General features: G+C 40.0%; 10 protein-coding genes and 4 long non-coding RNA genes across 27 annotated transcripts; 8 read left to right on the top strand and 6 right to left on the bottom strand.

The window, feature by feature from the left end:
• The first annotated feature begins 34,254 nt into the window (after positions 1-34,254).
• LOC306809347 lies at positions 34,255-36,201 on the top strand. Its single transcript, XR_013776215.1, has 3 exons — positions 34,255-34,383; positions 35,579-35,713; positions 35,957-36,201. It is a non-coding gene; the product is annotated as an uncharacterized lncRNA (long non-coding RNA).
• A 4,166-nt stretch (positions 36,202-40,367) lies between these two features.
• On the bottom strand, positions 40,368-61,271 carry EMP2 (epithelial membrane protein 2). Its single transcript, XM_079320798.1, has 5 exons — positions 60,750-61,271; positions 46,377-46,488; positions 44,273-44,366; positions 43,762-43,908; positions 40,368-43,190 (listed from the first exon to the last, which is right to left on the bottom strand). Exons 2-5 carry the CDS (start codon positions 46,452-46,454, stop codon positions 43,006-43,008), a joined length of 504 nt encoding a protein of 167 aa, XP_079176924.1. The 5' UTR covers positions 46,455-46,488; positions 60,750-61,271; the 3' UTR covers positions 40,368-43,005.
• A 35,034-nt stretch (positions 61,272-96,305) lies between these two features.
• On the bottom strand, positions 96,306-399,624 carry LOC306809324 (uncharacterized protein). Of its 4 annotated transcripts, XM_079320710.1 has the most exons (73): positions 399,282-399,624; positions 398,784-398,834; positions 397,960-398,120; positions 396,838-396,908; positions 394,792-394,957; positions 393,667-393,804; positions 392,703-392,892; positions 391,499-391,626; positions 386,278-386,381; positions 384,690-384,855; positions 384,318-384,500; positions 383,561-383,713; positions 382,158-382,302; positions 380,577-380,735; positions 379,703-379,821; positions 378,447-378,728; positions 377,292-377,447; positions 376,682-376,866; positions 375,767-375,949; positions 375,541-375,632; positions 375,190-375,359; positions 374,759-374,918; positions 373,743-373,822; positions 373,038-373,218; positions 371,803-371,958; positions 370,443-370,576; positions 370,187-370,345; positions 369,463-369,643; positions 368,796-369,007; positions 368,096-368,284; positions 367,077-367,216; positions 365,532-365,694; positions 365,336-365,422; positions 364,715-364,849; positions 364,192-364,311; positions 363,468-363,685; positions 361,277-361,470; positions 359,839-360,141; positions 358,548-358,777; positions 357,379-357,540; positions 357,087-357,164; positions 356,376-356,726; positions 355,436-355,792; positions 354,102-354,452; positions 353,076-353,207; positions 352,318-352,467; positions 351,723-351,839; positions 350,915-351,088; positions 350,043-350,250; positions 348,843-349,009; positions 347,364-347,476; positions 346,407-346,488; positions 346,050-346,187; positions 345,204-345,366; positions 344,374-344,495; positions 342,850-342,990; positions 341,763-341,876; positions 341,260-341,388; positions 340,638-340,803; positions 338,890-339,050; positions 337,665-337,830; positions 336,203-336,387; positions 335,533-335,625; positions 335,048-335,252; positions 333,944-334,131; positions 333,160-333,257; positions 332,582-332,766; positions 331,314-331,516; positions 330,696-330,885; positions 329,950-330,059; positions 328,013-328,132; positions 327,507-327,646; positions 324,390-325,403 (listed from the first exon to the last, which is right to left on the bottom strand). In XM_079320710.1, exons 1-73 carry the CDS (start codon positions 399,340-399,342, stop codon positions 325,388-325,390), a joined length of 11,580 nt encoding a protein of 3,859 aa, XP_079176836.1. In that variant the 5' UTR covers positions 399,343-399,624; the 3' UTR covers positions 324,390-325,387. The 4 variants fall into 4 exon arrangements, with proteins under 4 accessions (XP_079176837.1, XP_079176836.1, XP_079176839.1 ...); XM_079320711.1 differs by lacking the exons at positions 324,390-325,403; positions 327,507-327,646; positions 328,013-328,132; positions 329,950-330,059 and adding an exon at positions 96,306-96,316 and having other exon boundaries at positions 330,596-330,885; XM_079320712.1 differs by lacking the exons at positions 324,390-325,403; positions 327,507-327,646; positions 328,013-328,132; ... (7 more) ...; positions 335,533-335,625; positions 337,665-337,830 and having other exon boundaries at positions 336,246-336,387.
• On the top strand, positions 104,823-108,346 carry LOC306809349. The gene is made up of 3 exons (XR_013776217.1): positions 104,823-105,146; positions 105,892-106,006; positions 107,003-108,346. It is a non-coding gene; the product is annotated as an uncharacterized lncRNA (long non-coding RNA).
• Positions 115,143-121,073, top strand: NUBP1 (NUBP iron-sulfur cluster assembly factor 1, cytosolic). Of its 2 annotated transcripts, XM_079320297.1 has the most exons (11): positions 115,143-115,258; positions 115,338-115,439; positions 115,867-116,003; positions 116,199-116,267; positions 116,784-116,816; positions 117,721-117,811; positions 117,979-118,133; positions 119,198-119,308; positions 119,429-119,531; positions 120,240-120,323; positions 120,870-121,073. In XM_079320297.1, the coding sequence occupies exons 1-11, from the start codon at positions 115,231-115,233 to the stop codon at positions 120,920-120,922; spliced, it is 966 nt and encodes a 321-aa protein (XP_079176423.1). In that variant the 5' UTR covers positions 115,143-115,230; the 3' UTR covers positions 120,923-121,073. The 2 variants fall into 2 exon arrangements, with proteins under 2 accessions (XP_079176423.1, XP_079176424.1); XM_079320298.1 differs by lacking the exon at positions 116,784-116,816.
• Positions 121,903-131,602, bottom strand: TVP23A (trans-golgi network vesicle protein 23 homolog A). 2 transcript variants are annotated; one of them, XM_079320299.1, is made up of 5 exons: positions 131,050-131,602; positions 126,935-127,079; positions 125,902-125,991; positions 124,138-124,263; positions 121,903-122,596 (listed from the first exon to the last, which is right to left on the bottom strand). In XM_079320299.1, the coding sequence occupies exons 1-5, from the start codon at positions 131,199-131,201 to the stop codon at positions 122,456-122,458; spliced, it is 654 nt and encodes a 217-aa protein (XP_079176425.1). In that variant the 5' UTR covers positions 131,202-131,602; the 3' UTR covers positions 121,903-122,455. The 2 variants fall into 2 exon arrangements, with proteins under 2 accessions (XP_079176425.1, XP_079176426.1); XM_079320300.1 differs by having other exon boundaries at positions 127,043-127,079; positions 131,050-131,597.
• LOC306809580 lies at positions 138,361-142,461 on the top strand. The gene is made up of 3 exons (XR_013776267.1): positions 138,361-138,375; positions 138,819-139,235; positions 142,200-142,461. It is a non-coding gene; the product is annotated as an uncharacterized lncRNA (long non-coding RNA).
• Positions 144,223-170,331, top strand: CIITA (class II major histocompatibility complex transactivator). 3 transcript variants are annotated; one of them, XM_079320984.1, is made up of 21 exons: positions 144,223-144,309; positions 148,541-148,682; positions 150,108-150,221; positions 150,639-150,698; positions 152,014-152,097; positions 152,667-152,729; positions 155,440-155,589; positions 156,757-156,894; positions 157,018-157,074; positions 157,811-157,870; positions 158,992-159,057; positions 159,503-161,210; positions 161,324-161,497; positions 162,430-162,501; positions 163,804-163,884; positions 164,883-164,975; positions 165,310-165,393; positions 166,098-166,181; positions 166,652-166,735; positions 167,403-167,495; positions 168,902-170,331. In XM_079320984.1, the coding sequence occupies exons 2-20, from the start codon at positions 148,556-148,558 to the stop codon at positions 167,473-167,475; spliced, it is 3,372 nt and encodes a 1,123-aa protein (XP_079177110.1). In that variant the 5' UTR covers positions 144,223-144,309; positions 148,541-148,555; the 3' UTR covers positions 167,476-167,495; positions 168,902-170,331. The 3 variants fall into 3 exon arrangements, with proteins under 3 accessions (XP_079177110.1, XP_079177112.1, XP_079177111.1); XM_079320985.1 differs by lacking the exon at positions 144,223-144,309 and adding an exon at positions 144,362-144,511; XM_079320986.1 differs by lacking the exon at positions 157,811-157,870.
• On the bottom strand, positions 173,672-182,412 carry DEXI (Dexi homolog). Its single transcript, XM_079320805.1, has 2 exons — positions 181,075-182,412; positions 173,672-174,312 (listed from the first exon to the last, which is right to left on the bottom strand). Exon 1 carries the CDS (start codon positions 181,602-181,604, stop codon positions 181,323-181,325), a length of 282 nt encoding a protein of 93 aa, XP_079176931.1. The 5' UTR covers positions 181,605-182,412; the 3' UTR covers positions 173,672-174,312; positions 181,075-181,322.
• On the top strand, positions 182,988-243,713 carry CLEC16A (C-type lectin domain containing 16A). Of its 6 annotated transcripts, none has more exons than XM_079320727.1 (24): positions 182,988-183,198; positions 189,264-189,392; positions 190,020-190,153; positions 190,931-191,079; positions 191,750-191,855; positions 193,721-193,844; positions 194,752-194,926; positions 195,869-195,922; positions 198,245-198,358; positions 203,282-203,510; positions 204,869-204,998; positions 208,952-209,052; positions 209,792-209,917; positions 211,271-211,380; positions 211,901-211,945; positions 213,179-213,229; positions 213,933-214,061; positions 217,644-217,764; positions 222,019-222,170; positions 222,877-223,081; positions 223,753-223,920; positions 228,962-229,108; positions 234,718-234,837; positions 238,578-243,713. In XM_079320727.1, the coding sequence occupies exons 1-24, from the start codon at positions 183,119-183,121 to the stop codon at positions 238,904-238,906; spliced, it is 3,228 nt and encodes a 1,075-aa protein (XP_079176853.1). In that variant the 5' UTR covers positions 182,988-183,118; the 3' UTR covers positions 238,907-243,713. The 6 variants fall into 6 exon arrangements, with proteins under 6 accessions (XP_079176853.1, XP_079176851.1, XP_079176852.1 ...); XM_079320725.1 differs by having other exon boundaries at positions 234,714-234,837; XM_079320726.1 differs by lacking the exon at positions 234,718-234,837 and adding an exon at positions 237,507-237,545 and having other exon boundaries at positions 238,578-238,680.
• On the bottom strand, positions 290,587-293,688 carry SOCS1 (suppressor of cytokine signaling 1). Its single transcript, XM_079320634.1, has 2 exons — positions 293,488-293,688; positions 290,587-291,571 (listed from the first exon to the last, which is right to left on the bottom strand). The coding sequence occupies exon 2, from the start codon at positions 291,494-291,496 to the stop codon at positions 290,873-290,875; it is 624 nt and encodes a 207-aa protein (XP_079176760.1). The 5' UTR covers positions 291,497-291,571; positions 293,488-293,688; the 3' UTR covers positions 290,587-290,872.
• LOC306809285 lies at positions 301,283-316,016 on the top strand. The gene is made up of 3 exons (XR_013776201.1): positions 301,283-301,343; positions 301,520-301,626; positions 315,153-316,016. It is a non-coding gene; the product is annotated as an uncharacterized lncRNA (long non-coding RNA).
• On the top strand, positions 319,681-320,947 carry RMI2 (RecQ mediated genome instability 2). The gene is made up of 2 exons (XM_079321199.1): positions 319,681-320,026; positions 320,538-320,947. Exons 1-2 carry the CDS (start codon positions 319,759-319,761, stop codon positions 320,684-320,686), a joined length of 417 nt encoding a protein of 138 aa, XP_079177325.1. The 5' UTR covers positions 319,681-319,758; the 3' UTR covers positions 320,687-320,947.
• A 6,269-nt stretch (positions 399,625-405,893) lies between the features above and the next one.
• LITAF (lipopolysaccharide induced TNF factor) lies at positions 405,894-411,326 on the bottom strand. Of its 2 annotated transcripts, none has more exons than XM_079320863.1 (4): positions 411,069-411,326; positions 407,027-407,209; positions 406,474-406,630; positions 405,894-406,136 (listed from the first exon to the last, which is right to left on the bottom strand). In XM_079320863.1, exons 2-4 carry the CDS (start codon positions 407,202-407,204, stop codon positions 406,028-406,030), a joined length of 444 nt encoding a protein of 147 aa, XP_079176989.1. In that variant the 5' UTR covers positions 407,205-407,209; positions 411,069-411,326; the 3' UTR covers positions 405,894-406,027. The 2 variants fall into 2 exon arrangements, with proteins under 2 accessions (XP_079176989.1, XP_079176990.1); XM_079320864.1 differs by lacking the exon at positions 411,069-411,326 and adding an exon at positions 410,563-410,834.
• Positions 411,327-447,769: the final 36,443 nt, after the last annotated feature.

Below are 447,769 nucleotides of genomic sequence, written 5' to 3'. Positions count from 1 at the left end.
TCTTTCTGAAAATGACCTGTTGCAGAGAGCACTTGCCAGCAGAAACATGCAGCCAAATTATCAGGAACAAGCAATGTTTCCAAACAGGGTCTGATGGGCTGACACAAAGAAATTTCTGTCACTCCTTAGTGAGTGGCACTAACTTGCTCTCTATTTGCTTTACTGTACCAGATGAAAGATGCTTAACCTCAGTTATGTTAGACAGCTCAATTAAAAGTCAAATTAAACCTCCAGACTCCAAAAGCAATTCTATAACTTTCCTCTTGCTTTTAGAAAATGTACTTAAGTAAGCTAAGTATAACCATGCTCTTAAAAAAACCAAAACTCTTCTACAGCAAAAATAGTTTTAAAATACTATATTAGAGGTCCCATTGTTGCCACTCTACTATAAAGGTAATCTTCTTTGTAGTCTTCCTTGCAGAAGACAATTTGAGAGACATCTCAAAAAAATGGCAGACTTCCTCAATAATCCTTGCTATATGAAAATTCCATTGCAACAACTTCCTAAATTTAATGAAACAAAATGGTAATGAGATATTACAGGCTAAATTAAGGGAGAGCTCACTTTTAAATTTTAAATTTCAAATTTTTTAATTTAAAAAAGTTTTAATTCCAGCAATAAGCTACTTTTATATCTAGGTACTATTGCTGTAAGTACTAACAGTTTATTTATATATTTCTTATCTTCCACAAATATCTGAATTTCACCTACCCTGACAAATGTGTCCAACAGGAATCAAAAGTGACATTGATGCAGTCATTTTTCAGAACCACACAGGATCAGGTCTGAAATGAAAGCACTTGACTCAACAAAAACTTAATGCATAGCAAACAACGATACAGTAACATAAATTTACTCTTGTGAGGCTACAAAGTTACTTACATGCTAAATGAAATCAAAGTAAAAATGGGAAAGAACTCAATTGTTTTCAAAGTTGCTAAAACATTTTGTCACAGATGGCCCTCTTATTGAAAACTGGCACAGCTCCTCATTTGGCAGTGCTCTTTCTTGCACAATTTACCAAGTCATGCATGAAATGATGGCCTTAAGCTACTCTCAGTTTTGCAAAGGACATGAGCTAGCTGCTATGGAAAAAAAGAGGAGGCAACATCACCGAGTGGAGCTTGAGGCTGTTACAGCACTTCAGCTTCTCTGCAAACAATCCCCAGCAAGGAGGGAACACACCAGGGACTGCTCAGCCACAATTGCTCCTTTCCACCTCACCTCTGATTATCAGTTATTCAGGATTCACCAGGACTGTGTCTCTGCCTCTTTTGTAATCAATTTCCCATATCAAATTAATTCAGATGTATTTGCAAACTCTTCTATGCAGCTCCCAAGAGGAATTCTTTTTTAGTCAAATCTAAGGGTCAAAACAGAATTTCATAATGAACTCTGTACTTTTTAATTAAGGCAGCTCTATTAACAAAGATGTGTGTCACAGCAATGCAGCCCTGTGAAGACTGTGTCAGTACCAATCCCATTACACACTGAACTGCCTGCACAAGGCTGGGCTTCAGGGAACTGAATCAGGTAAATACTAGCTTAAAACTGCCTCTCTTCCCTCACTGCACTCCCCCATGAGAAATTGGGGAATATTTGCATATGTCTAATAAAATCTTCTAGGAACACCCAAGGAAACACCTGACCACTGCATGGCCAGTACAGCTCATTCATTCGTGCCTACAGCAGTAAAGGAACAGTCAACAATTTCCACTATTTATTTAGGGCCAAAATATGATCTCCTAAGCCCCACTGAATTTAGTACCTGAAGTGGTGAGTCTTTACAAACCAGAATTTTTAAAAATACCATTTGAAGGCTTCTCTTCAGTCACTCTAAGCCACACAAATCTGCCTCATGTGTCTGTTATGGACAGTGTGATGAGCCTCCCAGACAAGCAGCTACTACCTTCTATTAGTCTACCTAAAGGATGCTCACATTTTGGAAATGTATAATGGCAGCAGCAGTTTGGCTCTTGCCTCACTTGGAACACCTTATGTGGCCCCCACATTTGAGATGGTCTACCCTTATATAGATTTTATATACCTAAAAAGACCCCTGTGTAGATAGATGATGTATCTTTTTAAATTTTTACCAAAAATTGATTGAAGTTAGAGATTACTACAATTATGATCTTTTGATGAAACAATTCTCATGTATTAGGTATTCAAGGGGCTGGACAGACTTGTTAAGTTTGAAAAGAATAATGAGAAAAACACCCTATGAATTTTTAAGACCAGTGAGTTACTTGTCTTCACCAATATTAGCATTACTTGTAAAACAAACTATCATGAAATATGTTATTTCATATAAAATTTGTTTTAACATGAAAAAAATTACTACTTATGACTGATAAGAGCCAGCAGTGACCTCTCACACATTGTTCATTGGCAGAAGTTGTTTGCTAAAAGAAAGTTGTACTGAGTGGGAAGCACCAAGATGCCTACACTGCATCTGCTTCTCAGTGCTTCACTAAGCAAATTCTTATGGAGTTGAGACTTTTCTAAATCTAGAAAATCAAATTTAGTAAAGGTCAGTGGAAGCTTCTTACCAGTGCAAAGTTACCTCAGCTCTAGCTGGAAGATATTTTTAAGATGAGTAGTATTTTGCTCCCTGCATCCAACCCATCTCTGGATCGTAGGCACTGGCTCTATTAAAACTAGGTGCTAAAGGCTTATGAGACATCTGAGCCAGTAGGAATAGATCCAAGATAGAAAAATCCCCCTTGAACTTAAATTACAGTTCCACAGGATGAGTCAGAGCCTTCTGTCACCTATTTCTGCCATACAGGCTACATGGCTTTTGTTCATATACAGGAATGTTATTAAGCCACTTGAGAGTGAGGTTTTTTAAAGTGTAATTATCATGGTGCTTCTAGGTCCTGTATTTTATCTGCTCTTGCTCCAAAGGAACCCCATTTTTTGCTTTCTGTAGAAAGAATGCCTCTTGCTTTTTCCTGTCCAAGGAGAATTCCAGGCTGCAGTGATAATAATCACAAAGTCTGATTACTAGCAGATTTAATTTGTTTTATTTGATTGTATTTTCAAACCTTGACTTAATCTCACTGGTGGAAACAATGAGCAAGACAAAGGTGCTTTTTAAATAAAATAACATATTAAAACACATTTGTCTCCTACCTAAAATGCAGGCTAAGCTTACCCAGTTGACCACATTTCTAGGAATTGATATCCAAATCAATTACCATAGTTCTGAAATGTCTTCCCAAGAAAAGCAAATGCTATTTCACCTACCTCTAAACTCGTCTGACTGATGGGTAGCTCTGAAACCTAAAAGAACTGGCTTCTGCTTCTTAGAGCAGGGGAGGTCAGATTGGATGGAAGAAGAAAGGATTCATGGATTTTTTTCAGGTTGCTAGAAACACAGGATTTGTCTGCTCTCTTGCCTACTTGAAATTCCATATCCATGGAATTAATCCTTAGAAGGAGACATTCCTTTTGTTTGTGGTGGTTTCTTTATGGTCAAAAGATACAGGTTTAAAGAGGTATTTTCCCAAAAAAGTTACTGTCAATAATTCTATTCTTCCTGCCTCTCCTTTCCTAATGGAACAAAAGAAAATAATTTCTGCATGAATTCTGCAAAGAGAGGTCAAGGACTGGGAAGCTCCTGGTTCTCCAGGTGACAAAGAATATATTCAAAGTTGCTTTAAGAAAGAATTTGAGTTCAGAGGCTGAGATTAGGTGGATCCTATAGGAGGGAGCCTCAGTTACACCTGGGAGGAGGATCTGACTGCAGACTTGGCTTGCAGTTTTGCTGCTCTTTCATCTTTCCAGGGTCAGCATTCAAGACAGTGGCATCCACACTCAGTGACATAACCAACCTGCACTAAGATTTGTGTTATTTTGGTATTTGAACAGTCACTAGATGCATTTTAAAATTTTATGCACATAGATGCATCCTCTCTGATGAACTTTATAATAGTCATTAATAAATACAAAAAGCAAAAAACCCTATTTTTTCCAAATAAAGGGCCTTCTGTGATTTACTGGAATGACTTCATACATGTGATTTAAGTGACAAATTAAATCTATTCTTACATTAATGAAATTATTTGCAGAGACCAACTACATTTTAAAATACCATCTGATATATCAAGACAAGGATCAAACTCCTGCAATTCATGAGGTAGTCAACTATATGCTCAAGTACATATTTTGAACTATAAATATCCTGTTTTGTTTTACCTCACTATCTACATACAGTACAAACATTCAGCAACATTCAAACACATGCAGGATTGGGTTTTCTTAAACAACATTTATATACAAGAATCATCTAAAACACAAATATCTGAAGATATTTCACCAATTTATTGGAAAAAAAAAAAATCAGTCCCAGAGCCATTTTCTGGAATTAATATACAATTGCTTAATTTTTATAAGCCAATTAACTGTAATCTCACTCGGCAGACGGCTGTGTGCTATCTACCCTCACACAACTATTTCTGTTCCCACCAGTCCTTTCTATCATACAGATTCCAAAATAACTGTGATATATGTAGGAACAAGAATATTGCTCCAGTTTAAAGCCTGCCAGATCTTATCTTTCATCTGCAAAGATCAGACAGATTTCTTGCTTTCTTGATTTTAGCCAGAAAGCTAAAATGATGGAGGATAACCAAAAAGATAAAGCTTTCTTTTTAGACTGCCTTGCTGAGGGGGGAACTGTGGCCTCTTCCAAGGTGCACAACACTGGACAAAGGCTCAGGAGCTACTCCACCTGTGTTTACCTTGTATTGTCTTCACTTTTACACAGACTCTCCTAACAAAATCTGAAAAATGTTAGTATTTGCAGGACAAACAGCATTTTCTTATGCAGCATCCCAAGGAGCAGACACTGAATACAGTCTCTATTCTATTCTTTTAGAAATTGCAAAACACACTGGGTTTATATTCACCCCAAGTGTTAAAGTAATAATCACTTAACATTAGTGATCTCACTGTTGTCCTAGCTCACAGATTTCTTTCATGGTTCCAAGTTTTCTTTGATGCAAGTCTGAAAACTTTAAACATCATATTTTTTACCAACTGACTTTTCATCTTTGCTGGTTATCAACATTCATCCTTGAACACAGGTGAAAGAACTGTTCATCCCAAACATTTCAAGGTTCAGAAACAAAATGAAAAATAGACTCTGTTTACTCTTTACAGAATTTTCAGCTTTCATTCTTACCCCAGTTAAACAAAATGTTTTTTAATAATATTAATTCCTATACTGGCTGTTTACTTCAGGAGTAAGTTATAAGGTTGAAAGGGGTGAACATTTTTCTTAAGAATTCCATTTTGGGGATGGGACAGGAACATTTTAATGCTTTGAACTAGGATTTGGCTCAGTTTTCAGACAGGAAGTATGGACTGGGGTTTAAGCAGGTCATTTTAATCCTTCATTATTTTCCTATAAATTTCAAGGGTTCTGTTGGTGCCTTACCTTCTGCAAACCTTTATCAGTTCCACCAGTCATCAGCACACGCAGCTGCATAAGGACATTTACAGATGTTCATCTTAGCTCATCCAGAACATCTGTTTCACTTACTCCACTTCCATGGCCTGACAAACTCTATGGTATTTAAAGACAACAAAATTCCCTGATGCTGCCAATCCTTTGCTGTTTAGCATAGCCAGTTCTTCCTGATTTAGAGTCATTAAAACATCACCATCATCACTTACCAAGGCACTTCTGAGTTCAGTATTACTGAAGAGACTACAGGAGGATAGAGAGACTCCCAAGAGAAATGCCCTCCAAAAATCTTAGTGGGACACATTCTGAACAAAAAAATGAACACCCCACTATCCTCTGAATGACAAAGATTTCTATTCCTTAAGAGATCACCCAAATTATCTGTATAAAAAAACTGCACTATCTCAAAATATATCTTGACATGCACACAGTGTAATGTATACATCACCTAAATAATATCCCATCACATCAGGCAAGATAGCTGAATAACTTTGATAATTTTTCTTTTATCCAACCAAACAAACTAAGTCCATTAAGGTTTGATACTTTCAACACATGTTAAGTCTATTTTTCTTATAAGCTTTGAGATAATCTGCATCTTACCTTGATCTATACCCATGTTTTGTCTGTGAATTGTTAACTCAATGCAGTGGAGCATTGGCAGGTCCAATGTCTTCACCAGTAGAATGGCAGTTTAGTAAACAAAAGGGTATTTTACTCCCTGAAGTTCAATTAACTGCTGAGTTAAACCTCATATCAAGATGATCAATTAAGACACTTAGACTGTTGAGAGCAGAAAGCATAGGCAGGAATAAAGCTCAGTTTCTAGGGATAAGTGAATAGTATTTTCTCAGACTGTTTTTCAAATAAGTTAATTTTATAAATGTGAGGAATAAGCACACACCAGATCTGACAAATCAGCACAGGTGTGGAGCCTTTGATTTTATACATAGATCCATAAAAGACACTGGCTTATAACAGGGTGGAACATTAAGTCAAAATTCTAACTGAACTTTAAACGTTATAGTATGAAGTATTCAATTTCTAAAAGACTAAAAACATAATAAACTTTTTCTTTAAAAGGCAAATGATTAGTCATCTATAAACTCAGCAGATATTTTACTGATAAACTGAACCAAGGGTTTACTGCAGAAAGGAATTGCTTCCCTTATATTTCTTTACTGAAATTATTTTTTGTGTATTCCTGCAGAAAAGGACACGAGTCATTACAATCTGATTTACCATTTAAAAGAAGGTCTGTTTTGACAGCTGTTCACTTAGACAAAAATGAGACTCAACCTACAAAGCCATGTCTCAAACCATGCCCTGCAGCAGGTAAACAAACAGCCTAACAAGTGTCACACACAGATACATCCCAGTGACTCCAGAGAATGCAGAGAACCCAACACGTCCTGCAGAAGGACGTGCACCCTGAAGGACTGTGCATCCATCACCTCTGGAGCACGTGATTGTTACTCTAACCATAGGAAGTCATGGCTATTCTTAGCATAGAGAACGTCACTGTATAAAATGCTCCTCTTGAAATGTCATATGCTCAGGATAATTTACTTCATTCACAAGAGCTTCTGAATAGTTAAAGCTCTGGCTAAATCCCAGAAGTCCTCTCTGACTACTCTTATCAAGCTGAACAGCATCCCAGCGCTCGACCTCCCTCTGAGAAAAGGAAAGGGAACAGCAGGATATAATCCACTCCCTAAAATGGATGGAAAGATGGTCTAAAAGTCAAAGGATGTTAAAACTACACAAGGGGACAAAAAGCAGCTCCATACATTGCCTTGCATGGCAATTACCTAACAAATGCTGCATGTCACCCAAGAACAGCAGTCTTGCATAAGCACAGAGCAACTGCACGCTGTACCTTGTTCTATAGGAAAGGTAAACTTAGAACTCCAGTCAGCTATTTCAGCAGTTACCATGCCTTCCAACTGCAGCACAGGGATGACTAAGCTCATTAAAATTGTCTTCTATACAGGTTGCTTATAGATTCATTGGAACTAATTCCACACAGTGAGAATTCCTCCGTTCCTATGTGGTGTAAATGCCACTCTTCAAGTCTCTTACACTTCTGTAGGCAGCAGTGAGATGATTCACAGAGACCTTAAATTGTGCTCAAATCAAACACTTAATATTGTCTCAGGCTAAGTTTAAAATCCAGGCCTGCAACTGTACTGCAGTTTCTCAGTTGGATCTAGGTGGATCTGGAACACTCATCCATGATGTTTCCTGGCTGGAGACTTCATTTTAAATCCTGCATGAGCTAGGGAAAAAATCTCAGTGGTTCTGTCCAACTGTCAAAAAAGTTCAGAATGATACCAAACATGACTGGGACATATTTGTCCTCAGAGCAAAATTCTAGCCACTATATAGAAAAATTCCCCCCATCTGTATTACTATTTCGAGATAATCAGTTGGATAGAACATCAAGGAAAACAGATTATTCTAGTCAAATGTATTATTTTAAAAAATAAAGTCTATCCTACAATAAATAGTCCAAAGCTACATTCAGCATAAGCAAGTTATTTTCGTTTGATTCTGCATGGAAACTACATTCAAAACTGGGTTGAAGAATTCCAGTGCACAGCTATATTTATATTGTTTACACAAAACTATTTGAGAAGCTATCCACATAGTGTCCACATCAAATTACTTTGTCAAGGTATGATCTGTAACTACCTTGAGTCATTAGCATGCAGCCTTGATTACTTAGTAGGCATCTAACCACAGGAAAGGAAAACAAATCACATTACCTCGTGCTGATTTAAAAATTGTTACTGGTGTAACGTGATGTAAACTGACAATGCATTGCAGTTCCAGCACTGCACTGCATCAGAGGTGAAACAAGCAGGCAAAGAAACAAAGCTAAGAATAGCACATTTAACCCTTCAGAGACAGTCACAGTAAGTAGCAGACATAAATCAGGCAGAGTAGAGATAGCACTGAAGAAATCCCCTGATTTAGGTCTTTACCAGACTAATCTGCTGGGCCCTGGAACATTTATAGAACAGAGCAGCCCTGCAGTCACAGCATGCGTGCCCATGAACTGCCTTCAAGAACTCAAGTGCACACACAAGCTAAACAAACACATGATGCTTCCCTCCTCCACTCAAGCCTGGGAAAAAAAAAAAAATCTCAAACCCTTTCTGAATGGAGACCAACATTTCAGTTCACTGCCTGGATTTTGAAGTGTTTTGCTTTGCCAAATGCAGCACTGGGATTGCTTTATTTCTCCTGATGCTTTTCTTACCGGTTTGTGAAGGCTGTGGGCATATTCCCTGATCCTTGTCATCTACTTAAAAACATTCCAAGTTTGTGGGTAGAGCTATATCTTCTTTGTCTTCAAAAGTTTACAATTACATCACCATCATAGCTTGCCTGCAAACTCCTGGAAAGAAATAAAAACAAAGGACAGCAAACAGATACACAGAGAGTATCCCCTTCCTCTAACAACAGAGCTTGAATAAGATTGTTCAGGTTTTGGTTACCATTCCCAAAATCATACCCGAGTTTGTATTTTCATTCTCAAATATAAGTTTTAAATTCATGTGATTTTTCCTGTATGGGATTTTGAAGAAAGGCTTGAAAAGGAATCTGAGACATAGCCAAAGCAAGTGAAACTCACTGAAACACAGGCTTTGGCTATTCCACTTTTTTTTTTTTTTTTTTTTTTTAAGAGTTAGTGCCATCATATGTGATGAACCAACTCTTTGTATGACAAGACAAAGAGAAAAATCTTTTTATCAACGATTCTGATTCCATTGCCTCAGCACTGGGACAATGGATTAACTTCAATGGGTTTCAATTTGCACCTCAGCCCTGAAAATTGCCATCACTTTAAGTGAAAAGGCAGTAAGTGGAAGGGAAAGATGCTGCAGCACATGCCCAGAACCTAGCCTGGCTATAATTCCTAACTCTTCCACATCACTTCCTTCTCTTCCAGCAGATGAGCATTTCTGTATGTGTATCAGTGTGAACCAAATTTACCCCGCCTTTACAAAAACATTTAAAATTTATGGCTCAGAGAAGCAAAGCTATCTCCGTACATAAGTCAGGACGGAAAACAAAAAATTAATGTGTGTAATTTTCTCTAACTAGAGAAATATTCCCCACTTGTTGTATTTCAGCATTGCACAATCTCTTAATACAGTCATCCACAAAACTCTAGTGATGGAGAAAAGGAGCAAATGTTTTTCCATCAGCTTTCTTGGTGATGAGTCAGTCTCCTTTTTCCTCAGCTTCTTTATCTTTACAAAATATTACATAATAATATAGAAGTGTTCCATTTCCCATCAAGGAATATCTTGCATGTTATTAAACACATTAAAGCAGATTTACTTTGAAGCTTTGAATTGTTTGTAGCTTCCCCTAAAAGAAGCATTGCAAATACCGCTGTGTAAATGAAGGATATTTTCAGTTCAGTGGTTAATGCAAGGTAGGAAAACAATTTTGTGCACTTTAAACCAAAACTTGACTTTGAAGGAAATGCTGGGATATTAAACTCTAAATGGCTATCTATGCAAGATAACATTGTTTCAAAACCATCAGGTCAGAATTATTTATATCACAACTGGACAATTTAAGTAGGATTAAACAGCACTATAATACCTTTGGCTGACCCAAATCTGTATCTACTGAATAAATAAGTGGCCAGAAAAAAAAGTATGTCCTACTTCTACCCATAAGTAGAACGCATTAAAAACTTTTTTCTTTATGTACCCCTTACTGTCCTGACTTCTCAAGAAAAGTGCTGATCCTGTAGGATCCCAGCACCTCCAGAGAAGGCTCCTCTGCCTTCCTCATTAAGTATTTTCAGGAGATCAGAGAGAGGATTAATCATGTTAACCACTGGAAGTACATCATAGCATTTATCTTGCAAGCCTTACCACCTGGGAGGGCAATCTCTATGCACTGACTATTAAATACCTTTCTCCATCACAACATTGCTGAGAATGTTAACCACTACCTCTGATAACAGAGTATGAATACACAAAATTGCATTTAAAATTGTATTAGTTGTATAAGGAACTTAGTTTAAATCATTAAGCTATTCCCCAAAAATACAGTTTGAATTAATATGACAGATCCTATGTCCCAGGGAGAGAAGGCATAGTTTGTACAGAATTTCAATAGACAATGAGCTCTGTGTTAAAACCTTAGAGCAAAAGGAGCAATTCCACCATAGCAAGTTCAAATTTTGAAGCAAGTTAGCAAAGAGAAAAAAATTCAATGTTTTATTTTAATATATATACTTTTAATACAGACCTAATAATATCAGCAACTCCAAGATACAATAACCTCATCATTACAAAAGGGGCACAAGATCAGCTTATTTATAAGATTACCGTAGACACTTGCAACACATGTTATATGTGTTTAATATTTTTAATTGTTGTGATGCCTAATCAGAAGAAATTCATCTGCCAATGAGCAGATTTTCATTTTATGTAGTGACACTATAATAGGGCAGTGTACACTGGAGGTCAGACAGTTTCTGTTTGTCATGTTTGTTTCTGCTCTTTGAAAGCTGTAACAGTATTTGTAGATGTGACCACTCTGCACAAATTGAAAAGGAACTACCAGTGCTTAAAGCTGCTTGAGAAGATCTGTACAGCTTCATTTGGTAAGGAACAGTAATTTGTTCTCCACCCATGAGGTGCTGGCTATTCTGTTTGTAATGGATTATTCCCTCCTCTCCATACTTGAAAAGCTGCATTTAGGGCTTTTTGTTTGTTTGTTTTGCCCTAGTTTCATTATTATAAATTATTGCATTTGAATCAGCTTTTGACCTAGATCTCAAATAATTGATATTTCTAAGCAAGTATTCAGAGCTCACATTCTCAGTGACAGCCACAGTTCTGGGACACAAGCTCAGATTAATGCAGAGAGGGGAGAAAAGTATTGAGAAGGAGGTAATGACGTTTCTTCCAGCTAATCTGAAACTGAAAGGGACAATGAGCAAACCAAAACCCACTAAACCTGTAATGAAAAAACAGGCAGAAACAGTAAATCAGCTGTACAAAATAGCTACAATCCAGAATGCTGCATTCAGGGCCAGAAGAAATCTCTCAGCAAGAATAAGCAAAGGTCTACAGCAAGAGCCTCCTGATTAAAAAACCTAAACCACATACAACATTTTCAGAACTAAAAGGACAGCAGATAGTCACTCTTCTAATGGTGTGCTCAGAAGCACAAATTTCATCACAAATTTCATCAGCTAAAAAAAAGTCAGTTTCCACACAATCAGTCCCAATACCCAGCAGATAAAACAGATGGGTCACTGGCCATTCAGAGCCCATTTCCATGAAATGCATTCTCGTGGTCTATAAATAACCGAGTAGGGACACCTGCTTCCTGGCAATGCAGTAGAAGTGCCTCTGTTCTTTTCTACTTTCATCATGTTCATTATGGACAAGGATAAAAATGCAAACACAATTAAACAATAAAACTTTTTCCTTTCCAAGACAACACATTCTGCCACTCCAGCCTTAGTACAAGCAGCCAACATCTACCACCCATTCACTTCACTGAAAACTGATAATCTCCCAAATTAAACATACTCTGAGGAAATTTATGCCAGGGGGATGGAGCTATTTTATTTTCATTGTATCTCTACTTCTGGTAGTTGCACTGAAATCACTACTAAACTGCTAGTTATCCTTCAAGTGTGCATATTCATTCTATTAGACGTTACGTGCTTTGTTGTTTAAAATTTTAAGTCAGAAAATGTCATTCTGTAAAAAAAAAAATAAATTGAGAGTAACTGGCCAATGAATTCATTTCTCCATAAAAACCCATAGGAGCCACCGTTTAGGGTAAAATGACAGGCAATTTCTGGTGGACCTGCCAAAGGCAACTGTGGCCTTCTGTTGTGGACACAAACAAGCTGGTAAGGCAACCTGCTCTCCCTGGATTTCATCATTTATTCTGTTCCAAACAACTCACCCATGTCTTTGTGACATTTGTGAACAGTAAGTGTAAGAGCACATGAAATCCACTGAGCACAGGCAATTGGAGGAGAGGAAGAGATTTCTGCCACTGTTCAATAAAGTGTTTCTGCTGGGCATGTCCCGCAGTTGCACTGCCCAAAAGCCAAGAGGCAATATTCTTCCACAAGGCAGAAGAATAGTCAGCACTACCTGCCAAAAGCCATTTCTATATTCTTTATTGCTTTCATTACAACCACTTGTACCTTTTTTGCAGATCTGGATGAAATAACTCCTCCCTTTCAAGATTTACAACCTCAAAACCCATCCTCCCTTCTTCGAGCATCTCACCTCCTACGCAAACATCATCTTTTTGCTTTGTTTATTTTAGATGCATTTCTTTCAAACTTCCTAACATGTTTTCATTAGGAGCTTATCAACATGTTCCTTTTGGTTTTTCTTCTCCCAGGCTCTCTCAGTATCTACCTACCCTTCTCATTTGATAACAAGAAAGAACATATCAGAAATTTCTCAAAAGGCTGCTCTTCTGGAAAATAAATGTTTCCATAGGGAATACCAGCTCTAATTCAAGAAATGAAAAACCAATCATAATCTACATTTTCAAATTCCCAGTCAGAAATAGTAAATAGGCCCAAAAAAGAAAACACTTTAACACTACTGACCTAAAGCACAAAACCTCTGACTCAAAGCTTCAATTAATACAATGACTGGCTCCCAGTTTCAGAGCTCCAGAAGAAAATGGTTTATCTCTATGCAGAACATGAAAAAAAGTATCAAAGTCTGTAACCAAATTATGCAAAATGAGAAAGCTTCCTGTCTTGCTATACTAACAGTTAATTATGATCTGAAAAGAGAAGAAAAAAGGAAGACCTAGGAGGGAATAATAAAAATTCACATTCTTAACAGCCCATACAGCCAGGAAGAATTAGTCTCCACTAATGACTCATGCAAGTCTCCCCATAATCCCATTCTTGCCTTCTCCAATGTCCCATGTACTTTATTTATTTGTTACATCCATTTTATGTATTTTCTTAAGTAGAAACTTCATTTCTAGCACATATTTATAAAGTTAATATAAATATAAATATAAATACATCAAACCAGTTGCAGATGACTATTTCTATATTTACTTCGCATTTTGCCTTAGAAGTTGCCCTCAGACAAATCTGTCACACACTTACAACAAAAGTAATTTTTGTCATCATTTGGGCTATCAGCCCAAATTCCATGCAAAATTAAGTGACAATGCAACTAAACCCTTAAAACTAAGTTTAGAAATAGCCAGCATACATTCATTCACACCACCAATAATGGCATTAGACCAGCTTGGAGTCACAGACTAATGCCCTTCAATCCACAAGGAATTCTGGCCAAGATCAATGGTAATACCCTATATTACAAAATATGAGCTTGATACTTCTTCATACTTCTGCTTAATTGTTTGAGCAAAGAGTAAGTATTTTCCCTTCGACAGAGTCATTTATGAAATGAAAAAAGTTAGTGTCCTATCACCAAAAGAAAAAAAATCTAGTGTCTCCACATTGCCTAATAATTATATTGAAAATTCAAACGCTCAGATTTTCCTAACTGCAGAGCACGAATGTTACAGTTTGCAGTCAGTTCAGGCAACTGTGATTGCTGCACACATTCCTGATCCAGAACTGATTCAGCAGCACTAGAAAACATTTATTTACCACTAAAGCAGTTGGGAGGCAGATATAATGATCCATTTTAATTAACACTTATTCATCACTACAACATAGATAAAATTTTCAAAGGTTTCTTTTCCATCTCTGGATGAGTTCATTTTTAATGATATCTTTAGCTTTTCTAATTAATTTAAAATAATTTCCAACCTACATTTAATATGCAGTCCTTATGATCACAGCTGAAATAATGTTTTAGAATGCAAGAAGGATGATGACCTTCAGTGAATGGTGGTGCTGAGCATTGCCCAGGTGCATGACCACAGACCATTCTGCAGCTGGATTTACATTGCTTCTGTGCAGTGCTAGGCACACACACAGTAAACTGCCCCTGACTAATGGGCAGCTTCTTTATTTTATTTGCAGGATAAGTAATAAAGCAAAAGGGAATTAATTTGCATTGCCCAAGGATTTTATTCCCTAGCTGACTTCTCTCACTTGCATGCACTTACCTGTATGGAGAGGTACCAATAAAGCAAACCCACTAGAAAAGGTTCATCAATATTCCAGGTTCCACAGTCAAACTCTGTAGTAACTGGTAAAGCAAGAGACACCTGAGCACAAATCACTTCATACCCATCCAGACCAAAAAATAGTAGGAACACCACTTAGTAGTGTTTCTACTTTTGCTATGTACAATCTGAGGCAGTAGAAGTCAGTATTTCAAATCAGAGCTTCTTCTCAAATTCAATATATATTTCACCTAAGCAGCAACTGAAATATGACACCTTGAATGCTCTATACACCCTTTCTAGGAAACAACTTTTCCCCAGACAAGATTTTATTTTTCAGGCCATACCTTACTTGGGTTGTTATTAGGTTTGTCCCAGGGTGGGAACTGGATGTTGCTTGGGTTTGGAATTTTTATATTCACCTATTTCAATATAAGGAACAGTGAAGATTTCCACCACTGCTTATTCAATAATTAACAAAGCTTGGACTCACATCAGTTAAGAACACTGATATTCAAGAGACCCTCATTATAAACTCATGCAGAGTCTAAGAAATTAAGTAATAATTTATATTTTTGGTTAGGCCCTCAAATTTGAAGCCTAAATTTAGGAACTTGCTTCTCTCTGCTGTGTATTTATTCCACATGCTTCATTCTGTTGCTAGTTGCAGCTTAGCTATTTTTCACATTTAAGTATATAATTATAAAATGACCTTCTTCCAAATGTTGTACAAAGACCTTTAAGAAGCATGTCAGAAACTGTCTCATCTAAAGCATTTGAGCCTTGCCTGAGATGTAAAAGCAATAGATTTTTGTATTTTCATCAGATGTTTCATACTGGTATGAAAAGACACATGATATCAGACATATTAAAATATACATATAATTAATTTCTCTTTCAGTTGTCTTTAGTAAGGGGTCACAACCAACATCCTTCACAAACCCCTTCCTCTTCTCGTGCCCACAAACACAGAGTTCCAAGGAACTCCAGAGCCTTGTGCAAATACTGTAAATGGAACCCTGCTGCCTGTGGAAGAAGGTACACCACACATTTTGGAGATTTGATTTCTTTCTCTTGGATAAAGGAAAATTTCTTGACACGTTGCAATTTCTTTTAAAAGTGGGAAAATGCCTTAAAAATAAATAAATAAATAAATAAACTAGATGTTCTAGTAGATTCCAAGTGTCAGTGATGGCACATGCTACATCAGCTTCAGGAACCTGGTGTACAGAATCCTCAATAAAAACACCACAAGCTGTGTAACAGTAAAGCCTCAATGCTTATTTAATCTCAAGAGAATTTCTGTCACAATGGTTAACTCCACAATCACTGTCAATAAATTTACTTCTTCATAGCAAAATCAAAATCCAGGCAAAGAATAGAGCAGTAGAAAATAAAAGGCCAAAAACAGAACTCTCAATGTTTTGAATAATTTCCCAGCATTAAAAAGAAAAAAAAAAAAAGACACTTAAAATTAATGTCTGAATGCTTTGAACTCCTCTGCTCAGAAAAGAAAATGGATGGGAGAAAATTGCTGGGGAAATTTCATTGATAAATCAAAGCATCTCTACTGCTCCCATGATTTTTGACATACCTTCAAATAATCCAAGCATCCACTGTTTCCTCCTAGAACTATGGAAACATCAACTTGTTCTTCCTAAAACATTGCAATTCTTTTTCTACCACAGAACTCCAGTCTAGTCTCCCATCAGTCACCTCATCCTTAGCTTCAATCCTTGAGCAGCAAGTTCATCCCTAAACTAACTCCTTTATTTTAATTCTGAGGCATTAAGAGGAGTCAAGGAGCTTGGCAGGCAGTCAGTTTCTCACTGACCTGTAAGCACAACAGGAATTTTAATACCCACTTCACTCATTTAGCAGACCCAATCCTCAACAGCACACTTACTAATTGCAGTTTTAAATCCTGTAAAGTAGTTTATCCTTTATTATAATAGCCTATTACAAACACCAAGCTGTAGTGTTAAACATTTTTTGGAAAACTGCCTCACTACCAGTTTTTCAGACAGCACCCGCAGTTCTTCCATAAACATTAAAGCATTATTCTCTTCTCACAGCACATTAAGAAAGGATATCATTAACTTTGTATCAAAAGCATTGCCAAGGTCTTCAAGAGTGGTTAGCATTTTTTAAATGAGATATGAAAAATAAAATATTCAGATTTTTACCTAAAATTGAGATCCCTTTTTTGCATCTCCAAAAAAGCTCTCAAGAAGGGAAAACACAGAAGAATCACAATTGTATTTCAAAAAGCTCCTAGCATGTCCAGATTAAATTAATAAAGAGATCAGAACAGAGATGTCAAGAAAACAAAAAGCATAAACAAGAAGATGCAAAAACTATTTATGGACTGTCTCTTCTCTGCAGACTTGAAGGGAAAAGGTATTTTTACTGTCTTCTATCTCACACTACAGAATGTACTGGCACATCCCATGTTGAGTCTCAGGGGTCTGTGTTTGAGCTTGAGGTTGGGGCAGGGGGTTCCTTTATTGAGATATACAGGAAAACAGAAATCAAAGTCCTGTTAAATTTTGGTTGTCTCCAACCATCCTCAGGCAGAGAAAAGCAACCCCCAGAGCAGTCAGCAAGCTGGCAGTGTGAGGATGAAGCCCACACCCCCTGCCTGCCATGGGAGCAGCTCTGTGCCAGGCCAGAGGCTGAGCTGAACTCAAAACAATATTCAGCAAGATTCTGTTGGCCTGCAGCAAAACCAACATTATATTGTCATTGCCAGACAGAGATCTTATGAACCCATCCTTTCCAACCTCAGGAGAGGCCTGGACTCGTCTTGGTCTGGAGATCAAACAGGAGGGGCTATTGCTGGTTTTACTCACAGCTCAGCTTTGTGCAATTGTGTGGTCTAAGACCTATTGTTACAGCAACTGCAAGATATTCCTCTGATTAATGTAGCAAAATAACAGGTAGTTAGGCATTCTAGAATAAACTATTTACAACCCTAGAATAACAACGTAGTATAGAGTAGCTCAGGCACAAGATGACAAAGGGTTGAAAGTATAAGCACAGGAAATTTAAAGAGATCTCGACTACATTCAGCTCATGAATAGTTGATTACCGGTCCTTAAATGCATGCAAGTTTCAGAGCTGGATAAAGCCAAATATGACAAGAACCCAAAGAATAAGTATCCAATATACATATGTATGCAGTATTTATTACTTTTGGGAAATTCAGCTGTAATGTGGAATTCCAGACACATGAAGAAAGACTCAGGAGTAACCATGCACTAAAAACAGAATTAGGCCCAAGAGGGTTCTGTAAGAAAAACCAGCATCATCAGTATCTGTTTCCTTCTTGTGAAAAGTCACCAGGCTGTCACTTCCCTCCCATTCCTTGTTGAGGAGAGCTGCACCCATTGACCTTAGGACACAGAAGGGTGGCAAATGGATGAATAAAAAAGCAGGGGGAAAAGGGACAAAGGTGCATGGAATAAGTTTAACTGTATCATGACTGAGACCTTTTCTACAACAGTACTGTCTCTGAAATACTTGTTCCTAGGTTAATAATAATTCTTTGATTAGACTATCAAGACTTTAATTAGGCTAACAAATGCCTGGCTTTGCCTCTGCATATGAAGTGTTTCTTCAAACCACAAGGTGCAGTACAGGAATTCATGCAGCCAAAGGGAGAGTGCACCAGAAGGAATGATTTCAAAAAGGGAAATCCTGAGTGCCAGTTTCTATTTCAAAGCCTCCTCATAAATTTCTAGTTAAACAGTCAAATCAGACATCATTTCATAAGCAGTTGCATCACTGATAATAAATGTTTTAATTTCAAGGTTATTCTGCATATGAATGAGGTATCTAAAAGTAGTTAAAATCACATATAAAGAGTTGTATTTTTATTACTCAAGAACAAGCACACAAACTGCTTATTAGCACCAAAATTAAACTGACTTAACATTTATCTCCAAATGAAAATCTGATAGCAGCTGTACAGTAAAGACACTTATGAATAAACTGAAGTTAATTTACTCCCCTAGTCATGTAAAGTGCCTGATTTGGAGATTCACTTAAGTATCTCTTGATTTTCTTATCCTGGTAAAATGTTCTCAGAAAACCAGTGACTTGCTGATCTCTGAAAAGGAGAAGTTGACTAGAAACACTATCCTTGAAACAATACATGGGGTTTTGCAGAACTACCTGGCAACATTGCTCTGTCTTTACATAAGCTTTCCTACTGTTATAGTGAGAATAGTGATTAGTATTCATAGGAGTATAGGCTGGAATCAGCATTTATACTGTCAAGTACACAAATTAAAGACAAGCATGAATTTTATATTTATAGTGTTTTCTATGGTGCATCTCATGGGGAGACACAGGGTAATGTACTCAGTGTGGTTATGTCTCCATTGCAACTGACCAAAAGACCCAGTTCTGACAACATTTTCAATACTCCTCTCCACATGGATCTTCTTTAAGGTTTGTGTATTCTACAGTGGCTGCTGGCAACAAAATACAGTACATTAGCCTGGCTTCTGGATTTTTGTTTGGATGGTTTTTTTAAGGCCTACCAAACCAGCACAAGACTGAATCATTTATCATGTTAACTACATTTCTGACATTCTCTATCAGAGATCTGAAGTTCTATTTAACTCCTCAAACCACCCTCCCATGTCTCACAAGGAGATGAGTAAAACATCTAGTTTCATGAGTAAGCACATAGCTAAAGCCAAGAAATTTCAGTAATTGCTCATCTCTGCAGTGTGTTGATAACATAACTGAAGTGTGCACTGCACCTCTGAAAATGGAGGCTGGGCAGGATCAGCTGCCAAGGTCCAGCTACAGATAAAGCCCCCATTACCAAAAACCATAGTTATTGAGCTAGAAAGCAAAATTTAGAAGTGAAATACTGAAGTAGTGGTATTTGCAATGTCAGAAGTAGTAGAATTAAGCCAATACCTACATATAAACCAAATGCTTCAAAGCATATATTAGCTGCTATATTTGCAATCCCATTCCCTGGCTTAGTCTCCCAAACAGGAGACTCTGCAAAGCAGAGCCTCACTCCCAGCAAAAGCCTGTCTCTGCTACTGCCTTAGCATTTATCTTCACCTTAATGCAGAGTAGTTAATAAGACAGTTTGATGGATCATTTGGACAGAAGCAGTTCAGCAGATAAACCTGTTCTGGAGAATGGAAACTTTTTTTGCATTGTGTAATTAGAAGCAATAGGAAAGCCAAAGAACATGTCCTCATCAACTGAAGCAACATTCTATTAAGCATTTAGGTTTAAAGCACATAGGCACACTTTCCTACAACATGGATATAGTGTAAATGTAGGGAAGAAAGCTGGATGCAGTATCATGGCTAGCTTTTCTAACAAAAACAAGTTTTGCAAGGTAATGTTATTCAAAAAGGCAAAAGCCTCCCTTTTTGAAAAGTCATATACTACTAATAGAATAGAGAAATGAATCATTGGCAAGAAAAGTTCTGTAAACTGCTCTTGAATTAATTACATTAGATCTAAAGTTATTCCAAAGTAGTTTAACTCATGCTTACAGTGTTAATAACTTCTGTTCCACAGTTTCAGCTGAAATTTCTAAGGATATTAAAAATACAGATTTAAATATCAGGTAAGCTGTGAAAAAGTTCAGTACTTGCAAAGTCTGACCTAAGATCAAGGGCCACAGTACCATTACTGCCTCCTGCTTTCCAAACATCTACTATTAGATTCCTCCAGCCATTACAGCAACCTACCAAGTCACATATATTGTCCTTCAAAAGCTGTCAGTTTCTTCACAGCTGTAGACCTAGAAAGGGTGATTATTTTAAGCAAATGCCAGTATTTGAGAAAATCCCAGGTATTTACATTATTTTCATTCTTATTTTACTATGCAAGGAATTACTGGAAAGATAAAAAGCCATTAAAGCGATTCACTTCTAGAAATTGATAGATTTGCCTCTGCCAACTCAATAATTTGAAAGAATAAATAAAAGAGAAGGTGGTGATTTTCACTGAACCTATCCTATTCCAGTCACCAAAGCAATTGCCAAGGCACAGCACAGGCCAGTTGCTCCCCACAGACCAGGAGCAATTGCAAACCAGGATGGTCAGCAGGGCAGGGCTCACCAAGCAAAGGCAGCACAGCAAGAGAGCAGGGCAGGCTCAGCCAACAGCCCAGACCATCAAGCAAATCCAGGGTGGTAACACAGGGCCAAGGTCAAACCAAGAAATTGCTCTGCATGGGAGGGTCAGGCCAACACCAGGACACCAAGCCCAGGGGCCAGTCCTGCTCTGTAGGACCCACAGCCAGGCAGGGCACAGGCACAGCCACACTGCAGCTCTCTCCAAGCAGAGCAGGGGCTGAAGGCTGAGTTTAAATAGAGCCTGGCCCGTGGATGTGGCTCAAGGCCTCAGGTGAGGCTGCTCAGGGCCTCAAGGCTTCAGAGCATTGACAGCAAGTCAAATTCTAGAACCTGCATTTTCCACTCTTCTGATTTACTTATTTCTCTTTAAAGACTGCCTGCCTTCTAAAATAAGGCAAAGACAAGAATCTCATTTTGCCTTTGATATGGCAGCTATGGCATACCCCAGTGTGTCAGCTCATTCTGACTCATCCCCATTTAAGTTTGTCCTGGATACTGTTTGCTTGCTCCACTTTGCACTGTATTTGCCTATAATTTACTCAGTCTCCATCTACCAAAATCTATTACCCTTTTCTGGTCATCTGATTTCCCCTCCACATTATTTTGTCCATTGTTGTTGTGCCTACAGGTACACTCAACCACTTTCTGCCCTAAATGTTTCCTACCATGATTTATCTTTCTCTGCTTACTCCATTCTCTCTTCTATATGCTAAATAGGAATATGAACTTCTTAACACACAGGTGAAATACACTTTGAGTTTGCCTCTTAAAAACAGCCCTCCTCAGGGGCACTTTTGATAATACCCCATTCTTAGTTCTGAATGTCAATTCAGATGCTAAATGATACAATAGGTGGGTTTTTTCCCCAGTATTTAAAATAACCAATTATTAACACTTCCAATCTCAATTCCTGAGATACATTATAGTATATTTCAAGAAATTAAAGATATGACTAAATAATAACAATGTGAATTCACATTTCACTTTCTCTTAAACTTACTCTTTAAGTGGTTTTGAAAGCCCCAATGTTATCTCAGCCTTCAATAGATGTATTTGCTGACTATCTCATCTATAGCGTGGGTTTGAATGGGCTGAAATGATACCTTGAGGCAGACTCCAGAGCTTTGCTATGAACAGCAACTGTTTTTCTAAGAATGGGAATCTTCTTTTCAAAAATGAGCAATCACAGGTAGTAGCCTTTGTATCTCTTCTGAATGAACAAATTTCAATCACTAAATGCAGAAAGCATTCACATTAAAACAAATTTTAATGTGCAGTGGTAATTTATCTAAGGCAATTGAAAAGGCTTTTCTCCCTGAGCTGTTCTACAGCTCAGAGATTAGAAGTCAAGACCTCTATTTCCATTGTGCTTCCATCTCTTTCTTTTGAAAATGTAAGTGAAAGAACATAACAGTGCAACCTAACACCCACGGCATACAGTGGTCTCAACTCAAAACAATGGCTTGAAAGTGAAGATAAAGACACATGATCCCACCCACATATCCATTTTCTGGATTGACCCACAGTATTTCCCAAGGAAGCTTTTTATGAGACACCACGTGTAAGTGCTTGCCCTATTTAGGCCCGTGTCTGCCTTGGTGGCCACATGGCTGGGACACACTGAGCCCCTTGGAGAAGGACTGCAGAGCCTTCTGCTGACTTCTGCAGCCAAAGCAGGACACAGTCCCTCCAAGCCAGCAGCTCTGGGATGAGGGTTCTCTGTCAACAGGCCAACCATGCAAATTTGATTCAAGGATATCTTTCTCATGGAAATTGCCTGGTATTTTTTCTAGCAGATCAAAGTTTTTTGATGTAGGTGTTAGTGGGAGATGAGAGATTTCATCAAACAGTCATGGTACTTTCTCAGTCTTTAAAAAGAGGCGTAAGTCCTTCTATCAGCATTTTATTTACCAATTTATACAAAACATACTACTTCATTTTACTTTAAAAGATCTCATCTTTTAATTTATTTTTTTTAAAGCATTTAAAATACTTGTACTGTTTAGTGTCCTTAGAAGGGAGTGGGAAATATTTATAAATCAAAAAGCAATCAGAAAACAATTAAAATAATCGTTCTATTGTACAAAAAAAAATGTGCAAATCAGCATAAGACCTGGGGGTCATGCTCATAACAACTTCCCTGCCTTCCCAGAGCCCAAAACCATTTCTCTTCTGCAACACTACAATAGTATCTTTATGAACATTTACCTGAAGGCAGGTCACACATGCACAGAGTGATTCCACTTTGCTAACAAAGCCTACACAAGGTAAAATGACCTGGCATCTCCACATCCTGCAACTTCTGGCATGAAAGTCTAGTCAAGAGGAAAATATGCAGGATCTAAGCTACGAAAACAGGACACCTTGAACATAACAAACACACAGATACCATGCTAAACCTGTTTCAACATACATGATGCAGTGCCAAGGTACCCATTCTAGAATCATTTCTCCATCGTGCAAGCCTTTTCTCCATCATGCAAGGCTCAGCCTTCAGATGCCAGAAATTCATTACCTATCTAACTGCACAACTTCAAAGTAAATAAGTCAAACAAGAAAAAGCAGAAACCTAAATCACATTTCTCCTTCAAAGGCCACAATGACTTTTCTGGAGCATCAAGCATCCCATCTAATAATGTTGTGTGACACGACTGCCTTGAGATTTGGTTTCACAGTAACTCATGGATTTTGCTCACGTTTCTTAAAAGATCTTTTCACTTGCATGACAAATGTCATTGATCTGACCAGCCATAGTCAAGCCTACATACATTTCTTAAATGCACTCTACAACTACTTTACTCTCAATCAGAGTTACAATCCTGTTAACACCTTTTCTTGTCTGTTTTTATGCTGCCTCTGGAATTAGTCCGAATGCATGGTAAACCCTGCTGAGACAGAGCCAGACACTTAGAATCTTAAGGGGATTTTCTACCTTGTTAGCAAATTCATCAGCACAACACATCACCCAACTGACTTCAGAACCGATGACAACATCAGGAAAAGAACATAACCAAGTTTTTATCTAGTTGGGAGGCAACGGAATAAAATTGCACTTCCTTCCTTCCTTCCTTCCTTCCTTCCTTCCTTCCTTCCTTCCTTCCTTCCTTCCTTCCTTCCTTCCTTCCTTCCTTCCTTCCTTCCTTCCTTCCTTCCTTCCTTCCTTCCTTCCTTCCTTCCTTCCTTCCTTCCTTCCTTCCTTCCTTCCTTCCTTCCTTCCTTCCTTCCTTCCTTCCTTCCTTCCTTCCTTCCTTCCTTCCTTCCTTCCTTCCTTCCTTCCTTCCTTCCTTCCTTCCCTCCTTCCCTCCTTCCCTCCTTCCCTCCTTCCTTCCCTCCTTCCCTCCTTCCCTCCTTCCCTCCTTCCCTCCTTCCCTCCTTCCCTTCTTCCTTCCTTCCTTCCTTCCTTCCTTCCTTCCTTCCTTCCTTCCTTCCTTCCTTCCTTCCTTCCTTCCTTCCTTCCTTCCTTCCTTCCTTCCTTCCTTCCTTCCTTTCCTTCCTTCCTTCCCAAAACAACCATGATAATGTATGTCAGCATTACCACAGCCTAAATCATTAGCCTGTACATCACTTGTGTGCTGGCTCTACACTGACCCAAGAAAACTGACTTGGAAAAAACAAAAAGCACAGTTAGTCCTGTTAGTCAGCTCCCTGAATGAGCTCTGCATGGATTATATGAGTGCCCTGGAAAGAGAACATGAGACTGCATCACGTGGAGGGAAGGGAAAAGGTAGAACCACGGCAGTGTTGACTTGAGTTGGTTTAAGCTGTTGTGTAACAACACATAAAACTACTTATTTAGTAGCTTAAAGTGATTAGAAAATAAAGACTTGAATGAATCAGATTCTGTCAGGCTGGCTGCATACACAAAAATTGCACAGACAATCTCAATACAAAGGCAGGCTACCCTCAGGCTTGATGTTTAATGTTACCTAACCTATGGTATTAAGGACAAGCCACAGTGTGCATTCCATATGAGACACAAACCTTTCAGTTCAGGCTTTTATTTCAAAGAAAAGTGTGACATTTGCTGCTGTTTTCCTAGCCAAAAGTCCCAAGTTTTTAATGGCTGTCAGATATTTTTGCAAAAGGAAGCAAGTTAATGACTGAAAGATTAGATGACTCAGAAGAAACAGGTACAGCAATAAATCAAATATATAAAAACATAAGAAAATTATGAGAGGATCAGAAGTTCTTCAGCCTTAAGCACTTCTAACAGTGTTAGTCTTCCCCAAGGAAGGCAGCTATGAAAACCTAGAGGCCATGAGACTCAAACTCCCACTTGCATTGATCATGTAAGCAAAAACAACACAATGACTGGTCTTGTCCCCAGCCTGCCAGCATCTTCATGAACCCAAATGTTTAAGCAAGACACTGTGTCAGTGTCATATTAATAAAGCTGCCACATCCCAGTAGTTGTCACCCCCACTGCATAGACAACTGACCCTCCAATTGAAGATGGCCAAAAGAAACCCCAGACTTCATGATTTAGAAGACTTTTATTCATCATACTCCTATGTAGATGGAAAAGGTGTAGCTATTTTGAAATCCTTGCACATGAGTAATGTGTCTCTATCACAGCTTACTGGTTCTTGCAAAATAAAGGCAAACATACTCTCATTTGCTTCCATCACCACACTAACAGATGTTGAAGGAAGACAAAACAAAGGAACAAAACATATGGAAAAGCTTGGAAGCTGGTCCCTAGAAAGTGACAGATCTGTGGAGACAAGTTTACCTTGGAGCATGCCAGCATCCACTACTGGTGTAACAACATATCTCAGGGCTTCCATTTGGGAAGATGTATGAAGAGAAATTTAAGTGTGCTGACAAAGATGAAGAAAATAACTTTTGATAGTACAGCCTATGAGCACTCAAATATAACGTAAAGAGTAAGAATTATACAGAGAAAAAATAACTTATTTTTTAAGCTGACATAGTAGCACCAAGAGGCACTTGTACCATTTTTCATTAGTATTCTCAACACTCGTGCAGTGCATGGTGCAGTTCATTACTGCAGTCCAGGGAAGGTGGACAAAATCACAATGAACTCTCAGTGATTTTCATCCTGAGATCTCAAGTCTGTAATCCAGACAGTGCTGATTTTCAAGCATAGTTAATTCTGGCTAGGCAATTACAAATGTCCTCCTTCTGTATTATTTTGACTCCTGGTATTAAAGCCAAACACAGACTTTTACTTCAATAGGTCAGAGAAGGTAATTTTTTTTCATCTCTCACAAGCACAAGAGAATCAATGTATGTGCATAGCACACTTAATGCAGGTACCCAGTAAAATGCCTTTTGTTCAGGAAAATGTGGCCAATTAATCTGACTGCAGGCATCACAATGCTACTGACTTCACGAGAAAATTCTTCCTTTAGGAATGACATCAATTTTCAATATGCTATCCTATATGCATTTAAGTGTAAACTAGAATGAATAGCTGCCATTTCCATTAAATATTTGCTGAACTTGTTTCCTTCCTTGTACATAGGAGTACATTTGAGCTGCAACTTTCTCCAATCTGGGAGTCCTTGTGTGAAGGAAATGTGTGGATTGTTTTCCTGCTGAAGCTAAAGGCAATTGTCAAATACTGTGCTTACTCAATGAACTGGTCTGGTTTGGGTTGGGGGGGCAGGGGGGTTGGTGTTTTTTTAAACAGCAGTGAGATCCAAGAGTCACTTTGCACTTAAATCTAGTTTAAATTTAGTGGAATAACTACTGATGTTTATTTAGTTATATCTGACTGCTGTCTGCAGCTAGAATGAGGTAAAAGAAGCATATTAATACAGCAGTAACAGACTGCATCCAAATTTGTAAATGACAGCTGATACTTCTGGAAGTGTATTTCATGTAAGATGTTCATATTTTAGCAGGATAATGGTACACCTAACATCAAGGCAAAAAGGGTAACAAGTATCAAGTCATTAAGGACTTTAATGTGCTGAAGCAAATAACATGCACCACAGAAAATTTAAAGAACAAGCTGGAGAGCTCCACATACTATTTATATTAATTTGTAAATTATTCTTGAAAAAACTGGTGAAGTCACACATTATTTCCAGAAGGGAAGCAGAAGGAAGCTTAGTATTGTGTCTTTATGACAGGCAATAAATGGGACCATCAGGAAATCTTAAGTCATTTGGCCTCAAAGTGCTGTTCAAGCAAACAAATTATGGAAGGTAATCGATAAACACAAAAATAAAACAGTTAAGCAAAATTATGCTACTTAGCACCATTTCAAGAAAGGTTACTTAACAAGACCATTGACTTTGTGATGATATATGCTTTCTGAAGTTTTGAAACAAAATCTACACCCTACAAATTTATGTAAACCATTCAATTATTGATTATTAAAAATAATTATTTTCACTTTTAATCTGGATAATCAATATAATTTTAATTAGTTTTTCATTAGAACTCTTTGTGCTACTCCAGACTCAATAATACAAATTTAGACAAAAAAGTTAAGAATTAAGTTGGTAAATAACAGCTAAATGATTCATCAGTCCTCTGCCATCACCTCTCATTTCTATTTCATTCCTCACCTCTCAACTTCCTTTATGACACTCAGCGTCTACTAAAAACCAAAAGAAATAATTTTAACTGAGGCACTTGACGGGCAAAAGCTACATGTGAAGATCTGGACTGCACTACTGTACAATGCAAATTCAACTCTTCTACTTCATGTTTAAAACTTTTTTTTCTCCATTTTCCTTGCTTCAAAAGATAAGAAGGAATAAAAAAATCAAATAACTGTCTTATCAAAAACTTACACTACACTTTTGCATCTCATGCAAATCTGCAGCTTGGACTTTTGCAGCTTGTGCAATTTTTCATAGTTAACAAGAACAGTTGCATATTTTCTTTTTAGTAATACTTCAAATGTCCCCTGACTTAAAGCAAGACTATATTGTCCAATAAATCTTCATATATCATCTTCTATCTGCCAGCTCTTTATGTGGAAAGTATATTTTTACATTTTGGGTGGATTTAAAATTTATTAGTCATATTTAAGCATGACAGCTAAAAACAGAGGACCTTATAATACCATCTCAGAGATGTGGAGTTGAAGGGAAAAAGGGTTCTCAGATTTTCTGCATGAAAAGCTTTTATTTTCCCCTGGTTGTTTATTGGCTTTAGCTTAGGGAAACAAGTTTTTATCTAGCTGCTTAAAATATTTTACATAGCCTTGTAGAGTTTTTAAATCTTTTTGACAATTACAAACTTTAGTATAATGCACCTGCTAGTTCATTCATGACTTAGGATTCATCTTTTGCTGTAGTTTCAAAACTAGTGGTTCCTATATGAAAGAATATATTAATTTTATTTGCACTCCTTTTGAGCTGTTTTTCAGTAAAATAAGAGATGACTCTTTTCACACCCTGCTTACAGCCTTTGAAGAAAAATCTTGTATCCAGACCATGCAGCAATTGCACCACCTGATGGACCTACCAATGGAATCCCAATTATCCTGCAGATTTTTCCCAACAGCAGGGCAGAGCTTACCTGCAATGCAGCCTGATGAACCATGGCTTCAGCAAATTTTTGAGTTGCACTCAACTTGAGAACAGACATGTCTGTACAGACAGCATGGAGTAGGTGCTGCTTATATCCTTGATGATCTGCTTGTCATTACAGTTGGTAACTGATTGGCACAAAGGTGAAGCACAGCACACACAGTCTGCCATGTATTTTTAATTTGGATTTGGAAGATGTTTAGAACTGTCTGTGACTATTGTTAGAAAATTAATTTTCTTTGTTTCGGGATTTTTTTTAAGTGTAGGAGAACTACAGTAACATTCGGGAACTGCAAGCAGTTTTATTTCAAATGTTCTTTCCATCAAATTCACATACTAAGATTTGACCTTGTTATTGTTTCTATCTTTCTCTATGCATTAGGGCAGACCACTATAAACATGTCAGAATTCTGGACTGAACTGCTGGTGTTGGGGCCTCCGAGGATCATACTAACTTCATAAAAATTATTTAAAACCCCAGCGTCAGGACTTTAGTTTAAAATGTGGTTGGAGGTGAAATTTTCACTACAAAAACAGTGAAAACTTTGGGATATGATCCTTTAAGAAGGGTAGCGCTGACTCACTCATTAATTGATAGCCTACAACTACATTTTTAGCTATGCTTGCTTCGGCTTCCTCTTGCACATTGTGCAACTTTTTGAATTGACCAGAAACTGACAATCATCTGCTTCCTGACTAATGCAAATTTGAAACACTCTGGCACTTTTTAAAACTGCAATTATTAAAACTCTTGGCTAGAGAGGTCATGCCAAAAAAAAAAAAAAGGACAAAAAGCATCCACTGTATTTTTAAAGACGTCACTAAAAAAAGAGCAAACAAAAAACGTCTGGCTAATAAGAATCAAAAGCCAATCTATAGCAGCAAAGGAGGCAAGACAAAGTGGATGAGTGCCAAACAAATTTGTCTAATAAAATGTTCAATAGGATTCATAATTTAATGAGACATTCTAAGCCTGTTAAATGTCACTTTTTACCCAAAAGATGAAAAGTTATGCTAAAATATTACAAACCAAAAGCGTAACTGAACTACCCAACAGCCCTTTGGCAGTTTATTTCTGCAGAAGCTGTGGGGCAAACAGCACCTCAGTGCTCTGGGAGAAAAGCAGATCCTGGGAGTGCTCAGTCTGCTCTGAGTCCTCTGCCACACCTCATCCTTCCAGCCAATTTCTGCCACTGTGGAGTGGGCAGAGTGCTGGGCCAACCTTCCTTCTTTTCTGATTCTTCCTACAGCTGCCCCAGCAAATGCTGCCCTTACAGGGGTATGATCCCTTCAGGAGGTAATGAAGCATCTCCAGTGAGAACTCAAAGTTCTCCTATCACCTCTTCAGAGCTTTTGGGAGCAGATTCAGAACACAAAGGTCTCAGCCAATGTCAAAATTCATTTGGAGCAGAGCCTCTGGTTCTCCTTCCTTTGAAAGGCATCTAATATATACATGCAATCAGTGCTTTAAGAACTAACTGACCCTACATGAACAAAATTGAAATAATCAGGGCATTCCCTTCAAAACTGCACCACTGCTCTGAACTTAATTGCTAACAGAGATGAGAAACCAGTCTGACTCAAGTCAGGACACTGAGGAGACACAGAGGATGGAGAGGAGGAAATGACCACACAAAGATGAGAAGTCAACACAACTTCTGCTGATACGTGCTTGTAAAATTTCTGCTTGATTTCTTAAAAAATCTTTAAAACATCCATTTAAAGAATATTGTTTAATGGCCATTGAGGAAAAACATATGAGATTTTACACTCTAAATACAATTGCCATGTAATATTGTACTCTGAGCGATGATGAAGCAACTAAAGAAACAGGAAACATAATAAATCATTCTGATTAATGGAAATCATTCATGTCATAGACCTTTCATATAAAAATAAAAATAAACCCCAAGCCCCACTGTATTTTAGTGAGTTTTTGACTAAACCCAGCAAGACAAAAAATTATAATTTGAAAAAGGTCATCCATCATTTGTCTGTGCTGCTACTTTTCACCTAAGGATAAAACAACCAGAAGATCTGAATGCAAATTATTACATTTCTAAGTGTTCAAAAAGCCTTTCATCCTAGCTTTATTTACCAATGCTACTCACAGCAGACTGCATTTGAGAATTTCAAATAATTTTCCTTCCAAAAAGCTTCACAAGCTGCTTTTGAGCTAATAAAACACTATGCATAGTTATGAGTGGAAAAAAATATGTCCTTAGACTTACACAGTCTCTAAAGTATCATTCTAATTTTCAGGAATATATTTGGTTATATATGTAAAGATGCATAAAATTAATGTTACTATTAAAAGTGGATGGTATCATTTTATAAAAATGCCAGTATTTCAGAGAGGTTAATGCTAGTGCTCTTACTCTCAGATCCTCACACAGTTATGCAAAGCAACAGCTTCTGAAGACTAAACAAAACCAGGGCAGAATTTTTTCTTGCACATAGATGAAAAAAATAGTCCCCTTTATGAACACCCATTTGGAACATCCTCGTTTATTCTGAAGATCTAGACTGCACAGAGAGGACCATCTGAAAAAATTGTCACAGTAACAAATGCACTCAAAATATTGTTTCCAAATCAATCATTGGACTAATCATTAGCACCTCATGAGCTTTAATGCACAACACCACCACTAATAAAATGTCAGTGTTCACAGTTTTAGACTACTCTGTTAGTTCACTGGGTTTAACAGAACAATAAAAATTTTAGTGTAAGTCCCAGATATCTTTGAGCTATTATATCCTAATTTACTAAATACCTACTATGTAGCAAAATGGAAAAGCTTGAGGCAATGCTGTGAGGAACACCCAACCAGCACACCCTGGCACTGCAGATGAAAGAAACTGTTCTATACATCCTGCCGTCCATGAAAATAAAAAAATCAACATGGAGAAAACAAATGGGCTTATATTTGTAAACACTGGCAAACCATCACTCAGATGTTAAGATTCAGGCTTTCTGAAAAAAAAAAATAATGTTTGTCTTTTCAAATTATTAAGTATTATTCAGAGTATTTTCTGCTGGGTGACTACATCTTCATGTCAGGAAGGTAGCAGGACATTACAGAGGTGTCTTACCCTGGAATTTCACACAGAGGAATTTTGCATGCCTAGAACCAGTTTAGGACAGCTGGAGCTTTGGCACTGCCATTGTTATTCAGTGTTCCTGAGAGAGGCTCTGGGTGTGAGACCCCAAAGTTTGCAAGGAGCTACAGCCTGTGAAAACTCCCAGGACTTTCTCTTTGCTGAAGGCAGCTCTAGTGAACTGCACAGGACAAGCACTAGAGCTGTATGCACTCTGTGAGTTTGTTCATGGAATAAGATTTGTCAATATGCTGTGCTTGAATAAAGAAATACCCAACTTGAACTATAGCAAGTCCGTTAGCTTTTAGCAAGGCTCATTTCCAGCAGGACATTTACTGAAGACAGAAATCATCGCTGTCACTGGGATTTGTCATAAGGAAGCTGTATTTCCTTCAAGTGTGTAAGTATCTCAGAAAACTTACGAATTCTGTGTCCTTTCTCCCAGATCACTCAGCTGGGACAGAGACCATGGAATCGTGCTGAGTTTGGCCGCAATTCCAGTCCATGGTCCCCGCTTCCTCACAGCAGTGTGAGGGCTGCCCTGGCGCGGGGCGAGCCTCCAGCGCCACCAACACCGGCAGGAAAACTCTAAACAAAGAGGCAGGACATGACTTTCTTACGGCGGCGGCTGCACGGGGAATAACTCCGCCTAACGTGGCTGCAGGGCTCAAGGAGGTACATGCGTTTATTAGCCAGAAATGCACCGACCGTGGGATTACACACCCGCTTGCTCAGAGACCCCTGCGCGACCTTCCCGTGGCACTGCCGTCCCGCTCCGGTCCCGAGAGCCGCGGGTGTCCCGAACACACCGGGCTGGGGCTGAGCCCTGGGCTGGGCCCTGGGCTCGGAACGTGCCACGGGAGCCGCGGGTGTCCCGAACACACCGGGCTGGGGCTGAGCCCTGGGCTGGGAACGTCCCACGCCTCCCTTTAACTGCTCCTGACCCCAGCGTTCACCGCACCGCGGGGTCCGCGCATCCCCCGGCAGCTGCTCCCCTCTGCCCCCCTCAGGGCAGAGTTCATCGAACTGAGGTAAAACTTTTTTAGTTTATTGTCACTGGGCACCACTAAAGAGTATTTACAGGTAAGAACTGATGACTAGGGCTAAATTGGTAACCAGCCGCTCATGGGGACTTCCTGGGGAAGTCGCGACATGTCGCGGGCAGCGGCGATGAGGCGCAGCGCGGTGCGGGGATCCCGCGCCTCAGAGCTCCCGGTGCGGCCCGGCGGGTCCCGTCCGCCGGCCAGCGGCAAGGTGGCGGCTCTCCTGCTCCTGCAGGGCGCAGGGGGCCCGGGAGGGCACAGGTGCGAGCCGAGGGAGCGGCTCGGGGCAGCTCCGGTGTGCCGCGACAGAGCGGCGGGGCCTGGCCCGGGCCGGCCTGGCCTGTGAGGGCTCCCTCGGGCCCGCTCCGGGCTCGGCCCGTCCTCCCCCGTCTGCTCCTCCAGCCCGGCACGGCCCGGCCCAGCCTGCTGTGTCCCCGGGCAGGGGGCAAGAGGACAGTCGCCACGAGCGGCCACCCCATTCTACAGAATCATGGAACCATCCAGAATGAATGAGACCTTGGAGATCATCCAGTGCGGCCGTCAACCCAGCACCACCGTAATCTAACATAAACCATTAAACCGCATCACCCAGCACCACATTCAGACGTCTCTTAAACACCTCCAGGGATGTAACTCCCAACTCTTGGAGCCTCTCCCGACTCCTGGGCTTTGCCCGGGCCAAGGGGGGCTCGGTGGGCAGCAGGGTTTGCTGCCTTGAGGCGAGCTGTGACCTGTGCCATCAAAACATCCTGGTGCATTACACCGGTAAACTCCTGCGAATAGCCTGAAGTTTTGGTGTAACTTATGAGAAACTCACAAGGTGGATGTGGTCGCATTGGCATGATGACACGTTTCTGCATGGAAAGTGAATAAAAGACTAGGATGTAGGGGTTATGTCAGATTTTCGCTAAAAAATTAAATGTATAACTGAAAGAGTTGTCATTTAACCTACGTTATTTTTAAACCTGCATTCTCACTTTGAACAAGACTCACACTTTGGCACTCACATTTTTGACAACTTGACGTTTTCCCGCTCTAAAATTATTTGAAATAGGATTAATTTCAAAAAACATAAAAATAAAGACTTCAGAGATGAGTTACTTCATGTATTTGGTTTTAAAATCCAGGTCTTTCTTATAGGACACAGAAGAATATTTGCAGAAGCATTTGAGAGAAAAAGTCAATGTATCTAAGGAATCAAAAGGGCATAAAAGAGATTAATAAAATAAGGAACACCTCAACAGAGAAGGAGATTTTATATGGTTTGCAAACTAGAGATAATAATCTTCAGCCAAGTGGCTTATGTGCAATCTTCAAAAGTAAGGATTGTGCTAAAAGTGTTTTCTGAATTAAATGTGCCTTCAGTGCCAAATGAAAAACATAACCAGTGTTTTGAACAACAGGTCAGAACAGTGGCTGACAAGAATTTCTTTTGGTGTAAATGTTGCTGTAATGATTACTCACAGCATCAAATCCTGTCCCTGAGATAATTTACAACAGAAACTCAGATGCAAACCAACATTTAAATGCTGGAGGACAAGGCAGGGGGAAGGCAGATGATGAAGACCGAAATGCCTAAAAATTCTACTGTGAATAAAATATATTTTTTTCCACTGTGAAAATTAAGTAGTCTTTTATAAAATTGATTTCTGCAGATGTTCTGGCTTACACAAATCTGAATTTCCTAATTAGGGTAGATGTTTAAAAAGTAATGTGCTTAGCTCTATTTCAAAAGCAAACTGTTGCACTAATTTAAGGTGGAATATCAGTGACTGGAGTGATACAACTCCTCCCTCCACTGCCCTGCATTGTAATTATTTATGTTGGAAGGAATTTGAAAGGTTGATGATGGCTTTTTCTTTATTTTTTCCTCAGGGGACATTGAAAGGAAGCAGGTAGTCCCCGTAAGCAGAGGAAATACCCAGTGTAAATGTATCAACATTACAGCTGAAAGTAAGAAAAACAGTATTTGTAAATGGAAAGAAATAAAGAAAGTCTTTTGGCAAAGGTATTGTGCAGTGATTGGAATGTTTGAATTGTCTTGTGTTCAATAGAAACCTTGATTTTATTATTTGCTGGTGATGTGACTTGCACTTCAATAGTTCAACTATGCTGTATTGCTTAGAGCATTTTTATGACTGCTGTAAACCACTGAAACATCTTAATCCCAGCACTTCTTTCCATGAACTGAACTTCAGTCTGGTTCTTCCCAATGTGTGTTACCCTGGGACTCCAGTGGTCAGTCCTTGATGATGCAGAGGGACTTCTGGTTAGAAAGGTGGGAGGAAGGTACTGAAGAGGTGTGGACACAGAGCTTAGGTAGTGTTTGGTGGTGGTGGGAAGGTTGAGGAGCCAGAAAAATCAGCAGGCAGTCAGCAGGAGTGGGGAGAAATATTTCTGCACACACATGAGACTGCAGGTGCTACTGAATTGACTGATAAGATGCCAGAAGTCTTTGGAAGAAGGGAAATTTGTATTTTATCACAGAGGCAGAAAACAAATATTTCATGTGGAGAGTAATGGTCAGGAATTTATATGGTTTTTAATGGAAACTTTTTTCCCTAGGAAATACATTACTTGTCATAAAATTTTATTTTCCTGACATTAGGATGCACTCTAGTCCTGCTTATGCAGACATTTTTTTCCTTGTAGCTGGTATTATGGATATATACCTGATGGGCAAAATCAACAAATAATTTTAACAGGAATAATTTAAAATACTTCTAAGTTATTTAAAATTTTATTATTCTTCTTTATATAACCATTAGATTTTTTTTTTATTTCTCAGGTTAAAAAGCCTTATTTGCTCGTGAGTACTCTGTTCTAAATTTGCCTCTCAGCAATTTTTGATCATCAGTCCTGTAGAAAATAAAACCCTTAATTTTGTATGTAGGGAAACTGTAAACATTTTTGAAATATTTAAAGCTTTATTTTGCACTGCTAGTGGCAATACAAACATTTAAATTTTAGAAGGTAGACATATTGTGACACCTCCTTTATGCAAAATGACTTAAGTCCAATGGAGAATGCCAAGGTACAAAATTCTGTGGTTTGTACCTGCCAGAAATGCCATATAAACAATAGAAAGAAAAGTACTACTTTTCCTGCAACTTTGGAAAATTTTAAATTTAGAACTTGTTTCATATAGGCATTTCAGTGAGTTTACATTTTCAGATTTGAAACACAGCTTTTCTTTATTCTAGATTAAATGTATGACTGGTGAGCAGATGGGTATTTTAAATAGCAACTTCCTTAATGAAGAAATAGAATGTTTAAAGAGAAGAGTTGGACAAGTAGAATGCAACAAAACACATGAAGAGATGGTTAAAACATCACTAGTAAGTTTATTTGCATAACTGTGTGAAATTTTTGTGTGTAAATCACATATGACTATTATGATATCTTAAAGAAAGATCCCCAAAGCATGCAAATTGTTTATTTTTGTGACAAAGGTAAATTAATAATAGCTCTATTTTCTGTTGCAACTCTTTCACTGTCTACTCTTCATACAACAGTAATACACAACTTCCTTATTGCAGGTGAGCTGTGTTAATCCTTGCTGTGTTTGTTCTCTGTTGCAGCAGACAGTCTCTGAACTGGAGAAGGAGGTGAATGCTGTCCTGGCTCTCCAGGAGGAAACCTCCTCAACAGTAGCTGTTCCTTAGGTGGGATGCAGGTGCAGCCTCCCCCATGGCTGATACAGCTCCCTTGCTGTTGCATCAAGAACAGAAAAAATGTATGTAGAGCTGGTATTGGTTGATGTTTGAGAATTTGTTTTGAGACTACAAGGTAGTTCTTTTCAGTTTGATTAAACAAATTCAAAGGAGGGGATGTTGACAACTTCTACTTTGATGCTGTCCTGTTGGAGACACACTGGAGTTTTTCTGCTGAAGGGCTGGACCTCTATATGACAAAAAAGTTCCTGACAGTGTAGCTGCCTCTTTGAGTTACTTTGCATCATCCATTTACCTATTCCCAGCCCATTGCCTATGAGCCATGAACTGGATTCATTGAACTGTAATGAACTGCAAGTTGAAGACTAATTTCTTAGACAGTGCAAATGAAAATCTGAAACAATAAACAAACATGTCAGTAACATAGCTACTAGTACAAAAGCATTTCTCATGGTAGGTACTGATGCATTAGTACTAAAATATGACTGCAAAACATTTTTTTTTAGTGGGGACATTGGTTGTTAGGGAGAACAGGAATTCCTCATGTCCTTACACTGACTGTATTTTGATGGAAATCCTTGTAGCTAATCTTACAGGAGATGTAGTTCTGTAAATTGTTAGCCTTCTATTTCATGCTGACCATACATTTAATGAAAAAAAAAAATTAAAAAATACAGTTGTTCAGAAGAAGTCTTTGGAGTCATATCTTCTTCATATCTTCTTTTCCCAAAAACTTTAATCAAAATATAAAACAAAGATAAGGTTCAGTAAGACACAAACCTCAAGTTTTAAATTTTAATTTGGGATTTTTAAAACAAGTTAATCTTTAAGTGTAAAGGTCTTAAGATTTGTGATATATCCTCAGGCAATTAGATTATGTTTGAAATAGTTTGCTGTGAATCAAGTACCATTTTCAATTGTGTGAACTTTTGGATATATAATTTTGCATTTTTACAATAATTTCTGGTTGTTTTAAGAAATCTAAGCAAGCAGATAGTGTTCCACTCTTCCAGTTGGTATGTAGTCTTGGATACACTTGATTAAAGACAAATCCTTCCACTGAAATTCTGTATTATCAGAATGAAATGAAAGAAAGAAAACTTGAAGTGATCAATACAACAGAAGAAAACCACAATTCTAGTGAATGTAAAAGAAAAATTTTAAAATTTATTTTCCAGCAACTCCCTAAACTTAATGCAATGAGGTGCAATAATGTAATAATTTAGGTACCCTTCAGGAGGAGATAATTCTGTGGAATCATAACACCCTGTCTGTTGCTGTGTTGGGTTTACCTGCCAAGGTTTTTGTGGCAGAGGCTGCAGGGGCGGCTTCTGTCAGAAGAGAGCAGGAGTTGGATCAGTTCCATCGTGTTCAACAGAGCCCTTTCAAGCCCACTCCAAAATGGACCTTCCATGGCCAAAGCTGAGCCACTTTTTAGATTGTGCACACTGCAGAATGCTCAGACTCGATGGAAAGTTGAGCTTTTTAAAGAGCTTGCCAAGGAAAAGAACAGTGACAAATTGGACTTTGATGAAAGCTTCTCTTTGGCCACCAGGAGGCTCTATTGGAGCGGGATTGGAACAGCAAAACGTTTCTATAGAAGCGAGTGAAGAACACTAGGAGACACCATCGTCTGAAATAACCACACAGAAACCCCTAACCCAAAACCTCTTCCAGCCCTCATTCCCTTTTATCTTCTTTTTCCTCTGCTTTGTCTTTTCCTTTTTTTCTCTTCCTCCCCCTCCAAATCTGTCGGGCCTAAAAATGTGTAAAAACAGTCCTTGACAAAAGGATTTAAACTTTTACCCTAAGAGCTTTTAGGCTTTTAATTTCCAAGGCATATTTAAGTCTTCAATACCGGTACTTTAAATCTAATATTTTTATGCTAAAAAAGAAAATGTCTAATATTTGAAAAAATTTCTCAATATGGCACCTTTTTTACTTCTTGCTGATAATATACTAAGAAAATTGAGTCAGTGAATCACTGCACACATCATATTCCTAACCCTTCTTTTGTAACAATACTTGCCTGCTTGGTTTAAGTGAAGTTTTCTGAATTTAACATTTATGACAGCAGCACGAACTTTGTTAGCAAGTTTAACTTTTGCAAGTTTTTGAAGAGAAACGGAACAAAAGCTTTCTTCTTCAAGCAGCAGCAGTAAAACAGACCAAAGCCTGCACCATATGATATAGTTTGGGTATCACTATCATTGTTTTATGCTTGCTGACATTTATTACAGCAGTTTAATTTCATTAAGGCACCTGCAGTTTTACTCCTCTGTGCAATGTAAACCTGTTTTGAAACTAAGTACATGCACAGCTCTTTGACATTTTGGCTAAATTTTCTGGGAAGAATTAAAGAGAACACACAGTGTGCACACACACACACTTTCCTTTAGAAAGTGAGTTAGTGCAGTGGTGGTTCAAAATAAACAAATAACCTCTAAATGCAATGGAAACTTCTTTAGCCCTCCTTTTGATAGCACAAGGTGATGTTAAGTTGTTACTACCAGTGTGTCAGGAGGGTTTTCTACCTTGGGAAAACCTGACTGGGCAGCTAGAAACCACAAGTCAGATGCTGAATATTAATCCATGAACGTCAGGTAGTCTGGGCCAGTGCTGTTATTCTGGAAACTGTACAGACAGCAGCAATTCATCTTACAGATTTAAATGAAGATTTAGACATTTAAATGAAGTAAATATGAATATAAAGTAGTGTGAGTGGCTTATTTTTGTTGGTGCACTAACAACTGGTTTTGTCTCGGTGCCTAGACTTTCAGGCAATAGCCAGTCTGTCTCCGGGTATCCACATCTTGCCAGGGATCCTTCTTTGTGCAGTGCTTCCTGAAGGATTCAAAGACCCTTCTCAGACTCTCAAAGCTAAAAGAGGCTCATGACAAAATCCAGGGGGGATTGGACTGTCATGGGCCCTTACAGAAACTGATCCAAATGTGCTTCCCTATGCAGTTATTACCTGCGTCCGTTCCATTAAAACCTTAGTAGTAATTCTGCTTCAGTCTGGAAGAAAATTGGCATATAAAGGCTTTGCCAATTCCATTGCCTTGCTGTTTATCACAGGTTATCATCCCCAAAGGAGCTGCTTTGTCATTCAATGAGAAAATCTATTTGGATGTTATAGACCATTTGGTGATAATACAATCTATAACTGCTTAGAAGACTCTTCAGGACACTCAGAGTACCTTACTGAGTGGTTTGGCACTGCCGGTAAGTACTAGACTGTTAGTTGAGTGAGATTCATGTTAAAGCATGATTTGCACTGCAGACAGTATTAACTTCATGTGTCCTACTTGCTACAGTCTGTTATGTTACTCCATTAATTCTGTAAGCTTGATTCTACAGCCTTGAAAATAAAGTCTTTTTAAAACTACTTCACTTCCACATTTCATTTTCTTTCATCTTATTACTTCACAGGGGATTATTGCATATATAAAATAAATGAAAAATATAATAAAATTTTCAATTATTTCAATAATTATTTTATTTCAATTATTTTAGGATTCTTAGCTGTCTTTAGTATTTGGAAAGGTAGTGGCTCATCTTATTCCTGTCTTTAGGAATTATAGGAAGAATTATTTTCTTTGGTCTGTTTAGTTAAATGGCACAAAATTCCACAATGCTCAAGAACAGAAAAAGTCAAGCAGTCCCTCCATTATTTTGAACACATTAAAAACCACATAAAATTAATTGTTGATGTAGTTGGAGTAAAAAAACAGTTAATGTCTAAGCAGCACAGATCCTATTACCTACAATACTTTTTTAACATATGATATAGCAAAGTAATGCCCATCTCTTGTCCTGAACAGAATGCATAAATAAAAGCAAACATTTTTTTGTTAAAGTACCTTGACATAAATATTATAAATTTTTTTTCCAAGATTGTTTTCTGTGCTGCAGATGATTACTTGCTGGGTGAAAAGTATAAAAGTAGATTCACAGCTGGTAGTGAATATTTTAATGTTTGGGACTTTGCCCTTTTATTCATTGTCATTAGAAGGGAGGAGTTTTATGGGGTTTGGGAAATTATTTCTGTGGAGTTGGGGGAATGTTTTGAATGGATCTGTACAAACCCAAGTGTGCTGTTAGCACCTGGGTGCAAATCCAAAGCTTGGATCAGAGCAGATAAAGAAGTCACTGGCCTGTTTCTCACATTATTTGCTCATTTGCTCAAGGCACTCAACCTCATCTTAAACTACATGACTGTTTCTGCAAATGATGGAAAATAAAAAAACCCTTATAAACAATAACTCCTCAGAGCATCAGTGTATCTTGCATTACTCAAGACTTTCTTTTGACATCATATATTTAAAAGTTTAATACATTAATATTTTCTCTGCTTACCCTGAAAGGTCTTCAACAAAGGACAAAATAATCAACTTGTGGTTCTACTACAGGAAGGAAGAATTTAATTTTACCTGTTCACACAAATACTCAACTATTTCTCATTCAACATTGTGTAAATATATCCCAAGCTTAAAGACAAGGTCAGATTGCCAAATGTATTGAGTTTGCTATTACAGTACAAGAATTCATTTTAACTTTATTTTCATGTACATTTTCAGAATATATAGAGTATAGAAAATGGTATATTTTAAAGGCATATAAGGTAGAAAAAAACCCTAAAATATGTTTGTCCTGCTCAAACTCTAGTTCAGACTGATTTGGTATTCACCTGCTGTGCAGAACATTCCCATCTATTCTGTGTGGCATCATGCACATGCTGCTTTTGTACAAAAGTGGAGGTGTTGTGCATCAGTGTTTGTTGTGTGTGTGCTTTTCACTTCACTAAAGGGACAGAGCTTTTACTGTGGAATTAAACTGTGTTCATGTATATCTACATCATTACTTTCAATATTTGCTCTACAAATGACCTGAGCATTTACCAAGGCAAGAAACTGAAGCATCTCTGCAAGTCAGTGGCATAAAAGCTTAACTTAGAATTTTTCAGGACTGTCCTCTAGATATTAGAGCTTTAATCCATATTTGCTTTAAAATTTCCCTTATTGTTTCATGGTTGAATAAATGTAGCAAAATGCCTAGCTAACATTCTATCTACTTAAACCTATTTATTTAAGACAAATTCTGCTTGCTTGCAAAATCTCAGATTTTGAACCCGAAATGTATTCAGCAAATTATAGAAACACTTTTTTAAAAAGTAGGGTAATAATTTTTGAAATTCAGAGCAGTCCCACTAAGAGGAAAAAAACCTGACAAAATACTAGCATGATGCTAGACTGGAGAGAATCCCTTTTCTTCAAACTGATGTGGGTTTTTAACTATTATTATTACTTTCACGGTGATGTCCTGCCTGCTCATCCTATTTTTCTCAGTCTTATTGGGATTTCTTTGCTCCCAAAAGACAAGTAGCACATGCCAAAGTATTACAGGATGTTGAAGGAATGAAGATGAAACTACATGACTTGTCACTCATGTTGGAGACAGTTTCTAAAAAGCCATGCACCCGAACTTTTACTTCATAAATCAAGGATAAATCTGAAGAAAGCAAATACAATTTCATTATCTGACTACATTAGACATCAACTGATGCCATCAACACTGCCTTATGATACTGAACTTGTTCTACTTTAATACCTCATTCAAAATCTATTTATTTTTTTACTGTGTATTGGGCCAGCTGTAGTGAATATACTGAAAATAATAAATGGTTAGAGCTTTTCAAAAGTCAAATCTGTACTTAAGCATCAAAGCTGTGACTAACTAGAAAAGGCTGCTTCATTCATTCTCCACACTGATCTCCAAAATCATCATCAGCCAAGGCCAGTATTACACTGCTGAGCAGTTAAGCCTGGTATTAGAGCAAAGATTTAGCTGACAAAATCACTGAAAAATAAAAACCACCAAGTCATTTTTATCCTGAAACCTATCCTGGAATTCACAAGCATAGTAATTGCACTCTGATTTGTTTAGTAGCAGTGTTTAGTTCCAGTAAAATCCACAAAGGAATTTAAAATGAATTTTTAAAAGGCCAATTTCCTAATGGGCAGACTCAGGGAATGCTTTTGTACAGGACACACTAACCATGAAATCACTACATGATAAAAGCCCAGTGTAATAAACACGTTGAGTTTGGCTGTAAAAACCCAAATTTGGCATTGCTCGATCACTAGGCTGCTTAGAAATCTGCAGAAAAGCACAGTAATGCTTTTCTATTTCCCTTTCCTCCCTCCCAGAAAGGCTGCCCAAGGCTAAGCTGAAGGGATTCAGGACTGGGGTGGGGAGTTCACCACTGCCTCAGCTGTGCTGGGCCCAGGCTGAACAGGGAATTGCTGAGAAGTGCTCCCACCAAAGGCTCTGTGTGCTTAAATTACGTGTGAAAGACAATCAAGAGAAACATTTGCTGGAGTACAAAAAGGACTTGTTTACTTTTGCAGAGCAAGTGGTTTTAATAAAAACTTGATGACACTTACTGCACATTATAAAGAGCAGAACACTGGTCCTGTGCCAGGGCAGATGCTCTGAGTGCAGCTTTGGGCTTTAGAATAGTTTGCTTTTTCACTGTGATCTGGGCCTTGTTTTTTTACACACCCTTACATTTAACGTATTTCCAAGGGATGTATCTGGTCCAGGAATATAGTTAGTATATTGCTTACAAATTAATTTGTATGGGCTTTATTTATAATCTACTAGAGGCGAGGAACAACCTGTTAATACCTAATAAAGGAAAACCATTTATGATCATGAAATATGTAAAAAAAAGAACTTGGCTCTGTCTTGCTCTGACCCCTGACCTGGAGGTGCCAGGCATTTCATTTCACCTGCCTTCTTTTATTTTTTTTTAAATTGTTTCATATCAAGAACACAGTACATTTTTAGAGAAACAATACCTTTACTACAAAACCACGTAAATGATTATATACAAAATGGTTACTGGAATTTGGTTTTGTACTGCAGTGACAGAAATAACTAGGTGCTGACATTTATTTACGCTTCCTTAATACTAAGTACATCACTCCACTGATCAGGGTGAAGGCAAATGCAATCCAGGCTAAGACAAAGGAATAGCCATATTGGCCTTTGGAAACTTCCATTCTATATCCATGGCTCTGGTGCAGGTCTTCATGCCTGTCTGTGTAAATGGAAGCTGCAATCATAACACACAGACCTGCAAGAGGAACAAAATAATAAATGTCAGCATCTTAAAATATTATCAGTACACACAACTATCACTGTCTCTTCTGTCAGCTGCTTCCACCAATGTCCTTTCTTTGCAGACACTCATTTTCCATCCTCAAACTAACCCGGAAGCATTTCAAGACATTTTCAGTTTATCTGGCAGGTTTAAAATTTGAAGTGCTGTTGTGTATCTATGTCATTTGCAGTGAACAGAAAATTATTCTGAACATCTGGGTAGTTTTTAAGACTGGAAAACACAAAGTGAGTACTTGCCTTTAACAGTTAGAGAGTTATTTAGTGTGTTCAAGAAGTTCAGAATCTCAAATTCTTTCACTTCATAGTTTAAATTACTTTATCCTGAGCAGTAATGATATCCAAGCTTTAACTGCCCATATATTACAGAATGGAACAGTTCACTGTTTAAGCAATTATGAAGGATAAGCTATGGCCTCAAGAGCACTATGGAGTTCTCATGCAGCTTGTTCTTTTTGAAACCTTTTCCTACTTTCCTACTTTCACAAAAATATCATTAAAGTCAAAAGCGTTGAAAAATCACTCACATGACAGGAGCTGGATAACAGAGGTTAACACAAATCTCTCTCCTTGCTTCAGACGGAAGAGTTGAAGAATGAAAACCAGAAATGCCACACAGCAGAAAATTGTAGACAGGATCATGGTGGCCTGAACAGCCTGAATTGATTGATACTCTGCAAAAACAAAGCAGCTCTGATTACAAATTGTTTCTGTCTTTGTCTTCTCCCTGCAAGGAGTAAAGGGGCAGAGGCGTGTTCTGTAAGTAGCAGTTCAGCAGATGCAGCAAAGCAGTTGTGTGTGCATTGCCCAGGCTGGTTCTCCTCTGCTTCCTTGGTATTAATGCAGCCAGTGGCTTAAAGATTCGAAAAGCTTCTCATCAAACTGAATGAAAACTCTGAAGAGACTACTGCCACATCCCACCTTTTGCTGCCATCAATGCAGGTTTTTGATGAACTATAAAACTGCCCCTGTAAATGTAACAGCAATTTCACCAGATGTGCTGAAGGAACATAGACACAGGCATGGAGAGACACTCACCATTGAACTCATCAGTGATAGCTGTACAGGTGCTTGTATTCGTGTCACACATTCTCCAGACATCTGTAGAAAAGTTATCTCCCACCCACCAGGCCTGCAAAATAAAAGTGAAGGGCTCTTACAGGAAGAAAAAACAAACAAAATCCACAAAACTTCTTAATTGAACAAATGTCTACTGATCAGATACATCAGCTGTAACAACTTTCAGTTATTTTTGATACTTAACCACTCAATGAAATGTCAGATCTCATGGCATTTTGGAATAAAGGGTATATAATTATCCACACATCATTCTCATTTTAGACTTCTGTGAACTAGGTAAGGGAATCTTAAACATCCCAAAGCACAAGGGATTTCCACCATTTGGGCAGAAATTTTGCATATTCAGTGATTGCTTACTTCTTGAGACACTAGACAAGATGTGTTTTGTTCACCCAGACCCTGGTTAGGATGCACACCTCTCAGAAGGAACAGCATTTGCTACTTTGCAGGAAATAGCATCACCTGTGAAACAGAAGTCCTTTATGGATGTTCTGCCACTGAAGTGACTTATCTCAGTGCAGTGCAGCTGTGCTGAGGTACACTGTGGCATCTGTCTGGTAATGGCTGCTGACAAAATAAGATCCTCCTGCGGTATTTCTATTTTGAGGTTTTAACATTCAAGACAAAATGCAGTGTCTGAGCAGATTTTTACAGTAGCCTGGAGAATGACAAGCACTCCACAAGTGGCATTTCCTCAGGAAACCCATTCCCATTCCAATAGCTACCCAGGCCTTTGTTTTGACTAGAGCTGCACAAAATACAACTTTTAAATACGATTCCTGGTAGGATCAGCTGCTTAAATAGACATTCCAGAAGCCTCAGAGCTTACTGTGCAGCTCTGCAAACAATACTGCAGTTAAAACTATATCATAGTAGTAGGCATATGGATAAACAGAACACTGTGTTTTAAGAAAAATAATTACTTTTTCAGGATGTCATTCATTTGGATTTTACAGTCCAAGTTCAATTTGTTATTTTTCAGCTCTGAGCTCTACATAATATATAGATACATAATATAAAACCTAATAAAAGATGGTTGTACCATTTAAGTTTTTAATTGTTCAAAAGTAGCTAATGACACAATGCAGAGTGCATAGACTTTTGTTTCTGTAATAATTTGGGTTGTGTGTAGCAGATTTAAAATAAGATTATGTTGCTTTATCCACTGTCTTTGCTTTCTAAATATTCAAAGGAGAATGGTAAGACAACCTGCTCTAGTGCTCAGATAATGACCTACTTCCATGAAACAGTCAACTGACTAAAAAGTATCACCTGACTTTGTACACTTTTGCAATAAAAAGCTGTGGGTAACACATCGTTTCACTTGGAGTATGGTCTTCACTAAACAGTATTTTCAGCAGCAAATTTTTTAATATCAAAAGCCTGTACATACATCAGACCTCATAGACAGATTCCAGTGCACAGACTATGGTCAGGATAGTGGGCTGCTTTGGAAAATGGAGAATTCCATTAAAAGCTAGATATAAACATCTGAGGGTAAATTGTTTCTGATCACAAAATGGAAATTTGAAAAGAATGCAACATAAAATATTCTAAAGCTTTGTGCTGAAGCTGCTTCAACTTAATGGACACACACATTCATGGTGTCTCTCATGATTTAACTGGGCATCTTGGAAAAACACGAGGCAAAGCACCTTGACCAAAACACCTTGACCAAAATTATCCCCACACCATTAATCACCAGCTGTTTAACTTTATGTACTTGGCACAAAAGGACAGTAGATTTTCCCCCCCTCTCTCCTTCATATCCAGCTGAATCAAATCCCAGGGCTCCACCCTGTGAATATCCTCACTGGCCAAGTCTCTCCCAGGGCAGAGGATCTGCTGCCTTGAGCTTAGAAGATGCCATGGATAGCCTTATCCACCAGCAATATGCACATCCAAGGCACTTTTATTACAGAAAGATTTAGGACACCAGTGTGCCTAACAAACGTAGGTCCTCTCAGTAAGCAAGTTAATGACTAGAGAAGAAAAACTCGATTTTTATGAAGCAAAGAAATCCCAGAGTGTTTGAGAGACACTGAGAAGAAATGGCACTTACATTGTCGATAGTTGAGATGAACAGCAGCGCTGCTGAGGTTATGTGAAACACGATAATGAAGGCCAGGAGAATCAGCATCCTTGCTCTGGGGAGGCTTTAGGCTGAGATAAATCTGTTGAACATAAGGAAGTATATGAACAATCTTTAAGAGCTGTCAGTGGATCAACCTGCAGTTATGGTGCTGTTAGAGACAGTAACATTCAGATGCAGTTTGAGTCTACAGCACTTGTTCTATCTCTGCAGATACTTAACCAGCATCATGGGTGCCAAAATGAATCACAATCTGAAATGAAGCCAAAAGGTATATTTTGCAACCTTCCAGCATGATGGCTGCAGTGAATAAACACACAAAGAAGTTTCATTCAAGAATGGAAAACTTCTTCACATCGGCTTTTAGAGAAGTGCATTTTAAATTACAGCCTCACGTGCAGGGATAATAATATTTCTACTGACTGCAGTAAGGTCTTCTTTCAACCATCCTTCCAGAGAAGGAAGAACCAGATTTCAAAAGAATGCTTGTAGAACAGAATTAAGTGCATCAAGAACTGTCTCCTAGATTCAGTAACACCTATGTTGTACTTTAGACCTCACATCCTTTGTTCATGTAGTTATAAGTTTTATCCATTGAATAATGACTAAGGACTACTATTTTCTTCAATATATTGCTCTTACTGGTAGGGCTGAATAAACCCATTAGTCACATAAAAATCCAGTCAGCTATTTTATGTTCAGTTACTTAATACTCTCTGTAGGCTATACATTACCTTCCTACCTTATTTAACCTACTTATTACAATGTCATATCTCATGTGAAAAAAACATATGTTCATATGTACAAGAGAATCAGAAACTGTATTGAACTGGAATCCCCAGGAAATCTGTGGGCACATAACAAATCGGTTTGGGAAAACTACTGCTACTAATACACAGAAAAATGCAATTGCTTGATATATCTATTTCTTCTTGGCCAGAAATTCTTGCCAATTAATATATGCTATAAGGAATCTGCAGTCTTGCAGATCTTTGCAGTGAAGGTGCACCATTCTGTACATCATCTGCATGTTGTCACTCATCAGTACATTAATGCATATTTCTCCCTTTCCTTTGCTTTGGATGCATTCTATGATGTCAAATGATGCCACTCACATAACACAGTAAATATGCAGAAGAAAGGGCAGTTATTAATTTTAAGACTTCCATGATTTTTTCCATGTCTAACCCACTCTCTCCTACTGCCATTTACTGGAATCATGAACCACATGAATATATAAAAGGAAATAAAAGGACTACTCTGACAGCATTTTTAAAGCAGCTCCAGTGGCACTTTCATCAGGGCAAATAATAACTACTCTGCAAAACTTTAACAAAAAGATAATTGACAGCATAATAACTCAGTGAATAGAGACCAGAAGTTCCAGACTAATCCTCTCCATCTCCACTGCAGTACAGAGTTATAACAAGTTCAAAGGCAAACAGCATTGAAGTGCTTTTGTGAAAAATAAGTGGATAGCCTTATATCCGTATCTGATTAGAATGACTGAATGGGAAAACCAAGTCAAACCCTAAAATAGGAAAAGCAGTGACTCTAGTGTGTATTCCTTCCCATTTCCTCTAGTTAAACTCTGCCTTCTTGGCCCCAATGAAGAACAAAGTGGCAATTTCCTTCAGTGAGCTGATCTTACTGTATGACTCAAGGTCCTCTGAATCCAGTTCCACTTCCAGAAATGCCATTCATGGCTCTCTATCGAGCCTCGCTTGAATGAAAGGAAGAAGAAAGGAAAGAAGATATTTTGTGGGTTTGTACAATGCCACATCAAAATATTTTTATTGTGATATGTACCAGTCATTGCACAGCACCCTCTTGTCTTGTGGCTGTTTTTTTTCTGAGGTTCATTTCTTGCACAGATGGTATCTAAGCATTCAATATTGCAACAATCATCTGCCGTATAAGGAGAACCAAATTGTACTCAGTATTATTTTAAGCATAACAATACAATTTCATCTTATTACATGAACTAACATAAAGTAAAAGAGACCAAAAAATGTAACCTAATTAAAACCAGTCTTGCAAAAGCAAGACTTGCCAGCACAGAAGAACCCACTTCATATTCAATCAAGTGAATGTTTTTGTTTTACTGTTTTCAGCCGTAAAGAGAAGTGTTTCAGACAGGATAGATAAACATGGATAGCTGGATGGCTGGTGAGGAGAAGACATTTTTGTTTTACCCAAATAAAGCCAAAATTAAATGAAAGAGATTTTTATTTTGTCTTTACCAAAAAAAAAAAAAAAATTAAAAAAGGACAGTAAGAAAGGTCTGATGTTTCTGTTAGGAAGACCCTTCCAAACAACCCATCTTTAGATACCTCCTCCTGTCTTGCTGGCAACTGCTCCCTGCACGAGCTGCTTCAACTTCTGTGCACACACTGCTAAACAATGACACATGGAGACAGGAATTAAATACACTGGGGGAAAAGAAGTAGATAGACCTTTTCCAAGTAATTAATACCAGGAAAAGACAACAAGAACTGGTTACCCAATTTGTCATGCCTGAGCAGGATCCCAGAAGTGCACAGACCTCAATCACTCCTACAAATATTCCCTTCCCATGGAAACCCAGGAGTTTCTGTGGTTCATCCCAGCCTGCACAAGTAATAATGAAGGAAGGGAAGGTTTTTCAGAGAAACTCTCAGTGATTTGTGGGCAGGAAGCAAAGAGCAGCTCCCCTCTTCCAAGATGCAGCCAGCAACATGGCAGATGCTGCTACACAATCTGCATCCCTCTCTAGGCAGAAATTCTGGATTTCATCTCAGAACTACTAGTCCTTCTCCACTCCACAAAATGCTGGGATTCAAAACCTTACTGTGCAGACTCAAGATTCTTCTACTCCCTCAGCAAGAAGCTCTTCCTTCCCCAATCCTCTGAGGACAGCCTGCCTGGGAGCCTCTCCTAGCAGCAGGAAGCTCCTTTCCTCTCCCTATGAGCAAGGGAAGAATACCGTTACAGAGCACTGTTTGCATTAATATTCCAAATTCTTATTTTACTAATGTATTAATAACCAAACACTTCGGAATTATCAACTTATTAATACCTTTGGTATTAACACCCTATTCTGCATGCTAACTGTACTCCTTTTCTTATTTACCATGAACTGTTTCCTGGGCAGAGTGATTTTTCACCTTCTCTCATTTGCAGCTCTCAGGTTAAGGTGTTAATGACTTTTAAGTACACTGCCTTTAGGCATGAAGACTGGGATGATGCAACAGATATTGTTCATCATTCCCCAAAGTGGCTTCTATTCTTTTAGTAGTTTTTACACACACACAAATATGTGAGGAAAGGTTTTTGGACACACTACACTTACATGGAGCCACTCTTCTCAGAAGTACGTGATGAAAAGACTACAGGCAACAGTTACAAGTTGCAACAAGGACTATTCCAATTGTGAAAAAAGTATTAATTATATTCAATGAGCATGATTAAGTACTGGAACAGGGCCCATGAGGCTGTGGGATCTCCATTCTTGGACATCTTCCTGACTTGACTGAAGCAAGGCCCAGAACGTCCTGATCTAACCCCCTGCTTGGAGCCAGAGCCTGCACTAGAGACCTCCAGAGGCTCCTTCCAGCTCAGCTCTCCTGTCAATCTGCAGCTATTTCAGGAACCTCCCTCTACTAATCTCCAGCAAAGCTCTGACAAAAGAGAACATAATCATTGACTTAGCTCATCACATGTGCCATTAAAAACAGATTCGGGAGTTAGAGTAAGGATGACACTGGATATCAATATGAATTCCTTCAATTGCAATCCTCAGCATTTAATACCACTTCACAAGGTATGGATGGGGTAAGGCAGAAGTGGATTGATACTGCTGAGCTACAAGTGCAGACAGCCACTGGATCAAGAAAGAGTAGTTATAGGAATCCTACTGAACACATCCAGATTTGCTGTGGTAATAAGGTTTCCCACAAATGCTGTTAAGCTGCAGGATACTTATAGAAAACACATTGAAAACAGGCCAGTTATATACACATATTTTTTCAGTTAGTGCAGAAGTAATGCTCCAGTGCTACTCCATTTTACACAGGAGGATAAATGCAGCAGTCACACTTCTCTTGCATCTCTTCAGTAATGCAGACTTCTGGAAGCAGTATTTGCACTTGCCATGGGAGAGAGCCTGATGAGCTTTAGAAGCGGCTAAGAAGGGTTTCTGCTATAACCTCCTGGACATGCAGAGACAAGTACATTTATTCAGGATAAGACACTACAGCCATCACAGAACTGCACAGTAAAATAAGGTATCAAGGCCAGGGTTTCCAACATTTCTGAAACTGAAGGGTGTCAAAACTGGATTGTCTCCCTATGTCATATCACACAAAAAAACACATCCCATGCAGAAAAGCCTCAGTTTACCTCCAAGATAAAGTTTATCTTCAATGTTCATCAGCACAAAGAAACATAACTACTTAAGTTTTATCTGCTGTTTAGTACAGCAAGCAAGCAAAAATGAAAATAAGTCTTTGACAGTTCTTAACAGAAGTTTGGGGTTTTTTTTCCAACCCAGATGTCACCTCCCCAACAAATGCTTTCCTTTCTTCCCATGCAGTTCAGCTCTGCTGCCAGGCTGCTTCTCATGTTTGTGCATACTCAGTTTTTGCAACCAGTAATACATAGTGCAGTATGTTTATCCTGAGCTCATTTGCATTGGAAAGGCTGAAGCTTAACCTCCAACACTGGCTGCTGCCCTTACTCCCTAAGACCAAGTCAGTGGGTTTGATCATCTTCATCTGAGCCCATGTATGATAAAACCTCCACACAGACAATCCTGGTTCATACCCTTAGAAACACAGTGAAACCTCTGCAGAACAGCTCCTGCTCTGCACAGACCAAGGCTGAGGGTGTGCAGACTCTCAACACTCACATTTACATTTAGTGTGCTGAAAAGACACACCCAAAACAAGGGGCAGAGGATCCTGCTAAACAAGTTACCATACGTGCAGCTCTCTGCACTGAGATGTTTCATTGCAACTAGAACAGCAGGTCTTTGGACCATCAATAAGCATTCAGCTCAGCTGAACTTTCTTGAGGTCACTGGTGTAAAACTGAATCAAAGCAAACCTTAATTATCAATTCTTCTGCCCCTCAGTGCTATAATTAAGTCTGAATATGTGAATCTAGAAGAAAAAGTCTTCTTTTTCTATACTTGTAGCATGAGAAATCTGTCATCTTGTGATGCATCATAAGTTGTTTGGATTTACATGTTTTGCTCAGAAGGCTTGTTCTTGTGCACATCTCATGGTATCTCATGACAGAGAACTCAGAAGCTAGCTTACATTTTGCCTGTACCATTGTCTCCAAACTTGCACAAAATTCCCTGGTTTATGAAGAACAGAGTGATACTATTAGCTTTCTGCTTTTTTTTTTTTTTTTTGCTTTTTTTTTTTTTCTTTTATCAAGTATGAAGGGTTCTATTTTTCTTGTGTGATTCTCAGAACTGGAATCAAAGTTTAGACAGCAGACTTTCTCCCAAGCCAGCAAGAGCTTTGAGGATTTCAACAATCTTCTAATGCCTAAATATCAGATGCTATAAATAAATATTATGGTATTGACTTTTCACAAATACTAGGGTGGATACTATATGTGTGGTGCTGAAATGGTTTTTAAGATATAATTTTCTTTAGGAGTAACATAGGCTGATAAAGTGTCTTTGTAGTAAGTGAATTGCCTGCTTGGTTAAATAACACCCAGTGAAGACACCTGCTACTGATAGACCAGTTACCAGCACTGACCATCTGTAGAAATTGAAGACCAAAGTGCAAATTAAAACTGATAATAAAAATTATAACCACAGCCAAGGAACAAGCATGCTCTAAGCAGGTGGACTCAATGAGAGGCCATGTAAAACGGTTTTTGGAATATGGAAAAACATTTATAGAAAAGTTTGAAAATGTATGATAGGTCTATGAATATGCAATGGGCTGATGAATTGAAGGGGTGCCTCCAAAACAGCAGGTGTGCTCTTGGCTGAATGCCAAACTCCCAGCCATTATAAGCTTTTGCTTTATTGTTTGTATCTTGACACTTTTCATCAAATCTTTTTAAATCTACCAGGAAAGCAAACCTTGTTTTTCACATCAAACAACAAAAAGGATGAGAAAATCAGGAAATGTAATATCAAGAGAATAATCACAGCAGTTGAAACAGCTTACTCCAGTTTCTTTATTTCTTTTGTCTGAGTTAATTTAACAGTCAGGAACACCAACACTCTTCAAGTGTACATTCAAATTGTGATCTGTTTTCATGCTCAGGTGTTACCCAGCTAACAGTCAATACAGAAATTGAATGTCCTCCTTCAACCAGTCTCTGCAGCCAATGTGGAGACCTCCAAGAAGCACTGGCTGGCTCTGACTACACCTCTACAAAACTGAATGGGGACCCAGGAGGGAAATGCTGAGTACAAGTAACAGTCTGCAAAGCACTTGGGCTCCTCCTCAATTTCTTCTGGTGTGAAGATAAGCATGAAAAACAATGTGTGTTCACAGGTTCCTGCTTGTCTCAAGTGGGGCTTTGGAATCAAAAGGGCCAAGTGTCCTGTGAGCCCCTAGATGGCACAGAGACCATCAGCTCTTTTTGTTTGCTTAACTGAGAACACATCAAGCCCACAGCTCTTTACACTACCTATTTTATGTGGAAGAGAGCTTTTCACTTGCACTTCCACCTGCTTTTCAAAGTCTTTCCTCACAAAGCAAGGAAATCAGAAGGAAATGAATCAAAGCTCCCCGCACCCAATCACTGTATGAAGAAAAAAAAAATCAATACAGCAAAAAATTAATCCACATTCTTTTCTAGAGGTCCATTTGAATGACAACAATTTTTTTTTTTAACACAATGGCAGAAAATAAAGTAGAGTCATCCTATCAGGTCTAGATTTATTGGTGCCCTTGCAGCAGGCTGTATTAAGACCCAGCAACCTCCAGCACAATTACAGCAGTCAATTTGTTGTGTTTTGATAATGAAATACAGGCATTTGGAGGGAAACTCAGGAGACACAGTATGACCTAGTTTTTATCTATTTTCTTTCAGAAAATCATGCCTTGCAACCAAAGCCCTGAGGTCTGCTCTTTGTGTGCACCACAACTAATACAAATGTGCACCTATAGCTTAATAAAACCTTTTGTTTATACAGTGTTTGGATGTCTGTCCATTCTGCTGGTACTGATGGGGCTGCCTGAGCAACAGCAGACTTAGAGTGAACAACTCATGTGCCTGGCCTCCCTATCACCTGTGTGTGAGGGGATGTTCAAGCACCCTTTCAGCTCTTTCTCAAGCAACTTCACAAACACTAAATCTGGTCTCCTCTTCAGAAACCCCATCTAGTTACTAAAAGTGAAAGAGATTGGCAGATCGTCCCCAAACTTCCTCCCTTCACACCCTGTCCTCCTCATTAGATCTATGCTACCAAGCCAGAATTCCAAAGTCCAGGAAATTCTAACCCTGCTGTTCCATGCATTTCCAAACAAAACCAAGAAGCAAATTGCAGCAAAAATAGCTTTGAGTATTAAGACCCAAAGAAGTTGATGTTTCTAATTCTTCAGGAATGCTTTTAATAAAATTTTGACCTAGGGATGCCAGCATTGCTGCCACTTCTGCAACTCTGTCAGTCATTTATTTGCAAACAAGTTTGGACTGGGTTTAGACTTGCCCTACCACTCCTTTCACTGTGGCCCTGCTGTGTGCACTGCAGAGAAAAGTCACTCTGCCATGAAGCCTTTGTGGGCAGACTCAGCAGAAGAAAACCAGCAGGACCTATGGGAACACAAGGACACAATACCCTGTTGTGGGGTGGGGTAGTGTCACTTACTGGGAACATGAATCTTGTGCCATCATACCTGAAAATCCTAGTAAATAGCCTGAAGCTTAAAAACTTCAAGATAGGTTTATTCAAATACACCAGCAAAACCTGGAAGAGACATTACTAGCCACTAAATGCTAAGAAGACAATTTAGCAGGTACAGAAGTCAGCTGCCTACACAGACAGACATATTTGAATGAATGTCTTTAAGACTTCATCTTCTTAAAACTGCTTTTCAGAGGGTTTTGTGTGGTCAGCAGAAAGAGAATGTCTTCCTCCTCCAGCAGCACAAATCACACCTTCCTCAAAGTAAATCTTTTACACATTCTGGAGCACTTTTTCTTGTAAGTGTACTTTTGTACTAGATAATAATAATCTCATATTTAGGAGGTTGTATATCTTCATCTAATCCCAACACAACCCACAGTGGTGTAAAGTAGGCTGCCATATTACTAAATAACACCTAAAAAGGTTGCAGTTAATCTCTGATCCCCATCAGAGTCATCCACTCTTCTATCTTCAGATGATGCTGAGCAACACATGCCTTTGGCAAATGCTAACAAAACAGTCTTTAATCACAGACACCCCATGGTTCAAGGGATTTCTCAAAGGGCACATATTGTTTGAGAAAACTCATAAGTAATCTGAAAGAAGTAATTGCTTTTATATTGCAGTTTCTGGTTTCTTACAAAACATAAATGTATTCTGTCAGTTTTTACAAAGGCATGTGCATGTTATAAAATGTTTGTAACTTAAGTATGTATGGGTAGAGCTTAACTGTATTCTTGGAAAATGAAAGAAAGCACACATCTTTTCAGATTTTTTTTGTTCAATGCATACTTTCTGTTCAGTTGGTTTGCTTGTGCACCAGATACCACTTCAGTGTAAACAAAGCTGTGGTGTACATTAAAACCTTCTTAACAATCAAGCTGATCTAAAAGTACTTAAAGCTTGTTTTCCTAAGCTTAAAAAGACAAGAACTTCTCGTCCTGACTTGCTCATTTTCAGAGATCAAGACAGAATGGGGATATACTTGCTTTAGGTCAAGGCAAACACATGGAAGGAAAAAGAACTGTTTAACTTGGAGATGAAAATAAATGGCTATAAATCAGATGTGAGCACATTTAGGATGTAAATTACAACTCTCAGAGCTGTCACATTCTGGAATGGCCTTACAATCACCACAGCATAGGAAAAAGAGAGCTCCTCAAGATCCTCCCCAAGAAGGGATTTCTGTGATGCAGGGAGTGTGCCAGCAGGGCGACAGACCCGCTGTCCTGGGAGGACCCTGCAGCTCTGCTCTCCTGGGAAGCCTCTCAACAACTTCATTGAGGTGTCTGTGTGTTTGACAGCAGCCTTTCTGCTACCCATGCCCTTGGCACTCAGCTGGATCCTCTGCCATGCTCCCAGGGCAGTGCTGGGAGCAGTGCTGGCTGCTGGGCAGTGCAGTAACACCGTGGCCATCGTGACACACAGCCAGCTTGGAGGGACCTGCTGTTTCTCAGCTGGGCAGCAAAGCTTCCAGGAGTGAGCACGGCCTGTGCCCCTTGTCTGAGGGTGACCTAAGGGCCACCACTGCCTGCCAGCCCCCCAGGGAGTGGTCAGGGAGCACAGAGCCCTTTGCAGCCCTTGGCACAGCCCTGCCTCTAGCTGGGGAAGCAATGGCTCCATGGAGCCGGGACAATGACACAGGGCTGTTCTGATAAGCTATTCAAGCTATGAGAACCCTCCTGGGAACCTGCTCCTGAAACAAACAGCTGAACTGAGGTGTGGCCCGGCCTCACCCCTGCTCAATCACTGTGTGGCCACATTTCAGAGTCGAGGTGTCCCTGTTCAATACCTTGGCAGGGCAGGGAGTAACAGACCAAGTTAAATACCAGACCTCTATATCGGGTTGACAGATAAAATGTGTCCTCAGTCAATGAAAATGAAGAAAAAAAGCACACCTGCAGCACTGACTACACATTAACATAGTTCTGAGCAAACCTCAGACACTGGGCTCTACTGACTACAGACTGCTGCTTATCCAGAGATTATTCCAGATACAACAGAACAGCTCAAGTGATTTATGATGTTCCACCTAATTAACCAACAAACAAAGGCAGAAAAGATCTGTCTGTCCAGATTGAAAGCAATGCATTTAATTCTGTAGAAATAAAAGCTGATATTGTTTTAACTTTGGCAGATGCTCTGTGGAAATTGCTAGCAATTAAATGTGTTGCGTTCACTGTTGTAAAATTTTCAAACTGCTTGTTTTGATTTGGCTTTGACTAGCTCTGTGTTGAGAAATTTTGGTTTTCGTTATTTCAGAGTTTACACATCATCTATCAAGAGAGTGAAAACACATTTCTATTGGTGGTACAACAGTTGGTTACAAATAAAAAGCTCAAACTCTCCACAACTACTATTACTACTTTGTTTGTAGCACAGGATTACACTGAATACTCAGCCTACCTCCAGAATGCAATTTTTACACCATAATTTGTAATCAGTGCGATTAAAGTTGTGGATTCTACAAGTCCAGGTAGCAGGATTTCTATGCCTTGTTTGAGCACACTCAGTGCACAACTCTTCTACACTGGCTGCTGTATGGAACAGCCCAGTGCCCTCAGCCCCTGGGTCACTCTGCTCTACCCTGCAGCTGCACCTTGACCAGGCTGGGCAGTACCACAGTGCAGGGTCACTGCACAGCCACACTGCCAGCTAAGGGTACACCAAACACCCTGACAGATGGGCAGGCTCAGCCAGAGCCCCTCAGTTGTTCACAGACTGTTCTGCATCTCTGGGCTTGTTTCTGCCTTTGAACTAAACATTAGGTTTGTTGCTTCAGAGGACTGAGCACTGCAAGCCCTGGAGAACAGGCAAGTGTGCACTCACCTGGCAGCACATGCACCTCAGCACACACATCCAGGGGCTGTGGAAGGTCTCTTTCTGTCTGGAAAGAGGCCAGAATTTTTATCTATTTTGGGACACTGAACACCTGCATTAAACACCCAAAGGAGTGTTCACACTGCCCACCTCGGCTGTTTGCAGCCCATGCAATTCCAAACATAGCACAGTGTTTAAGAATCACTGAAGCAAACCATAAATACATATCCTATAGCCATCTCTAAGGGGTGTTTGAGTCAGTCCACTTTCTGCTCCACCTACAACTCCTCTGAAGATCTCTACACAGCCAGAGGGTTGTATTTTAAGGTCACACCCAAATTATGAGGCTTCACCTGGCATGCACATACCATCATTAAACCTGCCCATGAAACTTCACTGGCAAAATAAAAAGGTGTAATTACATTTTCCCCATTCAGTGGAGAAATAATAATTCCTTTGATGGATGAATTCAGGCCATCAGGTTTGCTTTTGAGTCTCACCCAGCAAGATATATTTTCTAATAATTATGATGCTTATCTTCCTAATGAAGTCATAAGCATCATCTGACATTTTGAGATATATTTTATGAAATTATTTGCTCTCTAAAAAGTAAAGTTTTTAACAAAAAAACCAGCAAAAACTGGAACTCCACTGCAAAGATCATTATTTGCTTTGAGCATCCAAAAAACAAGCAAGCCCTAACAAACACTGAACAGGTCCATGAATGGAATTCCTTAGTACTGTGCTTATGTTCCCCCTGCATTCCCTCTGAGACCAATGTGATGTCAATAAAAGCTGTGCATTCCTTTCTACTTTCAAATTTGGCTGTGCTGAAGTATCTCATGGATTTTGCATACAGTGTTTGCTTCACTTCAGAGTAAATCTCTTTCTTATTAGTTCCTGTATAACACAGTGCCTCATTCTGCTGGGTCTTCTTCCAACAGGAACATGGAGGAGGACCTGGAAAGTACATCTGCCAGCTAGCAGTATAAAAGACCTTGTCTCCAGACACCTATTTATCTCTTTAATTAAACACATTCTTGTCTTGATTTATGTGGGGATATCATGACTTACATGATGCTCAAGACACAAATAGAATGTGAAGTTCCAGTGGAAAATCAAAATATACTGAAGCCACTGAGATGAAAAGGGAAGTCTCCTGTGCTGCCACTGATCTCATTTTTAAATGACAGGGAAACAGCATTATGAAAGGAGACAGCCTACACCTAATATACTTAGCAAAAGTAGAGGAAGGTCTTGCTTCTCTAAATACCCATATGGGACTCATCAGTACAATATTGTTCTAATCACTGAAGGAATGTCAAACCTGAGATGGGAATAGCCTTGAGACAAACAAGGCAACAAAATAAAAGCCATAATAATGTAAGTAAGTAAAAGAAAGACACAAAGCAACTGTGAAGTAGGAGATGCTAATAAATCAAGACGAGTTAAGTGCAGTAACTGAAAGTGGGTGTAAGAGGGAGACGTTCATTTCTTCTAAGCAGTGTTGGCCAGCAACAATTACTCCAGCATCTATGAACAGAGACAGAAACTTTGTCTAAGATAATAATGTTGCAGCAGACTTCAGTCTTGACCTGCTCAGTCTGTTGAACAACTTCCTTTATTAACACGGTTTTAAATCTGTGTAACCAAATAAAACTCACTGTTTTTCCTCACTGGCAGATCCACAGCATAATCAACACTGTTTCTGTGTTTACGATAGAAGTCCTTCCAGACCACAAATAAAGAATACAACACCAGTAGTGTCTTGTCTACTGATTGGAGGTTGTTTTTATTTGAAATTACATTAACGCACCTCTTTCCTTCCCAAATGGGCATACTAACAAGAAACTGATCACCTCCTAAGAGTGCTCATGGTATTGCTGCATTTCAACTCATTTCAATTGCTGATCGACTCCAATGTTGATGGCTATTGGCAGAGTAATTCTTGGATTCCTGGCTGGGCAGACGGCTGTCCCTGTCAGCCACACAGCTGGCGTGATACAATCTGTACACATCTTTATTCAGCATAGAGCATGAATCTTCCCTCAGGTCCCAACAGTCTATTTCCTAACTCAAGTCTACAAGTTCACAAAGATATTCAGAGAACAGCACTAGTTGCTTCTTTCAGTGTCTTTAAAGAAAAGGTTAAGTCCTTAAATCTTATGCTGAATGACCTCGTATCAGCTTCTGGTGCCCATGTTTACTATATGTCTTTGTTTCCACACCCACTTTGATTTCACCAGCTGTGGCAAGTACCTGTACCCCAGCTGCATTCCTAAGAATGGCATTTGTCACTAACTCTTACAAAAAACTGCAGCAAACTCTCTCCAGCAAACTGCAATCCCCGTTTCTCCCCCCAGTGAAACTCATGCCCTATAGTCCCCTACTATTGTGTGGATTCCTGTCTGCCCATATCTGCAGCCACCTGGCACCTCAGCCCCAGCAGCCCAGCCTCACAGTTCTTTCCTGAACTACATGGACAGCAAAGCCTTCAACATTTGAGAGCAGGTCTGGATGAAGGAGTCACTATAGACTATTTTTATTTGACAGAGAAAACATCTGCTCAGGCAAGCAAGAAGGCTTATTTTATATAGTTAACACACCAGCACTGTATATACAGAGTCTGCAAGTAAAGGAAGAGAAAGAACTACTTTTTGTGTTTACTTCTAAAGTTGCTAAAGAAAAAAATCAACAAAATTCAGTGTGGATTTCACAGCTATTTAGTGGGTTTCTTCACAGCCCTCTGTCAAGTCAGAAGATACTTCTAAGATGTCCTACTGCAATAATTATTGATCATTCACCTACTATTCCCAACTGCTGGGAGGAGAAAAAAAAATAAAAAGGACCTTCCTGCACCATGCATTCCTGCCAAGAAATTGACAGGCCAAATTGCAGGTTTCTTGATGGCAGCACTCTGTGGGTAACAGCAAGTCGTGGATGAGCCTGTTGAGGAACGGACAGCAGTGCACTGTTCTTCCTAGAAATGTCCAAACAAGGAGCTGACCTCTCAAAATCAATACTCAATATTGCAGACAACCCACGTTACTGAGAGCTACCTATCCAGCATCAGGCACACAAAATCCCCAATGTAAGTGGGGCATTACATATAGAAAAAAACACGAATGAGTAAAATGGCAGTTTGAGTGAAATGGAAAAACGTTTAATGCTGGCAAAAACTTCATAAACCGAAATCTGCACTGAATTACATCTAAGTGTATTTTCCTTCCACTGGCGGAGGGAGCTGCCAAGAACTGCTACAACGTTACTGCAACACACACGAACTCCACTGAGAGTTCATTACAGAAAAGAACAGAAAGAAACTATCCCGTGAAGAGCGCGAACTTTCTGCCGGCTTGGCCCAGGCTGGCCCCACTGGCGCCGAGCCCCCGGCCCGCCCCGTCCCGCTCCGCGACGCCCGGGGCGAGGCAGCGGGGCCGGGGCTCGACGGGGCCGGGACCGCTCTCCCTGGCCGGCCTAGCGACGGCGCAGCACCGCAGCCACCGAATTAAAATGTGCTTCGTAGTAAACAAACGCTTGCTTTTAGTTTTTCCCCATTTCTGGCGGTTTCTTCCTGCCCTGGCCGGCGAAGCTGCCCGCTCCCCCCGTGGCCGCCCCGCTCCCCCCGCGCCCCCCGCCCGGCCGAGGCTACTCACGGGCGCGGGCCGGCGGGCAGCTCTCCGGGGCTGCGACCGTCTGGCGGCGGTGCCTCCGCCCGCCCTCCTGCGGGAATGATGTCAGCGCGGCTGGGTGTGGAACCAGAAGGGCTTTCAAAAGTGCCCCCCGGCCGCTGGCGGCGGGATAGGGGTGTGAGCGTGTGTGTGTCTGTGAGAGTGTGCGGGTGCGGAGGGAGGGACGGACGGGGCGCGCACAGGAGAAACTTTCCCCGCCCGTTCCCACTCGGCGGCGGGCGGGCATCCAGGCGCACCGCCCGGCCCTCCCCGGGGGCGCTCGGGCCGCCGTCCCCCGCGGCCGGGGCCGGTCCCCGCAGCGCTGCCCCTCGCCCGCCGGCCCCCGGACAGGGCGGGCTGAGCCAGGCGCACGGGATGCCAGCGCCGGGCGCTCGGCCGGCTGCCCGGGCGGCCCCCGCCTTCCGTCTGAGCTGTCCCGCCCGGAGGAGCGGGCGCTGCGTACGGAGCGCGGGAGGCGGCGGGGCCCCGTCCCGCGGAGCCGCGCACAGCGAGGGGCGGCGGTGCCGTGGGCACCGCGGGCAAGGGATGGCGGCAGCTGCCCGATGGTAGCTGGGCGAGGGCTGTTCCCGGGAAGGACAGGACGAGCCCCGGGCGGAGCCCTATCAAGGGAGCCAAAGCGGGGGAAAGCAGACGCGATTCCCAAAGCGGCCGGGGACAGCTGCGGCGGCCGCGCCCGGCGGGGAGCCCGGCCCGGGGAGGGGGCCGGGGAGACGCCATTTCCAGCTGGCCGGGCTTGAGCCGCTCCCGCCAGGGCCTCCCGCCCCTCAGCGCCGGGCCCAGGGCGGGCCGAGCCCCCGGCCCCGGCGGGACGGGCCGAGCGGGACGGGCCCGCGGCGGCGGCGCTGAGGGGCGAGCCCGGGGCAGCAGCGAGTGCCATGTTAGGGCAGAGCCGCCCTGGCCGGGAGCCCGGCGCGCCAGGTTGGGCTCGCTCTGCCTGGGCTTGTTCGTGACGGAGGAAGACGTGTGTGTGGAGCTGAGGAAAGCTGCGCTCACACAGCCGGCCCTGGGCAGCGCAGGTGAGAGCGGGGTCACTGCCCGGCCTCTCGCCCGCCGCTCTCTGAGGGTGCCCAGCCGCCATCTCCAGTGCAAGCGTCAGGCACCAGCTCTGCCCCTTTCCAGCTTGGTTTTCACATGGCCTTCGTCAGGGCGCCATGGTATTTGCCGTGGCTCACGGGCAGGCTGAAGACCGTAATTCCGCTTTTTTGGCTGCCTTGCAGGTTTGGGTGCTGGTACAGCCTCTTTGCTTACTCAGATGGCTGAAAGGTCTCACCTTCCCTTACCACAGTGTGATGTTGGCGAGGACATCTGGCTGTTCCCCTGTGACTGCCAAACTGCCTGCTTTACGTTGTTTTCTTTTGTATCTTGCCCTCTGTTACAGTTCTGCAAAAGTTGCTGTCAACATTTGTTTTGGATGTTACCTAAAAATCCAGCAGACCATGACTCTTTCGGTTCAGACTGTACGTGCAAATTTATGAGCAGTGTTTCCCAATCCCAGAGATTACCTGTTCTGTAAGAACTGTAATGAATTCCAGCAGCACCATCCCTATTCCTAGAGTCTTTACACAAATAGCAACTATTATGCTGAGGAAAAACACTACTCAAAAGTCAGCAGCACGGCCCTACTTTATTGCACCTTCATTTTTTCTGAAGTGCAGCATTAATGCCTTTGTACAGCTGTTAGGAATCTTGCACCTTGCTAAAAAGCAGAATTAAAGGAACACTATGGAAGAGTTGCTTTGTCAGTCTGTGCACCACCAACTCTACCAAACATTGCAAGCTGTTTGACTGGGGTGGCACTTGGTGGCACGGTAATCTCCTATGGTGTCTTTTGCACTCTGATATTAGCTTTAGTTCTGTTGTAACTCCCAAACACAGTGTGTTCACAATCACTTCAGAATCATATACAAGAATATCCAGTGCCATAAACAATTCCCACTGTTTACTAAAATACACGTTTCTCTATGCTCAGGTATTCCAAGTTTCTGGATAGGAGGGACTGGCACTTAAAGCAGTGGCTGCTTCTTCATTTGTACAACCCTTAGTTTCTGCTAATTGCCTTGAGGTTAGACTGGAATGGGAATTCAAAGTGTCTCTCAGGGGAGATATTCACAGCTCTTTGGCTGAAGGAGCAAAAATAAGAAGCTTATGAGTGAGTATCAGTGGAGGAGACAACCCTGCTTGTCAATTCCCAGGGATTTCAGAAAGTGATACCTCAGGCTGAGCCAACCTCTGTAAGCATGACAGGCAGACTTCCACTGAGCAGAGTATTAGAGCTGAGGGCACTTAAACATTCCCCTCACACAGAGGTAAGTTTGCAAGTGAAAATGCAACAACAGAACACTTGATTTTTAAACCAACGATGTTGCTTACAACTCAAGGTACTAGAAAAAGGTTAATTGTGCTTCACAATGCACTGCATTTGAGGTGCTCCTTGCTAATTAGTGCAGAATATTGTCGCTATAAGAAAACGTTTACTGTCAAAAATAGTCTTCTTTCTTTTCTCTCAGCGTCTCATACTTGCATTTTTAATTGTTGAATAGTTGTCCTCCATGTTTTATCTTAGCTAGAAGCTGAATAAATACTTTAAAAGCAATATTAACACACTGCCAGATTAATAAAGACTTCTTCTGGAAACAGGTTCTCCAGGTTCTGCATTTCAGGTTTATGTTGGACCAAGTGCTTTGAGTGATTTTGTTTTACTTTTCACTAATGCCATGCTAAGTATCTGAAAGAGGTGTTGACCTTTTTCCTGCCTTTCTCTTCCCTAATTTGCATGAGGGATGCATGACAGAAAATGTGTTATATCCTGATGGATAAGTGCCCCCTTCTGCTTCACTAAATTGACAGCAAAGCTGTTTGAAAGCAAATCACTGACAACAGAATTCCTGGTGTGCAAAAACAAGATAGGCCATGCCATTCCATGCCAGTTCTTCCTGCTAGTCTTACCATGTCCTAGACAGTACCTTTAAAGCAGCCAGAATTAATAAATGAACAAGATGTATCTCCCACTTCCCACTACCAGCTGCCATGCAGTAACACGATTTACCTGTGTATTTGAGATAAGCCTTTTTTTCCCAGTAGTTAGAATTCCCTTTCACACAGAGCAAAGTCTGAAAGTGTAGGCTGAGTCGCCACCATGACCAGGAGAGGCTGTATAATGGAAATATGGGCTCAAATCTTACTGTGCATAGTGTGCATTGGATGGCAAAAGTTCAGTGTGAAACATTGATTTACAGACAATTTGCAAAAATTTGCAGATATGTAAATGAATCAGCAGTAGAAGTGTTGATATCATTAATTTGTAATATAACAAGTGGACTAATAATTTGGTTTTTTTTTTTTTTTTTACTCACAGTGATTACATAGCTACAGTTTATGCTTTATTATATATTTGTCAAGATGATGAACATGTTCAGTATTTTTGTAGCCAGCAGGGATGAGGGCATGCTCTGAGCAATAACAGGCTGTAAGTAAAACCAAGCTAACAAGATCTTTGGATTTATCTGACCAGGAACACAAGTGACCATTGAAGAAAAGAACCTCATGATTGCCACTGACTCCAAGAAAGAGAAGCCTTCAGACTGAGGGAGCTGCTGATCAGTAGGGTAATTGTGTAATTACTTGTCCAACTGTTAAATGGCTTCTGATAAAATATCTCTACAGGCTGTAATCTGACTTCTCCCAAAATGGAAAAACTGTGACAAAACTTCTAATAAGAGGAATATAAGGCACCATCCTCTGTAGGCATCCCTGTAATACCAATCTGTTAGTTTGTCACAATGAAAACCAATGTACCAATGAAAGGCTTCTAGCACAGTAACAAAACTGGCCCTGCATTTTTCTTCAAGAATCTGTGTAAGAGTCCTCCAGATTATTGATTCAGAGTATACAACACTGCTGGACAGCTTCTGTCCTTACTTTTGTAAAGCACAGAACTTTATTTCTTATGTAAAAAGAAGTTACTTACTGCCATGCCTGCATAGGTAATACTGATGAGCTGCTGCTGATAGGGAAGTGGTTTCATCAATGAAGCAAAGTTCAAATGTAGGATTGTATGGCAGTGCTGCCATGTCTATAATTGAATAAATAGGAAGGGTGCTGTACAATGATTTTACCAATGGACAGTTTAATGAGGGGCAGGATGGAAGAAAGAGTGAGAAAGGAAAGTGACATGGACTTTTCCTGTTCATGGCTCTTTTAAAGTCCATCCAAAGGAGCTGCAAGGCCACAATTTCATTAGTCCCCTAAAAACCACTGAGCCATAACAAAGTTCTCACACCTTTGTCCCCCTTTTCCTTTCCCTCTGCAGGGATCAGAGGCTCCTTTGCTTTCATCCCAAGAGCCCTGGTATGCTTGTAAAAAGTGTCTCAGATCTGTATAAATCTCACTGTACCCTTGGTAAAGAAATTGACTTACATACCCCTTCCTACTCCAGCCTTGGGAATGTTTCCTCCTCCCCCTCAAAGAAACATTGGGAAGTTAAACAAGAGCAGCAGCTTCCCAATAATTCTTAACTCCTTGAGAACTGAAGTCCTTGTTCAGGCTTGCTGAGTCTAGAACAAGGAGCTTGGAAGGAGTTCTGACAAACTTACGAAATCCTGAGGGATGAGAAGACATTTCCTTCTTCTCCTTCCCTGCTTCCATCAGTTATTGCTCTTCACTGCCTCTTGCACAAGACCAAAAGATCCTGAAAATTCATGTCTGTAGTTGGCTGCAGTTAGGCTGTGCCAAAAGAAGTGAAAGACTTGGACATAAACAGCACAGCTTTTCAGGGACCTAGTTCCATGGTTTATACAGCAAATATATGTAGGAGATATTAATTCAAATGTTTTGTTACCATGTTGATCTGCAGGATATGCAAATCTGTGGAGATGGTATTCAATAAAAAGGAAGAGCATACCCTTCCTTCCCTTCTTGGGTGTTCTCCTGGAAAATGCTCTTTTTCTGTATTCATGTTATAATTACTTTAAGAAAATCAATAACAATTTCTGGCAAAAAGTAGCCAAGGCAGACTGTAGTGCTGCCTCTGGATCAAACAAAGCTGCTTGCAAGTGCAGTGATCATACTATGAGAACTTCCTAAAACCAGTCCTTCAGAAAGTGGTTATGGATGAGAGTAGCAAAAGCATTGAGTCCAGGGACCTTTAAATCAGAGGGTGTTTTGATGCTATTGGCTATTGGATCATGTCTCTTTAGCCCATTTGCAGAGTTTTTCTATTTAGTCAAAATTTGGCAAATGTTAAATTAAAAATTAGCTTTGTAACTGGATCTAGCTATTAAAATGCTTTAACATTAGGATTTAACAATCCTAGCTTTGTTTGGAAAAGAGAAAGAAATAAATTGGCAAAGACTAAAGGCAAGCTGCAAAAAAAAAAAAAAAAAAAAAAAAAATTGCAGATCCTCTGAAGTTCCATGCAGTATGTCAAGGGCTTAATACATTACAAATAAACCTGTGTGTTGCTTACCATCCTGCCAAAACAATTTCAATAGCAACCCAACCCTCCAAACAGAGCTTTACAAATCAAATACCCTAGAAAAGAACTTCTAACCCATCACTCTGCTAGAGAAGGAATACAGGAGACTAAATTTTATTATTACAGAGGCATAATAAGGCCTTGGCCACAGAAAATTTACTGTGTTTGAAGTGTGCAGGAGTGTACAGTTGAAGTGGCAGGACCAAGATTTCATTGTACAAACAAAATCCAAAAGAAGGTCAAAGTACCCTACAAGAAGGCACTATTTTGAAAAGCAGACACTTCAACTGCTTAGAGGAAGAATGCATTTTGTCACTTGGGCTATTGACCTTGTAATCTAAAAAAAGCACAAATCTTTAAATCACTTTAAATCATTTAGAATTAATTAGAAAATATGGTGTTTGCTCCTCCAAGAGAACTCACTCTCAATACACTCCAAACAGCATTATTTAGGATGCAAGGAGTTAGTAGATTTTCATCTGATCTGTAAAGTAAAATAAGCTACTTAGCATTTTTATTTCCTAGAAGTGGCCAAACAAGAGGACTTACCCATTTGCAGCCAAATCTGAGTGACAAGCAGCTCCACCAGTGAGGACACTCTGTATGGATCTGTTCTGCAGAGTACACAGGTAAATAAACAGAGACTCTGAGCCATCAGTGGGATAGTTCTGCTTCCCTCCCCATGGAGCAAACCTCAGCATTCCAGCAGAATTCTCACTCAAATGGCAAGGCTGACGTGCAGATGCACTTCTCTCCATATAAATGTGTGCCTATTGTACACTATAGAATATGCACCCATAGAAATTCAAATCCAGGAACCAGATCATCTGAAAATAATTTTTGGGTTAGCATATTTTCTGAGGACTGGCCCACATTGCAAAGATTCTAATTCTATATATAATTTAGAAATCCATCTTTGTTTATTATTACTATGTCTCCATGCATGGTCCTTCTAAGTTTTCATTAGAAGAACACAATATTGTTATTCCTACTGAATTCTTATGTAATTTTAAGTATTTGAATGGCCATTTAACTAAATCCCACAGGAAAGCAGTACAGAAAAGGGAGAAAACAGACTTGATTGTATCAGTGGAATATGCATTTAACTCTTCATGAGAGCACTGAGGTGCTGTATGGGACATGGACATGGCAATGGACCAGATTCTGCCTGCAGATATACATTCTTTAATCTCATTTACTTAAGTGGATGTTGCCACAGGCAAAATTTGGACCTGTGTGCTCTTAAACTAAAAATTGTTTTCATAGTGATTGCAAGTATCAATACTAAATGTGCACAGCATGAGCCCTAATGTTACTAAGATCTAAGCTTTTAGTGCGTTAAAATTTTAATTAACAACCATAAATTTGAAGTAGTAATATAGCAGTAAAGTAGTAATATAAAGTAGTAACTCTTAAAAATTTTGCATTTTGAATCCTGGTAAGTAAACAGTGCATAAGGGTATCAGGAAACAGCAGTTTGTTGTAACTCTTGCAACATTATTATGTCTCAGGCATTTACTGCTTTCTCAAAGGCAGTCACAGAAATACGAGAAAGCCTTTTACCCTCATATTAAAACAAAAACAAAACAAAATAAATGCAACCAAAAAAAAAAAAAAAAAAAAAAAAAAAAAGAAGAAGAAAATGTATTTGTCTTCTAAAGGAAGCTCAAAATTGATTTTTTGAAATCTGTATTTTTTTAATTTTATCATAAAATATACTGTTTTTGAATGTTTTTGAATGTAGGCATTTGCCAATACTAAGATGTTATCATAAGGGTCTTCATAAAAAAGAATTTCACAAAGCAGCTGCATCTGTATTATAATAGCTGGGATTTGTATATGTATTCTGGTTTGGGGACTTTGGGAAAGAAGCAAAGACTAGAGCATTGCAGCAGATGTAAAGATCTGGTTGATATAAAGGGAGTGAACAAGAGATACTGATTAGTTTGAACAAAGGATGCTTCAGTCTCTACTGGAAGATTTGAAGCTGAGGAGAGGACTGTGGGGAGTCAGGTCAATCTGTACTGGGCTTGTGGAGCTGGGTGTGTGCAGCCCTCCTCCCTTTTCCCTCTGGCCCAATTCCTGCTTCCACAGGAAGGAAACACACACAGGTCAGTCAAAAGGAAATCTGAATGTGCTCCTCCAGGCTGGCCCGTTGTCCAGAACTGACATCTGCTCTTCGTTACAGCAATGGATTAGCTGGGCAGTTTGAACAACATCACTGGGAGTGATCTCAACAGTGTTAGAATTTAGCTCAAGGAGCAGGACTTTGTTAAAGGAAGGAGCAGCATTCTCAATTTTAAATAAAAATTATTAAAGTTGTATTTTATTTTTTTTTTTTACTTTTAATTTGTAAGAAAATATCATTAGGATGTTCAGGAAGGGAGATGGGATCTGTCCAAATAAATTTTAGATAACTGAAAGTGCATCAAGTACTCCCCTAGCTGGGGAGAGTAATAGTTATAAGGGCACAATCTCAACAGTTTCTTCATTCCTCAGATTGTAGGTTATAAAAAATTAAATTATCATATTATCAATATATGGGGCATAATCTCCTGCTGATGGGAGTCAAATTCTTCTCTGGAAGCAACCATTTTTCTTCATAATTTTCCTGCAAATAGGACAAATCAGCTCCTTCCTTACTTCCACAATCTTGTAGTTTCACTGCAGTGCTGCTCTGCAGGAGGTGGTGAAAGGTAAAGGTCCTGTCCTTAGCAGACTTTTTATTTATGTGGACACTGTTGTAGTTACCAGATCAAACAGCCTTTAGCTGTTGTGAAAATACAGACCTGACAACACTTTGTAGGTGCAAATGGTTGTGGGTTTGGTGGGATTTAGCATCTTTCTGTCATCAGCACTGAATTGCTTGAGCTGTACAGGACTTCTGAATTGTTCCTGAAAGAATATGTGAGGTCTGTTGGGATGAGTCGTTTATCCAGTGTGTGTTCTCATCTGAGCTTCCCCATTAGTCTTATGCACTGATGTTTGTTATTTTGAGTTTCTTCATTCTAGTTGGGATGGTGTTGTCCTGGGCAGCTTGTTACCACATCATAAGGAAGCATTGCATTGACTCTTCAGTTTGCAAACTTCAGGTCTTAGGTATATTTTTGTATATTAGCAAGCTTTGTCTGTTTGAACACAGTATGAATGGAGTGGAGTTTTTGTTTGTCAGTTCCTGCCAGTGGAACTGCTCAGTGTCTAATGCTGCAGTACCTGTTCTGCCTGAGAGGCTACTGTCACAGTGGGGCACCTTCAGTCATCATCCCAAAGGGAGTTGTTTCCTCTCTCTTTTCACCCACATGTCCTGTTTTCTTAGCCACAAGACCAGCCACCATTTAAGCTCTGTTAGTGGGGGTTAGGATTAAGCTAATGATGCCCATTCAGTTCAAAGAAGCTGTGCTGTTTTGGTTGTTTAAAAAATTATCTATTTAGAATTAAATGGAGCTGGTATTCTGCCATCACTATGAACAGGTTTAACTAATCCTGGTAAGCAAAGCTTTCCATTTAAGCCCCAAAAGTGCACATATACATGCAAGATTCTAGAGTAGCATTAAGTTTTTTCTCCTATCATAGAAGATAAACCATTTCCTTTACATGAGAAGAGCAGAATTTTTTCTAATCATGCATTACAAAGACAGTACCAAAGTTCAGAATGATATGAAGTATTTGAGAACTTTGAGCCTTCTTTGTTGCTGAATTCTTCTGAATGAACCATAGCTAGCTGTTTATTCTCCTTTATTTGAAAGCCTATTCCATAGGCTCTTAAATTCCAGTTGAAAAAAAAAAAAAAAGTTTCTGTGTCATTTCTCATATCCCTTTATTATGCACAAGCTTACTGCCACCATAGTGGCTTACTGCCCCAATTTTTCAATACCTTCCCAAAACAACATGTAACAATTCTCATTTATTTTCAAGAGTATATATAAATTTCCTCTTGTGTTAAATCTGGAGTCTCTGTTGACTCTCCTCATGACTGCAAGCATTGGCTGCTGACTGATTGTCCCAGTCAAAGGCAAGAAGCAAAGTGAGTTAGAACTGCTGAGGCAGAGCACTGGCTCTGGGGGTGCCCAACATCTCCCTGCCTTGCTGCTCAACCAGGTGCTGAGTTGGTCCTCACAGCAGGATAAACAAGGGGTGGAAAGGAACTGTGGCCCTGGAACAGGAGACAGTGAGGCCACTGAAGGCACACAACACTACTCATTTTCTCCAGTAAGGCTGTACTCTAAGCAAGGAGCTTCTACTTACTAGGACAGCCATCACCATTTTAAAAATCAGCTTCATCTTTGGAGTTAGCTACACTTAGTGTGTGCTTCAGGTACAGACTTAATCCAAACATGCACAGTAAGGACTCTCTTTTTTGCAAACCAAAATGTCCTGTACAGAGTCAGTTTAATGTCTTTAGCCCAAAGCATGCTGCTTGTGTGCTAATAAAGTGCATTTGCAAATCATTGCTAACACCTGAGAGCAAAAATTACTTCGGTTCCCCCACTAAGTTAAAGGTACAACTCTGCTATTAAAAAAAAAAACAAACAAACAAACAAAAAAAAAGCTTTAAATTAAACACTTTTTTACCCATAAACAAGAGTCCAGCTTTGAGTGAGGGTGTTGTGAAGATCTGAACCCATATTCATGTACATGTTGAATGCCATAAACTGCTCATTGCATTCTGTGCAGGATGATTCACTTTTTCCAACTACTTCAGTGTTACACATATGGAATCTGTTGTATATTGTCAGCCAGTGCTGCACTCTGCTTCATGCCCTTGTATATATAAGCCATTCTGAGTAGTTCAGTCATTCCTGTAATATCCTTATTTCAGCAGTGTTCCTCTCAGCAGAGAGAAGGCAAGGCTTTTTGATACTTCATTTTGCAATCTACGTATGGAATCTAATAATATATTTAACTTTATCATAACAGCTGCTCCAAGAACACAGGACATTATTTGATGCCATGTTAACTTGCACAGTTTAACTTCAAAGCACTTAGATTGTGATCCTAAAATTGTTCCCTTTTGAGATTGTGTGTTCTGCTTTGGGTTTTCTTAGATATAACAAGATCATCTTTGAGCTCTTTAATCCCTTGCGAGTTTTGACCACCACATTGTGGAAGATAAAAGCATCTTCCTGTGGCATAAGGTCTTCTCATCTGCCTTAACCTTTCAGTGTTTGGCAAATGGGATGAAAGCTTTTATTTGCATCCAAACAAAAGTTTAAAGCAATCGACTGTCAATGAAGCTGCTGGCAGCTATTCCAAAATCCTTGGGACAGTTTATAGATAGCCAAGGCTGATTGGCACTGCTGCTGAATTCCTGAGGAGGGTGGAATTGCAACCAGATCCAGTGGGCGTGTTGTGAGGAACGAGGGGGCCACGTGGGTGTGAATATTCTCATTTCTTCTGACATCTAACCCAGGACTACAGCAAGCTCTCATTTTGTGTTCAAACCTTTGGATGTTACAGGTTTTGAGGTTTTTGGGATTTTTGGTTTTTGGTTGTTTTGTTTGTTTGTTTATTTTGTGGTTTTTTGTTGTTGTTTTTTGTTTGTTTTGGTTTTGCTTTGCTTTTTTTTGGGGGGGGGTGGTTTCAGTCTGTACTGGAAGCAATAGCAGCATCACCTCTCAGATTAAGCCATTTTACAAACTCTGTGTGAATAGCCTTTGAATTCTCCTTCCTTTGGTTATGTTTGTGACAGACAAAGCACTCCCAACTTCTTGTAGCTGTGTTCAAAAAGAGAATTCACAAATATTTGCCATAAATTAAAGCATAGCATAATGAAACAACTCTTAAAATGTTGAATCACTTGTGCTGAAAATATTGACGACCAGGACTAGAGAGTCATTCCCTCACCCTCTTCCTGCACATGACCTAAAACCAGCCTGACAGGTGAGAAACAGGCTTTCTGGTGTGGTTTTTTTGCCTGCTTTGATAGTGCCTGCAGCCCTGCCAGGTGCAGGGTGTGGCTGCATGGGAGCTGAACTGCCTTGTGCTGAGTTGTTTATCTTTGCTGGGAAACCTGCCTTTACCAACCTGTGGTAGGGAACTTTGGGCTTAGACATTGTGCTCAAAGAAGACCACCTGTGGTGAAAGTAGTCCCATCTGCTGCAGTGGAGGTGTATCAGTTAATACGGAATAATTAAACCCATAATGTAAAAATAAGGATCTATCCCTTTGGAATATACCTTTTTTTTTTTTTTTTTTTTTTTTCTCTCCTAATGCTAAGTGTAAATATTACGGGCTCCAGTAGCCTCAGAGTGAAAAATGCTCTCCATTCTCTCAAAAGCAGAATTGTGTCTTTGTGAACTTCCTATACTTCCTACTATTTTCTGCATTTTTCGAATAATAGTGGTAAGGGGTTTGGAGGGTTTTTTTGTGTATATCTAAAGAATCCCACAGTGCTACAGCCTTGAAGGCCACATTTGCCAGGCCCATGACCAGCAGTACAGCCAGCTGTAAAACACTGCCACTCTATTAAACCCTCTACTAAAGTATACTGCAGGACTTTTACTGTTAAACAGGATATTTGCATGTCAGTAGATGTTGGGATGCAAATTTTTTATTTCATAAACAAAATAAGTTTTAATACAAACAGACTTTCAGGTTTTGTTGTGTAAATGGGCTTGAGGACATTGATACCAGCCCTGAGGAAGAAGACGTGGGGACGCTGGTGGAAGAGGAGCTCAACCTGACCCAGCCATGTGACACATGTGATCACACATTGTGTGACTTGGATTGAAATATAAGGAAGAAATTCTTCCCTGTGAAGGTGGTGAGGCACTGACTGGCACAGGTTGCCCAGAGAAGTTATGGTTGTCCCATCCCTGGAACTGTGCTTGTTGCAGCCTGGTCTCATGGAAGGTGTTGTAACTCGATGATCTTTAAGGTGTCTCCCAACCCAAACCATTCTATGACAGGAATTTTTTTTTTCTTCTCTGTGTTATTTGTGTCCCATCTCCCCCTCAGTGTCTTATTTAATCTCTCATGGAAAGTCAGGAATACATTAGGATAAAAGTTTTCATTTCAGAAAAAAAGAAATAATTCATTTTTCTTTTCAGAAAACATTTCATTTTTGTTTTCAGAAACATGGGGAAAGCAGCCTTATAAGTTCATTCCGAAGACATAAAATACTCCTGCAAATTTCTTTATATAGTGTGAGGAAATGCAGGAGGCTGTTTCTTTTGAAATCTTGCAAAATGCAGTATTGCCTTTCAGATCTTGATCTTCCAGTGGAATACTAATGTGTACTCTTCTGGTGAATTTTCCTAATGGCTTTACCTAAAATGACTGCTTTACATAGAATACATAAGGGAAAATACTCACTTGTCAAAATTCAAATCATTTTGTGGGAACAAATAATTTTCTTGAGGTTTTTGACAGGGAAGCAGCTTCTCAGTTGAATTAGGAATCTACTGAATGTGACCCTGTACACTGATTTTGACTGTCTTTAAGTCTCTGCTTGCAGTCCTGCTGGCAGCCTTGCTTGGTAACTAATGTGTGTCATGTTTTTATTCTCACCTACTGAGGTTGTTTCATTTCTTATCTGTGCTAGAAATGCTTCAGGACGGAACTGAGATGGAGTGTTTGTAGTCTGCTTAAGCAACTCCACTAGTTCAGATTGCTGCCCTGCTCTTCCCAGTATCTGCCAGGTACCTGCCCTGGGAATGTTTGCCAATCAGCTGGGAGCTGCATAGAGACAGGCTGAGGATAAGGCTCCTGCTCTGAACTGATCCACCCAATTCTCATTGCATCCCTCCTCTGAGCAGCCTGTCTCTGAGGATGTTTTTCTTCCAGGCTGGATCAGCATATACATGTTTTGTTTTTTTCCTGTCTTCCATTAAAAAAGAGAGAGAGAGAGAGAGTTTAGTGACACCTGTTTCATCTGCATGGAGAACAGGGCACTCAAATCAAGCAGTGTGAGACCGTTGTCCTCTCTGCAAAGAGCATGATGCCACCACCTCTCCAGTCTCAGGCAGTGTAGTAAGATGCTGTAGCAGGATGCTTGCAGGATGCTGTGAGTTTATTTCTGTCTTTTTGGACTCCATCCCAGCATCAGAGGCTTGAATATTCAAACCTTTTCATACAGTGCTAGTTTTCAAGTTCATAGATGTAGTAGCTGGCTAGTACTGTTTTAATTGAAGTCACATGGTAGAATATGTTCAATAATTTGGGATGACCAATACTTTCTTGCCTTTCAAGAAAGATTCAATCTTTTGGAACCATTTGCCTTGCTGTCAGGAGAACCTTGCCAGTAAGCTGGTTTATACATTTCAACATTTCCATTTTGCAGTTTTTCCAGAAGATGCTGATTTTTCCCCCCTTTCTTAAATGAATAGAAATCAGATACTTGAAATGAAACCAAAGCAAAGGAATTTTAAAAGCTGACTGGAGCAGGAATGTTTACTTTCAGTTTGTTGCTTCCTGTTCTGATCATGAAATTTGATTAAAACTTGGTTTAAAGATAACAGCAACCCCACAAATCAATGTATGGTGTAGTAATGTCTGCTAGCACTTCTTTTGAAGAAGAGATTATTATAAACTCTGTCTTTTATGGTTTTTTAATACAGAGGAGGAATTTCAGTTGCCAAGATCATAGTTCTTGTTCTACTTTTTCTCTTTTCCTGTTTTTCCTTTTCCTTTGGATCAAAGAATGAGTCTGTACCATGTAGTTCTCACTAAAATTCACAAACTAAGGGTTCGGTTTTTCCTGGGGAGAAGATGGTGAAGGTATTAGTCTGAAAGAACAAAAAATTATTCTGCTGTACTGAGACTGATTATACTGAAAAAATAGCTTTGAGTAAAAAGACCTGTTTTATTATGATTTGAAATTTAAAACTCCATTGTTGGTTTAGTAAGATTCCCCTACACACAACTTTGTAATCAGAGAAGACTTGTGAGGAGATTTTAAAAGAAATGCTAATGTTTGTCACAGAAGAGTGAGAATTCTAGAAAATGGTTGGTTTGGGTTGGGCTTCTTTCCCCATAAGTCATAGGAATCTTTCTTGTAGGATCTTCCTTTTTTTAAATGTATTTGTATTTTGTGATGCTCAGCACGACATCACTATGACCCCCTAAAGGCATGTGAATAGGATTAAACCCAACATTTACTGTTTTCTAGGTGTATGAGTCAATAAGGATCAATAATTCTTCTTCTTAGTACTTTCATTGGCAGTGGATTTTAAAATTCTGAAACTCAGAATGAACAATGAATTTGGCCATAACAGATTCTGCTTTCAGAAACTCTGTGTTTCTGCAGGGTATGTTCACGCTTCTGTCTAAAATTCAGTTGACCTTGCTTGCTTTGAGAAAAATCCTCACAGCTTTGCCCATCTCTAATCACTGACTAGAAGAAGTTTAGTTCAGAGTCTTGAATTGTTACATTTTAACGCCTACTGGCTGCAAATCAAACGTTTTATAGTGATAACCACCAAAAACTCTTTATCAAGCTTTATGCATGTAGTGAAACACTACTTTGTTGTTGTTGTTGTTGGTTGGTTGGGGGTTTTTAAGTGGAGGAGAACAGGGCTGGGCTCCTGTTTGTGTTGCAAAGGCAAAGTGCTTATGTGTGACTGTTGAAGGACTGGCTTGGACAGCAGGTGTGGAATTCCTGCAGGCAGGAACAGCATTAGCATGAAGACTCCTACTGGTTGGTTTCTAGATAGAATAATTGCATAGTGAAAGTTACCTGTGGTTGCAGGAGAACAAAGAATGCTTCCTTGCTCTTTGCCAAAGCTCCCCCAAAATACCTCCCTTGAACTTAATACAGATATTTGTTCAAAAATTAGGCTTAATTTGAACCCACAGCAAAGAAACTTAAGCCATGTGTAGCAGTGCCACCTAGTGTAGACTATTACTCCTTGGTTTTCCAGAATTTTACTATTCTTTTATCTTGAGTCTATAATGTTCATGAAATTAAACATTACCTCTGCATTGTAGAAAATGCTTTAAAGGTGAGTCGCTTGGAATGTGGGCCAGAATATCTTCTTCCATAAAACAGCTCTTACCTGATGGTTGTTTCACTCCTCTTTGCTTACTTAATGACAAAAATAGTTTTAAGTTATCCATGCACAACAAATTATTTTATTTATGTCATGTTTAGATTTTAAAATGAGATGGACAGCTGGGATAGAGCAGCAACTGGAAACTCTTGCTCAGGAAATATCAGCTTGACATTGCAGATTTTTCATTGAGGATTGATAATACTGTAGAATTAGAATAAAGTAGCATTTATTGTGACAAAAACTGGTAAAATATGTCTGTCAATCTACATGACAGACTTGATTTGGGAAGTGGAGGAGTGGAAATTAGGATTAGATTACAGATTCAAGCAGTAAGTGGTTTATCCTGTGTGAGAATTCGGAAAAGAAATGGGCTTAAACTTGCTGTGGGTCTTAGCAAATTGTTGTCATTTATAAATCTCAGCCAAATGGCTGTTCCTGCTGTTGAGTTCTGCCTCCTGACTGGCCAAGAATAGTCCTCACAAGCCTGAACCTTTGTAATGACAAATAAACAAAGCCATGGAATGGATTTTTATTTTCACTATAATCCCTCTGAAAAAGACACTAATGAAATCTAAAGAAGTTTTTCTGGATTTTCACCGGGATTAGGAAAACAGAGTTTTAGTTCTGTGCACCTCTAACCTAGAGGAAGTTCATCAATGCAGCTGGAGCTGCTGGGAATTGCATGTTGTTTCTAGATTCCCAAAGGAAACACTGTCAGCCAAAGTCAGAAATGGCAGGAGGACAGAAAGCAAAAGGCAGAACGGCTGGATTGATACTGACATAGTATTTGTTCTGCTCTTCCTTCCAAATCAGCTGCTGAAGCTCTTTTCCAGTTAAGAATTGTTTATATACCACTGTCTAGCTTTAGTACACAGAGGCACTTCTGAGGCCATCCAGGGAATATGACAAGCCCTGTCTCGAGTTCAGGTGTGCACATATGCCCTGTTTGACTGCTGATTCCAGCCATGGGAAGTGGAGAGGACCAGCAGGATCCTTGAAGGAATGATTTATATGAAATGCTTTTACTGACAGGATAATCTATAGTGCATTGATACTCAGTGTCTTGGGATGTTGTGCAGTACAAACAGCACACTACACAAAGATCTCTTCAGATAATGCTGCATTGGAGTCCTTTCCTTGAGGGGAAAATGAGATTGTGACTACTCCAGTGCCAAGGTCCAATATCACTGACAGGGTATGGTGCAAATTGAGTGAGCAGTTATAATCAACATGCATGGGCATAGCTCATGTTTTTCAAGAAAAATCAGATTAAGAATTGAAAATTTGGGCACCTAGTAGACTATTTTAATTCCTAGTGGATATGAGGCAGATGTCTTCACAATACTTCTCTACCAACAAGGGTTTTCTATTATTTTTGTTAGTTGGACCAAAGTGCTGTAGAAACAAATCAAGAACATTCTGTCTCCAGAACTCTGAGCTGCCTAATTCTCAAAGGGAATTAATGTTTTGGCTGTTATCATTGAAGGGAATGGACAGTGTTTCTGACTGGGAGAACTTGATATTTCACTCACATCATTGTAAGGGGTTTATATTATTAGCTATAATTCAGCCTCTTACTGTATAATTTTGGAAGCCCTAGAGTGGAAGGTAGCTCTAAGTTTATGGTAGCCTAAGTTATATTTAAAGTGCATAGCATATATTAAGGCATCCATGGCCCTTTAGCTGGTGATTCTGAGCAAATGTTGTCAATGGCAGGAATATTTCAGTGCTTCCTGGCACTGATTGAGAAGTGATGGCTTTGAAAACCAAGGTTGTTGAGTGGAATCTGAAGCATTTTGGAAGAAACAACACCTTTGCTTCTAATAATTGTGAGTTATCTCACTCTGATTTTATTTGCTAATCTAGTGGGGAGTCATGACTTGTACAGAAAAGCAAGTGATCTGATGTAATTCCTCCCATTCTCTGTTAATATGCTTCTGTGATCTGTGGTTTCTATCATCAAGTGGCAGAGGAACATTTCAGGGGACTCCTTGTTAAAATGTTAGCATTGCATCACAGGCACCTTTTCTGTTTTCCTCCCTTGGGTTATGCAATAAAAAGTTTTGGAAGTGCAGCAGAGGTGGAGATATTGATGGCAATGTCTTCCCAGCTCTGTATTAGCCAACCTGGTTTGTTTTGGTGCTGCAGTCTGCATTAGGTCCTTCTGCAGATCCCTCCAGGGCAGTCTTCTGCCACAGTCAACAAGGCAGTGAGCTTTGGAAGGGGATTGCTTGAAACCCCATTTCAGATCATTGCTTTAATTCTCAAGGGGCAACCACCTCAAATGGCAAACATACACAGTTGCTTTAGATCCAGGGCAGATCTGTGGCTGCCACACTGACAAACACAATCAGAGGTGGGTGTTCTGGCCCAAGGAGAATCAAAACAAAACTAAAATACAAGGGTAAGGTAGGCAGCATTCCAAGGGCATCCAGGATAATGACTGGTGTCTCCTGTATCTCACTGGCCTTGCATTGCCAGCAGCAGAACATAAAAGCTACTCTGAGCTGGCCTTGTGCTGAGAACTGCAGCCAGGATGTCACCTGGTGGGGTATAACTACAATGTTTGTTTTATTATTTTGCAATATTAAAAAACCTGTGGGAACCTAGCAGGAACCTTATGATTTGAAAAGTCACCACTGCTGTCAGGCATACTTGAAAGATGGAAAATAGGTTTTTCATTTTCATCCTTTCAAATGAAAGTTCTCTGACCATTTAATTCCTGATGGTGTGTTGGACTTTGTGGCCTTTTCCCTTTTTTTTATGCTGTTTTAAGTGAAAGCAGAATACTGATGTAATCTTAGTAGCAGTAGGACTATTTTTAAGGATTTTAAAGGGAAAGTTCAGATAATGTGCAGACATGAAGATGGTAGAGCTAAATTGGAGTGGAGCTGAATCTTTGAGGCTACTCATGTAGTCAGCACTGCTACTCATGTATTGATTTTATAATTTTATGAACTTACAGCTGTGCATTAATGTTATATGTGGTTCCTTTTCCAAAAGCATATAAATTACTCTGTTCTGCTCTTGTCTGAACAATTTTATGCCTTTTGAAAATCTCACTCATTAACTCAGATATGTCAATCAAGTAATTAAAAGTTTTGATAGACTTCTCTTTGTTCCAGTTCAAATATTAGGGGAAGCAGTGAGAAAGCCAATAAATCACACTGAGCGGGAAAGCAACTGCAAAGTATAGTCTCAGATTAATGCCCTGTTAAAATCCTTGTGGTTTCCTGTATGAAACAGGGAAGGTGGATTTTCTGGAAGAAAATGGCTTGCTATATAAAAATTCATTTTGCAACAGCAGTTTTCTTTGAAAGCTCTACTGCATTTCAATGATGATAGAGGAGGTTGCTGTTGTTCAGTCCCTGCCATATCTTATTCTGTTGTAGTATAAAAACCCAAAGCTTCTCTAGTTGTTAATAAATTAGTATAGACACAAAACTCCTTCTATTTTATAAAGAACTTAGGGTATGATATCAAATAAGGCTGGAAAATATTTTACGCTGAAAACCAGATTTTTACTGTCCCACTTGTGAACAGCAGAAATACAATTGAAAAACTAGATAACATGTTCAACAAAAGACAAATATTCCTTGCCTATCACAGCAGAATTGGGTATAAACAAAAGGAGGCAGTGCCAGTACCTAGAATGCACTCTTTCCTCTGACCACCTTTGGTTTTTCCCTCTGGCTGATGCTTTGATAAAGATGGTTATAATAAGACCTCATGCTGACTTCAGAGTGAGCTGCCACAATCCATGTCCTTGGCTGATCCCCTGTTGCCCCATCTGGGCTGTGACCTGAACGATTTGACAGTTTAATTTTTTCCAAGTGAGCCCAGCTATGGCAGTGATGTTAGAACTTAACTTTATTAGCTTTGTGTATTGGCTCAAGCATCAGTATTGCCTCAACATCAACATAAAAGAGCAGAATAAGGTGCAGTGGGTAATTCTTCCCACTGATCTGGCATTACTTGCTTTCTATGATATCACACTCAACTTTGCACTGCCTAACTTGGGCACAGCTGTGCTTTGATTTTTATTTTTTTTCCTTATGGCATTACCATATCCTTAGTCACAGCATCCTGAGATGCTGCTATGCATTCCAGTTGGGTGGAATTTAACATTTAGATTTTTAGCTAAACTTAACATCCCCAGAGGCTTTAGAGTTTGAAGGCTTTTTTTTTTTTTTTTTTTTTTTTTTTTAGTTAAAGAATTGCAATGCCAGTCAAGCAATATTTTCCCAGGCTGTCTGCTGCTGATGCAAAGTGGAATACTCAGTTTGTTGATAGCACAGAGCATAGCCCTGCTCAAGGAATTGCCCAATTCAATGGCAGAAACTAAGGAGCACCTTGATTATTAGTCGGCTATGTTATGGAAACTATTTGAAATCTTGGCTGCTACTCTAAGGAACTACTTAATAAAAATAAGTATGCATCAAACAACAACACCCCCACCAAACCCCCACCACTCCCACAAAGAGAAAACCCAGTTGTGATACTGAGAGTGTGGGCAGGGTAAATGTATTTTGACTTCTTTGTCCTGAATGGGTCACAGAACTGCACTTCCACTTCTTTTGAGTTAGACAAGCACAGTTGTGTTTATTATTCTGAGTACAGAAGTCAACACACTTCACATTTCTGGAAAACATTCCAAGATTTGTATTCCGTGCAAAAGGGTTTAAAACAGAATGTGCTGCTTGTTAAAAACAGCCTATCCCACCCAGTTCCCTCTCCAGCCAGCACTCCAGAGCAGGGGAAGCCAAGCCAGAATTGCTGAGAAGGAAAAAAAGAGGGGGAGAAATCTAAATAACAGAAATGCATCTGCACGATTGTCACATGATACCACTGAGAAATATCTGTGAATAAAGCAGAGTTCAGCAGAGAGTCTTAATGATTAGAAATCAATCCATTTGTGAAGGAGGTTATTTTCCAGTGTGTCAGGTAACAATACAGAGTCCAGGCACTGAATAGTACAGCAGAGTGGGAAGTAACTCCAACTGATATTTTAGCCATAAGTGCAGCCTTCTGTCAGTTGAAGTTTTTCTGAAAAAGTGCAACTTTGTCCAAACAATTATAAGTAGAGTAAAAGGAGAAAAATGGCAAATAATCACATAATTCCACACAAGAATTTGGTCTGTTTTACATGCCTTAACAGTATTTATGCTACTAGAAATGGGTAAATGCAGCTGAGTCTTATGAGACCTTCCATGGCTGGTGGGAAGCTGTGGCAGTTCTCCTCAGGTTTTAACCCAGTGGCTTGCTTGCCTCTCCTCTTACAGATGGAGAGTATTTCTGTGGAAAGTTAATTTTAATTTTGATAACTTTCTGCCACAGTGCCAGTGAGTCATAAAATCAATGTCATTAGCATTTACAGGAAACATGAGCAAGTACAGAGATAGAAGTATACTGGAGCATTGATGAAGTCAGCGATTTTCATGTGTTTTGGGTTTTTATCTTGCATTGTTAAACACACTGGCAAGACATGCTGGGTGGGGGTGTTCTCTTTATAACATGTCAGAAATCTCACAACCAGTGAAGCTGTCTGAGTTTGCAAAAGCAGGCAAGCCTGTGTAGAAATGTGTGTCACAAATGAGATTTCCATACATCACAAGTAAGACGTGTATGCTTGTTAATGATGAAAATTAATCAAATAAAGGTGACTAATCTAGCAGCATGCTTTCCCAAGGTACTGAATGCTCTCATTTGCCTTTTTGAGTGTCTCATGGAGAGCAGCAGGAAGAATGTTAGGTAAATCCAGAATGGACTAGAGAAGAAAAGCAACTTAAGGGATTTCTGATTATTTTACCATGCAATACATCTGGACAATGTTCCTAGGTAAGTTTGGGAATTTTCACAATTCTTATGTTCTGAATTTTTTAGTGGTAAAGTTCCTATAACACAAGTTTCTTCAAGCTCTGCTGTTTAAAATGCAAGTAGCTCATGGCTTTTAAGAACACATATGAAATGCTGTAATAAAATCTGTCTGTCATCATGTGTACTTAAGGAAATAAGAGCAAAGTAACTGAGGTTTTGAACTTGGATTCCTGTTTCTGTTTATTGCTGTAAGTTGACCAGCCAGTGAATAGTTTAAATTCATTATGCTAATGTATGGGATGTGTTGAGAAACTCCTGATGTTGTATTTCAAACCAGGGCTTGAGTAATTCTAAAATTTCATCATCATTTTTCAAGAGGGGATCAGTGGCAAAGAGCTATAAAAAAACTGTTGGTAACCTGTTGAAGAACCTGAACGCATTCAGGTTCCAACAGCACTGCTAATGCTGAATCTCAATCCATATTTATGTTTTATGGCAATGCTGTAACCTGGGCTGGTTATTCAGAGTGCTCAAACTGGGCCAGTTGAGACTATTAACAGATTTCAGTAAATTAATGTGAAACCAATGATCAGTGTTCAGTATGGTCTGAGAAATGGAAGGAAATAAAAGATAAATTAGCAGTAACTAGTCATTGCAGAGCAGCCTTGAAAAATCAAACTAGAATTTATGGGGACTGGTTTGTTGTTGTATGCTGCAGTCAGTGTGGCTGTGAAAAATCTCTAAGGTTCCCTGACTTCGGGTGAAGGTGGCAAAAATAAAGGAGCAGGAATGTTGGAGTTGCCCAGAAAAGAAACTCTTTAATTGAAAACAAAACAGGGACAGTGCCCAGAAACCAACTGCAGTGTAGGGACGAGCTCCAAAGACCAGGAAATGGGGTGGGAACAACAATGTATAAGGCAGGTCTGGGGAGGGGCTGAGGGTAAAGGCTCAATCACAAATTGGGATTAGGAATATGTAAAACAATGCAACAAATGACAACCAACCAGAGGAGAGAACTGGGGCTACTTAGCATAACAACCTCAAAGACTTCTGGGAGGAAATCTCAGGCTCACCCTGACTGCGATGTTTCCTAGTCCTTGGAGTTAATGACTGGTTTGGTGGGGGTGGAGTCTGCCTGAGTCTGAGTCCCAGCCAATCCCACTCTTGTGGTTGTTTGTTCAGTTTTGGTGTTTCTATTGGGAATGTGGTTACATGGAGGTATGGTGGATGTGATCTGATCCAACAGTTGTCTAACCAGGCATCCCCACTACTGAGGTTTCAGACAAGTCTGTCTTGCTTTCCAACCTGGTGGAAGACATTTATGTTTTTAGCATTGTCTCCTGTTTGGACAGCCTTCACTTTCCCACATGAGCAGAAATATAGAAGCTTATAATACTCCCCATGGGAAATGTCTCCAGAAGTGCCACAGTTAAACAAAAAAACATTAAAAATTCTTGTCTGATTTAAACAGGAAATTTAAATCTAAATAATTTTATATTCTTTGGTAGAAAGAGGCCATGATGGAACAAAATGTAGTTTAAAATAAATGCAGTTCCTCCCAAAAATTACCTAGATATTGTATTGTCTGTGCAAATGCACAGTCCAGGTCCTGTGACAGCATCTTAGAATATAGTACTTCTGTCACAGCCACCATGCTTTCTTCTCTTATTAAAAACAATTTCTAGATTTCCCAAACTGCTTCCATATGTTATTTTTACTTTTAAGCACTCAAATTAAACTTTTGGTTTTAACACAACGCTTAAATCTAGGAGCTGAAAGGAATGGGTGAGTTTGCTTTCATCAACCTAGTAAATTACTTTTAAATTTCTGTATTTCTTATCTTGCAAATTTTATCATTCAGATAGAATTTTACTATTGGATTAGTGGATCGAGTCAACATATTTAATATACACTAACTTCTTCATATATGTGGTTTAATGAACTACTTAGCAGTGACTCACTTCTCTGCTGTATTTCTTTGCCACTGATCCTCTGTTGCTGTTGTTGAGCAAGAAAAAAGAAGGCAGCAGTGGTTTGGATACCAAAGCCATTAGGGAATAGTGAGGAGGATGTGCAAGGGTATCCAAGTAGGAACTGAGAGTGAAGGCCAGGAAAAAAAGTCCAAAAGAAAGTGAACTTGTAATTGAGAACATAATAAACCCTTAAATAAATCACTGTGGCCTTGGTACTTAAATGGGACTCTGAACTGCAGTTTTAAAAATCGTACTGCTTTAGACATAGATGTATCAGTCTTTGTGATTGCATTGACAAACTAACTGAGATGTTCATAAGCTGCAGGTTGTAAAGGAAAAGTCAACCAATTGCCAATGAAAATAAATTGCAGTGCAATGAGATAAAACCCCTAAAGTCAGCACTCCTTCTCATGAAGATTAATTCGTTGCCATCAAAAACATCAGAGAACAATGTGCATAGGCTCACTTAGGTCTTCAGGGCATGTGGGAGGATTAGTGGCATACATTAAGTATAATCATTTTCATTGAGCAAGCAAGAATGTTCTTTCCCTTATCAGAGCAGTCATCCACCCCTTCCTTTACACACTCTCCCCATGTGGACTCTTCAGCTGTTTCTTCCATTAGTCTTGTTCCACCTCCGCTGAGGAAATGATGAGTCTTGCTGCTCTCTGTCTCCTAGCATGGAGCTGAAGCAGACAATTCTCATATTACAGCCAGTAGCTAAATAGCTTCTCAAATATAACTTTTAAAATCCAGCCACTAGTGTGCATCCAGTGCCTTTGGACTATCCAAGGTGGAAACTGCTATGTATCCATAAGAATATGGTTAGATTTTTTTAGTATGCAATTAAAGATTTTTTTAATGGTTAGAAGATCAGTAGATCAAATTGTAGTCTTTCTTTCTCTTGACAGGTTTGTTCAATATAAAACTGCTCTATGGAAAATGCTCATGCAGATACTTAGGTAAGGAAACAGAAAAGATAAATACTTTAAAACTTCAGGTTTATGTTATTCTTCATTAATAAACTAATAAATAGCTTTAGATTTACTCTTCTGCCAAGTGATATGACTTGTATCAAAGATTTGTTGTTTTTCTGCACTCTGCATCTGTAGGGATATAAAAACAAGTTTTCATCATTAAATAGAATCACTTTACTTAGGTAAAGTTTGTCTTCCATGAACTCATGATTCAAATGAGGATTTGGATTCTGGTTCATACTCTCTTTGTTGGCTCCCCTTGAACACAAATCCATCCCAGGCCAAAGGCCTACATGATAATCTGCCACAGGATTGGTCTAAGTGCTTCAGTGTTCAAAAATCCAGTGGTGGCTGCTGCATTCTGCTAGAATTAGGGAACTGCCAGCCATTGTGGGGAATGCTAACACAAGGACTTTTCCAGGTACAGACTTAACCTGTGGATAAGAAAAAAGCAACTGGTTGTGTAGCTTTCAATAACAAATCAAAATTTATTTCTAGCACTTTCAAATAGAAGTTTTATTGTCAACACTAATTTTAAAAAGCAGACCTATCTCCATGTTCTAATAAAAGTTGATTGTGCTACTTCAGGTGACTGCAATATGCTTTCTTAACTTAATTTCATTTAATATAAGATGGACCTTGATGAATAGAATAGAATAGAATAGAATAGAATAGAATAGAATAGAATAGAATAGAATAGAATAGAATAGAATAGAACAACAACACACTTCAAAATTATGTAGTATTAGCAGGGAATAATAAATATTGTGGCTGTGTATATACTGTATTGTTGAATTCTAAATGGCTTCACTTCCTTTTTTAATTCTAACTTGTTCATGTTGTTCTTGATTTAGCTAGTGTTATCTTTGTTCAGTAAAACAGTCTCTTATTATGAAAACATTAGTAATGGCTTTTAGATGAATGGGGGGAAAAAACAGATGTACAAAATATTACCAAAGAGCTGTAAATATTTCATGAAAGGAGGACGAGGTTCAAGTGGAGTAGTTAATGAACCAGACCATGAAGAATTAAAAATACAGAGCTGTGAATGCTGCAGTGTGACAGCAGCAAAACGTTCAGCTTGTGGCAAAGCTAGTAGTGGATGTAGAACTGCAAAGTGGGAGTGAAACCAATGGCATAAGGCACTTGACAGCAGTGATCTTTGATTTGCTGGGTGGGGGAACTTTTTGATCAAGAGAAAAATAAAAATCTTTCACTGAATGAAGCACACTCATATTCATGGGACTAGAGATATGAATGGAAAGTACTACTGGCCCAACCACTAATGTGAAGTAGGACTATTGCTGTCATCAGATCAGATCAGCCACAGCAGAGTCCTGAAAATTTCAAAGATAGAGAACTTTCTCCTTTCCCTCCAGAGGAGAAGAGGTGATCCTGTTGGAGCAGGGGGTTTGGACCAGATAAACCAGATTTCCCTGCCAGCCTCAGCCATTCTGTGTTAGGGGAAGTGGGACACACTTTATTTGAAGGCTCCTTCCCTTAAATGTTAGATAGGGAACACACATTCACATCCAAGTATATCATCTGTATGATTAACATTGTATAGTGACCCTCTGAAGATAAATTATATATTAAAGTGTGTTCAGTTTAAAGAGCAGGTATAGAGATGTGACTTCAAGTGCTGTATGAGCCTGGAAGAATATTATCCTTCTTGAAGATTGGTTAAACTAAAAGTATGTACAAAAACACTCTATACAGCCAGAAAATCACCCAGGCAGAGAAAATGTTAATGCTATTCAAGAAGGGGCCAAAATGGGGAGGAAATGGATATTGTATGAAGTGAAGAGAGTGGTATCTTCAGCTCTCTGCCACCTCAGCCGCCTTAAACCTGAGTTTCTGTTTTCACAATAATGGCAAATTATTTCTAAAAGTCAAAATTTGTAATGTAGTTGTACCAATTCCCATCTTCTCCCATATCTGCTCCAGGGACATGACTCAGAGAAGTCTTAAGACAGCTGGGAGAATTGAACTGTTTCAAATATGTTCTGTGTCTTGCTGTTTTGGTTTTGATAACTTTTAATTTCCTACTTTGTAATCAAGAATGTAACCCTCTGCTTTGCTAGACTAAACTCAATTGCCTTTTTGGATTTGTCTATTATTAATGATAGCCTCATACAATTGTGTCAAGTATAAAGCATCTTGTCTTTTTCCCAAAATAGTGCTATTTATATCATGTCATGGAGAATTTGAAATCCAGAAAGTGTTCAGGAAGGTAATTCAGGGTGACTTTCCCACTGAAGTGCAGAGTTTGATTTGGTAGTTAATAAAGCCCAGGTTTGAATCTGAGGGAGAAATATCAACCAGTAATCATTCTCTGATAAGGCCAAGCAGAATACAATTCCTCTGACTGCCACTTCATGGATCTTACACATCCCAATTTTCCCTACACTGTAAACCCCAGGCAAGGATGTGCAGAAGGGGAGTAGTTGTTTCTATTTCCTGTTTCCAAAGACTTTCCAACACCTTTGCCTGATCTTTTACAACAATGTAGACACATTTAAGACTAAATTAAGCAGAATACTCAGGTAAAGCCTTGTTGGGAGGTCTAGGGGAGCAAGAGGTACTGAATGATCCTATCACTGAGTGAAGCATCCCAGGAAACATTCCTGTATGTATGGGAACAAGTGTTTATACCCCTGTATGGTGTTCCTCCATGTAACATCTACCTCAAGGCAAGATTAAACAGGAACAGTCTGGAGAGTGACAAAGAGGATGGTTCAAGAAAATTGTTTTCATCTTCCTTCCTTTCCTTCCTTCTTATTAAGTTTTTTTCTTAACCTTTAATTTCAAGCCGTGTTTCAGTGGACAGAACCTGTTGTGGGAAATAAGCAAACATGCATAGAGTTTGCCTGCAGTTGTGCATTCAGTGGTGCTTATCAGATCAGTCTAGGCACCCCGGGGTTTTATCACTCATTAGAATGACAGCCTATGCCTAAAAATAAACATAGGCATTGAGCAGGAATGCAAATTTCTGCTGCAGATTGGAGCTGAGGAAGGGATGTCCCTGTAGAGGGAATCTCTAGATAAGACTGCACTGTTTTAAATAATAGGGGAAGCACGTAAGAGTCTGAGATGTGTCTAGATGCAAAGAATCTTAGTTTTTCTGGGACCTAACCCTTCTATAAGAGAGGACTGAGTGAATCACATCAACAGATACAGGAATCTATTCCTGGCTTTCTGGATAAGGCTGTTGTTACTTTCTGTTGTTCCCTTAACCTGATGTTAAAGGTTACAAATTTCTAGGTATCAAAGAAAAGCCCATGGGCTACAGATTGAAATCCTGAAAAATAATCTGTCAAAAAGGTTATGTGAAAAAAACACTTTTTTTCTGTGTTGCACTTCTGTGGGGATATTTACAACTGGAAAAGAACTCATACTTGTGGTATCCTGCAGTATCACTAAATATATTGTAATATTGTTCTCTAAAATCTTGTATGCATTAGTGCTGCTAATGCAAATTAAGGTTCCTGCTCTTTCCTTTTAAGAAGAAATTTAACCCATTGGATTGAAAGAGAACCCCTGCATCAGGTCAGCCTTGGAGATACAGGTAACAGTGCAGAAATAGTCAGATCAGAGGGTATTAAGGAGTTAACAATATAGTTCCCTGGACTGCAATGCTGCTTTTCAAAACCATTAAACAAAGCCTATATAAATAAAGAAAATGGCAAAACTAGAGACAGCACAAGAGGATGACGTTTCCCACAAGTTCTTGGATCATTGCAATAATTGTGAAATTTGCTAAATAAAATTTGGAATCTTACCAATTTCCTGTCCTAGAAAAGACATCTGTATGTTTGTCTCAAATCTCATCCTTAACTTCCAGATTTGTAACTACAGAGCAACTTCTGTGGCTTTTCTTTTAATTATTACACAGGTAATTTCTTGACTTGCAAGTGACCTGCTGTATATCAGGGGTCTTTATATATTTTAACTGCTTTTTCTCTTTTCATCTGAGAAGGAATTCAATCACAGAACCTCAGTTTGTGTCCTGAAAACTGCATGGATTTCCTGCCAAGTCATACAACAATAACATCATGGCAATCAGCGACAATTCTTCTGTTGTTTGAAGCATGAGGTTTTCAGACAGTTAGGAATGCTGGTGGTGCTGCTTCTTTTAGTTATTTAACTTTTTCTAAAGTCAAGAAACAATTGATATCTATAGTATACTAAAAAGGCAGCTGAAACACGGTCTTAGTCTCTGGTTTGAATATTGTCTTAGTTTGTGATTCTCTTTTGAGTTTACAAAGACAGTAGTGTCACTCTGGAAAGAAAAAAATTGTATTTTAAATTTGGTCTTCACTGGATCACTGAGTGATGTGTATGTGTGTCATTTCTTAGTTTTTTCTCAAGTACTGCATCTGTGATTTGTTAAGTGCTTTTGTTTTGGCTGGGTAGAACCTCTTTATGATCAGAAAGATATATGATATAGTAGGTAGCTGGAGACAGGCCCTGCTTCTCTGGGTGCCTCTTTAGATGTCTTTGGAGGTCCTGGCTCAGTGTTTATGTGTTTGCTCTTTTCTATTAAAACCAGTTGTCCCTGCACTTTCTCTACCAAATCCTGTTGTACAGGGAACAGCAATCTGTAATTTAGTGGACCCAGAGGGAGAAGTTAAGATTGTAAAAGCATTAGGTTATAGGATTTGTCAATCCAAGAAGTAGACCAGTCATCACAGCCTGTCAGTACAGACTACCCCAGGGGTTTTATTTGATTATCTAATGTGTATATGTATGATTGTACCACTGACCGTGCTAATTTTGATGTAAGGTTCTTCCAGTGGAAAAATAAAAGATCTAAGAGGTTGTTTTGCTTGACAGACTATGGTTAAGTGATGTGCTATTAGGATTTGCATAGGAATATATAGGTAATATGCCAATGGATTTTGCTGTGCCTGAAACCATCCAGTGGCATGTACTGATTCACTGTCTCACCATGATGTTAGCAAGTCTGCAAGAATTGTAAGGTTATGCCACGTTTCTCACCTCATTATTGCATATCAAGTAGGGCTCAGCCTGTCAGCAGTTTTATCAAAGGGAATATAGGCAGGAGTAAGGTTCTACTTACAGGTAGACAGAAAGGAGAAAACCCTTGCCTAAGAAAGGATAACTTCAGATACATTGAGATCTGTGAGGTGTCGGACCTGGAAGACACAAGTAGATCCCAAATAGTACAAGGGATTGGATTTATTGTGGGGTTTGTGTGTAAAAATCGAATTTTAAGCCCGATCTAGGGACTATCTATAGTGATGCTTTGAAAAACTGGATGCCTCAATTTACTGTTAGCAAAAGCAAAAAGCAATTTAACTTAAAGCATATCCAGTCTCATTGCTGTTCTCCAGAGTGAGGATAGCCAGGAAGCACAGATACCCCTGCCCCTTTGCATACAGCCAGTGCTGCCATCTCGGAGCTGTGGCAGTGCCCCAGCAAGTGCAGACAGAGCTCTGTCAGCAAGGGGCTGCAGGGGAGCACAGCATGCCCAGCTCCTGAGCAGGCTCCTGCTCTCAGCAGGGCTGCAGGGCAGCACAGCAGCCTGGGGAGGAGTGGAACCATGCCAGCTTCTCACTGCTGCTCACTCAGCCCTGACCTCAGGCTGGCCAGGCTGCGAGCTCTGCTTTGGTCTGAGGGCAGCCCCAAGCAGAGAATCACTTTAAGGGCAATGAGTACTGATTTTATTTTCTTTTCCTTTTTCTAAGCTTTTAATGCCCTGTGTATTTCCTTTTTATTTTCAGTTCTTGGTGTAAGTAAAATAATTGTCCTTTCTGCTTTTCTTTTCATGAGTGAAGCATCATATTAAACTAGATACTAATTTAACAAAATTAATATCTCGTTTAATTTAAGATGATACTTGGGTAAGAGTTAACAGGAAGAGCTCTCTTAGAATCATAGAAAAGTACTATCATCAAGGTTGGAAACGACCTTTCAGAAATTAGTGAAGCTTTGGGAGGGTTTGGGGTTTTTTAGGTGTAAAACAAAATCCTAGTTAGTGGAAGGTGTGAAATTCATAATATTTTGGTTAAATAATCTTAGTTGTGAGTCCTTTCTAAATATAAGAAGTTGTAATACTGGACAAAAAGGTAATGGTATACATAGTGTAATAGTCATGAACTTGAGTCTAACCTCAAGATTTTGTCTGTATAAGAATTATGAGATACTCTTCCTGTAACCTTTGCCATTAATACTTTCAGCTTTGTGGGTTAATACCAACAGAGCCAAATCAGGCTTAGGACCTACAAAAACATTCCAAAATAAGCAGAATGTAGATAGTGTGAACTAGGAAGGGGAAGGACAGGCTTCAGCTCTGTATGAAATGTTGATTGTATTAACTGCCACAAGATATAAGGCACTGTGATTTTTGATAAAACAGCACAAGTCGTAATCAGATGTGAAATGGATGGCTGGTATTTTGTCAGAGGAATACAAATTTTAAAAGAACAATAAAAAGTTTAATTTTTACTTTTGCTGAAAGGCTTTAGCAGAAGACTGGAAAGGTTTTGTCTGAAGAGGATACAATCCAGTTTTTGGACTAATAGTACTAGAGCTTGCTTGTTGTTTTCTGAACTAACCATATGAAATACCTTTTGTTTAGAAGCTTCTCATACACTTTATGGATGAACCTTGGCCAGCGATTCTTTTGAACAGTACATTTTGAATTATAATTATAGCATAGAGTTCAGATCACCTTTTCTTTAGTTCAGAACTCTGGAAGAGTTATAGAAAGCTATAGAAATCCAGTGGGATAATATGGTTTTACTGGTGTATATGTAGTGGGCTGACTTCTTTTCCCCTAGTCTTAGACAGAATTAAGTGGCAGAAAAAAAAAAAAAACCTTCAAAATCCTCAATGAAATACACTTTATACAATATTCCATGAGAGTATTGTAATTACTAAAAGGTAGATAAGCCTAATAAACAATGAGTGAGGATTGACAGGCATAATGTAGCATTGTATGTTAGCTCAGTCTAAATTCTATAAATCCCGTTTTTCTTCTACTGAAAGAGATTTTTTTTAAACTGTGTCTGGGGGTTGTCTGTTCCCCTAGCCAGCAGATGACAAACAGCTCTTGGAATTTCTCTGTGCAATGTTAGATATCTTTCTGTTACTAACGTTTTTGTCCAGTTTACTTGACCTGAAAAAGGACTCAAATCATGCGAAAGTAATCTGGTAGCAATGCTGTTGTCCATTTGAAGCGAAGCTCTAATCAGAACTGAATGCAAAGGTGGGGAGATAAAATAGGCAGTGAGTAGAAGGAAATCAAATAACGTGAAAGAACATGGCAGCCTTCTGTGTGTAACCGCGATTGTTGGGAAGGCAGTGAGATATTTCTGCTGTGCGAGAGTCACCTGGAAATTGAGAAGCAATAACCTGGCATTATAATGGTAATAGCCTCACCTGAGTACTACCGCTAGCAAGAGCAGTCCGCCATTCGGGAAGAGGAAAACTGATTTCTATTTGTAATTTCTTTTGTTTACAACTGATGGGAGCTGTTAACATCTGTATCCTCAGGCTCTGATAGTCCATTAGAGAGCAAGGAGGAATGGCTAAAATGGAATTGCAGCTGGGAGGAGCATGTGGCAAGACAGCGAGCACTGCCAGGCATCCTGTAATGTCATCAGCACGGCAGCCTCCACAGACCGGCACTGCATTCCAAAATAGATCCTTCACAACAAACTTTAGCCCTTATTATAGATCAGAAATAAAAATGTGGACAAATCACTCCAGACATTCCGTGGCTTACAGTATTTCGAGGACTGCTTTGTTTTCTTCAGTGGTGTGACCTTTCCTCTCAGTGAGTACACTGCTTGCTGCACAGCTGAGCCACCCGAATTTCAAGACACGAGGAGACAGCATGATAGCCTGTGAAATTCAGTCTGATAGTGCTAAAAACATGAAACTACCTGAAAAAAAAGCCCCCAGTGCTTTCTTCCCCCATCCCTTTTTAGTTCTGGATTGCAAGACAGCCAAGAAAGCATTCCCAAGAGCTCTGCTTAGTCTGAGTCATTTGCAAATCTGTTTTAACTTCTTTAACAGATTTAAAATAATGTTTGAGACTACTAATCTGCCAAAGAATATAGTGCAATTATTCATATAATATATGCTTTTAAGAAAGGTTGATTTGTTTTTTCTTATCTTGCATGTATGTACATCTTGCATGTTTGAGGAAGGAGTAGGAAAGCAATACTGTGGGCACTTTGGAGGAAATGGCATTGGAGCCCTTGTATTTTTCATTGCAGGAAGCTGCATGAATCCAAATACTAGAAAGAGTAAAAACAGAAAATTGGGATTTTGATATATGTGCCATAGTAATTAGGCAATTTATACTGGTTTAGCCTAAGTTTTCATTCTGAGGGGAATTTGATTCCTGAGGATACCTGAAACCACTGAAGGGAATTAGGTGCTCAGATGTTTGCTGCATGCTCAAATTCTTATAAACAGCCAGCCTCCAACTTTCCAACAGTAGCCAGCTATTTGAAAATTAATCTTTTCCTAGCAAAGGACTGTCCTAAATATTTCCCACTTAAACTGTTATATAAATATTTGCATTTCTTCCATGATGCATGTTCAAATTTGCATGCTGCTGGTTTGATTACTCTAGTGTAATCATAGTATTAATATAAATATGCATCAATGGCACCATCATTTCCTCCCCTGTGTCTCACATGCTTCAGATTTATCTACCAGGGGAGAGATATACACTGTGCAATTTTGCTTAAGGAGGGTATGTTGCCTGCTCTGGCATCACTTACAGTATGGAGGCAGCATTTATACGTGATCTTCATCTGTGTTTATTTGGACAACTCATTGTGAACATAGCTGACCCTCTCTCCTGCAAGTTTTACTAACCTGAGTTTCATGCAGCCTTTCCAGAGAAGGTTTTTTCTTTTTATATGTGTATTGTGTGCTGTATTCTCATCTTTTCAAAATGGCAATAGTACAAAGAGGATGTGCAATTAGTTCAGAATGTGTAAGCTCTCCAGTTTCCTTTTAAGTCTGTGTGGACAGATAAAAGACTTTTCTAAACTATCAATGGATTTGTTTGCCAGATGCTTTCCAGATGAGTACAGTGAGGGTGGAGAAAGCATGACTTTTGGCTCAACACAATTCCTTTGGTTCCTTTCATATTTCTTTCAAAACAAGCTTTTGTTTGTTTTTTAAGAAACAGGAAAAAAATATTGGCAAGTACAAGTCATTTTAGATGGAAGATTAGTTTGCATATATTGTATTGAAAATCAGGCATGTTTAGTTCTAGGGAGATGGAGGAAATTGCTCAAGGCTTTTTCAGACTCGGAAGGATTTTGTTTTTTAAATACATGGGTTATAGTTTTGCTAATGTTGCAGAATATAATGTATGTGAGAAGTCTGAAAATAATAGAAGCATAATTTCTATTACTTGTATCACTTTTTTCTCCTGTCCACAGTGTGTAAGAAGGCACTTATTCAGTGCACTCTGGGAAGCAAAAATGGAAACAAGCTACTACTTTGTTTTCTGTTTACACCCTGACATTTCTAAACAAGAGAAGAATGCAGGACATTTGTAGAAGAGATTATTTTCTTCTAATTTTGCAAGAAATAACAAATAAGAGTTTGATGATTTTGATTTGGTAATGATGTGTTATATGAGAAATATGCAGGGCAATTAGAAATGCCAAGAGAGTCAAGCATTTTAAACCTCCCTACCTGGTATAAATGGCTAACTGTGCTTCTTTCTGAAGAAAGAATTGTCACATTTTCTGTGTGTGACAAACTACTTCAGCATTTGGACTACTGGTAACTATAGCACATAAATCACAAAGATTGAAGGCTCAAGTGGGTAAAAGAACAATTAAAGAAGCAATTGACTGATCATCACTGTCCCTAGTGAAGGTGGAGGACAATTAAACAAACCCACCAAACAAAAACCCCACCTCATTCCTGTATAGCTGGTTCACAGGTTTGGTGCTGGGTGGCTGTAACAATACTAGAACAGGACTTTCCACCGCAAAAATGTGTCTCCATCATGGTACTCCAGCCTGTTGCACCCAGAATGAATATTCAGCAGCCAGGAAGAGAGACTTCAATAACCTTGTGTGTGAGTGATTCTCACTGATGAGCCATTACTGTCATCTCCTTCTGCCCACAAAGGAAGGATATATGTTCCTTTTTTCATATTATTGACCCAGTATATTATCCAGATCTTCAGCTTCAGCATGCCTTGGAAGTGCTTTAAGTTCAGATAGACTGAGCACAGAGGTTTGGTACAGCCTGATTGCTTTGCTGTGAACAAGTTGCAAAACCGAATCAAATGTTAGCTCCCCCCTCAACATATTTTTCATAAATCTTTCCAAAGGATAGATTAGTTATTTTGTAGTGGCCTGGGAAAGAACTGTGCAGCACCTCAAGACAAAGAATCACGGGCTAAGGCCATGGTCTGCTGTTTGCTGTACAGAGGCAGGCAAGTGAGGTATCAGGGTGGACATAACATAGCAGATATGGGTTTGCAATGAGCATGCTTAGCATACCTCTACACCACAGAGTGAACTGCAGGTCTGGAAGTCTGGAATATTTCACTGTCAGTACCTAAGACTGAAAAATCAGTATATTTATGCTTGACATAAATAATGCAGGCTAACTAATGCTGTTCACGGTCACTCTTTCACTTCATTACTGAGACAAGTTGAAAAGCAAAGGTCAGTTTGCTTCAGCTGCCATTGCTGAGTTCATCAGGAAGGAAGGAAATGCCTTCTGCAAAAAAGTATTTGGATGGTAACTATTGCATGACAAAGTTGGAACAGAGATCCTTGATGTTCCCTTCCAACCTGGTATTCTATGATTCCCTGCTTCTCTCGTGTATATGATAAAATTATGCAATTCCTGTATCTCCTCTGAGCATCTTTCCCTGTCCCTGCATTGCCACTGTACTTTTTTCCCCATCTTGTGCAACTTGTTCAAATTACTCTTTCCACTTGGTAAGAATCTGTTTCATTCCTACCACTTTGAGTCCACTTTAATGTCAGTAAGAGAATTGCAGCTACTGAAACAATGGGAGGCAGATACAAAATCTGACTTGTCCCTCTCTCAGGCTATTCCAGACTTCATGCTGCTTAATGAAAATCTTCCAGGTTCTGTTCTTCTAAATCAAGGAATCTGTTCCCAGAAAAAATCAAAGCTGTCAGGATAATGTTTAGAGCAGCTTTAGGAAAGTTCCAGCATGTACTGGGGTGGGTACTGGTGCTGTGGGGAAGAGGATGATAGGGGGAATGTTTCCTCTAAAGCCCTGTACATTGCAGAGCTCAGAAAAACAAGTCTCTCACTGTCTCATCAGTTGCTCTCCCTTCCCTTCACTGCATCTTGAATGTTCCCTTGAATGAGTGAGAGTCCTGCATCTGCTTTGCTCAAGATATCAAACATCCTTGACAGCAGGCTCAATGCCTCGTGCCAGAAGACTCTGCATGGCTGCAACAGCTCTAAATACAAAGTGAGGGCCTTAAGTAGGGAAATCTGGAGGCATAAACTCTCTGTAAATGTTGTCATACTGAGAATAGTTCTTCTGCTGCTCTTGAAATATGGAAGATAAATGAACATTAACATGCTGGAGCTATCTACAAGTAATAAATCACAGTGCCTAAATGTTTATGTATGGAACTTGTGCTCACCAACACATAGCTCTGATTTATCTGCCCCTGGGGAGAACCAGGTAGCAGTTCTTTTCCTAAGTGCTTCCAGTTGGGGTACCAAAAAAATGTATCATTTAGGGCTGTCTGCTTAGACAAGACTGTCAACTTTCCTGTACAAACTGCAGATCAGGAATAAACTAATATTTTTCCATCCATATCTGGATGACCTGTTTAGCAGCAAAGCTTTGCACTTCACTTACAGTTAACAAACCAGCTGAACCGACTCAGCAGTCACCCCCAATACAACTTCTCTGCTAGGCCACATTATTCCCAAGTTTTTCTTTTGTATAGAGTTGTGCCTTTAGTAATGTGCCATTGTTTGCTTAGGCACTTCTTGTCTGTGCAGTGTTCAGAACACAGGAAACCTCAGCTATGCCAAAAATCTTTAATGAAGTATTCAGAGTACATTTTTAAAAGGCATTACCCTATCTAGCTGTAAAAGTGTAGTCTCTGCTCAGACTAACAGCCATGAGGACAAATATATATACTGCAAATATTACTTACTGCAAATCAATTCATTTGTACTCAGTCCAAGGCACAAAACTAATTCTGCAATAAATACTTGCCCAGATGAACTCTTCCCTTTTTCCCAAAAGACTCATGGAATAAGCTCAGCTTTAAGGATCTGTACAAGGGAGAAATATTTGATAATTTTAGTACAGAGCATCCATTAATAATTAGTTATAAACTCCTTTATTTTGAACATGGATTTTGTGTCAATTAACTTCTGTAGCATCTCTGAGCCCACATAGCTTGGAGTGACACTTTCTAGTCACAAATTTCAGCTGGAAAGGCAAACACTGCTTGGGACTTTTCATAGGAATAGGTCTATGCAAGCCTTGAGAGACTGTGTTGTGCAGACAGCATTTGTGACATTGGCATGGGACAGCTTTGCCCCCAAATCTGTTGGGTATGTCTTTTCCTACCTGAAACAGAGGCGTGGAACTGCCTTTCCTTTCTCGTCTGGGATGTCAGGAGGGAGGGCCCTGCCAAGGGTTGTGCTCACCCTTAAACGAGAAAGGTGAAGCAGGGACACAGAGCCTGAGCAAGCAGAAAGGAGGAACTGCGGGATGGAAGCGCTCCCAAGGAGAGAGGGCAGGGCAGGGTGCACGGAGAGAGGCACGGAGCAGAGTGGCAGAGGCACGTTAGAACAAGCAATTGCCATTTCAGCAGCCAGTTCGGCAACTGATGGAGGTAATGCAGCAACCACACAGCATGGAGCTCAGTTCTGGCTGTAAAACGTGTACAGAATCCTTGGTTAACACGTAACAGCTCAGTCCACGGGCTGGAGTCGCAGCAGCATCTGCAGTGCAGGAGCATTTCCAAGTGCCTGGCAGAGGGCTGGGCAGAGCCTGGGGCAGGCGAGCTGGGATCCCTGCGCCTCTGCGGTGAGCACAGGGGATGCAAATCACTCTCCCGAGCCCGTTTTATGTTTACCTTGTTTTCCTGCACGGCGTGTTTGCAAATGCTTTCGAGTTAAACACGGCTAGGTCTGCGTAGGAACACGAGGGGATCACGTACACAGCCCTGGCAGCGTGTCAGGCTCTGGCAGAGCCTGGGCTGAGACAGTTCTAGGTGGAGCTGTCTGAGATAGCTGCAAGTACAAGTTTCACAGACTCCTCTCAGAACATTGCCTGCAGGGCACAGATGTGATAGGAGGGGTGAATACACTCCTGTCTTTGTTGCATGTTTGTTTTTGAAGCTGAGCTTTTAAAACAACGTCACTCTTCCTCCTACGGTGCTTTAACTACACCACAGAACACCAGTGCCTGGGTATTGAGCCTGAGCCCTGCCACATCAGCTGCATGTTCAACCAATCTTTCCCTTCCTGCCTGCTAAAGCAAGGGGCCAAAGCAGGATGCCAGGCAGGAGCGCTGGGCAGGGGTTCTTGCCTGTGCTCTCGGCACAGAACTGTGCTCCTTGTGCTGGTCTGTGCCGCTCAGGACCCCCAGCACTGCAGCTCCTGCCCCTCCGGCTGTGGAAACTGTCCTGATCTTTTAGACCCTGCAGAGGGGGGACCCAGTGACACTCATGGTCCCACCACCTTCCTGACCATGCTTTGCCTGTTGCCCTCTGTGGAGATTATTTTTACCACCATCTTTTGTTGGTGTAAAGCCTGGTTTTCTCTAGCTGAGTTCTCTTATGAATATTTGTTTCACAACACTAAGAAATTTCTCACAAGGAGACGACCTCTGTCTTGCATGTTTAGACATATTTCCCTTCAATCTTTTCCACGTTAAAAATTCCATTTGATTTTGGAGAGTTTGGTGATAGTCCTATGTAGCATATGCCTTTAAAAAAATTAAAAGTACCACACAACAAAACCCCTAAAAACAGCTGATGGGAAGTCTCTCTTGTACACCATAGGTCTGCCTTATATTAAATACACCACATCAGCATGGGTATTTTGTTTAAGTTTGAATTTCTTTGCATTGGCAGCTAACGATGGATTGCTTTGGTGTTTATAAATACTGAGAGAAAATCCAAACAAAGGTTCAGATCACTGTGTCATCTCTTTTACTTATTTGTCCAATATGGCTACAGGAATGTTATCTGTGTTTTTAAAAATAAAAACTCCTAAGAGATCAAAGGACATCATAGGAAGAGTAGATAAACATTTATGGATTCCAGCTGAAAAAAAAAAAAAAAAACAACTAGAGCTATAAAGTCTAAAAACTTAGGAGGGTTTTTCCTTTCTTCAAATAATACTTGTTCCAGTCTGACCTGTATCTTATTCTCCTGACTAAGTTTTAATAGAAGGTTTGGTTTGCAGCATGGTTTTCAACAGCCCTGAGGCCAGGGAACAGATCTGAACTGGTAGTGCCAGCAGTTATTCTATGGCTTGAGCAGGCATGTTCTTACCTGGTGTGGGACCATAATGCAGTGATACTGAAATATCTCCCATTCTTCAATACTTCAAAGCAATTTGCATCAGAAAAAAAGATTTTCTGTTTTATATCCTCTCTAAATTAAAATTCTTTATTGTAAAATAAAGCACTGGGTATTTGCTATTGGTTATTTATTTTTTATTGTTGGAATTGGTTGTGCCTTTGCTTTAATCCCTTCATTTGAAAAAGAAGCCTGCAATCTACTTGGGATGGGTCTCCTTCTTAAAAGAATTTGAGGCTGCAGAGCTGAGCTGAAAATATCATAGTAAACTTTGTAAGAGTGCCAGAGTCCAGATCCACAGTGATCTGATTTGCTTGTATTTGTCACTGGTGCATCTACCTTTATTGTACTGCAATTCTCCTGAGCCTCCTCTGCAGAATGGGTTGCCTGTGCACTTTCCCTTGCAATGAGGAACAAAAATGTGCCAAAACCCTTGTGTCCAGTGAGGAGCAGTTATCAGAGCTGCTTGTGGTTAAAAAAATCAATCATCAGACACACAGGTCTTCTATTCAAGGATACAGGGATTTGAAATCTCATCTCTGCTGAGCACAGTTTAGATGCACTTTGTCATTGTTTCCAAGAGCTGCCAGTTTTGTTGTACTAGGAAATGCATGATCATGATACTTTAAATTCATGTCTGTAATGTTATGAGTGGGAGGAAAATCCCAGAAAATCCTTTTTTGTCAGTGTCTGTTGTATTAACCATCGTAGCCCTGGGCTCACCCTGTCTGCAGTCACTAACTGCTCCAGGTGTTAGCTGATACTGCCCGTTTTTAAGAGGGAGAGTATCATTAGACCATGTTCTGATTAATGATAGTGACATTATGTCCATATGAGTGTAGATCTCATCGGGCTTCTTGTCTGCTTCTGCTGCACAAAAATAAGCTTTGCTCATATTCTGAGACAAATGTAGTGTCATGGATTGGGGATGTGTAAGAGTGCAGATTATCTCTAGATTCAATTCAAATTTAAAGAGCCCAGGACATGGGTTTGAAAAAATTGGACTCAATATGGTATCAGAAATGGGTCTTCTGAGAGGTTATTATTTTTTCAAGTAGCTAATACTTTGGTTTTTATGAAATAATGGGCAATATTTCTGGTTAAAATTAATGCATGTTAATGCATGGGAGGAGGAAGGTCCTTGAAAAGTTGTGTCATACAAACACCCTCACATACATTGATTCACTGGGCACACCACCTGTACAAATTCTGCTGCTTTGCTGTTATTTTAAATTTTTTTAGAAGTGCTGCTAGCAGAGTTGGGTAAAATAAATTGCTTTCACTGCAATCAGTAATGTTATTGCACCCAACTGCTGTTATCATTAATGAAGATACTGTGAGCCATTGTTTTCTTACTCGATTTGGAATCTGAGTCCATAAACTTTTATGAGCTATAGTTTAGATAATGATAGGAAATGGCTTGTCTGGAACTAAAATTATCTCATTGTTTCAAACACGCAGGGACAGGTTTTGGTCTTTTCTACATTACTTTATTTGCTATAAAACAGATCTTATCTTTCAAATGTTATGGAATTGCACATTAAATTTCTGGGTTTATCCATGGAAATGCAGCAGATCTGACTTCTTGATGTCTGTGGCTCCATATGAGTGCAACAATTAATGATCTAGTTCCCAAGGATAGATATCTATGAAAAAAAAAAGTGTTATATTCTCTTGGGGGGTTTTATAAGAGATTCTCAGGTTTATCTGTGTGAATATCTTTATGATTGTTAGAAATGTGTTTCCTTTGACGTATCCCCATCACAGCTGGGATTAACTGCATTCTGGAGGCTGGGTGTAAATTTGTTTACTCAGTAAATCAGTGGCAGAACAAGATTTTTCTGCATTATCCATCTATTTTGGCTTCTAAGGAGCAAATAGTGAATTATTTGCAGTCTCTTGGGATTTATATAGCTTTATAGCCAAAGTCCACGAAGGTTGCCTCTTTTTTGATAGCCTAAAGAAAGCCATTTACTTTTTAAAAAAGGATTTATGCTATCAACAAACTGAAATGTGCTGCATATGTGGATATCACTTAAAAAAAGATAAGAGCACTTTTTTCACTGAAGGTTTGTTTTCACTAGGATAATACACTTCATACCTTCTGCTCAGTTATATTTAGGGAAGAGGATGATTTTTGTAGATTGTTGGTTTTGCAATCCTCACTGAAGATTTGTTCTTGCTGCTGGTAGGTGAATCTCAGGGAATTGCTGTATCCAAGTGATGTTCTCCAAGAACAGCACAAGCTGTGGCTCCCTGGCTTTAGGCAGCCACTCTGAGTAGGAATTCACACTGTGAGCAAACACTTTCGTGTTGTTTGCACTGACAATGTACCAAGTGAGGTCTCCACCCAAGAGCAGTCAAGATCTTGGAGAGAACATTGCTGAACAAAGGCACAGTCAGGAAGGAGCTGGAATTTTTAATGTTCAGTATTATTGTTCAGCCCTACAGTCTTTGGGATCAAAGTCCCCAGATTTTCAAATTCAGACTGGCTCTTCACTTGTGTTCATTGCTTTCAGACAAAGATTTTTTTTTTTCCTTTTTTTTTTCTTCTGTTAAGAATGGGGGAAAAAAGTGAGGTCCCTTAGAAGTGCCTCCCTTCTGCTGTATATTTCTTAATTGAGCTCCTGGCATAAGGAAGGGAGAAAATATGTCTAGCTATTAGACTAGCTGTGTGAACTGGGAAAGCCTCCAACTTCCAGAAATATATTTAAAGGCTTCAAGAAGATCCAAATTTCCAAATAATTTTTACTCCTTTGCTTGGTCAGCTGTCAGTATTTGATAAATAGGGTGGGACTATTGTCAATATTTAACAGTTCAACACAAATATTATTCTTCATACACTGTAAAAATAGTATATGAAATGCAAATAAAGTACTTTATTCCACAGTTTGGTAGTAACATAAGCGAGTGATAAAATCTCCCTTGCCTCCATACAAAGGCATAGAGAGGGAAAAAAATGTTACCAGTGGAAACAATCTTGCCGCTGGGAAACAAAACAGTGAGATTCCTCACTCCTCCCTAAAGTCACATCCCAAGGGGAGTTCTGTGATAGAAGTTTGTTGCAAAGTGTTTCTGAGCAAGAAACAGCAAGGTAGGACTGGTAATTCAAACCAGATTCCTGTGAAGTCTGCAGAAACAGAACTCCTCCTGTATCCAGCAACACATCACCAGGACCCCTTGAATTGCTCTGCAGTCAAATATTGCAATACAAAACTCAGTTACTTCTGGAACTTTCCCTACCTTCAGAAAACTGCCTCCCAGAAAGCCACCACTAAGCATTACAATCCTGGATGGAGCAGCCTACCCTCTCCATAGCCACATGCAACCTGTGGCATCATCCTGGGAGAAATCAAAATGCAGCATGGTCTGTGAGAGATGGGCTTAATGAGTACCAGAAGGAAGCCTGGATGTCACTTTCCAATTTTGTGTTCCAAAATGGTTTCCTATTATTTAAAATCTTGACACAAGAGCCCGAGATGCTGATTTTCCAGCAGAAGGAGAACCTGTGTGTCAGGCACGCTGTGAGGAGCCAGGCTGGCTGCAGGGACGTGTCCACACGGTGCAGCCCAGCTGCTCCTGCAGGGGCACTTGTGTTGGTAGCCTGATTAAACCACCAACACAAAACAAAGGATAACAAACAGAGCCAGTTTATTCAGAAATCTGACATTGTTTAGGATTTGGCTTCTGTCCAATGCAAAATGCATTTTGGTCTTCCTACAGCTGCCATGTAGAGTGGACCCTGAGGTAGCAGGAAACTGATGAATTACTAGAACTGTGGTGTGCCACTTATTCTGTAAATGAGTGAGTAAATCCAGGAAGAAATACAGATAACAGTAAAATGTTCTTATTTTATTTTGTCCAAACCAGCCAGGACACTTTACCAACTAGCTCTTCCTCTAATCCTTTACTATGATTACTGCACTGTTAATGTGTTTCAGCTGCCATCCAGAAAAGTCACATCTCAAAGCCAAATCTGTCCTTCTCCTGTCCCTCCCACAAGGTAGAGCTCCACTGGAAACCAGAATGCTGACTTTGACTGACCAACAGAAGGGCAATTTCAGGGCACTTTAAGAACATCTGTTCCTGTATTTTGTCATGGATTTATTCTCTTAAAATAAGAGAATAAGCAGGTTTCCCAATCCCTGCATCCAAGCCTCTCACTTGTGCAGCCTCTGTAGGAGCACTGTGGCTGGTTTGAACACCTGTAGAACACATTTGGTATGGATGGTACCAGTCAGTCTTGGTGTAGTTCATGGTATCTTAAATCTGTGGGGCAGGATGTCCTGAAGAGCCTAGATTTACCACACAAACATGGTAATCATGACTTGTCAGAAAAGCCCCTGAATATGAACCTCTGAAATCAAGAGCAAATGTTGGCCACAGTGCTTCCAGCAGTTTATCAGTGGAGATGTGGCAAATCCTCTTGCGTAGCTGCTGAGCTGGTAAACTCTTCATACTGACAGAACTGTGCTTCTGTTATTTTCTACATGCACTATGGACTGTAAGAAAGATTGATTTTTCCAGAAACCACTTTTAACTGATTTTGGGACAGTCGCAGTTGTTTAACTACAGAAAAGTAGACTTTATTAATTTGTTTTCTGTCTAAGTCCTTCTACTATAAAGCTGGCAGCACACACAGGGAACAAGTGCCAACATCAGCACTTCCTTTAAAATAAACAGCAACTCAGATAACATTTACATGTTACAAAGAAGTGGTTCATTTGTATTTTCTTTCTCTATTGTAGCCAAACTATAAGGCTGAAATCCTCTTCCTTGAAATCATGAGAGAAATAAATTATTTAGAAGTAAAAAATCTAGAAAGTGATGTGCAAATGGTTTTACTTTCTCAGAATTTTGTCTGTAAGAAAAAAACATTTTAAGTGGTCAACTCAATCAAAAATTCTGATAGGAAAAAAGTAACCAAATTTCAAATACCCTGTCAGGATTACAGCATGCAAGGATTTGGATCAGCTAAAGCATCCAACAGAACCTGATCTGGATTAGGGAGCTGTAGTAGAGTAAAATTCATATGCATTTTAGGAAGGACGGGATATGCTAATTGTCTGTCAACATAACTACTTCTAGTAAACACTGTACTTATATAAACATTTGGGTTAAAATATTAGAAATCATATCAGACTGACAGAAAACTTGCAGATATGTTAAGCCTAAAATATTTCTGAGTATCTTCATTTTATGAAGCTGTTACATAACCTAGGAGCTGGCAGGAGTTAGACTGACTCAGAATCCCCGGGTACTTCTGGGTTTTAAGTATGTCATACTAGTGTCCTTTCACTCCAGCTGAAGAAAAATGATTCTTATATTCCAGTGACTTCAAATGAAGTTTCCTTTTTTTTTTTTTTTTTTTCCTAGACAAGACCCTTTAGAACATGACTGGCAAATGTGGGAAGAAGGGATAAGTAACACTCTGCCTTTTTTATCACTATTAAAACATGGTTGGTATTTTGGATATATGAAACCCTGATTACCAGACTCATATCAGTCCTAATGCTGCTGACAGTTTTGTGGAGGAGATCTTCGGGGAGACAAAAACAAAAATCAGAGTGAGTATAAAACTAGAGTTGTATATTAATATTTAAGACCATCTTGTTTTGTTCTGTTTGTTGGAGGTTTTTAATAAAATTGTTTTACTGGCTAACTTGCCTATCTGATTGTGTGGTGGTGCCAGCAGTGATCTACTCCACAGTAAATGTATCTGCTAAGTGAATGCTCCAGAAGAAGGGGAAACATGTTTCTATTTCCTAGCCTATAGATTATTATGTTTCCCTCACTGAAGGATGCATTACAGCCACTGTGGTGAGCCCATTCAAGCTTTCCTGCGGGTAGCTTTAGAGTGGAAGAGGTCAAATTGAACTAACGTAGTTTCTCAGCCAGTCTAGTAAAATCAATGCAACTGAAATTTCAACAACCACTAAAAAGGGCATCATGTGATTTAAATTATATTGCTATTTAGATCTTGTCTACACACTAAGTTGCACCAGATTTGCTAATGATGTGTGCGGTTTGAAAACTGAATTAGTTTCTGCTGCTGAAAGATTATTTATAGACAAAACCCAAAGAGTTAAGAATGCCAGGAGCCTGCATCCCAGTCCAAATCCTTATGGGCTTGTTGACACTGCATAGAGGAGCAGTGGGAAAGATCTCCTGGCTGGCACTGCCCAAGCCCATTCAGCCCTTACAGCAAAGCAGTTTGCAGTAGATGAATCACCTTAGACCCTGGAGTGGCAGTCTGTGAACATGGCTGAACATTTGAGGCCACATTTCCACATTGTACTGAGCCCTTTGTGTCCAGGGTATTCTCACAGAGATGCTTGAGAGAGCCTTCACCCAAAAGGAAACCTTTGCTGATTACAGACTGCAGGGAAAGAAATCTGGTTTGATATGAAAAAAACACAGAATGGAAGAAAGTGAGTATAATGGCAGTAAATTTCTCCTTATAATTTAATTCTGCAGTGGTTCCTTCTTAATCAGATAACCACTGTAAGCTAGCTGTGATTTAGAGGAAATATTTATGTTGGTAATTCAGTGCAGTTTGATAGCTACTTGCTTTGCACAGGAACTGCTTATGATAAAAGAGTATTGTTGGAAACATTTATTTCTCGTTTACAATTTTACTGGTGACGGAAAGAGACTTAATGACATTAACTATTGATTATATACCAAGCCCACATCCTTCCTTTTCCCTGAGAACACCAAGGATTTGGGTCTTCTGCTGCTCGGAAGCAGAGTTTGAGTAACCTGTGCTGTTGTCAGCACTTGATCATTTTATGTGCTCACCTGTCCATTGCAAAGGTGGGCTCCATCTCCCACACAGCACTGGTGAGTATATGTGTGTCAGGGAGAGGTTTACAAGCCTGCCAGTCCCACCCATTGCTCCCACTGTCCCCCTTCCCTGCTGACCAAAGCCAGCAGCCTGTGGGGATGTACCGAGGCTGTGAGGCAAAGAATGGCCAGTGCTTTCAGAGGTTACACACTGCTCAGCAGGCTCCTCCTTTCCTGTGTTTGTGTTACACCCCCTGGCAGCACAGCCCTGCTTCCCATGCCACGCCTTGATGCCTGCAAAGGAGCCAAAGCCTGCTCTGGTGTGGATCTGTTGTGGGGACTTGTGAGGATGTTGGCCTCTTACATTAATGCTACTTAAAACTGGGAGCACGTAGTAAATACATTTCTTTTCAATAAAAAAGTATAATTCAAAGTGAAAACAATGAAACAAAGCAGCACATTTGTCAGCCCAGTAAAAACTGGGCACAGTTATGTCTCAGTTTTAGAAACTATTGAATGGGTTATTTATTTTCTACTTCCAGAGGAACAGAAGACTTTTCGTGGTTCAGATTCTGGGTAGGACATTTGTGGTTGAGTCTTTGGTCTGTATTGGCAGTAACACTTTCTTTCTTGGGCAGCAGCTGGAAATGGTGATTCATCTTCATGAAGCGAGTCTAACAATGAAACAGTGTAATTAAAACAGTCCAGAGCACGTGATTAGCAATGAACCAGGACACTGAAACCAACTTTCAGAGCAGTGCCACACGTGCTGTGTTATGGTGAGTGAGTAATGCAGTCACCAGGCTGATACGGCCTGGCCTGTGATCATGAGTCTGTGAATTTAATTGATTTGGTGGATGGGGATAGGTTACAGGCTCTCTAGCACTGAATTATTTCTAATGAAGTTAGAGAAGAGGATGAAATTAATGTTTCTAAGTTAATGTTTCTGTTTCTGCAAGAAAATGTCCCCAAGTACATTATACAGAACCAAGGAAATTGGTTAGCACTACAGAGCAAACTCCTCATTCATTCATTCATTCACTGAAAAAAATATTGTTTAAACTGGTCTGTGAACTCAAAATTGAAACATGTAAAGATGCACCCATCTTTAAGCCTTGCCTGGCTGCATGTAAGTGGATGTGGACTAGGTTCATTGTGTGTTCTTGAATTATTATATATTTTTTTTTAAAGCACTGACATTTAAGACATACAAAGAAAAATGGCCTCAGGGGAACCACCTCCAATGAATCACAGAAGGTTTGTTCAAACAGTTTTCGATTACTCACTCTGACCACACATTGGCTGAAGGGGTTTAGATAATCTGCTGTGCAGGAACGGATTGGTGGGGAGGATCACCAGACAGCATTGCACCAGCCCACGTCATTTCTGGATGCCCTCCAAAGGCAGGACACAAACACAACTGCTGAGCAGCGTGTTCCTGCCAGTGGGGAGGCACTGGCCCAGCAGTGCCCTGCAGGAAACTTTCTCTTCCAGGATATGGGGAAAGTTTTGTGCTGTAGCACTCTTGGGAGCATGGAGAAACCTGTCCCTGCTGCTCTCTCCTTCCACCAGCTGTGATTTTTGTGGCTGGATACAGTCAGACTGAGAGCAGTCACTCAATTCCACCATGTGCTCGGGGTAGGCTTACATACAACATAAGCACCTCTAAAATGCTGCAGCCTGGCTTTGTTTCTTTTTGGTTCTGAGGTCAGCTCACTGTTTATTATCTGAATGCAACAAGCAGCAGTCAGGTAATGTGGTGGGAGGAGCATACTTGTGCCTTCTCATTTTAAATTCCTTTAATATTTCTCTTCTCAGTCAGATTTACTAAATAATTCTCACCCATGTTTCCATATTTTGCCTAAATTATTTTGTAAAATTTAACATTTGTTGATATTATACCTGACTGAATAAACAATATACTCATGGCTGATTTCACAATTAACTTTAGGATATATGCCACATTATTTCAAAGTACTATGATAACTTGCTTGATATTTAGGCTGCAAGCTTAGTCTAGATCTGGAATCTGAAATTAATTTTACCTGATCGATTTTATTGTCATGTATAGACACATTCTGAGGAGTAAGCTACTAAAACAAAATACCGTAGGCTCTTCTGGTAGAGAGTAAAAATAGAGGCAAAAAAGAAAGTGAGAGTCAAATTCCCTTATATATTGATGTAATAAACTGCCTTTTCACACCCCAGGAATAAAAAATCCCCAACACAACGAAGCTGTTTCTAAAAGTGTTCTCAGCGAGCTGAGTGGAAATACTCAGAATACTGATTACTTGTTTATTGGAGTGGGTGGCTATTTTTTAATTATTTTATTAATAGGTACATGTTTTTCTAGCATCTTTCTGATCCCTGTGCTCCCAGCCTTGGAAGAGCAGGGCCTGCAGGAAGGGTGGTGCTAGGCATGGGAACACCCCTGAGCACTGGACAGGTGTTGGAGCTGGAAGGGATAATCTTCTGTTTAGACATGGTGCCAATACTGGTCTAGGTAAACATGTCACTTGCTGCCTGCTTTGACTGATTCCCAGAGCTCATGTCCATAAACATCCTGGCCTATTGGTACTTCCAGGAGACTGAAGCCAAGGTAACTATTTATGCTAATATTAACTTTGTGGAAAGCAGATGCAAACATATCAATGAGGGCTGACATCATGATTAAAGGTTTTCCTTCTTTTCCTAAAGATTTGTGTACTTTTACATTAAATCTAAAATACACTTACCACAACATCTTTTGACATAAACTTAGTGTTTCTTGGGACATGTTGATGGCCATGTACCACCATCCTCTTCTACACCGACTTGTGCACACACTGTTTTCTGTTCACCAGTCTGAGGATGTGCTCCAAGAGCAGCTCTGAGTCTGAGCAGAGTCCCAGGCTGTGATTATACTCCTCAGAATGTTTGCATCCCCAAATGACCACATGCTCTGAGCCCAGTGATGATGAAATGCAGAGGAGCTGCAATGCCTTCTTGGTTTTGGGACCTAACCCTTGCCAAATACCTCACTAGGGCTTCTAGGCTTCTGTGTCCAGCATCTCAATTTCCAGGGTTTCACTATTCAAACTCTGGATGAACCTCACATTGTTATGACCAAGATTAAGCCCAGAATCAAGTAAGATAAATCAATCCTAGGCTTTTATGTGCAAGGGATATAAACAGAAGAAAACATGCCATTTCAACATGGGATCACTTTTAGAACAGCACCATATTCACACTAGAAAATTCTTGCTTGTGTGTCCATGCACTTGTGCTCCCTCCTGCCAGAAATTTTTCTATAAAGTGGCACTTAAAAACAATAGAAAACACCAATTGAAAATGTGATGCATATGTTCATGCATTTAAATCCATGAGAAACATATATGGATAGCCAATTCAGGCATAAAGTGCTCAGCTGGCCAGACCATATACAAGCTAAAGTGCACAAAAAACTTTTGTGCTTTGTAGACAGGGCAGGGAAAGAAAAAGAAAAAGAAAATGTATTTATGTGCTGTGAGCTTACACATATTTAGCTGGTTAGTCTGTACTTTCCTAAGAGTCCCTAAAAATAAACTGACATCTTAAACTACTTATGACAAACAGAATTGCAGGAAAACTATTGTTTCCAAATGTGCATTAAGAAAAGAAAAGAGTGAACATGAGGCTGTTCTGTAAGAGAAAGAATCTTAATTGAAAAACTTATAGAACTCTGAGTGGAGCTGTATAAAAGTAGTAGATGAGTCTTGCTGCTTAACAAAATTTTATCTGTTGGTAACTTCAGGTTAACTTCAGAATATATGTTTCAAAATTCAATTAATATACTTCCAACTAGTGCTTATTTTAGTAAAAACTTACTGCAGAGGCAATAGACAGAGATTAATACAGGTCTGTCTTCCTCTGTGCCATTTCTGCTTTGTATAATAGGAAGACAAGGGCAGAACAAATGCTTGAAAAGTTCACTGTGACCCACTTTGAAATATCAGACTGTTTCTGGCCAGAACCAAGCCAACATTTAGGCTAAAGATATGGAAATGCATTTATCAAAAGGCAAGGAAAACTTTGAACTTAGGTGTCAGGATAGACTAATGACATTCTGTATATAAATACTTCTACATTTTAGTTGATTTAGGGCTCTTCCCCAGCTGCTGCAAAATAAAAGTGCAAAAGCTTAGTCATCTTCTTCCTCTAAAACAGATAAATGTTCTGTTTGTGGGCCTCTTTATTTGCATACTTTCCAAAGTTTGTTCACTGTTTAAGAAAAAAAAAAACCCCAATGTACTATTTCTACCTCAGGAAATGGTCAGGGAGTATCATCAATTACTGTAAAACAGAATAAAATGCCTTCTAAAATATCTTTCCCCAGTTTAAATGTGTAGTTGCAAATGAACAATCAGTTGTGTGATTCTGGGCAGATGCAGCAAGGCTCCTTGTAAAACCCTTGTAAAACCTCCTCTCAGGCTGGGTGTGAGCCACACACAGTTCCAGGGAAGGGAGTCCAGGTGTACCTTGTGAGGAGATGCTTTGTCAGGAAGCATGTAAGTGCTACAGGACATTTCTATGCCTTTTTAATGTAGTAAGATGATATGCAATGGCCAAATTGTAGTGAATCTTACCTCAATTGTCTTTGGAGTTTGTCCTTGGCATCTGCTACTTCGGTAACAGGATTATTAAAGCTGAAGTTAATACAGATTCAATTATTGCACCTCTCCTAAGCTGTGCACTCCAGTCCAAGTCTGCATGCTTTCAGAGTGTGCATGTTGAGAGCACCTGATATTGTCTCCACTGAATTTAGTCCATGATGCAGGAGCTGAAGCACTCACCAGGGATTTCAAATAACTTTGCAGCCTGAGCCCCTGGCTTCAAAACTGCTGCTGTGGTGTAAGCCATTGTCTTTGAACTTAAATTCACCATTTATTTAACACCCTGCTTTGCCTGCTAGATCACCCCTTTCTTCACCCAAGTGTTTTATGTATTCTATGAAAAGTACATATATTTTACTCACTAAATTGAAAGGCTGAGAAAAAACCTGTCTGCATTTAGTCTTCTTTCTCCACATAAAACTTTATGCTAAGAATTAGTCCTGCACATTAAACTTCGCAGGGATAAGTCACAATTTTTTGAGTTTCACATTTACTCTAGATTTTAATTGAACACTGAGAGTAAATATTAAAGGATACAAAAAGAAAATTATCATTTTGGTTATTTCAATGGTGTTTTCTCAGTAGCCTTTTTTTCTGTAAGTTATCTGTAAGGTATTTCTATCTCCAAACTGAAGTACTGACCTTCCTAAGTGATTTGGAGTTCCTTAGTTCTGCTCACTTATTTAGGCAGCTGCCTTGAAAGCTTCAGGTAACCAGCCTGATACAATAGTAAAGTGTATAAATCAGTGTACTGACATGAGCTGGCACTGTTCACAGCTACTGAGCCAGACAATCCCAGTCTATTTTCTGCAGGATATTTGGGGTTAGGGTTCTTTCCCCTTCTCTATGATCTGATGGATTATATTCATTTTCTCATCAGAAAATTAAATTTCTAAGTAGGTTTTCATCTTGACTATCTGAAATACTTAGCACTTAATCTGTTGTTTAACATTGCTTTTTCAGACTGTAATTTATCTATCTGGGTCTGTTGAAGCAGAAAACACTTGCTTTGCTCCTAAGTGCTGCAGGTATGTCTCAGATTGCCAAATAGTTTCAGGAAAACTTTAATGAAAAATGTCTTCTTTTGGATAATGGATGGTGAGAAAGGGAAAGGTCTGCAAAACTTATCCACATGAATCTGCTTTTTACTAGAGCTGACAAGAATAATTTTATTCATTGCTAATCCTAAAAGTAGGTATTGGTACTAGAGTCAGCAGAATGCTTGCCAAGTTTCCTTTGGATATGCCCTCATTTCAGTAGTGAATGAGGTGATCTTTTAATGAAAAACAGAACATAAATAAACAAATAATACTGATTATTTTTTCCTCCTTCCAACAAGACAGAGTCGTTATCATTTGAGATTGTGCAGTGCATTCACCATTGGAGTCCTGCTGTGTTAGTGGTAAGGGAACTGACAAGGCATTAGCACAGCCATACTGCCCTCTATTGCAAACTGCTCTGCTGCTGCTACTGCTTCTGCATTGGTGAGACCAATGCTAATCAGCAGTTTCAAAACTGCAGACAAATGGGGCATTTTACTTCAGTCATTTTCTATCAGTCTGTAACATTAAAGCTGTGCCAAATGCTCTAAGGTCCCCAAAACCCAAGCTCTTTCACAGACAGTACATGAAGTCTGTAGCAGGCACTGGTGTGTTTCATTGCCCTTATCTGCACCTCAGCTGGCTTTTGATTTTATTTGATGTGGGTTTGTAACCTTAAAGGCACAGAACAGAGTAAATCCAAACCAAGAGGGGACACTGGCAGTGGAGCTGGAGAGTGGGGAGCTGCTCAGCACAGCTGTCTCTGGGAAACCCAGCCCAGTGCACAGCCCTGCTCATGCCACTGCTGCTCTCACCAGCAGCCACTGGGAGCCGGCAGGGAATGGCTGATGGGGGAGGCTCTCACACCGAGGCAAAGCAGGGCCCTGCGATACAGGAGCCACTTCTCCCTACATCATCCTCAGATGTGGGGGGAGGGCCTGGGCTCAGGCAGGCTCCTACTACAGCAGGGTGGATGCAAAGGGAAGCTACAGTAGCCATTCAGTCTCAGCTGCTTTTTCCACTGCATTGATGCTGTCCAACGTGTTCCTCAGGTTAAGTACTTCTCATTAATAAAATGGGCCTGAGTTTTGTCAGAAAGATCCTGCTCTAGGTCACCTAGGTCATTAGCTTCCTAGAATGCTTCATGTTAGAGTTTGCTGGCATTTACAGCAGCTTGAGAATGCTCAGTGCTGTAGTTTTGGCTAGAGGGAGCTGCTCTACCATCCTTCTCCACTGGCCTCTAGTGTGAATTCACTGAAGAAAAGTGTTTAACACACAACTTTTAATAATGTTTGTCATTGTAATGACAGACAACCATAAGGGTGGAAAACACCCAGCATTTGTGTGGCATGAGGGAAAGTCTCAGTGCAAAAAGGAGGAGGTGTTCAGGAGGAACCTTCATGCCAGCACTGCTGTAAGTGAGAAAGAAAACAGCAGACCAGAGTTGTGGTTTCCCATCCCTCCTGTTTTGGGGGACAGATTCACTTAGCATAATCCAAATTTTACATCATTGCAAAATGTGTTTAAGCATTTCTGCTCACCTTGGTCACAAGGTGGGATATATGTTGCTCCACCTCTGCTTTCTTACTCTCAAGGAATTTTTGGTGTAACTTCATCTCCTTTGGCTCTTCCAAAAGCAGGGAAGGCTTGGCAGGCTTTGGGCTAGAATCAGAATAAGGATTAAGAAATTCAAAAGCTTTCCAAAGTTTCAGGAAAACAGCAGACTTACTGACATTTTTGGTAAATATTGCCATATGGACTTGTCAATTTGTGTTACCATCAGTCTGCCTGATGTGGAGATAGAAGTGGATCAAAGGTGACCAGAAATGCCACCCTAAAACACTCAAGTCTGTTGTTCACCCAGAGAGCCCTGCACGGGGAGCCCTCGCTGGCTCAGAGGAAGAGGGGTGCTGAGGAAGGAATCCACTTTTCCTTTTTGGTGCTTTTTGTGGGGAACATTCTATATAACCTTGGGAACAGGGAATGATCTGTTAGACCCAAAAGAAAGACCTCAGTTTAAAATGTGGAAAGTCTTGCTGACATCAGTGAATCTAATCCATATGTTGGACAGGAAGCACAGACCCAGAGTGCTGTATTGGGTGGTGGTCTCACACCAAGCCAGTTTTTTCAAGGCCAAGGTACAGTATAAACTTCTCAGATATGTCTCACTGGCCAGTTCCTCCTACCACAAACATCTGAATTTGCTTAAACATTTGGTTCCACTTCCAAGCAGCATTTTGTTCATTAGTTTCCCATGGAAGGTAATTACAGAGCAGTAAGTGCAGGGGCTGTACAAATATCCAGTGGTCTTGTGTGGCTGCTGCAGGCAGTCACAACAGAATCAGACCAGCTGGGGATCCACAGCATAATATAGAGACAGGAATGATGGAGTTGTCTCAAAACCAAGAGCTTTTAATGTAAAAATAACAAACATAGAAACCACATGCTACAAGGGACAACATCCAAAGACCCCAGACCAGGAAAGCACAGAAGCACAGATGGGATGTAGGGTACAGGATCCATTCAATAATGATGATAAGGAACAGAACCAGAGATGTAGGTGACAATTAACCAGCCATATATCAAAACCAAGAGCAACACCCCATTTGTAACAAACTGTTTAACATGTTAGTTTGTTTTGGGGTTTTTTTGGTAGATGGACAGCTCTGGACTTTGTGTTTGGCTTGTTTTTTGGTGTTTGTTTTTTTTGGTTTTTTTTTAATTCCTAGAGTGCTGTTTTTAAAAAGCTTGCAGTTGTTGAAGTCCTGTGTCCTAAAAAAGACAACTTTGCAGTATAATTCACTCAAAAGGACAGATGAAACACTAAGATGTGCTGGTACCTTTCCAAAGATTACCAGATACTCTTTTCAATTTCCAAGGTGACACCACCTCAAATAGAACTTACACACTTTATGTTAAAACAAGCAAGTTTGGGGACTAATTGATCAGAAATGGGAGTACTTGGGGTGTCACGGGTCCACCGTTGGTGTCACCAGCGCCCTGGCGGTGTCACCGCGTCCCCCGTTGGTGTCACCAGCGCCCTGGCGGTGTCACCGCGTCCCCCGTTGGTGCCCCGGTGACCCGAGCCCTCGGCGGCAGCGCCCCCTGGCGGCAGCGGTTGCGCACCGCGGGCTCGAGGCCCTGCCCCGCGGCGGTGGCGGAAGTGACACGGTGTTATGGCGGAAGTGACGCAGCGCTATGGCGGAGGCGCCGGGCGCACCGGAGGGTGAGCGGCGGGGTCGCACGGGGCGGGACGGGCCCCCCGCCCGCCACACTCGCGGCCCATCTCTCACTGTCCCTTGCAGAGTGCCCCGGGACCGGCAGCGCCCAGGCGGGCAGGGCGGCCGCCTGCCAGGGATGCCCCAACCAGGGGCTGTGCGCGGCCGGCGCGGCCGGGCCGGACCCGGGTGAGTGCCGCGGCCGTGAGGGGGCGGCTCGGGGGGCGCGGTGAGTGCGCGGTTCCGGCACGGGGGGCGCGGTGCCGGCTCGGGGGGCGCGGTGTGTCCGTGGTGCCGGCTCGGGGGCGCGGTGCCGGCTCGGGGGCGCGGTGCCGGCTCGGGGGCGCGGTGTGTGCGCGGTGCCGGCTCGGGGGGCGCGGTGCCGGCTCGGGGGCGCGGTGTGTGCGCGGTGCCGGCTCGGGGGGCGCGGTGCCGGCTCGGGGGCGCGGTGCCGGCTCGGGGGGCGCGGTGTGTGCGCGGTGCCGGCTCACTGACAGCGCGGTGCCGGCTCGGGGGCGCGGTGTGTGCGCGGTGCTGGCTCGGGGGGCGCGGTGTGTGCGCGGTGCCGGCTCGGGGAGCGCGGTGCCGGCTCACTGACAGCGCGGTGTCTCCGCAGCGGAGGCGGCGGAGCTGCGGGCGCGGCTGCGGGCCGTGCGGCACACGGTGCTGGTGCTGTCCGGCAAGGGCGGCGTGGGCAAGAGCACCTTCAGCGCGCTGCTGGCGCACGGGCTGGCGGCCGACGAGACCAAGCAGGTGCGCAGAGGGCGGGGACAGGACGGGCGGCGGGGTCCCGCAGCGGGCAGGTGCCCATCGTGTGCCCCTGCTCGTTAAAGTTCGACTTTCCTGGATGAGCCTTGCTGGAGTGATTTCACTGCATGAGATCACCTTTAGAGACAGCCCTGTGCTACCTTATTTGCAGTGGGGCAGGTTGGCTGGTTTGTTTTCCAGGTTGCTCTCCTGGACATAGATATCTGTGGGCCATCGATTCCTAAAATGATGGGTCTAGAAGGAGAACAGGTGAGCGAATGCTCAAACATCTTGTTTGGGTTTTTTTTTTCCTTCGTTTTTCATTAGCATATTCAGGCTTTTTGGATGTAGAGCTTCTAAAAGGAGTGCATAATGGGAAATGTGGGGAAGTGGGTAGGGAAATGAGGTGAGATGGAGAAGTTCAGCATAATATGTCTTGCAAAAGAGTCATCTGCTTTCAGGATGAGTAGTTCTGCAAACAAACACTCATTACATATCAGCCACATAGTGCTGACAGCTTGAAACTTGAGTATTATTAGCATGATGTGATTTATCAGCCCTTGAATATTTCTTACAAATACGTGATGAGTAAACTTGCATAACATTTGAACAGTTGTAGTTCACTTATTATTGGAGATCTAGTGCTCCTGCATTTTTACCTCTGCTGCTCCACTGAAGCAGGATTGTTCCTGCAGGCAGGAGAGCTCTTTCCTGGGTTTGAATTATGTTCATGTTTTATGTAATGTCTGCATCTATTGTAACTTTCATGTATCACTTCAATTTTAGGTTCACCAGAGTGGTTCTGGGTGGTCTCCAGTGGTGAGTTGGTGCAGCTGTGTCAGAAAGTTCATTGGGATGTGTTGTTCGTTGGGTGTGTTCATTGGGATGGTTGGGCTCCATCTTCTACAATGAAAAATAAGTGAGGGAGGAGCAGGGGATACTCTTGTTAATTTTTCTTCTAATTACTTAAATATGCAGATTCTATAGAATCTACATGTATAGGGTGTAGTCTATATGTCCAGATTCTGTGCATCTATATAATCTACATCTATATAACCATGTTCTATAGAATATCTAGAGACTGCTATAGAATATATATCCAGATTCTATAAAATACAGAATTGATCTATAAAATAGGTATGCATATCATATAGAATTAGGATATAGACTATGTAGATCAGAGTGTGAAATTTCTTGGTAATACTGTATTTCTAAAATTGTTTTATTATATTGTATTTACTGACTTTGCTATATGGGCAATAAATATAAGTTACTCAAGTTTGTTATTTTGGGGTGTCATGCAGCTGTAGTGTGTCATCTTTTCTATGACAGCCAAGAAGTATCTTGCACCCAAGAAAAACCTTACTAATCTTTAGAATATGCAGTGAAGATTTTACAGATTTTACAGCCGTTTGTCTAAAGATCCCCTGTAATGTGCATGCTGTTAGAAAGGCAGCTATTGCTGATATGGAAAGCTGCTTTTATCCTTACACTGTCTCCAGCAGTTCCATTAACTGCTGCAACAATTCCATTTTTTCAGTCTTAGTGTAGTTGGTGAGTGTTGCACAAGTTGCAGTTTTGAATGTCCTATGATAAATGATAAAGTTCTCTGCCTTTATTTAATTAATTACTTCCCCTTCATCTGCTTTTTCTGTAAAATACGGGTTCAGGGTTGGTTTCTCTACTCTTTTTTCACTGTTATGTTTCTCTACTTTTCTTTCAGTATGTTGAAGAAAACTTAGGTGTTATGTCAGTGGGATTCTTGCTTAGTAGTCCTGATGATGCTGTCATCTGGAGAGGACCCAAAAAGAATGGTATGTATTGACTGTTACCAACAGTAATTTACATACTTGGAAGTTTCCAAGTGTGGAAATAACATGAACTTTTTTAGTAATGTAGATAGGGTAGTTAGCTAAGACCCTGAAATTTGAAATACATGAAGATACTTCTTTCTCTTGCACATTCTTCTCCTTTCCTCTAGGGCTGATCAAGCAGTTTCTGCGTGATGTGGACTGGGGTGAAGTGGATTACCTGATCGTGGACACGCCCCCAGGAACATCAGATGAGCACCTGTCCATCGTGCAGTACCTCAGTGCCACCCACATCGACGGTGCTGTCATTGTCACCACCCCCCAGGTGTGAGCCAAAATTCCACCAGAGAAGCATCATGGCACTTAAAGGCAGTCCTTAGGTTACAGGCTGTTGATTTCACAGAAATCTAAGGATACAGAATCTCAGGGAAATTAATTTGTTGTGTTGCCCCTGCAGCTAGTTGGGCTGTGGTTTAGATGGTGTCTCACTGGAGCTGGATGAGGATCCACATGGGTCACTAAAGCACAGCAGTTCCCAATCAAAAGCTGTTGGGACCTGTGTGGTGAAAGGAAATGCAGTGTTTCACTTCCTCCTTCAGAATCAGTTCACATCATTGTGGATCTGTAATTTACTCACCAATGGCTTAATATTGAGAAGAATGTTCATAAGAAGCTTTTTCTTTTAAGTGATAAACTGTGCACTCTTTGACACCTGTGAAATAGCCTGTCACCTCCAGGCAGAAGTAGGCAGCTTTGTTGTGCATTTTTAAAAGAGAAATCAGCTCCTGGAAAGCTGAAACTAAAAACACACCCAGTTCAAACAAAGGTTTTCATGTCTGGCTTGGAACAGAACAGGAGATCAAACTAGCACATGACATGAAGTCCTTCTACAATAGCTGAAAGGATAACACATAAAGGAAGCAAAGTGTCGAGGACAATACCAGAGAGGTGGTGAAGGAGGAAGGGAACAGAATGAATGAAATCAGTCATATAGGTGAAAAGTCTGAGGAGATGATGTTTTAAATTTAATTTGAAAAGAGGTAACTAGTGTAAGCCTGGTGGTTCTTTTCCTCACTCTGTGGAGAATACCAGGGGTTCTTCTGTAAGAAAAAAGTGTGAAAAAGTTGCATTTAAAGAAGATACAAGATGAACATAGGAGATAAAAACCATAAATGTGGGTGAATCTTGACTAGAGTCAGATTTCAAAACAGAACCACATCCAGTAGACTTGAAGTGTTGTACCTGCTCTGTTGGTAGAGCTCATAGCACAGGTTTGTGTTCCTACAGACAGCAGTAATCATTCATTATAAAGTAGCTCCAAGGAGGTAACTGAATGGATTTGGCCTGGAGCATTACAGTTGAAATACCAGTGTTTGCTAACGTGTGCAGGAAGTGTCACTTCAGGATGTTCGGAAGGAAATCAACTTCTGCCGCAAGGTGAAGCTGCCCATCATCGGTGTGGTGGAGAACATGAGCGGCTTTGTGTGTCCCAAGTGTAAGGTAAGGCTGGCTGTGTACTACAGTGTTCTGTCCTTGGCATTGATTGGATATCAAGCATCACTCCAGAAATGCCTTATTCTCAGAACTCCATATTTTAACTCTGATTTTCATGTTGTCCAGAATGAATCGCAGATTTTTCCCCCGACTACTGGTGGTGCAGAGAAGATGTGCCAGAACTTAAGTGTTTCTCTCCTGGGTAAAGTGCCTCTGGATCCACAGATAGGTAAAGTCACTTGTTGCACTGCACTTAAATCAAGTTGTTCTTCCTGTATTGATGTTACTGCTGGAAAACCCTGATGTGGGCACTGATGTCCGTTAGCAATTTCAGATAGAATATTTTTTTTAATCAAAAGTCACTGGAACTATGACATAGTTTGGTGTGGAATGCGAAAATTGCTGGGGTAATTTCCTTAACCTTTCCTTAATCACTTTAGATTATATGTTGCATCTTTTCAGCTCTGTAATAATATTTGAAATACGACATGTCTTTCTCTTTGTTGTGATCACCTGGAAAGCAGACTGAATGAAATCATAACCACTTCAAAGAAGAATATTTTGTAGATGTTAGGCATTAGAACCAGTGTTTTAACCTCACTGTTACTGGCCCTGCCCAAATTCTCTTATGGGTCATGAGGAGGTATGGTTCTTTGCCTGTTATTGTTACCATTAATACCTGAATTAATAATATCAAGGAACAGTTCAGTACTCCCAACAGAAGGTTTCTATTACTAGAACTAGTAATATTACTAGTACTGTTCCTCTGTCAAACTATACACTGTATTTCCAGTCTTGTTACTGACTTTAGGGCTTCCTGAGAGGAATAGATGCAGGTGGCTGTGTGAAAAAGTGTAATTGGAATAGGATAAAAGCTACAAAAAGGAGAATTAATCTCCTGTTGCTTTGTTTCTGTGTTTTTTCTCTGTCCTCCAAGGAAAGAGTTGTGACAGAGGTCAGTCTTTCTTGGCCGAAGCACCCGAGTCTCCAGCTACATTGTCATACAGGAATATCATTCAAAGTGAGTCTGAGAATCACTGTGCAAACAAATCCCCTCAGTTCTGAGCACTGCTGCAATATACAAAGGTGTTAAACAGTTGTTGCTGTTGTGTTACTGTGCCACAGATAATAAAATCAGGAGAGGTGCACAGCAATTCTGAAAGTAGCAGGTGCAAAGACCGTTTGTTTCTGGGCATCACTTCTGACTGGCGGCTAACGTGCTAACAAAATTGTATTTGATAACTGACTTTCAGAGATGGGGTGTCCTTGTGCTCAGAGAAACCTTCTGAGGCTCTTGAGCAGGTGTGTGGAGAGGTGCTCACCATTACTCAGTGGGAGGCAGCTGACTGACCAATGCCTCCACTTGTAACTGTAGTTACACAAAAAAACCCCGGCAAAAACTCCCTAAACAGCGGGTGCTGTGCTGTTCAAAAATAATCCTAAAGCCACTTTCAGTGTAAGAAAGGCCTAACTTCAGATATTTGGACCCTCGGGGGACATATGCAGCAACAACAAACTTCTGTACAGCTAAAATAGTGCTTTTAATTCTTTTTTTCCATCTTTGCAGGAATTCAGGAATACTGTGAACAACACCATTTTCAAGAAGAAAAGATAATGTAATCTGTAAATGGAACAAAAATTTAGTTAATTTTTGTTCATTCATAATTACAGAAAAGCAACGTATGCCTTGATTTATTAAAGGAATGCATTCTTTTTGTATATTGCAAATAAATTCTTAATATAAAGGCCTTTGTTTTTTCCACAAGTTCAAGATCCTTGTAGTTCTTCCTTCACTAGAAAGCTGTGAGTCTGCATCTGGACTATCAAGTGCATTATGCCTCCAGTGTCACAGTACCAATAACCTGACTGTGAAAGTAGCAGTTGAAGAGGTGAGAATACAACACACATTTTATTTAGGAGGTAGAATATGAAATAGCCTGGGTTGACACTGGGGCATGTGTGGCAGCCTTTGTTCTGCCTGCTGCACAAGGATGAGCTGTAATGCCCATTCTCTCTCCCTAATAATTTAAGTGTCTCCTTTCAGTGGAAAAGATCTGTGTCTGGAGTGAGAGCTGGGGTAGTACTATAGTACAAGTGCATTGCTTTGTTTATTTTTTTACAGGTATCAAAATAAGATTAATTTTTAAATTATACATACTGCCAGTTTCACCCAAGTAGTGGGTGAACGTGGTTCATTACTTGTTTTCTTCTATTTGACCCTAAGCCTGAACATTAAAAAATAATATTTTTAAATAAAAAATAAATAAAAATTTTCAGGTTTTTTATTAAATAAAAAATAAAATAATTCAGTATTTTTAATAACAAAGAGGCCCTTTGGGATTGCTGCTTGAAAGCTCTGAAAAATCAGTATTGTGTACAGAGGGAAAGACAGTAGTTTGATTTTGTTTATTGTAGTTCCAGAGTTAAACAAATTAGCATTTCATTACATGTAGTTCCTGGTTAAGATAACAGTTTGAGGTTAGTTGACAACTTTTCTGAAAGCAGCCTGCCCCTTGTAAACCATGAGCAGTGTCTGTGCTCACATAAACAACTTTTTGGTGAAGCTTTTAAGTAACAAAGACATTAAACCTTCCAGGGTGTAAAGACTCAAACACAAATGACTTTATTTCATGCAGGCATAATTCTAGAAGAGCTTTATATAAATACCTTCCCATGAAGAACAACTTTAATGAATTACTTTTTTTACTGTTCATCCTTTAACTCTTCCTTGTGCTGTGTTCTTCAGTGCCCTCTTCTGAAATTCTCCTGCTCTGTCATATTGAGGGAACAGAGCATACTTTGCTGTAAGAATAACCTGGAATCTCTTACAGAAGCAGGGAGCTGCCAGCTGGAAGCCTGAGGGTTGAAGATGGCTCTTCCAACTGTGCTTAAGCAGAGGCATTAGAATTATAGTAACTCCAAGGATTTTAACTGAAGGACATTTTTCTGGAGCTTGGAAGCAGCTCAGTTGTGGAACTCATCAGGCTTCCAGGCATGGAGCAAAGTGACCTGGGGTTACAGCTCTTCCATGTGACACTGCCAGAGAGGCTTGCTGGAGAATCAGGGTCACCCTGGACCCACAGGAACAGACCTGGGAGGAGCCAGCACCAGCCCTGAGAGGCAGCTGGGCTGTGCTACCCCATGGGCTGAAGCTCAGTACTCACTCTTGGGAACATCTGTGGTGCCAAACAACCTTGAGGTTACTCTGCTGATGTTTTTTTGTCCCCCTAACTTGCAGTGGATGTAGCCATATAAATTAGCAGTCTGGAGGGAGATCCCAGCAATCACGAGAGCCTGTGGACAAACCAGCAGGAACAAATCCATGGCTATGTATTGACTGTGTAGGATATCTGTGTCTGTACACACTATGCATGTAAATGTGCTGTAAGAGAGGGACATTCCTTCCAAATGCATGGCCTTCAAAGACATCCAATCTTGTCAAACACAATAGGTCCTTCCTACAAAATACCCCTTCTTAGCAAAACTCCAATACCAGTTTTGTCATTCTGTATCTTTCCTAATAGCACTTACTCAAAAAGGACCTACTCAACAGATGCCAGAAACATTTCACCTTTTTTAAGTCCCATTCCTATCTAAAATTATTACACCCAGATACATGGCACAGCTGCAGGCCTGTTCAGCTGACAAATAATTTATAATAAACAAATAAGATCTGTAATTTACATATTTACAAAGAGCATCCATAGATTCCCTATCTAGCATTGACAAGAACTGAATAATTGTCTCCTTTTGTGGTACTTTAGGTTTAGCAGAAGGTGGAACCAACCTGACTAATGCAGTAACTTATAAAAATTTCTCTTAGCCTTCAGAAACAGTTTCCCAGAAGTGATTTTATTTTCGTGTAACTTGCCTTTTACAAGCACCTGGCAACCTGCCTCCTGTGCCAGTTAAGAGTTCTGTCTCCAAGCAGCTCTTAGCAAACAATCTCTGCTTTTCAAAAATAGAGGTGGAACCATGAACAAAGACTGCTGGTTTAATTTTAACTATTGCTTGTTTAGGGGCACCAGAAAGCAGTTAATGATTTGCAGTTATTATTGCAAATGCCCATAGCTGAATTTCTTGTTTAATTGAATAATAATATGCAATCTTGGCTGTTACTGGTTATGTAGCTGCACATGTTGGAGGTGCTTTTTATCTTTACAAATTGAAATAAGAAATGGTACTGAGCATGGCTGGGAACTTGACATAGTGTGGCAATTAGCCACAATGTTTACAGCACTTAATGTTTACAGGGGAAAATGTGAAGATTTTATAGACAAAAATATCTTAATGTAATGCAATATATCGGGTAAATTTCCTCTTGTGTTTAGAAAAAATTGTTGGGTTTTTTTTTAAAGTAGGTGACTCATAAGTAGAGTAATTATAAAATACTTACTTATAGCTCAATTTATCAAAGTTTTAAGAGCTAATGGTGCTGTTTCTTTCAATAGGGAATGGTACCAGAGATCTAAAATCCTCTCTTTTTAGAGTAAGTACATTTAAATTCCCAGGAGACCTAAAATCTTGGAAACCAACATCACTGGTTCATTTTTTGTTCTCTCCTGTTAGTTTCATTTGACTGAAATAAGTTGGGGCAGAGTAAGTTGCTACAGTTAAACAGAAGCCCATAATTTTGCCCACCACTTGAGGTTCTCTAGGGGAAGGAGTTGACAGCTGATAACCCAAAAGAAGTGCAGCTAAAAGTTACCAATCCACTCCAGAGTGCAAGCCTTGACTGCAGAAAACTCCTTGGGATTCTTTGAATCTGCTGCTTCAAAATTAACAGATCTGGGTTTTCCTTCTACCAATATTGTCTTCAGTACCCCCTGACTCACCAGCCATTTCAGCTTCAAGGAGAACAAGGTGCTAAAGAGAAACATGGTCCAAATCACTGGGCAGATGATGAGACCGAGCCAAAAGATTCGGGCTTCAGCTTCAGTTGAGGCAGCTACTGCAGGCACCTGCAAGAAAAAATTCATTGAGACTATTAGTCACAAAGTCAAAACCCACAATAAATGACAAATGAACAGAGGAGGAAGATTTCACTTATCATATGCACAGAAGATTAACTAAGAAGAGAAGTAGCTCATGCTGTTTCCTTCCTGATGCCCTGGTGTAAATGACAGCATTTTCATCCATAGGATTTATCAGTTGGTTCTAGTTCAGAGTGGAATCTCATAAAAGTGAACATTTCTATACATTTTCCTAAAAACATGCAGTATCTTAGCTTAATTTAAATTTTGCAAGAAGCTTACTTTCCTATTATATAAATTATTATGTATTCCTATTACATAAATACTTGGGTTTTGCTTCTGAATTCTGCTGTCATTCCATGAATTAGGAACCATTGAAAATGCCTCTTGTGTCATGCTGGATTTGGGCACACTGAAACTGCAGGAGGCAGCCTTAAGCCCTGTGCTCTGTCTATTCTTCTGGGAGAGCAGAAACTTCAGAGCAGGCTGCAAAGCCCTGCTTACAGATTTCTGCAGGTCAGCATAACTCACATGTCTCTATCTACACTGAAGGGCTCACTACACTTTGAAAAAAACAAAAAAACCCTAAAGTAAGATAGTTGTTCAGAAGGTTCTGATCTTTCAAAAATTAAAAATCTCACTCAAGCCCTCAGACTACTCAACAACCACTAGTGCCAACCTCTGAAACAAAAGCATCACAGTTGGAAAAGAAAACCTCTGGACTCTTCCACCAGAAAAGCTTTTGATTTAATTTTCAGCATGTTGAATTTTCCATGTATTCTTTCCTGCAGGGTTTCCTCTGTTCTGTGTTCAGGCCTCCCTCAGAGTCACAGGAAGCACATTAATTTGTGTTGGTGCTCGGGACACGCGGAGCCGCAGCCGAGGCTGCCGAGGGCGCTGCCGAGGGCGCTGCGGCCCCGCTCGCCGCGACAGCCCGGGACGGCCCCGCCGGGCTGGAGGCACGGCTGGAGGGCTCCAAAGAATGTCCTGCTGAACGCACCTGGCTGCTGCTCTGCCAGGCTCGGTGGGGCTGTGGGGAGAATGTCAGCAAGTTAAAGCAAAGCGCTGACTCTTGACTCTGGCAGTGATGCCAAACGCCATTCTATAGCGCTTTATTTTCCTCCTCAGTGTGTCTGGGGGGCACTGGCAGTATCAGAATGCTCTGTGATCCAGGTTCTCTTTCCCACCATATTCCATGAACATGAAAAAAAAATTAACTTCAAAATACTAAATCTGAACTATCAGTATGGTTTGCCACGTAAATCTTTCCTGAAGGGGATTCTGTGTTGGGATTATCTATGTGAAGATGTGTTTATTATAAGATATTCTCACTAGAAAATAAAATAGAACTACCAGAAGCATTTCATACCTACAGCATCACGCTATGAATATTTATTCTGTTGATCCATATGCTGACAATGTTGTGAGACCTGTTTTGCCCTGAATACTTCCAGGATGTGACAAACCAGTGTTTGCACCTGAATACTGACATTGTTTTCTACGGAAGCTGGATAAAAAGTAACTGTTACAAAGGTGTTCTATTTGTTACTTTATTTGACTTGGTATCAGCTTTACACATTTCCTATGGATTGTTTGCCCTGTTCCTACTTCTATTAATATATTTACCCTTTTTGCTTCAAACACCCAGTGACTTTTTCCATCTTCATCAATCTGGTTCCACCAACGCAAACCAACCAAGAGTCTTCCTGTCACATTCTAGTGATGAAACCATTATTTACATTAATCAGTAGCACAAGTCATTATAGCAAGAGAAAAAATTTAAAAGACAAGCATATTCAAAAATCATCTCCTTTTATCAAATACTAAAATTACTTCTAAAAGCTTGAGTGCCAGCTTGAATACAACAGCCATTAATGATGGGTGAAGTTACAAATTTAGGCTTGTTCTCTTTCAATATGATAATTTGTACAATAGTACTTATTTAAATAAGGAATTATAAGCTGTGTCTTTTTCAAGTCACTTAGTTGGACAAGCACCCAATAAACAAATAAACAAACTTCCTCAGGAATACTGAGAACAAAAACACACTGAAAAATGGGACATTAATGGCAAGCAAGTAAGCTGTGTAGGATGGGGGAAACAACCAAGAGAATATTTCTGCACCTGCATGAACACCAAAAGCTTTCAGAATACTGGAGGTGCATCAATGCTTCACTTCTACAAAACAAAAGCCTTGCTCCACATGTGGAACCCCTGGATGCTGGGCTGGCCTGACCCACCTACCTGCATGGGATTAGAGCACCAGAGCTATAGCTGGGCTTTCAGGAGTCTTCTGCAGCCCCTGCTGTGGGGTCTGGGCACATGGTTGCAGATCTCAGCATCCTTGGGCATCCATTACTGAAAGCCAGTATTACTTTCATTTTTGAATTTATTTTTTAAGGGGAAAAGCATACAAACCTACCTATGGCAAAGCAATTTTCTCACTGTATTAATAGACCTTAGTAGTCAGGCATAGAAAACATGTTGCTAAATAACTAACATATGTGAACAGCTTCATTAAAATGGCTAGACATTTCATAAATTAACAAAATGCAATGATTTTGTCACTTCTGTCGTTATGCATATTTAATTTCTTTTTGTTTTAATTAATGACAAACAAAATGCTTTCCAAAGTAATTACTATTCAGGGTTATCTTACCTTGACAGACCAAAAGTCAAAGGATAGAAGGAGGAGAATAGTGACAAAACAGGCAACAAAGCTGTTGCTGAACCAGTCACAGAACAAGTAGGTAACAATGGCACTCACTCGGAAAAACAGGTGGAAAAAGGTGGCCAGAGGGTGCCTGGAAAAGAGAAAACACAGAGCATATATGAGGTTATGAGACTGGAGGGAATGTTACAGTGCTTGCTGACAATATAGCTGTAGCTGTTGCAAGTTTATAATGGTATTTTGGTTTTCAGCTGCTACTATTTCAATGTTGGTGTATATCTTCATTATCAAAGCAATTTGATAATGGTATTTTCAATAGCCAAGCTTCAGTCTAAAGCAAAAAGACAAATGTGGTGTTCTTGTCAAAACCTTTTCAAAGATAGAACAAAATATGAAGGCTTTCACCAGAATCTTTGGTACTGTGTGAAGGAATTTAGTGGTTGTGTGCAGCCCAGTACCATAAAATCCTCATTGTTTCATGAAGTGAATCAACATTGCAAAGCACAAAAGAATTGAGAGAGCTCTTATGCCTCTCAGAACAGTTTTGAAAACAAAATATGAGCTCTAAAAGTAAAAAAAAAAAAAAAAAGAAAAAATAGCTGCTTGCTCTAAGACAGAATGAACTTTCATATTTCTTGCCTAAATTCAAACACTTCCTTTTAGACAAGCAAAATGAAGGAATCTAACAATTCTTCTGAATTATTGCTTATTAATTTCACTAGTATTTACATTTTGCTCATTGAAAAAAATTTTGTCTGTAACAAAATAAAGAGAAATTTCACTGAAAGAAATAACTAAGTAGCATGGAATATTGGCCTGCACAGTAGGATGGAGAGGCTGGAGAATGCTGTAATGGGCACAGTACAATATTCAGGGTAATATGCCAGTAAAAATCTTACTCTGTACAGTTGTTTGTGTTAATTAGTTGAAAGTGAGAATTAACTACAGGCTCTTGCAGTTAAGTAACTTCTTCCTTGAAGTTAGAGAATAAAATAAAAGATATTTAAATCAACAATAGTCTCATTAAGCTCCTATGTCTCTGTGAATAATTAAAAGTAGTATGGCCAATTAACAAAAGTAGGGCATAATCAACTATTTAACTATTAAATGTTATTCTGTTACTGTGTTTAATAAAATGAGACATATAAAACATACACAATTGCTTATTATAAATTTAAATTATAGCTACATATGTATAATAAGTATTATAACTTAAATATCCTTGTAGTTATATTATTAATCCATAGTGGTTTAACTGTTCTGGTGCTTATCTTTCACTAACAGCAATACTGTGTTTCTAGTAGTACACACATGACTGGAGAGGGAAGAGTGATGCACTGGTGTACTTTATATTTACTCCTGGTCATGCCCATGTGAACTTCAAACTTTCCAAAAACGTCTTCTGACTTAGAACTGAACATGTGACATTTTAAGCAAAGGGGCTTTTTCTGCCCTAAGCAGCCAGGTGGGTGGAGTGGATATTGTGAACTGGCTGAAACAGACATTGCCTCACTGCTTTGAGCCTTGATCTTGGTCAAGAAGATCTAAGAGTCAATTATGGAAGTGGTACCCCTTGTGTCCAGAGCAGCTTTCATAGATCACAACCCAAAGCCCACCAGGGTTGCCTGAGCTTTTCTAATGGATCAGTGCTTCAAATGTGGCAGTAACTTTGGAGAAGTTTCATTTTGGAAGGCTGATTACAACAGGATTGCTGTTTGGATGCTGAATTTTTTCCAATGTCAAACATTGAAGGGTATTTACTAAAATAAAAAAAAAAAAAAAAAACACACACACACCCCAAAAAAACCCAAAAAAAACAAAAAAAAAAAAACACCGGAAAAAAAAAAAGCAAACCAAAAAAAAAAAAACCAAACCCAAACCAAACACATGAGGAAGAAGCTCTCATTTATTACAGTGCTGAGCACTTACTGAGACTCTGGAAAGGATAAAGGAAACTGCAACTCTGCCCTGGCTCAGCTTGGCATACATTTGCTCCTGAAAGTACAGAAATGCACTTGCTTGGACTTCTAGTTTTCCTGTTGCATCTAAACATCCATGTGACGTAGAAGTGGAGCCTCAAGGCTTAATGATTGCCATTTACCTTGTTACAATAACCTCTGTTCAGTTTGTGAGCACCGTGCCTGTTAGGACAGGAATGAGCTGTCATTAATCAATTTATTTGCATCCCATGTTAAAGAATCAAATTTGGGTCAGGCCTAAGCTATGCCAGTGAACTACAAGAGAATCATTCCAGGTACCTGCTCAGAAGTGCCACAGCAGCACTCTACACTAATTTTTGGGTTTTTGTTTGTTTGTTTGTTTGTTTTTCCAGATACTTCAGAATGTATTGAGGTAAATTTTGAATAAACAGGCTCTCTTTTCTGGCTTGATCATCACATTTCCTGGCTGATTTGTAAAAGCATGCATGTTCCAAAATGCTCCTGATTTCTAGATCCAAAGTTCTGGTACTGCAATGAACTTACCTTTTTCCTATTTCTTAGGAAAGTAGCCACTAACCCTTTGCTTTTAAGAAGCCCTTTTGCACATACCTCAGAAAATCACAAAAGCACAATTTGTCATAGCCAATGCAAATTCTAACCAAGATATTGAAATAAAGTTAAAGATAAATGATTAGAACATCTTGTTATGCCCTCTAATAAGATAAAAAGATTTTGCAGCACCTAGGTGAGTTCCAGGCTCATTTGCACAAGATTCTTCAGAAATATAAAAACCAACACATATGACCAGTGTAAGCAGCTTCATTTCTGCATTCTAAAGCAGACAAATTTTTAATACTACATCATCTTTTAATATTGTCTTAAGGGCCAGAAAGAAGAGCTGCCTCTGATGTAACCAATGTCTATACAAAGTGGATCCCAGAATAGTACAGTTTGCTGACACTTTCCTTGTGCTGTATTCCTGAGCAATATGAATCAGGAGGAATCTGTAAGATCTCTAGAGAAAAGTGCCTGGTGCTGTGACCCTCCTACAAACATTCCAGGGTGGTTTCACTTCATGCTATGTCTAGTCTGGTCCCTCAGACTTAATTTGTGGCTCATGTGATCAAAGTACATCTAAGCTGTATTTCCCAGCTTAGTTGAATCCTTTAGACTATGTTCTCCAAGACTGCACCAAAATAGAAACCTTCATTTAATATGTGTGCTGCTGCTAAGGGGTGAAACTGAGGCAGTTCTGGGAAGGTTAAGCTTATGTCAGGGCTGACTCAAGTAGTGACAAAGTCCAAAGCAATTCAAGGGCAGAAATGCTTCATCAGACAGTAGTAAAACAGAGTAATTGTATTGTAAAGCTACATGATTGCTTATCTCAGATAATGTTGTGCCAGGTTTACTATGTATTTTATAATATCAATATCTATTGTTTACACCTACAAGAAATATCATTGTAATGGACCAAACCAAACAGGGGCAAGGAAGAAGAAAGCAATCTAAATCAAAGCTGATTATATACATTATTGAGCAGTGCATGCCTAATTCTTTTTGACATAAAACTCTTCCTTTCACAATCTTTGATTGGAGATTCTTCAAAAGCCACTGGTTGAACAGCTCTGTCACCTGGGACCTCTGTGGCCAGAGCTGCAGAGTGACACCCCTGGTGAGGGTAGACTGCTTAGCCCGACACATGAGATGGGTTAATGGGCCGGGTTTTTTCAGGTAATGTCTACAAGCATAAGGTACTTTATATTCCACACAGCATCACATCCCTGGTAGGAATCAGGACAGTTTTATTGCAGCTATCTGGCTGTTCAGCCAGGTGTGCACTGAAGTGCCTGAGCACTGCTGCACAGCGGGCTTTGCTGGAGCTGAGAGTTATCTCCAGTCCAACTAAAGCACTGTTTGCTCGCGGTTTGGGATGTTGGGTGTGTCGGGGTTTCATTTCCAGTGACCGGGTGATGCCGAGCAGCGGGGCCCGGCCTCGCCTGCTCCAGCCCGGGCATCTCCCGGGCAGCGGCCCCCCAGCCTCCCCGGACAGCCTGTCCCTGTAAAAAACGGGAATGAAGCGTTTCGATGGAGTTTTCTGTGCACGGGAACAGCCAGGGCCGCCCGCGCTCGGGCGCCGCGATGCTGCGGCCTCCGCGCCGTTACCTGATCCGCGCTTTCCGCAGCGCCAGCTCCTCCTCGCTGCCGAAATCCAGGGACACATCCTCGGTGTCGTCCACCAGCGCCTGCGGCGGGAGCCCGTCAGCGCGCAGGGCCCGGGCCGGCCGCGGCCCGCCCGCCGCCCCCACCTGCTTCATGCCGGCCGCGGCTGCAGGCCAGCGGCTGCAAAAGCGGCCGAGCTCCGGCCCGGCCCCGCGGCTGCAGCGGCTCTGCCCCTCGCACAGCCCGCGGCGGCTGCGCCTCGCCGGGCAGCGCTCGGGAGCGCCCGGGGGCACCCCGGAGCGGGGCTGCCTGCGGCCGCCTCCCGCACGGGCCGGGCCGGAGCGGCCGGGCGGGCTTGAGCAGCCCTCAGCTGTCCGCCCGCGGGCTCGCCACACGCACCCTCCGGTCAGGGCCGCTGGGTCTCATGCTGAACACAGACCCTGAAAGGAAGAATGAGAGGAGGGAAAGATGAACGGAGGTGTACAAGTATGGGAGCACAGCCGCGTGTCGCGTTTGGCGCACACCCACAGGCGGGCCAGCGCTGCCCGCTCCCCGCGGGCCTGGGCCTGCGTGGGGACAGCTCTGAGGGCAGGCGCTGGCACCACAACGCCACGGCACTGTGGATGTGCCGCTGGCACAGTGGGGACAACACGGCCCCTAGAGAGGCTGAGGTCACCCGGCTTGTTCAGCCTGGAGAGCAGACTGAGGGAGCACCGCAGTGTGGTCTTCAACATCCGCACAAGGGGAAGTAGAGCGCACACGGATCTCTTCCCTGTGGTGATCAGTGAGAGGATGGCTGCCTCAGGGGAGGTTTAGGTTGGATATGAGGGAAAGGTTCTTCACCAGAGGGTGGTTGGAAACTGAACAGGCTCCCCGGGGCACTGGCCACAGCTCCAAGCCTGACAGAGCTCAGGAATTGTTTAGATGAAACCCTCGGGCTGTGACTCTTGGGCTGTCCTGTGCAGGCCAAGAGCTGGACTCAACAATTCTTGTAGGTCCCTTCTAACTCAGGATATTCCATAATTCCCTGATAAAAATTTTTCGTGTCTTAATTTAAAGTGCAGGTGGATTATGCAGCAGAGTTAAAGAAGTGAAACAAGACAACCAAACTTCAGGATAGGGGAAAGGGTTCACAATAATGGGGGAAAATAGTCTGGACAGCTTACTATGAAGTGGAGGATCTGATTAATCACAGTTATGTGTATATCTGACTAGTTATTAGCATTAAATAAGCCTGCAAAATAATAAATTCCTAGTCTTTTCTGAAACGTTGAACTAAACCAAGATTGTTGAGTAAGTACAGAAGCTACTGAAGTGAACTTTTCCAAAATGTCAACTGGAAAGCAACTTTGTGCAAGACTTACTGGAACAAAGCAATACTTAATAGGTAAGAAAAACTAATAATAACTAGTTGGTTTATAATTGTAAGGGAGAAAAGGTATGCTTAATGTCTAATGATGTTAATATTTTGTCCATTTTAGTGTTAAAACAACTTGTACAGTGTGCTAGTAAATACAGTAGACTGCCACTAAAAAATGGAATAGGCACCTGTTATTTGATGGGATGGCTCATGACAGCCTACAGTATGAAAATACTGAAAATACTGGCTTCCACTGTCCAGGGAGGTACAGAGCTAGCTGTCTTTGAGAGCTCTCATGAGATACAATTATTAAATAATTATGTGCATGCCTGAAGCTGACCTCGACTTCAATTCCGGTATCAACATGCACTTCTGCCTACAAGCCATAAATGACAGCAAGTCAAACAGGGCTGGCCGTGGCTCGGAAGCAGCTCCCGGAACTCGCTGACAGAAGCCTTCAGCAGAGCAGTGCCGCATCACTCACCTCAGCTCCTGCCCGCATCACTCACCTCAGCTCCCGCCCGTATCACTCACCTCAGCTCCCGCCCGCACCACGCACCTCAGCTCCTGCCCGCACCACTCACCTCAGCTCCTGCCCGCATCACTCACCTCAGCTCCTGCCCGCACCACTCACCTCAGCTCCTGCCCGCACCACTCACCTCAGCTCCCGCCCGCACCACTCACCTCAGCTCCTGCCCGCATCACTCACCTCAGCTCCCGCCCGCATCACTCACCTCAGCTCCTGCCCGCACCACTCACCTCAGCTCCCGCCCGCATCACTCACCTCAGCTCCCGCCCGCACCACTCACCTCAGCTCCTGCCCGCATCACTCACCTCAGCTCCCGCCCGCACCACTCACCTCAGCTCCCGCCCGCACCACTCACCTCAGCTCCCGCCCGCACCACTCACCTCAGCTCCTGCCCGCATCACTCACCTCAGCTCCCGCCCGCATCACTCACCTCAGCTCCTGCCCGCACCACTCACCTCAGCTCCTGCCCGCATCACTCACCTCAGCTCCTGCCCGCATCACTCACCTCAGCTCCTGCCCGCATCACTCACTTCAGCTCCTGCCCGCACCACTCACCTCAGCTCCCGCCCGCATCACTCACCTCAGCTCCTGTCCGTACCACTCACCTCAGCTCCCGCCCGCACCACTCACCTCAGCTCCTGCCCGCATCACTCACCTCAGCTCCTGCCCGCATCACTAACCTCAGCTCCTGCCCGCACCACTCACCTCAGCTCCTGCCCGCATCACTCACCTCAGCTCCTGCCCGCACCACTCACCTCAGCTCCCGCCCGCATCACTCACCTCAGCTCCCGCCCGCATCACTCACCTCAGCTCCTGCCCGCACCACTCACCTCAGCTCCCGCCCGCATCACTCACCTCAGCTCCCGCCCGCATCACTAACCTCAGCTCCTGCCCGCATCACTTACCTCAGCTCCTGCCCGCACCACTCACCTCAGCTCCCGCCCGCATCACTCACCTCAGCTCCTGCCCGCACCACTCACCTCAGCTCCTGCCCGCACCACTCACCTCAGCTCCCGCCCGCATCACTCACCTCAGCTCCTGCCCGCACCACTCACCTCAGCTCCTGCCCGCACCACTCACCTCAGCTCCTGCCCGCATCACTAACCTCAGCTCCTGCCCGCACCACTCACCTCAGCTCCCGCCCGCATCACTCACCTCAGCTCCTGCCCGCACCACTCACCTCAGCTCCTGCCCGCATCACTTACCTCAGCTCCTGCCCGCACCACTCACCTCAGCTCCTGCCCGCACCACTCACCTCAGCTCCTACCCGCACCACTCACCTCAGCTCCTGCCCGCACCACTCACCTCAGCTCCTGCCCGCACCACTCACCTCAGCTCCCGCCCGCACCACTCACCTCAGCTCCTGCCCGCATCACTCACCTCAGCTCCTGCCCGCATCACTCACCTCAGCTCCCGCCCGCATCACTCACCTCAGCTCCTGCCCGCATCACTCACCTCAGCTCCTGCTCAGCTCCTCTTGCACCTCCCAGGGCTCTTCTGCCAGCAAATCTCATCCTTCCAATTCGGTCATTCTCTAATGTTGCTGTTTGTCCAAGCCATTGCATTTTCGTTCTAAGGCACCAGAAAATAACTGTGTCCTGTGTCTCTAATCACATAAACAGCACCTCTGTGGGAGAGGGGACAATTAGGCTGTCACAGCTTTAGGTTTCTAGATTTACTGCTGCTGCTTATTTCATGAGTGATGAAATAACTGGAAAGGAAGCAGGACCCGTGTTTTGTGTTTTGATTTTAAAACAGATAAATGTTTCCTTAGTTTTCCCTTCTCCCAGTGCTTATCTCCACTGGCTCACTGTAGGGATTATCTATTTTCCTAACAAACTATATTATATAACCCCACAGGAGATTGTCACATGCAAGTGGTTTTGGCAAATTCTCTAAGAAGCTATCTGAAATTATGCTGTGTGATTATTCAATTATTGTATGAGCTGTATATATTATATGCTTATTCTTTTAGAACAAATTGAGAACTAGAAAGAATCCTTGGTCTCTAGAGGAATCATTGGTCAAACAAATGTCTTCAACAGAATTCTTCCCTGTTTTAAAATTAATGCATTCAAATGAAACCTCATTAGGAGCTTCCAGTGTTTTTTAGGATTTTACAGAACAAACTCTCCTATTTTCAACACTTTTTCTGTATTGTAATTTAACTACAAGTTATGTGAACATTGGAAAGATTAGCAACATCCTAAAGGTGATGTAAGTCCTCAAATACTGCTTCAACAGCCCCAGATGAAGAGATCATTACACTGAATTTATGAATTGTGATTTGGTTTTCAGATTTTTGCACAGGAAAGCCTAGACCATTTATAGAATTTGTTAAGATTTCACTAATTGCTGACTGAAGTATATAATGTAAAATAGTTCAAAAATACATCACATGCTGCTGTGTCCTTGCCATTACCTTACAGGAAATTCCCTCCCCACAATAAATAGTGGCATTTCTATTGTAGACCACTATCAGAGTGAATATGAGAATCAGAACTATATGAATATCTGAAAAATCTCTCCCATTCTCTGTTTCAACAATAAATAGAGCCTACTCTAAGATTAATATAGTGTTTTATTCACATGATTTCGGAGAAGTCAGCTGGTTTCTCTTTCTCATTGGAACACTTCCAAGAATCTTGCAGAGACTTATCAGAGACTTCCCCTGTAAACTGCCTAAGGATGTTGTGAATAACTTGGCTGGTTTTGCTCTGGTTGAGACATTTCTGTGAGATTTACAGTTGAGTATTCTAGTCCTCTGAATATTGGAAAATATTGTTAATCCAGTAATAACTCTTACCTCACTTTCATTCAACAGAGATACACTTAAAGGTTTGTTGGTGCTTCGATAAAATGTTTATATTTGGGTGTGATAGGGCAAATCAGAGAAGGTACTAAATAAATATATTTCTAATTGCACTGCTTTCTAATTCATTTGTCAAAGATGATTTCCTGCTTTGGCCCAGAACTGATTTCTATAGTTTTTTTTGGGTCTGCATGCATGAATTGTAATTGGCAGCTCAGTATTAACAGGGTAGAAGCCACAGGATTTACTTGAGGGATCAGGACAGTTTCTTTTAGCTGGGTGATATATAACAATACACAGTTAGTAGAGATCGAGTTTTGCCATCAGTAAGAAATGGGTGACAAAGATATGTCAAAGCTGAGGAAGTTTGGGCCCTAAATATAAATATAAATGGGGATTTTTTAAAAAGTATTGATCCTTCATTTAGTTGTGCCCAAAATAATTTTTGAGTATGTGAAGAAATTGCACAGTAACTGGTTTTGATTCTAAGAAGTGCAGTACCAGCTGTATTCCTTTCAGTTAGGGCAAAACCAAGGAAACATTACATGTTTTGTTAAATACCTTATTGTAATCCCTGGGTGGCCCTAAGGCCTTATTTTACTCATGTTGTAGAAATGTCTAATGCAGTCACCTGGGAGATTAAAGGCCTTGAAATTATTGATGAGTTTACTTTAGTATCATTTTCCTGCTTAGACAGTGGTCACTTAGAAACAACCAAAAGAAGGGCACACCAAAGCAAAGTCATTGGCTTTCAGCCTGGGGTGCATTCCCAGCACTTGGATGCAGATTTTTAAGTGTGTTTAGCTTTATGTATCTCTTGATATGTTCAACAATTCTTGGTAGTTGTTAATTTTGCAAATCATCTCTCTCAGATTGAGAACTCCAAAAACAAGGAACTTTGGCTGTCAAAAGTTTAGTTTAAGCAATTTCATAGATCTACTTAAGTAAGCAGAACTTATCCCTGATCCCTGGGATCCATTTCCCAGAGTGGAAGTGATTTCATTAGAAGAGGTGCTTAGAGTCCCATCCCTCCTTTCCTACATGAACTTAAAGTGCCTGTGCACTCTAACACAAGTATCCAATAGCTCTGCTGCCTTAAGCCTCTATGGTCTTACTGAGAAAAACAAAAATAATCTGAGCCTATAAAATAAAAGACCCTATGAGCTATCAAACAGCTGAGAGGTTTAGTACAACAGGAGGTTGATAAGAAAAATTGAGCACTGTTTCTTCTACTGGTTTATCTGCAGAAATAAAACTTAAATTTGATAATGAAAGCTGTAAATTGCTTATTCATTAGACTGTTTTACATGTTTCCTTTTTCTTTTGTTCCCCCTAGCTCCTAGTAGCACCTGCACAGCCTCACTCAGCTCCCTGAGAAGCTTGCTGGACAGTTCTTTGACCATTTTGACTGGCAATTTCCACTTCTAAATTGGTGTCAGGGAGATGGTAAAGACAATTACTTTATCAGGAAATATGCAAAGAGAATATAGACAAAACATAAAGTAAGAGAGGGTTTCTAATCTGGTGATGCAATGAAATGAGAAACCTGTACCTACCACTCTTAATTCTGTAAATGTTTCTGTGAACCTGTGAATATTTTTGAAGCAGCCTGTGGTCCCTACTTCTACAGCATTATTGTTCAATAGTATCTTTCCTAATTTATTAATACTTGTTTTTCTAGTTCACCAAATAGCTTCAGCTTCCTAATATTCCTTGTACTGAGGCATGGAAAGCTTGAGGGGAAATCTGAGGTATTAAAATTTCCAAACTCTGTAGTTTCTTGTAGGTTTGAATGGTATAAAGAGGAAGAGGTGTGCTCTAGATTGGTCTGTAGGTCCCTAGATCCCCTGGATAAGCTGTAGGGACATTAAGTGCTTTGGATGGGGTCTGGCACATTTACTGATTATTCTTTACAAGATGCACCAGGTGTTGCTGGACATAACTCACTCTCTGTTGAGCTCTCCTAGAGGCAGGGGCCCAATCTTTTGGCAACACTGAAAGCAAGGTTCAGGTCTGTGGCCTATGAGCCCATTTTAAAAACAAGGCCATGATTTAAGAGACCACAATTTCCTCTGTGACCTGAAAAATGACAAGCTTCAACCTCCTAGCCTAGAAAAGGAGGAAGTTCCAGCCTGTGCTGGACATCTCCACAGCTATTCCCATGAGAGCTGTTATGCCTGACTTCCCAACTGGAGCGTGTTTCTTCTGTGGCTGGGCCTGAATTCATGGGGCACACACCTTCAAAATCTAGAAATAATCCCCAAACAAAAATACTAGAATAAAGCTTGGATGAAAAGCAAGAACCCAAATCCGTTGGTTTCTTAGAGAATACACTGACTGTCTGTTTTTAATCCTTCGTGCAGAGTAGAGCAGCTTCAGCAGAAGGGTGTGAGAGCTCTCCTTCTCCATGGCAGAGCAGCCCAGAGACCACACTGCAGAACTGTGGCAACATGGACCTGAAGCTGCTGAGAAAGAAGATGCTGTGACCTTTCTATGAGACCACAATCACTATGTGCAGTTAGAGTAACAGCACAGCTACTGGAATGGGGGTTGGTAAATGGTCCTTCATTCAACTGACTGTGGCAGAGCTGCTGTGTCTGCTGTGAGTTCTGAAAGCTTTTGTGGCTGGTGTGTGTTTTAGTTTACAAAAATCAGAAATGCTCCAGGGAACCCCCTAAAATATGTGGTTTCTTCAACTGTCAGTTTATTATTTTTGCCCAGTTTTTTTGTTTCAACATGAAACTTGACACAGGCTGTGGTTTTTTGCATGCATCCTTTTCCTTGTTAGCTGGAGTTTGCATTTGTGTGCTGTTTCCCATTCTTGCTCTATTTTATTTCAGTATAAGGGAAGTTACCAGGGGTTTATGTTACATTCTCCAGGGTGCCCTTGTACTGGACTACTTGTATGAATTCCAGTGGTGGTGAAAGGAAAGATAATTTTTTTTTTTTTTCTTTTAATGCCCTTAGCTACAAATGAATGAGAAGTCTTTCTGTTAAGAAGATGAATACTGTTGTGCACTGCTTGTCCCAATACTAATGCTAAGGGATCTGTGCATTTTTGATGTTCACAGACTACTTGAAAACCAAGGGAATCATAAGAGGTTTTCTCAATCCGCCTACAGGCCAGGCAGCTGGCAGCTGCTGGTGGAAATGCTTGCTCAGAGCTCCAGGACATGTGTGACTGGCTGTGAGGGGATACACTAATGGGGGAGTGGTAGACTTCTTATGGAGAAAGAGCTCCCCTCCATAGGATAGTTGCCTCCAGAAGCAGACAAGCAACTGAGCAAACAGCTTGTGGTACATCATCATGATTGCCACTTAAACATGAGAAAAGCAGATTTTCTGCAAGAGTTTCACCCCTTAGGCAATTTCCACCTGCAAATGTACCCAGGTAGTGTTCATCATGACCAGGAGACTGTAGGCTTTTCAACCAAAACAATGGATTGTTTCATCTGTTATGTCTAGATTGGAGACAGATCAAAAGCAAAGTGTGTTTTGAATGAATGTTAAGATATAAGCATTTCAAGTTTGTTCCTGTTTTACTCTTCCCATGTATTCCTAAAGAGTTTTCCAACAAGATCTGCAAAATCATAACTTGGGAGGAAGCCTAGTTTCTATTGAGCTATCCCAGCCTTTTGCTGGGCTATAGGGAAACATACCAAGCAATAACAAGATAAAAGTACTCTGCCTTTGAACCCAAAGCTGATTATCTTGTATCTGATACAAGATAAGGGAAAGGGGACTACAGAGGCTTAAGCTTTGAAGACTTGGTTCAAGTTCTTCTACTAATACAGTTCTAATTTACAATAATCAAATGTGATTTCTATTTCTGCATTTGTTTTTGCATTTGTAGAAACAAAAAAAATTTCTTACTGTCTTGACACCAGATAAAATCTACAAGGTTCATGACATACTCAAATGCCATGTTCTGAAGAACATAATGTGGCCTACATTGGTACACTTTCATCTACTTCACTGCCCCTTGGGAAAATAGTGGCATTAATTACTGGCATTTTACTAATATTATTTGGGTTCCAAAATTAGCAGTAGACTTTGTGCAGCACCATATTTACTTAGAAGTGATACTTCCTCTCAATGCAGAGAAATCAAAAGCACAAGTTCTCCTTTTCAACTCACTTTCCTCTTTACAATGTGTCACAGCACAAACAATGTGTGTGAAAAAGAGAACTAAGTCGGGCCACGCATTTTTACTGTTTGGTGCTTCTTATGTAGCTATTGCTTAGCACTTTCCATAGCTAAGGCATGCATTTTCTTTTGGATCTTGAGAACACAACCATGATAATCCCTAAGAGAGGTGCAGCTGGGATGAAATACCTGTTTTATCTGCAAAAGCTGCATGTGAGTTAAAGAGAATCCATAGAACAGGGAGGGAAGTCATGCAGTAAAGCAAAGTAGTGAAGTGCTGATGTCCATATATTGCACAGCTTGAATCAGAAAATAGGGAAATTTGTTAAATAGACTTTCCAGTCTATGAGAAATTGTTCAATCAGCAGTAGCTCAAAGCTATTCATCCTGGACAGAAAGAATCCGAACAAAAATTCTGCTATGGAAACCAGTTTTTGGCCAGAGAGGCCAAAGACAGTGGCTGACTGGAAAACCAGAGCTCAGATACAGGGCCAATATGAAAGGAATTTTCAAGGAAGCACAGTTCCTTGTTCATAATACAGTATTGAAATCCATAAGGACTTTGCAGCAATGTGCATGAGCATCAGAGAACATGGCCCTCAGTGAATAAGCACCAGTCCATTCCTGAACTGTGCAAAGCAGAACTGCAAGAACATACTTTGTCTCAGGAAACTTTGGTTGCCAATGTTGTGCCTTCCATCACATATACACACTTACACAGGATTTCCTCAGCAGCTCCACCAATGCTTGCAGCTCTTAATGCAAACCTTTCTATGTCTGTTGAGAAACTGAATTCCTATAGGAAAGTAAGCCTGTGATGTTTTGGAAGATGTTCTCAACATAATAGCTCGGTCTTTTGGATTGCAGGGATGGGGCTTTTTCTCTAGAGCTTGTTTTAAAAGCTGTCTGATCAAATATTTTTCTTACTTGCTCACCTCAGAAACTGACTGTGCTTCAAAGTCCTCCAGCATCCTTCCAAGAGTACATTTCTAGTATCACCTACTGTATTTCTTCCCAAATGCTATGAGGAACCTCAGTAAGGCAGGTGAAACACACCGTTAACACTCTGCAATGCTGCTGATCACACCTGCAGCTTCCTCAGGTCATTTTCTTAAGTGAAGTTAGAATTCAAAAGGTTCAAAATTTCCAATCTAGTAGATGCAAAAACAGATTACAGCCTCAAATATTTGTGGTCACTGAGTGTCTCACCAGACTTTGGACAAATATTCTCAGAGAGCTGATGGAGCAAGACTCAAAAGGAGAGTGAGACTGAGCATACAGACTAATTAGCATGAGAAGTGAGGGAAGCTTTTAACTAATAGAAGATAGAATACAAATTAATAAGAAACCTATTTAACTTGCAGTCAGTGAACATTCATGCCTTTGTTTGCCAAAACGTATTAATAATTAAATAGCTGTGGTGCTACTTTTGTGAATTTGCCAGCCAGTCTTCCTTTCTGTGCAGACCTGTAAATAAATCAAATACCTTGACTCTGTGTGGGGATTGGCCTCTCACACCAGATGAAAAAAAACATTTTGGGACAGTAAAGGCATGGATGAAAATATAGGAGGAAATTCTCAGGATACAAATTAAGATAGTTCATGTGAGGGCAAAATACTGACCTTTATCATCATATCCATTCCAATTAAGGCCAAGAATTAATATTTTAAATGTAGAAAACCATAGAAAATACCCTAGTGTCACTTATGCTGGTGCTTCCAATGCTACTAAGCATATTATGTCTCCTTCTTTGGCAGTAGGATAGTGTCCCAGTCATCAAAGCAAAGAAGCTGATGGTCACCTTAAAAGCTTAGGCAGTTCTCAGCTGTCTCTTCTTTTCCAGTCTGCTTTTCCCTCGAAGACCACCCTTATAGACTGCTCCACTAGATGAACTATGATTTGTTCCTTTCTGCACTTTTCAAACAGCTATGAGTGTTGTACAAAAAGTGGACAACCAGTTTTTGCTGCAGTCATGAAGTGGAATCACAGTAATAAGCTGAACTCTGGTTCCCCAAACCTTTGTTCTTGATGTGTATAGGGATTGCCTCGTGGATTTCAGCCTCAGAAGATGGAGAGATGTGCCTGCAGGGCTGCTGAAGGAGTTTATCACTTGAGGGGTTGTGCTGCACATTAGAATAGAGCTAACAAATAACCATGTGAAATTTTGTACAGATTTCTTGTGGAGTGATTGTTTTATTGTCTCCCATCAAAACTAGCACTAAAACAAAGAGTCTGTATTTGTGTAGCCTTTCATTATTTTGTGCTCTGAGCGCTGTTATTCTGAGATGTTGCCTTTCTTTAAAAGTTCTCAGAGGAGGTCCAACACAGCCTGGGTGTGAGAGAGCCTGAAGAGACTGATGTTCTGCAGCAGAGATCAGGCCCCATGTCTGGAAGTACTGGGAAGAGATCAGCTGCTCCCAGGAAGGAAACAGCTTTGTCTCTTCTCAGTGAGCATACTCCCATGGAACCTGGTAGAAGTGGATCTCCTCCTGCAAATAGAAAATTCTTACACAGGTCAGCATTTGCTTGCTCATAGGAGCTGCTGTCTTGTGCAGAAGCCATTTCTTAGTAGCACTGATTAAAATCTTGCTGTCTGAAGCAGGGAATCTGGATGTCATTGTATTTATCAAATCCTATTGCTTTTCCCCTTCAGACTCTGGTGCAACTTTTGTTAAAAGCTATAGCGAGAGGAATAATACTACAAAGAGTATCTTTTCACTCTGGAGTACAGTCTCTTTTATGATTAATTTCTAATTTATGTAGGTCTATGCACAATTAAAAACAGAAAACTAAGCAAATTGGCTTGCAGTTCACCACAAAAGCAGCTATAGGCATCATGAGAGGAAGCTCATGAATGAACTTGGCTTTCAAAAGATTGTTTGTCTTAACACCAGGTAGGCATGGCAAGGTAAGTGATGATTAGATGAACAAACATTCTATCGGATGCTGCTACAAGCAAACTGTGAACACCATGTGCAGCCAGACACAGAAGCTCCTGTTTCACAGAACATCCTACTTGTCATTTTGGGCCAATGGCAAGAGACTTTGAATGAGATGCAAAACTGATTTTGTGTTGGTAGAGTCTGTGAACATGTGAAAGACACTTTCACTTCTGTTACACCAAGTGGAGCTGCAAGGTAAGTGCCCTACATGCTGTTGGTTTTATTCTTACTGATGAACTTTTTAATTGCATGCTTTTGGAACAGATTTGAACTGGAATGAAAAAGGAGAGCAAGAATTTGGGGAACAATGGAAACTGTTACTGTCAGATCTCATCCAGCTCTTGTTTCCAACCAAATAAATTGATCTTTTCCTAATTAGTGACAAGATCGAGCTCTTCTTAGCAGGGACAAGTGACCAGTAAAGGTAACTCTGCATTTATGCTGGGGCTGCTAAAAGGGAGGTTCCTCTTAGTTTTCCTCTTTGGAATTCCCCCTCTGAGTGTTCTGATCTATCTTATTTCCTCCTTGTTGCTGTCACTTTCTGTTAGCCCTGGGCAGGGCTGGCAGTTCTTACCATTTGTGGTACTGAATCCAGAGTGAAAGAGCAGGAACTGTCCAGTTCTCAAGGTCAGTTTTTCCTCAAACCTTGAATACGTGCTTTTTTTAATGGTAAATTCATCTTATCTTGCTTTTTGTACATCTTTGTAATTGCAGTGTGTCAGTATCTGTGTTGCTTCAAATATTAGTAGGATGATGTCTGAATGTGGGCAAAATGTTAGAGAATTTTTTGTGATTTTGTTTTGTGTTTTGCCCTGCTACTTGCTCAAAGAGTTGCTGTAGTTTGTTTCAGATTTTGTTAAGAATATTCTTTTTTTGTATAAATGTTGTTCCTATGGAAAGTGGAACTGAGAATCACTTAAACTGGCTTATTTCCATTTTTTCACAACTCTGGCAAAACAACCTAGAGCTTTACTTTCCCATGAGGTGGGCTGAAATTCTGTCTTGGAGAAAGCCATTGAGCTAAAATGTAGACAACTGTCTGCTGTGATGCTTTATCTCACAGCTGGGGTGGGAGAGGTGGGCACATAGCTGGGCAGAGCTGTGACACAGGAGGTGATACTGGACATAAAAGCAAATTCTGCTCTAAATCACAACTCAAACACCTGCAGGGCACTTGTTACATCTCTGCCTGGACTTGTCTATCTCCAGGACCAGTCAAGTAACATTGCTGATTCTAAGCTAAGCTCATTGAAAGGCAAAATCTCCTTTTACCTGATATTTATGTTCTTTTAAACACTTTTAAACTCATCTCGAACTGAGACAAATAATAACATGGCAGGATATAGATCAGTTTCTTTTTCAGCTTCATCTCTGTTTTCCTTTCATTTTAGACTATAAAGTCTGTGGAAAGTAACACCATTGCATCAGAAAGATAAAGACTCTCAGCAAAAGCAGTGTCTCTTCTTGAGCTAGGTAATACAATACAAAAAGTATTTTCAGTGTATAAGTTTTTCACAGATCTGTAATAGAAACTAAACATTCAAAGCTAAATATAAATTGAGCTCCATTACTTGCATTTGGCAAACAATCAGGGCATTACTGAAAGGAAATAATCTATGTGGTACCTGTGGAGCAGAGGAATTGTTAGTCATTTATTTGGGAAGAGGAAAAGAAGGTAAGTGATTGGAAGGTGGAGGGAATTTCATCCTTCCTCACTGCTGGGTTGCCCACCTCCCAGAGAAGCTTGTCCCGAAACATTCTGCCTGCAGCAAAAGCCAGGAAACAGCTCTGCCTTTGGGGGAGTGCCTTGTGCACATTGCCATAACCTTTGGGGGAGACTGAAAATGAGACAAAACCTTCTAAAGTTGATGAAAGAAAACAAGCCTATAAAATTGTAGACCATTGTAACAATATTGAACTTTTCAGTCAAAGTGTTTTAAATCAAAGTACTGGTGTTTCACTGGACTTCATATATACAGCTTGATATAACCTCCTTTTTGTCAATTTGTTTCACTTAGACTCATGTGTAGCACTTAATAGGTATGGGGTGTTGCAGGAAAATAACATCTGTTCAGCAATCTTTGTATTTCATTTTTCAACTTCCTGTCTTCACAGCAGTCCCACTCTTCAGTTTTTCTGTATTCTAGGACTTGAATGTTGTGAAAGGCTTGTATGTTATGTCATCCTCTGGTTAAAAAGTGTGTCATTTGCATGGCACTAGTACTCTTTTCTTTGAATTCTCCTCAGCTTCCTAAACTGGTCCAAAAGTTAAATTGGAGGGGAATTTTCTCTGTTCTTAAAATGACTTTACAAATTTTCATTTTCTTAACCTTTATACTCCTGTGGGAGATTTATTGCCTGTTAGTTCATATGTCAACAGAGGTTTGGGAAGGAAATCCCCTAACAGCTCTCAAATCTTCTGTCCTTTACATTATTATTGGAGTAAATGTTACATTTTGGCCTTTACAATCTTTGTTCTTTTAGATAACATTTAATTTCAGTTAGCAGCAGACCACATTGCCTGGAATCTCTAACGTGTTGATCCTTTAAAATATAAGGGTCAATTTATATATAATATAAATTGTTTGGGAAAAATTATAAATCTAAATAATCTCCATTACCTTTAGAAATCTAAAATGGCCCATCTAGGTCTTATGATTAATATGTGATTTAAATTAACATCTACTCCTTCTTTGTCCTTGTACAATGGTGGTCACTGTTTCTTTCTCTATTTTCCCAGCATTTTTATTTCATGTATAGCTTGAACATTAAAGGAGCATGAGAAAAAAAGCACTGTGGGTCTTGGAAGTGAACCATATTGTTATGCCATGTATGCAGGATGCAGAGCTGAACCAAATGCATCCTGAGTAGAGACCTGGCAGTGTCAGATGTGCCCAGAGTCACTGCAGAGGGCAGAGGTGGCACAAGGGCACACAGGGTGCTGGGTGCACAGGCTGTGCCGCTGGAGCGTATTGGCTGCTGGGGAAAGGAGGTGTTATTTAAGGATTTAGAGAACAATATTTGTCTTAAGCAGTGTCCAAACCACAAAGGATTGAACTCTCTGAATGGCATGGAAATACATTTGGAAGTACGTCCTGTCTTGCCCCGCCCAGCACGTGCCCTTTGTGCGTGGAAGCCTCGCAGGTGGCCCTGGGGGCTCCTGTCCTGCAGGTCCTTGCTCCTGCTGAGAGCTGGCACTGACCTTCACAGCACTAACACAGAAATCATTACAGCATTTGTTAGTTCTCTGGCATGAAACTCTGCCAAATACCCGGTTTGGCAGCATGGAGTCCCATGAGACCCCAAAGGCAATGTAATACTAGTAAACCAAGTTAAAATAGTGTGTGAAACAACCAAGAAATGCTGAGAAGTACAGAGCTTATTCACCCTTCACTGCAGACCAGACTGCTGGGATGCTGTGACAGAAAAGGGGGAAGCTCTGGGAGAGGAGTTGCTGCTGTAAACAAGCTTAGTAAAGATCCGTTTTCATTTTGTGTGCTTCAGTTACAATATGCAGCAAAACACTTGCTGTCCCTGAGGTGTAATTTTCTTTGCCTCTGACTCGCCTTGATGTAGAAATTTCCATCTTTCAAAAACTTGCTTCTTTATTCACAATATATTTTCCATGGTGGGCCCATGTTTTTGATGCAGCAAAATACAGCTGCTATTAAAATTTTTTTTGGTTCAGGTTAGAAAGAAATCCCAGGATCTTAAATCCAGTGTAGTCAATAGAGAGACAGCTATATAAGGATTTGTGTCAAAAACAAAACAATGAAGGAAAAATGCCAGAGTAAACTGAAGGCCATTCAGATTGGTGAAGCAAAAAAAGGCAAGCAACCAAATTTTTCATTTTTGACAGAGTGGCAATCTTCATCTTGTTAAGGTAGAAGAGTATGTTTCACTGCTGTGCACCTGAGCTATACCATCTTTTACATTCTAGTTTTAAGCTCTGTAGCCAGACTTGGCACTGCCAAGACTTTCCCTTGGTTGCTTCCTGACTACTTGCCCATTGTAGCTTCAAACTTTTTGCATTACTTACGTTTTTATCCACAGAGAAATTCTATTGAAAGAAAAGTTTAAAGATAGAAAAGCTCTTATGACTATAAATTAATTAAAGCTTAGTATTTCCATGAAGGTTAAGTAGGCCTACTCAGTCTCTCCCTAGGACGTGCCCTTTTCTTTGTGCTGTAATCAAGCAGTTTGCCAATCACTGAACTTGGAGTGATTGATTTGTCTGTCTTGCATTCCCCTTAAACTTTCTGCCCAATTTCTTTGACTCTAATCCCAAAATTATATTGACTCAGAGGTAATTTTTCAAGAGCTTTATTCAGACAGTCTGGCAGCTTGGCCTTCTGAAAGGCCCTGTTTAGATTTTCTGTTAATTCAAAAAACGGAAGGCGCAAAACAAAGTGTTGTAACAAGCTAAAACTTTAATCTGGGGTGTTTATAACATCATTCTTGGTTTTCAGGCAGGTTTCTCAACTTCTGCTTTCCATTTATAACTGCCAGGCAATAATATCAAATTTTTGTAATCTTGGTAATGTAGTGAGGCCATAAAATATGAAAAAGGAGAACTATCTTAATGCAGGCTATTTCTACTCATGGAACCACCCCATGTTCACCTACTTGTCAAACTGCTGGCTCTAGATTTTGGAATTTTCTGCTGAAAATGCAGAAATATCCATTTCCAAGCTGTTCAGAAGCACAACCCTGTTGAGGAGTAAGAGGAATGAAGATGAATTTATAACAAGGCAGCACATGGTAGTGTGTGATGAGGTCTGCTCTGCCTTCTTTCATCACAGCTGCAGTGTTAAGTGTATTTCTCTTTTTCCATGTTGCAGGTAGGTTTCATGGTGCAGCAGTTGCTCCATGTTTGTACACATCAGGAGCAGAGATAGATGCACACAGGGACATCAATGGCCTTTGCTAAGGGCAGAGTACTTGGGAGCTGTTTATTAGATATTCTTCAAATATAGTCCTTGATGCCAAGCTGAAACTTTCCGTGGTTGTGGAGTGTGGACACCTGTTTTAACAGGATAGAGTCTGAAAATTTTGCTGTTTGCTCCTTTCATCCTGGTATCTCAGTATGATGCTGGAGTAAGTCATTTGCATCACCAGCTCAGGTGGCATTTACACGAGTGATCTATAAACACTGAAAAGCCAATATTTGGCTTTGAAATAATTTGATAAAGATGATGAATAAGTAACACATAGTGTTATTCTATACCAGTGGAATATCCAGGAGGAATGTTTGAACTGATTCTAGTGTCTGCTGCAGTAACTGGAAGGAAATAGAAGGGAAATTACAAGGATGTGGAGGAACAGATGGACTTTATGAAGAAATGTTGCTTCTGGATCCTCCCATCATATTCACTGCAGTCTTCTAATTTCCCTGATACCTGCTAGATTTGTGCATCATTTATATCCTGATAAGATACTGGGGTTGCCACTTAATACTTGGCACTTTTGGTCCATGTGGTCAGACTGCAGTATCCCACTCCTCTCACTGGAATAAAAGAAAGGTGAGTCTCACTGCAGGCTGCCTCTGGATCTCTAACTAATTCAGGGTTATAATTCAATGCAGGTCTTGGTAAGAAATGCTAGCTCTCCAGCCTCAAGATCTGTGTCTTGCCAACAGAAAGTCACATTGCTGGACTTGTGGATTTGACTGACAATAGCTGACTGCTGTGTAATTTGATTTCAGACAAAGAGACAAGCCATGGATTCAGTATTTGTGCCTGATAATGGCTACCTTGATTTACTGCACAGTGATATTGATCCATTGCATCTGTGTACTTTCTTTGATCCTAAGTCATCTGGAGATGAAGAAGGTGACTTCTCTACAGGTTAGTAAAACACTAAAAAAATACTTGACTAGTTTATTCCTCATGCTGTAACTTATTGCCATCTCCTCTCAGCTACAAAGCCACCTAATGGTGGCAGTTTATCATGGTGGCTGAGTTAAAGTCTACAAGTACCTGATGTTAGGATGTGGTAAGTTTGTCTGTGTCTGTAGATACAGTGACTGCTTCCAGGAACTGTCATGTTTTTAAATTGTAGGTATTTATAGCGTCCTGCTCAGTGAGTCTAACAAAGCACATTGTACTGTCACTCATCAGGGCATGACAGTGTCTTTCATTTGGATATCATTCCTGTAAGTAGTTTATTTGCAAATGTTCCTGTCATAAGCTGGCCAAGTGTAATTGCCAACTTCTCCGTGGCATGAAGCCAAAAGTTTTGCAAAGCAGAGACTTTTAGATGAGTTTGTGATGAACATGGTCCACAAGCAAATAGCATTACATTGCCTTCTGAGATCCTAAGGCACCAAAACAATGGCTTTGCATTACCAGATGCCATTTTCCAGCTTTTTGGGACACAACGATTTTATAATTCTATTACAAATGAGAAAGTAGAAGGGCAAGAATATAAAGTTGATAATTTCTTGCACATTAGTTCCTACAGGTAATCAGATCAGGAAGTTGCCCTGGATCTCAAACTTCATCCTCCTGACTTTGTGTGCAAGTAGTGGACTGTTCTGCTCTTCCTTCCCTAAGTGTTCTGTTATAAAAGTATGAAAGTGGGCTGGGCTTTTCCCTCTCAGCTTCTGACTTTTAAGAACAGCTGCAGGAGTGTTTTTTACTCCATAGCCTCACTTGCTCAGTGATTGAAAGTGGGATGAATTAGGGGTCAAGCACTGTCTTGTGCTATCACAGAAGTTTCACTGATTGGAACACTTTTGAGTCTTAGCAATGTCTGAGATGTTGTAGGTAAATCAAACATCATCAGGACATGGCATCGGTTACTGGAAGCTGGGTATCTCTGCTGGGAAAATGTTAGCATGATCCCTGGCAAGGTTTTAGCCTTGGCCAAGTAGCAGCTTCACAGGCAATTTGCAGCACAATTCAGGGATTAGCATGGACACAGCATTGTTTTGAACGGGGCATCTGGGTGATACCACCATATCCTGAAGGATAAGAAAGTTTAACAGGCTGTGTGAGTCTGGGCTTCATTGCCATAGAATGGATTCAGAAGTATTTTATTCATTAGGAGAAGTGAGATCTCAGAGTTCAGCAAAAGAAAAGTGCTGATTGCCAGGTGACTGTGAATTACTGAGAGTTCAGTTCTGTTCCTTCTTAGCCAACACACAATGAAAAGCCAAAGCCTTCTGCTGAAGTAACAAATCTGCCTGTTCTGCTTGTCCTGCTGTCTGGCTTTTTTACTGCTTGGTTATGGCATTCATTGAGCCAATGCATATTCCTTATTAATTCTAGATCTTGAAGTTGATGCCAGCAACTATGAACAGGTAAATAATGTGGATTTCCCATATGAAAATGGAGATGGGTTCTACCCCTGTTCCAACACCATGGATGCTTATGCTAAAATAGGTATGAAAGCAATTTTTGTTTTTAAAATCTTTATTTTATAATCATTTGCTATAGCTATTTCTTATAAATTCTATTCTCAATCTGAAGCCATGGCATTTACTCAAGTAGCCTTTCTCTTATGTGTGGTAGATTAATTTAGAGTACCTGAACCTGTGCAATGTGGGGAAACTGATTAACAGTAGCTGGTGGCTGTTATTAATGTCTCCTTCTGCTTAATACTTCCTTTCTCAACTTCTCTTTTCTTGTGATCTTTATTTCCTGAACAACAAGTTACAAGAAAAACTTAATTTAACTCTTCCATTTTACTTACACTGCAGATTCTGTTAATGAGGATAAGCTTACAAGAGTTTTGCTGTGACATTTTACTGTGTCGTTATTGTGTTTACCTTTTTTTGTTTTTTTTTCCTTTGTTGCTAGCTGAATTAGTAGAATATGTGCTCAAGGATCAGCAGGAGAAGCAGGTTGAAGACATGTTTGGTAAGATTGATAACTTTCTCCATGACAGTGTTCTCTCTAACATGTGCTTCATGCCTCCAGTTTGAACACTAGTAAAGTTTCTATACCTCTTGTGTCTTCTTCTTTCCCCCTGAGTACAGTGTCTAAAGATTTTCTTGGAAAACTCGAGGATTTTATGCATTTTTGCAGGCCTTTCTCAAAGATGGCAGTTTTGTCTCTACCCAAGCTGCTGATCATGTCACCATGGCCATAGAATATGCACAGCTTCACTGTCCATTTCATGAATAGCTTCCAGTAGTATCACTCTTACTCTGGGCACAGCAGAGATGATAAGACATAAGTCCCCAGAGCACTTTGCATGTGTATAAATACAGTTCACTGATTTCTGTCCAGGATGCACAGAGCTCTCTGAGGAAGTGTGCCAAGCTTTACTTCTCACATTGATTAGTGCAGCAATGCTAATATACATACATATATATATATTTATATAAAATCATCCTTTCATCCTTGACTGGGACATTGCTTGGCTTGTGGTACCAAATCATTGTTTTGGTAGCAGCACAAATACAGCCATTTACTACTCCAGAACAGATGTATCAATAGGTGGCTGTTGAGAAATCCATAGAACAAGAAGGTTCACAGAGTATCTGTATCCTGTTTTATGTTAGAGCAAAATAATTTGGACTAATTTACCAAAGGTCAGTCGTTCCCTAGAATAATTCTGGCGGCAGGAAGCTCACATGGCTTTTGAAATGATTTATGCTTCTCTCTGGTGTGTTTAGAATTCGAGGGTTTTTGCACCTAATGACAATATTTTTATTGGTTTAAAAAAAAAAACAGGATACAATAGTAGTACTTAAGTATTTTCCAGTGAAAGTATGGTGTGGACAACCTAACAGATAACTTCACAATTCTTATAACACAGAATATAAAATCTTTTAAGAACCCTTTATTCTGTCTCTTAAAGGATCTAATCCCTTTAGTACATAAATGGAGTGGTACTGAGATCACGTTGTGACACTGCAGCAATGTTTTATCCTTTGTTCATCATTAGAGCATTGAGAAGTTCTTATGTTTTATTAGCCAGTGCCAGTAGATTTATAGTTTGCAGTTGAGAAATTAACACAGGGTGATGAAGTCTCCATTCAGAGCTCTGTGGGCTTTCTAAATCATCTGAATCTGGATACATCTTTTATTGCATGATTTGGGTTTTATCTTTTATTTGGAGCATATCTCATCTTTGCTCTCTGTTGGTGTGTTTCTCTTGCTTTTACTCCTCTCAGTAATTTTTTTAGGAGAACAAAATTTGACATTGGGCCATATTTCATGTTTTTAGCAGGGAACCTTATTTTGGATGACATTGCTGCTGAAAACACTGAGAAATTTCCTGACGTAAAGATGCAGACATGTCTTAAACGAAGTAAGTGTAGAACAGTGAAAAGCTTTGTGCCTGAGTTCTAAACTTTCATTACAGCCTCTTGGCTTTAGCACAGCCCCAATACACTTGTCAGGCAGTTCTTCACTGACACCAGATGTGCTTCCTCTGCCTTTGTTCACGCTCATGGGCCGGAACTGAAAGCAGCTCTTCCAAGCATACAATTTACAGTTTGCAGAATTTGTTGTCCTGTAATACAGCATAAACATGTTATATTTCTTTGCATTTTTGTCATCCTCATGGCAATGATGACTTTGTTTTCAGTGTCTCTATAGCTTAGTAAGCATTGGCTGAACAAGTGCCTCTTCAATAGTGAGAACAACAGCAAAATCTTTGGCACTAAAATTTGCAGTCTAATTAAAACTTCACAGTCAGAGTGAAATAACATGAGGTTTTTCACATTCATTTTTATACAATGGAACTGTACAGTTCTGAAATAGCTGAATTGAAACTGTTAACACCCCCTTCTATTTTACAAAGTTAAAATAAGTTTTGTGGGGTAAATTTTAATGTACCAAAATTTTTCTCCTTACTATGACTTTGCTTTCTTTCAGCTTTCCTAGGCTCTGCAGCAGAGAATTACTGTGATGTTTCAGAACCCAAATATAAGAAAATCGGTAAGTCATTGGCTGAATAGGAAAAGGTTATTGAATATATATTGTCTCATATTCCAAAATCTCATCCTCTGTTACATATTGTAACTCTACCTTCCAGAAAAGTTTGCTCTTACAGATTTGGTGTTTTTGATCATCATGCATTTTCATGCTTATGCAAAAATCTCATTTTTAGATTCCTCTGACTAATTTAAGATGGAACAAATCCACATCCTCCTATCTGCAGCTATTAAATTGTGCAACTTAAGATCAGCTACGTGGTAGCCTAAGAACAGTTGGATCCTTATGCTTCAAAAGTACATGTTCCTGCCAGGTGATAGGAAAATCACTTGCTTAACATCAGCAGAGACACAGCTGACCTTTTCTAAACCCACACGAGAGAAGAAAGGAAAATAATGGACACCTGGGGCAGTGCCAAATTCTGTAAATTTTATCACGTACACCTTTCTTTCCACTGGGTTTTTGGAAGATGTCTCACTTGGAACAAAAGAGATCAAGGAAATGCGGAGCTATGACCTGGGTTTGATCCTCTTTCTTCCAATTGTGATATCTTCTGAAAGTCCAGTGAAACATCCTAGTGAAAATAATAACTGTGAAGAGTTGATTTCTTGGCCCAGTCCATGCTATTAAATTCTTTAAACCGAAGACAGAATTGGAGAAAGGGAAATTTCTAGGTTTTGCACATCGTTAGACAAGACAACACCTGGGGCCAGCAGGCAGGCTGGAACTTGTCCCCTAGGTGTAAAGTGGTGCTAATGTTCTTACCCAATTGTAGCCTAAAGGGATATGTCAGGCAGAGCTAAACCAGCAAAATACTTTTCCAAAATCCAGGTGAGAGCCACCAATTTTGACTGTTTTGTATTGTATTTCAAATGGACATCAGACTCATAGTATGTCAGCACACCTCAGAAGCCTCCTAGAGGACTCTGACTGTACCAAGCCCCAGGGGCCATGTACATGTTAGGGAGAGCAGCCAAAGCAGTGTGTAATCTAGAGATCCATCCAGAGTGCTGGGATCTGGGACTGCACCTCAGCACAGTTTAGGTAAGGGACTGGCACAGACTGCATGAAAGTCAGAGAGAACATACATGTGCACCATGACTGTGACCTAAACTGGTTTTACAGTGTTCTTGTGGAGTTCTGAGGGAGTGGGGAGGGAGAACTGTGTAGAATTAGCTGTGAAAAGCATGTTTGCTAGCTGTGGGAAAGTTATCAGAGTGTCTGTTGAACTGGTACCTGCTGATTGCAGTTATTTAGACTCAGGTGAAGTTCCTGGCAGTTAGTACCCATTAAAGGTGGATTACTTTCTATTTGCTTAAGTTCCTTCATAGATTTGGCACTTCTAAAAGCCTGTGTTTATGCCACACTAACAAGAATAGTTTTCCATAAGGAAATGGCACATCAGTTCCAAATTCCTCACCCTACAGAACCTGCATTCCAGAAGAAAGGATCATCACAGAGCTAAGAGGTGCTTTGTGAAGCTGCACCTATCCTTTTCCTGGAAGTCTTCACAATATTATCAGTTTCTCTACTGTTCTTGACACAATAAATGGGCTGAGGAAGGAACACGTACATAAGATATGTGCATAAGTACTGTGTATACATATACATAAATACTGTGTAAAAAGCATATATTGTAGGAAAAAACATACACTGTAGAAAAAAAACATATGCACAAGTACTGTGTAGAAAAATCTGATTGACAAAAGATTAGTTACTTGACAAAATCAGTTTATTTAACCTGTCATGGGTGTCACAGTATGATTCTGCAAAGGCAAATGCATCAGCTGTTCAGAAGTGCAAGACTACCTACAGCAAAGAGAATAATGTGTACTAAATTTCAAAGTAGTAAGCCAAGGATGAGATTCTTCCAAAGGAACTGAATGAAATAGTGGCCCAAACCACTCCTGATAAAAACATTAGCCAACAGAAAGGGATGAAGTATAGACTTACTTGTTGCAACTAGGCAGGAGAGGGAAAGAAAAAGCAAAATCAACTCTGAGAATAGGGGTGTTGTAAAGCCAATGAAACTAACAGACTAATTCAAATGAGCAAATGTGTCTTACTTGATTTGTAGGAATCTTTTGATAAGCAGATGCAATTGTACAATGCACAGGCCTCTTTCCTCATTTATTCTATTTTTTGAGGAAAAAAATCTGTTTCAGAGGAGATGCATCTTTAAAGCTCTGGTGTTTGTGACTGTTCTTTGAGAGACACTTAACACACACTATTTGTCCTTATAAGCACTGTAATGTCTAAGTAGGGAGTCAAGATCCCCAGTTTATTGCTTTTGGGTTTCTTTGTTCTTGTGCAATACTGAGACAACAAACTGTGCTTGGAAAATCAGTACAGCCAATGTTATAAGACATTGTTATGTCTTATCTGTCAGTGATCCATGTCTAGGGTCATTTACATCTAGATACATCTGGAAATAAGGCAGGCCAGGAAAGATGAAGGAAAAAAAATAAAGACAGAGCTACTGAGAAGAAAAAGTGGATTTAATACTACTACAGAATTTAAAAATACATTTTAGATTTTAAGAGCTAAATAGTTTTCAGAAAGCTGTTGTGTGTTGTTCTTGCTTTTGGAAAATCAAAACACAACTGATCAGAATCAAGTGGTTTATCCTATCTACTGAGACTTCTTCTTTGGCTCCTATAACTTCTGCCAATGAGATAACTTTCTCCTTTTGTTTTGCCATTTTATTTTAAAGTGGAAGACCCTGCAGCGTCTGCAGGGAATGGCAGTTTCTTTCCTATGCATCTCAACAGCCACCCAGTGAGCTGCACCTCCCTGACTAACCAGCACATGTCCTTTTCTGTTCCTGCTGCCCATGGGCTGGAAAGAAGCCTCCTAATTCCTGGTATGTAGAGTACAGCTGTGGGTGTGCACTTATACACAGGCTGATTTACACATAGGGAAAGCTCTCTTATGAACCTTGTCATTGACCATGAACAATGGCAGGAAAATGCAGGTATGGCATCTGTCTCAGTCAAACCCTTAAAAGTGTGGCACTCACGAAAAGAATGAAAAATATTAAAGGGAAATAAATTAAAAGGGTATTGCTCCTAATTCAGTGGAATGAACCTTTCATTTATTTGGTGCAGTTATAAGAGAACAGTTATGTACTATATGCTAATCTAGGTAATTACTTATGTGTCTTAAGAATAGGAAATCACAAAATTTTTGTTATTAAACTTTAATTTACTTCCAATTTCTTTTGCACCCAAAGGTTTGTAAAGGACTGAGGGATAATTACATTTGCAACAGTAGAGCAAAATCTAGGCTGTGATTTTGCTCATGAAAACTGAGCAGTAATCCCACTGATGGGCTCTGTAGGCACCTGCCTGGGCCTTGCTGGGTAGCAAAGGGTGCTCATAGTACACTGAGAAGCATTAATGGCAAAGGACCAGTTCAACACCTTTCACTGTTAAGTCTGTGCTGGAAAGGAACCAAAAACAGTGTGTAAGTTGAAAGTCTTGAAGTACCTCATGTGAGCTGAAGCAGCATAAAGGAGCAGAAGAAATTCTGCCCCACCTACAGAAACTCAGAGCTATGGCTGATTAAATTGCAAGCACTGAATCATCAAAAAACTTTCCCAGTGTGGGTTGAGAGGGAGGATGCTCGTTCAACCTGCATGATGTTCAGTTATGTGGGAAGGATATAGTGCAAGGAAGGTAAATTTAAGCAGTTACTATTTACAGGTTTTCTCTTCTCTTGATCTCTGACTATACATTTACAGACCTTTGCCTTAAGCACTTTTCCTTATGATAATGGAGTTTCTTTTTAGACTGTTGAAAACAGTGGCTGCTAAAAGCTGGGTAATCCCTTGTATTTCATGCTCATTGTACCTTGTAAGAGTTCTTTTTTAATGGATCTCATGTGATGCTGTGAATTCTCCACAGAAAAGATTTGTCTAAAAGCTTCCAGAAATGATAAGTAGCTGTGAGAAAGCTCTTTCTCTCTCACAAAGCTTTAGAAAGCAGAACTCTATGAAAATACAAGAGTAATTATTCTGCACTCATTTCAGGATTGTCAGAACCTTTGACCTCAGAGTGCCTACCAGTCAGTGTGAAAGGGTACCAAGAGAATCCGGGCTTGGCAGTTCCTCAGCAGATATTTAACTTTGTTCTTGAAAATGGCACATCTGATGTTATAGTATATCCAGGTAAGAGCAATAGCCTTTTATCCCCATAAAGAGGCATAAAGTGCTAAAAAACAATGCTTCCAACAGCAGCACATTGATTAAATTCACTTACTGATAGCTATGATATGCTTTGTTTCTTGCCAGTGCTGACATCTTCCATGGAAACATTCATATCTCCAAGTTTTCCAGTTAATTTATGTGGTAAGTACAAACTTGGACTTTATATATGTACAGCACTTTGTTCTTGGTGAGAAACCAATTGCTTCTACTCAAAGCCAATTCTCCCTGCCAGGCTTTACTCATATTGACCTTAAAAAACCAAAAATAGATGGTATAGATTCAAAATGTACAGATAAGAGTTGTAGAGCTTCAGGTTCAGCAGCCCATCCCCTGTGTTTGCTGTGACATCCAGTTTCTAGAATAAGTCAGGTTTAGTGAAAACAGTGCAAAGCCCAGGGTGCTGGAGCACCCTCAGAAAGTGGGAGATGATCTGATGCTGGTATGGCCTGAGCATCTTAAACATCTGCTCAGTGCTGGCAGCCAGACTGCAGCCAGCTCCTGTGGAAGCCCCAAAACCAACATGATGATGACTTATTTAACTGAGCAATACAGAAATGTAGTGCACAGAAAGGATTGTAATGAAATCAGAACTTTGGTCAGGATTTAACAGTCCCACCTCAGGTGACAAACTTGCGTGATAGATTTCTTCCAGCCCTCAGAGAGCTGTTGGAGCCCAGAGTTTGAAATTAGTGCTGTTTCTGGTCCCTTTGCCCAGTGCAGGAGTTTGTTGCCCTCTGGTGGCTTCCACTGCCCCAAAAGCAAAAGTATAACGTCGAATTAAGAGGCAAATATCCCTAGGTCTGGGGAAGTCTTTGTAAATTATATTTACTGTTTATGTGAATAAACAATGCTAATATTTCCAACTGATTTACTACAGCACAATATACGAATGCCACAAGCCCTGGAATTCCAGATGCAGCAGCAGACAAATTACCATGTAAGATGCCGAGCCAGTTTATTTTCCTTTTTTAAAAGTTCTTCACTCCTGCCTGCTTTGACCAGTTTCCCATCTAAATGTTTCATTATGGATTGTTTTCTCTGTTTTCTTAGTTAATTAAATAAACAGTAAATCAAAACCTTTCTTTATTTAATATCTTTCTTACTGGAAGCCTGTAATGCTTCCCTTTTAGCAGCAATTCTGAACTCAAACCATTCTGAAGGTTGCTGGCATGCAGGATATGAATTAATTTCAAGATGTCTGAAACTCTAAAATTTGTATGTCTTTTAGACCACATTCTACATGAAGATGATAAAGATGGTATTATGGTATGAAACACATCTGTACATATTTAGGGAAATTAATCAGTTTTGGTTTGGGTAATCTTTTGCACATCTCTGCTGTGTGTGGTTGTGAGACTCTGAGTTTGAGCTTATTACTGCCTCTGTCAATTTTAATTGTCTTACATCTGTAAAGCTCTTCCTGCCAAAAGTTTTGTCAAAACTTATACTTTGCAAGTACCAATCTGTAGAAAATGTGTTCTCTCTGAAAAATTCCCAATTTATTTGTGTGAAGAAGACACTGTTCACCTGACCCAACTGCAAAAGTCTGCCGTAGTTTGAAAGCAAACAGGTGAAAAGAAAGAAAATTGGACAGGAACAGGACTTTGTCAAGGAGAGTGATAGGTAAATACTGTTACCAAGAGTCACTTCTCTGACTTTCATCCTTAGTACTTGGTTACAAGGTGTAGAATAACAAAAGGAAGCTATTGCTTTTGAAGACAAAAAAGATACTATGTATGAACATGAATTTATGCAAAACACTGACATCTGAAAAGAACAGTGGATGTCACCTGGTAGTGGTACATCTGCTTCCCACAACTGTCAGAACAGCCATGGTCTTGTTTGATGCCATTCTGCTTCCAACAGTGCACATCAGCAGTATTCTACTTGTGGGAGAATTTTATTCATTTTCCTTGTAAAATTAACAAAGTATCTCTTACTCTGAATATATGCTACAATGAACTTGGAAATTTGCATTAATCTTTCTGTTAAAATTAGTAAAGCTGAATCAGTGATTGTCTAGGTGTCTTCATCAAATATATTGTTTTATTTCTCCAGATCTAGAGAAATTTCAAGAAGTTCAAGATTCCATAATTCCTTCTGAAGAACCTTTCAAAAAACCAAGTGAGTTTAGAACTCTTGAATGTATACCTTCCAGCATATTTTTTAAAGACCCTGTGTTTCTTTCCATAGAGAAAAGCTCCTTGTAGAAATCATTCAACAATTTGTGAAGCTTTTCTGAGGGTCTGAGCATAATTCCTGGTTTCAAGATGTTAGACTTGGCTTCCTTTACATATCAAGCTGTAGTACTTACTTAGCAGCTCAGTGTACTCAGGTGGTTTTATCATCTGTACAGATAACTCCACAATTATTCAGTTCATAGATCTGAGAGTGTCTGTTGTGCCTGCACTTCTCAGCTGCAGTTGCATGGGGTAAATTCAGCCCTATGGCCTTTATGGGAATGCCTGTGCTTTCACCATATTGCAATCAGCCACTTAAACCACCATGAAATGATGTTGTAGTTTATGGACTGGTCCCTTCATTTTGTGTGTGTTCTTTATTTCTCTAGAGCAAGTGGAAACTTTCTGTTCATCACTTAAGGATTATTTCCGAGACACATGCAAATCTGTGACCATGGAGCAGGAAGTAAATCTGGATCACCTGTTCATTGATGGGACACTTGTTCAAAGTCAAACTGAAACCAAGACTGGAAAGAATAGTGCAAAAGCAATGGAAAAGGAGCTGGTAACTTGCAGCCTGCAAGAGAAGGAAAAGATAGCCATTGATAGAAGCCAAATATTTCAAATCCCACAGCGTAAAGACTTGGAGACTAAAGTGATTGTGCTTCTTGGAAAAGCAGGAATGGGCAAAAGCATTCTCATTCAGAAGATCTGCCAGGACTGGTCCAATGGAGAGTTTTCTCAGTTTGAATTCGTATTTTGGTTTGACTGCAAACAAATAAGCTTGCCTGAGAAGCAATACAGCCTGAAGGAACTGCTGCTTGATTTTTTTGTAAAACCTCAAGAGGGAAGCAAAGAGATCTTTGAGTATATATTGCAAAATCCTGATAAAGTCCTTCTGATTTTTGATGGTTTTAAAGGATTGCATGATCATGAGAATTTTCCTCGTTGCTCAGCCAGCCAGCCTGAAAAGGATTCATGCAGTATAAAGGATCTGCTTTCAGGACTCATCCAAAAAAAGATACTCAATGGCTGTACTTTATTATTCACAGCAAGACCAAAAGACAAACTGTACCAGTGCATGTCCAAAGTGGATAAGGCTATTGAAATTGTAGGATTTTCCCCTCAGCAGAGAGAATTGTACATAACCAAATACTTTGAAGAATCATCCTACTGTGATAGTGCATTGAAATTAATCAGAGAGTGTGAGTACTTGTTTAGTCATTGTTACAGCCCTGTTATGTGCAGATTTGTTTGTTTTCTCTGTGAGACAGTGCTAGAAATGGGAGAGAAAAGTCTTCCTTCAACTCTTACTGAACTCTTCCTGAAATTTTTTCACCAGAAGATAATGTTTATGCAAACAGATGTTACAACCACAAAAAATCGAGAGAGTCTTGCTACCCTGGCCCGTGTAGCATGGTGTCTTGGAGAAAAGCACCAAAGTGCCATGAAAAGTGATCTTATTCCTTCTGAGGAGGTTAAAGAGTTTGCTCTGAAGTATGGGCTTTTCCTGCCATTTGCATTCCCCAGACATTCAGAGAGTGAAGAAGAGGAATTTGGGAGCACGTTCTCTGATTTTGTCATTCAGAATTTCTTGTGTGCGCTTCACCTTTTGTTAGCAGAAGAGCTCAAGGATAGAAATCTAACAAAGTACCTGTCTTTTCTATCCAAGAAGAAAAAACCTTATAACTGGTTAGATTTAATGCCTCGATTTTTAGCTGGTTTGGTGTTTCTCCAGGATGACCCCTACTTCTGGTCTCTTCCAAATGAGGATGAAAAACAATCAACCAAGAAGCAGAAGACACTCTTGAAATATATTAGAAGGCTGCAGATTAATACTCTCTGTCCAGAGAGGTTGCTGGAACTTTTACACTGTGTTTATGAAACACAGAACAATTATCTTCTGCAGCATGTGGCCTTAAGACTCGAGCCAGACTTGTCTTTCCTGGGCATAGTTCTTACACCACCTGATGTCCACGTACTGCATTCTATTTTGAAAAGGTCAAGAAAAGAGTTTTCCTTGGATTTACGAAATAGCAGCATTGACATACAAGGGCTGCAAGCCTTGGTCAGCCTAAAGAATGTGACATCATTCAGGTTGGTCACTCTCTGTACCCCATAGCATCATCCATAGCACTGTGTGTAGATGACATTTTCATGCAACAACAGCAATCACACCTGGTGGTTTTGCATGTTTTGTCACTTCACAGGGCCTCCCTCAGTGACACAGTCGGGCTCTGGAAATCTTTAGAACAGACAAAAGACTACGAACTGCTGAAAGCATCCACAGAGAAATTTGTTCTTGATCCCTTTAAGGCAAAGACAATGAAGGACATCAGTGACCTCTCCAACCTTGTAGAGATGCAGGAGAAGATGAAGAATTGGTAGGATCCTTTATGATCAAAACTCCTCTTACACCAGGAATTTACGAAAACAGGGTTTCACCACCAGTGCTGGACAATGGAATTGTCTGCTTGTCCACTGGTGAAGTACCTAAGGCAGTGCAAGTTTCTGGGTCGTCTCAGGGAGTTCTCCTACCCCAGTATGAGGTGTCTCATGGCAGGGTCATCTCAGGGAGTTCTCCTACCCCAGTATGAGGAGTCTCATGGCAGGGTCATCTCAGGGAGTTCTCCTACCCCAGTATGAGGTGTCTCATGGCAGGGAGCAGCAATGACAGCACCATGCAGAGCAGTCATCAGAACTGCCAAGGAAAGAGTCAGCTGTCATTCTCTTTAACCTCTGAGTATGCCATCTTCCAATTGCTTTCAGTTACATAATTTGGGCTGATTCCTTCTCCCTGTAGAACCTGGGCATAAATAAAAGCCTGTTTTGCACTGGTCCCAAATGGCCTGAGTCAGTCCTTTAGCCCAGGAGGTAAAAACTTGTGTTACATGGTCTAGAAACCCTGTGCTCCATCCCTGCTGCTGATGTAGCTGGGGGATTGGTTGCAATTGAAACCATGCAAAAATAAAGTTTGGGGTTTTTGTTGTTTTTCTTAATGATGACTTCTATTTTAACATGGGTGGAGTACTTTGATTAAAATATAGACAAAATAATTTCATGTTTGATAGAAAATAGTTGATTTAGAAAAATATATTTTTAAGTTTTATTGGGAAAAGAGCAAACAAGTACACTATAAAAGGCAATTATTGGATTGAAATTACTCAGTTGAAGAAAGGTTGGGGCAGAAGTTACTCTGAAGTTTCCTGGTTCTTCAGTGGTTAATTTTCTGTAAAGGTGTGCTAACAAATTTTTAAAGCACTGTTTTGGTTGCTAAAATGTTTATCATACTCTGGCTCTATTATGATTTATTTAGTGTGCAAGAAGCATCTGGTTGCACCAGCTGTGAAATTCCTGCCATCAGGAACCTCAGAAAACTCGAATTTGCGTAAGTGCTGAACTTCTACTGACTGAGATGGTCATGTTAGAGTGGGAGCAGTCATGGCTGTTGGCTGCAGCCTCTGCACTGATGTGCAGTCAGCTTAAAGCATTAAGTAAACCCCATTAATTGCTATCTTGCTTTTCTCTGAACTCGATTTATTAACTTATGGCCAAAACTCAAAAAACATAATTTCTGGCACCTGCAGCAATACAGATCAATGGGGCTTTACCAATTTTGTTTGGTTTTAGTACAAGTTACCTCCTGACCACAAGGTACTCATCTTGTGCCCAGGGCATAAAATAATTTTACTGTGATCCAACTACCTGGAAAATATTTCCTCCCCAAAAATGCTGAACTTTTCTATCTGAATCTTCTGATGTAATTTTCTACCCTATCAGGGCTAAGGCCATGAGAGGATTACATCAGAAAATGCCTCCCAAATAAATTATTTAGCACCCTTTTCCTGGAGAACAGAAGGTTGACTTGGTAACAGTACTTTAAAAGTGAGGTTTTAGTAATGCTTCTTTTTTTCCCCCCAAACTGTAAGCAGTCTCCAAGGCTATTCTATTGCTCTAAACATCTTGCCACAGCATGTAGATTAGTTTGGGCAGAAACTGCAGAAGTGCAATGGAGAATTCTCATCAGATGTTCCCCTGTTTCCTGCTCTGCAGATCTAACTGAGCCTGGGACAGCTATGCTTGGCCTCACTTCTGATTTAATGCTAATTTTATTTTATTTTCTCCTGTCCTCTTCATATTTCTCTTTAATTTAAATTTTGTTTACAATTCAAATCCTTTTAACTAGCTGGACTTGTTCAGATACCAAAGAAAGTCTGAGAGACAAATGATTGGAGAATGAATATCAAAGTGCAATTTATGCCTTAAGCTGCAGTATAATGTTGATCTTAAGTCAGACTGAACTGTTATTAGTTTTTGGGAAAGTAATTTTGCTATATTGAGATATATATTGCATTTTAAGATTATACTTACAGTGAAAAATCTGAAAAAGAGAACAGAAATACAAGAATCTAAAACAAATGAGATTAATCTTGCAAAGAGGAACAAACAAGTGACAAATGCCTGTCCCAATGCTGCTGTGCAAGCCCTGTCCTCCCTGACCTTAGCCTTGTTGGTCCTCATCTAGAGACTTCACAGCAGAATTCCTTGGTGCAGGTGGTAGGGAATGGCTGCTTCTGAGGAGTGTAAACTAACTTACATTGGGGGTTGCAGGAAAAAAAATTAAAAATTTTTAATTTTTGCTGCTTGTGAGCATGTAAAAATCCTGCTGCACGTCTGTGTTTTTTTCCAGGCTGGGTCCAGCATGTGGCCTTCAAGGATTGCGAAAACTCGTGAAAATTCTTGCAGCATTTCCATCACTTCAGCATTTAGAGTGAGTTCTACTAAAGATTAACTTTGCTAACATTTCTCCTCAGCAGCCCTTGATGATGGAGGAGCTCTTGTATCCAAGAAACATTTTATTTGCCAACAAGAGTCCTTGTTTGATGACCAGACTGAGCAGCAGAAACATTCCCAAATTGTAACAGCAGCCTGAAAGCCGACACTCCCTCTCCTCCCTCGAGACACCTGGTGCTGCTTTGTTCAGAACCCTCAGTCCCTTTCTGGGTATTCCTGGGTGGGAAAAGGCTCCTTTCCTTCCTGCCCCACTGCTGATTAACTGCCTGCAGTGACTTCTGTCTTCACTGGAGCTCCAGAACATCAATGACAAACCAACTCTCTCTTAATTTTAAGCTTTACACTAGAAACAAGTATACCGGCAGCAGTCAGTGCTGTGCCATGGCACCTGTGGGAAGGTCAGTGGCTTTTGAGAGAGCCTTTGGCCTTACATAGCCCATTGGCCATTTGTCTGTATTGTAGCTGGTCTTTTCATGATATTTCAGGAAAACATAAAAGCTTTAAAATATATCCAGTATATTCCAGCATTATCTGTCAGATCAGAAGGGGATCCAGTATCTGAAATTGTGACTAGATAGAAGGAAAACTTCATTTTTAATACACCCTCTCTGGGGAAGGAGCAGTTTAGGCAAGGATTTACAGAGTGCTGGATTTTGTCAGTTCTGTATTTTTGTGTGCACAGGAAATCTCATTTCAGCTTAGCTGGAACACAGCTATTTCATAAACATTTTAATAATCTTGCATATCAAAGGAAATGGGTCAAGACATTCAACTAGTAAAAAAAATTGTTAGGCTGTAAATTTGGGCAGCAGAAAGCTGCCTATTAGAGAGGCTGGAATTTGGGTGATGCTTCATGCTCATTGAGGCTGCTGCAGAGAAGAAGCTTTTCAAGATAGATAGAGGGGTCTCTGAGGTGAATAAACCACAAAAATTTAGATTAAAAGGGAATTTAATTCTCTCTTTGTCATCACACAGCCTTGATGCTCTGAGTGAAAATGGCATAGGAGATGAAGGAGCAAAGAGTCTATCTGAAGTCTTTCCAACCCTGACATCACTGGAAACATTAAAGTAAGTGCATGGTTAACAGTTCAGGGAAATTTGGAGAAGAAATAGATTAAACCCAGAGGCTTAAGGAACTGTGTGTTAACAATTATGGGCAAAGGTACCCTATGGGCATGGGAGACCAATGAGTCTGTGGAGATACTTAATGGGTACATTCATTAGACAAATCAATTAATCCTTCCTGTCTTCCCTTCAAGGGCTCTATTTTGTCTTTTTCTCTGCATTTCATCTAAACAGACTGTCCAAGTTGTATTTTTTAAAAATTGAAAATTAATTTCCCCCTTTTGTAATAAATTAGAATAAATGTGCTCAACTAACAAAGTGATCTCACTTACTGTAGTTTATCACAGAATAAAATAACAGATGTGGGTGCAGAGAACCTTGCTACAGCTCTCCCTGCCTTGCCTTCCTTAAAAACACTAAGGTAAGTAGTTGTATCCTGTTAAGTGGTTTTGAAAACATACTTTGCTGTCTGTCAAAAACTACTGAACAGGGAACAAAGAGGTAGCACTGTACAGCAGCCAAGCTTTTGACTTCATTCTTGCATAAAGTTTTCACAAAGAAATATGGCAGCCATACAGAGGGATATCCAGGAATATAGGAAGGGCTAGACTGATGTTTAAATCCAGTCCATAATACCCACTTATTAATCATGCCCTGCACAGATGTGCACCCAGGGCCACCATCTGCTGCAAACCCCAAGGCTGTGTTTGCTGATATAGGAACAAGGGTCCACCCACTGCACTGGGATATCTGGTACAGGCAGGGAATGCAGGAAACTCTGGTGTTCAATTCTGGAGTAGTTTGGTAGTGTGGAAATCTTTTGAATGCTGTTCTCCAAATATTTGAGCTTCATTTTTCAGGCAGATTTTAAATTTGATCTATGTAGACAGATATGTTCTTATTATCCATAGAATAATAGAATCTAGACCTATTTTGCTGTACCTGTGCTAGGTGAAGAAGGATGTGGCCATTTGCCTTACCTGATACAGGAAATATGAATTTTAATGTGTATTTTAAACTTTGCAATAAGGATAAAATGAAAGTTAAGATATACTAACATTGATCTAATATCTGTGTACATTATCCATTATTCAATTTTTACTATTCTGGTTTGGCTTTCTGCAGCTTGTACAATAACAACATCTGTGATTTTGGAGCAGAAAATCTGGCAAAGGTTCTTCCTGCAATGACATCTTTAAGAGTGCTAGAGTGAGTATGAAATCTTTTGAGATGGCCCAGGAAAGCTTATTTCCTTGGAGACTGAAAATACAAATGTTCCATGTTTGGTTTTAGTGGAGACAGAAACTGAGCAAGATGATTTTGGGGAAATTTCACTGGGAAAATGGGCTTCTGCAGAGTCCAGATAGTCAGTGATTAGAAAGGGTGAAGGAACAGTTCATCATAAACTCAAAAATACTGGTGTTAAGGTGGGAGAATAGGCTTATTGGGGACCTCAGAGAATGACCTCAGAAACATGGAAAAAGGAATCCCTCAGATGAATTAGCTGACCTTCTGAGTATATTATTACAGGTTTTTTGAATCTACAATCTATTTTGGTTTTTTTCCTTTTTCTTTCTTATCCCATCTGCAAATTAACCTATATATTATTTTTTTATTTTGAAAGAAATGTTTGATTACACAATTTGATTTGGATTAACAAAGTTGTTTTTATTCCTTAGTGTTCAGTATAACAAAATAACTGGTGTTGGAGCCCAGCAGCTGACTGACAGCCTACGAAAATGTCCCCATATAAAGAACTTGCTGTAAGTCTCTTGACAGGCTCTCTGCTGCATCCTGTAAAACTGGGTTAGCAATCATGATAAAGCTGCCTTCTGTATTTGTCAGATTTATGAGAGGCACAAAAGAAGACATCACCAAAATACAAAAGCAGAGATGTTAAAAAATATTGGCTCTGGCTTCTGCTGCATTAGTTCCCAGAGGTCCCAGGCAATCCAGCTTGTTTTGCCTGAAATAGTTTCCACTGAGCCTCCCTTTGTTAATCTTCTACCCTCTCAGAGAATCAGACCTACTCTGTGCTGCACAACTTGTGTTTGAGGGATAAACAATGAGCAGCCATCATTAGATCTTAAATAGACTGAAGGTACCAGTACACATTCAGAGGAAGGGAATTTGATGGAAAGTTAGAAAACAGTTACAGATACAGGAGTGCAGTTGTGTCCTGTAACCAGAGTCAACAAGATTATGGAGTACTGAACTGTTTTTTTCTAAATCAAAATGCATTTTCCTTTGCTCCATAGCTTAAATACTTTTATATTATGATAGTCAAAGGGAAAGACAACTTAATAACAAAGTAAGAAAACAACAGCAATAACAAGCAAAAAAAGCCACAAACATATCAAACACACCAAAAGAAGGTGAAATAAATAACACTTCTTAAAATCTCTTTCCTTTCTGAATTTGCCCTCACAGGATGTGGAATCCCACCATTCCCTATGGAGTTCTTGAACACCTTCAGCAGCTGGACTCCAGGATCAGTGTGTAGATTCAGAGGATTCCATAAAGGTAACAAGCCTTGGCTCCCTGAAACGAGGTTTGTTTCTGTGGGAGCTGCTGATTCCAGCCTCACTGGCAGCAGCCACAGTAACTGCACCCATGTGTCCATGGGCAAGATTGGAGATGGTGCCCTAGAGTGGCACAGATCAATGTCACATCAGGCCCTCTTTCCTTGCACTCACCTTGCAGCCCTCACCCCCCTGGCACCTGCACTAGCAGACTGCAAGTGCTTTATTAAGAAAAATGGACTTCTAGAACTCCCAGTCCAGCCCAGCTCAGTAATTGGCAACTGCCCTGCTTACCTTCTCTTTTCTGTTGCAGAAAACTAAAGCTCTCTGTACTTCTCATGTTTAATAGATGAGTTCTGAACTCCTCGAGGTTGTTTTGTGTTAATTTTTACTAGGTCCTTTCACTTTTCCTTTGTTGAATACAAATCCTTTCACTTTTCCTTTGTTGAATACAAATCCTCAACTGCTGCTTGTCTGACTATGCAGCTGTTCCCATACTGTACTCAGAACAAAAAAGTTCCTCCTACATTCCTTGTTCTCAGTGTCATTGTGTGGTTTAGCCACTGACAGCCACTTTCACTCCATTGATTCTGCCTGCACAGTTTCAAGGATCCTTTAAGTAATTGCATGGTGAAGAATTTAGTATTTGTCAATGATTACCAGGATCTGACTGCCTTGATGGTCCTGGGCTGAAGAAGCTGCAGCCAGCATGGGATGTTGGGGGCATTTTTGAGGGATTTATGTACCCAGTTTTCTGCCATGTGCTTCCTCTTGTTTAAAAAAAAAATCATGCATATTGCATGAGTTAAATGATCCCAGTGAAGAATGAGATGCCAGAGTCAAGCCAGATATCAGAAGTGCTCCAGCTTTCTTTAGATGGCCAGGAAGCAAATTGCAGTGTGATCACCAGCTGCATGAGGCATGCTTTGAATGGGCCTGGCCATGGAATGGCTGCAGCTGCCAGTGGCTCCCTGGACCATGCAGCAAGCCAAGCTTTTGCATGACTCCTGCTCTCAGTGCAGAAATCACCAGATGTGGACTGGGCTGCTTATATCTGGCTACAGGTTGTGGAAGGTTCAGGTGCCACAGCAGCTTCACAGACCAGCTTTATACAGCAGCACTGAAAAATTGTGGTGCTCCTTACTTACTTACAGTCAACTAAATCTTTGTCCTGTTGAACAATCCTATGAGACACTAGGGGTATGAACACTGTGAGGAAACCTGCATTAGCTCTGAGGATAAATAGCAGCAGGAAGTCTGGATCCTGTCTTCCAGCTTTGAAATATTCACCATCCACCAGTCACTGTTGTCTGTTTACAGAGCTTATCAAATCCATAATTTTGGTAAACTTAATGGTAGTTAATCTGATGGGTGTATATCTAATGTTCTGTTTCCATTATTTCACAGGTGTCATAAAGAAGAGGGGAGGGTGTCCTCTCTGCTTTCCTGTCTTCTTGCTGCTTTATGAATTGGTGTTTTCATGTTTGATGCAAAAAAGAGTCACATTTAAGTTTCTAAGCAATGCTTAAATTGGGTGAATGATAGTTTTAAAATGCTGTTTAAAGACCTAACTGCATTTCTACTTAAGTGGTAAAAGAATTAAGTAACATCAAGTTTCAAAGATGAAAAGAGCATCTGGATACTGTGACCACCATTAAAGGAGACCAGGAACCACCAGATATTGTGAGTATAAAATTCTATCATCGAGTCATTGAAGAGCAAACTGAAAGCTGCTCAACCTGCAACATCTGAAGCACTGACAGATCAAACTTGATTGTTTGTTTCATGGTGCCAGTGGTAACTGCCATCAGATTTGTTCTGATGAATGTGGACTTTCAAAGCTCAAAGTGACAGGTTTCACTTGTCTGTATGGACTGATTGGAAGCACAAGGGTGAGTAGCATCAAAAAGAATCATCAGCCCTAGAAAATGTTCTGATATTATAAGATTATCCACAAGAATCTAGAAGTTGCTCTTTTCTTCATTAATAATCAGTGCTGCCTCAAGGGATAGAAACATATCTTCTATAACTTGTTACAGAATCCTTCAAAAAGATTGGGAAAAAAAAAAAGAAGTAATGACAAGCAAGGAATTGAAAATGAAAAACTATAAAGGGTTTTTCTAACATTATTGCAAAAATCCAAATGGGTAAAAATTGTGAGTTTATTGCACACAAATCCTCAAACAATCTTTGAAGGTTTTTACTTTGTCTCAAATGAGAACTTTAAATTCATATACCTGGATTGGTATTTAATTTCTTAAATGCAGCTGGCAGCATAAATGTTTATGCTTGTTTATGGTACCAATTTTATACTTGACAGTGATATCACTACTGTGTGTGGTGTATGTGGCCTTCTGGTACAGAGTTATGAATAACCAGGCAATCAGACAAAAGCATTATCATGTCTATGCTGCTGGTCTCAGTCATATGTGGGCCAAATATTCATCCTGCTGACAGCAACAGCAAATCAATTGTCTCTTTTATTATTTTATTTCTGCTCTGTGAACATGAAGAGAACTTAAAATTGTGCAGAGGCAATTGTTGGGTCAGGAGCACTGGCTTTCTATGCAAATACAGTCTGAGACAGAACAACAAAAAGGGATGAAAAAAGCTAGGAGTGCTCAAAATGCTACAAACTGGGGAGTCTTTACTTCACAGTTAGCTCAGGGTTAGTTCAACCTCTCAGGAATCTCTTCTGCTAGGAAGCACTGACAATACTGACCCAAGGATCTGTGCAAACTAAAATCTCTCAACTAACCTCTCAAATATTCTGTTTCTTGGTCTTTAAAATTTCTCAGATTTAAACAGTTCAAAACCACAACATTCATTTTCTTTCCAACAAGTTGTACTCCTCTGCTTAAGTTTCAGTTCCTGCACAATCTTAACAGCAGGGATGGACAAATTCAAGAGGAAGAGGGAGAGAGGGAGGGAAGGAAAGGAAGGGAAGGAAGGAAAGGAAGGAAGGAGGAAGGAAGGAAGGAAAGGAAGGAAGGGAAGGAGGAAGGAAGGAAGGAAGGAAAGGAAGGAAGGAAGGAAAGGAAGGAAAAAAGGAAGGAAGGAAGGGGAAAGGAAGGAAAGGAAGGAAGGAAGGAAGGAAGGAAAGGAAGGAAAGGAAGGAAGGAAGGAAGGAAGGAAAGGAAGGAAGGAAGGAAAGGAAGGGAAAGGAAGGAAAGGAAGGAAAGGAAGGAAGGAAGGAAAGGAAGGAAAGGAAGGAAGGAAGGAAAGGAAGGAAGGAGGAAGGAAGGAAGAAGGAAGGAAGGAAGGAAGGAAGGAAGGAAGGAAGGAAGGAAGGAAGGAAGGAAGGAAGGAAGGAAGGAAGGAAGGAAGGAAGGAAGGAAGGAGGAAGGAAGGAAGGAAGGAAAGGAAGGAAGAGGAAGGAAGGAAGGAAGGAAGGAAGGAAGGAAGGAAGGAAGGAAGGAAGAAGAAGGAAGGAAGGAAGGAAGGAAGGAAGGAAGGAAGGAAGGAAGGAAGGAAGGAAAGGAAGGACGGAAGGAAGGACAGGAAGGAAGGAAGGAGGAAGGAAGGAAGGAAGGAAGGAAGGAAGGACGGAAGCCGGAAGGAAGGAAGGAAGGAAGGAAGAAGGAAGGAAGGAAGGAAGGAAGAGAAGGGAAGGAAGGACAGGAAGGAAGGAAGGCAGGAAGGAAGGGGAAGGAAGGAAGGAAGGAAGGAAGGAAGGAAGGAAGGAAGGAAGGAAGGAAGGAAGGAGGAAGCGGACGGAAGGCAGGAAGGAAGGAAGGAAGGAAGGAAGGAAGGAAGGAAGGAAGGAGGAAGGAAGGAAGGAAGAGCGAGCAGGGAATTAGACAAACATGAGAAGGGACAGCAAGGTGGAAAAACTCTGCAGAGGATATGATTGTAATTAGAATGTGGTATTTTTAACTACCTGCATGGTCTTCTCTCTAGCCAAACTCTAGCCAAAGTCATGGATAAAAGATCTTATTTATCTCTTCTCTTTGAGCTGCTTGAATGGAAGATAGTTGGAGCCAAATCTGATGGATATTCCCATCAGCCTGTGGCACTGCAGCCATGCCCATCCATGGTGAGCCCTTGTCTTAGCTTCTCCTAACTACGCTTTGGATGACAAATGCCCCCTTTTAGGGATATATCTGCAGCTGCACTTTACTATGACTGAGGTCTAAGATGTGCTAAATATTCCACAGGCAGCTGAATGTTACAGGATGCTGTCTGGACTGCTAAAATCATGTTGGGTATACTGCTGTTCTCTGAGTTAGTGGAAGATGTATGTTTATAATGTGCAGATTGTAAATTTTGATACAGTGTTTTGGTTGTTTTTACACATCTTTTTTAAAATATTAATAAAAGTATGTATTCTGTTTAACAGTATTTTGTAGTACCCATTGAAAATTATTTTTATTTTTCTCTTGGAAACACTACAAAACCCCACAGCAACTGCTGGCTTCTGCCACAGTGACAGGCTTGGAGCTTCATATTGCAGGTTAATGGAAACCACTGTGTGTGAGGGAGACGAGATGGTCCTGCTGGCACTGAACAGTTCAGTGGGCTGGAAATGGAGAAATCATTCTTTCTTAACAGGAACAAGTTCTTGCAATGCCAACCGACAGACTGTAAGTTCAGGATCAGGAGATACAAATGTGCTGACTGAGGCTGCCTGCTAATCAAAGTAAAAAGGGGTTTTCATCCTTTCTTAATCTTTGCAGTTAAAAGTTCTAAAATTAATCTGGGTTCAAAGTCTGGATATTCTCATGGCACCAAGCTCCTCCAAAATGCTTTTGTTGAATGAGTGCCTTGTGTATAGAAACTGAATTCACTGGCTACCCTCTAGGAAACTGTTGTGATCAAATCTTTACTAAAAAATTCTTTTAGAATGAGAAAAATGCTGCTGTCTTTATGTCCATATCTTTTTGTTGTCAGCCTTCCTGAAATGCCAAGGATTATAATGGTAGTCAGAGCCTGTAACACTCTCTCATCCTTTAAATGCATGAAGCTGAGCTGTTCTGAGAAATCAGAAATCTTGATCTAAAATCCAGAATCTCCAAAGTGACTGACTCAGGGAAATTTGTATTGTTTTATTATGCCCTTTGTGGCACAAACCCAGTGCAGAGAGTTTATTACAAATTCCTAGATACTGCAGTAAGTACCAATAGTGACAAACTGAACCATGTTCTTAAAAAGGTGTATATGGGACCCTGAAAAACTAGTGAAGGCACCTGTGTGAACACTATGAATTAATAATTATAGAAGCAGCAGGAATGCCCCCTGCAGTAGCAAAATTCAGCCTTTACTGTATGAGGACCAAATGGGCACATGAACACAAGTTTGACAGGTTTTTAAACTTGGTTATTCTTTCTATAGGTATTTCCATGAACGGGGACTTGTCTTCCCTAACTGTATCTTTATGTGTTAGAATTTGTGCCCTAAGTGACCTCATTCCTGAATTGCTCTCCAGGGATTGTGTGGAACAAAACATTTCTCAGTGTTTAAAGGTCCTGAACTGCATGAAAACTGATGAAACCTGTCTTGGAGAAACACTACTTGGTTCGGTGTCAGTGCTCCCCCTCTTGCAGGAGTGACTGAAAATTGCATTTGGAGCACAGAATTTTGGGAACTAGGAGCTAATTTCTATTGCCTAGGAGCTAAAATGTGTTATTTGAATGCAACACTGGGAGTATCAGGATACACATGTTTGTCATTGTTTCATGGGGGATCTAAACCATCAGCTTCTTGTTCCCTCATACTGGCTGAAAAGAGACTCCTGACACCATCTGTCTGCAGCAGGGAGCCCACGCTGGGAGCAGATGGCAGACAGACTGCAGAGGACAGACATCATGCAGAGAGTGTCAGCAGAATTGTTTTCACTTCTGCTTTATCCAAAATGTTCTTGATACATCAACTCCGTTTAAAAATTGCACAGTTACAAAAATCAGACTTTTCTAAAAAGCATAATAACAATTAAACAAAACCACTCCAATGCCTGTCCTAATGACATGTGGGTTACCTCCCTCTGCCACACACAGTGCCTGATGTTTCAGTTCAGGTCTGATTTTTTAAGTAGCTGTTCATGAGAAAGATTTCCTACCTTCTGGCCATGTCAGCAATCTGGAACTACTTGCAGGTACCTGCAGGAAAACTGGAATTTCTTTGAAAGCATATTTCAATTATATCCTTTTTTGAAGAAGAACAACTCCAACACAACTGCTTAGTTTTTCATGGAAAAGGTCAGTCTTTATTGTATTGCTTTCTATACATAGGAACGTGAGCTTAAACAATCTGTGAAGGATCCTGTGTTAAATAATGAACCCACCTGACATATAAAATTCATTCTCTGATCTATTTCAAAACTCTCATTTTAAATAAAATATCTTGCTAGCACAGCTCTTGCTGTTATACTCCCTGAACAGAACCTCCTTCAGTCACTCCTGCATATTTTCCCCTGAGAAAGCATTGCCTTTGAACTACTGGCTGGTAGAATTTTCAACGTGTGATTGTAAATCTGGCATAAGCTATATGTACGGTGTGTCCATTGGGGTGACATGGTATTCATCCAAAAGTTTATCAAATCTGGGTAATATCTTGATTTTCTGTTATAATGCTATCTTATTTTTTCATATAGTCCATCCCAGAATTACCCATGGAAGCCCAGCATGGTGCATGAATCACTGCAGTAAGTGCACACACAAGAGGCAAAGACCATGAAGAGAAGTCACAACTGACAAGGTCTGATGACAACTCTTCTTCTTGTTCTCTTGTCCTTGTTTTCATCTCTATATTTCAGAGTATAGTTTCTTCCTGGGACTTGATCCATTAGGCTGGTCATAATCCATTTCAGCAGTTTAATGAATCTGTTTAAAAGAAAACACATAAATACAGAGCAATTCTCCATACCTAAAAACAGAAAAGTCGCTGAGTATGTGTCACATACAGCACCATGTTGTTGACTTATTAGAAAAAAAGAATTAAAAATCAAACACTTTTCTTACTGTGGGTAATAATTCTTTGAGAAGTAAAGACCTGCACAACCTTTCAGAGAAATCAATGTCACAGTTTCTGTTAATGTCAGAGCACACTAGTCCTTAGGAATTTTAACAGAGCCATGAAGTTACAAGTGTAAGGGGTATGAGAGTAAGCTGTAAGCCACAGTGCATAACATCAATTTCTAGGGGATGTTCTTAAGAGTAAAAACAGCTGAGGTATACAGTGGGATAACCTATTTTATCCAGATTTGGTATCATTAGACCTACTAATTGAAACTGATGTTTGAACTGGCTACATTATCTTGACTAGATACCATTCATTAGAGTGTTTTTATTTTTTGGAACGTTATGTTCATTAAGTATTGCCTACATTTGATGTAGTCTCTGACTTTGGACACTTTCTCTTCTACTTTAGAGTTGCATTGTTCCAACTATTTTGGGTTCACTGCTAAGTAGTTATAGAGCTAAGTAATATTTTGGGGTAACTTCTTGGTCTTAACTGCCAAGAATAAATTACTGTCATATTGCTTTATCCCAGCTTATCTAATTTGCCTTGACCGAGTCAAAGTATTCCACTGCTATTAGGAGGTGATTTTTCACAATCATCAGGGGTAAATGCAAGGCTGAGAAGATTCCTTAAGTAGAACCAGGGCTGTGGATTACAAAGGTGCTCAAGGGAGTTGAGGTAAAGAAGACCACAAGCAGGTCCCCTGGCTGCCTGCAGCCTAGGACATTTCTTTGTTGTGTGCAGCTAGTCTGAATGGACAGCTCCTCCCTCCTTCCCCTTTATGGGTCTGAATGAACAATGAAATCTGATGGTCACATGTTCTGCATGAGCTTGGACAGACAGAGCAATGGTGTCATTAACAAAGGTGTTACAGGAATCCAAAAGCTAACAGGTTGACACAGGACTGGGGGAAAGGCTCTTTTATGGATTGAAAGCAGATCAAAAGATTGAAAGCAAAGAATAAAGCTTGGTAGGAAAGAACTCAGTAGCAGAATATACCAGGGACCAATTTTTATTCATCACCACTACTGACTCAAAGAAGAGGCTGAATAGAGAAATCTTCAAGATTGCAAAAAATAAGCTCTTTCAAGTATTCAGATCATGTACTGACAGGAAAGAAATCCAGAGTGATTTCATAACAGAGTGGGCAAAGGGTGGCAGGTTTGGGAAACATTTGCTAAAGGGCTGAGCAGCAATGTGCCTTCTAACATCCTGCATTCTGCCTGGTGGATTTGGGAAAGCACAGAGAGCAGCCTGCAGATTTTGGTCAGGGACATGAGCTCTCCTAGAGGTGGAACACAAGGCTTTGAGATCATGGTCTGACTCATCACAACATTTCCCATGTTCCTGTGTGCCACTTACTGCAGATTCTAGGTCAGAAACAAGAAGAACTTTGTGTCCAGTGAGGCATTTCTGTCAAATGTCTGTCAGCTACAGTACCTGCTAACAGAACACATTGCCCAAAATCCTTTCTCTAAAATGAGAACACGAAAAAGGGAAACAGCAGCTCTACCAGGTTGCTCATTTCATGTTTATCTGATTGCTTTCCAAGTGGAACTAAAACCATCTACAGCACACAATTCAGTGCAGTTGTCAGTATTCTGCACTGTAGATCAATCCTAGGCTGACTTTAAAATAGCATAACAAAATGTATTGGGCCTCCAAAGCAAAGTGTAAAGCTGTCTAGTGGTAGTTCCAAACACTGCTGTCAGGCTGCTAGTCCAAGACTGTAATTTGTTGTGGCAGATAATAAATGGGTGTGAATTATACAATTGGCCAGAATATTCAAACCTGCCTTCCTAATATTCAGATTAGAAATCTGTCCTTCAAATTTAATAAGAACCTATTTTTTAACAGAAAACTTCAAAAATTTCAGAAAACGGGAAAATCAAGAGGTAGAAAATATTTTAAAATGTTTTTTAAATCTCAGCACTAGAACTTTCAATAGCCTAGGACACACCTGCAAACACTGAATAGCATGGCTGTAGTATGACTCCAGCATCAACAGCTCAGGCATAATATCTTTGTCAAATCTGCCTTTGAAGTTACTGTTCCTCACAATGCAGGCTGGAGCAAAGGACACATGGTGTGGCACTGTTTCACACCCTGGTACTGTCTGCTTGCTGTTTCCTCACTTTCTGCAGCACTGTTTCAGCTCTTGCAGCTTATTTGGCTCTACTGCCTGAGCCACCATTGGGTCTTTCTGGCCCTGCAAAGAGTATTTAGCCTTAAGTCTGTGAACTGACCTGGAGTTTCCCCAGCAATCCATCATCTTCCATTATATTATTATTTCCCATATATGGCTCCTATTTGTCTTTGCCCGTTTTATCACATATATTAGAGACATGCTTTTCTCTTCAGAGAGCATAATTTAAACTATTCAGCTATTTTTTCTTTCCAAATCTGTAGCCAAAGTAATAAAATTCAACTGCAAAAAGACAGTCTGACAGATTTAGCAACTTGTGCATATTTAATCCTTTGGGACAGTTGTACTCCTTATAAATTGGGATTATTGTGAGGACAAAGAGTTAGAGACTAAATGTCTCTAAACAAATTATTCTTTTCTTCTATTTTAGGACTGATAGTTATTAGCTGAACTATAATGTCACTTTGTCTCTTCTCCAGAGAAAACAAACATGAAGAATTAAATTGGATTAGTTTCTTAATTCCTTTGACAACTTAAATGTGGTAATTGGCTACTGACGCCTATTGAAGCAAGTTTCTTACAAAAGCTTGATCTTTATAGGAAAGAACCACAGACTTAAAAAAAAAATATATATTTTTTAAAGTTACTTGTGGCGGAGGCTTTTAACACCTGCAATACTCAGACCTAAACTACTTCTATTAAAACTTGAGTGTCTCTCTAATATCCATGCCTCACTCTAATTCACATTATTAACAGCATCCTTTGGAAAACTTTTTGAAAAATCTGCTTACTCTCTTACCATTGTATAAATAAATGCATTTGGTAGAAAATCGCTTAGAACTGTCCATGGCTATGGACATCAGCTGTATGGACAGCTGAACAGTTAACCATGATTTTGTCTTCCTTCCATCTAGAATGGAATTCCTGCTAAGTACACATTTCTTTAAAGCAGAGCTGTCAGGTGAATTTGAACACTGGACTCCTATTAATTTTAATAACATCTAAAAATTCAAATCACAGTTCTAAAATTATCAGCAATTGCTCAATCCTGTTGTTTCTGCAACTCATAAACCAGTCAACTGATCTGTAAAATGGATTTGTATCTGTATCAACAAATCACCTTGGCAATCTATACAAAAAGGGAAAAAATAGTGAAAAATGGCAAGGTAAATTAAGTGAGAAATTACTCTGCTTGTTATTTTTAATATTTAAACTCTGAAAAGAAAGAAGTCAGGAAGTGGATTCCAATACATTTAAATGTATCCTAACAGTGCTAGTGACATCATTCTTCTGATCTGTCCTTTGCAGGACATCTCTGTTTCAGAACAGAAGCACAGGGAGTTCATAGACACTAAGCCTGCAGTTCTAATTGGCACTATATTGATGAGCTGGGGAGTTAAGCTATTTTTTAAATTCAGAATTTAGATGCTGGCATTCATTAGAAGTGCTGAGTCACAGGTTTCTGAGTGCTGGATTCTGCTCACTGAAGATATTAATCATAATTCATCTTATGAAAAAATACAGGTAAAGCATGTAATGCAAGATTGCATAAATTCAGTCTTGTGTATTCAGTTTTCATTATTGATTACTTTTGCCCATTTTCTTCCTGATAGGAGTACTTTCTGATGAGTCACATCTAGTTTTATGAAAGTATGAGGTCATATGACCTTATTCCAGGGGGCTTCAAATATAACAAATAACCTGACACACTCACACAAAAACAGTAGATGACATGAATGAGCTCAATTCTGTTCTGTTTATACAGATGAATTTCTTCATTCAAATAGGCCAGGAAACATTATGCACCTGCTTACTTATCTGTCTGCCTTCAATCTCTGCCACCAATTATGCTCAGAAACTTGGACATCATTTTGCTTCTATTGAGTTTATTCAAGTGAGGGGTTTGCTGCCAGAGAGCACAGAGCTGTTCTGATCCACGTGTTCTTTTATTTTTACATCTAAATTAGCCTTTCCACATGCTGCAGAATGGCTCCTGGGATTTGCCCCCTCTGTTTTCCTGTCACCCATCACTCACCCAGGATGGGAGGCACTGCTCTCCCAGGCACGGAGGACGCTGCAAGGTTTCAGCTCAGGCTAATCATAGCTCTTTGCTTGTTCTCAGAAATCACTGGTGAGTCACATGAAGAACCCTGCTCTTTAATGCAAAGAGTAGGCCTACATATTTTTCATCAGTGCTGGCAAAACAGACCCATTCTTCCTGCAGTGTCTTGTGAATCCTCAGCACTTCTGGATGCAAGGGAACAGGGCAGGTGGGAAACCTTCCCAGGCCAGGAGAGCAGGGGTTAACACTCACAGGGAACTCGGGTCACTGCAGGCAAGGCACCACAAGAATTTAAATCTTCCCTTTCAGAGCCTTACTGCTGCTCCCAAAGCAGAAAACACAGCTCCAAATTAGGGCCACCTTCTGCCTTCTTTTCTACTACAGAACTGGTGAGGAGGAATGGCACAGAACAGTGAAGAAACCTGTAACCAGGACATTAACTCAAATCCCTCATCATGGGGATAAGGCTGTGTCTTTGCCTGGTAGCTAAATAATTATGCAATTTGTGGCCTGGCTGCTATGTCTCTAAGTATAATTTAATAAATAAATAGATGAAACACAGCACATTTTCTGCTACCTAAAGACTGATCTAACTTTAGGGATTTGTGATTTGATTCTCAATGGAAACCACCATCTACCATGACAGCTTCCAAATAAAAGATCAAGGCTGGGGCTGGTACCTGCACAGAACTCCATTAGCTCTTGGTGGATATAGACTGAGCCTTACTTCTGAGCTTTGAACCTCTGCATTTTGATATCTGTATATGGAGGAATTTGTATCAAGAAGTTTCCAGAGCTGCTTATCTTATTAATGCAAACAAAAATGTTAAGAATTCATCTACACTGAATTGTGCTCATATCAAATTATATATTCATATAGCAGGTAAAACCCACTGAGGAGAATTGTGTCTAGTGCTTTCCTTAGGTCTTCCTGAAAACTAGAAACTGCTCATCAAGATACATTCTAGAAAGAAAAAAAGTGATTTTAAAAAAGTATATTTAATCCCTCTACTAAACTGCATTGGAGCCACTAAGATTTGGTGTTTGGGGAAAGGTATTTTGGGGAAGAAAATGGATATGGTTTTTAGCACCACAGATTTTGCTTAAATTACCATTAATTTTTAGGAATTTCTTTCCTGGAATACAGAGCATGTGTACTATTTGTCTAGCTGAAAAAGAAGGAGACAACCTCAAAAGTAGTCAATCGTGTTTTGTGGGGAGGATTGTTCTGCTCCACACTTCCTCATCTAGCAGAATTGTCTCTAATCCAGTTGCTTGGGATGGGCCACCAAATGTTGGCATAGACACTTCCATTTGCAGTGACTATATGCAGTGAGATCTCTTCTATAGCAACAAAATCTGTTCACTCCCTCTTTAGGATCCCACATGCCTTTGGCCAAGCCTTGTTCAGCTGTGTTTGTTCAATCAATGTTATTCCAACACCAAAAATGTCCAATTTTTCCTTCTAAACTATAGGCCAAAAACAGCTAAATACTGGTTAACACAGAATCTGACTAGAAATATTCAGGACATAATTTAAACCTATATGAAGGACAGAACTACAGGAAAGGTTTGTTTGTGTTTGTTAAATTAGAAGATTGCTTAAAAGAGTTTGATATTAACTGGTATTTGTATAGTGTGGTCACCGAGTTTATACTTGTAACCCTATAACTGAATTTCCTATTGTATAATTTCAAATAGGAAAATAAAGATATCCTGAACTAGTTTTCAGATTTACAGACAATATTTTGCTAAAAAATCTGCTGGCAGATTTGCTAACACATTTTAATTTAAACTGTGAATGTTTTCATTAACATACATTTGGCACAGAATGTCCTAGCTAGAAATAGTGATTTTTCTTCCCAAATACATTTCAGTGTTTTAAAATGCTAATTCCTTACATTTCCAGAGTTTTAGAAACACTCAGAACTACCAAAAAAAAAAACCAACCCACCCAAAAAACCCCCAAACCAAACCTGATGAAGCAAATCCTCGTGCTACAATTAAAATGTGAAGAATGGTGAGCTGGGCAGTTTGTCATTATTCAAAAGAGTGGTGTTAAAGGGCAGCAAACTAAGATGTATTTTTGGCTCGAGGAAGGTCTCTGAATTGTAATCAATATTAACCGGGATGCCCGTTTCGATTCAGGGCTGCTTTCAGGGCCGAATCAGCAAAGTTGCTGCTCGTATGTGCAGGCTGCCCCCAGCAGCACAGCGGCTCGGAGGATGAGTCCGGGGGCGAGGGTCGCTGTCCCCGCCGGTCCCCGGGCGATGCCGGGCGGGGGAAGCGGCGGGGGCGGCCCTGGCCCTTCGGCCACAGCGCTCTCCCGTGCCGGGAGCTGCGGCAGAGCGTGTCCCCGGCGCTGTGCCCGCTGCCCCGGCAGCGCTCTGCCCCGCCGGACAGAAAATTACTTACTTCCCCTGCGAGCCCTCTGCGTCTCCGGGGCCTGCCCGGCGGCAACGGGTCCCGGCTGCCCCTCTGGTCCCGGCTCCGGCGAGGCGGGAACCATTTGGAAGTGAAGATGCTGCGCACAAGGAGCCGCGACGCAGCGAGGGCACCCCGGGGCCGCGGCGGTCCCCAAGCTGCGGCCATGCGGGCACGCCGGGCCCCTGCCCCGGGCCGGGCGGCAGCAGAGCTCAGTCGCTTCGGAGCGCCCTAGGGCGTCACTCCAAGTACCCGTCAAACACATCCAGCTCGCTGTCCGTCTCGTAGAGCACGGAGCCAGGGTCGGAGAGCATCCCCAGATCCACCAGAGCCTGGTCCATATCCTCGGGCAGGAAAACGATGCCCACATTGAGGACGATGTACTCCATCAGGAAGGCATAGTACAAGATCAGCACGTTGACAAAGAACAAGCCCACGTAAAACATATAGGGCAGCACCAGCAGCGCATGGAAGGCCCAGGACTCCACCGAATCCAGACGTGCGGAGACCGCGGCGGTCATGCAGCCGTGGGGGCTGCGGGGGCAGCGGGCACCGACCGGCCCGGCCGGCGCGGGGGGCAGACGGCAGCGGCGGAGCCGAGAGCGGCGCAGGACTGCACGCCGCAGCCCCGGTGGCAGCGAAGCCCCGTAGGGGCGCGGAGCGGCCGGCTCGGTCCCTTCAGTTCCCGTGGAGAAGGAAGAGGCGCTCCGGCGGGCGGCCAGCGCGGGTTCAGCGGCGCTGCCGCAGCCCCGCCGCTGGCAGGAGCCTGCTCAGCGGCATCTCCAGCCCGGCCACTGCAGTCCCGTCGCGGCTCCCTCCTCCTCCTCCTCCTCCTCCCGCCCGCAAACTTTGCGGAAGGAGCCCGCAGGCGCGTTGGGCGGTCGGCGCGGGGCACCTGCCAGCGAGCCCGGCCTGCGCAGCGGGACCGTGCTGCCCGCCCGCCCCTCGCTCCCCGCCCCGCGCCCGACCCGCCGCACGCCGCGTTGTTTACCAGCGCCGCGCTGCTGCTGCCGCGGGCCGCTCGTGACGGGCGCCGGCGCCTCCGCCGCGTTGCCGGCATTCGGGTCCCGCTGCGGCGGCACGGGGGCTGCGGGGCACAGGGGCGGATTCCGCAGCGCGACCCTCGCCTGCGCGCTCCCGCCCGCCCGAGCTCTGCCGCAGCCCGCAGCCCGCGGGGCGGGCAGCTCTGAGCTCTGCCTTCCCCCATCAAAGTTGTTTCACGACCTCTGCTGTGACCGAGGCTGCGACCGAGGCCCTCCTGAAGCAGCACTGCGAGCCCGGGCCCCTCACGGCTGCGGTGCACGTGTTTCTTTGCTGACCGAGGCTTTACCTATACCAAAATATAACCGAGGGCGGATTTTAATCTCGGTGCATTTTTTATACTGGCTGACAAACTCTTCAGCTTTTACACAGATTTAGTTTATTTCTCTGGCTAAAGCAAAAAAAAAAAAAAAAAAAAGAATCCCAAACTAGGTCAAGACAGTAAATGGTCCCCTTCTCTTTGTTCTTCCTTAATTTTTAAGCCGATTCAAAGTCTTTACTGAAAAAACCTCAGCAAGGAGAGGTCAGGAGCTGAATTTCTGACGCTGCATCTTGCAGTACAGGAGCTCACCCCACAGAACAGCTTCGTCTGGGTTATGGAAGCCAAACAAGAATGTCAGGGGCCAAATTTTACCTCAAATAACAATGCATTTAGGAGGTACGCTGACACGTTCAATGTTTGGGTTTTTTTCTGGTTTGGGCTCCGTTTACTCTCACGTTGTTCCAAGCGAGCCACCCCCAGAGCGCGCCCGACGCAGGCCCCGTCCCGCCTCCGGGAGGGCTCGGCCCCGCCCCCGCGCTGCTCCCTGGGACTTGTAGTCCCGCCCGGGGGCGGGGCCGGGCCGGCGCTTTCCGGCGTGTCCTGCCTGCGCATGCGTCGTGCGCGCCGGTGCCGCCGCCGAGGCTCCGCGCCGGTCCCCGCCCGCCGCTCGCCCGCCCCGCGGGGCTATGAGGCCGTAGGGCCCGCGGGCCGGAGCAGCCTTCCGCCGCCAGCATGTTCGGCCGCTCCCGCAGCTGGGTGGGCGGCGGGCACGGGAAGGCCGCCCGCAGCATCCACTCCTTGGATCACCTCAAGTGAGCGGGGGGCGGTCGCGGTCTCAGGGTGGCGGAGCTGTGAGGGGGCTCGGAGGGGCGTTTGCGGCCGGGGTCCGTCCGCGGAGCTGTGAGGGGCAGGTTTCCCTCGTAGACGGCTGCGGGGTCGGGAAGGAGGGGGCGGCTCGGCGGGTGACCCTCCCCGGGCGCTCGCTGCCCTCGCCGGGGCGTTTTGCCGCAGCTCTCCCGAGAGGAAAGCGCCCGGAGCCGTCCCCGGTGGCGGAGGCTCTGGGGCCTGGTGTCTGCCTCACGGAAACCGGCCTCCTCGTCCCAGAAGGTCTTCAGGGCAGACGCAGTTCGTCATGTACTGTCACTCTGGGCTGCCATACGTGTTTGTTTTGTTTTTAGCAATGCCACAGAGTCTTCGGTGCAGTAGAGTGCGAGGCGTGATAAATACAAGAAATACCAGATTCCTCGTGAGGGAGAACTTTGTTGCTGGTGGTGGCTGAGGCGCGGGGCTGGTGCCGGTGTTTGAGCAGCGCAGCCCGGGCTGTGTGGGGCTGTCGGTAGCAGCAGTGAGTCACGGCTCTCGGGCCGGCTTGTGCGCTGGGCTGCGGGACGCAGCAGCTGCTGCAGAAGAAAAGCTTTGAGCTTGAGAGCCATAACTCCGGAGCCCCGCAGCCCTGTGCTACTGCTGGCCGCAGAAGGTGGAATAGTTTTTTCCTAGCTCTGCCACTGGAGATTTGGAAGTGTGGCAAGGGATAAAAAATTTAATTTCCCTGTTCCATTTTAAGTGTTCCTCTGTTGCAAGAAAAATAAGAGTCACCTTGATAGCTTCTCTTTGTACTGAACGAGAAAAAGAGGTCATTAAGAGATAAAGCACTTTCTAAATGAATATGTAGCTCATTGACAAAAAGTGCCTGGTAGTTTTTAGTCGTCTTACAAGGATAACATGAATGGGTTCTGATAGTAATGAGCAGGATGCCCTGTACAAGATTTGGATCTTGCAGTTGCTTTATCAAGATGTTTTGTGAAGTCTGGTCCTTGTCTCTAAACTGGAAAAATGTTCAGAATTAGCAAGACTAACTGAAAGGCAATGCTTTTTACCAGAGATACAGAAATCAAGTCCACAAATACAAAACTAATGAGGGAGTAACATTGCAGAAGTAATTTTGAAAGCATTGTAGGTCAGACTAGTAAGTCAATGTAGTCTGGCTTTACAGGAAAAAGGGGAAAAGTTATGCTCAGATGTAAACATAGGAATGTTCTATTGAACATACAAGAAGTAGCTATTATATACTCAGCATTAATGGAGCTTTAGTTCTGTCTGGCTTTGGTATTTGACTTGAAGATAGAGCAAGAATGCTGATGAAATTTGAAGAAACTGAATTTAAGTTTAGGAAAAAAAAAGTTAGTGAGAGGGAGACTTGAGACTTAACTTTCAAGCAAGAAAATTATGTCCATATGTTCTTTGAACACAAAGAATAGAAAAATGGCATCCTACCTCATTTGTAGCAAAAGGGAATTGGGCTGTAAGATTTGTGGCTTGTGCTTGACTTGTTATCTGAGAGTTGAAGTATATAGTTATCTACTAAAATATGAGTTTTGGTCTGTTTGCTTTTTTGCATGTGATTTCTGTAATTATGAATCTGAAATGGTTGAATGTAAAGGACAGATGAAACCTTTGATCTGTTTAGACTATGTATATTTTAAGTGTTTGTTTATCCAGGGTGTGTGAATTTCAGCTTCTAGCTGGATGCCAGCAGGAAAGGTGAAATTTAGGTCTTTTTTTGAATGTTGAAGTGAGTAAAGTAACAGAAGGAAAAAGGGCAGAGAGCCTTTCTTTTGGGGTGGTGAAAGAAAGTCTCAGTAAGCTCACTTGATAAGCTGTTTACCTTCTCATCTTTTCAACTCATCAAAGCCCCATTTTTTATTCCATATGAAGGAGCTGAGTACAAAACACCTGCCTTGCTATTACAGGTTAGTTCAGCCTGTAAGAGGTATATTATGTTATGTTACTGTTGAATTCAGTCTGGACTAGCCTTGTGTGGGAACATTTTTATTTTTAAACTTGAGTAAGGTAGAGTTTAGTCTAAATTGTAAACACGTGCTTAGTGACACCAGCAGCGTTACTGTTTTTTGTCAGTAGATGCTGGATCTTTCCCATCAGCTTTAAAGCAGTTTGTTTGAGGCTTGCTTTTGAAATTTTACTACTGTCTTCCTGCAAACATGCCAGAGAATGGATTGGCTAAAGGAAAATTGTGAGGCTGTTTGTAATAAGTGTTTTTATACAGTCTCTTGATCTAGTGAAAACAGTTAAAATTTAATCCAACTTCTGAAATGTGATCTAGGGAAGGATGAAACAGTGCTACTCACTGCCTAGGTGCTTCCCAGACAACTTGATATTTTTGTGTGTCTGTTTCTAAGTCAGGCTTTTCCCTCTACTTTTCTCTGGTATTTTATATAGCCCTGTTGTTACTGTCAAGCACATTTCCCATTGCTGCTTCTGCACTTGGTATTTTAATTGCATTGTGATTGCACAAAAGGTTCCATGCCATTAAAGTTGGGTGCTGAACATTTCCCATGCCTTGGTCAGATGCAGTGTCCATAAAGGTGTGCTTGAAGTCTTTTTTCTTGGGTGATTCATTTCCTGAGGCCCTGTCTGTGCTATGCATCAGGCTTCCTCTGTGAGAACAATATGCAATTACCTGATTGCAGGCAGAGGGAAGGAGCAAGCCTGTTTTGGTCAAGTCTGGGCTTTTAGAATATGAGTGCTTGACTTCCTAAATTCTTACCTGTTTTAGTGTGTTTTTTAAGTAATAAGTCAGAAAGTCATTAATATGCACTTAAAATATTCATGATTAACTATGTTACCCCTTTGAGCATCGGTTCTAACCAGAAGAATGTTCAGAATTTTGTTTGGTTTGTTAAGTTGCTGGCAACATCTCCTGCTGATTCTGATGGTATTGGGTGCTTTGACACTTCCTGCATGATGTGTTTTTGTTTGAACCCATTCATCAGACACAGAGGACAGAAGTCTCGTCTTTGATGATTTTGTGTTTTGAAGCACAAACCTGACCCCTCTAATCAACATTTAGAGACAGCCTTTAAGAATTTAGCTAAATACAAAAATACTTGATTTGTGTTCTCATGATGCAGTATTTCACGTGTCTGTAAAGAGAAACAAATATGTGTTTGCTTTCCTGTTCATTTTCAAGCAAACAGGATAAATAAAAAATGAAATACAAAGGAATAGCTTGCAGGTGAAGTCCAGGTTTCCTCTAAGTGCATCAGTGCCTCAGCAGGTTAAAGAATTGTGCAGTAATGCTGCTGTTAAGTAAATAAATTTGGAGGTAAAGTATTCCTGACTATTAAATGATTCTTGCTTTTTGTGTTTGTAATGCTCTATATTCCATATATTCCATAGCCTCCCAAAATGAAGTAATAGCTTGTTGTTCTTTCCAGTACTTCCCATACCCAAAATTCTACTGTTGGAGTAAACTTTTATCCCAAGTTTGTATCATGCAACTTATTAATGAGAAATACATGTTCAAAGTTGCAATAATTTCAATGTGACTTCAAATAAATAGGCTAAAATATGTGAAGTAATATAGTATTAATTACTGACTGTCTCAGGAAGTTGCTTACAATATTGTGGAATGAACTGATTTAATTACCATCTCTTCAGGTGTTCTCTGCTCTATTAACTGCTGCATCCTCGGAGCAGGGGCTGAGTTTGTGCAGTCTTTTGATTCACTGATAATGCCCATAGTGCCCTAATGGAAAGTTTTTCCAGGGTTTGTGTGCTATATGCACACAATATGATTGAGAAAACCTGGGAATTCTCACAGCCTTAAGCTCTCATATATTTACTGTGAGTCATCCCACTGTCAGTCTCCACAAAAGGAATCTTGAACCGTGATCCTCAGATTAATGGAAGAGGATTTCCAGGTGCTCTCTGACTTGCTGTTTAATGACTGATATGGTACAGCACGTGACCAGGCAGTTATGACTGTAGGACACAGCTGAGATCAGCTTTTCCTAGAGTGGCTTCAGTGTCATCAGTGACTGTTTTGGATTTGAAAATGAGTGTTGATTTATGAGGGGGATGAGAGAATTTTTTTTTACTGAAGAGAAAGATTAAGAAAAGACAGTTCCTCGTCCTCCTCTCCCCCCCACCACATATTCTCTTTTTTCTCCTCTTTGCTGTCTGATGATATGTATCATATGATAATGGCTTTGCTAATGTGATGCAGGCTTTGTTGCATTGCTGATTTGGGGGGAGTGAGAAAGGGAGCATGTGTATATCAGGTGTTAGGCTGTGAATTTCTGAGGGCTGTTTTCCTCGTAACCTTGTGCAGTACTCAACACAGTAGAATTGTTGTTTGATGGTTAAGTATTATCAAGACCAGCAAGTACAGAGTATTTTACCATGGCAGCACAGAGCATTTTATCAGCTTCTCTGAAATAGCACCTGTTCCCTGCATGGTTTGTGAGAACAGCCTGTGTCCTGCAGCAGGTCCTGCGAAACTCTGCCCAGCTCAGTGGCAGCTCAGTGGTTTAAGAAGACTCCCAAAACCAAATTTGACAGATTTTAAGTAAACTGTAAATATGATCAAAGTTCTTGTTTGTTTGAGGGAGGTTTTTGAGTTCAAAAGGTGCTGAAACTAGGCAATGTCTTGTCTTTGTAAGTCTGATAAATAGTTGGAACAACCTCACATGAGAGCTCAGTTAAATGGCATTTTAGTCTCTGGCTGCTTGCTTGCCAGAGATTCAATGTGCAGTGATTCAGATTTTTTAGTGTGTTTTTTAGTGTTTATAACATTGATGGGAATCCTGTTTCTTGAAATGAGTTTTCAAGTCTGTTTTTTTTATACTAGCATCTTACTTTAAGCCATGAACAAGACATTCCAAATTTTTGTTAGAGAAATGCACTGTATTTTTTGGAACCTTACCAGAAGCTTGGCAAAATTCTACTAATGAGATTCCTAAAATTTCAATCTGAATCACTGAACAAACTTTCATGGAATCCAAAACAAACACAGGGTCAGGGCACAGGCTATTTTTACAGAATTAGATTCTGGGAGTTTTGATTAACGCCACTAATTATGACAAGATTGATAATATGGGAAATCTTCCTTCCAAACCCTTGTTCATATATTGCACAGAAATCCTGAATGCTGAGGTGTTTCTCCTGGTTTTCAGTATGATCACAGCATAACAATATAGGAGTTGTGTTTAAGAATCTAAACTTGTGTGGTTCTAAAATTACAATAAATTTCCCTCATGTCAAATTTTTTTTGGCTTTGTTTGTTGGTTTTTTTTGTGGGACATAAAGTAACAAGACAGAAGTTGGCACTTTATTGTGACAACTTATTTGGGTAAAAAATGCTTTCTTGAAGAGTAAAATTCTGAGACTTAAAATCTGAAAGGCTTGTATTCTCTATAGCTTCCTGTCATGTGTGATATAGATAAACCCCTTCATTAGGCAGTCTAAAACTATTGCCCTTTGAAATAATAAATCTGGACTTTACCCCCTTTCCAGTCAGTATTTCTGTTCTCAAGAGAGCAGAGACCTGATGGTGAAGCTTTGCCAAGGGGAATGAATAATCTTTGAGAGTCCTGTGTTTGATATTAACCATCAGAATTGATGTGAGTCTGTAAGGGATCTCTGCAGGCAAGAGGAGGGATCACACTTCCCTGGTTAGAGCTCATGTGCCACTTTCCCAAATCAGCTACTACACGCTTACCTGCTTCTTCTTTTTCTATTTTCTTGTTCATCACTTCTTTGACTTCAACATATTCCAAACAAATTCCCAGAAGAAGCACTTGGGACCTGTTGCACAGTTTCTAATTATGTTAACATATGCATAAGCACTCATTATTCACCTGACTGGGGGTGGGGGAGGGGATTTGTTTCCATTGTCACTTATTCTGTTTAACAATTATTTTTCTCTCTGCATCAGTATTTTAGGGTTTTAAAATTTTGCTGTTATTAGACTTAGTATGTGCAAATATATGTCTGCATTGGTACAGTGATGAAAGACAAACTGGTGTGTGTGGAAGTGGCAGGATAGCACATTACTTGTATTTCTTTTTTCTTTTAGATACATGTATCATATTTTGACTAAAAATACAACAGTAACAGATCACAACCGCAACCTGCTGGTGGAGACCATTCGTTCCATAACAGAGATCCTGATTTGGGGGGATCAGAATGACAGCTCAGTGTTTGAGTGAGTACTCCTGAGCCACTTCTCTTTGCCTTTGAAAAATGTTTGGAGTTGTACTGAGTTCTGTACATTGCTACTGTTAACTCCTCCAAGACTGTATTTCATGACTGTATGTAAAAAGGTATGTCCTGTGGTAGATGTAGATGTGTGAGCAGGTTCATATTCATGTCATACAGGAATTGGCTGCTTCTAAATAGTGTTTGGACTGCAGAGCCCCTTTCAAGGACTGCTTTTGTTTGGCTCTCCATTCTTTTGATATAAATACAAACTCTAACATATTCTAGAGTCCAGATTTACTCAGTATATCTATTAATATCACATTGCTTCAATTTACCTAAGATACCATAATTAAATATCTTATTCTAGCTGTGGTATCTAGAGCTGCCTGATAAATTGAATATACTAAAAATACAAAAAGAAGGGCCGTGATTTCTTGGTACCTGTTTTATGCAATAATTTGAATTTTTAAGGCCCCTTGTTTAGTATTCAATTACAACTTTGCAAAGTAATTCTTCATAAAAGCAAAACATGCTGTTTGTCAAAGCTGCCTGGAATCATCCCTGCTCCTAGCCAAATTATGTTCCTGTTACTTAAAACATGTGACTTAATGTCATCTTTATTTTATTTCAGCTTTTTCTTGGAGAAGAATATGTTTGTGTTCTTCCTGAACATCCTGCGTCAGAAGTCTGGTCGTTACGTGTGTGTGCAGCTGCTGCAGACTCTGAACATCCTTTTTGAGAACATCAGCCATGAAACATCACTGTGTAAGGACACACTTCCAGGCTGCTTAGGATGAAATTATTGAGATTTGGTTGGATTCTCTTTCATTCAATGAAATTTTAGTCCTAAAATCCCTGCACAGAACTGTATGAATTATTAACAATCTTTTAAATTGAACATCACCAAAAATATAGTGTAGACTGACTCCACAATACCTTTTAATGTAAATTTTCCGTGGTGCAAAAATAGTTTTTTACTACAGCAAGCATTTAGCACATTTCAAGGGGTTCTTTAAGTCAAATTAATTGTCACTTGCTGCCCCTGGTCATGTGGTGGAACTCTGGTGTGTAATTTGTACTGTAACTGTTTTGTAATCATTGGTGCTGGCAGTCAGCCATGGGAGGTTCCCTCAAGGTTTTTGGCAAAATATATAGAGGGTGGAGAATTAATAATTTAAAGTATTCCTCAACTGTTACAAAAGTCATCATCAAGCCTTGGAGAGTTGGGACTTTGGGAAGAAAAGAGTTAAGTGTGATTAGCTGCAGAGCTTACCTGAATTGAGGAAGATGAAGTATATTCTCAATTGACTTGTACTTGGGAGTAAAGACATTTGTAGGATGCAGATCCTTTATATTAATGCTAAAAGGCATCACTTGAGTTGTTGGTTCAAAGTTGTGATCTTCAAGCATCAGGATGTTGCTTTCTAGCTGGCACTTTAAATACAGCCTGTGGTTTTTTTGGTTAACTTGTGTAAATACTTCTTTTTTTCCTTTTTTTTTTTTTTCTTTTTTTTTCTTTTTTTCTTTATTTTTTTTTTCCAGACTACCTGCTCTCTAATAACTATGTGAATTCTATTATTGTCCACAAATTTGACTTTTCTGATGAGGAGATCATGGCATATTACATATCATTTTTGAAAACTCTTTCCCTGAAGCTCAATAATCATACTGTACATTTCTTTTATAATGAGGTAAGTAAAGAAGGTTGCAGTATAATGACAAAAGAACTTGAATGAGAAATTAATAAGAGTGTGGCACATACTCTGTTTAGTCTCTTGTCTCATAAATGTCTTGCTTTTATTTTTATAATGGCCATGCCAGTAGTTGTGCATTTGTTTGTGAGGATCTCTGCACAAGCATGGCTTTATCCTCTTACAACTATAATAAATAGAAAATCTGGAAGTTAGCGTTATATTGGATCATTTCAGTTTTCAGATCAATTTTAAAATCTGTTTCCTTGAGAATTCAACTTATTTGTGCCTTGTTTTCTTGTGCTTTCATAAAGAGGATCTTTTCTGTTGCGTGATTTGGTTCTAAGAGGTTTAGTCAAAGTCCAAAAGGCTGAGTCAAACGGGCAAAGTGGAAATGGGTTTTTCTTCTCTGCACTCTGCTTTCTGCCAGAAGAGGGCACGAAAGTACTGAGTATGTGCACAATTATCCTGGGGAGCTCTGATGCTTAAAGCAGTTTATTTTAATGCAGAGCTACAAATGCAGCTGAATGTGCATTGTAAAATCATTTTAATTATTTAAGTAAAAGGTAAAGATACTGAGTTAATACACAGAAAACATATTTTATACAGAATCCCAGCCCGTATTCTGTACACGTTTAATGAATAAATATTTTCTTTCCTCTTGTTACAGCACACTAATGACTTTGCTTTGTACACTGAAGCTATTAAATTTTTTAACCACCCCGAAAGCATGGTCAGGATTGCTGTTAGGACTATAACTTTAAATGTCTACAAAGGTATGCTTTTTATATATTAAAAAAGGCATGTGTGCAAATCTTGTTTCATTATAGTTAATTTTCAGTTATTTGCTTGTGAGGATTTTCTGTCTATTTTCTAAGGTTGAAAAGCTTAGCATGTTGACAAGTTTCAGATACATATTTTGACTTTTGTGACCACTCTTCCAAGCCTGCAGTATGTACTTGTAAATAGTATTATTTTTTCACCAATGGAACTGGCTTTAAAAAAAAACCCAGAAGTGTCAGGCATACAGAAGGATCTTTAGTTTCTCTTCAAGAGAGGTCAGAATGTGACTGTATTTGTTAAGTAAATAAACAAAACCCCCAAAATCAGTGTTTTAAGAATATGAATTATCTTTTACTGATTAAATTGAGCTTTCTAGTGTGTGAAGCAGTAGCCAACATCACTCCCTTTTGAATTGGATGTGTATTAAAATGGCTGTAGAACTGTTAGGTGCTATAGTCACTCCAGTCTCATGAGGAACTGGACCATTCCCAGAGGTGCTCAGGGGAGGCCAGGATACTGCAGTCTCAAACTCCTGTGCAGGGCATTCCAGTAGGATGTAAGGAAAGAAGCTAAATCTTCACTGTGGGAGTAGTTGAACACTGCTAATGGGGTTTCCAGAGAAACTGTGGCATCTGTATTGTTTGAGGTCTTCAAAACTCAGCAGGGACCTCAGCAACCTGGTTGAACTTTGAAGTTAGCATTACTTTGAGAATATCTACCCTAAACCCAACATCCAAAAGTCACTTCCCCCTAATTTTTTCTTGGGATATATAACATTTTTAATAAACTGAAAATATCGCAATGTTCTATGTAAAAAAGAAAATGTTGTTTATTCTGAACTTCTACCTCTGAAATCAGCATGATATAAGGTAATGTGTATTATGCAATATGTACATGCAAGGCTCCTTGTTCTTTAGTCCATTTTAAGTTAAATTGCATGTTGAATTTACACAATTTTCTGTAAATTAAGAGAAGTGGTTTGACATTCTTCATAGCAGAATATGAGGTCTTTTTTAAAGCGATGCACAGTTAATGACTGGATAGCCTACATAGCAAGTAGGGTCTTTACAGTGTTGGCTGCAACACTTTTTGTGTATTGAGAAATGGGCACTTGGTACTTGCTCTCTAGTTCAAGGAACTGTAAATGCAAATATGAGCTTACAAAAAAAAAAAAGAGCAGATTATAGGCTTCATATCCTATTTGCGACATATTTATACAATTAAGAATTTTTATGAAAAAATTTACTTGTCTAAATTTTCATTGAATGTTGTAGTGATAAAATGGCTAGAGTTGAAAAGGCAGAGCTTTCAGATGTTCAGGTTTGATAATTTTCTGACTACTGTTTGCATATATTCTGCTCTAACACCTACCCTGTATGTTTTAGTTTAGATGCTTTGTGCTTTAGCATTTTAAACCCTTTTAGAGAATGTCACTATCCCAGTTCCTAATCCTGTTAACTGTTGTCTGTTTCTTTTGCCCTTCCTTCACTGATGATTCCTGTGTTCCTTAATGCAGTGTCATGTAAGTCTAACTAGCTTGACTCTCAGCATTGCTGCTTTATTCTTGTGCTTCTCTCTTCTTTTTAATAAATAATGTGCTAAAAGAACCTTTCTGAATTCCACTAGATTTGTTTATTTTCAGACATCTGTAAATATATCAACATTAGGCTCATTCAAGCCAGCCAAGAACTGATGTGACATTTTTATAGATTTCCATTTCATGCGTAAGATTGTGTCAGGTGTATACTTGTATGGAAAACCAGCATGTAATCAAATTCAAAAGATATTTTGTTGTATTTCTTAAAAAGCAATAAAAAATACTGGCAACTGATTTTTCTTTTTAATGATTTCTCTTCAGTGGACAACCAGCCTATGCTGCATTACATTCGAGATAAAACTGCAGTTCCTTATTTCTCCAACCTCGTCTGGTTTATTGGCAGCCACGTGATAGAGCTGGATAACTGTGTGCAGACTGATGAAGAGTAAGCTTTTACCAATGCTGCCTATTGAATGGGAATGCTTTTTCCAGATGTCAGTGATGCTCTTATTTTGTCTGTAGTAGTCCAGTTAAGTTAGTTTCTAGATATGTTCCCTTGTAGACAGTTCAGACTGTTACTCTTTAAAGTTTTTTAGTGATTCTTCAAGGTAACAGTGCTGTGTGCCCAGTCTGTGCTGATATCCCTACAAGTAAATTAGTGTTTGCAATGAACTTTTTCTTTATCTTTGTTTTGTTCTGCTAAAAAATAGCAGATATACAGAAGACACAACAGGTATTTTGTGCTAATCAATCTTATAAACTTTGACTTTCTAACATTCTTTTTCTATGTGTCATCTTATTAGAGGAGCTTTCTGAAAAGATTCCAGGAAAAAGATTTAAACTAGAAAGATGAACTTTAGTATGTGAACTGTCAGACCTAATATGGCAGTGTAATATTCCACTATCAACTACAGAAATACTTCATTGATTCAGGTTGTTCTTGCTTTGTCTTGCCACCCCCACCTTAGAGTGGGTGTGTGTTTCTTGCTTTCCTGAAGTGAAGAGGTAGGTGTTAAATACAACACCGAATTCTTCTTTCATTTTTGGAAAAAAAATCTTCTCATTTTTGTAGTTGGTTTGTGGAAAGACTGGCAATGGAAAGCAAAGCTTTGTAAAAACAGTCTTGTGAAAACTTGGAGGGGAAGACTTGGTATGTGCATCTTAAAGAAAATACAGGCAACTGTTTAACAGTTGCATTAATTGATTTCACTGAAACATCTAGTTTGGGCAGTCTACCTGAGCCAGGTGATCTGTGCCAGGGCTGCACATCGATTTTTTTTTTTTTTCCCCCCCCTAAGTTTTTAAGGCTTTCACAATTGATCACATATAATTTATTTCTCCTCTCTTTTCAGGCACAGAAATAGGGGCAAACTGAGTGACCTGGTAGCAGAACACCTTGACCATTTGCATTACCTTAATGATATCCTTATCATTAACTGCGAATTTTTAAATGATGTGCTGACAGACCACCTACTTAATAGGCTCTTTCTTCCCCTCTACGTGTATTCATTAGTAAATCAAGACAAGGTAAGCTAATACCTACAGTTAATTCTCAAAGGTGCTGCTTGCTGTCAGTGTGCAAAGTGATTTGACCAGTAGGTGTATGATACTTTTGGTATCTATGTATGGTTTGCATGAAACAGCTTAAATAAGGTGGCTGTAGAGGAAATACCCTGAGATAGAATTCAAGAGCACAGTAGATAAAATTTTATTCACCAAAAAAATATTTTGAGTGACACGGTGATTAAAAGCTCACAGGAGTGGAGACAAAGAAGAACCGCAAACTTGGAACAGGGTTTAAATTTCTGTGACAATGGGAGATGTGTGATTTCCTGTTCTGATAAGGTAACTTGTCTTCTGGCAAAAGCAAAAAAAAGAAAATTTGCCATGATCTAAAAACCTGTCCAGGTAGAAAATGAAGACTTTGGGTTTGGTACTTATTTCTTCTATTTGCAGAGAAGCTGTGTTTTAATGTGATGTAGCTGAATTTATTTTAAAGCATAGCCTTTAAATTAAGTGGGAAACTGTTTTTTAGTGAAATAGAAACTTTTTTTTTAAACCTGCACAGATTCCTACATTCAGTTGTCTGTTGTGGGTAATATTTCATGCTATCTGAATAGCTAATTTTCAGAGCAGTCTTTAATGAATGTTCACTGAGATGAAACTTTTGAACCAATAGTGGCATAGTGGAAATCAATGTACTTCTCAGATGCTCACCTGTTTAAGTTACTGAAGTGATCATGAGAGACAGTAATTAATTGCAATTTTTTAACCAAGGAAGATTGAAGGATATGCTTATTCAGAGTCTTCATTTCAAATAGTTTACAAGTAGTGAATGTTAAGGAACATGATGCTTTCTGAATATTTTATAGCAGAATGTGAAACAACACAAGTTTCATTTTTAATAAAACATTAAGCCATATAAATATTTGTGTAAGTAAATAAACATTTTTGTAACTTTTTCTGTAGGGTGGAGAGCGTCCAAAAATAAGTCTCCAGGTTTCTCTGTATCTTCTTTCTCAAGTAAGTATTTTAAGTATTTGTCCTATTTCAGAACAAATTTTGCATTACAGTTGTGGTTATAAAGTAGTATATTTTCATAATTTTGGCAAAACCATTAAAGAAAATTTGTCAGAACAAATTTTTAACCTTTCAGTTTCCATTAAGAAAAAAAATTAAACATTTTTGGCAGAAATTCTGTACGCTCCCTGACAAATGAAGTATAATAGTGATATGCAGCATGTGGGACAGAACTTGGTACAATGGCAGATGAAATTTGCCTGGATGCTGTACTACATTTTGAATCTTTCCATAGCTTAAGCTGTGGAAAATTTCAGGTTTGAATTTTCTTCTTTGAAAACCCAAACCTCAAAAACCACCACTACTAAAATCTCACTTTCTCACAATATGCATTTCATTATGCCTATAGGTTAAACCTGTAATTAAGTACTTATTTCTTACTCGTATCAGTTCCACCTCCTTTTCTTTCTGGAACTTATTTTCAAATTCAGAATTTTACAGTAGGTTTTTTTATGTTATAGAGAAAAGGCATTTATTCTCCCTAAAGTCTTCAGTGCATTCCTGAGACTGATTTTCTTAAATTATATTGTCTGAAAATAGTTTTGACTTGTGTTCATAGAATTTATACTTCTTTTTCTTTGATCTTAGAATTTTTCAATGCTTATTTTATTATAATCTGGCCCATAATTTCATATTTTTGCTAGAAGTATGGAGTTGGTTTTTTTTTTTACCTAGAAAAATATAATTTGGTACTCCTTAATTTAAACCTAAAAATTTTAGTGGTGTGAGGATTATTTATGCAGATAAAACTGTGGGAGCAGGAGCTTCTTGTAACCAAAGGGATCTGCATCATACAGTTGCGTAAGGTGACCTGTTTGAAAGTTTTTGCTTTTGGTGGAAGTATGGACCAGGTATCACTTCAGGATTTGTATCTATGTCTTCATTCTCTTTAAAGAAGAAAATGGAAGTAGTCATAAAGAACTGAGAACAAATTTTGTGTATCAGAATGGGATGTGATATAGAAAAATGAAGCAATTGTTTCTGTGACTGGCAGAAAAACATCTTTTCCCACCTCTTTTAACCTGGAGCTTGTCTGTGGTTGGGTGAGACCTGCCAAACCTTGTTGCCTGTTTCTGTTCCTGACACCAGGCATATGCTCTAGGCACTACTCATATTAGAGACAAGTGCTTGAGAGACTTGTGCTAGCACCTGGAAATGCACTGCTGGGACTTCTCAGCCACTGTCACAAAGGGAACACATGCTGTTCTTGCAGCAGAACAGGCCTGTGGACAGTCACACAACGCTTGCTGCATTGGCAGAAGCTCGAGTGATTTGGAGGTTGTTCAAAGCACTTTTGAAGGGTGTTGTGACTTGAAAGTTTTATATAGATCACTACTACATGCTAATAATTACTTTGCTTTTGGAGGACTGGAATGCTTCTGACTTTAATCAGAAAAGCTGTGGAGAACATTTAGATAAATATTGTCAAAGTGATTAGATTTAATGACTTAGAAATTATTTGGGAATTTTACAGCTAGAATCACTGAAAAGGGATCCAGCCTTGATGTTCCTGTGAAGAAAATGGATATAAGCTGACAGAAGGCTATTGCAGCTGGACCTGAGCTGGTTCTGTCTGGGAGCCAGTTGTTTGCTGGCCCAGACTTGTAAGCCTTGGCTTAAAATAAAGTAGTCAGTGTAAACACAGAGCTCTGGTAAAGCACCAAAACACTTAAGATCAAATGTTTCAATGCTCCAGGCATTATGGTCCTTACTATTGTGTTCTTTACCCACTGTGTAGCTGACACTGATTTGCTGCAATTTCAGAGCCAGAAAAGCTGCTTCTAATCCAGCTCAGCCTAGTGTATAGGCTTTAGTCATGAATCACTGCACAGTGATTGTGTGCACAGAACTTTCTGGAGTCTGGCCAGCTCTTGGCACACAGGAAGGTCTGGGGATGCTGTGCACCATAATCAGTTTGTTATTTCTAAAAAATAATAAATTTCTGGAATGGTATAATGAGTTCCTTGCTAGAATATCACACAACTTTCCTCTCAAAGGTGTTGCAAAGAGAGAATTTACACTTCTCAGAAGGAGGAAGGAATGTAAGAATTAATAAAACTAGGTAGCTTCAAAGATAGAGAAAGGTCAGATACTCATGTCTCCTGTGTTTTGAAGTAGATTTAATGATCTCTCAGTGTTAACAGTTGTACTTATATGTAAACTAAAGATAGCACTTAAGGTCAAAAGTATGTTCAGCTACTGAAATCGTGAAACCGTGTATTCTGTAAATATGTCTGATATTTTTTTCTGCCCTTCTTTCAATAGGTTTTTCTGATTATACATTATGCTCCCTTGGTGAACTCCTTGGCTGAAGTTATACTCAATGGGGACCTCTCAGTGTTTTCTTCTAAGGTTGAGCAAGATATACAGAAAAACTCAGTAAGTTGCCAACTGTCTCTAATTTTATTTTTTTTAAGGCAAAGAAAATATTTGAGAAATAGAATCAGGTATCTGGTCAACTAAGGTGTTTATGTTTAGGAGAGGAGAGCAGCATCAGACTTCAGCTTTTGTTGTTGGATCATCATTTTGATGGGACACTTGTGTAACCCAGTCTTCTGTGTTCATTTATCTGCCCTTTGGTAGTGAAATAAAAATTATTCAGCACAACTTTCCTGTGAAATTTCCTTGTGCAACTTGTAGTAGATATGGGAGAAAAAAATACCTAAAAAATAGTTAGAAAAAATACCTGGCTTAAGATTTTCATCTGAATATTCCCAGTGTTTTAGCAGTAAAGCTGATCATCCAAGGAAGTTGTGTATTGGTGAGCATGTGAGAAGAGTGACCAGCCACAGAGAGAGGGGAGCTTATCACTCTGTCATTGCCCTTTACCTTCATGTTTAACCCTGGACAGATGGTGCTAGATGCTGATGCTGATGTTTTCTAGATGTCATATTTATAATATTTTCCCTTTTGTTTGTGCAATGCTTACTTGTTACCTTTTAAAGGCCTATTTTGGGGATAGTAACAAGTAAGGGGGCATGACCTTACTTTAATAGCCTCTGACTGTAGTTCTGTCTAAAAATTGAACATGTCCCCTAGTGACTGGCCAGCAGTTGCTGATTGAATGTTTAATTTATTACAAGCAATATATATTAGTTCTCATGCACCTTCCTTCCTAGCAGTGTCTGTAGCTCTGGGAGTTTCAAGGGGGGAGATAAATTTCAACTCTTCAAGATACATCAACTTTTCAAGATTTCTAGTCATTGGGCATTGGAAGCTCTGTGGACTGATCTTAGCCAGTAGCTTTTGGGTTCTGGTGTTTTGTTCTGTTGACCTTGATATTTGGAATCTAACCTTTTTTTAGAAAAAACTATGGTAGAATGGTAGAGTTGACTCATTGCTTTAAGATAAAGCAATCTCTTACTTATGTTAGGAAATGTCTGACATTCTGCACACTGAATGTTGTGTGTTACTTGTGCAGAGGCTTTGTTGCTAGGAAATTTGTGGCAAGAGGGTGGAGTACCAGTTGTTACAGAAGTGAGATTTTCTTTTCCTGTCATGGTTACTGTACAGAGTTACAAAATACCTATAGCATGTGTTTGTGTGCATGCACTTCTGTTAGGAATATTAGGTGTTTCCTATGGACTCCTATTTATCTCCTAAATTTGTAATACAATTTAGGTTGCTGCTCCTTACTGGCCTTGAAGTTGTGTCCTTTTAACATATAAACTGGGGGCTCTGTTGTACTTGAACAGGTACTAAATAGGAGAGGTATTGGACTTCTGCAGTAGATCCTTAGGGAAACTGCCAGAGGTGGAGCTGTGTTCCAGAGAGTGCAGAGCAGTGGGTAAAGGGAAAAACTTCCATGGGAGGAACCTTAATTTTTAGTAACTTCAACCATACTCTTCAATGAAAGCATGGAGGGGAAAGCCTGGACTGCAGAAGCACACTGGTGAGGTTGGTCCTGTGCAGAAGGAGGGGAGCAGAAGAGCTCTGTGCCAGGGTGCTTCCAGGGAGGGGAGCCATGGAGGGAGCTGCACTGCAGGGCTGTGTGGGAGCAACTGCTGCAGGCTTTGCTTAGGCTTCCCTGCTGATACACAGATCAGTGTAGGGAGGCTCAAGTCATTGCACAAATGAAGGCACAGCCAAGTAAAGTGAGGCAGTTTCTTGTTGCTCTGTGATGGGAGTTCATGGGGTGGGAAGTTGATTTTTGAGCATTGTTAGCCATTCAGCATTGTTAGCTAGCCAGGCTGTTCCCTGGACTATGAGGTGAATCAGGATCATTGCAGGATTATTGCTGTGGTGTTTTCTGTTGCAAAGAAATAGCAAACTTCTATTGAATACTAAAAGCTACTTCAGAAGTTAGTTTAGAATTGTTGAAGAGAAGTAATGAGGAAATTTTTAAATTTACTTTCAGTCTGAATGTAGAATTTTTTTTTTTTTCTTAAATCAGACCCAAGTATATTATTTACTGCTTCCTTTCTGTTCTAATTTGTCATGATAGCTATTCTGATACTGTCCTAAGCTTGTTGTTTTGGGGATATCTGTGTATTGTGGTGAACTGCAGCTATTTCTAAACCCCTGTTCTGTGCCTAACACTGGCTCGTGTGTTGCAACTGAGATGTCTTGGTATGTTTAAGTTGAAATGTAACTGTCAGTTTCTAACTAGCACATAGCTTTTAAACCCAGAATTAAGTAGAACTTCATATCTATATTCATCTTCCTAATAAGATAAATTAAAGTAAAATGAGTTATAGAGTAAGGCACAAAGGTACTAGGCACAGAGTCTTGTGTCCTCTTGCTGGGACACTGAGTAAAGAGCACTTAACAAAAACAAAAGCTGGGAATGATTGCAGTTGCTGTGTATAAATGCAAAATACCCTGAGTTATTTAACACAAAGAGCAGTGGTAGTTGTCACAGCAGGGGCATGTGATACTGTTCACTGGAAACCAATTTATGGAAAAAATGACCAGCAGTTGTAACTGCTGAATTGCTGAATTGGCAATAACCTACCCATGAAGATCTGCTGAACATCGCTGGGCAGTAGTGATTTCCTAAGCTCCCATGAGCAAGTTCTTCACATCATTCCATCTTTTTCCCTATATTTCTGGTTTTAGGCATCATCAGAAGTAGTACAAACCCTTATGTCACAATGAGAGTTGAATATGTGTAGGCAGTAGAATGTATTCAAACTTGTCACATATCACACTAAGGTTTACCTTACTTCCTGTAAAATCTGTTTTCCTGCATCATTCAGATGTGGGCCAGTTCTCCCTAGTGCATATTTCTTTAACCTACTTTCTTCTTCCTGTAAAGCATGTTACTGGTATTGCCTTATTTTACCATCACACGTTGCACAAGATAAACCATTAAAATGTGGTGAAAGACATTTTAAAGTTATGAACTAGCAGTACCTCAAGCTGAATAATCAACTTATATGATAAAGCAAATGCTATCCAAATTAATTTTAAGTCTGACTTTCAAATATTTTAATTATCAAGCTTTGTTGCCTTTAGCAGAACAAAATATTTCTATAGGGTTTTTTCTACAGCACTCTTTCATGGAGCAGACCATGGCTCAGTGTTTATGAACACATCAGTGTCTGCTGGTCTCTTGTGCTATTTTGCTCATGTGGCTGACAGCATATGAGAAATGCAGGGATGTTAATTATCTGCTTTCTCCATAAAGAAGTAGCTACAAGATTCTGGGAAGCAATGCAGAAGTAAGAAGTGAATGCAGAAAGGGGAAAATGTGTTATGCAACTTGCATGTTACTTTTCTGTTTTTCCCCTAAATAACAGGACCTAAGGTGCTCTTCCCTTTTCTTATGACTTTTCTGGTCAAAAGCCATCAATAAAGGTAACTTGGTGATTTTATAACCGTCCTCTGTTGCAGTTGGATCACACAAAAAATGCATCAGAGACATTATCAGGGGACATAAGAGTAGTAAGTTTTATATTACAGGGTTTTTTTGGTATTGTTTCAGTGCCAAGTGTAAAGTTACTTATGCAACATTTCTATAAAACATTCGAAGTATGTCAGAAGGTTCAGAGAATCATTTTGGCCTTTTAACTTGTAGACAACTTCTTCCCTCATCTTTTCCTGATGAATTTTTTTTTAATATATAGATGTTCTTAACTAGGTGAAGGGAAGGATTTTTCAAACTTTGCCCTGAAGTTTCTTTGATGCAGTTGTCTTGAGTGCTTATTGTACAGAGTCACCTAAGGCAAAAAATGTAATCAGTTTGGTATTTACTCTAGTCTTTTTTTCTCTTGCTTGCCCTAAGTTTTTAACCCTTTAGGCAGTGTCAGCTAAATGTGATTGAAGTATGGAGCTCTGGAAGGTGAAGGGTTTCTGTAGCTGTCTTGTTTAGTGTACACCTGACAGAAAGCTCCAAATCATGTGTTCCACTTCCTCAGTAACAAGAGGTTTGGCTGATCAGTGTTTGTGTTGTACTCTGGTGGTCAGCTGGCAGGTGCAGCCAGGGAAAGGGAAGCTCAGACAACACAGCTCAGAAACAAGCTGCAGAATTGTAAAATACCAAGTTTGCTATGCCTTTTATTTGCAGAGCTTCTTGTAGCATCTTGGTCACTTTCTATCAGAATCTATTGTTCTGTGTTGTTAGGATGACACACTCTTGGAAATAATTTGGTTTCTTCTGGGAGAAATTTGTCATATAAACTTATTTGCTTGCTCTATATATTAATATTCAGGAAAACAAGGTGTTGGGTTTGCCATCTTATCCTGTGATAACTTCATAAAACACAAGTAAATTAACAAATGAAGTTGTGTTTTGTAGACTTGGTGAGTCAATGTCTGGAGGATAGAAAAAGGTTAATGACAGTGTCATTTGTTCCTAGTTGATACATGAATGAGTTTGATGTTGAGGAAAGCACAAGTCTCCAAGAAAAGCAAACCAACCCAAAATCTCCTAGTGTAGAGCACTGGATTTTGTCCTTCCTGCTTTAAAAAGGTCCTTGCACCTTTAAAATTATTATGTTTCATGTTAATACACTGCTGTCAACACATATGAAGGATTTTGCTTTATTCTTTTTACAAAAGGTCTCTGAATTTTATGTGTACTATCTGTCTCAATCCTTCAATTTAAAACTTGTAGTGGTGAAATAGGTAGTTCTGCATCATCTTGTCTTCAGAAGACCTACTTGTTAATAGATCTTTGGAGTATGTTACTTTGGAGATAGTTGTGCTAGTGATGATTTGGTATTAATTTTTTGTATTTTAAAATGGATTTGAGATTTGTGGACAGTGTGCTGATTTGCATTTTATATGAACTGAAGTTACTTTATCAATTGCAGTTAAAAATGCTGTGCTGTAACTCAGTGTAAACTGTTTAATTTACAGGCAAAGTCAAGTATCAGGTGTTTCATAAAACCCACAGAAACACTTGAAAGATCTCTTGAAATTAACAAGCAGAAAGGGAAGAAGAGGATGCAGAAAAGACCCAATTATAAAAATATTGGTGAAGAAGACGAAGAGGAGAGAGGATCTGAAGATAACCAAGATGACCTTGATAAAAGCAAAGGTACAGAAGCAAGTTCAAAGGGTGTAAGAACAAGCACTGAAAATGAAGGTGAGTATTTCAGCAAGAAAATGGTGCTTACAATTTAGGTACTTTGGTTTACTGATGGATCTAGTTGTGGTTTGTTACACAACTTGTTCTCTTGCTGTGCACTAGGTAAACATGGGACTATGACATTTGTTTAAGGCTTTGGCTGGATTTTTTTTCTCCTGTTAAATCAAGCTGTGAGAACATGTGCATCTAATGTGATTAAAAACTATGAAAGTGTGTTCATGTCTGCCTGTAGGCCTTGGCCCTTATCAGACTGCACCTCACTGTTCATGGCTGTGGGCACTTGATAAGCAAGCTTGACAACTTTGTAGCTTGTCCTTTTGTGGTGAGGGGGAGCTGTAGCCACTTCACCTTGGAAGATGGTCAGCAGTATTTTTATGCATGATTCAATGACAAAATTCAACAGATGTGTTGAAGTGACATGATAGAAGATGATATAAATATAAATAGTTCAAAACTGAAAATGTCTTTAACTCTTAGATTTTTATTTTGTTTTCTGCATTTTTGATGTAGTAAAAACCTAAGTACTGCTTTTATAAATGGGTTGTCTTACAGCATATTGTAACTGTTTATTTTATGGTTGCTGACTTTTAGAAGGATATATATAAGTCCTAGTAATTACATTAAACATAAATTGAGAAAAATGTGGCAGGGTTGCCTGCAAGCAATTGAAAACGAGAGTATTTTGCTTTGGCAGTCCTGTCCAAACATGTCTGAGTTTAGATTTAGGTAAACACTCTTTTTGAGAAGGCTTTCCTTAAATGGCATCAAATGACTGATGGTGTATTTTCCACCATGATTTAAAAAAAAATATGAAATAATCTACTGTTTGAACTGGTGCATTTAGTTGTACTCTTTGACCAAATTCCTAAGGGAAGGCAAGATTTGTTGTTCTACTGAAAGTCAGTAGGTGTGAAGCACTGTGGGCCAGGTGTCCTGTTTGCTGCAGTTGTAGAGGCCTGTTTACACCCTCAGTGAAACTTGATGTCCACCTGTGCCCCAGTCTCACCAGCTGTTTCACAAATCTTTTTTTCAGAAGGAGGTTCGAGGGCTTTTCTTCCTGTGGTTTGCGTGGGAAGAGAGCTTACTGTGGCTTGTTTATTCACCAAAATGATATCTGTCTTTTCTTTACATATTTTATATTTATGTATGTATTTCTTGTAGTGTTACATTCCTTAAGGAAATGTAAGCCAAGTTCTTTACTGTGAAGAAAATTTGCCTACATCTGTTCATTAACTTTTCTGAGGTTACCTCATATATATAAGATGCTTTTAATACCAAACAGAAAAAACAGAAGAGCTTGTGATTAACTTCATTAAACATATCAAATTTTGGTGGTATGTTTTGGTTTTTTTTAGAAATAGAGATGGTAATCATGGAGAGATGTAAGCTGTCAGAGTTGTCTATCTCTGCTGTGACAGAACAGAATACAACAGATGAAGAAAAAAGTGCAGCTGCTTCTGGGAGTGAGATAACAAACTGGAACAGGTATAAAGGAACTGTAAAAGATTTTGCTGAATTGCTTTCTTACCTACCCTCCCTTAAATCTTTTGCTTTTCTTAAAGGGATGTTTTGAATCTGCTTCAAGTTAAAATTACAGGGTTTTTCTGGATTACAAGTGAGTGAATCAATACAAAAGTGAGGTGTACCATCTCTACTGCTCAGTTTTGGAAATGATCCAGTTCCTTTGTAATTTGTGCTTTTCTTTATGACAGTTGTGATGCCTTAAGTTCATAAATTACAGAATATTTACACAACAGAAATAGAATAGAAATGTTTCCATCCCTTAATTTCCTAAGTCTCGAAATTAAGATAGAAGTTTTATTAATTATGTTTATGGTTGAATTTGTCCATTTTGTATGCACTTATGTATTGGAGGAATTATGTATAAGGAAAAAAACAAGGAAAATTCTGCAGTCCAGGGCTGAATTGGGCAGAATTTTAGCAGCAGTAGTTATAGGCAAACCCTTGTAACTTTTGTACTGTTTCCAGGGTCCATTAGTATTTTTAAGGGTTATTGGAAACTTCTACTGGAAATACAGTTTATAAGTGTTTCTGGGAGAAGAAATTTCCCTGACTTCAAAATGTAAGCTTGCATATAATGAGTACCCCTTAGACACCTTCTCAGTAGGAATTTTGCATTCCTGTTAGTAGAATGTTAAGAAACCATGTGCCTTACACAAAAATAATTGCAAATGTGTCCACTGGGGAAATGCTCATGTTTGATAGGATTTAAAATTTATTTTTAAACTTGGGAAATGCTGCCTGGTATTCCCAGAATTTCATTCTGTCTCCATTATAGCTTTGTAGTTTAGATTACATTCATTAATAAAGATAACATTTAATTTCATTGTAAAAGTGAAATTGAACCTTGACTTGAACTGGCTTTAAAACACATTGTTCTAGATTATTGATAATTTGACTAAAATATGTGCCAAATGGCTTTTAGAAAGAAATTGGCAGTGAGTGCATGGAATACTAAAGTGACTGGTATGCTCGGGTCTTAAAAAGTGCAGAATGCTTAGAAGTGAGCTGCCAGTGCATTTGGCAACTATCTGCAGTTCAGGCCTCTCTTGATCTGCAAGTGTGGTCTCACAGCATTCTGCATCTTTTCTAAAAATAAGCTACATTAAAGAATGTGCAGAGCTAAAAATAGTTTTAAAATAGGGATATACCTTGTATAGGGCAATTCTGGCCTTTTATATGTGATTTTTTTTTTTTTTTAATATCAGTGGATTAGCTGCTATAGTTTAAGAAGTTGTATTAGATTATATGCCAGGTATAGTATTCTAAACAGCAGCTAAATTTCTCAAGAGACTTGCTCCAGTATATGTAGTTTCTGTCCTACACTGGTTGGAATCACTGATCCTTGTGGATAAGGCACCATGTAGAAGTGGAAAATGCAGTGTTCACTCTGCCATACTGGAACTGAAGCTTCCATGCCTGGAATAATCATTAATGCTTGTGATAACAGTGGTTCCTCCTGTGTTGCAGTCTTCAGTTGTGGACATACTCCACAAGAATAAATAATTTGAGGAAAAGTTGTATGGCATTTGATCTGCTGCTTCTATCAAGCCCTTAGTAAAAGGCTAGTAAAGGAAGCAAATGATTACAGACTTAAGAAATAAATTTGAAAATACTTAGGACATAGCCTTTACTATAAAAAGTGGGGATTTTTTTTTTAAATAGTCTAATAGTTATTGAAAAATAAATGGAAAATAGCACAGATGGCAGTTAAAAACCTGCAGCTGTAAAAGCTAAGTCAGGCTTTTAATTTTTCTTAGCCCTTTTCCTACTGTGAAAAACAAAAGAAAAAGCTTAAGTATTTTAGGTGTTATTTTATTTTGATAGGCCTCACCACTGGAAAGTTTAAGCTTAAAGACATGTTTTAAATTACCTTATTTTATGAAATGCTGCACAGCAAAGCTTTTTTCCAAAGCATGTCCAATCTTCATGCTGTGTTGTGGCTTCTGTTGCTGCTTTCTTAGGCTGAAGTTTTCCTGCATCTATTGTGTGTTTAGTCTAAATGAGGAACACTGGTGAGGGAGATTCTTGGAAGTTGTTTCAGCCTCAGGTTATTGTGGCTGAGACAGATAATGCCAGTAAGATGATGTGAAGAAACATCTGGAATGAAAATGGTCTCTTTTGCTGCTGTAATGATTTTTTTCAAGTCTCATAATTTCATGAATCTAATTAGTATGTAGGGAAAAACAATGAAAAATGCATTGGACATCACAGAAGTAATTTAATACTGTGTAATATTGGTGTTAATGGAACAACTACTGATACCTCAGCAGCTTTGACCTGGTAAAACACTGACTTTAATTAAATTACATTAAATAGTACTTTTATAGGTTAGGGATTAGGTTGTTTACTGTCTGCTGTTGTCTGAAAACAAACTAAGTGTTATCTTGCTTTTAAGTATTTTAATATCGTAGTCCTCTTTGTTCTTTAAACCTTGAAGCTGAGCTCATTTTATGGAGTGAAAAGCCCCCTCCCTATCTGAGGGTGACACGAGGCCTGTAGGGTTTGTGTAATGCTTAAGAAACCTGAAGGCACTTTTGGCTTGTTTTCAACATTAATTCTTTAGCTTGTTTTTCCTTGAGTAGTTAGATTCTTTTGAGATCTGCAGTATGTGGGCAGTTTGACTGCAGCACTTGGAGCAGTGTTGGACTTGGGCAGAGGGGTCAGTGCAGGTGTCATTGCTGGTGGAGGGGCAGTGCAATCCAGGCTCAGGCACGAGCTGGGCAGGGAACAGTTGGGCTGGGGCTCTGCTCAGTGCCTGGGCTCGGTAAGAGAGCAGAGCCCTGCTGGGCTGTGCTGGGGCTGGGGGAGCTGCAGTGCATTGCTGTGCCTCGGCTGCACTGGGCACAGCTCGCAGTGACTGTGAGCACTGGGCATTGCTTGTGTTGTGTTCTGGTCCCTGACAGCCCTTCTCACCCCACAACCACAGCAGTGACTGTAGTGCCTGCTTCTCGTCTGCTAGCCTTGAGCACAGCAAAATGGGTTTGCTTCTATGGTTTAAAATATAGGAATAAACCCTTTCCACTCAGGCTTCCACACTGTTATCTTCTGATGACTGTGACACTTCCCTGATACACCATTTATCTGGGCCAGTTGTGAAAATATATTTCGTTTCTGCTAGTGCTCTGAACTTGAATGACTGGCTAGATGCAAGCCAGTTTAAGACCAGATGTGAAGCTGCCTTGCCATCAGATCAATCTCAGCCATATCTGATCTGTCCAAATGCCTTCTGGATTACACTGACTTTTGTTGTCTTTCCAAGGTACAGGTGAAGAAAAGGTGAACTTAGCACTGTTTGTAACTTCCGAAATATGTGTCATAGGTCACACATGTTTAAACTTAGGAAAACAAAGCTCATCTGCAATCCAAAGTGGTTTGTTCTCTCTTCAAATATTCCCTCCTAGTTAATTTTTCTCTCCTGTAACTGGTAAAATTGGACAGTAAAATTGTTGTTTTAGAACAACTTAGCTTCCTCAAAACTTCTGGTAGAAATGCCTTCTTGTAATAGTAAGAACTTTTCAACTTTGTTTAGCACATGAGTTTTAAAGGAGTCTGTTCTATACTACAGTGATAGCAGCTCCTTAAATTGACTTACGTATGTGCTTAAAACAAGCTCTGCAATGCTTCTATATACTTACTCAACAGGCTGCAAACAACCTAGTAAATGTTTGAACAATCAATTCTTGGGAAAGTATTACGTAATAAATCCTGTTAAAACTCAGAATTATTGTCAGTGTGTAAATACAAAACATGACTCTAATCTGAGTACTCTGTAACAGAACTCCCTTGTTATAATGTCTGAAAATGTGCATTACTATAAATTTGACTCTTCCATTAGCTACATGTGTAGTAAGATAGTTACCCATTTTTCTGTAGATTTTTTTTTTTAACTGTTTCTAAATTACTCCTTTCCACAGGCCTTTTCTTGATATGGTCTATAATGCACTGGACTGTCCTGAAGATGATTACTATGCCCTCTTTGTGCTCTGTCTTTTATATGCAATGTCACACAACAAAGGCAAGTGCTACTATGTAGAGTTAACTGCAGGGCTGGGGTTGGAAAAACCTGTAAACCTCAACAGTCATCTTCTGATTTATGAGGTTGTTTATTGCTGTTCTTTAGAACAAGTCAAGGAGATCCCCACAATCCCTAACTGTGTATTGTTCTAATAGGTCTCACAGCAAGTCAGTCTTTTCTGAGAAATAACTTTGATATTTTAGGGGAATATGTTAAAGAAAGATGGGATTCATTCCCTTCTATACCAAATCGGTGGAAATGTTATTTGTATTGGGGAGGATACTGAATGGGGCTATGACAAAATAAAATTCCCATTTCTTTTAAACATATATGAACAGATTACTTAACTACCAAAGCAGAATTTAAAATCAGACTTTGATCTTCTCCCTTTTAGCCATTATGTTCTCCAGATGTATGGCTTGACTTTGATTTGTTTTAGATGCAAACAATATGAGAATTTCAGAAGCAGCAAAATCATTTGCATTTCATCAATCTCTTTGGGATATGGGTGTCTTCACCCAAAAGGCCCCATTTTAAGGCTGAGACTTTTCAAGGATTCATCAATATGTTTGGTCTTTGTTGTTTCTCCTTCTTCTTGTAATACAAAGTCAAAGCTGTCTTGCCTAGTTTCCTATTGCTAGTTGTTCTCTTCTGAGAAAACTGCTGTCTATTAAATGTTTGCCTCAGAGCACACTCCATTTTCTAATTTGCTTTTTTTTTTCCTTCACCCCCATGAAAGGACTTGACTCAGTCAAGCTGGAGAGAATTCAACTTCCAGCTCAGCATGCTGCTGAAGAGAGAAATTCATATAATCATGTCCTTGCAGAAGGGCTCATCAGGATAATGAATTATGCTGCACAACCAGGTACTGCTTTTCCAGGGTTTGTTTTTCCTTCCAAGGTGAAATTTTTGAAGATGGAAAAAAGCTACTAAGCCTCTTGTCTTTGAAGGGAAGGTGACTGTTCAGCATGCTCTTTGATGAACAATATTAGATATGGTTATTATTGGTTGGTGACAAGCCACTCTGGATTTGTGCTGAGTAATTGTTTTTGTACTCAGAATAATTATATCTGTTGTCTTAATTCCTACTTTCCATACTTCTGAATAAAAAAAAATTGAGATTTTGAGGGGTTTCACTTTAATGAATTTCATCTTGAAAATATGATCTGTCTCACCTTTGTTTGTAGAAATAATTCCAGTGGAGAAATAGTCTTGGAAACTATTGTGTCTTTTGCTCATAGCAGTCCTTTGTCTTACTACCTCTAGGTGGTAGCAAATTTCCCCATACATTTTTTATCTCAGAATATATTTTCAGTTCTGACCTGTTTTGCAGAAAGTGTGGGGGTTTATCTTCCTTTTTTTTTTTTTTTTTTTTTTTTTTGAAATGAGGGTTATAATGTTCCATTATCTATTCCATAAAAATATGATTTTTGTTTAAGCCACTCCTCTCCTCCTCGCATTTCTCCCCTTAAAACTTTAAATGGGTAGAACTGGTTTTCACCAGAAACTGACAGACTATCAAATTTTTGAATGTCTGTAGAATGAAAATCTGTTTGTTTGACTTGCAAAACTGATCTGCAGCGTATTAACTTGAGCTTATGTGTCAGAGATGAAAAACATGTTTATATTAAGAGTTTGTACCTACAGCAGCAGGAAGGAGTGCAAATGAGGATATGTATTTATTTAAATAAAGGCATGTCTGGGGAGGGAAGTGCTGGGGAAGGATGGAAATGGGGGATTTTTTTATTCAAGTTGTTGCATGCTGTGTAGACTATCTCCATTCTTCTCTTCAAGGAAAAAGCTGTGCCTTATTAATGTGCTATGTACAAAGCTTTCTTTCACCTTGTAACTTCATCCATCTCAAATGTCTGGAATCCTTTTGTAATTTTAGTGTAATTCAGGCTGTTCTGCAGATTGATCAAGACAGCAAAACCCAATTTGGGGGTTGAGCTCACTGTTCAATAGTGTTAATGTTTGCCTTCTTATTGAATGGTTCTCCTTTAAATTTTCTTCTGCTTTAAATTATTCTTCCAGTTCTTTTTCTTTATAGCCAGCAGCAATATAAGGCAGCATCAGAACTCATCTCTGTCAGATGGGGGTTGTGACAGAGGAACAAAGTTTGACAATTGCAGGAATAGTACTAAACATTTAAGAGCATGGGATGATGAGAAGAGCTGTAACTAAACTGCTACTATTTTGTATGTTGAAATTTTCACAGATGGAAAAATTCGTTTGGCAACTTTAGAGCTTGGCTGCCTATTGCTGAAGCAGCTTGTGTTTTCCAAAAATGGCAGGATCATAAAAAGTGTTCACCTTGATTGTCTTGAGGTGAGTATTTTCTTCCAAATTGCCAGTCACTGCATTACTGGTGTCTGAGTCTTGTAGTATAGTTGAATAAATCTGTTTCACTTCTGATTGCAGTAAGAAAATATGAAATAAATTAATATAAAATTAATGTGAAATTTGAGCTTCTAGAGCATCTTTGCATTGGTTGCTCTGTGCTGTGAACATCACAACCTATGTTCTGTTCTCATCTCTGCTGTTTTAACTTGTAACTTCTCCAGTAGTTTTTTGTTTCATTGTCTCTCTGAAACTGGTATGTTATCTGCCTCAGTAATGCCAAGAAAAATGCTTTTGAAATAATAAACTCACATAAGTTGCATTTTCATAAGTGTAGGAACTGTTTTGTAACTGTAAGAACTGTAATTCTATGAAATTCTGGGATTAACGCCATGAATCAGGATATTATTAGTCAGTTTCGTCTGTATGAGTTTTTGGGTGGGTTTTTTATTGCAAATAATAAGTAAGCAGTGTATGTATTCCCTGAAATGCATTTTCTCTTTCCTAGGGTGCAAGGGAGGAAAGTGTTCATCTCCTCCGTCGTTTCTATAAGGTAAAGATGCAAAATGCTGTAAGAAAAAGGCCTTTTACATATGGGGAATGTCTGCAGCCCAGTCTGTGGATAGTTACCTTTTTTAATATGAGAACTCCAGATTTATGGGAGAGAAGCAAATGTTTTCTTGAGAATTCCTCTCCTTTCTGCTCTTCCCATTATACCATGACATATGTCACAAACAGCTGTTGAAAGACTTACAGGGTTTGTACTGGAGATCAAGTTTGTCATTGGCATGAATATGGAATATGTTTGGTTTTGACATTATTTTTTGTTTGTATCATATCTGAAATTATGATCTAAAGTTTTACTTAAGTTTTTCTTGTTGGAAATCTTTGCAGCTTTTTACTTTCGTGTATGTGTTGTAAACAATAAAAGAAATTCTGTTTTTTTAGCCCTAAGCATTAACTTCTATACAAGGAGCAGTAAATCTGTGACAGATTTCAAGTGTCTAAAATATCTTCCTGTTATTCTTAGAATTCTCTTGAAGGATGTTTGCTCAATGTGGCTTACAAAAAATAAGTAGCTTGTGGTGTGTTGACCTTGGCTGGCTGCTAGAGGTCCACTCAGCTGTACTCTCACTGCCCTTCCTCAACAGGATGGAGGGAGAATAGAATATCTTGTCAAGATAAAGAACAGGGAGGTCACTTGCCAATTACAGTCATGGGCAAAACAGACTCAACTTCACAGAAATTAATTTATTGCCAGAAAAAAAAAAAGATAGTGAGAAACAAAGACAAACTAAAACACTGCTGTCCCCCACCTCTCCCTTTTCCCACGCTCAGCTTCATTCCTGGCTCTTCAATGTTCTTCCCGTGTGAGTGGTACAGGGGCTGTGGGAAGTAGGGTTTGGTATCAGTCCACAGCAGCTTCTCTCTGTTGCTTCTCCCTCCTCAGAGTCTCTAGTGCCCCAGTGTGGATCCCCTCCCCCATGGGCTGCAGTCCTTCAGGACAGCAGTTGCCTCAGTGTGAGTCCTACAGACTGCAGCTCCTTCAGAGCACATCTGCCTGCTGTGTTGTTGGTAACTGCTCCAGCATGGTCCTCCAGGGGCTGCAGAGAAATCTCTCCCTTCCCTATATGTGTTTTCCCAAAGGTGCCAGCAGTGCTGCTAAAGGGCTCAGCACTGCTCTGCAGCCCTGGCCTCCCTTCACAGACACACTGTACAGAACCAAACCTAACAGTGCCCCAAACAGCAAGGCTTCATGAGATGTCCATATTCTTTCTTTTGGAAGGGAGAAGAAATCTTTCTGGATATGTTTGAAGATGAATACCGGAGTATGACAGTAAGTGAGACCCCTTCTGCCCTGGCAAAACCTCACACACAGATACAGCACAGGAGCAAGAAAAAGTACTACTAGCTGCTGAGGACACTGGAGTCTTTTTTACTGGGAGTAGGATAACAAAATGTGGGTGGTGTATTTGTCTCTGAGAAGTTGTCTATACTTACATAAGTTATTTTATGTGACGCTTCACAACTCTTTATTTAATAAACTTTAATTTCTTTCTAAAACTAAGTATACAAAAATTACTTCAGCCTACTGAATGGGACACTGGTTGTTGGTTTTTTTGCCTTTAACAATATGAAAATCTTCCTTTATCTATCTGAAGCTCAGAAAGTTTTGAGAAAGTTCTTTTTGGAGAGAAAAAGTTATGAGAAACTTCCTTATGATTGAAGTAACCTCAAATTTAAGTCAAAACGCAAAATCAAACCTGGCAGAATTAGGGTTTTAATATTTGGGAAATATCTTTTCTGTAATCTTCCGGAGTTTCTCATGTGTTCTATTTGTATGAAAACTTTGGTAGTGTGTCCAGGAACAATGAGATATTGCATGTAGTAAATGAGAGACTGCATGTAAGGACCTTAAATAAGACATGGTATTAAAAATTCCCAGAATTCTAGAATACACAACAATGAGTTTTATGTGAAACTAAAGAGGCAAATGCTTATTGTTCTGGATAGTTACCAGTGCTAAAATATTTTTATAGATGAAACCTATGAATGTAGAATACTTGATGATGGATGCCTCCATCTTGCTACCCCCAACGGGGACACCACTGACTGGGATTGATTTTGTGAAAAGGTTGCCTTGTGGAGATGTGGAAAGGACACGAAGAGTGAGTAAGACTATTTTTCTTATTTGTCATTTGCTCATGTCAAAATTATGCCAAAATCTTTGAGCAATTTTAGGAATGCAAATACTTTTCTTTGAAAACTGCTTGATTGGAAGCTTCATCCATGAAATAATAAAATCTTGATGAAGACAGATCTGTGTAGAGTACATATATATAATAATTACCTACCTCAGGGGAGAAACTTTTTCTCTGATTTCTTGTGTCTAGTCAACACAACATGTTCTTGCACTGGGTTTTAATTTTTTCAGAACATGCAGAAAGCTACTTACAAAGGCATTTTGATGACACTCAATATATTGTCAGCTTCTTTTGTGATCTGCTATCTCAGTATATCTCTCAATTATATTCCTGTAGTAAGAATCTGCATGGAAGACTGACTACTGGCTTTGTATTGCTCGTATTTCTAAACATGGCAAAAAATTTAATTTGACCTGAGAGTTCATCTTGCCAAGGTAATTTGTGATAGAGATTTGAGGATGAGGAGAGAACCAGCAAAGTATCTATTTTTGTGACACGATCTGTAGGAGTGATACTGACCTGAAGGGCAACATTCTTATCTCCATTCTTGGTTAATCAGTTCTTGGCCCTTATCTGGCTGTTTCCTGGAAGCTTTGCAGTGTCAGTAAGTCTAAGAGATATGTTACTGCATAAATCCATTATTTGAAAGGTGCTGTTCTTTGAGTATCTTTGCATTTATATAAGTGTATTATGTAAGTATATTCAAGTACTCTTGAAGAAAAACATATTTCCAGGAATCTTCTGAAAAGGTTTGTTTTCACTGCTTATAAGCCACACAGCTTTTGTTTCCACAGCATGTTGTTTGATAGAATACAGTGAATTATTTTGAAAAGTATTATTCTTAGAAAGCAGAAATGCCTCCTGGAATTCTCTCTGAGGCATTTAACAGAAGGATACTTAGAAATGCACATTAGTGGGAAATGACTGTTCCAGGATTTTCATGTGCTAAATAAAGGAGTAGCTTAACTTCTGTTGGTGGAAATAAAAAAATCAATACAAATATTCCTGTAGATCTTTTGGGATGAAAGGGTCTCTGTCACCAGCAGGAATTCCCAGAATGATTCCTTGTTGGCATCCTTCCCCAGTTGCATTGCACTCAGGTTTTAGAATCTTCTCAGTTCCTGTGCTGCTTCCTCCCAGCCAGGCTGCCTCCCCAGCTGAGCTGGCATGGCAGAATGCTGGACTCAGGTGTACCTTGTGACATTGCTGCTGCCACTCAGCCTGCTGAGGTTCTAATGATGGTTCCAAATGGAAGCAGATTTGATTCTGAGCATGTTCTGATGTGATTCAAAAAATTCTGAAGTTTTATTTCTCTAGCAAGTGAACTTTGATTATATTGCGAGCTCTTAACTGTTAGGATCTTACTTCCTTGCTATAGAAAGTTCCTCTAAGTGGCAGCTCTTCTCTTTAACAACTTTAGGAGAAGCTCTCAAATCTCATTTTGTGAGAAGTTTTTGAAGTACTAAGAACATTTTTTCATGGGAATGTAATAAGATGGTAGTAGCTTTCCCTGCAAATTGCTGTTTCTTTGCACATGGAACATGTGTATAAATGAGCAAATCAGTATCATGGTGCATAATTCTTTAATGTAGGTAGAAATCCATATGTGTTTTGAGTTAACCAGAAAAGCAAAAGTTAGCTGAAAAATTCTAGGCCATAGAATTTTCAGTTTTGTTGAGATCTGATAAAATGTGTCAGGCACAATATATTGTTATTGGTAACAAACTGAGGGCTGTCAGTGTTGCAGGAAGCACAGCACGCTTCCCATGTCATCTGATGTTCTTGTTAATTATATTCTTTTTGCAAAGGCTAAAGTTCTAATTTTATTGTCTACTCCTGTACTTTGTTCTGCACTAAATGTGATTATATGTTTGGAGATGAGTGCCAATAGTTTTATAGGAAATGAATGTGATAAAAATTAATGCAGTCTAGGAGGAAGAAGTTTGAGTGGGAAGATAAGTGAAAGCTGAGTGATGGTTGCCCTCCAAATTAAAAGAAAAACCCAAATAAAAACCTTACTGTGTTTAACTTTCAGTTTACCAAAAATGCCAATATTTTCCTGTACTTGATTGAATTTGGTAAATTTTAAACCAAATTCTGTGAATTCTTCTTGAAGCACCTGATAGGAGACTGCTTTATAGTAATCCCATATCATTTCAGTAAATCCACGATGCATCAGAGTGCAGTCTGCTTAAATGGAGAGATAATCTTGCATTTTAAAGTGACTCTGTTCTCATGAATTAAATAGCATTGTTATCATATTTTTGTTAAATGCCCTTGATGTCCTTTGCTCCACATAATCATATTACCCTGTTAAATTTCAACAGCGTACCAAAGCTGTTGCTTTGAGGTCATTTCATGGAAGAACCTGATACATGGCTTCCCTCTCTTCATCCCTGTTCTGCCAGAAATTTCTGGAAGCACTGCCAGTAGTGAGCTGGCCAAACACTCAGCATTTGCTGTGAGGCTCCCTCTGCTTCACAGGAGCCACTGTTCTGTTGATTTTAAAAATAGAGGAGTGGAGGGTTTTCCCTTACAGCACTTTAGATTTGTTTTTCCTAATACTTCCTGCAATCTGGGAGTTTCTGAGCATTGCAGCTGTTCATGAATTCAGTGCTGTTACTGTAAGGCTGCAGTTAATTTACAGTATGCCACAGAATTACTGTGTAGGAAACTCTTAAAAAGCAGAACACCAGAAGTAATAAAAAATGGTTTTTCATTTGCTATGCTGAAAATGCAGTTCTTGTAGGGAAAGAGGATTATAAATGGTGCCTTTCAAAATGTGGCTAACAAAATGATTGTTCTTTGACACTTGGGTCTTTGCATACCCTATGTCATGAATTTGTAAATCAAAACTAGCATATTAATTTCATGGAGCAGCTGTTGAAAGTTTCTTGGGACCGTTGCAATTTTCAGAATGCTTTGCCCTGATGAAGACCTTCTGAGAATATAAATTAAGTGCTCCAAGAATGTTACATTACATGTGGCTAGTTTTGGTGACCACAGCAAATTAAAATACAGAAATACCCACTGTTTCTCTCAACTAGTAGATATCTTAGCTAGACTTGGCTAGAAAAGTTATTACTGTTTTAAATTCAAAATGTGGGAGTCCCTGATGGTTGCATGTGTAGGTGTCTGTAGCATAGAAGTACTGTAAATAAAATCAGTCTTAAAATAACTAAAGAAAAATGTTTCAGGATTACTGTTTTTGCTTAAGCAGCTCCTGGAATTGTTTCCCTGTCATTCACAGTCTGTGTAAGTGTGCCAGTGAGACAAAAGCTCTGCTGCTTCTACTTTACTGAAAATAAATAGCATGTTTCAGCTTTTATTTATGTCTTTTTTTTTTTCTAAGTTGGAAGTTATATTCTACTTTTTCAATTTAAAACTTATTAAATTTTTAATTTCAATTGTAGATGTATTAAACAAGATTTCCTATAGGACAGCAAACTTGGGGGTTGTAAATGCCAGTATATGTTTGTAAGATTATTAAAATACATAGTGTTAGGTTATAAAATATTCTAATATTCTTTTCTTTCATTTCTCAAGGCAATCAGAGTTTTCTTTATGCTCCGTTCACTGTCACTGGACTTGCAAGGTGAGCTGGAAACTCAGTTACCACTCACAAGGGAGGGAGATCTCATAAAGGCAGATGATGTTCTGGATTTGAGTAAGTAGTTCTTCAATTTCCTAAATAGTCTGACATGCAAAAATTACTGACTTTGTTTTTCTTCTAAAGTGTTCCTGTCTGCTAATCTTACTTAAACTACCTGAATTGAGTTAGTATGGTGTTGAAGCTCTACTGTGTGTTACTGCATAAAATGTATTTTCCAGTTTGAGTCTTTTCCTAAACGAGGCACAGAAGATCAGCATTTTGGCATAAAGCACATAGGATGCACATCATTGCATGGCTGCCATACCTTGGGAGGAGACTTTGCAGTGGGCAAAGTGTCACGCAAAAAATTACCTTTGTGTGCCTTTTTTAATTATCACTCTGGAGATGTTGTTGATTTAACAAATTTGCCTCAATCTCTGTTAATACAAGGCTTTCAAAATTCTTGGGAACATTAGAATGCCTTCAGTGTTTATGCTTGTGTACATCTAGTGTCAAGAGGGGAGTGGAGGTTAACATAATCCAGTAATAGTTCCAGCTACTGTTTTGATTTGAAAAAATCCCATGGAACTGTATCAAAATGGCTTCTTTTTTCCTTTTGCCTGAATGTAAAGATGGTGTTTTATGTGAGCTTGATGAGGGAGATTCAGATTTCTTGTAAAGAAGCATTTGTAATATTTTTCTGTGCATATGTTGAATGTGGGCCTTTAGGAGTAGTTACAAGGTTGTCACCAGTATATATGAATGTATGAATAGAGAATCAGGTAATTCCACAGTCCATTCCATACTGCTGGATATGCTGTCACCAGAATTACAACTTCTCTTACTTTTTGCAGTGTTTTCTGCTGTAAATAGTTTTGAAGCAATTATGTATTATGTGGTAACTGTCTGCCTTAGACTGCCTGTGAGGCTGGAGATGTTTTCAGTCTTATTTAGCAGCTCACTGTGTGAAGTCACTTGCAGCTCAAATTAACAGCCTCAGTGCTTGGTTTCAGGTGGTAACAGGATTAGTGAATGCCATGGCCAAGAGGTAAATGAGGATACATTTAAAACTGTTATTTCTTTGCTGAAACAGAAAAAAGTAGCATTATAGTTAAGTTTCTTTGCTCACTCTAAGTATACAGGCTTTAAAAGGCCATCACAAGCAACTTTTTTAAAAAAAGATTTGAGAAGTTTATGAATAGATGGAATAATTGAGGTTGGAATGAGCTTCTGAAGATCATGTAGCCTAACTCTCCTGCTCAAACCAGGGTCAGCTAGAAAAAGGACAACTTCTTATCATATTTGTGACAAAGAGTAACACAAAAGGTGGTGCAGGTGTATGATCAGGTACACATCTAACTTCAACTAAATGTACTTCATGGGAACAAGGTGGATTCATGGTTGCTTTCTTGGTTAGTAAAGCAGAATATCATCACAGATGGGCTGCCTGCTGTTGGGAAGAGTTCTTTCTGTGAAGTGGGAGGTGCTGCATTCACTATCTCCAGGCTAATGCTTATCTTGGGCTGCCAGCTGTGCATACAATGGGCTGAAAGTTTTCTGTAAGAGCTTTTAATGTCTGCAGATCATTTCTGGAATTGGGATGACTGGAAATTATAAAATCATTAAAGATCAAGCCCCAGGACAGATCAGGTGCATTTAGACCATCTCAAGTAGCTGTTATATTCATAAAGATTTTTTACAGTACAATCTTTTCAGGCAAATATTTTCATAAACACAGGCAACTATTCTGACTTACTTTATATCTTCAGCACTGCAAGTAGCTGAAGTCTATGAACTCTCCTTATTGGCTGTATTTCCTAAATCTTGGATTTTCCTTGAAGAAAGTCCACAGAAATCTTGGATACATGTAATGGAGGTGAGGTGTCCAAACTGGTTACAAGCTTTATTTTGCATGGGAAAAGTTAGCCATTGTAGTTAATTTCAGAAGGGGCACTCCAGTTCTTTGCAGCAGTGTGACACCAGGAAGCCATTCAGCCTCTGGTTCACTGTAATCCCCAGGCCAAATTTGAATAGTACTGAAGTTTGCTGGGCTTGATGTTTTCATCAGAATGTGGTTGGGTGTCTCTAGCTGTTTCACAGCATAGCTGTAAGTATTCTTAGATCAGTTCACTGAAAATGTTTAACCACACTTTCTCTTCTGTTTTTGTCATCAAGGATGATAGTTTGACTCTTCAGCAGGTGTGAACTAGAAACAGTCATGTAAATGGACTGCATTCAATTGTATAGGCTCAAAGGATTCCTGTAATTGCCTAGTAAATTAGTAACTTTCCTTCCTGTTCTTTGAAAGACTTACAGTAATGCTTTACTTCAAGCTGTTGTCAGGTCTAAAATAAAAACTTTCTTTTCTGGAAAGCATTCTCCCCTATGAGTTCTTGAAGTAGTGCATTTTTGTAGTTGGACAGGTGAATGTATACAGCAAGTATTTTAACCTGCTTGCTATTGCACTAAAAACTTCGTAAATACTGGCCAAAAACTAGTATTAGAGAACTCCTCAACTCTTATTTGGTGTTGTGACCTGTTAGTTGAGAATCTCCCAAAAGACTCAAAAGTCATCAGCCTGACATACCTTGTTTGGAAGAGTCCTAATCCAAGCACTTTGTCTTGAGAAGAATAGGATTGCTCCAGAAATTCAAGTCAACTGAAATAAATATGTTGATGGACTAATCTGGTTGAAGAATAAAAGAGGCAAGAAATAAAGCATACCAGAATAAGAAAATATCGGTTCTGCCTGGTGTCTCAGGTCCTCCTCTCTACAGGAATAAATCTTCCACAGGTTCCATAGTAATATTTGCCAATCTTGTATGACTTTCTTGAGCCTTCCAGGGCTAAAAGAAGGTAATAGTAATCAATCCTCATGTTAACTGAATCATGTCCTGTATGTATTGCATTTATTGATTAAACTTGTTTTCTCAAATTTCCAAAGCTCACAGTAGAGTCACACTGGTTAGCATTAATTGTCCTCTTAATTGTGTTAGGGTTCTATATTTCATGCCTTTCTTTCCTACCACCCAATCAATTTTGAATGGGTCCTGCTGGTAAAGGGTAATTGATAGCTTCATAGAAATGTTAATTGGAAAGGACTGCTCACTTGTGCTGTGGGGTTTTTTTGGGGGGGAAAGAGGAAGTTGGTTTGGTTTTTGAAGCTTGAAAACCTTTGGTGATGTAAATTCCACAACATCTCTGGGTAACCTGCTGCACAAAAGAATTTCTTCCACCTCCTGACCATACTTTATGGCTGTTGTCTATGGTTGTATGACCTGCTGCTGTGAAGAGCTGTACACTTTCACTTGTAGCTTATCCTGCAGATGTTTCTAGTATGAGAAATGGTGTTAAATGCTTGTTTGGATGAATGAAAAAGTTCTATTGTTTTGTAGAGCCTTCAGAATATTTTACTTGCTGTGAGTTGTACTAGATGAGAGAGAGAAAAAGACCTGTGTGCATCAAATATATGCATGAAAGTATCAATATGAAGCAAAGGAAAAAGAAACTCCTGGTGGAGTTAGCAGAGCTCTGCTAGGGGTTGGCACTGCTGGCTTAAGGGCTGCTTGGTAGATTTCAGCTGGCGATGAGAGGCTGATTTAGTCCCTTTTCATGAATAAAGGGTTTGAACTGGAAGGGGGCAGGGAGGAAATCCCAAATAATGTGTTTTTGAAGGGGTTTCTGGAATAGGAGACGGTATGCTTTTTCAATATAAGTGAATGAAATATATGGAGAATGGAAAAAATGTCACCTCATTTAACAAACATAGTCAAAACACTGCTACAATTTACCTGGAGAGTCCAAATAATATTGAGATTGAAGTGTGTCCACGAGCCAGCATAGGTCTCAGACCTATACAAAAGTAGCTTGTGTCAGGAGCCAGTGTTTATAACAAGGTAGAAGTAATGGCCTACAGTGGTGTTGGTTAGGTGCAGGTGCAGGCTGTCTGGCTGTGGTTGTTAGCAAGACTTCTTGAGACTTCCACTTAGTGAGAGAAATCAGCACTGTTGCAATTTGACCCCTGAGATGAAGGGAGCTTTTTTCTGAAAGGTAATGAAGGTGGTAAGAGAAAGCAAGATGCATATAGTACCCATCTTATATTTAACTTGTAAAATGTCTGAACTGATGTTGTTAAAGTCTCTCATGCCTTTTCTATGTAACTGTGATAGGGAAGTTAAAATATTTGTTAAAAATGTGAACAAAAGCTTTAACCATGTGTTGTCAAGGTTTTTACGTTTTCTTATGTTAACATTTTCTGTTATGTAAAATACCTACACCCCAGAATTCTCAACTTCAGTGTTATGTAACCTTTTTCCTTCCTTCCTTTAGATAACAGTGACTTGATTGCTTGTACAGTCATAACAAAGGATGGGGGTCAAGTTCAAAGATTCCTGGCTGTGGATATTTACCAGATGAGTTTGGTTGAACCAGATGTTGCCAGACTCGGATGGGGAGTAGTTAAGTTTGCAGGCCTTCTGCAGGTAAGGGAAGCTGTAATTTTGGTGGGCAGCTTTTCTGAGCTGAAAATCTACATTTTCTGTTGGGTAAATAGTAATACCAATATTAGCTTATATATTTAAGGTCTCTACCATGCTTCCTTGTTTCTTTGATCACTAGTCTTTTTTCTGCTTCCTGCCTTTTAAAATATTTCTGATTTTCTGAAGAAGTTCACGTAGGTAACCAGAGTCACAATTGCAGATGGGGTAACTTCCTTAACACATGTTGGGCTCTGCTCATTTGAGCACTGAAATCTCATCCTGTTAGGATTGTGTTCCAAGCACTTTACTCAAGTAGCACATTAATGAACTGACTTAGAGTTCTGATTTTCCTACGCAGGTAGAGAAGGTGACACATTGTAGTTTTGAAATGATCTGTGCTTATCTAAGGAAGTTTTTCCCATTTGTCTTTTTCTTGCTTTAACCATCGCTCATTGTATTTCCTGAAAATTTGCTATGCTCAAATAATTTAACTCATTGTCTTATGAATACTGGTTTCTGAAGAAGTAAGTCCAAGTTGTACAGCTTGCAGAGTCTGGTTTGGATTTATTTTGTTGGGTTTTTTTAACTGAAAATGTCTTTGTAAGAGCTTTAATGGAACATACGTAGGATTTTCTTTCAATGTTAATATTTAACCAGTAGTTTAGAAAAGTTTTTTCTTTCTAACAACTTACCTTTTGCATCTCTTTAGGATATGCAGGTGACTGGAGTAGAGGATGACAGCAGAGCCCTGAACATAATCATTCACAAGCCTGCCTCAAGTCCTCATTCGAAGCCCTTCCCGATCCTCCAGGCCACGTTTATTTTCGCGGATCACATTCGCTGCATCATCGCCAAGCAGCGCCTGGCCAAAGGCCGCATCCAGGCTCGGCGCACCAAGATGCAGAGAATAGCAGGTGAGTGCATCCTTTCAGCTTGTCCTGAAATCATTCTGGGACTCAACACTTGGCTGTCATCATTGCAAGTCACTCTGTAGTGTAAGGCTGAGGCACAATGAGGAGATGGAGCCACAGGAAGCTCTAAACCAGGGCTGAGTTACCAAGGAATAGATTTGGTTTCATATTTAACTCTACATTTATAAAGTGAATGTATCACATTTTGGCTTTCTTCATAATAAAAAAATTTAAAGCAAGTTTGAGATCTTACAGTCTGCTTGATACTAAAAATTTTAAGTTGAGCGTAATGTGAAGGCATTTATTTTCCATTTTAAAGCAAATTAAAATTTCCATTTTAATGCAAAGGCATTTATTTTCCATTTTATTGTTAATAACCCCTATGTTTTTTTAGTGCAAGGGGCTTCCTGTAATCCTGGGTTTTTTTCATTCTCCATTGTATTTTGAGGTTTCCCTAGTCTGAATGTGGTGTGGACAGCAATGTAGAAAAGGTTGCCAGAAGCATTGATTCTTTAGCTTGTCAGTGCATTTGTAACCATAATTAAGAGGCAAATGAAGGCAAGTTATGTTAAAATCTGATTTAGTCTTAAGATCCTGAGCAAGCTATCAATTTTCTTGTCACCTCCCTTTTATGTATTTGAGTAACAAAAACTATCAATTGTGATTAAACATAGCTCTCCTGGATCTTCCTGTTCAGCCTTCAACTGAAGTTATGGGTTTTGGACACAGCTCTGGAGCTGCAGCCCAGCACCTCCCGTTTAGATTCTATGACCAGTCCCGGCGTGGGAGCAGTGACCCGACAGTGCAGCGCTCTGTCTTTGCATCTGTTGACAAAGTCCCAGGTAAGGTTAGCATTCATTAACAAGCAGTTTTTGCTTTGTGATTTCTGTCTGTAGAAACTTACTGTAATTTGTACAAGCAGTGAAAAGCTTATTGTGATGTGTTCCTAACACAAAACTCCAGGATGAAGAAAAGCTTACTCTGAGAGAAACAAGTAATACCTGGGTGTGTATTCCGGGTATGTGGTGAGCAATACTTCCGTGGCAGTTTCCCCAGGTGTCTTAATACCTTACCTTCCTTACAAATCATGTTAGTTTAAATCATGCTTTGCAAGTTCAGTATTTATGCAGCACATCTCTCAGTTGTGCCTATTTCCTGCTTTAATTTAGTTGTGAATGTTTTTATGCTGGATTGTGAAAACAGCCAGGATGCTGTGCGCTGCCTCATCTCCCTCAAAATGAGCAAGACAGAAAAGGGCCATAGCTACTCCTAAAACATTAGCTTGGAACTGGGACTAAAGGCGTTATGCTAAATCAGTGAGCTCTTTGCTTTTTTATCTCCTTATTGTCTGTTTCACAAATGACTTCTCTGCAGAAATTCACTTCCAGATGGTGACATTTTTCCTTTTGGGTTGAGTAATTTTAAAGGGAAATCTCATACTGCTTTGAAAGTACTCAACTGTGCTGTGTTACACAAAAGATCTCATTACCAATTGCTGCTAGTCATTTCACAGAACTCAGCATTTCTCTTTAAATATGATTCAGAATTCAAATGCACAGAATTCAAATTACTTAGTACAGTAAGCAGATATTTTACTGCTTTAAGGCTAAATTGGAGCTCACTTGACCACGTCCCAACTGGGGAACAAAAATTATAAAACCACAGATGTTTCAAAGACAAGTGTACGTTTTGTGAGGGGAGTGTTTTCCTTATTTGACATGACTTCCACAGAAAAGGTGTGGTTGGAAAGATGCCAGTGTTGCTGCTTCAGCTTTCTCTGAGGAGAGTGCACTTTGTGTTCCTAAGGAATGACTTCATCTACTAATTTGGAGGAGGGTATTGGGGATGACGCAACATAGTCGTTTGTTCAAGCAACCACATACTTTATTTGAATCCAGGAAATGTAGTCTTCCACTTGCAGATCCAGAGGGAAAAGTATTTTGAAGCTTTCATTTGATAGAAAGTATGAGAAATGAGGCACAGAACTTGAAGTATTTCAAGTGCAGCATCTTTGGAATGCATTTTATGACAGGTATTAATACAATAAAAATTTTGTGTCTGATTATAAAGCAAATATCAAATGTGGCTTTGTTCTCTTATGTTTGCGGAGGAATGAGTAATTTCTCTTTGTGAGGAATGAATAAGGTTTCCTCATTCCTATTGATTTTCATAGGAATCTTTTTGTGCTTATCCCTTAATCAGGCTTGCAGTGATTTTTACTTTAAGAGGAAAAATTTGTGGCTTTGAAAAAATTATTTAGCAAGTTGCAGGTAAATTACTGGCTTTATGTATTCGCTTCTTATTGCTACAAACTCCAACTGGTGTTTGAGTTCTGCGAAGCTCACACAGTTAATTTGGTTGTACTTTTAAGAAACAAATTATGCTTTCCCTTATTGATGATGTCCTTTGTATATTTAAAAGAGAGCTATGTTTTTCTGGCAACATTTTTAGAAGACTACTGTTTTCAGTAGGACTGTGCTGGCTATCAGTGCTGTACATCCATTGTGGTTTTTAAGAAATTAACAATCATATAAATGTTTTTGTTCCTCTTGCAAAATTTCAGTCTGTGAAGAACTTTCATACAGCTATTGAATCAGTTCCCTGATTAAATATTGTCAATGAATTTAAAATTGTCAAGAAGACTCATTGCAGTTGTCTGGTTGAGTTTCTCTCATAGTGCCTACATGTTCCATAGTCCAAAGTTAAAATTTTGGTGTCTGGGGAGAAGAGGGTGAGGATTGTTACAGCTAAACCCCATAAAATGGGGGTTTGTGCAAGACAAGTGAAGGGTGATGAGAATGCTGCAGGGACATGCTGTAATCATCTCCTGCTGGACTGGGCAGTTCTCAGCAGAGAAAGTAAGCAAAATCCCTCACTCGATTGATTTTATCACTATGAAGTCATGGCTGTGAATACACTCCAAGGTCTATTTTAAGTTCCTGGCCTTTGCTAGAATGTTAGAGCATTTTGGGGACAGTGTAGTTGGCTGGACTGCTCACTATCTCATGTATTAGCTATATATGATTGTATTGTACTTCTGAAGCACTCTATGTAGATAAAGAATTACACTGTTTTCAAAGAAACCAGCAGATTTGGTAGGGGCCCTGTGAACAAAGGTCTTCTATTGGAAGTAAATAAATAATGACTTCCTCTTCAAGCAAACTCAAGAGTTAGTTTCAAGTATCAGCTGTATTCTGAGATTTATATGCCCAGTGTGTCTTAAGGGAAATGTTAACGATTTCCAGCAAAAGATACGTCTAAATATTTTAACAAGTGCGGTTGCTTACCTACTAAGTAAACTTACTTTGAAAAGCAAAAGGAATCAATATATTCCTCTTACTATTTTATCCATTGTTAATATCTTAGTAGATGATGATACGGTTTTGAGGAAAAAAAGCAGGAGAAAACCTTCTTGTTAACATTAGCATGGCAAGCAAGCTATAACCATCTTCTTTTTAGAGTTTGAAGGGAAAAATCATCCATATCTTTGGAACCATTTGTGTAGTATGAGCTAATATTCCTGTCATCATCAGAAGAACCTTCTAACTGTTATTTTGCTTCCTGTAGCTATGATTAATTCTACTCACCTGTTGTTCATAAGTATTTCCTTAAGAAGTTCCATGATTAGAATATTTTTTCCTGGTCAATAGTTTCCAAGTTACAGTATTTTGAATGATTTAGGCTTACTTCTCCCTCCTATCTAAATTAGCTCCTGTTAGCACACTTAATATCCTTCCTTTGCTGTTGTTTTAGAAGAGAAAATATGTTGAGGTCATTTTGAAGCAAATGCTCCCATGTAAGGAGTCAGTCCATGAGTGCTGTTCTGCAGAAGCTTTGGGCTAGCAATCCTGCTAAATAAGGCCAGCTTTACCTACGACAGTTGTGGGAGACCTTGTTTGCTGTTTTCTACTGTTCAGGTGAGGGTGGAAGGTTTCTTCTCCCTTGAAGTGCCAGCTGTTTGTGGACATAAAGTCTTTGGATGGGTACAGCTTTGACCAGCACTGTAAGAGGATATAAATGTCTTGATGTAAGCTCTTCTATACCAGTGGCTTTAGGAACTGTTTTTAATTTCATTCACATTAATAGTTGGCTTTGCCTCACTTCTGTGGCTTCAAGTCCACTGGTTATTCCTTGTTTCCCCGTCCTAACTGGTATTTCAAGCTATGAAGTGTATATGAAAAATCTAATGTACATTTTCTATGATTAAAAACTGTAGCACTCAGGGCCAGTGATACATATGGAAGTTTTTGATAGTTGAGGTGGTTCAGTATTTGGTTAACTTTTTGCAGACTGTCAGGTGTCACTGTGTGTAACCTCAGTTTAACTTTCCTAAATGATTGTAGCAGATCAATCAGTTTGGTTTCTGAAATAAAATACGTGGATTTATTTGCATTTATGGGATTATTAGCTCCTCACCAATTATTTTGTTTTTCACTGAAAGAGATCTCTCCTGCCTTGGTGGTGATTTAGTTTTTTCAAGTGATGTTCATCGGGAATGTAATCAATTATAATTCAACTTGGTAAAAGTGAGATTTAGATACCTATCTAAAACTCTGCTGCAGTGCCACAGAAATTCAGATGGCATTGTTTCTGCAAGTGGTTTTTGAGTCTAGTTCTTGGATAAGCGTGGGAGGTAGGAGGTGGGACTGCAGATCAAGTCAGATTATTAACAGGACTGATGTTTGTTAACTTTCTTCTGTGCTTTCTTCACTTTGCTGTTTTCACTTGTAGCAAAACCTGTCAGTGTGTGGCTGCTAATAGCATTTTCCTGACTTGTCACATCTGTGTTCTAAAGTTTTCAGAGCTTCTTGTGACACATCCATTTAAACTGAGTTTTGGGTGCTGCATCCTGTATGGCACCAGCATGTTCCCCATATGGGAGATTCTCTGAGTGAATTATCCATCCAGTGCCAGGGGAGATTGCCTATATAAAAGGATAAAGAACTGTGGTGCATTTCCTGATTGTCAGATACCTTCCCTTTCCATGTTGTCTGTGCAGTTAAGGCAGCAAGTAGAGTATTGTTAGGTGTTTTATAGTCCACATTGTGGCTACTTTCAGTAATTTGCAGGACTGCCAAAAAACACTTTCCCATGGGAGAGGGAGGAGAGCTGCAGAAGCAGACAAGTTGTGTACCTCACCTGACCTGTAGCCCATGGTGAAGACACTTCTTTTGCTGTAAGAAGTGCATCAACTTCTGAAAAGCTGCTTGCTATCAAAACCTGAAGAGGTGACTGTAGGTATGTAGTTATAGAGAAGAAAGGAATTCATGCAAGGTGGTGAGGAAAGAAAAGGATGCTATACTGCAAAGAGTTTGAGGAAGTATTATGCTAGAAGCCAGAAGAAAACTGATCTGAGAAGTGCTGTCAGACACTGTATAGACCTTTCCAGTCTTCAGACTAAAAGAAGTTTTGTTTGAGAGGCTGGATGGAATTCTGTGTCAGCATTAGATGTTATTGATTAAAATTTTCTGAAAATACATATAGTAAAAAATGCAAGTCTTCTATCCAAGAGGTTTTTTAATTCTCTTTTGACTTAATTTCCTTAACAAGGAAAGGTCTGTGACCTGTGATTATATTGACTATAATAAAAGTTGAACAGTTTTGATACATTTTGACTGTTTGTGCAATCTCTTAAGTTTTAAAATGCTTTGTATTTTTTAAACTCCCTTATTCATTGATCAGCACTTGTAGCCTGTTTTCAGTAAGGCACATTCAGATTTTCTTATTTCCAAGATAAATCTGGGGCATATCCTCTGGGTCACTACCAGTGAGGTTGGCACCACCATGATACAGCATTTGCTTTTACCTTTTCACAGTTTATTCAACAGCTTAACTCTTTCAAAATAATATTTAACTTGTAAACTTCCCTGTCCTGTTTTGCAGGCTTTGCTGTAGCCCAGTGCATAAATCAGCACAATCCATCCCCACTCTCGTCACCGTCCCCTTCCAGTGGCAGTGGCAGCACAGGGCGCTGTGATTCAGTGACTGCAAGCTCAACATCCACTCCTTCTGCTGCTCAGAGCCCTGCAGGTATTCACTCACCACCTTCAGCTTAGGCACGGAGGGACACACAGCAGTGCATTGTACAATTAAGTTACTGTGTTACTGGATTAAAAGAGTAGAGCTTTATGGTTTTAGATCACTAAATCAACTAAGCCAGTTAAAAGTAAATAGTGGTGTAAATTGCAGTGATCTCTTCAGCTTTCTGGAACTCTAAATACTTGGTTTCTTTCAGTAGAGGCTTTAAGTACTTGTGAAATAATGTCCTGCTTGTCTGACATCTCTCCTAGTACAAACAGTTTAGAATTATGATGGGTTTATTTGTTGGTGGTTTGTTTTAACCTGAAGTATTGCTTTGAATAAGTCTGTAATGTAAACTGTTAGTCTTTCACCATAGTGGATAAGTTGATTTCTACATAAAGCATCTTTTTTTGACCTGGGTGACATTTGCATTTGTGTGTTTATCTGTTCCTCAATTTAATTTGTAGCAATGGGCCAAATATGGAATATTTGAAAACAGTTATTTAGGATGTTAATATTGTAAAATTTTTGCAATAACATTTTGTGGCTGATCGTCTCCACATTTCAGGAGGCTGTTTCATTGGTGGAGAAGAGGCTGCAATTATAAATAGACTGTCAGTGTAACTTTCACAAATGTAGGTTTGCACATGTTTGCACTGGTCAGTAAATTTGCTGAAACTTTACTGGAACTTCTTGTTGCATTATCCCTCCTGTTTGTGTAGTAATTGTAGAGAATCTTGTAATGGTGTCTGTTCTGAGTGCAAATTTTGTGAGGCAAAGCCTCAGGCTGGAGGCTAAACAAGAAAATCCCAAAGAGTGAATCCTGAAATGCTTTCATGCCAGAAGTGACCTACTCTACCTCATTTTGGTTATAAAACAATAGAGGTCACTTGAGTCTCAATACTTTTTTAAGCAAGCCCTTGTTTTAATGGTCACTTCCAATATTGATCACTCCTTGAGAAGATTGTTCTGGCTACCCCTTCTAAGACATGCCATTTTGCCTTTATTTGGAAAGCACATTTATATCTAAAATTTGTTGCAGTCCTGCAGGAAATGATGCAACTTTTGTTAGGTATTGAGTGTTTTTAGGTTTCACTGAACAGTGTCAACAGATCAATGTGCATTATATGTTTAAAGTGAATATCCCTGCAAGAAGTATTGCTGGGAAGGGTAATGAAAGGGTGCTGATGAAGTTAAGGAACAATAAATATGTAAAGCATTCTAGCCCCCAGACTCTAGATTAAAAAGCATCTGTTACCTTGAAAGATGAATATACAGTCAAAATAGTCCTGCAATATGTGTAATTTCAGAATAAAATTTTGTATGTTTTACTATATACCATATATTCAAAATTTTGTTTTACCTTCTGGCAAGTGACTGCTGTTACCCAGTCTCTTCATGGCCCAGGTAATATGTAGCTGTTGTACAGAGAAGTGCTGTCATTTATCAGAACTCTCAGGCTGGATTGCCACTACAAGAAGACATGGATTTGATGACATGTTCTCCTTAGCAATGTAAAAAGGCTCATGTACAGTGTCTTTTGCTATGTTTGAATCCTCTATGGTCAGGAAGAGTCACTAAGAGAAAACTGTGGTAAAGGAAATGAAAATAAAGAATCTATATTATTTCTGTAGGTATAAGCAGTATGCTATTTCATACAAATATCAAGTAAGACTATGCTTCATTTCAGACTGAGGTCTTTCAAGCACTCAAAATGTGACTTCTGTTAAAAATATATAGATCCAGAACACATAATTAGTCATCAAGTATAAAAAATAGTGAATTATTGAAGTATAATCCCAGACTGTAGTTAACAAAATTGTAGTCTACTTACACAGCATGTTGGCATTTGTGTAGCAAAGTTCTGTTTGTTATTCCTGCATTTTAAAAAGCTTGTTGACAGGAGGCTGCTCATTGGTTTCCAAAAAAAAAAGGAAAACAACAATAAACCCCAAATTTTTCCCTACCCTCCTCTCCTTCATATATAAAAGCAAAAATAATTTTTAAAACCCAAACCAAAACCAGAGGGAAGGTAGTTTGAAATGCCTGTATGAAATTTCATATGCACTTTACCAGTTAGGTTGCATGAACTGCCCACCTTGACCTTCACTGTGACTCAATCATAAAGTATGCAAAATGCCAGGTGTCATGCAGGAAAACTCTCTTTGGGTGTGCTTTGATTTTTTTTTTTTTTTTTATGTGATGCTTTAGCAAATGTAGCTGTGGGGATCCACTTCTGTGCCTACCACCGGGCACAGTCACCTTCAGCCAAGTCAGAGGAAATGAACCTGACAATGTGCATCAGTTGCTTCAGTACCAAATCGGCAGCTTGCACTAACCTGCTGCAGGGATGACTTTTGATCTCAACACTTGGATTTTGTTCTGCTCAGAGGGCACTTATAGAGAGGAAGACAGTGGCTGTAGGTGCATAAATAGGTGTTCTGTTGCAACAGGTTAGCACACAGTTGGTGCTGAGGTGCATGCACATGGCTTAGGGGTTTTGCTGTGATCTTTAGGATCAAGAATCCCTGCCCTGTGTGTGGTTGTTCAAAGGATAAGTAATCAGTTCAGAATAATATTAGTTTTTGAAGTGTATTTGGTGCATAGTTGCAGCATATCTTACAGTTTAGTTTATTTGTAAAAGAATCTCCTTAATGCATAGAAACTGTTCCTAAAATTGAACTAAAGCTTTAAGTGTGTGTAATTCTTCAAAGCTGCTGCCCTGGTCTGTACCAGACTACTTAGTGCAGTTGCAGGCAATAATGAACAAGTAGTGGTTTAAAACTTGTAACTGAGTGTCTGATGGTGTCTCAAGGCCCTTATTGTAGGCTAGTGAGAATTCTGAAATCCCTGGAGCTAGGTCTTTTGGGGAGGTGTGAATGTAGGAAGGGTTTTCCCCAACCCCTGGAGCTCTGTTGACACTTTTCCAACACTCAGTGTCAGTTCAATAGTGTCATTCTCAGGATCAGTGTCTCTGCATTAACTGATTGACCAGTTCACTGTGAGTTTTGTAGTACTTACATGTAATTGTGATCTGTGGTGGAAACTTGCCAGAACGTGGCATGGAAATGAGGGTCTGTTTGGCATGTGCAGGTAGCTGTTCTGTGGGCTTGTGCATGAGCAGAACTCTGCTGAAGTAGGTGACATGTCATGAGCACAGTGTGGTTTATATCAGTCATACTGACCACTCAGCTGAGATATGGAAACAATTGTTGGTATTCACCCACTTCTGTGTAAAGCAGTGGTTTTCCCTTAGCTTAACCACTTGAGGACAGTTGAAACTAAACTGCCTTGCTCTGCTGTGAAGCAGGAGACTTGCATGATATGAAGTGACTCCTTCCAGGAGGAAATAACCAGTTGCTGATGAACAGCAAGCAGTTACCAAAATCTGTTTTATGGCCCAAGGTAGCACCTGAATGCTGCTGCTGTCTGTCACATTTGACTCTCTCATTTCCCACTTCATTCCCACACACACAAAAGTGTAGGAGCTCTCTGCCCTTCCTTTCCTGCTCCCCTGTTGATTCTGGCACCTGCTCACATGTTGCTGAGCATGAAAAGCATCCTGGGTGCTCAGGAGCTTCAGACAAGAAGGCCAGACTAGCTAAAGGGGAGATGCCTGTCTGGACTTCTAGGAAACTACCTCAACTACCTTCATTAGAGCAGCATCTTAAACCACACAGCTTTTTATACTGTGAAGTTGTGATTATAGTGTCCTAAGCTAGGGTCTGTTGACAGATTTAAACTAGTCAGAGTTTCATATGTTTGACATGATACTTGTAAATCTTCACAGAGTTGTTTCAGGAAATTAGATTTGAAACATAGACACCAGTTTTTATGTAAAACAGTGATAGATGAGAAAAAAATAAAGACAAATTGCATGTTAGTTAAGAGAATGTTACGACATAGAGGGTATATTGATGATTAAGTAGTAAAAGAGCTTTAAAAAATGTGTCACAGGAAAAAGTTATGTTAATTCAGTTAAAAAGCAATTTGTTATCACTCAAACCTGCATCAAACACTCACACAGTGTTGCATCAACTGCTTTGTTATGAGTGAAATAAACTCCTGTGATTCCTGAGTTTATCAGCTATCCTACCTAGTAGCTGTCACACTGCTTTATGGCACAGATATTTTAAAGGCTGTCAAGTCCCCTGTTTGCAGCGTTTGGGGATTAAGCTTAGCCCTTTACAAGATTACTGTTCTTTAAAATTAAAAAAGCAGAAATCATCCCTTAAAGAAAGCAGAATGCTTTGCAAGACAGAAAAATCAGTATCAGGTTCTGCAAGTGCTGCTATCAGGTTGGTTTTTTCTTTTTATTTACATGATTATTTTTTCTTTTAATTATCATGTACTTTTGAAATGTTGCTATGCATAAGGTAGAAAATGTTCTCTTGTTAGGTAGATTTTGGTAATCAAGTTTCAGAGCTTAGAATACAGTCATGTCTTGGCTACCCTTGCTGGAACTGTGCATTTCTTTAAAATGCTTATTTTCATATATGCCAAGGATTAGATATAGAAGTTCTCTTACTGTAAGTTAGCAGTCTTCCAGAATTATCAATGTGTTAATGTCATCTGTGCTGTATTTTATTACTTTTTAAGCTGTTTTAACTTTTAAGAAGCAATTGACTTCAGTACTTACGAAAATGTTGACATCGGAGCAATAGGTAACGAGGACTTCACAAGCACTGATCTGTGCCACTTAAGCTGTGTTTTATGCTTCTGGCAGGTATTGATGATAAAATATCTAAAATAAGTACTAAGAGCTGTCCCTTGTTGCAGAGCACATATTGGATTCCAGTCTGTAAAATTAAATTTCCATTCCAAGGAGAGGGTGATTAATCAAGCATGGAGAGCTTATAAGAGCAGTGCCTGCCTTCCTATTGAAAACCATCTCTGTCTCTTCCCTCTATAATCAGTAATGTAAATGTGGTTTGACCTCCTTCTCTATGATGCTCTAGTAATTTTCTGACTAGGTGAGGAAGTACTTTTGTTCTTAGAAAGTTTCTTTTCTAGGAACTTTCTATGCACCAAGCATCATCATCTGAACTGCTGTTATCTTTTCAAACCCTGTGTTTGGCTTTATCATAAACCAAATGTAAATGCTACTGTTTGGTATGAGAATAGTAGGGCTGAACAGTCTGAAGTGTTGTCACCTGCACAGTACTGCACCACTTATAATTCATGGCCAGGGGAAAGGAGAATAATTCTTTATCACCAGAATTTGTGGTAAATAACTTCTCTCAAAGTTTCTAAAGCAGGTGAGTAGATTGTAATGCAAATAAATAACCTGTCAGCCCTCCTTGGTGTAAGTGCTGTTGGCATTGCTAGATACAGCCTAAACTTATGAACTTTTTCAGATAGGAAGCAGAAAATTAAATTCATATAAGCTCATTTATTTCTAAAGAATGAATACTTCCAGCTTCAGAAGTATTTCCCAAACTTTGAAGGCTCTTGGTGTGGTGTCAAATTGTATTCAAGATACCAGCAGTTATGGATGTGTCCTTGTCACCTATTCTTGTTGCTGCTCTAACATTTATCCTTTGTCTCCATTCCAGTTTCCCTTCCCTGTGTCATTGTTGAAGGCTCTGTTTGATTTCTGGCTGTTTCCCTCTAGTAAGGTCTGGCAGGAAAGGACGCCGGCGGGTGTTTAGTCTGTCGGAGGCTGACAGTCACGGTGGACACTGGGTTTAGTCCTTCCAGCAGCAGCTGCAGCAGAAACTCCCGCAATACCCACTCAGGCAGGTTCCTCCATAAGACTTCACAAGCCCATAACAGTCAATAGAACATATTTGCTTTCCATGCTGGCAGCAATGACAGTGAGGTAGGAAACTGAAGGAAAGATGATAACATGTCTCTACGTTTCCTTTTGGGAGAACTGTAAAGCAATAATGAGCTGTTTCTGAAAGCCTTGTCTGCAGCTTCTCCCATGTCTCTGGGCACTCTTGCCAAAGGTGGAAATTGTGCTATCAAGCCTCCAGCTTCAAAGCAGCCATGTCTTCATTTGCACAGGGCAGCCCTGGATGTAGTGAAATTTAGTAAGTGCAGGCTCCTGAATGGACAGTAATGCAGGTCCTTGGCCAGCAAGAAATCTTTCTATAGCCCAGGTCAAATGGACAGGCATTCAATGTAAGACTGTCCCTGGACTCTGCCAGAAGCTTAATATTTCTGTGATCAAAAATTCTGGCAACTGTGACTATATGGAGTGTTTGATTGCCCTCAGGTGAGATGGGGGAATAGATGCAAAAAAATTACGGAAATACACTCCAGATTACCTTTCTTATATAATCTGTTTAACTTGTATCTAATTAACTTCTTTTGTTACTATAATGACATGAAGATACTTCACTCAGCTAGTAGTATATAAAATGCTTTTTCATCTTTTGGATTTAATTTGCAACTTTTTGCTCAATGTGTTGTAATTTGTATTTTTGTTATCCTTTCATAGTATGTTACTGTACAGCTTAAGACACTTCTCTGTGAGTGATATTAATTCTTTTCCTTTTCTGTCCTTTTCCATCTTTCACAATAACCCTTCTTAACATTAGTTAATATAACAAGTTGGGTGTTGTAGTTGGATTTTTTTGCTGCAATGATAATCTTTGTAGCATTAAAGAATGCTGAAAACCATGCAAGGCTGTTGAAGGCTCTGCATCTGAAGAGAGCTAGTAATACCCCAAAACTTGCAAAATTACACCTTGTTTTCAGTAAGGAAAATAAGTTTGGAGATATGGAAGGCTGTTTGTTAGAACTCAGTGTTAAGATCAGAACCATTTTAAGACACTGACTTCACTCTCCCTGATTTTGTTGCAGATCTGGGATATATTTTGTGCCAGAACCCTCTTTCTTAAGTACATTGAGGCTAGAGTGAGACAAGTAGAAATACTGTTTTCTAGTATTAGGTGGTAACCTATTGATATTTAAGAGCAGAGCATATCTCAGCGACTGGTGGTTTTATCCAGGGAAAAATTACAGGTTTTTTTTTTTTTTTTTTCTTTCTATCCAAAAGTCAAACTGCAAGAACATGTTGGGCATTTGGGCTTTTTGAAAGCCAGTTAGTATTTTTATGTATAGTATTAAGGGAAGTTCCAGATAATAAGTAGAGAAATTAGTAGATTATAAGTAGAGAAATCTGTAAACATGCCAGGTACATGAAGCTCTTTAGAAGCAAGAGCTTGGTACCTGCTTAAAAACAGACATTCTTGTGAGATCTAGACAATGTTCAGAGCTCTCCCTCCTCCAGCCCTCTGTGTGTTGGGATTTGCTTTCTGGTCATTTTGACAGTAGTGCCACCATGGGTTGCAGCAATCAGCCACCATTCCCTGAAATTCAGTGCCAGAGTGACAGAAGTGAGGCTGGCAGTGACTAAGGACATCCTGAGAGGAGAGAGAAACTGGCTTCTAGCAAGAGTAAATAAAAGCTGGAGGGAAGCAGAGAGCTCTGATCTTATTTTCTCTACAAATGCTGTTAGCTCCAGATACACTTTTTTTTAAATGGAGACTTTTTTCAAATACTTTTTTTTTGTGGCATTAGGAAGGGAGTCACTTTAGCATTAACTTAGAACCTACCTGGAAGGATTTGGGGACTATCCAACATAGCAAAATAATATATGTGTCTTTCATTATTGCAGAAAATGCAAGTATTAAGAAAATATATTGATATTGTATTGGGAGAGGGGGAAGGAACGATTTAAGAAATGAAGTGTGGATTCAGAAGTTACATAGAACTGTAATAGAAATGTGCTGTATTCAACATGCTGAACAGAATGCCATTGATTGATAACACCAGAACACCTCAGGTTTCTGAATCCTGAATTCATACTATAGTATAAGTAAGATTAAAAAATTATGTTGGCAAAGAAGATTTGATATTCTTTTAAGATTTTTATACATTCAAAAAGCAGAAACTCACTGTTCTGTGCATACTGAAATATTAGTGTTTTTCTTGGAATTCAGAGAAATAAGCCTGCATTTCATTGTTTTAGTTCATTTTCCATGTTATTCTTGCATCACTTCCTCCATTATTAGTTGCAACATTTTTACTAAAGCTTCTTGACAGATAAAAGGCTTCTATAGGGTTATTTTAGATCTGTACTTAAAGTTCAGAAATAACCACTGATCTCTTTTATTTAAAAGCAGACTTTTTTGCCATCTATAAATCTTGATTTTATCAAAGAAAGAAGCTTTAGCCACCAGTTCAGCAAAAAGTACATGTGAGTGGTTTCTCAAGTGAGGATACACCATTGTTTGGTTTATCTTACCCAAAAGGTTAAAAAAATAATCAATAACTTTAGTGTTATCCACTGATACCTTACTGATACCCATTCCATTTTTTTCTTTGTTTTTTTTTTTTTTTTTTTTTTTTTTTTTTTTCTTTTTGTCTTATGTTCATGCTTTCTGTTCTTTTCCAGGATTAATTGGAATCATATTGAAACTGAAATCTTTTTAAGGTCACTATGTATTAAAGCCATAACTTAATTCTTAGCTTCTGTATTCACTGCATTGCCTTGTAGGCTTTTCTGCAGATGCCTGTACACTTGAACACATGCTGTTTCTTACAAAAGCTTTAAAACTGGTTTGTCTTGAAGCTGGATACCTGTTACTTTAATGGCATCTATTATTGTAGTCTGAAAAAAGCCTGACTTTTCAGGGCATACTTGATCATCTAAGGCTTCATCCCTCATCCCCTCCACCCTCTCCATCCCGAGCCACATGAACAGCTTGCTTGATAATTCACTAGAATTTTTAGGGGGAAAGGACAGTACAAATAGCTGTTAATGTTGGAGGGTTTTTTCATAACATGGGAAGGTTCAGTAGCATATCAGTTTTCTGTAGCATTTATGCTTATTCTCAATTTTATGAGTGTTGGATACTCCATGCTTGGGACAAAACCCCCATGTCTCACCAGGCTGTGTAAAACAGGCCTCTTGCAGCACCTTTCAGTTGCAGGAAGGACATTATCCTCCTTCCTCTTCTGCCAGAATTCTGCTTTCTGTGGTTGAGGTGTCACTTAAATGTGAATCTGGAGGACGAATTGAGAGAATGACTTCCAAATTTTTTGTAAGAAACAGGCCACCTTTTGGGAAAGCTGGCTGTAGAGTGGTTCTTACATTTTTTATTTCTAAAGATCTTCCTGATATGGGGTAGTGGTTCATTTTCATAAATACTAAATACTGGACAAGGTTTCTTACCCTCAACTTCCTCTCTCTAAGAATATTTCTAATTGTGCTACATATTCTAATACTAAATGTATGTGGTTGTCTGATTCCTTATTTGAATAGAATCTTGCTGGCATTTTAGGTTATGCTTTTATAGTATTTTGGTTTATTTCTAATTACTAAAACGTGGATGTGTAAACATAGTGCTTCTCAGGACTACATTTTCCACCCAGTTATTCTTGAACACTCCTGAATAATGGTGTATTGTTAGGCTCAATGTGCACAATGCCTTGAATATTGATTGTTCTCTGTGTTTTTTCTCAGACGATGCTTCAGCTCCAGAGCAGCCTCCAATGGCCAGTCAGACAATGCTGACTGATGAAACTCTTTCAGGTGTTTCAAAGTCCAGCAAAAATGCTGTGAAAACCAGTGACATAGAAACAGCCAACCTGTCTCCCAGCCTGATTCCTGCACAGCAGCCCACAATATCCTTAATCACAGATGACAGCACGGACACGCTGAGCGTGGAGTCGCTCACCCTGGTGCCGCCGGTTGATCCGCACAGCATTCGAACATTCAGCTGCATCCCTCAGGCCTCTCTGCAGGCTGAAGCTGACATGGTGAAGGAGGTAGAGGGAGAATGTTCTGACTAAAGCCACCATGCAGACTGTAATAAACAATGAGGGAAGTGCAACCACATTGTGATTTGTTTTTTCACTGGGAGTGCAGATACTTCTGGAGGCCTCAGAGGCCTCAGGTCTGCACAGAGGGACCAACTGGTGACAGAGAATGTCAGCAGCTTTGGGAGCCAACATTGGATACTCTGCATATCTGAACTGGAGAAGAGAGAGAACCCATGAACTTCTGAATCTGGACTGATTCTTTCCTACCAGTTTCTGTTCTACAAGAACGTGAAAGTATTTCAGAGGACCTATTCTCTTTCTAATAGAAACTAATTAATTGTAGAAGGTCTACAGTATTATGACAAAGTGAAGACACTTTTGGATACCCAGCTTCATGGTACTGCATTATTATGTCTCTGAAATGAAAGACATGCCATTGACCAGAAAAAAATTATATATTATAGGACAGAGGTAAAACTTCCTTTTGAGTCAGGGTGTGTTTTTTCAGTTTGATGTTTGGTTTGGGGCTTTTATTTTTTGTGGAGGAGGGGATTTTGGTGTTTTATTTGGTTTTTTTGGTTGGTTCATTTTGTTTTTTAATCCTGATCTTGTTCATCTTTTGGAGGTCTGCACAATACCAGCAGGCTTGGCCACATTCAGTATTGTCTTTGTAGGACTCCAGACTTAAATACTATGTTTTCCATATGGAATATTTATTTCAATGTTTGATTCAAAGTTAAAATACAATGCTTGTTCAAATTAGCATAATGGATTTTTGAGACTACTTTAGTCTTTGCTTAGCCACCTAGAGAGTAATGTAAAATATTCTAAAAGATTGCTATAGCTTGTTTGTTCACTTCTGACAGTCAAATTGCTACATATCTGAGGAGTGGTGATATCCCTGCAACTGAAAGACAACTTCAAGAAGCAGACAGAAGCAGTTTTACCCTAAAGAGGTTTTTCAAATTTTTCATACTTATGTAGGAAGAGGGTCACCATATCTAACTGATAATTCCTTTGCAGGTCTGATCTGGAAAGGTATTGTGTAATATTTTTTTCCTGTATGGGATAATATCTCACTTAAACAACATTGCTGCATAAGTGATTCTAAGTTAACATTACTTCTAAATCCTGACACCAAGTTGTTAGAAAAGGGAAAGATGTTGATTAAAGTTTGGAATGTTCTTTGCTGATTTGATACATAATTAAACATGAAAGGAATTTAAGATTTTCCATCAATTTCCAAGTAAGTTAATTTAAATTCATAGTAAAATAAGTAGATTGTCATTGCTTGTTTGTTCATTTAGTTGGCAGTTCCTCAAAGGAGGACTGCTGTTTACTTGGTATTGATTTCAGTCACCACTGCAATCTCTTTCCTCATTCTGTCTCTACTGACATTGACTTCTTACCAAACAGGTGAATCTGCAAAGTTTTTACCCACTTCCCAGTTGCTTATTGTACCTCTTGGCTGTTACAGGGAATACTTAAAGTGATTTTTCAGTATTTTATATACATATATGTGAGACTGACTAATTCACCACTTTTCTCACTTTTTTTTGTCTTCTTCACATAATACTTGAATCTTTGCCATCTGGGTGTATGAGGTGTCTGCTACTGAATGCCAGTAATTTTTTTTCCCCTTATTAATTTTTTCATGCCATTTTGATTTCTAATTTTCTGTAACTGTCTTTCCCTCAGATTGAGTTAACTGATATTCTGACCACTCTAGAGTGGCCTAAACTCTAAATGAGCTCAGAGTTAGGTGTCCTCAGCACTGCAGTGGATTTTGTGTGAAAATCTGGCATTACTAGGATAAGAGCCCACTTTTTGGATTTTTTAGTCTCATGCTTAAGATGAATTTGCACTCATGCAAATGAGTCAATCTTGCAGCTAATGTGCATGTACCTGAAAAAGCCTAGACATCAGTAACAATCTGAGCACAAGGACCACATGAATTTTTATTAGCTGAACTGATTGCAGTCTAGACTTTCTCTGAAATGTTGCAGCATTACACTGTGCTCTCAGTAATATTCTAAAGACCATTATAAAAAATGCCACACTTAATTGGAAAGCATTTTATGTTAGCTATTAACCTTAAATTCTTGACCTAGATTACACAAAATACCACTGTGCAGGCTGAGTTAGCTTAAATAGAATTCCTTTTAGACTGGAAAACCTTGATCTTTATTTATCTCGTTTCCAGTTCAGTTCTAGCAAGATTAGACCTGTGCACAAGGAGTCTCTTCAATGCACATGCATAATGTGACCCCTGAGCTGTACTGCACAGGAAATGGAGCAAAGGGAAAGAAAGGTGACTTTGTGCTTTTCATTACTTTTGAGTAGCTTTTAAATCTCATGATCACTTGTCTAGTGAGAGCTTCACAGGAAATGACTGAGATAGATAATGTTATTAGGAAAATAGAAGAATAAGTCTACTGTTAATTTGCCTGAGCCATTTCTGAGGGAAAAACCTTTCTGAGATCCAACCTAAATCTGTCCCAACTCAGCTCCAGCCATTTCCTAATGAAGCAGTAAGATGTGAGTGACTTAATTTCCACACTTACTGCAACTGTCTCGGGGTGATTACTTCAAGCAATCAAGAAATTCAGTAATTGCCCTGGAATTGAGTATCATTTCACTAGCAGTAAAATAAACTTTATGCTTGAACACATAGGTAAGTTATGAGGCAAACTGGTCAAACTGTGTGTGTAAGAATGAAGCCACTTCCTAAGAGTAAAAACTTCACTCACATGGTGCTGCTGTAGCTCAGTGTAATCAGTCACTTCACTGCAGGAGACAGGGAGCTCCAGAATAGCCTCAGGAGCAGTGGCACTGACCACCAGGGAGTAGTAGTCAGAAAATCACCACCAAGCTAAACATTCTGCTCGTTTCACTAACCAGCTGAAGTTAAACTTCTTTTAAAAAGAGCATTGCCCAGGCAGGCAGCTGCTGTCTGGGAAAACAAATGGTTTAGTCCTGTAGTTGAATCAGAGATCTGCAAAGAGATCAGGTGGGGGCAGGCAGATGGAAGCCTTTTGCCTCCAAGGTAATTAGTCTCCTTCTTTCAGACAGTCTAATGCAGCCATCTAAATATATGTTGAAAATTCTCTTCTTGACTGCTACTGTCCTTCTTCTTGAAAGAGTTTTTTGGTGTGTCCCTGGTTCACCACCACTGTCCTACCCTAGGGTATCACCCACCTGGGCACTGTTCTTCTATTGTCTAGCAATCTTTGGAGGTGTTCTCCTTTGCTTGCCTGCTGTGTTTCTCTTGACCTTTCCCAACATTTGCAGCATGAATTAGAAACAAATAGAATAACTCTTCCCATTTCCTATTGAATTCTGAAAAGCAGAGGGTGATCCAAGCAGGGTTTGCTAGGGTGAGATGTTTTTAGGGGCTGGGAGGGGAGTAGTGCTTGGGGTTTTTTTCTGCTGCTTGGGACTTGAGCAGCATCAAAGACACAGGAGATGCAGTTCTTGACTGAGTCTCAAACAGAGGGTTCTTTCATATGGAAGCATATTTTTATATTACATTTGTACAGAATTTTCCCTATTTTGATCTCCCAACATTTTTAGATTTGCACGTTGCTCAGATTTGATTTCTTTTGCGAGGTGTTAAAAATATATATTTTGTGTTTGTTAATGTATTGTAAATGTAAAGCTAAATTTTGGTTGTCTAATAAATGTGCACTGTGGTGGTATTTGGTTTATTATTTAGTTTTGCTAAACTGAACTCATTGGTTCTTAATATGAAATGGAAAAACTTGTCATTGTTTGGACTGTCTTGTTAGCATCAATGAATGTGTGGAGTGCATTTATTTTAAAAATAACTAAAAATGGCTTAAGCAGGTGATGGCTAAGAATACTTGATAAAAACATTAAGATCCAGACTAATTCACAGGATTCTTTTAAGATCATAATCTGAAGATTCATGAGATATTATTTTAATCTTGTTTCCCATTACTTTTGGCTGTGGATGCTCATACTAAGACACATAGTAATTGCAATCTGATCACTTCATTATGTATGAGAAGATCTGGCAGTTGGTGTTTGAGTGTGTTTAAGGACTAACTGCAGCAGAAGTATTTACAATGAACATGAAGATAATTTTTTTAGGATTGGTAATAGATTCAAGTGTGCAATTTTATAGACTATTAAAGTGTCTAGGAGCTTTGTTTTGCCCAGGGACAGCACTGAATATATGTTGTCAGAACTTCAAGAAGCCCTCTAGAAGCATTGCAAACTTTAGGCATCTCCACTTGTGAATAGCTGTGTTGATATTTTTGTTGCAAACTTTTTCCTTCATTTTTAGCTGTTTTGTAAGTTTGATTGTTTTCAGTGCAAAGAGGGAGAAATGTATTTTTTTAGAAGAATGAATGTACCTGGGATTTAAGCACTACAAAAAGCATTTAATGAACATGGACTGTTCTCCTATGAAATATATTTCAGTAAAGTTGTCTGAAATGTAGTTCATTTGAGAAAACAAAGTCCTGAACATGCACTTGCATTCGCATAGAAAAAAGCCCAAACATGTTGTGAATTGAATACTGAAATGTCTTTCTACAGGCAATAAGTATTAATTATTTAATATAACTTATGTTAGACATTTGGAGTAAATGTGATATCTTATGTTAATTTAAAGAGCATTGTAACTAAGCATCTGAGAAGGGAGTGGAATTAAAAAATATTGGTGTATGTTTCTGAAATCCAGACTTCAGAGTCTGTATTTGCTGGCATTGATAATTTGTTGTGACTATTGAAAACCTGGACAAGAACGAGGAATAGACCTTTCTTTGTAAATGGAGCTTGGCAATAAAAATGATGTTACTAAAAAAACTTCCATGCCTTTCATGTGCTGTTGCTGCATTTGATGCACAAGAACATCCAAAAGCAGTGAAAGGCAAAATTTGGAGAACCTTGCTTTTATGTAGAAGAATGTTGTGCATATATGACTCTTAGGCATTTTCATCTTTAAGCCAGGGTAATTTGCACTGCCTATGCAGGAAAAACATAGCAGGAGGGGGAGCAGAAACAAGCCTGGAAGGGCAGTGGAAAGTAGATGAGACCAAGGTTAAGAGGGGCTGAGCAATATCTAAAATATCTATGGACCACTTTGAAAGTGCCTTCCATGTGTGATTTCTTCCCCAAATGTATATGCTTTCACCCTCTGCCTCTTTCTCTGGTGCATGTTGCCAGTTCAGTATATGGATAAAATCCAGCCAAGTTATTACTTAGATTCTTGCTAATTAGCCTCTACATCTGTAGGAATTCATCACAGTCAATATACATTCCTTGGCAAATGTTATTTCTCAAAATAGTCATTGCTCCAGAAGCTTGCTTATGAAGAAATTCAGTTACACTGTACCATCAAATAAGCAAGCTATGTATCAGAGATAGGAGACAATACTGTGATTTACTCTGATGCAAATAGTAAATCATGGTGTATTGTGGAAAATGAGCTTAAATCTGCTCCTGGAAGCCGAAGTTCCTAAATTTTGCTGGTAGTACTGCTTTAAGGATGACAGTGCCCTGGATGGTCCCTTTCTTCATGTTTAAACTGGTTTGTGGCTCTGGATCCTGATGCTTCAGAACTCTTGCAGCCTTTTGTCCTGTCGTTTTTCCTGTGTCTTTGGGCTAAATCTTTCTACACTCTGACACTGACTCAGATTGAGCCAGTAATTCATACTAATGATCTGAGAGGGAATAAAAGCACAACCTCCAGGCTTCTTCTCATGCTGACTGGATTGAAATTGAACTGGACAGAAATGCAGTGCTACACTAGTCTGCTCATTTTTCCTAGTCCTCAGAAACATTTAAGTGCAGCAACTTAGTCCTGTAGTGGGTAAATCCACATCTTTATAAGCAAGATAATTCCAGCATGGTTATAAAAATAAGGAAGTGAAACACTGTCAATACATATATCTTTGTTAAAGTAAAGATACAGCATTTAGAGATGATCTATTTGTTCTTTGACACTTAAATATTGTTTCCATGTCAAGGAAGGAGTTCTTTGGGACTTCATGGATGCAGCTGCTGGTGCAGAAGAAATTGCATTTTTGTTCTGCCATGTTAGAGCTTTTGTGAAGACAAAAGCTGTCATGGTACTTTCTGGTGATCTTGAATATGTGCTGCATACAACTGGGAATTGTATAATTGTATGAGAGATGGTTGTTTATGAGTGTGTTCCCTAAAAATTCTGTTGAATTTTAAATTCATATGTTTGATCTTTCAAATAAGGAGAGTTGCAGCACGTGGAGTTGCAAATGTCCTGTGACAAAACTGGAAGAAAGGTTTCAGGCAAATGTTCACACACAGTTCAGGCAGTTAAGCTGATGAGGAGTAAGGCAGTCTGGTTGGATAGTGCTCAGTTGTGTGTCTGCTTCTGGCTGAAGGATTTTATCATCAGCTTACCTGCAAGTATGTCTGGGTCTTAAAATTATTACTGATTTTGGATGCCAGTTCTCTAAAGTGCATCTTATGAGGTGAAGTTTTTGATTATTCAGTGCCTTATTATTCAACCTTCAGATCTTTTGAAATAAGTGGAAAGCTCTTGGCTGGCCTCAGACACTCAACAAAGCTGGGAAATTTTGTGCTTGAGTGGAAAATACTGATCTGAGCATTCCATTCTCACTGTCTTGTCCCCAAATAAAGGTTTATATTTCACATAGGCCACAGTTTGGTGTTGTGTTTTTTGGGGTTTTTTTGTTTGTTTGTTTTTTTGGTTTTCTGTTTTGTTTTTTTTTTGGGGGGGGGGGTTGCCTGTTTGGATTGCTGATAAGGACAGATGAATTCTTGGGCTCTGTTTCTTGGTTCCACAATATTTTTCTCAGCTTTAGTGTGTAATAAACATCATGACACTGGATGGGAAAACAAGCTGATATTTTACTACAGAAACAAATTTTGTCTTTTGGTTAATTGAATGAAGACATCTTTGTGTAAATTTGTCCTCATTTAGGGGTCATTTATTTGAAGCAGATTTAAGCAGCTACTTGAAACTGCATTGTTGATGGACCAGTGAGACGAAAAATAGCCAGACTGGTTCACCACTATGGAGGTGCTCAGAGCTGGCTCTGCCTCAGCAGCCAGAGCTACCAGAGATAGAAAGAAGAGTTTTTGAAGGATGAGAGGCAGATAACCATATAATGTCTTGGAAACAACAATTTCTAGTCTGCAGAGAGAGGTGAGGTCTGCAAAGGAGAAAAGTGGTCTTGCTCTTCCTAATAGCTAATTTGAGGGAAAAGAGGAAAGAAACATCATTTTATAGTACTTCATATGAAATCATGACCTCAGGATATTGGTTACTTAATTGATACTATGAAAAGCACATCACCTGTAAGAGTATCAGGTACAACTGTCCATAGCCACACCTGTGTTTAAATTTTACTCCTTCTTCACCACAGTATTAGCCTATGCAAACCCAGTCGCTTATGTGAGAGGGGTGTAGCTTAATTCCAGAGTTCTTGGGAACAAGATATAAACAGCTTTGCTTTGCTGCTTCTCCACTGTGCAGTTCACTTGAATTTGCTTATCACAGTTTATCAGCTTCAAGGCTTTCCTGCGAAAGTGGTTGGTAACCACTGTCTGTTAGATAACTTGTAATTCTTATGTAGCTGCCAAAGTGCTTTGGAAGGAGATAGGCTCACTCAGCTCACTAAATTTTGGTTCAAACAGGCCTCTTTGAGAGTTTCTGAAAGGTCTGCAGATAAGGTGTTTTGTGAGGGAGGGATACTTTTCAAATTTTGTCAAACCACAGATCTCTGTGAATGACAGTCTTGGAGCAAAGCTTCCTCTGTTTTGACTGAATCTGCAAAGAAAAGCAGGGCTGTTATGGGAAATCAGAAGTGCCTTTTCTCTCGCTGTGTTTCGATCAGCTCACCCTGCTCAGTGTGTGCTATGCTGGTATCAGCAGGCTTCACCTGTGCTTCAGCTTAACAGGACGTTGGACAGGTCCTTCTTGTTCCTGAGTTCATTTTTTAAACAGATGAGTGGTGCACTTGGGAAGCCTAGTTCATGTTTGTAAAATGCTTTCATGTTGATGTTAAGCATTAATCTTTCTATCACCTTGTCATAAGGAAAGATCATTAAAATCATCATTCCAGTCTTGCTGCTTGCACCAGTTAACGTAGTTCCTGCTGAATACTTGTAATTTTCAAAGTGAACAATTTTGGTTTTTTTGTTTGCACCATATCTCTGAGTCATTTGAACAACTTCAAAATGATAAGAAAACAAGTCTTTCTCCTAACTTCTAGGAATGTTTAATTTAAGATTTGGTCATAATTTGCAATGGTTCACTATTGTCCAGAATGATTCAGTTCACAGGAATGGGTTTGCTTTAAAAGAAGCCTGATTTCTTTTGAATTTAGGAAAAAAAAGGAAGGGGAAAAAAACCAGTATACTTAAAATATTTTCAATCTTTCCTGCTTCATAGTAATGATAGTAAGAAAATTAGTAATCCTCTTAGACATCGAATTGAATGTATGAGTCAGTCTTAGAATGTTGAAACAGTTTTATATGTCTGTTTATACATAGGCTAAAAGAAACATGAGTTTTAAGAAAGAGAAATTGCTAAGAAAAGCAAGAAACTGTGAAGAGTTTGCCTTCTATTTAACCATAACAGCATGATGTACAGACCACCTCTGTAAAAATCTCAGGTATTAGTTGCACAATTATTTGGAAAAAAATAAAACTGCAAGAATGGCATCATTAAAGACATGAGAGTAAAATGCCAAGTCACTAAAAAGGAACATAGGAACACTTTTCATCTGCTTCAGTTGCTGCCAGGTGTCTTATCTGAAACTAATAGGAAGTGTAATTGAAATAATGTGGAGGGGTTGGTGTAGGTGAGTAGATGTTCCTTTTTGACAGCTCTGACTTGGGACATGACAAACTCTCCTCCTTTGTTCTGTTAGAGGGAAGTGTTACATGTTGGTAATCATGAAAAAATCCTTAACTGCTTGAGAGTGATTGGTTACAGCACTGCAAACAAGGTAACTGTCAGCCTAAGAACCTCTAACAAAAGTCAAATACAGTATAGAACTGTTCATCAGAATAATGAACAATCTCACTAGGTCACTCTGTTGCACAGAGTATCTGTCAAAGATAGGAACTGGAATCTGAAGTTTGGTTTTGGTATGATTTTCCATGTGGAGCCTGTTTGTTAGAAAAAGATTTATCAGGAACTAGCTGAGAACAACTGAAGTGGAAATAGAAAGTCTGTATGCAGAAAGAAATAGAGAATTCCTTCTAAAGCTTTTTCAGATATCCCAAAATGAAAAACCAGAAGTGGCCAGCTGTGTGGGTCCTATAAGGCACTACAACAATGAGGCCTAACCAAGACTCATTCATTAACTAGTTCTTATAACAATAAATTAAACATTACCTGAGTGAATTTATATGAGGGAATTTATATGAGGGAAACTAGTCTGTTGATTTCTCAGTATTTTCAAGAGAACAAATACAGAAGTTGCTGCAACCTGGTGCTAGAATGTACTTTGTCTCTTGGCATGATTTCCTCAGCTCCCTGGTTGATAATGTACCATTCATTCTGGAAACTGAAATTTCTGCATACTCTTGTGACTAACCTTGTTAATGTGAAACACTGAATGATGTATTCTTTTTTAATTACTTACTGACTCTGAATTGAGTAACCAGAAGTTGATTCAAGAACTTCTCATACCCCTCCATCTGTCACAGACATTCCTGCTTGCACTGAAAATGCTGTAAAACAACAGATGTGAATTGACTCAAAGCCTATTACAATGAGTTTAGAGTGTGTAATGATGACTTGTGTCTAGGGCAGGTGTGTGACTTGTGCAAGGCAGTGGCACTGTGGCTTTGTTAAAGATAAGGAAAGTGTATCACAGGCTGATTGTACGTGGAGTCTATGAATGAGTCAAGAGCTGAACAAAAGCAACTTCCTTTACTGATGACTGGTTTGAATTTCCAGGGGCAAGAGAGATTGTATGTAATATCAGATCTTAAGATGCATCTTCTAGACAAGATCTTTTTACTAGTATATATGAGGAAACTTTTCCATGTAATACTAGTCCTCAGAATAATATAGTGACTAAATAGATGTTTTAAGAAAAGTAATAGGACAAACCCAGGATGGTTGTTCAGCCAGTCTGGATGAGAATCATCTAGAATATTGCCTCAGGTGTCAACAAGAATTGATAAAGGAGCAGTTTTGGGGACACTAAATGAAAAAAACTGATTTCAAACTTGTTGATAAGAGAAAATGAGAATGCAAAAGTTTCGGATTTTTCTAATAGGAGTATTTAATTCATAAGTGCATTAAGAAATTTCCATGCAAGCCTTCCTTAGCCAGAATTACTAGAAATCTTGCAAGAAGTTATCTCTTCTGCCCAAGCAAGCAGAGACACAAGATGTCTTTCAGAGTTCAGTAGGATGCACTTTTCCTCTGAAGAGCTATTTCAGGGGAAATGCCGCAGACAAACAGATTTACTGCTGACTGGGGATTTGTCAGTGTTAGCTCCTGTTATTCTGCTTTACCCATGGATCTGTGATGTTTCTGAATTGCTTCTAGATTAAGGAAACAATAGGAAAGGAAACCACAGTATTTCTCAACTCGCAGAAATAAGGTTCCGCAAATTGGCAATCTACAGACATTGCAGTGCAAATATTCTGCCTTTGTCTGTGTTTGGGATGTGCCTTGGGCTTGAGTTCTGGAGCAGTTATTGGTTTACCATTGTGATTTTTTTTTTTTTTTTTTTTTTTTGGCTTGTTTTGTCTTATTGTAAGAAAGAGAATTTAAAAACATAATCTATCCCACCTGGAAGCAGAAAGCTGTGACATACATCCACAAGTATGAGCTGGCCCTTGTAAAGACACTTGTGTGCACTGGGGTTTAGATCTGCAGCTGTATCCAGTGAGAACAAGCCAGTGTTTGGCCCATGGTGTGGAGGGTTCATTTTGGAGCAGTTCCAAATCTGTGCCCAGTAACGTTTCCCTGTAAGATGTTTTATTTTTAGGTGGTAGATCCAGTACACTTCTGTATAGCAAAGCCAGAGGATCTCTAGGAAGTTGAACCTGACATGCAGATGGAAGCAGCTGGTCCTTGTTTTCATAGCTTTCCTCCTTTATTTCCAGGAGGCTTGGAAGGATGGATCCTCAGCTCAGTGTGCAATGTGCAATCCTATTCTTTATATTAAAACAGGCAGCAAAAAGAAAATAAAGTGAGAGTTCAGCCTGCTTAAGCCAAGACGACAAACCAAAATCTGGATGTGTAAGGCATAAAATAAGGGGCCCTCAATGAACTTTGCAGTCTTGGAGCAAAGCAAGCAGCTTGTTGCTGCTCCCTGCTGCTTCCAGAGTCAGTCTGGAACATGCAGCAATGTGAGGGTGGTTGGGAGCTCAGCTCTCTGAACAGTGTGCAGTGGCTGGTTTGTAAAATGAAAGGAAATCTCTCCCTCTGCAAGAGTTACCACAGTGCTGAGCAGCATTCCAGCAAGGAGGAGGCATCCTGAATTGTATGACCTGCCATGCCAGGGAATGGGACTTTTCTGACGCATCTTAGGCTTTGATTCTGCAGTTTCCAGGCTCTGTGGCTGACAGATAATCTCATTTATAGCCCCACTGATTACAGGTCCTAAATGTGTACTTTGCACTTTTTCTCACAGGACCTAAGTATGTACAAAAGTACTTTGCTGTCTCTTTTCCTTCACTGAGGATTTGTTGCCTGCCACAGAGCAGCACTTCTGGAGTGGTTCAGCCATACAGGAACTGCAGAACCACAATCCTGCATCCATGCTTTGTTTGCTAGCCTCCAATGTAGGATCCAGGTGCAAGATTTTTGTGGGAACATGAATTTCAGTTTTATTAATAGAGACTGTGTATTTGTGTTTATATTAGTGCACTAGCTTGAACAGCACTTACACTTTTGCCTGGGGGTTATGTATCATTTTGTGCTTGCAGGAAAATCTGCACAGCTACTTCCAGTAAAAATACTGGGGTTTTGTAAGAAGTAGATTAATTAGGATGAGCATTGGTACATGTGTGCATATGGACTCGGGAATATTCACTGTGTATCTCTGACTCCATGTTAATTCAACAAGAGCTAAAGTAGAAAGCAGAGAGAGGAAGTGGAGCATTGCCTGGTGCAGGTGTTTGGTACAGAACACCACTGGCCTAGTTCTGTTTCTCACTGCAGAGTGGAGACCTGCAGGACTGATCCAGGAGCCTGTTCTGCCTGCACAGTCACTCTGGAGTCTCCTTGGTTTCCCTTTTGCTGTTCCAGCTCCTCTAGGATGTGGTTAATTCTCCAATGTTGCAGTGTGGCTACAGGGCAATTACTGTTTGTGTGAAACTGGAGAGAAATGGGTGGTTAAGTCTGCCTCAGATGTAATTAAGTCTGAAATGTCTCAGTGGTCGCATTAGAAACACTAATTTTAAGCTCCCTTATTGGTTTAGACCATAACCATTTGTTACACAAAGAAGCAAAGGATTTTTTTTTTTTTTTTTACCTTCAAATGATTTTCTGTGGGAACATGAAAAAAACAAAATTCTTCAAAGCATCAAGACAGTAATACCCACTACAGACTCCTTTGCCTGCCAAAATAAATTCGTTAGGAAACCTCAAACCATTTTTTTGAATGGAAAAAAAATATCTCATTATCCTTTTTACTCCATTGATGAAAAAAGCCATGCTTGCAAGCTCATCCTTTGGGTGATTGTTTCACTATCTGTGGTCCAGAGATGAAATTTTAATGTCAAGTTAGTCATGCAAAGGCTTAAATTGCTTGCTCTCAGGACTGTATCATTCAAATATATTTTTCCATGCAGAAAATAATCTAAGAAGTCATTTGATGCTGCCTTTATCTTGTTAAGATATGTCCTTGTTTATATTGATGTAATTCATTTTGGGTTGCATGTGTTGCAACCAGTTTTGATTACATGAGATGGATTTGAAAGTACAAAAACATAAAATACACTAGATGTGGGGGGAGAAAGGTAGGAGTAGCTAATACAAAATTGTTGATAGGGGTATTTTTGCCATATTCAGTCCACTAGGGAGAACAAATTAAACAACAGAAACAAATTTAGGTTAAGTAGCTGAAACTGTGTCCAGAACTAAAACACCATAATTTTTGTGTTTTGAAGGAAGACCAGAGCAGGGGAAAGTCTCATTTATGCATTCCTGGCCTTTGGACACAGAGTGCATATGTGTCAGGAGTTTGCTGGTTCCTGGGAATGTTTGCAGAAATGTTTGAGGATTCCTCAGCTTGGAAGCTCTTCTTGTCAGACTGCAGGGAACCTGTGAGTAAAGAGATGATTTCTGAGAAACAGAAACTGATCTCCTCCCTTCCAGACAGGCACAGCAGAATGAAAAGTGAAACTACCACTGTCCCACAGGGGTAATTAATTTAAAGTTAAACCACAGAGCTGGTTATTTAATTCATCCACCTCTGGCTCCCTGCTAATGCACCAGGTAAGGACCTTGAACACAGGACTCAACAGGTGGTGAAAAGCCTGTCTGCAGACTGGGCTCTTGCATGCCTCACCACTTCAAAGTTAGCTCAGTTCAAAGTTGGGGTTTTTCTTAAACTACCTAAGAAAATGTATTAAAACATATATTCCTTTTTAAAGTTGTGTTTGAATTCCCTACAAACTAGACAGAGACCTTTTATCTTAGCTAGCTTTGAACCTGGATGGGTTAGACTGGTGTTAACTTTGTCTGATGCAATTAAGTAGTCTAATTTCCCCAACCTTGCAGCTTTTTCATAAGTTACTTTCACTTTTATATAAAACTCTGTATCCTGATGTGGTCATACCAAAATGTTCATTTAACACACCTTACGGAAGTAAGCCCTAAGTATCATAAACAGAATTGAGTTAATAATAGTCCATCTAAATGAAAGACAGCCCTACAAAGGTGTCTGTTAAGCCCAGGTCTGTAATGTTACAAATACTTTAGAGACATGAATCACTCAGGTGGTGGCAGCTTCTGTTTCCCTTCTCTGTCAAAATGGAATAAACTACTGAATATATTTCTAAGAAGATAGCACTACCAAAAGAGTTAAGAGTGAGATGGCAAGTAAAATGAATTTGGCACAGTAGAGGCAAAGACTTAATGGAAGAAAGTTTAAGGAATGAGTGATTTTAATTGGGAGCTAGAGCTTCCCATTTCTGAGGTCTCAGAAATGTTCAAGTGTATCTGTTTTCAGCCAATAATCCCATGGAGATCCCAAAATGGAAAGTGAAGAATACCAGATTGAATGAGGTGGTATGCAGTGTTTGGATTTACTGCAGAGTACCCAGACTCTTTCCAGAGTTTGACAGGACCTTGCAGAGAAGGATGTTCTCTCCCCCTCCCTTGCTGTGTCTAACAGGCATTGCCCAGCCATCTTGCCTGTACCATTTATTCCTTCCCAATGCAGAATGCTTTTTGTGTTTTGACAAGAGATGTGCTTAGGGAACACATTTTCCTAGTCTTGAAGTGGTTTGATATTGAGGACACATTCACATTGCTGGGAAGAGAAGCTGACAGAGGCTTGAAGTACACTTTCTGTCAACCATGTTGTTTTCCCCTCTCTTGGCATGCATTTGACAAGCATGATTTGGCATCTTCCATGTCTTGCAGCCTGTTTCCTAAGAACTGGCTTCCAAGCTTTTGACATTTTCTGCTTAGATGTCATCATTCCCATAGCAGAAATTCTTCTCCCCTCATTTCAGTGTCCATTTGGTATTGAGAGCCAACCTGTACAAATCAGATGAAAAGCTTTTCTGCACTCAAACTGGAGAATCTGAAGATAGTGTTACAGTGGTTCAGTTTATTAATGCTAAGTGGGTTGGCAGTGTTTGAGAATTTTTTAATACGTTTTCTAGAAGGTTGCAAAGAACTGAGGTGAGGACTTTGTGAACTTGTTTACTAGCAAATAGTGCTCCTGTGACTGTGGTGAGAGAAATGATCTGCCTGAACTCTAACTGTAAGAAATAAAGTTCCAAAATACTTAATTTCTTCTTTTTTTGCCAGACATTCTTGTTACAGAGCCACATGAGCTTTACTGCTGGCACAAGAGAGAGATGGGGAGGGAGGGACAGGCACAGGACCACAGCATCCAGTCTGAAATTCACTTACACTTTCATGAAATCTTACTCAAAGCTTTCAGCATGTCCCAGGTCAAGTGCCAGGCATGTGCTTTCTCTGAGCTACAATCTTGGCTGCTGCTGCTCTCTGCTGCCTTCTTATCTCTGTAATAAAGGCTGTCTTTCACTTTGTGACTCCATCTGTGTCCAGTTTAAAGGAAGCCCTTCAGAAGTGTGATTTAGTCCTTGTCAGGACTTGGTATGTGCAGCAGTACTGTGGGTTGTAGCTTCCTTTTGACTTTATCTATTATACAAATATTTGCATAGAAAGGAACAGGATTAGTTCTATTCTAAGTCTGAAGTGCTGAGTGAATGGTGCTGAGAAGATCTGTGGGATTTGCACTGAGGAATCAAGCTGTACTTGCAAGCAGTAATTAATGGCATGGTGACAGTATCCTTTCCATTTAAGACCAGGACTCAGAACATATGAAACAGATTTCTTCTAAATGCCTAGAAGGGGGACTGAGAAAAGCAAAACATCTTATATTTGAATCACTATATCCAGCATCAGAGCCAGAAGAGTCTATATTTTTCTGCTCTTTCTGATTTGTTTCCTTCTTTGGAGCATGAAGGATGGTCTGGAGAGGGAAGGCACTGGCTCAGTAGATGCAGGGTTTGTGATCCGGGGGCTCAATTCCAAGTGCAAAAATCATCTGTTCTTAAATGCTTCTTTCTGCACTAAAGTAGGAGATCAGACTGGGCTGTACAGCTACATTCAGGTTTTCCCCTCTGCAGTCTCAGCAGTGTCTCTGGGTGTGTACCACAGAGTACAGGTCCACAGCATTTGAAGTGTGCTGAATTACAGAGCATGCCATGCTGCCAGTGCATGAGCACTGGAGATGTCTGGCAGGTCATAATCAGTATTTTGCAAAACTAAATGCAGGAGTGGCAATATGGGCACATCAGTAATGCATGTGGTATTGATTAGAGGCCAAGCTTTTACCACTGTGTCCATAAATCACATTTAGTCCTATTTTTGTTCCAAATGGAGTAAAGTTCTTCCCACACTGAGTATTTGGCCTAGTCCTAGGTGTTAGAGCAAACTCCTACAGAGTTGTGATCCCTTGTGCTGTTTTGTTTCCAGAACTCGTGGCAGACTGGCATGGCACATGCAGTGGGAAGGCAGTGCTGGAGAAGAAGGAATTACAGGATTTTTTAGCAAAGTAATTTCAGTACTGGCCCTTGGGAAGCCTCAGTACAGACCATGTCCGCAGAAATTTGCCAGACTGGCTCTGCTGCAGCTGTACTGATCTCAGTGTTGGAGACGCTTTGTCCAACCCTCTTTTCTCCCTCAGCACCAAGCAAAGCTGCTTCTACGCAGAAGTTTTTCCCGAAACTGAAGGGAGAATTGTTTCTCCAAATGTTTTCTTCCTTACCCACTGATTAATTTAAGGTACCTTTGTGTCAGCACTGGGGTCTTACAGCAGCTTTAGTATGGGAAACCATGTGAGCTCTTTGCAGCTGTTCAGAGGTGTGACAGTGTTCTAGTAAATGCTTCAGGTTATGTTAACCCCTGAGATAAGGTGACTGTGGAGTCAGATAACATTTTCTGAGACTGTTTCACTTTCAGGTCCTTGGTTTTACTGCTTTTCCCCGATGCAGTGAATGCATCCAGGAAATTGAAATATAAGCTTTTTTCTCCAGTTTTGAAACAGAAGTAGTAATCTTAAAATTTTCCATTTAGTTTAAATAAATAAAAACTTGCTTTCATGAAATATAAAGATGGACCTCTTCTGAGTTCAGCATGGACATTGTATTTCTTTTTCTTGGAAAGTTTAGAAATATCTACTGCTGTGATATTTTCCAGCTGTTTCAGAATGTAAACAAACTTTTATAGCCTTTTATTTCCCAATAGGGAATTTCTGAATAAATCTTGCTTTTCCTTAGGCCCATCTCCCACTCTTCCCTACTGAAAGGTATAGCTTTATTCAATTTCCTTGAGGGAGTGGGTGGAAATCCTGATGTCTTCATAGTTGTGGAAGAAGGTAGATGAAGAACACAGACAGAGACAACCTAATTAAGAGGAAACAGTAGATAACCTCTGACATAAACAATGACACACAAATTACCTGATAGGATATGGGACAAAGGCTTGTTTGAATAGGGACAACCTTGTGGAAAATGGTTGATGTAGAATGGATCACAGGAGATCAAATGCTCCAGAGAAATAAATCCACTGGTGCTTAACTGTAAACACTCTTCTCCTGCTCCACTGACAGCACTAGCAATCATTCAGATCTGTTACAATCCCACCCTTAGAACCGGATCCAAAGCCAGCATGCTCTCTGAAGAGCATTTAAATCATGGCAATAAACCCAAAAGTGATCTCTGGAGTTAAGAGAATCTTCAGAGCCCAAAAATTGCTCAGCAGAATCACACATCTGTGAGCAATTTTGAATTTAGGAACCCAAAATCTGCCATAGTCTTGCTTCATAAACCTATATTTCTTATCCAGCTTGCTGGAGAGGGAGGGTGTTTAAATGTCTTATGAGAATGGAAATCTCATCCTGTGAAATAAAAACATGGACATAAATTATGTAAAAATTCTGATTTATCAAATATAAGCTAGAAAATAGCAATTATGTAAATTATATACTGAGATGAAGTAAGATAATATTACTACTGATTTCCACGATTTTCTTCTCAGTTTTAACACACTTTGGAGCAAGATTAAATAAATATCTGTATAACATGTAACTGAAGGATAGCAGGGAAGTAGTTGGAGAACTTAACCTTATACTGTAATGGACTGTCAACAGCAAGCAGGAAATATAATTGTGAATTTCCTATGTACTCAGGTTTTTTTTTTTCCTCTCCATGAATTTTTTGTTACCCCTGGTACAGTGAGGAACTACAAAATGAGGCAGTCTTTTAAAACTGTACAATTCTTCTGACAGTGATGCAAAAAAAACCCAAAAATAAACAAATCCTTCATCATTTTCTAGAAGCAAGTACTCTGCAGGTGGTTTAAATACTAAGTATTCTTCTATTTAGAAATTAAAGCCTTTTCCTTATCTCTGGGCTGACAGATCTTTGACTATTTGACTTTTTTCCTATAATAAAAAGTTTTTTAAACTACTCAAAAATACTTTGGAAAATATTTCTTTGTCAGGCAATAATTGAATAAAGTCTCAAGATGCTTGATGCTGCCCCTCCCTTTTTCCTGAGGTTTTGTAAGCCTTGCTTTTTGTCTATAAATAACAGAGATATCTGAAAAGGGAAACCTCTTTTGAGAAGAGATATTGTCATCTGGCTGCTACCCAGTAAGGTCCTATTGGCTGCAAGTCAGTGCTGAGCTTCTCTAAGAAAAAGTATAATGTTAGTTTAGGCAAAAAACCAAACCAACAACCACCACCACTCAAAACCTGACTGTGTTGTGTTTGCTGTTTAAAGGGAAAGGAACAGAGAATTGTTTATCTTCCTGTATAAGTAGGCATGGACAGACATTAATGCTGCAGCCAAGAACTCTTCTAAGTTCCTTTTGTCCATTCCAAAGCTGAGGATGGTCCCTTCTGGCAGGTACCTGAGAGCCAAGTACCAGCAGCCAGAGCACAAAGGGCAGTACCAGGTTTTTTTCTGTGCAGGGAGCTCCAAGTGCTGGGACTAAGAACTCCTCAGTACTCTGTGCATCTGCAGAGCCTAAGCCTGCTTCTGCCTTGGCTCAGTGCTTCAACTGTACCACCACACTTAGACTGAGGAACCCAGTAGGCCAGAGAGTTTTGTGATGTTTACCTGTGGGATATATCTGTCCTGCCATTGTAACTGTGCTCAAAAATAATACAGCAAAAAATCTCATGTGCCTGTGTGCAAACCACAGAATGGAAATGAGTGTGTGTTGATGTCATGGTTGAAAATATAGCTGGTCATCTCGCTGCCACTAGTTATTTTTACTTGCCCATGCCTAGGAACTGAAATGGTACAAATGTCTGTTCTGGCCAGCTAGGCATCCAAAGAACAATGCCTATTTCCCACATCTTGTCCTGTTGATTTCTTAGTTCCATTCATGCTATTCTTCTAAAACAGCCTGATCCGGTTAGTATTACTTTATCACATATTAGGATGTGATATTGGGGTCATAAAAACAGTGTTTTTAAAGACTCTTGAGTTCAGAAACTCCAGATTAGACTGAAATGGTCTCAATAACTTCATATTAATGGCCCCCTTAGACCTTAAAATGTTAAAAGATGAAGCACCAAGGTTAATTACACCTTTGTTAGATGGGTTTTTTTCCTCTTTTCTGTCTAGATATAATTCAATGGTATTAGCACTCAAATAGCCATAGTTTATATGTAAGTTATTGAGTTTGACACTTTCTCTGACCTTATTACATGGAAGCTTATCTGGGATTTTCAGTTACATATTACCATAGATATTTAAAGCTGGTTTTTCTGTTGTTATTTTGAAAAATGTGCAAGGAGCAAATAGCCCAAACCTACTCTCCATTTTAGACAAGGTTCCAGCCTGAAAATAACCTTGTTTGTAGTTTGGATATAGCCAAAATTTCCTTGTAAACTTAGATAATTGTTTCTGTGCTTCTGGAAGCAAAAGTAAACAAACTTGAAATGAAATGCTAAACATTAAGTTGATAGGCTTTAATCAGATTTGAGCATAGTCAAACAACAATCCTTGTTAGAACTTGAACCCCTTGTTATTAAACTTCAGAAATCTGAAGCACAAATAACATGAAGCATGCACATGGAAATCAGGTCTGTATGTCCATATGATGATTTATGGCCCAGTACTTTCAAAACCTTAATGAGCTCTGTAAAGCTAATTTCCAGATGTCCCTTCCTATAGCTGTCCAGAGGTGTATGAGCTGCCACCTCTTTTCTCCCAGCTGTATCAAATTTGATCAGCTTTGGACAGTACCAAAGCCACTCATACTTTGCCTATATCTTGAACACAGCAGAAAGATGTACCCCAGGTTCTCTTACAGTCTGTTTTCCCAAGGCACTTCTGTTTTGCAGCAGGAGCAGGTTCAGAAGTCAGGTGACCTGGAAGAGGGAAATAATAGACTGTGATGAGAAGTGTGTGGAGTAAGGTAGGCTCATCCTTGTACCCAGAAGGTAAACACATTTTAGGAGATGGCTGGAGCTATCACTTTGTGAGACTTCAACATAAAAATATAGAGGCTTTTATTATTTCAAAATTGAATAATTGCTGCTGCTTCTTCTTTTCTGGTTAATATCACCAAAATTTCCTAGGAAATGTTTCACAAAGAAGAACTGCCTGGTTTCTGTTTCTGCTCATTCTGTTTCTGCTCATCATAAGCAGGTAATTGCTCAACTGAAGCATTTGGAACCACAGAAATATCTGATTCATCAGGAGGTGAAATTTGCTTTACTTAATTGCTGTTATGCAATAAAATGTGACTGTTTAAAGTCCTTATAACCAAATCCAACTACACGATAAGCAAATGTGGGAAGGCCAGGAAATTGTTGGAGGTTTAGACTGTCTTTTCCTGGAATGATAAGGAAATAGATTTCTTGTTAAAGCTGGTACAGGTCAAGGTTTTGTAATGACATTGTAAGTACAGTGCTGAGACAAAACCACAGAATGGGTCAGGTTGGCAGGGACCACAGAGAATAACCCAAGACTGTCTTAACATTTTTAAAGCTTTTGCTGCAGCACCCCAAGGAAACAATGTGTATACTGCTACTCTTTGAAATTCCAAAATTTAATTTCATCTTTGCAATCTGCTTCAAATTGGTGAATGAATCTTTTTTGCCTAATCTTTCTGTTATGGATCATTGTGAGGTTAGGTGTTAGCAGGGTAAGCCTCCCCTTACCATAGGGTAGGGTGTGTGGTCTGCCCTTGATGGGTGATGGGATGATGGGCCATGCTCTCTCTCCATAAATGAGAAAAATTCCTGATGGTAACTGTTGTGGGGAATCGCTGGACCAGGAGAGAATGGGTGAGGTGTAATTACACCATATGCTTTCATTTCTGTAGGCAGGATGATGGAGAAACATCCCACCACCTGTTTTGCTCATCTCTTATTTTTTACATGTCAGTGCTCCTATATATTTTTTGTATTCCTTCTGTCTTACTGATGAAATTTAACACAAAAGTCCATTTTGACAAAGCCTAAAACTTCCAGTTCTTGGGGTTCTAGTGGTGCATGTGGCAGGTCCCAGGCCCAGTAATCCCAGTTATCAACAGGGTTGTGAATCCATTCATTGTGAGGATGCAGTTTTTGGGTGGCCTCTTGATCAGCCACTGACCCGCTGGTAACCCCACTAAGCAGGTGGAAAGGGACTGTTTGGTGTAGCTACTGATAGACTCAGGGTTTCTTGTCGAGGGTGTTAGCTGGTGCTACCCAAACATTTTGCTTTGATGGCACAACTTTCCAGGACTTTGCAAGGAGCATGGCATAGATAAGGACGGCTGTACTGAACAGGGGTCCTCTAGGGGTCATGTTCAGTGGGGTAATCTGTGAAAAAACTTAAGATATTAGGTAACAATTAAAAGATTAGGTGCTTGGGAAACTGATAACTTAGGGAGATTTTGCAGTGGGTAGGTGGCAGTCATCAGGATGTCTTTTCCTTGGGTCCTCTTTGTGGTTCTTCTTGCTGGTGTTCTTGCAGTGGCTGTAAGAATGACTTTATGTTCTCAGCAGGAACCTACCAACGTCCTTTTCCTGTGGAAACACCAACATAATCCTTCCCCCAGGTACTTAGTGGAACTGGACCTAAATTTTCATGTGTTTCTGGCTCCTTAAATAGGACTGGGGATCTTTGTTTTAGCTGTGCTCATGTGGTATTTGAAAAATGCCTGATAATTGGGGAGTTAGGTTCTGCAAAGGAATTATTTAAAAAAATTTAAAACATACATTGCTTTACCGAGTCTGTCTGTAGTGGATAGGGACTCTATTCCTCACTTCCTTATTGTTCTAAAAGGCACTTTAGGGAAGACCTGTGTGAGAATGTGGGATATCTGTAGTGTGTCTTATTCCCCATAAGTTAGAGAATTACTGTACTTTCTGGGAGACACAGACTGGACTATTATCCATCCAATTTCTTGTGGGATACCCAACGCTGAGAAAACCTGTAGGAAATGCTAAATAACGCCTTTGGCTGCTTCACCTAGAAAGAAAACTGCAACAGGTTGTAAATATTTAACAGTTTGAAACTATAGCCACACTCAGGGTTTAACTGAAGCAAATTTAGAAACACTGAAAAGTTGAAGTTACTTCAGGAGGTAAAGCTAAGTAAGAAAATCCAGCTATGGTAAAATCAATGCAATAATACAGAGTCCAGTCTGGGATGTGTCACTGCTCTAAGAACAGTTGTCTGAGAAATCAAAGCAGTTCATGATGAATTGGTTCCTTATATTATCTGTCTGTCTCTGGTAAGAGAGAACTGCCCTACAGCAAGTCTGGAGGTGTACAGCAGCCTCAGTACTTTCCATTAGATCCACCTTTACTTACTTTCTCAGGGTAACTTTTCCTCAGGCAAACTCCTTTCTTAGCATCTTTCTTACTTCTTTACAGTCCATCCTATCCCTGAAAAGAGTCCTTATCCTCTGGGAAGAAGAAATTTCACTGCAACTCAGACATCTTCATGACACAGTAGTGTTTGGCTGATTGAGAGGTATATCATGTCCTACCAGCCCAAGAGACTTCAGCTTGTGTGTTTTGTGTTACCTATTGCACTAAAAGTGGTGTGAGACCTGACTTTATGTCTTCTGAGTGCCTGCTTGATACTGCCATGCTGTTAAATCCTGTTGCCTTCATCTGTTTAATTCTGGCTTCATATGCTTCATGATAGAAGTCACACAATGCCAGAGAGGTTGTGGTCTCTAAAGGAAACAAAAGGGATTTTTATGTCTTTATCTTCAAATCAAGGAAAACTAATAATCAAATTGTTTAGAAACCTTTGGAAACTGCAGAACCCTGTCTGGCTTTCCTGCAGGAGGCAGCATTTTCCTCCTCCCAGTGCTGCAACAGGGGTCAGATTTTGTGTCCTTGGCTTCTCTGCATTAGCAATCAATACTGCCCTTTACCTGCCATCTGCATGGCCACATTGCTATCCTTCACCCTGGTGTCCTCATGTTCCTCTTTCCCCACTGCTTGATGATGGCATCAGAGAGAATCTGCCTCAGTCAAGTACTAGTAAGAGGGCCACATTTCTGTTAAAACACTTGTAGGTTTTTAAGAAGAGCTTGAAGGAACCATAGAAAATTATCTTTGAATTAGACTGAATTACAAAAATGCTTTTCATTTACTGGTGTGGTGCAGCATCAGCACAGCCACCGTAGCCATGCAGGGCTTTACAGACAGAGCATTGCACAGCCATGGGAAAACCTCCTTGAGTTGCATCACACAAACCAAGCATTTTATAAGGCTTTTTGCCATGGTTTGCTTTATAGCAGCTCCAATGTGAAACCTGAAACATTTCATTTGTGATTGAAACTTTCTGAAGGAGAAATTTAGAACTCAATGGAGAACTTTTTTTAACATCCTACACCCCAAACCTGGTAAGTTCTCTGCATCTAAACATAGGTTATAAAGAAAAGATGTGTAAAGATGTCCAGAGGAGTCTGATGATTCAGTCAATTACTGACTGGCCTACAGTATCTTTGGTTTACAATGTACCAGTAACTTCAGATGTGTGAGAAGCAGTGCATGAATCCCTCCCTGCTCCTCTCCTTGAAGCAGAAAGAAGCCAGCATGTTGAGACACTACAGAGCACAGGTTGAAGAAAGATTGCACAGCAAGTCCTTTGATTCTTGTGCTGCTTCTCTCAAAATGCAGCTGCGGAACAAGGTCAGAGTAACACAACTTCATCTGAAGAAAGCAGCTGTGTGAGCTGCAGCTCCTCCAGTTGTATGACACTGACTCAGCCTCTCCCCTGGGAGCTGGGAATATCTGCAAGAAGTGTGTAGAGCCAGTGCTTAGCCTAGCTGTTCCCATCTGGGAACCTCATCCAAACACATGTTGGAGCTATATTGGTTTTCCAGACCAGCAAGTTGGATTTATCCCTGCTCTGATCTGCTTCAGTTTACTGCAGTCATTCAAGGACAAGTCTGACAGCAGCATACCTGGCAGAGCTGAACAGGTTTGAGGATGGGGAAATATGGAGGTGTGGGAAGAAAGGAAGGTTAGGTTGGAGCCTTTTCCCTTCATGTTGTGAGGCTGAAAGTGACCCCTTCCCCAGACACAGTGAATCAAGGGTTCCAGGATTTCTGAGGCTTCACTTCCTCCAAACTTGACAAGTTAGAGTTTTCATGTTGAGGGGTATACACATAACACTATGAATAATTTTTCTTCATTTACTATTGTGGTCTTACTAATCTCTCACACTAACAACATACTCTCTGCTTTTCTCACTGACCCAAGGCTTTGACCCCTATTGGTACTTCTACTGAGCAAGGAAAGCACTGGCCTTGACTGCCTATCACAATTCCTGCCCAAGTGCAGTGTCTGAGGCAGGGGACAGGATGGTCCTGGTTTCCCTGTGCTTTGGCTGCAGTCTGCAAGGAATGGTTCCCTTGTGGCAGATGCAGAAAAGTCCAGAAACTCCCTTTTTCTATTTCAAATTAAAAATCCAACTCCATATTTTATTTTTTTAATGAATCCAAGCCCAACAAATGAAGAATTCTAACCAAGCAGCTGATTATACTCTGTGACCACAAATAACAGTAGGAACAATGTACTAGTGGTCCTCTGTGATCTCAGTCCCAAAACACTGTGGCCTCTTCCTTATTTTTAACAAGCATATTTATGTGCTCCAAACCTCATCCACAGGAATGAAAACAGCATCAGTTTAAATTCAGGTGGTGTGAGCATGAATTACTTCATCTAAAAAAAAAATTGTTTTGATTTCAAAGCATGTTTTACCAGTTGGCTAAAAAATCTCTCTTGCAGAGGAGAGAGGAGGCTTCATCATTCCCCACCCCCCAACACAGGCCCAGATCTCCTGTCATGTGAATGAAACAGGGCTTGATGCCCTGATTGTAGAGATCCCAGCTTTTTCAGGATTTTCTCTAGTGTGGGAAGGGACCTTCAAAGCAGCTATGCTTTTGCAAGGATATGTTATGTCACGAGCAGGGAGAAGAATTCAGTGTTTGTCCAGGCATAACAATGACTTGGCATGGGCTCTGTTCTGCTCAGCAGCTTCTTGTCTGGGGCCAGCCTATAAACTCTGGAGCAAAATATCTAATCAGCTGGTCCAACTGCTATAGGGTGGTTTCTTTTTTAAAACTGCCGTCATGTTAGAACATGTGATTTATCTTCTAACGAAATAACATCCCCACCCTTAATTTGTGTTTAAAGACACAGAGACTGTGATGAGCCTTTTATAAATAACATTCATAAAATCATTTGCATGTGTCATAACTATGTTGGAGGTTGCCAAGGCTTTCCCCTTCTCTGGAGAGAAAAGGCATGAGATAGGTTTAGAGTGTGCTTAGGAGAGTTAGAGTATGCTGGAGTGTGATAGGAGTGTTGATTTGTCGTACATTTTTTGTATCCCAATCACCTGAACAGCTGCTGGAACAGCTACAAAACTCCATCAGATGAGTTCATGCACAGCAGTTTCAAGGGCTGTCTGTGCAGCACTCTTCTTTTTTCACTTATTTGATTTCTCAATAAATAAAATAAAATAAATTTTTAAAAAACTAAACGTAGGAGTTAAGGGATAACTGACATTGTAAACACTAAATGAGCAATATTGTGAAAGCAAGAGTGCCCCAGGAGCAGGGAGCAGGATACACTCAGCAAACAAGCTTGGAAAGGAACAGGAGGTTTCAAACATCCTCTGATTTGCTTAAGCCTGCCTGTGCACATGATCAGTGAAGATAATGTGTGACTGAGCAGGCACACAGCAGTGTGCTACAGGCCAGGGATTAAACTGCTTCCAGCTCTTTATTGGAGTAGCATCCTTTGGCAGTGCCAGCAGCAGGAAGCCCCTCAGTCACTCCTGCCATGGTCTGCTGGCTGGGTTCCAGCAGCATGCAGGGAAGATTTCCTTGCAGAGCTCTAAGAGCTGTGCTGGTGTCTCAGTCAGGCATCTCCCCACCCAGGGTGACTATTTCTAGCCCTGCCCCTGGTGCCCATCATAACTGATGTGCCACAGGAACCTTGAGTTTCAGGAAAAGGGAAATGCATTTGGCATTCCAGGCGTCAGTTTCAGTCCCTTTTTTAGAAACAAAATATTCTTCCCACCTTCCCGAAATACAAAGATTAGCGACTGAGGATCAGTGCCAGGAGCTGATCAGATCGCCCGAAGGGATGTTTGTGTGTGCCAGGTGTACCTGTTAATGGCTTTCCAAGGAAAACAAGGGATCATCAGTGTCCGGAGGGGCCACCTAAGGAGTGGGTCATTGACACATCTTTGCCATGAGCTCAGAAAACTTTTCAGAAGTGAGCAGTGTTAGCAATAGCAGTTTCCCTGGAAAGGAAATTCAAATTCCTGTTAATCACATGCTCTGACACAAAAACTGAAGTACACCACATGCCTCTCCTACCCGTTTTCCTTCTTCATCTCAGTCCATTGTTTTTCAGAGCCCAAGTTTTCCTAAGGCTACTTTTTCTTTGCTTTTTTCTTCAATAGGATTAATTCTTTGTTTTCTTCTTGGAAATGGCCTCACTTTTCCTATTCCCATTTTTTTTACCCTCTTTTCCTTCTCGAAGAACTGACATCACCACACAGTGCCTGCCTCTGGGATGCAGGAGAATGGAGATGGTATCCCCTCCCTGGCACACAGCATGGGTGCATGTACCCTAAGCTCTCTTTGGAGTCAGTGGAGAGAAATGAGCATTTTGAGGGCAGGAATGCCCTGAGGTGTATTAGATTATGCTTTACATTGAGATGAAACACACCTTGATTCTCTAGTGTCCAAATCAATCAGGGACATGGCTACATTTAATTAATGTTTAACCCCACTCATTGAGTCTGCTAATGACATAGTGAATGACTTATGCAAGTCACCAACATGTAAATGTAATACTTTTGTGATTTTCCTGAAGACTATAGCTTGGTTAAGTCTTATTTTGTCTACAGAAGAATTTGGCTTTGTGCAGTGCTGTTATTCTATATTACTTTTGCCTTCTTTTTTAACCTTTGGACTCTTTTGCAATAGGAAGTTGTGTCATTTCTTTAATTGGCAAGAACTAGTCCAACATCTGCAGGCTCAGAGATTAGAGCTGGAATTTAAGACCCCTCTCTTAGAGGCCAGGGCTCCTTTGTCCAGAGAGCAGCTAACCCCTCTCTATCCAAAGGGGTGCTGCTGTTTTGGGGAAGAGAGCAACAGAGGATGTTGAACGCTGTCCTCTTTGTTAAGGAGCACTTTCTTCTCCTGGCTACATGATAGCACTAGAAAGGTTCACTGCACCAAAACAGCCCTCCAGCCTCCACAGGTGGAAGAAGCAAAAGGCCAGGGTTTGCCCCTCTGTTCTTGTCTCCTTGAGGGAAGATGGGGATAGGACAGCTGGGAGCATCAGCAGTCACAGAGCACCTGAACTCAGACAAAGCACAAGGCATGGGTGAAGGGCTGAGCAGAAGGCTCAGCAGAAAACATGCCTGATGCAGTGGCTTTGGCAGCATTACCAGCTCTCTGAGTTTCATTATAGATTTATAATGTTTCGTGATATAAAATTCTCAGTCTGTTTTCAAAAGCAAACAAATTCCCTGAACAAAACCAAGCTTTCATCAAGGAGAAAAAATGGCAAGTATAAACCATAAAATTCAACCCTCCAGACCAAAAGAAATTGTTGACCAGCAAGATTAAGTTAATTGTGAAGTTGCACAATTTTACACAATCCTATCAATTTTTAGGGTCCAGTTCACAAATGTTGAGCACCCCCAAGCCTCCTCTATTTTCTGTAGTACTGAGACACATCAAGGTCGCCTATTGGTATTTTCTGTCTCACTCCCTGCTGTATCCCATTTTTAATTGCATCTCAAATCTGAGGTCATCAGTTGCAACTGTGCTTTCTTTTGCACAATTATTGAACTACACATCAGCACAATTGAAATTCTTCTGCTATTTTCATCTATGCTTTTTACCCAACAACATTAATATTTTTCATTTTTATATCCCACAGCTTTACCAAATTCTTTTGCCATGCAGTTCTCTGCTAGATTTTCTTCTACCATACATTGTTTCCTAACAGGAACATCTTGACTTATAAAGAGGAGGACAATTTGTCCTTCATCCTTTGCAGGTTGGATTCACAGGCTCTGTAGGTTGAGGTGCTGGTCATGTCCTTGAAAAAAAAACCCTGCATGTTCAGTTCCATGACAGATGAAAGAACAGGATATCCGGTTATTAGTTTTCTTAAACACTTCTGGCTTTTGGTACAGGATGTACCCAAGGGAACGACCTTGCTCAGTCATTCTTATGGTGACAGCTTCCTCCAGCTGCCCTCTGTGAAGGCATCTGCAGGGACTCCCTGTTTTTTCATTTCTCCCCAAAATGCAAGAGAGATGTTCAGTTTGATGCCCACAGTCAGTAGGTGCTGTGCTGTTTTAGCCAGGTGCTTTTGTGTGTTGGACCAAAAGCATGAAAGTGGCCTTCACCTGCCAGGGCATCAGCATTTAAATAAGACAGGATAGCTCTGCTGTAGTGCAGTACTGTGGGATAGCACTTCTCAGCTTGTCAGTTAGATGTGCAGGACCTTTGACCCTTGTTACCCTCAAGATTTACGATTTTCAAAGTGTGCTGCTGGAAAAATCTAATGCTGTGATGGTGTGAAAAAAAACTGCATGAGAAAGAACAGCTTCTCATAGCAAACCCCTTTGGTTACATCTCTCCTTTCACTTCCTCCACACCAGCTGAGCAAAAGAAAGCAACAGCAAGGACCACAAAAGCAATTGTGGCACAGAGAAGCTGCCCATCATTCTGTTGTTGGCAGCTGAGCCCCACACAGCCCCTTGCTCACTCCCTCACAGTGGGAGGGAGTTAGAAGAGTAAAAGTGAGAAAACCCGTGGGTTGAGACAAAGACAGTTTAATAGGAAATGCAAAAGCCCCATGCAGAAACAAAGCAAAACAAGGGATTAATTCACCACTTGCCATGAGCAGGTGGGTGTTCAGCCATCCCAGGAAAGCAAGGCTCTGTTGTGCATGTCACTTGGGAAGAAAATGCTGTCATTCCCCCTTTCTTCTCCAGATTTATGTGCTGAGCATAACAACCATATGGTGTGTGATATCCCGTGGGTCAGCTGGGGTCAGCTGCCCTGGCTGTGCCCTCCCCCAGCCTCCTGGCTGGTTGGGTGGGGTGAAGAGCAGAAAAGGCCTTGGCTCTGTGTAAGCACTGCTTGGCAGTAACAAAAACATCCCTGAATTATGAACACTCTTTTCAGCACAAATTGAAAACATAGCCCCACACCAGCTAAGTAGTCAAAACCAACACAAGTTCTAGCTCAGCTGCCTAGCAGTTCTTCTGTCAGAGCTAAAGGAGAAGCTCATGCAGAAGATGTTTTCTATATCCTCAGATTTTTGGCAGTTACAAGCACTAAAAATACATATGAAAGAAGAGGACATAGTCTGAAACCAGCAAGGAGTGTCTTAATTTGCGATAGCAAAGTGACTGAGTTTCCTATGTATCATTTGGGAGTGGGCATCAGAACAGGCTGTGTATGTTAGTGCTTTCTCCTGTTATATTTGAGCTTGTGGGTCCAGTTTTAAACCTCACTAGTTAGTCCTGTTTGTGTAATTTACTCTGCTCATACTGATAGATGCCTTTCCTCTTTCCCATTTAGTTCTGTGGAAATATACCCTAACTATGAATATAAGTTAACTTACATAACTGTGCTAGTTCAAAAACTGCAGCTGGCATATGGAGGCAGCCTTGAAATCTTCTGTCCTGAATCTACAGCTGTTTTTCCCAAGAAACATTCCTGGAATAGAATACATCAACATTTTCCTGCAAGACATTTGGCTAAATCATTTAGCACACAGTGCATATGCTATCTTTTTCCTTATCTGCTCAGAGTGCTCTAATATCTAGTGAGCTACTGTTGCCTGCACAGAATGTACAGAATGGTTGAAATTCTTGTTAACATCAGCTGAGCTCTGTGTAACTTGGGAACAATCTCTGTTTTCTGTAGTCAGACCCTACTTCATGTGCCTCAAAGGCACTTATGCTCTTCAAAATCTGTCCCTCTAGGACAGCTGGTGGCAACCCAGTGCTTTTTTTCTTCTTGGATCTCCTTGAAAGAGGATGTATGGAATGCTGTTGTCAACAGATGTGAAAGCAGCTTTGAATTGATACCATAAATCATGAAGAGAAAGATCCATTCCACACTGATGCAGATACACAGCTCTGCAGACAGTGAAGAAAATGTTATTTGAATAGCACTCCCTGTCTCAGTTAGGGTGGAACACAGGAATAAGAAGCATTAAGAAAAATCTGGAGTTTGGATAACCAGTTAAAACAAAGTATTCTCCCAGAGTGGTTGAGTCTGAAGCACATAGAAAGGTCATTAATAACATGCAAAGGATCTTGCAGCTGCCCAGGATGTGGGAAAATAAATGTGGGTTTTTTTCTAAAGATTGCATCTATCTTTAATTCTGCAAGTATAAAGCCCTTGCTTTGTAGTTTAAACAAACTGGTACCAAAAGTTAAAAGGAAAAAGCTGTTCTCAGGCAGAAGCTTGCATAAGAGGAGGTATTTACAAGAAGTATGAAGCTATAACTCCTTTTGGTTTCTACCTCTTGTACTAGAATAGAGACCATTATCTCTCTAAAGGCAGAAGTCCTTGATCTTGGTTGTAGGGTTATAATGGAGTCCAGCAGCATCAGATGCTTAGAAATGCACTGACTTGGAGGTGCCTTAAGGTAATTCCTACTGGAGTGGAAAGTGAACTTCATATTGGGGCATAATCTGGTAATCACTATTTTGACCAAGTAACATTAGCAGTGTAAAACTGGGCTTGATTAGACCAAAAGTTAGTGTGGAAATTCATTAGTAGCCACAGACCTTTTAGGACAGTTTGTGCTTCAGCTCTTGGTTCTGCACAATTGTCTTTCAGAATTGTCACCTCATAAGATTCATAAGGCTCTGATTCAAAGACTTAGGAGACAAGAACTTAATGTATTTTTAATGTAGACAGACTTTTGATATACTTTTATCTTTGAGGCAATTAAGATGGCTTCATGTTTCCTTGCTATTTTTCCCCCCAAGGCACAGGAGGGATTGTGGTTCTCTTGCTGTGCTGGGCCCAGATTAAAGCCTGACACAGGTAAGAGATTCAAAGCTGTTAGGAGACAAAGCTGAGAGCAGGAAGATGAAGAGAAAAGAATGTCCCATGTGAATGACATGTTTGTGCTACAGTCATTCTCTTTTCACCCACAGCCAAATCTCTGACCTGCCCTTTGCTAGCTGACAGTCATTAAAGGAGCAGTTTGGCTTGAGGGTAAGCAGTTTGGCTTAAGATGCTAGGATATGTGAGCCCTTTCATAACAACTTTGATCTTCACTGTGGGAGGTCATAAGCCTGCTATCCATACCTAATATCAACAAAAGAGTATAAGCTTTATAAACAGTGGATTGTTTGCTGGTGTCATTAGTTTTAGCCTAAAATATTGATCCTTAGCACCTTGCCTCTGAAGATCTGGGCTGCTGTCACACACAGGACTCCCCTCAGCACACAAGCTGCGTGTCCCTGCACTAAGCAGCTGCTGCCTGTGTTTATGGGTACTGCTCCTGCAGCTGAAGGGCTGCAGGCAGTGTTGCAGTCCCTGCAGCCTGAGCAGGTGACTCCTTGCAGCAGTGGCACTGCAGTGAGGCCAGGAGCTGGGCCAGCCCACAGCTGCTGTGGGAGCCATTCACAGTTTGCTCTTGCTCACAAGCTCTGCTGTGTCCTGCTCTCCCTGGGAGCAATGTAGGAACCGGATTTGGAGCCACATGTCACCTCTAGATGTGATCAAACTTTTTCAAAATGTTTTTATGCTTAGAGCTGGAGCTCAGACCCCCTCTCCACACACAATTTTGAAGGTTGGTTTTTAAAAAGAGAAATGTCTAAAAGGAGAAGAAAATGTTTTGGCAGTTCTATGATTCTTGATAGTGTCTTGCTTAATTGGCAAACACGTTCAGCAGATGCCACTGAGTTAACCTCAGAAGGCTGCTGGGTGAAACTGTGCTTTAAAATCCTGCTAACAGATATACACATTTCTTCTGATGGAGCTCACAACAACCCACTATAGCATTCCAGAAATCCATTTAACTACAGTCTTATATTTTCTCCACCAAAATCTTTTATATGTCACTTACCTAATACCCAAGTTTAAAGTAGTTCGAGTTAAGTTTGGGCCCCCGTGACAGAATTGTTCTGTTAATCCTCTTCCAGAACTCTGTGGTATACATTTTTCTTTTATACTAAAACAAATAGAGCACATTTTAAAAACAATAAAATAAGAAAATGTTTATGCTAAAATATATGTGGAAAGTGAATCCTTGCATGGTTCATGGATGGGACTTTACTGAGTTTTTTTAAATCAATATAGGATTTCATCCCATCTCAGATCAAACCATTTCTAGTAAAGGTGCCAAAGTAAACTAGGGATAATAGCTTTACAATAGCTGTGTTCCTGTAAAACACTTCTTCCTAACCCGTGGACTTCAATTTTTTCTGCACCTTCTTTCTTATTTCCTCCTTGCCCCTATTTTGACCATACAGGGCTGATATTCTCTTTCAGCCCCCTCTAGCCTTTTGCTTTGGGGTTCACTGCAGACACTCCAATCTCACATCTTCCCTTTTTTCTCTTCAAACATTTCTTTTTTGCTTCTCTGGACTTATGTGTATTTCTCCTGCTCTTAAAATATTAAAGTGGTGTCCTTTTAGATATAAGTTCACTAAAAGTACTGTACATTAGTTTCATTGACTATGCTCTATAAAAAGCTGTTTTAAATATAGCTTCTTCCAAAGGAAGTATAAACAATATAAGAAATTGAGATCTGTCAGATAGAAATATAAATATCCACCTATATTAAATAGACTCAGGAAACTTTGAATTGGAGTATTTACCATGTGAGTGTTTTCATTTTGTGATTTACCAAAGCTAGACTTTGTGCAGGATTTCTACTCAATTGATCTTGATACTAACTGAAGGTGTGTGTTTTTGTCAGTGGGAGTTAGTGGCACAGTGCAGCCTAGAGTGAAAACAGAAACTGTGTTCAACTTCTCATGGCATAGCAGCAGGATTTCCCCTTCTCCCCAGCATGCTTCCTGCTGCTTTTCCCAGTAATTTAAACTACCAAACAAGGGCTATTCTGGGATATTTTCCTGAGCTAGTCAAGCTCAGTGATAGTAAACTGTATTTTCCTTTGGTGATGTTGAATTCTCTGCCTACTCTTCTATTGCTTTTTAATATCCCCTCCATACCATTCATCCTGATTGTTGGTTCTTGTTTACTACAGCAGGAGTATTTGTTCAGGAGAGGAAGGGCTCTGTAGTCAAGGGGAGTTTCAAGCCCCAGCTGGGGGATGCACATTTGAATGAGCAGCCAGCCAGAACTGGCACCAGCACCAGGCATCTCACCAAAGTGGTGTGGCTGAATGACTGCTGGGTGCTGTGAGTACCCACCTGGCTGAAGAACTTGCATGGGGGACAGGATGTGCGTGCAAGAGGTAAAATCTGTTCCAGAATAGGTGAGTGACATGAGTTCTGAGGGGGGAATTGCAGCAATATATTTCTGAGTATTCCTGGTAACAGCTAGCATAAAATGCCCCATCCTCTAACAGTGAATCAATTTCCTTCTTCCCAAAATCAACATATGTGTAATCCACCTTTGAACCTTGTTATTACTGCTAAGATGTGTATTGTGTGTCTGGCTGTGGCCAATTCCTGTAATTGGTACTTGCAGCACTGAAGGAGTCAGTCAGGGAAGAACAATACTATCAATAGTATTGTCTGCCACTTTTCATCACACTGAGTCAGTTCCACAGAGGATACATTTTCTTTCCTGTCTAGCTTTTTTGGTCATAAAACAAACCTTTGTTTCATTGCTGAGTAATTCTGGTGCTCAAATCCAGTGTTTCTTCTCTCCAACTAGTGAACGTATAGATCTCCAGAAATGGATAAGGATTAACTGGAAATGGTGATTAGAACAGGCAACTAGAATGTAGGAAGAAAGTAAAATGTGAGTCAAAAATAAGGTACTTTTTTAACATTGGTGAAGGTGGCACTTACTCAAAATGCTTATCTTTAAAACACTGGATGGCATGAATTTTGGATGTGGGCTGAAAATAGCTGGACTTAAGTCCTGGTAGAAGGGTTCATCTTAGAATCTATATCTTTAAAACTTCCAACAAGAAGCATTTCAGCTCTGCCCCAGTTAGACTGGGCTGCAGAATACTGGGATGCATTTTGTTATTTTCTATGTTGCAGTTACCTCCAGAAACAGGGGGGAATTCTCAGCGTATAAATACTTTGCAATGAGATTATTGCTTAAAGAAAAGTTTCATGTGTCTGGATATGCTTCAAAATCCCCCTTTATTTTGAGGAAGAGCAATGTAAATATGAATCATTGCTCTCAGTGAACATCAGTTCTGGAAGGCTGCCAGATGAGGTGGCTTTGGAGTCCTGTTTTTGGCAGAAATCATCAGAGAGATGCTTAGTTTGCTCAGCTTTAATGGAGCTATTCTGGGACCTGGAACTCCTGCTCGTCATCTACACACATCTGGTCTAAATAATGCTCTCACCAGATCATTTTCAATTAAGACACTGTCTCAAATGTATTCTGGGCACTGTAGAGTAATTCTGATTTGAATGAACAGACACCCACTAAGTGACTTACTGCCAAATCTGTCTCTATCTTTGTGTGTATTTCTGATTTCAGATCATACCGTCAGCCTGTGTGTAGGCTAAAGAGAAGTTTGCTGTTTCTTTCTCCTGTTTTCAACCATGAACCTTCTCCCAACTGCTTGACAAAGATGGTGTTGAAGTGTCTGTAGTCTCCCTGGACACTCCATCTGGAATTCAGTCTCATTTCTCTAGACTTAGGGAGACATTACTACAACAGCAAACAAAAACACTTATGAGTCAGCTTTAGCCTGCAGGACACGTACTTCTGCTCTGTCATTTCTTCCCATAGAAGACACTGCAAATCAAATAAAATACCAGGGATTACCTGGGCAGACAGGCAGCACTGTAAGAGGGGGGTGAGAGAGATCCAATGTTCTTGTGCCTGGCGGGGGGGGGAGGGAGGGAGGGAGGGAGGAGGGAGGGAGGGAGGGAGGGAGGGAGGGAGGGAGGGAGGGGGAGGGAGGGAGGGAGGGAGGGAGGGAGGGAGGGAGGGAGGGAGGGAGGGAGGGAGGGAGGGAGGGAGGGAGGGAGGGAGGGAGGGAGAAAGGAAGCAAATGCAGTCCATGTAGTGTAGTTGCTGCTGTTTGACAGTGCCATCATGATGAGGGTCATCATGCTTGCACAGGAAGGGCTATGAGGAGGAGGGAGTTGGGACAAAGCCAGTTGCAGTTCTCTGGAATGGGGGAAAACTTGCCTGGGGTTGTGTAAAGAAAGGAATCTTAAAATGCAAGCTGAGGGACACACCTGCTGTCTGGTCCTTCACACAGGCAGAAAGAAGGTTATAAAGAGGTCACTGTGCAGCTGCAGCAAAGCTTTCACACACCCTCAGCTGCAGTGTTCCTGTAGGATACAACTGTCTCTAAAAGGAAAGGGAAACCTATTCTCTTACCAAGACTGATATGTATTTTCCCCTTATTTACCAACCCTACAGAGACACAGCCATGTGTAAATCTCCAATCACGTTCTCACCAGGCCCTGGTTTTGTTGAAATTATGTGACATCCTGAAATGCCCCAATAAGGACAAGTTTCACTGGGGTTCAGGACCCTGTGTAAATAAAGTGGTGTTCAGGACTCTTTACAGTACAGGTTCTTCAATGAAAGCATTCTTTAGCTTGGGAGTGATGGTAAAGATTTTGTAGTGACTGTCACAAGGCAGCCTCTTAGCCAAACAGCACACTTGTAAATTTTGATTGGTTTTGCTCTTTGTTTTTCTAGCTCTCTGCTTGTAAACCCGAGTTTCCTCTACACAACAGCAGAAGACTGTGAGGGAAAAGGAAACTTACAATAATTTCTTCTTAGGAATCTTTTAACTTTAACCAAAAATAGCTTAATCATAAATTATATTGTGGCAGTGTTGTGGCAATTCTTACTAATGAATCCCTTAAAGGAAAGCTTTAAATCTTTTTTTAAGACTAAAACATCTGTCTTTAGCTGCTATTTCTGCTCCTGAGAGTTCACTTTGTGATTATAACAGATGAGGTAAATGAAACTTAAAGAGACAGACCACACCAGTTGATGGTAGGGGAAAAGAGAAATATTTAACTGGGTGATTTCTGTCCCATGGACATGCCAGAGGCACAGTTATGTCCGTGTATATCTTACAAGGACAAAGCAGAAGGGCAACTAGTTGCATTTATATTATGGTACCACAGTTCACCACAAAGGCATCTCCATATGCAGGATGGATGGATGGATGGATGGATGGATAGATAAATAAATAGATAGATAGATAGATAGATAGATAGATAGATAGATAGATAGATAGATAGATAGATAGATAGATAGAATATTTCAAAGCCAGAAGAGCCAAACTTTCTTTTAAAAAAAGATCCAAGACAAAAAAAAAATGCAAAAAATTTGCCTTGCTGCAGTCCTTTGCCCACAACCCTGTCACCAGGGCATATTCTCAGAATATGCCACTTTCAGGTTTTCCATGTCACTTTTACTGTGAAGTGCTTAGAAGTTTATAGAAGTCAGCTTCTCCACAGTACTGACAGAAACCTGGCTTGTCTCTGAAGTGATCTGGTATTTCAGATAACTTGGATGATGAGAACTGTCAGCTGTAGCACATTCACTTTCCTTGCTCAGTTCTTTCATTTTGTGCTGTTCCCTCCCAGGGCAGTTCCAGGCCACCCATCTGCACAGCTCCAGCAGCACCAGGAAGGCTGCCCTGCATCCTCTGTGTGTGGCTCTGGCCCTGTCTGCTGGGAAAACTGGTTAAATTATGCCCAGATTTTTGCAATGACAGTTCTTCCTCACAAACCTGGCGCTTCTAGAGGAAGAGGGAGGGGGTTTCCCAAGGTCTTTCATGTATCTGTCATGAGGATGTTTCTTAAAAAGGAGTAGGATTACTATAACCCGTTTAAAATCCCGTTAAAAGCAAAACAGAAACTTAAATTACACATGCAGTTCTGTTAATGAGAGGTTTGAGGTAATTTTGGTTTAATTCAATGACCATTTGACAGGAATTAAATCCACTGACTCAGATCTGTGCTTATTTAGTGTCTCTTAGATGAAATACTTTTTAAAACCTTTCTGAGTTTTCTTAGCCATGCTCTAACATGTCACTTGAATCTCTTGATAAAAACCCAATGTTGATCTAAACCAATGTAACAAGTTAAGAGTGACATGCTAGAAAAAAGCAGCTTCTTTACTGGAAACCCTTCACCCAAGGGCTATTTCTGCCACACAGGCTCCAAGCAGCTGCTGCACAATATGACGTGATTATCTGAAAGGCTGTACTTTGGAGTAAAAGGAGCACTATTGATTTTCATTTTGAAGAGTTACTGAAACTGAAGAGGAAAGGGAGTGAGGGGTTGTTAAGTTCAGGTAAAGTAAAACAGAGATAATGACAGCTGCAAGGAAAGCAAGTGGACGGGCAGCCAAAATGTCTGGCTGCCTTTAAAGCTGCATAATTCTGTACCAGCAAACTTCGGGGAAACAGACAGGTTTGTTTTCCAGGAAGAGATAATAATGTAGAAACCTCTTTCTTGTGGCTTTCTTTAATCACATGGAGGGATGGTGTTAAAAGCCAAGCGTGTAGAGAGATGCTCCCTTTGAACTACAAAAGCACAACACATCCCAGACCCGGTTCACTAAACGGGCACTTTACTGAAAGTTACAGTCACTTCTCGTGTTGAGCTGACCTCCTGTACTTCTTTTAAAAACAACTATTTTAGCAGCTTTGGCTGCTACAGTACTGTCAGGACAACTCAAGTGTGGAGAGAGCATGTCACTGGAAATGACATTCACATGCATGTGCCACACTGAATGTTTCTCTGCAAACATGTTTAAGTATATTTGACAAGAGCTGTGCAAATCTACTTAAAATACTTCTACTAGCTGAGTACCCGTGCCTGGGAACATTTTGTTGATGTATGCCCTAATATCCTCTTTCATTTCAGATTTGTAGGTCACTTCTTGCTTGCAGTGCAATTGAGCTGTTGTTTTTTTGTGCATGTGTGGGAACATATAAATCCCTGTTGTGTATTCCCTCAGTGTTTCCTAGGACAGCTGAGTCTTTGGTGCTGTGCATGCTGCATCTGAAGCACCTTCAGAAAGCACAGGTGTGCCAAGTTCTGCTACAGGCAGAAAGACAGAGACACAGGATCCTGGCAGGGATCTCTGTGGCATAGAAGCACATTGCAAGTCAGTGAACAGTGAAAAAGTTTATTTGTCCTGGCTCAGCCCTGCCAAGGGCTGGTTCTGTTGCACTGAGTTGAGTTGAGGTGAGACTGTATTGTAGCAGAGCAGTTGGTTTATGGCCCCTTTTGTTCTCCCTCTAGCCCTCATTAAATCCATGCCATGTTCTGCAGCCAGAAGGAGAAACCAAAGCCCAGCAGGCTCAGCATCTGGCATTAGCCCACAGTCCCTGCTGCTTTCCTGAGTGGGAAGAACATCCTCCAGGGAGAAACTAACCACTGCCCTGATGGGTTCTCTTACAGAGCTACTGTCTTACCTCATGTATGATTCAAACACTGCAAAAGACATAATTTTAAAAAAGTATTCTGCAGCAAGATGAAAAGACTTAACAGCACCTGTGTAAGAAAACAAGCCTACTAGCCTAAATCCTGCTCTTTCTTTTCAAGGAATTGCCAACAGACAGATTGCAACAATCATTTTTCCAAATTATAGTAACCCATCACATTTTCTGTGAAAATAATTTTGGATTCCAGTAAGTTTTGCTGTTGTTTTTTCCCCTCCTTTATTCCTTCCTCTTCCCATTTTTCCAAGAACTCAGTTTTGTCTTGTATGCCTTCTTTGAAGCAGTGACAATGTGTATGTACCAGTTATCCAAAGGAAGCCTTGTGATAGTCCCTGCAGGTGTCTGCTGCTGGCCAAGAGGCTTTGGTGCTTTGTGCCCTCAGAAAATACTCTGCTATTTCTTCCTCTTATGAGGTCTAGACCTCCACAGATCATTGGAAACGTTCTCTCTATTGCAATATCTTTTGGATTAGACACTCAGGCTCTTACTCAGCTGCAGCTCTCTCCTGAGGACAGTATGGTTTATGCAAAGCTAACATCTGATGGCCCTACTCATGAAATCATAAATTAAATCCAATCAGATGCAGAAGGAAGGTGTAATTACCCGAATAAAATTGGTTGATTTTCCTCCAGCCCTTCAATTACTTTTTCCAGAAATATCTGATGTTTTAGGAAGAATTAAATTTTTGGAGATTTTTTGAAGATCAGTTTTGTGGTCACTGTCAACTTTCTGCAGCAAATTCAATGAGAATTTTGCCTAATTTGAAATATTCTTTGATTGGTCAGTGACATGTTTTTTCTTTTGGGCAGTGTTTTATTTTACTCCATTCAGCCTTAACTGCAGGTATTTTGTTTTAGTTTGGGATTGTTGGTCAAGGTTTGGGCTGTTTGGTTTTTTTTTCCTATGAAATCTGTATTTAGTATTTAAAGTTTTAACTTACCCCTCCTGGAGAATTAAGAGATAGGACATTTGTACTCAACTTTTTCTTCAGGATTTTCATATCAGAAAGACACTTTCTGTGACAGATTTAGCAATCACTTTACATGATTTTTGGATCCTATGTGTCACAATTAATAATAGACTCTGAATAATTTCTCTCAGCTATGGGGTATGTGCTTTCAGTTCAGCATTTTATTTCCAGTCTGATTCTTCCAAACTCAACAGCAGGTTCTTGCAAAAGCTGTCCAGTGACTCTGGTCTGCAATGAGAGGTTTGTCTTTTATTGATGTTCTGCATGATGGGTTTGCCAATTTTGTAAACAAACAGGAACTGGCCCATCCCAGCCACGTGCTCCTGCTCTTCTTGGCACCAGTTCCCACATTTCTTGGACACTTTTTTTTTTTTTTAGCCATTTTTTCTCCTTACTGCAACATGACTGGATTATTTTCCCCCTAAAGTAACGAGTTGTCTTGGCTCTAGAAGAGTCTGAGAGCCATCATAAAGGATCCACCATAGGATTCCATGGCCCTGGAGAGGGAATGAAGAAAGGCCAGGTTGAGAGGGAAGCTGCTGGATTGTCACAGCTGTCTGTGCCACCACACTCTTGAGTTGTTTAAAAAATGCTCCACCTACGTTGTTTCTATCATGCAAAATATACAGCCAGCAGCCTTCTGGCTGTTTCTGGATTTTAAAAAAAAACAAAAAAAAACCAAAAAAAAAAAAAAAAACGGAGAAAAGTTTCACTTTCAAGAATGCAAAATGTGGATTTGGACTGGTTTTACTTACCAGACTTGACCAGTTTTGATTTAGAGCAACTCAAAGAAAGGTTTTATTGGGTGTTGAGAGTAGCAGCTACTTGGACTAAGTCGTTCAGGTCACCTTTAACACTTTTAAGGGTAAAAGTAAGGTAGAGTGGAGACAACATAAACAGTATGGATGAGTCTGGGTTTTCAGAGCTTTTTTTAACCTGCTTATTATTTTCAGCTTGGAGAATCAAACATTCAGTTACAGGAACAGACTGAGGGCACTGCAATGTTTATGTGGGTAATGGAAAGAATTATCTGCTACAGCAAGAAAGAGGAGTAGGATCTGCCATGCATGAATGGCTAAAGGAATTACCTTACAGCTTCTTGGATGAAATGAGATACTTTTCCACTTTCCATGAATAAATGCATTTGCCCTACCAAGTAAGAACTTCAAAGTGAAACAATCACCATTTTAAGGAAAATCATGGAAATTTCACATAGCAACATCATAATGAGTGAACAGGCATCACTTTCCCAATGGTTACGGTTTCCATCATTACTTTCAAAGAGCCCAGCAGCCTCTCCTTTGTTCTCACTTACCTGAGTATATTCATTGGCCCAACAGGTGTCTTTGTGTACTCACACCACACCCACCTCCTCTGTTTTGCCTTCCCCCAGCCACTGGCAGCGTGTCTTTCAGCTGGTGCCTGGGACTCCTTCTACCAGCACATGGCACAGAGATTCAAGCTTGCCAAGCACAACTGGGTGGCTGTATTTAGACTATTAACAGAATGACTAATGCTTGCTGACAGTCTGAGTAGGTTGGCTCAGAACCAGCTCTTCCTGTACTACAGAACTTCTTACTCGTGCCAGTATAGACACAGGGTGAGAAAGTCTGCCTACCTCTGTCCTTTGCTGTCATCCAGCTCCAGCAAGTCTGTGCCTGCCCCCTCCCACTTGGAAGGGACAGGGCAGGTTCCACAACTTGTGTAACAGCAATTTTGGAAATCATACAGGTGGAGACACACTGGGAAATGCCACAGTAGTTTCCCCTTCCCCTACCATGTATTTTCCAGCTTTTTGAGGGTGGAAGAGTCAGGACAGCCACATTTGTCACTTTTGCCTATCTCTTCCTTGCTTACTTGCACCCTGGTTGCATTGTCAGAGTTTTGTAAGGCTTCTGAAACCAGCAGAGGTTTTTAAAGAGGGCTCCCATCTCCCAGATTGTCTTTGAGTGCAAATACTTTCTGTAAGAACTGTAGCTAGGTATTGATCAAAAATCCAGCTATTAGAATTATACTATATTAATGGAAATCAATACACAAATTTCTCTCTGACTCCCAGGGAAATATTTTTTTCCAAGAAATTCAGTAATCAAATGTGAAAATCTTGACCCAGATATGACTATGACTTTTAGCTATGTCCTTTGGGATTGTCAAAGTAAAACAAAGGACAGAGCAAAATCCTGAAAAGAAATCTCAGTGTTACTCATATCAAGTGCTAAAGATCAGAACAAAGCCTCCAAGCATCTGAGCACTGGCAGGCTCCTGAAATACAAGAGCCACTACATTCAAGTTTATCATTGATGAGATGGCAGATGGAAGACTAATGTTCTGATCTGCAAACTGATTCTCCTGAATTAGGTCGTGCACTTTCTGCCTGTGCAAGAAGAATTGGCAAGGAAACACTTCAGACTTTCTTGTACTCCTGAATTTTCTGTCAGTACTGACATCCTGTTTCTGTTACTGTCAGAGCTATGCAGGTGCTTCACAAGCAGAACTGACCAGTGCAAGCCAGGTGATGTTATGTGATGGGACACACAGTGAGTAAATCTTTGTACTAAAATCAAGACTAGTCCTAGGAGGGGGAACCCTTGTTGTGTTAGCCTGATATGTGTGTCATCCAGTTCTGCTTCTGCTGCCTCTACAATCCATAGCAAAACTTCCCTTACTTCAGCAGAGATTTATGGAAGTATTTAGTTCTTGAGAAGTTCTCCTTTTCATGCTTTTGGTCTTGGGAAATGGTTGTCTTAGGTGTATGGATGGGCTTGGCCTTTCACAGCATTTCACAATCCAACATGAGAGTCCTGATGTAGTAGTTGTATTTGCCAAGACTTTTCCTTCCCTCAGCAGCCAAACAGATCCAGTGCCAGGAATGGATTTGGTTTCAATCCTTGTTGCCTTCCTCAGAGGTGAAGGTCCTGCACTCCACAGGTTTCTGTGGCAGAGGGGAAGTCACTGTGGCCCCTGAAGGCTGTGCAACAGTGGGGCATCCCTAGGGCATCTCTGGCTGAGGAGAGGAGAGCAGGGGAGTCTGCAAGCTGCTGCTTCAGTTGCTCCCTGTGCCAGAGAAATCCTGTGATTTAGTCATTGCTCCAGAAATATTTCTGGATTTTATTTGTTCACTGTTAAATCCTTATTCTTTCTCATAAGAAGACTCCTATGCAGTTTCCAGATGCTTAATTTATTTTCCTGGACTTACTCCTGGGTTATCAGCTCCATTTCCTAAAATGGCTGAGACAAAAGGTCACAGACTGGAGTATTTCCAAAGCAGGACTAGTGTTTGCTAGTCTGAGCTCCAAGTTGATAATACATTTTGTTCATTTAGACTTACAGTAAAATTAGTAAAACTGAACCAGAATTTGAATATTGACTAGTTCATGCTCCTCAGACCTCTTTGTATTGAACTATATAGAGCATGAATTGATTCAGGAAGCAGAAACTGAGTTCAGTGGAAAGATGGCTGCTCCCCTCCCCCCCCCCAATCCAATAACATTAGAAAGAATTGTTTGATGATGCTCGTTCCCTCCTCACCCTTAATTTCCCGGAGAATCATATTTGACCAGCAAATTTAGATGGCTGTGACTGGGAGATACATTCTTTAGTTGTGGTAGAGCTGATGTAGTTATTTTACAGTAAGTGTGTCACTTATTGTACCTCCTGCAGGGAACAGGGCATGCTACTGTTTGTTCTGTTTAGATTTTTAAACATTATGTCTGTTTAAAATTACATTAATAGCAAAAAGGATTATTACCACATGCAATTTAGCTGTTAGTAGTTACCAGGAGGAGATAATATTTATGCCAGCTTTTTCATGGCAGGTCAATTACTTTGTTAGCACAGGCAACAGAGCATATGTATTGTGCAACTCTTCCTAGGAACTGAACTGCACTGGAGAACAGGAAATCATGGGAAGCCGGATGGACTTGAATTAAAAGGAAGGGATTTGTTTTCCTTGTGTTTGAATACCAGTGCCTGTTGCACTAGTGATTTACTGTACAATCTTCTCATTATGTAACTAACTAAAAGAAAAACCTGCAGAAAATTAAAGTGAGTAGACTGTACCTATTCTTACTTTGAATTTAGTTTATTTTCTCTTAATCAGTTTTGATGTGGTGCCACATAGTCTCTGCAGGTCAAGGCTCTAGATTCTCAACAAATTTTCAAGGTGCTATTTTGAAGAATTTTCTGAATTACAGTTGGCCAGAACCATCCTAGTACAAATGTATAAATGATCGCATAACCCAACAGAGAGTGGTTAAAACATCTGTATGTTTTAGAACTACTGAGACCAAGCTACTTTCATAATCTGTCTGCTACATAAACACTTTATGACTCAGACTAGGGGAGTTTCATAAATACTTTGCTAAAGGTTATTTAAAAAGCTGCTGCCTTATGAAGGTGCCTAAAAGGTGTCTCTTCCTTTTTATCCTCTTCAATCAGCACATTATCTTAATTGTACCCTTAATGTGGATTAAGCTCCAATAAAAGGGACTGCATTCATTTCAGCTCAAGCACTAGAGGCTGTTAAAACCAACTTGCAGTCAGTTCAAGTTCTAAAAATTTGGACTAACAGTAGCATAAATTGTATGGGAAATAACTGGCTTCTTCAAGTCCTCAGTAAAGGCTCAGGCCTTCACTGTTGTCAGTGGAAGATGAGCAGCTTTGGATTATGCAGGATTACATAACAGGCCTGAATCTTAGAGTTAAAAGTTCTAAATTAGGTGTAGAACTGTTCTGCACCTGGGACTCCATTTTTGTAATGGAGTTTAGAGCTGGCAAGAGAACTTGTGAGAACCTAAACCTGTATCCCCTTGCAGTCATTATTCCCTGTGCAATTCTTTCAAAACCCAGCTCATAGTTTCTCTGTCTCTTTACTGAGAACTCTATTACTGAGACACTTGTAGTTCTGTCTAAAGGTCATAAAAAAAAGAAAAAAATTGTACACATTCTGTTATATGCTGTGAAAATCAGCCTAAATTATCCATATAAAAGCTGGGGCGAGATTACAAGTAAAGTGGTATCATGCACAGAATAATTTGCTGGTAGACAACAAAATGAAACTCAAACTATATAATGCAGAATTCCAGAATCACAGGGCAAGAGAAAATTTCTTGTTTGGAGAGTCCTAAGCCTCATTTCAGTAGCACTTCAGCCAAGGGCTGGACTTCTGTTCTTTCCTATTTTCTTTTCCTATCCCAAGTACTTGTGTGCCTAGCTGGATCATCTTTTGTACCTTACAGCTTCAGTGGCCCTGCTGATTCACATTCTTTCTCACTCTCTTCTCCTTTATTTGCATTTAGACTCCACAGAAAATCCCTCTGACCAATATGAACATGGCTCCTGCTCCTAAAATTGAAAGCCAGAGCAGGCTACTCTTTCAATTTTGCATATTAGAACTTACCAAGTGCTCCAGGTATGTTCTCTACTAAGCTGGAAGTCCTCAGAACTGTGTTGTCCCTACACAAAGTTGAAGAGATTTAATTTCACCAGTGCTTGAGACCTTTACAACTGCAACACACAAATTAGGTGAGATGTTCTTATTTAATTCCCAAGCACAAATGTACACTGCAGCCTGTTAAGAAACCCTTAACAACATCCCTAATGGCAATGTGACCTGGGCCAAGACAGCCATGGAGCTAAAGACAAAAAGAGTAGCTGAGAAGGTCACCCACACCACCCTGTGAGGTGCTTACTGTGGCTGGCTTCTCTGGCTTTAGAGGATGATGGAGGAATCACTGTCCTTGTGTGCAAACACTCATCTCTGAGCATCCTTCTAGACTCTTGTTGCCTCAGTTATCCATTCCAGAAAGGAGTGAAGTGCTTTGTTCAGCAGGGTGAGGAGTAACAGCAGCACATGCACATCCCAATTGTTGGGAGTGCACCACAGCACTGAGAGTTCCAACACTCTGCATGAACCTTGGGGTGCTTTAGATAGATCTGCTCCCCGGGCCAGTAGTGATTTCCCTGTCAGGTCAAACATTTCTCTTACTGCAGCCTTTTCTCCTTTTCTTTACAGACCAGAAACTCAGAGGAATCACTGTCAGCATAGCTGACAAAGTAGAACAATATTGGTTGTCAATGCCATTGTACACCTAAACCTTTGTGATCAGCATCCATAGAGAGGAAAGCTATAGCAAACTCTGCTTGAAAAGCAGGTTGGTGGTATGTTCTGTTATCACAGCTTAGCCTGACAGAGCCTCAGCTTGTTCTGTGCAGCAATAGCAGTGAGAAAATCTACAGCAGCCAGAAAATTGTATGAAAATCAAAATTACATTGCCAAATGTACTGGCCTGAGAATACTGCAACTGAGAATTTTTATTGAAGAAAGGCACCAAATCTACTTTGCATATAATTATACAAATACAGTGCATGCTGAACACATGCAAGAGGTAACAGGTATGTGATGCAGAGCTTGGGCTACAAGAGTGTGCTTGTGCTCAGGACTACTGTGCTGTTGTAATGAAAAGTCTGGGAAAAACTTCTGTTGGCTGCCAGTTTTACAGACATTGACAAGAATTTTCTCCTTTTCCTACAAAAACATAGTATTTTCTGCTTCTTCAAACAAAAATACCTGCTTTTGCATAAGAGAGTGAATTATACATAATACATTTAGTCTTGGGCCAGCGATGGATTTACCGTTAATCACGTAATTGTTGACTGACTGTGAGAGATTAGATAAAGAAGATTCTGTAAAGGGAAGATCTTATCTCAAGCTGAAATAGGCTTGAGGTACTGAAATATAGTTTCAGTTTATTTTAAACAGAAGGCAGTTGTATATAACACTGTAAACCTTTCTCACTTCATTTTACTTTGTATAGCTGGCTTTGCTGGGAACTAGGGAGAAAAGTGGGGAAGGGTTCACATGATGTATTTTAGGCACCTAGTTGGCAGGTCTTGGCAGTTATGCAACTTTCTGAAAGCTTCTGATTTTCATCTCATTCAGCTGTTTAAATTAGCTAGTGTGAACAACTTACCTGGTGAGAGCAAATGAGAATGTGTGACAGAAAACAAAATAATTTCTGAAACATTTGTGAAAGCTATTTCTGAAAGGATTGTGTATGTAGAATAGATGCTGGGAAAAAGATTTATTGTTTTTTCTCTGGACAGAGCTAAGAGAATAGCTACTAACCTTACTTGTTGTGTAGCAGATGTATCTCCCAAATTCATCCTAATGATAATGTTAGAGATAATACCTATCCTACTTAAGTTTCATGAGTCTCTAGGATATACCAGCTCCACCTCCAGATCTGTCTAGACTGTCTGAACACTAATTGGTACACAGGCAGGTCAAGAAATAACCAAATGAGACTATTACACTGAGAATTACAAAATCTGTAAGCCTCAGTCTGTGTTGTAACGTTTTGGGGACAATATTTTATGTTCGCTTCTGTTTTCAGTGCTCAGTCTGAGAACAAGAAGTTGTTCAAATCCCAGAGAGGATACCTAAAATCTCAGCCTGAAAGTTCAATCTGACTCAAATTCCAGTAATAATTAGTTTCTGCTCTAAGGAAGTTGATTTGGGGAAAGTTTGGTTTGAAGGGCAGTTTCAATTTGAAGGGCACAGGGTTGATTTGCAAATACTCTGCAGAGCTGCAAGGAATGGGGTAGGAAATTGCACACAACCTTGTGTACACACTTACAGCATCAAAACAGAGCACTCTCAGCCTGTGAGTTTGTTGATGCTCTATCAACTAAGAAATCTTTGTGATGCAATCATAGCTCTTGCATTTAATTTTTAAAAGATACTTACTATTATTTAATAAAACTATCTGCAGAAAAGTCAGTCATTCCCTGGAAACTGATTTTGGTCAACCTAAAATTTTCCTACAGATATCTGGATGGTATCCTCTGTATCTCTTCAAGAGTGATGGCCAGATTTACCACTCTTTTACATGGCTGGGAGTTACAAAGAATAACTAAAATCAAGAGTGACTGAGATTAAAATGACAACAGAAAGGTGTTCCTACTTTGCCTTGCTAAAATTATGAAGAACAGAATGAAACTGGGCAAATGGGGCTTATGGTGCAGTTAGTTATTTATCTTACTGTGTTTGGCTGATACTCCATGTTGACAATGTATCTGCTCCTCTCATAGTTGAAGACTATAGAGAAATTGTTTTTCTATGTACAATCATCTATCATTCTTGTCTTCAATAGCTACATCCAAAGTATGTCACTGAGCTGCAGAGAGAGGGGAATACTGGCATGTGGATAACTCAGCTGTCTGTCAGTCAGGAGTTTATATTCTGACTCTTTGGCCTTTGCTGCTTTGCCCTACTTGAGCAGTGGTTTGTGTGGGAGAAGTTGGGCTTCTCTTTACACTTCCTGCTGGCCCATGTTTCTGTTATTCCATGGTGACACAAGGAGAAAATTGGACTAGAGTGTTGCAAATTTGGCTGCTGTACTGGGAAACAGCTGTGGATGAAAACTACAGATACAGTGACAGGATTTGAATTATGCAGAAGTATGACAAGTCAGAGGCAATGAAAAGTCTTGAATGGCACTTAGTGGCAATTGGGAGAAACTTCCTGGAAACCTATGGCAAGGGCAGTTGTTAGCTTACTTTGCACAGAAAGCCGTGTGTTGTCCAAATTAAGTCCCTGTTACACTGCCTTTGTGGAATCAGTGGAATCTATGAATAAATGCATTGCTGGCACAGCTGCTGGCACCGTGGGTGGAGGGGGGCAGGAGAGGCAGGGCTGAACGCCAGCCCCGCACCAGAGGAAGGGCTGGCCCCGAGCTGCGCAGGGAGCTGGATGGGTGTTCAACAGAGGCTTCCCTACGGGCACGGTGAACAGTATTGATGGCGAGATACGGGCAGCCTCTTGCCCTAGGGGACACTTTTTTTCTTGTCTGTTGAAAATAGCATCAGTGCTGACTGCAGCTGAAGCCTCACTTCTTGTAAATGACTTCAATCATAACAGAATTAGTGTGACCACAGTGGCAAGGGCCCTGCCTGGCGTTCAACAAGCTCCTCCTCCTGAGCACTCACTAGGTTTCCTCAGCTTCAATAAACAGCTTTCAGAACTTCTACAGGTCTAATAACTGGCTCTGCTCGTCAGCAAGTGTTTTACAGATTTGCATGGTGTGTCATTTAACTACTCTGAACATGAACATGTTTCAGTCCGAAGGGTCAGGAGGCTCAGCTGGAGTCCCGGAGCAGGGCCCTGCTCAGAGCCCAGCCCGGGGCTCCAGGGACACAGGCTCCTGTGGGTGACACAGCCACCCTGCAAATGGCATTATTTCAAAGCTGTCCTTCCCCACTAACGGGAAATATTGCAGCCTCTTCAAAAGCATGGCTTTGCCATGCTGAACACTGCCCAAATTCTCCCACAGTCCTTTAACTGATTGACTGTTTACTTCACTTTTCAGCCACAGTCTAAAGGACAGAGGAAAGAGCTGGGTGAGGGGAAGGGACTGGAATCACCACTCTTCATTTAGCAGGAGGGAGTGAAATCTGTTGCATACTTCTATTGCTTTAGGTGCAGAGTACTGCAAAATCCGTATTTTACTTTGCTGGTGCTCTGTTAAAACCGAGGATGAGAGATTTGACAGCTGAAATTCCTACAGAAATCTTCAGGAGATTCCTGCTGTGCCCCTTAGATGTGACACCACCCTTAAATCAGTATACACAGGTAAGCAGGTATTTTAGAGAGCTCCTGACTTGCTCTTAGAGAAGTAAGGTCAGAGTGATATTGTGAACAGACATCCTGTGGTTAGGATTTCCTTATTCCTACTAGAAGGAGGATCTACCTGGTCATTGAATTGTATGCTGGGGAGAGAGAGAGACAGAGAGAAGGAAAGGAAGGGGAAGAAAAATAAGGCACGTAAAGATAAGGTAATTTAAAAATACAAATCAGCTTTGTCTCCTCTTAAGAGACATTTTATACAATTCTGACCTTCTTGTCCTTATTTATAGTTTTGGTTATATGTTTTTTCTGAGCTATCCCATATTTGTATTTCATAATAAAGAGAAAATGAAGGTATTTAGGCACCTCATGTGGGAGAATATGGGTTATTTCTGCTAAACTTGCTCTAGAGCAATAAAAGAGAGAAAGAAAACAGGTTTATTTCTGCCAGGAATAAAAAGAAATTGACTTGATCCTTAGACTTTTCATTCCACACCTCTCAGTCGCAAGCCCCTTATTCTGTATCTGATGTATTTTTTCTTGGTTTTCTCAGAGGTAGCAGAGGACCTTCTAAGTTACATTGTACTTGTTCTACCAGTAATGCTGCCATGTGGACTCATATTCTTCTGTATAGCAGGGCAGGAGCCATTAGTTTGGAGCCTGAAGGGTTAAAAGAACTAGAGTGGAGCTGGGAAAAAGAGTATGGGAAAGGGATAACAATCTGCTGACAGCAAACCAGTCTGGCAGCCTTCACTCTACAAAGACCTTTTTTCCAATTTAACAGTGCTATTCACATTCAGGCAGTAGTTTTGCTCCACTCTCCTATCTGCTGCGTAGCACAGCATTCACTACTTCCCAAATTTTTATCTTTGGAGTTGCTGTGGGAAAATGCATCATTTGACAACTACTTCCAACTTTAGAATTAAGTAGAAATGCTTTCTTGTTTTAGGACTGATCCAAAGAACATTTTTAGGGAAGCAACTGCACCAGAAACTCACATGATAATGCCTGTGTGTTCTTTTTCCCTCTTTTCATAATGTCCAGTCCACTGAGTGATCCTTAGTCATGTTTGAGGAGGAAACCTATTTATTCCAAAGAAACATCAATGAAGGGCTGATGTGGTAAATGTTAAACAAATGATTCAGTAAGGATCACTATAGAATATACACTCAGTGTCTTCTAAAAGTGGCTTTATCTTTAAAAGGAATGTGAATTCAGTAGGGGGAGAGACCTTTTGTCTCCCAAACTCTGAAGATGACTTCATTTACTGCTTGCAGTTCCTGTAAGCACTTGTAGATCGGGGCTGATAGAGTACATTTCTGTGAAAGACTCTGCTTTTTTTGAAGTGATTTGGTTCAGCTAGTTTTCTAAGTAAGTTTTTCATGGATTTCAGGAAATGCTTGGGGGAGAGAATTACTTTCTCATAATGCAGATGACACTCTGCCAAATCAGGCATCTCAAGTCATTCATAGCTGCAGTTTCTGGGGGCACTGTTTTTGTGTTTCATGAGCAGATGGAAACAGAACAGTCTAATGTACTTTAACTTTCTCTGAATGCAGTTTAGCCACTACAAATTACAGCTACAAATGTAGAGGCTTATGCTCTCTGGATGCTGTCATGGAGCTAACTAACAGATTCTTTTAACGTGTCAAATCTCTGCTCTGTAGATCAGGAGGAATTTAAGATGAGAAACACCTCTTTTAGGTCTAAGGATGTCTGCACCTTTGCCATCTGTGTATGCAAATTTTCAAAAGGAACTAAGCTATCCCTTCCCCAGTGCATCACAATGATACAGCTTTCACAGACTTTTAAAGTGTGTGAACATATCTGGATCGTTTTATTTTTCCCCACCGAGGTTCATGGGGTTTGATTATGTCAGACAGCAACTTCTTCTAGCTTAGGGCTTTGCACCTTTCATCAGAACTAAGGCAAACCAGTGTTGGTGCAGTTTGCTCAGCCAAAGGTTTGATTTACTCTGTCAAAAACTATGCATCACTGCAGTCTTAATGCATTGTCCCTGTTCTCATGGATTTAGGAGAGAGATGGATTCCGGGGAAGATTCACCCTAAGTATATTTTCTACTTGCTTAGCCTTTTTTGTTGTAGGCTTTTGCAGGCAGGAATCCTCTGCCTGCTGGTCTAGCACTAAGACTAATTTGGTAGGGCAAAGAAGCAGGACCACATGGAGACCTGTCTGCACTTACACATTGAGTTAAGCAGCTAGTCTGCCAGCAGGATAGGTGCCAGAGCCTTTAAAACAAAAAACAGAGATGCTATTTTTTTAAAAACTGTGACAATGAAGTTTATTATGTTAATATCATTAAAAATATTATAAAATAGTAAAATATTCTGCTTGGCAGAAAAATTGTGCCAGGGTTTTAAAACCCCAGGTTTGTGCAAACAGTTTTTGTAAACATAAGAAGTCAAGTGTTCAGGTTCCATCGCAAAATACAGCAAATTGCTACAAAAATAAGTTTGCTCACTGTCAAACATATTTAAAAACCCAGGAAACTGGATTTCATTACACATGTCTAATGTGTCCCTCTACAGTTAATGCTGCACTTATATCTGAAATGGGAAGGATTTCAGATAGTCCTTTAAAACAGGATTGAGTGGGATCTGATCTAAGTTCTCTCTTCCAAAAGTCTTCACGATGCTTTTCCGGCAGAGCTCCTGCAGTGGCTGCACCCGGACCTTGCGAAGGGGGGTAACCAGTACCTTCCTTGGGGAGCTTACGTAATGTTCCAGCAGCTTAAAAAGACAGTCAAAAGTCTCTTTGCTGCCATCCAGGCTGAAACGCCCACTCTGAAAGTTAATCCGGATACTGGTGGGCCCAGTTGCAGTCTTAACACTGATGGCAAAGAAGCAATTCTTTTGTGTGCTGTCCCTGATGAGGAAGGTGCCCTCGGGCTCAGACTTCAGCTTCTCGTGGGCAGCACTGACACTCAGAGGCCCCCAGTAGAAGCCACAGGCATCCAGCAGGCTGCTGGCTCGAGTGATGCTACTGAAATCCGCCTGGGAGCGAAAGGTTCGGAAGTGTGTGTTGCCCTGTGCCTGCACAGTGCCGGGCCGGCCGGAGCCCTGGAAGCCTCGTGCCTGTGAGCGATCCCGTGCCGGGGGGTCAAGAAGCCGTCTTGGGTCTGCTCCAAGTGCATTATCTGCTGACACCTTGCTGTGCGCTACCATCCTACAGCCGAGAGCAGCCGATGCGGTCTTCCATAGCGTCAGCGGCTACGGCGGGGCGGCCCTCCAGCAGCTACTCTGAAACGCCAAGGAGAGAGAGACACCGTGTGAGATCGATCCCCAGGGACAGGCTGCGATCGCTGAATGAACGACTCTTCCATTGACACACCTCCCACCCATTATCAAATATTCATTTTCCAATTTACACCAGGAAAACAACTGCTCTCTTCTGGACAAGATTAGCAGCCTATCACTAGGCAAATTCCAAGGCTCCAAAAGTATTTAGCAAGGATCATTAACAGCTACAGAAGATAATACAGTTTCCCTGCTATAAGCCCTTTCAGGCCCTAGCAACTCAGATGGCTTCTCAATGAGAAGTCATCTCATGGACACCCTCTCCCATTCTCAAGTTTTTAAAGAACAAATCTACAAGGTTTTATAACTGAATTACCAATTTTTCTGCCTTCCCAACTACAATGTCAGAACTCAGCACACAATGTTGTTATTTGATGCATGCACTGTGTGAAGAGGAGAAAGTGGGTGAAGGCTGTGTTCCCAGATAACTGGGGAAGAGAGTGAGGTGAGGTGCCATTGTATAACTGAAGTGCAACTTGTAGAGGCAGCCTGTAACACGGTCAATTTACACAGTAATCCTAAAACTTACTTCCTCTCTCCTGTTAACCTGAGGCTCAGCCATAAAATGCAATTTCCCCCAGGTTTCCCTTGGGACAGCAGTGCTACAACCTACTAGCTTATACAAATCAACCTCTGTGAACCCTTAAAGCATTACTCTGCAGTCTCTCTTTCTTTTTTGTATCACATGCTCTTTAAGTGGCCCAATCTAAATTGCTTCCTATTGATATATCTTTCAACATGAGGGACTAAATTCATCCCTCGTGTTACTTCAAAGGAATTAGCAGTGCTGCACCAGGAATGAGTTTGGCCTGAAATGTCTGTCTCTGACAGTGTGGTTCAATACATCTCCGCTGGCTGCCTTGACCTTACTGGCAAGCATAGATTTTAGGATTTATCCCTATAGTCAGATATAGATCTGCAACAGCAGCTTGTTGAGAAACCTTGAAGGATTCTCAGAAATGAATCCCTCAGCCGACTCACAGTTCAGGGTAACATGCTAATGAGGATTTCAAAGAAAGCATGCCGCTGGATTCCTGTGTGTGCTAATTTAACAACTTGATGTTTGCTTTCATTTAGGTCATATTACCTCCTCAAGCACCTACGAGGGTTATAAAATCCTTAAGCTGGCAAGTAACAGGATGAAAGTAGTACTGGGCTTGCTCTGAAGCAAAAGGAAAACTGATGCCAGTTTTTCCAATTACTGGTCCAGGATTATCGCTCAGTATTTAAAGTTTAAAATTTAGTTTCAGGACACCTTGGGGAGAAATAAGCACTAAGCCCGAGATCTAAAAATCAAAGGACTCCCTAGCAGAAGCCGTAGGGAACCAAGCGAAGAGTTTGCAACGCCTTTCCAAAGAACAGAGCAAACAGAAGACACGCCAGCCTTCGGAGCCCGAAAGCCAGGGCAGGGATCTGGGACAAGGGTGCCAGGACTGCGGAGGAGCAGAGCCTTCTTTGGGGTCCGGGCCCGGCCCAGCTGGTGCCGGCTGGTCCCGGTGGTGCCGGAGGCGGCGCGGCCGTGCGGGCACTGCGGACTCGGGGCTGTCCCGGCGCCACCGCCGGCGCGGGGCCCTGCACACCCCGCTGCGGGCTCCCGTTAGTGCTTGTCCCACTATTTTACACAGGCACAACAGGTCTGTCTGACCATGGACACTGAGCCAAAAAGGGAGGGGAAAATGTATGTAAAAAAAAAAAAAAAAAAAAAAAAAAATTAAAAGGCAAGATCTCCGAAGTCACCACGCTCCTGCACATCTGGCGGGGCTCCTCCGAAATCTGAGCTCATGTGGCTGCGGCGCCCGAGCCCCCTCGGTGCACGGCGCCGTTGGCGCGGACCCCCCGGGGCAGAGACCCTCCCTTACCTCGGGGTGCCGCGGATGGGGGCCGTCCCCGGAGCGCAGCACACGCTGCCAGTGCCAGTCCTGCTGCTAGTCCTGGTCCTGGCCCCGGCGGCCGGCCGAGCATCCTCCGGCGGGGGCCCTGCCTGGCGCCGCGGCGAGCCGGGGCTGCCGCGGGGCGGGCGGGCGAGCGGCACTTCCAGTGCTCTGTGGCCGCGCATCGCCCCGGCTTTCTATTTAACGCGGCCAGCTCGGCTCGGCTCCTCCCCCGCCTTCTCGGAAAACACATGGTACGTTCACTTTCGCTTTCCTACTAAGTGGCCCTGAGCCAGCGGTAGCACCGGCTGCGGAGAGCGCCCCGCCGCTGGGGATGCTCTTCAACCTCTCTTCTATCTGACTGTGTCTTTTCTTGTTTTTTTTTTTTTTTTTTTTTCCGGAGCAGGCGGTGGCCGTGGGCAGGGTCGAGAGGTGCTGCGGGGGAAATTCGAGCCACGGGAGCGCTCTGAGGCCCCAGGGAGGCCAGGGGACACTAGAGGTAGGTGATGGATGAGGCTCTGACTGGCAGCTACCTCAAAACGTAAGGAGGGAAATAACAAGAAAAGCAAGCAAGCAACCACTGCGGGGGGTTAACGTGAAAATAGCTGCTCTCCTCAGAGGTAACAGGTCAGCACAGACATAAGAGATAGACAACTTAAAGTATAATTTAAATGTTCAAGAAAGGACAAAATATTAGATCCATAATCTCAAAGTGTGAAAAGCATTCAGACAGCCTTATGATCCTTCCACTGAGAAGACTGTAAAGACACTACAGTGAGGTTTGAGTTCTCAAAGCAGAAATTCCCCGGAGTTTTCTCCAGAGTAAACAGAATTAAAAGTAACTGTTCAAATCCCAGATGTATTTATAACTTTGCCAGCAGCCAGTTCTGGATACTTGGAATGCTCTCCTGCTCACCAAAAGGAGATTTGAAACCTCAAATACCACACCAGTGTCTTATGTGCTCTCCTTGAGCAGGCCCAGTATAGTCTTTCTTCCAAAGAGGATGTTTCTTAAAGTAATAACCACCACATTTTAAAGGCCAAGAAGTTTCCCTGCAGTTAACATGATGTTTTGTGACAATGCAAAGGAAATGTCTCCGTCAAATGATTAAGGGGAGAGGGGTTGGCAGTGCCTTGTGAGTTGTCCTTTGGAGTGAAAAGTTGAGGAAATGTATTTCTTGCTTTGAGACTAAATATTCTTTTCAAAATCCAGTGCAGTCACAGACTGACTTAACCCGATGGCAATACAACACCTTACAGTGATGTGCAGCCAGTGTACAATAGGTGAATCTGGAAATTTTTTATGATGTTTTAGCCACCAAAATTTACTGCTTATATTCTGTCATGCAAGAGCATAGTTGTCATGAATTTGGATAAGCAGTCTGCCATTAATTTTAAGACTTGGCACAGAGATTCAGTTTATGTCAGACTCCTCTCTCAAGTTTTGAGCAACAGAGCTTTAGTCAAGACTTGGCATAAGCTGCTGGGGAAAGCTCATCTGCTTTACTGTGTAAAGCAAAAGCATGAAGGAGTGGTGGAACTGAAACTTTCCTTAGAATCTGAACATGCAATATTGCAATATTGCCACTCTTTGCTTTGGCATAGTGTGCTCCATTCAGGAGTAGATTCTGTGGCTGGTTTGGATACAGTGCTGTTGGTGTTCACACAGGTGGTACAGCCAGGCCTTGCCCTTAACAGCTTAAAGTCTACTTAGCCAAGTCCCTCTTACCCTGCAAAGAAAAGGTTTTTGAAATGCTTAACTCTCTCAAGATAAGGTAAATCAGAACCAAAAGCACATCTCAGATCCTCTTAACTCTTCCCCCAGTCCCGGGGTGCCCAGCGAGCTCCCTCCCTGCTGCTGCAGCCTTGTCCCGCTGTCGCTGTGCCTTTCAGGGGCAGAGCACTTATAGCTACAATACAGCACAGTGGGGTGTGTTTCTCACATGAGATGGAGTTGGCTGAAGGTTGCTGTAGATGTGCCAGGAAAGCTGTTTCATGTAATTTTTAATTTTGTAAGATCACAGGGGAAAGAAAGATCCTGCAGGTGCACATGCAGTCTGTCAGCCTTGGACTGAGTAGTGCAGCTGACAAAGTGTCTGTCCAAAACATCGTGTTCATTGAGCAGGAATGTGGTAATAATATTCAGTTGCAAGCTTCAGAGCTTGGCAAGGCTCAAATGGGTAGGTGAAGTCCCAGTTACAGAGGAGAGTGATGGAGTGAACCTGCCAGCTTGGACACCAGAAGCCAAGTGTGTCAGGCTGCTGCTGCTTATGGGGTTTGACACCATCCCTACATGAATCATGGTGAGATGGTTCAGGGTGCTCCATGAAGTGCCTTAGGAGAAGTGCCCAGGAGAAGTAGGCTTCAGCTGTAGTGTGCGAAGGAGATTTGAACAGTGAGTTGAAGTTTTTGTGACAGGAGTTGAGGGTTTAGATGTGAGGGTCTCACAAGTTGAGCTGTCCTGGGAAATCTTTATTTTCAGTCACTCATGTTTAGTTCTTGCCACCTTCCATTCCCATTCTTCCGTTTCCTTTCTGCATCCTCTCCCTCCCTTCCCCCGGCAGTGTGAGCCTTGGAAGAGCTCGGTGCCAGCAGGGCCGCCCGGCCGCGGTCACTGCACCCAGCAGAGGGCAGCGCAGAAGCGGGGACCGGGCAGGGCTGCGGGGCAGCACACGGGAGGACATCGCAGATACGGGACTGAAGGAGAAAGCACTGCTGCCACTCCAGGTGATTCTGATCCCTGCTCTGGCAGCTTAAGGAGCGCTTGCTGCTTTTATGTAAGGTGAATTAGAGTCTGTTTGGTAAGTAAAGCCTTCCATGTGAAATGCCTATTTTTCCCCATATGGAGAAAGTTGTGTTCCCTTCCCTGCTGATGGTCTCAGAAACGAAAAGCAAAATCTGGAAAGAATATTATTGGGAGACATTACCCCATCTTCCTTTCTCCCTTGTTTCTAGAGCAGGAAAGCAAATGCTTTTTGCTCTGAAGGTTCATATCAGTAAAACTCCAAAAGATAGGATAAAAAACAAATTAAGTTTTTTTAAAAACAAAAGTCCTTAGCCCTATTTTATAAAAATTGTTTTGAAAAATGACAGAAAATTCAGAGGAATTGCTCATCATTTCTGCAGCAGGAGCATGGCTTACTGGCTAGAAACAGGACAAAGGTGACAGAGAATCTGTTTAGAAAGCATTGGGAATAGGGATGCCAGGTAAGGTCTGCCAGGAGACAACAAGAGAAAAAAACATGGTTCTGAAGATGGTTTTGAAGGCAGGACAGTACTATGTCTATTGGGGATATATGAACATTTGCCTGTTGGTTAGTTTTCCAAACCCCACACTCTTTATTCCAACTAACAGCGGAATAATCCAGGCAGAGCTTCCTCTCTTTGTGCTCCAAGCCTTTCCTCACCCTCTGAAACCACCAGGAGAGAGGAGGGTGTGATACCATGTGTGGTATTCCCCTGTATAAATTCCATTATGAGGCATTCCACACCCTGCTGAATTCATCCCCACTGCAGGGACAGTCATCTGGGGAAAAAAAAGCAGAAAACCTGAAAGGCTTAGGAAATCAGCAAGCACTCCCCATTTTAGCTTTTTCCTAGCTTTTGAGAATAGAAGCAGACACTGATTCTTTTATGAATCTGGATTAGTGGGCAGCCCAATGTGTCTGTGGGACAGCATGTTCTTTAGAGTTTGGTATAGCAAGTGGGTGATCAGTGTAGGAATTAATATAGAATTGCTATTTTCTTGCAAAAACAGTTCAGTAAATAGGGTCACATATTTTGACTATTCGTCTTTTGAGGTTAGAGCCTCTCTTGTGCTGATACTGTACATGGTAGCTCTTACATGAATGCTCAGTATCTAAACTGATCAAATCACCAACAACATCTTTAGAAAAGGGGAACTGAAGCACCAAGTGATTCAGTGATTTGCTTGAAGTCAGAGAGTGAGATAGTCTGCAGAAAGGCTAGGAATGGAACATAATTCAGGTCTTCACAGCCCTATACTAGAAACTTAACCACAATACCATCCTTCCTGTTTTAGTGGGTTTTGTTTTCTTCTCCAGAATCTCAATTTTCATTTAAACGAAACCCTTGAAATCGGAATTCTTTGATTTTGCACGTAAATTAGACACCACGCTGTCTCTGAGTCTGCTTTCAGATGCAGTGAAACCAGCAGCACTGAGCCAAGTGTGAACCTCTGTCACCCACTTTGACAAAGTATTTGGGTTAGAGTTTGATGCATTTAAACAGGACATGTCCAAGAGATGCAGCTATTGTGACAAGACATTCCCTCACACATCTCCATTCCCATACTATCCAGTCAATAATTTTCTAAGTTAAGAGGTAATATAGTAGGCCTGATGAATACAGCTTCTTATCCTTTTAGTCATCTCTTGCAGATAAAACAGCTACAGATGTGACTCACTTTACACTGGTTTTAGTTATCATGCTATGTATCACTGAAGAACAATGTGTGTCTGGCCAGTCTGTCAGTCACAGTAAATTTATCATTATTAGAACAAATTACATTTTGAGGATGTCACCAATTTGTTGTCAAACCTTGATAAACATCTACCTAGACAAGTCAGATCCCACCCAGAAGGGATGTATGAGAGAAATTAGTGGTTTTATCTTCTAAACAGGATGTGCACATGTGTGCTGGCTAGAATGGAGAACTGCAGGGTTTGGAAATTAAGCAAATTAAGCTTAATTGTGGACTAAGGCTGAGTAACAGCTGAGCCTCACTGTCCCTTAAGTTCCTTTGAATACTACATGTTGTCTGAAATACTTCACTGTAAGAAATATAAACTGCTGTTTTTCAAATAAGCAATAAATTAACTCTCTGAGGCTATGAGGAAAGTTGTTCAGCTGGATATTCTGGAATTATTTTAAATGATGTTAATTACTTTCTCAGGGTAGTTAATGCTGGTTTGCTAGAGCCCAGACTAAATGGATCCTGTCTGATGTTCAGTGGAAGTTCCTTGTTGATATTAACTAAGTCAAATCAAGATTTGCAGTAGTCTCATGAATTCAAATGCTGAGCACTTAACCACATGAAAATGTGGTTTGGGCTTTCTGCATTTCAGTAGTTTAGACATACTTCTTTGTAATTAGTTGAATTTGGGGGGAAGGGTGGGGGAAAGGGAAAGTCTCAAATGGTTGGTAAAAATATTGTGAAAGGGCAGGCTGCTTTCTGGTGGTTTTTGAATGACAAATGTTGTCTAGCTGGATTGTGCATGAGTGTGTCTGTATGTGCATACTCCACAATTGATGAAGGAGCTTTGGATCCCTAAAACTAATGTTGGTGCTAATTTGCAGAGGTAGCAGGGTACTGTTCAGGGAAACTGCAGCAATAAGTACTGGACTGGACATGTTAAAGCAGAAGCATATGAAGCTAGTTTGTCTTCCAGATCACCTACTGGACTACAGAGCTTTCAGTGCTGGCTAGAGGAACACAGCCCTGGAATTTCAGAGCCAGTTGCTAATTTTATTCTAGTCTGGCTGAAATAAAACACTGGAATAATCCTTTCCAGACCGAGCCAGTACAGAGCTCTGCTCCCTTTCCATTGCTTCACTTGCTCCCCAGCACTCTCTCCCTTGCTTGAAACCACACTGTTTCTCCAGCTCCCTGTTCTGGAGACTTTTCAGATCCCAAGCTCATAAAATGAGAGTGGTAACTTGGCACAGGAAAATCAGCTGAGGTGCTGAACAGTGCTGTGGGTTTTGGAGCCAGGGTTATTGTTTGTACATCAGTTGGTGTCCTCAAGAAGATACAGATCCAGATCCATGAAGTATGGGAAAGAGATTCTGACTGTAGAGAGTGGATGGGAGAGTTCATGAGCTGTGAGGAAAAGTTATTTTTGAGTGGGAACATTGAGGATACCAAGAAAAACATCAATTAATAATCCAGAAAGGATATATTTTTTACTATTTCAATGGTACCTTCACTCTCTGCTTTTATAGTTTCCTATTCTTTCAGGCACTTTCTATTCTACCACTTCTCTTAACTTTCAGTGCCAGTTTAGATTGTCCTGTATGATTTACATGATTACAAATTTTCATTTACTGCTGCAGGTGGACAGTGTTGATGATCTTCTTGGTGGGTCCATTATTCCAGAGGCAAATGCTGAGCTTCTATTGAAGTAAGTCAGGGATTGTGGAATCAGTTTTTGATGCATTTTATTCTTGGGCATAATAAACACATGGGTTGGTTTTTATGGTTGGGGTGAGGTAAAGGAAATGATTCAAGTGTTCCTTCATCTTTGGTTTTCAGTCCACAGAAATTGAATAAAATTCATTCTTAATATGGTCAAATGAATCCAAATCTCAGTTCCATTTCTTTGAATGTAGAAAGATTGTACAGTCCAAATTAAAAGGAAAAAAGTGATCTTGTTCTTAAAGTGAACAAAGACCGATCTGGTGCTGTTACAGGAGACAGAATTAGCACACTGAAAGTTGAGAAATGAGAAGGTGATGACAAAGCAGTGTTTTGCAGCTTCTCAGAGAGATTCAGGTGGATAATCTTATTTCTTTCACAATTCACTGAGACACTTTCAGATTATTTGATTGGATTTTTAAAACTTGAAACCATCAAGCCTGGATGACTAAATCTAAATAGATCACCATTAATACTCAAAGATATTCCCTGAGCATGGTATGCTCACCTCTGTATTCCTACTGTGATTGTAATCTACCTTCACTGACAGATCTTTTTTCCAGTTGCAGTCAAATCCCAAATCATAAACCACCAAATTCTTCTGATGATGGAATACATTAGGTTCTGCAGTATCTAATAGCTCCTATACCAAACAAATAGAAACTACTGAATGTGCACCTTTTATTCTACTGTACAGATTGATCCAATGTAGATTTTATTACTGGCTTATGCTCTTCAAAGGATTGAGAAGTTATCCAGATTTTTGTTCTTCCTCTGTCCCTGGAGAAAGGATAGGTTCTGATAGGTGGATCAATAGTTTTCTTCAGAGGACAAATATTAATTCCTCATTTGCCAGGAAAAAAAAAAAAAAAAAAAGAAAAAAAACCCACCATAATTGCTCTTGTGGAAAAAGAATTGGATTTTTTTCTTCAGACATTTTCTCTCTCCAGATTTATTGCAAACCTCAGCCAATTTTACATGTGAACTGAACAAGCTGAGTGCAAAATGGATTAGCTTCACCTATGTTCCAGCTCCAGGAAAATTTCTAGGAATCAGGAGAATAAGCTGACAGTTTCTGATGAAAGATAAAAAAGTCCTTTAAATGTAGAATTTTTGGCATTTGATGTTAAAGAAACATCACCCAACAATATTAATGAAGCATTTTCTAATTTTAGAAATATCTTTATTAGTTACATACAGACCCCACCACACACATTTTGGATTAATTAAGAAGAAATATTATATTATGTAAAATTAGTGTAACTTAGCATGCAGGCCTTGATGTCCTCTATCAGGAAATTAGATAATTAAGAATATGAAAGTGGGAAGAGTGCCCAGCCTGGAGGGTTTCCTGCAGGAGCTCTGGAGAGATCTCACGAAGTTGCTCTTGTAGGGAGGGTTTCTATCTGTGGTGACTCACTTTTCCAGGGCCACTTTGTCCTCTGAGAGTGCAAGAAGTCCTATTGTCACTTATATTAAACTGGAAATGAGTGCTGTTCTGTATTTCAACTGCAGATCTATTTCAGTTCACAATAACGTCACAAGAAAATACTGGCAAAATTTCTGATAATGAGTCTAGAGGAAGCCTTACCCTTAATCACATAAATTGAATTGAGCTTGCCAAGATGACTTTCAAAATCTTACTGTACATGTAGGAAGTGGCCTGTGATGCCTGAAATTCTAACAGGTAATTTTAATACACCTTTACTGACAGAAAAGCATTTTGGAAAGGTAACTGGAGCTATTCTTACAGGAGAACATTTTAAATTTGTACTTCTCCTTAGTTCTTTGATTCAGCTGCCCTGTACTGGCTCTGTCTTATACCACTGGAGTATGGACTGAGTTACCTCTCCGTTTTTGCAGCAGTACTAAAACTGTGTCTGTGACCTTCAGGATTTAATTCTAAACAAAATGATCTGTATATTATTGGCACTGCAGCCTCATCCAACATAAATTAATACAGCCTTCAGGTAGGTGCTGATTAGTCCATATCTAACTGAAGTTCCATAATTAGGTTTCTCTAATTAGCAGTCTGAAAATTCAGATTAGCTGTGTGATAACTTGTAAAGAAAAAGCAGATATAATTCTTCCCATGCCAAGTTTTGGGACTTTTTCCCTCAAGAGCTTTTATAGGCAAATAGATACAATTAAGTACCTGCTACAATACTAGCAAGAAATACGAATGAACATATGAATGTAAATTTAATGTAAATTTAAATATTGTTCTCTTTCTCATTACTTCCCATATAAATAGGTTAATAAAATCTCTTCTTGGGTCTGTAAAAAAGGTTAAAATACAGGGAGTACTTTTTACAGTTAGATCCTTTGTATATACAGTGCTGTCCTTACCCTTGGCAAAGGTGGAGCAGTTACAGACAAGGTGTTGCACATCCTGAGAGGTTTTCAGAGCTTCAGAGGCCGGCCAGACACTTAGGATTTCTGGCTACATTAAAAATGCCCCAATATCTTCCCAAGTCCATGCTCAGAGTCAGTGCTCTGGTCAGGTGGAAATTTCTGTGAGTTTAGACTTCTTCACTAAAGACTTGGCAGGAGTTTCATCAGAGCCTTTCAGATTTCCCGTTCCAGTGGTGCATAAACACAGCAACAATAGTACAGTGGCTGTGTTCTTTGGAAGTGGCTCAGAAATTGTTTTCTTTGTTGTGCAAGGTGAACATTTTGTTCTGTAGTTGGTGCTGTTGTGCACGTGGTGTATCACATTAGGAATGTGATGGATGTGCTGTGGCTATAGGAGGATAGGAGGATGCAAATGTGACTTCACATGCAGACTTGACTTCTGCATCCAAAATGCTGTCAGTGGCAATTAGGCAGAGATCTCCAAGTAGATGTTTTTTAGCAAAATGGAAAAGCAGGATTGCACCCAGAATAGAGCAGTCCTGACCTTAGATCTACTGCTAAAAATAGCCTGTTTTTGAAGAGATTAAGGACAAAGACATTCAAAGCTCTCTTCTAGATACACTTGCATTACAAATTTTTAATTAGCTGCCTAACTTCTCCAGTTTAGTTCTGGTTTTATTTCCTTGCATATTTTATCCTTCCTTTCTTAGTGTACCATTTTCCCCAGGACAGTCATTGACTGACCATTGGGTCGGAGACCAGGGGAGCCCCAGGGAGGGGCTGCCAAGAGATCCCTGCATTGGAGAGTTTAAAGTGTCAGGGCTGGAAAAAGCAATTTGCCTGGATTAAAAAAGTCCTCACTTCTTGCTTGCTCATGGGCAAGGCTAAATATACTAATACACTAAAAATAGCTCACCACTAATAAGGGTGCATTGTGATATTCCAGCAGTAAGTCATAGCATTCCACGCTTTTCCTCCTCTGTTTCTATGAAGTTCTATTTAAAACTTGGTCCAATACAAACAGACACACACTCAGAAGAATGCATTTAATCTCAGTGGCTGCATTTACCATCAGAGTTGGTAATGTTTCCTGAAACTGGTTTCTGATCCCCCGAAAGGCTGTGGGTTTTTCTTCTTCTTTTTTTTTTATCTTTCCTTTTTTTTTTCAAAGGTTAATTTCAGGGAAACTGAACTACATACATGAAACTCTGTGCAGATAAATTGTGGCATCAGGGGTGTAACCTGTGTGTGACCTGCCTCCAGTTCCATGAATTCCAGTGAATTCCCAGTTTCTGCTAGCAGGTGGCAGGCAGATCTGAGTGTGGCTATTTTCTGTTCATTTTGAACCAATGTGTGGTTGTGATGGTGGGGAAAGAGTAGGAGGGCTGTGATCTGGGGGAGAGGGAGACACTGGACTGGAGCCTGGGGAGGTAAAACCCATTGGCTGTCAGGGATTTGCACTCATTGAGTTGTTTCAGGTCATATATGAATCCTCTTCATGTGACAGACCTGTTGCACAAAACTCAAGAGTGGTACAGCCTGCAGGGCTTTTGCAAACTGATCATCTCTCATGATTCACACAGCATCCTTTTTCTGCTCTGCCTAAGATGATCTCTCAAATGTGATCTTCAAAACTGAATCTGGCTTCAAAAAATGACCCACAAGCAGAGTTTTGTGCAGCATAAAAAAGAGAAAGTGATCCCGAGTGTCTGAAGCTGCCAGTGAAGGCTGCCAAAGCAATTCTTGCTGAATGAACTGCATGTTTGTACTGGTTATTTAGAAACAGCTTTAAAAGACTTTCTTAATTTCACTCATACCTTAACTTGGAGACACACAGTGTCACTGGCAACTTCCCAGAAGCCCTGTAGCTGATTCTAATTTACATAAACTATTCTGCATACTGCTATATGCAGACAGAAACAGGGTTTTGTTTCTTCCCTTATCTCTTCCCAGCCCCCTTCTCTAGGCTCGGGAAATATGACAGATGCCTGTACAGGCAGAAGCAGATTTGGGAAGGTCTGTGCATTTTTCACCACTGGGTTTACCACACTGAGGAGCCCTCCATGACTGGAGACAAGTTCTCGTCACTGGGGATTTAGTAGCCATTCCCCTCTGAAAATGGGATTTCAGTGCAGTCCTGAGGCTGTGCAGAGAGCCCATTACTGTTCCAGAGAATCATTACCCCATTTCTTTTTCTGTTCTCCTAATTAGGAGTTTGCATTTCAGTAGAGCACGTACCACAGCCTTCTTGCCATCCTGTACCCAGGTACACACACCACACTGATGGTATGTGGTTACAAAGCCAAGAACTGAAAAACTGGGCAATATCAGATTTATATTTGCATATGCAACCTGAAATCTGCCCACTCACACATGTGTGCACTGACTGACACAGGGGTGCTGGGGAAATGTGTGATCTCAACTCTCACAAAACTAGGACAGAATTGGCAGGAAACACAAGGAAGGCCCTATCTCAGTTTTAAGGGCTGGAATTTGCAAACAATTTTATTTTTTAACACGGTTTTCTAGATAATGTTGTGTTCTACAAAGAAGAAACTTCGCTAGCATTCCATAATAGTTTTTTAAAATACAAACTTACTGTTGTTTTAATTATGTTAATTGCCAAAAAGATAATGTGCTGCACGTGGGAGAGCAGGACTCTCCCAAGTGCTCAGTGTCGACATCATTGAGTTGAGGTAGGATGGGCTTGCAGAACTGAGGTTCCCCCTGCTTTTCTGGATCTTGGAACTCCTACTTTACTTAAAATTAATCACAAGACACCAGAAGTGTTCAAATTTTGAAGACAAGTGCTTTTGTACTACTGCATCTGTCTGTGCTCACAAGGCACACACTGCCAGCATGCTGGTCTCTAAACAGATGAGCTGAGCAATGCAAAGCATCTGTGCAGGTCAGGGATGACTCAGACAAATCTGAGTCAATGGAGAGAAGGAGGCAGAAGGGGCAGTATTTCTACCATCTGAAGTGAATGTATTGAAACCTCATGAAAAACATATGTGGCCTTTTGGAAAGTGTCTCTGTGCAACTGCATCCACAACATGTAGAATGATAAAATCATCTCCCGAGCTGAGTGGAATGGCAGGGCTGAAGGAGAGCTGTAAATAAAGTGGTAGGCGGTTTCCTGCTAAAACTCCCCTGCATGTCCAAGAACCCACTGTGACTCAGCCGTTGCAGTCACTGGGAACTCAGCACAGACACCCTTTTCTAGTTGGGTGGTTTTACTTCTCTTTTTGTACCATACCAAGAGGGGCTCCATTCATCCCTGGAGGAATGAAATTGTGAAAATATGTCCCATTACTTTTTATTGTTTTAAGGTAATGATCTCACAGCAGACCCAACAGGACTGTTCAGACTTCTTGTCTGGTTAGCAGTGACCCCAACCCATGCCTGCAAAATGATATGCCTGCATGGATCTTTCATGTGAAAGTTCTTGGGACTTATATTCACATACTTTTACTGGGCTCTTACATGCATCTCTTGATGGCCTAAAAATCAAATTTTTGTTACTTCCATGTGCAAGAATACTCAGAAATTACCTTTTTTTTCTTTTTTTCTTTTGCTTAAGATCCTTATGCTTCTTTCTTTACACTTCTGTTTCTACCTTGTCTCTTTTCCTCCACAGTCCTTTTTCTTATTTGATTTATTGTACTCCCTCTGCGCTAGTCCCAGCTAACTCATTGGTTTCCTCCATAATAGTGCTGGAACGTTGTCCCATCTGACCTTTCTCTGTGTGAACAAATACCTATGGACCAGGTTTAATATTTACTCCACTCTGGTTTTTTCTGCTTTCCAGCCTGATGTTATCTAAATGACCCTTTAATTTCTGTTTAATGCCTCTTTTAGTTTCAAGATCCGGTTTGCCTTTTGCTTTCTTTCTCTCTATTATATTAAGTATACTTTGTACTGGTTTTTTTTTTTTCCTTCTGAGAATTGTCTGCTTTCTCCAGAGTTTTCAGTTTGGCATCTGAAGGTTATCTGTGGTTCCTTGTTAGTGAACTTCCTTTCTGGGAAGTTCAGCCTCCTTGTATTCTGACTCAAGTCATTAACATCAAAGGACATTCTTCTCTTTCTTGCAAATTCCTATAACTACCCACTTTTCTTCTCTTTTCTGTTCCCCAATCCCCTCCAGTGCCCCCCACAGCACTGCTCTGCAGGGCATGGCCTTGCCAAAGCTGACACTCAGCCAAGTCCTCACAGAGGTGAGTGATGGAGGACTTGGTGTGTTTTGCAGCCCTCTCTGAAAAGCAGGAGTCAGGGTTTTCCTACGTGCACCTGAGGAGCTGGTGCCAGGAAGGAACTGAGATTATTGCAGAGGTCAGAGGGAGCTGAGGGGTCTCTGGCACTGGAGATCTGCCACTGGAGAAGTGGGGTGAGGGATACAGAGAACACTAGGTCCAAAGGCAGGGGGAGCTGACATCCATGCATGGAAGTGCTGGAGATTGGCATAGATGAGGGGACTCAAAGGCAGAAGGGGCTGGGGCTCACCATCTATCAGAGATGGTGGCATCAGCTGGGATTCTGGCTTGGGGACCAAGGACACACAATGACCTGCCCCATCCTGCCTCCTCCCAATGAACTGCCCTAAACTCCTTTTTTTTTTCTCCCAGAAATAGTGTTAGCACATAGTACATCCTCTTCCAAATAGCAGGTTTAATAGACAATCTGATCACTCTTATACCCACACTACATGATAATTTCATTTCACCAGGTGACCAGAACTCTCTTCTTCCTCCTCCTCTTCTTCCCCCACATACTCTTATTTTAAGTATATTAGTACTTTGGGAAAATTATGGGCTACCTGGGTGGCAGCCTACAAATCTCAGTGGGTGCTGAGATCATGCCTTCTGAGAAGAGCTCACCAGAATGACCAGTGAGGGCAGTGAGTGGGCAGAGCCCAGTGCTGGGAGTGCTGCACCTCCCAGCATCCTGCAAGGTGCTTGTTGCCTGTGCCTGTGACAGGACAGCCTGTGCTCACGTCAGAGAGGGAAAGTGCTGCACCCTTACTGGTCATGGTGAGTCATTTGCACCTTCTGCTACATCTGGCATGAATTTCATTTTGAGTTATTCCTGTGCATCATTATTTTCAATATTTCCTTCATCAGAAGCTGGAGCCACAGAGGTGAAAATACATTTACCGGAATCTGTCATTAAAACTGACAGCCAGTTCTCATTAGAAGTAAAAGAATCAGGTTTTGAACAGCACTGAACAGTGCCATTTTCAAGTAGTGCATGTGGAGTAAGACTATTCATCAGAAATACTAAAGAGAATATAATCTCAGGTATTCAAATGCACCTGCCTGTACTTTTCCCCTATTAGAGTTGAAATCAAGCAAGGAAACCTACTCGGGGGACAAGTCCAATTAACCGTGAAAAAGGGGAATTTACCAGATGACTAGCAAGCCTGTTTTAATTTAAAGGGAAATTTGTGTCACTCTTTTGTCTTTACATAACACTGTGTGCAACTTAACACTAAGCATTAGCTTCAGGGCTTTTGTACCACCTTGGATTACATCCACAGTCTTGGTCTCACCCATACTGTGAGGTTGCCAGTGTCTCTTTTGGCCATCCAGATTTATGTCAATTATTTAGGGTCTCAAATAACTGTACTGTAAACTCCTGGACTACTCAGAGGACATGCTCTGCCTTCAAATACACACCTTTGTTGTGGCTTGGAAAACCTTCCACCAGGACTTTACCTTAGTGCCTTCTCTGTTTTTTCTTGTGTGTGTATTGGAGTATTTTACAGGGACAGATTTAACAGGAACTTGGACTTGGTTTTTCAAAGGAATTAGGAGCAAAATTTTATTTATTTGCACACTGCAAAGGCTTTCTGCTGAAATAGAAAATTTCACTGAGAAATAAGATAGCCAGACCAACCCTCACTGGAACTGTGTCTGTTTATATTTGAATCTCTTGTTTGGAGGAAGTTCTCTTTTTACCTATAATACTATGCAAGTTCCTACAGAAGTCAGTTCAATGTTAGTATTACTCAATTTCTGAAGAAATAATTTGGTTTTGTGTTTTGAAAACTTACTGCCAAGCCCCCTCTGCTGGAGGGAAAAACCATATTTTTATCCCTGCATGTTGAAGACATCTAGTAAAAGCATTGCAGCTTATTACTGTGCAAGTAATTACAGGTTCAGAGTTCACAAGATCTTTACTAGCTTTCTATCATTATCTATCATCTCTCATAAGTTGTGCTTTAGAGAAAAGTCTGGATGATCTCTGCAAATTTATTCAAATTATTCCATCTCAATGAATCAGTGTGTTGAAAATTCACCTTCTCAATTAATTCTTTTATCATCCAAGTTATTTTCAGTAGTGTCCACCCTCTTCATCCCCCTGCAATATTGTATGTATTATTTACATCCTTTGTCAGCAACCATTACACACTGTAAGAGTCAACTCACATAATACAGCAAACAGGGAAAATCTGACTGCAAGAAGTCCACATGCTCTTCCAAGGCAATCCAAACTGCAGAGGTGTGCTTGTCTTTCTGACTGCTCTGCTTGTCTCTCAAGTGTGACAAGAGCAGGACACTCATGGTGAAAGACAAGACCATGCACTGGTTAAACCACACTCATCATTTGTGTATGACAAACCCTTTTGCAAGGACCAGCTTTACATTTATAAATCAGGAAACAGGCACAGCAAGCAAAGACAAGCCAGTAGCTGCAGCATTGAAAGAGGACATGGATTTCAGCCCTGCTCTGAAACACACTACCTGGTGAACTTGTTCTAGTTAATTAGGTTAAAACCCAGAAAATAAGTGTGTCACAACATTGAGCATGGACCAAGAAAAGTTGGAGGTTTCTGAGATGAAGTGCTGAACCTGTTTATCATCCTCTGTGATGTACATTGAGAGTACTGAGTTTCTTTGAAAGGAGATTAAAAGCAGACAGTGTGCCATGCAAGCAGCCAGTAAGGAAATATTGCCTACAGAGCTGAAGCTTTTCCCCCTTGAAACTGTTCAAAAATCGGTCTCTGAAGAAAGGCAGTCTTTTAAAAACAGAGCAAGAGAATTTGTATTTCAGATGAAAACATGAACTAATTGAAGTTTCCTAGAATATACTTTAAGTACAGCATGTGAGGTTAAATGAGTATTCAGCCTTAGCTGTAGTAGCCAAATAAATATTAGAGGTAACAACAGAAAGAACTAGCCCTGAGTTCTAGGGGAGTTAGAGAACCCAGCCTATCTTTGGAAACTGATGCCCAACAGAGCAGAGGGTTAAAAACAAGTAGTCTCAGTTCTCCTATATGCAACATTTTTTGACTATGCAACATTTCCTGGCTGATGAAATGCAGCTGCAGTACCTCCCAGGTGTAAATCATCTGTTGGTTTATAATTTCAATGTAATAAAGAGTTCCCTTTCCTTCTTACTGAGAAGGTTTTATTGCAGGGCCTGTGCATACTGAAGGAAGAAGAGGGGAAGGGGGTGGGAGAGATATCAGGAAGTGTTTCAGTCCCAAGCAGTAGGTTACTAGAGTGAGCTCTGCAACAGGGGGAGCACCATCCTGCTGAGGCATTTGGGCATGCTTAGGTACACCTCAGAGTTTCCAGGTCTGCAGTGGGGTCTCATCCCACCTTCACAAGACTCCTGTGCTGGTATGATCAGAGCTAGCCTGCTTCTAGATAGCAAACTGTGCCCAGCCAAGTTGTAGCACTTAGTGAAGTGCTGGAAAAGCAAGCAAAAGTTCCCTCCTGCCACTCAGTGGGATGTAGGACAGGACTGACCCAGGACACAACTTATCTCTTTCCAGAGGCCTTTTCATGCAGAGCCTGCTCATTTCTTACCATCTGAAATGCACATTTAGGCAGAGCTGCAACATGAAGATGCAACTTTAGAGCTCTTGAGTTGAGGCATGACATATCCAGACATTTATAGACAATATAAACACTTGAATGAAAAGCAGCAAATTAAAATCATGACAAAAACTTGTTCTTCAGTATAAGCCTGCAAGAGACAGCCACCAGGAAAGATGAAAGCATTGCTCCTAAGGCATGTATCTAACTTTTCTGATGAAATAATAAACAATACACTCTTTCCTACTCACGTACCAAGAATTTAACCAAGCTTAGTGTAAGATTACAGGCCATAAACGATAATTTGAAGACATTGCACAAGACATTGCATGAAAAATGCTTGGAATTCAAGGACAGAAACTTTTCCTGCAGTTTATGAGTAAGAATTTCATGGCACTGCTCCTTTTATGACTTTACATGTACTCTTTACAATGTTATCAGTTCACAACACTCCACAGCTGTGTGACAGAAATTGCAGAAGTATGGGTGGAGGGAGCTTTATTGCTTTACATCTGGGAAAGGCAGCCTTTAGGAGAAAATACATCTATCTATTGTACAGATCAAGAGATGAATGAGAAAGATTCTCCAATTGCTTTCAGTTCTGTTTCCCTTGGCTGGAATTTGTGTTTTCCCCAGACAATCATGTGTCCAGCCAGAACTCAGGGTACTACTATGACATTTTTAAGAAACAGAAGGGAAAGTTGCCACAAGCAAAAGGGACATTCAGCAAACACTGCCAGTTTTGAGTAAAATGTGGCACTATTTAAATGAACTCCTGTGGCTATAAACTTCAGAGATTTTCTTAATAAGGACTGTTCCTCCCAGTTTTGATTTTGCTAGTGACCATTACTCAGGCTGATACAACAGGAGGTCTGAAGTGTGTAGCATTTTCAGAAGGCACTGTGTACCCATCAAAAAAGGGAATACAGCCCTCAGTCAGAAGAATCAGTGATTAATACTGAGCAGCACTGGTTTTATGAGCAGTATACTGTTATTTAACTGGGCCAGCCAAAGTGTTTTGTGAACTGTCCACATTATGTATTCTGAGTCTGCCTAGATACTTGAATGCTTAATTTTTCCAGGCAGGGAAGAGCAGTGGAACTGGAGAGTGATTTGAGCCAGCCCAGTTGCATTTGAAAAATGTCTGCCAAAGGTATTAATTCCTTCATCAATATGCTTAACTGCTGTTCACAGACCTGGATGGAGGTAAAAAAGGGGCCTGGAGAATATTTTTGCTATCCCCAGACACCTACTCAAGTATTTAATTTGCCAGAAATGAATGTAAAACTGATTCCATTAAATGGCAGTATGAAAGCAGTAGTGAGTGTGCTTCAGCCTCCTTAGCTCCACTGGAGAGTGCTGGAAGTTCTTGTGGTCTGGAGTGGACTGAAACACACTTTTCCCAGCAAAGGGAGAGCCAGAGGTACCAGAATGCAAATAAACCAATGGTCTGTATCAAACGGTAGGGTCAACTCTTCAAGTCTCCCTCTGCCTTAAAAATCTACAAAACAAAAATTAAAATACATAGCCCACATTTATCATGGTTATTAGTAATCACAGTATTATTTTTATAGGAGTCTAGATAACATATTGGCAAACCAGAGATATCTGCAGGTAAGAAAAAGAAACTTACATGTGGTGCCTTTCACTTTCACCCGACGTGATTTCCCATAAATGAAGCTGTAACCGGCAGTGGAGCCCAAGATCTGACAAGCTTTGCCTTGCAAATGCAAGGTCATGTGTTGCCCTTTTCTGTTCTCAAGTGTCTATTGTCTGACATCTGTACTTGTTCAAACTGTAGCAGAGCTACAGCTCTTGAAATGCTCCTGTGTAAAATTTTGAAATTGCTTGAATAGAAATGCTTGATGTTTGGAATGTCAGAACTCCAAAGGTGCAACCAAAAATGTGCACAGTGTCCTGCCAGCTCTGCACAGCCACTCTGTGACAGTTGCATGAGTCTGAGGCACCATCTGCACTGAACTGTAAGAGCCTGGTTGGCTCTTACAGTATTGACAGTTTCTATTTTGAACAAACAAGCACTGATGGCTTTTGCAATAGAGTGCACTACGGCAAGTCTGGGTTTGTGGGCTTGTCAGGTTTTGAAAATAAGGCATACTGGGTTTGCATTTATCATTTATGGCTGCTTTTCATGACAAGCTGAAAGCCTGCTAAGTTTTTGGCAATATATTTCGATCTCTGATGAGTCATTGTTTTGGTTGTATTTGAATTTCAAGCCCAAGTTTTGTTGTTTAGTATGGAAGGCTGCCCTGTATATAGCTACACTCAGAAACAACCATTGTGTTGCACAACTATGTGCAATCTTCTAGCCTTCTATAAAAATCAAATATTTTCATATGAGTCATTAGTAACTATTTAAATATATTCAGGTAGATAAATGTTCTTACATTTGACTCACTGCAGACTGCATATAACCATTAATTCAGTAAGTCAGCTTACCTGTACATAAAAAGTTGTTTTAGTATTTTTCCTTGAAGTAGGTCCTTTTCACAGTTTCTTTATATGTTCCTCTGCTTCATGTGGTTTTCCTGTTTCATTCATACCATGAGGTTCTAAAGTCTCACTGGAAGGAGCTGATTAAAATGTTGGAGCACCAGTAGGTATATTTACCTTAACAAAAGCTGAGTTTTGAGATGCTCATGGATCAGTTGTCAGTGATAGCTGTTCAAGATAGCAAATACCTGCAATAAAATTCTGATCTTCATTCCATTAAATTCATATTTGACCTGGCATATTCTGGTGATGCCTGTAGAGGCTACCTGGAACAGAGGCTAGACAGTGTTAGAGGAATGAAGTAGGTATTTATTAAAAGGCCTTCAAAGGATACACCTTGGGCACTGCAAGAGCCTGGCTGTGGCTACACCCAAGATGAACCCTGAGTCGAGTGTTCACACTTTTGCAAGTTTTGGTCCATTTACATGGGGTTAATTGGCCAGTTACAGCTCCAGGTTATGTAGTCCCATCCTCCCAGACTGCTTTCCACAATTCACTGTTGTTTACACCTTTTGGGCCTGAAGCTGCAATGGTGTCCTTGGTTCTCAGGCTGGAAAAGGATTGTTTTGTCTAACTGAACTCTGAAGAGAACTTGCTAACACTTTATATGAAGTTCAGAGTTACTAGTGCAGTACAAAATGTGGAAAATATGAAAGCTAAAACAAAGGCATGGGCTTAGTGGAAAAAAATGGGTCTAAATTAGAGTTTCAGCATAGTGCTTAACAGAAGGTGCTGTACAAACTACAAACTAAAACCTGTGATCAAAATGACTTAAATCAAGAGGTGGAGGCAGTTTGTGACATTTTAATGTCAAATTGTATTTTAAAACGTGACATTTCCCTATGGCTCATAGAGGTCTTTCTGAAATGAGCTGATGAGATGTCTTCCCATTGGTTCATGCAGTCTTGTGTCCTGACTTTTTAAATAAATTAAAGAAATCTAAGAATGTGAAAACATACTTCATCAATTATACATTGAGTGTTCTGATTTAGGAAGAACTCTGTGATTTAACATGACATTTTATATCTTCTCTTAGACCTATTAAGAGATAAGTAGGCCTTGTATATCCATATACTAATGTGACTTTCATCCAAAATTATTCATTCATTCACTCATGCCAGTAGTTGCAGAGCAATCTGCTATTTGCAGGGGGTATGGCAATAAATGCATTCTTCATCCAGGACTGTAAGTACTTCTGGGTTTGAATCTTGCCTTACAGAATGCACACTATAATAAGAAACTGGAAACTCAAGCTTCTTTAGGTCCCAGTCCACCTATGCAGACAAAACCATGTAAGTGCTATTGCTGAGCAGTTTCAAAGTTTCACTACTGTTGATTACCTCTTTATATTGTTTTTGCTTTTTTAGTCATTCAGCTGTTTGTTGTAAATCCATGCCTGGGGTCCCCCTGCAGAGCAGCACAAGGCCAGCTGTTCCTCCAGCTGTGATTTTTGCTTTTTCTTTCAGTTCCAGGACCTTCCTGCTGTGCCCTTGGCAGCATCCTCCCCTCCAAGGCAAATCCTCTCCCCTCTGGCTGTTACTGCAGCACCAGGTGAGTTAGGACACCATTGCTCACAAGCACTTGATGAAGAAGATGCCACTGCTGGTTGGGTGCCCTGTGCCCAGTCCAGGATCCTTTTTGTCTGCATCCCTGGGCAATCACATGGACAAAGCTTTAATCACAGCTTCATACAGAACTAAATGCAGCCTTTTTATACACAGATTCTCTGATCTCAGAGCAAAATTTGGTTAGCAAAGGACAGTCATGATGTGTGTCTGAGGTGATACTCCATGGGAATACAGGCAACAAACATTGGCCAAAGCACAGGGAGTAGTGAGGACAATTCACTTTTCACATGAATTATCAGCCACTGTTTGGTCTGCTTGGTTGTGCAAGCTGCAGCTGCCACCAAAGCTGCTATTAAATGTGTGAAGACTCTGCAGAGTAATACCACACACAGAGGTGTGGGCTTTCTCTTCTCTGGCTCCCTGTAGCTCTTGGATCCTCACTTCAAACTTTCCTCATCATGTAGCTTGATGCTAACTTCTGAAGGCTTTTTCCTAAATGAATGCATGTGTATGCTGAATGTGAGATTGGTGTCAAATTCTTGAGTTATTATATTAAAATTCTGAATTCCTTTCAATTGTGCTCTAACATTTTATTAATTTGAGATTACTTTGATTGGTGTTGCTGTAGCTATGAAGTTTTTAGTTTAAAAAAGGTAAAGTTCATAGGAGAGATGGTCTTTTTGATTGAACCTGAGAAGGATCTTGCCTGCATGAAAATTTGACTATTAGTAAAAGCCAATTCCTACTAAGCACCAGAAATTAATTTCATGAATTTCTGACAAGGCCTTGAATATTGCAGAATCCTGCCAATGTATGCTCTGGAATGGCTGTAACTTCTCAGCATTACTGGCTTCTCTGTAGGTTTCTGTTTGGTAACTCAGATTTTAAGTTTTTGGAAGTAAAATGCCACTCTTTTGCTTACTGTTCTTTAGGGAAATTATTCTTCTGTCACATTGCTTAATGGATGCTGACCATGCCAATGTCAGAGTGTATTTATGCAAAGGCAGCAGCTGTCAAGGGAAGGCACTGTGATCTGTACTCCCCAACACTGGTTAGAGGGACTCTCCAGTCTTGTTAAGTTTTTGCTAAGTATCCAGTTCTTCTATAAAGTGAAACTCAGTCACAAAGGGAGTGACTGAAGTCTCCTAGCTACTGGCCCAACTTCAGTCAGGATGAAGACCTAATGCTTTGGATGCCATTCATATTTCCTATTTAAAGAGTTCTTTTTTTCTTGTGCAGGAGTTCAAATAATCCCATCTGGAAGCCAGCTCTGCAGACAATTTCCAGAGCAGCAAGCAATACTGGTAAAGACCAAGCAATACTGGTAAAGACTGATTAATTAATTTTTTTCTTTAATCCTGTCATAGTCCTATTCCAGAGAACACTGACATTTAATTTACATGCCAGCATATTTATACTATGGAAAGAAACAAACAGGTGACACCCACTTCTGCAGAACACAACTGGAGTTCTCTAAGTACTTCCTCTAAGTATTCTTTGTAAATGAATGAGTCAGCTATGCAGGACAGCATCACTGTTCTCACAGCCTGCAGGCTCTGTGGCAGGGATGTGTGGCGAGTGACAGGAACTGGGTAAGTTTGCATGCCAGTGGGAGCAATGAAATAATTTCTCATGCTAAGGCTGGCTGTACAAACTGAGGTTTTCCCACTTTCTGAGGAGATGCTGTTTTTCCTCTCCACACACTGGGTGCTGCAGCTGGCAGCTCCTGGCAGCTGCAGGAAGGCTCTTGCCATAATCCTCTACTGATTCCACTAAGCATAAGCTCACATGCAATGTAGAGCATCTATCTTAGGTTCTCAAGGAAAAAAAGCACTGGTGGATGCTTTGCTAACACTTTAGTTGACAGTATTTGGCACAAAAGTTAGGTCACTGTATCTTGGAGTGACTCCTCTGTCACTCTTAAGTGCACATTTTGGCTTGATTACACCACGGGAAATGCCAGACTCTCGTTGTTGCAAGTAGAGCGATTCTGATGTTTATCACTCACATTTACCTGCCCTTTCCAAGTCACAGCTAAAATACCACTTACTCAGAGCCACCTCCTAATTCAAACCTTGGCAGGTTGCACCTGGAGTTTTTCTGTTTCAGCATATGACTTTGCTAGCTACAGGTCTTTTGAAATTCCTGGTCAGTATCCATCTGCCAGACTGCTCTGTCCCAAAGCATAAATTACAAGCAGCTGATGTTAGGGATGTAAATACAACTGACTTCCAACCCATTAATTCCAACTAATTGATCTATTAATTTCAAATCATTAATAAAGTCCAGTGGTGATGAGATAGTCTAAAAAATACCTTGAAGGATGAAGACTTCAGTCAGCATGTCCACATTGCATCTTTTATGTAATGCAAAACTAACACCAGGAACAACTAAATTTTATATTCTTGTGTTTGTGTTATATTGTTATGTGTGCAATGTAAGATAATAAATCTAAATTAGGCCAGATCTCTTGAAGGTCAAACCCAACACTGTATGTGTTAAAAGGTGACCTTTAGTGAAGTTTCATATGAATACCAGAGAAAGGAAGACAGTCTTAGACCCCTCACTTCCAGAGTAATGCATTATCTTAAAGGATGGTTTTCACAGTTTTCTTCTGTAATCCTGAGCTCCCATGTGCTGCTTCTTTCTGCTGAGCAAGGATATTAAAGGCTCAGTCAAATCTCTGCAGTTTACTCTGACTGTGGGCAGGCATTGTTGCTGGAGATGGAAGAATAGAGCAGGTGTTGGCCTGTCCCCATCACATCTCTGAGTTTGGAATCCTCTTTTGAATCCCTCTGAGTTCTGAATCTGAGTTTCTGGGCTGCCAGGGACAAGGTTTTTTTATGGATCTGTTTTATGGATATTTGTGGGCCATTCAGACATAGCTATTATGATCCATATCTTTTTCAGCTCCACACTTTGTGACTTCTCTTGCAGTCAGCTGTGGAGCTCCCAGCTAGCTCTATTTCTAAAGCAAGTGCTTACAAAAGACTAAGAATAAATTTTTAAAAAACCCTCATGATTACTTGGATTCCAAATCCTAGGAAAAAAAAAAAAGTTTGAAATCCAGTTCATAATTTCTCAGTATTAGGAAAGAGAAACAGAAATAAAATTGAAGAACCTGTTCTGTACACATTGGCCAATGGACTGGAGAGATGGATTTTTTAAAAACTTTTTTGGGTTAGGATGGAAGACTGTAAAAAATCACACTTCCTGGCAAAGGGAAAGAAGGATTTTTCTGCTTCTGTAATTTACCAAAATTAGGGAGAGAAGCAGGGAATTGTTTCCATTTTAAGTAGTACTGTCAGCAGGAGCACAAAAAGGTCTGACTTGGACAGAAAATTTCAAGTTGCTGCTTCTTTGGAAATCTCTTTTCACAGAGATCTGGGGTCAAATTCTCTTCTAAGCTCTCTTGGCACCACACCAACAAAACACTGTCAGTGTAATTGAGGGAGCCCTTGTAACTGAGGGAGCCCTGACTCCTGCTTTCATCTGGACTGTGTTGTCTTGGTGTAGTTTGACCTTTTTTTTGCCCATACTGTGATAGTCTCATGTGCATGTCAGCCTGAGGAATAATGTGCTTGAAGATTGCTTTGAAGTGAGGTGCCTATTGTAGTAGCAGGCAGACGATTGATTCCTTTTTTTTTTTAATCCATGCAAACCAAAACTCTTTCATCAAGTGTGCTCTCAAAAAAATCTGCTAATGTTTAATCCAGTGTAATTTAGAGCCTGGCAGCACCAACTCAGTAGTGTTTTTTCCAACTGTGTACTGAGCTTCCTCTGCTACCCTTAAATCAGAAGATGATTGCTGTGGGGTCATGTCCAGAACAGTCTGTTGAGGCCCCAGACATTTTCCCTGCAGCTGCAGAATGTGTCTGTGCTGAGCTGCACCAGGTCTTAGGGAACAGCTTTGCAGATAATTCAGCATAATTTAGCATTTTACTGAAAGATAAGGGTTTTCTGCTTTAGGGAACCAAATCTATTTCTTGATGCAGGTTGCCAGTGCTTTTGCCCTTTTTATAACACAGTTTCTTGAAGGCAAATCTTTTAAAAGGGACCTTTTAGTCTCTCCTGAAGATTACACTCTTGTAGGGATCTTGCCTTGATCTGTAGAGTTAATGGCTTAATAAGCATTAGACCCTCCTATTATGCAGTAACAAATAGGAATACAATACTTCTATCAATATTTGGCACAATTAATTTTTTTTACGTGAAACTAAATATTGATGCTGTCAAGTGACTGCAGCTTAAGGGCATAAATTACATATATTCTCCAGTGAGCCTCGCTCAAATCTTACATTCATATACAGTAACCATCTAATGTCTTTCTATTCCTGTAAACCATATGATTTGATTGCCAGATTACACAGTTCTGTATTGTGCTTAGATGTCAGTGTTTTTATTGTTATTACCAATATCATGCTTTATTCTTACTGTAAGTGGTAACAAAGAATTAACTGCTTCCTTACACTATAAAAAGAATACAGTCCCATTTACAGAATGTCTCTAAACAGAAAATATCTTTGGGAAAAAAAATACTGAATAAATAATTCACTACATGATGGGTGAGTAGAAAAAAAATGGTCGTTTGATGTATTTTGCTACTCAGGACAAAACCAGATTTTTAAAATAAAGTAACTGCCTATTTTAATGGAGAACAAAAGCTCTTCTAATGAAGAATGATTGCAGTCAGTATATTTTTACCCATTCTGCATTTTTGTAGGTAATAGGACTTGTGAAAGTAATGAACCCATCCCTTTGGTTTTCCTCATTCTTCCTTTTTCCATACTCCTGTTTCTTCATTACCTTATTTCTTGGCTTATTTTCTAAATGAAATGTCAACCCACCCCCGCAAAAGAAACCGTAACATTTCAAGAATACCAGACTGCAGCAAAGTGAGCTCGCCTGTCTATAATATAAACAGACAGTAAATAAATTCATAAAAGCCTTGGAGTTAAAGTCTCCCATCGTAAAACCGCCCATGCTTTCAGCGCATTGTGCTCCGGGTTTCCCCAGAAGAGAATTCCTGGCAAAACCAGCATGTGCGTTTTCCTGTTTTCCCAGGAAAGCGGAGCAGCCCCGTCAAGCCGCGAGTGGACGCGGCGCTCGGGCTGGGTGCGGGCCAGGAGCCGGGCTGGGCGCGGGGCGGGAGCGGGGCAGGAGCCGGGCTGGGCGCGGGCCGGGAGCGGGGCTGGGAGCGGGGCAGGAGCCGGGCTGGGCGCGGGCCGGGAGCGGGGCTGGGCGCGGGCCGGGAGCCGGGCTGGGAGCGGGGCAGGAGCCGGGCTGGGTGCGGGGCAGGAGCCGGGCCGGGAGCCGGGCCGGGAGCCGGGCCGGGAGCCGGGCTGGGAGCGGGGCAGGAGCCGGGCTGGGAGCGGGGCAGGAGCCGGGCTGGGTGCGGGGCAGGAGCCGGGCTGGGTGCGGGGCGGGTGCGGAGCAGGAGCCGGGCTGGGTGCGGGGCGGGTGCGGAGCAGGAGCCGGGCTGGGTGCGGGGCGGGTGCGGAGCAGGAGCCGGGCTGGGCGCGGGGTGGGCAGGGGCAGCGCTCACGGCGGGTGCGCCGGGGCCAGCAGCACCCGCAGCGCGCCGCGCTGTCACACAGGGCCTGCTCACACTGCCAGCGGCTCGCAGAGCGGCCGCTCCTCCACTCAAACAGGGAGAACGAGGCGTGTTCTGGGCACACCCAGGTGAGAGGCGGGGCCTCGGGGGCTCTGCACCCCCAGACCCGGCCGTGCTCGGCTTCTCCCATTGCGCCCAGGCCGTGTGGCGGCTCGGGGGCGGGCCGGGCCGGGCCGGGCGGTGCCGCCCTCAGCGGCTGCGCGGCCTGAGGCGGCCGGGGCGGCCCTCAGCATGGCGGGCGCTGCGCCGGGCCCGCCGGTGAAGGTGCTGGCGGCGCAGCTGCGGCGGGCGGAGCGCGGCGCGGGCGGCTCCTGGCAGCTGCGGCGGGCGGCGGCGGGTCGGGCGCCGCTGTCGCTGCGGGCCGTGTGGATGCAGGGCACCGTGCTGGAGGTGCGGCGCGGCGCCGAAGGCGGCTCGGCCCGGCTGCAGGACGGCAGCGGCGCCTTCACCGTGCTGGGCGTGGAGCAGGTGCCGCAGGGCCGGCCGTGCCTCAGCGCAGGTACCGGGGTGCGGGGCCCTCGCTCTCCCTGCCCGTGCGGGTTCGGCACATCCCCTCCGCCCGCCCCGGCCCCGCGCAGCAGGCCCTGAACGAGGAGAGGGATTCTTCTACTTATCTTTTCTGGTTTCTTTCCTTCTTTTCCCTTCACCAGAACTGTCAGTTCACATGCAGAATTCTGCAGAATTGCAGAAATTGTGGTACAAAATCGGCACATGGCTTAAAAATTCAGCCTTCTGACCTATCCTCAATCCACTTACACAGCAGGACAAATTGGTGTTTATTGGGCTCTTACTGTATGTGCAAATGTAGTTACCTATGCCATAAAAGTAGCTGTGCAGATAATGAAGCCTTTTCTGAAATTTTGTTCTAAGCGATCTTCATTAATTGAGTTTTCTTACACTAGTATTGGCATCTTCTATTTACACTGTTTACTTGGCTTAAAGTAATTTGGTTTATGAATTTAAGCGATATTACAAAGGTTAATTAAATTTAATGCTTATTTGTTTTTTAGGGAAGTATGTAATGGTGATGGGTGTGGTGCGGTCCTGCAGTCCTGAGCCTGTTCTTCGAGCAATAAAGATGACAGATCTCTCTGAAAACCCCATCCATAAGAATATGTGGAACCTTGAAGTGGAGGATTTGCACAGAGTCATCCCCTAATAGTTTTTGCTTTCTGTTTAAAAGAGCTGTAAATTTGTTTTCTTTTGCCTTTTGGTGCAGAACATTGGACTATTCTGTATGACCACTCCTGGAATAAACCAGAATGAGAAGCTGGGCTGAGCTAAGCGTAGGGACCAATGCTTATCTGATAATAATCACAGTGTTCATGTCTTCCCCTCTCTTTTAATACCAGCATATTTGAGAAGTGCCTATTTGATGTTTTGATTAAGATGTCCATGCTATTAAAAAGGCTGTTTGTTTCTCTGTGAGTTAGCTGCTATTTGGGGGGGGCACATGTTGAGTTGTTCTGCAGCAGGGTGTTGATGGCAGCAAGGGCTGCACAGGTCTCGTGTTATCAAGATGAACTCAGTACCATGAAGGCAAAATGTGTTCCAACCCATTTAGGCTGTGGTTGGAAATAATGGTTTTCACCTGTATTTTCTGTTTCAGTAATCACCATGTCTGTAAACTACTTGTAAGACAGGTGTCACTTGGTAACCATTAGCACTACCTTGTTCTTAAAATACCTCTCTAGTTTCTGAAATACATAAAGTGGTAATGACCCTTCTGTTCCAGTAAAGTGAAGTGAATGAAAAGATGTGATGCAGGATTCCTTTGAACAGGTTCTCCAGGTGCAAGATGTAAATACTTTTTACCTCTGGAAACAAGCATTCTGTCCCTAAGTGCATTTGTCTTGAAGACTTTTTTTTTTTTCCAGTGTATGCTATTTTTAGCTGGTTAAATCAATCTAAATTATGTTCTGTTCTTATCGTTCATTCTCCTCTGAAAAAAAAAAAACAAACTATGGAATCACATCAAGAAATCTATAAGAAGTAGAAATGTTACTATTTATTTTCCATCTTGTCTAAAGAGAATTTGGGTCCTGATGAATGCATTGCATGATCTGTGTGGAATGGCTTTGTGATTGGGGACTGTATTGTCCAGCAGTAGAGTTATATTAATTAGGAATGCATATTGGAAGGGAAGAGAATCTCTGATTCAAAGCTCTACAATTCAAGATAAGAATCAAGTGGTGGTAATTAAATTTTTAAATTGTGGGGTTAGGTTTTAAAAGCATGTGGAAACTAACATGCTTTAAAGATGTGACATCTTTGCAGACTAAGGACTGGATTTTAGAGTACAATTGCAGTGTTGAGTTTGGTATTCCAAATCAGAACACATCACAGGCAGTTGAATAGTGGAAGTTCTGTGCTCTGAGATCTTGCTGATGAAATGCCAAAAATACAGAGATGAAGAATTTTGGTGGTCTAGGTTTATTTATTGTTTGCAATTCTGGAAAAAAATCACTTATGGAGTGCTTAGCCCTTCAGAAGTAATGCATGTGACCAGTATATCAGCTGATAAGTGGTTCATATTAAAAATTATTTTCCCAGGAGTTCAAAGCAAAAGACACTTGTAGCCAGGGTGAGTGTTGTACTTCTAAACAAAAGATTGCTGGAGATTGCTTTGACTCCCACCTTAGCTGTATTTCACTTACTGAGAAGCTGATAGTGCTTATGGCTGTTGGTGGCTGTTTAAGGCTGGGCTTAAGGGCCTTGTTTCTGGATTTCCACAGTTAAGCACTATGAACTTAATTCCTCTACTTGGAATTCTCCCTTTTCCTCACCATGTATCTCACATTCTGCAGTTGGAACATTTTTTTTGGTGATTTTTGGTGCTGTTGTACAGCAGAGTATGTAACAGGAATTACAGGATATCTTTAGTCCTGTGTTGATGAGAAGGTCAAATCTGAGCTCTTGTTCCATCTGTTTTGGGGCTAACTTGTAATATGAAGAAATTCTGTGAACTTCATAGGTAATGGGGGTGCTGTATAAAGAACATATTGGAGGTAAGCACTAAAACTACACTGGGAAACAAAACTAAATGTCTGTGCTCTGCAAGGACAGCTGGTGTGGGAAGGTGTGTTCAAAGTGCTCTCACAGCAGGAGTTAGAGAGGCAGAAATTCCTGTGTTGTATGCTGGGGAGATCCATGAGATATGCAATGGATATTATGTATTTGCCATATAACAAAATGGTTTATATACTGTAGTAGCTGCATCTGAAGCATGAACACAGTCAAGGTGTTCAATAATGTGCAGTGTTGTCAGTGGTTATCTACTAAAAGTTTAGTCCTGATAAAGCCAGGGCTATTGCAGAGAAAAAAGCCACTTTTGAAATACTGAAGCTGATGGATTGATCTGATCCAATCAAACTCTTTGAAAGTGATGCTTTTCCAGAGGTTCACATGCATTAGAAACCACAAAGGTCTCTCAGCTGGTCCAAGGGCTGTTTTGTGTGGAGCTGGCACACTGCTCTGCAGGGACACTGCTGTCCCTCCCTCCAGGTACACCTGGAATGGCCCTCCCCACATCCCTGTCACTCTGGTGGGGTGTTTGCTGATAGGAGCTCTGTTAGGTGGGAGGGTGATGTGTTGGCTCCATGTTTTAATTCCCCAGATGAGACATTACCAAGCAGTTAATAAGGCATAGTTAAAAACGGTTTGGCTGCACAGTTTTATTGGTTCATAAAACCATGGTGACCCTGCTGTGTTTGTGGGCAGGTATTTGGTGAACAGGTGTGACAGAGCAGTTTCCTTTGCATTAGCAGCAGAGTCTGGCAGGGCAGAAACATGGAGATAAGACTGTATTGATGAGAGCTGTGAATCAGTGCTCAACTCCACTTACGAACATGACACAGAACCCTTCATTTAAGTGTGGGGTAGTTTGGAGTTGTTTTTTGTTCCTTTTTTTCCCTTCACCCCTGATGATGGCTCTGTTAGCCCTGCTCAGTGTAAGTGGTGTCCCTACATGCCATGTGTGCAGGCAGGTGCTCTGGGTCAGCAGGGTGTCCAGCCTGGCCCAGGGATCAGCAGGGCTTCAGCAGCCTTGTGGCTCTAGGGTCAGAGTGGGGCTGGGTCTGGCTCCTGCTGAGCTTCAGGGCTTGAGGTGTGTCCAGTTCCTGACTGTCTAGAGAGTATCTAGACAGGAGCTGTGTGCATGGAGAACCTGGGAACAGCTCAAAGGTACCGAACTGGGCTGAGCAGAATGGCTGCGATTAAAAATGTTTATTGGTAGTTAAAGGGCATCTTTATTACAAGTGGTAAGTTATATGCAGCTTTTAGAGGAGACCTGGTGTCTGCATCCAGCTCAGTGTTGCTGTCTGCAGTTAGCATTTAGTTAAATTCATGTTTTTCTGTATTGCTGACTGAGCTTTTCTCAATCTTTACCTGTTGATGTTTTCCTTTATTCATAAAACTGTCACCACAGGACTTTTTTCAGAGGTGCTTGATGTGCCTTGTTAGGGAGTGAAGTGACGTTCAGTAATTGGGGAGAAAATTAGGTGGTTTTTTAAGTTAATAAATAAACTGGTTAAATAATAAATATTCTTCTAAAAATATTTCTTACAATTTTGGCTTTTTACAAGGGTGCAGGTATAAAATAATTACAGAGGAAGACTTGATTTCTAGCATCTGATGTGTGTGGGAATTGCAGGATTTTTTTTTTTACTAGTGTAGGAATCAGGTTTTAATTTATATCAAGCTAGAGAGTAAGTGATCAGAAAGGGAGTGCAGCTGCAAGCAGTGTACAGGAGATAAGAGGCAGCTGCTTGCATTTTCTGAGTCAGTCAAAACCAGCCAGTTACAATTCTCTAGGTCGGTACAGCTTTGTTGTTATGAATAATCAATAAAAATATACTCCAGTGTAAAATTAAGACAGTCAAATGTTTATTAGCATGATGTCATAGTACAGAACACCCTTATTTCAATTTTTGCATATTGTGCAAAGACATTGGATGGATTTTGCAGTGCTACCTTTTACCAAGGAATAGCTGCGTTCCAAGCACTGTGTGGAGAAAAGTAATGTAATTTTTAAATCAAGTGACCTACAATGCAGAAAGGGATTTAACAGGTGAGACACACAACAGTAGCTATAGCACCCTAATGTTACTTTGAGGGTAGGGTAGATATTGGTCACCTTTTCCCAGCACATCAGCTGACTGCTGACAAGGGCATTCTGAAGACACAAAGGGAAAATGTGAAAATGGTACACAGAAACCAAGAAGGCTGTTTCTCACTTAGCAGTGTGTATATTAATAAGGGAAAAGTCAACTAGCATGAAAATGAGAAAACTATTAACTGCTTTCCATTAATTACCCATCTTATTTCTATCTTAGCCTTCTTGTGTGTTGGAGCACTTCCCTGGAAAGATAGATAACTTTCTCCAGAACTGCTGAGCAGTGGAGTTTCATTTCTGGAGAAAAAAGAAGTCAGCATTTCTGCTGACCCCAAGCTGATGATGCTGCTTTCACATAGTCCACTTGTACTACTCTGAGCTGGAAGAAAGCTTTTCTCAGGTTTTCAGTGTATTTGTGCCACGGTTCAAGGCTTGTGAAGAGGCAATTTTGCCATTGAATGGGAGAATTTTTTTGTAGAGTATCTGATACTTTCATGTCCAATTTCTTTTTGGTGGATTATAGTTTCTTGTCAATATATTGACATAATTTCTCTTGTCCTCAGGGGTTCTGGGTGGACAGCTTTCCTTATATACTATATACACTTCATTATGCTCAGAGTTAACAGTAATGCATTCACTCTTCTACTGTTGTCTGCCTCTTCCTGCCTCTAGTTTGTCTACCTAAAATAACTGTTCTGTTTTGGGTGCTAAAAGGGTTCTTCAATCTTCAGGGCTGATATCTGCCATTCAGAACTGGTTCAAGCTGAAATGAAGAAGAGATGAAGTCCAGGTAAGAAGTAAGTGCAAGTCACATGTAATATAACCTTTCATTACAGTGAAATACAAAAAATCTCTGAAGGAAAACCAGCATCAGATATATTTATGACATAAAAAAATTGTGGGGAAAGTACTCCAGCATTTTAGATACGGTTTTATCTTAGATGGCTAAACTGAAACAAAGATGTAAGGTTATCTCATGTTTGATAAATTCACATTTAGGAGGCAAAGGGCACCTTTATTTCTAAAGTAATGAGGTCTGGGTAGTTCAGCTATTCAGTGGAAGATCCTTGACAAGCATGAATTTCTAAGAAACAGTGCAGAGGTAGTTTCTGCTGACAGCCACTTTCTGTTTTGCTCTCATGACCATCGCTGGTTATCAGTTAGTGTGCGTGAGTAACCTAACCATTACAGACTCTTTCACTGTGTCAAACCTAATTCTCTCTGAGTTTGGTCTGTTCAGCTTCCTTCTCTTTAGAGTGTTTACATATTCAGAGACTTAACTCATGTATTTTCTCAACCCTTCCATTTTTTTCCCCAGGACTGTTCTCAACTGTTTCACAGTTTAAGTGAAATATGGTGTCTAAAACTGGATAAATGAAATAGCCCAAATAGAGAAGTATCTCTTGTCTTAAATATGCTAATTCATGTGTACATCCCCAGTGTATTTTGCTTCTTTATTAGCACGGTCTCGTTAACTGAGCTTGTGATCCACCTTCATTCTGGTCTTTTTCCTCAGAAATGGGATAATGTAAACTAGTAGCACTAGCTGACTTCAATCATTCAGTTACCAAGCTATTCTAATTAAAACATTGTTTTCAACTGAATATTCTGTTGACTCAAATATTAAATAGAGACAAATTTTGTTAAATCTCTGTTGAAGAGTTTATATAACTACTGGAGCTAAAACCACTCACTGCCTGCAAGATGTAACCCAGGAATGTCCTAATCATCCACTGCTTAGGAGCTGAGTGAACTGAACAGCTCAGGCAGATCCTGACATGCAACCTTGTTCCAGCATGTGGGAGTGTGATGTGGTGCACTAACGGACACAGTGAGTGTTCCTTTTAGGTTTTTATTTATGGCCAACAAACACATCTACAAATACTACTCCCTTCCTTAATGGGTAAGAAATCAGCTAATAATTGTAAATTTTTTAAGGCATACTACAAATGGGTTTGTAGTCACCAAATCACTCGTTTGTAATAATAGTGAGTTTACAAATGCAAATAAAAAATGGTTCATTATTATATTTAAAAATCCAACCCTCTTTTCATTAGCAAAGCACAGAGCATAAAAGCAGTAAACTCAAGGCCTTCATTTCAAACCATAGCATAAATAGCTTTTTTGTGTGATTCTGCCATTTATATGGTGTAAATGTTTCCATTGCAGTCTTGAAAAAATACGTGAGTTACTACTTGGGCAAGAGTATCAATAACAGAACTGCAGTTAGCAGCAGATGTAGCTCCAGTCACTTTTGGAGTACACCAATTGGCACGCTAACTACAGAAGTGGTAAAGAATTGTAATCTTAAAGATTTCAAGCAAGTGCTACTGCTCTCTTCAGGCTTTTCATCTTCCTTAGTTATATTCCAGGAATCTAATTAACAGTGCAATCTGGATGACAGCTGCATTGATAATCTGGATATTCTAGGTTGAAAAGATAAATTTCATCACTAGAGACTGAAAAGTAGAAAAATAAGTCTCTGATTATTTTTGTGTTGTATATATGTTGTTGTTAATATGAATCCAGATGCATCATTCAGACTAAAAAAAGATGGAACCAGAAATAGTATCCAAGAGGAGAAACTCCTGGGGACATCACACAGGATTCTGCAGGTATCCTTCTGCCTCTGTTACACAGCGGATGAGGACAAAATAAGAAAGGCAGTAGAGAGTGTGCAGTGGATGGGCTCTGGTGTGCTGGTGAGTGAACAGCAGGAAGGGGAGGTACCCAGGAAGAGCATTTCTGGGAATAGGATCAGTCAGATTCATTAGTTTTATTTTCTCATTGTTCTTGAATTACAGACATGCAAGTACTGGAGCAATGCAGTCAGAATTTTTGGGGTGATAAAAAAAATGAAACTTACCACTGTGGAGGGATTTCCACAGGGACAAAATTGCGGTTGCACAAATGAACAAAAGCTGCTGCTAAGCTGCAGGCTGCCCCCAAGGCTGGGGAGTCACAGGTGTCCTGTGTACACATGGTGTAGAATGGCTTGGGCTCCACCTGGACACAAAGGGATGGGTTAGGGGAGCAGGGGCACCTGGTAAATCCAGAGGTTTGGGTTGTGTCCCCTCCCCCTTGCCTGCTTAGGACCATTCATTAACTTTATTCCCTTCTGAACAGGAGGTTATTTCTGTTCCAAATTCTGGACCTGTATCCTAAAGAGCAGTGGCATCATGCCACTACTCTGTGGGTGTCAAAACCTCATTTCATATTTATAGTGATAAAACCACCTTTTTTTCCTGAGTTGCTGTTTTGATTACTTCTAAAGTTCTCTGCAACTAAGCTTCAATATCTTTGCAATGAGTATGTGTCCTCAGAAGTATGACACATAATTAAGACAGTGCTTCTGGCTGAAGTTCTACTTACAACTCTGAAGCAGTTCCTAAGAAGTGAATGTGGTTCTTCAAAGAACACTTTACAGATGTTTTGCTTAGCTGTGATTGGACATGGCTTTTCTTTCTTCAGTGCAAGACTGCACTTATTCACCTGGGAAAACAGAATTACTGAAGTTGGTGTATTTTGGGGTTTTTTTGCATACATCAGGGTAGGATGAGTTCTTCAGATCCAGTGTGAGCTGGTTGGAAGGATGATATGGGCAGCTCAGTACCCTGCTCTAATATTTATTGTTCATTAATATTGAGAGGCCCCTTGCAGATTAGACCTTATTTCCTTTTGCTATTGATTCTGTTACTCACTGAAGGATTTTGGTGTGTAGTTGCTGACAGCAGGTAGTTGGCTAGTTCTCTTTTATATAGATCTGACAGGTCAAAGTTGTGCTTTCTGATGGAGAAAAAGAATTTCATACCCTTGCTGGATTATTCATAGGTAAAGGTGGCTTTAAAAAAAAAACAACAAAAACCACACTACCACGAAGTTCTTTAAGCAAGTGTAAATTGTAGTTATTTTAGTTACTAAGGAAAATAAACTGGCAGTTTACTCTGTGCTAACCCTCATCCTGCAGGAGTCAGACACTCAGTTCTCTCCTGTTGTGCAGCCCTGGCCTTGTTATGGTGGAGCTCTGCTGATGTCCTTTGCAAGGTCAGTGCATGACAAAGGCTGTGATAAAGCTCCTGGGGACAAGCTGCAGTCCGAGTTCACAGTTCAGTGTAATCAATAGTGCAAGTGCAGCCATTCTGCCCCTAAAGAGGGGCACTCAGACTGCCCTGCTTCTGTATGGCACTAAGTTTCTTATGTATGGCTTTTAATTGATTCTTTTGCTCAATGGCTCTGGGGAGTTTTGCATTTTTATGAATATATTAATATTTGTAGCAATTAAGAAAATTGTGCCTATGGTCAGTCACATTGTGATCCTCCCCCATTATTAACATAAACATAGGCTGCAAGCTCATTAACTTTATCTGCAACAGCAAGAAGTACAAGATACTTGAAGCCATTCTCTTTTACAGTAAAGTGCTGACATAAAGCTGAAAATGAGATTTTTGTTCCCAGAACTCAGGCATCTTCTGTGAGACAGGATAAATGGAAGAGTCACAAAATCTTTGTGGTAATATGATGCTGATTCCTTTTCTTTTTAGTAATAGATTCTTAAAATTAGACTTGGAAGAGATTTAGAAGATCCTGTCAACGTGGTTTGAGAGCATATTAAGGCTACTTTTCTTGGTTGGCTGCATTCACAAATGGTTCTGTACAGCCACACGTTTGTGTACGTAGATTATTTTCAGCTGATGACATAGTACATTAATTAAGTAGAGCTATAATATTACTGGTATAAAATTGTTACAAGATTTATGATAGTTATAGGAGTCTTTTTGTGCAAGTCAGTAACTGACAAAAATGTCTGAATACTTGGTGTGGGGATGGAAAACAAATTTACTAGTTATTTGTTTCTAAAGTTTTGTGTATTGATAAGATATAAAGCATGAAGAACAAAGAAAATTAAGAGGCTCAGCATACCCGGGTAGAACTAGTTTTTCTGAAGAAAAGTTTAAACTGTGGCCTGAGTGATGAATGTAGAGATTTGGCTTAGACCTGTACCACCTGTCCCTGCATTCCAGAAGAGGTGCTCTAAGGAAAAAAAACACTAAAGATACTTGGCCCCTATATCAGTTTCTTCTGAAATCAGCAACAGCCACCTCTGTGTTTTACCTAGGCCAAAAATATTCAGTGCCTATTTATAGGGAATTCTTGAACAGTTTTTAGCAAATATGTGCAACCTTTTCCTTGATTAGACACAGCAAAACAATACAGTGTGCTGCTATTTTTACTGTTGAGTTTAGTTCATCTAAGCCAGCCCAGTGTGTCAGACAGTGCCCTCTGTGCTCAGGAGCCCCTCAGTTCATTACCTGCCAGCTCTGTGTGAACTCCTTCACATTGTCAGTGAAGGAACCATTAGGCACCATCCATTCATTTCCAGCTTCATTATCATTGGTACCAAAAAGCCCAGCTGAAATACCTGGGAAGAAATTGAAATGGAGTAAAATAGGAGATGTCAGGAGTAGGTGCAGAAAAATTACAGCAGCTGTTTCTGTGCTCAGATTATTCTGTCCAGCAGAGCTCAGCTCTGTTGTGGAAGAGGGGAAGCTGCTCAGCCTGCATTGCCCTCTTGTGTCTCACCTGGTCATGGGCTTCTGAGCACATCAAGGCATCAGATCCATTCTCTGCTAATCTTCAGGGGATGGTTTAGAAATGTGTGGGGTACATGGATGGTACATGAATGCATTCCAAGTATACCAAAATCCCTGTGATGTTTTGGGTGTCACCTCTGTAGTTGTCTTGCAGATCTAACAAGGTAAGCCTGCTCTAGAGCAGAATCTCAACCAGGGTTTGGAGCTGGGCTGGCTACAGTACCTCTGCTTTATTGCACTGAATCAACAGTAACCCATAACTTGCTCTTCTCCCTGGGATGGTGCATTCTGTGCTCTATTTGGCAATTACTGGGAATGCCTAGGGCCATTTCCAGGGTGTATATAAATGAAGAGGGGGGAAAACAAGTGAAAGCACAGATGCTGGTACTACCAGTAGTACAGATAATTCAGAGAGATGGCAAAAATTACTAATAGCTGACAACAGCTGTGTGATTGATACTCACCATGGTGCCACCCAGCCAGAGTGACAGTACAGAGATCATACTGAAAATCACAGGAGATAGAAACTCCTTTCTGATCAGATACTTCTATTTTGTTGGTTCCTTGTCTTGAATTCATGGTACTGTTTTCAAGCGATTGATCCAGAACTTGGCAGTTCTCTTCCGTGAAGGAGAAGTTATACATCTTGGATATCTGTTTTAAAATGCAAATGCAGTTTCAAAGCTGTCATAGTGAAAGTTCAGTTACAGGCAAGCACAGTGGATTTGCAGCTGCGCTAAGGGCAACTTAGCCCAGAATTAAGGGAATAAGAACAGGGTTGTGTTAAACTTCTGAAAGAGCAGAAAACACAAAGCCTCCTTCTCAGTGCCATTCTCTTAGACCATGTCTAAGGAGGAAAGTTGAGAAGTTTGTGTCATATACAGAGAGCAAAGAGGCAGCCCTTGAGAGTTAAATAATTTTTGTTTTGGAGAGGTATTTTCTTTTTAAGAAGCGGTTACTTTAAAGCCATTGCCTGAGAGTGCTTCTGATCTGTGTTTTGAGCATTAATATTTTAAAAATTTTTTTGTCAGTTGAAGAAAAATTTCATTGAAAATAAAAAATGTTTGACTTTATCATCCTACCTTTAGTTGTGGGTAGATAGTGATCACAGTCTGGTTCATCTCCACATACAGTGATCTTGAGTTCCTGGTTTCCTCATTTAGTATTACAGTGAAAGCACCATGAACAAAATCCTTGGCAAGAAGTACACTGCACTTTGATGCCAAATCATACATTTTTCCATCAAAAGTCACAAGATGCTTGGTCCCCACTAACATAGCATGATCTGGAGAATGGTATTTCAGAAGAAACATTAGTGAGTTTTCCACAGAGAAGTAAATGCTGCACACACTGCAAAACACACAGCTTCTTGCTTTAATTTCTCAACTTATTATTACACTGACATTACTACACTTACATTTTAATTAGTTACAGTGTAGTTGCTCTTCAACAAAACTTCTCAGAAACAAAACACTTTAATATTTTTTTGTTGTTTTGTTTTTTTGTTATAGATTTACCTGAGTGCCATAAAACTTTAATAGTTGAACTGGGATTCAAAGGTCATCTTGACTTGTTACTGTACTACTTGATAGTAATATTTATAAACACACACCCCCACATTATACATTCTTATGCAGAAAACACAAGAATATTAATTCTCCAAAATCACCTCCAAAAACGACCCTTCCAAACCAGCACATCAAACAGCTGCAGCCCAGGAAACCCTTCTGATACATGACTCAGATTATTGGGTCACTAGGACCTATGTTCACAGCCCTCTCTTGTGTCATGCTGTACTGGGAGGAAACCATTAAAAAGGGTTTTCTGGAAAAGCTTCTCTCTAAGGGACAGCTGGACTGTTAGTGCATTCCTTTAGCATTTAGCAATACTTTTACAGGCAGTACTGTTGCTGAAGTTTTGGTAGGGCTCAGCTTGCTCATCCTAGAGGCAGCAGAGGTGAAGTCACCAGTTTTGAAGCCTTCATGCCAGGACACAGAGCCAACAGGTATGAGTAGCAGTGAGCCATAGTATCAACTCCCAAAAGCATATGGATAAGGCAGATAAATATCACCTGCTATTTCTAGTCCTAAGAGTAGGAAGTATAAAGAGTTGGAAAATTGGCATGAATATTAAGTAGAGCAGTGTTACTGCATGTCAGCTTTGCTCATAGTGTTCATCTTACACATACCATCACTATCTAACAAGAAAGACAATATGTAAGTTAATAGGAAAACTATTAATTAGCGACCATCTCTATGTAAACTCCTATTCCAAATACAATTTCTAAAATAAAGAACTAAGTGGAAATAGACCCAGGTACAAAACAAAGCAGTGCTTTGAAAGGGCTTACATTCAAAGGGGCTCTCCATCATCCTCCGTTTGAATCTATAGTACTCTGCAAGTATGTTGAGATTGTAGAGGTCTTGCAGAGGCCTCATTAGTTTTTCTCCAATGAGGTAAGTGGTAACATTTGCCAGCTGCAGGGACAGGTCTCCTTTAGGCAGTACTGGCAGCTTTCCTGCCACCGAACAGTTGCTGTAGAATACAAACAGAACACCCCTTATCTGCTGAACTGATGAAATGCTGTTGCTTTATTATTAGAAATGTTGAAGTGGAATATTCATAAGACTTGTAGTCTGGTTAGAACAGCAAAACACAACCCTACTCTGGCCAAGAGCTGCACTGCCCCAGGCCATCTCAGGCCAGTTATCAGTTACTGATGGCCTGTTTGCTGTCCAGTAGCTCCTTTCAAACACAGTGGGCCTGGCAGCCAACAGAAATAAACATTAGGATGTGATGTGATGACCAAAGCAAAGAGTGGTTGGGTGGCTGTCCAGAATCCTCAGCTGCAGACTGACAGGAAGAATAACCATGCACATAGTTTTAGAACAGTGCCCAGAGCAGGGATCCTGCAAAAACACCAGTTACCTGGGTGAAAAACTGTACAGGTTCAGCAAGGGCTTCCGGATCTTGCTCACAGCTCTGGAAAACGTGGCCTCTGCCCACCTGAGCACCTGCTGTGTAGCCTGTTGGAGAGCCACAGATTTTACAAGCAATTTCAGTATGGCTTCAGGGCAGGGTCAGTACTTGCAAATTAGTTTTAAAACAAGATATGTGAAATACACTTTAGTGTCTTTTGCATTTGTCTCCTGTCTGACCATGTCTTGTCATGTCAAGATTAATATCCAGAGGACAGACTCTAGTCACAACCAATAAATAATGGACAGAAATATATTCTTCCTAAATAACAAAGAGTAGCAATGCTTCACTAAGTTAATGTGCTTCAGTAGCTTGGAAAGGACTGGTTCTTTTGTAATATATATTAGCATTATGATAAATTTTTTATGCTTTCCATTTCAACTAGGAAGAGCCCAGATTTATTTGTGCACAGTTTATTGGAATCACAATTTCTTCTCCTCAAGCAAGAAAAGTAAAACCTACATGAATGACAGATTACTGCTGCTGTGATTTCAACCAGAATTAGTAAAACAACCTCTCCTCTAGCTGGAAAAGTACTTTCAAAGCAGGATAAATATTGCAAGAACAGTAAAGTGCCTGTGCACAAGGCGATTGTTATGTGGAAAATAACTGCACTATTTCCATAAACAAAAACAGCTAACTGTTTTTGTACATCTGTAGCTCAAAGCTGAGACTTAAATGTGTAGGCCTTGTCTTTTAAACCATTAGAAATGGAGAAGTGAGCTATACCAACCATATCCAAGCCTGCTTTCATAACCTTTAACGCCACCTGGATTGGTTCCATTAGCCACACATCTTTTACAATTTTGGGTAAGAAAGCCTGGATTTTCTTCATGTGCTCTTCTGTCTTCTCTCTCCAGACTTCATCCAATGGCTTCAAGGTTGCATCATAGTAAGCATCCTTCAAAGTTGCTAATGGCTCTGAAGCAAACACATTAATGAGACAAACCTTAGCTGCATTGGTACAAAGTGGCCCTTTGCTTGTTTTTTTCCACCCAACTTCCAGCATGAGGAGCACAGAAATGTGGAAGAGGCAGCTGTGTTTCTATGGCAGTCAGGCAGATTGCACAGCTGTGAACTGAAAAAGCCATTTAGTTCTGACCCTGACCCCCTTATAAATACATTGCTGCTGTCCAACAGAATGTAAGGGATGCTCTACAATGTGTCCCCATCAGAGCTGTAATGCTGTACGTCACTGCACAGACTGCTCCTGCTAAGCAACAGGACAGTTAGGTCACAACTGATTTAAAGCATGGTATATCAATCAAATTCAGCTTCTGAGTGGGAAGAGCCTAGAGCTAAGTGGTCCAAAGTGAGTTTTTACCCTTGTGAGAACTGAAGGTTCTCACAGCTAATTCCAGCTGACCACATTTCTCAAAGGTTTCAGTATGGGCCACAGTCCAGCTGAACAGTGAATTAGTGGCTACTGGATAGGCTTGGAAAAAAACAGATCAAATGAAATCCAATTAGTACAAGTATTAAAACCTCAAGGATGGGTATGAACAGCCCTTTGGGAGGAAAGGCTTGCCAGGGAACTGTTAGCAGAAATACTTCAGTTTAGGAATTAAAGACTCTGTTCTCATCAGACTGAACCCAGCCTTTTGCAACCAAGAAAAAGCCTCACCACTGATTTCATTAGAAAGGTGCTCACAGAGAGCCTTCTTAGAGCTTATTGCATCAAGGCTCCCACTCTGCACTAACAGCCAAGGTCAGCACTTCTTGCTAGATTCAAAATAGAAACCTTTGTGCTGTTCAGTATGTTTTATAGTTTACAATGAAGTTTGGTTTGCCCTGCACTGACATTGTCCCTATTCTTGCTTTGCACTGTTGTGCTTACTTTGTAATTCATTCTGCATTTGCCGGACAACATCTTGAATTTTCTCCAGGTAAAGTGGGATCTTGCTTCTCAGAATGTGCCCAATTCCACTTTGCTTCCACACCTGGGTGACAGCTGTACCCCCACTGTGCAGGAATCCTGTTGCCCTTTGCAAGGCCACTGAAGACCAGCCAGCTGCTTCAGACAGGAAACCAACGTGCTGCACCTACAGTGGTTCCAAAAAAGAAGCAATTTCAAAACACATAGTGATCTCAAGAAAAACCCTGACTTCATTGCGAGGCAATTCTGACTCCACGGAGTTGGTCAGAGATACAGAATCTCCACCATTAAACATGCTTTTGGCCTCTGAGTTACAGGTCAGCACAGGAGCCATCATTGAAATGTTTGAGCAAAAAGGAAAAACAGCTGCAGGCAATATAATGATGTTTAACTAACACTGCATGAACACTTCATGATTTATTCACAGATCATGTACAGATACTTACTGATCTCCTGAATCTCGACAGGTATCCATCAAACTTCTTTATCTTCTCCATTAGTGTAGCTTTCAAAAGGCTCCCAATTTCATTAAACTTGTTCTATGAGAAGATTGTTAAAACCTTAATTTCATTACTTAAAATTGCTTTTGCTGGATCCAAATCATTCAAAGTTTGAACTAGTTTAAATGTCAGCAAACACCCACAGTGGCCTCACATTTCTTAGGGGAAACTACTTCTGCATTATTCAATGGATAGACAAGGGAACAGAACAGTCAAACGATAAAAGGCAAAAAGCCTTCCCCAAGCAGAGAGTATGTGAAACCCTACTAAAAGTGAAAGCACGTTCAGATTCTAATCATTAGTTTTGTAACCAACACACTCAGTGGTTACTGCTGCTCTCACTTTATTTACTGAGGATCCTTCCTCAGAGGATCCACCATTTAGAAGAGGGTCCTGTATTTTCTATCTCTAGGCATGGCTGAACTTCTTAATTCTCACCATGGTATCTTCTCACATCAACGTGAAACTAATTTAAACATTGCATAATTTTACCTGATTACTCACCAAAATTCACACTTGAAGCCTATATGGAAAGTGATCCATCAAAATTACAAAATCAAATAATATTCTTGGAAAATTGTGCTGCACTTAACAATCACTCAAGGGTCTCACTCACCTCAGCCTTAAGAACTGGATCCCCACATCCATGAGCCAGAAAACTCAAGCTTCCATTAGCAGCTGCTACAGCCACTTGTGCCATGTTTTCCTGTCTTTTACCATTGATACTGAGATAGGTGTTAATGGCAGCCATCTGTTGCCCATCAGAACAAGCACTGACTTCCATTCCTTCTTCTAAATCCCCTTAAGGAATGAAAAGAGCACTTAATTTACAGGAATAACATTGACAGTCCTTGTTTCAAAGCCAGCTTTTAATTACTTAGGTGATCAATCAGAGTGTGTTACGTGTGGAGGAAAAAAACCAAAACCAAAACAAAACAGAAGAGATAAACAAGAGACAATTAGATTAGTGTCAGGGTTTGATCTCTTCTGTGTGGCTTGTCAATGAATTATAAATACAGATTTGGTACTGCAAAGGAAGCACTGGATTAATGTAAATCTAAATCTCTCGGTCACACTGATTTACAGGCCTTCTACTTTAGTCCTTACTGTCCCTTGTTGCAGATGTTTCAAAACTGCTCAGCCCTTAAATGAAAGCCTGTCAGTTCCACCCACCATATACACAAGTTTCTACAGAAGCAATGGTGAGCATAAACAAACAGTTGGCAAAGTGCACGTAGAATCTGGGTTGAGAGCTGAGCTGAGTAATTTCTACAAACTTCTGACTTCAGTGGTTCACAAACTAATGGTCCTATAATCTCAGATGAGGACATGAACCTGAGATAAACTCCCCTGCAGAAGTGTGAAATGGCAAATCCATAAGTGAAACAAGGGATTGTTAGCAACATGAGTTTGAGAGAACTGGGATACGACCAAATCTATTTGGTTTGCACCCAACTCTAATGTAGCTGAAATGTGGATGAGCTCCACCTCTTGCAGCTCATTTCATCTCACTTTACTCATCTGGAATTTAGGCATAACTTGAACCAAGAGCCTTTTTTTTCCTCTCAGTTGTCAGTCAGAGCTGACTGCTGTGAGACAATCCCCTGTAGCCAGTGATTACACACATTCCATTTCACACATCCCAGTTCATACAGCTGTTCCAGCATGTGGTACAATCAGTGTCTGGAGGTGCCTCTCTCATTTCCTTAATTGAATTTGGAATGCAATTATTATCTTAAACAAGGCACAAAACTTTAAGATGGTCATATCAGGAGGAATTTAATCCTAACTTTTTTTACCATCTATTGTAATCATAAAAAATGTCTCCCAAACTGACCCTTGTAACAAATTTTAAGCTGAAGCTTTTATTTATCTGAAAGACCATAGCTTGAATGAGCTGAGCTAGCTCAGTGCTAGAGACATGGCCTTTCTTCCTGTCTCTTCATAGCAGTGACACTGGGAGTCACAGTTCCAGTTGGAAGTGACTCATAAGGATCATCAAGTCCAGCTCCCTGCTCTTTGCAGGATGAACTGAAACTAAGTCCTGTGGCTGAGAGCATGGCCGTTGAGGTACTTACCTTGCAGATACCCCATGTAGTACTGAAAACACTCCTTTCCTTTTGAAGCAGCTACTTTTACTTTCTCTTTCTCATCAATAATCCCCTCCACCAGGATTTGGCTCTGGACAGATGAGGAAGCAGCAGTTCCTGTCAGGCCTAGCCAAATATCTTCAAAGGCTCTTAACTGCAGCCATAAAGGAAAAACATTTATTCAAAGCCACCACACAGAATTAATGATCCTTCAGAGATGGTGCTCAAATACCAGTGCTTCCCACAAAAGGCTAAGTGGTGAGGGAAATGTTTCCCAATGCTTGTACACTATGCAGGAGTTACACTGAGAGGCACAAGCATCACAGTGACTGGCCCAGGAGCTGAATGACTGGATAACATGAGGCTGGTGGACAAAATACTAATGGAAGCAAAGAAAGAAACAATGTCCCAGTCTGTTCTCTGTGAGGCTGCTATTTGTGCTATTTATTCCAAAACACAGAATGAAGCAAGGTCATGCAGAGCTGATATTCATTCTATCAAATGGAAAAATAATTTAGTATTTGTTACTGATTAAATAATCGTCATAATTTTGTTAAGGGACAGTCTGTTGTATCAGTTAGTGACTGAAGTACCACATTCCTGCTAATGAAGAGTTTGGATGGTGCCAGCTCCGTGAGTTTTTTGCCTCATTCTATTGTCTCCATCTGCCTTGTTACCATATTAATTTCACAGGAAATTGAAAGCAAATGCAAAGTGGGGGTGTGCTGGGGAGAGAAAAAGGAAGATATTTGTCTCAGAATGAGCATCATATGGGCTGTCCTATGCCTTTTTTAGGGTTTTTTTTGGTCAGTTCTTTTTTCTGGCAAATTATGCTTTGCGTAAGCATTGTATTTTGTTTCCTTCTTTCTTTTGAGGAGGTGAAAACCCCATATCTCATACAACAGAGCAGTCATGCTGAAGGGGAGTTATAACAGCACACAGCCTCTTAAAATTGATACACTACACTGGGAACATGCCTGCTTTATTTGTGACAGCTCCACAGAGAACTAATGGTGCCTTCCTTTGTCGGTCAGTCACACTGCATGGATGCTGCCTAACTGCTCCTTTAGAGACAGCCCTAAAGAAACCAGGAGTGTTTTGAGTTACCTGCTGTTTTCTAGTCACTGCCTGCACCTGATCCATTTGGGAGATAGATGGCAGCAGAAATTTGAAAACAAAACCCCAGTGTCAGTAAAATAAAATAGAAACTCACTTCAATTTCCAGAGAGTAGTTCTTTACATCAGCAGTGCTCTGATTCTTTATGGATATTCCAATCAACCCCTTATCTCTCCCGTGATCAGCAAAGTGGAATCTGCCCTCTGACTGCAAAATGATGTCATCTTTGTTGAGCTGGTGCTTTCCAGATAATACAACTACCTAAGCATGCACAAAAAAAGGTGTTAAAGCTTCCACACATTTCCAAACAAATAGGCCATGTTTTGAGTAGTACAAATTTGTACAGTGGCAGCATTGTCATAAATTGCACCCGAACAAAACTTGTAGTCTCAGAAACCTGCACATCCTCCTGCTCCTCACAGCACTGCCTTCATCACATCTTCAGTTTCTGTGCTCTAACAAAGCATGTTCAGTGATTACACCCTAAGGCCAGAGGATCAGCTGCAGAGAATCGTATTTTGTTAAAATGTCCAATGTTTTTTGCTCCTACACTTCTCAGCTACTCTACCCAGATGTTCTGATAAAGCTGGGGATACATAGGAGGTGAGGTGAATATTGTCCTGGTTTCCACTGGGATAGAGTTAATTTCTTCTCAATAGCTGGTACATTTTAGGAATTGTAGTTGGAATAGGGTTGGTTACACACTGATGTTTGGGATTTGCTCAGATGTTTATCCTAAGTCAAGGACCCTTTTTGTGTGTGTCTCTCCTGCTCCTCCTGTGAGGAGGTGTAGACTTGGGACAGGTGGCCAGCCTGGCCAAAGGGATATTCCATACCACAGAATACCATGTCCAGTACATAAACTGGAGGAAGGGGCAAATCTGGGTTTGGGAAGGGGGGTCTGGAATTGGGCAGAGGGTAATGAACAATTGTGCATCCCTTTTTTTAGTTTTTTATTATTATTGATAGTAGGAGTAGTATTTACTATTATTATCATATTTTACTTTGTTTTCAATTACTAAACTGTTCTTATCTTAACATACAAATCTTTTCCTTGTCCTCCCCATTCCACAGGGAGAGGGGAGGGAAAGACAGTGGTTGAGAGAGTGGTTGTCGTGCTTAATTTCCAGCTGGGCTTAAGCCATGATCCCTTTGAAGAGAATGAACCAAAAATAAATACAAAGGCACCTGCTTTTGGAGTACCATGCACATACATCCTTTGCATTATAAACAGGTTCTTTCACATCTTGGTGTGGGAAAATGTTTTCTGTTGCTAATAGAATGAGATCTGCTCTGACAGTAAATAAAGAAACTAAGATGTGTTTCACCCTGGAGAGACATTTATTGGAGGTTCCAAGTTCTGTGTTTGTGAGTGTCTACAAGCAATTCTGAGGACCAACATGCAACTAAGGAAATGTGTAATAGAAAAATAGGCTTACATTACAGTTCAAAAATCCATCACTACCAGCAGAGCAATCATAAAAACCAGCAAACTTTTACCCACAGGGGAAGGAAAGCACTTTTACTCCTCTCTAGTTTCCTTTTTGATCACTTAATGAGCCTGTTTTGGTATTCTCCAGAAACATGAAATTAAGATACCTCTGAAAGAGGAATAGGAAAAAAAGAACATGGAGGAAGTGAGAATGTTTACAGTCATGAAGGGACCTATAGAAAACACTATAGTGGCAAACAGAATCTTCCTGCCTCAGTGCATCAAATGACACAGTTCATTTATTTCAGTTACAGAAGTATGGTAAGTCTTCTGAAGAGTTGCAGCTGAAGAAAGTTTCTCCAAACAAGTAATTACATTTAAACTGAAGTAGATTCAATGTGTTTTGTCAGACTTACATTTGGAAGGTCACAGAACTCATAGCTTGTATAGTAATCCAGGCAAGAGCAGTAGTTTGTTTCCATTTTACCCAGAATCTTCTGTTTGGTACATGGGGTCAGGAAAATATTTTCCAGAACAACTTCTAACTGAAACTTATCAGAATACAAGACTTGATTTCTCTGCAAGGAACCAAGTAAACAAAGTTAAAATATGACAGCAGGATCTTAGACACTCCTTGGAGCCTACTCATCCCATCCCCAGGCTGACTTTTCTTATTCTAGTAGCTTTAGGATTTTAATGTAACATTTCCAAAACATAACATTTCCACTTGACAATGTTTTGACTTATCAGTCTTATTAGCAGTCCCCATCCTACAAGTTTTGTAAATTTAGGGCACAGGTGAGGGCTCTAGTTTGTAAGAACCCTTTCTTTTTAAACTATGCTCCATTTAGCCTTCTTCCTGTGTAGAGAAAAATATCAAAGGTAAATAAGGGTATTTCACAAAAAAATGGTACTCTACAGAAGCTATCTTAAAATCCACTCAACATTACATCTAAAACTAAGATAATTTCTCATCTACTGATAATAGCTTCCATAGAAATGGTGAGTCAACAGATACAATTGCCTTCTCTTACCTCATATGTGAAATTATGTTTGAATGTTTTGTCATCCCAATTCAGATCTAGGTATTCATTAAACAGTGCTGGTCTTTGCTCTAGAGACCCACATGCATGCAGGTGTTCCATGCTTAATATTCTCTGAAGCTGGAAAAGTGGAAAAAATTGAGCCATATAGGTAATGTTATAAAGTGTTCAGTATATCCTTGGGCAGTAGGTTTCCTGGGCAAAAACACACCCTGTAAGAACCCCTGGATGCTCCATACCCATGAAACACTGCTTCAGTCTCTCCCAAGAAACCTAAGGGGCTGACAGCTCTGTCCTGAGCCCAAGTACAACCATGTCTAGCAACACGAAACAGAATTTTTCACAGAGTTTATTTTTCTTCCTGTGAGACACAAAAAGGTTGACTTAAAGGCTTTCATATTGTAACAAGTACAGAAAAAAAAAAATCCTTCTGTGAGGATCAAACACAGAAATTTGGGTACACTCATCCCTTCCAAGGGATGTAGGATTCATACCTGGCCTGCAGAGAGTGTCACACAGCCACCCCAGGCAGTGATGTCCACCTTGGATTTGTCCTCCAGGCCCAGCTGGAGGTGAGCAGGCTGCCCAGCATTCCCTGAGACCTGCAGCTGAAAACAGAGAATTTGTCCAGCAGCAAGACTAAAACCAGCAGAATGATCCCCATCCAGTGGAGGACAGCCAAGCCAGAGTGAAAGGTGCCAGAGATCCATGTTCAAACTCCATGGAACTCTGTGGTCTGGAAGCTCCAAGCCTGAGACAAACACAGGGAAGCTGCACTTCTACAACCAAGGCCATGGATGGCTTTTGTTACCCTCTCTCTGGAAGCTCTTTGGGATCTGTCATGCAAAGTAATGAATGGCATAACTGCAATAATGACCCCACAAAGAATTTATTCCTCTGAATACAATTCTGGAACCATGCTGAATGTTGTGCAAACCCCTCTGAGCACCAAAGGGCTTCTGATGAACAAATACTGCACAGCTGGCACAGCTTACTGCTGAAAGTCTTCAGCCTCAGTGTCCTGACATGCACAGGGCATTGTCAGACAGAAATTATACTGCAGTATTTGATCCTGAAGGATGATTTGTGGAATTCCTCCTCCTCTTTTTCCTTATATATGCTTCACAACTACAGTTTAAAGCCTTTCTAGCCTTGCACATTTTCACATTTGTGTTGCAATTTCCTATACAATCAAAGAAAAGTTAAATTTTTTTCACAGGGGTATCAAAGAGTTTCTGGTGTAGTTTTATTGTGGGCTTGGGATTTTTTTTTGCTTTTCTTGTGTGTGCAGACTAGGAGTTTGTTCATTGCTTTATGGACAAAAATTGCCTCATTTTCATTGCTTGGCTGGTTCCTGGGCACTTCTGGTTTTCTTCCATTCAAAATGGGTCAATGTTAAAAGTGCAAGGCTGTTTGCTAGGAAACAGTGCTGGTGGTTTGGACACAAGGCCATAACAGCATTCGGTGGTCTCTACATTTTTCAGGATGGTTTCTGATTCTGCAATTCTCAGGGATGAAAGGCACACTCAGTAAATGCAGTATCACAGCTGTGTGTTTTGCAGTCCAGTCTCATGATCTCACCTGCTGGTTGTACTTTCTGCCCTTTCTTTCTGACATGGAATTCACATCCAGTTGCTTCAGAGTGTAATTAAATGGGTGGGTAACAGTGGCTCTGTAGGTTGTCCGGTGTCTTCCAAACTTCAGAGAGGATGACACTGATATCTGATCCATATCGACAGGTAGAAAAGGAAAATGTGAAATAAAACACCTCTCACATACTGACCTCAAACATGTACCCAGTAAAATTTCCCTGTACCTTGTCCCCAGATGAATTATGTGCCCAACAAAGCCCTTTCTGAAGTAGTAAGGCAAATAAATGTTGAAATTAGGACAATTTCTGCTGCATAGCACAGCTAAAAGCAGAACTACCCTCTGTATTTTACTAAAATCATGAACGGCGCTTAAGTTTGTTGAGGCTTAATTTTGATCTCATCTTTAGGCACTGCAGGCTGCACTGCCACAGAGTCATTAGACAGCTTGCAAAGTTAAAGCACAAGAAAAAACATTTGCTTCATCAGGAACTAAATTCTGTTGTGTTGTTAAGAGAAAAAATTTGTGGTAATTTAGAAAAAAAATTGTGGTAATTTAGACAGTGGTGGCATTTAAATATTTGTGGTAATTTAAGCAGGAGTAAAAAAATATATTCTATACAACTGCTAAAGTAAATTTTGGAATTTTAACACTTTTTAAAGAAATAAAAAAATTCCATGCTCTTTGCAGGCACGTTAATGTTTATATGTGGTACCATGTTTTATACATCGTCTTCTGTTTCCATTATTCAGAAAATAATGTAATACTCAGCTAAGGTGCTGCATTTCAGATGCTCATGTAAAGACAGCACAGTTACCAGCAAGTCAGAAGAGTGTCCCCCCTTAACCACATCTGGAGATCTACCTACTCTATGTTCTCCTACTTCTGTCTTTTTCACTCTTTATATTTTTTAAAAACAGTCCTGAGTTACTTTATGAAAACAGAGACCAGTTTCAATTGTTCCATATTTGTCAGTCTTGCAAAGAAGGAGGAGACTGAAAGAATGAAATACAAAATTTGACTGAATCAGTAAAGCTGAAAATGCTAAGCAAGGTATGTGTCTACTTCTGTGTGGGTGAATCCAGTATTATACCCATACAACAAATTCTTTGTCCTTTTCAATCTCAACTAATGCTCACACTCACTCATCTTAGATTTCACTTCTTTGTCCATAAGCTGCTTTAAGCATGACATTTGTGCTATTCTTCCCACCTACTCTCAGAGGCCTTTACCCAGTGCTTTGAAGGTTATGCATTTCATTACCTTTGGTTAAGCAGCAAGGTGTGGGGTTACTGCAAACAAAAAAAAATACTGTGGCCTGAAAATGCCTCCTACAAGAATATCAGCTGCTCATCTTTCACAGTCAACACTGTTTATACACCCAAGAAGGGGGACAGTTTGCCATATAGTCGAGTTCCCTGGCTTGCTTAGTGTCTTTTTTAATAAAAAAAAAAAAGGGGTCTTCTCGATATTCCTGTCATTCTCCTGACATTTATTTGCACTGGGCTACTCTACCTTGTCCTTCTCATTCCAAATGACAGCAAGATCATCCCGGTGACTGCGTGCTGAATGTTTCACATATAAGTTGACCCAGGCATGCCGTGGAAAAGGGATGGAGAGAGGATGGAGAAGTTCAACTACAAGGAAAACAAACAAGTAAGATTTCCCAGCAGGAATCATGACTGTTCCCAGGACATTTTCCCACAAGCAGCAGGACATCCATTGGTTCCCAGGGAAACACTCGGCTCTCACACACAGCCCTACCCAGCAGCCACAAGGATTTCAGGGTGCTGATGTCTGCTCAACCTGAGGAAATGTAAGTAAAAACAGGAACCCTCTCTCTATTTACCAACAGAACAGTAGTTACCTGCAATAACCAAAAGATTGACAGCTACACCCAGAGTAACTTCAGCAACAACAGCCAGAGAAGTAATAGGTGTGAAACTGAGATGGCCTTACACTGAAAGGGGAACAGCTTACAACACTCAAACAGGTAAGTGCATCTTCTCTATTTTCATAATTTCTATTTCATAAAACCTCAGCATAAGGGTTTAAGACCTCAAGGTAGCAGCCAGTGTGACCAGCACTCCCTTCAGCACCCAATACTTAAGTTTTATGTTCCATATCCACAAAGCAGAAAGAGTATTCTGAAGTGGACATTTCTAACAGCCAGACCTATAGTGAATTTAAAGCAAATAAGACCTTAGAAGCCCTAAATTGAAACCAGGATTGAAATCCTTTGGACATGCACTTAGAATATGCATTTTGAAATCAGATTTATGTATTTTATTTTATTTTATTTTATAGTATGAATGAACCACCTGTAAAAGACTTGAGAAACCTACCCTGAATGCCATGACCTCCATGCAGCTTTGGGAAGAGCCCAGTGTAAGTGCCTGTTAGCTTTATCTCTTTGCCATCCCACAGGGCAATGTGCCTCAGCAGACGAGTTCTGTTGCCTTTTTGGTAAATTGTCATGAACACAAGTTGCCTTGGAAGAATTTTAAACTAAAAATAAAAGAGGGCAAACATTAAACCCCAAATTCCCTGAGAAGATAAAACCTAAATGTAATTTTGTTACTCTAAAGTCCTGTGGGGTCTGCAGGAATGTGTTTTTAGAGGTCTAGTACAATACTCTAAGTCCACTGCTCTCATACAAGCAGCTATTCATTTCTACTTGTCTTCATTTCAACAGTAAGTCATCTTTCAAAAGATGACTTATAATGTCAAATAATGAAATGTACATAAACAACTGAGTATTCCCTTTACAACAGTCTTTTGTTATTATACAGTTTGATTTTCTTTTATCTCACAGAATAATCCTTACAACATCAAGAGTCCCACTATTGCAAAATAAATCCAGGAGACAGCACAAAAAAGAATAGGTATTTGTGACAATTTTTCTTATTTAGAGAAAGAAGTGTGTGGTACCTGCATTGTAAAAACTGGTTCAGTTTATAACACATTCTTTTTCTTATTTCCTGTGAATCCTATATGAGTGCTCCATCTACAGGAGCAAACAAATATAAACTCAAACTAATCCACAGTCAAATGTTTGTTCATGCTACTGGAGAAATCAAGGCCAAAACACCTCACACAGCAGCAGCTGTGTTTGGTCTTCACTGCCTGGCAGCCACCCCTGAGTGCCCTCCTGTCACAGCCTGCCTTTGCCATCAGTGCCTGGTACCAACCTGGGCCATGGTCTGTGCCACTTCAATGGCATTAGTGTAGCTGCTTCCAGTCAAAGTTAGCTTTGCTGAAACATTGAAATCCCTTTTCTCCATCCTGAGGTAGAGTTTGCCTTTTGCTTCACTCATATCATAATTAACCTTTGCAAGTACCCATTAAATTTAAAAAAATAATAATTAAAAAAAAAAAAAAAAGGGAAAAGAGAAGATTGGGATTGTTAACATCTTTACAAACAGGAACATCCTCAACAACAAAACATTAGACATACTAGTACAAGAAATAAAGCAGCTTGACTCCTAACATATTAGACAAGTCTACTTTGCAGTCATGCATGCAATGGATTACTTGCAGATAGTTACCTTAGAAGACAGTTCTGCTGCACAGGGGAAGTACTGTAGAAAGAAGGGATGAGTCTGGAGTGCTTTTATATTCAACTCTTCACTAAAGGGAAAAAATGTACTCTTGTTCAACAATATTTCAGAAAGTCCACTCCTACTGGCAGCACAAGTTCATCTGAGTTAGCTCCAAGTCTGCCACAGCTTTTCGAATTAAAATGGCAGCACCTGCCACTGAATACTTACCCAGCTCCCAGTTTTTGATGCATTCACAGAAAATTACCATCTCTGAGCTCAGTAACCAAAATCTGTGTATGCATCCCAGGGACAGAATGTAGCCCATTGGACCAGAAATCACTTTACCATAGAAAATGCATGAGCTTTTTAAAAATGAGAAAGATATTTTGAATCTGACTTCACAAGCACTTACAAACTTAGCATTTACAATGATCTGAGATTTTAACAGAACTTACAAGACTTTTCAGTGCAAAGGTCTTTTACTAGAAACTTAAGAAATATCTGAAATACCCCAAGGCTGAAAATATCACACCTCTAAACACCCTTAAAAGCCTACAGTTTTGTGCAGATACAGCCATAGTGATACCAACTTAGAAAACCAAGTCTCGATAATTTTAGAAGTTTCAACTGTAACTGTGCCAAAACAATTTAATAAGGTTTAAATAGTTACATCAGGTTAAGTTATATTTTTAAGTACTTGTCTAATTCAGACCTAGAGTTTTATGGACTCTTTCACTGTCTGTTGCTTGGAGGCAGAGAGACAGGTCCCAAACTGTGAGGGAAGGAATCTGTCTGCTGCCTTCAGAAACTCCCTGAGGTTTACAGTGTTTGGGGTGACTACTCACTTTATCCAAGTTTTGTTATCCAGTTCACCAGTGATTTGGTGATTAATACTGTAACTGTTTTCCATGGAATCACAGTGGCCTAACGACATTTTTATAGTGCTCAGAATGACCCTTTTACCCTTGTTGGTCTTTTTTTCTACTGATGGAAAAGGAGAAGTTTTTGTTTTGTTCATAGGTCAGCCTCAGAGCACCTTCAGTTTCATTTTCAGTCATGACTTCTTGAACTGTCATCTGTGGAGAGGGAAAATAAACAAATCACATGCCATAACTTCTACTCATCGTTTCACCTCAATTGAGCACAATCTCTTGACTCACTTAAAATCATCATCTTGACTGAAGTTTATCTTCCAGAAAGGCCTTCTGGATGCTTCCTAGATGTAAACCAAGAGCCTCAAGAGAGGTTTTCCTTTCTTGTGTTTGTGTTTCCATAGCGACTCATTTGCATTATTGACAAATATTAGTGTCATTTTCAATGTACCCTTATCTGCTTTTAAGTCTAAAGCTACTGGTTCTTCCTTATAGCTACTGGTTCTTTACTGGTCTAAAGCTACTGGTTCTTCTCCACACTCTCATTTTTCATATACTAGAAAGAAAATGTGCTCTTTTTTTACTCCAGGGCATTTTCTTCCTCCCACAGCTGCTGCATCATCTACAGCCTTATCTTGAAAATGCTAAAGAATCTCTTTGGGAAAGATAAGGGCTGTTTCCCACACTTTAGCATCAACACCAATATTTGCCAAAGTCTGTCAAACTTCAGTAATTTCTGAAGTACCCTGTTTATACTCACACCTTATACATTAATAAGGCATCTCAAGAATTACCATCTCTGCTTTTCTTTTTTTTTTTTTTTTTCATTCAAACATTTAGAGGATAAAAGACATTTCACTAAATATTAATGGGGAAGGAGCAGTGAAAATATCTTCTACCTTTCAATAAAAGGATGGCTGTAAATATTCCCTTGAAACACAGATACTTAATATGCAGGTTTAATATTGATCTAATGTTTATGTTCAGGAACGTTGACCTTTACTCTTGCATCCTAGCTACATGTCCTGTTATTTGAAGAAAAGGTGGTGGATCACTTGGAAGTGTTTTTCTGTATAGTAATCTTCAAAAGAGAAGGGGACATTTCAACTGATGCTTCTTTCTCCCAAGGGATAAACAGGTACAGCCTTTGTTGATACTATCAAGGAGATTGGAATATAAATCTACTTCTATTTATTCAGCACTGAAGCATTTTAGGTAAAGTGGTTTAACCAAGCCAAGGAGTTCTCTAGGTATGAAGGACTTTCTACCAAAAGTTCTTTCTACTTTTGTGAGTCCTATCAGCTGCAAAGTGACAGAAAATACGTGACTTCCTGAAATTAGTAACCCTGAAACTGGGGATTTCAGGTACCTCCTTGGAAACAGACCACTAGCTCTGTACTTAAGTTAAACAAGGATTTCAGATAAACTGGGCCAAGTCAGCTCTCAGCTGTGCTTGTATATAAACTTGAAGTAATTTCACTGAGGCCACTTGAAATGCTCTGGATCAATGCAAATGTAACTCAAGTGACAGCTTTCATCAAAGCACAGCAGAAGTTCCATGGTGCATTACCTTAAGAAAGAAGGGAAGTCCCAGGTGATGGAGAAGTGATATTGAATGCTTCACCTCTGCCATGAACACAAATATACCAAAAAGTTCAGAGTCTGTGTCAACATCCACAGTCACAGTTATGTCTTTCTCATCATACTGGATTTCACAGACAGTCTTGGCTTTGTTTTCTATGTAGAAGGGACAAAATAGTGCCAATTTGAGCAGCTAATTTTTGAGAAATTTCAGTATTGCCTGCATAAAATCAATCCAGCCAGCTTTTAGGTTAATACATTCATCAAGACAAAGTCATCACTCAGGATTACAAGAACTTTGGCCTGTGGTTGGAAGAGGGCAGAGTTTTTCTGGATGTCCTTGAACTTTATCCTCACAAAGTCTTGTGGTAACAGAACTTCTGTACCCACATCCAGTGTTTCGTGGCAAGTCAGTTCCTGTCAGGAATGTGTTTGTGCAGCTAGAGATGACTAATCCATCATGACTAATCCATGACAGACAACTGCATCTGTGCCTACAGCAGCCTCTTCCAGAGAAGAGCTTTGAGCTGTTCCGACCTCCAGTGATTGCTCTGGTTCCAGCTACAACAGCTCAACAATGTCCAAAGAGCATGACCTAAAGACCTTTACCCACTTTCCTACCAGCTTTTCATTTTTGAAAAGCAAAATACAAGACTGCTAAAAGATAAGAACGAGATAAGAGATATGAAACCCACCGAATTCTTTACGATAAGACAAAACCCACAGAAATGGTGGGTTTTGTGCTAGAAATCACTTGGTGACTATGGCTGTCCTGAGAGCAACCTCTTGTCCTGCTGCTTTTTTCTGAATAAGTGAAAGGAGATGATGCCACTCACATTAGTGTTGATGCAGTGCCTGATAACCTCAGTAATTCCTGCCCTTTGGTGCTCTCACAGTTGTTGAGTTTTCTAGAACATGAATATAATCCCCTGGGGGCACTTAAGGCACCGATCACTGTGTAAGGGAGATATGCAGATAGGATTTATGCCAAGGCAAACTTTGAGAGTGGACTGGCTTCATCAACTAATCACAGATGCAGTTTCAGAATGACAATTTTACTTACAAACAAGATAAAGCCTCTTTTTAGGTCCTACAAGCAAATCTTAGTTTGTAGCTATTGAAGGAACAGCTGAAACATGATCAGAGCTATTATAGAATAAAAACCCTGCCAAGAACGGCAGGTACCCACCTGATTTCTGTAAACTGAAAATCAAGTTAATTACTTTAGGGTAGCCAGATGCCTGGAGTACCTCACTGCTGTGCACACTCTGGCAGAAGAGATCCACTTGGTGGCCAACATAATAGGAGTTTATTATGTACGTGATTGATTCTTCTCCAGCTGCAATGTGCACGAATCTCTCTTGAGTAGAGTTTCTCCCTTGAAAAACCACATCTATCTAAAAAATGACACACAGCTATAAGTTCTCAAAACAATATTTAAATACTATTTAATTTTAGGACAGGAGAAAATGGAAGTGAAAGAAAGTTCTCTCTAGTCTATACTAATGTCAAAATCTATTCAATAACAAAATGTCTCTTGGCCTTTCATTAACCATCTTTGACTTTCAAGTATGAAGCTCATTCAACTGAATAAATATCAAGCCATGCCAGCCTCACCGATCTATGTCAAATTCTCATGAGGTTCTTCTTTATCCCACAAACACAACTCCCTTTTTAAAGGATACTTACTCTACACCTACACACAATATTTACCAGATATTTACCTCCCTGAAAACAGCACCAAAAGAAATACTTCTTTCAGTATAAAACTCCCATTAAAGAGCATAGGAGAGTTTTAGAGTTACAGTATCAACAGTATCCACTCTACTAAATGATCAGAATGGAAGAATCTCATTCAGAAAGCAGTCAAGGAGAAACTTTCTATTTCAGTAATTCAGGTTTTAGGCATCCACAGTTTATAATATCAGAAAATCTCACCTTCCATCCTGTACCTTACAAAATGGAAGATTTCATTCAAGCCATGATCTTGAATTGCATATTTTTACAGGACAATAATTATAATTAAAACCAACAAACAAACAAACAAAACCCTAAAACTACCTGTAAAGATGATGGGACTCTGGCTTGTAGCAGCCATGGCAAAGAGTGATGGAAATTCCCTGTTATGTTGGTAGTTGTTTCAAACTCCTGCATTTGTCCTTCAACAGCTGTTAGGTGAGCACCATAAAGCACTTTCAAACTAAAGCTCCTGGTGACTTTGAGGTTCAAGAGAGCCTGTGTGCAACAAAAATGAATTGTGAATAGACAGAATTGTAAAAGTGAAAGAAGCTCCTGCTGATCAGGGCTCTTTCTTTGGTTGAGACAGTATGATCTCAAAGATGTGTCAAAGATGCTTCTTGTATAATTTTATAACACAACATAGAAATGTCCCTTTTATTTTAGAATTCAAACATTTAACATGTATTCTCAAGTATGGCCATGCTTTAATGCTACTCAGTTACACAGTTAATGTCTTGTGTTTTTCAGATAAAAAAAAATATGCCAGGTAGTCAGAGTTCAGAAGGAAAATACCATTTGGAAAGGATCCAGTGAAATCCCAGCAGTGCTCCCCTCTACCCTGCGTGTTCAGGGGACACTGTAGCTGTGTTGTCACAAAAATGTAGTGCCCTCCTCTCACTCTACACTGGGAGCCAGCCTTCAGCCCTAGGCCTGTGGAAAGTCCTGGTCTAAGCTATTCTTCCATGAAAACAAACTGAGCTTCTGGACTCCCCTCAAGAACAAAAGGAGCACCTGGACTCCCCTTCTCCAACCAGCAAATGTGTGAAGTCTCATCTACCCATTGCTCTTTGCCATCTCAGTTCCCCAGCTGCTGTTCCCCTCGTGGCATGGCTCCAGGTTGATAACCTACCTGCAACTCAATCCTGTCTTTTATTTGCAGAGTCTTCAATGTCTCTATGTTATGAGTCAGTTTGTAGTTAAGAGAGACAACATCGAACTTCTGGACAAAGTTCAGTTCTTCTGTAATCTGCTCAGTTCGAATCAATATGACAAAAGTTAACTGTGGCACATGTCTGATATGGAGACTTCTCTGAATAACTGTAACTATTAGACTAGTTACACATTAGAATAAGATTACTAAAACTATTAAAACTTGTTAAAAAAACCCAACTTGTCATAAAACTGTCTATTTTTTTTGAAAGTCACAATTTTGAACTACTGAAAAGGGAATATGCTGCACCAAGTGAAGATTCTTGATAAGGAAGGTTTGATATAATTTACAAACGGGTGTCATAGATCATTGCTGATGTCAAATTTGTTGTGAGGAGCAATTGCACAGAAGGAGTGGCTGAAAGATACTGCCTTCATTTAATTAAAGCCTTTAGAACTAACCTAGCCCCTGCTAAGTACTGCATTTGGATTGTTTGCAGAAGCAGTATTTACCAAATCAATTAGCTCACTTCAACCTCTATTTCACATATTACTAACATGGAGGAGACACTTACTTGCTTGTCGTTCACACAGAAATGAATAAATCCTTTATAGAAGTCACTGTTTTTTTCTGATATGACATCAAGTAACATCCTCATGGGAATGCCAATGTCAGCAGCTCCTTGGATGTTATGGGTTAGCACCGCATCCAACTCTTGCTTTTCCTGTTAATATTTCACAGCATAGACAGCAAAGCACATGTCGAACCCAAAGACTGCTGCAATACAGAGCTCAAACCAGAAATCTGCCTGTCCTACATTTAATATGAATTAAACTCCCTCTAGCTATGTTGTTTCTCTGAGCAGTTATGGCAGGAAAGTGAAGCACCTTGAGGAAACAGATACCTGTGTGTGTTCTCTGCTCTCCTGCTCTGATGACAAGAGAATCCAAACTTGTAATTGTCAACAGAAAAGCAAGAGACTCACAGTCTTCCCTGTGTTGCTGTCTTACTGAATAACAAACAGCAGTGTCTCAATCACTGCCTATTATTTTGCAGGGTAAATCACAGTGATGTAAAGAACATCCAACTGTACAATACAAACAACAAAAATTTACATATAAAGAGCATAACAAGGAAATTATTCAGGAAGTACCAGAGCATATATCCTATTAATCAGTAATAGTGAAGGTGCCAGATTTTCAAAGATCTTATTATTTCATTTTTATTCTGGCATTTATTACTGAAGCTTGACTATTTGTTGAAAATAATATAGGTTAGAGTACATTACTCAGCACAGTGTTCACACATTCCAACAGCATTCAGGGTACTCACATCAGTGACTTTTAATATAAAGAGACCTCGGAATTTGCTTTCATCAACAGTGATCAGTGTCTGTGAATCTAGGTTCATTTTATCCATCCAGAGGTAGCCTGAGCCATCAATTTTCATTGGGGCTCCAAGATCCTATAAAAGTAAGAGAAAACTTTTAAAAATTGCTACTTTTGCACTTAACCACAAATACATTATACCCCTGAAACTTAATTCCTAATAGTAACTTTAATCACCTAGTTGTAAAATCAAGTATATCAGGCAGCATAGGTACAGGACATTTCAGAAATCTTGAGAGCTTTTCAATACATTTTATAAATGTTGTCTTTTTTATTTTGAATATGTCTGATTATTTTTGATAAATGAGTCAGCACAAACAGAACACTGGACAATGTGGCAACTCTTCCTGCCTAAATGAAAAGTTAATTAATATTCTATGCTTGGCATTGTCCAAGAGGCCCAAAGCATCCATAAATTCAGTGAAACTAGACAGTATATATAAGTTTATTATGGCAGTTCTGTTTTTGGAAAAGGGCAGATGAATCTCATCTTTGTATATTCAGATTTACCCTGACTTGCATATTGAATCTACAGATCATAATGTGATAACATGTCTCTCGAACTTTCCATACACTGAATTTTCTGACCTGAAGATTATCTATTTACTTTATATATTTTTAAACTATTTCAGAGTTTGTTTCTCAAACTGCTGGGAAACCAAGGACAACTTTGAATAATCATTATTTCTGAACAGAAAAGCCCTGCAGAATTCTCAATCATGTTTTAGAAAACATCAGAGCTAGTACAAGCAAGTCCATTATCTGCAGGTATTGATTAATAGCAAATTTGCTGTATGCCAAATGAAAATACAGTGAATGATTGGCTCCAGAAATAAGAAGCAACATTAAAAGAGAATGGTTTTCTTATTTCTCTGCTACCTCTTTGAAATATTCAGATTATTGTCTTTTGACTTCAGCAGCTACAAAGAGGTATAAATTCAACATTAAAGGAGAAAATTCTTTTCCATACCTGAATTGTTTGGCATTTGTTTTCTATAAGCATTTTCCATGGAAGATTCTTTTCAGGGTCAAAGTCCCCATTCATTTGAAGCTCACAGGCACCCAATTTCATTCCAACTCCAATGAGATACTTCAAGTGTTTCCGTACAGTGATGGACAGCTCATTTTCCCTTGGGATTTGCTTCAGCTGGGGGAGGTCATGTCTGAACTGAATTTCCAGAGCCATCTTTGCCTTGCACTCTGCTCTCACTTCAAGATGGGCAGTTTTGCCTTCTGTTTCCAGGACAGAGAGCAGCTCTGCCTGGCACTTGTCTTTCTGAATGGATCCTGTGAGACGTGACTGAGTTGGGAAACTGAGATCCTGTCAAGGTTTAAACAAAAAATACTCTGGAATATGCAAACACTTTAAGACAAGTGTGTATTATGTGATACAATATCAGAAACAAAAACCTACAATCTCCATGCTGCCATTCTTCTCCCTCTCAACAAGAAAGATGGTGATTTTTTCTGAATAGGACCTGATGGAAGATTTAAGGACTGTCCTGCAGCATTAACAACTTTGCATCTTTATGAAGTTTAACATTTACAAAAATACAAAATAACTGTTTCTTCAGATTGGAAAAGTTCACTTAATATTGTATGCTTTGTCCAGACCACATCAATCTCAGTTTTCAAACAAATTAATGCATAAAAAAAACATAGACCTAAGAGATATTCTTGCATCTGGTTGTAGGTTTTTTTTTTTTAAATAATTAAATTTCCATCTTGTCTTGTGCAACATCCCAAATGAAAGATTTTTTCCCATTCTGTCAAAAGAATTCTAAAAACACTGAAAATTCTATTTTTAATACTTTAAGGGGATTTCGTTCCCTCTTCATTTCAACTTTCCTCTCATTTTTATTTTTATGCTGCCACCTCAAAGCTGAGGAAGCTACTCAGTTTGAGGATTTGAAAGCAAAATGCTTGTAAGCATCTAGGAAAAAAAACCCTGATTTTGCAATAGTCATTCTTTCTAATGTAGTCAGTGAAGCTAACTGGAAAAACCAAGGAAATTCTATTTTGATATAATCCTCACAGACCAGGGAATGTATTTTTGACAGACTTCAAGCTAATATTGCTGTTCAGCCTTAGAGGGCAGTGTTGGCCTGTAAAGGCGACAGTCAGCAAAGGCTGAGCTGATTTCAGTCTCCAGAGAGCACCTGAGAACAGGTGAACAGACACTGCCTTTGCCTGATGCTGTGAGACAGGCATGCCTGCCCAGCACTCCAGCACTGGTATTTTAGCTAAAACCCACAAGGCCTTTATTTGATCCCCAAATTCTCTTTAAAAGCTTCCCAGAGCTACCTGAAGAAGTTGACATTCTGTTTCTGTTTCCAGTGTCCAGTCAGCTTTATTCTGAACACAGAAATCCCCTCTAGCCCTCAGTCTGCATCTGCCAGCTTGCAGCAGGAAAATGCCCTCTGTGGTGGAGTCTGTGGCTGCAGAGAACAGGACAGAGTTTTCAAAAGGCAGCCCAAGCTGGCTGAGCCAGGGAAATGAATGCCTGAGCATCCCTTGGAGTGTATATTCATGCTGGCAGGAGGTGTCTATCTGCACATCCACTCCTCTGCCACCACACTGCAGGTTCATTAACAAGCCCACGTTGCAGGTGTTCTGTCGAAATGAGCCCCCCAAGACTGCAGCATGAGGCAATCCCATCCTCTGCAATAGAAAAGATTACATGGTTTAAAACGCACAAAGTAAAGTAACTGTCTTCCTCATTTGTTCCTAATCCGTGAGAAAGTATTCCTTCTTTCTGAAACAATCTGCTTTTGGAAAGGACCACACAAGAGAGCTTGTTTCATAGAGAAATTAGAAATTCCTGATTTCTCTCCAGTGAAAAACTTGAGGAAAAAATGGGAAGGAGGGGGGAAAGAAGAATAAATCCTACAATAACCTTTTCATAACTAAAGTAGAATTAAAAAATCTTAACCTCCACAATTCCAAACGGAAAGAGCATGTTTTTCACTTTTAGGACAAAATTAGTTAATTAATTAATTAATTAATTAACTATTATTAAGCAACATTTTTATGGCAACAGCTGTACCATTTACCATTGTATTACTCCAAATTGTGATATTGAAATACACTTCCCCCTGCAAGTGCTCTGAGTCATTGCTCTGCCAGAACAACTTTAATGACCAAATTTGGCCTATCCATAAATGTGTCAGGAGACAGTTTTCTGTGACTCAGTGATCTAAAATACACAGACTGGAAGGGCATGCAGAAAACAATCTGGGCTTACCTCTAGACTGACGCACTTGTTTCTGAAAGCAAGCACCCATCCTGTCTCATTGCTTGCCAGGCTCACTTCCCCATCAGCTTCCAAAGTGCAAGGCCCAAGGACAATACCAAGGATGCCCTTGTACTTGTCACCTCTCATGGCTAACACCTTCAGTTGGTTCTCTCTGGCAATTCCCAGAGAATGAAGTGAAGGTGAATTATGCTGGAAGTCAATTTCTAAATGAGGATGGGTGCTAGTGGTGGCATAGAGTTGCAGGCAGGCAAATATGTCATGAAAAGAAACACGTCCAAAGAGGATGACAGTAAAGTTGCTGGTAAATATTGACCCATTCAGTGAAACTCTTGCTGGAGCCTGAAAAAAATACAGAAAATTGTTGTCAAGTTTGCTTTCCTGTCAGGTCACATGCTGTTTTTAAAAGCTCATATTACTAGAACTTCACCATTTTGTATTCATCCTATATAATTATAAATGCTGAAACAAATGGAGAGATGGACCCAAATCTTTATTTGGGAGTTCCATAATAGAAATAACAGGAAAAAAACCTAATTAGAAAACCTAATTAATTGAGTTAAAATATTTGAAAGTGCACACCAAACTTCCAGGAAGCTCAAATCCATTTCTATGTGTTTGACATTTTCAGTATTTAGATTCCCTTCATGGTAATTAAGACACTATATTGTTGAGAAAAAAGTTTATAAATGAAGCCAGTACCTCAAAATGATGAAATGCAATTGCACCACTGCAAAGGCCAGAAAGTTGTTTGTCAGCAGATTCTGCACTGCAAGCAACCTGTTGATGTTGTCAATAAAAGGTATTCAGAGTATGAAGAAAAGCAGGGAGGACTAAAATTCAAAGGAGCAAGTTACAGGGCTGCTTTAAGGATCAAATGGATGAAGGCACCAAAACGTAGATTTGAGATTAAGCATTAGAGTTGTGCTTCAAAAAGATAAACAGTTTAGTGTTTAATAAATACATTACAATATATGGCAGGATTTCTGCAAACCTCTAGTACACGTGGGAAAATGTCCATCAGTCCTCCCACATCATGGTGAAGTGAAAGAGAAATGTCCATAGCAGTGTCAGTGGCTTTCTTCTCTATTTCAATCTTGAGCTGCTCTGTCTCCACTGTGGTCGTTATCCCCACAGCAATCTTTCTGGAGAAATTCTATGCAGAAAAGAAACCAAATAATGGAAAGAAACAAGCAACAACATTCCAGCAACAACTGTGAACAGTAGAGTGTGTTTCATAGTGCTTAAACATCACAGCCTGTGTCAGGGCAGCAGCACTGATAAAATAAAAGTGCAAATTTATCAAGGCAGTCTCATTTCAGAGATTGTAGTGTTATGTCAGACCTTCTAAATACAGTGTATCAATAATCTCTTCTGGCTCCAAAATATATTGAGAGCATTCAGTACCCTGAAGGATTTGAGCCCTCAGGCACAAACAATTAAAGCTCTGGAACTACTGAAAAGCAAGGAAAAGAAACAGTTCAGAATTCTTTCTCTGCACACCTCCGTGTCTCACCCTACCACAGTGGTTGAAGCCACCCAAATATAAGCATGTGAGTGACTTGAGCCTTTCAGTGGATGTCTGAAATAGTGAAGTATTTGAGCCCTTCTTTTATGGAAAGATAGTCTGCAATGCAAAAGAGCTGTAATGTTCACAGATCTATAGCAAAAATGCAGACAGAGAGAACAGTGGCCAAGCAACACCATATGAGGAATCATGGTCCATAATCCTTCTGTGGGTAGGAATTCCCAAAGGGAAAGCCATGCAAAACACTGTTCTACTCTTTAGCAGCCTTTCAAAGGATACCAGTTAAATCCAGTACCACATGCAAGCCTTAGGCCTGATGGTCCACTTCCCATTTATAGGGGAAAGATAAAATTGAACAAGGCATCTGTTCGTATGCAGCAAAGCACTTCACTTAAATGAGAACTGAATGTAGCATCTTGTTTAGTCTAGATTCAGGTCTAAGAGCTCAGATGACACGTCCACAGTATGACAAGGAATGAGATAATACCTTTCTTTCACTCAGTAATATAGTATGTCTTAAAAACAGAGCAGCTTCTAAACTAAATATATACAGTGCACAGGAAAAGAAAGAGTTATTATATATACACAAATTGTCCTGCCAGAAATTAAACTTTCACAGGTAGAACTCTTCTTACCTCATAATAGCCAGCAGCTTCTAAAACAAAAGGGATCCCAAGTTTCTGTATGTTTGAGATGTTGTGCTTTAAGATCACAGATAACTGGGATGTTGGAGGCTCTTTGGCTAGTCTGTGCCCCTCAAACACAGCAGCAATCCTTTCACTGCCACTCTGCAGGGCAATGGCAATGGTGTGACTTCCTGTGCCATGCTCACATGTGGCAGTAAGAATGCCATCCAAAGGTAACCCTATTGACAGGGGAGGAAGTAAAATCAACACAGCACTTCTGGGTTGTCATTACATACTACAGAGAAGAGGTATTATAGATCAAAATAAGCCTTCTGTAGTTTTTCATACAAAAACACACACCTTTATATAAATTGTGATCACTTTACTGATATTATAGAAGGACATTACCTACCAGGTGCAAATCATATTAAAAAGGGACTGGTAAATTAAAATGTGCCATGCACTTCAGAAATCAGGAATTTTCCTTTTCTTAATAAAGGATATTTATCAATTGGTATTATGTCCAACTCCAGTAGACAGCTGTCAAAAAGATTCAGAAAATATTTATTCTGTCCAAAGGAACCCATGCAAAATTACTGATAACTCCAGTTCAGGAAAACCCACAGCTTTGATTAGGAAACAACATTTGGCATAACACTATACTTAGAGGAATTGTTCATCTTAGAGGCTGCACAAGAGCACAGATGCATAAGAGAGAAATCATTTACTCTGAAGTACTTCAAAAGTCTTTGAACTATTTCTCTGTGTGTTGCATCTAGATGTTGCTTGGGGTGAAAGGCGAGTAAAGAAGCCAGAAGGGCCTTTGTGAAGGTTTTACAGAGATGTTTATTTCAGCCACGCGTGCATCATCCAGGGTTCAGGGAACAAAGGCCAAGGGGCTTGTGAGGGTTCAGGTTTTATCATGGGATCAGCAGGCAGGGAAATCCTTAGGGACCAATTGCCAAGGGACAGAAGGTGTCCAAGGGAGGGGTTAGGGTGAAAAGGCCAACAGGGGAACAGAGTGGGAGTGACCAAAAGGCTGACTGACAGGGAGAGGGCATGGGGTTGACCCAGGAAACAGAACAGGGGTTGCATTCCCTAGCTGAGAACACCTTTCTGGGTCTCCACATGTGTCCATTTTACTGTATTGTCTCAACAATATTAAAAAGAATGCTGATTAGACTAGATCACATTTAGTTCTGGTGTGAGCAAACACAAGTCATCTGTTTCCACTGGTCAGCAGTCATTTAGGTAAATTCACCTTGTTAGTCCGCACAATGAAGTCAGATTTTGTTCTTACCTGCATTTTTCAAAAAGTCGACATTATGTGTGAAAGTCCCACTGACTCTGCCATGCTCATGATCCATGATATTTAAAAAATCTACAGAAAGAGCCTTCTCATCCACCTGGAAGCTGGCTAGCCCCCTTTTCTTCTCTTTACCCAGTTCCAGGTGTCCGTTCAGTCTTGCCTCCCCTGGGATTTCCTGACTGCCGTTCTGAACAATGGCAACGGTGATATTGTGCACAGTGCTTTTCCCAAACACATTCCTGTTCCTGACATGCAGCCCATACAGTCTCTTGTTGACCATCACATTAATGTTACCTGTAACAGAAATTATTACTGTGGGGACATATTCTTGGGAAAGAAATAACCACAGTTTTAGAAGTAATGTATAAACTAACCATTACTTTAAGACCAGGAGGAAGTAGAAGAATTTGCATTTATTATACTAGATAATTTTGTCTAATCTGGAGAGAAGTTCAGTGTGGAGGGTTTCTCTACTAGTGAGTGTCTGTATTTTAGTATTTCTGGCAGCTGTTCCTTTTTATTCACCAAGCTGCTTGTGCTTAGGCCATGTACTGTACAGCACACCCTCTAAGGAAACTTTACAGATGGATTGTGACCTACTATTTGTGTAATTGCAGGCTAAGTAAACCCTCCAGAGCTCTGTGACCTACTCCACCCATGGAGCCATTCAAAAGAATAGGAGTCTCAAGTCAGCTCTCCCATTTCAGAAGAGGAAAGAGGCCACCCACTATTTCCTTTACTCATGAAAACATGAAAAATCCCCAACTATGTTAGTTCACTGAAAAGTACTCTCAACCCAGTGACCAATGGTTCATTTTGCATGCTAAATACTCTGCTCTGCATTATACAGAATCACAGAATGGTTCAAGCTGGGAGACCTTAAAGCATATCTTGTCCCAAGCCCTCTGCCATGGGTAGGGACACCTTCCACTGTCCCAGGTTGTTCAAAGCCCTGACCAGCCTGGCCTTGAACACTTCCAGAGATGGGGCAGCCACAGCTTCTCAGGGCAACCTGTTCTGTTATCTGATCACCCTCATAAGGAAGAATTTCTCCCTAATATCCAATCTAAACCTGCCTTTTGTCAGTTTGAAGCCATTCCCCCTTTCCTGTTACTCCAGGCCCTTATCCAAAGTGCCTCTCCTGCTCTCTTGGAGTGATTTTAGTACTGGAAGGGCCTCTAAGGTCTCCCTGGAGCCTTTTCTCCAGGCTGACAACCCCAGCTCTCCCAGTCTGGCTTCAGAGCAGAGGGGCTCCAGTCCCCAATCACCTCTGTGGTCTGCTCTGGACTCACCCTAACAAATACACATTACTCTTCTGTTGGGGGCCCCAGAGCTGAATACATTGTGCAGCTCAGGAAGGATTACATTAAGATTAAGAAGCTCTCTTAGGTAGCTGCATGTTAGAACAAAACACAAAGAAGCAGAGTACCATGGTGAATGTTGTTTTTGCACTTCAGTAATCCATCCAGAGAAAGGAGATGAGGTATGGCCTTTAATCCAGTAAAAGTGTGCTGGACTCTTCCATTTAAGGACAAAACAAAACCAACTTTCTGCTCTCTGACTCCCATGAAATCCATGTGAAGCCCATTTTCATTAAGCTTCAAGTCAGAAGATAACAGAAGTCTAAAAAGACAGACATAAGAATTGCTAGTAAGACATTATTATGGCTGATTGAGGATTGTCAGGACACCCCTTCTCTCTCAGAGCAGGATCAATGACAGCAGGGTGCTCAGGAGTGTGTGTGGTCTGGTTTGGAGTATCTCCAAGTATGGAGACTCCACAGACTTTTGGGGCACTCGATCCAGCGTTGTGAATCAGGCAATCAGATGCCTTGCAGTCAGCACACACTGATGTTTATAAACACCACCAGATGTTTATAAATTCCTCAGTAAAGCTTCACAGATTGGCAGATTAATTTTTCTTTAAATTTCTTGTATGTTTTTGCTATGGTTCATAATAAAAGAAAGAGTTGGAAAGACTTTGAGATGGAAACGAAGCCTTTTCTGTCACAATTTGAAATATCTCTTTGGTGCTGATTTAAAAGCAGCATTAGAGAATTCAGCTTAAAAAATAATTCTAAGTGCCACCATCATTTGAGTTTGGTAAATGAACCAACAATAATTCTTTTCATCTTGGCCTTGATTTGAACAGTGTTGGGAAAACACAGCACAGCTTTTTAGGGAAACCTGCTGGAGTAACAAAAAGCTCCATTTTCAGTGTTATAAGACTGAGACACAATTTTCACATTGCCTTTAACAAGCCATCCAACTTACTAGACCCATGTCTGCTACACAAAATACCTAAAAGTGAGGCAATCACTCTAGTGTTCATAGTGTTAGACATAATTCCTACAAGTTGTAACCCTGTTGAAAGACTGATGACAAGTAAAACCTCTGTGAAAACCCACTCCATGGAAAGAACAGAACTCCATAGTTCAGGGAAGCAAGATTCATTCCAGTCAGCAACTGAAGTCTGTACAGACTGCATCCTTTAAACTGTGCTCCAGAAACATTCAACAGTTTATTTTTGTTTGTATTCTCCCTGTAAAACAAATTCTAAACAAATTGTCATTCCAAAAGTTTTAAGTGTTCTGTTTTCTTTCCTGTGAACTGCAATAAATTGCTCTCTTATGGCTTACCCTGTTATTTGTTATTTAAACAAATTAATGCACTATTGGAAGCCCAGAACTGCAAGCAAACTACAGAACCACATGAAATACCCTTTTTGGAATATTTTATCTTATTTTTAATGTTACTAGTAAATCTAATGTGCTTCATCTAAATTGTAGTATGTTGCCATAGAAAGGTTACAGAGCAGTGAGAAAAAACAGCAACAAGGCAGTCTCTAACTTGGTGCAAGAAAGAGCAACAAAGAGCAATTTAGTGAGGGAAGCCATAGCTTTAAATAAGGTACTTTGTGGAAAACAAAATACAGACAGTTCGTTGGACAGAGACACCTCTTGGCTTTCCCATGAATCTAGCAGGTGTTTATCTCTGTTATAATTCTTTCCCTTGTGTTTACAGTAGAGAAAAAGTCTCTAGCCTGGGAAAAATCCTGGCTGGAGCTGAGAAAGTTTCGTGGCCTGAGAAAAAGGCCTGGCTGAAATGTGCCTAGACCTTCAGCAGTGTCCACAGTAATAACGTCTGATTTCTTTAGCTCTTATTTCCTCACTCTCATTATCTCATCCAATTGCTAAACACTGGGACCTATGCAGAAACATTAAATTCTTCACTGCATACTTTTGTATTGTATAATTTGAAAAATCAGCTGAAACTTCTGTTTCTCAAATTTCTGTTTCTCATCTCTGCCACCTCAGAGCTTTCTCCAATACTTTAAAAGCCTTATAACAAACATTGGGAAGTACCCTGTTCTACTGGCTTAGCTTGTACTGTCTGTTCACTCAAAGTCCTCTATACAAAGTCCTTGGAAAGCAACTAGAAAACATTAACACAACTTATACCAACTTAAGAAACATAAGGAGCAGAAGTATTTCAATAATAGGGATAACACATGAACTGGCATTTACTCAGGTATTGCTGCAGCCATAGGAAAGTAGTTACATTTTAATTTGTATTCCAGAACACTCTTCAGTTCCTCAACCAACATACTGATTTCTTTACCTTGATGGAAATACTTTGCCCATGAGCTGGAACTGTACTGATTCTGGATTTGTCAGGACTGTCTGATGGAGAAAAGCCTTCAGTTCAACAATTTTGGCATTCCTCCTGTTTTCATTGTTCACATCGACCTCCAGCATCAGCATTTCCCTTCCATTGGAATGAAGGTGAAGAGAGCCATTGATATTGTTTTCACCATAACTCTTCACAGATGCCTGGGCCTGCACATAGAGAAAAAGGAGAGCAGGACATTAAGGACTTGAGATACACAATACTGAAACATCAGTTTGAGCAATGAGACTGCAGACAACAATTCAGGACTGGACAAAAACAGAGAGAGAAGTTTTTAGTTCTCATCTTTGTTTCTCATCATCTAACGCTAATTTTATTTGGCAATAAATTAAATTAATATTGCCCAAGTTGAGTCTATTTTGTCTGTGAAGGTAATGGGTAAGTGATTTCCCTATCTTTATCCTGCCCCTGTCACAATCACATGTGAGCTACATTGAATTTTAAGGGCAATTTAATTCAACTTTAAGAGTTTTCTGAATATTAGCCAAAACACAAGCCAACTATTCCAACTCCATGTAGCTATCTAGCCAGAACAAACTCTAACCAAGTTAAATTCTTCCCTAACAATTTACTCCTCTCCACTATAGTCATTGATTGTATGAACTCAAAAAGTTTCAAATTCAAGCAACAAGACAGTAATTGCCAAGAGACTGACCTGTGAAGACATGTTCTTGTTGATGATGACTTTTACACTCACACCACAGTCAAAGTGTTCCAGTTTGGTCTTCCTGGAAAACAGCTCCCCACTTAGGCCTATTGCTTGTGGAAACTCAAGCTATTTGACAAAGCAAAGTATCAGAACAGAACATTGCATTCCCCTCAATTGCCTCATGTGATTTAATGTCTTAACTTCTAGCATAAAGAGGGTGATGCATATAAGCAAATGTGTGTATCAAATTTTCCAGTTTTATCCCAAGATACTGAAAAATATATTGAATGTAATAAAAAAAAGCATGGAAAATAAAAGTAAATGTGTGCTTTACAAGGTATTATGGACACAAATTGTTGGTACATAACTGAACCTGCTAAGATATCTACAGTTATTTGTTAGGGCCAGGACTCAATTGGATTAGGACATTTACCAGCATCAAACAATTATAATTCTAAAGACAACACAGCAAAACAGTCACCAAATAAAAAATAAAATTAAAAAAAATAAAAATTAAAACCACCAATACCTGGAATGAGTGTGTCATATCCATGTGTAAAAGATGTCTAAAATCTGCCTCACTGGATTTGTCCTGATACCTCCCTAGAAAACTGAGAACATCTTCCTTATTCACCTTTAAAACAGTCTCAAGCTCATGCTTCACCTGTGTTTGAAGAATGGGAGTAGGAAAGTATACTGAGTATTAACCCCGTGTATAATGAAAGCTCAGAGAAGTCATCCATAGGCATCATGAAAAATGAAAGAGTTGCAAGCTATTATGTTTTGGCTCAGAATGAGAAGCAAGATAATGAGGAAAATGACTACATTTGGTAAGAAAGATGAATAGATACAATAGATAAGGCTAAGAACCCTGAATCCATTCTATCCCAGTACTTGTTTTATTAATCTTGTATAATAATAGTCTAAAAATAATATATGAAGTATTCTTATAATAGATTACTACACAACGTATTATTGTACAAAATTAAAGAGGTACCAAGGACATAATCACCCTCTGAACATTTTGGTTGCAGTAGCTATGTGGCAAGAAACTGAAAACCTATAGCAAGGAAGATCTGAAAAGACAATAAAATGTAAATAAACAGGTAATGAACATCTCCTAACTGAATCTAATGGGAAATTTACTCACATTTTGATGATTTAGAGTTAAAACACACATTTCAACATCTTTGGGAAACATCCTGTAGTTGTAAGGATGAGTTAAGCCTGCACAAATCTAAAAAGAAGTTTGAGAGAATGCAAGTAACATAAGTAACATGCAGTAAACCACTCATTTGCATGTTGTTTAGGTATATCAGACTAAAGGAAGTTCTTGCATAACTCACATAGGGGTTTTCAGGTTGGTAACCAAGTATAAGAGTTTGAATTGTTTCCTCCACCCCATTTATCAAAACTTTTGTTTCCATGAAATAGTGCTTTTGCTTTTTATCAACAGTAAATGTCTCCTGCAGAAGGAAGCTCTGCAAAAAGGGCACTTTAAAAGGATGCCTGGAAAAAACCCAAGAAATAAACATAGTGTAAAACATCTTAATAGGCAAGTATAAAAAGAAATCATGCAGAGTTCAACTTGAACTCCAAAATTATCAGTTACCACCAGGGTGTCAGATATAGAAGTAAAACACATAGGACTGGACATTTAAGCAACTACTGATAATAATTCCAACTTCATACAAACTCCACACACTAACCTGATTTTTTGGTAGAGTTTCCATCCTAAATTTGGTAAATGCCTGAAAGGTGATGCTCAAAAATTCTGACATGCATAACCAGCACAAACACCTTCTACACCTGTATGGCCAAGACTTCACTTCAAACAGAGACAGTGTCCAACAGCTCCTGGCAAGTTTGAAAATCTCACCTATCCACATTTTATGCTTTCTGTAGAAACACTATCTACGTACCAACATCCTGTGCAACAGATGTTCAGCACTACACAGCTCTAGGAGTACTAGTGTACTTCAGTGTAATGTTTACTACTTCAGTGTAATGTTTTATGGACTTTATTAAATATTTCTTCAGTTTTTACTGACTAATTATTACTTAGTCAGACCTCTTGGAAGCATTTTATAAGCAGACACTGGACCACCTTTATACATATCAGAGTATCTGGTACAGCTCTTCATTTACGTATTGTTTTACTGAAAGGACACCTCCCTGTGTTCTAGTTATCTCTGAGCTGCACAGTGGCTCTTAAGGCAGCCTGTGAGTTCCTGTTTTTGCAGCTGTGCCTTAAGAAAGCTGAGATTTCTCCACAGGTGATCCAGATGTCTCTAATCTGAGCATACATTTTTACTAAGGCCTTCAGGCTGGGCTTTAGGAATGGTTAATAAAGAGAGAAATTTCAGGGACAGCCAATATGTAGGAGCAGTGCACTCACTCTCATCAGAAAATGTTAACATATTCCAAAATCCAAACAAGACCATTTGTTACATGTTTTAAGAGGATACCTCTGGCTTTAGAATTGCTATATAATGCTTAAGGACTAGGAAAAAGGCACACGGATGGCACTGAAGATCTGATCTGGACTTTGGAGCTTCTCATCACATCCAACTTTGGACACACCATAAACCCTGCTGTTTTCAGGAAAGGAAGCTATATGCCAGCACACATCACAGCACACATGGTCTGTTGCCTTTGACAGCTTTGTTCACAGCCATGTCAACGAAGAGAACAAAAGCTAAAGTATGCAAATAACCAGTCCATGAAGCTGCTGTGCTTGAGCAAGTTTAGGGAGCCAGATAGGACAAAGAACAGACTTTATGCATGTGACACTATCACTTTGTAAAGCCCAAAACATTTTCTAAGAGCATCAAGATGGACGTTAAATTTAGGCCAAAACATTCTTAAAATATAGAAATAGAATACTAAACCTGAAATGGAGGGTTGCACGTTTTTGATAGAGCATCTTCTCCTTCCTCAACTCTTTTATCTGACCTTCACACTGCAGTATGACAGGCAGACTTTTATAATCTTTCCATACAATCTTCACAGAAAAGTTTGTCTTCTTAGGCTGCACTCAGATCATGAGACCAGGACAGGAAAAAACAATTGCATCAGATTTAGTGCAGTGATATTCAGGAACTTCAATATGGAAACCATATTGTTCAACAGGCTGCAGCAAGGCTGTCATTTCACAGACCAAACCATTCCTGCTGCAGTTTAAGTCTCGATTTCCATTAATCTCTCAGAGGATTAAAAGTGCCATCGGTAGAAAACTGAGTCCACCCGAAGTCAAATGCCCCGTAATGTATCATTTGATTGTCACATACTTGCAACATAAGTAACCTCTGGAACATGAAAACCGAACTGGATTTTCAAAGCATGGAAAATGCATTTTCAAAGCTATGTTTAGAAAAACACTTTTAAAGACTTCCTGCAAGATGTGAATGGACCAAAGTAACTGATCAAAGTACCTCTTTCGAGGAGAAACTGCTGATTACCCTTCCTGTGCCGCAGACATCAAGCAAAGCAAAAATTATTTTAAGACTGGAAGGGATATAGAGATTAAAATAGCATATAAACCTGGGCTGTTACCATGCTTACTAGCAGGCAAGAGATTCTGATTCTCCAAGAAAATAAAATCTTCTACAGCTCTCATACATCTGCATCAGATTGTGAGTAATCACATCTCCAGGTCTGTCTCTAGTCATGCTTGTCTCTCTTCACCCTCTCCTCCCTGACTGACTGGATTCTCTAATAGGTGAGAAGTACTCCAAACTATGTCACAGAAGTTTTTGAGTTTTTTTGAACCTAGATTTATGCTGCATCCTGTCAAAAGAGACAGAAATTGATGCAGTACTGGAAGGGTTTAAGTTTCAACACTAGCAACAACATATTTCAGGAAGAGAGTGCTGAAAAAAAAAAGTTGCTTTTGTTTTTTCTTTCTCACCATTAGCAGATTCTGATAGCTGGCTGTGAAGTTAAATTCCTGTTTTGTACTCTTTATCTTAAAGCAGAGAAGTTTGGCTCGCTCGTTATTCTCCAAATGAATCTCATTCTTCACAAGCTGATTCCACAGAGAGATCATTTCACTATAGCTATGCAGAACATTTCTCCCAAGACGATTAAGTGTGGATGCCTGAAAAACAAAGACATTCGTCTGGCTGAGCCAGGGCAAACAGCATTCCATTGTGCAGCAGCACAGCACAGAGGTGACAGAATGATGGTTTACAAGAACTATTAGAAATGTTTGCCATCTTTTCCATTACCAAAATACTCCAAATTACCATAAAGAGTTCAAAGTTTTATTTTATCTCCTCCTAACAAGGGAGAGACAAAAAACTAAATAGCTGATGAGCACTTTTTTCTCATTCAAGTGTTTCGCACGTTCCTCTATGGCTGTGCCTGAAGCAGCAGTGACCTAAGGAGGAAAAGGGGTTAAAGGAATATTTTAATCCTAAACATAATTCAAATTGCATAGTGACAGAAGTCTACCATATTGCTTAATGCACAGCAACTATGATGAAATCTGCATAGCACAGTCTAATATAAATTAGGAGGAAGTTTAGAAACCATTGAGTCAGGGCATAGTGATAGCACAGAGCCCTGTCCCCAAAGCCATACACTCTGTGAAGCACCATGTCACCCACCTGCAGGTATGTGGTAGCTGGTGTGTAAATGTGAACTTTTCCTTCCTTCTCATTGCCTTGATCCTTATAGAATAGTTCCAGTACAAGGTCTTTAATGGAGAGAGCTTTTCCAGCTGTCAGCTCAGATGTCAGTAAATAAGCAGAATGCTGAGGCTGGTGCAGTTTGTGAGCTGTGTACAAATAGAGCCATGGGGTGTCTATATTGAAGCCACCTGCAAGGGACACATATTAAAGCTGACAAACATGAGATTTCAAACTACCTGGATTCTAACTCCACATCAAGGCTGATAAGATCCAGGGGCTCCAGAATGAAGCTTAAATGCTACTATCAAACTTTTCCAATTGCTAAAATCTCCAGGCTGTATATTATGAAATTAATGTCCTTCACTAGTGTAAATTGAACTGCTGGAAGAGGTCAGCCAGCCAGATTGTGACAAGTTGGAGATTTTGTATACTGAGCTAAACAAAGCCACAACAGATGTGATCTACTGCTAGAAACAATCCTGACTCAAGCAGGAGGCTGGGCTGGACAACGTCCAAGGTCTCTCTCTTCCAACAAATATCTTTGTCATTTCCTTGCACTCACGCAAAACTGCTCAGAAAAAATGGGCAGCTTCCAATGCCTGCTTTTCTAATCACAGAGTAGAAATGGTTTGTGGTACTTCACCTTCCCACTTCTTCAGGCCATTTCTGGATGCATCCTTCCACTGCAGCCCAGCCACAAATGGTACGTGGTCATTGTACTGCACCTCAAAGATGGTGCTGCTCTGCAAATACACCTGAGAGGAGTGCAAGTGCTGCAGCTGGGTTCTATAATTCACCTGTTTTTCCAGGACTTGCACAGTAAACTGGAAAAGAAGTGAAGCAAATTTAAATAAAAACAAGATCCCGTTTTCAGGGCTATAAGTAACACACAGAAGCAGGAAGATCACAGCTTCTGGCTTTGCACATTTGCCATTCACTTTATAGATTTTCATGCATGCTCACCAGTTGTAGACTGAGGGTTCTTTAATATGCATTTATTACAGCTACAGGAGATTCAAAAAGAAAAACGCTGTAATATTCTGAGTAATTATAACCTGCACCCTCCTTCCATATTGTGTCAGCAAAGCACCTTTCATAAATCTCTACAATCATTTTATATGAGTAAACACCAACTTTTCCAGTATTTTCAAAATTTATATTCTAGCAAATGTCAGAGATCTGTGTATCTGGGCTAAGACCTCACCTAGCTCAAAATTATTGGGTCTGGGTACTTACCTTATATTATTTGTACATACCATATTAAAAAAAAAAAAAAGGTCATAATGAAAAAAAAAAATCAAAGTTTATTTTTAGTCTGTGTGTTAAATATTTGAAGTGAAGTTCTTACTATTCAACATCACTATTACCTCCATGAAATAGCTGACTACAGATGAACTGGAACTATTCTTAAAGGCTTGGCTGATCAGCAGTTTCTTCTTGTTGTTTATTTCATCCCAGTGTTTTCCATAGTTCACTTCCATCTTGGACGAAATCCAAGATGCACTCACTTCATGTTTCAGATGAACCTAAAGAAAAAGGCATTGCCTTTTTGCTGTGAACTCTCTCATGTTGAGAGCTCTGAGTACAGTAACCCCAGCACAGAGTACCTGGCTCAGCACCCACCTGGTGGCTGTAGGTGGGGGCCTGCACACAGTGAAACTCATGGCCCAGCTCTAGTCTGTACAAGCCCTGTGCTCCCATCTCCACTTGAACCTTCTGCTGTGTACTGCACTCGTGGCAAGGGGTTTTCGCCTCTCCTGCCCAAGTTAAATCACAAAGTTACCTATTCACGTAAATCAGAACAAATCTTTCAAAATGTTAATAGTATAAATCTGGCATTGGCTTCAAGATTTCTGTTTTGCAAAACATCAAAGTGAGATTTGTCTACTTGTACAGTTATATACTTGTTGATTTATCCTAGAAATTCAAAGGAAAGCACAAACTTCATCACTTAAACAGAATTTTCCCTGGTTGAACTAAAATCATTACAAACTAATTGTAATCAAGCTTTGTAGATTTCTTGGTATCACACAATAGTTGATGATTTTCCGTTACCATCTAGCTCCCAACATCATGACATTACAAGACATTTCAACTTAAAAAAAACCCCAAAACCCCCAAAAAACCGAACTTCCATCCCGTCTGGACACTAAGAAGAAAATTAAAATAATTAATTTGAAGTTCCAACTAATAAGTAGGATTATTTTCTAAAATAAAAAATCCAGTACTTCTCCAAGGAATTATTTGCTGACCACTTCAGCTGGAATAGTTGTCAAACTTGGTTTAAACTAAAGTGTAAATATGCTCCAGTATCTAACTTCACAATTACATAGCTATAATCAGACATCTTAAGGTACTGTTTAAGTGTTCAGGGATGTTTTGATTGATGTTTATAAAATACTGTGATCAGCATGCCATTTTTAGCAAAATTATGGAATCATGCCTGTGTAGGTTTAAGGAAACTTTATTACTCATATTGCAACACACTCTCTGAAGGGGGAACAGAATTAGTGTAAACATTTATAAATTTATAGTATTTTCCATTATTAGCTACCATAAGGATTCAATATTTTGATATAACTGCACTGATGTCCACCTGCTTTGTCCCACAAAATTAAGACAATTCCTATATGGCAGCGAGGGGAGCACAACCAGCTGCTTCCTAGAAACCACCCCTCATGCTACTAAGTGCAAGCATGCAAACATCTGAAAACACAAATTAATTAGGAGTAATTCCCACTGAAAAAGTGGTTTTTAATAAAATGACAGATATGCTTGTGAAAAGCCCACTTTTAAAAATTGCTTTTATGTGCAGACTTAAAGAGTAAAGTTTGTCCAACTGAAAAGAGAAACTAATTTCAAGTTTAAGATCACAGTTTAAAAAATTAACTGAAATCTTTCTATTGTGTTCTAAATGCAGAGACAAATCTAGGAAAAACTGAGTAATACAGAATGCTTTTACTTTGCCTGTTTTTCAGTGTACCTAGGAGTCCATATTTTATCTGCAGACCATGAGACCACAATCCCTCATGCTGCTGGAGAAGAGCAACGGCGTGAACTCCAAGAACACCTGGAAGGTGAGTCTCCCCTTCCAACGAATATTGTCTCATCTTATCGTTAACCTTTTTCTCCAGAAGTGCTACAGAAAGAAGAGAAATGATTATGCAGTGGTAGAACTTGAAGTTACTTCAGCTAGTCAAAGGAATACTACAGTGGGGAAAACTAAAAGGGCATTCAGTCTCTCCACCATGGTGAATGAACTATAGTTCATATAGTCAACAGATTAAAAGACACAGCTGGATGCTCAGAGTCTTTCTCCATCTCCACAGACAGCCTGCAGACCACACTTCTCACAACTTGCTTCAAGCTTATTGAAATGCATCCAGCCAAAGTTGCTTCTCAAAGGAAATAAATTCAGACAGACAGATCTTTTAATTAACCAAGCCCTAACGTGTGAACATGTGGAAGTTCACCTCTACATAAAGCCAGAGCAAGACTGTGGCTTTCCAGCAGCACAACTTGTGCAGCCAAGTTCTCGGGTGCTAGGAGTTTGAATTCACACCAGAACTGGTTTGGATGCAGTCACTGGAAATCCATGTGAAAGCTAAGGATGAAAACTTCACCACAAGATCATCTCCCAGAAAACAAACTGGCCTTTGGCACTCCTTGAAAGTTAGCTCTCTTTGAAAGTACTGTGTAACCCTATGACTTTTCAGTCAAAAATGAGAGCCTTAGCCATATATTACTGGTTTATTTCACTGTATTATTTTAATGTATTGATGTTATACAAATATTAAGGCTCTCTTTCTGATACTTTCTCTTGTATTTTACTCTTAGCTTATTTGTGAGGAAAAAAAGTCTTCGAGATTTTTAGAACAACAGGTCTTGAGAGACATTTAGCTACAAATGTCTCTGCATTGTTTTGTACCAACAAAAGTGAAAAACAGCTGCTATTTTTTTGCATGTTTTTGTTAAGTAATTCCTTTTATCTTATGTCCTCCACTCTTTCCAACAGTAATTCAAAACAGACTTTTATTTTAAAATTTCTTTCATTCTGAAATATATATGTATTAATTTATGCAGGATAGTAATCTTAAAAGGCAGTCTTTATGGATTTGAAAGGAATTTTAGGAATAAAAGTGTCCAAAACCAGGCAACCCTAACAAATAATGGTTCCAGAACTTGTATTTATATGGCAAATACTTACTGTCCTCTAACCTGAAAGAAATGCAGCATCCTTCAACAAATTATTCAGAGATACTGAAAAAGCTATCTTCTTGCCAAGCTGTTTAGTAATGTTTCCTGACAGAATGATAGGACTGCCTTGCTTTATCAGCTTTACCTCCAGCTGGGTCATGTATCTCTGCTCTCCACTCAGCATCTGCAAATCTGCCATTCCCTAGAACAAACAAAAAAATCAAAAAGCAAACCCCACACCCCTCAACAACATAAGTTAAGTTTTATGAAAGCAATAGTGTAGACTTGAGTGCTTCAGAAATGAGATGAGAGGAGGAAGAAAAGACATTCTTTTCTATACATCTAACAATAAACCTTCCACACCCCACAAAGCCTAAATCTTGCCATTGCTAAATAATAGGGAGGAAGGATGGATTTGTTTTTCCAGTTACACAGAGGTCACAGTGGTGCAAGATGCTATTTCCTTCAGCTTCTGCTGGTTTTAGGACTATGAATGTCGCAATACCAGGCCAGAAATAAATAGGGTATTACTGAAAATACTGGCAATCTCACAGAGATTTAGGTTGACATTTAGCACTGAATCTCTCTCAAAAATATATAATGGTCATTTCTCTGATGGATTGCCTACAAAAACATTTTTAATACATGTGTTTACAGTGCCTTTCTCTTCTGTGCTTTTATGTAAGTATTCATCCTAGAATGAGAGCTCATGAAATGCAAACATACCTTAATGTAATATACATCTCGGTCATCCACTATCAGCTCCAGGTGTCCAACTTGGGAATTTTTAGAAAACTCAATCCTCCCTTGGAGAAAAAGAAAATTCTTTACTTTTTTTATTGTTCAATGATGTTTCATAAGACTGTACTTGAAAGGGTAGTTGTTCTTATTATAAGCAATTGATAAAGAGAAATTTTAAAAATTAATAATACCAGCTCAAAAGGAAAAAGTTAGGATCAGAATTTGCAAAGTTCTGGAACTAATTTCTGCAGTTTCTTTAGGGCTGTGCTAAAGTTGTGTTGTGCTATGGAGACATTTCAGGTGCTCAGAATGCCTGCACACACAGAGCTTTGCATAGTGTTGGTAAAGCTTCCTTGCAATCCATTTGGAAATAGCCAGAATTAAAAAAAAAAAAAAAGAAAAAAGTGGAAAATTAATATGGTAGAATACATCAACACAAAACGTCACTTGACCAGTACACCAAGGAAGCTGGAATATGATGTCTATATTATTACCATTAATTTATCAGTTTTCCTCAATGGGTTTGTAGATTTTGTGTTCTATGTTACACTGTGATTAAAATGTTAGTTCTTTATTATAATGCATGGCAATAGCATAGTCAGTATATCACTGATTTAGCAACACATAAGTTCATCTTGTAACTAACAAAACACAGCAAATTGAAACAGCAAGGCAAGTTCAACATATGTAAAAGATGTCAGAACAACCCACCATGTTCTTTAGCCTTCATTTCATCAATCCTGGCAACAGCTTTCTTCTCCAACATGACTTTATGAACCAGGTACTGAACCTCTGACTGTGCAAAATATAGTCTTAACCAAAATGCAAACCCCATTGGGAATAGATGCTACCTAAAGCAGTAAACTGAACAGTTATCACATAACTATGTAGTTTCAGCATTAGATCAGTGAGTGATATATACTGATATTTCTCAGTTAACTGTAATGAAGTTCTCCTAACTGATATGAGCTGATGATCAGGCTCTTAGTTGAATAACCTACCATCAATCTCAATTTTTTTCTTCGGTTGTATAAATAGGATTCTGAATATCTTCTGTGGGACACTAAAACTTAGGTCAACACCAACATCTCTTTTCAAGTCTGACTTTGGAGTCCCAATGAAGAAACGAAAGACAGCTTCACTTGGGATCCATGAATTCTCCTGAAAGAAAGAAAGAATAGTCACATTATTCTTTGGCACACCATTTACAAAACAATCTCTTACACTAAGACTTGTGTAAGATTGCTTTTGTGCTGTTACATAGACAGAAAGAGTATGTAATTTGTGTTCAAGATATCTTCCCAGTAGATTGGGAATGGAATGAATAATGATGTAGAGCTTGGAGGGTTGAATACACAGTACTGAGATTGGCCACTCAGTCACTAGAATAGCAAACTGAAACCAAAGCCAGAGTCCAGTGTGTCAGTGGTACCTGAGCTATGTAGTTATAGGCAGCTTCCAGCACATACTGCTGCAGGCCTCTGTCTTGCTTAGATAATGTCACAGCCACTCTCAAAGGTCCAGTGAGGGGGAAAATCAAACCACTGGCTGGGTCAGGATAGGACATTTCAGTACACAGCTGCCATCCAATAATCTCAGACACTGGTGGAAAAAAACAATTGAACATTCAGTTAGAACAGCAAACAAAGAAAATATGAAAATGAACATTGCATTGTAGACTTTCTAGAAATAATATATGAAAAAAGAAATTCTATTGAATAAAATGATCTATTATGGGTATTTTGGAATGCCTTTCTAAGACAAACACAATAGCTGGACTCACCTCCCGGCCTAGTGCAAGATCTGGTTTCTGTGCGGTCCTTGAAGACATCTATATCTTCTGTCTCATCCACCGTTCTGAGGTAGAGTTTAGAGCTACAACCAAGAAATTTGAACAATAACTTAAAACCAATTATGCTAAAGTAACAGCAATATTTAAACAAAATTCTCAGTTATATCCAAGAAAGTTAACAATTACTTTTTTTGAAGATGCCCTTGCTCAATCTTACCTGAAGTTTATTATCTCCATAGAGTCTTCTGGAGTGTTCAAGAAAACCTTGAGCTCTTTCCCTTTCTTCACCTGGATTCCCCCATCAAGACTAGTAGATGTCCTCATTCCTGTTAACCACTTTAGGCCAGCTTGTCCCAGAGACCCCATAATTCCCATTTGGACAGAAAGCTGGACAAATGCACTGTTGAAAGATTCATGTATGTATCCTTCTATGAAACACAATTTCTTTTTAAAGCACTTAATTTAAACCTTTTCAATAAATACACAGCATTTGATGCTGTAACACTGTGTATCTGATTAAAATAATTAACTATTTTGTTTCAGGAAATAACTCTCATGTACACTGACACACACTTTCTAATATGAATTATAGTTCTATTATATCTCCTAAGAAGGGGATGTGAATGCAGATTTCAGCATGAGATATTAAGAAAGGGAAAGCAATTAGAACTGAGTATCAGGGCAAGTTACTCTCTGTAGACCATTTAGTGAAGTTCAGTAACATATTCAATATGTACAAGCTAAAATAGCCAGGTAAGGAAACACAGGGTTAAAATCTCCATTGGTTTGTACATCCATAACCTGTAACAGCATGTTTGACCCTGAGAAAAATCCACTTGTCACAGGTAAAGCATTCAAAAAATCATTTGCATGCAAGAATTCAGGAGTTTGATTTAGAGATAGAAAGGAATAGTCAGCTTAAACCAGTACTGGAATAACAGCAAGAGTTCAAAATCAGACAGGCAGGACAGGAAAGCACTGCTGCACTTACACCACAGAAACCATTCAGCAACAGAAAGCTGATAGTGCTTCTGTTCTTCAGGAGTCTCCTAATTAATAAGTAAGCATTCACACAAAACTTTCACATCAGGAATTGCTACTTTACATCAGGGATATGTAATGCAGTTAATACCTTGGCTTGATATGTCCATTTAGAAAGACATTGGACTGTTCTTTGAAATCCGCATTCCCTTTGATTTTTATGTTGATTGCTGCTGAGGCACTGACTGCCAGTTGAACAGGAAAGCCTGAAATTGCTGGAAAATGCAGTTCTTCAGTGGCCAAGATCATCCTTTTATTAAACTGGACCTCCTGCCCCTGTGGTAAACAAAACCCAGAATTTTATTTTCCATAATAGAGTTAGCATTCAAGAATTTTTCCAGATATAACATTTGACTGCATCTGTCTATTGTAAAAGTGGTTTTACCTGAGCTGATCTGGGACTTAAAGGACAAAGCAGCACAAAGCCTGCCTACGGCCATGGCACCAGTCCTACTCCAGTTAAAAACAGAATTTGCATTTAAGCATGGGTGGATTTGAATGAAAGAAGCAAGACAGAAGAACCATTAGACAGCAGAATAAGTCATTGTCTAATATACTAAATGTTGTTTAAACCAAATATACACTGGTGTCTTTTAGAGTTCAATTTAGAGAAACAAGTAATATTTTGTATCTTTTATGTATCTGTCAGAAAGCAGTTTCTCAAGTTATTTACTTTCAAACAGAAAAAAGGTTCATTTTACCTTCAGAAGTTTGACAGCCAACTCAGCAAGATTTAAGGAATAATGTTTCATTTGTTTTCTAAAATCTTCACAATCTAAGAAGCTAAGTTCATTTCCAAAGATTTTCATGCTTAGCTCACATTTCAGCACCTCCTTTCTTACTGTTCGCTCAGTGAACTGATGTGATTAAAAAAAAAAAAAAAAAAAAGAAAAGAAATTAAAGGGAATAGTGGTATTATTTCCTTTCAAACTTACAATAAACAATCCTCAATGCAGGCTATGCTATTATTAAAGAAACATTAGTCTCCCTTTCACAAGTACTTTGGAGACCACTTAAGACCCTGGATTAGTAGCTGTTCATCCCAGCTGTGCTTCAGCTCCATAGCACACAAGCTGGCTGTCACTATGAACACTGGTCATGTCCAGTCCTAAGATGACAGGCAAAGGAGAGGTATTGCACTACATCCCCACAAACAGATGAAGATTTGAAAAATACAATATCAAAACAACATTAGGGATGCCTTGATTGGGAAATAAACTGCTAGGAAGTAAAAACTTTACATTTTCTGTCCTTACAATTCTATGATACCACAGCAATGAGATCATAACTTACTCTCTAAGAAGAAACCCTAAGAAGATGAGTCCAAGAAGAGAGATAATCTAAGACAAACTAAATGAATCACAGTCCCTGAGCTTTCCAGCTAATACAATGACAATTGAAGTCAATTCTCAGAGCTTTCCTGTTGTGTACATAAAACATAGCTCTCTCCAAAAATGAGTAAATTTATAAGCATCAATGTAACATCTGACATCAAACTGGGAAGTCAGATTGCAAAAAACAGAACTCAGGAACTCAACATCAAGCATCTGTTTACAATGGCACAGCAGTCAATAGGCAAAAGGATGTCAGACCAGAGCTCAAAATAATGAGAGGAAACCCAAAACACAGGCAACATAATCCCATGGCTGAGTGCCATTGTTTTGATACAATAAAAAAATCTAAAAAAACCCTAAAGATCTGGCTCTTGGCTGCTCTGCATTTTCTGCAGCTGTTAAATTCTCTGCAAATGAGCAAAGGAGTCACAGTAATCCAGAGCACTTGTCCAGTGTGAGATGGGGCCTTCTGTTCAACTGGGAAATGTAATTAATTTTTCCAAGATTTACAGATTCAGTTACCTTTTTGACTAACTCATTCATCTTACTGTATTTTCTTCCCAGACAATTTTGGTTTGTTTTTCTCAGCTTTGGCTTGCCAGACTTGCTCACAAGATGATCAGGGGGGTTATCTCGCTTCAAAGCTGGGTTCCTTTGCTTGACTTTCTCTGCTGTTTCCACTGGGGTTCCTGACTTGTGGTTTCCTTCATTAGTATTTCCAAAAAAATAGTCTTTGAAAGTAGAAGATTTTGGCCCAAAAACCTTCTCCATGAGAGTTTCAGCATTCTCCAATCGTACACCAACCTAATAAAAAGAATGCAGCAGTGAAAAGCCTAACAGTGACACGTACAGGCCACAGCCAGTTCTAAAACAGAAAAAGCAACTACACAGCCAGATGTAATCAACACAAAAGATTTGCCAAGCAAGATCACAGTAGTCTACAAAGTTTAGCATTCTACTTCCTTCAGCATTCAATACTGGATATTTCAGTATTAAGTCTTCCTATAAAAATCAGATATGTAAAACTCAGCCCAAAATAAAAATCCTTTTTCATTCAGGTACTGTGGTTTATTTACTCTATGATGGGCCAGAAGGGGATACTGCTATTTTGGCAGGTTAAAAACAGTACTTTGGCTGAAAACACTAACACACCCTTATCAGGCTCTGAAATAAGATTCTGTTTAAAAGTTTGCTTAAAACAGAATTACTAACACACATAAACCAAGGCCATATGGCACTGAAAGAAAATTTTGTTCCCTTGCAAGCTTAAACTCGAGATATGAAGGCTACACTGAATACTTTTTCTTTCATGAGTACATTGTTACCTGGCAGAGCAGGTAAAGATGATGAGGTCACAGGCAGATCATTGAAATGCTCCAAGCACTAGATACTCAATGGCACTAGAACAGTGACTTCAGCTAAGTACAAGTGAGTTATCTCTGTATTAAAGGGTACCCAAGCCAATCCATTTTCCATTGTGCATCAAGAAAAGGAACCTTACTATCCTAAACAGGAGCTAGAGCACTGATTTTAATGTTTCATTTAAATCAACAACAGCTGAGTGCATGGCACTAGTACAGTGACAGTGCTTTTATATTTACTAAGCCCATTACACAGAGGACTCACCAGTCTGAGGCAACTGTGCTACAGCAGTGAAAAGCACATTTTGCCAAAGGAACTGCAACAGGAAAACAGAAAATGCTTTGTACTTCAATATACCGAGTCACTTGAGGAGGGGGATAAAAAGCCCCCACAATTAAAAAAATCTGTAAACTTGCCTCCAGTAGATTTATAGCTTGTCCCATAAAGTGAACAGTCAAATTTGTCATGACTGATCGTGGTAGAAAAGATGTAGGAGAAAAAACCACTGATGCTTCCATATTTGTACCTGCACCATCTGCAATGGAAAATAGATGTCTGTCAGCTGGAGATCAGCTGTTCTCATATTTCACAAAATTTATAGTTCTTTGGAAAACTGTTACTCCATTCAATAAGGGGATGGTGAATGAAACATTGCCTATAGGTGAAACTATTTAACTTTTTAATACAGCAAAGATAATACTGTAAGTAACTTCCATTTACGGCAGTTCCATATTAACTGGGTATTACTGGGTATTATCTCACCAACATCAAAGGGGAAGTATTTATAATACATAAGATACATAAATGCACTAGAGGAAACGGATAGAAAATCAAAATGTAACTCTGAAAAACATCATCTAGCATTTTCACTGAAAACAAATGAACAGATAGTAAAACAGGAAGGAACAAGTTTTAATCTTTTCTTATACCAAGGACACACACATGAATCAGGAGAAAAAAAAAACATTTCAGTCCCCTGTTGATGGAAAGGAACTTAACTAAAGAAGGAATTAAAAGTTGATGTTCACAAAAATAATCTTAAATGTTCATTGGTTCTTAGTCTCCTCTCTCACAAGAGGCAAACGTGCTTGGTATCGGGTCTGCTAGAAATACATTCCATATGTTCCAATTAAGGTCAAAGTAGAATCAAGCTTACATGTGCAATATTTGGGTAATATTAAATCATAAAATCCAAAGTTTTCTGAAGCAATATGTAAAGAGTCAGAAAAGCCATGCTGGATGTTAATAATTCATATGCTACAAAGTATTAAGTTCTAAAACTTCACATACCTGAGTGAAAGGTGACATCAGAGTATGAGGAGTATTTCCATCTCTCCCAGTCAAAATCTTTGCTAAGGATTTCATCAGGAATAGAATCTCGAAGGTGCTCCTTCAATGGATCATCTGTCTCCAGGAGCTGAGAGAGATGACTCCAAACAAAGGAGCCCACTAAAATTCAATACAGAAAAACATGAGTAAATCAAAGAAAAATTACAAGAGTCTCAAAAACAGATTCAGGATTTTTTTTTTTAAATTCCACCCTGAATTCTAAGCCATTCCTGTGACTACAACAGAATCCATTCATTTTCAGCATGATTAAAGTCAATCTGATGCACCTACTGCAACAGCACTTTAAGTATTAAAAAAAAAAAAAAATACACAGACAATTAAACAATTGTGATTCAGAATTAGTATTTCTGCATGACATTGTGGAGTACCAGTTTGGCCATGTATGTGCTGTGTGGTGGGGGACAGGTTCTGGAGTCTGGTTCCTAAATAGAGGCTTTTTTGTCTCCTGAAAATAAAAGATATTAGGCTCCAGTTCTAGTTCAATGCACAGACACTGAATACTGATAAATCAGCATTTTCACAACACAACTTCTTTTTTTCAAATTTTGTTTTCTGAATGTGGAACTAAAAACTAACATGTGCCCTATACCTTCAAAAGCACTTGTTATTCAAAAGTTTATTATACTAATTATTTATCTGTCATGTTAACAAAAGACAAAGGAAAGAAATTAAGAATATTCAAGAGCACTGCATTAAATTGTTTGAAACATACAACATTTTGGATGGACTTGTAGAGCTCCTTCATAAATTGGACAAATTAAATTTCCTGCATGGAGTCACTGGGAGGAGTCACTGAGGGTACACCTTGAAGTGGATTTTGAAAGGGGATACAATTTCTCTCTGAATTCTGAACAGAGAGAAATGAATGCCCTTCAAACCACAAGCCACATCATCAAGTGAGCACAATGCTGAGCCTGAAACTCATAATCACTGCAGGATACACTGGTCTGGACATAACATCTTGGGAAAATTGATACAAGCTCCAAGGCAGAGTGGGCCAGGATCCAGACACAGTGCAGACAGTACTTTCATCTGCCTGCAAATAATCTTACAGATACCCTTCTCATGTTTGCTTCCTCTTGAAAGATATAAATGCAAGGAGTTAGTCTAGAGGTATCCTTCACTGAACATAGTGAAACCGTTTTAGAATATTGCAAGATTTTTTCTGCCACTTGCTTCCTTCTCAACAAAATGCAATTTGCAGTCCATATATATTTCTAATGCAATGAGCATCAAAGCCCTTCCATATATCCTTCTCAGGAACCTCCAGTGAACGAAATGCTGCCAGTAGAAAGAACTAATTCTATGAAAAGTCAGTCCTTACTGGCTACTGCCAAACTAACAGTATCACAATTTCAATATAAAATGTCACAATCATACAAAAAAATCATTTGGAAACAATCTACAAAGCATTGAGATTAAACAAAAATTTACATAGATTGGTACCCTTACACCTGCAAAGTGAATGTCACATTGAAGTGTCAATTAGTAACGTAAGGCTTCAGTAGGTGCTTGGCTAACCTTGACTGGATGTTTCTTTCAGCAAAGTCTTTTGCACTTGTTTAAATAACTCTTCATGTGGACATTTCATTGCTAGGTAATAGGCAGAAATTCTTATTTCCACATCTTCGTTGGTTGCTTGATACAACTGAAGTAATATAGCATTCTAAGATATAAAAAGATAAAGACAAATGTGATTCACTTCCCTGGAACACCTCGTGCACTTTCAGGTCCTGGTGTGTTTTCTACTCTCAAAGAGCTATTGCTATACTTACAGCTATTGCCTTATTCCTGACAAAGTCACTTTGTGTAACATAGATACAAAGGTATACGCGTACTGTCTATACTACCTTATCCACAAATTTCCTGGACAAACTTATCATTATTGAATCCCATACAGACAAATCTACACAGGACTCTACAACACCAAGCCTCCCTTGCCAGCACAACTGTTAAGGATGGTTTTATTCCACCACGGGGGAGACCTGTCTATTGTATATCTCATGTGCCATAGCCAATACACAGACAACAATTGCCATGGTTTTGTTCACAAGCTATTAAGATAATTACTTTTCATCTCAATCAAAGAGCAGGACAGCAACAAATTTATTCTGTTCAAAATTTCCCCAGTATCAACCAGGATAACTTTTTTGTGAACTACCAGGAATTAAGAAAGTGGTAACTGATACTACTAATATTTTTATTAGCATTTAACAGCCCCAGTTCACCCAGTTTAGCAGATCATTTACTAGACAGCAATGGAGTGTATGACAATATGCAGACTTCATACTTTGAACATGTCTAATGAGTAACACCAAGCTTCATAACTGCAGAACAAGTGAATCGCACCAATTCATGCTGAAATTAAATTTTAAAAAGCCATAGAAAGGTGCTTCTCCTAGTGCAAGTCCACGTGGAGCTTCTTGTCCTTCTGGAGCAGGACTGCCAGGCCAGGCCAGCACTCTTGGCTTTGCCGTTCTTCTAAGTATCAAGGTATTAGAGATAAACAAGTTTTGAACTTTCTTCCATTAAACCACTTAACAAGATGTTCTAATTATGGCAGCGCATTGCAAATCACAAGCTTCTGACATTAATACTTTATGTTTCAGAGAGCGAAACAATGAAATAGACTATGGGAAAAATCTAGTCCTGTGGGTTTGCAGCCATAAACCCTACAGACACAAGGCACCCAACTGAAGTGCCCAATTAAGAAGTTCCAAACACTGCCTCAGTTGCTGAATGTGTTAACCCGACTGCAGCAAAACTCATTACAGCTTTGTTCGTCTGGGTGGATCTACCCTCTCCTCCAACAGCAGAGGGGCTCTGCTGGAACACGTCTACACTTGTTCGCTATCTGTTGGTGTGTTTTGCGAAGCTGAGGCAGCGTCAGGAAGCCAGCAGTCCCGAGGCAGCGAGCGGCTCACCCCGGCCGGGCAGGGCAGGCGGCGGAAGGCCTGCAGGGCGGCGAGGCGCAGCTCCAGGGGATGGCTCCGCAGGGCAGCGCAGGCGCGCAGGGCGGCAGCCAGCGGGGCCGCCGCCAGGCCCGCGTTCCCGACGGCTTTCAGCACCAGCCGCATCTGCAAATGCAAAGCAAGCCACAACATGTTGGAAGCTCTCCAAGTGCTGGAGGCTGTACATTGAATTTCATGGCACTAACATTTTCTGTGCAAAACTCTATTTGAAATGATGACTGGTGATTTGGGGAGTTTACTGCAGCCCCTATTGTACCACCTACACCCTGGCTTTACTGTGAGGACAAGATACAGATGGACCACTGTTCTATTCTAACACCATGTGGCATCTGTAAGTAGAATCGGCCTTAGACCTGGGGGAATATGAAAACATTTTTAAAAGCCTGAATTGCAACAAAAAAGCAAAAGTCACAAATTTTATGTACTGGAAAACTTTTTCAAGTACTTTGATATTTTGTCCCTTTTGATCAGGATATTTTGAGATCTTAGTGTTTCAACATAGAGTTCTGGACACAATGACAAAATTAAAATAATAATTTATTAACAGATAGATGTCCTTCATACTGCTTAATGGTATGAAGTTTGTTTCATCAGGAAACCCAAGGCTTCTCCTTTTTTCCACACACAAGAACACCCATACTGATAGGTTCTAGATTATAAAGGGAACAGGAAAGCAAAGCACTACATCATGTGCCTCTATAACCAATACCTTGCTGAGATGCTCTGAATCTTGCACAGTACAGTTTCCTCCCAAAAATTCCCCAAGAGTCCTCATCACAATCTGCACAGCAGGTACAACATCACAGGAGCTATGAGCTGAACAAAACCTATGTACGAGAGTAGTTACTCCCAAGAAGCAGCTCTGGCTTGCTCTAGGTGACTTCAGCAAAGGCTGTAAACAACAACATACCACATATTATAAATGTATCAAAATATTTACATACTAAAATCCAATTTTAACAAAATAGCTTGCACAGAGTTTTGTATAAATCTGTGAAAAAGACTGCTACTATAAAACAGAGAAATTATGAGCCACCTAGATTCATTACGAATTAAAAAAGTAAAAACAATATCCACTCACAGCAAGAGATTCAATCATGCCTGAGGTGGGATTAGGAATGAATGCAAATGACCAGAAGAAATATTCTACTTTGTCTTCCTCAACTTCTCCAGAAGTTATGAGGTCTTTCATTAGCACAACACATGCCTCTGTGGCACAGGATGGGAGAGCATCTATTAATGGTTGCCTGTAACACAAGAAAAAAATTACCAAAATACTCAAGAATCACATAACAAGCACATTGAAACTGGGCTTCTTTCAAAGTAAATAAAAGTTCATTGGCTTAGCAAAAGTCAGATATCACAGAAATCATTATCTTTTGGTTTAGTAACTTTATAGAAATACATTTCAGCCAGAATATGGTGGAAGTGCATTTGTGTTTCAAGAATAGTATCTAAGCAAACTTCCAAGAAAATACTCAGTTGCTTTCTCTGAGAATTAAGCCACATCTTATCCCAGGTTTGACTACTAAAGACTGATTTTTTTATTAAGGTGTTTTTTCCATTCATTTCACCTGTAACACCAGTAGCAAAATATGATCAACTAGGTTTTACTTCCTGTGCTTTTTCAGATCTTATCTAAGGGGAAAGCAGCTTGATAGACAATATGCATTTCAGCTCTTGAAAGTCTCTCTGTAAATATTCTGTACCTGCTTCCTATACTGATGGAAGGACACTTTTGCATTAACTAGAAAGCAATTGAACTACATGAGGTAAAGCATCAGAGAGCAGTCTGCATAGGATTCTTTTTCACTCCTAAATTTAATAACCATGTCCTGAGTAAAACTAGTCTAAAGGTAATATAAAAGAGGCAGAGTAGTTTAATTACTGTCTAACACTGAAGAATATTAGCATGACTATTTGTCAAAGGATGAGAATAAACCTAACCCCCCAAAAATCCCTTTTGCATCAAGTAAAGATATTGTTGCAAACATAAACCCTGACACTAGATTAATTTCAAACAGGCTGATGACATTTTGTACTAAAACCAAGTAAAAGAATTGTTTCATTATTTTCAATTTTGTGAAGGGAGAAAATTTTAATGATTTTAATAATACTGGATTAGTATTTCTGATAGTCTCAAACCATTGGATCAGAACTATTCCTGACTGCAGAGAAGTAGGGACTTGATCTTTAAAGCCACAGTTCTACAATTGGTATAAACCACCCTGAGATCCAGCTGCTTCTGAAAGGTGCAGCTCCACTACATCCATACTCCAGCCTAACATCTGTCTCCTCTGCCCCATGACTACTAAGGACATTGAAGGTACAGATCCAGGTAAGCTTTTTCATAACAAATGGCAGCATAAGCTTAAAACCAGCAGAACTGATTTCCATCCAAGCCATGACTCAGGTCATTCACATTGCTTCAGAAACAGGAAGTCTGGCTGTGAGAAAAGGTAAGTCTATTTTGTATGTCACATTCATCCAGAGAGGAGAAAATATTATCCCATTACTGAAACAAGATCTGAAATACAAATTATTCTTTTAAAATTCTTCAAATCTAAATGCAGCATTTGGGCATAGATTTTAAAAAATTAAATATTTTAAATATTTGCAAAACATTTCTTTCCTGTATATTTTGAAAGCAATCACTAAAGAAGACTTACCAATTGTCTCTGCACTTAAATGATGATCTTTGCCATAGTGCTCTTAAGGCCTCAAGAGAGAGATGTTGAAGCTCAAACACGAGAATCATGAAAAGGTCTGCAGTCTGAAAGTGCACAACCACAACTGTAATATTCCTGCTGTACAGAAACCAGCTTCAGAGAACAGAGCACAAGTGGTGATGCTGGCACTGCCATTGGTTTACAATGTAACCTAAGAGTGAACCTTCCTTTCTTCCCTGTGTCCTTATGTTCCTTTCTCATTTGCTTTTCTTTCCAGACTGAAAACATATACAGAAAAAGGCTTTTGCTTTGGATGTCAGTTAGTCCCTCAGAAAAGTTCTCAGTGACCACCATGCACACCACTGGCATACAAATGAATAATAAACCAAAATGCAACGGTGTGATTACAATCCTGAAGAGAAACTCATAATCTTTTGAGTTTGTATAGTAAGATCCTGATTTATGACCAGAGCTGCTGACATAGCTTTGACACAAATGAAAAAACGGTGAAGCTAACTGTACATTAATCTCAGGTTTATGTGAAAGATCATTTAACTAAGGTTTGGGTAACACTTAGAAGTTTCACTTGAGATTATTCCATCTTACTGGGGAAAAGCCCAGGCAGAGCTGCTGTCACCTCTGCAGGCAGCATAGGACTAGCTGGGAACATAGAGGTGGAAGAGTTGTTCTCTCTCACCAAGAGGAATAGCTACATCATACAGCAGTTATTCTACCTGGCATTTTAAAGGCTAAATAGCACATGGATGTATTCCTCTGAGCCCTGATCCAAAGCTCAAAAAAATAAAATAGGTCTCATTACTTTAAAAGTTAGCAGAATGTTCAGTACAGCATCTTGTATGTTCATGTCAACTGAACTTTATAATGTGCAAGTTTTAAACATAGTCCATGTCAGATTCACTTCAATGCTTTATTCACCTCAGATGTGACAGTCTTAGACACAGACTAAATTTCTGGTTCCAAAGAAAACATTTTACTTCATGTAAAAATCATACAAAGCCTAATTCCACTGAGTCACCTTTCCAAAAGTTGGGAGACAGACCTACTTTGACTTCCTGGCCTTCCTTCTAGGATCTACTCCCAAAAACAATGGAAACATGGAATAACCCAGTGCCAGCATTTGATTTTAATTTAAGACTGCCAAGCCATTTTCCATAACAAGAAGCTGTCTTTCAGTAAGAAGTCTGAGTAATTTCTAACTGTTTTGTTTGATAGGCTGAGGGAGTAATTTGTCAGATTCAATACAGATATAGTTTATGTTTCTATTATTTTGGGATTTATATTCTTCTTAGAAATAATATATAATTTCATCAAATTAAAATTTGCTCTATGTGAAGTCCCACCTTTGTATTCATTCTATTAGCATTTATAATTCCATACTGAAAATTCAGATAGATCCACATGCAATCCCTTCTATTCTGTTCCATCCCATCATTACCACTAAGGTCTATTTCAAAAAGAAATTATAAGCCTGGACACTATGGAGCTAGTGAAACATTACATTTTATGGTCTATAAAATATTCAGAGAACTGTATTTTATATAATTTTTTGAGAACATTTCTAAAGCATGGGCCTTAAGTGCATTTTTCCACAAGCAAATCCACTGGGGGGCTGGGGACCTTCTCAGGTCTCATCACAAGGAGCTGCATGTGCAGCTGCTGCTGAGCCCAGCTGGCCCATCTGGAGCTGCAGCACAGCTCAAGATAAAACAGCCAGACTGATGTACTTGCAGGTGGTACATCTTTCGACTGCAAACTGATTTCATTCTGCTTCACACCTGCTGACTAGACAAGCTCTCATCTAATAACTCCATGCAAAATTTTGCAGAGAAGCAGCTTCTTTACTTTCTAATAATAAAGCTTTAGAATGAACTGTCTGACTGGGTGGGCTGTTTTAGTTTTTTAAGGTTGGCTCTACTGAAACTGAGTTGTCATTGTAAATTCCTCTACTTGTAGTATCATAATAACAAACTACTTTCAAATATGACTCTCATTCCCACCTTTGAAAGAAACATAAGAAAGACTGGCTTTTACTCTACATAGAAACTTGCTTTTCCTTCTTCCTGCAGACCTGCCATATTTTTCAAAAGAAACTAGGTAAAAGCAAGCAATTAGAATGCCATATGAAGGGGGAGGAAAAAACAAAACAGAAGACGAACAAAAAATAAACACACACACAAAAAAACCAAACCAAAACCAAAACCACAAAACCAAAACAAACAAACAAACAAACAAAACAACTAAAAATGAAAGCTCATGCCCTGAAAGTAAACTTTTTTGGGTCAGGCTGGGGTCCAGGAGCAAGGCAAAGCAAATCTGACATACTCTTACTTTCTCAGTGCATACACAGCCACATCCACCAGAGCTATTGACCAAAGACCGAAACCCAACCAGCCTCAGGAAATGCAGTCCCAGCAGAAGTGGTGTGACAGGCTTCTCTCCAGCCTCTCTCAAGAAAGGGTTCCTTCTCCCCATCCTTTTTTCCATTCTTTGTCAGTAGGCAGCTTGTTCACTTAATGGTCCATTAGCTAATCTACATTCACATTGAAATTCAGTCTTGTCTCATAATAGCATTAAAAAATTAAACAACAACTTTGCTTCCTTGGAAATGACACCATCTCCACCTCCATTTTCTCATCCCTTCACTGTTCTCCCTGGAGTTGGAGATTTTCCCTTCCATTTATTCTTGGTTTTGTGTCCTGAAAGAAATGTATAATCTCACCTCATTCAGAGTCAAACAATAAGGGGACAAACAAGCTCTACATGCATAAGAGTGCAGCTGTCTCCCAAGCAACACTGTGGGCATTCCCATAACTTCTTTCTTGGCCCAAAGCACATTTTATTGGTTGAAATGAGGGATGATAAAGATTCTCTTTGAAATGTCTTGTCACACAGAAAGAACACCCTGAAACAGTGAAAATGGTTGACAACCAATCAAACCCTCTGCTGGGACAGGCACATGATGAATAATTCACCTCTCTTTTAGGCAGTGACACAGACAGCAGCCACTTGTGCTAATCTTAGTGATTTAAAAAACAAATTTCCCACACATGAAGCCAGTAGGCCTCTTTGGAGGCAGAAGTGACATCCCACTGTTACTGGGAAAAATCATCTACCATTCTTTCAAAGATGCTGAATGAAAGAGTGCTCCATAGAAGACAGGATTTAGAGAAAGTCTCTCAGGTCTGCTGCAGTAATTTCTTTCTTCAACATCTTCTAGGCAGTATGTGACCCTTTAGTCTGTGCCTGAAATGCCATTTCATACTGCTGTAACACTGACAACCACATGGAATTAAGCATTATCCTTTCCCGAGAGGCTGCTTTTATTCTATGTTAGTGCCAACCATTATTATATGGTTCTCTTAGCTCTTCACAGCTCCAGTCTCCATAGCATGCAGCTAAAAGAGATGGCAGACCTGCTTGTTACTCAGAGGTAGAAATCAATCTCAAATATTGCAACACCCACAAAGACTACTTGCTGCTTTCTTCTCAGCCCTGTGCCCAGGTTTTTGTCAGGTTGTGGTACCAAGTCAGACTATAATCACCATTTAACAGCTTGGGAGTAAGGTTTGGGGCTGGAATTATTCACAGTTGACTGAAGGTGCTGGCTCCAGCAGCTGTGACTTATCCTGCTCCACCCTGTGCCTTCCCCTGAAGTCTCACACACAGAATATGAACCTGCGCTCATGAATCACAGGTGATACAACAAGAAAGTTGAACACACCCAGGAAATCCCTGCAGAGCTGCAATCAGAACTGCACTTTTCTCCAGTCTCCATAAAGCCTCTCCTCCATCCTCTAGTATCTGTGTCCAGCCCAGGGGAAAGAAAGGCAGAGTTTCTGTTCTTTGATGTGGGACTTAGTCTAAACAAAGCAAGGTTAGTGCCTTCCATGCTGGGTCTGAAGCTTTCTGTTAACATCATTTGAAGCTATGTGCATTTACAGGAGAGATCTCAGCCCTTCTGCACAGGAAATAACCTTGCTCCAAAGTACAAATAATCTAACACGACAAGAACCTCAAAGGACAGGGAATATATCAGGAATGAGCTGACTAACCCATCAGTGGCAAATTCATGGAGGCACCAATGCCCTGTTTAGTGCTTTTCTCATCAGACCATTCTTATTTTCTAATAATATCGTGACCAAAAATTACTTAGAGTGTTTTCTTCTGTTTTCACATTTACATTTTCCCCTTATTTTTCTCTGTAAAAACTTCACTACTAGCAAGGACCACTCAATTTGAAAGACAATGGGATATGAACTGTCCTCTGTTTGCCCTCAGTTATCTCAGATGAATGGTGAATAAGCACCATCATCTGTCAATCCTTCTGTATTGTACATAACAGGTGTTCTTTACAACCTAACAGGTGTTCTTGATAACCTCTGAATTTCATAGATAGGGATCTTTATTTCAAACACAGTGATAATTACTTGACTGAATCAGCTGCTGCCAATATCAACAAAAAATACAAGACCCAAGTGAGCTAAGGAGACAGACAGACTCTCATCTAGAATGATGGTCATCATAAAAAATGTTTAAGCCACCGCTTATTCAACATGAACACCCTATCTCAGGGGCATTCACCAATGAAAATGGTCTAACCAGCAGAGATTCACTCTGCACCTAAGCAGCATCCCCAGAAAACAATGGTTGTTAGCAGAGTTCATCAGAAGCACAAGGAACCTACCAGCCAAGACCCAAGGGCTGCGTGTGCAGACTGTTTTGAGGGGATGAGGCAACATAAGGATAGTAGAACTCCAATAAACATGGAGACAACAGCACTCACAGGGGTAGTATAAATAGTTTTACAATATCAAACAAATTTACAGTGTCAAAACTGCCAGTGACAACCCAAACCAGATACTTTTTATGTTTTTGTTTCTTCACAGCAGAACAAAAATTTGGGACATTTTCTTTCAGATTAGTTTAGACTATAGTTCAAAATTGCTTTAGCCTAATATTAAGGGGGAGAGGGGTAGAATGCAGGATGTTTTAACTCCTCAGATTGATTTACTGTTTAGACAAGAAAATGACATTTCAAAATATTTTCTCTTTCTTTAATTGCACATTTAAAAATGTCCAAAACAATGGAAGGCTTCAGTATTTCAAAATTGCTGCTCTCCTGGTCACCTCTTATCTGTGTAGGAAATTCCCAGCCCATGAAGAGCCTCCCAAGGAAACAGAGGCTGTGTGTACAGCTTACCTCATAACTTGCACTGTGTGCTAAGCAAAGCTTCCACACCAGTTCAGTTACTTCTGCCCCAGTGACCTTCCTCTTAGTTACCTCCCTTTCATAGAGAATATTGGTTACATACAGATCCTCAGAGTCCCCTGGAAAAAGGAACATAAAGGAAAAATCACATCTCTGGTGGTTGCTGGCTATTTGCTATTATTAACCCTATACAAAGGGGAAAGTTTCTCTTTGAGCCTTTATTTCTCCCTGTAAGAGTCTCTCGAGGCTCAGTATAGCCAAAACATGAATATAAATGCCTGCAGTTAGCTTGAATTTATGAACACAACAGAATAAAGACAAGTGTAACTCAAAAGAAAGAATTTGAGAAACAAAACAAAGATACACATGAAAAAGGCCCTATTTTCCATCCATCCATCTCTTAGTATGACCCTGCTACTTTACATTCATTACCTTTTCCAATATCACCTAACCACTAATCCCACACTTCAACCAGCCAAAAAGTCAACAGGAGATCTAGGTGCCAAGAAAAATAAATGGCTTTGCTCTGAACCTTCTCCTGAGGAAGAATCTTATATTGTGGTGGTATTATTATAAACAAAGTGTCCTGGAATTGTGGGGGCTCCTTAAAAAAAAGTAGCAAACAACTATTCAGAAACAGACAAAAAATATGTTCCTCAACATTTAGAGTTCAACTTCGAAATAATTCCTCAGGCAAGCCACCTGTTCACTTCAGTAAAATAATTTTCCTAAGGAGAAACACATAGGGCAAAGGCGTGAAAATCAGAAGAGTTCTCAGACATGGCATGTTCTCACTTCCATTAGGATCTGCAATTATTTAGGCTCCATTTATATAAAAACTAGAAACTGATGTTATATAAATGTTTATATAAAAACTAGGAACATGTATGTGGAGCATCAGCCTTCCCAGCTCCCTAGGCACTAGGTATGTAAAGTAGATAAAGAGGAGCTGGCCATTTCAGACCATCACTTTTGGAAACCTACCCAGTTTTGGAGATCTACACAATTTTGTTAGTGCAGGCCCAAGCCCTCAAAGAAGGGACAGCTCAGCCCAGCCTGTAAAAACACCCGCTTTAAAGCAGTTTAATACACTAAAGGTGAAAATCATGGGTGCAAAGAATTCTCACAGGCAAGACCAAGTCACAGTATTTTTATAGGAAATGAATTTACTTTACTTTAGCAGAAACATAGTTACTTTTGCTGAAGAGAGTCTCTGTTTCCACTTGCAGGAGTTTGAGTGCAGACCGTGTCTGTGTCTCTGCCCAGCTGCCCTGCTGAGGGAACAGCGTGGCGCGGTCGGACTCGCTGCATTTGGCTTCCTCCAGGACCCCGTCCCTAATGCTCTGGACACATTCCAGCTGGGAGGACAGGATCTGCTGCTCAGACTGAGAAGAACAGATACTTCAGGAAGATTCTTGATGACTTGTGTCAGCCTCCCCAACCCGTCCTCTCCCAATTTCACAGAGGATTCCAGTTCTGGGATAGTGGGAAGTCTCTTGTTTACACTTCTAACAGTGCAGAGGCTAAAGCAGTCCTAGTTAAAGCACTAATTTTAGCCTGGCTTTTCATCACTGAAAAACAACTGCTATTAACTGTCAGCATCAAATGGTGTCAATTCAGTTCACAAAGCCTCAAAATTAATCAGATAGTTTTGGTCAGCAAGGTAGAAAAAAAAGCAAAAGGCTGGTAAATCATGAACAGCTACTACAGTATCAGAAACAGGTAATATTCACCTAATAAAATATTTCACCTAATAAAAATAGCACAAGATACAAACATTGACTGCATTTTCTGTCAACAATGGAAAGCTGCAAGTCTGGCATTTAGAAAAGCTTCTATCTTTCCGAAGCTTTTTACAAATAATAACTTTCTTTTTCTAATGTACTTTTTTTTACTCACATCTCTCCCACAGTCTATTTTCAATTTACCTCTATAACGTATTTTAATGAGAGTTTAATCCAGGTGCCTAACAACCTCTTGCATTTATATTGCAACATTCATCAACTACAATGCAAACTTGCATTAAAACAAATTCTGTGAATAACAGACACTATAGGGAGAATAATATTCACCATTTCTTTGCTAAGAACTCAAATTTCGGCAAACAGTCTCTTCAATTAAGTCAAAAGCAAGAGTCAGTGTCATTCCCCAAAACTTACTGACACATGAGGAAGAACAACAGACTGCACAGAAGTCAAACCAGAAGAGCGATGGGAGCAGAGGTTTAAATCCCTTGTCTTTACAAGAATGGGGCCCTTTTGCTGATACTTGGTTGGGCATATTCCCAAGACATCCACCTAGAAATAAACATACACTGTTGAATTACACATGCACACATAAAATACAAGGAGATAGTGTAGGTTATTGCAATTGGTTTTAAAAATTACTTTTTCTGTAATAACAACAGAGATCTAAGTTCTCCCTTGCAGAACACTGGATTTGCCACAAAAGCCATGACAAGGCAAATAATTTTAAAGACTTTGGTCAAGTTTATAGTAGCAAGACTATGTTGGTTTGTTTAATTTCACTGTATTATTCTGAATCAGATAATTTACAGATGTGCTTTTTCATTGAAGATTTTGTGGGCATGCAAGGAAGCATTAATTCAGAAGAGCATTACTAGGTAAACTTCTATTACATATTGATGTGCCAAGCCCTACTACAGAACATCTCTTTAAGCACTGACATGTAGCAGCAGCCTGAGAAAGAGGCAGTACTCATCATGCTGAAGTCAGTCTAGAGACAGCTCTTCACAAGAGAACTGCAGCCCCTGAGGTGTGTCAGCTGCACCCATGCAAACACTCAGATGACATGGTATGGGTATACTGGACTACTGTTTCAGTGTTATGCAGCAGAAATTGAGCTTAAGCATTAAAATAATTGCAAAGAGTTCTGAGAACTTAGATCTCAAAACCTCCTGAACTTACTGGAAAAAGTAAAAAAAAAAAAAAAAACAAAACCAAAAAAAATAACAAACAAACAAACAAAAAAAACCAAAAAACCACCAACCAAAAAAAACATCAAACATTAATAATGAGTATTGTATTTTCTCCATAGAACAGGTAAAGTCCTGGCACTAGAACTCAGGTAACCAACTAGTGTATTCCAAGCCTCAACAAGCATGTGAATTATAGATAATTTTTGAACATTCACTACAAGAAGGAATCAGATGACTGCCACTGCTTGCTGAACCGAGTGACAAAACCCTTTATTTATTTGCAAGTGGAGTAGATTTGATGTGTACAAGAGCTAAGATCAGCTCAGAGCATTACTGACAGTCTCACCTCCTCAACAACTGCACCAGCAGGGAATTCTTGTGATGTCTGCAGGACACTGAGAATGCCTCGCTTGATATTCAGTGCCCAGGTCTGTTCACTCCTCACAGGACAGAGCTTCAGTACTTTCCCATCACGGAAAGAAAAATGAAGAGGATGCTGTTCCAGTATTTCCCTGCAATAAAACAGTTCATCATTTCTTGCTTCAAAGAATGAAAGTCAATTTATGACATTAGATCCAGATTTTCCTCAACAGAGCTGTTCTTCCACAATGGATTTGTCTCACTTTGTATCTCCATTCTTTACAGCAAGAATCTATCCTTCATAAATTCAGCCTAACCCAAGGAATCCTTAAAAAATCCTGTGAAACCTTGAAAACAAATCTTCTCCAGGTAATCACAGCATCCTCAACATATCTGTAATACTTAATAAAAGCAGTCCTGGCAAATTATTTACAAGTAAATGTACTTAATGGCAACAATGATCCTCATTTAATTGAGAGAGAAATTTCATTTTATGATTCCGGGTGCCTTCAGCTTTTGTAGGCATGTCTGAATTGCAAAGTAACTGCACCATGCCTCTTCAGCTGTGGTGCACACAAGAACAATTGCTTCCCAATTAACCCATATCTTTCTGCTCTGCTAGGTGTGCATGCTTGGGCTCTATCCCAAACTTATTCCCCAATCTCTGCTGTTAGTACACTTTCTAATGCTTTTGCTACCCAGATTGAGAGTACAGTGTTTTCTGCCATTCCAAGGGATCACTTTTAAACATTTATTTTCACTCCTAATGTAGCATACTTTAACCACTTATTTTTCCTCTAAATGGGGAAAACCAAACCATCCAAAGGAAGAGTTCTATATTAGCCCAGTAGTCAGCTCCCATAGAGGGAGCTAAACAGTTCATCTGCACATTAACTGGAGCACTAACTATTGCCCTAATCAATCAGGTCACAAAGTAAGAGATAAAACTTTAATACACCAACATCTGGATAAAGTCTTTCCAGAAGAGCCTAGACATACAGGATAAGGGTTTCTGAACTCCTAGGCAACTGAGCCTGTTTTTGCTACTATGTGTGGATATTACATGCATGTTCAGAGGACAAGCTAGTCTACTGTATATTCACAATAGGCTGAGACAAATGCTAATAAGGCTCACTTGTCTGAATAATTATTTTGAATAGCCAAGCTTCACTGAATGCTTTCTTTGCTATCTCTCTTTTTTGGCTTCTCTGAAAAGAACAATACAGAACTCCCCTTACTGCTACGAAAATCTTGCAAATAACTTCACAGATGTGCCTGTACACTCATTTGAACTCTGATACCACTGCCCATAGAGAGAACACAAAGTTCTTCATGATGAATATAAAAAGGAATGCATTTACTCCAAACTTGCTCTTTTTGACTCTTTGAATTGAGTCAATTACCCCAGTTCTCAGTGTTGTTTAAAGGCTGAGAATCCAAGTGGCAGGACAAAGAGGAAGATTACAAGGCTGAGCTTAATCAGACAAGAGAATTGCTCTTTTTTTGATGGCACAAGAAGCATCAACTCTCTGGGAAAATTCCACAGTTTGAGGGGATCTTTTTGTATAGCCATCTACACTTGGCAAGTCAGTGAGAAACACATTGACATATGTTATGAATGAGCTACTAAACCCAAAGACAGAAAAGGAAGAAAGTCTCATTGGACAAATAAATAAAATATAAACACCCTGGAAGAAAAATACACCAGGTTTTGCCTTATGAGAATCTTCTAAACCAAGAACTTCTGAAATGTACTGCAAAACTCAAGAGTCTGTAAAAGTAACATCAGCAGCTATGAGAGCTGTGATCCACACATACTGCTAGAGGCCTGGGGGATTTGTACTCAGAATAATTTGAACTGTCTACTGTCTACTATCCTCATTTAGCAAAAAAAACTGAAACAAAACAAAACAAAACAAAAAAAGAAACACTAAAACTAAACAGAGTATGATGTAGAGTTCAGTCAAACTGCTGCCAAGCTATAAAGTTTCAAAAACGTCCAAAAAACAGACCAGATTAGAAGCTTTTCTACCTTAGACTGTCCATTTCCTTCAGAGACTCCTCTCTGGATGCCAAAGTTTTCTTCATGTTTACATCTTGCACCTAGGAGCAAAGATTATAACTAATATATATATATCTATATATATCTATATATAGATATCTAAAATATATTATAACTAATATATTTCATTGTCAAGAGGATTTATCACATCAGAATACCCACACTGAACATCACAGACTACAAACAAAGGCTCAGTGTTGCAACAGAACTGGATTAGCCCCATCTTCAGGTGGCATAGCTGAGGCAGTTTCCAGAAAGTTCTTCTATGAGGAAGTTTCACTCACTATTAAATGCATTCTATACAGCACTATTATATTCCTTTCACTGTCAAACCACGAGTCAGTTAATTTTTACCATGTGCTAGGACAGGGATAACTATCCTCTCCTTTGTTGGCCTCATGTATGCGTGCATTTAGCAGACACATGTCAACCCCCCAGCAAAATCAAAGAATTATCCCCTCTGTTAAGCTGAAAGAAAACCCAGGCAGCTGAGAAGTTTATTTTCCTTGTTGCCCATGTAGTTCTAAAGCACTGTAGTTCTCCACCTGGCCTACCACAGGGCTCACCCCAGGAGAAGCTCTGCAATCTGAAACTGCTCTGCTGCTCTTGCACTGAGACAGATCTCCTGTGGTGATTAACAGAGTGTTATAAGACTGAATTTGACACTGGGCTAGGAATTACACCAATCCAGCACATCATACAAGTTTCTCAAGTTCTTTTTAAAATGCTTGCTATTTTAAAATTACTGCTACAGATATGAAAGTGCTTTAAAGTAAATCAAGTTCCTTACAATGACTGGCTTTGTCTCCAGTTCTGCACTTCATGTAACAAAACAGTGAAACTGTTGTGCCACTTAGAAAACAATTATTTGCTTAATTTACATTTTAAAACTGGTTAAAAAACCACGAACTACTTTTAATTTCAAGTTGTGGTGCATCAAAGCAATACTGCAACTCTAATTACGAGATCCAGAATTGAACTGGATTTTAATTACAAGAAAAACAAATCTTTGAAATGTAGCAATAACCCCAAAGCAAAATAGGATTCCACACCAGCTCATCCCAATCAGTCAAACAATTATGATATACTTACTTTCAAAACCATCTGGCAATTTCCCAATACTTCAATGATCACTGTGCTTTCCAGAGAGATGCCACTGCTTTTGTAAATATTTCCTTGAGGGAATGTGTTGGTGACTGCTGAATACCTGTAGCTGTATCTAGCTCTTTTGGGGAAGTATGATGCACTGTATCCTAAGAAATAAACAAACAAACAAACAAAATGGGGTGTTTTTTTAGCCTATTAAACTTCCCCTTCTCTCTATTTGTTTTCTATTTTTTAATCTTTCAACCACTGAAATCAGCTAAGCAAAGGGATGGATATTCAGATTGTTGCTTTCCCACTTGGACTTTCAATCAAAAGAATTGAGTTTCTGAAAGCACCCTGCCTGCTGGCCATAGCTCCTGTAGGAAGGGTGAAAAGACTTCCTCTCTCCCCAGTACATAACCTCACAATTTCCTTCAAGGCAAGAAGTTAATTTCCAAGGGCAGAAAAGTAATGTAGTGCATTTACAGCATGATGCTCTTTCAACACCTTTCAGAGAGCAGCAAAGCAGGACCTTCACCACAGCAAGAAGAAATAGATCTGCTCTTCATGCCAATGGTTGGGCTTAGTCCCACACTGATTTAGTCCTTTGCTCAGCTCTAATGCTTAGAAATTTTTCAGCATTCACAGAATGCAAACTTCAGGCACATGTGGTCCTGGTAAACCCTAGTGGAACTTCTCTGCTACTTACATGAATGCTGATCACTCAGACATAAGTACCATTCTTCTCAGAACACAACATCCCAGCAGAAGTTTTCAAATTCTCTTTCCTTATCATATAAAAAGCCTGAATACAATCTTGTTTTACTCACCTGCACATTCTGCAAAACAGGAAGATCCATAACTTAACTTCTCTGAGGATCCTGCAATGACAGGTAACAGAACAGAAAAGCAGTACAAATTTATATGCACCACAGCATGCTGCTTCTGAATTTCAGTGAAATTACTGAAATCAAAGCATGGTCCTCAAAATAAATAAACAAATCCATGAGAGTTTTTCTATCAAGCATACAGACTCACACAATCTCTCTGTTTCTGTTGCTTTCTCCAGAATGCTGAAGGAAGATCCTATTTAATGCATCATCTCCAGGGAGGGTGCTCTCCCACCTGCCCAGTACCACCCACAGAGCTCAGTGAAGCAAACTGCTATACTACACTAAAAATCCAGACAAAGCTGCTACAAGAATTACTACAAATCTACAAACTGCAACGTAATTCTCTGAAGTTTTGTCAGTGAGAACGTGTCTTAGCAGAAGTATCTGCATTGACAGAGATCAAATCTTAGGAGAGGAAAAATTTCTTCTACTTACTCCATGAAGCTCCAGCCACAACAGCACAGAGTAAAATGATGGCAAGCAACCCTGTGGCCATCGAAATCACCTCCTCAGACCAGAATTTAACAAAAACACATCAGTTCTGCTCTCAAAGGCACCTCTGAGCAAGGCACTGAAAGAAAATTTCCTTCACAAAGCAGGAGCTCCCTATTTCAACTCCCCTCTTCCAGACAGAGGAGGGGCTCTGGCAGGGTAGTCTGCAGAGGGGAGGGGGAGGTTGTAGTAAGGGGGAGAGACAGACTCACACATAACCACTGATCCCATCCCCAACAGCATTTCAGCCTTTTTATAAGATAAGAGAAAGAGAAGTTAATGTATTAGAAATCCCACAAAACTGCAAGGAAATTAGGTGTATGGCATTATAACAGAGCTCAGAACAATCCCATGCAGTGAGTTTAAACTAAATAAACAAATGTAAAAGTCACCCTAGCAATCACTTCTTGATGATTTATCAGCCAAAAAGCACACATAGGATGAAAGTCAGAACTTTGGGACTAAATGGAAGGTGTTTCCACTGGGAGCAAGCAAATTCATGGGAAGCAGCTCATCTCACCAAAGTCCCAAACCTTAAATGGGTGAAATGATGTGTGAATAATCAGAAATTTCTTTGTGGAAAATTACTTGCTGAGTTTGCCATTTTTACTCTGCTAAGCTACCAGTCTGGTACTCAATCTCATTTTTCATTTTAGAGTACAGCTCATCTGGGTATGGTATGTACTCCATGTAAGCAGTCATTTAGCTCTTGGTCTACTATCAGCAACATGGACAGAAGCAGGAAAGTTAATAGCTGGGCAGGAACATAAAAACATGATGAAGTTACCAGAAAATTGCTATATTGTGACAATTCATTTCTTGAATCACTATTATTGCCCAGTTTTCACACCAGTCTAACTTTTAACTCTTTATACAATAAGATTTTTCAACGTATTTCACATAGCTATTGAAAAAAACCTTTAAAGCATAAAATTTTCATCCAAGTCTGTAGGAACATCAAAACTGAAATTAGAGAGAATTTCTGCTTTATCATGACACTAGTTCAAGTGCAGAGTATAACTTAGGTTTTCTAAAATAATCTAATTTGCATTTTAGTCTCAAGTTTTAGCTTTGTAGCCTCCCATTTCTTAGGGAAGAAACTATACTAATAAAAAAAGAAGAAAAATATCTTATGGTAGGACTATGAGCATGCTCAAGAATTTATAAATCTAAGCTTGCTTGAATCTTGACAATTTCATAGGCCCAATAACAAAGAAATCAATGATCAAAAATCTAGGGCTTTTTTAAAATAAAAATATTTCAAACAGCTGTTTTCAGCAGAGCACAAATTTGGGGCAGTTTTTATTAAAATATCTAAATTAAGATTAAATTCCTGAATAGCAGCTAGGTCCTAAATGCACACTGAAGTCAAACCTTTAAGATAAAATATCACATAATTGAAGTGTCCTGTGCACATGGCACATGTGACATCCCTCATGTAATGATTGGCAAATGCAGGATGGAGCTCAAGACTCAACATCTTGTAAATATTTTTCCTACCTCACACTAGGTGAACTTTTTCTAAGAAAAACCTTATCCCCAAAACATGCAGAATAAGAACCTCCTGGAGAGAAATTTCCAGCATATTGCTGTCCTAGATAATCTTTAAAAAATGGAAGAAAACCTGGCACGCATGCTGCAAACACACTGGTTTCACTGGTTTAATGACACACAAGAGACCCACGCTGGCTGTAAGTCTCAGGAAAGTATTCATCCATTCTAATGGACATTGTACTCAAGTTTGGAAAATGAATTTAATAAAAAGTACCATGTGTGACACAACAGACTGTCTGTGGACACTGGGAACTGTTCACCATGGTTGCGAAGAAAGCCTGAGCTTTTACAAACTGGCAAACTCTGCCTTATATAGGCCCCACAATTAAATTAATATTATCGTAAACTGACTTTCAGCCCCAACAGCCGAAGGCAGGAGGGAAGTGCCTTTTGCCAGGATCCCTCTCCCAGCTGTGCGCTCGCTGCACCTCCGCCTCCCTACGCCCGCAGCCCTCCATGTCCGGGAGCTCCGCCGGGGTACGGACCCGAGCCGAGCCCACGGAGCCTTCACAGCGCCGGGCAGCGCCCCTCACAGCACCGAGCGTGTCCCGGAGCAGCGCCCCTCACAGCACCGAGCGTGTCCCGGAGCAGCGCCCCTCACAGCATCGGGCATCCCCCGGATTGCCCCTCACAGCGCCCCTCACAGCACCGAGCGTGTCCCGGAGCGGCGCCCCTCACAGCTCCCCTCACAGCGCCGGGCGGCTCCCGGAGAGCCCCTGTTATCCTAGAGTAAAAAAAAATTCTTCAGCGCTACTTCATGAACAGCAAAAGCATTTTACGAGGCACCTTCTGTACTAGTTACTAAGATTTAGGGCACTCAGATTAGCATCACGAGAAGGTACTTCAGAGGCTGTGGGGAGCAAGAGATAAAAATTGCTTTGGGTTTGTCTCCTTTCACACCTAATGCTTTTGTGAAGCCCTTGCTGTCACATTCAGATGCACTGTGGCTTGGAGTCCTAGAGCAGTGTCTGTCGTACACCCTGTTAATGCAATGCTCCTCTGGAAGCTGCTTCGTGGGGGTAATATTTTGTTACGAAGATAAAACTGTAGTGTGAAGCAAAACAGCCAAACACAAAAGGACTTTCAAAAAGCCACCTACTCACTCTTGGCTTATTCTCAACTTGGCACAGCTACTTTGAGCACCTCCAGACCACAGAATTACCCATTCAGACATTAAATTTTAAAGTTCTTAAACCCACAAGAAAAATAAATTTTAAGTGGTTATGTATCAGTAGGTTTCACATGCACCTTTTAGTGTCCTAGGTGTTTAGGTGTGAAAAAGTTCTAAGATGCTCATTGGCAAATTAATTTTTATACTGGATTAATGCCCAGCATATCATACATGTGAGTATTAATCTCACAAAAAATATATTAGAAGTCATCCTAAAGAAAAATTCATCTTACATTGCAGGATCTTATGAAGCAAATAGGAACACAAAGTTAATTTCCTAAAATGCAACCACCTCAACTACAAAAACTTTACACCTTTGCCACAGGATTTGCACTTAGTTTTTACTCCGAGCAAGACATTATTGTATACTCCATTATTGACCTCCTGCCACTCAGTTATTAATTATTAACTAGGTTTAAGTAGATAAATATTTTTTTAAAAAAATCCCTTGTGGTTAGCCTGCCAGAAGTACTTTCAGAAACACTGCAATAAATAGCAGCTTCTTGAAACCCCTCTGAACTTGCTTAACAACTCCCTGTTGTAGGGCTATCAGCCCTAAATTGTTTTAACCATTTTTATTTTTGATCCTCTTTGCATGACAAAACAAGTTCATTTCCTTCTGGCTCAAGCTTCATCAGAATTTGAACCTTGTGCAAGTTCTGTCTATTAAAATAGAAGCCTAATGAAAATAACACTATCAAAGTGTAAGAAAAAGCAAAGTAATCCTAGAAAGCTCATGAGGGTGCCCGTAGGGAATCTGTAATGAATCTATAATGTGAGGCTGGAGGATTTCAGATGGTCTGTGCTTCTTCCTTGTGTGAAAACAGCTAAAGTCCATAAAGTCAGCATAGCTCCTTCTGTATCTTACCTTATCAAGGAAAAACTATTCATACAACACCCACTTTCTACCAAAATAACACCAAAGTTGCTTAATAAAAATAATAAATATCAACGCAATAAAAAACTTTTTTGAGGCACTAACCTTGCCTTCCTGTGCTTTCTGCACCCCAGAAAAACCAACCAAACAAAAATTTAGATGCTGAAAGAAACGAGGGTATTCTCACATGATTAACAGGGATTCTTTCCTACTGAATAGTGATATTTTATATATATTCCTGGTATGTGAATGTGGAGCCATATTTATATGTGTTTGTTTAGTTCCATTGCAAGTGAAAGTTTTACCAACAGTTTTATTGAAAAAATATTTCTAGTACACAGGTTGTAGGAAAACTCAACACATTTTCAGTGTGGCTCTGTGGGGGAGTTGATCTGCAAGGCATACAATGCCACTTATCAGAGACTTGGCCCAGGTGATACTCTGAAAAATTTCTCCCTTCACTTAACATTTCAGTCATCCATGTGTTTGGAAACATTCCAAATATTTTAATTTTCCAATTACAAGCAGTAGATAGGAAAGACAACGTTTTTATTTTAAACAGAGTCAGTCTTAAAAACACAGAGTGATTTCAACATAATCAAACACAAAGTGCTTTCATACAAAGCAAGTTATATCCTGCATTTGTTTGTCCAAGGTAGGTTTAACAAAGCAGGTTACTTTGGCACAGTCTGTATATCATTCCATGCACAAGAGAACAAACACAGGCTTTGCATTTAAGGAAATACAGCTATAGAAGGGGCAGCAGAAAGCCCTGCAGAATGCTGAATTAGAAGGAAGAGCTGCCAACATTGTGTATCCATACAAAGAGCTTAAAGAAAATCAACGGACTGTCCACATAAATTAAAACAAACATTTTTTTGGTGTTTTGCATTCTGATTCCAACACCTCGGATTTTCCAACCATCACTTTGGAAAGAAAAGGGGAGTTAAGGAAATAACAACTGGAAGACTTACCAAATGAATATATGGCAAGATTACGCAGACCAGACTGACAGGGTACTAAAAGAATTAAAAATCATCCCCACCATGCAAGCATATCCCAAGTCTGGAAACAATGTGAGCCTCATTGCTTCTTTCTGACTTGCTCTGACAATAAATTGACAAGAAGCACATTTTCTGTGACACCCAGTGGGGGAATTCTCCTTCCCAGTAAGGCACAAGACTTGCTCCTGTCACCAGAGCAGAAAATTCAATGCAGCATCACCCAAGCCCTTCAAGAACACAGAGAGCAGTATGGTGGTGCACCAGCAGACAAAAGCAGTTGTTGGTACCATGTCATCAAGATGGACAGCTACAAAACTACCAGCTTTTTATCTCCTTCATCCTCTTGACAGTTAGTAGCTGCTGATGTACATTCTTACAACATGAGGAGACCAGAAAGCTTTTCCACATACACAAGGAAGCTCTTAGATCACTTGCAGACTGACTCACAAGAGCAGTTCACAAAACCTAAATTAAGACAAGGCCTAGAGACTGAACATCATCTACAAAATTACTGTATTTTAAACATAAAGTATTGAAAGACTAGAAAAACTAACTTAAACCAAATACTTACAGAAAGCACATTTGGTAAGAACAGTAAATGCAGTATTTTTGATTCATATTTATTTTAGCTTTTTACTTTTACAGATATTAATACAGTGTTACTAGCATAGCCTTTTTTAAACACCTGCCTGCCTTTTCTGGACAGGTTCATTTAGGCTGGACATTAGGAAGAAGATTTTTACAGAAAGGGTGATCAGACATTGGAATAGACTGCCCAGGGAGATGGTGCAGTCAATGTTCCTGGAGGCATTTTAAAAGAGTTTGGGCGCAGTATTCGGCACCATGGTCTGGTTGATAAGGTGGCATTAGGACACAGGCTGGACATGATGTCCTCAAAGGCCTTTTCCAACCCAGCTGATTTCGTGATTCGGATTCTGTGATATGCATCAAAACGTTGTTCGATCAAATTGCTTAGGACACAGAAATTACTTTAACCTGCAGACACTCATTCCCTAATTTTTTGTGATTGTCATCTTAAGCATATCCAGTTTAAGTTTCTAAAAGCAGAACTCATCTTTAATTTTATTTAGAAAAATCAGAGAAACTCCTTAACAAACATTTTACCTTCTTAATAAAGAAACAATAATTAATGATCACGTCAACAACTAAAAATCCAGGTGTTTTATTTATGTGTTTCAGGTGGAATTCAAGCCTTAAGATAAGGCTAAGGTTTGTTTATGATTGATCAGCTGACTTATGTAAATGTACAAGGAAGTTTTCCAATGTTCTAACTAAGGCTTTCCAGGCATTTCCACTGGGGTGAGGAAAACACTTCACAGACTTTCAAACAGCAGTAAGAAAGCCTCCATCCTAACAGAAACCACTGAACAAGTATCTTCTATATGAACATCTTTACTTCAGATTACAGACATGACTAGACCTGAAACTGGCAAGAAAATTCAGATATTAGATTCAATCACTATTTTTGCACAACTACCAGAGTTGTCCATTTTGAAAAGCTACTTCCAAAAAGGAAGAAGCCTTTAGGTTTGGTTATCTTCCACCTACAGAAGTTTTTAAATTAATTCTAGTGCTCATGAAAAGATGATGACAAACCATTTCTTTTTTCAAAGAGGAGCACCTGTCTCTGAGGCAACTCCCTGCAAGTTCATAAATAGTGCTGCTGCCAAAGCATGAGCCTAAATAGTTCTCCATACACATCTTCCTCTTGTTCTGTGCTGAGACTTTATGGTCTCAATGCAAGCACAGTGTGCAACATGCTTGAGACAAGATTAACTGAAGAACATCACCAACCTGTTCTGCATAAAGCAAAAAGGGAAACACTCCATTGCTCTCCACTGGTGCTGGACTGAGTGGCCCATACAGGTTAGGTATGCTTTTTACAGACCTAAGTGAGACTCCTCTCAAGCAAATGCGTATTCAAACCATCCAGCAACAAACATCACTTTTTATTGGTTTTCAGTGAAAGGATGCACAGAAAAAAACATGAAGTCTCCGTGAAGCTTCAGAGAGGGCTTGTAGAGGTGCTAAAGAACTTCATCAATCAGTGTTTAAACACTGCCTATAAACGTTTGTAAGAACCAAGAAGAGCACCGCATTTTGGACAGGTGTGATCCACATCCTTCAGGGCATCAATGCAGAAGGGAATTAAGCAGCAGCCTCCTATACACCTGCAAAGGCAAAAAAAAAAAAAAAAAAAAAAAAAAAAAAAAAAAGAGAAAAACACTGCTTTACCACTTTTTATACACACAAAAATGTAAAATGTATTTGTCCAAAAGCCATCAGTAAAACTGGTGCCATAAGCTTTAGGAAGAACACACATGGCTACAGATTCCATTACTGTAATGTTTCAGAACTGCTTTAAGGTCCTGTAGGACACAGATGCACATGTAGGCTAATTGAACCATGAAGGCTCAGGTCCCACACAGAGAAAGCAAAGCTGAGAGCTCCCTTACATGTTAGAGCTAAAAAAAGTCAAGGTAAAAGTACAAATTGGAGTTGACCTACCCCAGCAGGCAGAGGCCACCACATGACAGCCAGGTCAAAGCTCCTGAGTCATACGAGAGACGTGTCACTATCATCTGGTTACAGGAAGGGCAGCACATCTGAACTGGGCGGTCATAAAACAGTACTGGCTGCTGCACATACACCGCCTGAACAGTAACTGAGCAGAGAAATGGCTGTTTACTCCATGAGGAACAGGAAAAAAGAGTAGAATCAACTTCCTCTAAACCAGGCATAACTGAAATAGTCAGGGCTCAGAGCAATGAATACAATACACAGACACAGAGAGAAATAACCATGGCATTTCCTAATGCAGAAATACACTGCCTTAAAAATAAAGCTGCACTAAAAACTGCAGAAAGCCAAATTATGTTATAGATATCAGGGCACACTGAGGGATTCACAAGAATTGATTCACCTTATTCTCTTCAAAAGTATTTTTTGGCAAGTGGTGAACACCTGTGAATCGCGATTTTTCATCTTCTGACAGCACCTATTACACAGCCACTTGACACCATCTTAACATGAGGTATACAGAAGAGTTTCAGAGGCTTACTGGGGTTATTTGCTGGTGGAGGTTGTCCCATGTGTGGGGGAGGGTTCATGCCCTTCCCATCTGGCTTTTGTCCAGGGTCAGGGACGGGATAGGGATGAGGATAGTTCACATTGATGCCTACAGCTTCCTCATAAGAAGGTGGTGCAGATGGGACAGGGTTGCCACTTGGAGCAGACATTATATCTGAAACATAAAAGAGAGAAAATCATAACAGAAGGCATTATTTATTAAGGGCAATTGACAAATAATTAAGCTCAACTCAACACCAAGAAGATAACTAGATTAAAAGGGACTTTAACCAGCATAAAATTAATTGGCTGGTATTTGTTTCTGATAGTATTAAATGTCAATCTTGATTTCACTGTTGTTGTTGCTACTTCCTATTTCCTTTTCACTATGAATTTTTTGCACTTTGTCCCAACACAAATTCTTCCTCATACTAAAGCATGTTTATTAGTACACTAAACTATCTGGCAGTCTCCTAATTCTCCAAGAACACTATTTCTAATGCTTCTTGTTCACCCGAAAAACTGAACAATATGATAGGCTTGTAGTGAAGCTTGAATAATTAAAAAATACTATTTACCTCTGCTGTAATTTAAAATAAGAAGCATTTATATTGAAGGAAAAAGAAACCCAAACAATTAAGCATGTCCAAGTGAACTCAGAGCTTTTACAACTACCAAATGCGTCTAAGCTTGCCAGTTTTGCTCCTTAGCAATGTTTTAATGAGTTTGCAGTGCAACTTTTCCACTACCAGTTGTTATTTTGTTGCAGAGATAGGAATACTAACCATCGCCAAGAAAGGACTGTGGTTTCAACGCAGACTTCCTCTCCTCCTCCACAGCTACCCAGTTCCCATAATCTGCCCACCATTTTCTTTGTGGAACAAGGTCTTATGGCATCAATGCTGACCAAGCACCTTCCTCTTCCCCTGCCTCCTAAGGGCCAGACAGCTCTCCAAGAGCCACACTCTGTTCATATGATCCCTCTGTACCCATGCAAGTTTTTGCACTCAGTACTATCTGGGAAAGGGAATCTGTATTTGGAATATTAATTCTATGGTGTTATGAAAGTTATATAGGAGCTCCAATTGACCATAGTACTACCATGAATAAAAGAAGGGAAATTGCACTGATGCAATTTTCCAGTACAAAAGACAACATGCAAAGAGAAAGAATTTAATGTGAAAGTATCTGTTTAGGGTGTCACTCCATCCACACTAAGCTCAGGTGAGACCCAGCACACGTTTCCAACAATGACACAAGCCTTTCCATTCACCCAGAGCATGGAAAAGTCCCTGGAACACTGCTGATTATCTTCCTCACACAATACAGCTTGCATCAGGATTTCAGTGAAGTCTATAAACACTTCCATAAAGAAATTGTCACAAGTTTGTTCACTCTTCCAGGACACAGGACTAATCAGCTGCACTGGAGGCATGGGATTACACCAGCAGATCTCAATGGTTATATATTTCAGGAGTCACACATTCTTTCCAGCAGATTTAGAAGAAATGTAGAAAGATGTAATACAAAGGGAATTGTGTACTCCATCAAGTGTGGGTATTACAGCAGCCCCATGGCTGGGACAAACACAGGAGCTGGTACAGAAGAACAGATGTGGCTACAAGGGCTGCAGCAGTAATTGTGGTAAGCCTGGGACAAACATTGCTCCTTCCCATCTTTCTCATACTCACACTGCAGCTTTGGCAGAATGAAGAGGGAACAAGACTCAAAGATGTTGAAACTCGGTAAGTTTTTGTCATAACAAGTATTTCACAGCTATACTTTTAAAAAACACTGATCTTCTGTTTTGTTTAGAAAAGGGAAGTTTCTCCTTGTGACTAAACTACAGAATCATGATGAATCATGATGAACTGGCCCCACTCAGTGCACTGGGTTTGGCTGAGGGTGCCCAAGAGGCCAGGAGAGGACACTGCCAGAACAGCTGACCCCAGCTGATCAAAGGGATATTCCAGACCATAAAGCATCAGCTCAGCAATAAAACATGGAAGAAGGTAGTTGAGAGGGAAATACTGCTCAGGGACTGGATGGGCATTGGCTGGTTAGTGGTGAGCAACTGTTCCTCATTTGTTTCACATGCTGCATTGTATTTCCCTCTGTTACTTTCCTTTTCATTACAACTATTAAATTATTAATTTTATTTTATTTTGATTATGAAGCAGTTCTTATCTCAACCCATGAGGTTTCTCAAAACCTTCCAGTTTCTTCAGGGGTACAGTGAGTGAGCAGCTGTGTGGTGCTCAGTTGCCAGGTGGGGTTAAACACACAGCTACTTCTGCTGGTCAGCTCTGCTTCACTGACAAGCAAGTTCTAAGAAACTGAACACCTTTCAAAGATTTCAAAATGATCATAACTTCCAGCATGAGCACTCCTAGTCTTAATATTTACTTATTTTTAAATTACATTGTATGTTCATTTCTTCCCACAAGCGGTTTTGAACAACCATTTCAATTTAAATGTGATCACTGCACTTTTTCTGTACTTTCACTTTTTTTCTTTTCCTGTAGACAAAAGTGAACAGGTCTCAGGTCCTCACAGCACTTTGTGGCATCCCTTTTCTTTTTTTAGTCTCAAAATTGTAGCACAAAAAACATGCACAAAGTACTACAGTGAATGGTAAAAAACTAAAACCATGTATGAATTCCTTCAAGTTACCTATCAAAACAAAAATTCCTAATAAACATCAAGATGACATTGGGACTACAAAAAAGACTTTTCAAAATACTGAGTTGCAGATGTAACCACAACTTCAGCTCTTCAGTTTCCATTTTCTAATGTCCCTTCTGCTTTAAATGTCAGCTTTGAACCATCACTTCATACAGCCAATGCAAATGTGTGTGTTTCACACTTCAAGTCTCGAAAGTTAGGATGGGGACAATGGAAAAAGAAAGCAATAGTCCACCCTCTCTGCTTGATATGTAAAAAACCGACCAACCAAAACCCCATCCAACCGCTTATAATTACAGCTATCCTAACTTAGTCTGGCCAAACAAATCTGTTGTTGCCCTTCCCTTAATCTCTTGCTTAATCCTTAAATTAGACAATTGTTATGCAGTCTTCTTCACTAGAAATCCTAAATTGCCCTCCAACACCAACGCAGATCAGTATAAATCAGCTAGCGGCCAGCAAAACCAAGAATGAAATACATCTTGAAGGCTTATTTTTTTTAACAACCCAGCAGGATATGTAGGTTTATCAAAGCACTTGGATTTTTGCAGCGCAAAGCCTTAACACAGCACCTCCTTAGACCACCAACTTCATCTGGACAGCAACTTCTCAGTTTACCAACCTGCTGAGAATTATTATCTTAAAGTTGTTTAAATTTCTCAGGCATTTGTGAGAGAATAAAATCCAGTAATCACAACAGAAAAAACACTGACATATCATTATTTCAGGGAGAAGCAATGGCATTGAGGTCACACTGAATTCTATACTGGTAAAGTAGATAGAGCACCGCATGGTATGTTCTGCCGGCAGGAGAGATTTCAGAGGTTAGCGTGTTAGTTTTACCAACTAATCAGTAGTTTCGGAATAATCCTGTGAGTGGTTTCTTGTGAGTAACCCCCTCCTCGAGGCAGGGCAGGGCCGGTCCGAGAGAAGCTGCTGCCGCGCGGCTCCCGAAAGCATTCCCTAGGGAGAAGGGCCACCTTCCGCCTGCCACACTCGGGGAAACGAAACTCCGGCCTCGCTCGGCCCCCGCCCGCGCCGCCCAGGGCAGGAGCCGTCACCACGGCATCTCCCGCACCGTCCCGGCAGCGGGCCTGGGACTGCGCCGCTCGGGACACCGCTGGCCCGTGAAGCCCCAACCTGCCCCCGGTGCCCCGGGGGCTCCTGCGGGGCGGGACCAGCCCGAGCCGCGGCTTCTCCCCCGCCCCGCAGTCCGGCCGGAGCACTGGAGCGGCCTGGGGAGGGCAGCGCTCGGGCCCGGGAGCGGCCCCGGCGGAGCAGCAAAATGCCCCCCACCGGCCTGCTCTGCTCTGCCCGCGGCACCGCCAGGCGCCAGGCACAGCCCTTACCGTGCCCAGCCGTGCCCGCCTCGCTCTCCGCGGCTCTCCGCTCGCCCCGCTGCAGCCACCGTCAGCAGGGCTTGTCCCGTCCCGTCCCCACCCGCGCTTCCTCCTCCCCTTCCCCCTGAGTCGCGAGCAAGCGCCGGGGGTTGCTCAGGAGGGCGCTGCGCTCGCCCCGGCCCCAGCCGGGCCCTGCCCCGGGAGCCGCCGCGGCCGCTGACCGGCACCACGGACGGGACGGGACGGGACGGGACGGGACGGGACGGGAAGGGAGCTGTGGAAGTACAGGCACTCCTGACGCATTTCGCAGTCACGGCGATCGGGAACTCCGCGGCTTTGGCCAAGAGCTCACTCGGATTAAACCAGTAATCTTCAACTTTCCCGTCAGCAGCGCAGCCAAGCACCACGGTCTAACACCGCAGGGAAATCACTTCTCTAGTTCTACAATACCCCTTACGTTACCAGATCAAGTATTTCAGACAACATTCAAGAACGCATAAAATGATCAACAAAACTTTTCAAGTTGAAGATTCAGTGATTTTAGGTAGTGTCTTTACAAGCAATTGGATTCAGTCTTTGGAAAACACAAGAGTATGTCACTGCTTCTTCTAAGCAGCTCCAAGATAACATAAAAGTCAATTATGGCCAGATCCCTAAACGGGCTTCAAAAGGGATTGCTTCACACCCTGGTTTGTGTGAATCTAGCTTAGACTGCAGGGACTTGATAATCTCTGCGGGTTATCAGCAGGGACAGTTCATAAGTCCCTTTGGCTGAAAGCATCTAAAATGTGTCAAAGTCCTATTTTTGTATTTAAATCTGTTCTTGATCCTTGCCCTAAAGAACATGCATAAAGCTTCAATTCAAAACCATCCTGGAGCAAGGAGTCAGTTTATAGGATGAAAGGAGCTCTTACCCAAAGTGATGATAAACCCAAAATGAAACTCAGCAGTCACAGTAATCTACTGAATCACCTGCAATTATGGGTGCTTGGGGATGGCATCAGGTGTTGAGAGTATTGAGATCATGAAAACGGCAGTCCCCCAACTTGGGGGGAACAGGGAGAGGCATGTGGACTGTGATTCATCAGCACTGAGATTAGAACTAGACTTAAAGGTGAATAAATTTACACCATTATATAAAAAATCACATTATATATTATTTTTCTCAGGAGTAAAATATGAACAATTTGGGCTTTGGTGGCCTGAATTAGATAAAATTGGAATAAGTGCTCTGTTACTAATTAAATCCCCTTTCCCAAGTGGCTATGAGCAGCTCAGGAGCCACAGAAGAGAGAAGCCATGACCAAACACATCTCCCAGGGTGAAATAAGGCATGACCTTCAACTGAAAGCCTTCTTACCCCAGCTGCCATGCTTTCTCATGTGTTGTGTTTTGCATCTAGTTTAGGCTGGCTTGTGCTCCTCCTCAGGGACTCCAGTAACATTTCTCCTTTTTTACCCTACTACTATTTCCACCAAATCTCTGAATAGGTGGCTGGCATCCAATTACTGGTACATGAGTGTATTTCCTCTTGCTATCCATCCTCCTCCTCACCTTGCTCACCATTTGCTAATTCTCCCTTTCCAGTCCTTTTGCTGGATGGCACTGGTTGAAAGAAAAATCAGCTTTAGCCAGTCTGTGGCTGGCCAGGTCACCACAGCACCTGGGAGTGTGTGGAAAATTACACAGAAGTCACAATTAATGGAATGCTATGTAGTAGTCAGTGGAACAAATCATCCCTATCCAGTCGATGGGCTCTGTGGCCACCTAAAGTAACAACAAGTTGCAACACTTTTCGGAGGAATACGTATTTCCTTTCTTGTAAATACTTGTACCACCCTGAGCCAAGCCTGCACTTTACGCAGAGTGATCCCGCCCATCAGGCACCATGAAAAGTAATGCTCTGCTTCTTAATACTACATTGGTGTTAAGGAGTTGTATTCATGATTCTCACTGACAAATTGTGGGAAATTGTCCTGTTTGCTGCAGAGAATTGATGAGGCTGGTTGAGCAAGAACATGGGTTGAGGCACTTGCTTATATTATACGCAACTTGAGAGAGACTAAAGCACTGCATGTTGTCTGGGGTTTGAAGGGGGTCTACAAGACAACTGGAGACAAACTTTAGCAGGTTCTGTTGCAACAGGAGAAGATATGGTGGTTTTAATCTGAAGGAGGGGTCAATTTAGATTAGATTAGATATAAAAAGGGAAGCTTTTACTATATGGGTGGTAAACCATTGTCACAGTTTGCCCAGAGAGGTGGTGGATGTCCCTGGGTGCATTGAAAGCTGGGTTGAACAGGGCTCTGAGCAACCTGGTCTACTGAAAGGTGTCTCTGCTCATTGCAAGGGCCTCAGATTTAAATGATATTTAAAGGTCCCTTCCAACTCACACTGTTCTATGATTCTGTGTTCTATGATGTAAAATGTTAATGGGAGTAAAGATGATCATGCAAAGATTGGATGGCCTTACTGCTGCCTCAGCCAAGTGCAGGAGAAAGCAATACTGAAGTATCATGGTTCTGCTCTGCTTTTGATTCAACCATTACTATTAACTCAGCCTGACCAAAGGTAACTGAAACCCTCATTATCCCTCATTTACATATAAAACATACACCAACATGCAACTGAGAAAGTGCCTTCCTCCCCACTATCTAAGATGGAAGCAACAGGTAACCAATTATATTTAACTACAGTCTCACCTCCATTTATCTGAAAATATAAAATTTATTTTTGGAATATTCCATGTAGATGAGAATATGACCCCATTTCATGCACAAGTGGATGGTTTTGCTCCTCTCTCCTCCCCAAAGGAGAGATGCCTCTTTAGTAAGTTTTGTGTGTCTGTATCAGGCCATACCTGGGTGAAACTAAGCTTAATTAACTGTGAAGTTAAGTGTAATGAAAAATTGAATTTTTAATTTAGCTTGAAGCTAACTTAGGTTGGCTGGTGCTAATGCAGTAACAGCATTTATCAACAGCAATTCCATATCTATATTCCTGTTGCTTCAATAAGTACCACTATCTGTGAATCTTATGATTGTGGATGTTCTTATTAAACACAACCAGACTACAGTGTCAAATTGATAATAACCAGAAATGAAGCTGCATTCAGCCCCTCTGATCTCCAAGACAAGTGGGGTTATTTTGTGCTGAATTTCACAGTCTAATGGAACAGAGCTAAAGACCAAAGCCTACCTGGGTTAGGCCCCAACAAACCCACAGAGTTTCCCTGAAGCTGCTGCCTGCATGTTGGCACCCACAGAAATTCTCCTCCTGCAGCAGACCAGGTGACACAGCCAGTGCCAGCTCAAGGCGTGCATGAGGAAATGTGGCTAGAAAGTGATACAGCTTTTTATCTCCCTCCCTTCCCAATGAGCTGTGTACCTGGAGATTATAAACATGTTTTAAAAACCATAAGAAGAAAGGGCCCCGTGGCAGTTTCAGAAGCCTGACATACAAACACAGCAGGATGTAATCACGAGAGCTTACTGCTGGCACGGTGTGATCAGCAGCCCTACCTGCTCTGTTCACTGCTCAGCTTCTCTCTGCTTTACTGAGTCATCACCAGGGCTGCTAACAGCACCGTGGAAATGTACACAGAGTACAGTGAATGTTTTGTCATCACACTGATTGCACACACACTATTGCAGAACACCAGCAGATGTCAGTTTAGCCTCAAAAATAATCACATGCTGTATTTACTAGCCTTTGCTTTTAGAGCAGTAGGCTTCTGTATAAGAAACTAAATGAAGTTCAAAAGTTGATGTACATTTAAAAGCCTGCTAGCCATATTTTACATACTGTAATATGTTCTCAATAACATGTAAAATAAGTAAATCCTTAATCTTACCTTAAATTTCTCCTGCCTGGAAATCACAGGACTTGCACACATACAAATAAATCTTTTTTCATATGTGTATGTCATTTTGCATATACTGATTTGTTGAAGTTAGATAAGAATTTGTATGACTTTTGATCATTTTGATAATTTTGATAATTTCAGCAATACTAGATACTTAGTTTCAGACCAATGATCAGTGTACAATGACAGATTTAAAGAGAGGTAAGGTAGATACACTAAGCCAAATAATCTGAAAGAATGTGGGTTTTTTTCTTTGCTGCTGCAAGGGCTGATTCAAGTTGCTAAGCAAACAGAACAAAAACTCCAACACAATTTCAACAGTTAGTATAATGATACAAGTGTTGAAGTTTACATGAGAAACCTCCAAGATGACAAGAAGATCCCACACTTGAGTGTAAAATGCATGTTCACATTGCTGAGGTGTCCTCAAAGCACTGGTGATACCAGTGCAGGATAAATTAATTTCAACTTCCACATGGTCATCTCCAGCCCCGTTGGGCAGAGGAGCAATAGCTAAAGGAACCACTTGAGCTTAGAGGTTTTGTTGAGCTCAGAGTTTAAGGGTTTCATCAGCTTCCAGACCCACTCTGGCACTTTCTGATTGTACTATGCCGACAATACAGTTTTATCCTTTAAGCTGCTTCTGAATTAGTACACATAAATCCTTCTGCAATATTTAAAACTAAGTACAACCATAATATATTTCCTCTCCTGTATTACTACTGCAAAACTCCTGATCACAAATTACTTCAGAGGTAACGACTCGATCATTAACAGCTTGCAGAGGCAGGCCTGGGTAACACTAGTGCATTGTTTCTGCTTGGGAGAGCTCTGTCCAATATAACCAACTCTACCCACATGTGCTGTTGTCAAACAGCCTGACATTAGAGATGCCAAACTCATGGGAAAGTGTGGTGCAGTTTGCTTGTGTGAATGAGAGCAGCCTCTGAGGTCAAAGCTCAGGAGATGGGCTACCTTGAATGCTGGATTCCACACTCGACTTAAAAAAAAAAAAAAACAGCTGTGAGAGAGGCTTCACAGTGTTCATTTGGGAGTTAATAACTTCAACTTAGACTATCCCCAAATAAATTCTGTGATAGAGAGAGCAGAGAAAAAAGAAAAAACAAAAGAGAGAGAGAGAATAAATAGACTGTATATACACCCTCCCTTTCAGAAACCACTTAGTGAAGATAAATACCCTTCACAACAGCCACTCAGGCACATCTGCCTGGGCTCTCTGGTGAGCTGGGCTTGAAGCTGAGCTTTCCTGACCATTTATTTCATCTGCAAAAGTTGGTAGTATCTGGGGTAATATCCTTGTGAAAGAATGGAGTATTAATGGATTTATCATGTTAAACAGAAGTAGTATATCAAGTCTAAAACTGCAAATGATCTCCCAGGAATGCAACTGACTAACAGAATTGTGAAATTAATCCAAATCTAAATATTAGTACTTTATCGTCCCTCTAGTATTGCTTCCTTCTTAATTACCAACTCCCATAGTGTTACTTGATCATCATAACAACTAATAACAGCTGCCAGACTGCAAAACAGAGTACAGCAAAATATTTAAGTATGTAAATCAAATAATCACCCCTAGGGAGTGAAACGGAAGTGTGGTGTCAAAAGGGGTAATGATAGATTTATTTTTCTCAAAACATTTGGCACTTCATGTAAAGAATTACAAGGAGAATAACTACTTACTACCAATAATGGTTCTCCTAGTATGAACAACCAAAAAGAAATGGTTATGATGGAAAAGCTTCACCTTTAAAAACAGAAGGTCTGTCCTGATTAAGGCATCCATTATTTGATGGATTATCTATTAATGCCATGACAAAACAGAGAGGAAGAATTATGATTCTCCAACCATTTACCCTTCACATTCATCTTCTTACTCCCTTGGCAGGGTACAGGAAGGATGTGATTTTTAAAATAAAACCTGATTATATTTCCTGTAGACAGAACTGAAGCGTGATTTCCACTGCTCTGATGTCATTGCTGAATGAAGTGGTGCAAAAATCCCTTCTTCTTACCCTTCCTCCAGAATAATTCCTGACTTCCTGTTTGGCCATGCTCTGGTATAATCCTGGCATAAATCAGCCTTGCCAGCTCTTGTATCTGACCACTGAAATCACTGATCTAAATCATACAGTGAAGTTCCTGCTATTTTGCTTGAGGCAGCAGCCAGACATGTTTTCTGAAGTGCTTTGATCCAGCTGTGTGGATCAAAGGTGAGTAAGGAGTGATACAGTATTCTCTTGTGAATAATTCTGATAGAATATTCACACAGCTGTCATCTGGACACCAGAATTATTGTGATCTAGTTGGGATACAGGCAAGAAATACAGAAATATGCATAAAGATTGAGACTATATTACTGAAAATTCATAGCTGTTCAATAAGGCTTTCCTTCAGGCCTCAAATATCCACTTGTCTTAAAGTCTGTTTCTAGCATTACTCATACATTATGTGCAAAGCTAGATTCCAACAAGCATTTATTTTCTTATGCTCCTCTCACTTTATGAGTTATTGATATTGAATTATATACTGGTTTATAATTTCTAGGGGTTTTTACTTAGGCTACATGTTTTCAGGATAGCTTTGACATCATGTTTAGCATTTCAGTTCCCCACCTATGGCAGGACTGCCTTCATTGAAGCCACTTCAGAGAATCTCAAGTCTCAGCTCAGAATGGGTCAGTTCTTGTTTCAGAAACTCAGACATTATATGTCTTATCTTGTCACTTGATACTGATTGTCTGTAGGGAGCAGCAAGCCAGGAAGCTTATCATGTGGGCACAAGTGTCATAGCTACAAAGCTAAAACAGCAGCAGCAACGCCAGCATTAACAGCCATTTACCAAACAGATGACTAACCCCGTGAAATGCAATCTCATCAGCCATTGCTACACAGTAAGAAAACACTTCTCCAAATTTTCCTGCAGCCTTGAGTGGCTTGCTACACTGGATGCCAAATGTTTAGGACAACCCTTGTTCGAAATGAAACCTTTGTCATTTCAGACTGATCCTTTATGATAAAGAAAACAAACAGTAAACAACTGAATATGCTTACAAAGACTAGCAGTAAAGATAAGTGAACTAGAAAGCCTCACACAGGCTGGTGAGAGCTGGCTGATCTGCTGGGTGCATAGATTCTGCAAGTCTTGATTGTATGCATAGCTTTTCCTGAATTTGCCCTGCAGCAAAATCATGTGTTCTGTGACACAATCACAACACAATCTACAGAACTAAAAATAAACTGCTTCTCTGAAAATGTATGGCTTATTTAGTCCAGCTCATAAATAACTGTCAGCAAACACAGCACCTTATGATGATGACATTGTGCATGACCTCATTAATGACATTAATGTAATGTTATTACAGCCAGCTATTTTAGAACCTTCAAACACTTGCAACACTTGGGTTGAGTCCCAGATGATTGTTTAGTAAGTCATCAGTTCTCTGAGCAGTTTATGTTACCCTCATTTGTATATCTGACCCAGCTGCTTTGCCACTTCCTTGATAGCTTTGAGCACTTCAGAGCTGCCTCACAAATCTATCATGAGGAGCTGCCACCCCTGTGGCACTAATTCTGTTCCACCTGGGTGGTGGGAGAGCTTGGTAATCGGCCACCTTTCCAGCATCTCTGCAGGAACAATTGAGAATATCTGCCCTAAAGCCTTTGCACACCTATAGGGCAACACAATGAGCCTTAATGTTTCTTTAATCAGATGGGAGTGACAATTCATCCACTAACTTTTATTAATTAAATCAAATTTAAATTGCAATCTTTTAACAAAAAATTGAGTCCAAATTAGATTTTAAGTCAGACTGACAGGTGAGGCTGTTTCTTATTAGAATTGTACTTTCAACATAACATCAAAAACATCACCTTTGTAACCATTTTGTTTTAAATTTTACATACTTTTTTTGGGAACATTTACCATATATTTTAGAAAAATAGGCAGTGGGCTGTCTCCAAAGAACTTATACAAAAGGTAAATAATCTCATTCAGCAAGCATATTTTGACAAATACTGGGAGAATTAGGGCCTTCCACATAAAATGAATCCTTATTGCAATCAGAAAGGATTTTTCACACACTAAAGAATGGTGTAAGAGTTGTCACTTGCATTCTAGCAAGAAATTATCAAGCTAGTATAGGTCAATAAAGAATATAGATATCTTAATTTAAAATAAACATATCTGTACAATTTGGTTATGTCTGTAATAAGAAGAGTATTTTTGCTTTCAGATTTGAAGCAAAGGAATTTCTAAAATTATTTTCTCCTTATTGTTTGCACGTAGCAATTATGCTTCTTTGAGAGATTTCTAAGAATTACTTCTGATTGATACCCAGATGAACATTTTAGGTAATTGATTTAAAGTTAATTAAATAGAAAACTGCAGAGAATTTTAAATTTGGTAGTTTTACAGCTGGTAACAAATGAAACAGAGGAAATCAAACGTCCTCAAAAGCATGCAAACCAAGAAAACTCAAGTAACATCAATTGAAAAATAAGAGCCCAAGAAGAAAGATTGTTTGCATTGAGCAACAAATAACTAAGCAATTTTATCAGACACACAAAACATTATGATCTTTAAGTGATTGTCTCAAGGATTCAGACATAGTGTGACTTGTCCACAAGATGGCAGGCACTGCATCCAGAAGAGACTGAAACAGAAATGCACTTTGTAACATTTGTGGGGCAAAAAACCTTCATGGTAATTATCCTTCTTAATTTCTTTATCCTTGTAGGCAAGCACAGACCAAAACCTGTCTGTAATTGTTTTCTTAGTTTGCTTATATAAGCCAAAAATCTGCTTGCCTTGGAGACAAGCAAACTTCAGTTCAGATGGAAAACAGAAAATGTGTGTCATCCAGGGGAATTAGTTTTTCTCTCTGAGATTTCAGGTGGCTGGAACCAAGTTAAGTCATACAGGCAAAGGCATTGCAGGGAGAAATATTGCAATCTTACTGAACATCTGTTTTTAACCAGCCTACTGCCTAGGAGAAGAAGGCAAGAGTGGAAAGGGCTGAGGGTTTAAAGGACTGACCAAACCTGAAAAACTCAGAGTGAAGGCAATGCTCCAAAGTGATTGAAGCTCATCAGATGCTTCTGAATAATTCAGGATGCTGCCTGAGCACATCTAATCTCAATCTAATTTATAACTTTGCTTTTCTTTTGATTAGCATATAACTGAACTTCAATTCAGTGATTAACCTCCAGTAAGTAAAAAAATAAATAGTTTGAAGGGGAATGTAACATAGTCACAAATGAGTTTAAGCATGGTCATGTGCAGTTGTTTACTAAGGGCATTCAATCTCTGTTTATGAATCTTTTATTTATATTCTCCACATACAAATATCTTCCTCCTTCTTTCCTTTTAGAAATCTGTAGGGTAATCTGGACACCACACCCATAGACACAGCAATTTATTAAAAATACACGTTCTCACAAACCAAAATTTTTTGTTCAAAAGATTAAAAGATTGCCAATGTTTTGAACCTTAAAATTATTATGTAACAATCAGAGATGAAAGAGAAATCATCAGTTAAAATGAAGATCATAGAAGATGTTCATGAAAAAAAAAATAAATTTTACCCAAAGAAATACAAGAAAGGGTTAAGAAACACAGGAGTCAAAAATACTTAAGTTTGCTTCTGCAGATTTTGAAATTTAGAAAAGAATTTGTGTATCACTCACAGATGGATGCTTACCAAAACCATGCCACAGTGAACAAAGTGGATGAAGCCCATGTATCAAAAGTAATGGAAGCAACATTTCATCACAGGTCTTAATATAAGCAAGCTTTATACTCCAGTGGTGAGTGCTTAAACAAATGATTGCAGGAGACATATTCTGAGTTATGAGAACACAGCATTCTATGAAACTTTGGTTGTACTGCCACAAAGAACAGCTGCACAAAACCACCTTGGATTAAAGGATGCAATATAAATGCTTTTTTTCATAGCCACCTTGCCAGCATCACTAACAACTCTGCTTCTACCTCCAGCTCCAGTGTGAATATGCCACTTGCTCAGCATCCCAAATACTGCTATAGCCAAATACTGAAGTCTGTCCAGCCAGCCCCAGAATAAGCACTCTGAGCTCTCAGAGAGCTGCAGGCCTGGGCAGCTCTTCAGAGGGGATGACATAATGACTTGGAGCTGAAAGGATCCCTTTGAAACAAGCTGCTTTTTCAGAGCTGTATACAGCCTATTTACTCTGCTCCAGCTCATCTGGAAAAGACGAGATAATGCAAATGCTCCCACTCTTCCATGAACTGCTTGAGTTATTGAAGTCCTGGACACAACAACAACAAAAAAATGGACTATGTAATTTTAAATGTTAGGACTGCATATATTAAAATATGTGCTTTTTAATCACAGAAAGAACTAGGTAGAAAATTTAGGAGTTGAAAGCAGATATCTTTATTAATTTTTTTTCTAGGGCATGTAATTCCCCATCAAACACGCCTAGATAATGTCTTGCAGCCAGCAGCACCACAACAGACTGAGCTTTGCTGAGCTTATATATAAGGAGAGAACTGGGTAGTTTGTATCTAGGATATAATTGCTTAGCAATGTTTTAAATAACATTTAAATCCTTCCATAATGCAAAAACTAAGCTTAATGTATTAAAAGCCTCTTTAAACTTAAAAATTCCAGAGACACACAATCTCTTTTAAATTTAACAAAACATTGGCAAATATCTTTCTTCTGAATACCTTATAATAGGTATGTTAAATTTCAGACCCTGCCTTGCTTTCCTCCTACAGGAGACGACACTGGATTGAATGAGTTGTGATAGCAAATCCCAGGGCAGAAATCTCCAGGATCTCAAAGAATGTGGATGAGTCAACCCTACAGCAGAGCTATTGGATCCTATCCTTTGTCTCTACCTCACTGAAAGCAACACACCATGAGGAATCTCTGCTGCCATCAGTAGGGACAAACTATATACTAGATAGGTATTAGACTAGAAAAGCAATCTGCTACTAGGTTTGCTTGGTACCCAGGCAACTTGACAAAATTTTAAAAAATAACTTCAAAGCCCTGAAGAGTTGTCTCTTTTCATACCCATAGCATTTAGCTGACACTTTCAAATACAAAAACCAAAACACTACAGAGCCATCTCGTATACCTCTCTGCTATGTTTCATACAACTGGTTGTACACAGGTTAATACCTTACCCTTTCCAGATGTTTAGTCACAAAATGAACGTTTTCATATGCATTTTATGAACACAGGAGTTAGAGAACACTAATACTCCATGAAATAGCCCAACAAAAGATTTGAAAGCAGAAGGAAGAGCTACATTTCCAAACCCAGAGTCAAGCCTAAACAGTTAAAGTAACCTAACAACCTATCCACTCTACTAAATTATTAGCATGGCTTTTTTAGTGAAGCCCCAACAAAAGCAAATGATAGCACTACAGCCTGGACTGTAGATGAACAAAATCAATTTAGGTCTTACAGAATTTATTTTTTTTTTAATGATCAGGTTATATGCATAAACCCACATCTTAGTCATGGCCTGCAAACATTTTTGATTCTGCCCAAAACAGCTGGGGAGCATGGCATATGATGAAATCAAAAGGCTGCATTGCTGGCTGGGTGTACTTTTTAGATTATAGAAATTTCTTAAGCTTTTCATTAAAAGGTTGAAGCTTCTCTGGTGTCAGTCTCCATTCACACAAGCACTACCACTGTACAGACAGAGTTCTGCTGTAAGTACGTGCACTTATATAAAGCACTTTATCTACTAACAGAACTCAGGGTGATGGCAGGGCTCTGCTTCCCCTGTCAGTTCAAGTACCTGCTCAGTCAGAACTCACTGTTCGTTCCCCTCCCACAGCAATTAGTGCTGCCAGTACAGAGCTTGCTGCAGTGCCCACACTGCACCAACACTTGGACCTCGGGCAATGATCCAGTATGCAGGGAAAATGGTAGTGACTCTTTATTTAACACAAACCTTAAACATCGGCTTATTTGTTGGAGCCTCTATCTTTGCTACAGTTATTTTATGCACTATTAGCTGCAGAAGCCATAGCAAATCGGGTAATTGGCTGAAACTGGTTTAGACCCCTATTCATTCCACCTAATTTCAGGCATCCAAGACATCTGAGCTGTTAATACAGTCACCCAAACTCACAAAACATGTGCCCAGAGACAGCATGTTTTAGCAAGTGCTCGGCTTTGTAATTCATGATTTCCTTTAACAAACTCTGTACTTCTGTGTTTTGTTAAATAAAGGAGGAAAGCCACACTTTTCTACAGCAGTTCTATTATTTGCAGTCACAGCTTTCTGCATCAATGACTGGCAGGTTTGGAAAGCACTTGAAGTCTGTGCTCCAATAAAACACTGGTGCAAAGTGCCCTGGAAAGAGCACATCCAGCCTTAAACTCAGAGCACAGTCTGCTTCAGGGGAAAACCGGTGGTTCCTGCAAAGAAACAAAGCAAGACAGATGACACTGCCAGTTTCATTCCTGCCAGACTCTAGAGATGACTTAGCCACGGCTCTTGTGTTGTGACTTGGCACTTCTTTAGCACCTCCTCCTCCTATGAGAAGAAAGATGCAATTTAAAAACAAGTGATGTTGAGTGTGCCCGGCAGGATGAGATTACATTCTGCTGTACTTTCAGTTCTGAGGCCTCGATCAGACAGGAAAGCTACAGTGCCTAAACTGCAGTTTAAATTAAAACACATCCAATCTAGTTAAATCAGTGGAAATCATTTCAAGGATACTAATTTAATTTCTACAGATTGTCTCATTGCAGCTCAGCTACTGCAGATACTCATGGTTAAACATTAAGAGCTGCTTCAGACTTAAAAAATGAATTTCAGTATGATTTGAGTAATTTCAAAATTCTATTTATTCTAAGCTATAGATGTCAATAAATCTTCTAGTACTTTAAATGCTCAAAAATTACGAGCTGAAAAAGTGTAAATGGTTTATTCCTTGTAATAACTAAAATCATAACTGGCGGTTTTTCATTAAAAGATCTTCAGTTTTTCTGACAACACTAGCTTAAACACATCTAGTGGAGCTGTGTCACTTGACACAGTCATTCAGTACTTGAATTTACTGTGAAAGTGGAACTTTGTACCTATAAGTATGGATGACATGAGTACAAGGACTCATGAACAGCATAATTGCAGAGGAATACCTGATAAAATAGAACATATCACAGAAACGGACAGAGTTATCAGGAAATTAAAATCTATATATAGATTAGGTAGCTGTATCTGCAACTTGAACAGTGGGGATAAAGCTCCTCTCTTTCTCTCTCAATAACATAACCTCCACTTGCTAGTTTTCACCATGCCATTGATGGTTTTTGCTTGACTCTGATTTTGTTTCTTCGTATTAATTTCAAACTCAAGTGAACTGGCTACAATAGAGGTTAAAAGGGGTAGTGAGTACCTTCTTCCTTGTACTAGTGCCTTTGCAAAGGTCACAGCAGATTGCGTCAGGATTCTTTTCTCTCCTAGTTCCTTCATTTTGGGAATGAAGAGAAAGATTGTGCCTGATTGCATGGCTGTAAATGACTAAATGATGCTCTCCTAGTGCTGATGGTATTACTGCAGATTTCCATCGGCAAGGCTTTCAAGACTAAAGGAATGCCAAAAAGACCAACCTCTGTTTCCCTGCCTTGTGTTGTTACCCTTGCAGAACTCATGCAAGGTAGGAGCTGCCTGCCTCCCACCACAGGCAGGAATTGTTGGGGAATGAGGGCCAGACTGTCCTGGAGGTCTATGTGGATTGAGGGAGGGAGTGAATGTTTGTACCATAAGAATCTTCTGACACTACCAATAACTTACCCAACTGCAGTCTTCCTAGCTTTCATCAGGAAAAAGTATTATACAGAAGCCACCAAAGTATTTTCCCCAACTGTATATAATTGCAGTATATATATATAGTTATATATACATAGAATTTGTGCTTGTAGAAATGATGGTAAAAAAGCAGCACAGCAGCAGGTCTGACTAAAGGAGTGGGAGTACGTGGGTAGGAATGATATCACAGAGGTGTAAAACAGGCCTAAAACTGTAACATGGAATAATTAGAAATCAAAGTAATTCAACAGTAACATACTAGACAGAATTATAAATTGGGAAGTGAGCAAATTGTGCCTTTTTCCAGAATGTGTGCAGGATTTTGACAGGTCACATTCCTTAAGGCTCAGAGTATTTCACCCCAGAATTGGCAGGAAGTGTGGCATCCTTTACGTGATGTCCTGGAGACACTCTGGGAATTGAAGGAAAATGTATAAATATAACTCATTCCCCCTGTTAAGGGAGTTGTCATCCAGCAACTCTTGCACTATATCTGTAGTACTTAATTTCCTTAAGCACCTCTGGATTCTCTGGCAGAAAGAGGGCAGTACAGTAATATTGGAGATCTAGAAGAAATGAGATCGCTTTCAAAAGCACTTCAGTGAGAGGTTTAAACTCTTCTACCTCATATCCAAAAAGCATATTAAAATGTTGGGGGGGCGTGTAGAAGAGACTACTAAATTCATAATGTACTGGTTTTGCTCCCTATCTGACAATTTATATCCTCTGTTGAGCCATAATGAGATTTGATGTTAAATGACAAGCTTCATCCATACTGCCAAGATTCTAATGAGCTGCCTTCCCAGCTTTCTGAATGAGGAACAAGATTCCTTTCCCATAGAAAATGCTGGGGAGTGGAGAGGCAGCAGACACATGGCAGCAGTGGCAGGACTGCATGGACTGCAGCACTGGCCAGGACTTTGGGAAAGCTGTGGAAGAAGAGCATTGTTCCCCTCACAAAAGAGGCTGTTATAATGCCAGAAGTCTCACAAGTGAGGATTGGACATGCCTGCACCACACACACAATGCTCCATTCATTTCTCTGGAAGGAATGAACCACTCTCACCCAAACACAAACAAAAATTGGATTCCCTACAAAAAAAGCTCAGTGTACGTCAAAGTCTACATCACTGCACTGTGATAACAAGCTCTGAAGTATAAAAAGGCACACACATTTTATTTTGCTGATGGATTACAGAAACATTTCACTTCCTACACAAAATGCTAAACAGGACTTTGCTTCCACCCACACTCATACATTCATAAAGACTGGTATGTTGTGCTACCTAAACTCCACAGAAAACTGACCAAATGCTACAGGAAAAGTGAGGATGGGTCAACTTATGGTAAAATCTTTTCTTTGTAGAGATCTTCTTCAGCTGTATAGAATATGGCTATAGGAAGAAGACTTGAGAAATAACATCCCTAGAAATTGAAAATGAAGGAGGTCCTGTCTTACTGGTTTTTGTACATAGACTGTGGTGTTTCACTATCTGTGAGCTGTGCCTTCATGCCCTGCTTCCATAAAACTGACCATGGTGGGTTTAGGTCTGTGGAGATTCTTACATAAGAACTTGATTCCAGGTGTGTCATGAGTTCTCTGGAGAAGCCTAATGTGCAACCCGAACCAGCAAAAGTAATGACTGCACTAGACATTGGCTAAGACATTCTGTGTCCCTCGGTTTGTCACACCTTGGCTGGGTAGTTCTGAATGCAAAAACAGCTGAAAAACAAACAGGCAAGAAATTTATGACATGCACATGACCCCAGAATTTCTTATAGCTTTCAAGCAGGGACTGCTCCCTAATCTGCTGGGCAATGTGGAAGGAAAGATACTGGAAATAAACTGTGAACATTTTGTAACATGGCTACAGAGAGTGGAAGGGAGGCAGCAATACCTATTGCTATATCTACCTCAGAAAACAAGAGATGCTCATCAGTGGGAATAAGTTGACATCCTCCTTTTTTTTCCTAATGTTCTGGTAAGTAATTTCACACAACCCACTGACTAACAACAATAGGTCCACTAGGAATTATTTTAAGGATGGACATTTCTAGTTAAAAAAAAATTTCTTTACCACAGCATTTATGCAAAGAAACAAATTAACTTAAATCAGCATTAAATTGTAGGCTGTGGTAGTATTGTAACCCCTGCTGGACAACCTGCATTGTGCAATTCAGTTGCTAATCAGATCTTTAGTTTAATAAAATTGTTTCCATTTAAGGTTAATCACGTTTGCAATTTGCTACTGCCAGAGTTTTTAATTGCTGTTAGTAAGGGCTTTTAGGACACTGGGGAACTGCACATTCAGTTCTTGATCTCATCCTATTTTGTCCTCTATCATACAATGGATTGCTCAAATAATTATTTTTAAATAATTCTGTGACTATTCAGTTGGAGTCCTGTGTCACAGGCTAGAGGGAGATTGGATGCCCTTTGAATACAGATGCAAGACCAAGAACTCTATTTAGCTGCAAAAACATTTATGGGAAGTGAATTTCAAAGCAATTGCAGCATGCTGATATTCTGTGTACAATCACTGAAGTATCACCACAAGATGCTCAATTAAGCATTAGTGCCTAAATGTAGAGATTGTGATTGAAAAACTGGAGATATAGTTTTGAGCTATTTCAAAACTGCAGACATTTTGAATATATACAAAATCCTAAAAGTAAATAAACAAACATAAGTTCTGTGCAAGAAAGTCACTATGCTGGAAATAGTTTTCTCAAATCATTGCATTTGGAGCTCCACAGAACTGCAGCATGAGTTTTCCCTTTACACAAGAACTGTGTGATGAACAGAACAAACACAGCTCTTTTTGCATAAGAATACTTTTGAATTCAGAAGTATTTCTTACATCTTGTGCTTGAAAATGTATGGCAAAAGCAGCAAGCAGCCATGGAATGCTGCAAAAGGTTTGCTCACAATACCAAACTTCTCTATACCTTTCTTACTAAAGCAGTGATACTTGATGAACTTAGAGAAAGCAGATGTTCAAGTTTGGATATACAACTAATCCTGTGTCAGCAGTGAAATAATCCTCTACTTTATGTTTTCAATTCAGCCTTCAATAGGGTCATAGTTACAAACACATAATTGTAGATGACCAATGGTTTGAAACCAGTGAGACTGCAAATATTTCTACAGGATTGCTGGCTCAGCCCATTTACTGCAGTCTTGCATACAAGTTTCTGAGCAAGCAGAGCTTATTTATGTTAGAGTCATACATTGTGCTATTAAGACATTGCATGTCCTGTGACTAATTAAAAATATTTTTGGTTCCTCATAATTGCAAATGTACAACTTTCGCTCTCTCTCCAAATAGTGGAATTAATTTTGTCCTCAGCTGTATCTATTCAGTTTCCATATATTATTATTGCAGTTAGAACTGCAAGGGCCTTGTTTTGCTCCACTGAAATCAATACTAAAAGAGCAGTTTAGTTCAATGACAGAGTGCACTAAATTAGGCCTCAATCTTTGCTACCTATTGGAAAGAGAAGCTGGGAAATGGGGTCTTGCAGCTCCCAGGTCCTCTCCCTGAGGAGCTCCTGCACAACTGCTCAGATCTTCAGCTTGATGCTGTAACGACAAGAGTATTCTCAGAGATGGTATTAGAGACAGCCTGCCTCAGAATTCCCTCAAAATGCTTTGAAAAACCTGATGGACTTGCACTTAGCTGTTTAATGTATTTAGATATCACCCTATCCTTATGTTTGTGGAGATTTTTTTTAATTTCTTGCCAAGCAAGAAGCTTTAGAAGCTTCACACTAAGTACAGATGAAGTTGACAGAGCTTCCCCTCTTTCCCCTTTAATTTGGTTTTACTCCGACAAAGCATTTTCAGTACCTGTCAGGTGAAAGTCCTCACACACTGAAAACCACCAAAATAAATAGAACAGAATGCTAATGTAATCTTGAAGAGATTAACAAAATCTTGTGAGCACAGACTTTGTTGCACTACACCAGCTGCTAGTTTCTCTTGCATTATTTCATAGTCACAAAATTACTCTTGTCCTTCTCTTAGGAGAAATCTACAGCTACAACCAACCAGACTTACCAGCACAAGATAAACTTCATCCTGCCTAAAGGAAACAGCTACCTATAGGCTTCATGCTCTGTGCAGAAACTCCAGAATGTTGATGCAAATATAGGAAGAAGTGACAAACTCAGGAGGCAGAAGACTTTAAAAGTGCTGACAACAAACATCAGAATTTGGGTTTGAGATATTGTGATGATATACTGCTCCAGCCACTGGGGCTAGTGCCAGACAGCAAAAATAGGCAGAATAGAGCATGAAAAATAATCAGTCTTTGGGTCAAAGAGCCAATCCTGCTCCTGCCTCAGGCAGTCAGTGAGTGCAGCACAAACACACCAGCCTGGGCTCACAGGGCACTCCAGGCTGCAGCTACATACACTGCCATTTACTGTTTATCTTCAACAATCTGACTTTGACAATAGTTTTTTTATGGCTTGTTGAGTACAGAAAATCTCCCCCAGGAGTGGAACAAGGACATTAAAAAAGATGAAGAAAAGTAACTACACTTTAAATTAAAAACTATTGCAATCACTTCAAGATAATTAGGAAGAAACTAAGACAATTGTTTTACCCAGCCTGAAATGCAGTTTTAGATAAATAAAGGAAGCATATTAATTTTATTTAAAGGCAAATGCTATTTTTTTTCTGGCTTTACATTTTTCTCCACATAGTGGATTAAACCAAACCAGTGAAATATACTCTCCACAGTATAAGATGGTCAAAATGGTATTGGCTGTATACAGATGCTGCATAACATGTTTGTACCACAGGTAAACTTAGTTTTCAGTGGAGATGGAGGAGAAACATACTCAGAAAATGGAAGAATATCCCTCGAGCAGCTGCACATTTACAATGTTATATGTAATTATCCCATGACAATGTGTGCACATGCACTTTATGTGAGAAAGATTCAAACAGCAGCAGAGCTATTATTTGTAATTACATGTTCAGTGTAGTAGTACAAAGTGTCTAATTTAGAGTCGTTCATTGTGATTTAATCTGTTGCATTCCTACAAAGGTTTATTCACTGAAGCAAAGCAATGCCAAAAGTTACTATTTTCCAGCTGTGAATATGAGGGTTATCCTCTTCAAAAGGGGAAGCATACTTTCACATCCTTTGCCCATCTGTGAGACATCCACTATCTGCTTGCATCAGCTGAAATTAGCTGCCACTTGGGAGCCATAAAGAACTACCAATTACTTTTTCTCCCTTGCATTAAATGAGGTGTGGTTCTTTTTATTATCTGAGGAGTAAATTTATATCAATACATCTATTTCAAGATGGTTCATATTTATACTTCATACACAATAACCTGGCTGTGATGGTTTGGATGAAAAAGTATTTCAAATGGCAATCATTATCATGTTGATACCATAATGCACCAGCACTTCTGATATCTACTCATCATTTATAAAATTTTTGTCTGATATCTGAAGTTCAAGATGGCTCCACCCTGATCTTGGACAGTCAGATTGGCTCTCCAAATTCAATGTGTATTTGTCTGTACTCCAGGCATACTGATTACAGCCTCCAAACACTTCACAGTTTGAATGCCACAGGCACTCAAGCAGAAACCCATCCTGGATGAACCTTGGCAAGTTCCAAAGTCCATTGGGGCAGCGTTTGCACCAGAAGCATCACCACAGGTGGAACATCCTGAGAAGTGAACTTTTTAAAAGCAATGCATATGATGATGGATTCATGCACACTATTTAAAAATGAAAGCCTCATTTAAATGAAAATATACTTTTGAAATGTTTTTAATGGAAAAAAACACTGAAAATCTACCCAGAAAAGTCCTTTTGCTGAAGATATAATACAGTGGACTCCCAATTTTTAATTTTCTTTCCACATCTCAAAAAATTAGAAACTCATAAATGAAACTTCAACAAGCTGAGCAGGTCTTTTGTGACCTTTAGAAACAATTTGGCAAGTGGTTTAAAGGGCTGCCCTTAACCATGACATAAATAGAAAGGAGCAGATAAAGATATTGTCCCTTTAAGCACTGACTGAAAACAAAGTGCAGGGCTGATGTTACTTTCCACAGAAAGCAAAATACACAGTGATAGTACCAAAAATATATGGCAAAGTATCTCCTTGGTTTCAAAGATTCTAGACTCCTTTGTAGCATGGCAAAAATAGAACAAATATATTGATTCTACTGCCTAATCCTCTGGTCTTAAACTTCTGATTCCTGTAAAGCAGGGCTAGGCAAGTCCTTGGCACCTTCTGCAGACCAAATGCTTTCTTATCAAGTTCTATGGAGCAGAGAATGATAATCCATTCTGCTGGCTGGGATATTTCAGGCAGTAGATGAGGAGAGGGAAGAGAATAAAAATAGCTTTATTATCCTAGTCCTTGAAAGGCAAAAGTGACATACAGCAGGCTTAAAAATGTTCTGTAGATAAATTTCAAAAATTAAACATTTTTTCTTCCATACTATACTTTTTTGTAATTTCTTTTGGGTTTGCTACATATTTTAAGGTTAGTCTGGCAAGTAATGCCCTTCACAGGAAAGCTAATTCTTTTACACTGGCCAAGTCCAAATTTTCCAGGGATGTTATGGAAAAATCAGACTACTTCATGTGTCACATGGACAATGCCAGCAGTAGACTCCATGTTGTTCCTTCCCCCTCCTTTCTGCCACCTTCCTCTCCTCTCCATCTAGTTTAAGGATAGTGATGACTGTCTTCAGTCACAGACTGATTAATAACATCTCATATCTGCTTATTTCCCATATTAATGCAGATTGTATTTACAGTTCTGACGTGACCTGAGCTGTACTCTGCAAATAAATTGTCAGATCCAGTGCAGCCTTTTAGAAACTTATCATCACAAGATAGTCTTCCTTCCAAATTTATAAACTTAGATATTAAACCTAGAGAGAGATGGTCTCTAAAAATACAAATGAATCATTTTTATTTGAAAATATCAGCATCTGTTGAGACTGCAGCATTAAGGTTTAGTTTGGAACTGGTCCAGGCAAAATAAATCTTTACAACTGAAGGACAATATGACAGCAGAGATAGATCTAAGCATTAGGAACCAAGTAGTTATTTTTCTCTAAACTACAGAATTTTAGATCTCATACAAGTTTCTTTTGATCTGGACTTCTTAGTACATTTGGAATTAAACATTATATAGTCAAGAGAGGAAAGGGGAAAAGAGTTAATCTTTAAGAAATGTTGTTCAAAGTCATAACCCTGTAAAAGGTGGAAGTAAAATACTTTCTTGAAAAAAGAACTAACAGAACTACAGAACTGTGAAAATTTGCCTTTTATTTTACTAGTTTGTCTTTGATTTGAGACATTATATGTTTTAATTAAAAACATCTCCATTGCCCGAGTGCATGAAGGTCTGTTGAACACAGTATCTGTATTGGTAGAGCCAATATAGCTTGACCTACCATCTGTGTGTAGGGCAGATGGAATACAACCAGAAAGCACATTAGAACAACACAGCTCAATATTTATTTGATTCCAAGTCCAATCCAGTTTCTTTCCTGAACCAAATAGTCCAAAAAATGGAAATGAAATTTCAGATTGCAAAGCAGTGGCTTTTGATCGGATAAATCTGCTCCTCCTGGAGACTTTCCTATTTTTAAAAATACATTTGCTGTTATTTTAATAAGGACAGAAAAATCCTTCATTATAAAAAGTCTACAGAGGGGACTGAGAAAAAACTATAAACATTTTTGAAGGATACATTAAATAAATTAGATACATAGATCAGATTTCTGAAAAGAAAAAGTGCTTGTTTTCTTCTCTTCATTTTTCATTCTCTTTTTACCCAGAGAGCTTTGATCATTACAAACTGAATCCAATTGTCTCAGCAGAAAGAAATAAGTCATTAATGAATTTAAATCCTGAGGAAATTCTTCTGGCTTCAAAAATAATATTATACTTGTTGGCAGTGAATGCTTTTATATTGGCCATTATTTAATTGCTAATTTTGATACATGTTAATCAGATTGCTTTGAATACATGGTAATATATCACCAGGTACTGTTCAGCAGGAAATTATGAAGGCACTCCAACTCCTGTGGTGGACTGGCTGTAACCAGCCACTGAGAAGAAAGGTCAAACTTACACTGACTTACCTCCTGGGGAAAAAGGTAATGGAATGGGAGATGAAATGCTGGTAAACAAGCTTTCCTCAACACTCCCTTATACACCACCACGAGTGCTTGGACATCATTCAAGCCCAGATGCTGCCTTTATTCCCTTCAGCAAGCACTGCTACAGCCCCAGAGAAAACTGCATCATATTTTATGTATATAACTCAAAGAAGGAAATTGATTAATGAGGTCTAGAGGAATGTGTAGATTTTTCCCCCTCACAACTCAGTCTTTCTTCTGGACTGAATTCTGTGCATTGATTTTTTTTTTTTTTTCTGTGCAATCAATTTCATTTTAAATTGCTTCTAGCAGTTATTTTGTTGCTACAGAAGCTTCCACAGTTTCTCTAAGCTATACTGATGTGCAATTATCTCACTATTCAGCTCCTGCTGATAAACCCATGACACTGAAATCACCTTGCTCTAAATGTTTTCATTTCTTCCACTTTCTTTTCCTGGTCCCTTGTAGTAGTGCTATAAAAACATCCCATGCACAGTGGTCTTAATACATTCTGGACTTACTTTGTTTACTGAATTTTTCTTTACCTTTGTTTTTCTCCATATATATTCAGGGTATAATTAAAACTGCCATTTCAGTCTCCTTATGCTAATGACTTGCTTCAATAACACTTTTTACTCTGGTAATTTTTAAATTATTCCATCAAAACCTGCTTGAAAGATTCTCTTTTGATTCTCCCTACCCCTTCCTTATTTTCAAGTCATACTCTCAATTTATGTGCTCCTAGAGCTGATTTGCTGTTTGTTCATATTGAGCTGTTCAGCAAGCTCCTCTGTTAAACTCTGCAGCCTGCTGTTTCCTTCTCTATGTTTATCATAAACAGAATGGATTCTTAAAAAAATTATTTAATGGAATATTGTCAAATATTTACTTAAAATTCTACCATTTGGTTTTAAAAAACAGCCAGTCTATATAGTTGCTGCTGGTGCACCCACATCAGTGCCTATTGTGCTGATCTTTCTTTTCTCATCATTCTCTGTTGCCTCCTGCCTTCAAGAAGAAGGTGGGGGCAGCTGTGAGTTTACAGCATTTAAGATTCACGTGTGTACCTTCTGAAGCCAGCAGAAACACAGCAAATAACACTATTTACAGGACAGAATAGCCCTGCTATTCCTTCTTGGTACAGAAGAAGTTAATGTTAGATTAAACAAGACATGCTTTTGAACAGAATCTCAAACCAGCTTCCCTTCTGCCTTTCCACCTGAGTTCAGAGACAGCCAATGGTTTGAACTCTTGCTCAAACCTGCAAATTATGCACATAAACGTGTCTTTCATTTCCAAAGAAGACAGCAAATCAGTTAATAGCTTACTAATAACTGCAGGGTTATTGAAAACATTAGTATTTGTATACTTGCTGGAGCCTTTTACAGAGGCATGCAAAGGAGAAGCAGTAATAAGCAGCAATATTTAGCCAGAACATGTGCCATATTGAACTGCCAGTATGCCAACCTTGACTGATTTCCTGTCAAAGAAAGAGAAAGCACAATTCTCACTTCCTCCCTTGTGGTTGTCAGCACACTATTAACTTGAGAAACTTTAAAAATCAGCAAACAAATGGTTAGTCTAGGACAAAACAAGGAAACATCTGTCAAAATAATAACTACAATACTCAGTCTTTGAAATGAATCAGCAGACTTCTGGAAACCTATTGAGTCCATTATTCCCTGCTGTTTTGCATTCTTCTAAAGCATCATAGTAAGTAAGATTAATAAAAATCAAGGGTTTGCAGTGGATATATTAATTGGAGATAGGCTGCTTGCTTGCACAGAGCTACTTATGGAGCTATAAAATGCTACCAAGGTAAAACACTTCATGCAGCTGTGAGAGTGGCAGAAAAAACAGATGTACAAGAATTAATAGTCACAAGCTGCAGCAAGAAATTTTTTGTTAAATCATTAAAAAGAATTCTTCACAGTGAGGGGAAACACTGGAACATACTGAAAGTGAGGCTGTACAATCTCCAGCCTGGAAGACACTCAAAACTTGACTGGACAAGGCCTTGAGCAATCTGCTCTAATCTTGAAATTTGCCCTGCTCTCAGAGGTGGGTTGGACTAGAGACCTTCTGAGCTACCTCATAGCATGAATGATTGCCACTGTATGCCTGTTATTGAGTGAGGGAACCACCTCCTCTGTTTGATTTATGATACTCTTTCATATTCTCCAGACTGAAATTTGTCTTTATAATCACCTATTCTCTATTCCCTCAGCTTATGCCAAACTGCAGCCCCATCTTCCTTCTCTGCAGTTCTACTGCCTCTTAGAAATTTCCCATTTGCACATGTTTAGAAGCATAGTTTTTAACCTGCTGTGTCAGATACCTTGATTTCTACTACTTACACAAGAGAACAAAAGCAGAATTAATTGTGCTGGAATACCAGAGGTAAGGTATTTTATTATTCTTCAAGAGTGAAGTGTTGACATTACTAGGATCTGGGTGACCATTTACACTTGGACAGGAGAAGATGGTAGCTAAAGTAGGGTGATCCCACAGTAAGCATACAAATGTCTTTATCATATAGATCAGCCAGTGATTTTCAAGAAAATCTTTCTTGTCTTTCATACATTGAATACCTGACTACCACAGAATTTTTAGAAGGTGGCAAACTGCAGTTTTATGTGGCAGGGAAATGAAAGTACAAAGATTTTTTTCTCATGAATATGTTATTAGAGGAATATTAGAGATTAAAGCAGGAAGATATGGAAGGCTGGCCCATCAGAAGGGTTTGGGCAAAGGGAGAGCAGGATTTGGAAGAAGGACAAAAGCACAAAATAGTGAACACTACACAGCTTTATCTCAACTATGTCCTTTTGGACACACATTCAATTTTTCAACTGCAACCTTGCAGAAGAAGCAGCAATTGGAATTCCCCATTCTTGCCCATCTGTATAAAGTGATGTCACACTATTCAGAATTTCATCACAAAAAACAAACACACAAAGATTTCACCTCCTAAAGATCTTCTCAGAGTTCCCATAGTGCACTAAAAATCAGCTCCATGTGTGATAGGATATTTAACCCTCACTAGAAATAATGGTGAGGTTCCAAAGCCCCCACTGGCCAAAAAGGAAGAATGTATGTCATTGTCCTGGCTAATAAGCAGATTCACTTCTGCTGAATTTAACAAAAAAGAGCTTTGGTTTTGTCTCTTAAAAATGGTTAGCTTTACATCCTGTGCTAGCAAGTACACATTTTCTTTAGCATCTAGCACTTTTTTTTAAGAAAAGGAAAAAAGGTTTCAGCCTTGACAATTTCTTATACATATAAAGGATGGAAATGCCTCTCATTGAACAACCCTTCCATTGATTGTCAGCCTAGATATTTGAGTCTTGCAGCCTAGATTACCATACTGAGTTTTGGAATAGTTAATTTTTCTGTGAATAAGATCTGACAGTCATCAAAACCACCAGGATATCAGCATCACCAGTAAAGGACTGAAAAAACCAGCTCTGTTTATTGTAGAGATATTCTAGGGTACCATGCAGTGCTGCCACAATGCATCTGCATTCCCCCTTGGCTGGTTGAGTTGCACAGCCATTCACTGAATTATCATCCTTCAACTGCCATATCCCACTTCAGAGCCTTGGGAAGAATTTAATCACTGTCTCTTCCCACTGAGAGCTCAACATCAAAGAAAACGCAAAAGCAAATACTAAGGAATAAAAGGTCAAGTCATCTAAAGCTGACTCACATACAGGGAAAGGGAATACTAATCCTTGCTTAGAAATTGTTAGTGCATTTCCCTTTCTGCCAGCAGCAATATTTTAGGCAATTCTTCAAAAAGGGTGCCCTGAGTATGAAAATCCTGCTGCTACTCTGAATGCCTGACATGAACTGAATGCCTGTTGAAGCACCTGCTCACACACACAGAATCAGACACTGCACCACAACCACAGGCACATGAGACTGTCTGGCTCACTGCTCACTGTTGATCCACAGAACAGACACCCTAAAGGTTTCTGGAAACATCATGAGACAACCACTATTTTTAACCTAGTTACATCCACTACTCTATGCAGCTACCAGTGCAGCCAGGAAGAGTAAAAGATGAGGATCTCAGTATTTCCTCAAAAGAAACAGCCTATTGAAATGTAATTATAATTTGGAATGATGAAGCTATGCAATCAGCTTCTGTGCAACTTTGGGATAAAAAGTGGTATCCATCTGATTAGTGTCAAAATGCAGGGATGAATGGTTAGGGCTGCCATGCCAACCTCAAAGAGCACTAGCTGCAGAAATATGCAAGAGTAAGTTGGTGGATGTCTTTAGAGAATCTGGCAGATTGCAATTTTTCTGTTCTTGCAGGATTTTCTTCATTTCATAGATAATCTGAGCTGCTTATTTTAATTTAACAAGCAGCAGTTTGTGTGCTGAACTGAATGCTATGTAGTTTTTTCCTAGTGCCCATTTAGGTAAGCAGCTATTCAGGGCAGCTATGGGTCATTGCAGGGAATCTAGGGTTAGAGACTGAGTAGAACTGAGTGAAGAACAAGTGATAGAAAATCAAGCAAATCCAGTTACTCAACTTCTAATATTTAAAATGAAAATACCAGTATTGTGTTACTGTGGCAATACTTATAGTCCCCATTATTTTCAGAGAACTTTAAGTTCAGTTCCTTGCAGTTCGGCCATTCCAGGAACATTTATCTCAGCATTTCTATCCCAATAGCCTCCTCTTTTAGAGGTTTTATAACTGACTATCTATAAAAATACACTTCAGACTCACAAAGTACAGTCTCCTTTTCTTGGTATTACTTATGAATACAGCACAAATTTTATTTTAAACCAATTCCACATTAGTTCACAGGTGAGTAAGAACAATAATTACAGCTCTTTCCCTTTTTTTTTTGTAGGCACTTCTCTTTGTATTGGAAGTGAGAGGTGAAGCAAAAACTGAGAGGAAGGACAAATGCAGTATCTACTAAGAGTGAAAATGCATTTAGTGCATTGGCATGACAAAATCCCTTTGGAACTTGGAAATTGAAGAGTGTAAAAAAACTCACTTAGAACACAAATATGTTTAGTCTGCCTTGAAAAGAGTACAACAGAGTAGTAGCAAGCCTGCTCCTATAAAAGGGTTGATAAATGTTTATGAAGTTTCTGTGTACACCAGGCTAGGATGGCTGGCAGCATAGTAAGTGCAGCTAAGTGTTTCAAGTTGACTCTTCCATGCTGCTAAGGAATCTCTTTGTAGTAACTTTACTTAAACACAGCTCCAAGGTTTCATATGGCAGCTGGGATTTAGAGCACACTGCACAGGCCACCTGAAGAGGCATCATGTTCAGCATCTCTAGCTGAACAAACCTGGGCCACAAGCAGTGACCAAGACAGCAAAGCTGTGAGTTAAAAAACCCACTGCTGCTCAGTCAAACAAGCTTTGGATTCTTTCTACTGTTTGCATGGACATCATTACCGTAGCTTCATGATGTCAGAGTAAAGTTTTTGGTTAAGGAAAGAATAAAAAAGAGGGGGGAAAAAAGACAGAAAGAAAAAACAGGTTTATACTAGCTCATTTTAAATGTGGTTTTCACTGGAATACCCTTTCATGATTTCCACTCATGGATTTTCCTTTTCTGTACAGTAAATTAGCTAACATATGAGTGTGGGCCACAGTTTCTGTCACTGGCTGCTGCTGTGTAGACAGTGACAGGTGGTGGTGTTTATTTTTGTTAGGCTATGTATTATGTAATCAGAATACAAATGTAGGTTTGGTTCTGCTTCAGTGGAAGGGTAACTCTGGAGGAAAGGAGAAGAAAAAATTCAAATCTCTAAAACTGCATACATGGCCAAAAGTAATGTAATACAATAGGAAAAAGCATGAGAAGCTTTCACAATCTTGCTGTTAATCTTCTGAAAACATGAAAATCCCTGTTTTATTTTTAAACAGTGCAGGCAAAGACTCCACATTTATCACCCTTCTGCCACACACAAAATTGTATGCAAGTAAAGAAGTCAGCTTATTTGAGGGAACACAACCAGCCTACACTGGAACAAAAGTATTTCTGCCAGGAACACACAGATCTGCAGAGATGGAAACTAATGTAAAGAAACTCTGGCTATGCACTGACACTCCAGCAAACAGAAGGAACTATTACTAAATAAAATAGAAAGATGAGATCCATATAATCACACTAGTCACATACCTATCCAGATATCTAATAACAAGCTCCAAGAGAAGCCACACACTATATAAAGCTAAACTGCTCACACGTTATAACTGTAAGCAGACCTAAATTGCACCCTAGTAATACCTTTCATGTTTGAATACCTACATGTTTTCTTGATTTTTCTGTAAAAAAACAAAAGTGCACCTAAATCCAGAAGACAATTCCCAGAACCCCTTCATGTCTGATATCCTATACCCCACCTGAAGCTACAACAAGAAGTAAAATGGAGAGGAGCAATGTTTGGGATAATCCCTACCAGTTTATGGGGTGATACTGACACTCCCTCCCAGTGCTCTGTAGTCTCCTCTGACTTTTAAAGCATTTTTCTTGTCCTTCAGATTGCCTGTTCTCTGTTTTTCTTGCTAATATTCTTACCATAGAGTCTTTGACTCTTCAGAAGACTAAAGGAATCAAGGGAATTGCCCTGTGTTCATAAGTAACTGCTCTCCAGCAGCAGCATTCACTGCAAGTCCTGTTACTCAATCTGCAATACCCCACAAGCCCCAATACAGCATGTTGTCTTTGCCAGCACTCAGCCAGTGCCATGGCCAGCTGCCAAAATGGGAACAGCTACAGTGTCTAACTCTGGACATCTAAGCTGTCCAGAATATCCACCAGCTGCAGTAATGAGTAATAGCAGAGAAGCTTCACAGGAAAGTCCAGTAGACATAAGACTCTTCATAAAACAAAGAGGTCTCTAAAATCAGGAGCAGGTATTCAGAGGGGGTATAAGAGCATCTAGAGAATAGACAGGGGTGAAAAAAGTGTCATTCTGTTTAAAGGATTATATATTTTTCCAGGTAGCACAGTGAATCTGATTTCTTACAATTAACATAAGTTTCAAAGAATATGCATTTCCAGTTTTGGATTTCTGAAATACAGTGGAAGAAAAAAATTCAAGTATTTCCTACAAAAGTTGCCTCACAGGGAATAAGTGCTGACTGGAGACCTCACCATAGGTTTTCATTTACAGAAAAATGAAGTGCTGTTTTGAAGCCCTGTACATTCACCCTGGGGAACCTCCAGAGCACTTTGTGCTGTGAGAAAGACATCTTGTCATTAATGACTAACGACTGGTGGGTAATCCTGCAACAGTCTCTTTATCTGACAGGGCTGCACACATGGAATAACTTGCAGCACAATTACCATACTGTGGTTGCTAGGTGGCAAATGGAGTGCCTAGAAAACATCTGATGCTGACAGCTACTGTAAACTGTTTTGTAGGAACAGCTTTACCCTGCATAAATTGTGCAATAAAGGATTTTACTAAACTAGAGCTATTCCAAACAAAAGCACCACAAAAATCACATTTATACTGAACTTTTGACATATACAACTTAACGCACATTTCTCAGGATAAAAATGTATAAAACCAGAATTTTCTTAAAGCTGAGTCAACAAAACAGCTAGGTCACTAGAGAAAAGGCAGTTCTGATCCTTCCACAGTTTAAAGGCACTCATAACTTTTTTCTCCCAGGAGGGACTTGCTTCATCATAGCTGATGAAAGAAGGATGTAAAATTTTACTTGCAAAATACTCAAGCATCCATTCTGACTTCATGTGCACTGCTCACCATGCAGAGTTAACACTTGAATTCCTCCATCTTCAAACTCCCCCTTCACTAAGGATTTGCATATGTTGGTAGCTGTAGTACTCTCCCTAGATTCACACCCTCAATTCTGTGATCCTTGAGCTTTGTGGCCTTCTTCAGGACATGTGAACCTCACTTAGTGACTAGTGCATCCTCTACCACTGCAAATTTCCATTTCATACCCTCTTCATCTTTGCTATCCCTGTCTAAACTGGTCACAGAATGCTACCAAAAATTAAAATGTAGCAAAAAGCACATACTCTGACATTTAGGATTTGACACAGCATAATGCAGCTACAGTAGTAGATCAGCCCAAATTATATCTAGCTGCAGATATTCAGAGGGAGAGTATACCTAATCCTAACAAAGAGAAAAAAAAACAATTTACTTGACACTTGAAACAATGGAAGTAAGTGGAAGAGGGGAAAGTTACAGATTAAGTTGCAGGAATCTGAAGGAGAGTGAAGGCCTTTGAACAAACACCATCAGAACAGCTTATGGCTCAGCCTGTAGTATAGCGAGTAATTGCTGGCATTCAGGAAATTAATCTGGAGATCTTAATTGCAATTCAAACAATTACTCATAATCAGACTGCTGTAATACTCTTCCCTACTAGTAGATAAAACAGCTCCTTCATGTACTAAATACTGCCTATGGTAAATGTTCTGATTGCTCTGCTGCAATATTCCTGTCCTGGGTTTCATAGGTTGTGTTTACTCCCAGGAAAACAGTAGGAGTAAACAACAACCACCAGGCAAAATTTATGAGGAAACATGCAGAAAAAAAAAATTTAAAAAATGACCAGAGTTATCAAGAGACTAGATGAAGCTGTCTGAATTGATTTGTCAGTTTGGGCTTAGGTTTTCAGATTATTTCCATCTTCCCTTTTTACATCACTCAAACTCCACTTTGTCTCCAAACCACCCCTGGCTTCTCTCCTAGTACCAGGCAGTTAGTGTTCATTAGATTTCTATTCTGGGTAGGTATCAGTTGTGTAGTGTTTTCTGGGTTCCCCAAGAGATGACACTTCCAGTTTGAACTGTTTACTGTGATTTATTTTCAGAAGTGCTCCTAAAATTCAAAGCGAAGTCAAGCAAATTGGCACAAATATTGAGATAACAAGGGATTTCTTTTTCTCTTTGCTACCATAGGGAAGGTTCAAATTAGGCTTTATCTGGAGAGATGTTTCACTGCAATGCAATCTGTCACAGTAAATACAATGCACTGGAGGACACTGTGATTTGTGCCACTGCTCTTACACTGTTTCAGGAAGACTTACTGTACAAATCAGAGCAACAGTGATAAAGTTTAATACGACTGTCAAGAAGTTCCTAAATGTTTGAATACTCAGTTCCATAACAATCCTACTCCAATCTGAATGTCTACTTCTATGTGAAGGTAGCTCAAGCACACTGTGAAGCATGTGGATCAAATTCTACTCTGTATGCTGAAAAGGTAAATAAAGGTATTGTAAACACACAAATTTGCAATCTAAACAGATTTTCTTTGGGTTTCCCCAGTGCCCAGTACCATGTCCTGAAGACAAGAAATATGGCTCAAGTAGGGGAATCAGTAAACAAGGAGAGGGCTAAAAATCTGGTAGATGTTCAAAGCCACTTTTTATTTTACCAAATTAATTTAAAATTATAAACTTGAAAAAGAAAGCTTCAGTTTCAGTGCACAGGATGGAGTACTTCCTTATCCATATCTCCAAATTGGCCAAGGTCTATATATAAGATCCATACATAAACACTAAAACCTTTTTTACAATTGGATTTTTTAATACCTGGAAGAAATAAATTACTTAATAAAATTAGTTTGTGTTACCAACTCTTCCAGAAAGTTGCTAAATCATTCACTTTTTCATTAAATGTTTCTTCATAAAATAAAGAAAACAAAAAACCTAACCACACACATAATGGTAAGCAATGTCATTTTTTAAGACAATTTTTATATTTTGGTCCCTGCTCCTCTGGACTATCTTCAGGCTATGAAGATTACTAAGCTTGTGCTTACCTAATCTTCCATTTTTGCAGTCCTTCAGCTTCCTACTACGAAAGCAGTCAGAAGCTGATTGCAGACTGTTTGTCCTAAAAGAAAGAGACTGCTTTGCCAAATGAAAAGCATATTCTGGGCCAGACTACTGATGACAGAAGGAAATAAGAGCATGTTAAGTTCATCCAGAGCAGGAAAAGGCTGCTACACATAGGAACATAAAATATGTTGGGTTTTATCCATGGATGAGAGAAGGAATGAAAATAAAAACTTTTTTGCCTCTTCTTCCAGTCTTGCAACAGGGAACAGCTTTGTTGTAAAGCTCTGTGGAAAAGTAAAATTGAAGGAAATGCTGAACCACTCTACCAAATGTGCTTTCCAAATGTATATCAAGGAATCTATTTTTCAGCATAACAGAGTTACCTGTAGTGCCAAGCAAATACTACTCCTGTAAAGTGGTGTCACACTGCCAGATCTTTCAACCATCACCTCTTCCGTCTCCTACAGACTGGGCCTGCAGCTTAATTACAGAGCAACATTTGATTTTACTAAAAACTGTCTCGTGTCAAGTCTAAAATACAATCTTTTAAAATGACTGTTGCTAAGTAATAACCTGGAGGAATGGGGAACTGACTGCACCCAGATGCACAGAGTGAGCCTGAGATGCTGGCACTCTCATCAGATGTCTTTTCTCAGTAGGCTTCACTCTGGCAGAGAGCTGTAGAAATAACTGCTGCACAAAGGATATGCTTTGTACCTTGTTCATCAGTTTTTAGGTACAAAAACTGCCTCCAAAGCATGAGACAAATATGTACAACACAGCAAATTCATCTTTTTGCATATTTTGGAAGTGAGTAAGAGATAGCTGCAGAAAAAGAGATAGTGTTGCAGCAAAATAAAGATTATATCTTTCATTGTGAATATGATGTATAGCACTGCTTTCACCTTTTATCATCTCTGGAGTTACATATAAAAGCTGTCTTTTTAGAGCAGAATGCAAGGCATCCAAGCAGAAACACCTCTTGTCCCAACTTTGGTTATATGCCAAAAAAGGGCTACAGCCTTCAGAATCCTAATTTGAAGCTTATGCTCAAATGGGTTTTAAACAATCCATTTTTCCTGGCCTGGATTCACAGTCTCTCATCATGAAGTACCACTTACAGCACTAATCAGAATTAGAGAATGCATCATTCAATTATGCTGTCATATAAAAACTATTTTTGAGGGTTTTCTTTTAAATAGGTGTGGTGGGTATTCCTAGGACCAATGCAGAAGTGGATTGATTCTATTCAGACATACAGTGATTCTATTCTCACACTAATCTTAAAAGGGCTTATGAGTCATACCCATAATTACAAATAGCTGAGTACAAAACCCAGCAGATACTTTCTTAAGCAGAAGGCTAAGGAAAGCTGGTAGGGTTCCACAGCAGAAGAATGCAAAAAAAACTTTGGGGGCATGTACAGCATGCTCTGGTACAGGAAGCAAATCCTGCTTTAGCATTACCTGAGGTTTTGCAAAACTTAAAAAAAATTAAACTTTGACCTGTACAAACTCTTCATATACTTCCATTTCTCTGAGCTAGATTAGTAATTTCTCATACATTTTTTTTCCCAGGTGAAATAAGAAGCTCGAGCTGCTGGAGAGGGTCAGCTTGGGTCCCATTTTCACTGTGTATGTGTGTGCAGTGACCTGTAAGTAAAGGTGCAAGATGTCATTTAGATCTCCTCAAATAGAGACAGCAGTGCTTTGTCCTCTTTAACAACCCCCCTACAGACCTGCAAAACTGTTCCACGTGGTCTCTTTCCCTGATAAACTTTCCAGAGTGCACAATGATTACTGAATGCATTTTACAACAAGAAGTACTACAGAACAACAGGAAATGGAACAGATATTAGAGGTGTAAATCGCATCTGCTGCATATTCATTGTCTTTCCACATGGAAATGGAGGGAGCACATGATTTATTTTACTGGTCAACACTTCAGAAGTAACACAACATATGCCCCTAACTAAATGAACAAATATTGAAGGCAATTGTTCAAAATTAAAGTGTAATGAATATATAAAGGATATACTTAGAGGGCACAGGATATAACTGATGGAAGGAAACTCTAAAAATAAGTACTTTTTAAACAGACACATTATCAGACAAGGAGTAAGTGATGTGAATTTGTAGCAATGGAAAAAATTTATTTCTAACAACAAAAAAAACCCAGGCATATCATAATCTGGTCATTTATTTCTCTGACAGTGGTATACTCCCTGAAGAGAAACAAAAGAATCTCTGTAATTAGTAACACTTAAAATCAACACTGCTGGAAACTATGCTTGAGTCAGAGTAGCTCCAGCAGAGAGCCAGATGACTGTGACAATGGCAACTACAACTGACCCCAGAATTCTCTGTGAAAGAATAAATATATATAGTGAAATATATAAGCACATTGTAATGGTTTAAACTCTTGAGTGCTTGTGATGTGAAAACATCAAAGCAGAAGTGTATGCTTTAAATTATAGTATCAATTCAGAAAATTGTCAAATCTGTTTATGTAAGTTATGAATATTAAGGAAGAAATATTACTGATAAGCTTGTAATTCTTTTCCAAGGAAGAGAAAAGTATCTCCTGTAGTAGCGTGTTGCATGTTCACAGTTGTACATTACTCATGCACAGCTAAGGAGTAACAGTAAATAAATGAGAGAAAACTCTATTTTTCATCCTTAGCACAGCTGAAAACCATATTACTCAATGGCTTTAACTGAGTATGCTACAGCAGCTCCAGTGAAGAATACAGCAGGTTCTCTGCTCCCCATGTGTGGATCTGAGATCATCAGACCCTTGCCCCTGCTAAAAGCCTTAAGTGTTAACTGGGGATGGGTGAAGGTGGGAAAGTAAGAGGAGCTTCTAAGTGATTTTGAAGGATAACAGCCCTGTGCTTTCCCCACAGCAGGCTGGAAATTTCCCATCCAAGCCTGCGCAGAGCAAGCAGCCCATTTGCAAAGATAAGAAACTGACGTGAATGAACCTGCTTTGTTCTCCCTGCCATTTATTATATATGAGATACAAAATGACTATTAAAACTTTCTCAAAGGCAAAAAAGTTTTCAAATTATACCAAAAGAGGCTGCCGGTCTTTTTCTCTTAAGGCTGCACTATTATTGGATGGCTTTTACCAGTCAGCTTTGTCATAATTGTATTCATGATTTTTGTACAAAAGGACATGACCCTTACTGAAATGGATTGGGACACTTATACACAGGCAGACTCCATCCATGGTTACGTAAGTAAAACAGGCCTCTCTGGAGAGATCCAAGCATCAAAATGAGATTTACACATCTTATTAAAGTACTGGCCCAAAGGCTACCTCTGCATCTGCTCACCTCACAGAAGCTTACTGCCATGGCCAATACTACTTTCCCAGAAAATCCAGACCATTAGTCACCAACAGTGAAAGTAACCCAGTGCCTGTGCTTACTCTTCTACTCCTTCCAAAAAAGATTATGAGGTTTTAAGGTTTAGTAGTGTTTTATCATCTCTTCTATGTAGCAGTTGATACATAAAGACAGTAGAAATTGATGCTGCAATACACTTAGTAGATCCAAAGCTTAAACTGTTAATCTTACAATAAACAATGATTTCTATAAAAATGTTCTTAACTGGCTGTGGTGTCTCACCTATTCCATGCCACCATACACTTTTGATTAAACAAGCTACAAGACAGTGTGCTTGGGGCAGTGTGTACCATGAAAAAGCTGCTCTTCTAATGCTGCAGACTAACTAGATAGGATTTGGGAGCAGACCAGAGTTACCTATCATCTTGGGAAGGTCTCCTGACACACCAGCATATGTGAAGTGTATACTTTGCTCCCAGGCAAAAGATGACTTGTGTTTGGATGGCTTAGAGAGCAAGTAGAGGAGGTGAGGTGTCCATGTGGGTACTGGGTCATATTTAGCTTCCCACTGAATGAGAATGGAAAGAGACCACGCACCTTGCCTCATGCTTATGGTGGACACTGCATTTATGGAAGGAAAAATTAGTTTTACTCCATAGAAAATTTTGCAGTTGTGCTGGTTTTAGTTAGAATAGAGTGAGTTTTCTTCGTAGTAGCTAGTGTAGGGCTACATTTTGGATCTTCCTTGAAAGCAGAGTTGATAATCAAAAGTGAATAATAAAATAAAATCATTTTATTCTCTCCCCTATCCTGCTAATGGGGAGCTTGTTTGCTGACTAGGGTTAAACCACGAGATAAACAGTATTGTAAAACAAGTTTTTTCTGTAAGTTATGGTGACTTCCAAACTTGATCTTCTGTCACAGTCTCTTCCCTCAAAATCCATTTTGCCAGACTTCAGAGGAGCCTCGAATGAGTTGGGATCTGCATTACCAGTAACTATACCACATCAGAGGAGTCGCAAAATTCTTTTTTACTCCAGTAAACCAACTTCAGCCAGGGTGACAAACCCATGTATTGGGCAATTTCCTAACAGCAGCACGATAGCATGAATTACGGAGTATAATGGGTACACTGGGAATGAGACCTTACTGCAGGCCAGGGCGGCCCTCAGGGGGGCCGGCGCTGTCCGCTCGGGAAGGAGGGCTGGCCGGGCCCGGCGGGGCCGGCGGTGCCACCAACACCGCGAGGCTCGGCCGTGGCTCCGCTAACCGCGCCCTTGTCCTGCGGCTGCCCGGTGAAGCGAGAAGGCGCCTCTTGAGGGGTCACGGAGGTGTCTTACGGAGTTTTTACCCCGGCGGGGCTGGCGAGGAGAGCGTTGGCACAGCCTCAGTCCCTGGCGGGGGCGGCGGTGCCCTCAGGGCCTCGCTGGACGCTGCGCGGGGCTCAGGGCTGAGGGGAAAGAGCGCGGCCCTTCGAGGGAGCCCTTCAGCACAGCCTCGCCCTCCGCGGCCGAGACCCGCCAAGCAACGTCTGGAAAGCACGTGTTATGCAAAGGGACTGAGGGAGCTGCGCTTGTTCAGTCCCGACGCGCTCCGGGTGGATCCCATCGCTCTCTGCAGCTGCCTGAAAGGAGGCTGTAGTGGGCTGGGGGCCGGTCTCTCCTGCCGAGCCCACAGTGCGGG

Source organism: Erithacus rubecula (assembly GCF_903797595.1).
Source record: "Erithacus rubecula genome assembly, chromosome: 17".
Lineage (NCBI taxonomy): Eukaryota > Metazoa > Chordata > Aves > Passeriformes > Muscicapidae > Erithacus > Erithacus rubecula.
This window is presented reverse-complemented; position numbering and strand designations above follow the sequence as displayed.

Excerpts from the sequence above, each read along its gene's own strand:
- DEXI (XM_079320805.1), bottom strand. The coding sequence starts at position 181,604 with ATGACCGCCGCGGTCTCCGCACGTCTGGATTCGGTGGAGTCCTGGGCC.
- EMP2 (XM_079320798.1), bottom strand. The coding sequence starts at position 46,454 with ATGCTGATTCTCCTGGCCTTCATTATCGTGTTTCACATAACCTCAGCA. Across the intron at positions 44,367-46,376 it reads TCATCTCAACTATCGACAAT|GCCTGGTGGGTGGGAGATAA; the intron begins GTAAGTGCCATT and ends TTTATTTTGCAG. Across the intron at positions 43,191-43,761 it reads TGTTATCCAGCTCCTGTCAT|GTCTGTGTGTTATGATTGCA; the intron begins GTGAGTGATTTT and ends TTCCTCTTGCAG.
- LITAF (XM_079320863.1), bottom strand. The coding sequence starts at position 407,204 with ATGTCTGCTCCAAGTGGCAACCCTGTCCCATCTGCACCACCTTCTTAT. Across the intron at positions 406,631-407,026 it reads TCCACCAGCAAATAACCCCA|TTACTGTTCAGGCGGTGTAT; the intron begins GTAAGCCTCTGA and ends TTCTCTGCTCAG. Across the intron at positions 406,137-406,473 it reads GGTGGCCTCTGCCTGCTGGG|GTGTATAGGAGGCTGCTGCT; the intron begins GTAGGTCAACTC and ends TTGCCTTTGCAG.
- SOCS1 (XM_079320634.1), bottom strand. The coding sequence starts at position 291,496 with ATGGTAGCGCACAGCAAGGTGTCAGCAGATAATGCACTTGGAGCAGAC.
- RMI2 (XM_079321199.1), top strand. The coding sequence starts at position 319,759 with ATGGCGGGCGCTGCGCCGGGCCCGCCGGTGAAGGTGCTGGCGGCGCAG. Across the intron at positions 320,027-320,537 it reads CCGGCCGTGCCTCAGCGCAG|GGAAGTATGTAATGGTGATG; the intron begins GTACCGGGGTGC and ends TTTGTTTTTTAG.
- LOC306809324 (XM_079320710.1), bottom strand. The coding sequence starts at position 399,342 with ATGGCCACAGGGTTGCTTGCCATCATTTTACTCTGTGCTGTTGTGGCT. Across the intron at positions 370,577-371,802 it reads GATAAAATATGGACTCCTAG|GAGAGGCGAAAACCCCTTGC; the intron begins GTACACTGAAAA and ends TAACTTGGGCAG. Across the intron at positions 365,695-367,076 it reads CGTGCAACCCTCCATTTCAG|GCATCCTTTTAAAGTGCCCT; the intron begins GTTTAGTATTCT and ends GGTTTTTTCCAG.
- CLEC16A (XM_079320727.1), top strand. The coding sequence starts at position 183,119 with ATGTTCGGCCGCTCCCGCAGCTGGGTGGGCGGCGGGCACGGGAAGGCC. Across the intron at positions 214,062-217,643 it reads ATGTGGAAAGGACACGAAGA|GCAATCAGAGTTTTCTTTAT; the intron begins GTGAGTAAGACT and ends TCATTTCTCAAG. Across the intron at positions 222,171-222,876 it reads AGTTTGCAGGCCTTCTGCAG|GATATGCAGGTGACTGGAGT; the intron begins GTAAGGGAAGCT and ends GCATCTCTTTAG.
- TVP23A (XM_079320299.1), bottom strand. The coding sequence starts at position 131,201 with ATGAAGCAGGTGGGGGCGGCGGGCGGGCCGCGGCCGGCCCGGGCCCTG. Across the intron at positions 125,992-126,934 it reads TTGACTTTTGGTCTGTCAAG|AATGTGACAGGAAGACTCTT; the intron begins GTAAGATAACCC and ends TTTCATCACTAG. Across the intron at positions 122,597-124,137 it reads CCTTGAAGCTGAAATGGCTG|GCTCTCGTGATTGCTGGGAT; the intron begins GTGAGTCAGGGG and ends GTTTGTCCACAG.
- NUBP1 (XM_079320297.1), top strand. The coding sequence starts at position 115,231 with ATGGCGGAGGCGCCGGGCGCACCGGAGG. Across the intron at positions 116,004-116,198 it reads CGGCCGACGAGACCAAGCAG|GTTGCTCTCCTGGACATAGA; the intron begins GTGCGCAGAGGG and ends TTTGTTTTCCAG. Across the intron at positions 120,324-120,869 it reads ATACAGGAATATCATTCAAA|GAATTCAGGAATACTGTGAA; the intron begins GTGAGTCTGAGA and ends CCATCTTTGCAG.
- CIITA (XM_079320984.1), top strand. The coding sequence starts at position 148,556 with ATGGATTCAGTATTTGTGCCTGATAATGGCTACCTTGATTTACTGCAC. Across the intron at positions 155,590-156,756 it reads AAGAAGCCTCCTAATTCCTG|GATTGTCAGAACCTTTGACC; the intron begins GTATGTAGAGTA and ends CACTCATTTCAG. Across the intron at positions 162,502-163,803 it reads CTCAGAAAACTCGAATTTGC|GCTGGGTCCAGCATGTGGCC; the intron begins GTAAGTGCTGAA and ends GTTTTTTTCCAG.